Genomic DNA, 528,932 nt, shown 5'->3' with positions numbered 1-528,932 from the left:
CAGCCCAATAACAAAATGGGCAAAGACTTGGGTGAACAGTTCTCCAAAGAAGATCTCCAGCTGGTTAATAAGCACATTGTAGGGGAGCAATATTTGCCACCTCAAAATGTGTGTCTTTGGTGTGAGGATTAATTTAGGCTGATTATTTTTAAGAAATAGAAAACTCAGAACATTTTTCTTGTTACTTTCCGCCTTAACTGCCTGAGAGAATTTAGATATAGGACCAGTCACAGGAATAGAACTATCACCAGAGATTTCTGCAAAGAATATGGGCGCTAGGTGTAGTGGGGGGAAGTCTTCAGGGTCTAGAGATTGGGGTCCACTCTGTGTCCTATTACCTCTGCATGATTCACCAAACATTTGCTTTTCATCTCCCTGTGGATTGTCTTCCTCCTCTTTGAAGTCTTAAACCACTACCCTCAACATCCTCTTTTGTCTTTAGCTGAAGATGGTATTTAAGGTGAGGGCCTCAGTCGTTTTGGCAAATTACTCAGTCTTCTTGGGTCTCTCCCGTATATAATTGTGAAAACTTTTTTTTTTTTTTTGTATTTTCCTTTTTGTTTCCTTTTTTTCTTAATAGGGGTACTGGGGATTGAACCCAGGATCTCGTGCATGCTAAGCATGCGCTCTACCACCGAGCTATATCCTCCCCCCATCTCCCATGTATAATTGTTACTAAACTTTTGTTTCATTTTCTCCTGTTAATCTGTCTCATGTCAACTTAGACGAGTCAGAAGAACCTAGAAGGTTAAAGGGAAATTTCTTCCTCCCCAACAACATGAAAAGCTGTTCAACATCACTAATCATTAAGGAAATGCTAATCAAAACCGCAATGAGATACTGCTTCATACTCATTAAGATGGCTATTATAAATGAAAAAACAAACAAGGTTGGTGAGGGTGTGGGGAAGTTAGAACCCTTGTGTATTGGTGGTGGGAATGTAAAATGGTACAGTTGCTGTAAGAAACAGTATGGCTGTTTCTCAAAAAATTAAACACAGAACTACCATATGATCCAGGAATGCCACTTCTGGGCATACATACAAAAGAACTGAAAGCAGGGACTGGAACAGATATTTGTACATCAATATTCATTGCAGCGTTTTCTGAAATAGCCAGAAGGTGGAAACAACCCAAGTGTCCATCCATGGATGAATGCATAAACAAAACGTGGTGTATCCATACAATGGAATATGATTCAGCCTTAAAAAGGAAGGCAAGTCTGACACCTGCTACAACATGCATGAACTTTGAAGACATTATGGTAAGTGCAATGAGCCAATCGCAAAAAGGCAAATGCTGTATGATTCCTAGAGGAGTCAAACTTGTAGAAACAGAAAGCAAAATGGTGGTTGACAGGAGCTGGGGGGAGGAGGAAATGAGAGATTATTTAACAGGTCCAGAGTTTCAGTCCTGCAAGATAAAAACATTTTGGAGATGGATCGTGGTGATGGTTGCACAGTAATGGGAATGTACTTAATTCCATTGAACTGAACATTTAGAAATGGTTAAAATGTTAATTTTTACATGATATATAGTTTACCACAATAAAAGAGGGTGTGGCCAGGCATGTGCATAGACAGAAAATGCCAAGTGCATGTGGGCTGCCCTCCTTATTGGTCAGAAAAGGTGAGCTGGGCCAGATTGGGGCAGGAAAGGCTATCCTCCCGGGGCCCTAGAGATGACCTCCACATCACTGGCCACCCCATTCCTTCAACCATCCTGGGGCCCCACAGGAATGGCCTGGGCTCCCCACCCTGTTTCCCAGAGCTGTTTCTCTTCTGCTTCCAATCTGGGAGAATCCCTCATCTCATGTTCCACAAGAAAGACACAGGCTTCCTGCTCTCTGGGGCACCCAGGCAGGGTCCCAGCCACCTAAAGGCCTGCAGAGGTGTGGGCAGGGGTACCCCCATCCCTGCCATCCCACTGACCCTGAGAGAACCCTCTTTCCCTCTGCCCAGCCCTGCTCTAGTTATTTCTCAGCTCAGAAGCTTCCCGCTCCCCTTTGCCCCTGAACAGCATCCTCTTTCATCACTCCAGCTTCAAAGTGTCCTGCTGCAGCCTCCCTCCCCACTCCTTTCTCAGAGCCAATGACACTGGACCATTCCTCAACACCTGCATAGGTCCTGCGTTTTCCACCTTGGTTAAGTTTTCTCTCTGCCTAGAATGGTTGGTCAAAATCCTGCCTGTCTGCTTACTGCAAGTTACAAATAGAATAACACTTCTGCAGCAGGGAGATGTAGCAGTCATCCATCAATCCATCAGGAACAGTGAAACAGCCTGTCTGTCAAGGTGGATGTGAATGCACTGTGAAGTACAAAGTATTACTCATAATGGATTCTTGCCAAGAATATGTAGCCAAAATCTAATCGGGCCTGTAGGTCTAACTTCCAGTTTACAGGAAATACATGGGATAGGGGAACAAATTAGATGACATCACAAGGAAATAATTCAATAAATTAAGAATGAGAATATCATGTGAAACAATGGTCTGACTCAAGTCAATGTTCTGAAAAACATCATGGAGGTCTACTGTAGAATAAATAGAAATAACCAGAAGCAAAGCATGAACCTAGATTGGACCCTGGATAGATAGATAGATAGATAGATAGATAGATAGATAGATAGATAGATAGATTGATAGATAGATTGATAGACAGAAAGGAAAGAAGAGAGGGAGGGGAAGAAATCTAAATATATTTTGGGATAATAGGAGAAATTTGAATATTAACTAAATATTACAAGACATATAGGAATCATTGCTAGTTTTGTTAGATGGGATAATAGTATTCTATTAACGTAAGACAATGTCTTTATACAATGGAGATGCACACTGAATGATTTAGGGGCAAAGTATCAGTCATCCATAATTTACTTTGAAATGGCTTAAAAAAAGAGAAAAAAAAGATGTAGCAAATACAGAAGAATGCTAATTGAATCTCAGTGGTAGAGATAGGAAAGCTTTGTTCCGTTCCTTCTTTATTGTTTAAAATTTTTTTCAAAATGATAGTGTTAAAAAAAAAGTAAAGCGAAATTCTGCCCATCTTCTGATTGAAATGTCACCTTTCATCCCTGCCTTCCTTGATTCCCGGACAAGGGCGGAGGCCTCTCTCTCTCCCCAAGACCCACAGCCTTTGCGTCTCTGGTGGGACTCACATCTTCTCCCTCCTACTGAACTGGGGCTCCTTGGGACAAAGGCTTCAGCTTGTTTCCCTGTGGGCTCCTTGTCCCACCACAGTGCCAGGCACACATCAGGGCTTATAACAAACACTAATGGTTCCTGCGTACCAGGCACTGTGAGAGTCCTTAGTTATATGAGCACCCCCCAAGGAGTGCTTCAGTGAGGTAGCTATTAATATCCTATTTTACAGAAGGGGAAATTGAGGCTCAGGGAAGTTAAGTCACTTGCCCAAGGCAATACTCCTCTTAAGTGGTAGAGTCATGTTTGGCTCCAGGTCTGACCAACCTGAAAGCTTGGTTACTGTGTCTGAATTGAATCTCAACTCAGTTAGTCCTTAACACCCTGATAAGATAGGTGGGGTGAGCATTGCAATTATATGGGAGGGAAAAGCTGGGCAAGATGATAAGGGACGTTCCCAAGGGCTGAATAAAGGAGAGCAGTGTTATATCTGGTTTTGGCCTGTTCCGTGCTGGGCTCTGAACCACAACTTAAGGGCATAAACTCACTTCATTCTCACAGTAGTCCTCGCAGTGGGGGTGGAGGGAGATGGTGTAGTCTGGTGGTCAGGAGCTCAGACTCAGGAGCCTGCTGGCTGGGGCAAATCTAGGCTTTCCCACTTCCTAGCTGGTGATCCTCAGAAAATTCCTTAACTTCTACCTGCCTCAGTTTCCCCATCCATACAATGGACTGTGATAATGGTGTTTTGCTTACACCCTGGTTTCGGCATCAGGATTTCCTAAAGTAGTCATACAAAGCCTGTCACAGAGTAAGTGTAAACTCAGAGAGACAGGGAAGCCGCCCAAGATCACACAGAGATAGTGCCAGAGCCAAGGTCATCGGATCCCAAAGCCTTTGCTGTCTAAATGCTTCTTTGAAGCATAGTCTGGGGCCAAGGAAACAAGGGTCGCTACCCCCAAATACTTGGCCTAACCTGGCTCTTGTCCTTTATGAAGTGCGGGGCTTCCCAGGACTTGCCCCCTGCCCCTCCCTGACTCCTCTCTGCTCTCCCTTCTCCCTGCACCTGTCCCCCTCCTCCTGCCCTCCCCCTTCTCCCTCTCTTCCTCCTCCCCACCTCCTCTCCCTCTTCCTCGTCTGCTCCTACATGGCAAAACAGAAGGAGCCTTTGGATCTCGGTTTTCATCACTTCTTGCCCCTCTCTGAGCCTCAGTTTCCCCAGCTGTAAACTGAGGGGTTGGGCAGTAGAAATGTGAAGGTCACTAGTGTCATACCTGCATGGGCTGGGACGGGTTCTCAGAGCTCAAGTGGACATTGGCCTGTGCCGGGGCGCTCCTCCCTGTCATGGAGGGTCAGGCCTCCTAGCTCCACACCCTGCGCAGCTTGACTGTGCCTGGGTGAGAGGGAGATGCCCTGGCCTTGGGAGGTGTGATCCCTCTGCCCAGCCCCGCCTGGACCAGCTGGCTCCAGCGCCTGCCGCAGACAGTTTGTCACAGACAAACTGGTTTTGCTCTGGCTGGCAGCCCAGAGATGCCTAAGTGGGAGTGGGTTCACAGTTAATGCCTGGCCCCAGACTGGGCTAGGCTCCTGCGAGGCTCCTCTAGAATCTCAGGGATTATTGCCTCTGCCTGCAGGGAAGGCAGCCACTAAGGCAGCTGTGCTGCACCCATTTATACCAGTAAGTGTTTGTACCAGTTTGGTGAGAGCTGATGGCTGCTTGTGCCTGGTCCTGTTGTCACCGCCTCTAATGGGGAGAGAACCTGTAAGTCAGAGCTGCCAAGCTCTCCCACCAGTGGATTAGCCCAACTCTCTCCTTGTACAGTTGGAGCGCTGAGGCCCCAAGGGGTGCAGGACTTCTCCAAGGAATGCTGCCAAGTTAAGGACCAGCCTAGAGGCCTGAGTTACCCGGGGTGAGGCCGGCAGCTGTGTTGTTCCTGTGGGCTCACGGGGGGCCAGAGCTGGTGATGGGAGTGGGTGTAAATGAGGAAAGGAGAGGTAGAAGGGCTGGAGGCAGTGAGGCTGGGGCTCTTTTCTGTGTCCTGAACTGCCCACGCCCTGCTCATGCCTACTCTTCTCTGTGGCAGCGGGAGGTGGGTTCTCTGCTCTGATGCCCTCTGTGACTTGGCATGATTCTGTCTGCTGTCTGGGCTTCAGTTCCCCATCAGTCCCTATGAAGTTGGGAAGGATCATTCTTTCAGCAGGCATTTGCTGTATTAAGCCCCTACTTTTTGTCATGCTCCATGCGGAGCATGGGGAATATGCTAATGAAAAAGTTCCCCCAGGAGCTGGGGCTTTAAGAGGTAAATGTTGGGGATCCTTCCTGGTGTGGGAGAGCAAAGACCAGACCAAGGGAGAGTTTGTCAGACCAGACCGGGGTGGGGGGAGGGCCCTGAGTCCTCCTGGCTTGCCTGCAGCCAGCACTCTCTAGTCCTCTGTCCTTTTGTTCATTGCCCACTTAGGATCTAGGGCCCCAGGCCAGACTCTAGGGCATGTGTCCACTCCCAGTAGGAAAGTGGCTTGGCAGATGGGAGGAGGGGAGGCCCTTTGAACCCTAGCAGGCTGGTCCAGTTTTCTGAGCAGGTTCCTGCATGAGAAGCCAGTCCAGTACCCCTGCACAAACCCTCACCCAGAGCCAGGGAGCTGGCTCCGTTCCTTGGCAACATCTTGAGGAATCCAGTCGCTGCACACAGGCTCCCTTCCTCTCCCCTCCCACCGCCTTCCTGCCTGCTGCCTGCGGGGGACGGGGGGCCGGGAGGCGGAGGCGGAGGCAGAGAGAGTCAGAGGCAGCGGAGCCCCATTATAAATCCCAGCAGAGCTCAGGCAGCGAGCAGACAGCTCTGAGCTTCAACGAGGGCCCCTGCCGCCTTCTCTGCCACCCTCCAACCCCGGACTCCCATCTGTCCTCGGCCATGGCTCTTCCACCTCTCTCATGGTTGCTCCGCTTGGCTGCCTTCTGCCATCTGACCATGCTGCTGGCCGGTGAGTGGGGTGGACTCAAGCATCAGCAGGGTGGGGGGCCCCCAGCCCCACTTATATCCCTTATGCCTGACATCAGGGCCCCCAGATTCTGCCCCGGTAAGGCTGAGGTCCATGGCTGTCCCCTCATGGCGGGTGTGCCAGAGTGGCCTGGGCACCTCCTGGGTCGAAGTCCTGGACACAGGGCTGCTCTTCCTGCTGGAAGGATTTCCAGTCTCCAGAGACTGTCCCTACCTGGCCCAGTGAGCAAGGTGGGGACCACATGGCAACGCAGAGGTGGTGTGGGCAGCACAAGGTGCCAGGTATGCGGGTGCTAGAAGGGTGGGGGTTGTGGGAGGCCTGAGGAGGCTCTTAGTGGGCACTTGGGTGGGAGCCCTGGTAGCCAGGGCTGGATCTCCCTGTCTGGGGTTAATATATAACCCTCAGCCTCAGCTCCTGAGTCTCAGCTTGGCCCTGGGCCAGGCCACTGTTGGGACTTTCTCCTGCCGTAATTTCAAGTCCTCTCCAGGAGTAGGGGACCCAGGACCTGTGGAGGTCAAGGTCATTGCAGATCATGAACTGTGCTCGTCACTGTTGCTCTGGTCTGTAGCCCCGATCCCTCTGCCTTTGCCTCCCCTATGATAGTGTCTTTCTCCTCCAAGCATAGCTTAGAAAATGTTTGCACCTCCAGTCACTTGCTTTCTGGAGCCTGAGACCTGGTAGGGCATGATGTACCCATCCCACCTGACATGAGAAAGATGGAGGCCCAAAAAGGTTTAGAAACGGGCCTGGGGATGCACCGTTAGCAAGTAGGGCAGGAGAGGATAAGACTGGATGGAGGCAGGAGAGGGTGTGGATGCGTGCTCGCCACTTCTGTGGGTCACACTGCCTCCAAGAACCGTTTGAGTCAGCCCTATCTGCAGTGGGTACCCAGGCTATCTGGCAGGTTGAGGCTCAGAGAGGATGGGAACCTAGCTTAGGGCACACAGCCAGTCTGGGGAAATGAGAACCAGTCTCCAGCTTCCAGGACATGTCCATGGAGCAAACTGTCCCCTGACTCCCTCTTTGTGGTGAAAACCCACCAGTGGGACAGAGAGCAGATGGTTGGGTATGGTGGGGGCCAAGTGCCACTGGCCTTCCTCCTTCCTGAGCTTGAACCCTGAGCCCTAAGTATTTAGGGATAGTGAGTACTGGAAAACAAGGAGTCAGATGGAGGTTGCTTTGCCATAGCCGTGACCCAGTGGGGTTTTGCCTTCTTTGGTCCCAGCTACTGCACCTTTAAATATAGCTCTTGCCTCCTGTGTGGTGAGGCTCCTATGCCTATGAGGGCATTTTGGAAGTGGGAGGAGGATTACTTAGACTAAACTGGCAGGGTAGGGGGGGCTTCCATTCTGAGATGGAGAGGGGATCTGGGGGAACTCTGGATGCTCTAACCAGCACCCTGAGGCTTCAAAATCATCAGGTTCCTGCCCTAACCTTGGTCACTGGTTTTGCTGGGAGATACTCAGATTATTTCAACCCTTCTGAGCCTCAGTTTCTGCTCCCACAAGACTGGGCATTTGGCCAGGCTCATTTTGGAGGTCCTCATACACATGGACATTTGTGGCTCTGAGAGCCCCCCTGGGAGCCCCTGTAGGACTAGGGAGTGGTCCACAATCCAGAGAGGCCTGGAGCGGGGCTGGGGGCTTTGTGGCTACCACCCTGGCTGGTGCAGGGTGGCTGCGTCAGTTCCCAAATGTGAGTTTGCAGGGCTGTGTCAGGCGGGAAGCTCCTCTGCTTTATATAACAAACCTGCAGATACAAGTCAGAGCAGAGAATTTTTCTCCCCAAGCACTGACGCATCCACTCCCACTCAAGCCCCAGCAAGAGAGAGAGAAAAAAAAATCTGACTTAAACTGATGTCGTCTGCCCCTCTGATTAGCGGTGGGGGTGGATGGGGAAGGCAGAGGAGGATAAATCCAGAGTGTCAGATCCAGGCCCCTGTCATATTTAAATAAAAATTCCTTTATTTCTCTGTTGGCTAAAATTTTATATGTCACAAGGCGCTTGCTTGTGCGTTTTGTTGATTCATTCAATAGGTGAGCACCTACTCTGTGCCAGGCACTGACCTAGGTGCTGGGGCCACATCAGTGAATAAAACTGCCAGAGATTCCAGCCCTCAGGGTGCTGAACATCAACTGGAGAAGACAGACAACACTCAAATCAGTGAATGATTTGGTCTGTTAGAAGGGAAAAAGTACTGCAATTTTAAAAAAGATGGGGGTGTTGACATTTTAAGGGGTCAGGGAAGAAGGAGGCATTGAGGTAGGCAGGGGAGGGAGTCGTGTGGGTGTCTCTAGGGCAGTGTCCTCAGTTGTGGGATTTAGCCCCCAGGGGACATTTGGCAATTTCTGGAGACATTTGTGGTTGTTCCAAATGTGCCAGCGTTTTTGGTTGGGGTACCTAGGCATCTAGCGCTTGGAGGCCAGGGATGGATGATGCCAAACACCCTGCAGTACACAGGACAGCCCCCACAACAAAGAAGTATGTGCGCTAAATGTCAGTGGTGTTTGCTGTTGAGGAAACCCTGCTTTAACGGTCCAGTTATTTTAAAAACTTTATTTTCATAATCACCCTGTGAAGCCAGTATTATGTCCATTTTACAGGTGAGGGAACAGGGAGGCTCAGAGAGCCTAAGTGACTTGTCCAGGACACACAGATTAGCAATGGCTCAAGCCCTCTCTCTATCATCCAAAGACCCAGAGACCCAGAACATTCCTGTCTTTTCCTGCCTGTAATCCTCCAAATAGTCCTTGAGTACCAGCCTAATGGACACGTCCTCTAAGAAGCCTCCCCTGATCACTTGCAGTTGGAAGGGTCTTTTCCCTCATGTAAACCCCAGCACATTTGGGGTCTGTTCTGAAACATGGTCCTTCTACCTGGCATTTAAGGCAGCCTAGAACAGTGGGAGGAAAACCTTTAGGAGCTGGGAGGAAAACCAGATCTGCCACTAAGCAGCTATGTGACTTTGGGCAAGTCATTTAACCTCTCTGATCCTCAGCTTCTGCATATTTAAAATTGGGATAAAATATTGTCTTTTCTGGGATGTTGGAAATTAATGAGAGCAGATATGTGTGTGTGCTGAGCATAGGGTCCAATACACAGTAGGTGCTCGACTAAGAAAAGCTCTGGTACTTTGTGGTTGTGTTTTAGCTGGCCATCAGGTTGGGAGACTTCTGAAGGCAGAGATGGGCCTTGGTCATCCCTCTACACCTCACAGGAACTGGCAAGAGGAAGGTCAACATTTGTTGGTCCACTGAGTAAACACGGTGATCTGATCGCATTTACTGGAATTGAAGTGCTCTCTCTAAGCTCAGCACCAGCACCTTCTTGAGAAAGAGCTCAGGGTTAAGGATGAGAGGGCCTGGGTCTTTGTATATACTCAAAAGTAATTCAAACAAGTGTTGGCTGAGTCAGGAAATGGATGGGTGAATGGATGGATGGGTGAAGGTTGTGTAAGTGGGCTGGTGAGAGATGGGTGGGTGGGTAGATGAAGGGGGTGGAGGATGTGTAACGGATGGACAGGTGGTGGGTGGGTGAGTTAGGCACAGGTAGGTGGATGGATGGCGTGAGTAGGGATGGGTGCAAGGGAGATAAGTGGGTGGTAGGGAATGGGTAGGGGATTGACAAGCGGGGGCAGATACATGGGTGAATGGATAGATGGATGGGGAGGTGGGTGGAGGGATAAATAGATTGATACATTATTTCATTCAATGAATATTTTTATCCACCTTGTGCTTGATGCTGGGAAACACTGTGACACCAAGACAGATGAGGTCCCTGTCCTGACCCTCATATGACAGATAATAGATGACTGGCTGGTGGAGGCATTATCTCCAGTTATAGAAAAGAAAACCTCAGTTCTAAGAAGAAAAGCCCCTAGGTTAGTTAGACAACCTTCCCAGGCAGAACCAAGAACAGAGCCTGGCCAGGCCATTCAGGCACCATGGCAGAGGATGAGGACTTCGGGGACAGGTTGCCTTTGTGGCTCTTTAAAGCCCTGGAGGTGGGCAGTGGCCTTCTCCACCCTGGGAAGGAGAGTTAGACCTGACCTTACTTACTTATCCCTCCTGCCCACTGGGCAGCCTCCTGGGCTCCAAGTCAGCCAGGGGCACTGGGGATTCCCCCGGAAGACACCTGCCTGACCCGGCCAGGGGGCTGGCTCCTGGCTCTCCTCAGCAAGGGCCTGGAGAGGCTGCAGCTGAGTCATTTCGAGGTCCCGCTGGGGGAGAAGGAGGGCGATAAGGCTGCAAGGTGTCTTTCACATCCTGTTCCTCAGAGAGAAAGGGCAGCTGGTGACTCAGGGACCAGCTATGGGGAACCCCCTTGCTCATCTCGGGAGCTTCTAGTGCTGCCTCCTGATGGCCCAGCACAGCCCTGCAAGCCCTGAACCCCCTTCCCACAAGGCAGGGTGGGCCAAGGAGAAAGGCGAGTGATGGGAGGAAGGGTGGCAGATTCTAGGTGTGTGCGCCCGCCTCTGTTTGGGAAGGCGGAGCCCATTTGGTCTATGTGTCCATATACACTAAGTATTTGTGCATAAGCAATGTGTATTTTGGTTGAACCTGGGGTCGCCTGGTGCCTCTTCAGCTCTTCAGAGCTAAATAAGTTTGCTCTCTTGATTCCACTGCCCTGGAAGTCCTAGCCTCTAGATTTTTGCAAAACCCGCCAGGGTCTTGCTTCTTCAGCCAATGACCTTGACCCAGATCTGAAACTTAGGCTCTTCCTCTTTTTCTGCACGTCCTTCTTGAGCTTTCACCAAGCCAATTTTGGTGGAGGTTCTAGGGGGTGAGGCGGAGGTGGAAATGCAGTGCAAACCACTTTGAATGTTTGTATGAAATACTTGGTTTCTCAACCATCTGTTGAGTCACCCTCATCCTGTCCTGGAGTTTCTCTCTGGCTCCATGTGGGACCCAGCCATCTGCAGGGTCCCACTCTGCCCCCACCCTATGCACAAGCCCACCATTATTCCTCCTCCTTACTCCTGCTCCCCCAGCTTGCCCTCGGAATCCAAAAGGCCATTCAGTTCCTCTTGGCAACTGCTTCCAAACTCATCCTGGCTCACGATGGCAGCACAAAGGATCACCTACTCAGCACACCCTCTCCCCTACCACCTTCCCTAAATATGTCCTTACATATTTAAAAATTTTGATTATCTACTGTATGTGTCTGATTACATGTATGCCTTCATGTGTTTTTGTTGGGGGGAAGCATATATGTGCCATTGTGTTTGTTGCTGTGAGTGTACATGTGTGTATGTGTCATGGAGTCTACACGTGGGATGTAGATGGACAGAGGTCTGGGTGTGTCTCAGAGGTCGAGATCCACGAATATGGATCAGGCTGAGAGGAAGAAATGGGATGTGCATGGGAGGGGGTGATAGTGAACCGGTGACTGACTCTGGCAAAGGCAGGGTTGGGGGAAGGGCAGCGCCATGGGCCCAGAAGGGAGGGGAGCCAGGCCTGGCAGTAGAGCCTGTTCCATCACTTGCTGCCTGGGTAACCTCCCCTGGTGTACAACAGACCAACTACATCAATTTAATTTTTAAAATTAAACACTTAGGACGTACAGGGCATTAGAGCTTTATAAGTAAGAATTCATTTTTATTCATCCTTATTACAACCTACAGGGTAGATACTGTTGTTGTCCCTATTTTATAGGTGGGGAAACTGAGGCCTGGAGAGGTTTGGCCGAGGATGGGGGGCTGAGGTCAAGGATTTGCAGGGCATCCATTCTGGCTTGGGTGGTATGGCTGGGACAAGCTGGCATGGGGCTGGGAAGCCAGATGTCCTTGGACAGTCCTGCTGACTGGGGGCCTCTGTGGGCTCAGGACAACAACGTGGTGTGAATAAATGCAGCATCCAGTGCAGCAAGATGACCACCTCGAAGATCCCCGTGAATCGTCTAGTCCAGTACCAACGAAATCAAGAATCATGCAACAGACGTGCCATCATGTAGGTACTGCCTTCCTGGCCTCTGCATTCCTTTCAGGTCCCAGGGATTGTCCCAGGCCTCTGCTAATCTATCTCCGCATCCTCTTACCCCAACCTGGGCTTCTGGCCAAGGGCCTCTGCAAATGCTCCTTCTGCCCCTGACCTGCCAGCCCCTTTGCCGACATTAGTATCTGTGCCACAAGGCCAGGGTGAGATGTGACTTCCTGAATGGCCATGGCCTGAAACAGCCATGCAGGGTGGTAATTCCTCCTGGGCCAAAGGGTGTTTTCTGTAGCACTGGAACCTGTTAGGTTTCCTGGGGAGGTAAAGCAGGGTGATCTGAAAGTATAGGCTCCAGACACCAACAGATCTGGTATAAATCCTGGCTTCACCACTGCCAGACTGGGTGGCCCTGGTCACGTCGCCTACCCTCTGCACTTTAGTTTCCTTATTTGTAAAGTGGGTAGTTGGGAGGATGAAAGGAAATAATGAGACTAAAGTGCTTGTCAGGGTGCCCTTCCTGGAAGAAGCTGACAATAGGAGAGGCCAAGATTATTATCTCCATTGGACAGAGGCGGAAATAGAAAACACTCTGAGACCTTGGGGAGGGGTCAAGCCGAACCAGCTTTCCCTCTGGCTGTTGGGCCCCCTGGCCATGTTGGCTGCTTGCTCCTTGGGGTCCCTCTTGGTATTACCCAATCGCTCAGCCCTGAGGACTTTCCCCAGGACTTATTTCTGGGTCCTGAAGCAGCCTCTCGGCCAAGACCCAGCCAGACCCGGAGGCCTGGCAACAGGAAGTGGCCAGTGGGCCTTCAAAGTAGAGGCTCCACTAAAGGAAGCTGTTGTTCCTCCCATTGATTGTTACGAAGTGGGGCAAGTGTGCCAGTGCCCAACTTGCTCTGGGACCTGTCAAGATTCACTTCCCCCAGATTCTCCCATATATTTGCTTCTGTTTTCTAGGCGAAGGGGAAGTAGGACGCTCCACAGAGGGGATGACAGCACCAGGGTGGCACTGCGCCTGAGGGTCCTGCAGGGTCACACTTGCTTTCTGCACCTCTCGGGCTTCCCAGCATACTGGAGCCAGGCACATTTACATGACTTCTCTGAGCCTCAGTTTTCTCATCTGTAAAATGGGGGTATGTGTGACATCTTGCAGGATGGGTGTGAATTTTAAACAGGCAAAATGCCTAGCACAGGCTGTGGCCAGCTCTGAGCTGTGATCTCAGCCGTGAACCAACCACACTCAGCTTCAAAGGAAGTTCAACATTTGGGTGGCACTCGGGGCCACCATATATAGGGCTGTAGGTCCCTAGGTGCACTTGCAGCCTGAGGACACACACTAGGAGCAGAGCGTGGCAGTCCAGAGGGCAGCCTGTAGCTGAGGGAGAGGAGGAAGAGGATGCTGTGACATTGAGTCCTTTCCACAGTGAGGAGGACCCAACACCAAGCATGTCAGTCACACACCTGGTAGCAGAGAACACCTGTGACGACTCTTCCCAGTCAGAAAACTCACTGTCCAAAGCCCCCTCCTTTCATGTTAATGACTTTATTATGAACGTTTTTATTGCTAACATTGATCTACTCCGAGCCAGGTGCTTTACATCATTTTCACTGTATTCAATAACACAGAAGTAGGGTGACCAACTTGTCCCAGTTTGCCAGAGTTTTCACAAAAAAGTCCTGCATCTTGAGATCCCCCTCAGTCTCAGTTTTTTGGGGGTTGGTTGGTCACCCTATGAAAGGTAGGTCTCTCTCTCCAGTTCTCAGGTGAGAACACAGAAGTTCCAGAAGCTGAGCTGCTCCAGCGAAGAAGCTCACAGCTCACAGCTAATAAGTGGTGGGGGGAGGATTTCCAGCCAGCTCTGCGGAGCATTTGCATGGTGCCCCTACTCTGTATGGCATCTGAGCATCTGGGTCCCTATCTTCCTTCCTTGCAGCTTGACAACTGTGAAGGGACTATTAATCTGTGCTGACCCAAAGGAGGAATGGGTCCAGAAAGCCATGGAGTATCTAGACCGCCAGACTGCTGCTCCGGCTCAAAATGGCGGCACATTTGAGAGGCAAATCGGTACGAGTGAGCCCGCGACCACCCCAGCCACCAGAGGAATGGACAGGTCTGCCGTCTCCCAGACCAAAGTCACAGGTGAAAGCAGTAGCCAGGAGGCACAGAGGGCCTTCGAGACTTCCCCAGAGCTGCCAACAGGAGTGGCTGATTCCAGGGGAACCAGATCCCCCTCCACATCAGAGGCTCCAGATGGAAGGCCCAAGAGAACTGAACTTTTCAACGAGGCTGCCATCACCACCACCACGTCTTGGCAGAGTTCTACTGCCTACCAACCTGGGTCAGGCCTCTGGGCTAAGGAGAAAGCCTCTGAGGCCCCCTCCACCCAGGCCCCCCCCACCCAGGCCCCCTCCACCCAGGCCCCCCCCACCCAGGCCCCCTCCACCCAGACCCCCGCCACCCAGACCCTCCCCACCCAGGCCCCCTCCACCCAGGCCTCCTCCACCCAGGCCCCTACTATTTCACATGCAGCCCTGGAGAACAACACCGGGTCTGAAGGCCAACCTGTGTGGATCAAGACACAGTACCCCACTCCAGAGAACTCTCTAGGGCCCAACGAGATGGGTCCCATTTCAACTCCCATGGATGCTTTTGTGGGGACTGGCAGCACGCCGGACATCTTCGTGGTCCCTGTCTCCTCTGAAGGGGCCCCCAGCATGGATCCCCTGCTGTTGGGCAGCATGGCCCCCAGAGCCGAGGAGCCCATTCACACCACAGTAGACCCCCAGAGGCTGGGCATTCCCGACTCCCAGGCAGCCACCCGGAGGCAGGCAGTGGGGCTGTTGGCCTTCCTTGGTCTCCTGTTCTGCCTGGGGTTGGCCATGTTTGCCTACCAGAGACTGCAGGGCTGCCCCCGCAAGACGGCAGGGGACACGATAAATGGGCTTTGCTATGTCCCCCGGAGCTGTGGCAGTAACACATATGTCCTGGTGCCAGTGTGAGCTGCCCACCTGCCTGCGTCCAGTTGCTAGATTCAGCTTCCTGGGGTTGTCCATTTTCACACCCACCCTCACCCAAGGGCCTGGCCTGAGCTGGGATGATTGGAACAGGGAGGTGGGATCCTCCAGGTTGGACTGTTCTCAGCTCCTGGAGGCCACTCTTGGCCGTTCCTGACCTGCTGGAGACAAAGAGGGTGGCCTCCACAACTCACTCCAATGTCCCGAGTCAGAAAACTCCCCTCTGCTGTTGGCTGTTTAGAGAGGGTCCCTTAGACACCATGCCAGCCCCAGTGAACAATTATTTCATTGACCACCCAGCTCCTCTGATCACCGTCCCCCTGTGGGTACCATGGTCATCCCATCTCATAAACAAGCCTCAGGCCAGGCCCCTTCTGCCCCCTCCCTCAGACTTGATCATGTCTTTTGGCTCCGGCTGCGGTTGCCAGTCACCCCAGCTACCTGTGGTGCTAGCTCCCTGACCCCTTGTACAGACCCCTTCTCCCCAGCCGGGGGCCTATCTTTTCTTGCATGAGGCTAGTGTGGTGTGTTTCCTGGGACTGCTCCCAGCAGAGGATCTGCTCTCAGTTAGACATCATGAGAATGGAAGATGAAGTTATCTGGTGGCTCTGATTTTTTTCCCTCCTCAATCTGTGCCATGTGGTGGAGGAACATTGACTATGAGCGTGAAGGCTGCGGGTCTAGTCCCAGGCCCACCAAGGCATTCGTACCTCGTTTCCCATCTGTAAAAGTGAAGAGGGATGGCAAATATGTGGCAATAACCCATACTTCTGGTAGACATCACTCACTGATCCAGAGACCCCTTTCCCCAGACCCTGGGCGCAGTCGTATAACCTTCATCAGCAGAGCACCTTAGCCAGCTCTACCAACTGATGAGACTGGCAAGTTGGTCAACGCTGTGACCTGGTGGGCCTGCAAAGGAGAGATTTGGTAGCGCAGGCCCTGCCCTACTGCGGGAGTCAGCACTGAGGGCCCCCTGGGAGGGGACTGGGCTGGGGCACTTGAGGGGCAGAGACCAACTCTGTAGGCACCTCCCTGGCTTTGAGAACAGCCCCTCCCTGTGTCTGCCTGGCTCAAAGGGACACTGAGACAGCCCAGCAAGCAACAAGTGACAGGATGAAGGAGGAGGGGAGGCCCGCAAGCTCCGGGAAAGGAGCCGGGGAGCAGCTGCAGGGACCAGCCACCCTCCTTCGTTAGGGACATTTGCTCTTTCTTTCATGTGGCCTGGGTCCCCTTCCACCTTTCCTGCTTCCCAAATACACTGTTCTCTGCACTCCGAGACCTCCTGCCCTCCCCTTCACCCCTACCACAGGCAGGGCCAGGAATTTCCGTGATGTTTTCTATGAGATCAGAATCCACCGTGGAAACCAGAGGTTCCTGTGCAGAGGGACCGGCTGGGGAGGGGAAGTTGTGGACATAAAGTCTGGGGTTCCCTTTTTGGCTGCCAATGACAAGGGCAGGCCTGGATGGGGCCGGAGTCTCGCTGGGTGGGCCAGCACCCCCCGGCCAGAGCTGTACTTGCAGGTCTTACCCCTCAGGGTCCCGGGCCATAGCTCCCCATCTGCCTCTAATTTTCCCTGAAGGAGTTCTTTGCCCCCCACCAGAGGAGCCTCCCATGGCCTAGGCTTCCCCCAGGTATGGCTGACACTTTTTTGCAGACGAGTGCTAAGAGAAAGCACATACAGCTTGGGTCCACAGAGAGAGGGGGCCGCATCGCCCTGCCCACCTGGCCCTCCTGCAACCCCCTGCAGGGCATGGCATGGATGTTTGGGCCTGGCTAGAGTTGGGGGCACTCTGACAGCTCAGAGAGAAGGACTGCAGGTCTGAATGCACTTTTTTGGGCCCCTCTTGGCTGGGAGCCTTCAAGAAGGAGGGCACCTGTGGGGCTCCCCTCTGTGAGGAAGCAGCTGGGGGCAGTGAGTCCCCCTTCCACAGACTTTGTGAGTTCCCCCAAGCAGGACAGGGACAAAGACAATTTGGGGAGGACTTTGGAAGGAGTTGGTTGGTTGATCCTTTTGCTTTTCCAACCCTATCACCAATGTCTGTGCCATTTTGTATTTTCCTAATAAAATAGAGAAGTTGAGAATCAAATAAAGTTGCTTTTCCTAGGGCAGGCTCAGCAACCAGAGAGGATGGAACAAGAGAGGGGCCAAGACTTCCTGGGGCAGCACTGGGGACCCCTGGGGCAGAGGGGCAGGGACTTTTACAGTCAGCAGGAGAAGGGGCACTGGGAATGGGGTAAGGGGGTTCAGCATCTACCCAGCTATGTGACCTTGGACAACATATAAAATCAGGTGTGAGACTTCTCCTAGTGGCTTCTGTCCCTGGAAGGAACCAAAATCCATTATGAAGCCATCTCTGCCACCATGCCTACTAAACCACCATTTTGGGGGCCTTGGTATCACCATTAGTGACCTAGTGACCCATAGGAGCAAATTGGGCCACATTTTCCTCTTTGCTGCCTTGACTCATTGCTGGTCCAGATAAAGATCAAAGAGGGATTACTCTTCAAGGGACTTGGGTGTTCATAGATATGACCCAAGTACAAACCTCCTGGTGGCTTCTAAGTCCTCCAATGGCCCAGGATGGCATCATAAGAGCTGCTCTGTACAGTTGTGTAGGTTGGGAACTGCACAAGGTGCAGTATTATTATATACAGTATTTCATGGATTCTTAGATGCACATTTTTTTTCACATTGTGACATCTTTGGAATTGATATTTGTCTTGTAATCAATAGCTTGTTGTAGTTTAATTGACAGGCCTTTTGTTCTTTATTAGTAGCTTATTAAATATCAGAATGTCTTGTAATCAAAGGCATCTTAGGCTCAATGTCTACATGGTGTTTTTAAAAATTAGAGGCAACATTTAAAAATCGGGAAATTACACACCCAAACCCACTTTTCGATGCTCTCTCAGGTGACTCAGAAGGTCTGGCCTCACTGGATGGTGTTCCCCCAGGATAACAATGGACAAAGCCTGAGCAGTGGCTGCCCCCTTGATATGGGACAGGCCAGGGTGAGACTACCCAGTTCTCTGCCATCCCCTCCACTTCTTGGTGCTCCTGGACCCTGTGGCCATGTCAGTTGCCCTTCTATTTTTCTTATACTAAGGGTATTTTCCCCTGAGCCCAAGTCTTCATCAAAAGTAGGACAAGGAAAGACAGACCATGAAAGGCACATAATTTTTCTATACCCTAGCGTTCCTCATTTTACTACCTGCCCAGCCCCACAGACATTTTGGGTTTGAAGTTCCTGCAAGAAGCTAAGACTGCTTCCTCTGTGAAAGCTGCAAATTCTAGTACTGCCCTTAGCAACATGCAACAGCTCTCCTGTTCCATCCTGAGCCCATCCCTTCCTGAATTGCCCATTCTTACCCCCAGGAAGGAGCTCAGAGGCAAAAACTCACAGACCCCCATCCTCTCCCAGAACATCACCCTTTCAGCAACAGGAAACAACAACAGAGGTTTTGAAAGTGAAATATTTGTCCCTTACGTTCTTAGATAAGGTTTAACGCTTCATGGTCCGGAAGGGAATGGAGAGTGAGAGAAACCTGTATTCTTCCAGAGCAATTCCTTAGGGAGCCTGGGATATTTTTGTTTTATTTTCTCTTTCAGTTATAGAGCTAAACTTTAGCCAAAGTAATTCCCCACAATTAATGCAGTTTGGTGACGAGCTGGGACCTCTGAAACCTTTGATGGAGCTATTATATCTGAGATATAATACTAATACTAGTACTAATAATATTAAAATAGCCATTGTTTATTTAATGTTTACCATGTGCCAGGAAATATACAAAGTTCTTTATGTTCAAGGGCCCCCATCTGACAGATGATGAAAGCAAGGTTTTTAAAGGATATAGGACATGCCCAAGGTCACAAAGCAGAGCTGGAATATGACCTGAAGTCTTTCTCCGGGACTTGAGCCTTAACCACTGTTTTTGAAAGTGTGAGCCACAGAGAGTTTTTTGTTTGTTTGTTTTGGGGGTTGGGTTTTTTTGGAGGAGGGGGGGAGGGGGAGCAAAGAAAAGAGCGTCTTTATTGCTTTGCCCAGCAAAGGGAGTCACAGCAGGCTACTGCCTTAAAGACTGTGAGTCCCCACAGAGTGTTAAAAGTACAGATCCCTGCGCTTCAGACCCACTGAATTCAGACTCCAGGGGTGAGAGAGCTGGACATCTGCACCTTCAAGCCTTTGCCCCCTCCCCCTTTCTCCTCTCTTTCCCTTTCTCCCTATCCTACCTTCCAAATTAGGGGATTTGGCACGCAGCCAAATTTTTAGAGCCTGTCCCCCACACCAGGCCAGCCTGCTCCCACCCCTCCAGGGCTCACAGTGTCCTTTGGGCAGTAGCTCCTTACAGCCTTTTCACTCTCTGCTCTTTGTTGTTACTCCTCCTCCCCCCCTCCCCTGTGTTCTCTGTACATTCCCCAAAAGGGTGAGGCCAGGCAGAAAAACACAGAAATGAATGACTGGGAATTTCCAGCACAAGGCTGAATAATAGTTGGCTGGGACTCACGATATACGAGTGTGTGCGTGCATGCGTGTGTGTCACACTCCCCGCTGCTCCTGTGTGAGCAGGAGCCCAAGGAGACTACCCATACCCTGTATACTTCTGCTCAGTCACGTATTTTCCACGGATAAATAATGTTTCAGCTGCTGGGATTAAAGAAAAGACCGAGTTCTAGGCTGGTTTTCCCCAAATGACCACAAACTTCAGTGGCCAGACCCATGCAGGATCTCATTAATCTCACCACCTTGGGTGGTGGTCATGCCTTTGAACATAGGAAAATTTCAGAGCAGTGCATATTTTGGAAGAGATGTCCCTCTCTTACTTTCAAGGGATCTGTTGCCCCCAGAGAACAGAATAGAATTATTTATGAGTATCTTGTTTTTTGAGCAGTACAGGAGTGAGATGTAACATGGTGATCTCTGGCTGTGTAGCTTTGGTCAAGTTGCTTAACCTTTCTGTGCCTCAGTTGTCCCCTCTTTAGAATGGGAATAATAACAACTCTCCTTGTAGGGGAAGATGTCATAGGATAATCCTTGCTAAACACTTAGAAAAATGACATGCCCATAGTGAGCTCTTGATAAAATAGAATCTATGGTCATGCTGGTTCCAAAGGGTTTGAAACATCCTACTTCTATTCACTTCTGTTATTGGTTACCCAAACAAGACGAGGGAATTATAGGATATGGATAAAGAAATTGCAGTCTTCTTGGTTTTCAGTAAAGTAGAATGAAGAAATGTTACAATGTCAGCAAGCAGATAAAAATAATTTGTAATCTGCATAATTTTTTCCTAAGCTAATAGACACTATTCAAGTTGGTGTAACTTCTTCCCCCTAAATTGCTTTTGAACTTGGCAAGGTCAAAACTCACGGATCCCAACTAATTAAAACCAGACTAGCAAGACTGTCTGAATCTTAGACAGAAAGGGAAGTGAGTTTCAACATCAGTCTCTCTGAGTATTTCTGGCTTGCTGCCCCCAGGCTCTCAGGGCTGCTCCTCCTGCCCCCTTGGGCTCGGTGAGATGCCAAATGACTAGTTCTGTGTTGGCAGTGAGAGTAAAATTTGTCAAACTAAATTCAAACATTTAATTATATTGGTGAGAGACCCTTCAGAACTTTTAGTCCCTCTGGTCCAGCACCTGGCAAAATTCCAGAGAATGACTGTTCTATCACTTTCGGTCCCAGAGGAAGAATGACTCAGAACCTCTAGCCATGGAAAGAGCCCCCAGCAGATAGATGTGGAAGAAACAAACTTTTATGGTTTTATACAATTTCTTTTTAAAATTTTTTTTTTAAATTTTGGGGGACAGTATTAGGTAATGAAGTTACTGGGGAGTGAACCCACTTGCTCTACCACTGAGCTATACCCTCCCTCTTCTTTATAATTTTAAACCACTGAGAGTTTGAGGCAATTTGTTATTGCAACATAATCTAGCCTACCCTATCCTGTATCAACAGCAACTGGGAAGAGGAAATATGTTCCTTGGACTAAGTAGGAATAACTTGTCAGTAACCTGCATGATGCTGTTAAAAGGCTTGAAACATTCCCTTACCTGGGATAAACAGGCTTTCCATTATCTAGCTTGCCCCTCTTCATTTGATCCCTTTGCAGATGGGATAAAAGTCATCCTTAGCTTGCTAGATGTTAATGGATTTATCTGGAATTCTCACTGAGTGGAGCTGGAAAAAAAGAAGGGTTTTGTAGTTCCCCTGAGATACATTAGTCCTTGGGACTTTTAAGGGCTCACATATGCTAGTGATCACTGCAGAATACAAGGAAGTAGATACTGAGAAGAGTATTAAAATGATTGAGCGCCAGCTGTCTTCAGGATGATCTGGATCAACCGGTCTTTCATATACCTCGTAAGCCTAGAAGCCCAACCAGGGTAACCCAATCCTGTTGGCACAGAAATTGGGCACAGTTCTAGGGACTGACAAGTTTGTGTTCTGTGTCTGTTTTCCTGGAGGATTCCAACTGGCCGGCTGGCTCTTGCCTCATTTCCCCTGATGCTGTTTCCCCCATTCTCATTCCCTTCCCCTACGCCACGTTTGGCACACGTTCTTTTAATATCCTCAAGTCAATCTTCTCTCTTACACCTCTGAGCCATTGTACTGGCTGTTCCCTCTTCCTGGAATAACTTCCCCCTTCTCTGTTGCCCTGTCCAACTCCTATTCATCCTTTGGTCTCAGCTGAGATGTCACTTCTTCCAGGAGGCCTTCCCTGACTTCTTAACTTACTGAAGGTTCCCTGCCATGGGTTCTCACCTCACATGCCCCCATCATAACCCTCGTGTGACCTGGCTGTACCTGCTTGTTTTACGGGGCTTGTGTAAGATCTGTGAGAGCAGGCATGTGAGTGTCTTTGTCTCCTGTGTGCCCCAGGGACCACCACAGGTCCTGGAAGGAGAGCAAGAAAGGAAGGGCCAGAGTCACAGCCATCTGTGTCCATTGGCACTCTCTGACCTGGTGCCTCTGCCACATCCTTTTATGATTTATGCAAAGTCCACACATCCACATGAGGAGGTGCATTTCAAGGCAATTCCTGGTGAAAAATATTTAATTGCCTCAAAGGGATGCCAGGGACTGAAAGTGGCCTTCTGTAAAGGTGTGTTCCAGTCACTCCAGAAACCTTCTGACCCTCCGCCATCACATCCTGGTCAAGAAATTGCCCCCAAGGCCCAGCCAGGACCCCTAGAAGGCCTGGACTGGGTCAAGGCTCTGATTGTCCCCCAAACCCACAGAGGATTGAGCAGGTGGACCTCAGCCCTGAGACCTCAGGAGCCTCTGAGCAAGGGAGCTTCTGCCTGCCTGGACACTTCCCTGGGTCTTCCCTTCACTTGGCCACCCATGGTGCTCACCAGACCTGTGCCGCCTGTTTCCTGGTTTTTCTGTATCGTCATGACTACCATCAGCCTGATGGAGTTGGAGTCCACTCCATGTGAGCATTGAGATACCGGGTAGGTAGCCCGGGGTCCTCTTTCCAGGCTGCCAGGGGGCAGAAGCAGTGGGGCCCCTGGGCGGGCTGGGGAGCAAGGGCAGGAGGGGGAGTCATGGGTTTATTGCCAGAGACACTGAGGAATAAGACCCTGGCCTCCTCAGGAGGTTCACTGTCCCCATCACACACCACTGTGAGCTTTTAAATAAATTTCCTCATTTAATCCCTGCCTCAGCTCTAAGATGAGGTCCTGCTAGTAGGAGTCCCATTTTCTAGATACAAGTGCTGGGGCATTGACTGATCTAGGGAACTTACCTTGACCAAGCCAGCAGGCAGTTCTATTCCAGAGACCCCATTCTTTTTTTTTCTTTCTAAATAAATTGTAGTATAGTTATTGTACAGAGTAGAAGATAATGGTAAAAAGAAATACATTGCTGCCCAACAAAACATGACCCTCAAGTTCAACACTGTGAGATGTGGCAGTACAGATACAATATGACAGTATTAATATCAAGTTTAAAAACATGTATAAAGAGTATTGTATATTGTGTAGGGACATGCACACATTAGCTACTAAAATATGAAGAAATGCATGAGACTAATTCAGTTTCCTGTAGTTTGTAGAGGGATGGGTTAGGAGAAGCAATGGGTTAGGGCCTCACTGAGCAGTAATATTGACTCTTAACCTGATGGCAGGTACATGGGCATGGTTAACAGGACTGGTGCTCCACCCAAAGCCCAACTCCCTTCAGCTGCTGTCAATTCTAATGCCCACTGTATAGCCCCCACAGGGCCAGGCAGAAGCTCCTTGGAGGAGTTTGCCTGAGATCTCACCTTCTCTGGGCTTCCATCCCCTCCCTGCCCTCATTCCCATAGGCCTCCCCATCTCCCCTAGGAGTTCATCCTTGATGAGCCCAACCTCAGACATTGGAAAGAGCCAGTCACCTCGCTCCCCAGCCTGCATCCCACAGGTAGGGCAGGGATGAGGAAGAGCTGGCTGGGGGAGGAGGTGTAAGATGGATTGAGAAAGACTTCAAGGAGTAGATGGGAAATAGATGGGACCGATGCCCAGGTCCCTAAGTAAATCTATACATTCAATATGATATCAATAAAAACTCCAAACTATTTTTGAAGTTAGATTAGATAGTTTTAGTTTCATTTAAAAAAAGGCAATGATTTCAGAGAGCTGAAGGGAATGGAGGCAAGGCAGGAAGTGGGGAGGCTGGCCTGGAGGGCGGCTGAGGCGCCAGTTTCTCTCTGGAAAGGAAACAGAACCTTAGCCTCCCCTGGGCGTTCATGCTTCCCAGGTCTAGACCCTCCTCAGAAGTGGCCACACCCACTCTGCACCCTCAGCCCTACTGGGGAGCCATGATCCACCTAGGACTGTGCCACGTGTTAAATGGCCCAATGCTGCTGGCCTTGTCCCTGCTGGCTTATCTGCAGCAGCTGAGACTGGATTGAACACAGGGAGATCCCCAGCCTTTCAAAGAAGCCAGAGCCACCAGGCTCCTTAGAAAGGGTATCATGTTCTCCTTCAGGATTCTGGGCTCTGAGCACTGACCCTGGTGCTGAACAAACCTTCCTTGGGAGCACGGGGGTCAGACTGAGAAGGAAGGACCCCTCACCTCTACCCCAGGCAGGCTGCAGCAGACTTCTGATTTCTAAACAAAGGGTCTGTCCCTGCTCCCTGAGGGCTGAGCCTTGAACCAGTCACTCAGCAGTGCAGCCCAGAATCATCCTAGTGCCATCAGGAGACCAAAGACCTGCCTGTGAAATAACTTGGAAACTGGGGCGCCAGAAAGAGAGAGTTGGACTCCAGCAGTGAATAAGGGGAACTGATTCACAGGGCTGGAGCGGGAGCCCAGATGAAGTGCTGAAGGCCAGGCATGAGAGCGACTGAGACAAGTCCTTCACGGGTGAGAGTGAGATTCCACGAGAAGGGTTTCTGTGCTCTGCCCAGGAACAATACCAGCCGTTATCCATCCGCTCACTGAATTCTACCAGCACGTGTGGTGGACCCACCATCTGCCAGGGGATATGCTTCATCGGACAAAGGTTTTTGTCCCATGGAACTTACATTCCATTGGGGATGGAGGTGGGGGTATACGGGTGGGAGACAGGCAACGAACAGCAGGCAGAGTAAGTAAGTCACTGGTATAATGTGTTTGATGGTGGTTTAAGTATTACAGCAGAAAAGAAAAAGAAAAAATAGAGCAGAGGAAGAGGTGGGGGTGGGTTGCAATTTTAAATAAGGTAGATCTCACTAAAAGATGACATTTAAATCAAGACTTGAAGGAGGTGAAGAATTGAGTCATGCAAGTATTGGGGAAAGAATATTCCAGAGTTAGCAAGGTGGGGAGGGGTGCAGAGCATGCAGAGCCCCATGGCTGCTGTGGGGGTCCTTGGTTTTTCCTCTGGGTGTGATGTGGAGCTACGGGGACATTCCAAACAGAGGAGACTCACACTACTTTGGTGCTGAGAATGGATTGTAGGGGGCAAGGATGCAGGTGGGGAGACGACCAGGAGGCAGTGCAGGAATGCTGGGGAGAGATGATGGGCTCTGCATGGATTCTGAAGGCAGAGCCAGGGGATTGCCAGACAGATGGGAAGTGGGAGATGAGAAAAAAAGGAATCAAGGTTGGTGCCCAGGTTCCTGGCCCAAGTAACTGGACGGAAGGGGCTGGCAAAGAACGGAGGAAGAGCAGGTTTGCGGGTGAACAGGAATCCGGAATTCAGCTTCAGATGTGGTGGTTTTGAGATATCTGTTCAACACGTTGAGTAGGCAGCTGAAATAGAAGTCTGGAGTTGGTGGGAGGGATTTGAGAGTCATTGGCATAGAGATGATATTTAAAGTTAGGAACACTTACTATTTGCCAGATAGAGGCACTAAGGCAGTTGATGCGCTCTCAAACCTTCGAATGCGGTTCCTATTATTATTTTCATTTTGTAGATGTGGAACCTGAGCCTCAGAGAGAAGTGACTTGCTCGAAATCCCCCAACTTGTTGATGGCAGAGCTGAATTCAGACTCAGATTGCCTGACGGAGTCTTTACTCATAGCCCCTCGGCTCCACAGTGACCCCCTTGTTTAATCGTTTAATGGCCTACCATATATGGATAGAATTCGGTTCAAGGGAGAAGGGGGTGGATAATCCAGAAAAGAAGAGGACAGAAGCAGAAAATCCAGGCACAGAGTAGAAGCTGAACCCTGGGGAACCACGAGATGAGACTAAATAGGGAGGATGGACCAGATTGACAGTAGGGCTTAAAGATTGGCCTCAAGAGCTTCCAGTGGATTTGGAAGGAAACAGGGAGCCACTGATGGTTCTTGAGGGGGGCAGTATGAACTCAGAGCAGCCCTTGAGAAAGACCCATCAGACATAGGCGTGCAGGTGGGTGGCATTAGGAGGACAAGAGAAGAGGAAATAGGATTGGAAATTGTGATACTGTCTGGGTGTGAAGGATTCGAGTTGAGCCAGTGGGAATGAGGAGGAAGTGAGAAAATTGAGTGTTGCCTGAAGATCTCGCTGAGCAGAGTCTATGTCAGATGCGATGTGGGGGCTGGAGGCAAGGAATGAGTCAAGGGCAAAGTTTCAGATCAGTGAGGCAGATGGGGAGGTAGGGAATGATGAACAGAACAAGAGGAAGTCGATTGAGAGGGAATTTGGTCCTGCCTTTCTGGTTCTCAAGACTGAGTGAACCATGAGGAGACAGTTTTTTGCATCTCTGGAGGCCACAGTCTAGTATGGGTGACAGACCTGCACAGAGCCAGCTAGGTTGCAAGGCAGAGAGAGCTAAGGCATCTGACTGTGCAGCAGGAGGAGGCCAGAAGATGGGGCGGGTCCAGGGCTGTGTGCTTGATCCATCACCGGTAGGGGCTGGGGACAGAGATTTAGGACCACCCACCCCAAGGTCATAAGCCTGAGTGGAGGCATCAGGGAGGAAGAAGGGATTGCTTGAGGCTAAAACCCACAGACAGAGCCGCAGGCATGCTTCTGCCACTTGCTAGCTCTGTGCCCTTGGACCAATTTCTTAATCACTGTGGTTGGCCCCCAGTTTCCTCATCTATAAAATGTAGATAATAATAGTTCTTACCTCCAAGGGCTGTTGTTAGGACAAAGTAAACTAATAAACGTAACTGCTGAGAATGCTGCCCAGCCTATGGGGAGAGCTCAGGGATGTTACTGAGAAGAGGAGCCCACAGAGAGCTCGGGCAAGAACCATGTCCCAAATCCCAAGAGAGAGAAAGGTCAAGAAGGGAGATAGGTTCCCATCAAACCAGCTGGACACCAAGAAATTTACATCCATCATCTCAGTTCATTTTCCCAGCAGTACCATGAGGGAAGAGTCTATCAACATGCCCATTTTACAGATGAGGACAGTGAGGTTCACAGACGTGTTCTGGGGTCCCACAACCAGGAACAGGTAGATGAGGGCCTGAGACCCAGGGCTGTAGATAATGCTTCCAGAGTATCTGCTGGTAACCCCTGGCTCACACTGCCCTCTGTGAGGAGATGGGAAGTTCAGGGAATGGCCATGGGGGTGGGTTGTGAGGGCCAGAGAGAGTCACTTCCCCAGACTGTCAGTGCCAGAAGCCACATTCTAAGAATTAAATCTCATGTGGGCAGAAAGGAAATTGGTAGTGGGAGGTGTAGACCACACATTGGACAAGTTTGGTCAAGAATAAAAGGAGAAATGGGAGAACAGCACGCTGGGGGCTAGGAGAGAGGGGAGTTGGGGTCATGGAAAGGTTTTATGGAAGCAGAGAAACAGGGCCATGTCAACAGCAGAGGGGAAGGGGACCATGGGATGGGAGAGTGTGAGGAACCTGGAGGTGGGAGTGTAATGGAGGGAAGAAGGCCCTTCTGGGACAAAGAAGAAGTGAGAACAAAGCTACAGGTGAAGCAATTTAGGTTTGGCAGGAGGCAGGAAATGGCCAAGGACGTTGTAAACTAGATAGAGAGCCTTGGTTGGGTCCCTCTGCCTCATCCGTGATAGGAGGTGTATCTCATGGATTAGTGGGACACACTGGATCAAAAATAACTTGTTCTGGGGTGAAGGAGTCCCTGGGATAGAATGTAAGCTAGGCCCAAGCTGTACTTCAGAAATTTTAAGTGCCCATCCACCCATCCATTCATCCATCCACTCATCCATCCAACCACCTACCTCTTCATCCATTCAATAAATATATTTTCTTGAGTACCCACTGGGTATTAAGTCCTAGAGGTACAAGTTGAAACACAAAAGAGATCCTACTTTCAAGGAGTTCACAGCAATAAGCAAGCAATCACAATGCAATGTAATGAGAGCACAATGGGGAAGTCAGTGACCTATGAGGACAGAGTGGAAAGTTGAGGCTGAAGGAAGGAAGTGAGGGTTTAAGCTGTGATCTGAAGGAGGGTAGGAATGAAAGGAGGTGGGGTGTGGAGAACAGAGAGAATGTTCTAGACTGGAAGCGAGTGGACAGCCTGTACAAAAGCTTGAGTGTCTGTGAGAGCCTGGCATTTTCAAGGAACTGAAAAAAACATTGACGTGGCTGGAACAAAGTGATGCGGTGGGTGGTAGGGCTGGGGGCAAAAGCTAGGGTGAGAAGTTGGTGGGAGTCTGGACTTCATCCCGAGGGCAAGGAAGGGTGAGGACCCTGAAGGATATTACGAGTTGAGAGCCTTGCTCAAATTTATGTTTGGGAAGATCAGTGGGCTTTAGAGAGGAGGATGGACTGGAGGAGCAAGGCTGGGAGCTGGGAGATGAGTGTGGGGCTGTGGTCCAGCAGAGAGGTGGAGGAGTGGCCATGTGGTTGGGGAGGAGATGGATTCAAGATGCATCTTGCTGGCCAACTCAGTAGCAGGGAGGGGAAGGAGACCCCAGGGCAGGGATGACCCTTCTGTTTCTGACCCGAGGAATGAAGCAGACAGACAACCTGTCAGGAACAACTGACTCATCAGTGAGCACGTCAGGCCCTTGGGACAGGAGAGTGGGACACATTTGGGAATTAGAGGATGGAGTTAACATTTGGAATCACCATACCTCAGCCGCCATGGGCAGGGCTGTTTGAATCGAGCTTCCACTGCCAGAGGATGGAGCTGAGTGGACAAAATGCTACATCTCCCACAGAGGCCCTGGGCAAGTCATCGTACCTCCTGAAGCCTCGGTTGACAGGAGCAAGACCTGTGGTGACAACTTCTGCCACCCCAGTGACAACTGTCATGTGCAATTTGAAGATGATAAAGAGCTTCCACACCCCAGCAATCTGGCCTCTGCTCTGTGGCTGGGGGCTAAGTTTTGGGGGGTTATGACAGCAGCATCCCTGGTTCCACTGCAGCTCATGGTAGAGCCAGGGTGGGGCAGGAACCCTCCCTCCCTCCCTTTCAGGGTGAAGGACCCAGAGTCTGGCTGGTACATCCTCTTCAGGCTAAAGCTGGGGAAGGCATTGATCCCCTCCAGCTGGTTTCACCCCAAGGGACTCCCCATGGCAAGAGTCTCGGGGCTGGATCTGGGCTGGGGGGTGGGGATGGCAGGTGAATAGGCTGGGTGCCTGGCCGACTTGAGTCAGAGGTGTTGAGACAGGGACTCAGATCCAATTCCCCTTTGATTTTGTTCTCCTAACAGGCCTGCATCTGGCCTGCTTCCCGGCCTATACCCTCTCCCCTGCGGCCCCTCCACTGCCTCCCTCACTGCCGCCTCCTCCAGGGAGCGTTCCTGATTCCCCTCAACAGATCTCCCAGTCCTAGAGTCCGCGCAGCACCATGAAGCTCTTTTGAGACGCTTATAATAGGCCTGGACTCCAGGACACTCATCTGGAAGGTCCCTTGGAATTTGTTTCATAGCTGGGAGAACCAAAGAGGAGTAAGTGGGTTAATCCCCAGCAAGGAAACCACCTCAAAATGTCCCTGGTCTCCTCTGCTTCCCAAGGAAGGCTGAGAGGTGCACACAGCCCTCGCCATCTTCTCCCTGGATTCCCGCTCTGTCTCACCAACTTGTCTTTCCCTCCTGCACTCATTCAGCCAAGCCTCGTTGAGAGCTCACGATGTCCCAGGCACTGTGCTTGGCGCTGGGGACACACACAGTGGTGGACAAAGCAGACACGCTCCTGTCCCCACGGAATTTACTGTCTTGATGTCACATCCAGCCGTTTTCCCACCTAAGTTCCATGCTGTTACCCTCCTTTACCTCTGCACCTTTGCTCAGCGCTCCCCTCATGTGAAATGCCTGCCCTCCTCTTGGTGTGAATCTTCCCACCCACCAGGCCCAGGTCACTGGCTGCAGCCTCCATGCAACCTCTTCCCGCTCCAGGCCCCGAGGCCCTTTATCTCACCTGCACATTCTCATGTAGGGCCAGGCCTGTTCCTCCATCCTCACCTCCTGCGAGTTCCCCCAAGGCAGGGGCTGCCTCTGGCCTCCGCCCGCCCCACAGCCCCTGGAGCAGCGTCGGGCACACAGCAGGGGCGCTCTGACACGTTTGCTGCTCTGTTCCCCCTCCCCTGCCTGGCAGGCTGCACCAGCCCAGAGCTGGTCCAGAACCCTCTGGTCCTGCTCTTGTAAACTGTTCCCTAGAAGAGACAGGGGAACTTGGGTGCTTCCAGAGAAAAGTTCTCAGTCTGTGGCAAACAAGGGGGACTCGAAACTCATTCAGGGAGTTTCCCCTGCAGTGGGGACTGGGGTAGCCTCACTGTTAATAAAGCTGCTAATCATCATCGTCACAGTCCCCTGTTGTCCAGAGAAGAGCATCCGGTGGGCCCTGTGGGAGGTGGAGAGGCCACTAGGTGGTGGGCAGAGGCCAGTGGGCAGAGGGCATGGAGAGAGGGTCAGGGGATGCTCCACCCAGGAGGGGCTGCATCAGAGGAAACGTGCTCCCTCTGCCTCCTCCTAGGACCCGGGCCTCCCAGAGCAGCACTCCCCTGCCACTGTCTCCAGGCTAGAGCTTCCCTCTCCTCAGCCAGAGTCACTGAGGACACCAGCACTGTTTCCCCAGTCCGGCCCTGCCTTCTCTGACTCGGCAGGATAGGGGCTGCTGAGCAATCCTCTCTGGGGAGGGTGGAGGTTGCCCCCTCATCTTCAGGAAGCTGGCGCCAAATACGTGCACAGGCAGGAAGATCCCACTCCCCTCCCCTCCGCTCCAGTGCACGTGCCAGTGGAACCTGGCCAGAAATGCTAGGGGTGAAGAGCCCACCTGGGCTGTGGTTTGAGAAGTGGGCGGGGTTAGGGGTCTCTGACAGGTGATGTGACCCTAAAAGAAGCAGAGAAATGCTCATGTGAGGTTCACTAAGGGAGCACCCCATCTTTCTCAGATCTGCCATCTTGGTAGGGTCTCCTGGGTCCCTCTACAGGTAATGAAACAGGTCCAGAGAGGGTCTGTGAACTTCCTGAGGTCACACAGCAAGGCCATGACAGAGGATTCTGCCCACAGGGAGGTTCTGCCATGGACAGGGGGACCCCCTCCACCAGGAACTGAAGCTGCCCAGCCTCCCAAGGTGGCTCTGCGGAGGAGGAAGAGCACCTGACCTGTCCCTCTTTCCTTCCCATGATCTAGTCCAGTGTGATGATTTCCTTTCACAGATGAGCCGTGAGGGCTGATGACATTACAGTCTGAGGACTACTCCTGGGTTTCAACAAACAGTGCCTGATTTTGAACTGTACCACAAAGCTGCAGTAATCACAACAGTATGGTTTAGTACAAAAACAGAAAAATAGGTCAATAGAACAGAGAGTCCAGAAATAAACCCACACTTATTTGGGCAATTAATCGATGACGAAGGAGGTAAGAATATACAATGAGGAAAAGATGGCCCCTTCAATAAATAGTGTTGGGAAAACTGGACAGCTACGTGCAAAAGAATCAAACTGGGCTACTTTCTCACATCATGTACAAAAATAACTAAATAATTAAAGACTTAAATGTAAGACCTGAAATAATAAAACTCCTAGAAGAAAATACAGGTGGTAGACTCTTTGACACTGGTCTCAGTAATATTTTTTTTGGATATTTCTCCTCAGGTAAGGGAAACAAAAACAGAATTAAACAAATGGGACTATATCAAACTAAAAAGCTTTTGCCCAGCAAAGGAAACTGTCAATAAAACAAAAGGCAGCCTACCAAATGGGAGAAGATATTTGCAAATGATATATCTGATAAAGGATTAACACTCAAAACATACAAAGAACTCATACGACTCAACATCAAACAACAACAACAACAACAACAACAACAACAACAACAACAACAACAACAACAACAACAAACAGCCTGATTGAAAAAATGGGCAGAGGAACTGAATGGACATTTTTTCCCAAAGGAGACATACAGTTGGCCAACAGGCACATGAAAAGGTGGTCAACATCACTAATTACCAGGGAAATGCAATTCAAAACCACAATGAGATATCGCCTCACACCTCAGAATGGTTATTATCAAAAAGACAACAAATAACAAGTGTTGGCAAGGATATGGAGGAAAGGGAACCCTGGTGCACTGTTGGTGGGAATATATATTGGTGCAACCAGTATGAAAAATAGTATGGAGGTTCTTCAAAAATTAAAAATAGAACTACCATAGGATCCAGCAATTCCACTCCTGAGTATTTATCCAAAGAAAACAAAAACACTAATTCAAAGAGATATCTGCACCCCTATGTTCCCTGCAGCATTATTCATAAGAGCCAAGATATGAAAGTAACCTAAGTGCCCATCAACAGGTGACTGGATAAAGAAGATGTGGGAGATATATATATATATATATATATATATATATATATATATATATATATATATATATATATGCCATGGAATACTACTCAGCCCTAAAAAAGAAGAAAATCTTACCATTTGCAACAACATGGAAATACAAAGTGAAATGGTGATGCAAACCTGTCGGGCTCTGGTCTTCTGTGATCCAGGGCCCAGCTTGGGGAAGGACCTATAACTAAGGTTGTCTGGGCCCCAAGCCTTTCTCAGAAGGGGATGGAGTCCTCCTTGCAGAGAGATGCCCATGTGCCCATGCAGCCTGGCAACCCCTGAAAAGGCCTTCCAGCACCCTGAAGCTCCTCCGGACCATGGTGAAGCTGCCCCTCTTGGCCCCTGCCTGGCTGTACCCCTGCCCAGGGCACTGTCATGAAGGAGGCTCACCAGCCTCAGAGCAGGGATTCACCCAGTTTAGAATGGAGGCTTTCCAGTTCTGCTAATAGAGGAACCAAGAAATGTCCCCTATGAAAGGAGAAGTGTGTCACGGCCCCCTGACACACAGACCCCACCTCTGTCCCCAACTGAGTGCCCATTCTCTGGAAAGCCGCAAACATTCCAAGACTGGACTTCAGTTGAATCATTTCAAATTCTTCGAACTCCATGGGTCTAGGGAAGGATGTAGGGGCATGGGGGAGGTGACAGGAGGCGGGGCAGGATCCCCCAAGAGGTTAAATAGGTCACCTCCACACTTGGCTGTCAACCTGGTCTCCTCTGACTGGAGGGATTCACACATAGAGACCTTCTCCTGGGCTCTCGACATCATGACCTCCCTGAAGATGCTGTTCCTGGTCGTCCTCCTCCTGGGGGCTTCCCTGAAGGACACCCATGCAGGTGAGAGCAGAGAAGAGGCAGCAGGAGGAAGGGACACCGGGAGTGGATGGGCGGGGGTTCCGAGACCACAACAGCAACACGTGAATATTATTCCTACCCCCTGCTTATTCCTACAAAGATGTGAGAGGCTGGCAGCAAGAGGATTTTGAGGGAGGCATTCAAAGGAAAATAATGATGAGGAGGAGGGTGAGTGTGATGATGAGGATGGGGATAAAGTTGAGGATGAGGATGAGGATGAGGGTGATACTGAGGATGAGGATGACGTTGAGGATGAGGAGGCCCCAGGACCTGGGGCTCGGCTTCTGAGGAACAAAGCACTTGCATGTCTCACACTGCAACCTTTGTGAGGCAGTGACTGTGTCTGCGTTTCGATAGTGGAAAATAAACAATTCTCAAAAGTATTTGCTAGAGTCAGGTTTATTAATGGGGCTCATATACAAAGAGAGGATCAGTATAAAAGCAGGAGAACTGGTTCCCAGAGCAGGTGAAAAAGGTTTTATACTCAGTTGGGAAAGGGAGGCTGAAATAAGATTGCTACTTTCGGAACAAAGCTGGTTAGCGCTCTGCACGGGGATGCAGCCGCAGTCTTTGGGGTTATCTTAACGGGGTGACCGTCACAGTTGGCTGGAAGTTCACTCTCACTTCTGTAAAACACCAGGCCCAGTCAACTCTGAGTGAGTCGAACTGAGTTCCTCTCCCAAGGTGGTTAGAGGACACTCAGAGGCTTCTTAGAAATCGCTCTACCGTGATCTTAATTGAAGCCACACATCACTGGTTTGGCTGTTTGCAAGTGTTGGATATTTTTTCTTGTGCAAAGATGAGGAAATTGAGCCAAGGAAAAGTGTCTTCACATCTCGGGCCTCCGTTTTCTCATCTGTAAAACGGGGTAGTGACAGCACCTGTCTCCAGGAGGGCTGTGAGGACTGAATGAGGGCTGCAGGCAGAGGCTCAGCCCAGAGCCTGGCCCAGAGTCAGCGTTTGGTGATTCGGGGCTGGTATTTTGAGTATGAGCAACACAGGTACACACACATGCAGAGACACAAATACATACACACATATATGCACAGACTCCTCAAACACACACACATACACACAAGCACACGCAAACACACAATTGGCCCAGCAGCACACACAGAGACCTCACACACAAATGTATACACACACAAAGACACACACACAGACATGTGTACACAAACCCTCCCGAATACACACACAGATATGTGGACAAACATACAGAGTCCCTCAAGGTACACACAGAACCTCGTGCATACAAATGTGCACACATTGGCAAACACAGACCCACATATAGAGACACATGTGTAGACCCCTTACATACTCCCCACACACAAACACAATTCCAGACCCCCCACAAGGGACCTCCGAACAATACAGACACACACATGCAGAAACGCACACATGCACATGGACCCAGCCTGACACCACACACACACACACACACGTGCACATGCATGCAGACGTCCCTCCAGACAGATACACACGTGCAGACCCTCCACAGTCCCCTGCCCCCGTGCGGACACTCAGACGCAGCTGCTCCCACTTGCTTTCCCTGTAGCTCGAGGAGTCAACGTGGGCCGGGAGTGCTGCCTGGAGTACTTCAAAGGAGCCATTCCTCTCAAGAAGCTGGTGAGGTGGTACTGGACCTCAGTGGAGTGCCCCAGGGATGCCATCGTGTAAGTCTGTCCCCCACTCCTGTCCCCACCTCCCCGCCTCCACCGCCGCTCTTTGGAGCTGCGTGTGGCAGGAGGTGGACCCTGGGGCTCCCAGAATGGCCACTGAGGAGAGAAGAGGAGAGAGCCTTGACTCTTGACCCCCCTAGCCCTGCTCTTCAGGGCAGTTCCTGCACCTCCCCTCACAAGGCCCCAGAGGGCCCCAGGCTCTGAGGTCTAAGCTCTTCATTGATTTATGGGGGAAACTGAGGCCCTGAGAGGGATGAGACAGCCCCACACCACACGGGCAGTCAGCGGCCAGTGTGGTCACCTCCCCTTCCTGGGCTTGAGCCCCGAGCACCAGGCCCCTCCTGTGCACCGCTAGTTCCCAGGCTTGTTGAGGTGTGGGCATCCTGAGGTGGGGGGCCAGGCCTAGCAGGGACCCTGGGAGGGCCAGGGATCACTGAGGACAGAGCCCGATGCCCCAGAGCTGCCACTGCTGCCCTGTGTGACTGCAGGCAAGTTCCTGCCACGCTTGGGACTCAGGGTCCCTGTCAGCACAGGGCGAGGCTGGCCCGGGGCTCTGGCAGGCCTTCCTGCCCTGACCCCACCACGGCTCTCTCCCTCTGTGTAGGTTGGTGACTCGCCAGGGCAGATCCATCTGTTCGGACCCCAAGGATGCATGGGTGAAGAAGGCAGTCAGATATTTGCAAAACGCCGTGAAGCTGCGTGACCTCGTCACCCAGAAGTCATGATTCCTTCCTGTACCGCATGGAGACTTCCCGCCTCCTTGTTCACTGCTCCAACCCTGAGCTCCCCGGGTCCAAGGGAGGCCTGATGAGGACAAAGAGGCCCCTTGTCCCCTTGTCTGATTAAAGTCTTTCTCCCCCAGTCTGGGTCTGCGTGTTCTGTCTGCCCAGCCTGTCACCCGGGGAGCCCTAGAGAACATCTGGTCTTCCGTGTCCAGGTTGGAGAGGGAAACTGAGGCTCTGAGTGCAGACCACCTTCAGTGAAAGGAGGTCCTAGGAGAGAGGCCTGAGCAGGGGTGGCACTGAGGGGCCCGTGGGATGAGCAGGGCAAGGGCGACAAGAGGCCAGCAGGTCCTCCCCTCTGCTGTGCACAGGCAGGTAGGGGACCTGGGAAGGGCCGTCTGGATTCTCTCACATCTTGTCTGCCCCTGAAGTCCTCCCAGGCCAGCCCCATTCTCAACTGACTCCCCACCCTGCCCCCAAGGCAGAGCTGAAGACACACATTTGATCCAATTCCACAAATGTTTTCAGGACCCTTCAATGGGTGGGGTTCTATCAAGTGCTGGGTAGCTCCCTGAGGTGGGGGCTCCTGCAGCCCTTTTCCCATCTCGCCCACCTCTCAGCCCCCCACCCCTGACCTCTGCCACACAGCCACCCCCTGAGAATCACTGCAAGGCCCAGCTCCACCTGCACCCAGCTCCCTCTCCCGGCTCCAACTCCAGGCCAGCGCCCAGGGCCAGAGCTGCTCCCCTGCATGAGCCTCACCCCTGCTCCAGCTCATCCCCCTGCTCCCAGCGCCCATCTCCCATCCCTGTCAGGCCACTCCCCACATGGCCCCCTGGTTCCTGCTGACCTGAAGGCTGAGCAACACCTCCCAGCGTTGACATCCCACCCAGCCTCGGCCAAGCCAGACTCCAGGAAGCCGTCTCTGAGTACAGCTGCCCTCCGGATTCTCTCCTGCCCTGATCCCTCCAGCTCTGAGGGCCTCTAGGGCTGCCTGTGGGGGTTGTTCTCCCACTGATTCCTGTGTGTGTCTCTCGGGCCGGACTCCTCCACTAGGTTGGGAGCTCAGTGAGTGTCCCTGGGGATCCCACAGCCCACGTGCTCAGAAGGTTGGGGACCCGCAGGTTATGGACCCCCCACCCTCAAAGCCCTCTGTCCAGGCCCAGCTCAGGACTGGAACCATAAGGGAGTGGGAGGATGTTAGTCTTCAGATTCTAGTTCTGTCTCTCTCTCCTGACCAGCTGTGGGATTCTGGCTTCTCTCTCTGGGGCGAAGTCTGGGGCCAGGGGCAGTGGGTCCTCTCTTGGGATTCTGCGACCTGGGTTGCTTGCTTGGCGGGGCTGCAATTGGGAGAGTTATTTTCAGGTAAAGCTTACACCTCCTGTTACCCCCTTGTGGCCAGTTGTCTTATTGCAGGCCAGATGTCAGACCAAGTCCACTTTCCATGAGAAGCAACAACAGAAATAATAATAATCATAAGGCTGATGATGGTGATGAACTGTTGTCTCTGTGACCCCAGGGCCTCCTCAGCCACTGGTGGGCTTTTTCCCTGCCCTGGTCCCAAGAAGTATCCTTCAAACTGCCTCCAATCCAGAGTCCTTGGGGCAGCCCAGTCTGAATTCTTCGTGGAAAAATACTGTCTGGATCCACGGAGGGTGAGAAGTGGAGAAAAAAATGATCTCAAAATGGGGGGGAGGCAAGGAGGAGCCCTTGGGACAGCAAAGAAGAGCAAAGGCTGGGGCCCGGACCCCTCACCCTGCCAGAAAGACACTCAGAGAACAGGTATGTAATCCAATGCATTGCCAACTTTCCTTAAAAGAATCAAATCCTTTTTTATTTAGTGAAATCTTCCTCAGAGGCCCATATTGTGAACTCAGATAAATCGAGGACTGTGAGGAGGTAAGAGGTTACCAGCGGGCCCCTGAGAGTGACCTAGCAGGAGGGTGGCTTCAAGGTCCCTCAGCTGGGGAGAGGTGGATCCAGGACTGGCAACAAAATGGAGGATTTGGAATCCAAGTGTGTGATGGCAGGATCAGGGTGTAAGGTGGGTGGGACAAGATGCAGGAGACGGGACCAGCCACCATGTCCCCGTGGGAAGAAGCCATTTTAAGGAATCATGACTGGGAGACTTCCCATGACTGGCAACAGGGAGGTAGGAAGAAAGAGGACGGGGCAGAGACCAGAGAACAGTGGGGAGGGGCGCTGGCCTCTCATTGTTCCTTCTACCTGGAAAGTGCTTCCCTTGCTCCCTGTCCGAAATCCAGTCCCCCTTCAGAGCTCAGCTCAAATGCTGCCTCCCTCAGGAAGCCCTCCTTGGTCTCCTTGGTTGCAGTTGATGCCCCACTCTGTGTCCTCTGCCAGCCCTCTGCTTTTACCTCAGCTCAATCTTTGCCATACTTTGTCTCCTGTAATTACAGTTACTTGAGTGTTTGACTCACTGGTGAGCTCACTGGGGCAGATATTTTGGGTCAGGCAATTCAGTACTTCCTGACTCACTATAAGGGGGGAGGAGTGCTTTGTGCATAGTGGAAATTTGATTTATATATTTTCATCAGCAAGCTCCCAGGTGAATTCCATGAGGAGCACGTTAAAAAAGAGAAACTCCAGGAGGAGTAGTGCCCTGATTTAGCCCTCCTTAAAGCCCAGCATTGCAGTGGAATTTAGACTTGTGTTGCTCTCCAGTTGCCCACAAGAGGGCACTCCAGCCCCCAATAAAGATTGAGATTGATGTGTTGGTCCATGGGGCCCTGGCCTCAGCTCTGTCCCCCAGGGCTGAGGTCACCACATCTGATTGTAGCTGCCCAGGGCCTTAGGCCAGGGTGTCTGCGGCTGGCCAGCCCTTCTCCTGAGGGAGCAGAGGCTACACCCTCAGGGCTTAGTGAGAAGGAAAACCACTGCTGGGATTTGCAGGGCTACTAAATCCAGATGCACCGTGGGCAGTGTTAGCGCTGCGCCTGGACTGTTCTCACTGTGATTTCTTACAGCCTGTATTTGCTATTTGGCATCCACTCATCACAAGTTGCATCTCCCCTGTGATCCAGCTTTCGAAGGCACAGAAAAATCACATTGCAAACTCTCCAACCAATCCCGAGTCCACTAGCCATCTCCTTTATATACCTCACTCCCCGAACCATTGTTGCCCCAAATCACCCAGGGCCAGGTACCAGACAATGAGCAACAGCACCCACGCCTCGGAGCCCACCGGAATGACTCCCACTGGCCAGTCCTCAAGTCGTTGCCCTGCCCCGCCTTGCTGTCCCCACGAAACCCCAGTCAGGGCTGTGTCTTTCGGCTCACTTCTCCTCCTGCCCTGCGTGGTGTGGCATGGCCCCTACTCCTGGGAAATGTAAGTAATAAATTCTTCTTTAATGGCATTGAGCTCTCCATGTCATCAGTCACCTACATACATTTAAATCCTGCAGGTACATTTTAACAGATGGGGGTCAGGATCCTGTTCTGTCTTATGTCTTTGCTCTGGGCCCTTGACACAGTTGCTTCCTCTTCTTGTTTCTCCATGAGATGCTGAAATCAGACCCTTCTCTAATCTGTTTCAAGATGTAGCCAATCAAGAGAATGAGGCTCAGTCTGCTGCTGTTCTGACTCTGACATTGCCCTTAGGGGGAATCAGAGTCTACAAAAACCTGCAGTTTCCTCATACTTGAACCGCCATGACCCCTTCTCCAAAGCCATCACGCACACTGCAGGGATGAGACACCCAGACAAACAAAGGAGCCAGGATCTTGTTGAGAAGTGAGCCTTGAAAGGACATTTCAGAGCAATGGACACCAAAGGGAGAAACAGCCCAAGTGTCCATCAATGGACAGATGGATAAATAAATAGTGTATATTCACACAATGGAATATTATTCCGCCATAGATAGGAGTGGAGGACTGGTACTTGCTACAATATGGGTGGACTTTGAACACAAGCTGAGAGAAGCCAGACACAAAATGTCACATATTGTATGATTCTATTTACATGAAATGCCCGGAACAGGCAGATCAGTGGTCACCAGAGGCAGGGGCAGAGGGGAATGATGAAAATGTTTGGAATTGGAGACAAGTGGTGGTTGCACATCATTGTGAAGGTACTACATGGCACAGAATTATTCATTTTAAAACTGTTAGTTTTATGCAAATTTCACCATAAAAGACAGACATATTTCATACAAACTCTTGTCTGCAGAGTAACAGTATAAAAGCAGGCATGGGTGTGACACACGACCTCCGGAGGGGGAAACACCCCTGAGGAGGACAGGGAGAGGAGAGGGACAGCTGTGACACTTCCCATATTATACAGAGTGATCGGAATCAAAATACAGCCTACCTGATTGTCTGTCGTATTATACCTGTAGTTCTCTGTATCTGAAATCAGTCGTCATGTAAAAGAAAAAATGCTTAATTAATCGTGAAAAAAGAAAAAAGAGGGAAGGGAGGGAAGAAGGGAGGGGCTTCTGAGCACTTCTGAGCCCAGCTGAGTCTAAATGCAGCTTCCAGTTCATCACAGGGCTTTGCAGAGGGATGGTGAGGACCAGTCCATGAGGTGACCACCCGAAAGTGACAACAGAAGGTGAGGTCTGAGGCCACCAAGGGCAGAGTGGAGCGTTCGGTCCCTGCTGTCCAGCAAGGGGGAAAGAGCTGTGCACAGAGCCGCTCTGTCCCTTCCCTGCAAGTCTTTCACTGTGCCGTGACAGCAAGGAAGCAAAGAAAGACTGAGGGAATGGACAGAACACAAACAAGCACAAACCAGAAACTTCTCTGGACTCACAGAAGTGTTCAAGGCACTCATTTACAGGTAGCATCACACATCTTCACGGTGCAGGAACTAAAGCCCGAACACCGCCCCTTGGTGATGCACACACAGCCCTCCTTCCGCAGGTACGGATTCTGGGACTGGACATGCTGTCCGACAAAACTATTATGCTTCCTGGTGAGTGTTCTGTATCACTTTTTCCATCAATCTACGTATCAACTACTGCTTCTTTTCTTGAAAATGTCTTGAGTTGTGACTTTAAGTAATTATTCTGATTCCTTAACGGTGTTTCTTCTATCTTCTGTGCTTTATCATTTTCCCCCTGATTCTTTTTCCCTCTTTATTCTCATTTCATTTGGGTTAGTTTGATGAAATCCTGTCCCTGGGTTGAGCCCTGTCCATTCTTCCTAGTGCTGTTTCCAGTACTGACTCTGCCAGGGATGTTACTGTTTTTCACCTCTTGCCTCTGCTCTGCCATTTCATGTTTCCATCACAGATCTTTCTCTCTCTCTGCCTTATTCATCATTTCCTTGTGCTTTGGCATTATATTTTATACATTTGTGTAATTTGTAGTAAAAATTTTGATCACAGACAATATTTATGTGCTCTGTGTCAATGTTCTCTGTTGCTTCTGTATTTGTTGTTGTTGTTGTTGTTGTTATTATTATTATTAATCTGTGTTGGTTTCAGTTTTATAATTTTGAATACGATTTTAACTAAGCCAAATATTTCCTGGAGGTTCATGTCAGGGAGGCACAGAACTTTGTTCCAGGTTAATAGGCATTTTCCTTAAGACCCAGAGTTTTATATGTGGGTTTTCCTAGTTTTTTTTTTTAATGAAATTTGTTATCAATACAAAATATATAATGTATATGTAAGGTATACAAACCAATAAAAAATAAACACCTGTATACTCACCAGCCAACTTAAAAAACAGAGCCTTCCTGCTGCTCCGTGTCCCCATGTCCCCCTCCCTGTCGCCATCCTCCTATCTCCAGAGCCACCTGTGTTCCTGAATTGTGTGTCTGTCATTCTCCTTGGTTTGTTTGTCACACGTGTGTATGTACATGATATGTGTGTGTATGCGTATATCCCTAACAATGTATTGATGCAGCTTGGGTGTTTTTAAACTTGAACTTTATGTAAAGGTGACGTGTTTCATACACATGATCTTCTGTAACCTGCTCTTGTGGCTCCGCGTTTTGTGAGATTCTTCCACGCTGATGTGCAGCTACAGCTCATCACTTTTCCCTCTGTGACGACACGACTCCTTCACCCATCCTCTTGTTAATGGCCGCTTGGATTATTTCCAGGTTCTTGATATTATGAAAAGTGCTGCTTTGAACATTTGTAAGTTTGTCTTCCAGTGCATGTGTAGAATTTCTCTAGGGCAGTGGTCCTCAACCCTGGAGGCACTAACCTGGGACTGCTTTGCCAAAATGCTTACAGCCTACAGCCCTATTCCAAACGATTGACTTAAGGGGTCTTTGGAAAGGAAGGGTCCCAGGCATTGGTGCTTTTGTTGTTTTGGGGGAAGATATCCAGGTGATTCTAATAAAGGCTAGGGTTGAAACTGGCACTAGGGGGGTAATTGTGAACCAATCCCACCAGCCTTGTGCAAGGGTTCCCACCTGGCCACGCCCTCATCAGTACTAACAGCTCCACGTGTCCCCGCCCCCGCACTACCAGCCCGAGGCTGTAGGATGATCACAAAGCCACACCTCTCTCATGCTCAATGACTGGAGAGCTTCCTGCATGCGAGGTGCTCGGTGGGATGCTTCCTTCAGCCCTGCTGCTGCCTGTCCCCTCGGACCCCCTGCTACAACATGGTCAGGGGCTTGATCTCGCAACTCAAGAGGAGTCCTCAGCCCCTAGCAGGTTTGTGGCCTCATTGTTCTCTCCCTCCCACACTCCAGCTCTAAAGCCCCCGCTTGCGGACGCCTTCCGACTATCTTGTGGTTGCATTTGGGCTGTGTCCTAACCCCAAGGAAGGTGTGGTTTGCCCAGCTGCCCACACCAGTCGGTGCTTTGGAGTGATTTCAGAGAAAGGGGGACGTCCCAGCTGTTTGTTGACAGGTTTTGGCAAAGGCTTCAGAGAGTTGACCAAAAAATTCAGATTCCCCAGCCCTACCCAGGTCTCCTGACAGAATGTCTGAGTACCTTGAAAGGCTCTCAGTTGACCAGTGGTGGCAGGTCCCTGTCTCTGTCTCACCTAGTGGCCTCAAATGTAAGTTGAGGTTGCATTCAGTGCTGAGACTGTGGTTAGCTCCAAAACCTCCCTTCAGAGCTTCTATCTTCCAAAGTCACTGGGTGTGGGGACCAGTGTCCCTCCCGCATGGCCTCACTGTGCTGAGTTGCTGGCTGGCCAGGCCACTCTGCAGCCTGCTGGCCCCAACTCCAAGCTGGCTGGCCTCCCTCTGACCCTCATGTGGGATGATCCAGCAGCTGCCAGAATGGCGCCCTTAACTCTGCCAGGTGCAGCAGATAGGAGGTAGCATCACCCGTTTTGCCAGCAGCAGCAGGGACGCAGATCAAGAACCAGGCCAGCAAAAGCTCGTGGCATTTTCCCAGGTCTCTGCTAAACCCAGCCCAGGGAGCTCTTTGGCTCAGGATCTCCTGTACTCAACCTGCAGGTAGAGATTTTCGTCCTTCACCTTAGCAACTGAAGCAGAAGCAACTAAGTGTCCTTCACCAACACACACACCCCCTGCAGCTGGACTCAGTAAATATCTGTTAATGTTAAACCTAGTCCAGGGCTGGACCTGTTTCCTATTGCTGTGTAACAAATTATCCCAAATCTAGTGGCTTAACACCACATACACTTATCTCTGATTTCGAGGGTCAGGAGTCCAGGCGCAGAGGCTGGGACCCACCAGGCTGCATCTCATCTGGAGCCTGGGTCCTCTTCCAAGCTCTCATGGTTGTTCAGTTCAGATTTCTGTTCTCGTGTCATTATGGGGCTGAGGGCCCATTTTCTCTTTGATGGTCAGGAGGGTCTGCTCTTGGGTCCCAGAGGTTGCTTGCAGTTCCTTGCCTGTGGACCTCACAACACGGCCACTCAAGGCCAGCAAGAGAACCTTGGTCTCCAGTCCTTTAAAGGATCAACTGATTAGGTCAGGCCCACTCAGAATAATCTCCCTTTTAGCTGACAGTCCATGAAGGACTTTTTTTTCTTATTATTTTGTTGATGTATGTTATGGGTGTACAGTATAGTGATTCACAATGTTTCAAGGTTATACTCCATTTATAGTTATTATAAAATACTGGCTATATACACCCTGTATTGTACAATATATCCTCATGGCTTATTTTATACCTAATTTTATACCTCCCTCCCCTGTATTTCCCCTCCCCACTGGTAATCACTAGTTTGTTCTGTCTGTATCTTTGTTATATTTACTAGTTTGTTCTATTTTTTTAAATTCCACATATAAGTGGTATCATACAGTACTTGTCTTTGCCTTATTTCACTTAGCATAATACCCTCCATGTCCATCCATGTTGCTGTAAATGGCACTTTCATTTTTATGGCCAAGTAATATTCCATTGTGTGCATATGTGTGTGTGTGTGTGTGTACACATATACACACTATCTTTATTCCTTCATCTGTTGATGGACACTTTGGTTGCTTCCTTATCTTGACAATTGTAAATAATGCTGCTATGAACACTGGGGTACAGGTATCTTTTTGAATTAGTTTTTTTTTTTTGTTTTCCTTGGATATATACCCAGGAATGGAATAGCTGAATCCTATGGTAGCTCTACTTTTGTTTTTTTTGAGAAACCTCCTTACTGTTTTCCAGTGTCTGCACCAATTTACATTCCTGCCAACAGTGTAAAGGGTTCCATGAGGGACTTGATGCCTGCAAATCCCTTCATACCTGCCACACAGTGTAATCTAATAATAGTAGTGATGTCCCATCCCACTCACAGGTCCTGCTCAAACTCAAGAGCAGGGGATTACCTAAGGGCATGGGGGCATTGTGGGGGTCATCTCAGAACTCAGCCCACCACAGGGGCTTTGGAGTCAAACTAGAAGTTAGCCACATCCATAACTAAAATCCACCAGCAGAGACTAGGATAAGCAAAAGCAAACTTAGAGAATGAAGTCAAGTTTCAAGGACAAACACCAATGAACACTTTTCTTTATTGTTAAAACAGAAAAACCCAGGTCTCTTAAAGCCACACCATCTCACTATTTGGCAAGGTCAATTCCAAATCTGTGTGGGTGGGTAGCAAGGACAACGAAGGGTCTCCTGCTCAGAGATACACTGTTGGTTCAAATTTGTCCTGCTTCTCTCTGAATACTCAGTAACTTGGACTATTCTAAAGCAGACAGAGCGAGGCCCTGATCTGTAAGTGCGGGACTGGCCCCATTTGGTATGACACGAAGTCTCTCCAAAAAAGAGTTTTGTTGTCCCAGGTGAGCTTGGATGGCTGTGTCAGACAACACACACACAGAGACATATCCCTTCTTCACAGTGAATATGAGTTAAGTACACAAGTTTAATACCTGGAGATGAACAGGAAGGAAAGGACAACAGGACACATACAACACAGTAAAACGGGGAGGGGGCAGAGGGACACCGGATATCATCACAGCAACCAGTGAGTGATTCCCTTGGTGCCCTGAGAGGTCACAAGACAATTGCCTCAGGTCACCAGAACGGCAGGGTGAATAAACTATCAACTCTGGAAGGTAAGCCGTGGCACTACTGCGGAGCTCAAATAGGGGCGAGTCCCTCTCGGTCACAGAGTTAATATTTAAGGGCGCCGGGCTTGGAGAATGTACGGTCAGCATTTTGACAGCAGGAGAGGGACCTCTTTGGACGTGCTCTGTCTGCCTAACACTGGGTGAAGAAGGCCCCTGCTCCAGGTAATGGGGCCCCAGGACCCCGTGGTCTTGATCTGTAAGCACTGCACACCACTGCGCCCCAGCCGGCCCCACTCTGTACTGAGCACCCTCCCCGCAAACGGACATCAGACAGAGTGAGGAAATCCAGAGGAGATGGGGGGAACCACAGTGGTGGGGTTCAGGGGCAGGAGTGGCCGAGGGCACAGGTCCCAGGCCGGCCCCTCCTAGGCGTCGTGGAGGCCGCTGTTGCTCAGAAGCACCTTCTCCCCGGGTCTGAAGGCTGGCATCCCAAGGTAGGGGCAGCTGGCACAGCGGAAAGCATCGCCCAGGTAGCACTGTTGGGAGAGAGAAGAGACCACTGTAGAGGGAAGCGGAAGGTCAGAGATACAGGCCAGGAGAAAGGGAGCCCAAGTTTCATAACACAGCCACCGCAGCCTGAGGAAAACGTCCGGATGCATTTGAAGGCCCAGCTGAGATCCAAATACTAAGAGTTTCTAAGACCTCTGGTTTCATGAGAAACAGGGGTCTAAGAGAGAGAAGTTCCTCAGGAGGCCCCATTTCTACATTCTCAGCAGTTCAAGTCACAGCCACAGTCAGCCAAATGGCTGAGAAGCAGCGGGCCCGGCAGGAAGCAGAAAGAAAGGGGCCAAAACTAAGAAATGACAAGCGCTGCCACGGCGGGAGCGCGTGGCCCACTCGCGGGCGGCCCCTCCTCCCCGCCGCTCCCCGCAGCACCTACAGACGCACGCTCACTGCTCACCTTTCACTAAGCTCTGTGGGCAGTACGTTCCCTAGAGCTGGAGCTGGCCTGAGTTTAGTCAGGACGATGCCCAGCACCACTGGGCTTTCGTGGATACCGAGTACTCATCCGGACACTTACGTTTCCACAAGCAGACTTGGGTTGGGAGCTCATCTGGTCCCTTGACTTCTCTTTTTCCAGTTCTTCTGCGAGGCCACAGGTGCTGGGGGAAAGTCAGAGGCTGATGAGTGAGATTTGCACCACCCAGAAACCCCAAATCCTTGACAGCGCCAAAATGTGCTACACGACTTCCCTCTTTATACGGGTGTCATAACCCAAATGCCTGCGAGGCCAGGCAGGTAAGATGAACATGTGAGGCTGTTCAGGGAGACAGGAGAGTGTTGGGAATGGGGGAACCAGAGGGCAGGTGCCCTGTCCACAAAGGGCAGGCACTACTCAGCCTTGGCTGATTCATGCTGTGGGGAAAAGCAGACCTAGCGACCCCATATTTTCCAATGTTAGAAACAGAAAAAATGTTTTGGATGTTTACTTGAAATCTCCTGACTTGTCAGCGCTGAAACTTCCACATTAAAAAAAAAATACTGTAGCTCACAGTGAAAAAAAAAGTGACAATGAATATATGTATGTTCATGTATAACTGAAAAATTGTGCTCTACACTGGAATTTGACACAACATTGTAAAATGACTATAACTCAATAAAAAAAGTTTAAATAAATAACAATCTTGATTTTTTAAAAAATTTTAAAAAATTAAAAATTAAAAATAAATGCAAAGCTAAAAAAAAAATTCTGATGATTAAACAAGGCTGCACACCACCAGTTAACTTTTAACACCCTTTCCATCCACTTATAAAACTGTAACAATTCTAACACCAAGTTTTCTTGGTTAAGAGGACAGACTGCATACATACATCTAATTTCACTTCTCTCAAAATGCCATCAAAATTTCAGTAAAGACAAACCACAGAAGCAGGGACTACAGGTGAAGAGACAACAGCAGTACAGTGTCGGAGCCTGTAAAGCAGACGGAGGAGGGAGCGGTGACAGGACAGACTGAGGACGCGAAGCCCCACGCCGGCAGTGAGGAACACTGAGTGTCCACCCACGTCCCAGCCTGAAACCCCACACGGCACCAGAAGTAGCAGCACTAGCAAGACCCTTCTCTGAGCAACCAAAGGGCAGACCCAAAGATAATGACTTTGGGGTTCTCCCCCAAAAGGCCCCCCCAGGATTCTTTCACTGAAGTGCAGTCAACAAAGCCCACCTGTAAGCTCAGAGACCCCAGTGAGCCTTCTGTCGTCCATTCCTCATCATGAAGACAACCAAGGGTTACCAGGCATCTTAAGAAAGCTCTAACAGCAAAGTCAGAGACCAAACTAAAAGAAAAAAGCAAGTCGGAAGAAACAAGCCCTATGCAGAGGGGGAAAATGGAAAGAAGTATCACTGTTCTTAAGAGGAAAAAAACCATGCCCACAAAATAAAAACAGGATGCTATATTTTAAAAATGCCAAAACCAAAAAAGAAATCTTAAAAATTAAAAACATAATAGTAGAAATAATCAACAGAGGTTTTGGAGGATAAATTTGCAGAAAATTTCCCAGAAAGTAAGGTATAAGGAAAATGTGAAAGAAAAGAAAATTACAGGACCAATCAGAGATCCAACAGCTGAGAACCAGGTTAAAGAAAGGGAAAAGAGAGAAGACAAAAATCAATACAAAATTAAAGATTATCTCCCAGGACTATGGACACATGTTTCTAGAAAGAAAAGATGCATTGAGTAGCTGGTGCAAAGGATGGAAAAGATCCCTACACAAGATATGTTATTACAAAATGATACCAGGATAGAAAAGGTTCTACAAACTTTCAAAAATGGAAAAAGAGGTCTTACAGAAAGGATCAAAAAACAGAATGGCCTCGGGTATCTCATCACAATCACTGGAAAAAAGATGACAGAACTGTCTTGAAAATTATTCTCAACCTAGATTTCTGTACCCCAATTACCAATGACTTACGAGAATAGAAAAAAGGCATTTTTGGACACACACAGTCTAAAAAGACAAAAAACAAAATTTGGACCTCTCAGGTAGCCTTGCTTAAAAAATGACTGGAGAATTCCTCCACCAAAACAAAAGAGAAAACCAAGAAAAAAGCAGCAATGGGAACAAGAAACAGAAAGGCTAGCATCAGACAGAGAGAAGGGACTCCTCAGGACAGTGAACGGGGTCCCAAGACATCAGCTCTGCTTCACACAGCCCCGTGTGTGCCCCGGGGCAGGGGTGCAAGAGACACTTGACCCAGACGGTTGAAGCCTGCCACTGGCTGCGACTGCCATCATTCTAAGAGCTCATCCAGATAATGACCTTGGGTTATCTCCACTGTGTGCTAATGACATTCAACTTTCCCTTCCACGCCCTGATGGTCACCTGAGGACACACTTCATGCAACAGAAGTACTCAGCTTCGAGCTGCTCCTGAAACTGAGCTTAGAGCAGGACACAGCCGGCACTCCACTCCCTCCGACCACACTTCTGCTGCCCGGCCAGTCACTGCGTCACAGGGGTTCTAGCCGTAGTGCTCTTGGTTTCCCAGAACTCACCCCTGACTCCCTGCTGACCTCCCTGCGAGGGCCTCTTGTAGATTCCCAAAGAAGCCCAGACCAAAGACCCTGGTGAGCATTTACAGATATGGAGTGTTGACCTTTCCTGGCTTAGTCAGGTCTGGGCTTCACAACTCAATAACAAATTGTTTGGAGACTCACATATAGATGGTAAACTATATTAAAAAAAAAAAAATCCAGGAAAGATGAGCACAAACTTAGGAGAATGATGACCTCCTGAGGGGAGAGGGAGCGAGCACAGGTGACTTCCAAGGTACTAGTGATGCTTCCGATTTTTAACCTACGTGATCAGTAAACGGGTGATCATTTTACTGTTCTTTAAAATGTACTGGTTTAGCATACTCTTCTATACACTTTACAATAAAACATGTTTCAGTAATTTTAAAGTTTGTGATTCCTTGAGAATCAGAAGCCACTGGAAGCAGCGTGGCAGCCTCTGCTCAGCCCAGTGCTTACCAGTTCTTGCAGGCCTTCCGCTTTTTCCCTTCCCCACAGGAAGCAGCCCGCAAGGATGCTGGGTCTGGCTTCTTCAAATCTTCGGGATCCAGCAGTTCATCTGAGTCAATGAGATCCTGGAGAGCATTTGAAGCCATTAGTGACATGGTCATGGTTTCTGCTGATGAACAACTTAAGTGGTCACAAGCCACAGCAGTCTACCCATCTATGTGAAGAAGGCATCCCCAAAAGACCTGGGGTCAGCCACCTGCCCCAGCTGACCGCATGGGGAAGGAACTATGTGAACAGAAGGTGTACTGGGTTGTGAGGGGACTGGGAACTCACTTACGATGTGCAGAGAACAGGTGTGTAGAGTGGGGGTGGGAGGGAGGACGAAGCATAAAGAGACAAGTGTTATATTTATTTGAATATATGAAGGGCTGTTGTATGAGATAAGGGGATAAAATATTTTCTACATAGTCCCAGAGAAAAAGGCAAATAATAATACATACATTTGTGCAATTCTTTGATAAATGTGTGGACAATCGATCTGTAAGCTCTACGTGGGCACAAACCATCACCTATTTTGCTTACCACTATCTCTTCAAGAGTTGCAGAAATGAACTTTATTATAGACAATGCTAATCTAAGATGGAAAAGTATAACTTTTAAGACAGTGAGTGTTCAGTGACTTGTCCAGACAAAGGAGCCAAAATATATTTTAGCTGACAAACTCTTTTCAGATTCTCACACGCCCAAGAGTCTAATATATCACATGAAGTGAGAACAAGAAAATCTGTTGGGGAAAGATGCTGAAAAAGAAATTTAAAATGCCACTAATATGGAGTTTCCTTCTCAATCAAAAATGCCAGTGACAAGCACAACCACAATGCTGGGCTGTAAATATCTTCAGACCTCCAGGCCCAGAGGGGCCACTCTGAACTACGACCACAGTAGCCACTCACCACGCTCTCATCCTCCATGTCATTGGCCGAGAGGGTCCAGAGCTTGACAGCTGCAGGGTCCACAGCAGGCTTCCCTGAGTCAAACCAGTAAAAGAAAATGAGTTCCATAAAAGCAGCCAGAAACAAGCTCCCAGCACACGTAAGTGCCTTCTACTAAGACTCTGTGCAGGGAACACACTGGGCTGGGAGTCAGAAGGCTTGGGTGCAAGGCCCAGTTCTACCACTTACAGAGGCACGACCGGGACCCACCACCTTATGGTAACAAAAGCTATCATTTGTTAAGCACTTGCTTTGTGCCAGACTCTATGTTAAGCATTTTACAAACATTATCTAGTTTAGTCCTGCCAACAACCTTATGAGGTAATCATTTGTTGTCCTAATTTTATAAATGAGGTAACAGGTTTAGATACTTAGGCCAGTTACACACAGCCACAAATACAGGTGCTGTCTAATGCTTTTCACTCCCACTCCTTATCTTTGCTTTCTCCTCCTTATCTTAGTTTCCATCCCTACAACATGAGGCAAGTAGTATTCCCTATTATCTATTGCAGGAGATTTTAAGATTAAATAAGAAAGTGTGCCAAAAAGCATCATCAAAAGCAAAGCTTTGGCCTCATGTAAACCTTGTAGAGCTGATGGTGACAGTGTAACAACAAATTAAACCTCACACCTCCTGATTCTCTGTCCGGGCCAGAGGAAGGCAGGGAAGAGCCTGTAAGAGCTGAGACCACAGGTTCTGTGTGGGCTGGTCCTCGGATGGGTCTTGGGGGGGAGCGCACCCCCTGGTGGTCACTGTCACAACTAGATGCTCAGACCTTCCCCCAGGGCAAACTGCTCATCTAAGCTGCTACTACCTGTTCTGGACTATGAATCAAAGATCAGGATGCCAGAGGATTTCTTAAAGATTTGGGCTGGGGGGAGTGTATAGCTCAAGTGGTAGAGGCATGCTTAGCATGCATGAGGTCCTGGGTTCAATCCCCAGTACCTCCATTAAAATATAATGATAAATAAATAAATCTAATAACCACCCCCACCAAAAATAGATAAATAAAATAAAGTTGTAATCTTTCAAAAAAAAAAAAAGATTTGGGCTGGACAGTCAAAACAGAGCAGTGTAAATATACCAGTAAATTTCTGCACACCTCACAGCTGGGACAATTTTTCTCATCTCAGGCATTAAAAAACAGCAGTAGGAAGGGCGAGAGTGGTGGTAAAGGGCGGGGTGCAATTTTCTGAACAGAAGATTTATTTTATAAGCGTCTTAAGATTCTCAAAGAAAGAAAAGCTGACTTCAGTGGCACAGAGAACAGGGAAGAGGAACAGGGCACTCTTATCTGCCGTGCAGCCACCGTGATGTCTTTTGAGGGTAAACTTCATAATTCTGGGGCCTGGGAAGACTTCATTAGCTGATGAAGCTAAGGGACTCAGGCCTCTAGAATCTGGAGGCCTCAGTGTCCTCTGGTGCAGAAGGGGCCGAACCAAATAATATCTATGTGTCATTTCAGTTTGGGATCCAAATATGCCTGGGATGATAGTACATAAGCATTCTTCCACTTGGAAATGAGAGAAATTAAGGAAGGGACTGGTCCTCTAAAGATATCACCACCTCCCTCAGATCTTTGGCTCAATTTCTAACTTGGCCTTCCAGGACCACTGGGACACAGCAATGCCCCCAGGACAGACTTACCTGAAGACTTCTTGGCAATAGAAAGCTTAAGTTGACTAGAAGAACCCACTTCAAAGTTGGGCTTTTTGCCTGTGATCTGCACAGACAGCAGGCTGTCACTGTGGTAACCCAGGTGTTCCTGGACAGACTGAATCTCCTCAGGGCTCAAGGACTCACGCTGCAGCTGGAATTCAAGACATCAAAGAATGAGGCCACACTCCTTCTACAAAATGATGTTGTACTATGTCCCCTTTCCAGGCATCACTGCAGGTCTTATATTCAGTTTCTCACTGATAAGGACCCCAGAGTGCAACTTTTGTCCACATGTTTATATTGAGCCTACCCCTTGGAAAGTTTCAAAGTATTATCAAACATCTGACTATTAGGTACAAGGCACTGTGCTAGTCACTGTGGGGGTTGCAATGATTATTATGAAGATGAATCAGACATGTTGAATAGGATCAAAGCCTGTAGCAGGGAAGCATTCCCACAACAAAAAGTAGAGAAAAAGAACCACAGGGGGAGAGCAATGCTTTTCATGGTTCTTATGAAGAAGCAGTAGACAGTAAAGGGAGGAAAAAAGGTGGCGGTGCCACCTCTATGCCAACAATTATGAAATGGTTAAATAAATCACAGTCCATCTATCACACTGAGTGTTGTTCCATCGTTAATAAGAAAGTGGGGTGGATAAACGTCGAGGATATCTGAAGGTGGGGGAAAAAGCTAGGGACTGAACAACGTATACCTGTGACCTTATTTACAGGGAAAAATGTGTACACACACACACACACACACAGTGCACACTTGTGAATACATAAGAAGTCTGAACAGCCACACCAGAAAATGTACTGGTGGAGAAGAGAAGCGTAAGCAAGGCCTGGAATGTCACTTTACATTTTATATTCTTTAGTCTAAATTGAGCTTTTGTGAACGTCCCATATTTTAGAATAAACAATGGAAGGCCTTTAACTAAAAAGAAGAATAAGGGCAGGCATAAAGAAACTTAAGGCCCTAGGTCATGCGGCCAATCAGCGGTATAACAGCTCTCCTGGTACAACAACCACCCCACCCCCCAGCACACAAGAAAATTCCAACGTCAAGGAACAACACAGAACCATAAATACCTCTATTTAATGTTAATATTTGTATTGAACTGTCAGAAATGGACTTCCGCCTCCAACCTACTCCAGCCTCCCACCAAAAGTCTGAGGAAGGTCCAGGTGGGTGCCCTTCACTTGGGCCTAAGCTTGGTGTCCATTAAGAGACACGTCGCTCTCACCCCGCCTCAGCGGTCTCCACTAGTACCAACGCCCCAACCCACGCGGGCCCAAGCTGAGTCTCTCTGAAGATCAGTTTCAGAGGTCTCGTCCTTTGAGGCATCACGTATCTCACATGTGGAGCAATTCCCAACCTATTTCCTAATCTAAGCCGTACTGATCCCCTCACCTCAGGGCTGTTATTTCCCCTTGATTCTCCCTGGATCATCTGACAGAGAGATACTGTGTTTAGTCACCCAGGGTTTAAATTCCCAGCAAAGAAAGCCATCTACAAACATACCTCTTTTACTTCCACAAGACCAGAGAGAGTCAGGGCTGAACAGAGCTTAGGTGCCGTCTTCACTTTGCTATTGTTAACTGCCAAGAGGAAAAAACCCCAGTGAAAAGCTATAGAGGTCAAGTCAAGGAAAACAACAAAAGATCTATCCTATTTGGGTCAGCAGGCATTAAAACAATAATAAGTTATTCTGCTCCATGTGTATATGCTTTAGAGGTAACACTGTAATTGGACAACCCCTTTCGGTTGTTCAAAGTGCTCTAATGGATGCTCCTAAATTGTTCTATGATAACTCCATTTATTATTTCTTCTCACTCTCTGCTCCTTGGAAATACCTAACCTTGCAGGGGTTGTTGGATAATGACTGAGAAAGAGGCTTGGAAAGTGTACAGCATGCAATTATTCTCTCTATGGTTCTGACAGACACTGTTTGGTCACCCAAGGTTTACATCCCAGCGTAGAAGACTGTATCTGCTATGCACATCATGAGCTTGTATTTCCACATGAACACCTTGATACATTTCAAGATACTTTCATTTCTATTCTCTTTGATGAAATAAGGCATCACATTTTGAAGGAAAGTCTAATAAAAAATGCTAAACTTTTAGAACTGAATGATTCTGACAGCTTCACCACTGAGCAAAAAAGGTTTTTATTTCTTGATTTTACCTTTAGTTTCCTGTGAATCAATAATTACCCCATCACTCTCAGACTTTCAGTCACTATTTTCTAACTTTTCAGTTGGAAATAACTATGGATGCACAGTAAGTTAAAAAAAAAAATTTCAGGGAGGTTTCGAGGACCCTTCACCTTGTCTCCCCATGGTAATATCTCACACAACTATTGTACAATATGAAGACCAGGAAATTGTCATTGACAGTCCTCAGAGCTTATCCAGATCTCACCAGTTTTACATACACTTTTTTGTGCATGTGTGTAGTTTTCATCACCACAAGGAACCCCCCTACTACTCCCTTAAAAGCCTCATGCACCCCATCCCTCCCATTCCTAACCCCCGACGACCAACCTTCTCTATCACTATAACTCTATCATTTCAAGAACGTTCGATGGATGGAATCATAGAGCATATAAATTTTTGAGATTAGATTTCTTTCACTCAGCATGATTCCCTTGAGATTGATCCAAGTTGTTGCATATGTCAATGATTTGTTCCTTTTTTCCTGCAGCATAGTTTTCCATGGTATGGACGTACCACAGTTTAACCATTCACCTGTTAAAGAAGCCAGCCATTTTCAGGAGGGCAGTTTCCTTCTATTTCACTACCTAATGGGTCAAAGATCACAATTTCTTCAGATATGTTGGTTCAGAGTTTTATAATAATTTATCCCTAAGGATAAGATTCAGTATAGAATAGTAATCTCCAAGTGATACTTCCTGTTCAGAGAGATGCAATAAATAACACCTAAAGATTCAACCCTGTTAAACTCTAGTCTTTCAAGTGAAGATTTCCTTACCTGCAGCTGTCTCTACTGGCTCTTTCAAAAAAAGACAGCCACCAGGCCGAAGGATCCGGGCCATCTCAGCCAAAATCTCAGCATTGTGCAGAGTGGTGCTTCCAGGAATTACACCCGACAAAATAATGTCAAAGCTAGATTCTTTGTGGGCAGCTGAAAAGAAGGAAGACTCGAATCAGCAATCATCTGGGCCCCAGAAGCAATCTCCCAATCCCTTTCAAGCCCCTACAAAGACCACATGCCTGGCCCTATGGAATAAACACCTACCTGTTCAGCAAATGCTGCTATACCACCACCACCAGCAAGAGGGGCAAGGACCCTGCTGCCCTGCTCTCCTTCAGTTTTACTCATTTTGTATCCTTTTATATGCTCAGGGGAAAAAGTCAAAAAGGAAGCTGAACACAGAGCAAGCTTTTGTAAAAATGTGGACTATCTAGTAAGAAATAAGAACTTACTCATACAAATCATCAACAACACTCCTGAGTCCACTGAATCTCAACTGAAAAATAACAGAGTGACCGGCCACTACTATCATATGCCACCCAAAACAAAAGCCCACTATGAAAGAAGGACAGAAGCACAGCACTCCCATCAAAACCGCCTGCCCTGGAAGATGACCCGGGGAGGTACTTACACTGCACCAGCTGGTTGATGTTTTCCACAGACACTCGGCCCTCATCGCCAGTCAACTCTTGAAGCTTATCCACCAGATCCTTCAGAGCTTCCACTGAGGATGACTTATCCCAGACCACTGCTACAAACTGGCCAGCTGAGATCCCAAAATCTGCCATTCCTGCAGGGCTGCAGACCTAAACACTGTGGGTCAAAGGAGAGTCAAGACTGGGCTGAGACAAAAGTGCAATTTAATCCATGGGGTAAACCAGATATGATTAGAATTGCAACCTAGAATTCTGACCTCCTACCAGGGAATGGTGACCACATCAGACAATTTTACTGTAGATACCAGAGTCTGAATAAATAAACCATCCCTAGGTTTCATAATCCCGACATTCCCAAATATGGCAGATGCCTTCCTTATTGAGAATTTTGACTTGGAGTCAAGTAAGGAGGTTGAAGTCACAAAGATTATTTCCTCTTTGATATAAGACAACTCAGCTTGAACATGATATAAAACACACAGGAATTAATTAGGCAGAAGTATGACTCAGCAAGGGAGCCAAATAAATTGGCTGACATAACCCAACCACAAGCTCAGTGCTTCTTTAAAAAGAGAAAACATTTAAATGTGGCAAATTGAATAATGATATTTTCCCACTTATCAAAATATTAAAATTCAATTCCATCAAACCTGCAGTGATCAATAGTATCTACTATGTTTTTCTTAACAATTAATATTTAGCCAGACTGTTTAAAACATTTTACATACATTACCTCAACTGAACCTTAGAACAACCTTAAACTAGATATTATTCCCATTTTACAGTCAGGAAACTGAGGCTGTTGACTTTGCCCACGTCATACAATAGTAAGTGTTGTGAGGATAAGGTAAGAGCTAGGATTTGAATCCAAGTCCCTATGACTGTAAAACCCATGCTTTCGATCTATGGAAACTTCCTCCCATGGGTCAGCTTTCTCTTTCACCTGATACTCGGACAAGTGTAGAATGTCCTCACGGTGCAATCAGGTCACACTACTTGGGTCCCCCTTTCTTTCTTAAACATTAATGTCACCAGGTCTCCGACTTAAGACAGCTCTACCAAATGACATGAAGACAGAAGCTGTGGGAGAGGGGTCCAGCAGGGATCGGTCTTATGCTGAGCACTTCTGTCTTCTGCAGGGGTGGCAAACTCAGTGACAATTCTGCCATCACAGGATACTCTGGGACTAAGTCTGAGCCAGGCACACAGTCTTCCTTTTTTAAAAATGTTCACTTCAAATGATAGGCTCCTCAGCCTACAAAACATGCCGAGGTTAGCCAATCATCCTTAAATACTATAGTAGTTTGATTTTGTTGCTCATTTCCTAAAAGAGTTACTAAGGGTTTTATTTTCTAGAACAAAATAAAAACTCCTGTCTTCTGGATTCAAGTGCTCCATAATCTGGCTCCATCTGTATCCCCCCACTTCCCTAAAGTGAATTGATCCCACCCTGTTCTATGAAAAATCTTTGCCTTTTCACCCTATCATGCCTTTTATCTGGTTCCTTCCTTGTGGAATGCCCACTCTTTGTTATTCTGACTTGACTGCAAGTTGCAATAAAAGGATGCACAGTGTTATCAGACAAACAGGATTCCTTAGTCAGTGAACTGTGGTTTTTAAATCCCTAAAAAGCACACAATCGAGAACCGAAACTTTCAAGCTTTTAACTGTCACATTATGTTGAGGAAGAACTCTTGCAAATCTTTAAAGTGAGCAACTTGGGATCAATCTAACATTTAAGAACCAGCTGGGGAACACAGGAATATGGATTGCTGGGCATTATGTTATAAGAAATATATGACTTGCTTCCAGAATGATGTTGGAACAGGGTCTCCCTTGGGACAACAGAAAGAGATCAGTTCCCTGCATACTGGTAACTACTAAACCTGGTGCTGTACTCACAAAAAAAAATCCTCATGAAAGAACTGAGGGGCCAAAGGCTACTCTTTAGCTTGAGAAAAACAAAAAGCCAGGTGTCTGGACCTTTTCAGCAACCTTAACACAGGGAGAGTTTCATAGAACACAGGTTTCAAATACAGATGAACCACAGTTCTGTCTACCACTAGATTTTCCATTTGTTAGCTACATGACCATGGGTCAATGATTAGCTTCTCTCTTTTCTCATTGACAAAGTAGGGAAAATAATCTTATATTTTGCAAGGCTGCTGTAAGAAGTAAATGAGAAGATAAAAATATGCAAAAGCCAGGGAAGGGTATAGCTCAAAGGGTAGAGCGCATGCCTAGCATGTCCTGGGTTCAATCCTCAGCCCCTCCATTGAAAAAAAAAAAAAAAGAATAATAAATAAATAGACCTAATGACTTCCCCCCACAGAAAAAAAAATGCAAAAGCACTCAGCAGGGCCTGGTACACAGGGCTCAATAAAATAATGTTCTCAGAGAACTCTGAGCCTCTGCTTCTCAGTGGCCACTTTATCTGCCTTTGCTTCAAACAGTCCTATAAAATCTTGTTCTTCCTCCTCAGCCATACCTGCTGGGAGGACTCCCTAGGGAGAGATGTGAAGCTTCTTTTCCTTTGTTAAAATTACACAATATAAGAGCTGAACTTTATGACGTCTTATACAGTACTCCAGTGGGATTGTGTCAGTAAATTAGAAGAATGGAAAATGCTTTGTGTTCCATTTCCCCCAAAACTAATATTCTATGGCAACAAGGAGCTCATAAAATACATTTATTAATCATTAACCCTCAAAAATATAGCCACCACTTTCAGTCAGCATTTTCCAAATAAAATGGGACACAATGTTCTTTTAAAGTCAGAGTGTAATACTCTTCATCATCAGAGTTTTATGTTGTTGTCAGTCCATCTTTTCTAAAAAAAATAAGGAAAAAAATGTCTGGCATCCAAGTCAACATACTTAGAAGTGTGACTCAGCGCCCAGTTTCATTAAGTAAAAAGAGGGGGAGTAGACATCATTGTCACGCCACTGGACTTGTTTGTTAAGCACCTCTCCAACTCTGACTGTAGCACACACATGCCTGTGACCCTTCTAAAATGTTATTGGCAGGCAGTGAAAGCAGATGCCTGAGAATAACATCTGAAAATACACTTGTTTATTTTTAAGGCACCCAGTAAACATCAAATTTTGAGGCACTTAGCTCCTTTTAAGGATGAAGGGGACCCAAAGAAAAAAATAAGACTGAAGTTTAGCTATCAGTTCAAACCAAGGACCAAATTCTTTTAAGTCAAATCCATAAAAAATTTTGATAGTACTGACCGTTAACAGAAAGGGCAATTTTTAACTAAAATGAACTGACTGAAGCTCACATACAGAGGGAAAAAGGTGATAATCAGCAAAGAAACAGGAAGCTCAAAGGAAAAGAAATGGAGGACTGTCTCCAGGCAATTAGGTGTCAAAGTTAAGGGTTTCAGAAAGGATATCTAAGTGCTAGAATTTCCACAGGAAAGATTCATTTGAAGATAGGTGGACAGAATTCAGAAAACAAAACCTCATAGAGAGATCAATAGTATTTTACTGAATCTAGAAATATGGATCTGAAATTTTAACACTGGGGAAGTAGCTCTGGCTTACGGGGGCTTCCCTTACACCCATTCAGGGGATAACAAGAAGTTCTGAAAAGACTAGGGTTGATGAGTGTGCAAAGATACAAAGACAACCGTCTAACTGCACGAAATTTACAGAATGGCATGCTTAGCTCCTGTTGTTGGTTATCCGTAATCCCCAAACCATTAACTTCTTCCAATTATTGTGAAGCGCTCTGTATTTACGTATCTGTTCAGAGACTAGTCCGTGACCTCTGTGAGTTACGCAGAGAGCTTGGCACTCAATGTCAGCATAAAGGCCACCAGCCTGTCCCAAACTTGCGGATGGTCCAAATCACCTACGGACGTTTGTCAAAAATGATTCCAGGACTATATCCGGTTATACTGAATTGACTCTCTAGGGGAAAGAACTCGGTATTCGATTTATTAACAAGCATCCTGATGGTTCTTCCGATCTGGGAAGTTTAGGAAAACTCAGTTATACCAACTCAACACCTTGGAGGTTCAGGAAAGTCATAGGTTCAAAATTACAACCTGGGGGTCCAGGTACCCCCAAAGACGGAAACTTCAATTTCCTCAATGTTTGCGAAGAGGGACTGAAACCCAAGGTCACAACAGCTGGTTACTGGCAGAAGCGGGTCTCAGACCTAGGTCTCCCGGGCACCAGCTCAGGGCTCTTACTCCTCAGCGCACTGTCCCCCGGGGCCCAAGCCAGAACCGGTAGAGCGGGAGATGAGAGCGCCCGGAAAGGGCAGAAGCCACCACGCCAGGAGCCCAGGGCAGGCAGGGCCCATCCGGACCCTCACACCGGCTTCCCCCGGGTGAAAGCCCGCCGTGATCCTCAGGGAGCTGGCATGGCCACGTCTCTGCCGAAGGACGGGGCTAGGAACGGGAAATGAGAGGATCTAGGAACTAGAGTAGGCCAGGAGGGGGCCGTCAGGGAAGGGCAGGCTCTCGGACCACCAGCACAGAGCTCACCTGCCGCCCAGGGCTCGCTCCCGGCTTCTCCGCAGCAGCCGGCTCTGCGCCACGCGCCTCTCGCGAGAGGAGGAGGTCCCAGCGGCGCGGGGAGGACGAGAGTGGCCGCGCCGAGGGACCGCGCCGCGTACTCTGCACTGCCAGTCGCGTCGCCGTCCGCGGCTTGCCCGCTTCCAAGATGGCGGCGGCGGCGGCGGTGTCCGGTGTGCTGGGCCGGGCTGGTTGGAGGCTCCTGCAGCTGCGGTGCCTGCCCGGTGAGGGGGCGGCCGAGCCGGGGAGCAGGAAGGGAAGGGGAGGGGGTGCAGAGCGACCTGGGCTGGGTGAGGGGCGGAAGAGGCCTTCTTGTCGGCTCGAAAGCAAGGTGAGGTGAAGGGCATAGCGGCTCTCGCGGACACCCTGGCCTTGAATCGGCCGCCTGGCTGGCTTCTGGCCCCAGTCTCGAGCTGTGAGGGACAAAAGCATCAGGGAAGAGCTTGTCACTCCCATTTCATGAAGTTGAGGGACCCCGAGCAAGAGCTGTGGGTGCGCAAGGTCACGCAGCTCGTCGGTTGCAACCTGGCAGACTCAGTCTCTTAACTCCATTGTCAAGTCCCTGGGCCCTGATCTCGGGGAACAGCCAGAGAGCGCCTAGTCGCCTTTTCCTCCAAGTCAGTCATTTCCCTACCGCCTAAATAATTCTGTGATAGCTTCGTATCACCTTTCCCGCTATATAGTCAGTATTTTTGTTTATACATCTTGAGTTCTTAAAATTATAGACGTTTACTTGAAAGAGGAAACTTTATATCACTACCATAAATGGAAAATCAGTGTCACCTTCCATAAATAGAATGTATGCATTGACACAGTAACATAAATATCTAACTAATGAAATAATAAATATTCTTCTGTATTTTACCTGAAATCTTATGATGTACTGCAGTGGTTTCACAATATTGCTTCCAGATCTCCCATGCCCTTTTCAAAGTTTTATGAATGTTTGCTCCATTTTTTTCTGTACATATACTAAAATATTGATTTTTTACACATATGTGCTATGTTTATTTTAAAAATCATTGTTTCCTGAATTGGTCCATAAATTTTTTTTAAATGAGTGCCCTTTTTAAGTTGTTTTTATACAAAACTCCAAACTAAATATGTTCAGTAAAAGTAATGCCTGTGACCCAGCAAATTTACTCCTAGGTATTTACCCAACAGAAATGAAAGCATATATCCACAAAAGCATATTTGTAGCATCTTTATTTATAACAGCCAACACTGAAACAGCCCAGGTGTTCAACAGAATAGTGTTTCTTGGTGGAATACTACTTAGCAATAAAAAGTAACAATCTGCTGATTGACACAAAAATATGAATCAATCTAAAAAATAATCTAAGCAAAAGAAATCTTACACATGCATGCATAGGACACATCAGTATGATTCTATTTAAATGAAATTCTAGGACAGGCAAGACTAGGGTGAGAAATTCAGAACAGTGTGGGGGACTGGGAATGGGGAATGACTGGGAAGGAATACGAGGGAACTTGACAGAGTAATGTTAATCTCTAGATAGGCATTCAAGTTGTGCAAGTGTATACATTTGTCAAAACTCAGAATTGGCCTGTTTAAGATTTGTACATTTCATTGAGTATAAATGTCACCTCGATAAAAGAACAGTAAATAAATATTGAACTCTACTTGATAAGTGTGATGAAATGTTTAGAGATAAAGAACACTGATGTCTGCAACAAATGCATCAGAAAATGAGACGGATTGATAAATGAAGAGTGTGAGGGATAGATATATACAACTTAGGTGATGGGTATACAGATGTTCATGCCATAATTACACTTGTCTGTACGTTTGAATTTTTTTTTATAGTAAAATGCTGGGAAAGAAAACAGTAGTAAGAGCCTTTGCTTAGGAAACACAATACTGTACTTCCCAAAAGCCCTTTCCTGGAGTAAATGGGGTGTTGCAACATTGCAGATGAGAAAGCAGATAGCGACACCACATAAATACTAGAGAGTCAGTACTCAGACCTTCTAATTTCTAGTCCAGTGCTCCTACCATGATATATAAATATGTAACATTTTCACGTCACTTTCGTTTTGAAGGGAGCCTCACAACACTCTCATTGAGCAGGTAAAGATTATTACTCTTAATTTGCATGTTTTAAAGTCATGCTCATTGGGATGAAATAGTTTGCCCATTACCACACAGCTAACAAATGATGGAAAGACATCTAGAAGACAGGTCTTCTGCTTCCTAATTCATGCATTTGCCACCACATCACTGTTGCAAGATTTACCCAAGATTTTTTTTTGGGATTCAACACTTGGATGAATGGTTCTGGTTTTCCTCTGATTATCCTCTTGCTCGTCCCTCATACCACTCTGCGTGTCAAAGGGTCTTCTGTGATGAGTGTGTCTGACTGACCAGCCCAGTTTCTGTTTCAGTGCCGTGCTGCCGACCAGCCCTGCTGCCTCGTGCCTTCCATGCTTCAATTATGCAGCTGAGATCTTCAGAAGAGCAGAAGCAGCAACCTCCCCCCTCCTTTTCTCAGCAACATCCTGAGACGCAAGGCATGGAAGAACCCCATCCAGAGTCTTCTCGTTCACCCCCCAGGTAGGCACCAGAGCCCCAGTCCACCCAGTTCTGGCCACTTTGTGTGGTTGGGTAAGTCTGTTCTCCTTCCTCTCTGCTCTCTCCCCTTCACACCTTTTATCATTTTCAAGACTATCTTGAAAGGAACCTATTTGTTGTTTGTTTTTTTTTTTTGTGAAAATGGTGCTGGTACATTCTAAAACATCTAAACAATACAAAGAATTTCACAAAATTAAAACAAAGGATGGTCAGGAGGGGCTTCTGGAAAAAAGGTAGCTCCTGGGTCTGCCCTGTTGGGCTCACCCACCAGAAACAGCAGACCGAGGGTGATGGGCAGCTTCTCCCACCCTGAAGGACACAGGTGCCTGGACCCTCAGAAGGAGCCTTGAGCCCATTGCCTCCTACCCTTTACTATCTAGCCTAGGACACTAGGACCCAATCCCTCCAGACACTGGTGCCCAGAAAATAAAAATAAAAATAAAAAACAAGTAATAATAATAAAACAAATAATTACCAGAAATCACAAACCCAGAAATAAGTCTGCTAACATTTTTGTGAATATCCTTTTAGATGTTTCTCTAAGCATATTTCATATATAAACCTACATGTATTATAAATGGCTAATTATACTGTATACTGTACATGCTGTTCCAGAATCTGGTTTTTCACTCAACAGTATATCTTTTTTTTTAAGCAACTTTTTGTGGTATAATTTCTGTACAGTAAGCTACACATATTTCAGATGCACAATTTGATGGATTGTGATAGATGTGTACCCCTATGAAAACATCAACAGTACACCTTTAATGTCTTTTCACAGTCTATATTATTTTAGTGGTTGCATAATATTCCAGCAAATGACAGTACCAAAATTTATTTGACCTATCTTTTATTGATGGATATTTAGATTTGTTTCCCTGGTATGAAAGATAATGTGATAAAGTGTGTGATTCAGCAGTGGGCACGCTGAGTCAAGGATATGCACATTTAACATTTTTTTTTTTTACATATGTGGGGCCACATTGCCCTCCAGAAAGGAAATAATAATTTATATCTACATTAGATATTTTGTCTTTTATTAATCCTGCCACTGGGAAATTCCTCTGCTCTAAAATTAGAAATTAGAAATCATTTCTCTGCTCTCCCGATGAAAGTACTTTTCATTTCAATTCAACAAATACTGTTTGAGGACTTACTTTGTGCCAGGCCCTGTGAATAATGTAACCATTGTCCCTGTCTTCATAGAGCAACAGTTTGGCAAAAATCCAGATAAAGAAACAGTATGATAAGGCTATAAACAGGGAGATCAGCGTGCTGCAAGAGCATGTGCCTCCTGTCACATGGCCTCCTTGCTCACTGGTTCCTTTCTCTCAGTGACTGTGGGAAGCGACGGATGATATAACTTTTACTCTGTTGGGCATTTAAACAGTAATACTGACAGAACTAAAAGTCCTCCCAACATGTTCTAAGAGGACACACAGAGTCTATGGTCAGGCACATTCTGCCTGCCCAGCAGCCTGCAGTGAGATGAGGTGTGCTGGGCCCCGTCCCCATGCCTATCTTGGATTTCGGGTCTCAGGTATACAGATCAAGGTGGCGAGGAGGAGGAGGACTATGAGAGTGAGGAGCAGCTGCAGCACCGCATCCTAACGGCAGCCCTGGAGTTCGTGCCTGCCCATGGGTGGACGGCAGAGGCAATTGCAGAAGGAGCCCAGGTGTGTATGGGTGAGGGTGGGGCAGCGTGACCAGGATCAGCCAGGAGGGAGTCACACCAGCCAGAGCGGAGGGCTCCCCGCTTGCTTCCAGCCCAGCTCAGAGCCCTGGGGCCTCTCACTGCTACAGGATTTTCTGGGTTGGTTAGTTTATTTTTCCCTAATAGAGTGGAAATGGCTTTATTTTTAAATTATATTTTAATTTAAAAAGTATATACTATGGAGTTGGTTCTTGGGAGTTAGATTCTAAAGGCAGCTCATTAGGCAAGAATTGCTTATGATCAAAACTGCCATATTTCATTGACTCTAAGATGCCATTGATTGGAAGAAGCACCATTATTTTATGCTTCACTAAAAAAGGGAAAATGCTGTCTATTAAACTATGACACATCATCAATTATATGATTCATACTGATTGTTTAAAATGAAAAAATTTGTGCATCTTAGAATTGATGAAATATGGTGTTTGAAAACCCAAGAAGGCACCACCTTGAAGGGCAGCACACCTCATTTTTCTCAGTAAATCTAACAGTCCGTGTTTCTTTTCGCAGTGGAACAGACCACTGCTTTAGGTTAAGCCATGGGCTCATGTTTAGGCCTTGTGGTATAGAATCATCAAACATAGTCGGATACCATCCCATGAGAGGGCTGTGAGGATGGAGATGGAAGGAATTACAGATTCCCATCTGTCATCTCAAGCATGGGGACAACTTTGCTGCTTTACTTAAACTTAACTAATACTTCTCTTTGTCTTCTCTCACTCTCCCAAGAGCACATATGGTAACAAGTCATATAAGTGAAATGTGTATACCATATGACTCTACTGTGTGCTCATTGAGAAAGCTTTGAATAATACAGATATTAAAAAAGAATGTAAAAATCATTTGTGACACACCAAAGATCAATATTTTGATATCTATTCTTTCAAATAAAAAAAACCCTTTCATTTATTAATTATTCTTTAAATATTTATTGAACAAATGTATGCTAGGTCCTAGGGAACATCATAATGATCAAGATGGACACAGTTCTGCCCTTTTTGAGCTTCCAGTCTGGCCACGTTAATCAAATCTATACAAATACACATTTATAAAATGTGATAAGTGCTGTCAGGAAAAGGTGCTGTGGAGACGACAGTGGAGGGACCTGACCTCATATGGGGCAGGGTGAGCACATGGTGAGAAAAGGCTTTTGAGCTGGGAGCTGAGGAATGAGTGGGGTTTACCTGGTTTGGCGGGGATGGGGGCAGACAAGTCCAGACAGAGAAACAGCATGTGCAGAGTAGAAAGAAGCCTGCACATTAGAGGAACCGGGGAAAACCATCACATGGAGAGTGAAAGGAGAGACCTGATCTGAGTGAGGCTGGGGAAGGGTCAGTTGAGGCCAAATCAGGCAAAGTCCCAAAGGTCACGTTAAGGAGTTAGACTTTTATTCTAAGAATAATTGGAGATTTGGATTCAATTTAACATGGCAAAACCATCATTTGGCTGCTGGGTGAAAAATGGATTGGAGGCAGAGAGTCACTGGGAGCTGCTGCCAGTCATCTGGGATAGATGAGGGCTTTCTGACCTAGACCATTGGCAGTGAACGCAGAGGCAAGTGGGTAGGTTTGGTGAAAGAATGACACAGGAGGAAGTGACAAAATAGCACCCGCGTTGCCTGCCAGCTTGCATGTGTGGGTACATAGTGGTGCTGTTTTCTGAGATGAAGGCCATGGGAAGAGGACCAGGTTCGAAGAAGGCTCATGGATACAATCTTGAGCTTTGTTGAGTATGAGGGGTCTTTGGGTCAACCAACGGGAGACCTCAAGCATACAGATCTGAAGCTGGAGGAGCTACCTGGACTAGAGTATCTGTCGGGGCATTATCGACATATGTATGTGGTAATTAAACCATAGAAGCAAGTGAGACTGCCGAGGGTGGTGTGAGTGTGCCCAGAGTGTCGTGTGAAAAGAGAGGAGTCTAGGTCCTTGGGGAACTCTGACGTTTAGGATAGGACAGAACAGAATGAGCTGGCAAAGAAGATGGAGGTAGAGTAGCCTGATGTTGGAGGCAAAGCAGGAGAATGTGGATTAAGCAACCGGACATTGATCACTGCGGCAGCAGCCATGTGAGGGGAGCACCAGTCAGAAATAACGGATGGGTGGAGAAGTGAGTAGAGGGTAAGGAAGTGGAGAGGCATTTGGCAGCCAGAGGTAGAAGAGAGCTGGTATGTACCGAGCGGGGGAAATTGGCTGAGTGTTTGAATACTGGCCTGGCGGTGCAGTCACAAGGGTGACGGTGAAGATCCAAGAGAAAGTGGCGAGATAAAAAATATGAGGTTCCTTGAAGGCAGGAATTACGAAATCTGGAAAACAGGTGGAAAGACTGGCCTTAGATGTATTAGGGGTGAAGTTGGAGAATACAGCTGCAGGTTTAGTTTCTAGATGAATCTTTAAGGAGTTCCCAGGGGATGTCTTCTGTTTTCTCTGTGAAGTAGGTGTGGTTGTCTCATGAACCTGAAGTTGGGCAAGAGTGGGAGGAGACAAAGGTGTGGAGGCAGCAGAGGAGGTTTGCAAGAATCATTACAGAAAGGTGTGGAACCAGTTGAGGGCAGAAATGTAACAGAATCGTTTGGAAAAATCTGATTGTACTGAAAATTCTATGGTTAACTGGCTTTTTTCACTCTGCACTTCTCCATTCATATGGCTGCATAATGCCTATTGTATTTACTTGAACTCAATTGATGAACATTTGGATTTCCAACTTTTTTTTAATATTTTTATTTTTTTTGAGGGGGAAAGTAATTAGTTTTTTTTAATCTATTTATTTTTAATGGGGGTACTGGAAATTGAACCCAGAACCTTGTGTATGCTAAGCATGTGCTCTACCAATTGAGCTATACCATCCCCACTCCAATTTTTTTTAGTATTATAGACCTATTTATATGACATTTAAGTACATTTCTGGTTGATTTCTTTAGGACAAATTCTGAGAAGTGGAGTTAGTCTTTCAGGGGGTGCATCAGTCAGAAGAAATCATACCAGCTACTCAAATAGAGAGAATTTAATACAAAGAATTGTTAACTAGATGTGAAGTTGGTAACCAGGTAACTGAAAGGATAAAAAGAACACTAAGGTACAGAGGTAACACCTGTAGGAAGTAGCTCCCATCCCCAGGGCGAAGGGAACAAAGGGAAGAGTTGGAATTATTAAAGCTAGAAGCTTGAGGGAGAGCCCCTATGGAGGTGAAACTCAGGAAGGGTGCTGCTCAGCTGGCGCTGGCATCTCTCAGCGTGGAGGAAGGGTCTCTTGGGGCTGGTGCCTGACCTCTGGGGGTTGGGGAAATGGTGGGGCGGTGGGGAGGGCAGGGAGAGGATGGTGGCTCGATGAAACTATTTCTGTGAGTGTTGGGAAAGCTGCAGACTGGGTTCAGCTGCTGCTGTGAAGAAGGACACTGCTCACACAAACTGCTAGCAGACAGGAAGTAATCCAGAAGGAGCCAGTCCCTTCCTCCTCCAGCCTTGCAGTCTCCCTCTAGCGACCCTATTGGCAGAGCTAACATGGAGCCAGAAGTATGGCTTGCAGGGCCCCAACCCCTGAATCACACAGCTGAGGATGGAAGGGCAGGTTTGGAGCTGAGAGACAATACCTCAACACCTGGCCGGGAGAGTATGTATATGTTTGAGGTTCCTGTTACGTACGTAGTAGAGGCAGTATAGCCTGGTGGTTAAGAGCTTTAAGCCTCCGTTTCCTCATCTATAACATGGGGATGATGGTAATATCCACCTCCTGGCGTTGCTGTGAGGCTGCGGCAAGGTCGTATATGTTCTGTGCTTAGCCGGCACCAGGCACACAGAGAGCACACAGCCAACCTTAGTATTGGTGCTGCTGCAACTCTGATGTTGACGTCAGTATTGCCAGATTGCCCTCCAGAAAGGCTGGGTACTTCCACCAAAAGAGAGGCACTTTCCCCACTCCCATTTGTGGGAATTCAGAGTTATTGGGGTTTTTTTTTCCTCCTCTGCCCTCCCTGCTGCTGTCAGGGTTCTGCCTACACTAGATGCCCAGTGATTGCTGTATGTCAGGAATAGCAAAGGATCTTTGTGGCTTTGTTAACTCCTTGACAATTCATTAAGAAAAGTTTGTGTGTGTTTGTTTTAAACCACTGAGAGACCTACTTTCCAAGAGATTTAGGGTAAGTGAGTTGGTGAGGAAGGGAGTTATGAGCGCTCTTCCCGAGCCCCTTTTTATAATAGTTACAACTGTGGATTACAAGTGTCAGAACTCAGCTCTGGGGGGAGGAGGGTATAGCGCAGTGGTAGAGTTCATGCCTAGCATGCAGGAGGATCTGGGTTCAATCCCCAGTACCTCCACTAAAACAATAAGTAAATAAACCTAATTACCCTCCCCCCAAAAAAGAAAATAAAGTTAAAAAAAAAACTATATATATTTAAAAATTAATAAATAAACAAATAAAAAGTCTCTCTTTAAAAAAACTCAGTTCTGGCTCAAGCAGGAAAGGGAATACTTGGCTCATTTAATAACAGAAAAGTCTGTAAGTAGCTCAGTGTTCTCAACTTGTGCTTCTGGGTACTGTCTCTGCAGCACATCTTCGCTCTCCCCTCTGTGAGCTTCATTCTCAGCAGGGGCTTCCCAGACAAGACTGAAAATGGCTCAGCAGCCCCAGAGGGAAGAGAGTACTTCTTTCCCATCGGTACTAGCAAAAGTCTGGAGGGGGCCTCTCAGGGCTGCATTTGGCTACGAGCACACCCCTGACCTGGTCGCTGTGAATGAACTCCACTCACTTATCCAAGTCTGGGTCCCCTGCTTTGAAACACACCCCAGAGCTTGATGGAGTAGTTGGGGGACTGGTGATCTGCTTCACCCAGATCCCACGAACCAAGAAAGAAGAGTCGGGGGGTGTCCTGCTGAAAATCAAGCTGCTGCTACTAGAAGAAGAGGCACTGGTGGTGAGCAGGCAGCAGAGTCTACTCCACCTGCCCACCACTTTCCTATTTTCCCTCTCCCCCTTTGTAGTCTCTGGGTCTCTCCAGTGCAGCCGCCAGCATGTTTGGGAATGATGGCAGTGAGCTGATACTGCATTTTGTGACCCAGTGCAACGCTCGACTCACCCGTGTGCTGGAAGAGGAGCAGAAGCTGGTACAGCTGGGCCAGGCAGAGTAAGTCCTTATGGTATCATCGCTCAGGGTGGCAGCTAATGTTCAAGGGACTCAGGCCCCACAGCTGTCCCCAGGGGGCCAGTGCAAGCAGAGCCAAAAGAGCAGCCCTGAGCAGCCCTGCTGCTTTGATGGGACTGAAACGTAGCTGCTTGTCTCTTCAGGAGCTAGTGGGACCCTTGCCGCTAGGACTAAGTAAACCGTGTAGCACCAAGCCCATGCCTTTGACCCAGAGACACTCTGTTTTCTTTTCCCTCTTCCAGGAAGAGGAAGACAGACCAGTTCCTGAGGGACGCAGTGGAAACCAGACTGAGAATGCTGATCCCGTACATTGAGCATTGGCCCCGGGTACAGAGTCCATATGCAGGCCACAGGGCAACAATGTATTCATGTTTATGATTCTTAGCACCTTTCACTTAGAGGACGTGGCACACTGTTCAGAAGTTAGCTCATTAATCTCCACAAACCCAGGGATACTCAGTGCACTTGGTAGATCTAGGTTTCAGATTTGGGAGAGCCAAAGAGAGTGCCTCTGAGCCATCTGTGTCTCTGTTCCTGGAAATGTGAGTGAGTCCTAGATCATGTCCTGGATGGGGTCTTAGTGGCCTGGGTGTGCCACCAGGTCTTCAGTGAGGAGGAATCCACAAAGGAGATTAGAAAAGTCAAAAGATTTTACTGACTGTCATTAACAGGCCTGTTCTAGAGCTCAGGGGACTGGGATTTCTTTTCAGCATGACAGTGCGATGCTTTGAGAATTGGAGTATTCATTCCAAAGGCCTTTCCCCCGGTTTTCTGAAACTCCTTTCTTCCTATTTCAAAGTGTATCACAATGTGGGCCATTCTCTCAGTTAAGAAAGTCAAAGCACTTCAGAACTGAGAGGACCCAGAGATCATCTAGTGTCCTTTGCCCAGCTGGGAGACTGTTGAGCATGTAATTTCAGTCAGTCGGTTGCCAGACATTTGAACACTGGCCGTGCGCCTAACAGCAGGCTGGGCGTGAGGGAGTAGACCCCAGCGTACCCATCCCTGCCGATGCTTGCCTCGCTTGATTTTCTGATCTCCGGCTTGACTCACTTCACCTAGCATTTAAAGCAGTGCAGGTTGCATGGTTTAGGCTCTGGCTGCCTCCTTATTTGGCATGTTTCCTTCTGGGCTACTTCAAGAAAACTTTTCAGCTAATCCAGGATGTCTCTGCCCAGCTCCCACTGACCAGTCAGTGGATTTTAGTTGGCAAAGTGGCCAGCCCTTCTACTGTCAGGAGTTAAAGTCTGCTAATGGAGGCACCTCTGGGTTGTGCCATCGCATATATTGAAGGATTTTCAGTTTCAGGTAACAAATCAACTCGAGTCAAGGGGAAAAAAAATGGAAGGAGTTTATCATGAGGCTGCAGCAGAGCATCAGGGGCAGGAGTGCTACTGGGCTCTGGGAGTGGCCTCGAATTTGGACCTGGAAACTACCCTCAGACTCCCCTCCTGTCTCTCCTACTTCCTCCATGATGCAGAGTTGGGTGCTTCCCCCACCTTGCTCTCAATACTCAAAGAGACCAGGCGACACCTGGCTGTCTGCATTCCCAAGTCCACATGCTAGGGATTCAGAATCTGACTGGGCCAGCTGTGGGTGGGATCGGCCCTGGCTCTTGTCAGCTGTAGTCGGGATCGTTAGATGCCAGGAGCTCACACCAGAGGGTGGAGATGGTGAGTCTGAGAATGAGGGCTGGGTGGGCCCCCACTGTACCTCCATGGAGAGGTGAGGCGCCAGCCACCTACGCGCTGTTACTGCTGGTGTGCAGAATCTCCTCTGTCATCTCTCCTCAGGCTCTCAGTGTCCTCATGCTCCCCCACAACATCCCGTCCAGCCTGAGCCTGCTCACCAGCATGGTGGATGACATGTGGCATTACGCTGGGGACCAGTCCACTGATGTGAGTGCTTTCTGCAAGCCCACAGGATCCTGGGAAGGGCTTGGGTTAAGCATTTCCTCAAGAAGTTTGTGAAATTTCTTTGATAACAAGTCCCTCCAGGGGGACTGCAGTGTCATTCCCATCTTGGAAAGGAGAGGCTAAGGTATGAGGAGGGTCCCTCAACAAGCCACAGTGGGGTCTAGGTCATCTTCATTCAGGGACCAGTGCTCTAGCCACAAACCAGTCATACTCCTTCCTCCCTGGAGTGGTAACACAGGGCATCAGAGGGCCTTGTGATTGGGCTGCCATGTTGGAGTCACTACCCCCTCAGTCTACTAAGGTTTAGATTCTGTAGCAGACTTTCTCAGTATGTGTCTTTTATGAGAGTGACTGGGGAGGGAAAAAAAAGAATGCCTTGGAGACTCCCATTGCTTTAAAAGGAAACTGCACCCCCCCCCCAGCCCATCTTGGCCTGCTTTGCTAAGAGATCAATATGCCTTTAAACAGGTACCAGGAAAGGATCTGACTTGCTAATGCTATCATGTTTCTGGTAGGAAATTAAAAAATGTATATATATATATACCTTCATAAAAGAAATTAATGTGTGATGATACTTTGTGGAATCCAGGATGGGAGGCAAAGAGATGCTCCCACCACAGTTCTAACAAAGTGCTTTAATAAACTCCCCCCATGTGGAAATATACCACCAACAGAGATGGTAGGAAAATAAAATTAGAAAGTAAAGAAATTAGAGGGATAAAACATGAAGCATCTGAGCTAGAGCTCTGGAGTGGGTGGCCGGGACAGCTGGAAGTTGCTGAAGGACTTGAACTCTCAGCTCTTCCCAGGTGTCCCAGTCTGTCCGTGATCCTGTCTCAGCCCTCATTTCACCGATGAACAAACCAAGGTTTGGTCATAACTGGCTGAACACAGAGCCTCCCTGGAGCTTAGATGTCCTGAGACTTAGGCTTTCACTGGTATTTCCAAAGCCGAGTGGCTGTAGCAAAGTCTCATGGGATGCTTATTAAACATCCAGATCCTGGCACTTGCTTCAGACCCACTGACTCTAAACTCTTATGAGGTTGGGTCCAGGAGCTTGCATCTTCATCTCCCAGATGATTGTGATGCCTTGCCTAGTTTGGGAACAGCAGTCTTGTCCAGAGGGCCATGTGTATCTGTGAGGGAAAGAAGAAATCAGGAGGGAGCCCATGAGTACCAGTGGCTTTGAGTAGGAACTACCCCAGACTTCTCCCAACCCACAGCAATAGTGGTGAGCCACCTTTCTGGATGGGTTTCTTTGCAGTTTAACTGGTACACCCGCCGAGCTGTGTTGGCTGGCATCTACAACACGACAGAGCTGGTGATGATGCAGGACTCCTCCCCAGACTTTGAGGACACTTGGCGCTTCCTGGAAAACCGAATTAAGGATGCAATGAACATGGGCCACACTGCCAAGCAGGTAGCTGGGGGCTAGCCATTTGGGAAGCCTCAGTAGACACACTGTCCCCTTCAGGCCACACTGGTCACCTGTCTGTTCTCTTGCTCCCCCTCAGCCTCAGCTAACAGTCCTCAGGACCTTCCCAGGGAACCTGAGTGGTTCTTCCTCATCCCAGCCCTTCCCTAAGAGCCACACTTGGCCCGTTTGTGATTGTGTTGTCCATAGCTCCTCCTCCAGTCCACAGGGCCCTCTTGACTCTACCTGTCAGGACAAATAGGCCTACTGATTTGATCTGCCTGTCCCACCTTTGAGCTAGAGGTGGGGGCTTAAGAGAACCTGATTCTGACCCCTCCTAGGTGAAGTCCACCGGAGAGGCCCTGGCGCAAGGACTAATGGGAGCAGCAGTGACAGTGAGTACCGCCCAGCTCATCCCTGCCCATCCACCTCCAGCGCTGTGATTCTTACGTGTGTCACTGACCCCAAGGAGTTTTGTAGCCTTAAACTGAAAAGCTAATAGTAAGACACAGTGGTTCAGTCCCAATCTCTAGATCCCAAATATCCCACCTTTTTATTTTTTACTGTCATCAAGAAACAGTGCTGATTCCCAGGACCCTGGCATGTCAGATCTCTGTATCATAACCACTCATGCCACCTTGAAAATCTAGATCTTTCCCATTGGAATCCTAGAGGCAGGGCAAGAGTTCATCACTCTGTTTCCATCCCTTTATCAGCTCAAGAACTTGACGGGTCTAAACCAGCGCCGGTGAGCAAGCAGGGGTGTAAGCTAGAGTGCCCAGAAGAAAACCTGCAGATACATTTAAATGGCTTTGAAACACAAAGAGCTGTCCACGGAACAGGGTGTTAACAAGAGAACACCAAAAGACTCTGCCACACTACCACAGCCACCTGGAAACCACGGGGCACTGGATCAAACAGTTGTAACCTGGGATTGGGCCACTTCTTCAGTTCCTAACACCAGGCCAGGCCTCCTCATACCTTTCTGCATTGCAGTCATGTGACTGAAAAATGTGGCACTCGATCAAGCATTCAAGCCACGGAAACCCAGCACATCCCTGTCATGGTCTCTCAGGCACCTAGATCATGTCAGCCTTCTTAGAAGTGCTCCCTGGGGCTTGCAAGATGGAGTCGGAGTCTGAAGCCACCTGAAGTGGCAGCTCATCCACAGCCCAGCACAGGCCAGTGCACACAGGGTGTTCCATGCTGCCCTTTCCTTCTCCAGGGTCTTGAGCTGCTGCACCTGGGAACCCCCTGAGCAGGCGGCCTCACCTTAGACTGGTGCTTGCTGGACAGCAGTGTTTGGCCTGGTCAGAGGTGTGGTCCCAGGCCTCGTGTCTCGTTACACCAGCACACGTTGCAGCATTATTAGTGAACTTAGAATCTGTAAAAATTGTAATAAATGTTTGAAGCAGTTTCCTGTTGGCGTAGTAAGCTTCCCTACCGTGACAGATAATCCAAGACTCCAGAGGGACACAGCAGTGTTGTGGGAAAGGCTTGAAGCCAGCAGCCAGGAGACCTGAGTTCTGGTCCTGGTGCTGCCTGGTACTGCTGGGCAGTTGTCACTGCTCTGCATCTGTGGGCCTAGCCTTCCCATCAGTAAAATGTGGATGACAGGGGCCTTTCCCTCTCACCATTAGCTCCTTTGGCTCCTCCTGTCATCACTAGCCATTACTAATTCTCTCAGCCTCTACACAGGCTGGACTCTCTTTGCAAGTCTGATTATCACTATTGTATTAGTCTGCTCGGGCTGCTGTGACAAAATTTCTCAGTTCTGAAGGGTGGGAATTCCAAGATCAAGGTGCCAGCCAATTCAGTTCCTGGTGAGAGCTTTCTTCCTGATTTGCAGATGGCTGCTGTCTCTCTGTTCTTACATGGCACTGAGAGAGCTCTCGTGTCTTCCTGTTCTTAGGAGAGCACTAATCTTATCACAAGGGTCCTGCCCTCATGACCTCACGAAGACCCCCATTTCCAAATACCTTTACATTAGGGGTTAGGGCTTCAATGTTTTGGGATACAATTCAGTCCACAGCATCTGTCTTTTGTTTTGCTGTCTCCTCCCTAGCTAGACTGAATATTGATGGGGGAAGTAACAAGCTAGTAGAAATTTCCAATCTCTTCTTGTGGGCCTTCCTCTAAGCCTTTTCTGCACCTCTCTAATTCTTTTATTTCGACATCCTGTCAAGTTCCCTGCTATAGCTATTCCAAATTTCATTCCATTCTCTGCTTTATCCTTTATCACATCCCTCTCGCACTCAGCAGACAACCTTCTTAATTTACTGAGGTGACACAGGATGTGGAGCAAGGGTCTCCTTAATGCCCTTCCTCTCTGTCCCAGGAGGAGATATCACTCCTTGTTAAGGCAAGCTCCTCTTTATCCCCTCTGATTACTCTCGTGTCCCCTAAATGACTTACCCTGCCAAGTTCTATTTTAGGCCCTTTTCTCTATATAAGCCACTGCCACCTTCTTGAGACCATTCAAACCTCTCTCTAGGCTGTTTAGGGGACTTCAGTAATTCTTTGCTGAACATTCACCCTATGTGACACATTGCCCAGCACTGACGATGCAGAGATGAAGAGCTCATAACCCACCCACGGCAACCACACAGAACTATAAATAATATGTTAAAGAGCGTTGTATCTTCTTGCAGTTTCAAAAGTGCGATCCAGGCTTGGGGGAGGAAGGGAAAGGGTATAAACCTATCATTCAAGTATGCTTCGCTAAAGTACACTCACTCATTACTAAAGAACCCAGTCATCCCTCCTTATTCAGGACCTCCATTCCCACCCCCACCACCAAAACCTGCAGATGCTCAGTCCCTTATATAAAATGGTGTAGTATGCATATAATGTGTGCATAACCTCTCATATACTTCATTTACTTAATTATTTATTTTGAGTAAAGGTAGATTTTAGAGCTACATACTCCATAGAGTGCAGGCCGTTTTAGAAGGCAAGAGAAAGGCCACGAGGTGTGGATGTTGGGTGCTTAGTTTTAAGTAAAAGTAATTACACACTCCATAGACAGTGCAGTTGTCTCACTTAGAAGAGAGAGTGCCTTCTCATATATTTTAAATCATCTCTAGATTATTTTTAATACCCAATACAATGTTCAATGCTATGTAAATAGTTGTAAATACAATGTAAATGCTATGTGAATAATTGCTGGGCATGCAGCCAATTTAAGTTTTGCCTTTTGGAACTTCACGGAATTTTTTTTTTCTTTTGATCTTCAGTTAGTTGAATACACAGATTCAAAACCCTTGGATACAGAGGGCTGACTGTATTTCTGTTCTTCCATATATGTACAAACGTCATTCTTTTGAAAGACGTTATAGTATTCCTATGTCTGTATATTTAACCAGGTCTCAGTCAATAGGCAAGTAGCTTTATTTATCTTTTGCTGTTACAAACTACTGCAATGAACTTCCCTATATTGTAATTGCTTACAACTGCAACTACGTCTGCAGTATGAATTCCTAAACGTGTTATTGTTGAGTCAAGGGTGTGTGCCTGTTCTGCCAAATCGCCCTCTAAATGGTTGAACTTCACTTTTAAAGCAGGTGGCGGGTAGACAGCGTCGGGCCAGAGCTGTCCGGCCTCCGTGCAGCAGGTGGCGCTGTGGCGCTGTGAGCGCGTCTCCCCGGAAGCGGCGGGGCCGCGCTGACCGACTTCCCGTGGCGGGGTTCGTGTTAGCGCAGGCGCAGTCGAAGAGGGGCAGACGCAGGAGGCCCGCTGAGTGGTGAGGCAGGATGCCGTACGCCAACCAGCCCACCGTGAGGATCACGGAACTCACCGACGAGAATGTCAAGTTTATCATCGAGAATACGGACCTGGCGTAAGGCTACTAAGGGAAGAGGCTGGCGGCTTTGGGGAGCCCAGAACACGAACCCAGGAGGGGCGGGATGTATTTCCAGAACTGGCTCCCGGGCTTAAGCTTTGTGACTTTTGGGGGCTCGGGGCCGGCCAGTCGAGGCTGAGGTGCCCACATGCTGCTTGGTTTTCATCCCTCAGGGTGGCAAATTCTATCCGGAGAGTCTTCATTGCTGAGGTGCCCATAATAGGTAAGCGACCCCGCCTCCTCGTTGCCAGGGCCACCAGTTCCCCTACCTCCCCATACCTTGGCGCTCCAGCCTCCAGCTTTGGTTTGGGACGGGGTGGCGACGCTGAGAAAACAGCAGTACTGGAGACTTGATCGGACCCTGTGCCATTGGCCTAGGGCCACTGTCAGGGTGATGTCAAGGATTAGGTGAGGTAATCTCTATTTAATGCCTTGTATTTAGTGAGTGTCCAGTACCGGGAGGTATCTTTTTATGAATCTGTTCTGTCAACTGCATTAACAGGACATGTAAGTGCCAGAGAATGCAGTGGTGTGAATGCAGAGCTGAACTGGGAATGCAGAGCTGTAAAGTACAGAGTTCTTGCCTTCATAGGGCTCACAGTGAAGCTGTAGGGGAAAGATGAATCCACAGACAACCGCTAATGCGAGATCGACTTGGATCAGTTAAGGAGAAGCATAGCTACAGTGCTTTTGGCGCTTCGAGGAGGGAGGATCTGTTTCTGCTTCAGTTCTAGCCACTCGCATTGGGTGTTTTACATATTTACATATTCTGCAAATATTTTCTGAGTGTCAGCTCAGAGTTTGGGTTAGGAAAAAGAAATGTAAGTCATAGCTGCTGCACCAGGCATGCGAACTCCTAAGGAAATAAGCAGGCCAAATGACTGGTAAACAAGAGAACGTTGTAGTTTTTCCATTACCACCCTCAGTGACTACTTCAACTCAGAGCTTGGAGTGCAGGAACTGTACTCCATGATGCAGCCTTGACATTCTAAGTGCCACTTTTCCCACAAATAATATTGAGCATCTGCTACATTCTAGGCCGCAGCTAGGAATACAGAAGTTAAGACATCTGAAGACCCTGCCCCAAGGAATTTTTGAAGCTTGAGGCAGAGACAAGACACACAGAATTATAACACAAGGAAAAATATGCCAAGTGTTTTAAGAGAATTCTAGACAGAGTTCTGGAAGGGAAGAGCTTAGAGGGAGTGTTCATCTCTATGCCATGGAGGGCAAGCAAGGCTTGGTTCATAGGAGGCTCAGGATTTTAACCTACACTGGAGAAGTTAAGGGCTTATGGGTGGGGGGAGGTGGGAGACAGAAGCAGAAAAGCTTGGCTCATGGCCCTTGTTTGGCTTGAGTTGAGGAAACAAAAGGCAGCATAGGACAAAGTAGGTTGGGGCTTGGCCGTGTCTGGTCCTCTTCTGATCTCTGTTCCTGGTGTCCACACCCCTCATTGGCTAGTAGTCTCCAATGCCATTTGCTTTCTGAATTTAATTGTTTATGTGCAGATTTTTATTTAAATGAATGAGTGAGTAAATGTGTGTTTAAGTCAAGTGTGTGTGGCTGTACAGTTCTTACCCTCCTACTAGTTCATTGCTGGTTGGGATTGACTTATGTACTGAGTATGCCTTGCTCATTAAAGGAATTTTGTAAGCATTAGTTGGTTGAGTGATAATAAAGTATTATATTGGGTAAGCTGGTTATTATATCATAACATGAGGTATGTACCATAAGTTTCTTACTTTTCTGGGGTTTGTCTAACTTGTAAGTGCCCAAATAGTTTGTGTCATTGGATTTGGTGTTGGCAAAGGTAGCAGATTTAAGTGCTTCCCACAGAAATATTCAGCTGAAAGAAACATGTTCCCACTCCCATGATATTCTCTGTCGGTGTTTTTCTGGGTGGTACAGGGAACTCCCTGTATCACATCTACCTGAGCAGGGAAGTGAGGTGTGCTGTGTGTGGTTCTTTTTAAAATGCAACTTCCTGGGCCCCGCTCGAAAGCTGTGGAATCAAGCATCTTTGGCAGCCTGGCCCAAGTCTCTGCAATTACGTAATCATTAGATGATTTTTAAATCTGGAGAACCACTTTTTTGAAGTCTTAAGGTGAATTTGGTGGCTAAACTTCATGTCTGCTTCTCTGCTTCCTTCATTCTTTAGCAATTGACTGGGTTCAGATTGATGCCAATTCCTCAGTCCTTCATGACGAGTTCATTGCTCACAGGCTTGGTGAGTGCTGAGTTTGGAAAGTTAAAGGGAGGGGGCTGTGCGGGTGTCAGAGGAGGAAGTCTCCTCACTACCAAGGGGATTCCTTTTGGGTTGGCCCCTAGGCCTTCTTTTAAGAACTTTTCTTTGTCTTCCAGGATTAATCCCCCTGACTAGTGATGACATTGTGGACAAGCTGCAGTACTCCCGGGTATGCTGTGTGATTGGGTGGAAGGTCGAGAGTCAAGGGAGGCAGGGAATTTTAGTTTTCAAAGGGATTTTTCCTGACATCTTGCTTCCAGCTTTTAGACAATGTGGAGATTGTCTAGAGGAGCAGAGGGAGTGAGAACTGTCCTACAGAGCAACACCTGAGGGACTGGGGTACTGGTGTCTGGCAGCTTTATGCATCACCTCATAGGTTCTGCTAGTTAAACATGGCTCCCTTTCTCAGGATAAGTTACCAGGCTTATCCAAGACATGGAAGCAACCTAAATGTTCATCGACAGATGACTGGATAAAGAAGTTGTGGTATATTTATACAATGAAATAGTACTCAGCCATAAAAAAGAATAAAATAATGCCATTTGCATCAAAATGGATGGACGTAGAGATCATCATTCTAAGTGAAATAAGCCAGAAAGAGAAAGAAAAATACCATGTAGCACTCATGTGTGGAATCTAAAAACAATTTTTAAAAAGGACTCTACGAACTCAGCTACAAAACAGAAACAGACTTGCAGACATAGTAAATAATCTTATGGCTGGAGAAAAGAGGGGGAAGGGTAAATTTGGGAGTTTGAGATTTGCAAATGTTAGCCACTATATATAAAAATAGATTTTTTTTAAAAGCTGCTTCTGTATAGCACAGGGAACTATGTTCAATATCTTGTAATAACCTTTAATGAAAAAAATGGAAACGAATATATGTATGTATATGCACGACTGAGACATTGTGCTATACACCAGAAATTGATACATTATAGCTGACGATACTTTAATTTAAAAAAAAGTTACCAGGTTTAGGACTGGGGAGAGAGTAGGACAGGATTATGTTACACCCATAGCCTTTCACGAGGGCTGTATTAGGTAACAGCTTGAGACTCTTCCTTCTTGATGACTCTGCATGATCCTGAATCAACTTATTTTCTAATATTCCCAAGGACATGTCATTTTTGTGGTGGCTGATTTGATAATACTTTGTAAATTTATATGTTTTTTAAAAGAAATATTCAAGCACTCAGCAAAGCGTGGAGCTAATATAACAAATAGTTGTGCTCCCACCAAACCACTTGTCACATTTTAACATCTCACCATTTTTGCTTCATGTCTCCAGATTTTTGTTTTTAAGAAAACATCACATATATTAGTGGGGACAGTTGTACAACCAGTTGAAGAGCAATTTGTCACTATCTTATAGAAAGATACGCATCCCCTGCGACCTACCAATTCCTTCCATTAAATTTTGTTCTAGTATTGCATTTACTGAACAAAGATGGTATGGGTTTTTTGTTTTCGTTTTTTTCGGAAAATCTACAGAAAAGTTAAAAATAGAATACTTGACTCTCTTTTCACTTATAATTTTCAGTTGTTGGTATTTTGCTACATTTGCTTTATTTTTCACGTAGATGTTATTTTTGCTGAACCAACTGAAAGAACATTGTAGAATTCATGACACTTCTCCCCTAACTACATCAGCATGCATGTCCTAAAAATAAGGATATTTTCCTAACATAGCCACACTGTTATCATGCCTAAAAAAGTTAGCATTGATTTGTACTATCTACATACAGTCTAAATTCGGGTTTTCCTCGCTATGCTCAAAATGTCCTTAATTATTTTTTGTTTGTGGGTCTGTGATCCAGTCAAAATTCATGCATTGCATTTGGTTGTTAAACCTCTTTAGTCTCTTGATCTCTTGAACAGACTCCTCTCTTTTCATTATACTTTTTTTTTGAGTGCCACATTTTTATTGTCCATTACATTTTGATTCTGTAATTTCATATTTCCAAGAGTGATTCAGTTCCCAGGGTCTAGATTGCCTTCCTTCCTTACCAGTGTGTGATTACAGACTATCCAGGTGTGGCCCCTAGTTCTTCCTCATCTTGAAAACATCAGAAGTCATATTTTCCTCACTGGTGTGAGGGAAGAAGTTTGCTTGATTACATTCTAGTAACTCTTCTTGCCTGAAGTTAAACAGTGGCAGGTAGTGTCTAACACGGGAATGCTTCAAGAATCAGTGTAGCGAACGGCAAACTTGGTCGTCATTGAAGCTGAGTGATGGTTGCGTGGTGGCAGTCTGTTGTACTCTTCTCTGCTTTTGTGAATATATGAAATTTTCCATAAATTCATACATTTTTGTATGAAATTTTTTTTATAAAAGATCAATAATCTGGAACTTAAAAGGTACTTTTTTTCTATTGTTCCCTGGATTAATTTATTTTAAATGATGATTGCATTCCCAGGGGAGTGCACTTAGCTCATGGGATGCTGAACTAGGTGGTATGAAAGCCTCCTCCTCTTACTTAGTGCCTTGGTTCTCCGAGGAAGAGCGCTCGGAGGGCAGGGTGAGATGTTAGCAGTGTGTCTCCTGGTTGTGGCCTGGCCTCAGGTAGGGTGGGAAGGACATGTGGGTGCCAGCGTATAGGTTGTCTCTGAACTGGGGCATGCCGGCCCCGGAGCGGCCCTAGAATGGTGTGCCAGTGGACACAATTCACGAGAGCCTGGAGGCTGTGATCCGCCCTTTCCCAGATGAAGAACCTTTAGGAGTGGGGAGCCAAGCTAGATTTGCCATCTTTCTGTAGACTCACTCCTGCCTCTCTTCCTGCCTCAGGACTGCACATGTGAAGAGTTCTGCCCTGAGTGCTCAGTGGAGTTCACCCTCGACGTGCGGTGCAATGAAGACCAGACACGTCACGTCACGTCTCGAGACCTCATCTCCAACAGCCCCCGGGTCATTCCGGTCAATAACGTTCTTCCTACCTAGGACCTTTGCTCTTCTCCAGGCTTCAAGTGGGCCAGATTGGGGTGGATTCTTAAAAAACACTGACTTTCCCTGTGTTACCCTCTGCCTTAACCTGAGCCTGATGCCTAGAACTGCTAATAATTCTGGACTCTTGCCAGGGTGGGCAGAAGTATTACTGGTGCTGTGAGCACTCTGTCCCCCAAGGGCCCTTTTAAAGGTCATGGTACTGTTCTGACTGAGGAGGCTGTCACAAAGCCCTGAGGTCAGGGTTAGAGTCCACTCGCCAGCACAGACTGGGTCCTAGTGGGCACGTCTACCATCTCATCCTCGGGCATCCTTTCCCTGCCTTGGCAGCTTGTAATCTGGAGGTTCTGGAAGGTGGGTGCCAGAAGAGGTGAGTGGGGAGATGAGCAATAGCTAATACACGCCTCTGTTCGGGCTCCCTACAGGTGACATCCCGCAACCGAGATAATGACCCCAGTGACTATGTGGAGCAGGACGGTAAGGGGCTCAATGGAGGCAGCAACTAGACCCAGCGTCTCATGCTGTCTGGTCTTCCAGTGGCCCTCCATGTCAGACTGGAGAACTGTGCCTCTGCTGGCCCTCCACTGACGCACACCTCTCCCCACAGACATTCTCATCGTCAAGCTGAGAAAGGGCCAGGAGCTGAGACTTCGAGCCTATGCCAAAAAGGGCTTTGGCAAGGAACACGCCAAGTGGAACCCGACTGCAGGGGTGGCTTTTGAATACGATCCTGACAATGCCCTGAGACACACGGTGTACCCCAAGCCAGAGGAATGGTATGTTTCTGGGGGGAATGGAAGCAGGTAGTTAGGGTGGGGGCAGTGGAAGTGGCTCCTAGTGACTAAGATGGGGTAGCCTCACTGAGACATGGGCGCCCTAAAACTAGCCACCCTGTGCTGATCTGTGTTTGACCTCAGGCCGAAGAGTGAGTACTCAGAGCTGGACGAGGACGAGTCGCAGGCTCCCTATGACCCCAATGGCAAGCCGGAGAGGTAAGATCCTGGTTTGGCACTTGAAGATGAAGTGTGTAAGAACGTACAGTTCTGGTGCAGGCTCCGGGTCAGGGAGACCTCTTCTCTTCATCCCAGTTCCTGTAAGCTGAGGAGGGACTGGTAACTGCTGAACCCGCAGTACGTACACATCCCGAGGCAGATTATCATCCCCCTTTTGGTCACTGTGAGAAAGGGGGACCCTCCAGTTATCTGTTCCTGTCCTGATTTTCAACTCCCAAAGAAGGATCAGCCTAGGATCAAACCTAGGGCCCAAACTGTCCAAAGCCTTTTAGTGACAGATATGAAAATGCTGGAGCAGGTGACACTATGATGTTCCACTTTTCCCTCAGTGTGGAATACATCCTTACACAAGTGTTTTGAGATTTTCACAATATCTTTTTGAGGTAGCTTTGGCCTCTTTGAGGTCTTGCAAAGTGCATTGGAAGAACCGTTTGTAAGAGGTTGCATGGAGGTCAGCCCTGGGGCAAGGTCGAGTTCATGGTGGGAAAGGAGTCAGGACCCAGAAGGGAGGGGAGAGGGTGGTGCGTGGCCAAAAGCTCAGGCCAGCCAGCCTGCCTCGTGGAGAACTCACCGGATTCTTGCCTCCCAGGTTCTACTACAATGTGGAGTCCTGTGGCTCTCTGCGCCCTGAAACCATTGTCCTCTCAGCCCTCTCTGGATTGAAGAAGAAGCTCAGTGATTTACAGACCCAGTTGAGCCACGAGATCCAGAGTGACGTCCTAACTATAAACTAGCTGCAGCTCACCTGTTCCAGCAAAAACAGCAGTTCAATTTCAGGTCTCCTTAGACTTTTGGCTCCTGGGGACTGGACAGCTGTTGCTCAAGCTTCTTGGCAAGCCTTCAGTACCAACTAGAAAGGTAGCAGTGGAAAAGGGCAGGTCCATCCCAGCCTTGCTCAGTCACAGATGGGTTACCGGGGGTGCCACTGCTATTGGATGCAGGACAGTTTTTCACCGGCCTGCATCCCTGGCCCTGCCTACTGATTGGCTGTAGCACTCCCCAGAACCTCCCTTCTGCCCTGTTTCCTAATGTGTCTCTAGGGGGCCATACTGTTTCCCTGTTGAGAACCACTGAGCTGGACTCTCCTCTTTTAGTCATTTCAGCTCTAAATTTACTTCAAATCCTCTGTCCAAAAGTTGGAATTTTCAGTTGTACCTTAGGCTTCTGGTGTTAGGATTGAGTCTAGAACCCTCTTTTAGGCTGCCTGCAAGACCTTCCAGTCCCTGCCCCAGCCAGCCAATTGGTACTTCACTCAAATTCCCAAGTGTCCCTAATTTGAGGACCCTTTGAGAGTAGTGATAGACCCTGGCTAGTCCTCTCTTCCCTCCAGTAAACCTTGTATTTTGTTCTCTATCCATCAGTTAATGAACTTCACCAATAATAGCCCAATTACTCAATTAGGAGGGGGAAGGCCTTAATGAAGGCCTGATCTTGCCCCTTTGGCCCTGTCCGTAGGAACACTGCCCAAAGCAGTTAATTAGCCTGGCAAGAGAAGCCTGGAGGTAACTAGAGATCTAGTACAGAAAGGAAGGGATATTTATTAACAGTAGTTGTCTTTTAAAACTTTTTATTTTTGGCAATAAAGAGCACAACATCATCTGTTTCATGCGTCATCGTGCCACTAGTGGAGCCAGCCAGCTCTGCCTCCCTCTCCATGGCCCTTGGCCCTGGCTCCCTTCTTCAGGCTGACTTATTCCTCGGGGTGGTCATTCCCTGGGTCGGGTTCAGAGTTGGCCGTGGCCACCTCCCTGACTCCAGGGCTCTGCTGGAGGGGGCCTCTTGCCTTATCCTCCTCCTGCCACAACTTGAATAGTAGTTATTTACAACAAGGTCTGTTCCCACAAATCAGAACCCTAGAATATTAAACAAAAAAAACCCAACACACACACAACCAAAGGTTTGATGTGAATAGAAAGATAGCCCTTCTGCACCGTAGTCAATAAATACCAGCACTAGAAAATCAATTGCTTTAATTGCATTTCAGCAGGGAGCCTCAGCACCATGTGGGGAGGAAGAAATGGGAAGGTCTTGGTTTCTGAGTGCTTTTAGCTGGCCGGAGGGAGGCCAGACAGGGCAGAGGGGCTCCCTCTGTGGAGGCACTGCCCACTCCTGGCCAGTGAAAGAGGGCAGCAGGGTGCTCCCCCCCAAGCAGTCCTCCTGTAGCAGCCTTCCTGCTGGCCTGGCCCTGGGGCAGGAAAGCGCTCCGGACTGGCCATCCTCCCCTTGGCTGAGGTAACCAGCACCCTCACACCGGGGTGTCTTCTCAACCTACTAAGCAGGAAGGAGCCTGGGCAGAAACCATTTTAAAACCAGATTGTCACCTGAGGTGTCAACCAGATGTCACCTCTGCTGAAAACTCCAAATGCAAGGCTACCAAGTGGCACAGTGTAAGTCTGAGTCCTTCCTGTGCCGCTCTAGGCCCAGAGGGACTGAGAAGCCACCTGCCACCTCTGTCCCTGGGCTGCTTGCAAAAAGCCAGCAGTCAGAGCACCAGCTGTGAGTGCTGTTTGTCTCCTTCCTCTGGCCCCAGCAGCAGGAGGGCTGGTTCCTTGGAGGACAGGGAGACAGCTGCCCTCACATTCAAAAACAGCCTGGACTGTGGCTGGTCATGGGATTAAAAAAATGTGTATGTGGTGGCAGGGAGGGACGGGGGGAACCTTATTAATACAGAATATGTTAATAAGCCATATATATTAAAATCATTAACAGTATATAGTCCCATGGTAGCTCCAGCCCCTCACACATGCTCAGGTGGTGTGGCCAGCCCTTTGCCTTGGTCCAGCCTCACCTCTGGGGACAAAGAAGGGACAGCTTGCTCCCTTTCTCCAGGCTCTTGGCCAACAGCCCCTCCAGGCCGTCCACAATATGCTGCAGGCAGCCCCACAGCAGGCAGCCCCAGGAGTCATCTGTGCACGCCAGCTCTGCAGTCACTGGGATGGCGTCTTGGCCTCACTGCTGTCCCCCTGGCTGGGCTTTGGCTTTAGGAGGATGAATCTGTTGAGGAGGTCCGTTTCTGAGCTGGCCTGGGCTGCCCCATACCCCTCACCTGTGGATACAGAGGCAGGCTCAGGACTTAGGCCCAGGTCAAAAGACCCCTGGCCAGTATACCTTGTCCTCCACAGAGCCTCCTGGCAGGTGGATGTGGGGCACAGCAGCGACTCACTGGCATAGCTGGAGGCCTCAGCAATGTTCTGGGAACCTGTGATGTGGTGCCAGTAGGCACTGCGGGGCAGCATGGTAGTGGGCGTGCAGGGGTATGAGTAATGTTCCGTGCCCTTGTTCAGCAGCTGTGGGGCAGAGAAGGGGACAGTGGCTAAGCCCAGGGCAGCAGGCCCAAGGCCCTGCCTGCCTCTGCTGTATATGCGCCAGCTGCAGACAACTAGCATACACCGGGCCCTCGGCCTGCCTGCCCACCAGTCCCCCTTCCCCCACCTCGACTGAGCCGAGCACTGTCTCACCCTCACATTCTTCTCCATTTCCAGCAGGACCCGCTTGTGCTGCTCAGCGATGGCCAGGGTGGCACTGTGGACCCGCTGGTAAATCTGTTCCCCCTCCTGCGTCTGGAAGGTGTAGAGCCCTTCCCCAGCGTCACACATCCTGAGACAGTGGCACAGAGGGCAAGGTGGTGGGGACACCCCCATGCGCATGCATGCACATGCAGTCAGGCTCTTCTGCACCCCAGGCCCCTTTGGGAACAGGGCTGTCATCTCAGGGTCTGACCACACAGCTCAAACATGCTGAACATTTTCTGTGTGCCAGGTGGTGGTCTAAAGGCTTTACAAGAATTAAGTTATTCTGTTTTCTCCACCACCTTGCTCTGGTCTATGCGCTGTGACAGTTTCCTCGTTGTTACAGTTTTTCTCGAACCATTTTTACAAATGAGGAAACTGAGGCATTTAGAAGGTAAGTAACAACCAAACTTAACACAGTGGCTTATACAGAATTTAAGTCTAGGCAGGCTGACTTCAGAGTTCAAGCGAGACGCAATCCTCACCATAACCCAACCTATGAAGTGAGGTACTTCTATTATCCCCTGTTTGACAGATGAGGAAAGTGAGACTCAGGTCCACAATCACAGAGCTAGTCAGTGACAGTGCCAGCATCTGATTTGAGCCTGAGCAGTCTGACTTGGTAAACAGCTTCACTTGACCTCCCTGCTATGAGCCTCAGTTTATTCATCTATGAAATAGGAATATTATGTTCCCCTTCAGCATGCTATGCTGATAAATAAGCTTTTCCAGCACAGAGCCTGACATAAGTGAATGGCAGCCACCATCATGACCATGGTGGGACAGGGGTGTGAGGAGGAGGGGCAAGAGTGTCCTACCGGCCAGCCTCAAAGGTAAAGCGTGTGGCATCCCGGCCATAGCGGCGCAATGAGCAGAGGGGCCACGAGACGAGCTTCACGCGGGGGTTGTGTATGTCCCAGAGGTAGATGTTCTCGTGGGTGATCTGCAGCTTGCACTCGCCGTACACATCCAGGTTGGGGCAGGGCAGCAGGAAGACGTTGAAGCGATCTGGATGGGAGAGGATGAGCAGGCCTAGAGCTTTCCCCCGGGAGGCCTCCCCAACTCCCTCCCCCCACCCCCGGTGCCAGCACCAGGCCTCACCTGTCTGCTCACACTGCACTCCTGGGGCCAGGAGGTCTGGCTCTCCCAGACTGATATCGTTGAGCCTCGACCCCAGACACTCCACAGACAGTGTCTTGTACCACTCCTCTGCCTCCAGCTCTGGAGAAAACAGTACCTCATCATGTGCCAGATCAGGGTTCCCTAGCAGTGCCCCCCCCCCAATCTGCTTTAGCTGCAGCTGTCCCACCATGCAAAACAGAGAGGGTAAGGCCAGTGGATTCTTCCTGCTTGCCCTACCTCATCCTGGGGGCCCACTCCCTCAAAGGCATCTTCTACCCCAACACATCATACCCAGTCAGGCTAGCCTTGCTCTGCCTCCTACCAACTGGACCTTGACCAGCCCACAGCCTGCAGCCCCAGCCCCTCACCTGAGTCGCAGGTGAAGGTACGTGCTGAGTCATCGGTGAATATGATGGCTACCGCCTGCCTCTTGGTCTCCTTGGGGAGCCGAGTGACACACTTGACATTGCTGATCTCCGTCACCTGGGACAGCATCCACAAGGGACTCAGCCAGTCTGAAGCACATCCCTCTACATCCCTCTTAGCTCTGCCTCCCCCAGGAGGGTGCTCTTGGACCTCAGGACACTCAACAAATCATCACTGTTTACAGGTTGGGGGAACTAGGGCCCAGGCCCCCTAACCTTGGGGCAGCCTCGGAGGCACACTGACTTCTCATCTGGATACTTCTCCAGCCGCTGGGGTCCCTTGCTGGAGGACTTCCGGAACACCAGCCAGCACCTCCTGTAGATCTGTGGAGCAAGATGGTAGGGGGATCAGGGCTCCCTGGACTACTTCCACTCAGCCAGCATGGCCCTGCAGTTACCCCTGCCTACCACAAGGGGCAGTGCCACACAGCCTTCCAGGGGGCCCAGGCCTGGAAGACCTAGGGACAGCCGACACCAGCATGACACCCACCCTGGGGAAGACGCCCCTCCCCAAATTGAAAAGGCAGTCATTTTTTGGCTGGCTCTGAACGACTGTTCCACAAAGGGCGCTCCTAAGTTACTGTTTACTATGAGCTCTGCTCTTGGTTTAATATAAGTAGCCAACATTTGTTGAGTGCTTCCTATTCGTACTTTTTGTTATTAGCACTCTTCATAGTTAATCTCGGGGTCACTCTTAAAGGTCAGTTCTGTTATCATCTCCACTTTATAGACAGGGAAACTGAGGCATCCAAAAGTTAAGTTTTGACAGCTAATAGATGGTAGAGTTGGTATTTAAAACAGGCTGTTTAGATCCAGGGCCGTTACTAGAAGCCCACTGCGCTAAGGTTCTGTCCAGGGCTCCAGGAGGACCCACCCCAACAGACGGAGCATCCTGGGGACAGGGATTAGACCCTTACCCACTCCCAGCCTGCACATCAATGCAGCTCTTATTTCTAAGACTCGGGGAGGGCTCTTGATGTGTAACACCCCCTCTTGTCTCTAGGACCTTTCACTCCCCCTCTCTTTTCATTCTCTGACCAGCCCTGGAATGTAGGAGACCAGGATTAATTCCCTGTTGCAGCTGGGAAACCAGCTCTTAGAAGTAAAGGAGCAGAGCCAAGAACCTGGGGTTACCCCAGAGCACGGTGCCTTCCCCAGGAGATTCCCTCCTTGTCCCAACCACTGCCAATGACCATGTGCCTAAAACCACCCCAATTCTCTGTAGCTTCATGGATTCTATCCAAGTGGCAAGGAGCAGGGGTGGGTGGGTTAGTCCCCAGCCACCTGTCTAGGCTGCTGACTCTTCCTTACATGGCGTCCTCCTTCCTACCTCAGGCTCTCCTCCAGCCCAAAGTCTGGCTGGGATGTACCTCTTGTCAGCAGGCACTCCAGAAGACTGGAAGAGCCATTCCCCAGGAATCTCCAATGTTCCTTTCACTGGCAAAGAGTGGGGAGGCTGAGGGGTGGCCCAGAGCAGAGGAGGTGAAGGGGTCTCTGGGCCACAGCCCCAAGCCCCCTCCCTTTCCCTGCTCTGCAGTGTGGGCACCAGGTCCTTGGCAGGCAAGGTCCCAGGGTACAGCGGGCCCAGGCAGTCCCCATCCCAATAAGCTACTCACAACCATGCTATTTCTAACTCCTGAGACACTAGGAGGCATGTCTGTCCCTGCACTACTGAACCTGGCTCAGCCCCTGACCTATCCACCTAAACTCCAGCAGGCCTCCACTCCAGCTGAGGAGCTCTTTTAGGGTAGAGGCTGCATTTTATTCTCAGAATCCTCACGTCCCAGGAGCCTGGTTAACAGAGCTCTGCTGAACAAGTGAATGACCATATGAAGGGATCATGAATGAATGGATGGATGGATGGATAGATAGATGAATGAATGCATGAATGCTGCTGACCCAGATAGGCCCCGCCAGCTTGGGCTCCGTGCAGTCTGCAGCAGCAGGGGCAGAAGGCCTGGGGGCCTGAGCACTCTGGTTGCCTGGTTACAGGACGGGGACACACACACACACAGACACACACACACAGACACACACACACAGACACACACAGACACACACACACACACACACACAGACACACACACACACACACACACACACACACACCCAGGGAGCCACTGTGCTCAAGAGTCCTCCTTCCCCACTTCTCACAGGTCTTTGATCAGTGCTTCAGAAACACTCTGCCACAGCTCTGTCTTGGGAGGAAAGCCCTGGCAGGTAGGGGGGTCTGCTCCTGAGCTCTTCCAACCCTTCCCCCTCACTTCTGTGGGCTGAGACAAAAACGGCTGGGTAGCCGCAGCCCCTCACAGAAGGTCTGCAGGGGAGGCCAAATTCCTTGAGTGGCGGCGACTCCAGACTGGGCCTGGCCACACCCCAGCTCCCAAACCCTCTCCCTGGCTGTGCCCACCGTGGGTTCCCAGCTTTCCCCCTGGAACAGGCCTGGTACTGAGCTCAAGTGGCCACCCCAAGTGGCTTGCCTTCCTGGGAAGCTCTGCTGTGGACAGGGCCTCAGTCCAGCTGGCCCCTGGGGACCTGAAAGGTCCGGGCCCTTAGGAATGAGGAGCCACACTAGCAGCTGTGCCCCACCCCCTTGCCTCCCCACCTCAGTCTTAGCTTTTCTCCTTGTTCTGTGTTCCAGGTGGGCTCCATCTCTCTCTTGGGGTAGAATCAAAGTGGCTGATGGCCACCAGGGCCCAGGTTGGGATACAGTCCGAATCCAAGTAAGACTTTAAACTTACCCACCAGCTCAGCTGCTGCCCACCACCTGGACAGAAGAGCCCCCTACAGAAGCCCTGGGGGTGGGAGCCACAGGAGAAGGAGGGGCAAGAACTACCCTGCTTCAAGGCCAGTCCTGCTCTGTTTGGTACCCAAGCAGGGAACTCAGGTATCAGAGCCCTGCCCCTCCCCCACCCCACTCAGCTAAACCAAGAAACCTTGAGCAGTCCGATTGCACCCCCACCCCCATCAGGGCCATGGGAAAGGGAAGGAAAAGAGGGGCAGGGGACCCAGGTAAAACACAAGACTTGGGCTACCTCAGTCACCAAGGTTACCTTCCTACTGGGGAGACCCGTCACTGGAGGGGGGAGGAGGGTCGGCAGGGGTATAGAGGCAGCTCTTAGGACAACCTCACCAAGCTCATTAAGTTGGTCCCTGGGGGCCCTCCTCATGCCTTCTGGGGGGTTTTCACCAGTAGGGGGTGGGAGAGGGTGCACGCTAAGCAGAGGTGTGTTTGAGGCCACATCTCCATAGACCTTCCAAGCCCCTAGTCACTTTTAACACCTGGGAGGAAACAGCCTGCCCAGAGCCCTGGGCCATGCTGCCCGGGTTCTCATTCATAAACCACATAAACATCAGCTTCTGCGCCTCTCACACCACCACTGTTCCCTCACAACCAACCACTCTCCTTCTCAAACACTTCTTTAACCGTCAAAGCAACAACCAAAGATAAATAAATAAATGCCCATACACAGAAAGCAATGGGAAGCAGGGGAGATGAGGTACTTAAAAGAAAAGAGGTCAGGAGAGGGGAGGGGAGAAACGGGGAGGTGGCGGGCGGCAAGGGGAATTGAGAAGCTAGTCTCAGCTCAGACACAGCCCGGCATTTCCAGCCGCTCCTGCCGCTGCCCTGGCGACAACTTCAACAATAGCAGGGGAGCCGCCTGCCCATCAGCGGCCACCACTGGCTCAGCCACTGGGATGCCAGCCAGTCCAGCTGGGGCAGGGGCTGCAGCAGGCAGAGCCGAGCCCAGGCACATGCCAGGCAGCCCTCTGGCCAGAAGCCTCGAGACGAGCAAAGCACGACGCCGAGCCACAGGCGGGCAGCCGCACACCCCGACATGCCAGGCGCTAGAACCGGTCCTGGCCGCCCGTCCCTCGGCAGGGCCCCTTGGAGGTGGCTCACCCCAAGCTTCCTGCTCTTCATCTTCACGTAGCCTTGCTTGACAATGTCGTTGAAATTGGTCGCCATGGCTTCCCCACCGTGGGGGCTCTGCTGGCCGGCTGAGGCTAGCGGAGGGGAAGGATGCCCAGGTGGCCTTGGTTTCTGGCTCCTCCGATCACCTGTTCGAGATACTCCGTCGGGGCTGCCCCGAGGGCTGCTTCTCACCTCGCCCACCTCAGCATTGTTCTAGCAGCTCCTTTGCCCGGCGCCTGCTGGAAATAAAAATGACAGGGAGATTAGACAGTGACATCTTTCTCTTCCCCTGGCTGTCTCGCTCTTTTTTCCTTCCTCTTCCCACACTCCTCCCTCCCTCCCTCCACCCGCCCTCCTTCCTTCCCTTCCCTCCCCACCCCAGGACGGCAAAACCATTCAGGAAAACAGAGGTGGAAGCAGCAGCGAGGAAAATGGTCCAGCCCAGTCCTCTCCCTCACGGCTGGAGCTGGTGGTTAACCCCTTCCTGGGAGGACTGGCTCTGCACCCACTGTGGAGGTGGGGGCAGAGGAAGGGAGGTGACCCAGGAGCTGCTGTTCAGCCCTACCTCCTGCTACAACTTTGGGGTAGACTTAGGGCCAGCTCCCTTCCTGTGCACAGGAGCTCCACGCGGGAAAGCCTTCCCAGAGATGGGGGGTCTTGGGATATGGCACAGATTCTGGTGAGCCTCATACTCCCTGAGGTTAAAGACAATATACCTTGTCAGTCTCAGCAGACCCCCAAATCCCTCTACCCCACCCCAGCCGATACCTGGTTCTCTCTAGCTCAAGCCCGCTCAGGCCCTGCTCCCAGCCCCTGGAACTCTTCAGCAGCTCCTCTGGGTGCTGCTTCCTGGGAGGGAGGGCAGAGTCCAGTGGGGCGGGCCTCCAGATAAGCCTGAGGAATGTGCTGGGCAGGCTGGAGGTGGCTACTGTGGCGGCAGACGCCTCACCCTGGCCCTGGCGCTGGGAAGGCTGGGCTGGTCTGTGGGGGTGCTGGGTCTGGCCAGGCCTTGCAGTGCTGCATGTCCTGAGCATGAGCAGAAGTGAATTACCTGGAGAATTAGCAACCACCTGGGCCTGGGGCAGAGGACACAGCTGGACCACACTGAGGGGGCACCAAGAGGAAGTCAATATGGAGTGGGAAAGGGGGCACCATTAGGGGCTCTCAGAATCAGGCAGATCAGGAGATAATGAAGACTCAGACTTGGGAGGAGGTGTCTCAGTGATGACTTAGTCCAACATCCATTTTACATCATTTTATGGTTGGGGAAAAGAAAGCTGCCCAGAGAGGATGAGCAGCATGGCTAAGTTCACACAGCAAGCCTAGGGCTCAGCGAGGGACAAATAAGCTCCAGAGTGGGTAACGGAGGAAGGCCTGGGGGTGGAATGCCCTGTCACCTGGCTCTTATTGCCTGCCCTGACCTAAGCCTTCTCTGCCATCCAGGCTCAGGGGCAAGGCTGTGCCCACAACATGGCCTCCCATGTCTCCAGGATCACTAGGAGGGACTGGAGCAGCAGATCTGTGGTCAGCTGGGCATCTGTGCTGCCACGACGGGGCCCTGGGGCAGGCATGCTGCTGGATCTGCCAGCAGCTTGGCATTAACTAATCTCCTGGAGGCCTGTAGAGTCCCTAACAAGGAACAGATGTGACTCCTCCAGTGAGCGCACACAAGCAGGCAGGCATAGGGGCAGAGAGGACAGTGCTCCCCTATGCCCCTTGTACCCTGACAGCCTCTTCAGCACCCCGCAGCGTTCTCCCTGCTCATTCACTCCCCCTGGGGTCCGAGACTCTTCCACACTCAAGTGGTCTGCTTTCTTCCTATAAGGTCTGGGGTGGGGTCCCTCCCTGGCACTGACCCCCAACAGCCTTGCCACACCCAGGCACTGGCAGTCAGAGATGGGTACATTTTCCCAACTCTGTTTCCACCGCCTGCCCTGGGTCTGCCTTGCCCCCACAGCAAGGACCAGCTCTGTAAAATTCCCCTCCAAGATGACAGCTAGCTGGCCGCTGGCTGAGGGTCCACAGCATGGAAGACCCCTTTCAGAACACACCTACTAGCAAACACTGGACCCCTGGATTCATCCAAGGCAGCCAAGGACGTGGTCCAGCCAGGAACATGAATCTAACTGACAGGTGGTCCTGGACAAGCAAGCTGCTTAACTTCTCAGTGCCTCAGTTTCCCCAACAGTGAAAAAATGAGAATAAATCCACCTACTTTAAATGAGCAAACGACTCCAAGAGGCACCTCCCTTTTCATGTTGGACCCAGAGCTTCTGCCTCGAAAACTCTAAGAGCTGATTTTATTTCAAGAGTTGCTGCCCAGCCAAAGGCTGTGAAATCACCTTAACCCAGCCTCCCACCTGCCCAATGCAGGCCTGCTCCTTCCTGGCTCTATCAGTTACTTCCCCAGTGACACCCTTTAGTGACTGTGGCCACCAAGTTGTCAGAAGCAGCACTGCCATGTATGTCCATAGGCCCACACCTGACCCCAGGTCCTAGAATCAGACCCACAGAAATAGACCAGTGGGAAGAGCAACCTTCTAGGGGAAGGCTGGGTGGCAAAGGGCCTGGCAGCTCACTCTGGCCCTGAGTCACAGGTTGTGCTGACTTTACTCAATCCCTAATGAATATGCAAGTGCAAGACGGAGCCTGAAGCCCAAAGCGGTACAGCAAGGGGGAGTTGGGGAGGCAGGAGAGAGGGGAAGGGCCAATAGGTAGACTCACAAATTTGATGGGCAATGGGATCAAGGGAGGGGGCAACCCAGAACCAACCCATCCCCCAGAGGGCTGCGCCATGTGAAGCAAGAGAGGTGGCCCCCAGGCCGAGCCTGCGCAGACCCAATGGGGCATCAAGGAATGGAGGGCAGCTGAGCTCAGCAGGCCAGGAACTGGGCAGAGGCAGCCCCTGGCCTGCCGCACTGGGGGCCACTTTCCTCACCAACCAGCTCTGCCTTTCACGAGCCTGCAGCAGGGAAGAATGACCTGCTAATTGGAGAGGACCTAATTGGAGAGGACCTGCGGTCTCAGCTCTGAGCACCCAGAGAGGCTAAGCAGGGTGCCCACTAGCCCCCTCAATGCTGCAGCGGGCAGCAAGGACCCCCCATTCCTCCTCCCAGTCTTTCATCAACACAGCTGCTCATCCAGAGACAGTGCCTCTCCTGGACCAGGCCACCACTGGCTCCTCCACAGAGAGAGCCAGATTCTGAAATTACCCTCTTCCAGGAAGGGAAGGTGTCCCGTGGGGAAGAGGCAGGAGACTCCCTGGTGCCTGCAGAGGGGTGGGGTGGGCCCCACCTGCCCACCTGCCCCATGGGCCAACCATCTAAGCACTCCCTCCCAGCACCTGGATTCTGCCTGGAGGCTTTGGCTCCAGAACAAACGCTACTCGCTGATGTTGGCAACCAATGACTGAGCAGCAGCAGCCACCTGCCTGGCTGGGCCTCCCCACCCCTTGATAGATTGGATCTTATCAGGGCTTCAGGGACAGCCTTACCTGGACTGTCTCACTGATGTCTAGTTGTCTTCACCCCCGGGCAAAGATCCTATCCGCAGCAGGATTCTCTCCAGCACCAGGGACATTTCCCATTACCTCCCTGGTCCTCTCTACCCCAGTGTGATTATTATCAGGAGCCAAGAGGAGGTCCCGCTTCCTAGAGGGCCCCACCCCTGATCTCCGCCCATGCAAATCACCACAAGCAACCCACCTGAAACTCTGCAGGTCCCAAGGTAGGTGGGAAAGAAAGATCACATACCCAACTGGGCAGAGAAAAAACGATGGGAGGAGAGGACAACTGAACAGCCAGGGTCTCCTGGGCCCTTAAGTCAGGAAAGTGGTGCTAAGCCTCCACACCACTGGCACTCTGCTCTCTCTGGGATCCCTACCTATCCTTCCAGCCTCATCTCCCGCGTGCTGGCCTTCTTTCTGTTCCTCAACATGCGTAACTCTTTTCCAAGCAGGACCACTGCACTTGCTGTTTTCTTCCAGCAGATGGTCCAAGGTTCATTCAACTGCATCATTCAGGTCTCAGCTCAAAGAACATCACTTTAAAGACAGCTTCCCTGACCATGCTGGCCAGAGGAGCCCCCCCAGTCAGCCTCATCACAATACCCAATTTCACTGCCTTCATGCACTGCATCACTCTAGGATTTGTCTCTCCCTTCATCTGTTGATTTGCCACTCAGTCGCTTTCCGTCTCCTACAACGCCCTAGAATGTCAGCTTCCTGATGGCTAGGTGTTGTCTGTCTAGTTAGTAGCTCCATCCTAGTACCTAGAATGGTGCCTAGTGCAGAGAAGGTGCTCAGTATTTGGGGACTAAAGCCATAATTCTCTCCGGGATTTGTCCTCATCCTTTTCCACACCATTACCAATATTCACCTGGTCAGACCCAGCTCAACTTCCAGAGGCATGTGTGAGCCTCTGGGCCCCAGACCCACAGTTTGGTTCAAAGCTGCCCCAGGAGAGACGGCACTGCTGACAGTGTCCAGGCCTGGCTGGGCAGCCTCACCTTGGCCACTGTTGTTGGGTGAGGTCATGCCCAGCTCTGCTGCCCTGCCTTGGAGGGAAGAGCAAGAAGTAGCCAGTACCCAGGCTCAGCAGGTCAGGCAACTGGTGGATGGGGGCACACCTCTGAGATCCATCCCAGGTAGTGGGGACAGGAGTGGCCTGCACTGGAGCCGCATCCCCCTTGAAAGGGGCAAGAAAGAAATTGCACTAAACAAGCCCAGCCTAAATTGTTGCTGTGAATCCTGCCAGGCCCCTCACTGCCCTTGACTCTCAGTCCCCTACATCCCAAACCCTCCATCCAAGTCTCCTGGCAAGTGCCACACACCCATGGCTTGGGACAGGCAGGCTGAACAGAAGCCCTATTCTGCCCACATCACCCAGGTGCTCAGCCTCATTCATGCCCCTCTGCAGTGACAGAAAACATTTAATGGGAAGTAGGGCCTTTGGGAGTCCTGGGGGAGAAGGGGGACAGGACCCCAGGGCCAGGGAGAAAGGTTCAAGGAAAGAAGGCAATTGGCCACGAGTTTACGTTGTAGGGTAGGAACCATTTGCAGGTAGGAGTGAGCAGTGGGGGCAGCTGAAGTAAAGAAAGTCTCTTGGAATTGGGGCAGTGGGGGAGGGCACAGAGAGAGCAGGAGGCCATGAGGAGCTGGAAGGGTGGGAGGAGGATAGGGGCTGTGTGATGCTCGGGGTTATGCCTCTTCCGGATGGCAGGCCCAGGGTCAGGGAGCACAGGGGCCTGGGCTTCTCTGATGGTAGACGTAGGGTAGGCGTGAGGTCAGGCCCCGACCTAGGCTTCCCTGCAAAGGACAGCAGGGGTTAGTTTCAGGGGCCAGGACTTGGTTTTGTAGGCGGATCTCTGAGGCCCCTTCACAGGGTAGGAGGATCCTATGGGCTTCAGAGTGCTCAGGCTAGAGTTGCCAAGGGTCTCGAGGGCTCGGGCGCGGCCTAAGGCCCCCTCCCCGTCTCGTGCCCCTCTAGTTACCTGGGCGCCGCGGCCCCGTCTGGGGGCGCTGGCTAGGCAGGCGGCGGGCCAGGCTCATGCCCTCGTCACGGCGGGGCCGGCGGGGGCGGCGGGGCGGCGGCGGCGCCGCGGGACTCCAGGCGGGGACGGGGAAGGAGGCGCGGCCACCCGGCTCAGCTCCAGCAGGGACTCAGCGGCGCTACCCAAGCCGCCCGGCTCCCGCCGCCCTGCCCCGCCCCTCCGGCGCGGTCCCCACCCACCCCCCGGCGGCCCGCCCCCGCCGTATTCCTCCGAGCCGAGGGACATATACTTCCGCCCCAGCCTCGTCCCCACCCCCGCTTCCCTCCGCTGCCCCTTTAGGTCGCCCTCGGTACCCGGACTCACCGCCACTCTGTGGGCCCCAAATCCCAGCCTCACATCGCCTCTCAGCCCTTGAAAGCTAAACCCCACATCAGCTCCTAGCCCCCAAATCTCAAAACCCCAACTTATATAGGAATCACACACACATCCATTGCTCCCCTACCCCTACTGGGCCTTCCGCAGCCTAGCCTTCCCCAGGACTCCCCAGGGACCTCCTTAGCGCCCCACCCTACGCCTCACGCACTCCAGTAGCTGCATTAGCGCCTCTATCCTAGACCTTCCTCTCCTCTAGCAGTCCGTCCGGCTCTCGGTAATCCCCTGGCCTCCTCGCCACCCTCAAAACATCCAATAATCCCATTTTACGTCCCTCTGAGAATTTACCCTCAAGTCCAAACCCGACTGTCCTCCATTACAGCCCCCAGCACACACTCACCTCACTGCCCTTCAGTCCTGTGCAGATGCCTTGTCGCTGCCTTGCTGGAATCACAAACCACAGGCCTCCCCAGCTGTGCCAGGCAGGGATGAGGACGTTGCCTAGGGCCTCCTGGGGGAGGGACCGTGCCATCACTCTGGTTTTCTTGCCTGCACCCTTTTACCCCAGTGAAGGATCAGCACCAGTATCACCTGGAAACTTGTTAGAAATGCAAACTCCCCTCCCTATCCCAGACCTATGAAACCAGAATTTCTAGGAGTAGTGCCAGAAATCTGCATCTTAACAAGCCCCTAGGTGATTCTCATGCACAATAAGCACTGCTTTATACCAAATATACATAAGGCCACACCTGAACAACTGAACTCTTAAAAAATAAAAACACCTCCAACTCTTGTCCATGTTTCCTCTGTAGGTCCAAGGCATCAAAGGGTCCAAGAACCACAGTACTCACCCATGGAGTCCATGCCCCTGCCTCCTCAGTCTGGCCCAGTCTTGCCCACAGAACTTCTTAGAGGGCTGCTTTCCTTCCCCTGAAAATATTCCCAAGGTGGTCCCTGTCCTGCTGGTGGCCACCAAGGGAGCCCCAGGGGCTCCCAGCAGCCTCTGCCCTGGGTCTCAGCTAACCAGCTCACTCTGCCAGCGGAGGGGGTGGCCACATTCATCCTGTCCCACCGGCCAAGCTGGCCTGGCTCTTGACCTCCTGACCTTCCCATGCAACTTCCAAACTTGACCCCACCTGCTTTGCTTCAAACCACAGCTCATAAAGCCCCCAGCACTTGATCCATCACAGCAAACTGTTTTCACCACCAGTAACCTTTGGAGGAGTTTTGGCCAACAACAAGAGTTTTCATGATAAAAAAAGCATCATCTCTTGAGTGGGGTTTCCCAAACTTCTTTCTCTCATCTTCATAATTTTAGCCCAATTTACTCTCTTTCTGCAGTACTATCACCTACATTTTTTAAAGTAAATTTTAGATTTTGAGATATTTGAAGATTCCCATGCAGCTGTAAGATACAATATGGAGAGATCCATGTGCCTTTACTTACTTTCCCCCAATGGTAACATCTTGACAAAATTAGAGTCCAATATCCCAACTGACTACTGACTTTGGAACAGTCAAGGTATAGAACATTTCCATCACCCAGGATCCCTCATGTTGCCCTTTTAGAGCCAAACCCACTTCTTCTCCTCTCTCAATCCTCCTTAACCCTTGGCAACCATTAATCTGTTCTCTGTTTCGTACTTTGGTCATTTCGAGAATGTTGTAAAATTACAATCATAAGTATGTAAACTTTGGGGACTGTTGTTTTTTTTTCACTTAGCATAATTCTTAGGAGATCCATCCAAGTGTTGCATGTACCAATACTATTTTTTTTTTTTTGTGGTGGGGGAAGTGATTAGGTTCATTTGTTTATTTTCTGAGGAGGTACTGGGGATTGAATCCAGGACCTTGTGCGTGCTAAGAATACGCTTTACCACTTGAACTATATCCTCCCCCTCCAATACTTTTTTCATTGCCAAGTAATATTCCATGGTATGGATATGCCACAGTTCACCTACTGAAGCATATCTGGATGGTTTCCAGTTTTTGACTATGATGAATAAAGCTGCTATAAGCATTCATGTACAGGTTTTTCTGTGAACACAAGTTTTTATTACTCTGGGATAAAAGCCTAGGAGTGCAACTATTGGGTCATACAGTAATTGAATGTTTAGTTAAACAATTGATAAACTGTTTTTCAGAGTGGCTGTACCATTTTTATTCCTACCAGCAATATGTGATGATCTGGTATCTTCACATACATGCCAGCATTTGTTTCAAGCATGTTTGTAATTGCTTGTTGAAGCATTTTTATCAATGGCTGCTTTAAAATCTTTGTCAGAGAATTCTAACATCTCTGTCTTCTTAGTGTGGGAATCTATTGGTTGGTTTGTTCATTCAGTTTGAGTTCTGATTCTTGATATGAGTAATTTTTCTAAATCTGGACATTTTCATATTATGAGACTTAGATCTTGTTTAAGCCTTCTGTTTTAGCTGGTATTCTCTGATACTGTTCCAGCAGGAGAAGGGGGTGGCGCACCACCTGGTTGTAACCAGGTGATAGAAGTCCAGGTTCTCTGTTGATACATTGCAGGGCAGTGCCCCTCATTCTTGTTGGGCAAGGGTATTCTCTACTGACACCATAATGAGGGTGGCCTCATTAGTGCTGGGCAGTACCGAAAGTCCTGATTCTCCACTGCACCTCTGCTGACACCACTCCACAGGGAAGGAAGGGGAGCCTCTCATTACTGCCAGATCAAGTGGAACTCCAGACTCCCCACGTGGTCTCCACTGACACAGCAGCAGGAAAGCCTCCCTGTTGACTGGGGCAGGGGCCTCATTATAGCCTGGGCTCCCCGTTCAGCCTTTGCTGGTGTCAGGGAGGGTAGGACCATAGTTATTTTCTGTGGTTTTTGGCTGGAGCAGATGGTTACTGTCTAAAAGTTTTCTATCTTGACAGGATATCCTTTTCCTGGTCCTGTGGCTAGGGAGAGCAAGCTTTTGTTGGGGCTTTCTCTGTCTGTGCCCATTGGTATTTCTAAGTTGCTGACTTCTTCAGCTCCAAGCGTGCAATATATGAGGCAAAATGAAGACCCAGGGAACTCACCACTCTGTTCTTGCTTGGGTCCACATTCCCTAGCCTGTCTGCCTTCTCCTTGCCACCTTTCAGAGTGTTCTTGTATTTGTTTTATGTATAAATTCCAGGGTTTTCAGTTGTATTTAGTGGGACGACTAGAGAAAATTAGGACTACTCCATCTTTCCAGAAGCAGAAGAGACAACTCACTTTAAAAAAAAACCGTAAACACCTTCCTTCCTCTGCCCTTGAACTAAGCAATACTATTCATCAAGTCACAGGTTGGATCATGCCAGTATATATATGTTATAATGTATATATATAACGTATCATATACATTAATAAGTGTACTCTATATAATACATTATATATATAAAAGCTTTATTGCAGTATGGTTGACATATATATATAATGTATTCTATATAGTAAAGCTTTATTGAAATGTAATTGGCATACAATAAACTGCACATATTTAAAATGTACAGTGTGTTGAGTTTGACGTAGGGACATCTATCAGCACAACCCAGAGAGAGAACACATCCATCATGCCACAGTTTCTTTCCTCCCTCCCATTCCTCCTCTACCCCTTCCCCACCCTCATCAGTCCCCAGGAAATCACTGGTTTGATTTCTGTCACTACATATTAGCTTGCATTTTTTTACTAATTGTATAGATACATACATACAGTGAAATACAACATCAATTAAAGCAAAGAAATACTACACATGCAACAACATGGATGAATCTCAAAATAATCATACTGAGTGAAAGCGAAAGAAACCAGACTAAAAAGAATACATATTGTGTGAGTCCATACACACACACATCACAATATAACACATTTTATACATACATGTATCATGTCTTGAAGTATGGGACTATTTCATTCATATGCCAACTAAAATCAAGGATGTGCAAAATACTGCTCTAAAAAATCCTCCTAAGATCTAGTTTCCAAATCTGAACTCAGAAGTTGCACACAGTAGGTGTTCATTCAACCCTTGGGTGTAGGTGGGGGTAGAGGAGGTTGGGGTGCTGTGGATTACCAGGAAAACCTTTGGTGGAGACTGAAGACCTCTGACTGTCAGGCCATGTGGCAAATCATTTTCCCTTCCAGAACCTCAGTGCCCTTATGTTTAAAATCATGTGGAACCAAGGCTGCCCCCAAATTTATAGATGAATGCCCGCCTCCATCTTCTAGCACCAACTAGAGGAGGTTAAATTAGGATGGTGCCAACAGCTCATGGCCAGGGTTCCCAGCCCCAGTTCAGTCCAGCATTGGTGCTGGGTCTGAGGCTTGGGCTGGGGTTAGGGCAGCTTCCTGGTCTCCAGCTGTGTTTGCTTTATCAGGCCCTTAAGGCTCAACCCTGCTGAGCAGGGGGTGCTACTCAGCCTCCTGCCCCCCACCGCCCAGGGCAGGCTGATTTTATTTTCTTATACTCTGATTCTGTAGCCAACACACTTGCTAGGTTGAGAGACTGGCTTTGCTTCTCACCTGAGCACATTTGGGGCACTGGCTCCTTGGCTGACTTGTCTGAAGGGGCAAGATCCTGAGCAGCCATGACAGGGAGTGATGGAGTAGGAGCTGGGCATTTACTCGGAGCCACTGGTTAAAACCAGGAGTTGTGATGGCAACACCTGCGGAGGGGTTGGGCACCAGCACTGTACGTGCACTGTTCCCTTTCCTGGGTCCCCTTCCTTCCCTCCTCCCCTTGTTCCTCCGCTGTTCCCTCGACTGGGAGGGAACAACGGCGCCCCCGCTGTCAATACCTCTACTCAGGCAGTGGTGCCTAGGGAAACTGAGGCCATGAATAAGGGACAAGGAGTCAGCTGCACTCTCAAGGACAGGAGGGCTCCAGTCAGAGAAGGGCAGTGGCTGAAGCACGTAGGCTCTGGGACAAGCCATCTAGTTCAAACCCTGGCTCTACCAGTTGGGGCTTCCTGAGGTCTCATAGCAACTAAGAAATAGCGTTTGAACGTGGTCACTGCTCTTTATCAAGGGTGCTGGTAACCACTGCACCAGCAGCTCCTGGAGGACTTTAAATACAAGGCACAGAGCTTCCAGGGCCCTCGCAGATCTGGATGGCTTCTCTTTGCACAGCTTCATCTCCACCCATCACTCACCATTCCTGCCCACTGGCCTCCTTTCTAATCCTTCCAAACCCTAGGTCCATTCCTGCCTCAGGGCCTCAGGGCATGCTATTCCTCCTGCCTTCACACCCTTCCCTGGCTCCTCTAGCTATACCAGCATTCCCTCTCCTGTGCCCATTAACCTCCTTCTCAGTCCCTTGACAATGATTTTTGCAGATGGCTTCTCCTTCTGTAATTACTGATTTGTTCACCTGGCTGGTGCTGACTTGATGGCTGGTGAGTTCCCTAAGGGCTGGGATTCGGTTCTTTCTAGTCATTTGGTTACCCCCAGCACCTATGTCTGCCACGTGGCGGGAGCTCACTAAGCCTTTGATGAATGAATGAATGAGTGAGTGGGTGAACAAATGAATGAATGACCTTCCATGCTCCCTCTCAGGCCCCTGCTCAGGCCAGTCCCAGAGGCTCAAGTCGGTCAAAGGCAGCAAGAGATGAAGTTATAAACCAGGGCAGGCAAATGGACCATGCAAAGTTTTTTGAGAGGAAACTCAAAGATGTGGTGCTATTAAAAATTGCCTCAGTTGTGTCATCTGTAAAGTGGGGGTGATGAGTTGTGAGGAGATACATTCGGAGCCCCGGATCAGGACCCTACATGTGCAGTGTAACTAAAACGGGTTAGTTCTTTGCAGTAATTTTCATTTTTGCCTGTTAGTTTCCTAAATTTTCTACAGTGACCACGTGTGAATTTTTCAATTAAGAAAAATTTGTTTAAGTACAAAATCTGCTACTATAAGTTAAAGAAAGTGACCACCCCCCGCCTCCACCCTCCAGTTGGGCTGTGTTGGGGGAGAGTGTGGGGACAGTGTTCCTTGAGGGGTTACACACCAGATACATTACCTCCCAGGTGCTGAGCGCAGCCCAGGCCTAATCCAAGCATCCTGCTGGGAGGGGGTACTTAAAAATCCTTCCTCAGGACAGAGGCAAGGAAGCACATGGGGGTTAATCTCAGCACTGCTGCAAGACCCTTCACCGTTTGGAGCCTCAATTTCCTCCTCCGGAAACGGGAACAATGAGAAACAGATTAAACAGCATCGGTGGAAGGATCTGCCCAGTGCCTGGTGTACAGAATTGGGGGAGGGCTATTATCACATAATACTGTTTTTGATCATTAATAATATGCTCAGGCTTGAGATTTTCTTTCAGGAAACGCAAAGCACTTCTCTGGTGTTGACCCTTCCTGTCCCTCACCCACACTCCATGCTTGTACAACACTTGACAGTTTTCAGAGTATTTTTACCCCAAGTACCTTCACCCATGCTGTAACAATATTTCCCAAGCCCCAGTCACTCCAGCCACTTGGTGATTTTCCCCAGATTCAACCATCTCCTGTACTATTATTTGCTCAATGCCTTTCTTTAAATCACCTCACATTTTGCTATTTGCTTCAAGAGCAAACTACATAAATAAAATACCCTGAAAATAAAACAAATGCATTGAAGTGTGCTGTCACTGCCTGCCTAGGGCTTTGTTAAAAAGGAGTTCAACTACATATAAAATAGATAAAAAATAAATTTCTTATGTATAGCACAGGGAACTATATTCAATATCTTGTAGTAACCTATAATGGAAAAGCATATGAAAATGAATATATGTATGTATGTGTATGACTGAAATATGCTGTACACCAGAAACTGACACACTGTAACTGACTATACTTCAATTTTTTTTAAAAAAGGAGTTCAGCAAGTGATAGAGAGGCACTAAACCCATGCTACTACCTGTCTGAGACTTTCTCCTTAAAACTGTCAGAGGATGAAAAGAAAAATGAACAGGGGATCGCTTTTGTGTAACATGCTCCCATGGTGGTTAGGGCTGTTTTATGACCCTCATCATTCTACTTGCCACGGTGGTGTGAGTCCACACCCGGGGAAACACCACACCAGCTTATTGAATCTCACTGCAGCAATCCAGAGTAGATATCGCAATCCCCATTTCACAGGTAGAAAAACTGAGGCCCAGGAAGTAAAATTTGTCCAAGATGAGGTAGCCATACCAGGACTTGAACTAGAGACTGTGGAGTCTCTGTTTCTTGGGGCCTTGACATAACCTAGAAGGATAGGGAACCTTGTCCATGTTGGTCACCCAGGGGGCCTCCTCCAAAGTCCTTACTCTTCCCCCATCCCCAGGTCTGCTCTTGGGAAAAGGGAGGTTTGACAGAGACAGAGCTAGAGGAGATGAAGTCTGGAGATGCGAGGAGTCCCCAGAACCCCAGGCAACGCTACCACAGCCATCAGATTGGTGAGTTCTTTTCAAATGTTGTTGGTGAGAGGCTGGTGTTCGTGAGAGCCCCAGGCTTCTCTGCTGTACAGGAGCACTGAGATCTGGGCAATTTCGCCAGTCAAGATGAGGCCCTGAACTGTCTCCCTCCCCTAGCTGGACAGTGACACAAACCAGCCTCCCAAGGAACCTTCACATCAAAGGGTACTGACCGGGAGGAGAGTGGAGAGGAAGGAGATGGGGCCCCTTGCTCCCTCTGCTTCCTCCCAAGGAGGCTGGGCAAGGGGCAATTACCAACAGATGCAGAGAGCAGCTCTCAGGAAGGAGGTGACATTCCAGCCCCACCTCCCAGGGCAAGGCTCTCTCTAGGCAGTTCTCTCTGGGCTGCCTTCCTGAGCACATATGTCATATGCTAATAGCAGGACTGACAGGCTATCCCATGGACAGGTGTGCCATCCTGCGGTGAAGGCAGGCCACGTACTTGGGCCAGCCTTCCCTCTCTCACTGGTTCACTGATTCATTCAACAAACATCTGAACACCTACTCTGTGCTGGGCACTGGGCACTGGGCACTGGGGACACTGTGGTCAACAGGAACAGCCAGTGCCTTTGAGGATTTCATGGTCTAGTAAAAGTGATAGGCATTGATCAAAGAACTCCACAGTTGCAGGTGTAACTCACAAAGGCAGAGAGGAAGAGAATGGGGCTATATGACACTAGAAGAGATACAGGGAGAACTGAGCTGCCTGGGAAGGCTTTTACTGAGGAAGTGATTCTTAAGGTGAAAGGAAGAAGGTGAATTAACCAGGTGAAGAGGGATGGCAGAGTGTTCTGAGTTGGAGGAACTGTGTGTGCAAAGGCCCTGTGGCAGAAGAGAAACTGCCCTGTATAAGAGTGTGGGAGGAGGCCAAAGTGGCTGGAAGGCCGAGGGAGATGGGGAAGCATAGTGCTCAGGGAGGCTGGTTATGCAGAGTCTTGATGGCCAGTTCAAGGGTTTGAGCTCCATCTTAAGAGTAATGGGGAGCTAGTCAAGGATTTTAAACATGGAAGGGGAGAGGATTCAATTTGCATTTTGGAAAAATCCTGGCTGCCCTAAGAGAATACATGGTGGGGTCTCAGTGGAATTGTAGACAGCAAAATAGGAAGTGAAGGCAAGTCTCCCAGGAGAGATGGTCTGGCTTGGGTAGTAAGAGGGGTGGTGGCAAGGGACAGATCTAAGAGACCCTCAGAAAATCAAGTGTCCCTGACTCCTTGCTGATTGGCCGCCGGGAGCCAGGGGAGTCAGGGATAAGAAAGAAGAAAAGCAATGACCTCACACTAACACCATGGAGTCAATTCTTCTATACATATGGCAAGAAAACCAAGCCCACACTGTATGTTATATTCCAACCTGATTTTTCACTCTCTCTTCTTTAACAAGCTTGATTTTGCTGATGGCCTGGCATCCCCCTGGAGAAATGCACTGTCATTTATTTCACCAGCTCCTGACCGCTGGCCGTTTAGCTGTCTCTATTTCTGCTTTTGTAAACAATGCCACAAAGAGCCGTGTGTGGCTAAATATTTGCACCCACACCACTCTATTACACGTGCTTATAGCCTTCCTTAGGAGAGATTTCTGTAAGTGACCTGTCTTTGTTTTTGCTGCATTTTGCCAATTGGCTCTGCGGGGATTTCTACCCTTTCTCTGTCTGAGGATGAGCATTGATGGAGGAAACATTTCCAACGCCTAAAAGGTCAAAGCAGTTGCCCCTTTAATATCCGTTGCCTCGGGGAGAAAAATGTTGACTGAAGGCTATTATGAATTCCACAGATCGTTTAAATGAATTTGTATCTCATCAGTTCTGTGGCCCCCCGTGCTTCCACTTGACAGAGAAGTACCAGTCTGGGGGACACATGGATTTGAGAACCCCTTTGACTTCCTCCTCTGAGGAGCATCTGAGACACAGAGATGTCTGCAGAAGTCATTCCCCGCTCAGAGCCCCTGGACCGAGGATATGGGAACCGCAGGGCCTCTGAGCTGGGGGATCTGGGTGCAGCGGGGAGTGGAAGACGTGGGATAAGGCCAGTCCTCTCGGGGGACTGGTGATGGTTAAAGGCAAGGGCACTCTGCTCTGGGGACCTACCCTTTGGCCATTTCCTGAAGCAGTCTGGGAGCAACACCGGCTATGTAATTTATGGGGCCCAGTGCGAAATGGAAATGTGGGACTCCCTTTAAAATTGTTAGTCATTTCAAGACAGCAACAACAGAGCATTAAACCGAGCCCAGGAGCAAAGTGGAGGGCCCTGTGTGCCGACACAAGCCAGATGCCCAGGAAGCTGGCTTTACTTGGCCAGTCTCTCCCTTCCACCAAAGAGGTGACAGGAGCATGGAGCAGCAGAGAGGAAGTGAGGAAGGCTAACTGTGGGCAAGGCAGTTAAGAAAGGGCCAGGGGCCAGCCCAGCCCAGCCTTGGCTTGTTGCCCTATGGCCGGGGACCCCTGAGGTCTCGTAGAGGCTGCTTGTCAGCCTGATGGAGTGGATGGGTGGGGTCGAGGGAAAAGCAGACGGGGCCAGAGGCCTGGCGGGCAGGTGTGCACAGGACATCTCTGCAGCCACAAGCCTTACAGCAGAGTGTGAAGGCTGATTCAGAGCCATCCCGGGGCAGAGGAAGGAGGTGACCAAGGTCACCCTTGGGGGAGAGGGGGTGGAGACTTGAGGGCCAGGAGAAGAAGGCTGAAATTAACAACAGTGTGAGCCCTTCCCCGCTCTGTGCGTAGCCCTGAGACTGCGACTCCCATCAAGAATTGTGCCAGTGACACCCAGCTAGAGGTCCCAACTTCTGCTCACCTGCTCCTCCTTGTCCACCTCTGTCCCCACCCTGGGCAAGGGACAGATAGGGCAACAGGAGTCTAAAGTGGTGGGAATCAGAAACTAGTGGCACAGAGCAGGGAACCCAGGGGTCCCGGCTCCCCGAGCAGGACTTTCCCTCACAGCCTTGTCCCCACCCTTGGGGGGGCCCTCACTTCCTGCCCTCTTCTCCCTTCATGTAGTCTGTCCTTCAGGGCTAGGGGCAGAAGCAGGTGTGAGTGTGTGTCTGGGACAGGCAAGGGCTTCCCCTCTTCTCCAAATCCAGAGCCATGTCAGCGCTATGGCCACATCAACTCTCCCGGTTGACCCTCAGATGTCTGTCCCTGGCGCTTTGGTTACTGTTTTTGAATCAGCTGTGTGGTAGCCCTTCCACTCTATCCGGGTTTGATCGTCCATAAAAAAATTAATGGTCCCTGCAAATAAAGCAACACAACAACAGAGGAAGGCTTTTTAGACAATCAATTAAAAGCCTAGGAGAGGGATTATCTCATTGAAATATCAATTTTTAATAGCACCACATCTTTGAGTTTCCTCTCAAAAAACTTTGCATGGTCCATTTGCCTGCCCTGGTTTATAACTTCATCTCTTGCTGCCTTTGACCTAACTCAGCCTCTGGAACTGGCCTGAGCAGGGGCCTGAGAGGGAGCATGGAAGGTCATTCATTCATTTGTTCACCCACTCACTCATTCATTCATTCATCAAAGGCTTAGTGAGCTCCCGCCACGCGGCAGACATAGGTGCTGGGGGTAACCAAACGACTAGAAAGAACCAAATCCCAGCTCTTAGGGAACTCACCAGCCAGCAAGTCAGCACCAGCCAGGTGAACAAATCAGTAATTACAGAAGGAGAAGCCATCTGCAAAAATCATTGTCAAGGGACTGAGAAGGAGGTTAATGGGCACAGGAGAGGGAATGCTGGTATAGCTAGAGGAGCCAGGGAAGGGTGTGAAGGCAGGAGGAACAGCATGCCCTGAGGCCCTGAGGCAGGAATGGACCTAGGGTTTGGGAGGAGTAGAAAGGAGGCCAGTGGGCAGGAATGGTGAGTGATGGGTGGAGATGAAGCTGTGCAAAGAGAAGCCATCCAGATCTGCGAGGGCCCTGGAAGCTCTGTGCCTTGTATTTAAAGTCCTCCAGGAGCTGCTGGTGCAGTGGTTACCAGCATCCTTGATAGAGAGCAGTGACCATGTTCAAATGCCGTTTCTTAGTTGCTGTGTGACCTCAGGAAGCTGCTAAGGGTTTCAACCCCATTTTTCTCACCTGTAAGGTGGAATGATACCTGTGATTGCCTCCCTGCACTGTCATGAGCATCAAAAGGAGTAACAGAGGCAGATTGTCTGGCCTGGCATCTGTGTTCTCCCTCTGACTCTACCCCTTCCATCTTAGCATGGTGACTTCCTCAGTTTACCCCTTGGGGATTGGGTGATCAGATAAATTTTAACTGAAAAGAGATTCCCACCAAATTCCCAAGGGATTTTGTTACACACCTAACACCTGTTTATCTGCCAATGGGGTAAATTGGTGTGGAGGGGGTGGTGGTTGAGGAACAGACAAAGGTGCCTTTGTTCCTTCAGTGTTACCCCATAAACCCCTTGCCACCCCGGAATTAAGATACCTGGGCAATTGGGTGGGTGATCAGGTGGAGATTCCTGAGATTGGATGGAGTGCAGGGACAGCTGAGTGTGGACGGGTGGGGCAGTGCACACAGGCAAAAGCAGATCCTGGACAGAGATCCCCACTCCACTGTGGACAAGTGCATGCTTCCTGCCTGGACAACTGGTCTCCCACACAGACACAACAGGCATCCTTGGACAAAGATGGACAAACAACAATACCTCTGGGTGTCAGAGCCAATGCTGAGGACTTGACAAATGTCCTTTCTCATTCCTGTAGCATCCTGTGTGGCCTATGTGGAAACTGACACTCAGGTAGGTGGTGCTTAGTTAGGGGTGCAGGCAAATCCAGATCTTGTTGACTGCTCTCTTGAACTATTGTAGTGGAGGTCAAAGGAGTGAAGGATTATGACCCTATTATAAAACCTGTGGATTCCCAGGACACAGTTGCTGGGTGCTCTAGCATAAGCCACTTTGCTCTCTAGGCCTCAGTTTACTCATCTAGGTAATGAGGTTCCCAGCTCCAACCTGTCTAAGTTAGAGCATCATGTCAGGTGCTAGATGAGAGAGACTTGAGTGATCTCAAGGGAAGAGGGGTTGGTGACAGTGGTTCGCACCATCATTCCCTTACTCTTCCTTCCCTCTTCCCCTTCCCTGAACATTCACAGAGCATCTTCTTTGAACTGGGCTCAGACCTGGGCTGAGGGCTGTAGCTGAGAACATTTGGTCTTCGGAGTTGTCTGGATTTGAATCCTGGCCCTGTCATTTACTGGCTGGTTCCTTCCCTTTCAGGGCCTCTCTTTCCTCATCTTGCCATTGTCCACCTTGGGCATTGTTGTGAAGATTAAAGTGAAATGACGCCACGGAGGAGCGCATGCTCTCCCTCCTTTCCTGGGGGATCCAGATCTTCACAGGCAGGACCCCTACCCTCAGAGCTTAATATGCTTTCAGTTGGTAGTAGTATTTTTTGGCGTGTGAGAGCAGATGAGGCACATCCCAGTCACTGTGGAGCTGTTGCCTCGTCTGACCACTGGTGCTCCAGGCGTGGGGCAGGTGAGGAGAGGAAGCCAGTTGGGGAGGGAAAGGGGGTCTGTCTGGACTTTATCCTAGAGCATTCGGTTCCCGGGTGCAGAAACCAAGGCCATTGGGGAATGTGTTAAGGGCAGTCTGAAGCCCCCCATGGGTCAGGATGTGGAGTGAGGATGTGGGCTGTATTTGTCCAGCAGTGGGGAGCCAGCTAGTCCATGAGCTGGGAAGGGGGAGGCAAGAATGCTCCTCTCTGATGTGGGGGAAGCCTGGGAAATGGGAGAGCCCAAGCAAGGCTTCAGGTTTACACATTTTCAGGCCCCCTCCCAGAGTAAAGTCTGAACACCATGGAGACCATCCCAGCGCAGCTGGGTCTGTGGGGCTGGAGGAGAACTGGGAGGCTTTCCAGGGAACCTCTGATCCATTAGGAGGCACCCGCCTGGGGCCTGGGAGGCAGCTGGCATCTTGCAATCCTGCAATTAGTAGAGGAGCTGGGTGGTGGTGGGGAGGGAGTGGGCTGAGAACTGCAGCTGGTTCCTGGGTGCTGCCTCTTTCTCTACCCCACCCCACTGCCCCAGAGGGGTGCCCAGGGTGGCTGGTGGGCCCCTAGGCAGACAGGGCACTGGGCTCTTGGGAGGGACTGCAGAGCATAAGGGAAGCCAAAAAATACTACTACCAGTGAAAGCATATTATTGGACATGGGTTTGGAGAACTCAGTTGCTATTTTCCCATTTTATAGATAAGGAAATGAAAGCCCAGAGAGGCGCAGGAGTTTGCCAGAAGACACACAGCTATTCAGAAAGTGGTTGGATCTAGAAGCCAAGCTTGTCTGGAGAGCTGGGGTTCAGGGACTCACTCCTGGGCATAGATTTAAAGGCAGGGATCCCTAGGGGCTGCCTGGTAGGGGCAAAACGAACTGGGCTGGAGAACAAGGGGAAGCCAAGCCTTCAGAGGGCAGACTCCAGGGCCCCTGGTCTCATGCTGCAGGGGGAGGAGGGGCTGGGTAGGGTGGTGCCTGGCCTAGCAGGTTCTCCAGCTTGTCCAGGCACTCCAGTCCTGGGAGAAGAGGCCCTGGCACTGTTGCCCCTGAGCTGCTGATACTTTCAGTACCTGGTCATTTGTCTCTGGAGACTTCTTAGCTGACCAGAAGAAAGATATCTAAGACTGGTCCTGCGGGTATTGCAGTGAAGCTGGAGTCTGGCTTTAGCCTTCTACCATCCCAACCATCCATCATTCTCTCCCTTCTTTAAAGATGCTCACTAGGCCCAGGGCACTGCGCTGGCTGCTACAAGGATTCACTGCCCTCCAGGAGCATCTGGAGGGGTGGGAGAAGCAGATAAGCACACAACACACTAACACTCTAAGAATGAACCAAGTAGGCCGAGCTTTAAAGGGCTGATGGGATTTTGATGGGGGAGGGTCAACCCTGGGCGGCAGGAAGGGAGTTCAAGCTGCAAGGTCTGTGGAGTGGGGTGGGGCTGCAGAGGGGGGCAGGGGCTGTGCCAAATTGGGCCTTGCCCTGGAGGGCTAGGGGACAGGCATCGTAATCAGGAGGGTGGGCTCTGGCCTCAGACTGCCTGACCTGGAATGCCAGGGTCACCACTAACCAGCTATGTGGCCTTGGGACAGTTACTTTGCTCCCTCTGAGCCTCTGCATCCTGGGTGAGATGAGGATGGGCGTGCCTGCCTCACAGGGCTTTGAAGCACACAGTGTGGCTTAGTACACGTTCACTGTTCTTGGCAGTCACTCTTGAGGTAATAAGGAGCCTGTAGGAGTTCTGAACCTGTGAGGAACATGTGCACTTGGCCAGCAACTCCCCTTTTCAGTCACTCAATTTTCTCACCTGCTTAAAGACTGGATTAGGCCAGAGGAAAGACACTCACACGCCCCCAGGAGCCAAGCAGTAATAGAGATGAGGTAAGGCTGCAGGGAGTGGTGGGGACTGTGGCTCACGGGGTGCCTGTGCCCCATCTCAGGGAGCTCCTGCCTCTCAGCCCAGCAGCTGCAGCCACACAGGAGTGTGAGCACAGCAGGGTCTGAGTGCTGATTTCTCAAGAGGAGGAAATCCACATTTTTATGAGAAAACTTCCCATTATTAACTTTAGCAATGCATTAAATATAGTTTTTAAAGCATCATGTGAGCCAAAGCTGACGCTTCTATTCGCAGATGTTGCTACCACGACCAGCGGGACGAAGGGCTGTGAGCAGGGAGGCAGCATGATTTCTAGGCCCAGAGAATCTTGCAGTTCGGAGTCTGCAGCTGGGCTTCCCCTCCCAAGACGTTGATTTTCCCTTGTACAACGGAGGTGGGAGGCCAGACCCTCTCCTCACTGCCATTCCCAGGAGCGGCCCCGCCCGCCGCGAGGGGCTGTAATGGGGCCCCGCTCAGCACTATCTTGCTGGAGGTGCCAGGGAGTCTAGGGGATCCTGCCGTGCCGGACGGTCTGCTCCGTGTCTGGAATGGCAGGTCCGCCTGGGGGCCTGCTCTCAGGGCTGCTGTCAGTGAGCGCCTGGCTCCTGGCTCCCAGGGGTCAAAGGGCAGCACTTTCAGCCTCTTCTGGGGCCTGCTTCCTGTTTGGGAGAGAAAACAGAAAGACCCCTTGCAGGAAATGGTCCTCTTTCCACAGCACCTTTCTGCTGGCCCTGGCATGTGGGGACAAGCCCACCAGGGGAGATCCACGTGGCTGGGTCTCACCCACTCCATCCTCCCGCCTCAGAGCCCAAGCCAGGACCTGGAGCCTCTCTGCCACAACAAACCCCATGTCTTCAGCATGGTTAGTTTATGCTCCGCAACAGGGGGCATGTTCAGTTCATGTATTTATGACCCCCCGTGCTGGGTTCCTGGGCCTGCCTCTCCCCTCCTCTCAGCCTTCAGGGCTGGTGGCACCTCATGGGTCCCAGTACCACCACCCCAGGGGTCCCTCAGGCTGGGCCACGACAAGAGAGAAAGTCATTGAGTACAGCTTCCCACCCCAGGTAGGGAGCCCCTTTATCCACAGAGTTTAACTCCTCTTCGGCGCCAGGCCCCTGCTCCAAGCCCAGCTTCTCCATGCTCACCTCTGAACACAGGGAACTCACCATCCCCCGCCCGCTGGAACCGCTCCGACACTGCCTCCTCCTGCAGAAGGCAGGCCCCGCTGCTGAGAATTCATGGAAAGCTCCCATCAAGGGCAGGTGTCTTGAATGCCACCTGAACTTGCAAAGATGCAAAAATGTATGCTACCGTGTTTTTAATAACATTTCTCACCAGATTTAATATAAATCGGCTGGTTATAGAAGGTTTCAAAATTAAGCATCAAAAATAAAATTACCTGTAATTTCACTACCTAGACCAAGGCTAGGGGAATAATAAAAGAATTCATTATTTGTTGTGTTCAAACCTACCTCTGGGTAAACTCCTACCAGTCAGTGGCCTGAACATCATCCCTTATGGCAGAACCCAGATGGCAAATCCCTCCTCTCCAGGGCATACCTTCAAATATTTCAATAACAACTAACCTTTACTGAGCTCCAGATGAACTCATCTAATTCTCATGATGGCTCTATGAGACGTCTAATTTATAGGTGAAGAAACTGAAGTTCAGAGAGGGCAAGTAATTTCCCCAGGGTTGCACAGCCAATAAGGAGCAAAGCAGAGATTTGAGTTTATTTGGTGCCAGGATTGAAGTCTCCTTCAGATTAGACATGGGCCATACCATCTCCTTCCCCTCATAGGAGCTGGATTCCAGACCATTCAGTGGTTGGTGTTCATTCACTCATTCTTTCTCACAGTCATTCATTAAGTCATTTAGGGACTTAATAACAACATTCTTGAGCTCAGGGTCAGTGCCAGGTGCAGGCTAATCCTGTCTGTCCCCATGCCACCTGCCCACATTTGCCACATTCTCAGGACTCTGCCCTGAGAACCCAAACTCCATTTATTACAAAAGACTGGGTTTATCACATTGTGCTGTGTAACAGCCACAGTCCCCACCTTACCCTCAAGGCTCAGAGAGACAGCCTGGGTGGAAGCCCCAACAGCCTTCCTTTGATGCCCCTTCCCCCTTGATGAAGGTTCTGGGTGGAACAGGGCTCCTAGACTGAGTCTTGGAGAGGTCCTATGTTTATAAAACCAAATGGGTCCAAGGACCCCAGGCACATATATATATAAAATATATATATATATAAAATATATATATATATAAAACATGGGCATGGCTTCCTTTCCACGGCGGGTAGGAAGGTAGGACCACCCATGCCCACTGTGGGAGAGAAGGAAGTCGTCCGTGGCACAGACAGGGGTCTGCTCTCAGAATGAGTACAGGCAGCTGCATCAGTCTGAGTGGCTGGTTGGCCTGGCCACCCAGAGGCCTGGGCTGTGGGCCAGTCCTGCCCAGCCCTGGGAGCTCTAGGCCACCTGGATCTGCAGGTCCTCATCCTCGTCCAGGTCACTGGCTCCGTCTCCCGCCTCCTCAGCACCAAAGCGAGCACTGCGGATCTTTCCAAAGAGGGGGGCGTTCTGCTGCTGCCTGCGGAGCCTGTGGGGTGGGGTGGCAGGCGGGTCAGGGACGAGTCTAATCAGCTGGTGCTGACAGCAACTACGTCTTCCCTAGCACTTCCCTGCTGCCAGACACCAGACTGGGCCTTTTACAAACATTACCTCATCTCACTTCATCCTCCTGGGAGCCCCTGGAATGAGGGAGGTGCTACCGTCAGCCCCCATTTTACAGACAAGGAAACTGAGGCACAAAGCAGTCAAGGAATTTGCCCAAAGTCCCACAGACAGCAGAGCATGGGGCTCGGCTCTGAGAGGTGAAGCATCTGGCTCAAGGTCACACTACTGGGATACAAACCCAAGCCAGGCTCCAAAGACGATAGGGAGAGAGTTGGGGGGTGGGGGTCCTGAGTGGCCTACATCCCCAATGTCAGAACGTGCTCCACCCTAGTTCTTCCCCACGTTAAAATTCCCAAAGCCAAAATTTACGAGGCAAACTTCGCCTCTAAGAAGAGCTGGTAGAGGAAGCGCCCATCCCCCCTCTCCCCTGGCTCCCCACCCTCCAGCAGAGTAGCCGCCCAGGATGCATCTTACTGGAAGGCATGAATTATTAACATGGCAGGGAGGGGCACAGGCGGGGGCCTCCATTACTGCACTGTGATTTAGTGAGCTGTCCCCGGAACATTAAAGCACAAAAAGTTGGGAAATAAAACAAGGCAGCGGTCCCGGGCAGCCCCACCCTCCCTGATGGAAGCACTTGAGAGGCCAGGCAGAGCCAGCCTGCCCATTTTGGGAGTTTATGACTCCCAAAGAATGTGGCCAAGACTGCGGGAAAGCCCCAAGGCTAGGAGGCCTTTTGAGGGGTGTGTGCTGGGGAGTCGGAGTGGGCAGAGCTGGCCAGACCCTAGGCCTGACTTGGACTCATGCCTGCACCCCTGCACAACCCTTTACAGGCAACATCTCAAGCAGATGGGGAAACAGCCTCAGTTGGCCAGGTCACCCAGATGTTAGGTCTGGCTCCGTAGCCTGCACTCTTAGCCATGGAAACTCAGCACACGTTGTACGTGTACTGTAAATATAAGGGCTCAGGTGACAGACGGCCAGGGGCCGGGCGATGTGGCCTGACCACTCACTAGCTATGTGGCCGTGGAAGGACTTACCTCTTGTGCCTTAGTTTCCTTGTCTGCCAGCCCTCCAGGAAAAAAAAAAAAAACGTTCCCTTCCCTTCTCTCACAGGAGCGTGGTTCTTGGAGCACAATATCTGACCCAAATACAAAAGCCCTGCTACTATTTGGCATTTATTATGTGCCAGGTATTTTTATAAGCACAGATCAGCTCATTTGAGTCCCACAACCAAGAGGTAAGAATTGTTATCAGTCCCATTTTACAGGTGAGGAAACTGACACCGAGAGGTTAAGTAAGTGGCCCCAAATGACACAGCTACTCAGTGTAGAGCCAGAATTGCCACCACCCAGGCAGTCTGGCTGCAGAGCCTGGGCTCTGTCTATTCTGTGAAATAAGGGAATATAAGTAAGTGCCTCTGCTGGGCTGGCGCAGGAGGAGTTAGTCGTGGAGATGGCGTCTCTCAGATGGGGGCTTGTGAAACGGGGAGGGGCTTGAACTGAATGTTCTCTGACATCTCATAGCTCTAAGGGGAGTCAGGGAGTGTTGGGAGGGAGGCAGGGGAGGAATGCAGAGTGGGTCCCCCAGACCCTCTGGTCCTCTCTCACTGAGGCTGATGGGGCCTGCTTGCAGTTGAGGTGGGGGGCAGGGCTCCTCCATGGTTCCTTGCCCTCCAATCCCTCAGATCCTAGCTGGCCTGGGGTTGCCCCAGCCTGGGGACCCTGGGGCTGCTTGTTCTTTTTATCAAGACTCCCCAGACCAACTGGCCCTACCTGCTGCCCCACCTTGGCCCTGACCTCTTCCTATCCTCTGGCTGCAGGAGACAATTCCAGGGCTCCAGCTGGTCTTACTTCCTGCACTCCCTTCCCAGGTTTCCTGGAGGGGGCAGGATTCTGGCCCCAGGGTGCCCAGATCTCTTCCTTCTCTGTCTTCCCCACTAGCCCAAGAGTTCCGGGCTCCAACCCTGACCCGGAGGCTTCCCTCAGCTGGAAGTGTCTCTGCCCTGGCTGGGCATCCTCTCCCCAAGGGGCTGCAGGCTGGGGCCCACCTGGACTGCACATGCTCCAGCTGCACTTGGAGGTTCTCACTCTGCTCCGTCTGCTCGTCCAGCGATCGCTGCAGCTTACGCGCCTGGTTGTGAGCCTCGTCCAACTGGGGGGTGAGCAGGGCAAAGAGCATGGGGGTCACCTTGGGTTGGGCCAGCCCAGCCTGCCACCTGCTTAGGACCAGCCACTCCTGCCATTCCTCTGTGAGAATGTCCTTCCTGGAGAGTAATTCCTCTCTCTCCTTTGAGGCCCAGACCAAGGCCCACCTCCTCCAGGGAAACATCCCTTTTGCTCCTTTTCTTCCCTGTTGCCCCTCCCTTCCAAACCTACCCAGCCTCCATTGCGCCAAGCCACTGATCCATCTATCAACCCACCCACTCATCTATCCCAATGAATCTGTCCATCTGACCATTCATCCTTGGAAATATCCATCTGCCCAGTGATATACCCAACGATGCACTCATCATTCATTAATCTATTTAGCCACCCATTCATCCTACCCATGTGTCCTTCCACCCTCCCATGCCTAATTTTCCATCTATCCAACCTTCTGTCCTTCTTTCCCTCTGTCCATTCATTCTTCCATCCACTGACCCAGTCAGTTGTCTGTCCATTTTTCCACTGTCCACTCAGTCATCCATCATCCATCCATCCATTTACCCATTTTCCTAGCCATTCATCCATCCATACATCCACCCACCTATCCACTTATCCACCCAATCACGCATCAGACATCTGTTGTTATATTTCATCCATCTATTCTCTCTCCCTCTCCCTTCCATCTGTCCACCTATTCCTTCACCTATCAGTTTATCCAACCGTGGAGTTATCCTTCTGTCCTTCTACTTAACCACCTCCACATTCATCCACTCATCTATTCAACCACTCATCCACTTTATCTGTCTATTTTTCTTCCCATCCTCCTACTCACACACCATCTGTCACCCACCCACCCGCTCTACCCTGGGTGCCTCCTGAGAGTTAGGCTCATGCCAGGCATCAGGGACCTAGCACTGAGTGACCCAGGAGGGCCCTGCAGCCCATTCCCACCTACCCCAGCTGAGGTCTGCGGGCTGCCCTTTGGGCCCCAGAGGGTGCTCACCTCATCCTCAGCCTGGGCGAGCTCCTTCTTGAGCTCCTCCACTCGCAGCCGCAGCTTCTTCACCTCTGCCTCATGCTGCTCCACCCGCCGGTTGGCGTGTGCCAGCTCTGCCACCTTCTCCTGGAACTGTTTCTTCAGTTTGCCGTGCACGTGCTTCAGGTCGGCCAGCTCCTGCCAGGGAGCAGAGATGGGGGTAGGGCTCCATGGGGGAGGGCACCATGTCAGGGAGCCCCAGGTCAGGCAGTTCTAGGGGTGCTGGTGTCCCTTCTTCCCAGAACCTCTCCACCTGCTGTCTGCAATACTAGCACTGCAGTTGGCTGAGCAGCTAGAGGCTAGAGGGGTCATCTAGTGAGGTGAGAAGGCTTGGGGGGCAATGAGGGGAGAAGTGGGTGGAATCAGGGGCTCCATTCTGGACATGTAACTTTGAGGTGCCGACTGGAGATGACATGGAGGTGTCCAGCAGCCTACGAGAGCTGAGTCAGGTTTTCTGGGGAGGGATGAAGTCAGGATTCTTTGGTGTGCATTTAAAACCCTGGGTCTGGGGATGAGTGAAGCTGGTGAGTGGATATTGGAAGAAAAGATATTAGAAGCCAGAGTGTCTGGGAAGAGGATGAGCCACCAAGAAAGGAGCTGCCCACCTCTGAGCTCTGTGATTTCTCTGAGCCTCAGTTTTCACATCCATAAAATGGGGGTAGGCACTACCTAACGGTCTCTTGAATCCAGCCTCTTTGTTCCATCTCCACCAACCTCAGCCCAGTCCTGGCCTCCATCATCTCCTGCTGCCCCAGGAAATGGTGACAGACTCCCCACTGCCCTGCCCCTCTATCTGCCTTACACACAGCAGTCAGTGAGCACTCAGAACCGCAACTTGTTCACACTTGCCTCTTACTCTTCACAGGTGGTCCCCAAGCTTCTGCCTCGCCTAACATGTCCCCTTTGCCCACTCCCCTCCAGCCACACTGGCTTCCCTTATTCCTCCAAAGCTCCATGTATCTGTCACCATGGGATGTGTATCCAAGTTATTTTTAAATCTTCTCCCCAATCAGTTCGCCACCAGTCAATTTCTGCTTTTTCTTGAGATCTCAGCTCAAACGTCACTGCCTCAGGGAAGCCTCCCCAGGACACTGGACCTAAACCAGGCCCCCTGGTATTCCCTATCCCACTTCCTGTCGCCAGCCATGGAGCTGTGTGATCAGCGTGAGTGTGTGACAGAGAGAGCGATGTCTGCGTTCCCCTGGGCCATCAGGTCCATGAGGGGAGGCCATGTCCATCCTGTCTGTTCACTGCTCTGTCCCCAGCACCCAGAACAAGGCCTACAAATAGCTGGTGCTCAATAAACATTTGTTGGGTAAATAGAAGAGATGTTGAGAGGGTCAAGTGATATAATGGACAAAAGGCACTGACCCAGAACCTGGCCTATAGTGGTGCCCAATAAATGCAGCAGCTGTGATTATCCCTGAGCCTGGCCCACAGCGGGTACCCAGGGGAGCAGCTTGCAGGACGATCACTACATCTGCCCTCAGCTGCTATTCCAGGGTCCCGGGCCCCCTGCGAGTTGGAGCTGGACACACAAGAGGTGCTCTGCCCAGCTCTGGCTGCGCCACCCACTGCCTCACCTTGTTCTTCTCGAAGAGCGCACTCTGGCTGGCCCGCAGGTCGCAGTCCAGTGCGCTGGCTGTCTGCCGCCGCCGCCGGGCCAGCGCCTCCTCCAGGTCCCCGACCTGCGCCCGCAGCTTCTTGTTCTCCCGCTCCAGGCCCAGCTTCTCAGTCTCCAGCCGCTCACGGCGACCCCACTCGGCAGCATTCTCTGCCTGCAGCCGTTCCATCTGCAACAGGGCACGACAGGGGAGGATCCCAAGGGAAGGGGCATGGAAGGGCCTGAGCTCGATGCTCCCCCACCCCGCCGCCTCCTTTAGCCGGTTTTGGCTCCAGGAAGCAGGTCCAGCTGCAGTGGCTATAATTAGCCAGGGCTTATTTCACGGTGTGCAGGATGTGAGGGCGCTTCTGGTCTGTGTGGAAGAGAGGCCCATCCCCTGAAGACTAGAGCACCCTCGGGGTGTCGCTGGTTCCTCCTCAGGGCAAAGGCCCGGTTCCCACCCGCTTGTGAGTGACTGACTGATGGAGACAGGGCCCCTGGCCCCTCCAGCCCCAGGCCCTCCCAGGCCTTGCTGGTGGCCTCACCTCACCCCTCAGCTCTGCCATCTTCCGGTCCATGCTGGAGCGCGCACCCAGCTCATCCTCCAGGTCCTCAGACATGCGGCCCAGCTCATCCTGGTGGGCCTCTTTCAGGATGCTGAGCTGCATGAGATAGCACAGCCTGGTTATGGGAGGACCACCAGCCCTGGGGGATGGGCACTGGTTCAAGAGGGCTCTGCAAGAGGTCAAATAGGCCCCCAGAACAGACCCCAAATCTGACAGCTTCTGCCTCTTCCAGCATCTCTCACCTCCTACCTCATTATTTAGTTTCCCAGTGTCTACTCTTAGACTACCCACGACCCCTCCACCGTCCGTCAACCATTTTCTGTAACAGTAGCCCAGGGTGAGCTTTTGAAAAAGATAAATCCAATCATATTCCCATCCCCAGGTTCCTTCAAATAAAGACAGACCCCTCCCTATGGTCCCACGAAGCCCTACAAGACTGGACTCCTGCCCATCTCCCCTAGACCTCATCTCCCATCCCCTCCCTTGAGTTCTCTGTGCTCTGGGCACCGCAGCCTCCTCTCCAGTCCTCAAATACACAAGATCCTGTCCACGGCAGGCTTTGCCTGTGTGGTTCCCTCTGCCTGGTACCGTCCTTCCAAGGTATCTTGAAGAACTGACTTCTTTCTCAGGTCTTGCCCTAAATGCCCCTTCTTAGGGGAGGCCTCTTTTGTCCTCTCTGCCTAGAGGGGGTACTTCTCCATCCCATCCCCCACTAGAACGACTGCGTGTCTGCCTGCCCACCTTTGTATCCCTATATGGCCTGGGCACAGGGCAGCCCTCAGTGAACACTGGCCGAATGTACCCAGTGGATGCAGGTGTGCCTGTGGATGTGGGGCTGGTCACATTAGAATTGCCTGGTGTGCTTTTAAAATACTGCAGATTCCTTAGTACAGCAGAAAAAACTGGCAAACTCTTTGCAGTGACATGGATGAGCCTTAAACACTTAATCTTGAAGGAAAGAAGCCAGATATACAAGAGAGTCTTTATAATTAAGTATCTGTAAAACCGCACAGTTGTGTTTTACTCACTTTTCTTCAAAGGATTACACAATTGGAAAAGATTAAAAAGACGGACTCTTGGACCCAACCCTCAAAGATGCTGACTTACAAGGGTGAGGGTGGTGTCTGGGAAGCTCTATTTTAGGAGACTCCTTAAGAGAGTCTACTTAAAGACCAGTCTTCCAGGGCAGTTTCAGGCTCTGAGGTCTGTGATCCTCCTGCCTTCTGGAAAAGCAGGGATCCAGCTCTGATTTCCTTGGGTGGCTGTGCCCCCTGGTGGCCATCAGGGCCTGCACAAGTAGTAAGGGAGGCCCAGCCTGACCCCAGCCAGCTCCAGACTCCGAGTGGAATCTCCTCTCCTGCCAGCTGGAGCTTCAGTTTCCTCATCCGTAAGATAGGGGCATCAGGACCCAGCCTCTTTGACTGCTGTGAGGCTTCAGCAAGATCTCGCACCCACTATGCACCCACTGAACATTACATCCAGACTTTCCCCCTCTGTCTTGGTCTACAAGGCCTGTGGGATTTAGCTCCCCTTGTAATTTCATCTCTCACTAACCTCCAGCTTCACTGGCCTCTATTTCTTGAATACACCAGGCTTGTTTGGCCTCAGGACCTTTGCACTTGCTGTGCCTTTGTCCAGGAATTCTGCTCCCATCTCTTCTTGAGTGCCTTCTTTCTTTTTTTTTGGCTCCTCTAAATTCAGTTTTATTTTATTTTTAAATTTAATTTTATTTATTTATTTATTTTTTGAGTGCCTTCGTCTTACCACTTTGGGTCTTGCCTCAAATGTCACCCTTCTAGAGAGGCCTTTTATGACTCACCACCTCATCTCTTTGATTGTGTTTTGACTCTTTCACAGCTTCTGAATTTATATACCTGGTTACTGTTGGTCTCCCCACCCCCCTGACAAGGTGAGTTCCTGGAAGCAGGTACACCATCTGCCCCAGCACTCAGAACAGTGCAAGGCACAAGGCTGGTGCTTGACAGTGAATGAATAAATTCTCTTCTTTCTTATATTCCTATTGCTGAAATTCAACAGTGCAGTACTGCTTCCTCCAGGAAGCCCCCTTGGTCTCCAAGACTCACTTGCTTGAGCATCTCCTGCTTGGTCTTGTTCAGCTCCTCATACTTGATCTTCCACTGGCTGAGTTCCCCCTCCAGCTTCTCGATGTTCCTGCTCAGTGCCATTTTATCCCTGGGGAGGGGAGGGAGGAGGAAGGGGCAGACATGGGGGTGAGCCACTGGGGCCTCTGCTGAGTCCTCCTGTGCAGTCTTTACCTGTCAAGCTCACATCTAAAGTCCTTGCCTCAGTATTCAAGGCCCTGGCACCCCACACTGCAGCAGGCACCCGGTCTTGCATTTCTCCCTGCACAACTGCAGGTGCCCAGCTCCCAGTGTGGGGAGGCGAGCAGTCCTCCAGGGCGCCGGGCATCCCCAGCAAATGCTTTCCTCTCTCTGGCTCTGGGCTCACCTGCCAAATGAGACCCTCATTCTTTCCTATCTGTTTTATATACTGTGGTCCTCTGTAAGGCTTGGTTTGGAAACAGTTCTGCAGTTGGAAAAGCCTGAAAACCTTTCCAGTGACTTGCAGAACTTGGGCTCCCCTCTTATCATCATCACTGGGTGGGAGTCCCATGTTCTCTCATGACCCCCACCCTGCACTCTGCCCTGCATGGGCATGAGTCGCTGTGGGTAACAAGCATGGTGCCTGGCCCTGGGACACGGTGCTCCACACTGCACTGGTCTCCCATTCTGAAAGGTTAATATTTTACACCTCTAACATGGGATCTCAAAAGAGATGAGCTAGCCTTTAGGAGGCATGTCAAAAATCCGTGGCGGTATTTCTGGTTATCACAATGTCTGAGGGTCAGTTAGTGGGCGGGGACCAGGGATATGATGCCCTACAATGCCTAGGACATCCTGTCCATCAGGAATTATCCTGTATTCCATATAAGGAGTACATGTCCCACTCCACAGCCTTGGGGGTGAGAATGGCCTAAGCCTAGAACCTCACTCCAATTTACATATAAAGAGAAAGTACCTTTTGTACAGAGCTTTCCAGGAACGGAATCTCTGTACACACTGAGGGAAGATTGAGCTTTGCTTTGTACAGAACTTTACCAAAGGCTGTCCATCTCTCAGGCAATCTCGTCACCACAGTGACATCATTCGTGTATTTGAGTTGCCAACACCACACAACTGTACCTACTGCTTTTCTAGCTGCCCTAGTGGTGACTTAAACTGGTAAATACACATAAGGCTCCAGCACAGGGCCTGACTTGGAGAACGTGCTATGGAGGTATTTGCTGGTATGGTTAGCATCACCACTCTTTCATATCAAGGCACAACATACCCAACTGCTTCATTATTTCTGCTAGTGGAGCATTTCCATGTAACAATACACTTACTATAAACTCCTTTCCTTTCTACTTTATATTCCAGTTAGTACAATAGGTTGAGTTTTGTTTGCTTTGCTTAAACAGAAATTTACTGTCTCACAGTTCTGGAGGCTCGAAGTCCAAGATCAGGGTGTGGGTGGGGTTGGTTTCATCTGAGGGCTGTGAGACAGAATCTGTTCCATGCCTCTCCCCTTGCTTCTGGTGGCTTGCCGGCAATTTCTGGTGTTCCCTGGTTTATAGAAGCATCAACCCGATCTCTGCCTTTATTTTCACCAGGGCATTATGTTTATTTTGGAAAGAATTATGCATGTAGTTAAGTTATACTATCTATGCATTTAATTTCTGGACAGAAAAGGGGGTGTATAAAATATTCATCATAATCAGGCTTGTGACCTGATCTCACTGGTGACCTCCACGTTCTAAATCCACTGATCAGTGCTCAGTCTTCTTCCTACTTAACCAGCTAATCACTCCCTCCTCCATGAAATGGTTTCCGCTGGTTTCTCTGTCCCCTCACTGGCTCCCTTCTTTTGTCTCCATCACTGCTTCCCTCTTTCTCTAAACTTGGTCGGCTCCAGAGCTCTAACCTCTGACCTCCTCCTTATTCACTCTCACCCATGCACACAGCTTTCAGTATCATCTATTTGCTGATGACTCTTGAATTTTCACCTCCAGCCCAGACCCGACTCATGATCTCCAGACTCATTCACGTCCCCAGCGGCATCCCTGCCAACTCAAGCTCATTACGTCCAAAGCCAAATTCCCAGCTGCACTACCTCAGCCTCCCTATACCTCCTCTCCAACTTTTATTCTTGCCCTCGGCTCTCTCTCCCCATGAAGGCAGGGATTTCTGGTCTTATTGCTGGCTGTATCCTCACTGCCGAGCGCAGTGTCTGATCCAGATGCCCAACGTGTATTATTTGAATTAATTAAAAAAAAAAAAACTTGCATTGGGTCCCTGGGGAGAGCACCACTGCTCTAAAGTTCTAAGACTCAAACAGCACCATTCCCCTTCAGAGAGCATCACCGTCTGTGACCCATCCCCCACCCTGGCCCCTGCCTGCCTCCTGGGACTCACTCTCGCTCCTTGAGCAGCACCTTCTGGGACTCATCTAGCCGCAGCCGCAGGGCGGTCAACTTGGAGGCATCCTCCTCGATGGTGGCAGTGTCTTCCCAGGGCAGCCGACTGCGTTCCTGGCGGCCCGAGCTGCTCCGTGGGGCCCCAGCCCCAACACTGCGTGCCTCCCAGCAGCCCTCAGGCTCCTCCGGTCTGCTCTTCAGCAGGCTCTCCACCAGCTCCAGCTCCTGTGGGGATCAAGGCGGAGGCTGGACCAGTGGTCACTGAGCCCTCATCCTCTTGGCCTTCATCATGGCCTCTCCCAGGCCCAGGGTCTGGGATCAGCTTGGTGGGTAACCTTGGGCAAGTCACACAGTCCTTCTGGGTCCCAGTTTCCTCTTCTGCTGCCTGCCTCTCCATCTATGGAGAGGGAAGGACACACCCTCCTCTGGGCCTCCTCCTTCACCTTCTGGAACTGCACACAGAGTCAGCCACTAAGGTTCCCGAAATCCTAGAAGATTCCCCAGAATAGGTGGTAAGCTCCCTGTCCCTGGAAGTATGCAAACATCTGGTGTGACACTGGTGTGAATGAATGTAGAAGCAGGGATTCCTACAATGGATGAGGACTAAATTCCCTCAAAAGGAATTCTGGCTTGAGGATCCCATTTTTCAGGTGTAAACACATGATACATGATAAGTGACATGGTAAAAAGTATACAGTAAGGCGGTCTCTGCTAGCGGAACCAGCTCCCAGACAGGAAGCAATGAGGGATTATTAACCCAATGCTGAACCCCCTTCCTCTTTGCCAGGCTCCCCTTCCTCTTTGTCCTTGCCTGCTGGCAAGGCCTGCCTTTGATCACAGACCCAAAACACCCACGGCCTCTATTCCAGCCTGGCTTTTCCCAGTCTTTTCAGATGAGTCTGGGCCAGGTCCTTCCCCTTCCAGCCCTCGGCTTCCCTATCCAGACTGGGACACTGTCCCTCAGGCCTCCCTGAGGAGTGAGATTCTACTCCTCCTGTATCTCAGTCTGCCTGGGTGGGGTCCTCTGATGCCACCTGATCCAAAGTCCCAATTCACAAATGAGGAAACAGAGAGAATAAGGGATTTGTCGTGGGTCACAGAACACAGACGTGGCAGGGCTGGATAGCAAGCTCAGGCTGCAACCCCAGGGCTCCCGCCACTCTACCTGCCACCCCCTGGACTGTGACTCACAACCAGAACAAGGAGAGGACAGGAATAGTGCTATGAGGCTGGCTGGTATACAGGGGCTCTCACCCTCTGCCCCAAAGAAGAGCAAGGAATGCCACCTCCAAACAGCAGACAGGTCTGGGGAAGAGGAGTTTCAGCCACCAAGAGGCAGTAGTGCCCACTCTAGCCCATAGGGTCCAGGGGGCTGGGCAGGAGAGGGGAGGGGGCAGCCAAGGATCTTAGCTAGAGGAACTGGCCTGACTCAGGGTGGAGTTGGGAGCAACCGGAGCCTGAACTCTGCCCCTAGATGGCCTTCTGGTGACAGGCCTGCTGGTTCAGACAGGCTGCCCTCCGCACCCACTAGTAATGTTCATGACATGGTATTATCACCAAAGGCTCTGGAGCTCACCTGGGGTCAACTATCCAGCACTCCGGTCACCAGCTGGGAGCCATAGGTACTTAACCTCTCACTGCCTCAGTGTTCTCATTTACAAAGCAAATACCTCTTCCGGTTGCTCTGAGAATTAACTAGATAACGCAAACGCAGAGCTTAGCGCTCTGTTTTGGTGCCCATCCAAGGATGGATGGCATTTCCCAAACTTACCAGGCACTCTCAGCCTCTTGGCTTTTGCACAGAAGTACCATCACCAGGAACGCATTCCTGCGCCATCCTGCTAGTCTCAGCTTAAATGGGACTGCTTCCAGAAAAGTTTCTGTGAAGCTGCCTCCTCAAAGCCGGGATCAGGGATCGCCTCTGTGCCCTACTGCCCTGACAACACCCATATCTCTAAACTTTGACTGACACCTGTTATAAAAATTCACCCCTTGCCCTAAATTCAAATTGAACGAATGAATGGATTCAGCTCTGCTACTAATGGGTGCCTTCCAGGTAAGTTCTTAGAACCTGTTCCTGCTCAAAGGTGATTTTTTGGTACTGTTTATTACTTAGGTGTGAGAGTGGAGGAACCACCAGCACCAGGGACCCTGTGCCCGGGGGTCTCCGGAAGAGAGGTGACCTGGGGCTCTGCAGGTGCAGAGCCCTACACCCAGAAAGAGTGAAAGCTCCCTGTGGACCGGGCCCTCACTGCCCTTACCTTTCTGAGCCAGGCAGCCACGGCTTCGGCCCCTGCCCCGGGACAATCAGCCCCTCCCACTTCTATACCCCGCCCAGCAGCTCCGCCCCACGCCGCATACCTGGCTGCTCTGAGGTCTCTCAGATCCGACGTCCCGCACCGGCTCCTGCTCCCTCTCTGGCTCGGTCTCAGGACCGTCCGGCGTCCTGTCGGCAGTCCCCCGGGCGCCCCGTAGTCGCGCCAGCTCGCGGCCGCGTGCCTCGCACTCGCCCTGCGCCTCCTGGCGCTCGCGCCGCGCGCCCGCCAGCTCCTTGGTGAGCGCGTCAAGGCGCTGGCGCAGCTGGCGCACCTCCTCGCGCGCGCGGTTGCGCTCGGCGCGCACCTTGCTCCACTTCTCGCGCCAGTTGGCCGTGCAGTCCGACCACCAGCGCATGGTCTTCTCCATCTGCGCTGCTCGCGCGCGCGCCTCTTCCAACTCCCGCAGTCGGAGCTCCTCGCGGCTCTCCCAGTCCCCGTCAGCCAGTAGAGAGGGCCCCGGCGGCAGCGGCAGTGCTGGCGGGGGCCCGGGCGAGGGCGTGCCGCTGGGCGGCGTGGGCGGCAGCGAGTCCGCCGGCCCCATGCGCTCGGGCGACGGGCTGCCCAGGATGGTCAGGAGGCTGCCCTTGGACAGCTGCGGGGACTCGGCCAGCCGGGGGCTCGGCCCGTGGCTCATGGTACAGCCGCGGGGGCGGGCCCTGGGCTCGAACTCTGGTACTCAGGGGCGGCGCGTGGGATGTGTGGCGGACGTGATACCACGGTGCATGATGGCCACTGCTACCCGCTGCTCTCCCAGCCACAAGGCGAACCTGTGGGAGAACACAACCATTATTAGGCTGTGGCCTAATAGTTCCTCAGAGCCGTTCAATGATCCTACTGTATTTCTCCAGTCCATTTTGTTTATCGTCTCTGCCTTCACCAGCCACCAGCTCTAGGCCCAGCTCTGTCATCAACCTCATGTAAACCACTGCCCCTTACTGGGCCTCAGCTTCTCCACCTATAGAATGGGGATGAGGGGTGGGGGAGATAAGTGCTTCTGGATCAAGGGGTCCTTCAGATTCACCTGGACACTTGCTTAAAATGCAGTTCCTGGGCCCTAACCCCAAAGAGTCATGTAGGTGTGGGGCTGGAAATTCACATTTAAATCGTCCAAGTTTGGGACATTTGAGTATTTGGTGATGCCCTGTCACCAATCATAGTTCCATACACACAAACATGTGTGTCTCAACCCCAATAACACCTGCATAGACAGAGTTATGCTCCGAGACACAGCCATACAGACCTAGGTTCCAGCTCCCTGAACATCCCTGACTCCCCAAGGGATCCCTGGCAGGCTGAGTGCCCTCTGTGACTCAGTCTCTCCACATAAGACGGTAGGCCAAGATTCCATGTACATGCACAGACACATGCACATCCAGACACACATCTGCAGACACACACGCAACCCCATACACGTAAACACAAAGAGACACGGGCAGAACCATGCACACTCAGAGATGGCCCCATATGCACACACAACTACATGCACACAAAGAGACTTGTAGACACAGTCACAGACACACCTGAAGACATACACATGGCAACACAGATGAATATACAGATGTGCAAAGACACAAATTCATCCCTAAGGCAAGTAGATGCACACACTCATACATACACACGAACACACATACAGACACACTCCTCCTTTCCCATTTTCCTGGCCCAGCTCTACACAGAGAAGCTCTTGGAAAAGAAAAACAATGTGAGAGCCTGTGGGGGAGGGGAAGGAGGCAGGAAATCCCAGTGCCAGCCCAGCAGCCCCACCAGAGCTGTGCTGGGAGTGGGGGTGGTGAGAAAGGGGTCCTTGGGGCCGGGCTCCTGTCTGCTGGGCCCTTCCTGAAGCCCCTGAACCGAGATGATGACAGGGAGGGGGCCACTGCCACAGCCTCTTTGCTTCTGGGAACTGCCAGGCCTGGCATGGGGCTCAGCAGGGAGGGGGTGGCCCACTCCTTCCAGGAATCCCAAGCCTGTCGCACAGGGGAAGGGCGGGCGCCACCCAGGCCCCTAATGGCTTCCAGGCGCCCACGCTAAAGGCAGGGGTGGGCTCCAGACTCAGCTCCTGTTCCCCTCCCAGTAGCCTGGCTGGGCCCATCCTGGGGGCTGGCGGAGGGGAAGTGGGGACAGAAGGGCTCTGAGGAGCCCTCCTGCCTTTCTTCCTACAGGCCCAGGGTCCCCTGAAGTGTAAGTATGCACATGTGTGGGAAGGGATGGAGGTCCCAAGGTTGGTTTTCTGGAGAAGCCCACCCCCCAGCACATCAGGAACCCTGCACACACACTCAAGAGCAGCTAGACTGCCGAGTAACGCCTCCTCTAACCCCCATCCCACTCACATAACAGCCTTGGGGACACACTCACACAGTCCTGGTAATGTACACACTCACCGAGGATCAGATGCAATACAGAGGTTCCACTTGCAGCTGAGGACAGGCTCCAGCTGCTCTGCCCCGCCTGCCCTTCCCCACCAGGCTCAGGGCCTTTTTCTTCCTCTGGGGGTGTGCATATGTGTGTGGGGTGGCCTCCTGATTCCCGCAGGGTGTCACCAACCCCCAAGGAGCAGGTGGAGGAGGGACCAGCCACCACAGGCCCACAGAGCCTTTCCCACCGAACCCTTCCTTCTCCTGCCTCCCACCAGCCAGACAGGTCTATTCCTGCTCGAACCCTCAGGGTCTCTGCTTAGGCTATTCCCCCACTTGGAATGCCCACCTCAAACTCTGAAACCCCCACCCATCCTTCAAGCTCAGTTCCACCACCTCCAGGAAATGCGTTGATCTCCCCAGCCCCACTCCTTACCTGCAGAGCACAGCCCTGCAAACTTCCACAGCCAAATCTGGCCAGCTGCCCTCTCTCTTCTTGCAGGACAGGCTTCCTCCAACTCAGACAGGACACTTGTACCACCCAGAGCCTCTAGGACTGGCCCTGCATACAGGATTTGCTTTAAGTTGGCTAGTGGGCTGGAGAGCAGAAGGCTGAACTATGACTGTATCCCCTTAGCTAGGCAGCAGGGCTGAATGGAACTCAGCTCCTGAACCACAGCCCCACAGCCATCCTCACTGCTCCAGGAAGCAGCTGGCCACTCACAGGATAGAAACAAGAATGTTTTGATTTGATACTTGCTTCAGGCTAGGTCCTCATCAGCCCTGTCTACAGAAAGTGACCAGTGGTTCCTGCTGCTTGTGGACCTGTTTGGAATGTCTCTTTCTGCTTTCTTTCTCCAGCAGCAAACTCCTATACATCCTTCAAGATCCATCTTTGGTTACCCCTCCTCTGGGAAGCCTTCCCTGACTTCGTACTCAGAGTACGTTAGTGCTCCCAAAGCACTAGCACCTCCCTGTTCTTCAGCAATGGCCACACTGTGAAGTCCACAAGGGCATCTCAGTCTCACTGGCTGTCAGCAAGGGCTCAGTATATAGCAGATGCTGCAAAAATGCTTTCAAGGCTGATGGTTGGAAGATGGACAGTTAGGGGTTCCCTATAGCCACAGAAAGTTGAGCCATCCTAAGGATCAGGAGTCACTTTGTGGCCAAGCTCTGAGCTAGGTGGGTGTTTGAATCTGTCTGTGGCCAAGGTCAGAGTGAGAGGTCATCTCATGGCCAAGTCAGGGGTCAGGCCTCTTACCTGAGGAAGCCTAACTGGCTCACAGGGGGACAACTATGAGTTTTGTCCTTAGCATGTTTAGATGACTCTCAATATGTAGTGAAAGGAATAAGCAATGTTGAGGTCTAGATGAGGACCAGCTAAGGGGATTTGGCGGGGGGCGGGGTGGGCGGTGCTTGATGGCTACTCTTCCTTCCAGCTCAGAAACCCCCTATGTCCTCCCAGAACCTTTCAGGTGGGGCTCTGGGGCTGGCCTATGGCCACAGGCCTGGCTGTGGGTAGGGAGCAGAGCCCGGCAGGAAACCACAGAGGACAGCCTGATTGGTTAAGTACAGGGTCCAAGACTGGTCAGCCCACAAACTGTGGCTGCCTCTCCCCCAGACCTGCTGCCCAGGCTTCAGCCAGTGGACCTCCAGGAGAGGATTGAGAGGGAGGGAGGCAAGCTGGGCCTGCAGGTTGAACCTGAATCCTGGGATAGGCACCCGTGGCCTGTTCCCAGGTACCCCAGTCTCAGACCGTGGAGCCACAGATATCCTAGATCACTGATTAGAACTCCTTTCTTTACAAATGGGCCAGCTGAGGTCTAGCTGCTTGTCCACATCCACACAGAGGGCTAGCAGCAAAGTAGAGGGGTGGGGAGAGGGCGCTAGAGTGCTGGGATTGGATGTCTCCCCTCCTGGGTTGTGATCACCTGAGGGGCAAGATGCCCCTGGGAGAAAGTACACGATGGGGTCCTCAGGCATCAGGCCAAGTGGACAAGCATAGCTGGTATGGGAGAGGGTGTGTGGGGCTTTCATGAGGGTGGACCTGAGCCCCTGGCCTCTCAGCAACTCCTTGAACTATTCACTTTTGTTCAGAAGACCTCCCACTAGTCCCAGCTCTGCCTTTGATACTCTGTGTGATATCTTCAAGTCCGTGCCCTCTCCAGGCCTGTTTCCTTACTGGTACGAAGGGGAGAGATACTAATAGATTTTTAGATTCCTAAAAGCTCTGTCCAACAAGTGGGCAGAACTAGTGCCAACAGGAACTAATCCAACTTCCACAACAGCCCTACATAAACCCACACTTAAGACAGAAAAACTGAAGCCCCGGGTGGGGAAGGGGCTTGCCGGACATCACTTGTTCACACCATGAGAACGGTGGGGCAACCAACGCCCACTCCCTTCTACTTGCACTGAGCCGTCACTCCACCTGTCCCACTCCTTTCAGAAATTCGCTTTCTGTCCTCCCAAGACCAGGAGTCGCCTTAACCTCCCTTCCTCGCCCCTTCCCCAGCCGCCCCGCTCCCCCTAGCGGCTGGCAGAGAGCACAGGGGCTCTGGGTCCTGGGCGACGGGGTCCCGCCCACCCCGCCGCGCAGCCCCCCATTGGCAGCCGCAGCGGGACAGGGGCAGTAGCGCCGTGCTCCGATTGGCCCACGCCGCCCGTCCATCCCGCACTCGCCATGGTGACCACGTTGGGTCCCCCGGGAGAGTTCCAAATTCCGCCCCCGCCCGCCACGGCCCCCCTCTCGTCCCAGCCAGGCCCACTGCATTCCGAGGGCGGTCCTGACCTTCCCCCAACTCCCGCAGCCCCTTCACTCCCGAGGCCTGGGGCCCCAGGAGGTGGGGGAACCCGAGGAGGAGGCTAGGAAGTTCTGCTGGGAGTTTGAGGGTTGCTGCGGACGCGGGAGCCCCCGCTGCTCCCCTCTCCTCCAGCACGCCCCTCAGCTTAACCCCTTCCCTCCCGCGGAAGGTTCGCGGCCTAGAGGGAAATCCCGGGACGCGGTGGCTTTCGGCCCCCTGCACTGCTGTCCCCTCTCACCTCGGCGGGGGACCCGCGGGCTCCGGACGTCCGACCCGCCGCGGCTGGGCGGAGCGGGCACGGGGCTTACAGCGGCCGCCGCCGGGAGGGCCGAGGGAGGGCCGCGGAGTCTCCTCCTCCCTCCCGGGGGGAGGGGAGGGAGAGGGAGAGGAGACGGCGGGGCGGGGGTGGTAGGGCCCTGGCGGGGTTGCGGCCTACCTCTGACCCTGGCCAGGGGTGAGGAACCCCCGCCTGATTTGGGGGCGAGGGTCGCGGGCCGAACCGGTGGGATCAGCACAGAGCGGGCCGGACCCCGACAGAGGCCCCACCCCCAAATGGGGGCCGAGGGTTGGGGGACGGAAGGCAGGGTCTGGGGGCCTCCGCAGGGTTCAGCTTTCCCGCCTCAGGTTTCTTGAGGGCCAACAATGTGCTCAGCGCCCAGAGGCAGAATTGGATACTGTCTTTCCGGGCTAAGCACGTGGAGCGTGTTTACCAAGTGTTGACTTTTGTTACCTGCATTTTTCCCAGGGCCAGCTCTACTACCAAATGGAGGTGGAGCGGCAAGTCGCTGCCCCTCATTAGGCCTCAGTTTCCCCTTTGTACGACACAAGGGCTGACCAAAGTAGCCCCACGGGTATTGAGAAGCGTGGTGGGGCACTTGGCCCGCTGGGTGGAGGTATTCCCGGATGTGCTAGGGTGCTTCCTGACCCCGAGGGGCTGCGGCTGGCGCGTTGGTCGTGGGCAATTACATTCATGTGCCCTTCCAAATGAACTGCCATTTTGGGGCTTCCTCTCTTGGGAGTGGGTGTCTGCGGTTTTGGAGCGAGGGGGAGGCGGGTGCCAGGAGGCCCTCTTCTTACTACATCCTGTCACCTGGAAGGCCGCTAAGATGAAACCATCTAAAAAGAGGACCAAGAATTAACAGAGATAGTGGAGGGAACCTTGAGTATTGAGACTAAAATGATCTAAAATTTTAAAATGAAACTAAAAATGATCAAGATAAGTTAGTTTGAACCCGTGGTTAACAGTTGAGAGCTGTCTCTTTGTTCCCCTTCATAAGATGTTGAGGGGTTTTGGTTTTTTGGTTTTTTACAAATTGAAGGTTTGCGGCAACCCTGTCTAGAGCGAGTTTCTTAGCACCAACAGCATTTGGTTACTTCCTGTCTCTGGGTCACATTTTGATAATCCTCAAAATATTTCAAACCTTCCACCAGCAAAAAGATTACAACTCGCTGAAGGCTCAGATGATGGTTAGCATTTTTGTTCAATAAAGATTTTTAAAATGAAGATAAGTACATTTTTTAGACATAATACTATTGAGCACTTACTAGACTGCCATATAGTTTAAACATAACTTTTACATGCACTGAAAAGCCAACAAATTCATGTGTCTCACTTTATTGCGGTATTTGATTTACTGCGGTGGCTTGGAACCAAACCGGAAATATCTCTGAGATATGCCTGTGTTTAGGTTATGATTGCAGCCATGTACACATTAGAATGAACAAAGAATTGGCTCTTTGCAGCAAGAGGATCATTTTGGCAAAAATGTTTGAGGGTTTCACACTCAAGGCTCACTCTGAATCCTTTGATAGTCAAATAATTCATTCTGAAATTTCCTGGTCATTTCTCTTACAGAAGTTCTCTTCCTCTGTGGTCAGTGTCTGCTCCATTTTCATAGCATCACTTCTGTCAACTTCATGAAATCCCACACTTTTTTGCGAGATTTGCAGTTTCGCTTATCACCACTTGCATTGTATTTGCATAGGTAATGTTGATAGCCACTGACAATCAGCTAGAGACAGATTTTGGTGGGAATATGTGGTGTCTGAGAGGGAACTAATCTATAAATGTTGCAGTGGCTGGCCTTTGCTTCCTGTGTACTTTGGACCTGTGAGATGCAGATATTGAGTATTCAGAGGACTGGAATATCCCCATTTTAAATCTGGGGAAATGCTCAGGGAGGCTGTTGGCTCAGACTTACCCAAAGTTTCACAGGCAGTAAGGACAGCCATGGACCAAGAGCCGAGAGTTCTTTCCCAGAGTTCTGGAGGTGGCGATATGGATAGAGAAAGTGGAGGAGGCTGAGTTGATGGTGAACCTAAGCTCCCATCATGTCATCACAGTTGGGCCCTCCCTCTGAAGAGAAGCAGCGAAAATACTGTCTTAGAGGTGGCCCTTGTAAGGGGTGGGGTAGGAAAGCTGCCTGCTCATGGAACCAAGACGTGTGCTGACCATAAGCTTGCCAGTTCACATGAATTAACTCAGTTTTATAGCCATCTTTTGAGCTGGGTGGTGCCACCACCGTCTCACAGTGAGAAAAATAACGATCAGAAGACAAGTGAGAGGCTCAGGACACACAGCTGAGAGGTCTGAGAGCCCTGACTTTCAATCTTATTATTCTCACTTCTGTTCTTAAAATCACACCTCCAGCCAGCTTTCTAGATGCCCTGCTAATCTGGTATGAGCTGCTCAGTGGCCTCCGAGCGGTTTCTTTACCCAGCTTAGCACAGTAGAGTTTCTGACTGAGGCTGTGTTCCTATATCCCGCACTTCAGTTGTTCTCTGTCCTGTCTCTCTGCCACCACTCTTTGCCATCAACACATAGCACTTGTGCCATTATTTACTTAGCATTTTTCTTTAAATTAGTTCACTTTTTTAGGACATATATGTATTTCAGGCTAAATAGGAAATCTGTTATCAGTTGCCATGAATAGAAGAAAATCATAAAAATAAATGTCATCCAAGTAAACATCATCAATCTAGCTAGAAACTTTCTCTTTGTTAAAAAGGGATACAATTTGCATACCCATGTTCATAGCAGCATTATTCATAATATCCAAAAGGTAGAAGCAACCCAAGTGTCTGTTGGTAGATGAATGGATAAACAAAATGTGGTCCATGCTTTCAAAGCAATATTATTCAGCCTTAAAAAGGAAGGGAATTCTAATATACTCTACAACATGGATTTAACCATAAATCGTGTTGAATGAAATAAGCCAGTCACAAGCCCTGGTGGTTACCAGGGGCTGCAGGGAGTAGGAAATGGGGAGTTACTGTTTAATGGATACAGAGTTTCAGTTTGGGGAGATGGAAAAGTTCTGGAGATGGATGGTGGTAATGGCTGCACAGCAATGTGAATGTACTTAAGTCACTGAACTTTACACTTAAGAAAGGCTAAAATAGTAGATTTCATGTATATTTTGCCACAATAAAAATCATTAAGAATCAGATATCTTAAAAAAAATCAGATATCTTGTTTTCTATGTCTAATAAAAAGTTGAAGAATGAAAATCAAAAGGATAGAAGGCAGTGGTAGAAATGGAGTAGACACAATTTAGCTCTAAACGGATGCTTCTTCTTGATGCCACCAGGATTGAGAAAGATTGAAAAGGAAATGAATTTTTCCTGGTGTGACTCAGTTTATCTGATGCCCTGTTGGGGATGCCACTTACTGCCCTTGGGCTGATCGCCAGGGGAAACATGCCCCACGTGGAGAGGCTCTTCACTAGGACTGGGGTGTGGTTCTCCCAGGGTGGCTTGCCTCCTCCCTGCCTGGGCGACTGAGCAAGGGCCTGGCATGCCTCCTAAAGTGGAAGCATGTGGAATGTTTTATCGGGGAATTGGAGGCAGAGAAGCCTTCCCAGAGGAGACAGGACTTGAGCTGGGCCCTGAGGGATGGAGAAGAGCTGGAGCATCACCCAGGTATGTACATGTAACAGCAGGAAGAGAGCAGGGAGATGGGTATGGTTATGGCAGGCACTTCCCGAACTGGGTGGAAGTAGAAATTGGATGGGGCTAGACCATGAAGGCAGTGGGGAGCCACTGCTGGCTTTTGAGCTGGGGAGTGTCTTGGCAGTGAGTTCCAGGATCTGCAGTGCAGGGCTATGTAACAGTACCCCCAAATGAGGTGGGGCACAGTGAGCCTATTACAGCTCCAGGATGGAAAACAGAGGGGTTTGGGGTGAGTGGGGCCTCCTCCTGGGTCCTGGAAGCAGCTACTGGTGTTGCAACCCTAGAGGTGGTCAGGAGACCTCAGAAAGGAAGGGCCTGGAGGTCAAGGGCTGGGTCATGGTTGCAGAAAACCGAAGTTCAGAGGAGGGCAACAGTTTGCCCAAGTCACCCGGGAATGTGGCCAAGGAGTCAGGACACAGGTGCTAAGGTGTCCCTGCAGCTGGGGTGGGGAGCCTGCATGTGTGGACTTGTGCTTTCCTGAAATCTCTCTGCCCTGCAAGGAGCAGCTCCCCTCCTTCCTTCCACAGAGGCCACCTGAGCTACTTGTGGGCTGGGCTTGGGTGGATGCTGCAAGGGCCCCAGTGTCGGGGCAGAGAGGAGGGAGACCATGTTGGGACCTCCCTGGTTTCTCCCTGTTGCTGCACCCCCATCTCACTCTTGGGGGTAGGCAAGCACATTCCTGAGTCAGAATTTTCCCAGGGATTCTGGCTGGGCCCCAGGCAAGAGATAGTGCCCTGTCTCCCCACCCACACACAGACACTTCCCCCTGTCCCTGAGGGTTCTGCAGAGGAAGTGACTGGTGTAGGACAGGCTTGTCTAGACCTTGGGCTCAAGGAGAAGCTGGCCAGCCTTCTCATAGTTTTGGTCATGTTTTCTGAGTTCTGCTGCCAGTGAGGCCTTTCTCCAGAGGGCTCTGTGCTGGGTAACTCTGGGCCAAGCCCTTTATCCTCCCTGGAACTCTGGACCCCCCTCCCCCCACCATCTGTGAAATGAGGGCTTTATGGAGCATTTCCGGTGACTGCAACATCACCTTTTATGAGCCCCACCACCAACTCACAAGGTGGTACTGTCATTATCTCCATTTTACAGAGGGGAAACTGAGGTTCAGAGAATTTCAGTCACTTGCCCAAATTACCCAGCCAGGAAGTGCTGGGCCTGGTATTTCAACCCAGGCAGCTTGACCCAGCCCTGGCCTGAGATCTTCGCCATTAACCATCTCATTGATCATCAGGTCAGGCAGGGATCATTCTCCCTTTCCTACATACAGGTGGGGAAATTGAGTCTAAGAGGTGACATCTCTTGCCCAAGGGCGCAGAGCTGAGGTGGGTCTTGAACCCTGCTGGGTGCTGTGTTGGCCTGCCCTCCTCCCTCTCCCACTGACGCCCAGCACCTCTGCAAATGTGTAGCTGCCCCAGGAAATGCTGCAGACCCTGGAGGTTTGAGGTCAAGGGATGAGCTGGGCATGCCCGGCACCTCAAAAGAAGCAAAAAGGCTTCTGCCAGTGAGAGGAGAAGTGAAGTCAGAGTGTGGGGTGCGGGGCATAGGGTGAAGAGAGCAAACAGGCGCTGGCAGCCCAGAGATTCTCGACTTCCCCTTCTTCCTGCAGAAGGCGGCGGGAAGGCAGCCAGACAGCAGCACGGCACAGATCAGCCGCTCTGGGCCTCTCCCTGCCCCACTCCCCAGAGGTTCTGTCCTTATCCCCGGAACTAGTGACATCCCTGGAGCAGCAAGGTAGGTTTTTTCCCTTCACCAGTTCCTGGGCCCCTGGTGGCAGCTCCAAACCTTGAGAATGGAGAGATTGATGTTTTTGAAAAAAGGCAATTTAAATTAAGGGGTGGCTAGGCATAGGGTTCAAATCTTCACTCCTCTCTATGTGGCCTAGGGCAAGTTACTGGACTTTGCTTTTCTGGACCTCATTTCCTCATCTGTGAAATGGGGCTAGTCCAGTAACCTCCACGTCAGGTGATAGGGGTGAGGGCCTGGCCCAGAGTTTGTGCCTGGCAAATTGGAGTAGCTGCAGTTCCTCTGAGTGACCTGGACTGGAGACTGGGGACAGTGTGTCTCAGGGCGGTGGCTCTAGATCTGGCTGGGTCGCAGACTCTCTGTTGGGTATTGATGAGGGCCCCCTTTTCCCTGCCTGTGATAGTAGCTCCTGTCAGGACTTCCCTACAGAGACTACAGCTTCTCTTTTCATCCAGGCCAGGGTGAGGCCAGAGGTGGGGACTCTAGCCTGTGGTTGGCAGGAGCAGCTGTTGAGGGGCAGGTGGGGCTCTGTCCAGGAGTGCATGGGCTTAGCAGGCCTTGGTGCTGTTGGGGAGAGGGTGGGCTGCCAGAATTCATAGCCGGCTCAGGAGAGGAAGGCAGGTGTTCCTAGGTCTCCTAGTCAATGTATTTCTGGCTGGGAACCTGGGGTGAGAACCTCAGATTCCTAGGAATGTGGATCATGGAAATGCTTGTTTGAATCTTTCTCCCTGGGAAATAGATCTCATTTTACAGATGAGAAAAACTGAAGCGCAGGAAGGTCAAGTTCCTTGCCTAATGTCACAGCTTGTGCACTGAATATTGGAACTAGTTATCAAATTTACATCTTCTAAAGGCTCTGTTCTGTGCTCCATATGTCTGCTCACCCTCTATTGGCCTAAATAGGGTTTTGTTCATCCATACAGCTACTCAGCCACCCAGCCATCTTTAGGAGGCTGCAGTGCACCACGGGAGAGCGCTTGAGGTGAGTTTGCGTCTCAGCCTGACCACTGGCCTCCTGAAGAACCCCAGACAACCTTGTGCGGTACTCAGTTTCCCCACGGTCAGCTGGAACCATCTTGGGAGTCAGGTAAGGGATTCCTGTTTCCCAGAGGGCCCCAAATAACGGATTGCAGAAAGAATGAGATAGTCGAGAGTGCGGAGTAATGGGGAGTGGTGGTCTCTTTGAAAAAATGGAGAGGAGGATGTGGGGGGGTTGTAGGCAGAAGTGAAGATTGTGGTTTGCTCTGAGAAAGTGGCTGGAAACCACAGCTTCTATTTGGGGTGCTTGGGGGAGGTGTCACTTCTGCTTTGCCCTTAATTTCTCCAGCTGGGTGGTGAGGTTAAGCCCCTCTCCCCTCTGAGTCTGCCTGGGAGCAGCATGGCCAAGGGCCTGGGGACCCAGCCTTCCCGTCCAGACCCGGGCAGTCAAATCCACACCACTGTCTGGGCCTCAGTTTCTCCATTCGTACCGTGAAGGGGGTGGACATTTTCTGCACTGTCAGCTTCTCAATTTTCTCACCTGAAACATTCCAAACAGTTTCATCGAGTGGCTTCCTTTGTCTTCCCAAATCTTTTCCCTTGGTCTGAGGTTCTTTAGGGTAAGCGAATTGACCAATGTAACACAGCCAGATAAATAACTTAATAGCCAAAGAAATAAGAACTCAGCATTCCACAACTCCGAAGTCTTCATTCTCTTTTTGTTTGTTTTGGGGGTGGGGGTGGGGGTTTGCTTTAGTTTTGGTCATTCTCTTTAAAAATAAACACTCATATTAATAAGTAGTGTTAACGCAAATGGATGACCACCAGGAGAAAAAAACTGAATCCATATTTCACACTCCAGGATCATTGCAAATGGACTGTAGATTCCAACGTGAAAAAACGAAACCTTTAAAGTTCTACAAGAAACTTAGGAGAATTTCTGTGTAATGTTGGAATGGGGAGAGTCTTTCTAGCTACAACTCAAAATCCAGAAGCCCATAGAGAAAACACTGGTAATTTTCATCACATAAAAATTTTTTTATTTAAAAAAGACCTACATGGCAAAAAACACCAGCTGTAATGTCAAAAGGCAAATGACCAACTAGGAAAGATATTTGCAACTCATATGACAGACAAAGAGCTAATTTTCCTATTATGTAAAGGGTTTCTACAAGTTGGTAAGGAAAAGTCTAACCCAATATAAAAATGGGCAGATGATGAACCTGCACATGTGGGGAACTGATGCAAATACCAGCACAGCTGTACAGTTTGTAAGAGCAAAAGACTGGAACCAGCACAAATGGCTATTAACAGGGGACTGGTTAAAGAAACTGTGGTTTCTCCCTACATCAGACTGTACAGTTGTAAAAGAAAAAGTGGAGGCTCTCCAAGATGCATTTTCAGGTGAAAAAAGCTAAGGTCAAAACAGTATATAGAGTGTGCTGCTTTTTTTTTTTTATAACATGGAGGAAATCATATTTGCTTGTATTTGTGTGAAGGAACCGGGAAAGACACACAAAACGCTAACAGCAGTGGTTCCCTGGGAGTGACTAACTGGGAACCCAGTGGTTGTGCGACGCAAGAGGCAGGAATACTTTGCATTTTATACCTTTTTTTATGTATTTACTGTTTGTACTTGAAAGATTTCAATTTATTATTTTTAATTTTTATTTATTTTTTTAAACATGTTTTTATTGAGTTATAGTCATTTTACAATGTTGTGTCAAATTCCAGTGTAGAGCACAATTTTTCAATTATACACGAACATACATATATTCATTGTCACATTTTTTTTCTCGTTGTAAGCTACCACAAGATGTTGTATATATTTCCCTGTGCTGTACAGTATAATCTTGTTTATCTATTCTACATTTTGAAATCCCAGGAAAGATTTCAATTTCTAAACCATCTGAAGAGTAAATAAAAATTGAGAAATGTATGTTTATAACATATGGGGTAACTTCATAAACATAGACAAACAACACAAATTGGCCCAGAATCTCACCCTCCCCTTCCCCCAGAAATGACCTTGATGTGCGTCTTCCAGATTTTGCATACATAAAAAATACAATTTTTACAAGGATCGGGTTACATTACTTTGCAACATTCTTTTTGTTTTTTGTAAGCAATATGTCACTATTATTTTTTTCTATAATGATTAATAGTCATTTGGAGTATTACAAAAATCCTAAGCATTAAAAATTTGCTTTTCTGTTGTGAAGGTAATACATATTTTGTTGTAGAAGATTCAAACAATACAGGAAACATAAAAAAAGAAAATTACCCCTCCCATAACATTATGAACATTTTGGTGACCATTCTCCTATGTATCCTCATAGGCTTAAATATGCATATAAAGATAATTTTCCATAAATATGATTATATTATACATATTATTTTCAATGTGCTCTTTCCACTCTATATGCTGTGTTCCTCTTCTATGTGGCTATCTTCATCATAATTTTTCTTAGTGAAATGTGATCCATTGTACTGTAATTTTTTAACTTTTGATTTTGAAAAAAATGATAAATTCTCAGGAGGCTGCAAAAAAAAAAATACACAAAAAAGGTTTTGTCTACCTTTCACCCAGTTTTCTCCAATGGTAACATCTTGCATATCTAAAGCACAATATCAAAACCAGGAAATTGGTACAACTCACTGCCTTTATTCAGATTTCATCATTTTTTTTTGCCTTCTTACTAATAAATGTTTGTTTGTTTATTGTGTGTATATGTATATATTTGAAGTACAGTCAGTTTACAATGTGTCAATTTCTGGGGTGCAGCACAATGCTTCAGTCATACACGAACATACATATATTCATTTTCATATTCTTTTTTACTGTAAGTTACTACAAGATATTGAATATTGTTCCCTGTGCTATATACAGTATGAATATGTTGTTTATCAGATTTCACCAGTTTTTATGCACTTATTTATGTGTGTGTATGTTTAGTTCAATGCAATTTTACAAGCGTAGATTCTTGTAATCACCACCATAATCAAGATACAAAACTGTCCCATCACCACAAGGCTCCCTAGTGCTGCCTCTTTACAGACATACCACACCGCCCTCCTCACCACTGGCAACCACTAATCTGTTCTCCATCTCTATAATTTTGTTGTTTCAAGAACATCATATAAATGAAATCATATAGTATGCAACATTTTGATGCAAAAGACATTGGCACTTTCTTTCTCCCCCTCAGCATGATTCCCTTGAGACCCATTCAAGTTGTATGTAACAATATATTTTTTTACTTGCTGAGTTGTATTTCACGTTATGGGTGTACCTGAGTTTATTTAACCATTCACCCACTGAAGGCACAGTGGGATTGTTTCCAGTTTCGGGCTGTTTCTTGGAATGGTCAGTTCTTCAGAAAAGGATTTTCTCCTGCCTTGGAGTATCATTACCTGGCTGCTGCAGTCTTCTGGAAGCTGGTTGGAGGAGGAAGTGGAGAGGGGATGTGGCTTAATTTTCCTGCACTAGAAAGGCACCCCACCCTTTGCCTCAGATTCTCTATGGTGCACTGTCTCCAGGGAAGGGATGAACTTTGTGTTGAGGTGGGGTTGGGGATGGAAGGGTAGTGCGGAAGGCTCCTGGATGCCCTGGGGGGCAGAGGAGATCCAGGAACCCAGCTGGTCATTTAAAGACTCACAGCCAACAACCCCTTGTTTTTAGCCTCACCCTTCATCTCACCTTCAGAAGTTCCCGATGCCTCCAGTTCTCAGGTGCTTCTGTGGTTGTCAGGTTTGACCTAGCGGGCTTCTTCCTGCCTCCCAATGCCCCCAACCCCAACCCCACACCTCTGCCCACTGCAGGCACTTGGGCTCAATGTTTTATGATCTGCTAATTTTTTTTTTTTAACGAGGTGGCCACCTGCTTTGTAGCCTCCAAAGTTTTTCTGGCATCTCTCATCTGCTGTTGTCTTCTTTCTCTTTTGTGACTTTGTGTGTTTTATTCATTCACTCTCATTTTAGTGGCATTTTGGGAGGTAGACATACATTTGCTATATTTAAGCAGAAGTTTATTAGTTCATTTTAAAATCAAGGAAAATGGAGGGAGGGTATAGCTCAAGTGGTAAAGCTCAATCCCCGGTACCACCATTAAAAAATAAATAAATAAACCTAATTACTGCCCTCCCCCCACAAAAATAATAATAAAATAAAACCACAGAAAATGAGAACAGAGTGGGATAGATTCTTGCCTGAAGTCACGTGGTGGATGAATGACAGGGCTGGACAGGATTAATGACAAGCGTCTCCCAGTTTTCCTCTGGGTGAGGTCAGAGCCCTGGGGAGGCCCCTAGAGAGACCACTTTTGGGGAGGGGGAAGTGTCTCAGGCAGAGCTGCAAATGGCGGGCATTACCAAATGGTCAAGGATTCTGGAGTCACAGAGACCTGGCTTCAGGCAGCCTCAAGCAAACCAAGACCCCTTGTTCTCTGAGCCTCAGTTTCCTCATCTGTGAAATGCAGGAGTATTGAGGATCAAATACAATACTGCACATCCTGATCTTGGGATATGCCAGACACCCAGAGTTAGAGGCCGCTCTTTTACCACGATGCCGACGGGATGCACCTTTTCCAGGGCAGGAGCTGGTTCTTGGAGGAGACAGAGCACAGGACATGGATCACCATGGGGTCCTTTTCCTCTGCCTGTGCCTCGTGACTTCTCAGAGCAGGACAGTGGGTAAGAGGGCTGTGCTGAGCTGTGAGGGCAATCCTAGCCCAGGCCTCTGGCTGTGATGTGAAGGGGGAGGCCTGAAAGCAAGGGAGATTGGAAGGGGGCACTTAGGTCTCCTGGGGGAGCAGCAGGCTGGGGCGGAATGCCCGGAGGCCATGGGCTGGGGGCAGCTGCGGACAGAGGCTGAGGCGGTGGTCTGACTCTTCCCACAGAGGCGTCTGAAGAAACCCTGCTCTGGATGAAGAGAATGGAGACGGTGACCAGGAGCCGGAGCTTGACTTCTTTTGCTGAGTGAGTTGGGTGTCCCTCCTCATCCTCCCAGAGTCAGCTGTGCCTCCACCCTCAGCTTGCACCTTGAATCAATGATCCGGGGTTGATCCAGTGTAGACTATAAATTCATCTATTCAGCATGCATTTATTGAGTACCTAGTGTGTGCCCAGCACTAGGCTCTGGAGATGCATGATAGACACACTTCTATCCTCATCAAGTTTAGTGTCTGGTTGGGGCCCTTAACCATGGATGCCATGAAACCAGGTACAGAATCATGGGTCTCCATGCATTTTTCTAAGAAGTGTCTCTGAGACTCAGGTTGGGCTCTCTAAGGTCTATGACCCAAAGGCCAAGCAGTTCTGGGTGAGAGGCCAATGCTGATGGCTAACCAGGGAAGCACGGGGACTTTAGGGCACTTTAGTCAGCCAGAAGCAGCCAGGGAAGGCTTCCCGGAGGAGGCGCTGACAAACTGGGACCCAAATGAGAGTTAATTGGGAGAAGGGGATGGGTGGGGTGGGGAGGTAAGAATGTCAGGAATACTGTGTGTGCAAATGTCTGGAGATTAGGGTATGGGATAGGGGAGGCTGTGGAGAGCCCCTCTCACCTCCATCCTCACTCGGGGCTCTGGTCATTTCTCTTGCCTTCAGGCTCATCCATGGCCTGGAGTGTAGGCTGCTCAACGCCAGCTTCGGGGGCCACAACCTCACTTTGCAGACGAACACCATCCAGACACTGGCCTTCAAGCTGGGCTGCGACTTCACTGGCCTCTCACTGAGCAGTGCTGCTCTGGGGCGGGTCCCCCAGGTCAGAGGTGGCTGGGGATGGGGGGTGGCCAGTGCCTCCACCCCAGAAATCCTCCACGGGTTTAAGGTCTGGACCTTCCCCAGGGTCCATCACCCTCCTCCCCACCAATCCAGGCTCTGCTCTAATAGCTGTGAATTGCCTCCTCTGTAAAATGGAGCTGATACTCTTCATGTGAATGATGGAAAAACGATGCTTATAGCCCCTCAGAAGCAGCATCTTCTTTCTGCTTTTGCAGGTTCCTGAGGGGAGGCTGCTGTGGGAGAGGCCAGGGAATCTGGGCTCCTTTGAGGATCCTGCTGTGATTCCCGCTGAATGCCTGGGTGCTGGGGCCTAAGGTGCTCCATCCTCAAGCTCCAATTGGGTGGGGTAAATAACCCAAACTCAAGACTGGAGCAGCCTGGGGGGACGGCCTGGAGGGAAGGCCTGGGACCTCGGGAAGTTTGGGTAGAGGTGCAGCCTGGCAGGAGAGGGTTCTGTGGGTAGAGGCTCCAAGGTAGGAGATGCTCAAGGCCAGGCTGGGAAGGCTTCACTAGGAGTGGGAAGCAGTGAAGGTGTTGCGGTGAGTGTGGGGTCTTCAGACACCAGGCCCAGCCTGTCTTTGGCTGTCTGCAGGCCCCAGCCCAGCACGCCATGCAGTTCCCAGCGGAGCTGACCAGAGATGCCTGCAGGACCCACCAGAGGGAGCTGCGTCTCATCTGCATCTACTTCTCCACTACCCACTTTTTCCAGGATGGACCAAGCAGGGTGGGAGCTGGCCCCTTCCTGAGGGCATCACAGGTATCCATGCCACCTCCTGGCCTCTGGGCAGGGACCAGCCTACTGTGCAACCTCAGCCAGTCAGTGCCCCTCTCTGGGGCTCAGTTTTAGCAGAGTGATAGGGAGGCGCAATTCCAATGGGCAAATGAGACCTAAGAAATCTACTGTGTCTGTGCCTGTCTCCAGATGGGAGGCAGACAAGTAGGTCACAGATCCCTGCCCTTGGAGAAATAGCTCAACCATTAGACCAGGAGCTAAGAGACTTAATTTTAGCTCAGGTTTGGTTATAACCGTAGAGATACAACTTCTGGAGGAGGTGCCTTTTAACTTTGGTTTTGAAAGTGAATTAGGGTAGGGTGAGGTGGAGGGTATGAGGCTGGAATTCATTTAACAAATGGGAGGTGGGGGTGGTGGTGAGAAGTCAGCTTTCCAGGTGGAGGGGGCAGCATGTGTAAAGACTGGGAAGTGGCCCAGCTGTACACATGAAAACCATGCCGCTTTTCTCATCCAGGGAGGAGGGGGGTGGGTCTTGGACCTCATCCAAGGTCTCCTCATGTCCCCCAAGTCAGCCCTTTTTCTCTGCCTTTCCAGAAAGACATCAACTCATCTCTGCTCAATAACTATGTCCTGGGGGCCCAGCTGGGCCATGGACATGTGCACAACCTCAGTGAGCCAGTGAACATCAGCTTCTGGCACAACCAAAGCCTGGTAATGTTGGGGACACCCCCATTTCCACCCCACCCCTGCCCCCTTGTGACTGTCCTGTTGAACATTGGTTTGAGGAGGCCCAAACCTGTGGAACCATCTGGGAAACTGCTTTAAATTCATCACACTTTGGGAATTCCTGCCAAAGAAATAAGAGAGAGAAGCTTTTAATCACTGCATTAGTCAGGATTCTTTGAATTGCAAGTGGTAGAAAACCAACTCAAGCCAGCTTAAGCAGTAAAGGGACTTTATTGGCTCATGTACTTGAAACATCCAGGGCTGTTCTAGCTTCAGGCATGGCTGGATCCAGGGGCTGATATGATGCCATATAGCTCAGTCTCTATCTCTCAACAATGGTCTCCTGCCTTGGCTCTCCACTCTGTGGCAAGATAACAGCTGAAGTGCTGGACTCCTTCCCCTCTTCTCAGTAGGCTCTTTCTGACTAGTGCAAACCAAGATCTATAATGGATCCTGAAGGTCCAGCTGGGTCATGTGTCCATCCAGAACCATCAATGTGCCCAGGGGCATGGGACAGGTGGATTGGCCAGACCTGGGTCACATGGCCCAGAGACTAGGCTGGATTTATTTGACCTGATATTGGGGGATGGGTGGGTCCTCCAGGAAACTGCAGATGTTGATACTGAAAGAAGAAGGGCTGCTGGGTAGGCACAAGCCCTGATGGTATTTGTGAAAAGCCTAGAGCCTCTGCAGTCTGGCCCTATCTTCTGTCTGCCTCATCAGGACCATCTGCACTCCCAATTTTCCCATCATGTTTTCTTTCATTCTGGAATTTATCCCTGTGGTTCCCTTCACCTGGTACATCCTTGCTCCTCTTCTGTTGAAATCTGATGCTTCTTCTAAGGCCTCAGTGCCCCAGTTGTCCCTTCCTGTCTCAGGACTTCTCTGTCACTTCCTCTGTGGTATTTCATGGCACCTCTCCACCCACATGATTTGGCATCAGGGTTGTCTGTGGATGACTCTCTCTCTCCCCCACTGGGAAGGGACTGGACCATCACTGTTCCCTAAAGGGAGGCAAGGGAAGGGGACAGTTGATTATAGAGCACCTACTGTATAGGCCAGAGCTGGGTGCTCAAGATTCCTCATTGCCTTTGATTGTTCCACATCCTTGTGACTTGGGTATAAATGATCCCATTTTGCAAATGAATAAACTGAGGCTCAGGAAACTTCTATGACTTCCCAGGTCACTCTCAGAGTCCATGGTGGAGGTGGGGCTGGAATCTGGGTCTGTCTGATGTCAAAGCCCAGCCAGTGCCTGGTAAAATGTTGACCAGGGTACAGATGAGTCACCTTTGGCCCCCACAATTTCCAGACCCTGATCCACAGCCCTCCCCTGCACCCCTCGGATACACCCAACTCCAGCATCTCCCCTTAGGAAGGCTACATGGTGACTTGTGTCTTCTGGAAGGAGGGAACCAGCAAACAGCACTGGGGGGTCTGGAGCCCTGAGGGCTGTCGCACAGAGCAGCCCTCACCTTCCCAGGTGCTCTGCCGCTGCACCCACCTCACCTACTTTGCTGTTCTCATGGTATGTACGCATCCAGCCTGGGTGAGGGTGGTCAGAACTGCAGAGAGCCCCATGTCCAGGACAGAGGAGAAAGGCAAAAGCTGATTCAACAGACAGAAAATCCAACTCAGATGGGCTTAAGAAAAAAAAAAAAAGAAATTTATGGGTTCATGTTCCTGAAAAGGCTGGAGTTAAGTCCTCAGGCACGGCTTGATCCAGGGGCTCAGTAGCACCAGGATAGGATCTATCTCATTCTATCTCTGTCTGTCAATTGTGCTTGCTTTGTGCTAGCTTAGATCTCCCCATGGGATAATAATATGGCTGCTAGTAGTCCCAGGCTCATGTCCTGCAAGCTGTCAGGCCAGTAGACCGAGAGCTGTCTTCCCAATTCTGCCAGCCAAAGTCTTGGGACTAAGTCTCACAGGCCTAGGGTGCATCACATGCCCATCCCTTAATCAGTCACTGGGGGCAGGAGGAGGGATAGGCCTGACAGTCCAGGCCTGGTACACCTGACTGCACGTAGTGGGAGAAGTGGAGGGTCTATGCATGTGCCTAGAGCATGAGGGAGTGGAGGGGAGATGGGACTTGGGAGGTGGAAAGGCCACTATGTCTGCTATGGCTGTTTTCAAGCCAGGACTACAGCTAGGATTGTAGGGTGGGGTCTTAGAGGTAAGGTCTTGGTAGATCTCTCCAATTCAGCCTGGGGAGGGTATTTCCATGCTTCTGGCCCTCCTTCCCTCCCACAGCAACTCTCTCCGGCCCCAGTCCCTGCAGAGTTGTTGGCGCCTCTCACGTACATCTCCCTGGTGGGCTGCAGCATCTCCATCGTGGCCTCACTGCTCACTGTCCTGCTGCACTTCTATGCCAGGTATTCCCCTGCTCTCCTGCTGGGCCTGCCCACCCACTGATGCTCAGCCCTCCTCCTTCTTTCCTGCTCAGTCCCCCAGAGTCTGGTGGGCTTCTCCAGAGGGCAGATCCTGGGAGACAGGAGATCAGCCTCCCGGTGTGGCTGCTCTTGGGTCCCTGCCCCTCTCGACCTGTGTCCTGGTCTTTGTGTGTCTATGAGCCCAGGGAGTGGAACTGCCTGGTGATGTCCAGGTCACAGAGGGCCATGCTCCCACCCACAGGAGGCAGAGTGACTCCATAACACGCATCCACATGAACCTGCACGCCTCTGTGCTGTTCCTCAATGTCGCCTTCCTGCTGAGCCCAGTGCTGGCCATGCCCCCCGTGCCCGGGTCAGCATGCACGGCCCTGGCTGCCATCCTGCACTACTCACTGCTCAGCTGCCTCACCTGGATGGCCATTGAAGGCTTCAACCTCTACCTCCTACTTGGGCGTGTCTACAACGTCTACATCCGCCGATACGTGCTCAAGCTCTGTGCCGTGGGCTGGGGTAAGCAGAGTCTCCCTCCGCTCTTGCTTCCTGAGGCTTCCAGCCAGACCATATGTCTGCCCCTTCCATCCTTCCTTTTCTCTTCCTCCTCATCACGGTGACTGCTGCCAAGACCACCCGTTACCCCTGCCAACACCCACCACCGCTTCCTACACTGCTATTCTCATTACCACTTCCACCTTCAATACTTCTATCATCACCACCTCCAGTACCACCATCACCTCCACCATCACCTCCACTTCCATCACCACCGCCATCCTCATCCTTACCTTCACCACTGTCTCTGGTACCACCATCGTTGCCATCTCTATTGCCATCCTAGCCCCTCACTTTATTAGCTGCTTCCTCACCAGTTCCCAAACCCTCTCTCCCATTACCTCCGAGCCACCACCTCACATTGTGACCATCACTACAGCTGCTACCATCCCACCTTAGGGCCCTCACTCATATCACTTTGGAGACAGCCTTCTCTAAGACCACCAGGCTGATTGCACTGAGGCTGGATCACGTGACAGCGGCTGGAAACAGTCTCTTTCCCTCCGGCCACTTCACTTGCCCAGTGGAATTCTGTTTTAGGAGCCCCAGGAACTCACAGCCAGCTCACCTCTGGGGACTTCTGACAGATTCTGAGCCTCTGTCCCACTCCTCAGGGGTCCCAGCTTCCCTGGTGCTGCTCCTTGTTGCCGTCAAGAGCTCAGTTTACGGACCCTACGTGATCCCTCTCTCCAACAGCCAGGGAAACAGCACGGGCTTCCAGAACATGTCCATGTGAGTGTGCTTAGGGCTGCGGCAGCTCCCTGGCTCTGACAGCAGGGCCACTGGGCCCTGGGGCTCCAGACGGTGGCCTGCAGGCAGGGCACTGGCTGTGGGGCAGGGAGGGGGCCACTTCTTAGACAGGGGGCAGTTTCCAGGGGGCTTGGCCACAGCCTTGTGCTGGAACCCCAAGACCTCTCGCGGGCCAGGCTCATGTTCTATTCTGCCACTGGCTAACTCTAGGACTCCAGTGCCCACACACGGCCTCCTAGGCCAGGCCTCCTGGCAACGCACAGCTGCAGGCCAGCACCACCCCCCATCCCTGGCCCTGGACTCTCAGGCCCTCAGTGGAGCTCAGCCTGCCCCTGGCTCTTCCCCACCGACCACCTTGCTTCGCCTGCTCAGGCTCCGGCACTGGTTCCCCCAATCTGTGCTGGCATGGCACTGCCAGCCCTCAGACACTCCTAATCAGCGAAGAGAGTGTTGTAGAGGCTGGGACACCCCAGGGACTGGGCTCAGAGTGTGTGGGGGTAGGGGGCCTGGGGGAGTTGGGGGACAGACTCTGCTGCTGCTTCCTGTGCTCTGGGACATTTACCTTTTCTTGTTACGAAAAGTTTCTAACAGCCAACAGAGCAAGCCTAGCTTAACAAACCCCTGTAGACCCATCACCAGCAGCTGGCCTTCTGGCCTTTTTTCCTTTCCTGGCTGACGTGAGCTCAGGATTGCTGAGGGCTGATGCTGTTGGCAGGCCTGTGGGTCAGCCTGTTTAATCCTCACAGCAAGGAGTAGGTCCTATTGTCAGCCCTTGTGGACAGTTAGGGAAACTGAGGCTCAGGCAGCTGAAGAACCCTGCCCAAGGGGACCCAGCCCGTTAAGGGTCACAGGCAGGCTGGCTCCAGAGTCCTGCCCCCAACTACCGCCCCTCCCAGCTTCTGGGAAGTGGGGGCTTGGCTCGGAGTGGAGCTGAGGTGGGGTTAATTCCTCTCACTGTGAGGGTTGGGTGGTTTCTTAGAGGAAGTGTGACTTAGGATTCATTAAACAGGGTGTTTTATTATCTAGTATGTGACATGGACAAAAGAACTGAAGTGACACACCAGCCCAGGAAGCACATGAATGTAGGGATGTTAGAGAGCTCCCGCCCTGAGAACCAGCTTCTCTTTAGTCTTCCTCACCACTCCTTCCCCCTTCTTACCCCGGATCTTGTGACTTTTATACTCCTGCGTTTAAAAAACCCTTACTGCGTATATATGTATTCTTTAACAATTAAAAAATTTTTTTTAACTTTTTTTAATTGAAGTGTAATTGACATGTAACATTATATTAGTTTCAAGTGTACAATATACTGATTAGATATTTGTATATATTGCAAAATGATCACCACAGTACGTCTAGTTAACATCTGTCATCATAGTTACAGAATTTTTTTTTCTTGTGATAAGAACTTTTAAGATCTACTTTCTTAGCAATTTTCAAATATGCAATACAGTGTAATTAACTGTAGTCAGCATACTGTCCATTACATCCTCAGGACTTATTTATTTTTAACTGGAAGTTTGTACCTTTTGACCTGCTTCACCCATTTTGCTCCCACCTCCTGCCTCTAGCAACCACCAGTTGGTTCTCTGTATCTGTGAGTTTTTTGTTTATTTTAGATTCCACATGTAAGTGAGATAATACGATATTTGTCTTTCTTTGTCTGACTTGTTTCACTTAGCATGATGTCCTTAAGGCCCAGCCATGTTGTTGCAAATAGCAAGATTTCCTTCTTTTTATGTCTGAATAATATTCCATCGTGTATATATACACCACATCTTCTTTAACAGCAATTCTAAAAAACCTTGAAAATAACTCCAGTACCCACTGACAGGACACCAGATTAGTAAGTGTGATAGAGCCACCCTTGCTAGACAGTGGAAAGGAATGATCCAGCACCACCCTCATCCACTTGGCTAATTCTCCAAGATAATGTTCAGGGACCCTGGTGTCTGCAGTGGCAGGAGCCCACAGTGAGAGCCTGAGCAGGTGATCGTGACAATCAGGGATGCAAGCTCTGGGCTTAGATCACAGGGCTTCAAGTCTTACCTTTGCCTCTTACTAGTGTCAGTTCCTAAACCAGAGCCTCAGTTTCTTCATCTGTAGGATGGGGATGATTACGCACCTGCCTCATAGGGTCATCATGAGGACTGAATAGCTGATTTACAGAAATCACATGACCTGACTGGGTAAAAGGCAGCACCTGTCTTACAGTTGTCTGGGGGAAGCAAAGGGAGTGAAGACTTCAGGGAGGGCAGGACCAGGGATGCAGCCTCTGTCAGGCATCTCTCTGGCTCTTTCCTCTGCCCTTGGTGGAACTTTCCCGCTGCTCCCTCTGCTCCTCAGTCCACACATGGAGAGCGCCCCTCTACCAAGGCTCGTTGCAGCAGCTCATTCAAGGCTCAGGGAAGGGCAGGTGGCCCAGTATAAGTGGAGAGGGCATCCTAGGGCCATTGCACAAAGATGATGATGAGATGGTGATAACGATGTGGTGGGTAGAAGAAGTTTCCAGACCAATGATCCAATCGATAGCATACCAGTTGATGGTTGGGCTGGCCGTAGAAGCAGGAGGAGAGGAAGAGTTTTCAGGTGGGTAAAGGCACAGAGGAGTGAGAGAGACTGGTGTGGCTGGAAAGGAGGTGTGCCAGGGCTTTGGGCAGGAGGCCAAGGTAGCAGGTGGGTCCTGTTGTGGTGGACTTCACCACATGATGAAACAATATGTCTGGGCTGGGAAATAGGACCAGGTTCAAGAGGCAGTCCAGAGGCCCAGGAGACTGCGGCTTTCCCTCCACCAGCCTTGGGAGCCACACCAACCCTGGCGCTTCACTCATTCCCTGCAGATGCTGGGTACGGAACCCCGGGGTGCACAGTGTCCTGGTCATGGGCTATGGTGGCCTCACGTCCCTTTTCAACCTGGTGGTGCTGGCCTGGGCGCTGCGGGTCCTGCACAAACTGCGGGCAAAGGAGAAGGCGCCAGGCCCTCGGGCCTGCCGGGACACCGTCACCGTGCTGGGCCTCACCGTGCTCCTGGGCACCACCTGGGCCTTGGCCTTCTTCTCCTTTGGCGTCTTCCTGCTGCCCCAGCTCTTCCTCTTCACCATCTTCAACTCGCTCTACGGTAGGGCCTATGGGTGTCGTGGAGGAAACCCCAGGGGCGTGTACAGCTGGTGTATATTTATTGCTGAAGGGCTTCAGGTCAAGGGGACGAGCTGGGGGCTGAAATCTAGCCTCTGACAAGCTTGTTTGGGGCTACATCTACCCATAGAAAGGGGCGCCACCTTGTAATTTGCACAAAGGCACCCAACAGGCTAGTGGTGGTTGGGTCCTCCAGCTCCTGTGCTCTGCCCTCTTCTGGCCTCCAACAGTAAGGGGTTCTGAGAATTACTCCTGGGCCTCAGGGAGGCCCAACTCACCTCCCAACGAAGGAGGTGCTTAGATTCTGGGGGAGGTGCCCCACTGCTCCCATGATGCTCCCACTGACCAGTCTTTTGCTTGCAGGTTTCTTCCTTTTCCTATGGTTCTGCTCCCAGAGGTGCCGCTCAGAGGCAGAGGCTGAGGCGGAGATGGAGGCATTCAGTTCCTCCCATACGATGCAGTAGTCTGGACTGTCTGAGCCTCCTGGTCCAGAACCCCCAGCCTATCTGGCTGCCTGCAGCCCGAGACCCTGGCTTCTACCAGAGAAGATGGCAGGCCAGCTGCTGGACACCAGAGACCACTGTGCCCTCCAGGGGTGCTTTTGCACCTCCATAACTCCCCAGGCCCAGGGGGCAGGGTGTTGCTCTGCTTCCCCTAGCATTCTGCTCTGAGGCAGGTCCAACCCCACGTTGGGGCAGCAAACTTTCTCCTGGTGCCTGGGCTGATCTGGCCAGGCCTATGGCCAGAGCACTGGCCTGGGAGTCAGGAGATCACATTTTAAGGCCTGGCTCTGAGTGTCCCTGTATGACCTTGGGCCTGTCATTTCTCATTGACCCTTGGTTTTCACATCTGTGACATGGGGGAAGATGGCTCTGGCCCTGCCTAATCCCAGAGCTTTGTTCAGGATGAATGGGACCAGGAAGGAGGAGGTCACAGTGGGGTGGGGATCCCCACCCTGGCCCTATTACCTCTACCTGTCTTTTGGGGGCTGGGTATTGGCCAGCCTCCACTGGAAACACCTGATGGGCCCTGCTCCCTTCCTCTGGGAGAGAGTCAGCCCTGGCCAGGGGTCCTCAGCCCAGTGCTTAGAGACCCACTCACTGAGACTTCACCAACCTATGCCTGAGGCCTCTTTTCCTTTAGCTCCCAACTTATGGTGACTTTAACTCCAAGCCTACCTTTCCCAAAGATTGGAAAGTCCCATCCTTCCCAGAGGGTCCTCCTCCAGGGCTCCTAAGACCCACATAGGACCCCCATATAGACCAGAGACTGGGGCAATACAGCTTTCTGGAGGTAGAAGCAGGGCACCTCTTTCCCCTCCATCTGAGCTCCAGTCACCCTGATATTTGATGACTGGGCAGGAATGAATTTCCTCTGGTAGGCAGGCATGAGGGTGTGGGTTCTAAATCCCACGCTCAGGTCACAGTTGTAGAGAATCACCATTGCGCTTGACCTGTCCTGTCTGACCAAGCCAGGGACTGCCCATGAAGCCAACGCCTTTCCAAGGATGCACACCAGGGGGCGCTGTTGGCACATGCTCAGAAGCCCTTGGCTCCAAAACCATGCCTGGAGAGGCTGTGGTCGCCTGTCTGTGGACATGACACACCAGATGGAGAGGCCCTCCCTGCCTCCAGGACTGCACTTGTGGAGTGACTGGCAGGAGGAATGCTAGCACCATCTATGCAGCCATTTTTCTTTTCCAAAGCAGCTGCCCGCTGTAGCTCTTGGAGTCTTGTGCTCTGGCAGACCAGGAACTAGAGTGGTGGGCTGGGGTAGGCTCCCAGGGCCCCACTCCAGGCCATCAGACAGATTTTAATGACTTTGAATGTCACAGAGAGGGAATTGGAGCCGGATTCCTTTTCTCCCTGGGGATCTCCCTCTGCCCTTTGCTCATTTCTTGATGTAAATAGCCCTTGTGGAGAGTGGTGCAGGCTCTGGGAGCCAGACTGCCTGGGCTCAAATGCCAGCGTTGTCATTTGTCAGCTGTGTGACTGTGGACAAGCCACTCCACCTCGCTGTTCTTCAGTTTTCCTATCTGTAAAATAGGGGTAATAGTAGTACCTATTTTGTATTTAAATAAAATAATCCATAGAAAGATGCTTAGCAGAGGGTAAGTGCCCAGTAAGTGGTTGTTGTTATCGTTAACGTTTTTGCTATTATTATTAATAGTGTTAACTCAGTCTCAGAGGCCCACACATCTAAGCTCCAGGCCCAGCTCCTCCCTCAGAACATCCTGCAGTCCCTTGGCTTTGCCATCTTCTCTCCCACTTTCCCCAGAGTGGCATCTGCTCCAGGCATGCTGACCTTTTGTCATTTTAGAAACATTTCCCACACAGTGCAGCCCATAGGTCATTGCCACCTGTCTCCCTACCCCTCAGTTCTCCAGTCCTCTAATCTATTTAAATTCCCACTGACTCAGCTGGCTTATACCAGGCTCCCTAGCCTTGGTGGGTCCTTGTGCCAATGAGGGTGATCGTGGGAACCTCTAGCCCCTCTCTTGGGCGGCTCCAGGGAGCGGTAACCCAGGCTGCATCCATAGTCCAGTGAAGCAGGGCCTTGCCTGGTACCCACCATCCCCTGCCAATCCCTACCAATCCCTACCTTAGCCTGGGTCTGGCCTGTTAGATCATACCAAGCCCAGGGCTACCCAAGGGAGGATATGGCCACAGTGACACAAGATGGGTCTGGTAGTTCCAAGAACAGCCCCAGACATGTGGCCCTGAGCCCGTTTGGGGTCCAAGCTCTGGGCAGGGACCACTTCCTGGAAATGCCCCAACCGGGTGTAGGGGCAGGGATGAGAGAGACGTTGCTGGGCCTTTGTGCTCTCCCCCCCCTCTCGGCAGGGTCCCGGCCTTGCCAAGACTGGGCTGGGCTCAGCTCTCGGGGGCTTCCAGACTAGCAGGAAGATGGAATGGGTGGGGTTTGGGGCCACTGTTCAGGTCCAGAGTCTCTGAGGAGGCATCTGGTGAAGAATGACAAGTAGATGTCAGAAAGGCCACAGACCAGCAGTTTCTGTGTCGCTTTGCTGCTTTTTTTCAAAAAGGCATCGTGAGTGTATTGTTGGGGGAAGAGGGGTCCTGTAGTAAATGAAGGTTGCCAGATAAAATGCAGGATGCCCAATTTGGGGGACATACACTAAAAAAATGTTCACTGTTTATCCGAAATTCAAATTTAACTGGGCATCCTTTAGCTCTCCCCCTCCCTATCTTTATTTTTCTTTCTTTCTTTTCCTAAGTCTTGCAACACTCTTAGAAAGGAGCATTGGCTTGGGAGTCCGAGGTGTACACTTTTCACCCTTCAAATGAATACACATGTGGTGCCTGGGGAGCCCTCTGCCCACTGAATGAGCCCCACACTCAATTTGAGGCTTCTCCCCAGTGGCTTCCCTTGTCAGCCAAGGTTGCCACCAGGACACTCAAGGGGTCTACCTCGTGGTGCCCTCCCATCAACCCTGGTCCAGACCCAGCCTCCATCCCTCACAGAGCCTCAATACAGGCCTCCCTGCCTCCCCATTCCCAGTCCGAGCTTTATTTAGAAACTTAAGGGAATTTTCTGTCCTGTGGACTGAACTTCTCTGATGGAACCCTTCCACACCCTCCACCATCCTTCTTCTCAAAATCCCCACTGGAGCTAGAAAGGCCCTGGGGGTCCCACCTGTGCTCACTTCTTCTGCCTGACTCCCACCATTCCGTCCTCGTCCTCCTCCATCCTGCCATCTTGAACTGTTAAGTTCCCCAAACAGGTCCTTTCTCACCTTCAGGCTTTGGGACAGCTACCTGGAACACTGGCCCACAGATCTTTCATCTGCAGAAAGATGACAACACACCCTTATGAACTTGGCTGCCCCTGATCTCCAAAATCTAGGATGGAGCCTTCTCTCACTCCACAACTTTTGCTCTCCCCACCCCCGCCCCACCCTGACAGTAGTTATTTCTCTCTCTTACGACTGTCTGTATCCCTGTCTGTCTCAGCTGCCAGTTTAGAAGAAAACATAGGCAAAATATTTGTGGCTTGGGTCAGGCAAAAATTTCTTAGGACACAAAAAGCATGCAAAAAATGGATAAATTAGGCCTCATTAAAATTGCACACTTTGGCTCTTCAAAAAGGCACTCTTAATAAGATGAAAAGATGAGCCACAAACTGTAAGAAATTTGCAAAACGAGTCTGACAAAGGGCTTGTGTCCAGGGTATATAAAGAATTCTCCGAACTCAGAAATAAGAAAACCAACAACCCAATTAAAAATGGACAAAAGAGTTGAACAAACGCTTCAACAAAGAAGGGATATGGGTGGAAAATAAGCATGTGAGGAGATCTCAATATATTCAGTATGTTTAATCATAAAAGAAATGCAAATTAAAACCACAATGGAAAAATGCTACTCACCTATTAGTGAAAACAAAACAACAGCAAAAACCTGACTATACCAAGTGCTAATGAGGATGTGAAGCAACAGGAACTGTCTTAAATTGTTGGTGGGAATGGAAAATAGTACAGCCACCTTGGAAAAGTCTGTCAGCTTCTTACCAAGTTATATATACACCTATCTCATGGGGCAGCAATCCTACCCCTGGGTACTTACTCAGAGAAATGAAAACAAGTCCATGCTGCCACTTGTATGCAATTTTTTGTTGTTGAAGTATAGTCAGTTTACAATGCTGTGTCAATTACTGGCGTACAGCATGATGTTTCAGTCACACATATATATACACATATTCGTTTTCATGTTCTTTTTCATTATAGGTTATTACAAGATATTGGATATAGTTCCCTGTGCTATACAGAAGGAACTTGTTATCTATTTTATGTATAGTAGTGAGCATCTGCAAATCTCGAACTACCAATTTATCCCTTCCCACCCCTTCCCCACCAAAACCATAAGTTTGTTTTCTATGTCTGTGATTGTTTCTGTTTTGTAAATAAGTTCATTTCTGTCTTTTTAAAAAAATAATAGCTCTATTGAGGTATAATTCACATACCATAAAGTGAACTCTTTTAAAGTGTACAATTCAGCAGTTTTATGGTATTTACCAAATTGTGCAATCATTACTACTATCTAATTTCAGGACTTTTTTATTACTCCAAAAAGAAGCCCCGTATTCATTAGCAGTAACTCCCCACTCCTCTCTCCTCCCAGACTCTGGCAACTACTAATCCACTTTTTGTCCGTAAGGATTTGCCTCTTCTGACCATTACAAATCAACGGCATTGTACAATCGGCACTCTGGTTTTTGGCTTCTTTCACTTAGCATGTTGTCAAGGTTCATTTGTGAACCTTGTAGCAGAGAACCATTGTAGCAGAGAAAAGTGTGAGTGGCCTGTCCCACCACCTGGCAGGATAAACAATGTTTCAATGGGCTGTATTAGGCACCTTGCTCACGGATGTCCTCAGCCACTATCTCTAGGCAGCTTCTAACAGGACTTGGCCAAGAGCGGGCCCTTCCGAGTGTGAGCGAACACCCGGTCCAGGTTCTGTGAGCTGTATCTAAGAACGTTCAGATGGCAGCCTCAGCCTAGGGACCAGGAGGTCAGCATCTGCCCTGACTGAGCACCGGCTGGGGTTGCCAAGCCAGGTTCTGGGGTAGTCATTCCTACAGTGACCACCAGGGGTCAGAGGTGGCCACATCTGCCTTCCTTGCTGGTCCCAGAGCTCATGGGCAGTGTGCAGAGGACATCCGCGAAACCCACATTCCTGTCAACTGCAAGATGGGCTGTGTCCAGCAAGAGTGCTTTTGAAGCCTTGACTTGGCTTTCTCACCTGTGTTAAAGAAGACAATTGGTGAGTTTTTGCATCCCTCTGTTGGACTGTCTGCTGTTCTTTTATCCACCCATCCACTTGCCTCTTTGTCCATTCACTCATCTGTTCATCCATTCATCCTTCTGTCTGACCATCCATCCATCATCCCTTTATTTTCCATTTGTTCATCTGTCCATTCATTTGTCCCTTTATCCAGCCATCCACCTGACCATCCATCCATCCATCCAACAACTGTCTGTCTATCCTCTGTCTATCCCACATTCACTGAGTTATCAAGGCTGATACTTGGGGTCCTGGGTTGTTGGGTGGCCTCTCTGTAACAGGAGTAGAGAACCCACGAAGGGGGAACAGGTGGTGTGTGTGTGTATCAGTTTTATTGATGTAATTCTTTATTTTTAAACATTGAAAATGGTGAACTATAGAGAATTTACTGGCTATACACACAATTTTAACAAAAATTATAAAGCAAATCCCCTGGCGATAATGTAACCCCCTCTCTCCACCCAGAACCCCCCAGCCTCCTTTCTCCATCACACCGGAGAGGGAAACATCTTGACATTTAGAGGCTTCACTTCCTCACTTGTATTGATAATTTTACCACCTGTTTCTGTATCTCTGAACAACTTCGTTTTGGTTTTTCCTGTTGGAAATTTATATAAGCAAAACCCATGTTTCTTCAACTTACCATTAGGTTTGTAGGATTCATCTGTGTTGTCGTGTAGGTACAGTTTATTCAAGTTCACTGCTGTATGCTATCCAGTACGTGACCACACGACAAGCTGTGAACTCATTCTCCTGTTGATGGATGTTTCGGATGTTTGCAGGTTGGGGCTATTGTAAGGAATACTCCGATGAGCATTCTCGTATGTAAGTAGAGGTGCAAATATATACGTGTTTCTCAAAGGTGTATGTCTGGGAGTGGGATTTCTGGGCTACAGGTCATAGGTATCTTCAACTTCACCAGATGATGCCAGTCTTCTGAAGTGGCTGAACAAATTTACAGTCCCCCTCTGCTTGGCTGAGCGTTCCCCTTGCTCTCTGGTGCCACACTTGGCATTGCTAATTATTGGCATCCTGTTTGGTGTAGTGGCATCTCATTGTTATTGTATTTCCAAGGCAATTTAATGAGATACAGAATTTCTTCGTATATTTATTGGCTGGTTGGCTGGTTGGATTCCCTCATCCTGCTTTTTTTTTTTTTAAAGTGTCTATTTAAATCTTTTGCCTTTTTCCCGTTGGGTTGTTTGTAGCGTACGTCTCTGGTGCCAGGGTCAATCTGATTTCAGCTGCTGTGTGGGGGACAAACTTGGAATGGGGGCATAATAGCTGATGGGCAGGTGCTCCACCTCCTGACCTTCATGGAAACAGCTCTGGAGCTCCTCAGAGGTCCTGGAGGGCCCCTGTCTACAGCACCAACCTTGACAACACCCTTATATTGGGGTGTCTGCCTGCCCTGTCTCACTCTCGCCACCCCTCACTCCGCCTCTGGCATCATCTTCTAGACAGCCAAGCCCTTGTCTCAGCCTCACTTCTCCTCTTTATTTTTGAGTTTCATTGTTTCATTTTACTTAATTTTTGACATAAAGGAAAATCAGCCAACATTAGGGTCAGAACTATACTCCTTTATCAGTGTTAATGGGGTGTGCAATTTATTCACTGAGTGGGATAGAAATCAAGCATTTATCCGTGGTCTGACTTTGTGACACTATGGTGACGGAATTATAAAAACCTACATTGGATTTTGCAAGGCCTACCGAGGTCGCGCGCGAGAGGCGGCAGCCGGCAGCTTCGCGCTTTGGGCCCCCGCGCGGCCCGTCGCCCGGCGTGGCGGGAAAATCCGACTGGGCCTTCCCGGCCGAAGCCTCTTTGTGTCCTCGAGCGCCTCCCAGGGACCGCTTGCTGTGATGATGATGGAGGATGAGGAGGGGCCTGAGGAGAAGCAGCGGTTCTCTTGCCGACAGGTACAGGCGGACGCGGTCCTGGCTGGGCTGGGGGAGGACGGCGTCGAGATTCTGGCGAGGAAAAGGCCGCCCGCGTCAGCCCGGCCTCGCCTTGGTGCCGGAGTCCCGGGGGTGGAGGGCGTGCTCGGGCCGCTTTCGGCCGCCTGGCGTCTCCTCCTCTTTTTCTTATTGATTTGTAGGAGATATTTATATATTCTGGATACAACTCCTTTGCCATTTATGCTATTGCAGTTATATTCTACTCTGTGATTTGTGTGTTCACTTTTTTCCACTGTAGTCTTTTGATGAATAGAAAATTTTCAGTTCAGTATGTTTTAATTGAGTTCATAAAGTATTAAACATCTACTTTATGGTTAGTGCTTTTGTGTTCAAAAAATCCATCCTTGATACAAGTCAGAAAGACATCTTTCTATATCATTGCCCAGAAGTTTTGGAGCTTTTCGTCGTCAGGTCTTTAATTTACCTGCAGTTGATTTTCGTGACTGGTATGTGCTAGAGTCGAATTTTGCTTTGTTTTGTTTTTTTCCCACATGGATACCCAACCATCTGAGCACCATGTATTGAAAAGTCAGGTCTTTCCTTAATGCTCAGAAACGCCACCTCTGTTGTAAATCAGGCAGCCTCCTATGGATGGGACTGTTGGTGAGTGCTCTAGACTATTTCTGTATGTCCCAACTAAGTTTTAGAATTTTATCTGAATTTTGCATATTTCTGCTAAGATTTATTTCCACGTACTTGATATATTTTGATGTATTGTAAATGGTGACTGTATTGTTATCTATCCACATGTGACTGATTATCCCAAAACTCAGTGGCAAAAACCCAAACATTTATTATCTCCAGTTTTTGTGGGTCAGGCACCTAGCTGTGTCGCTCTGGATTAAGGTCTTTTATGAGGCTGCAGGCAAGTTGATGGCTAGGGCTGTGGTTTTATCTAAAGGCTTGACTTGTGGAGGGGACCCGTAGAGCTGCCTCATGACCTGGCAGCTGGCTTCCCCAGAGCACGTCATCTGAGAGAGAGGGAGAGAGAACCAAGATGGAAGCCACAGTCTTTTAAAAACCTGATGTCAGAAATGACATCTCGTGATTTCTGCCATATTCTATTCATTAGAACTGAGTTACTAAGTACAGCCCACACCTGGGGAGGGGATTACATACAGGCATGACTACCCGGAAGCCGGAATCATGTGGGGCCATCCTGTAGTGAACAGAGCCCATTACATGATCGTTTAAAAATTTCATGTAGTATTGTATAATGATGTTTTAATATTGGTTTTTTGTATCCAGCAGCGTTACTAAACTCTTACTAATTATAATAGTTTATCTGTAGTTTTAAAAAATGTATTCATGTTATCATAATGAATGATAAAGTTTGTTTTTTTTCCTTTCCAAACGTTGTATATTTTGCTTCTCTTCCTTTTCTTATTGCACAGCCTAGGTCTTATAGAAGCATGCAGAAAAGCTGCAGTAATAGCAGGCTTCCTTATCTTGCTACCTATCTCAAAGGGAAAGTTTAAAAAAATTTTTTATTCTTTTTACTGAAGTATAATTGATTTACAATGTTGTGTTAATTTCTGGTGTACAGCATAGTGATTCAGTTGTACATATATATATTCCTTTTCATATTCTTTTTCATTATAGACTATTACAAGGTATTCAATATAGTTTCCGGTGCTATACAGTAGAACCTTGCTGTTTATCTATTTTATGTATGGTAGTTAGTATCTGCAAATCCCAAACTCCCAACTTATCCCCTCCACCGTCTCCTTCTGCCCCGGTAACCATGAGTTTGTTTTCTATGTCTGTGAATCTGTCTCTGTTTTGTAAATAAGGTTACATGTGCCATATTTTTTAAATTCCACATATAAGTGATATCATACTGTATTTTTCTTTCTCTTTCTGGCTTACTTCACTTAGTATGACAATCTCCAGTTCCATCCATGTTGCTGCAAATGGCATTATTTTATTCTTTTTTATTGCTGAGTAGCATTCCTATATATATAGGGATATATGCCCAGGAATGGGATTTCTGGATCATAGGTTGAGTCTGTTTTCAGTTTTTTAAGGAATCTCCATACTGTTTTCCATAATGACTACACCAAACTACATTCCCACCAACAGTGTACGAGGGTTCCCTTTTCTCCATACTTTATCCAGCATGTATCATTTGTGGGCTTTTTAATGATGGCCATTCTGACCCATGTGAGGTGATACCTCATTGTAGTTTTGATTTGCATTTCTCTGATAACCAGCAATACTGAGCATTTTTTTTCATGTGCCTCTTGGCCATTTGTATGTCTTTATCAGAGAAATGTTTAGGTCTTCTGTCCATTTTTGGATTGGGTTTTTTTTGTTATGAAGTTGTAATGAGGTGTTTGTATATTCTGGAAATTAAATCCTTATCAATTGCATTGTTTACAAAGAGTTTCTCCCATTCTGTAGGGTTTTTTTTGTTTTATTTATGATTTCCTTTGCTGTGCAGAAGCTTATAAGTTTAATTAGGTCTCATTTGTTTATTTTTGCTTTTATTTCTATTGCCTGGGTAGACTGCCCTAGGAGAACATTGCTTCCATTTATATCAGAGAATGTTTCGCCAATGTTCTCTTCTAGAATGTTTATGGTATCTTATCATATTTAAGTCTTTAAGCTGTTTTGAGTTTATTTTTGTGTATGGTGTGAGGGAGTGTTCTAATTTCATTGATTTGCATGTGGCTGTCCAGCTTTCCCAACACCATTCACTGAAGAGACTGTCTTCTCCACTGTGTATTCTTGCCTCCTTTATTGAAAAGTAATTGACCATAGCTGTGTGGGTTTATTTCTGGGCTCTCTATTCTGTTCCATTGATTGATATGTCTGTTTTTGTGCCAATACCATGCTATTTTGATTACTGTGGCTCTGTAGTGTTATCTGAAGTCCAGCTTCATTCCTTTCTTCACTATTGCTTTGGCAGTTCTGGGTCTTTTGTGATTCCATATAAATTTTAGCATTATTTGTTGTAGTTCTATGAAAAACGTCCCGGGTAATTTGATAGGGATCCCATTATAACTGTAGATTGCTTTGGATAATATGGCCATTTTAACAGTATTAATTTTTCCAAACAGAGAGCATGAGGTATCTTTCCATTTCTCAAAGGGAAAGTTTTTGACAGTATATCTGTTATAGAGTTTTTTTAAAAAAATACCCTTTATCAGATTTGTTGTAGGGTTTTTAAAAAATATACCCTTTATCATATTTAGGAAGTTCCTTTATATTTGCTAAGGTTTTTTAAAAAATCATAAATAGATACTGAATTTTGTCAAAGATCTCTTGCATATATTGTGATGATCCTTACGATTTTCATCTTTGATTTGTTAATGTTGTGAATTACATTAATTTTTCTTCTAATGTTAAATCTGCCTTGTACTGGTTAAACTTAACTTGATCACAGCAGTATCCTTTTATATGTTCCTGGATTTAGTTTGCTCACTTTGTTTAGAATTTTTGTCTCTGTGTTGTTCAAAGAGAGTCATAATTTTTATTTCTCATACTGCCTTGTTGGGTTCTGATGTCAAGATTATGCTAGCTTCATAAAATGAGTCTTCATTAAGAGGTTGGGCCAACTTAAAATTATAATTTCATCCCAGAATTTTCTGTGGTATTTGCCAGTGAAGTTCTCTGATCTTGGGTTTTCACTATGGGAAGATCTTTGACTATAGATGGAAGTTATTTAGTATATAGGACTATTTAGGATTTCTGTTTCTGTTAAGAATGTCTTACTTCAGATTAAGTAAGCAAGATTTCCCTAGAACTTTTATAATATTTAATTATATTTGATTAATAGTTAAATTTATGGGCATAAAATTGTTCATAATATTCTGTTTAATATGATTACTGTTATAGCATAAATGATGTGTCTCTTTTCCAACCTGACACAGGTTTTTGGGCCTTTTTTTCTTTGACTTTTATCAGTTCTCCAGAGGTTTGTCAATTTTGTTGGTCTTTCAAAGAGCCAATTTTGATTTTTGTTGATTTTCTTAGTTGTATGTTTGCTTACTAATTTACTAACTGGTGCTTTTATCTTTATTATTTTTCTGCCTTCTACTTTTTCAGTTTTAATTTATTGTTCTTTTTCTAACTCCTTGAGGTAGATGCTTACTTAACTAATTTTAAGCCTTTAGTTTTTCTAATATATGCTATGTATTTCCTTATAAGTATTACTTCAGAAAAATTTCCTAACAGGTTTTGAATATATGATGTTTTTATTATTATTCAATTAGAAATATTTTAATTTTTAATTGTGATTTCTTCTTTGACCTGTATGTTATAAAGGAGTATGTCTTTAAATTTTCTAAATATGTGGGGATTGCCTAGTTATATATTTTATATTGATTTCCAACTTAATTACATTGTGGTCAGAGATACACTATCTGAATGATTTAAATCCCTTGAGATTTATTGAGATTTGCTTTATGGCCCAGCATATGAGCCATATTTAGAAATGTTCTAGATGTGTTTGAAATGGGTGTTTTACTTTTGTTGTGTACAGTGTTCTATTTATGTTTATTAAGTCTAGTTTATTAACTGAGTTCTTCAAATCTTATATATCTTCATCTTCTTTACTGAATTGAAAAAGATACTTTAGAATCTACTGTGGCTGTTGATCTATTTTTCCATGTAGTTCTGTTAAATTCTGCTGTATGTATTTTGAGCTTATGTTATTAGGGATGTACAGATTTAATATTATTCTGTCCTCCTGATGGAATTAATGTCATTATTATCTTTACCTCTGGTAATGTGTTTTGCCTTAAAGTCTACTTTGTCTTTTAAAATATAGCTACATTAGCTTTCTTTTTAGTAGTATTTCTGTTTTATTACTTTACACTTTTCTCTATTTTTATGTTTCAGATGTGTTTGTTCATTTTTAAACAACATAATTTCTCTCTATACAGTCTGAAGTTTTTGCCTTTTAACTAGAGCATTTAGTCCACTTATAATTAATGCATATGTACAGGTAAGTGTAAATGTAATGTGTACCTACTGTAAATATTTGGAATTAAATCTGCCATCTTATTTTGTGCTCCTTATCTTACTCATTGTATTTTTTTCTTTTCTTTCTGGCCTTTAAAGAGTTGTTTGCCTGTATTTAATCCATATCCTTTATTTCCTTAACAAGTTTGGAATGATATATTCTGTTTCTGTTCCTTTAGTGCAGAGGCTGGCATCTTTTTTCTGTAAAAAGCCAAATGATAAATATTCCAGGCTTTGCATGCCACAGACAGTCTGTCACACATTCTTCTTTGTTTGGATCTTTATAACCCTTTTAAAGTATTTCGAGACCATTTTTAGCTTGCAGGCTGTACAAAAACAGGTTGTAAGCTTGTTTGAGCCATGTGTCAGTGTCCTGACCCTTGCTTTAATGTTAACCCTAAAAATGATAACTTGCTCACTTAATTTATCGAAGGCTAAAATTAATCAAAACCTTTACCCTTCCCTGAACATCACATTGATATTATAACATTTTGATTCTATCTACTTCCCACTCCCAATTTATGTGTTATATTGGCCAATATTTTCATTTTATTTTAAATTGCACGAGACTTTATAATTACTGTTCTATACAGTAAATGTTTTATACATTTGTCCATATTTTTACTACTTTCTCTACTCTTTACTCTTTTTTTGTATCTCCAACCTTCCATCTAGATATAATTTTCCTTCTGCCTCAAGTACGTGTTTTAGAATTTTCTTTAGTGGGGGTTTGCTGGTGATGAACTCAGTTTTCGCTTGAAAGAAAGTGTCTTTATTTTGCTTTCATTCTCCATCATCTTCAACCTGTTAGCTTAGAAAGAGCCCTAAGGGGTCTTCAAAAGCTTGGACTTGCATATGATCCAGCTAAGTATAGAGTCTAGGTTGGCAGGTATTTTGCTTCATCACATTAGGGATTTCATTCTACTTTTCTATGGTTTCCATTGTTGCTGTTGAGAATGATCTGTAAATCTAATTGCCACTCCTTCGAAAATAAATGGTCTTTTCTATCTGGCTGGTTTTAATATTTTCTCATTGCTTTTTCTGTTTCTGTTAAATATCAGTTTCTTTGTTCTGTTTGAGATTTTTCTGGGCCACTGGTATTTGTGGCCACTTGTGTCTTGCATCAATTCTGGAAAATACTCAAAATATTCAGTCACTATCTCTTTAAATATTTCCTTTGACCTATTTATTCTCTTTCCTTGAGATTCTGATTAAATATATGTTAGATGTTCCCCTCATTATATCCTCCATGGTTCCCTCTTACCATTCTTTTCTTTTTTTCTTTTTTTCTTTTTTTTGTCTGTATGGAGTACATTCTAGATAATTTCTTCTGATTTATCTTCAAGTTTCTAGAAATTTCCTTTGGCTCTTTAAAAAAATGCCATGTCACTTTCTGTAGTTTACTATTCTCTGAAGTTATTTTCAGCTTGTTCATTTTTTTAGAACATAGTAAGGGTAATTACTTTATCCTCTTTGTCTGATAATTACAGTATCTTCAGTAATCATGGCTCTACTTCTGTTGGTTCTGACTTATAGTCCCTCTTGTCTTTATGTATTTTGTCATTTTTGACCTGGTTACGGTTACTGGCTTTGAAAAATTATTTGTGGGGCTTTCCCCAAGGTCTGGAATGGACGTGGCCCCCTCCAGCCTTGTATTTGTTTCTTATATAGGCAGTTGGGACACTTACAGGTAGAAAAATTTCAGACCAGGTTCACAGCTTGAGGTTCCTTGTCTCCCCCAGGCTACTGTGCCTGGGGTGGCAAAGCGCATGCGGGTCAGTCTGTGGCTACCAGTTCTCAGACGGGCTTCTTCCCCTGCCCCTTCTCTTCTGCTCCTCTCAGTCCCAAATTGCTTTCTGGAGGCAAGAGGAGGGACAGGCTTTAGTTCTGGCTTACCCTTTTCCTGAGGAAGGGGTCCTAACCTACATGGGGAGGGTCTGCTTTAAGACTCCCCTCCCTTGACCAACCCTTGGCCTTAACTTCTGTCCTGCTTCCTCTGAAAGCCCCCAGACTTAAGGCCAAGTGGATGGCATCTGCTAATACCCTTCATACAGAAGTGACTTTGGTGGTTCTGTTATTTTGCTTACCTCTCTGGGGTTATATTTTCTCTTCAAATTCAGCCTGCTGATTTCTCACAATCCTTTTAGCACTGTAATTAAAAAAAAGTTACTCAGGATTTTAAACTGTGTTCAAGGGGAAGAGAAAGTGTGGCATCACTGGAAACAAATATCTTAAGGTCAGTTTTAGTTCCACTGACTTTGAGGGTCTGAGGGGACTTTTTGTGTTGGGTTGCATAGAAGAAAATGTTCTCTTCGCAATGGCAGTCTCTACATACATCCAGCCTACATTTTGTCACCTCTTCAGTGTACTATTGCCAGGAGGCTGTGTCCTCTGAGGTGGTGTGAGCAGAAGTGAGTTAGATACGGCCAGCAGGACTCAGGGAAAGATCAGATGCCTTCCCTTCCTTGGGGAGGTAGGAGGGTGGAGCCCAGCTCCCCGCCTACTGGCATATCTCCAAGTGACCTCACCTATGTCCACCTGTTCCCAGACTGCTGCCCTAAGGACCTCCTGCCTCCTCCTCCATGGATGGGCACAGGGCCGTGGGCTGATGAAAGCATTGGCTGGTTGGAAATCCCAGCTCCTTCACGTTTGAGCTGTGTAACCATGGGAAGTTATCTACCATCTCCAGGCCTTAGTTTCCAGGTCTGCAATATGGGATAATCATAATAGTAACTAGCTTATAGAGTTGATAGGAGAATAAACTAGTTACTAATTGTAATGCTCTTAAGAGAGCACCTGGAACATAAAATCTTTTTAAAAATTGTATGATTAAAAACTGTTTCATGCACTTCTCCACGTAAACTGAAAAGAAGAGACATGATACTAGTGCTGCCTTTGCTCTTTTAATCTCATGCAACCCTTCATTTTAGAGATGAGAAACTGAGACCCAGAGAGGGCAGAGACTCCACCAAAGCCACCCAATAGGCCACTGACTGGCTCCCTGACCTGGAAGGGGGCACTCCAGGGTTCTAGTACCAGCTCTGCCACCACTGACCACCTGTGTGACTGTGGCCTGGTCTCTTCCCTCTCTGAGCCTTGCTTTCCCTGTTGGTGAACCAAGGGGAAAGGCCAGTCATCCCTCTGCCTGCCTTCGGCTCCGTCTCACTGGCAAGGGGTGTTCTGACCAGGCCTCAAGGTTTGTGGGGTTTGGGGATCCTAGTTGCTGAGGTGACTCAAGGAGCCGATAGGGCAGGGCTGGGAGGATGTTGGGTGGATGATCAGTTAAAGCTGCCTTCCAGGAACCCGTCAGCTGAGAACATGCAGCCTCAAACCAGCTGCCTTAAGAAGGTGTTACCCCACAGCAGGCTTCGGTGAGTAGCTTCTCGCGAGGGGGAGGGGTGAGAACTCACTGTAGCCCCCTGGCTGGGCAGCCCAGGCTGGCGTGTCAAGCCCTGCTCAAACTGTATTCCCTGAGCTGAGGTAGGACACCCAGGCTGTGGCTTCTGACTCTGTGCCTCAGGCCAGTCCCTGCCCCTCTCTGGGCCTCAGTCCCCCATCAGTGAAATGGGACCAGGAACAGCGTACATAAGTCTCAAGGGCCCAACATGGCCTGCCCATCAGGACATGTGTCTGCCCCTCCTGGTGTGTGGTCCTGATCTCCGCCTGCCCCCACCACAGGGGAAAGGCAGCACTGAGTGTGGGCACAGGGAGCACTGCCCTGACACCTCATTGTCTGCCCTCTGTTAGCCTCAGTGCTCCTCACCTGTGCATGGCCAGAGCAGCAGCGCCCAACATGGCAGGCCAGGGCTGGAAGAATTACCTGAGATAATCCCCCCAGGGCCTGGCACAGCTCAGTGCAAAAAGTAATTCCCACTCACCAAGGCCCCCTCTGGCCAGGCCTCAGGGGCTGGAGTCAGGCCCCAAGCCTCTATATCCAGAGACCTCGGGATAGGCCAGAGCAGGTGCCTCAGCAACCCCTCCTGTGGCCTGGGACCCCATACACCCCAATCCTGTCCTGCCTCCAGACCAATCCCCGAATTAATTACCATTTAGTTAGGGCCACCAGCCTGCAGGCAATTAATTGCACCCATCAGCCAAACAGGAAGAACTTTAACGAGCAATTCATTAATGAAGCTGGTGACTGCCAGAGCCGCTTCTTTCAGGAGGGACTGATTTCATTAGCTACTTCATCACTTAGGCAAAGGCTGATATCTGTGGTTTGCATCCTCAAAGATCTTAGAGAAGATAAAACATAAGTGATTCTCATTTGCAGAGAGCCAACTCTGTGCCAAGAGGTGCGTGTGCTTTGCAAACCTCATCAGCTCAGTCCTTAAAGTGAGGTACTATTGTTGTGACCATTTTACAGGTGGGGAAATTGAGGCTTAGAAAGGCTATTCTCTTCCCCAAGAACACATGACTAAGTACAAATGGATCCTGGTCTCTCTGACTCCAAAAGTATTTTCTTCTTTAGTGACCCTTCAAGTACATGTTTCCTTTTATGGTTGGAAGGTCCCAGAACCTGAGAGCTGAGAAACTGGTACCTGACTTCCTCACAGGTTTACAGGCAAGGGTGTGTGGACTCAGGTCTGTTCCTAAAACAGCTCCACTGCTTTAGTGAAAAAAAGGCCTCCGGTCCTTAGATCTGCTGAGGCTGCTTGTCCCCTGCAGCTACGCTTCTGGCCCTCAATTCACAGCCTCCACCCTCAAGTTCCAGATTCTTTCTCTGCTGCTCACTTACCTCTTCTGTGTCGGCAGCTCTCTCCATAAGAGGCAATATGAATGTGATTTTAGGTGGCACAGGGAGATTAATTTTTAATTTTATTCTTACGAATAGCTTTTCATTAAGTATGGCATAGGATCCTGGTCATTTAACAAAGGAATATTGTGTTTTCTTTTAAAAGCAATGATTTGAATTAAATTTAAGAAGAGCCATAGTGGGGTGGGTACAGCCCAGTGGTAGAGCGCATGCTTAGCATGCATGAGGTTCTGGGTTCAATCCCCAATACCTCCATCAAAAAATGTTTTTAAAAAGATCCATAGTTCTAAAAGAAAATATTAAGTGAATGTTTGGCAGATTTGATTTCTAGACTTGGAGGAAAAAACGACAAACTTGCCTGCCTGAAGTTGAGGAGACCTGGCCTGGGTTCCCCTGTCACCCCCTTGACCCCCTACCCTCCTTAACCAAACAAGTCCAAGGAGGTGTTTGTCAGTCTCAAGAGAGTAGTCCTTTCCCAGAGGGGAAGTTGGTCTTCCTCCACAGCCAACAGGCTCCTGCTGCAGCTGGGTTATTTATATCTCTAAAAATGTTATCAATGTACTACATGCACACAGTTTAGAATCATAGTTGCCTGCGGTGGGAGTGGAGAGGAAGTTGACTGCAAAGGGGCATGAAGGAACTTTCTGGAAAGACGAAAAGGCTCTATATCTTGATTGGGGTGTTTGCTATATGAGCATGCACATTTGTCAAGCCATCAACTTGTACACTTAAAATGTGGAAATTTTATTGCAGGTAGATAAAGCCAATTTGAAAACAAAATAAAAACCAAAGTCACAAATATGCATTTATGTCAGGGGCCACTCATATTCACTGCCAGTTCTAACTTCTGAGACCTGTGCTTTGCTGCATGATAGTGTATGCTGGTGTCACTTAGCTGTCACTTCAGTTACTTCCAAAGTCAACATTTTATAGAGTTCTGTCATGTGCCAGTCACAACAAGGGTGCTTAAAATGTCAGAGTTACATTTGGCAGAGGGACATCATGAGTCAGCCAGGAAAGGATGGATTAATCAATAAGTATTGTTTGGGACAATTGGTTCTTCATTTAGAAGGAAATAAAATTAGATTCCTACCTCATGCCATATATACACTTATAAGCACTCCAGATGGATTAAAGATGGATGGATTAAATGTTAAAGAAAAACTATAGAAGTATTAAAATAAAATATAGAAGAATATTTTAAATAAATTCCAACCAGAAAAAGCTAAGACACAAAGGCCGAAATTCATAAAGATGTTTGACAAAAAATAATGTGAAACTTTTTATGACTAAAGACATAGAGAATTTAGCTAAAAGGTATGCAGTAGATCACTGGAAAATGTTGGCTCATATGTAATAAAGAATTAAGTTTTTTCCGTTTTTTTTTCTGTTTTTTTTTTTAATTGAAGTACAGGCAATTACAACATGTCAATCTCTGGTGTACAGCACAATGTCCTAGTCATGCATATACATTCAAAGAATTAAGATTTTTAATATGAAAAGAGGTCCTACAAACCTGTCAGAAAAATAAATCAGGGACAAAAAGCCCAATTGAAAATGGGTAAGGGATGTACATATTTGTTTCACACAAGAAGAAAACAAAGTGGAAAGTAAAATATGAAAAGATATTTGATCTCCTTCACAATTATAGATAGGTACATGAAAATAATGACATTAGCCCTCTCCAGATCAGCAAAAGTTAAGAAACATTGGTGTGAGTATGGGAAAAATCGGCACTTTCACACACTATTGGTGGGAATCTAAATGGGTACTATTTAAGGAGGGCAATTTAGTAGTATCTATAAAAGTTTTTTTTCTTTAATTTTTTTGTGGGGAGGTAATTAGGCTTATTTTAATTTATTTTTTAACGGAGGTACTGGGGATTGAACCCAGGACCTCATGCATACTCTACTACTGAGCTATAAAAGTTTATAGAAGTTTTAACTGCACAAACTCTGACTCAGCAGTTCCTCTCTTAGGAATCTATTCTTCAGAAATAGCCACACATGTGCCCCAAATATATGTTCATTGCTGCAAAGCATATTGTACTAAAAATTGGAAACTGCCTAAATTTCCTTCAGTAGGAAGTTATGGATAAATCAGTTCTACATTCTGTGCAATGGAATTCTTGCCTCAATTAGAAAGAATGAAATAGGACTCTACGTACTGATCTGGAATGATATCCATTATATCTTGGCAAGAAGAAAGAAAGCAAGTTACAAAAAACTATGTATAGCATAATGATCTTATTTTTTTAAACCAATTGCATATATGAGTTATAGATCCATAATAATAATGTCTCACAGTTATATATGCCAGCAGCATGGAATGTAGATGAGGAAATTGAGGCACAGAATGGTTAAGTAACTTGCCCAAGGTGGCACGCTAGTCAAGTTGCAGAGCACGGATTTGAACCCCAGCAGCCTGACTCTACATCTTGAGCACTTGAACTGATTTTGGCCTTATAAGCCCCAAATACTTCTGTTAAGAGTGGTGACCTCTCAAAACAACATTGGAGAGGCTGAGTCACTTTTTAATAAATACTTTTAAGAAATAGATATTAAAAAACATGAACTGGTGATAAAGGACTTACTTATCAAAAGGCCCAGTTTCCTGAAAACCCCTTCCTCAGAGCCAACCACTTAACAGTTTTAATTCATGTGTGGTTACCTCTATGGCAATAAATAACATGCTTTTACTGCTATTTCTTGATTTATTAACCTTCACATTATTTATTGACTTCAGCAAGCACTGGAAAGAAGAAACAGCTTATCTTTTTTTTTTCTCTTCCTGTTGTGGTGCTGTTTGCTGCTCTAACTCTAGGCTGGACCCTGGGCTGGGCACTTTATTTACCGTATTGTTGCTAAGAAAAGGCCCACTGCAGCTCAGTCGAAAGGGACTTGCCCAAGGTCACTGCAAGTCAGTGATGGAAGGGGGACAGGACCCCTGGTCTGCATGTCTCCAGGGCTGGGCTGTTTCTGTGATGTCTTGTGGCCCACCCCATGGGTGACTGTGCTGCATTCTTGGCCTGTAGCGGCCCCTCTCACTCTGGCAGAAGCTCAACAGGGCTGGGGTGGGGTGGGCCTGGCTGAGTGCCTGCTGGAGGCTGACCCTGCGGCTCCTGCTGCTCAGAGGCGTGTTTGTGGAGCAGCAGGTGCAGCCTCTGAGTGTTTGGCCAGCCAGGGTTTCATTGTCTACTGCTGACGGGCCCAGACTTTGACCCTCTGGGGCCTCTTCCTTCCGGATCATTGCCTCCAGGTACCCTACACCTCCAGGGGAGAGGCTGAGCCAGTGACTGAGGCAGGTGGAGAAATGGGAGCCTGACACCTGACCCTCGGGAAGAAAACACCACCCTCCCCCTTCCCTGACACTAGAGTTGAGTCACTTGGTGGGAGAGGCGTAAAAAAAATTACTAATGCTGGGTACCATCCAAAACCAGTTAACTCAGAAACTGCGGCGGGAGGCCTTGGGTCTGGATGCAGAGGTGCCCAGAGAGGGCAGTGATTTGCTAGAGGTCACACAGCTGCCATGGGATGAGTACCCAGGAGTCCAGACGTGGAGGCCTCTTCAGCCTGGAGAGAAGCAGTCTGAGTGGGGAAAACAAGGAAATGCAGGGCTGGGGCAGAGCGGGAGGTGGCCGCCCAGCCCAGGGAAAAGGCAGGTGAAAGAGGCGGCAGAGCTGTGGTCAGGTCTGTGTGTCGTGGGGTGGTTTTCCTTGCAGAACCTGACAAAGATGGTGGGGGAAGGGCAGGGACAGCCACCAAGGGGGTCACATGGACTGTGTTCCAGCTGAGCTGGACCCTGGGTTACTTCATCCTCAGCAAGAGCAGTGTAGGGGTGGGTGGTAGAGGCTGCGCCCCTCTCAGGGATAAAGGTGGCTTCTCTATGTGGCAGGGCCCTGAGGGATGGCATGGAGGAGGCAGTGGGGATGTTGGGGGTGCAGGTAGGGGGATGGGGGAAATGTAGGCCCACAGTCCCAAACCTCAATGCCTCCTCCTCTTCCTGAATTGCAGGGCTTAGCACCCCCTATCCCATCCTCCAGGCAGCCCAGTGAACCCCTCGTTCTGACTCACAGCAGATGGGGCATCATGTGAGCAAACCCAGCAGCTGGGGGGACCAGGACCCCAGGGACCAGGCAGATGGCAGGTGGGGGCAGGGCAGGACTGGCACAGAGGGGCCTTTTAAATGGGGTGGGGGTGATCCTGGCTGGGCCTCAGCCTCTCCAAGCTTGTCCTCTGCCAGTCTGGTCCTCACGTCCCAGCAGGAGTTCCTTGAGGCCCCCTGGGAGCCCTGCAGATTCAGGGTCAGGCCAGGGCTGCTCTGGGGAGGAGCTTAGGACACACGCTTTCTGAGCCCTTGCGGGTGCCTGCCTGGACACAAGTGGGCTGAGACATCCCTACAGGCCCCTCAAGACTCAAACTCTCCCTGGTTTCCTGGTGGGTCAGCTGGGCTAGAACAGTCCTGAACCTTCCAGCCTTCAGCCTCTGCCAGGCCCCGGGCTTAGTGCTTTACATGCACCTTTATGCCTGCGAGGCATGAGCTCCTGATGTGCCCACTTTAGAGACAGAGGACACTGAGGCACTGGAGGCTTACACAGGAGTGACTGCTTATCGTGGGGGCTCCAGAGTCTGGGCTCTTATCCACGGTGCTCTCCTGCCCCCTCACTGGGGAGGGGGCCTCTTGGCCAGGCCAGATTCTGTGCTGGGGACCAGAGGACATGTGGCCTTGTCTGGAACTCTATTCCTTCTACTGCCAAGCCCACACTCCTTTGGAGTGACAGGACTCTCCGAGATAGGAAGGCTGATTGCCTGGGGGAGAATCCTGGCCTTGTTCCTCTCTGGTTGTGTGAACTTGAGCATCTGCCTCATTTTCCTCATCTAGAAAAAGTGGATAAGATAGTATCTGCTGTGGGGCTACTGTGAGCCTTAAGGTGTTGCCATAGTAATGTGTTTACAACAGCATATAGATGTTAGCTTCTGTGATCTCCCTATTGGGCAGATAGATGCACTTGTGTAGCCACACTTAGCTGCAAGGGAAACTGGGAAATGATGTCTTTATTCTGGGAAGCTATGAACCCAGCTAAAAACATGAGGTTCTATTCCATTAGAAGGGGGCCAGTGGATATTGGGGAACACCAAAGGGTCTGACATGGAGTCCGGGGGTTGTCAGCTGGAGACCAATGGGCAGTGTCTGGCTCTATATAGGCTTTGACTCTCAAAGGGCTTTAAATCTATTTGAATTAAATCTTAACTGTTAACAATTTAGATTGTCATATAAAAATCAGATTTCTGACTCTTCTCAAAAAACTGAAGGATCAGGCCACACTGGGCCCAAATCCCTTCAAGTGACATTTGGCTGGTGCTGGGCAGCACTCCCCAAGATGGCCCGTACTCTCTAGTTCAACCCAGGCTTCTCCACTACCTATGGTCTTCCCCCCACCCCTGACTTCCCTCCTGTTCTCATGAGCTTGCCCTGTTTGGCCCTGGGCGGGGGGTTGGGGGGGGGCGCTGTGGTTTGTAACTCCTGCTCCAGTTCAGCCATCAGCTTCCCCAGACAATGAGACTGAAGCACAGAGACAGGAAGGGACTTGACCAAGGTCACCTGGTGAGCCTGGACAGAGTTGAGAGCCCAGCTCCAGCCTACAAACTCAGCTTAAGCATGCTGCCTGCCATGCCAGTCACCTGGGCTTCAGCCAGGTGTCATGTGCCCAGGGAGAGGATGGCTCAGTCGTTAAGCCAGTGGGCACGGCAGCCTGGTAGGTCTGGCTACACATCTTGGCTTTGCTACTTTCCAGGGCAAGTAACATTCTGCTCTCTGAGCCTTGTGGTTTGTTTTGTTTTGACTTTGAGATGAGATAATAACAGAGTCTGCATCAGAGTCCCAGGCGGGTTAGAGTGAGGTGCAGGGTTATTGGCACCTTTTTGTACCCTAGGTACCGCTCCCTCTGCCCACCCTGCACAAGACATACTTCATACTAGGTTAGGAGTTCAGAGACAAATGAAAAAGCAGATTGGGAGAGCGTGGCTGCCCCTTCTGTGTACAGGAGCAGACCTTCCTACCTGTGGGGACATGGCAGTCCCAAGTTGCTGTCTGCAAGACAAGGTGAGGGCTGAGGGGAATGGAATCTGTGTCAGCTGTGGGGGTGGGGCTGAGTCGTGCCTGTGCTGGGCTTCCCCGGAAACAAAAGACACCCTCTCTGACTCAGGAGACTGCCTGCCTCCTCTTTCCTCAACTGGAGCTGCCTGCTCAGGTTTTAGCTCTGACATGGTTTGGGGTAACCTCAGCGAGGCCTCAGCTGCATCTCCTGTCAGCTGTTCTAATGGCAAGCTTTGGGGCCAGCCACCGCATCCGGGGAGCAGCCCCTCACTCCCCACCCCACAACCAGTGTAACATTTGGTTTCAGGCTCTATTTATATACATCCATGTCCGCAGATATGTATGCTTTTTGTTTTGCTTTGATTGTATTGTGCAAACAACTTTAGAGCAGCCATAATGGAAATAATTCTAAAATGGAAAAGAACACCCACAATCCTTCCAACTGACTTTGCTTCCTAACAGCATCGCTCAAGTGCTTGCAGCACGCCCAGCACGGTGCTTTCTGTGATTGATCTCACTGAAGCTACACAACCACCCAAGAGGGTAGGAACAGGTTACAGATGGGGACACGGAGGCACAGAGCTGCTGGGTCACCTCCCCAAGGTCACACAGCAAGTGTGTGGTAGAGCTGAAATTGAACCGGCTCCAGTGTCCCACACTTACTCGTAAGCTGGACCCAGAGACACAAATTTGCCACCACTGACTCTGCAGTTTCTGAGTGGTCCCTCGGTACCAGCCCTGTCTCAGAGCAGAGAAACAGGTCCCTGGGACGGGTGAAGATGCCACCTTTGTTTTCTTCTTATTTTCACTGAATTTAGTATTTATAAGCCTTTTTTTTTGTCATTACCATATGAATGAGTGGGGATGGCCAACTGTCCAGTTTGTCAGGGACTGAGGCATTTCCTGGGACCCAGAACTAAAACAGACAGTCCTGGGCAAATAGAGATGATTGGTCACCCCAGGGGTGCAGAGCTGGGCTGTGCTTTCTGAGCGATTTCCTGGTGCTGGGCATTTGGACTGTTCCCAGCTCTTGGAAGTTAGGGTTAGGCAGCCCTGTGAACCCAGCTTGTCATGGGAGCATCCTTTCCTCAGGAGCCCCTCCCTGGTCAGAAGCCCAGGTTCTCAGGTTCCTCAGAGAAGATGTTCAGGACTTAAACCCACTTTCCAGACCTGTCCGTCATCTGAGCCTATAGGTCAGCTGGGGTTTGGGACAGGGCTGAGGGGAGGCAAGAGCCATTGGTGTGTTGGAGCCTGTTTGTACTGGCTTGCAAGAGCTGGTTGTTGGTTGGTAAACACAGCCACTATTAGGAATTAAATAACATAAACTTAATTATATTAAAAATAGCAATAAATACTCAAAATAGACTACTGTCTAATTATGATGTCACATTTTGTTATTATCTATTGATATAGGTTGAATTGTGACCCACCAATCCATTCATACGTTGGAGTCCTAACCCTCAGTATTTCCATTTGTGACCTTATTTGGAGATGGGGATCTTTAGAGAGGGAATCAAGTTTATCTGAGATCATTTGGGTGGGCCCTAACCCAATATGACAGGTGTCCTTATAAAAGGGGGACACTTGGACACAGACACAGGGAGAATGTCATATAAAGATTAAGGCAAGAGATTAGAGTGATGCTTCTACAAACCAAGGAACACCAAAGACGGCCAGTAAACCACCAAAAACTAGGAGAGAGGCATGGAACAGATTCTCTGTCACAGCCCTCAGAAGGAACCAGCCCTGTTGACATGTTGATCTTAGACTTCCAGTTTCCAGAACTGTGAGACAATACATTTCAGTTGTTTAAGCTGCCCAGTTGGAGGTACTTTGTCACGCACGGGAGCACTAGCGCACGAATCATCTGTGCTCTTGTGGTTATTGACATCCACTGCTCTGGTACAGTAGACATGCTATAGAATGGTGAGCCACAGCACATCTTCTCTCCAATTCCACAGTCAATGCTTGTATCTTGAAATTGGCTGTGGCAGGAGTGTTTACACCATGGAGATCTGCAAATGCTACAAACTGGGCCTTGATTTATTTTTTTGCTGACTATCTAGATAGACTTAAGGAAGTGGTGGGGAAAATGTTAACAAGGCACATTCAATCAAGTGTGTCACATCTGTGGTCATCACATCATGAACAGCACAAAACAAAGGAAAACTCTTATCCCATTCAGCAATGTATTCAAAAGCAATTATCTGAGTCAGCAAGGATTCCAGTATTCAAGGACTATTATCCCATTCAGCAAAAAATCATTCATGTCATCGACGAACAAGTGAAGTTCCAACATGTCTTCATTGTTTCACTTTTGTCTTGTTGATGTAAATGAAAATATCAATATTTATGTCCGAACAATTTGTAGAGAGCCAGAAGTTACAACTTAGCTCTCGATACTAGTGTGATATGGGAGAGGCCTGTTCTGGACCCCAGGCTGCAGAGGGCTGATGGGTAGATAGACAGACAGACTGCCTTCCAGCTCTGTGGGAACGAACTACCCTGGGTGGACCAGAGTCAGTGTATCCCCCCTACAGGAAATGGGAGGCCGCCCCGCTCTCTGCCTGGAGGAACTTCTGCAGGGTTCCTGCTTGGTGCCTAGTTACCTCTATTAGTAGCCTTGACCTGGTCAGGACAGAGCCTAATCCTTTAGCTACTCTTGTTGAAATATAAATTGATACCCTCTGACTGGATAAAGAAGATGTATATTTATACAATGGAATACTATTCAGCCTTAAAAATGACAACATAATGCCATTTGCAGCAACATGGATGTTCCTAGAGAATGTCATTCTAAGTGAAGTAAGCCAGAAAGAGAAAGAAAAATACTGTATGAGATCGCTCATATGTGGAATCTAAAAAAAAAAGAAAATAAATACAAAACAGAAACAGACTCATAGACATAGAATGCAAACTTGTGGTTGCCAAGGGGGAGAGGGGTGGGAAGGGATAGACTGGGAGTTCAAAATTTGTAGATACTGACAGGCATATGTAGAATAGATAAACAAAATTATACTGTATAGCATAGGGAAATATATACAAGATCTTGTGGTAGCTCACAGTGAAAAAAAATGTGACAGTAAATATATGTATATTCATGTATAACTGAAAAATTGTGCTCTACATTGGAATTTGACACAACACTGTAAAATGACTCTAATTCAATAAAACAATGTTAAAAAAAAAAAAGAAAAACTCTAATTTAAGTTGACCAATTAAAGTAATTCTGTACAACCCACCCCCCCAAAAAAATTGATACCCTCTTCCCCTGCTTAAATCCACCAACAGTTTCCCACTGCTCTGGGACCAAGATTGCACCTCCCTCCTTGTCTTCACAACCCTGCTCTTTGCTCTCATTTCTCTTGCCCCTGTGCTCCAGCCACACTTACCAGCTGCCTGCTTCCCCAACACTCTGAGCTCATTCCCCACTCTGAGCCTTTGCACATTTTGTTCTTTCTGCCTGGTACTCTGTGCCTCAGGCCCAGTCTTTCCAAGGCCGACTCTTCCTCATCCATCAGGACCTTGTTACAAGAAGCCTTCCCTGATTACTTGACTAAAGCAGGTCCCTGTTGCATGCCATCTCTGCCTTTATGTTTTTTGGTTTGCTGCCTTCATTGCCTTTCCATTATATGTAATCATTTTTCTTCATACTTATTAAATTACTCTATTAATTATTTCATTGATTTTCTTTTATCCCTTACCCCATCAAGCTATAAACTCCATGAAAGCAGAGGTGGTGGCTGTCTCATGTCCACAGAGCCTAGCATAAGGCCTGGCACTTAGTGGGCACTTGGAAAATGTTTGTTGAATCAATGAATGAAATACTTTTACCAAGAAGTTGCATAGAGATACAAATCATGGTCCAACACAGATACGGGTTCAAATCCTGGCTCTGCCACTTATTGGTGATATGCTCTGGGGTAGGTCACCAAATCTCTTTGGGCCTCAGTCTTCTTGTCTGAAATAATAGCTCCCCTCTGTAGGGTTGTTGTGGGGATTAAATGAATCAATCCATGCAGAGTTTAAGGAAAGGGCCTGGCACAGAGAGGTGTCAAGAGAATTGGATGTTAGTATTCTTGTAGGTTAAGTGCTATAGGACTTTTGAGGTTTTGGGGCTTGGGACAGGCTGCCCCCAAATGTGCCACACTGGCATATTGATTATTTTGGACTAAAGGTGCTTGAGAAGCAGCTGATGCAAGAAGAAAGCTCTGACCCCTTTCCATCCGCCTGAAAGCAGGAAACAAATCTCTCATGTGAAAGGTGCCCTTCTTGCCTCTGGAGCTGGAAGGACATCCTTATCGCCAGAGATAGGGAATTCAGGGTCCAGAGGCCTGGATGAACAAACCTTGTTAGTTCTTTAATTTATTACCCCAGGCCTAAACTCTGTTTAGATTTTTCATTAATTAAGCACCTACACCTAAGTTTCTTTGTCCTGTCAATTCCTCACAAATTTCTCTAAAAAGTTTAAAACTGCCTGCTTTTGCCACTTCTTAGGTCCCATTTCTCAGACCTCACTGCACACAAATAAAAATTTGTTTCTTTTTCTCCATTAATCCATCTCGTGTTAGTTTTATTATTAGTCCAACCACAAGAACTCAAGAGGAGTGGAGGGGGAAATTTCCTCCTGCCTGGCAGAGGTTCGGAGGCTGACTTCCTGTGGGGAAGGATGAGAAAACTCCAAGAGGGCTTCTTGGAGGAAGGGCATTTGAAATCGGCCATAAGGGGGGCAGAGTGGAATTTGTCTGGGCAGAGATGGGGGTGGGGATATCAGGAGAGAGGATGGACGCCTGGTCTCAGTAAGAGACCCATGGGCAGGTCAGGGCTGTGCTGGGGCTGTGATGAGACGCCTTCCGTTCTTTGCCTAGAGCTAGGCCAGGCATGCGCTGCCCCATTCTAGGCCCACAGCTCCTGCCCCCACAGTCTTGACATCTGGTTTGTACCCATTTCCTGTGTTTGGTTGCTACCCAGTGAGTGCAGACTCGACGGAGACGTGGGGAGGCCTGGCAGAAAACGCCCCAGGAGGACGTGACTCAGTTGCCCCATCCTGACCCTGGTAGGACTCAGTCAACTTAACCTGGAGAGGCCCCCTGAGACTGCACAAGGACAGCTCCTGCGGTGTCATGGAATGCCAGGGTTGCAGCCTGATGCTGCTGACTCATGTGGGCTTGGGTGACTTGCTCTCTCTGGGTCACCCTCAGTCTCATCTGTAAAGTGGGGACAAAACCCGTCAGAGTGGCTAGGATGGTGAAATGAGCCTTTTGGTTGGCAAAGTGGTTTCAGAGTGGTTCCCTGCCCCAAGTCTCCTCATGTAATTTGAAAACACTGCAGGATTGGTTCTCATATCATTCCCATTTCACAGATGGGAACACTGAAGCTCAGAGAAGGGCCCTGATCTGCTCAGCACCACAGAGCCTGTGAGCGACAGACCCAGGACTGGAACCAGTTCTCCTGATCCTCAGACAGTGTAGATGGTGACTGGGTACAGATGGAACCTAGAGGGTATGTGACCAAGGATGCAGATGGTGGAGCATGAACTCCTCATGGGAAGCAGGATAATGCCCTTGGCTACCTCTCTACCCATCCCAGCACAGGGAGGGCCGTGGGCTTGTAAACCCACATCTGGCCATGGAGGTCACCTACTTCTAGATGTGACCAAAAAGGAGGAAGAGCCCAGTGCCTTTCAATACAGAGGCAACACTGAAGACAGGAAAGGGCCTTATAGAGTAAGTAACTTGAACTCCCCTCTGCATTTGGATGTGGCGAACATTGACTGAGCCCTGACCACGTGCCAGCCACTGTTGGAAGCACTTAGCATTTTCTCATTTAATTTTCATGACAACTTCATAGATTGATGCTGCCATCACCCCCATTTTGTAGATAAGCAAACCAAGGTGAAGGGAGGCAAATTGACTGGGAAGTGGAGCTGGGATGCCCTACCCAGTCTGCTCTGGAGCCCCATCCCCAGTCACAGCTCTGCTGCCTGCCCTGTTGGCATTTTATTTTTGAAAATGTAAGGAAGGTCTTGGCACCAAGGAATTACTCTGCAGTTATCAGTTTAGTGAACACATATGTGAATTAGTAAAAAATGGCCCACATGAATAACCTGTAAGTAGAAAATGATTTTAGAGAACTCTGAGTCCTCCCCACAGATGTGACAAGTATCTTTTCTGTAACACTCCAGCTGAGCATGACCTTGGTTTCCCCTGGAGATGGGGAGCTCACTTCCTGACTTTGTGGATAGCACTAGCTCTCAGAAGGAGCTTGGAGACTGAGACTGAGGTCCTGCTAGAGCATGAGATGTCACAACTAGTGGCCCTTCATGCCCCTCCACACTTCCCCCTTACCCTGACAAGGAAGGGGTCTGTATTTCCTAAGGATCCCCACTGAGTGGGGGTGCAGATGAGCAGAGGGAGAGTGAGGTTACCCAGGATCAGATAAAGGGCCCAGTTCTGGATCCGACTGCCTGGGTATGTCCTCAGATGTGTCACTTAACACTCGCCCCATCCCAACCCCGCCTTTATCTGTAAAACCCACATTAAAAAGTGGCTCCTACCTCACAGGGTATAGCAAGGAGTTGATGGGATAATCCACAGGTCCTAGATGGGGATCCTTGAGACCAAGCTCCCAGCCCCACAAGTGCTCCTCAGACAGCTGCTCTGTCAGGGCACTTTCCAGACCCTATCCATTCTCCTATCTTTGCCTCTGGAAGGCAAGCAGGGCGAAGGCCTGTTTTCCTTTCATAGATGGCCCAAGGCGCAGAGAGAGGTTAAGCAACGTCCTCCAAGTGCACCCAGCCCAGAGCTGCAACCCCAGCCGCTCCTGCTCACCTGACAGAGCTTGGTGATTACATCACAAGCCAGGGCCCTGAAGGCAGAGTAGTGGTGGGGAGGTTAGAGTGGGTGTCAGGAGTGGGGGAGTCACTGACGAGTATACAGGAAGTCACTGGGACTCCCCTGGTGTCCTTATTGGGACGGGTGGCATCTCTGGGGCCATGGGTATAGATCTCAGGGCCCTGGGGAAACTCTGGGGTTTTAGGGGTCAGGCTGTCTTTCTGAAGGCTGGTTTCTCTCCAACACCCCACCTCTCCTGGTATCCCTTTATCTGTGGCAAAGCATCTTGCTGAGCAGAGCAGGCTCGTATGCCCATGGTCAGAGCAGAGGTCTTATCGGCAGTTGGAAATTTCCCCAGGTGAAGAGAGGGAGGTAATCTGGGGCTGGGAACCCCAGTGAGGTCTGGGCTAGCCTCCAGGAATGGATCTGAGCTGTGGCCAACAGTTAGATCCTCCTGCAGGGGACTGGAGCTCTCCAACACTTCACCAGACCTGAATCCACCCTTGTTCCCATGTGTCCATCTGTCCATCCATCCTTCCTTCTTCTCCCTGGGCTCATCTCTACCTCGATTCCTTCATTCAGCCATGCTGGGCTGTTCCTTAAACACACCAAGCAGCCACCTACCACAGGGCCTTTGTGTGTGCTGTTCTTGCTACACAGAATGCTCTCCAGACATCATAAAGTCTACCTCCCTTATCACATTTAGACTGTGTCAAGTGTCAACCTTCTCAGAGAAAATCTAAGCCAACCCTCCCTCCTCCATCATTCTCTTTCCCCTCCCTTTGTTTTATTTTGCCCCATAGTTCTTACCACTGGATGTATTTCCTATTTATATACTTATTGATTTATTATGTGTCTCCTCCAGCTCTAAGAAGGCAGAGATTTTTGTGTTCTGTTCACTGCTGTGTCCCCAGTGCCTAGGTGAGTGCCTGGTACACAGTAGGCCCTAAATGCATGACTGAATCTGTCCACCTGTCTAGCCTTCCATCCATCCATCATCTATTTCTCATCCCTACTTTTTCTCCTTCACCCACTGGTCACCCAGAATTTTCCTACACCAGTCCCTCTGCTGGGACTTGTGTTTGGTGATCTGGCAGGACACACAGACAAGGAAAGAAATGATTCTGACACTGGGAGATGGGCCCCAGGTGAGGGGGACCCCAGAGGGCCATGGGAGACACAGTCCAATGAGGAAATGAGGGAAGGCTCCCAAGGCACATGTCTGTACACTCAGTGCCTCGCTTGGGGCTGGCCCACAGCGGCTCCTCACACAGACTTTGTCAAATGAATCAACAACTGTCTGGATGGCTTCTTGGAGGAGGTGGTAGCCCAGTTCTCAATATTGTGGATATTGGGGGTGGGAGTGGGAACCAGAGCCACCTGAGGGAGTGGATGCCTAGTGTGAGAACTCTGAAAGGCTCCCCCGGAGAACGGCTGGTTTCAGGTGAGGTCTGAAGTGTGGCCCAGGGGCCATGAAGGCAGGGTTGGGGGAGAGTGGTCCAGGAGGAGGCTGGGATGTTTGTGCCCCGAGCCTCCGTGGGGGCCTCGCAGGTGAAGCAGAGCCTGACTGGACCACTCTCCTCTGTACCCCCAGGATACCTGGGGCAGCGGCCCCTAATCCCTTCCTAGGAGGAAGCTCCTATCCCTGCCCCAACGCTTTGTCTGTGTCAGCTCCCCTTTTATGTCTTACAGGAGGCTGGATGTTCTGAGAGTGGGGCCCATGTTCGTCCCATTCCCCTGCACCCCGACTTCGCCTTTTGCCTCCAGCCAGCTGCTGGCTCTTGGCTTGTTTTTATTACAAGCAGGTGAATCTGGACCCAGGCTTTAGGTGGGGCATGAGCTCAGAGAGGAGGCAGCGCTCACTCGCAGAATTGGTAATTATGCATGGGGTTCGGGGCAGCAACTCCCAACAGCCCTGGGGAGGGGGGCGCTGAGGCTCAGAGACATTCAGCGACTCCCCCAGCTCATCCAGGGTCCGTGGTTGGGCCAGCCGCCCACTGTCCCTGTGTAGAGGTGCTGAAAGCCCATTAAGGGCTGAGGTGAGGTGGGGGGGACACTCAGCACCCAAGGGATCAGGTCAGCCCCTGCAGGGAAACTCAGGAATGAGAGAGGGAGGCGGCAGCACAGCCATGGGGCCAGCCGGAAATGGGGCAGGACAGGCAGGCGGAGCCACACCTGGGGCCTCCTGCCCAGACAAGCTCAGGCTGGGTGCCTGTGATCCCTGGAGGAGGTGAAAGGGGAGGAGGCAGCCTAGGCAGAGTCCAGCCAGGGGCCTGCCCAGACCTGAGGTAAGAATCTGCTGTTCGGGGTGGGGGACGGGGTGGGAAAGGTGGGAGAGTGTGGCTCCCAGCCTGGCCCACTTGACCTTGGCCGACCCCCAGGTCTAGTTCCTTGCCTGAAGGCATGTATGAGGCCTGGCCCTTGGCCTGCTCAGGGTTTTGGGCTGATCCAAATCAGGAGGCTCTGGCTATCCTGGGTTTACCCCCGGCCACTCTGAGTGTGGGCTGGCTGTGCTTATGTGGTGGCCATCTTGGCACAGGGAAGCCAGCAGGGTGTGAGGTGTATTCCCTGTGCTCAGATGAAGAGACTGGAGGGCTGGGGGCCAAGGGGAGCCTGCAAACCTGGGTGTTTAGATGGGGAGGCAGGAGGCCTGCAGCCAGTGTCTCTGCTGGCTTCCTCTCCCGGTGCCTAGAGCCTGTTTCCAGGGATCCCATGGGAAACTGGTTTAGGAGTTGGTTGGCTCAGGTTGTTTAACTTTTGATGAGGATGAGGGCAGTCTCTCCAGGTGAGTGGGGACAGGGCCCAAGCCTGGGGGTATATGCCTGTCCCTCTGGCCAGGACAGGGTCCTTCCGCCTCTCCCCAGCCCCCCTACCCAGCAGTGCAGCCCTCCCCCCTGCCAACCCCTGGCTGCCAGAGGCAGGAGGTGAAAGTCAAACTGTTCCCCGAATGGTCGCTTGCCTGCCCTGGGCCAGGCCTCTGTGGTGAGACCCCGAAATGGTGGCCCAGGACACAGCAGGGTCAGGGAGCCATCGTGGAGGAAAGGGCCAGCCCTGCCAGTGCCTCTTGTGGGACCTCCGATCAGGCTTTCCTTCTCTGGGCTGTTTTGCTGTCTGCCTCGAGGGAGGTGGGCAGAAACAGGTTTGAGAACAAAGCAGGGAGCTGGAGTCTTCCAGCTTCACCTCCACCCACACACGCTTAGTCTCCTGGCCCTACACGGTATCGACAGAGGCTGGGGGCTGGAGCTGGGAGGGGGCCTGGCATCTGGCCAGCTCTTTGCCGACCAACTCGGCTCCCTGGGGTGTGTGGGTGGTCAAATGGGCCCCTCATGTTCCCTCTGTTAATTAGGCCGCCCCTACTAATGAGTGTCTGTCATCCTCACCCCATTACACCTCCTGAGCCATCTGTGCCCTAGCACTTACGAGGAGGCCCCCCCCGGGGGGGGGTCCCTGGGCAGAGGCACAGTTTGGAAAGCAGTGCTTCTGGGAAGCACTGGGGGCATCTCCTGGGGTGAGGCTGGTCTTTCCACAAAGTGCACCTGACCATTTTACCAAAAGAGAAGTGACGGCAGCCCTGGTTTCCAGGGAAGGACACTGAGGCACCCTCTTAGGACTCCTCAGGTGGGTCTCCTGCAGCAACACCTTCGCATTGTTCTCTGTTGGGCTTCAGTAGGTGTGTGTATGGAGGCGAGGCGATGTGGCAGTGGGGTGCGTGGGGAGGTCAAGGTTGAGAGACTGGGCCCTGGGGAGCCTGTGGCAGTCAAGTGAGATGGCACATTGTCACCCCAAGACAAAGTGAATCCTGCTCTCTTTGCCCACTGCTGTGCCAATTTGTGGGTAGTCACTCAACCTCTCAGGGCCTCATTTGCCTCCCTTGGCATGGGAGTGACGATCCTCACCCTTGACCAGAGCCACCTGGCCCAAGTCTTGTGCATTGGAGCAGCTGACACCCAAACTTCACAGACCAGGGCTGGGGGCGCTGCTGACAGAAGGGGTACAACCATGGAGACATCAGCAGCAGCTGGGATGGCCTGTCTGGGCCCTCTTGTTCAGGAAGGGAGACTCCTATAGAGAAGGCAGAAGCCTCTTCTGTTCCCCGAAGGGGGGTAATTTGCATTGAAAGAGAGCCTGGGGTAGTGACAGCACCTGTTACTGCCCTACTCAGAGGCCCTGGCTACAGATGAGCCTGTGTGTCCCCGTTTTACACCTGCAGACACTGAGGCTCAGAAGCTCAGGTCTGGATAGTTTGATGCCAGGACCCATGCTGTGCTGTTTGGAAGACTTTGGGGGCAATGCTGGGAGGAGTCTAGGTGAGTTGAGGGGCAGTTTGAAGCCTCCCAATCACTGGGTCTTCCCCAGGCAAGGCTGCCTCTGATCAAATCACTCAGGGTTCTCCCAGATATCACGCCGCCAGGAAGGGCTGCATTTCTGGCTTCCAAGGCTGAGTGGTGAGGCACCACCCAGCCTACCGGCTCCAATCCCTTGAGCTGCAAAGGGACGCCTGGTACTTACAGATGGCTAGGGTCTCACCTGAAGAAATTAGGCCTCTGGGTTTCCAGCCCTGCACCTGCTTCCCCACAGCAAGAGTGGCCCAGGCGGGCAACATGGCAGTGGGGTTGTGGAGAGGCCTTGTAGCTTGTCTGTGGTGGGCCTGCCTTTGCCCTGGGCTCAGAGGCTTCTGAAGGCTGGAAGGCAAGAATGTGGCCAGAATGACCTTCCGGGCCTGTTCTAGCTGGATCCAACCCTCCTGCCAAGTGTACTTGGGGGGCTGGGCTGAGATCAGACATTCTGTCATGCCTAAGGAGAGGGGGCGGCTGCCCTGTCTACCTCCTATCTCGGGTAGCTGGGCACCCAGGCGTGTCTGCCTTCTGGGGAGGTCAGCAGGAATGGCCCTTGGAGGCCCAGCCAGCCTGAACTTTGTCTGAGGACCTCTGTTGTGTTCCTGGGTGGGAGCATGGTGACCGTGGAGGGTGGGGGATGTCTGTCTGCGTGCCTGCCTGTCTGGGGCAGGCCCAAGGACACTTCTTGTTGACATGTGGTAAAGATGCCACTGGAACTGGGAAGGGGGTATTGGGAGAGGAAGCAAGCCTTGAAGTCAGATCCTGTGTGACCTTGGGCTGGGCCCCCTCCCTCTCTGAGCCTCAGTCTATTCCTTCAGCAAATGGAGAAAGCAAATCTTCTATAGGACTGTGGGAGAAAATTCAAGTTGAGTACACAATAAGAGCTCAATAGTGGCACATATGCTCTGAGTCTGAAGCCTTCAGGGGGTCAGAGTGGAAAGAGGTCAGTGATGGAGATAGGTGTGGACACAGGAGCTGGGCTGGTATCCGGGGGTGTCTTTTTCCAGACCATAAGCCCCAGTGCTTTTGAAACCTGATGCAGGTAAATGTGGGCAGGGCACCTGCCTGGGCTCCACCCCCGAGGGAGTCCAAGGGTGTTAAGTCTGTCCTTGGAGTACCAAATAAGGCCTCAGAAAACCAGCTTGGACCTGGGCGGTCTCTGCCTTCTGCTGGCCTGGCCTTTCATTTCTTAACTGGAGCTGGCATCAGCCTCTTGCACCCAAGCCTGGGCTTGAATCTCCATGAGACTTGTCCCATTTTAATGGCTGATGGTGTCTCTAGCTATCCCTGTGTCTTGGGTTTGTAAGGCTCCCTGCTCCTTCTCCAGCTGGGGGATGGGTGGTGGGTGAGAGAAGCAGGCCTAAGGCACACAGTTCCCTTTGTGAGGGCGGCTGAGTCACATGGGCAATGCCATCCCCCCAGGCGCTGGGGTGGCTGTGACGGGAGTTGGCGTTATCATGGGACTGCAGCCGCCCCCACTCCTTTGGCCAGGAGGCTTTCCCACGGGAATGAACAGGGAGGTGGCGTGGAGCACGGGCCACAAAACATGTGGGCCAGGTCACAGGACTTGGATTCGAGTCCTGGCTCTGCTACTGATGTGCTGAGAGGCTTTGGAAAAGTGCTCTGAGCCTCAGTTTCCATCTCTGTTAAATAGGAACAATCATCACTGTTTATAGAGACAATGGACATGAAAGGCCTTTATAAACTGTTGAGTGCTGGGCCTTTGGTATCTGATGTTGGCCAACATTTGTTGAGCACCTACTGTGTGCCAGGCGTGGTGCTCGATGATTTATGAGGCCACTCAGCTTGCAAGGGGAGAAACCTGGACCTGAACTGTTCTTGTCAATAAAAACCCACCACCATGCAGGCAGTGTTTGCCCGTGACTCTTCCCGCAGGTGGGCACAGCTCTTCACTGTTTGCAAGGCTGCCCTGGTGAAGGGTTAGAGATGGAGAAGGGTGAGGCCTCTGGGAAGAAGCCCCAGTGTGTCCTTGCACTCGCCCAAGCCTCTGTCACTGTGTGTACCATGGATGTCCCGTCTTCCCTCGTGTCCTGGGAACTACGTGCCCTCTCACCTCCCTTGTGGCCCCATCTCTGTCTCCTTTGCAGCACACGTCTGGAGGCCCAGCCACAGACCAGCTGTATGGCCTTGGCTGAGCTACTTCATGTCTCTGACATGCGAGTGGGACACGGGTTCGAGAGGATGAAATATGAAGGACCCACATAGAGCAGAGCGTCTTACACAGTGAACCCTATGGACTCAGCTGCTATAATCAGTCCTGTTGGTACTAACAATAGGTAGTGTTGTGACTAATAATAATTTATTTGGTTTCTCTCCTCTGACTCCCAGAGCCCTCTGGGGGCTTTATGGTGCCAATAACTGACTCCCCAGGGTCACCATGATGTGAGCCGGGCTGATCTCTCCACCCCCTGGCACCTGGCTCAGTGCCCAGCACATAGTAGGTCTCTGAGAAACCTGATGAGAGTGCAGGCAGAGCTTGGCGGGCCACCTCCTGCCCTGGCTGGGCCACCCCATAGGCCTTTCGTATGTGGCCAGAGTGGCAGCTGGTTCTGGGCTTCTGCGTTCCTTGCTCGGACATCCAGCCCGGAGAGCCCCTGCCAACTGCAGAGAGAGTGGTGCTGCCGACCCTCCACCCGTGCCTTGCTGGCCAGCACCCTCTGTGGTGTGTGTGTCAGGTGAGTGACTGCTGTCCAGCTGGCCTGGACCCTGGGGAACAGCTGAGGCTGCCCCAGTGACCAGCTGGCCTTGCCCTGAAGGACAGACCTTGGGGAAACCGAGGCTTGGAGGTGGCAGCTTTCCCAAAGACATGGCATGTAAGGGACTCCCCATCCTTTTTTGGAAAGCTTACTTCTGCTCTCTCGTTTCTTGGCCTCTAGCATGGGCCAGCCCCTCCTGCCCCATCAATGAGGTAATAACCCCTGTGACCCTGGGAGGGAGCAGTGGACTAGACATGGACCCAGTGGCCACAGAGCCCACCTGCTCCAGGCACTGGCCACAGTCTGGATGGCAGGCTGACTGCCTGGAGAAAGCTCTGGCCTGGGGGGCCTCCCTGCACCCCAGTGTATAGCTTTATTGACCTTCCTCCTCCCTGAAGCTTGATTTATGCAGGCAGGTGAGGGGTGGACTTCACTTGCAGTGACCCCTCGCCTCCTAGGCTGCCTTAAAGAGCTTCCATTGATGCTGTATTAGGTGACTTTTCCATGCCACTATTCTAGAATGCAGATCCCTGTGAGAGAGAACAGACCTCAGTGCCCTGAGCATCCACTGTGTCCAGAACCATCTCCAGAGGCCTGGGAAGGCTGGATTCATGAATGGTTAGGAGAGCCAGCTGTGGAGCCAGACCACCTGGGCTCCTGTCCCAACTCTGCCCCTTCCCAGCTGTGTGACCTTGGGCAAGTTAATTCTCTTTTCTGGGCTTCATTTCTCTTTCTTCTTTATCACCACATTCACTGCAAATGTTGACTGAAAGCATATTAAGTGCCAGGCACTGTTCTGAGCAACACGTTTTCCTGTGGTGCAACAGCAATGGCACCAGGGAAGAGTCTGGAATGTAGTAAATGATCAGTAAATGTAATCATTATTATTATTACTGTTGTTATTATTGCCGACATCACTTACCCTCATTAGGTTGTGAAATCCTTATAGCATCTGTGATTTGGGAATCATTTGTTCACATTGGAGGGAGGATGGGGAGTCCCCACCCCACAGGGCAGGCTGTTGGGCCATCTGAAGCTTCCTGACTCTCAAGGTGGCCATGAACCTTAGCAGTGGGAGGGGACTGCTGATAGACACCAGTGGCCAGAAAATGGGGTAGGGGCGTCAGCCTATTTCAAAATTTCTCTTTTTGAGCTTTTGGAACCACCAGCAGTGGCTTCTTACCTGGGCCTCAGTTTCCCCTTTGGCAGAAGGTCACACGTCTGCTAGGTTTGGACTGGCAGGTCATTTCCAGACACCCGTAGGGGGTCTCAGAATCCAGAACTTGAGTCTTGGAATGTTGAAACCATGAGTGCTTGGGGAGCATTGAGATGAGTCCCTTTGCTGGGAGGACTAAATGAGGCTCAGGGAGGAGTCAAGGTCAGGTGGCCAGTAGTGCATGGCCTGGCTGGCCACATGCCAGGCTGCTTGACACCTCCCTTCCCCAGCTTGCCTTCCGCTCTGCCTGTCAGCGCCGACTCCTGCCTGCTGCCAAGGAGGCTGGACTTTCCTTCAGGAAGGGGCAGTTGTCGCCTGGGTCTGGGGGGTGGGGGCAGCATCTGGGCGGCCTGTTGCCATAGCAACCCTGGCCTCTCTCGGGAACTTTGGGGAGAACAGCTCTAGGGAAGCGCCAGATGGAAGGCGAGGAGGCAGAGATATCTCCAACCAGGATCCATCCATGAAGCTTGGCACCTGTCTGCCTGGATGTGTGGTGAGGCTGAAGTGCCCCCTTGCCCAGCGCTGAGTCATGGGCATCCCCCCCAGTATCCCTGCCTCAGCTCTCTCAGCCCTGCCCCCTCCCAGCCTCCCTCTGAGAAATCCGTGACTCACGTATGGTCCCGTCATCCCCAGCAGAGCTAGGAGGAGGGAGGAGCCCAGCTGGGGCAGAGGGGGGTGTCCCCCCCACCAAAACACACTCAGGCACCTCCCCCGGCTCCACACTGGCTGCCTGCCTTGCCCTGCTGCAGGAGAGGGGCTGGGAGCCTCCACACCACAGGCGCTCTCTCAGCAGTGGGACCACAGCTGGCAGGTTAAGCCTCGGCGGTGGATCTTGAAAGGCAATTCAGCTGCCTGGCCCCATGCGGGACCTTCTAACTGTCACCAGGTACCAGATGGAGGGCATGAGAGCAGGAGGGAGGAGGGATGGGGGTGTGTGCGGCAGAGGGTGGGGCGGTGGTAGACCGGAGAACTGAAGTCTTGGTAACTGGTTCGGAGCTAGCCCACATGAGCAGTGCTGTGCGGGGTCTCTAGAGTTGGGGGTGGATGGACAGGGAGATGCCTGGGAAGGGGATGGGGCCCCAGAGGATGAAACTTGTCAGAGCCACTAGCCAGGGAAACTGAGGCTCAGAGTCATAGAGTCACTGGGCCCAGCAAACTGGGGTCTGCTCTCTGGGTAGTGAGATAACCATCCTCTCCTGCTCCCATGTACAGATAGGAGAACCAAAGTTGTGAGAGGCAGGGGGCTTATCCCCAAGGCCACAGAACAAGTCTGGGGATAGAAAGCCAGGATCTGGCCCCAGGGAGGAGAGGGCGCCGCAGGGGACTAGGCACAGGGCTCTTGCAGCCCTCACCTGCAGCTACCTGGGGGCTGCGTTCAGGGCTCCCAGTGAGCTGGGGACAGTCTGGCTCTTCATCACCCAGGCCACCTTTGGGAGGAGATGGTCCTGGAAGTAGGGTCTGAGCATGGAGGACCTGGGATTAGAGAGAACACCCTGGGAACCAGTGGCAGTAGATGGGGAAGCAGAGGCTGAGGACTCGCTGCTTGCCAACTGCCAGACCCCGGGCCCCCATCTGCCTGGCACAGATAGGGCCTCCCCACCGCCAGTTCCCACCTGGGGCAACTGCTGGTTCTTGTCCTCCCTGCCTCCCCAACCAGCCTCCTTCCTGTGGGACTGAGTTGGGGTCTCCCATGGCCCCATGGGAGGAGGCTGGTGTTTTTTTTTTGACTGAGAGGGTTGGGGAGCATGAACTGAGGCAGGGCCCCCCTCTACCTACCCCACTCCCACCCTGCCTGGAACTGCTCTGCCCTCAGCTAGGTAGCGTGGGGAGGAATAGCCTCTGTGGCTATAGAGGGCCAAATACATTATTCTTATAAATAATTATCCAGCACCTATAGTGTGCCTGGTACTGTTCTAGGGATGGTGGACATGGCAGCGAATGAGACAAATAAGGTGTTTTAGAACTCATGGGTGGTCCAGACCCAGAACCAAGGCCCTGCCCACTGCCGCGGATTTCCTCAGGACTGACTCCTTGGGGTTGGAGACTGAGCAGGAAGAAGCGTCTCCAGTCAGTGAGAACTGCTGGCTGCCGGGGGTCCCATGGGGTCTTCACTGCCCATGTCCAGGGATGGGACTAGCTCTTGGGGCCAGACCTGACCCCCCTTTGCTGCAGGGGCCCCAGGGACCTCAGTCATAGCATCATCATGTCCACCTTGCCTTGCCTCTCCCTCTGGGCCCCCGTACTAAGTGGGCATATGGGGGTGATCATAGCTGTCCTGCCTCCCGTGGTCCTGGGGCTCGGCTCTGAGAGTGTTAGGTCATGAAGGACACCACTCCAGGTGTGGTCTGGGATGGGGAGGCTAGGCAGCCTGCACTGTTGTTGCCACTTCTGTTCCCTGGGCCACTGGGCAGGGCCCAGTCAGCATGGCTGGGACATCCTCAACTGGTCAGGGACACAAACAAACAAGACAGTTAGGATCTGAGGCTGGGGAGTGAGATAAGCTTGCTAGAAGAGGAGGAGAGAACTCTCCCACTGGGAGGACCCAGAGGCTCTGCAGAGGGCATAGAGGCTGGCCATGGAGGCTGGTGGTGAGGGGAGGCGGGTTTGGCTTGCGTGTATGGAGATTGGGGTGGGGGAAGGTAGCATTCCTGGCAGAGGACACTACGTGGGAAAAGTTTTGGGAATGATGAGAACAGGGGTGGGGGGGTGGGGCAGTGATGGCACTGGAGATCTGGCAAGGGTCATTTTTGTGGCCTGAATGCCAGGCCAGCAGGTCCCAATCTGCTCTCAGGGGAAGGGGTGATGGGAAGTCTTGGGTAGTACTGCAGCCAGAGGGTTGGGGTGGGGTTGGGGTTGGGGTCTGGGTGCCCAGGCTGCCACTGCAGCTGGATGGGGAGGGCAGGGTTGTGAGGCAGGGCTGGCCTGGCTGCCCTAGGCCTGGGCTCAGGGGGCTCCAGGCTCCTGCTTGGAGGACAGCTTCATGGCTGTGAAGACAGAGGTGGAAGGGTTGGCCACTCAGCCCAGGAGAAAGACGGTAAAAGAGAAGGCAGAGCTGTGGCCAGGTCTGTGCGTTGTGGGGTGGCCTTCCTAGCAGGGCCCAGCATGACAGAGATGGGAGGGGGAGGGCAGGGACAGCCCTCCATGTGGCCTCAAGTGGGCCACATGGACTATGCTCCAGCTGAGCTGGACCTCAGGTCACTTCATCTTCAGTAAGAGCTGCCTGTGAGTCATGAGTGGTAGGGGCCACACCCATGTCAGGGATGCAGTGAAGAGTTGGGTCAGGGATGGTGAGAGGATGGGGGTAATGTGACAACACAGCCCCAATTCTCAGTGCCGCCGCCCTACCAAGAACCAGAGGAGGCTCAGCAACCCTAACGCCAACCAAGACTGGCCCTCAATCTGCCTTCTGACTCACAGCAGATGGGGCATCACGTGAGCAAACCCAGCAGCGGGGGGGACCAGGACCCCAGGGACCAGGCAGATGGCAGGTGGGGGCAGGGCAGGACTGGCACAGAGGGGCCTTTTAAATGGGGTGGGGGCTGGTTTCTGGCTGTGCCTTAGCCTCCCCAGGCTTGCCCTCCACTGGTCTGTCCTCACGTCCCAGCAGGAGTTCCTTGAGGCCCCCTGGGAGCCCTGCAGATACAGGGTCAGGCCAGGGCTGCTCTGGGGAGGAGCTTGGGACACATGCTTTCTGAGCCCTTGTGGGTGCCTGCCTGGACACAAGTGGGCTGAGACATCCCTACAGGCCCCTCAAGATTCAAACTCTCCCTGGTTTCCTGGTGGGTCAGCTGGGCTAGAACAATCCTGAACCTTCCGGCCCTCAGCCTCTGCCAGGCCCCGTGCTTAGTGCTTTACAAGCACCTTTATGCCTGTGAGGCACGAGCTCCTGATGTGCACTTTAGAGACAGAGGACACTGAGGCACTGGAGGCTTACACAGGAGTGACTGCTCATCGTGGGGGCTCCAGAGTCTGGGCTCTTATCCACGGTGCTCTCCTGCCCCCTCACTGGGGAGGGGGCCTCTTGGCCAGGCCAGATTCTGTGCTGGGGACCAGAGGACATGTGGCCTTGTCTCGAACCCCATCCCTGCCATTGCCAAGCCCATGCTTCTCTGGGGCGACAGGACCCTCCGAGATAGGAAGGCTGATTGCCTGGGGAGAATCCTGGCTTTGTTAGTCTCTGGTTTTGTGAACTTGGGCATCTGGGCCTCATTTTCCTCACCTAGAAAAAGTGGATAATGATGTCTGTACTTCAGGGGACTGTTGTGAGCCTTAATGGAGTGAAAGTGTGTACAACAGCACCTCACCCATATGTCAGTCTTTATTATTATGATCTCCCCCTTGGGCAGAAGGGGAAAATTAGGCCTGGAGATAATGTGTAATAATTTGAAGAGTCTTCTTCCTGCCTCCCTGCCCCAGGAGAGCCAGAGCACCTGGGCACCAGGAGGACCCACCCCCTATCCCCAGCCTGACTTGTGCTTTGTCGCGGAGGCCAGTGTGGTGGGCATCAGGCTCCCAGGCTGGCGCTGGCTCAGGTTCTGGCGGTTTGTGGTGCACTTGACGGTTCCAGGCAGGCAGAGATAAAAGCTGAGCCCTGGATGAACTGGCAGAGCTTTCAGGCACCAGTGGACAGGCCTCTGCATTAGAGGGAGACGGCTTGGGGGTGGGGGCCTCTCTGTCCAGTAGCCAGTCCTGCTCCGGTCCCCTGAAAGACTGGTGGTTATATGGCTAGTGGCTCCAGCCTGGCTCCCTGAGCTCAGGGCCACTTAAACTGTCTCCAAACGAGCAACAGTGGCAGACCAGAGCCACCTCTGCCATCTCTGCTCTCCCTCCCAACCTCAGGCCTGTGCCTTCCTGCTCCCAGAAGCCCTAACCTTGTCTCTCTAGGCCCACAGGGGAAAGCAGAGGGCTTCAGAGGCTCGTATCCTGCTATCCAAGGTCACGACCTCTGTAGACCTCAGTGTCTTCACCTCTACGCAGAGATGACACTACCACCCCTTGGCAGGGCTGTTACTGGAATTTGGGGAAAATGGCTGCAAACTGTGTACTTAGCACAAAGTTCAGCTTGGACAGGTCCTTCCTAAGCCTCAGCTGAAGGTTTTGTTTCAGGTTTGGTCACAGGGCAGTTCAGGTAGAACTAAGTTCAAATCCTTGAAAAGTGAACTTGAGCAGGTGGCTTAATTTCTCTAAGTCTCATTACCTTGGCTGTAAAATGGGCATAAAGATACTTGAGTCTCTCATATCTACATGAGACCCTGTGGGATTATCTGAGACAGCCCCATGCTGCAGTGGCCCATAAGCAGTAGACCCCCCTCTCCAGCTGTCCTGGTCCTTTGCCCCTCCATCGCCCAGCTCAGCTGTCCCCAGGGAGAGGCAACACAAGGTGGGTAGGTCTGCGGCTGCCTAGTTCTGTACCAGCTCCATCAGCTGTGTGAACTTGGACAGGTGCATTAGCCTCTCTGTGCCTTGTTTTCATCATCTTTAAAAGGAGGATAGTCTTGAGAAGGTTGAGTCATAACTCTTAAGCACTGGGTATAACGCCTGGCACACCATAAGCAATGTTGTCATTGCCACTATTCTGGGCCACCGCCAAGCCCTTCTCTGAGGGAGCAGCAGGGAGTTTATCCCAAGCATCAGCCCTGTCCTCCCATGGTGTCACTGGGTAAGGCACCAGCTCTCAGAGAGTCTGCCCTCTTGAACATGCCCATCCAATGGGGTCTCAATCTGCTGACCTAAGGAGTCATCCATGAATGGGGGTCCCCCTTTCTTCCTGAGACCCATGACCTGACTTGACCACTATCCCAGGCCTGCAGGGGAGACCTGGGTTTGAGCTGGGCTGGTTTCCTGGGAAAGCTGAGTCCCTTGGCTCCTGGGGTCTGCGCTGGATGGCCAGCTGCTTCTGGGTCCTTGGCCGAATCTGGCCCTCAGGGTGTGGCTCTGTGGCTGGCACTCTGGTTTCTGAGCCTGTGGTTGGGGAACAGCTGCCCAGATCCACCTGCCTTGATGGTGACAAATGTGAAGGGTGAACGCCAGGGGCTGGCTAGGGCAGCTGAGTCATGCTTGGCCTGGGGTCCTCTGCCCACTGCTCTTCTGGCTTTGTCACCAGCTGGGCATGTATCAACCCCACAGGGCGACTCATAACCCAATCCACCCCCCCACCCCTGGTGCATACAGCTTCACTGTCTACAAAGACCCTCTTTCAGTCTTGGGTACTATTGTTCATGGAGATTCGCATCTACATTTCACAGATGAGGAAGGAGGCCCCTGGTCCCCTGGCCGATCAGAGGTAGTCTCCTGCCTCCAAGTCTGGACCTTTGCCCACGGCCCCCAGATGATGTTTCCAGCTGAGGTCATGAGTTCCCTGTCCCTGCAGGTGTGTGGCAGGGAAGTGGTAGAGGGAACTTGGGCATCATGTGGGATCCTTCAGGGCTCCCCCAAGTCCTGAGTGTTTCTGGCCCTGGTGGGGAGAGGCACCAGTTCCCACATTCTTCCCGGTCATTAGTCCCCAAGCCGCACATTGGTCACTCTAGCAGCACCAGGTGATGTTTGTGTGCAGGTGGCGCCTCCATCTAGAAACCCTCTCCATAGTCTTGCAGGACTTCCACCATTAGTATCAACCATTGCACGTTCAGAGGCTCCTACTAGCGAGTAAATAGCTCATTGAGCCTGATGGGTGGTACAGAGGGCGAGAGGGTTCCAGGTGAACAGGACTGGCAGGAGGCAGGAGGGTCTGATGGAAGAGTTGGGAAGGGGGGACACTCACTTCCCAAATGATCAGGTTGTGGATGCTGCCCCCTGCTCTCCCTCATTCAATAGGCCTGTGCCTGGGTAGATGTGTTTCTGACCCTGTGGCAGTTCCCCCTCCCACATACCTGCATGTGACATCGCCTGGCGAGAGCTGCGGGCAGTGGGCAGGGCCGGAAGGAGTCCTCGTGCAGTTTCCTCAGAGCTATGCTTATCCTTCGTCCATGCTCATGCCTGCCGCACCCTCCTGGGGCTCTGCCACCTGTGCTCATGCCCCAGATCAGATGGGCAAAGTCTTTTCTCCAGTTCCTTGGAGGGGTGCCAAGAATGCCCAGGTCTCGGTGCCTGGACTGGGGTAGGGAAGCTAGGCCCTGGTGCAGCACACATCGCTGTCTGTGGTGGAAAGAACAGCCAGTGCCTCCCCACGGAGACTCTGCAGCAGGTGTCAGCAGGCCCAGGAGTCTGGCCTCTGCTCCCCAACCTGGGTTTGGAGACCTAGGGCCAGGAGCTGCAGTAACTATTGTCCGGGTGGGATGAGAGTGTTTGTGGACCTCATGGATCTAGAGGTGAGGGTCTGGCCCCTACTCCAGGGCTCTGATGCCTTGGGCCCCTCGTGCAGCCTCTTGGGGCTTCATGTCCACTTCCTTAGAGTGGTTGACACCACTTCTCCATGTCCCGGAAATTCCAGGGCTGGAGTTGGGGTGCCATGCAGGACAATGGGCGCAGCATAGGCAAGGAGTGCACAGAGCTGGATTTGGGTCCAGTTTCACCAGCTATGTGACCCATGGCAAGTGGCTTGCCCTCTCTGAGCCTCAGCTTTCCCAGTTGTAAAATGGGCTTAATAATGCCCACTCCTCAGAGGGTGACTGTGTGCATTGCAAAGGAGGTCAGGGGCACATCATGTTGTCTATGCTTGTATCCGGTTCCTGTCACTGCTCTGACTCCCTCATGAGTCTCTGCAGGCTCATCCTTGGGATATACCTGCCCCAGGTGCCCTGACCCCAGGATCCTCCCTGGCCACAGGTGTTTGACATTTTACCTCCTTGATTTACCTTGGGGAGCCCCTGGGGAGACAAGATGGAAGCTTGGCATTTGCAACAGTGGGAATGTGACCTACCGTCATCAGCAGATCCCATCCCTAGGTCCCCTCTGGCCCTGGGCCACAGGAGCAGGTGCTGAGAGCTGTCACAATAGTTACTTTGCCTTCATGGAGACAGAAAACCCAAGTTTTGATCACAGATTCTGATGGCATCTCAGATATCAAGAAATCCAGTCCCTGTGAAAGTATGTCTGCAGTCCCAGTAGTTTAGGAAAGCCTTGGACTCCCAGGCTTCTGCACTGCAGGACTTCTTAAGAGCCCTTTACCAGGCGGCTCTGTATTAGAGGTGAAGTTTCAGGTCCTATTCTTGTTTTCAGGCTATGCACAGTCTTGGGAGCCTCTTTCTGGCCAAGCACCTAGCAGAAGTGTGTATGGTCCTAACCCAGTCAGAAGCTGGGGAGCAGGGATGGCTCAGTGTTGGAATCCCCCTGCCCTGAGCATCAGGAGCTGGCTTCTATTGGGAAGAGACTTGGAGCCTACCTGGCGTGAGAGAGTCTCAGCTTTGTCTCACTCATTTTATTTAACTTGGAGTCATTGAACATCTACTGTGGACCAGGCACTGCCGTACTAGGTCCTGGAGATACAGGTATTGAGAAAGACAGACAAGACAGAGCAAACATGGAGAAATGGATAACAAGCAAATCACAAGGTCATTTCAGGCAGTGTTAAATGCTGTAAACTTAGTAAGATAAGGTGAGATATGGAAGGGAGGGATGGATATTTTTGGTTGGGTGGGCGTGGGAGGTTTCTTAGGAGAGGGGACATGTGAATTAAGACCTAAGAAGGAACCAGTCAGGGAAAGAACCCAGAAAGAATGTGCTATGTTGCAGAGAAAGCATGTGCAAAGGCCCTGAGGTGTGTCTGAGGATAGAAAGAAGGCTAGCGCACTGGAGTTGGTGAAAACAAGGAAGAGGTGGGGTGGCGTAAGTAGGAGGGAGTGGAGTCACTAGCTTATTATTTTGGCAGTCATGCTGCTCCATGAGTGTCAGTTATCTGATTTATGAGCCTTATCATTTTGTCCCCGACCTCCACCCTGGTCAGGAGTGTTGTGGGTGTTAAGTGAGGATGGTCAATCTCTTTGGCAGGGACTTGGTTCTGGGCAGCTATGGGCTTTTGTAGGCATATTATTATTATTATTATTATTATTATTATTATTATTATTATTATTATTATTTTATTATTATTATTATTATTATTATTACAAGTGTTTGGTGACTATGGGTGGGACCTGGAATCCTGTGCCACTATTTCTCTGTGTGTTGTGGCAGTCAGTGAGCACCAACTCTGTGTAAAAAGCCTGGGGTACTCCGTCTGTGCCCTGACTCTGGCTCTCATGAACCGCAGTCCCTGCCATCTCCTTTCAAGCATAGGATCTTTTGATCCAACAGTGACTGCCTTCTCTAGCCCAGCAGGCCCTGGAATCCTTTCCGGGCAAAGGTTCCACCGAGAACAGCAACTCCTTTCTTTGCTTTCTTTTCCTCTTCCTCCAAGGGCCAAAAATAGTGCCTGAATAGCTCACAGCTCTGGGCCGACAGCGAGACAATAGCCACCTCCTGGCTCTGGTCCATCGGTGGGGGAGGAGGTAGTGGAGTGCACGGGCACACCATCCCATGGCCCCAGCCCCTGCTGCCTTTCCCATGGCCTCTGCCAGAAACCATCCCAAATCCCCTCCATCCCCTTGGAGTGTGATCGCCAAGGGGATTCCTGCTTATTCTGGGGAAGTGCTCTGAGACCCTGGGCCCCTTAGCCCCTGAGCTGTCTCACCCTCTCTCCTGATCTGCTGCTGGTCTGGAGCTGAAGGCCTCAGAGGGGGCGCCCGCAGTCCTGGTTCTCTTCTGGGCCCTGTGTGGCACATGGAGGCCACCCATGGCTTTGATGTCCTTTTCCCTTTGACTCAATGGCTGTGAAGGACTTTTTAGAGGTCAAAGGGATGTGCCCTCTTGAGATGAGGTGAGCTCTGTGTCACTGGAGGTGATCAAATAAAGTCTGGATGTGCACTAGATGGGGGATAGTTAAGCATCAGATGGACATTGGGTCTTCATGTCTCAGAGGAGATCATGATTTGAATTCCATACACCTCTCTTACCAGCCTTAAGTGGCCTTGAGCAAGTCACATCACATTCCTGAGCTTCTGTTTCCTCATCTGTAAGGTGGGTTCAATAGGGCTAACTTTGTAGAGTAGTGGAAATGGATCTCCAGAATGTCTAATGTAGTGCCTGGCACACAGGCGGGGTTTCAGAAGCTTTGCTTTTGTTCTCTCCCTCCCCAGACTGGTACTTACTGGCACAGAAAGGAGGGTTGACCCATTGTTATCCCCCAGGGAGCCCTAGAGGAAGGCCCTAGGGCTAATTCAGAAGAAAGATTCCTGGTGGGTTGTGGCAATCTGGGAAGACTTCCTGGCAGAGGTACTCCCCTGAGATGCTTCCAGGGAAGTATCATGCGCATTCTGTGCTCGTGGCAGCCAATGGTGGGGATTAGAAGGGTATCCTGTGTGGGTTGAGGCCAAGGCCACAGGCTGGCAGCCTCCAGGGGCAAATGTAGCTGATAGTAGGCATTTTTGATCACAGGATTTTAAAGTCAATGTTGACAAACTTAGGCAGATGTCCCCCAGTGCTCCCCATAACCTGGTGTCTTAAACTCTGCCCTTTCTGCTGCCAGCTCCCTGCCTGGCCAGCATGCGAGTTAGGGGACTTGGGCACAGGACAAGTTAGGGGGGCCTGTGCTGTGCTGGGTTGGAGCTAGGCAATGACGTAGTCCCTGCAGCTGCCAATGGTTGCCGGGGCAACGGTTGCCAGGGGCTGCTGTCACCTGCGCCCCTTTTCTCGGGGCTGCCCGCTTTGTTTGAAGCTCAAGCTCGGGTGAGGATAAGGGGGCGGGGGCTGGGGTGGCTTAGCTTCAAAGTCCCCCTCTGGCCTCTTGAACTGGGGAGAAACTGACCCACCACCCGAGGGGCCGCAGCCTGCAAATAAGGTGAGCCCTTGGCCCACTCATTCATGCTCTTTATGTATTTATAGTCCACTTGATGACACAGAGGAGTCTAGGTACAATTCTTCCCCTCCTCCCCGCCTCCCTCCATCCCTCTCACTCCTGCTCCCACCCCTCCTCCTCCCCGCATCCCCCCCACCCCCGCTTCCCACCCCCTCTTCCCTTTCACTTGTTCACCCTTCCCCTCCTTCTCCTCCCCCTCCCCTTTTCCCCTACATTCCCCTTTATCCCTCTTCCTCCTCTTCCTTCTTCCCAATGTTGAAAGCTTAGCTGATGAGTAGGTTGGGGTTGGGGCTGGGGTGACACTAGGGACCCTGGGAGAGTCAGAGATGCTACTCTAAGGGGAGTCGCTTAGTTAGATAGCAGCCTCCAGAATGTTGAGGAAGTGGTTGGGGGTGAGGGCCTCACACCCCACACCCCTCCCCTCATCACACTCCATTTAAATTCAATTTCAGTCTCTGGGCTGCACCCCCTCTATCAAAGACAAGCCTCTGAGGATGTTGGGAGGAGGTGTCCTGGCCTGTGGTTGACTGAGAGCGTAGGAGTGGGGCTGGGATGAGGAGGTCACCTGGGGGGTCTTGACAGCCCCCAGGACCAGGTCCTTGGGGAAAAGGGTTCAGCTAGTCCCAAGGAAACACATTTTTAGAAGTATCTTTTACTGTGAGTTTTAAACAGAAGCCCTTTCTTACTGTCAGATAACGTCAAGAGGAAACAAGCAGTGAAATCAAGGAGCAGGCACCTCCATCACCTGCCAGCTGTGCGACCTTCAGCAGGTAACTCGACCTTTTAGGATCTCTGTTTCCTTGTTTGTTAAATGGGCATAGTGGTACTTGTATTGTAAAATTTTGGGGGAGAATGAAATGTGTTTATTTGTGTAAAGAGCTTAGTCTTGCATTTTCTGAGAGCTTCATTGATGCTAGCTGTGTGACTGGAGGTAGGGAGCGCCCTGCCTGTGGGGTGTGCTAACAGCAGGCAGGGACCATTGATGCGGTGTGGGTGCTCAGTGAGCTGGGGTGGGATCTGGCAGCCATCTTGGGGGAGGATGCCTGGCTCTGTGACCTGTCCACTTCCCAGCCAGGGATCTGAGACCTGGAGGAGAGAAAAGAAAGGGAGGGCTGGTGGCTGACCTTGGGAATGCTAAGGGTCTGATAGTCCAAAGATGGGCATTCTGCCAGGCCCTGGGGAGTCAAGCTGCAGCGCCCCAAAAATGAGCAGGGAGGTAACTGGGCTGACCTTGTGAGCCTGGCCTTGGGCAGTGTGGGAGCACAGATGCAGAAGGGAAACTTGAGCCGGACAGCTGAGGTCTGCCTGTGGTTTCAGAAGGAAGAGGGGCTGGCCAGGAGAAGGAGATGGCCTGGCACCATCTTTGCCCCTTGCTGTCAGCTGGGAGGTAAGCCCTGCCCTTCCCTGTAAGCATCTTGAGGCCCTGGGCTATGGAGAAGACAGATGGGGGACAAGGATCATAATCACCTATTCAGCAGGGGTGGAAGCTGAGGCCCAGAGAGGGGACAGGCTGGTCCAAAGTTCTCAGGGCCAGTTAGCTGCGGAGCTGGTTCTAGACCTTCTGCGTCTGACTCCTGTAACCCCTGCCTTGGGAGCCTGCATTCCCTGGGCAGGTGCTGACTGGTGAGAGCCCTGGGGTCCCGAAGGCCAGCCTCAGCTGCTCCTTGTGGGGAGGGCTGTGGGGGAGACCTGGCTGGGGGCTGCAGACTGCCCCAGGAGCATGGAGCTGGACATGGCTGGCAACAGTGTACCTGGATGGCTTGTAAAAAGTCCCACTGTTCAAGCTCCACCCCAGACTGGGCCAGATCTGGGACCTTTCCTAGTCCCTCCTCTTCTTTGAGGTTCTAGGTCTCTTCCATCCACCTTCAAACTCTAAAAGGCTTTGATTTTCAGATCCTAAAAGCTCTTGCATCCTCAGAGCCTCTCTCTCTCTCCTTCCCTCCGTTTCAGTCCCAACATTCTAAGTATCTCAGCTACTTGAGGCCCAGCTGAGGACCCAGGTAGCTGAGGTTGACTTTAATGGAATAGCCAACCTGGAAACAGGACTGGCAGTGCCCTTTTCCCCAAGAGCTGGTGCTGCTGAACAAAGGGAGGTGGGATGGGGCCAAACATACCCCAGGTTCCCTGGGGACCTCTTGCCTGGAAGTGTCAAAGATGATGATGAGTTGCCCTCGGGAACATCAAAGCCTAAATGACTGCTGCAGCCCATCTTTTGCTAGTTAATGGCCTCTGGGACAGCTCAGAGGGGAGGGGAGGAGGCTGGAGGCTGAGCAGGGGGATGCTGACAGGCTTCTTATCTGCATGGTATCAGGATTTCTGAGAGCTTTTTTTTGATAACAGGCATCCTGCTTACCAAAAAAGGATGTGCCATCACGTTGGGCTGGGAAACTAAGTCCAACCAAGCTGTGGATTTTCTTTCTGCAGGATTTATCAGAGCCTTTGATATGCTAATTCACAAGACCAACTAAGGTCTGCAGTATGTCCCTAACTGGGGAACTAGTGCTTCTTAGGCAGTACTTGGTGAAGTTACATCATGGTTAAGTCAGTGAGATAGTCCCAGAGAAGGGAAGGAAAGGACTCTGGAGACCACAATGGCTAAAAGCATGGGCTTTGAGGTGGAGTGGACTTGAGCTTGAATCCTGGATTGACTATTTACTTGTTCTGTGATCTGGGACATCATTTAACCTCTCTGGACTTCGGTTTCCTTTTCTTTTTATTTTGCAGGGGGTGAGGTAATTACTTTTATTTATTTACTTTTTTTTTGATGGATACACTGGGGATTGAACCCAGGACCTTGTGAATGCTAAACATGTACTCTACTACTGAGCTATACCCGCCCGCCTTCAGTTTCCTTATCTTTAATGGGAGGACAATTTGCTTCATAGAGTTAAGGTGAGGATTGACTGGTAATTTGTGAAAAGTGCTCTGCATGATGCCAGGTGCAAATTAAGCACTTGCCTAACGAGAACTGTCATCCTATCCTCCCTTTTTTTGGATTCTAGGGTCCTTTTCACTGCGCCACATAGACCTGTTTACTCGCACTCACCATCAGGTGTTCTGCCAGGCACTGCATGGCTGGAGTGCGGGGCAGTAGGGTGAGGATGTGGAGTCCTGAGACCCAGGGTATCAGAACCTTTACAGACAGGTCACAAGGCTGGCATCCCAGAGAGAAGGACTAGTGTGTGCAGAGGCTGGGAGGCGGAAACACCCAAGCCCAGTCTCATCTCTGGTAAACATACCTTGGCTTCTCTGAGGCCTCCTAGGCAAACACTCTGGTTCCAGATAAAGCAGGCTGCAGGATGGGTGGCTCTGGGTAACTGGCTTTCAGGGAGAACCCAGCGTCTTTTCACGTGGGCAGGTACCCTGCTCCTCCCCTTCGTCGGTCTCCCCACAGGGCCAGGGCCAGTCTGGGCAGGCAGAAGGAGTCGTGGCGCAGGGACTTGGCTGGACCAGAAGCCGTGGGGTTGTGGGGCCTGCACTGCCGGGTCTGGTGCAGGACTGAGACCCTGGGCAGTGAACAGGCAGGGCCATGGCATCTGCCAGCTTCTGGGGACAGGCAGCTAGCTTAATTTTTATTCTCCTTTATTGTAGAAAAATTCCTGAAACCTGAAGTCATTCAGTTTTCCTCAGCCGGTCCAGAACACCCTTCCTGGGGGGAGCTCTTTGTGGTCACCTAGTTTGGGCCTCAGTCACCCGGCTTGAGGGCAGGAACAGAGGGAGGAGAGACGAGCTCCATGTTTGCGCTCGCTCTCAGGAGCCATGGGCACCGGGCCCCGCTGAGGGTCTGGGCTGGGAGTGGGGTGTGGCCTGGGATCCCACTGATGGGGGCACCTTCGTTGATTTGTTGGGTACGTGGTGTTTCTAAGTTAGACTGACTTTAAACACACGAGTTTGGAAACTGCTGGTGGAGGGTCCTCTCAGCGCCCCCACCACACCCCCGTGGAGGAAACACCTGCTAGAGCCTCCCGCTCTGCTCTGTTCTAACGTTCCTCCTTGCTGCCCTGCACACCCGCACGCACTGGTGCACATACACACACACACGCACACGCGTGTTGACACTCATGTGGGTGCTTCCACCCTCAAGGTTTCACGCTCACCCACCCCTCTCCATAGCCTAGTCCTTCTTTCCTAAGGCCCTCTGTCCAGGGCTAGGGAGGGCAGCCAGCAGCTCCATGTTGGCCCCCTACCCTACCGCCCCCTGCCCCCACCTCCACCGCCACTGACTCGAGAGCTGCTGAGGACAGGGGCTGGAGCAGGAAGGCTGAGCTGAGTCCTCTCCCTACTGTCCCTCGTCCAGGAGGGCAAGACCAGGCTCATACCTGAAGACCACTTGAGCAGGGGCTCCTTTCCCCCACCCACACCCTTCTGCTCCCAGCTGTGCTTTGGGAGGCCCCTGCCAGGTTCTTGGTATCCTGCTAAATGCTAGGTGAGCCGCCCATTAGTGTGATTCATCCTCACCGCCAGTGAGGTTGAAAAGAGGCACTGCTGGGAAGCAGGCTGCCCTGGCCCCCTTCCAGGGCCAACCATTTACCATTGGAGGGAGAGCATGTCTTCACTGAGTTTCAGAAGATGATTTGGGTCATGGAGATAGGGAAGACATCCCAGGCAAAAAGACAGGCTGGAGGGGGGTGGATAGGTTTGTGGTCCACAGTGTATGTCAAGGGCAGGAGAAAGAAAGGAACAGGGGCCCTGGTCCAGGTCATCTTCCTGGGGAGGCGCCTGCCTAGGAAGGGTTAACCCCAGGGCTGCCCAGGTTTTGTCCACTCAACTTCCACCTCTATCCTCTGAGGAAATGGATTTTCCAGGAGCCTGGACTAGGCCAGCGGTGACTCGTGGCTGGACACGGATGGCAGAGGAAGTGACTCAGGCCCCCACGGGAGAAAGTGAGCCATGGGTCCCCCGCTTATTGCCCCCTCCCCCACTATGAGGACGGGCATGGCTCAGGCTGAACTGGAGTCAGAGACCTTCTTCACAGGCCCAACCAATCCAGGGGATGGGCAGCAGGGGCGTCTTGGCTTAGACAAGCCCTGGCCCCCTCCACTTTGCCTGGATCCTTGGGGACTCTGTGATGGTGGACCCTATTGTGTCAAGCTAGGCTGGACTGTTTGTTCTCTGTGTGTGTTTACGGAAGGCCTGAGGTCAAGTGTACCTACTCCAGAAGGGGAGCTGGGGGATGGGGCATTCCTGGAGGGGCTCGGTCCCCAAACCCTCTCTCCCAGGCTGGAGTTGTCTGCACTGCCTGTGGTCTTGGCTGCTCCCCCATTTTTCTCTCCTTTTCTTTGGGGGTCTCCCAAAGCGAGGAGAGCATGCATCTCTAGAAACTTGGCCAGCACCAGCTCTGCAAGTTCTCTAGGCTGAGACCCAGATCCATGTCTTGGTTCTACCAGCCGGGATCTTGGAACAGATAGCCCTTCCCAAGTCTCAGTTTCCTGATCTGTAAAATGGCAAAACAGTAGGATTTGCTTCATATGGTAATTCTGAGGATTTCATGTGATAGCGTAGATGGTGCCCTAGTCCAGTTCTCTTGCCTCTCAGAGGCTCTTGGGGACCGGGTTAGGTCCTGGCTGTGAGGAGGGAAGTTTTCTGGGTGGGGTTTCAGTCTTCCCGGAAAGGAAATTTCATGCTCTAAGAATTTCCTGTCAAAGTGCTCTGGAGGTTGAGCTGGCTGTGGGGGCCATGAAGGGGTGGCATGGAGGGTGGGAGGGAAGGTGTAGGAGCAGGGATCTGTGACAGGCCCAGGGGGTTGTGTTAGGGGCAGCCATGAGCTGGTCAGGAAGTATCCAGAGATACTTAGCTGATACCTGTGGTGCCTGCCATGTGCCTAGTCCTGTTCTAAGTCCTCTGCAGGTATCAGTTCATTTAATTCTCACAACAACCCTTGAGGTAGGCTCAATTTTTTTCCTATTTACAGATGAAGAAAGTGAGGCCCATAGAGGATGAGTAACTAGCCCAAGGACACACAGCTAGTGAGTAGGGGAACTGAGATTTGAACCCAGACAGTCTGGCTGCAAAGTCCATTCTACGAAAGGTGGGTTCACAGAAGCCAGGCAGCCCCTTCCCCTCAAATCCCAAGAATGTCAGTAGGGTTAGAGCTCTTCACCTTGGAGCGAGCAGTCAGGGAAGAGGGGGGATGAGCCAGCAATGTCAGGCCACATCGTAGATCCCTGCCTGTTGGAACCATGACATTTCATAGTGGTACAGCCTCCAGTGATGGGGAGCTCACTCCCTGTCTCTGCCTTTTTGCTCTCAAAGGTCAATCCAGCAGTATTGACAAAAGCCCTCTGATGATTCTGCCCTGTCCTGGGCCCTGTCTACTGACAGTGGTAGCTCACTTTGAAGGTCAGTGAGCCAGACAGATACATGGATTCTGGCCAGCTCCATCCTTGCTTGCTGTGTGATGTCAGGAAGTCATTGGCCCTCTCTAGGCCTTGAATCCAAATGCTATAAGATGGAGAATTGGGGCCAAATTCTATAAGTGATCTGTGAGCTAAGAGCTTACAAGTATAGAGCAGGGATCACAGCCACCTAGGGGAGGTGACATTTGGATTGGGGATCAGAGGAAGACAGTGACAGAGACTGATAGAAAGGAGAAGGAAAGAGAAGGGGTCTAGAAGAGACATGTCTCTGTTACCAGATGCTGGGTTTCCTTCCTCTGGTCAGGGTGGTAGTTTCAAAAGGAACCAGAATGGTAGACACGGCTTCAGAAAGATCCTCAGTGTTCTCCTTACTTGCAGGAAGTAATAAATCCTTCCTTCTCCTGAAACAAAACAAAACAAAATGAGCTGAAATGCCCAGAGAGGATGCAGAATAAAACGTTAAAAATCACAACCTAGGAAACAGTGGCCATTCCCCAAAATACTTTCACATCCTTCTTCTAAGGAGTCCTGTGATGCCCACCAGGGCAGGATGATGAGCCCAACTGACTGGACTGACTAGGTTCAAGAAATTGGGGTTCCATTCTACATGGTGAGACACAGGAGACTGGCTTTAGCTTGAAGGGGCCAGATTTGTTCAAGGAAGGCCCAGCCCAGGAAGGAGACGGTGACTTTTGCCTCTGCCACACCTCCATTTAATGCTGCCCTCAAATATTCTGTCTAAAAGCCTCTTCTTCCTGGAAGCCCTTCTTGTTTTCCTCCCAAAGTCAAACTCCTCACATGACCCAGGTTGCCAGGCTTCCTTTTGTCTGGCTTTTGACAGATGACTGCATATGTCACTATGGCCATATGCAGTTCCCCACAGGATGAGGATGCCTGTTTGTAACCACCAGCACCCAGCTTGGTCATGGGCCAGGTGGCAGTGGAGAGATGCTCTAAGTACCAGCACACAGGTTCTCTGCCAGGCACTGCAGTCCTCACCAGGCAGGGAGAAAGCCGTTGACCTCTGAGGTAATCTTGGGCAAGTCATTTGACTCCTTGGACCTCAGGTTCCCCATCTGTGCAATGGGCCAACAATAGGGCCTAATTCACAGGGTATGTCTGAAGATTAATACAGGTGCAGGAGTGAAAGGAGTAGGTCAGCACAGTCTGGCAGACAGTAGGTGCTCAGCTTGGAAGGCCCATTCTACACCAGAATGGGGCTGAGGGGAACTGGACCTTCCTCAACTTGGGCGATGCTATGTCTCCCTGCCAGACTGGGACGTCCGTCTGCCCTCTCCAGCTGTCCTGGGAACTGGCTCCCCCTGGTGGCCATAATGAGAAGTTCCTTTTCTCCGTAAGCCCTGTAGAGGGTGCTGTTGCTGCGCTGATCCTTTATTCCATTTCCCTCACTGTCCACCCTCCCAGCAACCTCCATGCACACTAGGCCCTGTGCACAGAGGTGGATCTGGAGCTCCTGGGCTGGCTGAGGAGGGAGGCACCTGCACCTCTGAGAGGAGGCTAACGGGGCCCTGGCTAGTGGCAGGAACTGAAGGAGGCTGGGACTGACTGTAGAGGGAGTTGAGAAAGGCTTCCTGAAGGAGGTGTCCTCTGAGCTGGGTCTTAGGGATAATGATGGTGAGCTTCTTGGAGAAGAGCCCTGAGAGCCCTCTTTTTCCTGTGTCTTCTGCAGGCCTGGAGGGGGCAGGGTGGTGGGGGTGGCTCCTGGTGGTGCTGCAGAGCCCCCCACCCTCCAAATTCTAGCCTGATGACCCCATCACTGCTGGGTCCAGAGGGAGGTACTATAATTAGTCCTGTCTTCCGTGACTTACACAGGGTCATACAGCAAGTGAGAGGTGGAGCCAACACTTGAATTCAGCTACTGCCTCTTGATGCTCAGCTCTGGCAGCTCTGGGGAAGTCCATGGACTATTTCCATACTTGCCTCCCCACCTCACATCCCACGTCGATGCCATGCTGGCATCGCCCTCTGCAGGGCTGGCACAACCACCCTTTGGGTCAGGCCCCCTCCTAACACTCCTGGCCTCTTTCAGGTGGTGACGTCTCAGGGTGACTTCGGGGAGGAAGATGGCTGCCCTAGTGCTGCTGCAGACGGCACTGTGCCTGCTGGGTCTGCTCCTGGTCCAAGGTAGGCTTTCCTGGAGGGGCGTTGAGACTGTGTGTGTTATGATTTATGTAAAAATGCTCCCATGTTTAGAACAGCTGCCAGCACATCTACTAACTGCTTTGGGCAGACCCAGGCCTGCAGACAGAGTTTAGCAAGGGGATAGTACCTTAGAAAAAAGAAAAAGGTACCCCTTCTTTCTGGCAGATGCAGCCCCACAGTGCACAGCTTGAGGTGGGGACCATGGGCTGGATTTTTGCCCCGTTCACCTCTGCAGCCAGAACATCTTTGCACAGTGCACAGTCTGCACAACTGTCTGTGGCAGGCATGGCCTCATTAAATATTTTATTGTTATTTACAATATTATTTTGCCTTTGAAATCATTGTTTGTTCTTTTCACATTTTGAAGCCAACAACCTTTGAGCAGGGTAGACTCACATTTTTGTAGATCCTTTGAGGAATAAGCCCTTGGAATATGTGTGGGTCCCAGGCACTGGGCTCCTGTGTTCTGGGCCCAGGGCCTGCCCCATCCCATGCTGCTAGCTGGCCCCCACCCCAGAGTCCCATCTACAGTCTCTGCCTCCTCAGGTGCCCGTGGCGGGAGCCTCCAGGAAGACTTCAGCTTCTGTGGCCAGCGGAACCAGACGCAGAACAGCAGCCTCCATTATAAGCAGACGTCCAAGCATCACATCTCCATCGAGAACTCGCAGGAGGCCCTCACCATCCATGCACCCTTCCATGGCGTCCATCCAGCTTCTTGGCCGTTCCCTCACCCCAGGGGCCTCTACCACTTCTGCCTCTACTGGAACCGCCATGCTGGGAAATTGCATCTTCGCTATGGCAAGAATGACTTCGTGCTGAGTAACCAGGCCTCTGACCTCCTATGCTTCCGGCATCAAGAGGAGACCCCAGCCCATGGGCCCCCACTGTTTGCCACCTCTGTCAGCTCCTGGTGGAGGCCCCAGAACACCAGTCTGCCCAGTGCTGCTGGCTTCGTCTTCTCCTTCCACGGTAAGGCAACTTCCAGGCAGAAGTAACAGCTTAGCCAAAGACCTGGATGCTGGGAAGGCAAAATGCATGGCAGGCTTAGAGCAGACTGGGTCTGAATGTCATGTCAAAGAGCGGGGCTGTGTTCACTGGCAGTGGGGAGCCAGTGAAGGTGTCTGAGAACAGAAGAGAGTGATGCAAGGTGTGCTTCAAGGAGGTTTGTGGGAAGGTAGAGGTGAGGGTGGAGGGGTGAAGTCTTACCCAGAGGCTGCAGCGAAGGTCCGGGTGAAGGAAGATGAGTAATGAGCAAGGTAGGAGCAGAGAGAATGGAGAGACAGGACTAAAGGTCAGGAACCAGAGGAAAAATTCTGCTTTATCAGCATCATCTAGATTGTTTATCCCCATTTCAGAGGAGGAGACTGAGGCACAAAGTTGCACAGCTGGTTAAGTGAGGGAGCCAGGATTTGAACCCAGCAGCTGATTGGCGTGGGGGACTTAGGGAGAGCAAGAGAAACCAAAGGTCAGGAAGTGGCGAGGCTGACACTGAAGTGTGCAGACTGTGTGTTCGGTCTGGGAAGGGACAGGTTTGATGTGGCTGCTGCCTTCTATTCAGTGCTGAATGGGGACGGGGGGAGAGGGTGGCCAGAAGGAACTGGAGGCTTTCTTCAGGGTCTAGGATTTCCCTGATTCTGGTTCCTTTCAGGGAGCTACAGTTTGGGGTGGGGCTGCCAGGGTTGGGGGCACAGGCCTTTGAATAGATTAGCAGCTCTGGGCCCATGCAAATGCTAGGGGATGGCAGCCGCAGGCCCAGGTGCTGTCCAGTGCCGCAGACAGGGGCCGGGGCAGTAGACAGGGCTCCTGCTCCCAGGCTGGGATTCTGCCCCAACCTGGGAGGGTTTAGGGCAAAGTCAGGCACAGCTGCAAATTGAGTCTTGAAGAACAGATCTGGCCTGGTCTTATTTGGCCTGTAGAGAGTTTTTTAAAAACATGACCAGGGCTTTTAATGACCTAAAAATCAGGCTTTCTGCCTTATAAATTCAGATGAGGCTACAGGGCCTGCCTTCCTTGATGGCACAGGGCATGGCTCCTTCCCACATGTCCCTCTCCCTATCTGCCTACCTCATCTGAGTCCTGTCTGATCCCTGGAGGTGCCTGAGTCTGCAGCCCTTGGGTGCAGGGTACCTGGATAGAGGGCCTGGAGCCACTGCACAAGCCTCCCACCTGCCAGACCCTCCTGAAGGGGGCCTGCCTGACCCTGTCCCCAGGGAGCTGGCCCCCCGCCCCACTCCTTGTGTATAGTCAGAAGGATGCCTGGGTAGGTGTGTCCCAGCCCACCCTGCTGAGGCTAGAGTTGCTGGGGGTTCCGTGTGACAGCACTGTCCAGCTGGCTGCATCTCTGAGTGACTTGGGGGAGTACCCCCACCTCTTGGAGCCTTAGTTTCCTGTCCTGTAAAATGGGGGTAGAAGCTTTCAGAGTCACAGAGGATTAAATGGAAGTACAATGAACGTGGCCTGGCACCTCATTCAACAGCCTTAGGTGGGTGTGTCTGTCCCTTTCCCCCAGATCCTCCCCTGAAGGCCTCCCACAATGCCTCGGTGGACATATGTGAGCTGAAGAAGGATCTCCAGCTGCTCAGCCAGCTTCTGAAGCATCCCCGGAAGACCTCAAGGAAGCTGCCGTTCACCCCCACGGGCCAGTAAGTGTGGTTCCTGGCGTGTGAAGGGTGAGGAGGAGGTGTCTCCCAGACCTGGGCAGGGCAGGGACCTGGGGTGGGAGGCCAGTTGGAGACCCTCCCCTGGGCCTGGAATGCTCTTTTCTTTCCATCTCCTCTTGGAGGAAATAGGGCCCCTGCAGGCCAAGCACCTCACCTGCCTGAGTCAGTAAAAACAAGTCACAGCCGCCAGCCCAGGACAGCTGCACCCAAGCCCTCTTCTCCACCAGTAAAGGGAAAAGGATTGGCCCATTTTAGAGTTCAGCAGACTGAGGCTCACAGATGGGTGGGGCTGCTCTGTGGCGCAAAGTGGGTTGGTCCAGGCAGACCTGGGCCCAGAACCTGGTGGCTGATTCCAAGGATAGCTCCCCACCCACTCCTTTCCTGTTTGCGCTGATGTTCCAGCTTCCTTCACCCCCACCCCCGCAGGTCATTCTGTCTGTTCCATGCTCATTGGGCTGTTTTTCTCTCTTGCCCCATCTCTTTCTCTCCCCTGACCCTCTTTCCTGTGCATCTGCCTGAATCTCTCCTCTCCCTTGGTCTACCTGCCCCGATCCAGGCCACTCCCTTCCCCCAACCCCCTCCAGCCCCAGCAGTCACCTGCCCTCTCTCCCCACTGCCAGGCAGCTGCAGAACCTGGAGTCGAAGCTGACCTCTGTGAGGTTCACAGGGGACACGGTGTCCTTCGAGGAGGATCGGATCAACGCCACAGTGTGGAAGCTCCAGCCCACGGCCAGCCTCCAGGACCTGCATATCCACTCCCGGCAGGAGGTCAGGGGTCAGGATCAGCGGCCACAGCAGGAAGCAGATGGGGAGGCTGTGAGGGCTCCTCTCGCCCCTCCCTGGGGCCTCTGGGAGCCAGATGTGTGCTGACAAGGAAGGCCTGAGGCCCAAGGAGTACCCTTAGTCAGTAGCTACCCCATGGCACTGAGGACCCTTCCTGGCACGTTGGTGGGGACAGAGGTGGGGAAGGACCTGGCCCTTGTTGAGGGGCTCCTGTGGCACATCCATGTGGACAGAAGACCAGCACCAAAATACCTGTGCTGCACCCCAGTCCTGAGCCTGCCCCTTGGTGGGCCTGGGTAGCTGGGTACTACCCACGTTACCCTTTTCTATCCCAGTGCACCAGGATGCCATAGGCAGTTGGTATCTGAAGCCCAGACCACAGAATACCCCATGATTCTCCCAGGCCTGTTTGCCCCTGGGCCCTGGGCTCTATCCATAAGGCTCCCCAGCCAGCATTGGTGCCAAGGAAAGGAGGGGTGAGAAGGGCTATAATGAGTCAGGCCTGACTTCCTGAAGGAGGTAGGCTCAGAGATGGCAGCATCCAGGAAGGCATGTGCTAGGGGATATGGAGGGGATCTGGAGGTCCACCTCTCGCTGAGCCCCAGTGGGATCGTGGTCTGCAGGAGGAGCAGAGTGAGATCCTGGAGTACTCAGTGCTGCTGCCCCGGGCACTCTTCCAGAAGACCAAAGGCCGGAGGGAGGAGGCTGAAAAGAGACTCCTCCTGGTGGACTTCAGCAGCCAAGCCCTGTTCCAGGTATGGGGCTCTCATCCTCATACCCTCCCTTGGGGAAAGCAGCTTCTGTCTGATGGAGAGATGGAAGGTAGGCATGAAGCCAAACCCCCTCCTCCAAGAGCCAAAGTAAAGTTAGAAATTGGATGGCAGTGTGGGAGATTTAGACCTGCGAGAGGTCTAAATGGTGTTTTCTCACTATGGTGTAAATGACTACCCATGCAAGAAATGCTTCCAGAGGGAGACACAGAATTTTAAAGCAATATGCCGGGCAGAGACAGGAATCTAGAGGGCCTAGGGAACTTCTGGGCTTTTCTTCTCAGTCCTGAGCCCCATCCCTACTCTCTCCTCCCACTCTGTACATCTAGGACAAGAATTCCAGCCAAGTCTTGGGTGAGAAGGTCTTGGGTATTGTTGTGCAGAACACCAAAGTGGCCAACCTGTCAGACCCTGTGGTACTCACCTTCCAGCACCAACCACAGCCGGTGAGTGTGAGCAAAGCGACCAAGGGGACGAGGGTCCCTATTTGTCCCCATTCTCCTCTCTCTTCTGAATCACTTGTCTTTAACAAAATGATTGACTGGCTGAGGGCATCAGCCAGTCAGGTCCAAATAGGGTGGTGGCCTGACACTGACTCCCTCAGCCTGACCCGTAAAGGAGTGGACTGTCCTGAGATCCACTTCTATTTCTTCTCCCTACAGAAGAATGTGACTCTACAATGTGTATTCTGGGTTGAAGACCTGACATGTGAGTGTGGAGTGGTCACTGAGCTGGGCAAGTACCTGGAGGAGGAGAAGAAAGGGGGTCTTGGAAAGTAGGGGAGATGGGGTTAATCAAAGAGGGCTTCCTGGAGAAAAGTGGGCTTTGAAGAGCAAGTGGTGGTGGACTAGGGATCTGCCCAGGGCAGGAAAGGCTGGGAAGAGGGACACAGTCACGCATTTGTGAGGTACAGTGGGGTGCTGTGGTGCTGGGCTTGTCTCAGAGCCCAATGCTGATGCCTCCTCAGCGAGCAGCCCAGGGAGCTGGAGCGATGCTGGGTGTGAGACCATCAGGAAAGAGACACAGACGTCCTGCCTCTGCAACCACCTGACCTACTTTGCAGTGCTGATGGTGCGTGGCCCCCCACCCCTCCCCATAGCCATACACAGGCCAGGTTCTTGCTTTGTGCCAGCCACTTTTCACATATGTCATTCATTCCTCACAAGCCCCAAGGTGGCTCCTGTTGTGGTCCCATTTTGTAGATAAGGAACCTGAAGCTCAGAGAGGTTAAGCAATTTACCCAAGGTCACACAGCTAGTAGTAAGTAAAAGAGCTGCTCTCTGAGGCCCTTGCTCTTTATTCCCAAATTTTGGTACATGATAAAAATGCAAATTCCTGGCCCTAACCTAGGATTCTGATTCCACAGGGCTAGGGTGGGGCCAGGAGTATGTTTCAAAAGAGCCCTGGAGGAAATGCCATGGCCCAGTATGGAGGCCCTTGTGGTGGACTTCAGTGCCCCCAAATCTCAGAAGCTTTGCGTCCTAGGTTTATTCTCCCAGAATCTTAGGACCCCAGCATCTGAGGGACCAAAGTGGTCTTCCAGCTCTCTCTGGGCATGGGGAGCTCACTTTCTCACAGGAGGCTTATTCCTACGTTGAATGTTATAGAAAAATAATTAGTGCCAGGACAGAAAAGGAATTCTCTGGTGGAGGGTTCTTGATCTTGGTGGGATAGAGAACCAATTGATAAGGTGGTAAAAAAAGGCACTCGTGGGAGCACATTCTGCTCAGTTTGGGGGCAGGAATGGTTCATAGACTCCCAAGGGTCTCCAGGAACCATGAGATAGCCCTCCATCTGGGCAAGCCCTCAGTGTCGATCTGGGGAGCTGAGGCCAGCCCTGACCTGTCTCGTGGGCCCAGGTGGCCTCAGTGGAAGTGGACGCCGTGCACAAGCACTACCTGACCCTCCTCTCCTATGTGGGCTGTGTCATCTCCGCCCTGGCCTGTGTCCTCACCATCGCCGCCTACTTCTGCTCCAGGTAGGCCCTGGAAGGGGGAAGGGAGAGGGGAGAGGAACCTCCATTCCAGCTCCCCAGGCCGGGACCCCCTCACCATGCAGACCCACCCTGGAGGCTGGCCTGACTGAAATTTGTGTGTGGTTGTGGGAGCCCTGGGAGGTGCTGCCAGCTGACCCCTGAGGCCTGCATTTCCTCCTCGGATCTGCGGTGTTTGAGTAACACAGCGTTTACAGTTGATATTAATGGCCAACATTTCAAATTGGGAGAGCTGACATACAATCTAGATTTCTGTCCTTGAATACCCAGTTGTGGAAGCTGGGGGCACATAATAATACGATGGGGTGATAATGATAACGGTCAGCACTTACTGTTCTGAGTGCTTTACGTGTGTGAACTTGGTTCATCCTCACCAGGGCCTGTGAAAGAGCACTCAGAGAGGGTCAGTGACTTGACTGAGGTCACACAGCAGGGATGTAGCAGAAGCAGGCTTGCACCCAAGGAGGCTGGCTCCAGACCCACAAGGCCCCGGTTACCAGAGCTGACTGACAGTGACTGCCCTAGACAGGCAGAGCCTCCAGAATTCTCTCCAGCCCCCATTCCCTGGTGTCTGTTCTGAGGCCTGGCCCCCTGGCTCCATGGAGGCGTGGCACCCCAATCGTTTGGGTGCCTGAGGAGAGAAGGAGCCGCCTTTGGCGGAGTGAAGAACACCTCCGCCGCCCTCAGACTGGCTGCATGTGGGGTCTGGATTATCAGCGCTGGGCTTGGCCTAGATTGAGGTGCACACGTAGTTGGAGCCTGGACCTGTTTGGGTGAAGGCGAGACACCCTTAGTTCTAGAATGAAGACACTTGGAGTGCGTTCACTGTCCTTGACAGGGTGGAGGGGAGGGTGGAGCCTGTGGCCACAGCTGTGCACATGGTGGGGCTGGAGTAGGCGATGAGGAGGGACAGCTGGCAGTCTCAGTAGGACTGGGGGTGGGGGCACAAGCCCCCTAACACCCATGGATCACAAAGGTGCCCAAGGACACAGGGATAGGAATATGTAGGGACTGAACATCTTATCTGTGCCAGGTCCTTTGAATCAGTGTAACTGTCACCCCAACGCTGTGAGGGGGGCCATCCTCCCTCCCACTTCACAGATGAGTAAACTGAGGGTGAGGGGGATGGGACCAGTCTCAGGTGGTGCCTCAAGTTAGGAGTTAGGGGCAGGGCAGGGATGGGACTCTAGGATGGTGACCCTGGGGTCTGGGTATTTCTCCTGCGCCCTCTGGGACAGGCAGTGGATAGTGCCAAGCAGAGCAAGTGGGGGGTGAGGGGAGCCGGGGAGGAAAGGCTGACAGTGCCCTGGGCCACATAGAATCCTGGGGTGGGGGTGAGACAGGTGACACAACCTGAGGACATGAGGACACAGGTGCACATACTCTGCACTCACAGATGCACAGTCGTGCAAATAGACAGGCAGGCAGACACAGAACATGGGTGGCCTGCATTCTCCAAAACAGGAAAAAATGCAGTCTTTCCCTTCTGACTCTGGGAGCTCCTGGTTGATTGTAGTGGTTGATTTGTCTTCGGCGCTGTGTCTGGCTGAAGCTGCTGTTAAATGCACACACAGTGCGTGAGCCCCGGGGGCTGGGCACATGGTCAGCACACAAAGACAAGTAGGGAACAATCTGGCTGCAGCCACAGGAGTAGTTTAGGGAGTGTGTGGGGGGCCTGGGAAGGCTGCCTGGAGGAGGAGGAGGAAGAAGAGGAAGAGGAGGGGTGGGCACACCCCCTCCCTCCCTGCCTTCCCACCCTTCCCACCGGAGTGACCTGCCTGCCCCACCCCCACCCTCACCACGCAGGAGGAAGTCTAGGGATTACACCATCAAGGTGCACATGAACCTGCTGCTGGCCGTCTTTCTGCTGGATGTGAGCTTCCTGCTCAGCGAGCCCGTGGCCCTGGCAGGCTCCGAGGCTGCCTGCCGCACCAGTGCCGTCTTCCTGCATTTCTCCCTGCTCGCCTGCCTCTCCTGGATGGGCCTTGAGGGCTACAACCTTTACCGACTCGTGGTCGAGGTCTTTGGCACCTACGTCCCTGGCTACCTACTCAAGCTGAGCATTGTGGGCTGGGGTAAGTTGGTGGAGGGGATTGATGGGCACCCCCAGGCCTGCCTCTCCTTCTTGGCTTCTGGCAGAACATGAGCACTTGGTCCCACTTCTCCACTTACCCCTTTGACCATTCCCTCACTGCTTCCTTCACCCACCCATCCTCAGGGGTTCTTTACCTTGGCTGAGTCAAGGTCCTCTTTAGAAAGATGAGGCAGTGACCCCTGTCCCCAAGAAACACTTACATATTCCCTACATCTCTCACTCCTTTAAAAGTAGGGCTACCATGTATGGATGTGCAGGTTGTGCACTGCTCAAAGGCACCCAGTTGGGGGACAGTCCTCCACTCACCTAGTTCTCGCAGGCTGGTGGTGGCCTTACCTGTGGATCCTTATGAACCTAAGATAACGGATCCCATATGGCTCTTGCATTTGTTCTCAGCCAGTAACAAGACAATTTACCTATGGCCCAGACCTCTCTTTTTTCAGACCTGGAGCCCCAGGGACACACACCACAAGTCCTTTTGGACATTGGAAAGGCCCACCAGCCTCCGCATGTCCCTCACCCCAACTTGCTGCTCCTCCTCTATTTCTCATTCAGCCCCTTCTTTGTTCACTTCATTGATTTACATGCAATTCCTTCAGAGTTGGCTCTGTGTCAGGACCCAGGTGTTCGGTAGTGGGCGACCCTTTCTAGGGAGCTCTCAGTCTCCACTTTAGGGCAAGGACAGACATCCTCTTGGGGCATAACTCTAGATGTCCCCCATTGATCTGTCCCCCACCCCAATATCCTGTCTACTCCTCCCATCTCTCCTTGGGACATTCAGCCCCTCAGCAGGGAACTACAGGCCCTTTCTCCTAGGGGCCCCCAGGATGCTGAGAGACCAGGGTAAGGATGGACTTCTTCTATGGGAAACCCAAACTGGAATGAGGAAGGGGAGGGTCCCAGCTTGGAGGATGGGCCCCAGATGGGGCTGGGTGGGCTCGGGGAGCACAGGTCTGAGTGGAGGGCTCACAGAGGATGGGGGAGGGGCAGGACTCAGAGGGTGGGAGATGGAGCTCCATGCTTTGCTGCCCACAGGCTTCCCCATCTTCCTGGTGACGTTGGTGGCACTGGTGGATGTGAACAACTATGGCTCCATCATCCTAGCTGTGCACAGGACTCCAGAGAGTGTCATCTATCCTTCCATGTGAGTGTTGTGTCCATCAGGGGCGGGAGGGTGGGCCTCATGGTGCAGATGTCAGGGAGCAGCCTGGGCCCAGGCCATGCTGACCAAGAGATTCTTAAATGCCAGGCTGCTGGAGGTATTGGCTTGACCTTGATCAGAGCTCTGGGGTAAGGGTGACCCTTCTCTCAAGGAGGATGAGAACAGGCCTGGATCTGCCCCTCACTTGCCAGATGACCTTGCACAGGTCCTCGTCCCTCTCTGGGCCTCAGTCTCCCTACTTGTGAGTGGGAGTATGGGTTAGAGCAGATGAGCTTCCAGCGTGTTCCTCTGCTGCACTCCCCTTTCTCCTCAGGGAGATATGGAAAGACTGAGGCCTGGAGAAGGCAGGGATCCACACCACACTGCTCAGAGGCTCCCAGCCGGGGGATGAGTGGGGCTGAGATCCAGTCCTCCTCCACTCACCTAATTCGCCCAGGCCAGTGGTGGCCTGGCCTGTGTGTCCGCCTGAACCTAGACTAGTATCCAGGGTTCCTGAGCCCCAGGCTAGGAAGGAATCCTTTCCATTGCTTCAGAGTTTTGAAAACTTCAGTCTTTTACATCATGACCTTGTGATTATTGCCTCACTTTGTACCATCTATGTTACTATTTGCTTAATTTTTTTCTTTAAATCATCTGGCTTATTAACTTAAATTTGTTTTTAAAAAATTATATCAACTGTAAATGGGAAACAAGCAATACTTGTCATAAACAATGAGTAGTCATGAAAGCAAACACAAGAACAGGAAAACTCTGGTACTAAATTTTGGATGAATGCAGTGAGCCCAAGGCTGGCTCTCTGTTTAAAAGGGAGACCCCAGCCTTGCACTGAACCCTCATTCCCTTGCCCACAGGTGCTGGATTCGGGACTCCTTGGTCAGCCATGTCACCAACCTGGGCCTCTTCAGCCTGGTGTTTCTGTTCAACATGGCCATGCTGGGCATGATGGTGGTGCAGATCCTGCGGCTGCGTCCACACACCCAGAAGTGGCCCCACGTGCTGACGCTGCTGGGCCTCAGCCTGGTCCTCGGCCTGCCCTGGGCCTTGGTCTTCTTCTCTTTTGCTTCTGGCACCTTCCAGCTTGTCATCCTCTACTTTTTCAGCATCATCACCTCCTTCCAAGGTATGTGTGGAGAAAATCCCGCTCCCTGGCCCTGGCCAGGTGCTCATCCGTGGGGAATAGGGCAGGGAAGAGATGACCCAGGCCACCTGGACGCTTTCCTTCTCTGGGCCTCAGCCTTCTCATTTGTATAATGGGGGCATCCAGGCCACAGTCAACAAGACTTTATTGAGTACCTACTAGTAAGCCCTGGGGCTACAGTTGTGAACTGGCTGGGCAAGGCCCTTGCTTCCACAGAGCTCATTTCCCGGGGGGGGGAGGGCAGGGAGACCAAGTGTGACAAGCAAGGTCACAGACATCAAAGGGCATCTCGGAGAGGAGGGAAGTGACAGTGGGCCAGGTGATGGACAGTCCGAGCTGGGGTGGGGATACTTTGGGGAGGGTGGCCAGGGAGGCCTCTCCGCATAGGAGACACTTGAAGACAGCAGAAGGATCCAGCCAGGGAGAGATCAGAGCCCTACTCCTCCAAGCGTGGTCCTCGGACCAGCAGCATCCGCATCACCGGGAGCTTGTTAAAAACACAGATGCTGGCCTGACCCACACCTGCTCAGTCAGAATCCTCATTGTGGCAGATGCTCAGGGGATGCGTCACAGGCTGAGGAGACCTGGTCTGGGGGAGGAGAGCTCCAGGCAGAGGGAGAAATATGAGCAAAGGTCCTCAGGCTAGAATTAGGCTGTGTGTTGGAAGGAGCAGGGCTAAAGGGTAGTGAATAGGGGAAGAAAGGAGGGAGGTGAGGGGAGAGGGGCAGAGGGGCTGGAGCATGAGGGCCTGGCTTGATGCCAGCAGGGTCCCTTCCTGCTCTACCTGCACCCCTCCACCCCTGCCCCCCACATCACACACGTACACACACACCTATCTCTGTGCTTGGCTGTGCTGGGTTGGGAGGAGGACTTGGGTAGGAAAACAGGGAAGGCAAGGCCCCTGTGGGACCCCATGCAACGGAGTGCGGTGTGAGGGAGGTGAGTCTTTGTTTTCCCACCTCCCTCCCAAGTGAAGGGGACTCTGCCAGAATTATAAATGATGCTCACAAATTCACACAAGCATTTACTGAGCTATTAATAAATCACAGTATCATTATTTGGGGAGGAGCAATAGCACAAGGTACTTTAGCAGGTGGCTCCAAAGCCTGACCACTGCTGCTTGACTCCTGTCTCAGCCAAGTCCCCTGATCTCCTTGTGCCTCAGTTTCCTCATTTGTAAAACAGAACAGTAATGACGAGGCCTGACCTCATAGGAACCTGGAGAGCGTAAAGTGAGGTGATGTACAGCAAACTGCCCAGTGCCTGGCACATAGAAGGTGCTCCCAGGGTCACATTGGTGCGGGGGTCCTGTGTAGGGAGGAAGGCAGGAGGAGATCTGGGTCAAGGTGGCTCTGGGAGGGAGTGGGGTTGGGGTGGGGCTGCCCCAGCCTCTGAGGCCTGTGCCCCCTCACTGCCCACAGGCTTCCTCATCTTCCTCTGGTACTGGTCCATGCGCCTGCAGGCCCGGGGCGGGCCCTCCCCTCTGAAGAACAGCTCCGACAGTGCCAGGCTCCCCATCAGCTCCGGCAGCACCTCGTCCAGCCGCATCTAGGCCGCCAGCCCCCCTGCCAGTGTCAGGAAGCAGAGTTGCTCTCCTCACTGCTGCCTGCGGCCTCTGCAGCCAGGCCCAGCCCTTGGCAGGCCAGCCGGAGGCTTGAGAAGGCCCGAGGACCTCGGAGGGATGGAGCTGTTGGCATGACAGCCAGATTCTCAGGCTGGGCCTTCAGAATTGGCCGGGAGACTACTTGGCTCTTGGGTCCGGCTCACAGGGGCTCAAGTGTGGGACCATCCCCCGGCCATCCTAGCCGGGGGCTGAAGCCTGGTCTTAACGTACCACCACTGGACCGGCCCTCACGGCTGGAGGTCGGGAGTCTGCAGGCCTCATACCTTGGAGACTGGTGATGTGCTTGGCCCCATGCCCTTGCCCAGGACAGAAATGTACCATAGCCACTCTGTCTTTGATGATCACCATGAGGGCACTCTGTAGCCCCTGTCATTTTAACCTAAAGATGGCATGCAAGGAAAATGGCTTGGGGCAGAGCTTTGAGCCAGATCCCTGGAGGAGGAGAGCTCCTTCTCCAGAGCACAGCAGCAGCTCCCCTACCTCTGAGCCCAGGGCCCTCGCCTTTGTCAGCCTCCCAGCATCCCCCCTCCTCTTCCAGGTCCTCCCTTTCTCGCCTAGGACCTCCCTACTCCTCTACTCATAGCCCAGTGTCCCCAGTTCCAATGCTGGATTTTGGGTGGTTGTTCCCGAGATCTGCCTGGTGCCTGCTGTAAAACCTTTATCTACTGTGTGGGCCTTTGCCTGCCCCTGACTCAGGCTTAGTATAGACGCTCTGGGCTGGGCTAGGTCCATCTTTCCATCTGGGCCTCTCTATAAGCTGCATCACCCTTGCCCACCACTGCCAAGCTCACACCTCACAGGAGCCTATGGCCTCTCCCGAAAACCTCTTGTGGCAAGAACTGTGGAACATAGCAGTCCAAATTTGTTTCCACTCCAGCACTCCGAAGACCAAGACACGCCTCTCCTGGTGATAGTGGCTTAGAGCCTGATGGACTCCTAAGAGGTCATCTCAAAACCTTTGCAGACAATCTTGAGCATTTTGCAGCCCATCACAGTTAATTCCGTTGGACACAGATGGCCAGACCTGGTTGTTCCCCTGTAAGTTCATCTAGTGTGGGTGGCATATGTGAGACAAGAACTCTTGGAACTTCAGGCATAGGGTTGAGGGAGCCATTATTCCTGGCTGGGAATCCAGGAAGACTTCCTGCAGGAGGCAGCATTTGATCTGGATCTCAGCCTTAAAGATGGGGAGGATTTTCTTTGTAATTACCAGTTCATTTGTCTTTTGATATTAAAAAGAAGTACATGTCCATTGTAGAGAATTTGGAAACTGTAGAAGAGTACACAGAAGAAAATAAAAATCAACTGTTATCACCTAACCAACTAACACAAACATTTTGGGACATTTCCTTCTGAGATTTTTCTGTGCTTCTATTAAGAATCCCTGATACAAACAACTTGGGGCCAGTCGGGAAACATGAGCAAGAGAAGAGAGCCACATGTGAAAGAAATCTGCTGGAAATGTTATCAGGGCAAGGGGAGGATAAATGGCAACTGGGTGTCAGTGTTGGAGAGGCAATGGGGAGTGGTGGGGTCTGTGGCAAAATGGAGGTTCTAAGACTTATGCGAAGGAAGTGGCTGCTGTTCAGCTCCAGCCAGTCACCACCTTGCAGGGATGATGTAGCCAGACTGCCTGCCTTTTATGAGAAATGAGAAATCTAGGTTGTGCTGATGTAAAATCTCGATTTAAAAATTTTGGCTAATCTAAAAATTTGCTGGTCAAAGAAATCACATTTCTGAGTTCAGCCCTTGGCTGGTCACATGACATATGTAACCAGCTTATTGACCAGTGTGAAGTGAGTGGACTGCAACAATGAAGCGATGGACTTTCTCCCGTCACTCCCTTCAACCTTGTGCCATCAAATCTCCTTTCTCCATCCAGTGACACAGGTGAGGCAGATAGCATAGGTTCCTGTCCCCTTTCAGTTATGAGAGCAGCCTTGTTTGGTCATGGCTTTTTGGGTCCAGGTCTAAAGGTCCAGTGCAGGTCTAACCCCAGGCCCACATCTGAGCTTTCTCGCCCCACAGTCTCCTCCCTCCTGTCCCGGCTGCTCTGGGGGCAGGAGGGGTGGGGTGTGCACAGGCTGAGGAGGGAAAGAGGCACGGTCTCTGGAGTGGGACTGGATGGGTGTGAAGCACCTTGGTGGGCAGGGACGGAGTGGCAGTGATGTGACAGGCACGAGTGTGGGATCTTTGAGGACCTGCAAGGACCTCAGCATGTGGGAACCCCTTGCACCCTCCCTTTCTCCCAACCCCTCCTCTGCTTCTCCCATTGGCCTCTGCCTCCACCTTTCTCCCGGTGGCTGGCTTCTCTTATGCCCCAACCCCTGAGGACAGAGGACAAATGGTCCCCACAGTGTCCCGATTGGGCAGCTCACTGGGATCAGAGCCAGCTCCCCTCTCATGCACCTCTCAGTCTCTGCGAGACAGTCCCTCAGATCCCATCACTTGGCTAGACCTGAGGGGGCACCTTCCCCCATCCTCAAGGAGAGAAGGAAAGGACCCAGTCCCCTCCCCCAGGCAGGTAGCACTCCCCTCAAATTCTCCCACTTCAAAGAACACTCTTGAACACCCAGTTTCTATTTTCAAGGCCAACTCAGGTAGTGGGGGCAGGGTCCCTGGTTGGATTCTGTCCTCTGTGACAGGCCCTGCATGGGCCACCCAATGGCTCCGTGGTGCTCCTTGACCCTGAAGGTTCTTAACATGTGCTTCTCTGGGCTGTGGGACTTCGGACAACAGGACCACTATTCCCACCAGAACATGGCCAGGGTTGTGTCTGGAGACATCCTTTTCACTTGGGAAATGGATTGGAATAGCCAGGGGGGTGGATGCTGGCTGGGCCTGGCCAGAGGACTGGAGGCTTTGTGCCTGGAGGCAGGAGTCCACCTGGAGCCCTTTGGATAAGCTAGGGGTGGGAGGGGCAGAAGAGGAAGATATAGTTCTGTTTTCCCTGGAATTTGGGGAAATTCCCAGTGTTCTAAGTGGCTCCAAGCCAGTCCCTGGCCCCTGTGGGGCCCAGATAAGGTGGCCCCACTCTGGCCCTGATTGACCTCCCCTTGCCACTTTCCCAGCCCCTGTCCTGGCTTCCTAGGTGTGCTGTGCACTCTGGGTCCCAGTGTGCAGCTCTCTAGGCCCTCCTTCACAAACAGGCACCTGTGAGCCCCTCTGAGGGCCCAGGTGCCAGGACGGGTCTCCAGTGGTGGGCCTAGTAGGTCCTAGTTCACAAAGCCCTTGTCCACCATCTTGCCTCTCTGTGGCCTGTGGCTGGGAGGGAGGAGGGGCAGGCCCAGTGGTTCCCATCTGCCCTCCCAGCCTTCCCTGCAGAGGAAGAGCCTGGGGCTCCAGGCCAGATTTCCATCTGCTGCCCACACCCCATGAGTGACCCTGACATTCCCTCCTCAACCTTCCCAAGGCCCAGAGGGCCTAGCAGGAGGCTGAGTCCTGTCCAGACACAGTAGGGGAGGAAGGGGAAATAGAGGCCATCGGGGCTGAGCGGGTCCCCAAGGTGGAGCAGGGCAAGCAGATGCTGATGACCATGTACATCCCTGGCGGCGTGCCCTCCACATTCTGACCTCGCAGTGGCCATAGGACCATGCCAAGGGCCCTGACCTCATCCGCATGGCTTCCCTGGGGCCACCAGATTTGGGGCCTGAGTCATCAGCCCTTCCCCTTCCCGCGTACTGCATCCCGTATGTGTTTGCTACCCCCACTTCCCACCTGGGCCACTTATGACCAGCCGGACGATGACGACAATAATTTCACAGAACTGATAATCATAAAATGATAGTAATAATAATGGCCAGGCCCACTTACTGAGCAATTCCACAGGCATCATCTCATGAGTTCACCCCCTGCCTTGTGAGAAACTTGTAGCAGCAGACAGCTCACACAAGCTCCTGCAGCCAGGAAGTGGCTGGGATGGACGTCAGCCCAGGCCTGACCAACCCGCAGGGCCCATGCTCCTGTCCCCTGCCATCCTGCCTCTCCTGTTATTCAGTCTGGTGGTGGGGGTGGTGGGTAGTGTGTGGCGCTGGGACATTCAGGCCTGGCTCCTCTGCTTCCCAGGCCCCCAGCCGGCATGGACTTGAGCCTGGTTTTGTTCAAATCATAGGCATGAATGAGGGACTGTGAATGCCCTCCACAGCTTCGTCCTCATCCCTATAGCCAGGCTGTGTGCCTGGCATGTCACGGGTCTCCTCAAACCCTGACACAGCCCTAGGAGGCAGCCCCATTGCTGTATCCGCTTTACAGAGGAGGAAACTAAGGCTCAGAGAGGCCCCCAGCTTGTGAAAGGAGCATCTGAGGTAAGTGTGCCTGACTCCAAAGCCTGAGCTTATCACCACTCCCCAGGACCCTGCTGGACCCCAGCCCCACAGCGCCCACCCAGATGAGGCCCTGGGAGTAGCACCCCTGGGTGGGTTCAGCAGCTTCTGCTGAGTCTGGCCCCCTCTACATCTGGTCACGGGTGGGGTGAGGCTAGAATACTGCCCAGTTCCCCACACTCACCTTTCACAACCCAACTGTTGGTGCCATGGAGCAAGAAGGGCGAGAAAGAGGCCACAGGAAGCAGCGACACTGTGGAGGGGAAGGAGGGGCGGGGAGAGGAGGCCGGCTCAGCAGAACCTATGACCAGAGGGCCGCACAGCTGCAGGGCCAGTGTCGACAAGCTGGCAAGTCAAGGATGGTGACGCCCAGGGCCCTGGCCGTCCTGCTTCTCCTGCACTTGGCCTCAGGTGAGCAGCTGGTTCCCTACCCCCTGCTGCCAAGCCTGGGAGACCCAGGCACAGAGACAGGGAAGGGTAGGGAGTGGGGGTGTCCAGAGCATGTCCTCTGAGGAGCCCACCCTGACAGCCTTAGCACCTTCCCTGACCTCTGGGTCAGTCCTGCTGTCCTGATAAAATGTGATCAGCACTGGGTCTCGGGTCCCCTTTGCTTCCCCACAACGCCCTGGAGGTGGGGTGCATGGAGAACGCTCCCCCACCCTGTACCTCAGGCTGTGGCTCACTCACAGGCCTGGCTCTGGGTCATGGATGGGCCCCAGATAAGCTCTTCTTCAGCTGGCCTCTGGGCCCCCAGAGAAGGGGCTAGGGACCTTCTGGAGGCTCCCTGCAACACCTCCACCTGCCCCCCTGCCACGCGGGCTCCCCCTCCCTGTCCCCACAATGCCCTGCCTCACCCCTGCCGTCTTCAGTCACTCAAGCCAAGAACAGGACTCTCCCTGACCCTTCACTCTCGGCCATGCATGTGCCCATGTGGTGGTTTTCCAGGGCAGCTTGAGGACCCCAGGCCTTGGCCTTGCCTCCTCTCCGGGGAAAGCTGTTCCCCACCCTGGCCCACCTGGCCAGCTCTCATTTATCCTTCTGGGCCACTGGGTGTGCTGCCATTGGCGATGCTCCCCTCAGGCAGAGGTTGGTGCTCCCTCTGTGCTGCTCCCATCTCCGTGCCTTGAGTGCTCCTCCTGTTTTGCTCTTGATTCTGTGAGAAACTTTCATGCCTGTCCCCCACCCCCACCCCCACCCCCTGTGTATGAGTTCAGCAGGGAGTTGTGTGGCTTTAGGCACATGAATCAACCTTTTTGGCCTTCAGAGTACCCAATTCCCTTCAAATGTTGGGAGACTCAGGGAAACAAAGTTCAATCTAAGGCTCAAAAAGGCATGACAACCGGCAGTGCCGTCCTGGCAGCGCAGGGAGGGCCTGGGCGCGCAGGCCACCCGGCAGCCCTTGGTGGATTAATGAGCTTCACTACCAAGGGTGGCTCTCGGCCAGTCTCGGTGGGCGTCACAGGGACCTTGGTCCTTCACAAAACTTCAGATTCTCTGGTTGGGCCTTCAAGGCCTCCCCGTGTGATGGAGTTTATCCTATGGTGACATGGGTTCTCTGGTTCAGGCATTTGAATGGCGTGAGGAGCCCTGAGAGGTTTCTAGCTAGAGGTGAGTCTCCTTCCTATGTGGGCATTTTTGGGTAGTTGCTGTGCATTCGTTTGCTCATTCATTCATTCGTTCGTTCCAGAAGCACTGCTGGGACTCTCTATGCAGTATCAGGCCCTGTGCTGGTACCATGTGGTCTCTGCCCTCAAGGGGCTCACAGTCTAGTGCAGTGACAGGGGTTCTTCAAAGGAGTCCAGGGCGTGGTGGGGGCCCAGCAGGAGGCAGACACACTTTTCAATAAAGGGACACTTTACAAGGGACACACCAGGACTATCAGCAGGGAGAAGAGGCTGTGGCTAGTGGCAGAGAGAAGCAGGCCACCGGTGTTGAGTGGTAGTGACGGTAGGACGCCCTGCCCTCCTACTGCCCTCTGCCCTCTGGTCCACTCCCCATGTGAACCCAGATGGAGGTGGTCCTTGGAGTCCACCCCCGGGGCAGAGCAGGATGGAGACGTGCAGGGCGGGCCTGGAGGGGCAGAGGGGCACCATCCCGCACCTAGGGCTGGTTCAGGCTCTCCCCGTCTAGACTAGGTGCTGCTTCTAACATCTTCTGAAAGTACTGCAAATAAGATATTTCATAATCTCTGCACCAGGTACTTGCCAAGATCTTCACATATGCAAGGTCCCTGAAATTTCATGGCAGGCCGGGAGGGAGACTGTTTATAACCACAGAGTGCCCCCTGCACCCAGCGCCTGTCTGTAGCCCCCTCAGGCACGCAGAGGGCTAGGATTATAGAGTGGTACCTCCCCTCCAGCTGACAATTTCCTTCCCTCCTCTTCCTCTCTGCCCTTCTCCTCTCTCTTTTTCGTCCTTCCCTCTTCTCTCTTGTCCTCCTTTGTTTAAAAAGCAAACATGCCCCGTATTATATACATGCTCATCTATCAGATGCTTTTCCCATTAAACAATGTATCCTGAATATCTTTACAATCTAACAGAAAATTAAAACATTGTCACCTATAGATCTGATGTGACACATAAAATCCAATCAAGAATGTTCCTTTTTTCCCTACATTTACTCTAACTTTGGTCTGCCATAATCTTCACCATGTATTTCATTAAAATTGAACTAGTTTCATCTACTGTGAAAATAATATTGCACATGATTTTTAAAAAATCAAACACTGGGGAAGGGTGTGAAAAAATGAAAATGTCTCCCTGCCCACCCCCCCCCCCAGCACATCCCAGAGGTAGCCCCCCTCCACCCCCCGTTCCTGGTGTGCCAGTTGGAAACATAAAGGGGCAGATTGTCAATGACTCCCCACCCATAAAGGATATGACAAAGTAGCTCATGGAAAAAGACATATAAATTGATGCTCAAACTCCTTCTTAAATTAAAATGAAATTCAATTTTACCCCTCAGACTGGTAAAGATTTGAAACTCTGATAAAGTCTAGGACTATAAGCATGTGGGTAAGTAGTCATTCTTGCCCCCACTTATGGTGCAAGTGTAAATCGGGGTAGCCCCTTTAAGAAGGAACTTTGATGATACCTAGCAATTTTTAAAAGCTTGTACATTTTGATGCAGAGATTCCAAGGATAGGAATGTTTTCTATGAATTCTTAACATAAGCTGACGAAGACGCAGGCAGCATTATTCAAAATAGTAAAAACAAGCAAAATAAACCCCTAAATGTCCATTGACAGGGGACCAATTGAAAAGTATTGCAACACCCATATACTGGAATAGTAGCAAATACATAAAGAATGAGATGGATTCACATGTGCTGCTGCGGAAAGCTCTTCAAGATGTATTGCTAAGGGGTCCCATTCATGTAAATTTTGTAATGATTTACATAAAAATACTTGCATATGCATAGCAATTTCCTGGAAAGTTGTGCAATAAATCATTATAGACAGTGAGCTCTGGAGTGTGACCTGAGAGCCGCAGGGACTTTTACTTTTTACTTTATGTCCTCATGTACAGTTTAATTTTTTTAAAAAAACTCTGCGTATGTATTACTTTTGTTGAGAGATAAATATGTAGACACATCCATCCATCCAACATAAATACAGGAGTATTCACACAGTTTTACAATGCAATTCTCACCTCCCGGAAAAAATAATCCTGGCTCTTTGAACACCTACAATGAGCTATGTCTTTAATGCATATGAGTTCTAATCTTCCCCACAACTATTTTTTTTAATAACTTTCTTTTTTTTTTAAATTTTATTTATTTTGGGGGGGAGGTAGTTAGGTTTACTTATGTATGTATGTATTTTTTAGAGGAGGTACTGAGGATTGAACTCAGGACCTCATGCATGCTAAGCATGTGCCCTACCATTTGAGAAATACCCTCCCCTCTTCTTCCGCAACTTGCAAGAAAGGTATTACCAGCCCCATTTATCAGAGAGTTTTAAGTAACCAACCTGAGTCACACAGTTAGTAAGTGACCCAAAGCTTCCACTCCAACCCCTGTACCAGGTAAAAGGAGTCATGAAAGCTAATCTCTAGACCTGGAGCCTCCAACTAGCTGGTGACCTTGCTCAGTTGCTACGCTCCAGGGAGCCTCACTTTGTCGTATTCTCGACCCACTCGAGGAGGTAGCCTTGATGATTGTACTGGGAATGTGGGAGAATGAGGCAAACTAAAACAGACTGTGTCGTAGTGTTATACCATGAGCCACAGTTGCAAGGGTTTGGAAAGTCTGATGTGGTACAACTGCAAAAAGCCAGGCAGACTTCCTGGAGAAGGCACTAAAAGGGACCTGCACTAAAATGAAACCTTTTATCTACATAGCCATGTGCCAAGCCTTTTGTACACTCTCCCCAAAGCATCCCACTGGCCCTGTGAGATGGGGGGAAGTATCTCCTTTCACGTGGGAAACCGAGGTCTGGGGAGTGTATGAGTCCAGCTCAAGTTCACAGTTAGTGTGGGTGGATGGAGCTGGGGATCTAGCCACACCACCAGACTCTAGAGCCTGAGCTCCTTCCCCACTACTCCTACTCTTTTGGCCCCTCCCCATGCAGCCCATTCACTTTCTGCATCCCTCCCTTAGGTGAGAAAAGATCCACAATCAGACATGAAATGCCACGAAATGTCTGCCAGGGGCGAATCAATAAAAACCGGTATGATGACTTCAGCCTTAAGGACACTGCTAAGTGCTTCCCAAAATGTACACAGTCGGGGAATGAATCCTGTAATCTGCGAAACTTGCAGAGGTAAAGGGCCCTCTGGACTGGAGAAGGGATGTGGGGCTCTGGCAGGGATGGGGTAGGGAGGCTGTTAGGAAGGGATAGCCCCAGAAAGTGCCGCTCTCATCTCACCCTTCCACCTTGTTTGACACCAGTGTTCCCCCTGACCCACCCACTGACCCTGTGGTCCAGGGGATGCAGACATGGGCTCAAATGATGATTTCCCTGGAGTGTGATCACACGTAAGGTGAACAAGATGCCACGTTAGCTCAAAGGAGGGAAATCTGCTGAGGCTTCACAGAGGGGGTCACCCATGAAAGGGCTTTGAAGGCTGCATAGGAGATCTCCAGTTGGATTCAAGCAATGTTAGGGGATACAGTCAGCAGAACTTCAGGGAGTACTGAGGGAGAACTATAGTGATTTGAACTGTGAAAGAATAAAGTGCTGGGGCTGGAGGCAACAATGGAGAGATGGGGTGGGGGGGAGATGGGACTGGAAATATAAATGTGAAGGGTTGTGTAAGCTATAGCAATGCAGGAGGGACATGATATATTTTAAATAGGGGAAGAGCATAGTCAACTTTGAGTTTTAGAAAGGTTGCTCAGGCTTCAGGAAAGGATACGAGGGTGATGTTGTGGCCGGAGAGGTGAGCAGGTAGGATGCAATGGTCTGGGTAAGAGTGAAGGCTGAACCACCACCACCAACTGGCACTGTGCACCTGGATAGGAGGAACAGAGATGCTGTGAGACGTAGAATCAATGAAATTGAGAGACTGATAAGACCAAGAAACCAAGAGATATTGGATCGAGGGAGAAGAAATGGTTTAGATTGTTTACATCTCCATGAATGATCTCCAAAAATATCTTTCTCCCCTCCTCTCCCTGCCAATCACTGCTCTTTTGGGATATTCAGAAAGGCTCATAGTTGGCACTCAATACATAGTTGTTGGGAAAAATGAGTGAAAACTTTACAATCCCAGACTTGGTATTAGGACAGCAAGTTGACTGAGCAGCATAATTTCAGTGGCCTGAAAATGCTTCCATCCCGACCTGAGCTCCAAGCAGCTGATCAGGAGGCTCCTCTTTGTGCTGCCTTACAGTGAGCAGAAGCACCTTGGCAAGAGTAGGGGCTCTGAGATGTGGAGGATGTAGACTCAGTTTCCAAAGCTATCACTTAACCAAGTTATCTCCTTTATCTTTACCATCCTATGAGGTAGGTCCTGTTATCAACCCATTTTTCAGACAAGAGAACTCCCATAGTTAAATAACTTGCCCACAGTTACCCAGCAGGTAAGCAGCAAAGTCAAACATGAACCTAGGTCTGAAGGGCAGTAGGTGGGGGTGTACTGGTGACTGCAAGTGCTCAAAAATGCAATCAGACTTTGGCCAGGTTAACTTTCTGTGTCCTCATCTGTAAAATGAGGCTGAAATAACACCTGACTTGTGGAAATGTTGTAAGGATTAAATACATAATTCAGACATGGTAGCTGTTATCATTGTCCGACCAGCAATGTCATTTTACTACTGTTCCAAAGCCTCTGGTCTTGATCTCTCTCCTATACCTTCCTCCTGGGTGGTTGTTGAAATTAAAGGAAATAGTGCAAGGAAGACTTATTAACAAATAGTAGGAACTTGATAAATTTGAGTGTTCTTTATTTTAATGACTTCTTCTGATTATAAAAGCAATTTATACTCCTCATGATAAATTTAGAAAGTGGTTTTAGAGAGGAAAATGGAAAATTCTCCTTCTTACTATCCAGAGATAATCATTATTTTCACACTGGTATATTTCTTTATATATAATTTAGATAGACGGATAGATATGGATCAATATAGGTATAGATAGATTGTATAACTCATTTATCCATTCTACCATGCTAATGGGTATTTGAGTGGTCTCCAGTCTCTGGCTCATACAAAAAGTGTTGCTATTAATATTCTTGTTCATGTATTTTGGTGAGCATATGTATTTCTATAAGGTATATTCCTAGGAGTGGAATTGGTGGGTCATAGGATCGGCATGTGATTAGCTTTAATAGAAACTACCTAACAGTTTTCTAAAGTTCTTGAATGAAATTTCACTCCCACAGTGTATGATAGTTCTAGTTGCTTCACATCCTTGTCAGCACTTGGTATTGTCTGCTTTTTCATTTTAGCCATTCTGGCAGGTTTGTACTGTATCATATGGTGATTTTAATTATATGTCCTTGATGACCCTTGAAGTTTAACACCTTTCATATGTTTATTGAACATTTTGATATCCTCATTATTAAATACCCTTTTTAGTCTTTGGCTTGCTGTTATATGGGGTTGTTTGGATTTTTCTTAGTGATTTTTAGAGGTTCTTTACATATTCTGTATACATGTCTTTGCAAATAGATACTCATGAATACATTCTTTCTCATTGTGTGTTACCACTTTATTCTCTTAGTGCTGTCTTTTGATTAAAGACATATTCTCAATTTTAATGCAGTGTAGATTTTTACTTTATAGTTAATGCTTTGGGGTCTTATTTAAGAAATTTTTGCCTACCCCAGGATCACAAAGATACTCTTCTGTGTTTCCTTCTCAAAGATTTATTGCTTTCTCTTTCACGTTTGTCTCTATGATTCACTAAAAAGAAGGAAAAAGACTGTGGAAACCTCTACAGAGTTTTTGGCTTAGCTAGTGCCTCTCCAACCACAGAGTCTCAGAATCCCGAAAAATGTCTGGAGGAGAAAACAGCTGTACATTTGAGACCCTTCGAGTACCCAGGTTTATTTCTTCACCCTCCTCACACCAACACCACCACTAAGACCCCCAAATGCTCTGCTTGTACTTGACAAAGCACTCTTGTGCCTGTTTGCCATCCAAACCTGGCTACAGTCAACCATTGATCTGCTCATCACTCTATAGGTTTGCCTCTTCTGGGCATTTTATATAAATGGAACCATACAACATGTTGTCCTTTGAGTTTGGCTTCCTTCACTTAGCATATTTTTAAGGTTCATTCATATTGTGACTAGCAGAGCATTTTTTTGTGTGACCAGCAGTGACTTCTTATCCAGACGGAGCTCAAACTCTCAGCCTTTTGTCCATGCTTAGAATGAGCACATGTCCCTGGGGGAAAAAAAAAATCAACTGCAGATTTTCAGCTCATTTCTCTATGACTCTCCCTCTGCAGAATTTTAGCCCCTCTAGTCCTCACTGTTTCAGCAGTTCTCTGATGCCTTTAAACAAATTATTTCTGTATTATATCTAGCTTTTCTATTTGTCCTCAGTAAGAGCATTGATCTACCACAAACAACTCTACCCTACTCAGAAGCAGAAGTCCAAAGCCTGAACTTTTTTCTAAGAATAGCTATTTTGAGGTATACTATATATGACAACAAGATGCATACATCTTAACTGTACCACTTAATAAATTTTGCATATTTACATATGCATATTTTAACCACCACCTATATCAAGCTATAAAAGTTTTCTAGACTCCCAATCAATAGCACCCCATCATGATAACCATTATCCTAACTTCTGTAACAAAGTATTAGTTATACCTGTTCTCAAACTTCGTATAAATAGACTCGTTCAGTGCATGCTCTTTTGTGTCGGGCTTCTTTCCTTCATTCATATGCCTGAGATTCATCTGTTTCTTGTTTATTTGTTTATGTAGCAATAGTTTGTCCTCATTTTTACCATATAGAATCAACATACTGCTGTTTAGTATCTCTTCTACTGTCGAGCATTTCCGTTGTTTCTGGTTTGAGGCTGTCTCAGTCAGTTCGGGCTGCTGTAACTAGTACCATTGACCAGCTGGCTTAAAAACACAGAAATTTGATGTTTGGGGGTTACATTCATATTTTAGCATGTATCAATAGTTTGTTCTTTTTTATTATTGAGTAATATTCCATTGTATGTACATACTACATGTTTATTCATTCACCAATTGATGAACATTTGTATTGTTTCCAGTTTGGGGTTCTTATGAGTAATGCTGCCATGAACATTTAAATTCAAGTCTTTGTAGATGTATGTTTTCATTTCTTTTCGGTAAATACCTGGGAATGGAATTGCTGCAATATATGGTAAGTATGTTTAGCTTTATAAAAATTGCCAAACTGTTTCTCAAGGTGGCCATATCATTTGCTTTCCCACCAGCAGTGTAAAAAGGCTGTAGTTTTAATATATTTTTGCAATATTATCAGTATTTTTGGTTATAGCCATTCCACTGAGTGTAGGTGATATTTTAATGTGGTTTTAATTTGCGTTTCACAAATGACTAATGATGTTGAGCACATTTTCATGTGCTTGTTAGGCATTTGTATGTTTTCTTTGGTGAAATGACTATTCAAATTTTCCCCTTTTTAAAAATTTGGTTTGTTTTCTTATTATTGAGTTTTAAGAATTCTTTATGTAGTCTGGATACAAGTCCTCTGTCAGATGTATGATTTGCAAATATGCATTTTTCCCCCAGTTTATGTCTTGCCTTTTCATTTTCTTAATGATATTTTTTGACAATTAAAAGCATTTAATTTAGATAAAATCCAATTTAAATTTAAAGCTTATCAAAGAAATGTTCATCTAGCTCAAGGTTACAAAATTTTTCTTCTAAGTTTTCTTCTACAAATGTGTGGTTTTAGCTTTATAATTAGGTCAAGCATTTGGAGCTCATTTGTTGGGCACAGTGTGAGGTAAATGTCTAACTTTATATTATTACTGTTATTTTGCATTTGGATAGCTAGTTATTTTGGAACTATTTGTTAAAAAGATTATGTGTTCTCCACTGAATTGCATTTGGGAGGGCATTCCATTGAAGGGCTAAATGCAAGCTCCTGGAATGTCTTCTTCCCATTGAGATAGTTAACCAGAAATAAAATAACATCCTTGGGGGGAAATGTAGAGATTAATGCCACCACGAAAGGCTTGAAAGACAGGGGTGGTGGTGATACCTATCAGAACTCCATTTAAGTCACCAAAAGTCAGGTGGATCTTGGAGAATGACTGTGGACTATCATAAACTTGATCAGGTGGTGAGTTCAATTGCAGCTGCTGTCCCAGCTGAGTATGTTTACTCAAATAAATCAATGCAGCCCCTTGCAATTGGTAAACAACTATTATATGGCTAAGGCTTTTTTCTCCCTACCAACTTTCAAAGACTGCCAGAAGCAGTTTGCTTTTACTTGGCAGAGCCAGCAGTGTATGGCCAGGGCTTTCCTCAGGGCTATGTCTATCTCATCTTTGTCATAACATAGTTCACAGAGACCTCATTAATCTTGACATTCTACAAAAGCATCACTCGAGTCCACTATATTAACAAGATTATGCTCATTAGATCTGATGAGCAGAAAGTAGCAAGTAGTGAAGATGCCTTAGGAAGACATACGTGAACTAGAGGGCGGGAGATAAACCCCATGAGAATTGAGGGTCCCATCACCTCAGTGAATTTCTTGGACATTCGGAGGCCTGGAGAACATCAAGATATCCCCTCCAAGGTAAAAGCCAAGTTGTTGATCACTTACAATGAAAAAACAGGCACAATGTGGAAAAATATGTATCATGCAAATATGAACCAAAAGCTATCTGAGTAGCTACATTCATATCAGACAAAGAAAATGATCTTTAAATGGGTGTCAACTTTGTAATTAAAAAATCAACTGTACATCTATACTTTAGACTTACTGAATATATGTTACTTTTCACAACTAAAATAATTATTTAAAGTGCTCTGAGTACCAGATGAGGAAATCTTCCCTCAAGAAAGTAAATTCCTGGGCTGTTTTGTAGGGTCAAGGAATTTTTTTAAGGACATGAAGTGAGCTATGTGTATTGTGAAATACAATTCACTATTTTTTTTTTGTTACAATAAAAATCACAATACTTCTTTGTTTAGATTTTTTTTTAAAGATAAATAAAAGCTAGTATCAGTTGGTATAGCTCAATAAATGGGTTTGGACAGTCTCATCCCACTGTTTCTGGCTGGATGTTGACCCATCCAAGCTCATTTGCACATATTTGCATGGTTACTTTTTATATTGTACAACTATTTTTTCTGTGGTTTCCTTGGGGGTTTATTTCTTGGGAACTGTGACTGTTCAAAAATGGTGTCAAAACAAAAGCCTCACTTTTGTTTCCCTGGCAAGGCCCCCACAGCTTCTCCTTTCCAACAACCTTGACCTGGCTCTGTCTGCTCATGTTCACCATTGCTACCTCAGCCCTGTTCAAAATTGCTTTTAAAAGATGGACAACATGTCTTAGGACCCCAGGCTTAGGAAAAAGAACTCTGGTCATGGAGAAGTTTCAGTACCATGGAGAGCACAGGGGCAGGGATGAAGGTGGGAGAGGGGACTTGCCTCATCCTAGGTTTTTAGCTGATGGCAAGCGGGCTTCTGTAAAATAAATGACAATTAAATTTGTATTCTATGTGTTTCCAACACCAGCTCAGTTCCTGTAAGTCAGTTTGCATGCAACTCAGTCTTCAGTATTCAGTTATCACTCAGTTAAGTGTGACTTAGCCCTCACACTACACAATGATCATCTCATAGTTTAGAGTACTCAGAAGAATTTCTCCAAAGAAGATTTACACAGACCAACAAGCACATGAAAAGATACTTAACATCATTATTCACTAGAGAAATGCAAACTAAAACAGCAATGAGATACCACTTCACATCCGCTAGGATGGCTTCATTGCAAACAAGCAAACGAAACAGTGAAAAATATCAAGTGTTGGCAAGGATCTGGAGAAATTAAAACCCTCAGACATTGGTGGTGGGAATATAAAATGGTGCAGCTGCTATGGAAAACAGTTTAGCAGTTCCTCAAGGGATTTTTTTAAAACATTTTTTTATTGAGTTATAGTCATTTTACAATGTTCTGTCAAATTCCAGTATAGAGCATAATTTTTCAGTTATACATGAACATACATATATTCATTGTCACTTTTTTTTTTTGCTGTGAGCTACCACAAGATCTTGTATATATTTCCCTGTGCTATACAGTGTAATCTTGTTTATCTATTCTATATATGCCTGTCAGTATCTACAAACTTTAAACTCCCAGTCTTCCCACCTCCCTCCCCCTTGGCAACCAAAAGTTTGTATTCTATGTCTATGAGTCTGTTTCTGTTTTATATTTATGTTCTTCTTTTTTTTTTAGATTCCACATATGAGCGATCTCATATGGTATTTTTCTTTCTCTTTCTGGCTTACTTCACTTAGAATGACATTCTCCAGAAACATCCATGTTGCTGCAAATGGCATTATGTTGTCATTTTTTATGGCTGAATAGCATTCCATTGTATAAATGTACCACGTCTTCTTTATCCAGTCATCTGTTGATGGACATTCAGGCTTTTTCCATGTCTTGGCTATTGTAAATAGTGTTGCTATGAACATTGGAGTGCAGGTGTGTTTTTGAAGTAGGATTCCTTCTGGATATATGCCCAGGAGCAGGATTACTGGGTCATATGGTAAGTCTATTCCTAGTCTTTTGAGGAATCTCCATACTGTTTTCCACAGTGGCTGCACCAAACTGCATTCCCACTAGCAGTGTAGGAGGGTTCCCTTTTCTCCACAGCCTCTCCAGCATTTGTCATTTGTGGGCTTTTGAATGATGGCCATTCTGACTGGTGTGAGGTGATACCTCATGGTAGTTTTGATTTGATTTCTCTGATAATTAGTGATATTGGGCATTTTTCATGAGCCTATTGATCTTTGTATTTCTTCCTTGGAGAATTGCTTGTTTAGTTCTTCTGCTTATTTTTGGATTTGTTTGTTTTTTTCTTATTAAGTTGTATGAGCTGCTTATATATTCTGGAGATCAAGCCTTTGTCGGTTTCATTTGCAAAAATTTTCTCCCATTCCATAGGTTATCGTTTTGTTTTCCTTATGGTTTCCTTTGCTGTGCAGAAGCTTGTGAGTTTAATTAGGTCCTATTTGTTTACTCTTGCTTTTATTTCTATTGCTTGGGTAGACTGCCCTAGGAGAACATTTTTGAGATGTATGTGAGATGTTTGCCTATATTTTCTTCTAGGAGGTTTATTATATCTTGTCTTATGTTTAAGTCTTTGATCCATTTTGAGTTTATTTTTGTGTATGGTGTAAGGGAGTGTTCTAGCTTCACTGATTTACATGCTGCTGTCCAGTTTTCCCAACACCATTTGCTGAAGAGACTGTCTTTATTCCATTGTATATTCTTGCCTCTTTTGTCAAAGATTAGTTGACCAAAAGTTTGTGGGTTCATTTCTGGGCTCTCTATTCTGTTCCATTGGTCCATATGGCTGTTTTTGTACCAATACCATGCTGTTTTGATTACTGTAGCTCTATATAATTGTCTGAAGTCTGGGAAAGTTATTCCTCCAGCCTCTTTCTTTTTCTTCAGTAATGTTTTGGCAATACTAGGTCTTTTGTGGTTCCATGTAAATTTTATTATGATTTGTTCTAGTTCTGTGAAATATGTCCTGGTTAATTGGATAGGGATTGCATTAAATCTGTAGATTGCCTTGGGCAGTGTGACCATTTTAACAATGTTGGTTCTTCCAATCCAGGAGCATGGGATATCTTTCCATTTTTTTTTTTAAATCTTCTTTAATTTCCTCAATCAGTAGTTCCTCAAGAAATTAAACACAGAATTAGCCTATGACTCAGCAATTCTACTGCTAGGCATATACCCAAAAGAGTTGAAAATAAATCTTCAAACAAAAGCTTCCACGTGAATACAAGCAGCCCTTTTAACAATAGCCAAAAAGAGGAAACAAGTCAAATGCCCATCAATATCCATCAATGGATAAGTGTATAAACAAGATGCAGTATTGCACACAAAGGAATATTATTCATCCATAAAAAGGAGTGAGATACTTATACACGCTGCAACACAGATAAACCTTGAAAATGTGCTAAGTGAAAGAAGCCAGACACAAAAGACCAGATATATAATTCCATTTATATGAAATATCCAGAATAGGCAGATTGATAGATTAGTGGCTGCCAGGGACTGGGAGGAGAGGAAATGCTTAATGGGTTCAGGGTTTCCTTCTGAGGTGATGGAAATATTCTGGAACTAGATAACCATGATGGCTACACACATTGTGAACGTACTTCATGCCACTGAATTGCACACTTTAAAATGGTAAGTTTTATATTGTATGTATTTTGTTACAAGAAAAGATAAACACATAAAATACACAGAGGGGACACTGGCTGGAATCTCTCAGAACCAGCATGAATGGCTCCTGTGCCACCCCTCTTCTCCTGCAGTGACCCCAGGGTCTTTCCTGTGATATTCTGGGTCACCTCTCCTACACCAAGAGCCTGATGATGGCTGTCCATGGCATGGCTCCTCCTGTCATCCAGGTGGGGGTCCAGGTAAGTGGGTAACTCAGCCTGTGAGACCCTATCTTGTCTGATCCTGGCCCTTTGTAGATACTGGCTGAACTTTGAGATCCATCTGGTGGAGGAAAGTCAAACAGAAACAGTGAATATGTCTTTTTTGAATGCTCTTGTCAAGAACATCAGCACGGACATCTCGGAAGACCTGCACTTCTCTTTGACCCCCTCTCAGGTGAAGGGTTCTCCCATCCCCATTGTCTGGTTCTGGCCCTACTTCCTCAGGCACATTCTTCTGGTCTGTGTTTGGTGCCTGTCAACCCTCATCCTTCCCATGTCTTGTTGGGAACAGGCCACTTGGCTAATGGGTGCTAGTGAGTTTACTGGATAAGTGGGTCCTGGTAACAGATTATCCAGGGTGCTAGGATGAGACACTTCGAAGCTCAGTGAATCAAAGGAGACTGAGTTCTAGCCCTGGACCTCCCACCACCTCACTAGGTGTCCTCCTTCTCCCTCTCTGTGCCTCTGACTCCGCATCTGTAAAATTAGCTCAAAGGCTACTCCAAAGTCTGAGGTTCCCATGAGCTCTTCCACCCAGGGGATGCTTTAGAGACCAGGTAAACACATACTTAGAGGTAATGCAAAAGGCCAAGAGGTAGAGTCTGGGTTTACACTGGTCTGGATTCAAATCCCAGCTCTGCCTCTTACCAGCTGTTGTGATCTTGGGCAAATTACTTAACTTTTCTGAGCCTTGGTTTCTCTATCTGTAAAATGGGGAACACTTTCAAGGTTATCAGAGGAAGCAAATGAGATAATTCACAGGGACTGCTTGGTGCAGCGAGGGCACAGCCTCCCTTAAGGAGTAAAGCTGGTGGTGGAAATTCGGGCAACAGGCAAGTTGCTGTCATCAAGGGACTTAGGTCTGCCTAGAGAAGGGGAGATGGAAGACAGATGGGGCCTTTCTCAGCCCTTTATCTTGTCACCCAAGCAGCTGAGCCCTCCACGTGGGGTGTGCATTGGCCTCCGAAATCACACATGTGTCTTTTTCACAAGGGTTTGGACTAAGAAGCAGAAAATTGGGGCCCTCAGCTACAACTCTTAGGTCCCCCTTTTCCAATGCCCATGGGATGCTTTTGAGGCAGAACCAGGTGGGACCCAGGTCAACCGTGAGGTAGGAGGATGAACAAAACGTGTTTGGCAACTACTAGTGAAATTTATTTTAATATTTTGACATTCTTAGCTTTTAGAAAATGTGTTGTTGGGCGGAGGAGGCTATCACACTCAGTGCGAATTCTTGTGTTCTCCCTCTTTGCCCTCGCTATCTCCCTTCCTGATGGCCTTACATTTTCCATTTTTTCTTGAGTCAGAAGCCAGACGCTGTCACTACAGCCCTATGTGAGCACAGCGAGGGTCAGGACCCCAGCCGACCCTCCCTCACACTCGCAAATGAGCCTGTCCAGGTGTCACCCCTTCACAACCCGCTTTCAGCCTGACAGGTGGCCACACAGGTGCCTTGCTAACTCCATTCTTCATATTGGGAAAACAGAGGCTCCACGAGGGCCATCACTTGGCCAGGGGATCACAGCCTGGACAGAGCAGAGCTTAGACTGTGCCCCCAGATTTCCCACCTCAGTGCTAACATCGTCGGTGCTGCCCATCCCCACAGTGTGCCTCAGTTTCCCCTCCCCCTCCCCCGGGGAGTGGCAGGAACTTTTGCTGGGGGCTGGGATCTTGGGTAAAGATGAGAGGGCTGGGTCTGTGGTTGCAGATTCCGATGCAGGTGACGGAGGAGGAGCACCAGCATCCTGACAGAGTCCGGCTGCCCAGGAGCCTTTTTGCATCCCTGCAGGGCCGGGGGCCGATGGTCCGGTTGGCCATAACTGTCTTAGACGTCGGTTCGGGGAATCTCTTCAAGGTGAGAAGAGGCCTAACGGTGACTCTGAGGTTCAGTGCTCGGTCCACCAGGCCAGGCTTGGGGATGGAGGAGGTGATTTTGGAGAGTGTTCCTAAAGCAGCCCGTGGTCACACCAGCCCCCTGTCTCTAGAGTCTGTGGACTGCAGGCTCACACTGATTATACACACTCAGCAATTCAGACCCCCACACCAGTGCCCTTGGGCTTGCATGTGTATCCTGTGTGTCCATGTCCCCTGTGTGTCCTTGTGCGTGCACAAACATGCATACCCTTTCTTATTCCGGGTGCACACGTTATCACGTGTGTGCTGGTGTGACCATGTTCACACAAGCAAGTATGCCCAGATCCTTGCAAATGTGTACTGGGTGTGTGTCCCCAGAGGTGTGTCCCCACTCACATGGGGCCATGTATAGCCCTGAGTGTCGGTGTGGGCAGGTGCTCACCTACATGTAGGCACCCACTGCCCTCCATTTCGCAGCTGATCTTTCTTCTAACCATGTGCTCCTCCAGTTAAGAGGGCAGAGGAGCCCCAGAGGCTAGCAACGAGAGCCATCAGGTACATGGTTTTGTGGGTAGTTGTCCTGTAGTGTAAGGGCTGCCCTGGCCTAGCCTGAGTGGGAGACTACGGGGAGCAGCAGGAAGAAGGTCGCTCATGACCCCTCACCCCTCTAGTCCTCTGGCCCCAGACTTGGCCCTCCAAGCAAGGGCCACGATTCTTAGAGGCTCCCGGGAGCCCCCACCAGGGTTGGGTTGGGCCAGCCCCTTGTGCAGCCTGGCCTCCCCACATCCCTCTACAGGGTCCCCGGATCAATCTGGAGGACGGCAGCCGCGTGTTGAACAGTCGCCTGGTGGGCTTGAGTTTGGGTCATATACCTGTCGCTGGCCTGGCTGACCCTTTGGAAATCACCTTCTCCCACCAGCATCAGCCTCCTGTGAGTTGCCCGCTCAGGCCTGGCAGTTACTGAGAAGCAGACACACACGAGTCTCTGCAGCCCCAACCCTTCCACATCCACCCGGGGGAAGCCCACTGATCCATGGGTGGGTAACATAAGTGCCCGCAGACATCCGACTCTCCACCCACAGCCCATATCTAGCCACACCCACACGCTGACCCGGGATACATCAAAGCTTCGCGTTCCTGTGTGACCACTGGCTGAGCCTTGCCTTCTACCTAATGCACACAGGTGCTGAGACACGGAGCATGCTGTCCTCTCCCCCTCCCCTCCCCACTCTCCTCTCCCTTCTCCCAACCTCCCCTCCCTCTCCCCTGACTCCCACTCTCTGGTTTCAGAACATGACCCTCACCTGTGTATTCTGGGATGTGACTAAAGGTAGGGCCTGGAGGACCTTCTCCGGGTAAGATGAGGGGAAGGTATGGGTTCCTTAGGGGACAGGACTCCAACTGCAGGGTCCCTCCCCTCGTTCTTTCCTCTCTGGCCCCCTCTCTTCTGTTTCCTTCCCCTCCCCTCCCCTCCCCTACAACCCATTCCCTCTCCTATGCTCCCCTCCCCTCCTCCCCAGGGTCAACAGGAGACTGGTCTTCCAAGGGCTGCTCCACAGAGCGCGGAGTCAACAGAACTGTCTGCCACTGTGACCACCTGACTTTCTTCGCCCTGCTGCTGGTAACGGCCCACCTGCCCCGATCCCAGCAGTTCTGGAGGTGCCAAGGCTCCCGGCCCAGGGAGGGGGCCGCCTGGCAGGGACCAGGGACTTTGGGGTATGTGGGCCTGGCCTCCAACTGATGGGGCCCTTGTTCCGGATGATCACCCACAGAGGCCGGTTTTGGACCAGGCCACCGTGAAGGCCCTCACACTCATTTCCCAGGCTGGCTGTGGGACCTCCATGATCTTCCTGGCCTTCACCATTGTCCTGTACGCCTTCCTGAGGTAGGTCACCCCTGTCCCCACCCCGCATCTCCCTCCTGCCCTCAAGGGCAGCAGCCAGGAAGGGTAGTAACCACAAAACAGTGCTGCTGGTGCAGCCTTATACTGATATTTTCTCCAAACCTCAATTTCCTCATCTGTAAAATGGGATTGGAGGCTGGAATGTGCCTGGGCTATTTTAGTTACAAGTGGCAGAAACTCAGATTGGTTTAAACATAATAGAGAATGTGTGGTCCGTGCAATTGAAAAACCCAAAAATTTCGGGCGTGGTTGGATCCAGGGGCTCAAAAGATGTCCTTAGGACTTAGTGTCCCTCTGCCTCTCACAACTTTGTTTTCCCCTTTGTCGGTCATGCCAGGTAACTTCTCCACCCTCAGGGGCTTTGGGGAGCCCCAGGCTTGCATCGCAGCCTCTTAGCTGCCTAGACAGCTAATATTCTAAACTAAGCCCCAGAACTGAGGTCTCTAAATTTTTTTAAAATTTTGAAATAATTATAGACTAATAGGAAGCTGCAAAAATAGTACCTAGAATCCTAGGGCTCCTGCATCCCGTCTCCCCAGCGCTGACATTTGCTGCAACTGCAGTGCGGGAGAAAAGCAGGAGGCTGGCATTGGTACAGCGCTGCTGACGAGAACACAGAGCTCGTTCCATTTTCACCATTTTCCACACGCATTCAGCTGTGTGTGTACGTGTGTGTGTGTGTGTGTGTGTGTGCATGTTCACACACGCACACAGGACTGGCTATATCTTTTGTAGGGCCCAGTCCAAAATGAATATATGTGGCCCTTTGTTCAAACATTATTAAGAATTTCAAGATGGCGACAACAGAGCATTAAAACAAGCACTGAGCCCTTCTGAGTGCAGGGCCCTGTAGAGGTCACACACCCCAGGAAGCAAGCTGGCCGTGTGTGTGTGTGCGCGTGAGCGCGCGTGTGTGTGCACACGCGCAGTTCCATGCAGTTTTATCCCATGGATACCAGAGTCGGGTCTAACGAACACAACGTGCCCCTGGCTGAACAGGCCACTGTGGTTAAGGTGTGACTCACATTTGCTGGCCAAGCCAGGTCATGTGTCTGCTCTTGGGGTTGAGCTAACACAAGGGCTAACTGCACCCAAACTGCAAGTCTGAGTGTGGGGAAAGGTGCTCCTCGGGGAAACCTGGGGCTGTTTCTGGAAGAAGGAGGAGTGGGTGCAGGACAGGCAGAAACTGCTGCAGCCCGTGCCCAGGCTCTCTCAGGCCCTGGCCATAGCTGAGGGACCCACAGGAGCTGCCAGCCTGGAGGAGACTGTGGAAGTGGCCCTATGCTTGGCCTGCCTGTTCCCCAGCCTCCTTGCCCATGACAAACCTGAAGCAGCCCTTGGTCTCCTGACTCCCAGCCCAGGGCCCTCCTACTGCCCTTCTCCACATGCTGGCACCGTCTGGCCCTGGGCTGCAGCCCCCACCAGCCCCACCCACTCCATCTCAGACTGAATCGTGAGTGTAAGTGGTATCACCCCAGCCACCACCCCCAAGCCCTGGCCTAGGACACTGCCTCCATTCCCAACACGCTGAGCGTGACCTGTCAGCGGGCTGCACTGCTGGACCCTGTGAGCTGGGCTTGGAGCTCCAGAAGGAATTGTCACCAACTCCCAAGGGTGGGGCCTGGCATCTCAGGTGAGGTGGACATTATCCCCCCCCAACCCCGCACTTCAGTCAGCCCTGAGCAGCAATCCCTCCAGTGAGAGCCCTTTGGGATCTGATTTTCTAGGAAGTCAGAGTGAAAACTCCACAGAGAGGGAAGTGAGCCCTGGGCTGGGAGCCTGGAGCCCCTGCCCAGCTCTGTGACTCTGTGTCCCTGTCCCTCTCAGAGCCTCACCCTCCCTACTGCGTCCTGGGCCTTGTGCATCCGTCCCCTGTCTGTCCACTCACTCAGCCAATACACCTTGCTGAGCCAGGCCCAAGGTCACAGCACAGGGAGAGGCAGCAACAAGGGGAGGGTGGAGAGTTACATTGCACTGCTGGGAAACTTCCAAATTAGCTTGGGATAAGCGGCATTCAGTGACAGCCTTTCCAGACGAAACACCCAAGGGGAATTTGGAAGGTGCAGCAGGGAAAGGCATTAAGAGCAGAGGGGAGACCGTGGGCAAAGTCTGGGAGGTGTGGAGAAGCAGAATGCTTTCAGGGAATCGCAAGTTACACAGTTTGGCTCAAGCATGAAGTCAAAGGATGAGGCCAGCGGGATCCAGAATCCACAGGGCCCTGAGGGTCACAAGAGGGCTCCTGGACTTGAACCAGAGGGGGCTCACACCCTGGCTGCCGGCAGTGGTGGAACAGAGGAGGCTGGATGAAGAGGCCTGGGTGTTCCTTGCAACCTCTCACTGGCCTTCCTTGCTCCAGATTCTCCCGGCAGAGATTCAAGTCTGAAGATGCCCCTAAGATCCACGTGGCCCTGAGTGTCAGTTTGTTTCTCCTGAACCTGGCTTTTTTCATCAATGTGGGGAACGGCTTGAGGGGGTCCGATGCCGCCTGCTGGGTCCGGGGAGCCGTCTTCCACTACTTCCTGCTCTGTGCCTTCACCTGGATGGGCCTGGAAACCTTCCACCTTTACCTGCTTGTCATCAAGGTCTTTAACACCTACTTTGGCCGCTACTTCCTGAAGCTGAGCTTTTTGGGCTGGGGTAGGTGCCGCCTGGACTGGCAGAGGGGCTGGCTGGCCCTGGGAGGGGCAGGAAGGGGGCCAGCCTAGCGAGGAGAGGCAGCTCCCTCTCTGATGGGCTCAGAGGTCAAGAGATGCACAGCTGGAGGGGGTTTGGAGGAGGACATGCCAAGGAGCCCCAGCAATGCCACACCTCCTCCCCACCTCTGCCCCCAGGCCTGCCTGCCCTAATAGTCATTGGCACCGGGAGCGCCAACAGCTATGGCCCCTACACCATCCGTGACAAGGAAAACAGAACCACACTGGAGCTGTGAGTAGCCGCTGTGGGAGCAGGGGTGATATCAGGGCCCTGGGGATGCAGATCAGGGCCAGAGGGAGGTGAGGAGAGGAGGGAATCCTGGGAAGAGACAAGTAAGTCAAGGCAGAGGATCCTCAGCTCCAGCTGGCTCATAGCCCAGAGGGGTAAACTGAGGCCTGGAGAGAGGAAGTACAATGAGAGAGGTGAGGGAAGGAGAGAGCACTGGGACAGGAACCTGGGTCACCACCAGCCCAACTGACACCTTTGGGCAAATTTTAAAAGGTACCCTCCATCCCTCTGACCTACCAAGCCAGGTTCTCAGCCTGGTGAGTGGAAGGCGAGCTGGATTTCAGCCCCCACCTGCCCCCACATGCCCCTCCAGCCAGGTGCCCTTGTGCTGGGCACAACCTGTCCCATATTTGCAGCAGCTCTGGTTCTATCCAGAGCTGAGTTGCCTCTGAGTTGCTATATGACTGTGGACAAGCCCATCACCTCCCAGAGCCTGGGTCTCCTCATCTGTAGAACAGGAGGCTGATCCACAAGTTCATTTGGGCCTTTCACTCCTGCAGGGCAGGGAGCAGTGGGGCTGAGCTGAGCCTCTCCCTGGGTGCCTGCACAGGCTCTGTGCTAAGATGGGCTGGTGAGGCCTTGGTCCTGTCCCCAGAGCCTCAACTGCAGAGGCTGTAGGAGCTGGGTGGGTAACATAAGTGCCTGCAGCAGCCTGGGTGGGGACAGCAGCAGACTGGCAGTCACATGCCAGTCTAAAGGGCAGCTGATTACTGTCCCTCAGGAGGATGTGTGGTTTTATCAGAGAAGCAGAAATCTAGATGTTTATTCCACCTTTTAAAGGGCGGTCATTCATTCAATTTTTTTTTAACAACATAATGTGGGGCAAAGGAAACATGTCTTTGGGACCAAATTGGCCCTTCTGTGCTCACTGTTCTAAAGAGACAGTAGCCTGGAGCCTCGGGACAGCTCCTTCCCCGAGATAGATGGACAGAGGCTGGGGAAGCCATCTTCTTGGTCAGAGAAGGTCAGGCACGGGACGCTGCCGGAGCTGGCTCTCAGGGTACTCCTTCCAGCCCCAACTGCCATCCACCTCCTCCAGCTGCTGGTTCCGTGAGGACACTGCCATCTCTGCCCTCTACGTCACCGTCCACGGCTATTTCTTCATCATCTTCCTCTTCAGTGCTGTGATCCTGGCCCTGGTGGCCTGGAAGATCTTCACCCTGTCAAGCGCCACAGCGGGCAAGGAGAGAGGGCAGACCTGGAAGGGGGTCCTCACCCTGCTGGGCCTCTCGAGCCTGACGGGTGTGACGTGGGGGCTGGCCATCCTCACACCCCTGGGCTTGCCCACCACCTATGTCTTTGCGCTGTTCACCTCTCTGCAAGGTGAGGCTCCTGGGCCAGGGAGGTGGTGGGCTGCCTCGTCTGTGCCAGGGGGTGTTGCGGGGAGGGGTCAGTGGCAAGAAACAGGATTCCAGTCAGGCCAGCTCAGATCAAAGGTACTGATTTTAAATCTCCAGGGCTCTCCCAAGGACCCCACGGCAGGTAGGCTGGCTGACCTCATGAGAGCTGGTACCGGGCTCAGGAAAAGCCACCAAAACCAAAGCAGATACTTTCTCCATCTTTTTCTTTGGAGTCACATGTAGTGTCTCACCTTCCTCTCTCTATGGAAACTTCTTCATTCTTCTCTCTGCTGGCCCATTTCCTACCCATGGCCCAATATGGCCCCCTCATCCCTATGTGACCTTCCAAGTCTAGTGAACAACCACCACCTGGTTCAGTCTCTTCTACGTTCCTAGGAGAGTCAAGGATCTGATTGGGCCATCTTGGGTCAGGTGTCCATCTCTGGTCCAATCAGCTGTGACCAGGAGGGCAGTGCCATATGATGTGATGGCCACATGACATGACAGTCTCAAAGGAACTGTGGAGGCAGGAAGGAAATGATTAGTGGAGAAAATGATTTGATACGTTTGCTCCCTTCCCCCACAGGGTCCTTCCTGTGATACCCAGCAAAGGGGCAGATGCCCAGGGTGTGTGGGGGACATGGTTTCCCTGCCTGCACCTGTCCTCTTTGCTCCTCACACACCTGCTTCATACACGCAACTTAAAGAAGCATCACAGCCCGACTGTGAGGGAAACATCCAAAAAGGGGAATGACCAGTGTGTGCTTTGATTTGGTCTCATCCTGTTCCGGAGCAGTCATTAGGAACCCAGGGGCCCTAGACCCAGCGGGCACAAGCCCACAGAACAGGGCTGGCTCCCAGTGCTTCATGAGACTGTATGACATCATGACTGGCAGCACTGGGGACAGGAAGACCTGGGTTCAAATCCCACCTCCACTCACCACCCCAGCAAGTCACTAAGCAACTCTGATCCAGTCTTCTGTACAGTTGGGATAATTCCAGTATCTTTCTCACCAGATTTCACGATGAATAACTGAAATAGCGTGTGTGGGGGACACAGTAGGCTTTCAATATATGGGAACTATGTTAATGACAAGGGGAATCATTATTATTAGGCAAACGGAGACTGTCCCCAGATGAAGAAACATGAGTCCACATCTGAAAGGTCCCAGGGCTTAAGGCTTGGGGAGAGATGCACCTTGAAGCCGCAGATTAGAACATTATTGTTTCAGAGGCTACCCGTAATAGTTAAGTCTGAATAATTCACCACACTGAGTTTTCTCAACTGAATGTGAGCTACTCGGTACTTCTGTCTTCCTCCCAAACACAACAGAGCCCTCAATCCACTTTAACTGCCTTTGAACTCTTCTCAATATCTTTCATTGTTGTGTAGGTTTTAGTTTAAATTTCTTTCAAAGACATAAAGTTTTTTTACTTTTCTATCAATTTCTATACTTACTACAACTCTTAAACTTCGCACCTTCCTTCTTCTTCTTGCTGACGAACATTCTGTAATAATCCTTTATAAGAGGGACAGTGGTAGTTGTTTTGTACGTATGAAAATTCCTTTATTTTGTTCTTTCTTTTCTGTGATAGAAGAATGTAGAGATTTTATTTCAGGGACTGTGGTCTTTATTCCCAAGAGACCTATTTGGTTCTTTTACAGTTGTAGGTTTCATTTGTTTTTTTTTTTTTTTTTTTTTTTGGCCTGATTTTTCTATAAATTCTTGAACGTTTATAGTGGAGCTATTTCTCCTCTGGGCAGCTGCCAGCCCAGGCCCCACCCTAGTCTCACCGAGCCCCTCTCCTCCCTGACAGGTATCTTCATCTTCTGCTGGTTTATTGTTCTCTACTTCCCAAGCCGGAGCACCACGACCTCGACTTCTGGCACTGCCCGAGTTGACCAAGCCCACACCATGTCTCAAGCCTAGGGGGCTGCCAGGTGGCCAGGTGGGGCTGGCCCTGTGCTCTGGACTCAGCTCTGACTTGCTGTGTGACCTCGGGGCTCCCTGCCTCCTTCTGGGCCTCAGTGTCCTCCTCTGTACAGTGTGACTGGGGAACGAAGGGATGGGAACAAAGGGGGACCACGTGGCCTCAAAGGTCTTATCCAGATACACCTATGGATCTGAAAATTCACAAATCCAGGATGGCATGAGTCTAAAGTCCCCATAATCCTGAGACCCCCGCCGGGACAGAGCAACACCCTCACCCCGCCCCCACACCCACAGCCTGCCTTCAGAGCAAAGCAGTCTATCTCTGCGTCACCATCTTCTGGTCTCAGAAAGAGCCTGAGCCCAAATAAGGAAGTCTGTCATTGGCCCAGCTTCCTGAAGTAGCCCCCAGCCGCTCCCCTTCTTCCTTCCCCTTCACTGCCCTACCTCTACTCCACCCTCTGGCTGCCTGTACCTGAGGGGGCATTCAGGCAGCCGTCACCGCCTCAGGTACCGGGGCAGTCGTTGCCTAGAGGTTTGTTTGGGAGGCAGTTGGTCCTCCCATCCAGCCTTTCCCTGGTCTTGGCCACTCCCATCAGGGCCCATCCTCATGGAAGAGCCTCCACTGTCCTGGGGGCTGCCCTGGGGCACCAAATTTCAAAGAATGCCACTTACTCAGTGGGTGGTATACCTCAAGCAGGCCCTCTAGTCCCCACTGTGACTGCCCCCTGGGTGGCCTGCCCTCCGAGCTGCTGTCCCAGTGGGGGGAGGACAGACGGTTCGGGCTCCGTGTATCTGAGGGTGAGGAGCCAGTGCATGGGGGCTGAGCTGAGCAGAGAGAGGGTGGGTGTTTCTTCTGGAATCTGAGATCCTATAGAACAGGGTTCACGGGGCACTTTGACAGCCTTCCTCACCGGTTCAGCCCAGCCCGAGGCCCTGAATAAATATTTGTTGGCCAGCTAGATGGATGTGTGAGTTTGGCACCAGCCTGACAGGGCCCTGAGCCCTGGAGGGCCTCAGATCAGACCTAACTGAATTTGTAATTTCCAGTGGTTGGGCCTGGTTTTGCAACCACTGGTTTCCTTGGTAGGAAACAAAAAAGAAGCAGAGACAATAGAGATAGAGGTAGAGATACAAAGATAGATGGAGAGAGATAGAGAGAAAGAAAGGATTGACCGACAAACTGACACAAAGAAAGAAAAGAGAGAGAGATAGATGCAGAGAGACACCCCACCTCCCCCGTGGCCTGGCCTGACCAGGAGGGCAGGGCACTGGTATCCACCCGCTTTCCTGGACACCCACCCGGACCCACCGAGCCTGTTGGTGGCCCCCTCTAGCCTTAACTTACTCCTGGGGCATCCCACCCTCTGTACCTAACCCCCACCCTCCCTGCCCAACCCCTACCCTTCCCAGTGTGCTTTGAAGACTTTGCTGAGCAGCTTTTGCAGGTGAGAATTTACTACTATCAGACCCTCCTCACAGCCCCTGGCTACCTGCCTGCCTTCTCCCCCCAGATGCCCTGGACTGGATTCCCCTTCTCCCTCCTCCCACCTAGCAAACCATGAAAGACAGGAAGCCCCAGCCCTTGTTTTATGTAAGTGTCTGTGTTCCTGGAAGGGAAATCTTAAGAGTGTGGACATTACAACAGTTGAGCCACATTATCTGTCTTTGTGGACAGACTTGGTGAATTTGAAGGCTTAACATTATAGACATCTATTTCTCACACTGAAGATCTCAGCTCCCTTACGCCAAAGTCTCAGGGTTAGTAATCTGTCTTCAGAAGAACAGCTGCTCCAACATCTGACAGGCCTGGGGTCAAATCCTAGCTCGGCTGCTCAGGGGCTGTGTGACCCTGGCCTGTGACTGCACCTCTCTGAAACTCAGTTTCACCCTCTGTAAGATGGGCATCATCAAGTCCTTGCCTCGTCCTGAGAGCATTAAGGGAGGTGATGAAAGTAAAGTGCTCAGCACTGAGTCAGCATGAGTTAGTTGGCTCCCCAAGGCCCCCCTGGGCCTAAAGAAGAACCAAGTGTAAAGTAAATTGTGAGACTCTGCAGCCTGTTTGTAAACTAGGAGGATGTGAAGCTTAAAGCTCCTTTCCAGATTCCTTGTACAGCTTTGCCAAGTGGACCAGCCCTGGGTGGGGAGGAGGGAATGGAGGCCTGGGGAGGCCCAGCAACCTGGCCAAGGCCACCCTGCAAGCTGGGCTGGTGCTGGAGCTGGGTCCTCCCTGGGTTCTAGAGATTTCAACTCCTCCCTGACCCCTGAGTCTTAGGGGAAACTCTAGGCTGTGGCTTTTTCTTGCCTTTCCTACTAAGACATGCTCAGTGGGATGGGGGATCAACAGAGCCACAAGTGCCAAGTGGGCTGGGTTTCCAGGTGCAGGTGGAGAAGCAGATTTGTAGATGGGAGTGTGGCTAATGTTGGGGATGTGCTTGCTTTCTGCCTGGCTCTTTACCCTGGGGCCAGTCAGGGGCAGAAGGGCTTGGGTCCCTTATTGCCTGGGGTGGCAAGAGTGGCTCCAAGTGCCAAGGTGAATACATGCTGAGGCCAGGCAGGGTGATGGCAAAAATACACTCCAAGGTCCAGCATGGACAGATGGGGTTTTCCTGTCATTGAAGCATCACAGTGGCAACCTAGGAGGTGGAAAGAGCCATGGCTAAGAGCATGAACTCTGAGGTCAGCCTGCCTTGTGCAAATTCTTTACCTTCGACCAATTCCTCACCTGCTGAACCTGTAAAGCAGGGATGGCAGTAGCTGCCCAACAGGGCTGATGATTAAGTGAGATACTGGCTATCTGCCCCATGCATAGTCAATGCAGCCTTCATCAAGACAGATGGAAACCAGCGTGGGTCCTGGCATGGCTCCCTGTTGTGGTGGACAGAGCCAGGCTGCCTGAGTCCTGGTTCTAGTCCAGGCTGGATCGCTGATTTAGTACATAACTCATGGCACAGAGAAAACTTAGGCATTAGCTGAGTGGCCCATGAAAATGTTTCTTTTTAATTTATTTTAAATTCCAAAGGAAAAGTGAATAGACGGATAATGAACATGTAATTATGAGTCCACCCAGGATTATATTTGTTTTTGTAGCAATACAGTCATAAAATATAATTTTTTCTGTTTTGTTTTTGAAGGAAAGGGCCCATGAAACTTGTAATGCTACCCTGTGAGGGGCAGTGAGGTCCAAAGAGACACTGCAGGTGTCCTCACAAGGTTATATAGTTGCAGTTACTGCATTGACCACGCATAGGGCAGAAGCAGTGGTGTCCTGGTAAATGTTAACTACCTGATGAGAGAACAAGCCCTGATCTGGAGCATTTGCCAATTTCTGTGGTGTAAATAATTTCCTGGGCAGTTTTAAGCTATCAATGTGACATCACTGAACAGAAGTTGGAAAAAGATGCAGAGTAGCTCACCATTATATAGTATTTTCATTGTACAGATACAATAGGCATAAATAACCTCAGGAGCTTAGATAATAGTAAAATGCAGTGAAATAATTAGGAAGTGATGAGTTTTGAATATTTATTACCTTTGTTTTTAATATAATCTATTTACTTATGATTTTATAATTAAAATTTTAATAATGGCTGTGTTTGTCAATGGGCTCACAAACATTCTTGAAGTTTTAACAGTCAGCTTTTGCAAGCTGACCCAAGCAAGCTGGCTCCAGCCCACCGCTGGCCAAGGAAATTGCAGCAGTGTGTCTTCTGGGTCCAGGCCTCAGTAGTAGCAGAAAACTACATTTCCCAGAAGCCTCCTCTCCCAGGACCTGCCCTCAGCGTTGAAAGCTGTTACCATGGAGACAGGCTAACCGATTGCTGGCGCTGTCCTCACAGGGGTGAGATGGGAGCAGGGGAGTGGAGTGGCTTGATCTTGCCTGGCAGCGGGAGGGTGAGGGTGCTGGTGGTAAGGGGTCTTCTTCTGCCTGAGGCTTTTAACCCCAAACTTTCTGGGAAAGTTTTCAGTGTGTGTGTGTGTGTGTGTGTGTGTGTGTGTGTGTGTGTGCGCGCGCGCGCGCGCGCGCGTGCCTGGGGGCTGGAGGAGGTTGCTGCTGGGGAGGGGAACACAGGGAAGGGCCTGTGGGGTTGGGAGGGTCTCTAGGACAAGATCAGAGGAGCTTTGAGGAGGAATTGTCCTCCCCAAACTGCAGTGTAGCTGGCAGCTGGTGAGGCAGCCTGGTGTGAAGAATAAGTTTTGCGGGTTTGGGCCCAACTCCACCTCTAATGATGGTGTTCTGTGACTTTGGGCTCAGGGACCATCTCAGTGCCTGCCCCAGCTGTAACACCCTGCTGCCCACTGGCACTTTGGCCTTCTCCCCATCCTGCTTCTTTCCTGATCTACCCCGGCCCGGCCCTGCAACTATCCCTTCTAGGACTTCCACACCTTATTAGGCCCTTAAGTACATGGGTTTCAGAGCCAGAAATACACAGGTTCGAACCCCAGGTCTCCTATTTACTAGCTGTGTGACCTTGGATGGTGCCCTTAACCTCTCTAGGCCTCAATTTTCTCATCTACAAAGTGCGTTTCATACTAGTGTCTGCCTCAAAGAGCCTGTAATGGAAACACTGATTTAGTTTCCTGCCTCCTCTGGTTCTCCTTTGTTACTCACACAGAATACTTTGCTTCTGACTTTTCTTGTCACCAAACATGTGGGTTTTCCCCCCACCAAGCAATTCTCCATGACACCAGCTGGGTGTCCTACAATTTAACTCAATTCTGACACTATCTACTTGGAGATAATGTCACATCCCACAGGTTAAGGGCTCAGCCCCACAAGATTCTTCCCCACTTCAGATGCCAATTGCCAGTAGCAGTTCTCCAGGTTACCCACAACTTCTGACAGACTTGGGTACGAATTGGAGATTCCCATGACCCCCCCAACCCCGGCCCTCAGATTCTATTAATTTCCTAGAGCGGCTCACAGGACTCAGGGAACACATTTACCAGTTTGTTAAAGGATCTGATAAAGGATACAGATGAACTGCCAGATGAAGAGGTACATAGGGTGAGGTCTGGGAGGGTCCCAAGCACAGGACCTTCTGTCTCTGTGGAGTTGGGGTGTGTCACCCTCCCAGTGTGTGAGTGAGTTTACCAACCTGAGAGCTCTCCAATCTCCCTACTATTGGGATTTTATGGAGGCTTCCTCACATAACCATGGCAATTTATTAACTCCATTTCCACTCTACTCCCCGTTCTAGAGAATTGGGCGGGGGCTGAAAATTCCAAGCTTCTAATCACAGCTTGGTCTTTCTGATGACCAGTCCCCATCTGGGAGCTCACCCAGAGATGCCTCAATAGAAAAAAAGATGCACGTAGTGTTCTTATCACTTAGGAAATTGCAACAGTTTCCTCTGTGCCAGGAACTGCAGGCATATATATATATATATATACACACACACACACACACATATATATATATATGTACACATATACATATACACATGCATACATACACACAGTTTTTTTTCTCTTTTTTGTGGGGGTGGGTAATTTGTTTGTTTGTTTGTTTGTTTGTTTGTTAAAATGGAGGTTAGATATTTTCTATCATCTCACAGAGTCACTGGAGGAGAAATGAGATTATCTCTGTAAAACCCTCAGCATGGTGCCTGGCACACAGTAGGTGATCAGTAAACTGTAAGCGCCTTGGAATGGTTATTACTGCCTCCCCATGAAGGCATCCCCTCTGTGCCTAAGAGGCAGACAAATGGATCTGATCGCTGGACCATGCTGTGTGGCTGGCAGGCTCAGCAGGAGGACTGCCTGTAGAGAACTGGGGTCCTGAATGGGCCTGCTGCACATAAGGCTTCAGCTGTGATGTTGACCACCTGGGACCTGGGTGGGATGGCCTCCAGTAACGGGAGAGTTCAGCCCCTCCTGAGTCCCACAGAATGCCAGGATTGGACAGGAAACATCTGTCTCTCTTTCCCATCGCAGAAGGGAAAACTGAGACCCAGAAAGGAGTAGCCCGAGGGCCCAGCAGGAGCTGCTGGCAGAGCCAGGCTGGTGGTCAGTGACTTGTCCCCTCAGGAGGCCAAGATGGCTCAGGCAGAGGTTGGAGCTGGGAAGTGGGGCCCAGCGTTTTCCTCCTGGTCCTTTATGCCCTCTCAGTCCTGGCTCCACCCTAGAGGGTGATGACAAATCTGGGGAGACCCCTCTCTTTTCTCTCCAGTCCTCGCTACTCCCCCCACAGCATATCCCCTGGGTTGGGTGGGTTTTCCTCCTCTCCAGACCATTACCCTGTGTGCTATAAAGAATCTAGATATTCGAGGTGGGGTAATAGTAAGGCCTGAGCTGGGAGGCAGGAGGCTGGTGGGTCAGCTTGGCTGGTGTAATAGGAACCTGATTTGGCCACTTAGACACACAGGGGCTGTTATTTCACACAACAGGCAGTCTGGAGGTGACACTCAAGGACTCCATGGCCCCTCCTGGGACCCAGCTCCTCCATCACTCCACTCTGCCGTCCTCAGTAGGCAGCTTTGGTCCTCATGTGTGCTCATCTCATGGTCATGCCGTGGCTGCCCCACCTCCCCTCCCCAGGCGGGAGGAAGAGAGGGCAAAGGGTCCTAGCCGGCTGAGCCCTGCCGTTTAACATCCCACAACTTTGACTCACATCTCATTGGCCAGAACTGGGTTCACATCCCAGGGCCACCTCTAGCTGCGTGGGGGCAGGGATACTGAACATTTCAAACCAGGCTGCCCCTCATATAATTGGGGTTCTGCTGTATGGAATGGGGTACAGATCTTTGGTGCACCTTAGTGAGGCTGGCTTTCTGGCCACAGACAAGGCCTTCCCTAGGGCACAGGAGCACATATGACTTCTTGGTGTGGCCCCCTGAAGGACCTCCACCCTGTGGGCTGACATAGGGTTTATCCAGGAGACTGTGGGCTGTGTCACACCCTCCCCCTGCTGTGCCTTAATGGCAGCCCTGTTCTTGCCTCTTCTGTGCCTCAGTTCCAAGTTTGGTGATGTTACCTTTTTTATTTTTTTAACTCTCTACTATGAATAATTTTCTTTAAACCAATTTACTTATTGGACTTGATAAATATATTTAAATAGGAAACGTCATAATACTACAGTGAGTCCTATAGCATTAGCATCACCAGCCAGAAAGAAAAGGTAACTCTCAGAATAAATATATGAAAAGCAAAGCAATGTTAGTAAGTTTGGGCTAAACCTGCTCCAGCCCTGACAGTGGCTCTCAGTCTGTAGCCTGCTTTGTCTTTGTCTCCAAGGGAAATTCACAAATGTCAAAGGTGTTACAGACGTGCTAGCACCAGGTGAAGGCTTTCTCCTTGATGGAAAGGAAGTTTAAGAGGGACTCACTTCCTCCCTGCATGGTCTAAATCACCTAAAACCATGGCCCAGGGATACAAGTGATCTTGGTGGCTCCTTCCCGGTCTGAAGTCGACCATTCTGAGTGCATTTATCCCTCCCGCAGAGATCCCAGCTCTAGACAGTCAGAGACACACCAGAATGGAGGTCCTGAAGGAAAAAGTGGAGGAGGAGGAGGCAGCCGAGCGGGAGGATGCGGCCGAGCGGGCCGAGAGGGGCGAGAAAATGATGAGGCTGATGGAGGTGCGGAAGGAGGAAACCACCATGACGCAGGAGATGCTCAGAGACCTGGAGAGGAAGCTGTCGGAGATTGAGGTCTCCATCCCTGAGAAGCCCTCGTGAGTGTTGGGGTGGGGGCTTCGGATCAGCAGTCTTGGCGAGGGTCAGACCAGGCCTGGGCAGAAGGAGAGCCAGGCAGAATGGTGGTTCCTGGGCTGGAAGGCAGGACCAGGACACAGGAGGTGGTTAAGAGTGAGGGCTGTGCTTTCAGACTGTCTCGTCTAAGTCCCCACTGTGCTCCTTACTAGCTAGTCATTCAACCTTTCTGTGTCTCAGTTCCCTCATCTGTTTAAAAGGGCAGCTGCTAGGAATGATACTTCCCTCCTAGGTAGTTGTGAGGACTAAATGAGGAAGGGGGAGAGCCCATAGCAGCTAAGGAGGATGGAGGGTTCCATGTGCACCAGGCCTAGCATCACACAGACTGAAGCCACCCCTCTCGTGGACACAGGACCTTTACCAAGGACACCATTGACATCTCCAAACTGCCCCTTTCCTACAAAAGCAACACGCCTAAGGAGGAACACCTGCTGCAGGTGGCAGACAACTTCTCCCGCCAGTACAGCCTCCTGTGCCCGGACCGCGTGCCCCTCTTCCTGCACCCGCTGAACGAGTGCGAAGTGCCCGTAAGGCTGGCGGTGGAGGGCTGGAGAGCAGAGGGCGGAGGGAGGTGGGCCCAGCAAAGACCTCTCCTGGGTCAGAGCTTACATTTCAGGGGCAGCATATAAACTCAAATGCCCACGGGCCCCAGCAGGCTCTGCTGAGTCACCTCTGGGGGCAGGTGGTGGCTTGGAGCCCCCGTGCCCCACCTAAGGGGCAGCCAGACACCCAGTGTGGTCTCCAGTCCCCGAGACCAGCCCTGTCTAGGAAAAGGCAGAGAAATAAGAAAAATGGACTGGGCCTGATTGCTGGTCTCCTTCCTTCTTGCCCTATGACCCAGGGCATGTCCCTGAGTCTCTCTGGGCCCCAGATTCCCCACCTGTAGATGGAATGACAAGGGATGAATCCAGAGGTTGCAAAAATGGCAGCCCATAGGCTGACAGGGACTCACAGACCATTTTATTTGGCTCACGTGGTGACTTTTAACCTTTGTATTAGCTGCCAGCATTGGAAACTCGGCCGTTCCTGGACAGTCCCTCTTCCCCTCTTCTCTGGATCTGGCAACCCTAGGCCTGCATTTCCCCTGCAGCAATCAGCGGGGCTGCACGGGGGCGGCCCCTTAGCTTGGGGCCATGTGCAATCTGGTGCTGGTGGGATCTTGAATCCATAGGGAGACCCCAGAAGCCTGGCCCACGGGCCCCAGAGTAGCACAGCTGCCCCTCAAGGGCCCTGCAAGCACCTCGTCCCCCACACTGGGCGGTGGCGTAGAGCCAGACAGACCCAGCTCTGCTATTGATGGTGAACCTGAGCGAGTCAGTGCACCTCTCAGAGCCTCAGTTTCCTCTTCTGTCGGTGGGACCTGCCTCACAGGTTGTTGGGGCATCAGGGGGTGATGCCCAGGTCTGGTAGCACTCAGTGGGGCGGTGGTGATGGCAAGGAGGCCCTGATCACATCCCTGGCTCCGGGGACAGCACAGGCTTACTCTGGGCCTCGGCTGGAAGGGCCTTGAGGGATCCCTTCCTCTAACTCCCAAGGCACGAAGGGGGAGCCTGAGGCCCAGAGAGGCCTAGAGAGCTGCCGCCACCCCACCCCAAGGTCTCCGGCTTCCTAGGAACACCGTGGTCTCCTCCCAAGTGAAGTGCCCTCCCCCAGGGCCTGCGGTCTCTCCCTTTGCAGAAATTCGTCAGCACAACCATCCGGCCCACACTGATGCCCTACCCTGAGCTCTACAACTGGGACACCTGCGCCCAGTTTGTCTCAGACTTCCTGGCCATGCTGCCCCTGCCTGACCCACTCAAGCCGGTAAGTGCCACCTGGGGCTGCACCCTTAGGCCATGACGGCTGGGATGGGAAGGCAGGCAGGTCAAGAGAAGGAGGCTCAGCCTGCCTCAGGCCACAGCCCCACAAGTCTGTCTGGGCAGAACACCTCATAGACCCCCTGACTGGTGGGAGCAGGCCCAGAGACAGGCAGCCACTTGCCTGAGATCGCACAAGCATGCTTGGTTTCCAGGCTCCCACCTCCTTGCCTCACTTGCCTCTTTCTGCCTTCAGAGCGCTCCTTTCAAGACTTCAGGAGGTGGGAAAGGAGAGAGAAGTGAGGGCCCTGCTGCCCATGGTCCGTGGCCCCATCTTTGGGCTTCTGACCATCTCAATCTGACTCTCATTGAGAACTGAGGGAGGGAGGGAGATGGGGATAGGTCCGCGAAGGAGAATTTAAAAAGAGAGAAGTGAAGGATGGGTGTAGAAGGTGAGGGGAACGTCAGAATAAAACCATAAAAGGACCAATCAGAGAGCACCTGACCAGAAGCACCGACATCCCAGAGGGTCTTTCCCATCAGGAAGTCCCTTAGAAGTACAGGCAAATGTGGATTACACTTTCTGGAAATGGGGGTCTGTGGTTTTTGCCCCATTCTTAGCAGGCTCCCCAGGCCGACAAAGGTGACGAGCCCCGCTGGGGTCCAGCCTGCACACCGGCCTGGTGGGGAGGACAGATGGGGGCCGCGGGGCGGCTGTGCTGACCAGCCCGCTGTTTCCAGCCCTCGTACCTGTACTCCTCGACCACGGTGCTCAAGCACCAGAAGGGGAACTGCTTTGACTTCAGCACGCTGCTCTGTTCTATGCTCATTGGCGCTGGCTATGATGCCTACTGTGTCAATGGCTATGGCTCGCAGGACCTGTGCCACATGGACCTGACTCGGGAGGTGTGCCCACTCACTGTGAAGCCCAAGGAGGTACGGGCGGACTCCTGCTGTCCTTAGCATCCCACGAGACACGCCTTCCTTAAAGTCCCTGCCCTGGCTCCATCACCAGGCAGCCCTTCAGCCTCCCCAGAGTTCATATTTCAAACCACTGGTGATTTCTCTGTCCTCAGCATCTTAACACACACAGCCCAGTTCTCCAAACTGACTGCCCCTCTCTGCTTGTTGTAACTCAGTGTCAGCTACTGTATTCCCTACTAGGTAAATTTTGTGAATGCCATAGGGCCAATATCTTAAGCCAAACTCTTCTAAATTTACCTTATGCATTTGATAAAAATCCACAGCCATTTTTTCATATAAGGAAAAAGCAGACAAATGGACATTTAGTTCTGTCTTTTTTCCCCTCCCAGGTAAAAAGTTCCTTTTTTACCAGCAAAAAAATGTCACGCCTCCAGTAGGCAGTAGTTTTTATATATGTTGACTGAAAGTGTCATGATGACCGAAGGCTGCTGTGAATACAAGAAACACTTCTTAAGTGGATTTAATTGCAGGAATTATAAAAGCATCTCTGTGCATTTGGGAAATAGCCATACTGCAGGCAGAAAATGCTCTTCATGAACTGGATTGATTCCAGGATTCTGGGATCAAGGTCAGGCCCCTGTGGGTGTCTGCAGCTCAGGGGAGGGGATCCAGGGGCCTGGGGCATTGGCATGATGCATGGGCATCTGTTACACTGGGGTGAGCTCCTGGGGGCCCTGGGCGGTGCTCTGTTGGAGAAGGATGGGGAGGCACCAGGTGAGAGCTCTGCTCTCTCAGGCCCAGCTCCCCAAGAAAGATGGAACAAAATCTCCATCACTGCTTCTGGCTCCAAAGACCTGTGAACTCACACACAGGTCTCTTATCTCAGTCAAAATTTTAATTATGAAAATGATATCAATCGCTAACAGATGCAGAGAAGCTCTAGTTTATAAGCCACTTTCATGTCTGTTGACTTGATTGCTCCTCTCACTAGTGCCCTGTGGCAGGTGGTATCACTCCTCTTTTACAGGTGAGTGTGTCAGTATGAAGTAGTTTTTGTGACCAAAGTCACGTAGCTGATAAATGGCCTGGGGACTAAGGCCAGGGCTCTCTCACTCTAAATTTCATGGAAATTTGCTATTTCTCCCTCTTAACTGTGCCAGGCCCCCTTCCACAGCCTCTGTGGTGTTCCTTCCTGGACATATTTCTTGCGACCTAGTACATATTTGTACACACACACACACACACACACACACACACACACACACGCTTGGGGCTCCAGGAGCTGCTGCGAGGGGCATGTCTGTTCCGGGCCACTGATCCGTTCTCTCTGATTGGGGGACAGACAGTCCAGGAGGAGGAAAAGGCACCACCTAAGAAGTACGCCATCAAGCCGCCCAGGGACCTGAGCAGCAGGTTTGAGCAGGAACAGGAGATGAAGAGGCAGGAGGAGATCAAGGCTGCGGAGGAGAAGCGGTGGAGGCAGGAGGAGGAGCGCCTCATGGTGGGTCTGCCATCCTCAGCCCTCAGCCCTCAGCCCTGGAGCTTTGCTCCGAAGGAGGAGCTGCTGGAATGGGGAACAGACATAGGTCATGAAAGGATGTGTTTATGGAGCCCCAGGCCCAAATCCCCTCCTCCATCCCTCAACCACCCTCCATCTCTGCCCGGCCACATGGGAATCTCCCAGTGCTGGGCCGCCAGCTTCCGATGATAGATTTCTAACGTCAGAGAGCTCTGCTGCCTGGGCGGCTTATTCTGTGCTGTGTAGCTCTCGTTCCAGACTCTCACTGAAGACTTACCTACATACACTCTACATCTGTCCTCCCATCTCTCCTTGCATCTGTCCACACTCTTCATCCCTCTCACCTTCTTTTCCTCCTTCCCTTCTTCCCTTTCCCTCCACATATTATTTACTGAGGGTCTCTGCTGGTCCGGGCCCTGGGGATGCAATAATGAACATGGCACAGTGACCCTTTTCCCAGAGGGATGCAGATGAGGAAGCCTTATGTCATCCCTCTACCTTTCTTTGGATGAAATCTCACCCAGAATAACAACACAGAAAGCCAGTCAACCCAGATACCCTAGCACTCCAAAAGGCTGAGTTTGTAAACCACAGATCGAGTCAGATCCTCCCATTTTATCTATAAGAAAACGGGTTCAGAGGTGAGGTGATGTCCTCAAGGTCACGAAGCCAGCCAGTAGTGCAGTCTGGATCAGAACTCAGCTCTCCTGCCAGTTCCCCAGCTCCAGGAGATGTTTGGGCCCCGAGGGCCCCTCTCCCATCCATCTAGCTCATGGTCCCCCACCTTTCCTGTGCAGGAGGTGGACAGTGCGAAGACCGACCCCCTGCATGGCCTACGGGTGCACTCCTGGGTCCTGGTGTTGTCGGGGAAACGCGAGGTGCCCGAGAGCTTTTTCATCGACCCGTTCACTGCTCGCAGCTACAGCACCCAGGACGACAACTTCCTGGGAATCGAGAGCCTCTGGAACCACAAGAACTACTGGATCAACATGCAGGACTGTTGGAACTGCTGCAAGGTGTGGGGTCAGGGCTGGGCAGATGTGGCAGGCACAGCGGGGGAAGGCGGGAGTGACCTGTGGGGAGGGTGGCCCCCAGGCCAGGAGGGCTTTTGGACTTTCCCTATAGCTGAGTCCCTGGGTCCCACTCCTTTGCCCATACAAAACCATTCCAATATGATTATTGTGTTCTTTTGGTTTGTGTATCTTTATAAAATGTAGATTGTTAGGTCATTTGATTTTTTTAAAAACATCGTATTGAAGTGCAACATACATGCAGAAAAGCGCACTCATCCTAATGCACAGCTCAGTGACTCTCCATGCATTTATACGTAAAAAAACTCAGTGCCACTTAATGTGAGTTAAAAATATGTGCACACATTTAGGGGAAGGTCGTAACTGGATACTAGAGCATTTTCTGGGGGTGTGGACAATATTCTATTTCTCCATCTGGGGCAGGGAGCCAGGGAGCACCCAATTTATGGAAATTCATTGAGATGTACCCCAGTCAAAAGAGAGAGAGTCTCCAGGCACCAAGTCCTGTACTCTTTTGTTATTTCCAAGTTCCTCCATTTCCAGCCAGGCCAGTTTCCCAAAGGTAGATCCTGGGCTCCTCGCCCCCATACTGAAGTGACCCTGTCCCAGGGTCTGTTGTTGCCCCGACATGGGAGGCGGGCAGAGTTGATGCACGTGCTCTGGTGCATCTGCCTTCAGTGAAGGAGACACACCTACCCCCAGCCTCCCTTAGCCACCCACTCCAGGGTTGCTCAGTCCTCACCGACTTCGCAGGGTTGTGGCAAATAACATTCGGTAGATGTTTAGAATAGTCCTTTGCTCTTCGGTAAAGGTTAGCTGCTGCTACTCTCATTTTACCGAAAGAACTTCTGCACCACACAGATGGGGCAGAGCTGGGACTGCCCTCCCCCAAAGCCCACGCTCCTAGCCGCCAGGGTGGTCAGAGCGCTCTGAAGGATAACGGCCCTCCTTTGCCCCTCTTCCAGGAGGAAGGTCCTTCAGCCTCCCCTCAGCACACCCTGCACCAGTGCCAGGTGGAGGAAATTTACACTGGGGATAATAAAAGTTATGAGATGAAGATAGAAGGGTGGCCCAGTGGGAAAGGGAGGTTTGGCAGGCAGTACCACACCACCGAGTGAGGCTGAGAAAGAGATCGGGACACTGGCTGTCACTTTTACTGCCCAGTGAGCACGGGAGCGGCTGCTTTGTTCCTTCAGAGAACCTTGAAATGGCCTTGGTGGGGGGAGCGATGGCGAGGCACCCTACAGAGACGGCGAGGCACCCCACAGAGACAGCAAGACACCCCAGGCTCCTGGGACATGGCAGTTGTCCATTAGTTTATGCCTTTTCTATAGAAATAGAATTTTAAGATAAAGCAGCAAAATATCTAACTACTGCTTACTGCTTACTGCTTATAAAAGTGGCAGAATGAGGGGCACAATTTAAAGAAATTCAAGCATCTGTATCATTTGATTCCTCTCCACAAAGTCTGGACTATTGGCTGTTAAATCTACAAGCAGTTCTTTCCCTCCCTACCTCTCCCCCTGCATGTCCCCCTCTTCTCTCCCCCCACCTCCCAGCTGGAGCCCTCCAGGACTCAGACAGGACAGTGAGGACTAGGATTAGGGCCAGTGTCTGCAGCAGGGAGTTGGGGTTCATGCTGAAACTCCTCGTGAGCAGCTGTGCTTAAGGCTTTAAGTTCCCTCTGATTCTGGGGACGTTGGGGCTGGGGAGAGGGGCACATCACCGGGGGAAGTATGTTGGAATATGGTGCCCCCTACCTGCTGGGAGTTATCTGGCGGGTGAGCCTAGGCTCAGGTGGGCTGGGATGAGAAGAGGTGGAGGGCCTGTACCACGGAAGAGAAAGTCCCACTTCCCTCTTTTGATTGCCTGCCTAGTTCTGGTCTCACCAGCCTGGGATAAGAACCATGAGGAAGTCTCTTTTCCCAAACCTGCCATTTCCCCCTCCTGTAAAATCTCACTGGCTTGTGTTTGCTGTAAGCCCTGCCGAGGGTGCCCCCCTCCCCAGCCCTGACAATGCAGAACAACCTCCATTTCCAGGCCCGTACCAGGCCAGAGAGTTTCCAAGCCTCTCACAGAGACCAACACGGAGAGGGAGTTCCAGCCCCCTCAGGGCCTCAGTCTCCGTGTGGGGATGAGGAGGGCAGGTGTGGACTTTCGGAGGCGGCCTGGAGCCATCTTCTGCCCCCGTGAGACGTGGGCCTGGGTCCCTTCTCCACCCTGGGCGTGGCTGTTTCCCACCCTCCATGGAGCAGGAGCGGGTGCAGCAGCTGTGGGCTGCTCTCAGCCATCCCCTCCTCCATCAGGACTTGATCTTTGACCTGGGAGATCCTGTGATGTGGGAGTACCTGCTCTTGGGGACTGACAAGCCTCTCCTGTCCCCAGCTGAGGAGGAGGACAACGGGGCGAACGACGACGATGACGTGGAAAATCTGGTGAGTCTCAGGGTGTGGGGGACTGGGTAGGGAGCAGAGGGCACTCGACACCCTGCCTTGCTTCAGGCCAGCCTGACACGTGTCCCCACCACATGTACGTGTTTGAGAGTCCGGATAGACCAATTACAGATTCCTCAAAGTAGAAGGGCCTGGAACATGCCCTCATTTTACAGATAGGCAGACTGAGCCCAGACAGGTCTGGGGACCTGCCCAGGACCCCCAGAGGGTAGGCGAGGGCTAGGCCTTGCATTCAGGCCTCCTGTCCCACACACAGTCCACCCCATTCAGGGGCTGCCCTGCGCCTGGAGCACGGCCCTTGGAGTAGGGTGATAAGACGCTCTCCACAAGCCTGAGGAACCCCAGGGCCAGCCATTCCTCACTTCCAGGCCTTCATGCACGGCCACCACGATCCGCACACACACTTCCAGGCCTTTCTTGTCTGTCCCATCAGCCCTTCTGATTTTGGCCTGGGGCCTTCCCCAAGTCATCCACTTCTCTTCTGTGGTCTCCTTATCAGGGGCCTCCCAGGCAGGTCTGCACGAGGCCCTTGCATGGAGGTCGGGGCCCAGAGGCCTTAGCCACTGGCTATGACATTTTGGGTAAACTTCCTAATTGCTGGAAGCTTCGGTTTCATTGTCTGTATATAGAAGGAAGAAGCGGGGTCAGTTATAGTCATGGTAGTAATAATTGGTGTCCTAACCCGCTAGAGTTGCCATAACAAAGTATCACAAAGTGAGTGGCTTGAACAATAGAAATGTATTTTCTCACAGTTCTGGAGACTGGGAGCCAGGGTGTGGGCAGGCTTGGTTCCTCCTGAGGCCTCTCTCCTTGGCTGGGTAGATGGCGCCCTCCCCATGTCATCACCAGGTCTTCCCTCTGTATGTGTCTGTGTCCTACTCTCCTCTTCTTATAAGGACGCCAGTCATGTGGATTATGGCCCACCCTAATTACTTCATTTTAACTTAATTAGCTCTTGAAAGATCCTGTCTCCAAATACAGTCACAGTCTAGGCTACTGGGTGTTAAAGACATATGAATCTGCAGGGGGCGCAATTCAGCCCATAACAGTAGGTCACGCTCGTACAGCCCTTTCTAAATGCCAGTAGGTGCTTAACTTGAATTAACTTGTCTAAATCTTCACAACCACCTGGCGAGGATTATCATCCCACTTCAGTGATAGGAAGGCACACACAGAAGGGTGAAGTAACTTACCAAAGTGACATAGTCAGTAACAGAGTTGGGATTTGAACCTGGGATTTGAGTCTGGGCTCTCAAAGGCGACTCTGTTCTATGTTGTGGGGACTGCTTGAGGACAAAATGAGACCATATGTGTGATAGGCTTGGCACAGCTGTGTAGACCCACCTGGAAATGGTGGGTCTTCCGTTTCTGGAGACCAGAGACTCCCGTGTAATAAATCCTGGGGCAGTACCGCCCCCTGCTGGTCTCAAAATGTGACCAGATTAGGCGAGCAGGCATCAGTGGTCTGAGCAATTTGGTGGGGAGAAAAGTTTTACATTGAGAAAATCTTATCCAAGTTTCTGTGGTTATAGCCTACCCCGAGGACCATTTGTCTAGACCAGGCCTTACTTTCCCGATGGGGAAACTAAGGCTCAAAGATAGGGAAAATAAAACAGTAAAAGCAGCCAGGCAGTGTCCCAAGCCCTTATGTGCATTTATCAGTTAATCCTCCCAAGGGGTCCAGTGTATATATAGGGAACCGAGGCTCAGAGCGTTTAAGGGACTTGCCTAGGACGCTCCGCTGGTGTTGGATGGAGGTTGGGGCGTGGGCCCACCTGACTCCAGAAGCCTATCTTTTAACAAAGAGCCTGGGGCTTTGCCTCGTGCCTCTGTTGACAGAGGGAAGGCGTGGCATGTGGGGCAGCAGCGATGCTGTCCTTGCCAGGTAGGTACTTGGGAGGAGCTGACTCCTCTTCTTCCACTCTGTCTTGGGTCAAGCCAGGTCAGAACTGCTCATGACCTCTGGCTCCCCTGGGGACCTAACGAGCCACCCTGCCTTGGCCCTGGGGGCCACAGAGGCTCTGACCACAACTCCTGCTCCAAGGCCAAGCCCTAACCAGAAACACTGGCCCCAACCTCACCTCTGCAACAGGGCAAGGAGGACGAGGATAAGAGCTTCGACATGCCGAACTCGTGGGTGGAGCAGATTGAGATTTCCCCAGAAGGTACTGCGTGTTTGTGTTCACTGGTTCCCAAGCCTCTGGGGACGTCTACAGCAACAACTAGGCAGGGGGATGTCAGTAGAGGCTACCGCGGCCCCTCATTTCCACCCCACCCCTGCTTTCTGCTGCACCCTGTTCATTTCTTCCTTCCCAACACACTCAGCTTTGCAGCCGAGGGCCTGACCTGTTTGGCAAACAGGAGGGGGCTCAGTTAGCACACCCTGGATGATGGAATATGTCAGGTGATGGAGGACCAAGGACACAGCCCTTCCCCTCCCTCATCCCACCCTCCCTGGAGGAGGCCATGCACAGTCCCCAGAAGGCACAGGGGTATCAGAACCAAAAGGGGGCAGACAGGGGAAGAAGGAGGACAGGCATGCTCTTGCCCCATGCCAGCCTCTGCTGGCTGCTGAAGTTCCCATCGGAGAGGGCCTAGGCCATCCCAACAAGATGGTAAGGGCTACAGAGGGTATCATGGGAAGCCAGGGGGCTGGAGGCTGGGGGGCGGGTGGGCAGAAAGGGCTTCCTGGAAGAGGGGTCATCTGAGCTAAATTTTGAGGAATCAGAAGTCAGTCCAGTAAGGACATGAGGGGATGGTGCTTTCAGCAAAATCCTGGCAGCGAGTGTGTGGTGTGGCAGGGCGCAGATCCTCTGGTCAGACTCAACCTGAGATCTCCTCCAGGGCAGGAGCTGCCCCGGGTGACTCTTCTCCTCTGCCTCCCTGGAGCGGGCTTGGGGGCTGGAGGAGCTTAGCAGACAGCACAGTGGGCAGAGGCTGATGAGTGGCTGGTGGGGCTGGCCCTCCCTTCCCCCAACCTGGGGAAGAAGGACCCCAGCCCACTCTGTGTCCGCAGTGTTCGAGACCCGCTGTCCGAATGGGAAGAAGGTGATACAGTATAAGAAGGCGAAGCTGGAGAAGTGGGCCCCATACCTCAACAACAATGGCCTTGTGTGCCGCCTCACCACCTATGAGGACTTGGAGTGTAAGGGGGCGGCCCTGGCTGTGGGGAGCCAGGGTGCCGAGGCCCCTGACATGCTGTGGGACCTTGGTCATGTCACTGTCTCTTGGTGTGAGCGTGGGCCCTGCTGGCCTTTGTGTGCTGGGAATGTGAGAAGGAGGCTGGGGGAGATGGCCTGGCTGCAGCTAGCACTGATCGGACCCCACAGGTACCAAGACTTTGGAGATAAAGGAGTGGTACCAGAACCGGGAAGACATGCTGGAGCTGAAGCACATAAATAAGACCACGGGCCTGAATATTGACTACTTCAAGCCGGGCCACCCCCAGGCTCTGCGTGGTGCGTGGACCCCATTTCCAGGCCAGCTAGGAGCAGGGTGGGGGTCTTATGTGCTCCTTAGAGCAGCCTCCATGCAGCTGGCATATGGTGGGAGGGACCAGTATCCATGTATTGACAGGGTTCTTGGGTGGCAAGCAACAGAAATGGCCCCTGCCTCCTTAAGCAAAGCAGATGTGGGGGGGATTGGGAGAAGCACAGAAAATCCAAGGAAATGTGACAGATGTTCCTCCAGGAAAGTCAAGGCAGGGCGACAGCTTATGCTGTGGTTGGGATTGGGGGCCACATTTACAGGAGGTTAGGATGATGAGCAAGTAAACCAACAAGGGCAATGCAGAGGGCAGAAGTGTGGGAAGTGTGGACATGGCCATGAGTCCAGGAAGCTGGAAAGGGAGAGAAGGACATGTCTTGGGAAGGGATTAACAACCCTAACCAAGAACACACAAAAGAAAAATATATGGTCAATGGACATCTAAGAACATGACCAACCTAATTTGATGGTTGAAAAAAAAAGACAAGAAACTGAATCAGTAATGGACTGTCTCATAACCATTATGTTGGCAAAGATGAAAAATTGGTCCTACCAGGTGTGAGCAAAGTGTGCAAAGCAACAGACAGACAGTCACTCCCTGTCACTACTGTAGGACAGCAAATTGGCACTACTTTTCTGGAGGGCAGTTGAGCAAAATAAAAATAGCTGTAAAATATGTAGGCCTGTGACCAGCAGCTCTACTGCTAAGAATTTGTTCTGAGCAAATAACAGGCAGAAACAAAAAGTGCACAATGCCGATGTTCATTATGGTGTTTATAATAATGAAAAAGTTGGAAGCAGCCTAAATAGCTAGCACTAGGGGATTGGTTACATGCCTAATGCTTCTCCCTGGGGCCTGGGGTCAGGTTATCAAGCCAGTGGCCAGAGCTCCTGGTGCTCACCCAGCCGTCTCCCCGCCCCCCTACAGTGCACTCATACACGTCCATGCAACCCGAGATGGACCGCGTCATGGAGTTTTACGAAAAGGCCCGTGTGGACGGCCTGATCAAACGGGAGGAGACGCCCAAGACGATGACGGAGTACTATCAAGGACGGCCCGACTTCCTCTCCTACCGCCACATCAATTTCGGGCCCCGGGTCAAGAAGTTGGTTCTGAACAGCGCAGAGTCCAATCCCCGGCCCGTGGTGGTAAGCCCTCGCTGGGCCTGGGGACAGGGTGCCCACCCTCTCTGGCAGGCGAGGGTTCCTGGTGGAGGGGAAGAGCCCTAACTCTGGCTTCTTTACTGAGCGACCTTTCCCGTTTGACCAAACACAAGATCCTGGGGCTGTCTGATGCCAGACTGTGCCCTCAGCCACTGGGCCAGGGAGGTATTATTTCCTTACTGTTATAAAAAATACACACTTGTATCTAAACATTCAGAAAATATGTAAAAGAGAAAGGTAAAAATATCTCAGAATGGTATCTCTCAGATATTACCACATATTAGTAGGTTTGGTGTTGGCAGTCTTTTCTAACTTAACCAAGCGGTGTGTGTGTGTGTGTGTGTGTGTGTGTCTGTGTGTGAGTGTGAGGTGTGTGTGTAGGTAGAATTCCTGTATCAACCCTCTTAAATTTAAATTGCGCCATTTTTCCCCATATCATTACAAATTATTTGACACCCATGTTTAATGTCTGAATACCAAAAACGCTCTTTCTAGCAGTAAGAGATGTCCAGTGATAGAGCAGGCTACCTGGAGAGGTAGTGAGCTTTCCATCTCTGGAGGTGGGCAAGCAGAGTCTTGTGGGGGAAGCTAGAGAAGAAATCCAGCATCATACAGGGCTGGAGCAGCCTGGCACTGAGCACCGCTGGGCCTTGTGAGCCATTGTCTGGCTGGGAGGGGCTGTTTCGCATGAACCTACAAATGACCCCAGACCCCAGTGTCCCTGAGCGTCTTTTGCTCCTGCCCTCATGGCAGACACAGAAACCCCCTTTCCCACCTCCCATCCTACGCATGTGCCGGCCTCCCAGAAAATCATAGAGCGGTTCTTCCGCAACCCCGCGAAGCCTGCGGATGAGGACGTGGCGGAGCGCGTGTTTCTGATCTTGGATGAGCGCATCCAGCTGCGCTATCACTGCCGCGAGGACCACATTACAGCCTCCAAGCGTGAGTTCCTGCGGCGCACAGAGGTGGACAGCAAGGGCAACAAGATCATCATGACGCCTGACATGTGCATCAGCTTCGAGGTGGGCCTGGGGGCAGTGGCTGGCAGGGACAGGCCAGGGTGGGGTGAGGAGAGCGCCCTAGGGCCCTCTGTCCTGCCCTAGCAACTTGGGAGAACTGGGATGGAAAGTCCTGGTTCTCAGCCTGGAAATTCACTTCTGCCCTGTGGGAAAATGAAGAACTCCCGTCTGGGGACGCTTCTCTTTGAGCTCCTCTGAAAATCTCCTTTTCCACCAAGAAAGACAACCCAGCAGGCCAAGACACCTCCTCATTGTCCCCACCCCTCTGCCCTGGGCAGAGCAGATGCTGGGACCGAGGCTGGAGGAGAAGATCTCACAACCTCCACAGGGCTGGCTTTCTTAGTTCAAATTCTCACTCTCTTGACACATTCTGTAGCCCCTCTGAGTCTCCAGTTCCTCTTCTATTATTAGCTATGTTTTTATAGATGATCAAACAGGCTCAGAGAGGTTAAGCAACTTGCTGGAGGTCACACAGCTAGAAAATGGCAGGAGAATATTTGAACCCTAGAAGTCTGGCTCCAGAACCTGCCCACAGCCCTAGCCACTGCTGCTTCTCGGTGTCACTATGGTGGTTATTCCAGGTGGAGCCCATGGAGCACACCAAGAAGCTTCTCTACCAGTACGAGGCCATGATGAAGCTGAAGAATGAAGAAAAGTTGTCCAGACATCAGGCCTGGGAGTCAGAGCTGGAGGTCAGGACCCATGGAAGAGTGGGCAGATGCGAGGTGGCAGGGGTGGAGGGTGTCTCCACCATGTCTGCCCCCACTTCCCAATTCAGGTGCTGGAGATCCTGAAGCTTCGGGAGGAAGAGGAGGAGGCGCATGTGCTGACCACCTCCATCTATGACACCAAGCGCAACGAGAAGAGCAAGGAGTATCGGGAGGCCATGGTGAGCTTGCTCCCTGGCCTGGGCCCTGGCCTTCCCTCTGCACCCCCTACCCCCAACCCCAGCCTCCAAGGGGCTGAGGAAGATCAGGGATTCTGCAGGGAAGCCTTTATAGGGGATGAAATTATTGCTACCATAGTGGTTATCCTGGCTGCTGAGCTGACCATTTCCATAGATGACCCCAAAGAGCACTCAGGATCCAGGCCAGGATGCCCCACCTCCAGGGGCTTTGGCCAAGCTAAGACCTCTACTGCATAAGAATGGAATCTATGCACCCACCTCCACTTTGGGCTCCCCAGAGGTAATGACCTGGGCCAGTAGCCCCAGCCAGCTGACTCTGGTCAAAGGCCTGAGTTCTCCGGCCCCTGCGCACAAGACATTCACATTACCTGCTCAGGTTGTAAGACCCTGTTTGGTTTTCAAGGCCAGCTTCTAAATCCCCTTCACCAACCAGATGGATATTTCTAAAAATAGATTGAGGTTGGTGAGACAGGACTCTGCAGCAGATGTCTGGTTTTCAGATTCCCAGGGGTGGGCATCAGCCCCCACATCCGGAACTTCACTGGCCCCTGTCTGCCAACGCAGGATGTGAGGCCCCAGGGTGGAAGAGAAAAAAGGGACTTAATAGCAGTTTTTGATTTAACACCATTTATTCACTAACAGTTTTTGATCACCACCATTTATTACTATTTCTTGAGCAAGCACCTAAGTGTTAGGTGTGTGCTGGGGCTCCGGTAGAGAGAGCTGAATTCACATAAGACATGAGAGATGGCTGTTAACCAATAATCGTGGCTACAAGACACAGCACAGGCCCCTGAGGCCTCAGTCCCAGAGGCGTCAAGCACTTCAGGATTTGAGGCCTGGTTTTGTGCTGTCACATGTTGATGAAGAGCTGGTTGGGAGGTGTCTGCAGCCCCTTCTGTTCCAGCTGACCCCTCCCCCATCTCCATAGGAGCGTGTGATGCACGAGGAGCACCTGCGGCAGGTGGAGGCCCAGCTGGACTACCTGGCCCCGTTCCTGGCACAGCTCCCGCCAGGAGAGAAGCTGACGCGCTGGCAGGCTGTGCGCCTCAAGGACGAGTGCCTCAGCGATTTCAAGCAGCGGCTTATCAACAAGGCCAACCTCATCCAGGCCCGGTTTGAGAAGGTACAGCCAGGGCCACGGCAGGAGACGGGACGTCAGCATCCTCAAGCAGAAAATGGGCCCAAGGCTGTTTTCTTAGCATCCCACAGACTTGTGAGGGGCTAACGAGGGGGGATGAGTATGTCATTGCTTAGAGTGTCCAAATGACCAAGTTGTCCTTCCTCACACTTGTTCATTGGATTTAAGAACGGATGGAGGGATGGACGGAGGAATAGGGAGAATGGATGGAGGGAGGGAGCGATGGGTGGATGGGTGGATGGATGGATGGAGCATAACAACTTCTAGTCCTTCACCCATTTCTGTTGGTCAGGTGCACACCATGTAGTTCCCAAGCATTATCTCATTTAATCTTCACAAAGAGCTCTATGGTGGAGTGGGTGTGTGTGTACATTTTTCAGACAATTGGAAGCTCTGAAAATGTACCTTGTCCACAGCCACACAGCTGTCTCAGTCTTGACTCCTGCTCTGACCTCATGGACATGATATTTCTCTAAACCTGACCCCAGTGGCTCCCTCAAAAACATTTTGTGACCCCTGCCTCTGCTCCTCTGGCTTCTGTGGGTAGGGGTAGTGGGGCTGACCCTTGTAGGGCTGACTGATGAGTGGGATTTCAGCCTGCAGCTTGGGTAGGAATCAGCTCTCATCAACCCTCCTGCTCTCCCATGCCCATGCTTGCAGGAGACCCAGGAGCTGCAGAAGCAGCAGCAGTGGTATCAGGAGAACCAGGTGACCCTGACACCCGAGGATGAAGACCTGTACCTGAGTTACTGCTCTCAGGCCATGTTCCGCATCCGCATCCTGGAGCAGCGGCTCAATCGGTGAGCCAGAGACGACCACTAGGAGGTTAGAGCACCAGCTTTGTAACCCCTCACCACCTGTTGTTCCTTCCTCTGATTTCAGACACAAGGAGCTGGCCCCACTGAAGTACTTGGCTCTGGAGGAAAAGCTCTACAAGGACCCACGCCTGGTGGAGTTACTGAAGGTCTTTGTTTGATGCTCCTCACCCCCCAGTCTTTGGTCCTTTGATGCTCCTCCTGAGGCCTTGGTGAAGCTGCCAGAAACAGAAACCTCCCCCAGTGCCTGGCCCCTGTGCTCCCAACACTCAGGTAATGGCCATCTACTCAGGCACCTGGCCTCACTGCCACACCACCTCCCTGAAACTCTGTCTGTTCCTGCTTCTTATGATTTTCCTGTTAATAAACATACCTGTAACTTGCCATTGGTACCTCATGTTTCACAGGCTCCAGCACCAGCCTTTTTCGCCTTCCCTCCTTTATCTATGGCCTGGGACCACCTTTACAAGTCTTACCTAATTTGATACAACAATACTATCCTCATTTCACAGATGGCTAATTAGTGGCTGATAAGGAGAGGAGCTGGGATTAAGTCCCTTGCAGTCTAGCATCATGACCCCCAAGCTCTGGGGCACAAACCTGGGGCCTGCCATTCCCACTTTGTGAGCTGGGCCACCCTAAGCCATGGAGGGGGGATAGGGGCTGGGGTTCTACACTGACCCTCATTTTACAGACAAGAAATTGTAAGCTCTGAAAATGTACCTTGTCTCAAGCTACATGGCTTTCTCAGTCTTGACCCCTGCTCTGACCTCATGGACATGACATCCCTCCAAACGTGACCTCAGCCAGGGCTCCCTCCGACATTTTGTGACCCCTGCCTCTGATCCTCTGGCTCCTGTGGGTAGCGGCCCCGACTTATGGCGGGTTACGGCCCTTTCCTAAGCCCACCCCACCGACATGTCCCAAATGAAGTCGGCTTTTCTCGGATTCCCAGCGGGTGGTCCCCCTAAGGGTGCAACCCACTCATCCATTCGAGGCGAGGCCGTTGCCATAGGGGCAGCACTCCCGGGCTCCACAACTGACTCGGACCCGCAATCAGACTCCGTTTGCCTCTAGGACTCGTCTGGGGAATTCAAGCCGGCGACAGAGCCAGAGAAGAGGGGCAAGATCCTCAGACTACGCAAAGGGAAGAAGCAGGAATTAACGGAAAAGTGCTGACTAAGGCCTGGTCCCGGCTTCGCCCCACTCCAATATGGAAGGACCGCGGCTTCACGCTGCTCCCGACCTCCCCTTCCCATTGGCTACCCCGGAATTGGTTTTCCAGTAATACGGACGTTGATTGGTTAGTATAGGACGGTTGCTAAAGCGATTGGCGGAGCCGCCATTGGAGGGCGTCCCGAAAATTTTTAAAATGCAAACTAGGTTCGAGGAAGAGACGGAAAAGGGAGGAAAGGGAAAGCTTGAGGCGGAGGCGGGACCAAGGAAACGGCAGCTCACATTGGTTTATTAGAGGCCGAGGGGCGGCACTTGAACGCTCCTTCCTCGTGATTAGTCCAATTCAGGAAAGGGGGGCGGGTACTTAGGAAAAGCGGCAGAAGCGCCTGCTTCTATTGGTCAGACCTGGAGGGAGGTAGAGCGCTCGCGGCGGCTGATTGGTGCGGGATATGAGGAAGGCGGGGCTCTGAGCCGGAGGTTTTGTTGTGAGGGTCGGTTGTCAAGCAGCGGCCAATCAGGCCAGGGGATGGAGGCAAGTGGGGGTCGCACCTGGAGCAGAGCCTCCGCGTCCGGAGCCGCAGCTGCAGGTGGAGTGGGCAACGGGGCGAGGAGGCGAGGGGAGGATGAAGCCAGGACTGGGCCAGGCCAAGCTTCGGCGGAGAGGGCTTCGGCAGAGGAAGGCTAGAGCCCGTGCCCCGCAAGCTGAGAGGAGTGGGAGGATTAGGCGAGGCCAAGGGACCAGCCTCAGCTTCGGGAGGGGCGGGACCAGCGTGGAGGCCAGAGAAGAAAACCAGGGAGGCCGGAAGCAGAGCTGAGGGTCTATAGGAGGAGGGGTGATGAATAGGGATACAAGAAGCAAGAGAGTGAATGAATGGGGGATACTGATAGCAGAGAGGAAACGGGGAGAAAAGGGCGTCTGGCGGGGCAGGAGCCAAGTTAGGGAGCTCAGGAGACAAGATGTATACGAATGGGGTACACAGGCGGTCGGGAGGAGGAGTGAACGGAGGACTAGAGAGCAGAACTGGGAAACCTAGAAGGAGGAGAAGGTTCAAGGGAAAGAGGCTTGGAGTAAGAGGGTAGGAGTCTCCATGAGGTCGCCTTTTAGAGTTGGAAGAGTCATATCGACTCATGTCCAGACTGGAGACCTAGTTCCCGGTACTGTCCTTGGGAATTGCAGGGGCCTGGAGTAGTTCCCTTGATACAAACTGGAGCCCCAGGGCCGTCTTAGAGACTCTCCCCAGAGAAGACTTCAATGCCTGTCTCTAGGGTGCCTCTCATGGGCCCCTAAACTTAGCCTCTGACTCCACCCCCTTCCCATACGTCAGACAAAACAGTGACTCCCAGAAATCTATCGCAACTGCAGACATGTGGTCTTCCCCGCCCCACTGCGGCTGCTGCACTTCAGGCAGCCAGCCTCCTGGAAGAGTCTCCTCCCATCATCCTGGTCTCTGGGAGGACCTTCTTTTCCCCTGTGTTCCAGGTCGCCCTGCCTGAGGTACCCTCTCCCCAGATTCTCAAACCCATTTTGCAATGCAGCTCTTGGCTCAGGTGGCTGTGGTGGGTGTCTGTCTCTATCAAGTGGCCTTGGTGACCCAGAGAGCTGCAGCTGCAGTTCTGTACACCCAGGGATCCCCTGAGCTCCCACCGAATGGTTTGCTAACAAGCTATCACCTTTATTTGTGTTCCAGCCCAGTGCTGAGCTGAGATGGCTCAAGCCATTCCATGACCCAGGATCCATACAGACACACATAGCCTGCTGCTGTGGATGATTTGAAACCACGAGGTGGTCCAGAGCCAGGAGACGAGACATTCCCTCTGCCTGGATGTGTGGAAACTCCCTGCCAACTTGATTGGTGGATCTGGGGGGGATCCACCCCCACCCCACGAGGAAAGCACAGTCTGTTTAGTGGGTGGAGCTTCAGGTGCCAACTAGCTGAAGGATGGCCACCCCTGTGGTCACCAAGACGGCCTGGAAGTTGCGTGAGTGGATTTCTTGTTTTCTTTCTTATCCCATTTACCGTGTTAGCTGTTTGTTGTGGGGCAACCTGAACACCCAGCTTTGTCTCCTGTGCTTGTCACAGGGGGAGACTTCCAGGCTTTGGAGTAAAATAGACCAAGATGCAGATCCTTACTTTGGCTCTTCTTAGCTGGATAGCATTGGCTAGGTGACTTAACCTCTCTGAGGCTTAGTTTCCTGTCTGTACGATGAAGTAATCATGCCTCCGTTCTAGAGTTGCTGTGAGATTCAAGTGAGAAAATGAACATAATGAGCACTTAGCAGGATTTCCAGTTAGGCTGGCAGGCGGGATGGGGTAAGAAATCCAGAAATCCTGAAAGACGTTCTCAGCATGTTCATACATCTCATAGGTCAAGCTCCCCCATTAGATGAGGGCATCTTGGGGCGGGGACAGGAATGAGAAGGTAGGCAGAGGGGATGCTGCCCGGGCTCTGGAATGTACCTGAGCCCAGGCACCACCCACTCCCACCATTACTTTCTACTGACAACTCTAAAGTCTTTGCTTAAGACCCCTTTATACTCTTAGAATTTTTTGAGGACCCCAAAGAGTTACTGTTTATGGGAATTATATCTTATCAGTATTTACCATGTTAGCAATTAATACTGAGACATTTTAAAATACAAGAATGCTTTAATCAAACATGTCATTAGTGGTGATGTTATCATATGTCATGTATCTTCTGGAAAACTCCACTGTATTCTTGTGAGCAAATGAGAGTATAAAAGTCAGATTCCATCTTAGTATTATGATAAAAGTAGTTTTGTTGTCTTGGGCCCCTTGGAAGGCTCTTGAGGATCCCAAGGTTCCCCAGATCATATTTTGACCTTTTTCCCCCCCTTTTTTAGGAGGGAGGTAATTAGGTTTACTTATTTAGTTTTTTTAGAGGAGGTACTGGGATCGAACCCAGGACCTTGTGTATGCTAAGCATGCACTCTACCACTTGACCTATACCCTCCCCTCTCCCAGATCATATTTTGAGAACTGTTGCTCTGCACATTGGTGCCTCTGTGGGTGGTACCCCACCTGTAATAACCGGTTGGCATAGAGCTGGTGTGTCCAAACTGGTCACCTCTACTGTGAGCTATCCCTGGGCTATTTTCAGAAGCTGGGGCAAGGGCTCCTCCACTTTTTAACTGTGAGAACCTGGGCGAAACTGCTGAGCCTCAGTGTCCTCATTTGTAAATGAGAGGTTTGGGCCATTTTCAAATTGTTCCTCAGCCCTAGGGTTCTGGGAAAACCTTGTTAAGGGCTCCCAAGGAGGGTGCAGTTTGGATAGAGTGGCTTTGTATTTATTGGGGTTATGTATCTATACCTTCCTTCAACAGCTGGTTCTTCCTGAGAAACTAGGAAAGAACCAGGCACTGGGGAGACAGTGGGGGGCAAGATAGGCAAGATCCCTGTATAATGGGGCTCAGAGCCTGGAGAGAGCCACAGGCAGGAATCAGATAGCACCCATCTGGCTCTCTGATTCCAAGCTGGACCATGTACTTTGAATCAGTTAATTAGATGATGGGGGTGGGAGGGTGGGGAAGGGGAAGTGCTGTAGGCTGCCTGAACAGCATGTGCAAAGATCCTAAGACAGGAAGCTTGATGCATTGGAAGGTCTCAGAGGAAGCCATGGGCTGTGGCACAGCATTGGGGAGAATTTGGTGCCACGTGGGCTGGTGAGGTCTTCAAGGACACATGTCCACAGGACCTCAGCCCCTCTGAGGCTTTGGCTTTATCTGAAAGGCAAGGGCAAGCCATCAGAGCGTTCAAGTGGGAGGTGACATGATCAGGCATATTGGACATCTGCTGACAGTTTCACGTGCACAGCAGTTTCCATGGGTATAAACGGAAGAGCCCAAGGCCAGATGACCTCTGGCTCCTTGTGGCTCTAGAGTCTGAGGAGGATCAGAACGTGCTCAGCCAGCGTGAGGTCCTTAAAGCCTAGCTCTTTGCACCTTCTGTTTGGAATGCAAGTGCTCAGCGCCTCTGGCGGGAGTGCAGTGTTCCCCCAGCCCTGGCTGGGATGTGGGGCCCGGGTTGTGCCATCTGGGCTTTGGAAACCAGCATGGGCCTATGCCACAGGGTAAAGCAGCAGCCGTCAGCCTGGCTGCCAGTAGATGCTGTGAGGATTTTCATTTGTTTGCATTTATATTTGGTACCCAGACCTGGACCATTGGTGGCTGCTGTCCTTCAGGCCAGAGAAGGAGCTCTTGTGCCACTGCTCTGTGCCAAGGCCGCCTCTGCCTGGTGCCTGAGGTGTGCTCCCCTCTGCCTGCCCCACCCCCTCATCCCTCCAGGGGCTCCAGTCAGTCCCCTGGTCAGGCTGCTTGCAGGGGAGTGGTCTGAGCCCTTCTAGAAGGGCCCAGCCTCCAAATTCTTCTCACCTCCAAGTCTACAGTTCTTCCAGCTGGATGGCCCCAGGAACCATCTGATCAGGTTGTAGCATGAAGACAAGAACCTTATTACCCTCATTCCCGGTCTCTCAGCACCAGGCCCAGAGCAGGCACCCAGGAAACATGTATATAACGAATTAAGGGCTGTCTCTGGGGTCAGTAGTCCTGAGGCACAGAGAGGAGTGGCAGTGCTTCCAAGAGGCCCAGCCACAATTTTCCCCGGGAAGGGTGAGAGCTAGGTGGGCAGTCAGCCTCTAGGTGGGTCACACACAGAGGGTAGTGCATACAGGGAGCTTCCTCAGCGACGAGGAGAGGGCCCCAGGCTGGGGAACAAAGTGCTTAGGGAGAAGGTGGTTTGCCCTCTTTCTGGGTTGGGCAGTCACTTTGGCCCAACTGAAGCTCTTGAACATATAAGCGTCTGTGGCCAGAGCCCCGGAGCACTCAGGCTTCTGTCCCTACAGTGTCCAGAGGACAGAAGGCTACTTGGTTGAGGTGCAGACTGGAGAGGCCTAGTTAGATCCAATAGTGGGGTTCCCCAGGCCATGTTGGAAACTCTCACCCTGCTGGGGCTTGCCAGGCTGGGCCCTGAGGTGGGGCTTCACCTGTGAGGTCAAGCCTGGGGCCTGTTCCCCTGGGCAGTTCTGATAGCCCCTCTGAGCCACGCTGCCCGGCAGGCATCCTTCCAGGGCCCAGCTGCCCAGCCTCCCTGTGGTCTGAAGCTGGCACCGCAGAGACCCCCAGGCGGAGTGGAGGTCGGAGCGCAGGCAGGGCCCTCTGCAGAGCGGCTGTACCGCCTTTTCCCTCGGTGTCACCCAGGCCGGCCTCCCAGCTGCCTCAGGGCATCAGCATGTTGGGGTTTTCCTTCGTCTGTGAGGGGAGACCTGTTTCCTTGCCTCCATGTTCCCAGGAGGAACTACTCAGGCTCTGGCTCGGAAGCCTGGGCTGCCTTTTGGTTCCTTGCCCATGTTTTGTTTCCCTTGGGCCCTGGCGGTACTCTCTGAGACGGAGGTCAACTGCCCCCCAGTCCAGGCCAGGGGCCCCCGTGGCTACCCCCAGTGACCTTACCTTCTGCTCTGTCCAGTCGGCCCTCATACCCAGACCCCTTAGTGGCTGCTTCCTGCCCCTCCTCACGCAGCCCACCATCCTGTGCCCTCTCTCCATGGCCTCTGGTCCTTAGCCTGCCTAACAGCCACAAGCACTCAGCCCCTCACAGCAGCTCCCAGGCCTGTCCACACTGCCCTCAGCAACTCAGTGAGCCAGGCACCATCATTATTCCCATTTACCCAATGAGGAACCCTGCGCTCAGAGATGGTGAGTGACTTGTCTAACGCCGCACAGCCTGCAGTAGCAGAGCTCAGAGCAGAACCCGGTCCATGATTCTGAAGCTGCGGGCGGAAGCCCTGGCTGAGCTCACCTGGCAACAGCTTACCTGGCAACAGCTTGTCTGTGGTTGACCTGCTCAGTTCTTAAAGTGTGTTCCCCAAAGCAGGAACAGCGAGCAGCAACTGTGAAGCAATTAGGTGGTACGTGGGTCAATATTTTTTATTTTTATAGTTATTTTCATTTTTCTTTTTGTATCATAGAAGAAAATATAACAAACATACCAAATTTGTAATTTTGTGGATATTATTGCTTAAAAGACAGAGCTAAATAAAAATAGCAAATCAGTTTTAAAAATTGAGGGTACTAAGGCAATAATAGTACCAGTTGATAAGCAAAAAAAGGAAAAAGATCATGAGGCCTGAGTGTGGGACGCAGTTGAGGAACAGTCATTTCTGTCTCAGGCCCAAGCCCTGCCTTGTCAAACGGCTCATAAGGGGTGTCTGGGCACCAAAGGGGAGCCACAGGGGGCCGAGCCCTCCTGCTGGGCTTCAGGTGCCAGGGCTGGTGGCCGCATAGGGCAAGGCCCACCCATCCTCCATGTGGTCCGTCAGGTCCCTGACTGCCTTCTCTCTCTGCCCTTTCCTGTTTAGAGGAGATCGTGGCCCACGCCAGCAATGTGTCCTCGCTGGTGCTGGGCAAAGCCTCGGGCCGGCTGCTGGCCACGGGCGGGGATGACTGCCGCGTCAACCTGTGGTCCATCAACAAGCCCAACTGCATCATGGTGAGGCTCGGCTGGAGGGCAGGCCAGGATTGGGTGTTGGGGGCTGGGTGCTGGTGGCTTTGCAGGAACCTAGCACATCAGTGCTTCCCCCAGCCGTCTGCTCACGAAGGCCGAGGACAGCCTAGATGGATGGGACAGTGGCCAGTCCTCAGGAAGGTGGGAGGAGGGGACACCTGGCCACGAGACAGAGCTCTAGAGAGTCCGTGTGAGAAGGCTAAAATAAGCCAAGTGTGAGCCACCCCTGCCCACTGGCGCATCTGCCCGTCTGTCAGTTACACGTGGGGCTATTTTGATTCATTCCCTACTTCATTCCACAAAAAAGATTTGAAGGCCCCTGGTTGGAGCTGGTTAAAGAGCTGATTCTTTAATAGCACTCTCCCCCTAGTTACACAACTATGTTCAATACCAAAAACCATTTTCCAAAACAGGAAAGCATAAAGGAGGAAAAAATACAAAAATGAATTATATATGGTTTGATTATCCAAACACCATTGCAGTTGGTACTTTGGTCTGTGCCTTTCTAGGTGCTGATACAGATACATATACATGTGCGTGCACCAGTAGGTACACATACACAAATGCAAATACATCTGCGTGTACACACATATAATATATAACAATGTATTTCCAGAAAACTGTCTTACTCATCTGTAGGCTGTTTTTTAAAATAACAATATCATGAGCATTTTCTTGTGTCAACAGATACCCTTTTGCAACATGATTTTTAATGGCTTTGCGGTATTCCATTGTAGGGATGAGCTTGACCACGCCTGACTCCCAGCGTGGAAGTCACTGCTGGGATTTTGGCTCTGCTCAGCCACAGTGGGGAACATCCTCATCTCCCTAAACCTTGGAGCACATCTGCAGTCATCACATTCAATCTGTGGGTGTGGACTTTTTAAAAAGCTTTCAAAACATATTGCCAAATTGCCCTCCAGAAATCAATTTACATTCAAACCAGCAGGAAAGAAGTCTGCCCTCTTCCCCAACAGCCTTGCAACACAGGGTATTATTACTCTTTTGACTTAGCCAAGTAAAGATAAAGATAAAAAGTGGCAGAAGGTGTTATTTATTAGTAGAAACTTAACCAGCTCAGTGTTCTTGTGAGATCCGGTGGACAGCTGTGATCTGTCCTGAACCATGGCCAAGGTTAAGAACAGAATTGAGATTGGGTTAAGAACAGAACTGAAATTGTTTTGTTTCACTTTGTTTTAAGGTTCAAATGTGTTCCCCTCCACCCTGAAATACCAAAGTAACATATACCAATTAAAAACGAATCAACAAAGATGGACATGAAGTGTGACCCTCATGCTCTCGCCCCCAGAAAAACACAGTGAACAGCTTGGGTTCTGGGCTCTAGATTCCGCTTCTTGCGCCAGGTGCAGCCCGCAGGCCCGTCCTGTGCCTCTGTCCCCTCGCTCCCCACAGAGCAGGCCCTTCCGTGCCTCAGACTCACCAAGTTCTTTCTCACCCCAGGTTTCGGCACGTGCTGCTGCCTCTGCAGGCAGGCCACTGTTCCCTCTTGCTGTGTATTTTTGTGTATGAATGAACTCATGTAGTTCAGCATCCAAATGGTACGGGGTAAACTCCTGACCCTCACATCCCTCCTTGGAGACAACCACGGCTCCCGATTCCTCTGGTCCTTCCAGAATTGTTTCATACATTTACAAGCACAGGTGTATGCCTGGTCCCTCCCTGTCCTTATTCTGCACAGATGAGATCATACTATATATACTGTCCTCCATCTTTTCTTGCCTAAGAGTATCATGGAGACTGGTCTTTGTCATATTCAGAGGGTCCCTCATTCATTTTTGTGGCTGAATGGTATTCCATTGCATGAGTGACCATGGATGGCCACAGCTTATCTGACCAGTTTCCTGTGATGGGCAGTTATATTGTTTCTAGCTTTTTGTCAGAAAGACTTGGGGCTGTGTTGTTTCGCATATGCTGAACGTGTATAGGGTCAGCCCCCAAGGTGGAGTGGCTGGTGGGCAGGGAATTGTAAATGTGGACCGATTTTGCCCAGTCACCCTCCGTGCAGTTTGTACCCATTTATACTCCTGCCGGTGATGCCTGAGAGTTGGATAAGCTGCTTGTAACTGTTTGGCCTTTGGGTAGTCCTGCTGAGGAGCAGTTTCCCCCATTGTCCCCAGTCCCCATGGGGAAGGGTGTCTCAGCAACGCTGATGGAGTCACCAGTGTGTGTTGGGGTGGCCAGTGCTGGGCAGAGAGTGACAGACACCGTGGATTTCGGATTCCAGCTTCCAGTCTAGGAAGCTGGAAATGCCGGCACGTCCCGCCTTCCTCCCTGGGCTCAGCCCTACCCAGCTTCAGCCTGGTCTGCATTGGGTGGGAGTGGCTGTGTTTCCCAGCAGAGTCACTTCCAGGTCCTCTGGGCTCCAGAGCCCTGGCCTGAGGACGTGGCTGGATCCTCAGTGGGGCAGCCCCCCGGGCTCCAGGCATCCCAGGGGCGAGATGTGTGCTGCCGCCCAGCCAGACCTCAGTCTGTCCTGGTCTCCGCTCCTCAGTGGGCCAGGCAGAGAGTGGAGATGGGAGCACAGCCCAGGTGGGCGTTGGTTAGACCTGGGACTAAAAGATCGGCTGCTCCCCTACAAGGGGCCCAGGGCCACTACTGCAGGTGACATTCATGTCAGGAGCACAGTGGGCAGTGGGTAGATGGTAACTGGGGTCTGGCCCACTCTTAGCCCCGGGAACCTAGGGGTCTGGGTGTGGCTCTATGGATTGCTTTGCACGCATCCCCGGGATCTAGAATTTGGGGCCACAGCTTGGAGGGGGTAGGTCTGTCCACACAGAGCACTGAAGCTGCCACCCTCTTTCCACAGAGTCTGACAGGTCACACGTCCCCAGTGGAGAGTGTCCGTCTCAACACCCCAGAGGAGCTCATTGTGGCCGGCTCCCAGTCAGGCTCCATCCGCGTCTGGGACCTGGAAGCTGCCAAAAGTAGGTGTCCACGCTTGCCGTCCCCACATGCACGCTTGCGTTCATGCTTGTCCCTGGCTCTCCTGTCCAGTCACTTCCTCCAGGAAGCCTGTCCTGACTAGGGGCACTGACCAGATGGTGTGGCGACCCCCACCCCCATTAACCCAACAGTAGTGACATTCTTTGTTGGCTGAGTGCTGGCACTGAGGGGGCGCCCTGTAAATGTCTGAAGGATGGGCAGGTGGGTATCTGTGGAGTCAGAACCCGGAAGGACATCAAGTGCCACCAGGGGCCTCACACAACACGCAAAGGAGTGAGGTGGCTGTGTGAGGAGAGCTGGGGGCATGTGCCCCAACCCTGGGGTCCCCACTCAGCTACAGCTGACTGTTGCCTGCAAGAGTGGGGCTTGGGGTGGCCAGACCTTCAAATTCCTTGTGCTTTGTTTGTTTTAATTTCGTTTTCCTCTTTCTGGAAGTTATACATATCCTAAAAAGCCAAATACTTGTAGTTCTACAAATCATCAGAAGGGCAAGAGGAAGTCCACCCCACTGCAGGGGCCTCAGCCTCTCTCCTTTTTCCTGGGGATTGCTGGTCTCCTCTGCTTTTCCAAATGACATGGTTAGACTGCAGTTTCTTTCTTTTTTTTTTTTTTTAAACACTTTATACATCAGCTTTACCTTCTTACTATGGAAGAGGAGAGTTGAACTCTCTCAGAATTACCCCCAACTCTGTTGCTCACAATGTTTCCCCTCCATCCTCCCCAAATCATCTTTTAAATATTCAGTGTTCATATTAGCAGGACCGTATCAGTATTATTCAGAGCTGCTTGTATGTAAGCCAGAAAAGTAAGCCACTTCCTTGAGTTTACCACCAAACCCCTCTCATCATTGAGGTGTCTTTTCTCAGGACCTCTGTCCCCCAGGTCCTAGTGGCCTGGGAGCTCCCAAGCCTGCAGCCCAGCTGTCATCCTGGGCCCCTTGTCTCCTCTCCGGGGAACTCTGTCTCTCTGCTGCACCAGATCACATGTTGTCACTTTTCTTGGTTTTCCCCCCTTTGATGGGGCACACTCTCTCATAGCTCACTGTGAAGGGGTTCACGGCAGACCCCATTTTAGACTTTTCATGGCCGAAAATGACTTTATTCTCCACATCCCCCCCCCATCCTTTTATCTTGAAGGGTTTGCATATAGAATTCTAGTTTGGGAATACTTTTCCCTCTGCGTTTTGAAGGTGCGTCTCCACTGTATTTTTGGTTCCAGGGTTGCTGTTGGGAGATCAGTCCTGTCTCATCCCAGATCCCTCTCATGGGACCTGCTTCCTTCCTTCTCCTGTCTCTCTCTCTCTCTGCAGTCTTGTAGGGTCTTTGTCCCGGTGTCCCTGGGTTTCACAGTGATGGGCCTCATGAGTCTCTTCTCATCCGCTGCTGGACTCTTGCTGGGATCTTTCCATCTGTAAACTTGTGCCCCCATTCGGGCTGAGTGGGGAGTCCTGCCTTCCCTAAAAGGGGGGCCACTTCTCTAGGTCTTGCCGCACAGCAGCATGGGCACAGTGTCGCCAGCTCTATGGATTTTTCAAGAGAAGTTGGGAATCTGGACATTTATGTGGAATCCACCCATTTCTGAAAGTTGACGGCTAATTCAGCTTATTTTTCAGAACACTGTGCAGGCTGACACTGAGTGATGCTCATAAAACCTGTTTGCTCACTGCTTTTTGCCAGCCTCTAGTCTAGACCTTCCATCAGGCCAGGCAGGAGGCCATCCACTACTGGAAGGATGGGAGAAGAAATGGTGGCGTGGATTTTTGCCGAGGCTGCCTTTTCCAGAAGAGATGCCCCCTTGCCTGGCTGATACTTAAGGGTCCTTCTGGGCCTCTGCTCCGGTACAGCACTACCTCTGCTGCAGGACAGCGGCTGTTGGACACACGTGCCCAGTGGCCAGGTTCGTTCTCTTGTGCATGTGGTCCTCAAGAAAGATGGCACCCCCGAGCCTCTTGGGTAATGCTTGCCCACCCAGTGACAATCTGTTTAAGAAAGACATAGCCCCAGCGCCTGTAAAATAATAAACAAGGGCTGCATGCTTAGCATCTCAGCACATGATCCTGCTGTCTGGCTACACACAGGACCCAAGGAGTGCTGGGCGTGGGCACTGCCAGACTGGAGGGGCCACGGAGGAGCAAGCCTGGGCTGGCTCTCCAGCTGAGAAAGCAGAAAGGCTCAGGCACAAGGTGGTTAGCTTCCTGGGAAGCCTGTACCTGGACCCAAATCCCAGAGGATGGCACCAGCCATTCACCATTCACTGAGGAGCAAGGGAAGAGAAGCCAAGGGCCATGATTTCTGTCATGACCTCCATGCATAAGAGAAATTTATGAACTCCTTGAGGTGGGCAAAGAATGGAAACGGAAAACCTGGAATTCCGGGCCCTGAACTTCTGGGGCGGGCTGCTCTGCAAGGAGCTTGTTATGTAGCCTAGACCCCCTCCCAGAGAGCCTGACTGGGAAGTGTGATGGGCCCAGAATCTGGCTTTTTGTAAACTTCTGATTGCTTCTGATGCGAAGCCAAGTTGGCAGTGTCTCCTTATTTGACAGATGGGCAAACTGACAGATGAGCAGGCCCAAGGAAAGCCTTAAACTTAGTAAAGATTCTGTGGCTGGGGGTAGCGGAACCTAGGGCTTGAATCCTGGTGCCAAGACTCCCATCCCAGTGCTGTCCACTCTGCCATTGTGTGTGTGTGTGGTCGGGGGACGGGGAGGTTAGGGGTGGTTCAACGATGGAAGAGAAACTTGCCCTGAGCATCCTCCTCAGGAAGAGCTAAGACCTCGGGCCCACCTCCACCCCCACCCACCGCAGCATGAGTGAAAATGACACAGAGGCAAACTCACCCCACGTGCAGAAAAGGGATCTTAAAAGGCTGCCTGACTGTCACATCGGTTGCCCATCACTGGCTGGAGGGTTCAGCTACTTGGCAAGGAGGGCTTGGAGGTTCCTGCATGGGGCAGACGGACCCCAGAGGCCCCTCCACTCTGCAGCTCCCAGATCCTATGACCTAGTCCAGCATCAAGATGCCAGCCTAGAGCCCTCCTGGGACAGAAGAGCAAGGGCAGAAATCATGCCAGAAGAATGTGGTCCTGCCTGCTTTCCACAGTGCAGCCAGAGGGCGAGGTGGGTCAGCCCGAGATCCCACAGGAAGGCAGCCTGTGCTTCATGAAGCCGGCCCACGCAGGGGTGGGACCTGCCACATCCTCTTGGGGTGGGGCAGGATTTTTGGAAGCCTGGCTGTGGGATGCAAAGCAGGTGGGCTCACGAGAGCCGATGCAGACTGGAGCAGGAGCCAGTACAAGTCTGCACCCTCCAGGGCCTGGACTGGGCAGTATGTGCCCAAAGCCCCATTGGCCAGCAAGGCAATGCTGAGCCCCCGATGGCATGTGACAACTATAGAGATGGGGGAGGGCAGCTGCTAAGGTTCTGGTGTGGTGAATCTTGTCCCTAAAGCGTTAAGTCTGGAGTCTGCTTGAACACCTCATCCAATAGAAATCTCACTACCTCACAAAGCAGCCTGTTTGGCCTTGGCTCAAACCTAAGGATGGCTGGACTCCCACAACCCCTTGGTCCCAGCGCTCCTGGGCTGATCAGTTTAATTCGAATAGAGGAATTAAAAATCTTTTAAAAAACAAGACACATGAGACCAGAGAGAGGAGGCAAATTTGAGTGCTACCAGAGAGTACTCTGAGACAGAAAACTCAAGGTTTGCTGCCGGGCTGGGCCTGGCCATGGCCCTGCCTGTAAAACCTTGAGGGATGGAGTCATGGGAGGAGTTTCCTGGGACAGCAGGAGAGTAACCCCCCAGCCCTGAGGGTTCTGAGGCCCCAGTCATGTCTTCCTTGTTTTCTGTTTGTTCTCTTAGCGCCTCAGCTTGCCCTCACGGTCACCCTCAAGATTCCTTGGACAGGGACCCATGTAAGCAGCAGGGCCACCCCAGGCACATCCTCCACTTGTCTTCTTTGGAGCCTTTGCTTGTCACCTCCCTTCACCTACCATCCTCCCTCATCCTCTACTCACTGACAGCCTGCTCAAATACCACCTCCTCCAAAAAGCCTCCCTGGATTTCTCTTTTCAACCAAGTAGCTTCTCCCTCAGCTTGAACCTCTCCTGCATGCTTCTCCTTGTGCCGTCTCGGGCATGGTGGGATGCCTAGCAGACCATAAGCTGCGTGTCCGCGTCCACAGGGCCTGAACTGAGTGAGGTAGTTACCTGGTTCTGCTGACTCTGGGGCTTCACTCCCCTGAGAGCACTCTGGGATGAGCCCCGGGGGAGCTATGGGGAGCTTACAGGGAGTTTTCTGGGGACTCAAGTAATGGTAGAACTGGCTGTCATCTCTCGGGAGAAAAATAGGGAAGTTAGTTCTTAGGGTGGTAGGACTCTGGTTGACTTTTCTCCCTGTTTTTATTCCTTTTTAAAAATTAATTAAATTAATTAATTAATTAATAATTAATTTACTGAGGTGAAATTCACAATGTAGAAATTAACCATTTTAAAATGAACAATTCAGTACATTCACAGTGTTGTGCAAACACTACTTCTATCTAGTTCCAAAACATTTCCATCACCCAAAATAAAACCTCTTACACATTAAGCACTTTCCCTCTATTGGAACCCTCCTTCCAGCCCCTGGTAACCACCAATATGCATTCTCTGTCTTTGGATTTATCTATTCTGGATATTTCTTTTCTTTTTTTAATTTACATGTATGTACTGTTCATTGTTTCTAAAAGCAGTTTAGAGCTTCAGCTTTTTAAATTTACATAGTTATCAAAGAAGTAAAGCCAACCATAAAATAAGAATCAGCAGAATGCAGTAATCCAATCATAAAGAATAGTCAGGTGTGCTTACACATATTCGAGAAATCACTTATCTAAGTTATAAATAATAAGTAGTTCATTTTTGTTCTTTTTTGTTTTTGTTGTTTTTTAGATTCCACACGTAAGCGATACATGGCATTTTTCTTTCTCTTTCTGGCTTAACTTCACTTAGAATGACAGTCTCCAGGTCCATCCATGTTGCTGCAAATGGCGTTATTTTATTCTTTCTTATGGCCGAGTAGTATTCCACTGTATATGTATACCACGTCTTCTTTATCCAGTCATCTGTTGATGGACATTGGGGTTGTTTCCATGTCTTGGCTATCGTAAATAGTGCTGCTATGAATGTTGGGGTGCATGCGTTTTTTTGAATTATATTTTTCTCCAGCTATATACCCAGGAGTGGGATTGCTGGATCATATGGTAAGTCTAGTTTTAGTTTTTTAAGGAACCTCCATGCTGTCCTTCATAATGGCTGTACCAATTTATATTTCCATCAACAGTTTAGGAGGGTTCCTTTTTCTCCACACCCTCTCTAGCATTTATCGTTTGTAGACTTTTTAATGACGGCCATTCTGACTGGTGTGAGGTGATATCCCATTGTAGTTTTGATTTGCATTTCTCTAACTGTTAGTGATGTTGAGCATCTCTCATGTGCTTGTTGGCCATCTGGATGTCTTCTTTGGAGAGATGTCTGTTTAGGTCTTCTGTCCATTTTTTAATTGGATTGCTTGTTTTTTGTTTTTGATATTAAGGTGTATGAGCTCTTTGTATATTTTGAAAATGAGTCCCTTGTCGGTCACATTATTTGCAAATATTTTCTTCCATTCTGTAGGTTGTTTTTTCATTTTGTTGATGGTTTCCTTAGCTGTGCAAAAGCTTTTAAGTTTAATTAGGTCCCATTTGTTTATTTTTGCTTTTATTTCCATTACTCCAGGAGCTGGTTCAAAAAAATATTGCTATGATTTATGTCTTAAGAGTGTCCTATGTTTCCCCACTAAGTATGATGTTAGCTATGGGTTTGTCATATATGGCCTTTATTATGTTGAGGTATGTTCCAGTCTGTGCCGACTTTCTGCCGAGTTTTTGTCATAAATGGGTGTTGAATTTTATCAAAAGCTTTTTCTGCATCTGTTGAGATGATCATACAGTTTTTATTCTTCAGTTTGTTAATGTGGTGTAGCACATTGATTAATTTGCAGATACTGGAAACTTGCTGCATCCCTGGGATAAATTCCACTTGACCACAGTGTATGATCCTTTTAATGCATTGTTGGAGTTGATTTGCTAGCATTTTGTTGAGGATTTTTGCATCTGTATTTGTAAGTGATATTGGCCTGTAATTTTCTTTTTTTGTGATATCTTTGTCTGATTTTGGTATCAGGGTGATGATGGCCTCAATTGAGTTTAGAAGTGTTCCTTCCTCTGCAGTTTTTTGGAATAGTTTCAGAAGGATAGGTGCTAACTCTTCTCTAAATGTTTGGTAGATCCTGTGGAGCCATCTGGTCCTGGACTTCTGTTTGTTGGGATTTTTTAAATTACTGATTCAATTTCAGTGCTAGTAATTGGTCTATTCATATTGTCGTGGTTTCTTTCAGGTTCAGTTTTGGCAAATTGTACCTTTCTAAGAAATTGTCCATTTCTTCTACATTGTCCTTTTTCCTGGCATATAGTTGCTCATAGTAGCCTCTTTTGATCCCTTGTATTTCTGTGATGTTGGTTGAACTTTTTCATTTTTGATTTTATTAATTTGAGTCCTATCCCTTTTTTCTTGATAAATCTGACTGAAGGTTTATCAATTTTGTTTATTTTTTCAAAGAACCAGCTTTTTGTTTCACTGCTCTTTTCTATTGTTTTTTCAGTCTCAATTTCATTTATTTCTGCTCTAACCTTTATGATTTTTCTTCTACTAACTTTGGGTTTTGTTTGTTCTTTCTCTAGCTGCTTTAGGTGTAAGGTTAGGTTGTTTATTTGAGATTTTTCTCATTTCCTAAGGTAGGGTTCTATTGCTATAAACTTCCTTCTGAGAACTGCTTTTGCTGCATCCCAGAAGTTTTGGACCGTTGTGTTTTTGTGTTCATTGTCTCAATGTATTTTTTGATTTCCTTTTTTATTTCTTCAATGATCTATTGGTTGTTTAGTATCATATTGTTTAGCCTCCACGTGTTTGTAGTCTTTTCTTGTAGTTGATTTCTAACCTTTTAGTGTTGTGGTCGGAAAGGATGCCTGGTACAATTTCAGTTTTCTTAAATTTACTGAGGCTAGCTTTGTGGGCCAACGTGTGGTCAATTCTGGAGAATGTTCCATGTGCACTTGAGAAGAATGTGTATTCTGTTGCTTTCAGGTGGAATGCTCTATAGACATCAATTAAGTCCATCTGGTTTTAGGGCCAGTGTTTCCTTACTGATTTTCTGTTTGGATGATATGTCCATTGATAATGAGTGGAGTGTTAAGGTCCCCCACTATTGTTGTGTTACTGTCTATTTCTCCTTTTATGTCTGTTAACAGTTGCATTATATACTGAGGTGCTCCTATGTTGGGTGCATATATATTTACAATTGTAATATCTTCTTGGATTGATCCCTTAAGCATTATGTAGTGTCCTTCTTTGTCTCTTGTAACAGTCTTTATTTTAAAATCTGTTTTGTCTGATATAAGTATTGCTATTCTAGCTTTCTTTTGGTTTCAATTTGCATGGAATATCTTTTTCCATCCCCTTACTTTTAGTCTGCATGTGTCTCTAGCTCTGAGGTGGGCCTCTTGTAGACAGCACATATATGAGTCTTGTTTTTGTATCCATTCAGCCAGTCTGTGTCTTTTGGTTGGAGCATTTAATCCATCTACATTTCAGGTAATTATTGATACATATATTCTTATTGCCATTTTATTAATTGTTTTGGGTTTGTTTTTGTTGGTCTTTTTTTTCCTCTTCTTTTTGTTCTCTTTTCTTGTGGCTTGTGACTAGAGAAGTTCCTTTAACATTTGTTGTAAAGCTGGTTTGGTGGTACTGGATTCTTTTAGCTTTTGTTTATCTGTGAAGCTTTTGATTTCTCCATCAAATCCGAACGAGAGCCTTGCTGGATAGAGTATTCTTGGTTGTAACTTTTTCCCTTTCATCACTTTAAATATATTGTGCAACTCCCTTCTGGCCTGTAGAGTTTCTGCTGAAAAATCAGCTGATGACCTTATGGGAGTCCCCTTGTATGTTATTTGTTGCTTTTCTCTTGCTGATTTCAATATTTTATCCTTATCCTTAATTTTTGTCAGTTTGATTACTATGTGTCTTGGTGTGTTCCTCTTCGGGTTGATCATGTATGGAACTCTCTGCACTTCCTGGACTTGGGTCACTGTTTCCTTTCCCAAGTTAGGTAAGTTTTCAGTTATTCACTAAAAAAAATTTTCTCACATCCTTTTTGTCTTGTCTTTCTGGGACCCCAACCCTTCCTGGTGGTCTAGTGGTTAGGATTCAGTGCTCTCTTTCTGGGACCCCTATAATGTGAATATTAGTGTGCTTCATGTTGTCCCAGAGTTCTCTTAAACTATCCTCATTTCTTTTCATTCCTTTTTCTTCCTTCTGCAGTAGTGATTTCCACTAATCTGTCTTCTAGCTCACTGATGTGTTGTTCTGCCTCGTTTATTCTTGGTTCCTTCTAGAGTGTTACTCATTTCAGTGATTTTTATTCTTCAACTCTGGGTATTCTTTGTATTTTCCAACTCTTTGCTAAAAGCTTTGCTCTTCCTCAGATAAATTGCTTATCTCCTCATTACGTATTTCTTCTTCTGGGATTTTATCTTGTACCTTGGCCTGGAAGATACTCCTCTACTGCTTCATATTGTCTATCTTTCTGTTTGTATTTTTAGGTAGGTTAGTTATGTTTCTCAACCTTGGAGAAGTGGCCCTCTGTGGGAGATGTCCTATGTGTCCCAGCAGTACACTCTTATCACCCAAGGGCCAGGGCCCAGCCAGTCCCCATGTAGAGTCTGGCCTGTGTTTGTGGATTCCTTCCACAGGCTTTGGGATTGTTGTTTTCTTATTTCTGGTATCTGCCCCCTGGTGGGTGAGGCTGGACTAGAGGCTTATGCAGGTTTCCTGGCAGGAGGAGCAGGTGCCTGCCCACTGCTGGGTGAAGCTTGGTCCTGGACCTCTGGTGGGTACGGCTTTTTTGTGGCTCAGGAAATCTGCTGATGGGTGGAGCTGTGTTCCTACCCAATGTGTTGTTTGGCCTGAGGCTTCCCAGCCCTTAAGGCTGCTGAGTGGGCCTAGGTCTTGGTGCTGATGATCCAGTCAAGATGTCAGCCTCCAGGAAAGCTCATATAGATGAACACTCCTGGAATGTCTGCCACAAGCTTTTATGTCCTCTGAGTGAGCCGCAGCTGTCCCCTACCTCCTCAGGAGACCTTCCAAAACCAGAAGGCAGGTCTGGCCCAGGTTCCTATGAAATCACTGCCTCTGCCCTTGGACCCGGCGCACGTGAGATTCTGTGTACGCTTCCCAAGAGAATAAAGTCTCTGTTTTCCTCCAGTCCCATGGGGCTTCTGGAGATAAGCCCCACTGGCCTTCAAAACCAGATGTCCTGGGGTCTCCTCCTCCTCCCAATGCCGGAACCCTGAGCTGGGGAGCTGACGTGGGCTTAGAGCTGTCACTCCTGTGGGAGGGCCCCTGCGACTTAATTATTCTTCAGCTTGTGGGTTGCCCACCCAGGGGATATGGAGCCCGATTGTCGCAAGCACGCCCGTCCTATCACCCACTGTGGTTCCCTCTTTGTTTCCAGTTGAAGATCTTTTTTGCTAGCTTCATCTTTTTTCCGATGGTTGTTCAGCAGTCAGTTGTGGTTTTGTTGTAGTCATGAGGAGAGGCGAGCTCCTAGTCCTACTACTCTGCCATCTTGACCGGAAATCAGTTGCTGCTTCCTTTCTTTATTTTTTGTCTGCCTGTTTGTTTTAGAGGGGGGAGGTAATTAGGTTTGTTTATTTACTGGAGGTACTGGTGATTGAACCCAGGAGTGCTAAGCATACACTCTACCACTGAGCTATACCTCCCCCCTAGTTGCTGCTTCCTTTTAAATGGAATCTTCGTTTAGAGAAATAAGCTGATACTGTGTGCAGGAGGGTGGACCCATTCCATCACGGGTAGCAGCTATGATTAATGTTTTGACCAAATAAAACCTGGCATGTGTCTGACAATAATCGTACCTTCCTTTCCATGGCCTGTCCTGCCTCTGAGACCATCTTTGCACCTGTAAGTCTCGCAACCACCCTGTGTTATATTTTATGACATGTGTCGCCATCTGTGGGTTTGAAGCCTCAGGAGCTACCCAGGTGGAATTAGAAACCAGCCCCATATCTCTGCCTGGAGTCACCGTCCTAACCCAGGACCCTGCCCTCAGAGTGCATCCTACGTCCCTCGCCTCCTCCTCACATTCTGAGGTGCCACCCGCAGCCTAGTTACCAGCCTGGCTGCATCTCAGATGTCTGTGCCAGGCCCCCACCTTCCCTCCCCTTGGAGGATGCTGCTGTGCGGCTGCTCGCACAGCTCGGGGACCACCACTCCTCCGGGCTCTCCCTATTTTTAAAATCCATGTTACTGTTCTATTTTTCCATGCAGTCAGTATGAAAGCTCACACACAAATGAACACAACAGCCATTCCTCCGCCAGGCATCCTGTTAGCCTCTCACGCCACTGTCTCTGCTTTCTGCCTTAGTCCTTCGCACACTTATGGGACACAAAGCCAACATCTGCAGCCTGGATTTCCACCCATATGGCGAGTTCGTGGCCTCGGGTTCCCAGGACACGAACATCAAGGTGAGACACCTCTCTGTGCCCTGGCTCTCCCCCCGGGCTGGCAGTGGGACTGGGACCATGTGTCCTGCCTGAGGGGGTGGGCTTCTCTCTGCGTGGGGCATCTTCCCCCTCTGCCGCAGCATCCACGCCGTCCTAGGGTGGGGGACATGGGAGCATTCACCAGACATACCTGCTTGGGATGCCCAGCTTTAGTGAGCAGTTTCCAGACCCCTATCATTTTGGGGTGCACAGAGTCCCTCTCTGCTCATGGCCCTATGCTGCCCTCTGACCCAAGCTCCAGGACTAGGTGCCCCCAGCCTATCCCAGCCCACCTTGTTCATAACGTGTCCTGACCTTGACTCTGCCCTTCTGCTTCTCTCCCCACAGCTCTGGGACATTAGGAGGAAAGGCTGTGTGTTCCGATACAGGGTAAGCAAGGCACCCTTCCACAAGCATGGAGCATAGGGTGGGGCCCAGACCCTTGGCAGAGGCTGGAGGGGACTGTGTCCAACATGGGTGAGAATGTGAGAAACAAGAGTCCAAATGAGAAATGTGCTTATCTAGTGGAGCAGGTGTTGAGGGGGTGGTCCACTGGACCCCCAGCTTTCCATGACTCCCCACAGAACTGTGTTTACGAAACTGTGCTCCACAGTCTGCAGGAAGGTAACAGGTGTCATTAGGTGAAGGGGATTCCTGTTCATATGAGTTTGGAAGCACTAGTTTAATAAATAATTTGGGCAGAGATTTTTAGAACCTTTGATATTAAAAGGGGGCATTTAACTCTCCAAAAAGAGGCATAAGACACACTTTATCCCAAACTGTAAGACCACGCAGTCTTGATTTCCTGGGCACCCATGACCACGAAGGGGAGAAGTGCCCCTCTATGACATCTCCCGCACGTGGCCATCCGCCCCCTCCTTGCCTGCTCCCGAGAAGCACTGCTTATGGAGGGCAGGGAGGAGGGGTTGGGGGAGGGAAGCCCACTGGGCCCAGGCCCCTAGGCTGCTTCTGCTCTGTCCTCTCCTCAGGGGCACAGCCAGGCCGTGCGGTGTCTCCGGTTCAGCCCCGACGGGAAGTGGTTGGCATCGGCCGCAGATGACCACACAGTGAAGGTGGGGCCTGGGTCCACTGATCACGCTCAGCTTGGGTCGTCACCTCCCTCCCACTCGGGATCGCATGTCCCAAGCCTATCCAGAGTGGGAGGTGGTTTGTGGATAAAGAGCTTGGGCAGGAAGAGAGGGAGAGCAGGCAGCAGTCCTGACCTCCACTTGGCCCTGCTCCAGCTCTGGGATCTGACTGCTGGCAAGATGATGTCCGAGTTCCCTGGCCACACGGGTCCTGTCAACGTGGTGGAGTTTCACCCCAATGAGTACCTCCTGGCTTCCGGCAGCTCTGACAGGTGAGGAGGTTCAGGGCCCATTGCCCATGACTGCCGTCCTTCAGATCTCTTTCCTATATGTATGTCTACCTGTCCCTAATCTGTCTCTGTCCTGGGGTGTCATATGCCTGATGATCCTATGTAGACTGAATTGACTGCCAGCCAAGCCTTTGTGTCCTGGGCCTTTGTAGCATGTTTGCATCCAAGGCCCGTGTTCACCTCCCACCTGGTGAGTCCCTTCCCGCTGCCTGCACAGGGCCAGACCTTGGCCCCAGGCATTGCTCTTAGTGGCCCTGACCTTGGGGTCGGGGGTGGGAGTGGGCAGGTGTCTGGAGAGAAGCAGGGTACCCAGCACAGCCTGCCTTTCTTTGCAGGACTATCCGTTTCTGGGATCTGGAGAAATTCCAGGTGGTGAGCTGTATTGAAGGGGAGCCGGGGCCTGTCAGGTACGCTGGGCGGTGGGCCGGCGCCCTCCTCCTGGGCAATAGGATGTGGCTGTGGGTGGGTCTTGCCCATCTCTGCTTCTGCCCCTTCCTGTCCTGGGCTCCCCCTAGCCTCCTCGGGTTTCTTGGGACCTATAGCCCACTCCGGCCCACTCTTGCCTGGCCCAGGAGTGTCCTCTTCAACCCCGATGGCTGCTGCCTGTACAGCGGCTGCCAGGACTCTCTGCGCGTCTATGGCTGGGAGCCCGAGCGCTGCTTTGACATGGTCCTCGTCAACTGGGGCAAGGTGGCCGACCTGGCCATCTGCAATGACCAGCTGGTGAGAGAGCCACCACCCACCATCCACCCTTCCGCCCAGCCACCTACCTGCCTCGACCTTTGCCCCCCAATTCCCACCCAGTCCTGCGGGGATCCTGCCCACCCATCCCACAGCCACTGCTGTGAAGGGTCCCACCCCAGCTCTGCCACTTCCTGCAGATAGGCGTGGCCTTCTCCCAGAGCAACGTCTCCTCTTACGTGGTGGACCTGACGCGGGTCACCAGGACAGGCACGGTGGCCCAGGACCCTGTACAGGACAGCCGGCCCCTGGCACAGCAGCCGCCCCACCCCAGTGCCCCCCTTCGGCGCATCTACGAGCGGCCCAGCACAGCCTGCAGCAAGACTCAGAGGTGTGGTGCTCGGGCCTCAGAGGGCACCAGGGGGTTGCAGGAGGCGAGCCCCCAGCCCTGGTCTCACCTGGGCCCCTGCCTTTTGGCTTCGCCTTGACCCCCAGGGTGAAGCAGAACTCGGAGAGCGAGCGCCGAAGCCCCAGCAGTGAGGACGACAGGGACGAGCGGGAGTCTCGGGCGGAGATCCAGAACGCCGAGGACTACAACGAGATCTTCCAGCCCAAGAACAGCATCAGTGAGGCCTGGCCCCCTCCCCTCTGAGCCCCAGCATCCCCATCGGTGAAATGGAGGCAGATGGTCCTTTCTGGGGGTAGTGTCCATGTTATTTTGCTCCCTTAGCTTAATTCCTAACCCACAACTGGGCCCCAGCGGAGGCCCTGCAGCCGCTCGGTGCCTAGTCCGCCCCGGGCACAGGAAGGCCCACTGGGGCAAGTGGGTGGGAAGGGACAAGCATGAGGGTTTGGGCCCCAGAACAGGTCATAGTCTGCAGCTGTGTATGTGCCTGGGACCCACCTTCTGTCCCCTGCATCCTGACAGGGCCCAGGGCCCTCAGACAGCAGCCCCGGGCTGGCCAATGTGAGTCCCCAGCCCTCTTCACCTCTGCAGGTCGGACACCACCCCGAAGAAGTGAGCCCTTCCCAGCACCCCCAGAGGATGGTAAGTCAGAGGGCAGAGCCTGGCCTCCCACGATCCCCAGCTCCCTAGTCCTCCCTCCCTGAGAGCCACTGCCTTCCCCCAGGCCTCCCCACCCACAGCAGTTTCCAGCTTCTCTCCCACTGAATCTTTCCCCTCCACTCACCCAGAAGCATCTACTCTGTGCGGGGCCCCATGCTAGGCCCCAGGGACTGAGTGTGAAGAAGGCAGGCAGTGCTCTTGTTAGGAGCTCACCCCCCAGTGAGGAGTGCAAACAGCACACAGCCAGCCAACCAGGAGGAAAGAGCCAGGCATTGTGAGAGGCCACTAGGGCCTGTGTAGATGGGGGGCCACGAGGCTCTGAGGAGGCAGCCTGAGGGCCAGGTGAGGAGAGAGGAGGGAAGAGCCTCAGGTGGGAGTGGGCTGCAGGGAGAGTGGGGGCTTGGGGTCCCAGAGCAGGAGGCCATGCCCTGCAGGCCCTGGTGAGGGTTCTGGGTTTTGTGGCTAGAAGATTTAGGAAGCGAGAAAACCTGATGTGGAAAAGAAGCTGGCGTGGGGCACCCTCGTCCTACAGCCCGTCCCTCCCCTCCCCTGGCGCGCTCCTCAAGGGGCCAGCTTCTCATTCCCCTCAGGCTGGGTTTCTGGAGGGCCTCTCCCTCCCACACTCGCACCATCCACTTACCACCACCCCCAACGTGCACTCTGTTCCTAATGAGATGACAAGACCATGACTCCCTGGGTCCTGTCCACACACAGTGCTTGGCGCCTGCTTTCTGCCAGACCTGTGGTTGAGTAGGTGGAAAGGGAGGGGACAGGCCCAGCTCCTACCCCTCAGGCCTTGCCGCCCAGGGTCCCACCACTGCCTTCTCCTGACCTGACCCAGTGACCCTGTCCTGCCTCCAGACATGGCCACAGCCAAAGAAGCAGCAAAGCCCAGCCCAGCCACAGACACACAGCTGCCAGTGCCAAACGTATGTCCAGGTGGAGCGGGCATGGTGTGGGGCTTGTGGAGGGGCTGGAGTCCTGACCAGGGTCGGAAGGCCTATGCCAGAGTGGGGGGTGCATTGAGGGAGGCCTCAGGCAGGCCACCTGCTGAGCTTCAGACCCCTCCAGCTTGAAGTCCCACCTCGGCCCCCCGTCGTCACTTCCACCCCTGCACCCAAGGCCGAGCCTGCCATCATCCCTGCCACCCGGAATGAGCCCATCGGACTCAAGGCCTCAGACTTCCTGCCCGTGAGTTGGGGTCTGGGCTGAGGGCGGGTGGAGGCCTGTGGGGTGAGGGCAGAACTTGGCCACCAGCATCTGGGCACCCATCCCACACAGGCCGTGAAGGTCCCCCAGCCGGCGGAGCTGGTTGACGAGGATGCCATGTCACAGATCCGCAAAGGCCATGACACCATGTGTGTTGTGCTCACCAGCCGCCACAAGAACCTGGACACTGTGCGGGCCGTGTGGACCACGGGCGACATCAAGGCAAGCGCCACCTCTGCCCTGGCTGGGCTTAGGGCTGAGCTGAGAAGAGGGCTGCCTGAGGGGGGCACTTGGGGCTGGGCGGCTGCTGTCACTACGCTGTGCAGTATTAACACCCCACAATAAACCGCATCATACCCAGGCAGGGCCACTCTGTCCCCAGTCCCCTCTGACGAGTGCTCTTGTCTGCAGACATCAGTGGACTCGGCTGTGGCCATCAATGATCTGTCAGTGGTAGTGGACCTCCTTAACATTGTCAACCAGAAAGCGTAAGTGTCAGGGCCGGGGTCGGGGGGGGGCGCAGGCGTGGGTGAGGTGTGCAGGGCCAGGTGCTGACGGCACATGTCCCCGGCCCTCTCCCCAGCTCCCTGTGGAAGCTGGACCTGTGCACCACAGTCCTGCCGCAGATCGAGAAGCTTCTGCAGAGCAAGTATGAGAGGTACACGTGGGGAAGCTGCACTGCCTCATAGCAGGGAGAGGAGGGACCACAGGAAAGGCCTCCAGGGCCGGTGCCCACGTGAGGTGGCTGTGCAGCCTTGCTGTCCCCTCCAAATTTGAGAGGCCAGAGTAAAAACATGTCCCTGCTGCCTCGGATTCTCTTTGCCCCCCATCAGTGCGTACCTTGCTCTCTGTTTATCTTTTTGTCTGTGGCTCTGTCTGTTCCTCTGCCTCTGAAGCTATGTCCAGACGGGCTGCACCTCCCTGAAGCTGATCCTGCAGCGGTTTCTGCCGCTGATCACAGACATCCTGGCAGCCCCACCCTCTGTGGGTGTGGACATCAGCCGGGAGGAGAGGTGAGGGGCCAGGTGGTGTGTGTGTGGCTGGGGTGCCGTGTCAGTGAGGGCACACGGGTTTGGGGGCCCAGCCTTCTTGTTGACCCCAGTGAAACTGCTAATAGAGGAGGTCATTGTGCCTGGGGTGGTGGCTCAGGGCGTGGGGTAGCCAGAGCCAGGGTCCCAAAGGCCTGGCTCTGCCCTCAGCCCTGGTACAGCCTGGGTGGGCCCTGTGCTCTGGGCCTCACCCTTCCTCTAGGAAGAGGGGCGGGAGTGATCAAGTTGGCAGAGGCCCCGGGGTTGGGTGAGGGTCACCATGTCCCTGCAATGTGGCCACCTCAAGCTCAGCCCTTCTGCCCACAGGCTGCTCAAGTGCCGGCTCTGCTACAAGCAGCTCAAGAGCATCAGTGGCCTCGTCAAGAGCAAGTCGGGCTTGAGCGGTCGCCATGGCAGTGCCTTCCGTGAGCTGCACCTGCTCATGGCCAGTTTGGACTGAGGAGTGCGATGGGTGGGGGCACCTGCAGCCCCCACTCCTATTATCTATGGGCCCACTGGCACATGAACCTCTGCCCGGCCTCCACTGCTGTCCTGTGGCCATCCTGGAGGCAGTGGTGCCACTGGCCCCCTCCATAGCCCTGAACTTTAAGACAACTTCTCTCCAGCATCAGCTTTGCCCAACTCCTGCTTCTTGGGACAGTGAATTGAGCTCCGGGGTTCCTGCTGTAATTTATAAGGTGAATTTTATTAAAAATTTGTAACTATTCACTTGTCTATTTGTGAGGGTCGCCCTCTTCTGGTCACAGGGGGAAGGGGGGAGGGGGAGGGGAAGACAGGACAGGATCCTTCCCGGACTGGAATTTTCAATTTTTGGTCAGTCAAGCAAGGTAAGGCAGGTCAACCACACTGAGTGATACTGTTCATGACAAATGATGTAGGTGCCCAGCCAGCAGTGGGTTCCTTCACCCCACTACCCCAAGTCAAGACCAACTCTTTCAGACATTTGTGTAAAAAGGTTATTTTAATAAGTAAAAATGGCTAAGCTTCCAAAAGTTCTTAAATAGGATTTCAGAGGGAGGAAAACATCGAGGCCAGCGAGTAAGGAGACAGCCTGGTGCCAGGCAGATGAAGGGAAGCAGCAAAGTCCCTGCCCACTGGCCTCCTGCCATAAATACAGCCCAGCCCTTGGCGGGAAGGGCCGCGCTCCTATGTACACCTGGGAACACTATGTACACACCCCGAGGGATGCGCTACTCCCTGGGAGCCGGAGGAGAGTGGTTCCTGTGCCTGCCGGGGACTCCCCAGCCCACCCACAAGGGAGGCCTCCCACACACCCGCCCTTGCCATGAGGGCCCACTCTGATGGCGCAGGCCTGCCCTTCCAGCCCCTGCCATTTGTGCCCAGAACCACAGCCGAGAGACACCTTTTCCTTCTGAACATGTTTCTCATCTCTGAAGGCAGACAGGGCAAAAGAGGAGCCTCTTCTCTGGCCTCTGCCTCCTGGGCTCCAGGCGCTGCAGCAGGAGCAGGCCTGCCAGGCGTCAGGACCCTGTCTTTGGTCTGGCAGGGTGGATCTCTCCATCACACAGGCAACGGCCTCGTCTTCCCTGCGGGAGAGGGAGGGGAGGGGAGGGGTTCGTCAGTACCAGGATTGTCAGCCTCTGTCCCAGAGCAGGAGGGAGGCGGGCAGAAGCACATAGGCAGCAGGCAGCAAACGACAGACTCAGCCCTGAGCAGCCAGGTCCCGGCACAGCCCTGCAACCCAAGGCGGCCAGGCAGGCAGGAGGGCGGGCAGCCCTGGGCTGCTGGCCCCACACTCACCTGGAGACTCTACAGCCCCAGCCATCAGGCTGAAATCAAAGCAACAGGCAACTCACTGGTGGGCTCGTCTTGGGCCAGGACCCTGCTGCCCCCTCTCCCTCTGAACTCAGAACATTTTCCAGACCCTCCTGTGAGTAGGCCAAGCTGGGGCTGGAGCCCTGTATTCTAGCCCTGTGGCCTGGCTCACTCATCTGGGACAGGTGAACCCTGTCCTTTCCAGCCCCAGGAGCTGAGGCCTGCTTTGGAGGGTGTGTACGGCATGAGCCCAGCCAGCCCAGCCTCAGAGAATCGGAGAATTGTGTCCTGGGCCTCAAGTCAGCAACACTGCTGTGGGCATAGAGGGCTGGGCCCCTCCTCACACTACCCCATCTCCAAGGGGGTCTTCAATTTCCTGTCTATAAAATGGATGCAGCACCATCTGCCCTACTTCCCAGGGCCAGGGAAGGTTGTGAGATTGTGCAACAGGTTCTGGGGAAGTTTCATAAACTTTTTAAAAAAAGGGAAAAAAAGAAAAAGCCTATTCAGATAAGGGCAGCCCAGTAGCTGTGATTGGGCTGTGGGGGAGGCTACGCCACCCTGGCCCCCTCCCCAAAGACTCACCCGAGGGCTGCAGCTTCCTCCTGATGGAGCCTGGGCGGCTAGTGGTCCCGGAGCCCGGGGCGGAGTGGGCTCGAGCTGAGGGCTGTGGGGTCTGACAAGCCGGCTCCCACTGTGGGCAGAGAAGGGTGGGTGGGTGGGGCTACCCTGGGTCTGCCCCGCCCTCCGCCCCAAGTATTTCCCCTCCCCAGCCACCTGAAACTGTTCTCTCATCTGCAAGATAGGCATGATGATACAATAACCGTGGGGTGGGGGGAATTGTGAGATAATTTATATAAAGTAAACAAGTTAATCCTGAGCACCTGTGTGCCAGCCTGCACCCCCCCCCCCCCGCCCCACATCCCACCCACAACCCACCTCCATCTAGCCGATGACCCGCACAGGTACCGCTGAGGCCAAGGGGAAACACCTTGACTGGTGGCTACTGGGTTTGGGCTCATGTTCTGGCTCCACTCCCTCTGGTATCTGCCCCTCCTCCACCACTCCAGGCTGTAGTCCCCTCCCAGCCCCCCGCTCCTGCTCACCCACCGCTGGCCCTGGCAGGCCTGTGGCGGTCCTCGTACCTCTAGATGCTCCTGGCTGGACCAGGACCCGAGCTCTGCCCTGCGGGATCCGGGGCCCAGCTCCACAGAGCGCACCCTCTCGGCAAACTTGAGGGAGTAGAGCGTCTCACTGGTATTCTTCTCCACAGGGGACACCTAGGGGACAGGAAAGTTCACTCCCTACCCAACTAGCTGGCTGCCCTCACAGAACTGGAAGGGGTACCAAAGCAAGCTCATGGCCAGGGGACTCTAGAAGGCTATCTGGAGAAGACTGAGGGAGGGCAACCAAGGTGACAGAAATGGAGGAACCTGCAAGCACACGGGGTGCACGTGGCTAGATCTGACAGGGAGGTTGGGGGGTACACATGTCACTAACTTTGGAGCTGATGACAAGGGGCCCTTTCCTGCACAGCCTAGGTGGGGGTACTTGGGCAGCAGGGGAAGGAGGGGGTCCCTGCTCTTAGACCTGGTTGAGCCCCTACATGTTGATGGCCACCCCACCCGGCCCACCTGAGGCCCTCACCTGCACCACCATGAGGGTCTTGCTGTCCCCACTGAGTGAGTCCTGCAGCAGGTAGGTGAGCTTGGAGTTGCGGAAGGGCACGTGGCCCTGGCGGGAGCGCAGAGCAGCAATGACATCCCCCAGGGCCGACAGCGACTTGTTGATGTGCTGCGCCTCCCGCAGGCGGCTGCCCTCCGCCCCCGACTTGCCCACGCGCTCTGATCCGGCCAAGTCCACCAGGTTCAGCTTCCCTGCAGGGAGGGCACTGGGCAGGTCAAGGCCACCCTAGGAGAGGGGGGCGGGGGTGCTCAGGCCGGGCAGCCTGTGGACCTCACTCACCAGTGGTTCGGAGGCCCGTGCTGCAGTCCACGCCCCGCACTGTCACGATGAGCAGGGCGTGCGATCGTGAGCTGTGCTCGTTCAGGTTGGTGAACTCCGTGGTACGGTTGGTGTGGCCAAACTCGAACACCTGGGGCCAAGGGGCAGGGAGGGCAGAGGCATAGGGTTTGGAATGGGGTCTTTGGAATCACTTGTCTGGAGAACCCCTGTGAGGGGCATCACCTGCCCCATAGAGGGGAGGAAACAGGCTCAGAGAGGCCTGGGAACCTGGCAGAGCCTGTACCCCCTATTCTGTCCTTCTCTGAAGCAGCTCTGCTGTGGGCGGGGCCTCCCATCATTTCCCCGCCCCCGGCCCACCCAGCCCCACACCTTGTTGATGTCCTCCACACTCTGCACCTGGAACTCAGTCAGCCCTGGCACATACAGCTGCCCGCTGCCATCTGGGCACAGCCGGATCTCCAGTTTCTCCTGGGGCTCCTGCCCCAGCAGGTCCCTGAGGGTAGGAAGGACGGTCACTCCCTCCTCCTAGCTTGCCTTCGGCCCGCACTGCACCTGCCCCCAACCTGGAATGTTCCCCCAACCATCACACCTCAAGAAGCCTTCTTGGACCAGGCTAAGCCCCTCCTCCTCCCCCACTCCCCCACCCCCTCCCCTGCACTCAGGCTCATGAAGGGCAGAGAGGCAATGCTGCTCAAAAGTCCTGTGGTGATGCTACTCCTGCCCCACGATGCACTACCCTCTGTAGGCAGGTGCCCCCAAGACCCCAGTCTCACTTTTCACTACCTGGTGCAGCCTGCAGGTAGGGTGAGGACATCTCAAGGGGAAAAGGGGCGCCTCAGTTTGGGTATCCCAGGTGGACTCAGAGAGCCCTCTCTCTCCTGCCTGTTAGTGGAGGGGAGGGGCCTGGGACCAGTGGAGCCCCTGGGCTCAGTCAGGACGTTCTGCCCTGCCTCCCTTCTTCCCATCTCATGTGGTTCCATGCAGCCCTAAGGACTAAAAGCTGCCCAGGAAGTCTCATGCCACGGCCTCCCACCTGAGGGCCACCACCTGAGGACCTCCCACCTGAGGGCCCCTCACCTGAGAACCTCGTTGTAGATCTCGGCCGCGCTGACGGTGATGGTGTACTCCCAGTCTGATGCCTTCTCCTGCACCTCGGAGAAGAGCAGTTGCAAGGCCCGCTGGTTGATGCCTGGGTTCTCAGTGGTCCCCTGGGGACAGAATCAAGGCTCCAGTGAGCCAGGCCTCTCCCTACCACGAGGACTGACCCATGCAAATGCTCACATTGTGTCTGTGGTCCCCACCTGGTCTGGCTACCCCTCGAAGGCCAGTCTCCCTGACTGAAGCTCTCACCTGCATGCTGGTCTGCCCTCGCAAACGCCATCAGCAACAAGCAGCTTCACCTCCTTGGGCTTCATTTTCCCCTTTAAAATGGCCCCACCTGCCAGGATTGGGCCTGGGACTCGAAGCGTCTGGCCCGGCTGGCACACAGAGGCTGCTGATACACACCTGGCCTTAGTGGGCCACCTGGGAGGGGCACCGGGGATGTATGATTTCCCTGCCACTGCCTAACGGGGCTCGATGTCAGGTAGGCCATGAGCCAGGCTCCGTGGGTGGGGCAGGGGAGGCACAGGCAGAGTGGGCAAGCGACCCGGGGCTAGATGGGCTGGCTGGCCTTTCTAGAAAGAAATCTGGAATCCTCACCTGGGCCTCACTTTTGATGGCACCTCCCCACCTCACCCTCTTCTGCTTTCTGCCACTGGGGCCTCCTTGCCAGGCCTCAGTTTCCCCAGCATGCTCCAGGCTAATAGCTTTGGCTCTGCTGTTCCCCCTGCCTGGAGTGTTTATCCCTCCTCTCTGTGACTGCCTTAGGTGTCTGCACTAATGTCACTTCCTCAGGAAGGCTTCCTCTCCCTGCAAACGCCCGATTCGTCCCTCACCGTTGCTTCCTCGTACTTGGCTGACTCTTTTCCCTAGAACCTGGCAGGACACTTCCTGATTTGCTGTGTGCACTGCCATCTCCCCGCTGGTGGGCTGGCCCCGTGGGGGCAGGCACTCTGAGCTCATGGCTGTGCCCCATGCCAGGCCTGGTGCCTTGTGTACATGGGGCCTCAGCAGGGATGTGTTGGAGGAAAGATGCCCCCGGTGGTCACTCAATTCTAAGCACCCAAGACAGCTGGGAGCCGAGGAAGTGCTGCACACACTCCCTCCTTCTTAACCCCCGTCTTGCTTGGCCTGCTTCCCACTAATCAGTCTCATCAATCCCAGAATTGAGGGAAAAGAAGGTCCAGATTGAGGAAGAAAGGACCACCATGGCAGCCTCCCCAAAAAGCGCCCAACAGTCTGGGCCAGTAGGACACCAGGACACCTGCCCCTCTCTCCTACCCGGGGATCTCACAGCATCCCCTCGAGAGCCAGGGAAATCCTAACAAACCAAAGACATGCCTGGGGCCAGCTTTCCATTTTGATCTACAGTCAAGTTTCTTCCTCCTCTCAACACCCCCACTCCATTCCCAGCCACACCCACAGAGAGCAGGTGGCACAGGCGGGGAGATGAGGCCTGATAAGAGCTGGGGGCCCATGACAGCCTTCACCAGCCCATCTCTCTTGCTCCCGGGGGATCTCCTTGAGAACCAAGACCCACCCTCATTCACCCTGACACCCACAGGGCCCAGCATGGGCAGCCACATAGCAGGAGCCCAGTAAATGTGTGTGGGTGAAATGAAAGCCAGTCCTGAGAGATGTCACAGTGATCTGCCCTGGACTCGGAGCCCAGGCCGAGACCCCTCTGAGGCCAGAGGTTATTGTCGGCACACCTTCCCCTCCTCTGTACCTACTGGGGCCATGCAGGTGTGCCTGAGCCAGGTGCCCCCTCTTCAGGCCTGGTGCCTGGGCTAACACAGGTAACTCTGAGATCTGCTTCGAGGTGGCTGTGAAGACCAGGTGAGGCACAACACGCCCCAAGCAGAACCTCGAGACCCATGAGGGAAGCCCCCATAATGGCAGCAAGAGGGTGGTCTTCACTCTCTGAACCCCTGCCCCATCCATTGGGTACCCACCTCCATCGTGTATGTCTTGCCAGCACCCGTCTGGCCATAGGCGAAGATGCAGACGTTGAAGCCGTCGATGCAGGAGGTGATCAGGGCCTGCACCTCCTGGAACACCTGCAGAGGGGCCGTGGGATGGAGGGTGCGGGGCTGCCAAGGCTGCTGGGATCAGGGGCCCCCACCAGCATCTCCCCCTGACCACTCCCCACCTTTGGCAACAATATAGCACATGTTATTGTGGGCAACAAGGTCACTATGGAGGAATTTGTGACTAATAAATCACTTACACTAGAAATCAGTGGGCAATCTCATTGCTCTGCTGTTCTGAAAGGAAGTTACTATCCAGCAGCACCTAAGAAAAGGGCCACCCAGCTCCGGAGCTCTGGAGCCCTTCCCCAGCTTCTCCCCTTCTCAAGGTGGGTCAGCAAATGAAGGCAGAGCCACACTCACATCCTGCTGTGAGGCCCGTGGGGAGAAGACCTTGTCCAGCTCAAAGGAGACAGGCTTTCCTTTGTGTAGTAAGTGAATGATGGAGTCATCGTCAGGATCAAAGGTCACAGCACTGGTCGACTCGGGCCCTTCCCCGTCCTCTTTGGTGACTGGCCGGACACGGGCAATCACCCGGATGTTCCCTGGATTGGATCAGGGAGGAGAGAAGGGTACAGGAGAGGTCAAGACCAGACTGCCTCCACACTGGTGTCCATAGCTGGCTAGTGGCTCAGGAGCCCTCTGCCTTCTAAGCAAGGCCTCCAGGACAAGGTGGTCCAAAAAGCTGTTATCAGTCACTCACACTATAGTATGAATTCACGTATCAAAATACTTTCTTGTTGAGCAAACCGGCTGAGGGTAGGAGCCTCATCTTGGGGACATGGAGGAAAAGTCAGTTGTGGGGCTCAGACATTGCACCCAGTTTGGGTGGGATACCATAACGGACAACTCTTTACACATCTGGACTTCAGTTTCCTCAGCTACACAAAGAGGGGCTTAGGTCCCAGTTAGCCATGGGGCTTGTTCTATCACTCTTAGAAGGGCACTGGCAATGCCAGGACAGGGCTTGGGAATCAGATGGGCAGACAGGACCAGGCAGAGGGTGCATGACTGGTAGCACATGGAATGCACACAGGCAACAGGGGAGATCCAGGGGTGTTTGGGGCACAGATCTGATCATGCCACCCCCTTGGCTTCATGCCATTAGGTGGGATCCCAGAGCTCCTAAAAGGAAAACTCTCCACCACAACCAGCATGGCCCTGCCTTCCCTCCCCCTGTCCACTCCAGCTCACAGTCCAGGTCTCAGTCCTAGCTTCCCCTCCTCCAGGAAGCCCCCCAATACTCCCAACTGTCAGATACCCAGAGGCTCACAGAGGCCCTCCCCAGCCCAGGTAAAGGGGCAGTGATGGGGTTCTCTGGGTGGATAATGATCACTTTCTGCTCCCCCAGCTGAAATGAGTACCGTGAGGGCAGGGATGGGTTATGTGGGGCCCACAGCCATATCCTCTCAGTGTCTGAACAGCACCCGGCACAGAGCAGGCACTCCCTAGACCTGTGTGCAGTGAATGGGTGGTGTCTCAAGCTTGACCAGGCTCTAAGTTACAAGTGGCATTCCAGCCACCCACCACCACTACTTCAATCCCCACCCCTCAGCCACCTGGTAGCCTGCCACGGGCATTGGGGCAGAGTTGGAGAGATCCCAGGTGGACCACTAGCCATGCAGTTTTGAGCAAATCCCCTGTGACTTCTCTGTGCCTTGGTTTCCTTATCTACAAAGATGGAATCACAGTCGCTCCTCAGTGACAGGGCACAGTTCCATGGAGTGCTGCTGGGGGCCGTGGGGAAGGGCAGATCACCTCCGAGGTAGGTCAGGGGCCCCTCTGCTGGGCACCCCCCAGCCCACCCAGCAGTCACCTTTCAGCCGCACCAGCTCATTGTGGCACTTCTTACGCAGCTGCAGCTCCCGGCGGTATTTGCGCAGCAGCTCCTGGTTGTTGCTGTTGACCTCCTCGATGGCCTGGCCGATCTGGTAGGGGACGCGCAGTGCCGTCAGGGGGTCAGCTCCATCAGCCTCGCTGGCCCAACTGCCTGTCCCCGACAGGCTGCTCACTGCCTCCCTCCCGCCTGGGCTGAGGACTCAACGTCAGATTTTCCCAATAACCCCTCTGGGTAGGTACTGAGACCAGGCCCATTTTACAGAGGAAGAAACTAAGCCCCAGAGAGGCTAAACCAATAGCTCAAGGTTGCTCTGCTGATGGGTAAATAGGACTCAGCCTTCACTCCAGAGCACCAGCACCTGGCTGACCACATGATTCAGCTGGACCCAAATCCCAGCTCTACCCTGAGGAGCTGGGAGACCAGAAGCAACTGGCTCTATGGCTTCCAGCCTTTTCTCATCTGTAAAATGGGTATAACAACATCGAACCTGTGGATCTATAGGAGCTGGTAGGTAAAAATGGCCAGGTTACATTTCATAAGGAAAAGAACAAGCTGCAGACCACTCGTACACCTGCTCCCCTCTGCTGGGTGAAAGGGAAGTGTGCATACATGTATGTATCCATCAGCAGTTTTCATCATGCTCAGAACACCCTTCAGGGGAAATACTGGGAGACCAGCTGCCTTCGAGGAGCAGGCTGGGTGGCAGAGAGAAGCCTCTCCTTTCCTTTCTGTGGAGTTTGTACTTTCAACATGTCTGTGTATTATTGACACAATTTTTTAAAGGAGAACTGTTTTCGATTCCCAAAATATATCAGTCTCTCTATCCTGCAGAGCTGTCATACAGATTCAAGGAGCCGACGGCTATAAACAGCTCGGCACGTAGGAGGCACTTAAGAGACATTGGCTATTCTCATACTGTGCAAGTACAGCTTGAAAAAGTTGAATTAAACCTAACAGATGTAAGAATATATGTAGCATGTTTGAGATATAAAGCTCTGCCCAGCATGTACTGGACATAAAGCTGTATGTAACTTGTTTGGCTTTAAGAGTCATAACAAGACAGATGCCCAAATTACCTTCCCCCGACCAGACAGTTTTTCAAGCAGGGTCTGGGGACGGCAGTGTGTGTGGGAGGGGCGCTGCCGTCGGGGGAGCTCTGGCTGAGTGTTTGCAGGGAGCGCTGGGCAGGCGCCGCAGCTGCCTGTGCGGCCCGTGCTCACCTCGGCCTTGACGCTCCTGAGCGCCTCCTGTAGCAGCAGAGGGAAGCCGCGCACCTGGCGCTTCAGCCCGTTGTAGTCATTGGTCAGGGTCCGCAGGGCGGGCTGCAGTGTCAGCAGGTTGGTCCGGACGCCTGCAGGGACACCAGGGGTGTGAGGCAGACCGGGTGAAGGGCTGCCTCACGGGGCAGGCTAAGGCCCAGGCTGCCAGCTCACCTGCCAGGTTCTCGTGCACGGCCTTCATCTCCACCTGGGCTCTGGCAAAGGCCTCCTCGATGGCCCGGTTCTTGTCCTCCTCCAGGGACTGCATCTCCTCCAGCATCTGCCCATGTGCCCGCTCCAGCTCCGACTCGTACATGGCGATCTGGCAGCCAGGCCGGAAGCTCAGTGCCGCAGCCATGGGAGGGAAAGAAGCCCCACCCCTCACGCCTGGCACATGTGAACACCCACACCAGAGGGGAAGGGTTGCCATCTCTCCCTGAAAAGGCTGGGAGCTCCGTGCATCTACTACTGCCCAGCATTAGGCTGGCACCAACCTGGGTCCAGGCACATAACAGCTGCACAAGCCACGGGCCCCAAGAGAGCAGGGGAGAGCATTCATCATGATACTGACTAGAGCATCCTTCCAAGAGTGTGTGTGCTGGGCTCTGAGCAAAGGGCCTCTTGAGCCCCACTGGGAGCTGGGTTCTGTTGGAACCCAAGTGCTCAGCCGCTGCACCGAGCAAAGGCCGGCCTCTGGCGTTCGAACCCCACGCGCACATGCTCCCCTGATAGACACGCGCCCCCTCACTTGGCCCGCGCACCTGCGCCCGGAGCTGCACAGTCAGCTGGTGAGAGCTCTGCAGCTGCTGCTCCATCTCCTTCAGCACCTGCCTCTGCATGGCCACCTGCTCCTGCAGGTGCTGGTTCCGGGCCTGGGACTCACTGAGGGCCTGCTTGGTCTTGGATGACTCCACCTCCACCGTCTTGATGACGTACTGTGGGGGGAAGGACAGATGGGTACACCAAGGTGCGTAGGTGCCTTGACCTCACCCTGGGGTCCTGAGGGGACCCTTAGGAACATCCCACCAACAGCCTCCAGAATACTAGAGGAGCCATGAGGTCCCGGCTCTCCAGAGCGCTGTAAGGGCCTCCTGGAATCTTCTCATCTTAATGAGCCTGGCTGTGGCCAGAGACTGGGCACAGAACAGACAAGAAGGGCAAAGACAAGGGCAGAATCTAACAATGCATCACGTCCATGCCTGTCACACGGGCACCTCAAGCATCAGATGCTGGATACCTAGACATGCCTGGCCCTGTACAGCAAGAAGGGGAAGGGATAAGACTGAGTGCAGACCTGGAGGTACTCATGCCTACTTAGTCACCAAGACAAGCCCCTCCTATGTCTGGCCCATCCTGGGCTCCAGGGATCAGAGCTGAGGCACAGTCCAGGGGTGCACAGGGTCCTGCATGCGGCTTCCTGGCCCCAGGCTCACCTTGACGGGTGGTGACTGGGCCCGCAGGCTGGCAATAGTCTCGTGGCTATCGCGCAGGCGTCGGCTGAGCCGCTCCTCCTCCTGCGCCTTCTCGGCCAGGCAGTCCTTGAGCCGCAGCTCCACCTCGGCCAGCCGGTCAGTCTTCTGCTGCACCTCCAGATTCAGCTCTGACAGCATGCCTTTGTTCTCCGCCACCTCCAGCTGTAGCTGGGACAGCTTGTCACGGAGCTGGGCACTCTCCTGTAGAGGAGGCACGGGGGGCGGGACAGGTGTGAGGGAGGTAGATGGGGACTAGCAAGCAAGAGCCACTGGTAAGAACTGGGGTGACTGTTGGGAGTAGAGCCCCCCGGGACCACCCTGGTCCTGGGCTCACCTGGCTGTGCTCGCAGCCCGTGCAGGGGGCTGCTGGCTTGGCCCGCAGCTCCTGCAGCTCCGCCTCGCAGCGCCGCATCTCCTGCCTCAGTCGCTCATTCTCCACCATCAGCAGGTCCCGGTGCTTCTCCAAGTCGGTGCCTCCCTGCAGAGAGCCAGAGCCGAGTGGGGGCATGTGGTGAGGGCAGATCAGGGGAAAGACAGAGCAAGGAGGCAGAGACAGTGCAAGGGCCGGGGAGAGAGGAGAGCTGTGGAAAAAGAGAGGAGAAAAGAGAAAGAAAGGCCAGTGATGGAGAAAAGACAGAAGGGGCTCCAGAGGAGATAAAGACAAAGATAAGACAGAGGAGAGGAAGAGACAGAGAAAGGTGGTGAAACAGGAACCGCTCCCGGCTGCATCCGCCCCTTTCATTCTATTTTCCTGAGTGTGAAAGTAACAAGGAAAGTAGTATTTATACACAGAGTTCACACTCCACTTTACATCAGCGAACAAGAATTAACCTCCCTCCCTTATGGGTCACATGGCCTCTGAGGGCACAGTGAGTGGTGACTGGTATCCAGGGAGTGTTTCTGGGATAGGATGCTGCCCCGCTTGGGTGGGACCTGAGGGCTTGGAGGAGATGGGGTGACACCCCTCACGTGGAAGTGTCGGTATGCACAGGGACGGGCCAGCCCCCCCACCCCCTCAGGATGGCACTGTCAAGCTCACCAGCTCCGATCGAAGGCGGCTCACTTCCTGGGCCTGGCTTATAAGCTTCTCCTTCAGGTTTTCTACCTGCCAACACAAAGCCGGGGCACAGTGAGCTTTGTTCCTCACCTCCAGCCCACTCCCCAAGCCTCTTGCCCAACCCCACAGCCCCAGCCCTCTCTTCAGGTGCCTGGTCCTGACAGCCCTCAGCACCCTCTCCCATCCCAGGACCCAGCCAGCCTGGGCTCTCAGGAAAGTCTGGGGAGCAAATGCAGCAGAGGTGGCCCTGGCGCCACCCAGGGTCCACGCCAGGTGCAGCACACCGGGAGACTCAGGAGGCTGACCCTCAGGACGCCTGCCTTGCACAGGCCCCTGCCCAGGCTGCACCTACTTTTGTATTTGCAATTGTGTATCTTTTTTTTTTCTTAAAAGGGCCCCCAAATTGTATAAACACCAGGCACTACGAGACCTGGATCGGTCCTCAATCAGCCCCTAGAATTTTCCACTTTGAGTGGTTCCTGGTGAGTCTGCCTGTGGAGACAGATCTACCAATGACCAGGGCACATTTGTGGCCTGTGTCCACCCTAGCTCCCAGTCTGCCTTCCCAAAGCGCCGTGGCCAGTGGAGGCTGTTAGAAAGAGAAGGGGTGTGCACCCCATCAGGAGACAAGAGTGACCTGGCTCGGCCAGAGGGCAGGGCAGGGAAACCAGCCCTGAGAGAGCAAGGTCCCCGCGGGCCGGGACCCTTATCCACATCAGCCCACCTCCAGGAATCTGCCTTCAGGAAATAACCCCAAATACAAAGATTTTGGCACCAGCATTCATCAGAGCAGGTTTGGGCTTTTTTTTTTTGCAGAACATTCTGTGATGACCACACCGCATGATGGAAAAGGTACGGTGAGAGTCAGACTCACTCCGTGGAGGATAAGGAGGTGCAATTTACACGAGCAGGCCACGAAACACTGGGCTCTTATTGCCTCACATCAGGGGACAAAGTCCACTGCCCACAGGGGCCGGCCAGGTCAGGTGGGTGAGGGGCAGTGCAGGGCTGGACGCCCTGCAGCCACCTGAAGGAGGCAGAGGACTGTAGCTGAGCAGAGACACAGGCCCAGTGTCACCAAATTTCTGATCTTTCAAGAGAGGCCAGACATTGGGATTTTCAGGGTGTGTGTGGACATCGCTGAGATGTCATCAGCAGTCTGGGGGCTCAGAGCCCACTGTCTCCTGGGGCTGGAGGAGGCAGCTGAACCACATATCAGACGCTGCCTCTTTGAGCAGTTGGGGCGGGGGCAGTGGGCCACAGGCTGCATCTCGCCTCCAAGGGAAAGGCCAGTGACACCAGCGCTGCACACTTGTAGCTGGAGGGGCGGATTTCAAGACCCAAGACCCAGAGAGGGGCTGGGAGGCCCTACCTGGATGCCCAAGGCCTCCTGGTGGACAAGCAAGTGATTTGAGGGCTGCGACCGAGAAGGTCACTGTCACCTCCCCCACCCTTCCTGGTCCCTTCCTGGCAACGCGCTGGGCATGGACCAAGCCAGCAGTAAAGCCTGTGCCGCTCCTCTGCCCGCTCCAATCCCTCTTCTGTTAAGAGCCTGGTGCATGCAGGGCTCAGTTCCTTCACCCTAGAGGGCAGTGAGGGACGGTTTGAATAAGGCCAACTTTCATTCCTTAGTCATGAAATTGGGAATAACCTGAATGCCCAACATTAGGGGATGGTCAGTGAATTATAGTACATTCACTCATAGACTTAGTTTATCAGGAGTTTTAAATGACGTGGGGAAAGGCTCCTCAACATATAAAGTCAAAGAAAAATCCAAAAACAAAATTGAGTATGCAATACAAAAAGCAGAGGTCCTTGGACTGCAGAATTGTGTTTGACAAATTCTTTACACTTTGCAGGGTAAAGAATATGTATTCAAATAATATGTATTCCTCTTGCACTCTCCCCATCCTCATACAGGTGGATTCTACCTCCTTTCGAAAAGCTGCTGGCCCCCCATCTCCCTTCCCTCCCTCAGAAATCACCCCAGGGAGATTCACTTGCACTGAGCTGGTTCCCCACACAGGCTGCCTCCTCAGCATCGGGCCAGGTGTGCTCTGACCTCTTCTGTCCCCAGCACCACTGACACTCAGACCTCGATGCAGTGAAAGAGGGGTCTTCCAGTGTTTACATGGGGGTCAGGATGCCTGCCTGCCGCCTGCCTGCAGTCCAGTTCCTGTTCTCTTCTTACATCACAATTGGAACTCTAGGTGTTCCTAGCCTCTGTCTGCAACCTCTGAGGGGCGTCCCCAAAGGAGGTGGCTGCCAAGTGGGGTGGGCTGAGGGTGGTGCTAGGGGATGAGGAAGAGGCTGCAAAAGACCCTTTTTGTCAGAGGTGTCCGACACTCAGTCATCTCTGGCTTGTCTCAGGTAGTGGGGGGACACAGCCCACCAATGCTGCAGGGGGGCTTGTCAGGCACAAACCACCCGACGGTGCACGGTGACTGCGCCCTGGCCGGCTAGCTCCCTTTGGGGCTGGGAAATAAGAACACGTGCTGCCCAGGGGTGGGACCCTTGCCCTCCACCCAGAGGGATCGCTTTGGGAGGGCCAGGGGTCGGGGGGGTGGGGGGGAAGACGGCAGTTAGTCTCAGCCTGGAAGGGGGAACAGGTGGGAAAACAGTGGGCAAAGAGACAGAGAGAGAACCGCAGCTGGGAGGCGGGCTCGGAAGGGTGAAGCTGACCAGAGAGCAGCGCCTTCTGCGGGAGGAAGGCACCTCTTTCACCCTCCCGGCACAGCTCTGAGTCAGCCCTGGTACTTGCATCTGTATGCAAAGAGGGGACGTACCTTCTCCATCAGCTCAGAAGGTGACCAGCACACAGCAAACAGTGAACCTGAAGCAACAGTGAGGGGGCAGCACACACGCTCCTGAGCGCAAAAAGCAGGGCCAAAGGGGCAAACGGGCTCCTGACAGGCTGTTGTGACAGTCCCAGGACAGCCTGAGGTCAACCCCAGGGTCAAGAAGGGACCAGGCTGGATTTGTGCAACAGCCCTCCCCAGGGTTCCTCCCCTCTGGCTCCTTGTCAGCTGGAGAAACTGAGCCACGGGCCTGGTGCAGGGGGTGCCCCCGGGGAAGAACTGGGAGCTGGGGCCTATCTGCTGACCTGACCCAAACCCACGGTTATATCTCCCAGGAGAAGTGGGCTCAGCAGAGGGTGGGGCTGCCGTGCACAGGTCTGTGTTTTCCCAGCTGTCTGCTCCTCTTGACACGGACAACCTACTGATTACCTCCCTACCTCCCACCAAGCCTGGCCTTCCATCAACAGCCGTCTTCCGAGGAACGGAGAGCTCTCCCAGGGACAAGACCGAGGCGTTGCTGAACTGAGAAGGCAAGAGGGTCTGGGATCCAGAAGGTCCCAAGGAAACACTGCCCAGAGGCCCGAGGGGAAGCCCAGGGAAGCACCCCATCCTGTTCCCAACACTCCGCCTCCCGTGAGACCTGACTGCTGGCTACATACATGACCACTGACCAGGCCCGTCTGGCCACGTCCATCCCATCCTGCTTCCACTGCCAACTTTTCCTTCTGCCATTGCGGGGCAGTTGAGAACATGGATTCTCAGGCCAGATTGCCCAGGTTTCTAATACAATCATCACCCTACCTGGCAGACAACCTTGGACACCAAGCCTCTCCATTCCTTAGCTGTGGAATGAGGCTGCCTCATTGAGGACATCTTGAAGATTAAGTGAGATTAAATGAGATAATATAGGTAAAGTGCTTACTTAGGACAGGGCCCTGCATGTAAGAAGTTCTATTATTAGAATGAAAGTCTGTGAAGGCAGGGGCATTTGTCTGTTGCTTCAGCATTATACTCCCTGAGAACATAGTAGGTGCTCAGTAAACGTGTGGAAAGAGCGCTGAATGCATGAGGGGCCAGGAGAAGCAGGGTCTGTGAGTGAGTGAGCTGTCAGACAGGGCGCGGGGCATTAGGGGTGGTGGAGGCTGGGCACGCTGCAGGATGCTCACTTCCACCAAAGGCAGGAGCTGCTACTGGGTGGCATGTGGGAACGTCAGCCCAGAGATGCCACATCTTCCAAAATTTTATGACAAAAAAGGAAGTCCAGATTTTTATGGGAACTTAACTAAGATTTAAATGGTGGCAACTAATTTGATCATTTAAAAAAGCAGGCCAATGGGAACAAATAAAAGAATACAGCAAAGTTGCAGGATACAACACATAAAAATCAGTTGTGTTTCTGTACACTAACACTGAACAACCCAAAAAGGAAATTAAGAAAGTCATTCCACTTACAATAGCATCAGAAAGAATAAAATATTTAGGAATAAACTTAACCAAGGAGGCAAAAGACTTGTACACTGAAAACTACAAAACTTTGCTGGAAGAAATAAAAGATGATACCGGTAAATGGAAAGACATCCTGCATTCATAGACTGGAGACAATACTGTTAAGCTGTCAGTACTACCCAAAGCAATCTACAGATTCAATGTAATCTCTGTCTAAATCCCACTGACACTTTTTGCAGAAGTAGAAAAATCTATCTTAAATTTCATATGAAATCTCAAAGGACCCCTAATAGCCAAAACAATCTTGAAAAGGAAGAACAAAGTTGGAGAACTAACACTTTCTGACTTCAAAACTTACTAAAGAGCTACAGTAATCAAAACAGTGTGGTACTGGCATAAAGACAGATATATGGCTCAATGGAACAGAATAGAGACCCTCAAAATAAACCCTCAATTGATTTTCAACAAGGGTGCCAAGACATTCAGTGGGGAAAGGACAGTCATTTCAACAAATGGTGCTGGGGAAACTGGATATCCACATGCAAAAGAATGAAGCTGGACCCTTACATAACACCTTATATTAAAAATTAACTCAAAATGGATCAAAGACCTAAACGTATAAGCTAAAACTATAAAACTCTTAGAAGAAAACATACAGGAAAAGCTTCATGACATTAGATTTGGCAATGGTTTCTTGATGTCAAAAGTATAGGCAATAAAAGAAAAAATAGAGAAGCTGGACTTCACCAAAATAAAATTTTTTTGTGCATCAAAAGACTCTATCAACAGAGTAAAAAGGCAACCCATAAAATGGAGAAACTATCTGTAAATTGCATATCTGATAAGGGTCAGAATATATAAAGAACTCCTACAACTCAACAACAACATAACAACCGGATTCAAAATGGGCAAAGGACTTGAATAGACATATCTCCAAAGACAGTATACACATGGCCAATAAGCACGTAAGAAGATCCTAAATATCACTAATCATTTGATAAATGCTAATCAAAGCCATAATGAGATACCACTCCAGACCCATTAGGATGGCTATTATTAATAAAAAAAAAAAAAGGCAACTCAAAAATAACAAGCATTGGGAAGGATATGGAAAAATTGGAACCTTTGTGCCCTGCTGGTGAGAATGTAAAATGGTGCTCCCGGTGTGGAAAACAGTATGATAGATTCCTCAAAAACTTTAAAATAGAACTATCATATGATCCAGCAATTCCACCTCTGGGCACATACCCAAAGTTACTGAAAACAGGGTCTTAAAGAGATAGTTGCACACCCATGTTCATAGCAGCTTTATTCACAGTAGCTAAAAGGTGGCAGCAACCCAGCTGTCCACTGATGGATGAATAGATAAGCTAAATGATATATCCATACAACTGAACATTATTCTGCTTTAAAAAAGGCTAATTTGCCATTTACAGTATGAATGAATCTGGAGGGCATTATGCTAAGTGAAATAAGCCAGACACAGAAAGACAAATACTATGATTCTCCACAATGGGACATTCTTGGAACAGCTAAATTTATAGAGACGGAGTGGAACAGTGGTTGCTAGCAGCTGGGGTACTGAAGAGTTAGTGTTTAACAGGCAGAGTTTCAGTTTTGCAAGATGAAAAGAGTTCTGGAGATGGATGGTGGTGATGGTTGTACAACAATGTGAACGTACTTAATAGCTCTGGACTATACACTTAAAGATGGTTAAGGTGGAAAATTTGATGAGTATTCTACTAAAAATTATTTAAATGGTTAAAAAAAAGAAAAAAGCAGGCCAAACAAACAAGGCACATGTGAAGGCTTAGATCTAGTCTCTCACTCTGTGGCCTCTGGGCATATTTTCTAAAGGTTCTATCTTGAGGTGCAGGGGCAGTAAAAGATGGGGTGCAGACTGGGCGTGTGTAACACTGGCAGGAGCCTTGGAAGCGTGGAGGCCACTGCACAAGGGACATCCACAAGAGGAGAGGGGAGCTCGAGGCCACCAGGATGTGGCCAACATCGAGGATAGTCATCCGGACTAGCCAAAGTCTTCCTCAGTAACTAGATCAAGACTGGCATCCTAGGCAGTCTGGCTCAGCTGGGTGCCCCAAGACGGAGGACTTCTGGCCTGAGTGCTCCCCACGGGAGCACAGTGAGCTGCCGGTCAGTACAAACATCTCCATCTGACATATCCATGTGGAGGCCTGAAAAGACTCCCAAAGCCCTCCCAAGGCCAGGTTCCAACAGTGATAATGGCAGCCCCATTTACTAATTCAGCTTTGCCAGCGGGGCAAGGGGGCTTTACCAGGTCATTGCTTTTAATCCCCCCAACCTATGAGGTAGGTACTATTATTATCCCCATTTTACAGGAAGAAAAACTGAGGTTCCAAGCAATTAAGCCTTGGTTAAGCAACTCGTACAAGGTCCCCTGACCACTAAGTGGTGGGCCTAGAATAGGAGCTCGGGTCTGAGGGACCTCCGCTGAGCCCTCAGTCATAACCATTAGGCTACATGGCCTTTCAGGACGAGCGACGTGGGAAAGCAGCCATGTTCAGAAGGCGAGTCTAGACAAGTCTGGGGACAAGGTGAGTGTATCCCACTGTGGGCTTTTCTTAGAGAAGCCACACTCAGTGGAAGACCAGGAAGGTCAATCTGTGTCCAACCACAGCGACACTGATAGGAGACCACAGCACACAGAAGTGACACCTCATGACGCATTGTACTTTACAGTTTGCCATCCATTTTTCTGTCCAGTTTCATAACGGATCTACCCTATAACCACAAAGCAACATCCATTGGACCCAGTTTAGAGACTGGTAAATGAAGGCTCAGAGAGGAAGTGACTTGTGACAGCTGCACGGCCAGGACTAGAGCCCTGCTCACATGACTCCAAATCCAAAACTGTTGTCCCAGTGACCATGATGGTGGTGGCAGTGGTGACACCAATAATACTGGCTCATCTCATCAGGTACTGCTATTATGTCCATTTTACACATGAGGAAACTGAGGTGCAGAGTGGTAATTCACTAGCCCAAGGTCACACAGCAAATGAGTAGTACCAAAGTCAGGACCTGAAGCCGGCTCTGGGCCCCAGTGGTTGGCCACAGCGCCACAGGGTCGGGCCCTCCAAAGAGTGGCTCAGAGACCTGGAGCTTCAAATTCATCTCCTGAGATAGTTTCAGAAAAGAGCTGGCAGTCAGAAAGTTCAGGAATAAAACATGAGCAAAGACCAGGAACCATTCTGAAATCTCCAAATCATCCAGAGGAGTGGGGGAGTGAGGGGAGGAGGGGGGCCAGGAATGTCTGGAGAGCTGTGGCTTCAAGACAACAAAAAGGCTGAGAAGTTTGACCTTCAATTTCCCCTCTAAAAAGTAAGTCAATTTTGCTAATTAAAGGGAAAAAATGTTTCTTAAAAATTTGTTTAAAGTCACAAAAGGCCACAGATTGTTATTTCATTTATATGAAATGTTCAGAAAAAGTAAATCCACGCAAACAGAAAGTAGATCAGTGGTTGTCAGGGGTTGTGGGGAGGGGGACATGGGGAGTGATTTAATAGATCTTTGTAGGATGATGAAAATGTCCTAAAATTAAATAGTGGTGATGGCTGCATCACCACTGTAATATACTTAAGACCATAAACTGTACATCTTAAAGAGGTAAACCTTACAGTATGTGAATTATATTTCAGTAAAGTTCTTTAGCAAAAACAAAAACAAAACTTGTTTCAAAAGTGAAGTGCCCAGACAATCTAAACCGGGGAAGGTCAGGGAAGGAATAGCTCTTGCCACAGGCCAGACCTGTGTCCTGCAGGGAGGGCCCTGGACCAGCCCACAGTCCCACAGGCCAGCCCCTCATGCCACGTTCCAGCTGTATGAGCTGTGGTTCCCCCTAATACTCATTTTGCTCCTCATGCCACAGTCCCTTTGCGCTAACTGTTCCCTCAGCTTAGAACGAATGTACTTCCTCTGCTCTGTGCCAAACCTCAGCTCCAGCATTGCTTTCTTAGGGAGACTGTCTATAACCTCCCTGCAGGTTCTGCTCTCCCTGACAAAGGCCCTGGTACAAGCCCTCACGTGCTGCACGCGCGCCCACCTGCAGGGCGCTTGTTACTCTTCCCAGTTTACATGCGTGCATGTGACAGACATCTGTCCTCCCCTAGACTGCAGTCTCCACAGGCTAGGGCATGCCCGTCTGCCTGGACATCCCTCGTGCTCAGCTGCGTGCCTGTGCATAAGACACTCAGCAGACATCTGAAGAAGGCAGGCGGGCGGGCACTGCAGGAGGCAACAGTGATAGAAAGCTGGTGTATCACACCTGCTGTAAGGAGCTCCCATTAGTTGGGCAGACAGGCCTAGAGGCAGCAAACAATGGGGTCAGTGTATAAGAGGGAGACACGGGGTGCTATGGATGCCCCAAGGAGGCTAACCCAACTCTGCAAGGGAAAGGTGGTCAGGACAGATAGTTCTTGAGGGCACACCTGTAAGCTGGATGCTGCATTTAAAAAATTCATGAAAATGATCTGCTGTCCCTGGAGCTGAGAACAAGTCCCAGTATTCAGTAATGTTCCTTCCAGCAGAAGGTCCACATGCTGGGTAATCCCAGAGAAAGAAGGTGGCCCCGCCCAAAGGCAGGGCTTTCCACAGAGAGCCCCAGGGCTGGTGTGGAGACAGGGTTGGGGACTTTGGGGGAGTGGGGAGAGTCAGACACAGGCACGAGAGACAGACACCGATGATCAGAGTGGGGAGCTAAGCCTCAGGAAAGGAGGTGGGGAGAAGAGAGTGAATTAGCCAGGCATACAGAGGAAGGCCAGTGGTCAGCCTGAAGGGACACTGGAGCCCCAGAGACCCCTGGCCAGTCAATGAAAGAGACGACACTGGCCAGCATAACCCTTCGCCTTTCTCTGCTTCTAGAGGTGTGAGACTCCCTTCTCTCCCATGCACACGTGCCAGACTCTCATTTTCTGCCAGTTTTCTGTGGGGTGACCTGTGCGATGAGTTGTGTCCACCTGCGCTGCCAAGCCAGGGCACCCTGGAAGCTCGGGTGGACTCAGTAACTAGCCTCAGGGCAGGAGCATCCCTGTGCTTTCCTGCTCTGCTCACGTCTGCACATGCTGCCTGTCACTTCTGGAGAGGTAGGGCCTGGCCCTTGGTAACCACGAGGAATGGAGCACGTAGATGACCAGGATGGGAGGCCCTGGCCTCTGATTCTTGCCACCTGGCCCTCTTGTGCATTCCCAGTCCAGGAGAGGATACCCCACCTGTCCACTATGCTGGAGGCCTGGTGGGTCCCAGGTGCCCTGGGTGATGGCCTGTTCCACAGCGAGCAGTGGCTGCTGCCTGTCCCGTCCTCCCCAGGTACCTGGTGCTGCAGCTGGGTGGATGTGGCTTGCCGATCACTGTCGCGGACAGCCAGCCTCTCCCGCAGCGCCACCAGCTCCTCCTGCAGCTGGGCTTTCTCCTCCTGCAGCTGGGACATGGCCTCCACCATTCTATGTACCACAGGGGCCGCACCCGGCGGCCCCGACAGGCTCGAGCGCCTCCCGCTGCCAAAGAGCCGCCCACCTATGAGCAAAGTAGCGGCCGATCAGCAGGGTGAGGAGAGGGAGCCTGTCATGGCAGGGCGGACCATGGGGACGGGGAAAGGATGCAAGCAGAGGGGTTGGGGGAGCCGGGCAAGGGCTGGGGCAGCAGCAGCATGGGTTACCCGGGGGCCTCCGGGGCCTGCCTCGCAGGAACCACTTTGGCAGGCAGCTGCTGGGGAACCAAACTGCCTGGACCAGGACTTCAGAAAGCAACTTTCACTGATTATTCCCCTGAAGCCAGTGTTCTAGGTCTGATGGGCAATACCCTCTCCATGGCCAGCCTGCGAGGACTTGCAGCTGAGAAAGCCATCCCTCTGGCAACAGCTGTGCTCTTCCCAGAAAACACTATTCTTAGGGGAACATAATTTCTTTAAATTCCAAACTCTCTCCAGAATACAGAGAGGCAGGGACTCCCCAGCCTGCCCCCTACCTTCCACGGGGAGTGGTCCCCTGTACACAGAGAAGCAAGGGAAGGTGTGTGTGTGCGATGGATGGACAGACCAGGTCACGGGGACAAACACAGCACATGGGCAGGAACACAGCCAGGCCCGCTCCGGGGCAGACCCCTGCGCTCTGTGGAACTTTTGAACACAGGGACCATACGAGCAGGAGGAAGGGATAAATACTGGGGCGGGCAGGGCCTCAGCCTGAGTCCTCCTCCTCCCACAGCCTTCCACTGTCTGGTCACCAGAAGCAGGAGAGACACAGAGACACGGACGAATGGAAGGACAGAGACACAGAAGCAAGGCCTGTGACTGCCGATGGGGCCTGGGATGCTTGCCATGGCTTGCTTTGATGGTACCAAGGACGGCCATGGTCTCTGCAGCTGGGAAGCTGTCAAGGAGGTGGGGTAGTGGGGCAGAGGAGAGGCTGCAAGGGCAGGGGATCTGCCTCCCTCCTCAGGCAGCCCAATATGGGTCCTGGCCAAAGCCCAAGAGGCAGGATAAAGTGTCCAAGAGTGAAGTATGGAGAGTGGCAACTGCTGGCTGAGAGCCTCCACCATGCCTCAGAGCACCAGGGAGTCTGGGCTCCCCCACGCCAGGTCCGGGGAGCCGCAGACCTGTGTGGGCAGGATTGAGGGCGGTGTGGCCCAGACTCTGGGAACGAAGCCACCTGCACCTAAAGTCACACACCCCAGCTTCACCCACAGGGAGGCAGCAAGTGTGCTCACTGAGACGGCAGGGAAGCCAAAACAGCAGCCTGGTTTTTGGACTGGGCTGGAGTGGGGTGAGGGTGTGGATGAAGCTGCCTCCAGGCTGGGCAGGACATCTCAGCACGGGCCCCAGGATAGGTAGACAGTGAGAAGCTGCTCTCACTCTAAAGACAGCAGGCCAAGTATACACAGGCTGCCTTTTCCCTTCCTCCCAGCCCCGAGGGACGGCTCAGATTCAAGGCCCTCTGGACAGCAGGAACAGGGGCCGTCACCGGTTGGCTGGGGGCCCTGGCCGTGCGGCCTGCATGTGACACAGCATGCATGTCACACACCGTTGGCCAAGCTTCTGCTATCTGTTCTAGAGAGAGCGAGGTCAGACAGATGCTTCCAGGCTGGCACACGGGGCTGCCATGGGCAGCATGTGACCAGCAGGGCCCTCTGCCTTTGCAGACAGCCGTGGTGTAGCAGGAAACGCTCTGGACGCCAGGTCCGAGAGCTGGTTCTGCCACTTCAGAGACGTGTGGGAGGATCCCCTCAGGGTGTTTCTTTGTGAAATGGGGACAGTGGTCCTTGCCCCAGAGAGGCCACTTTGGGAAAGAGCCTGGAACCCATGAGGGATGCGCAGGTGTGAGTGTTATTTACCCAGCAGGACATGGAATAGCCCTTCTCGCCTGGGACCCTGCTCATCTCACACTGGTTCTGAGACACCCTCAGATGCCACTGCCAGGGGAGTTCATCCTGATCTGGGCACAGAGCCTGTGTGCCAAGGGAGCCGAAAGAGGGGAAAGCAGCTAAGGGAGGTCAGCAGAGGAGGGAGATATGAGCTCAAAGGGACACTTAAGGGTGAGGGACTGAGGGACCCTCCCACCATCATAGTAGGTCACTGGTCAATTCGAGTTTTCCGAAGAGCATCTCAGAGCCCCTGCCTGGGCACTGCCCCTCAAGGGCACTCAGGCTCAGGGAGGCCCCGCCCCACTGACAAGAGTCAGTCTTCAGGACTGGCTGGACGATGCCCCCACCATCCCAAGGCCTGTCAGCCCACACCCTGACCAGACCTCAACACCTGCCCCAGCACGAGCGCCCGGGGCCCAGACGGGTGAACGCGGCTCTGGAACAACCTCAGAGAAGGAGTGGCTCCTTGCCCCGTCCAAGTTCAGACACACAAATCACCCTCTGGTGACAGGAGGAGGAAAACAGGAGAAAGGCTGGTTCTTTTTAACCCCCTCACCCTTGGCCTTCCCCACAGGCTCCTTGAGGATGCTTCTTCCCAGTAACTGCTGGGCTCAGGCTTCCTGCAGGGGAGCCCCACAGAGGGGGCCCACAGAATCTTCCAGAACCTGTCAGCCTCACCAGAGAAGAGTGGAGCCGCCAGCTCCTCTTTCCTGGCCTCGAGGCAGCAGAGTGGGTCCTGGATGGACCCATGGATACAAGAGGAGGGGGTCAGGCCTCTCCCTGCAGGCAGTGGCGTCTTTGAGGCTGCCACCCTCGCCCTGCTTTTGACAGGCACTGAGGAAAAGACAAAAAGCAGGGAAATTCAACCCCAGCCAGTACTGGCCAAAGCCTCTTATCATCACTGGGGCCCGGTGGCGCTGGGAGGAGGGTGTCCCTGGAGTGGGGATGGGCAGGCTGGGGTCTCTGAGTCACTCGTCAGGGCGGCCACCTCCAGGTGAGGAGGCCAGTGTGTGGGGAGCCTCCCCTCCGGCGCCAGCCTTAAGCAGGGCTGTTCCAGTCAGCAGGCAGACTTCCTTTACCTGTTTTCTCTACATTCATGGCACCACCAGCTTCCTGGGCCTCCCCGTCCCGCCTGGGGGCCGGCGCCTGCCTCTTCGGGGATTTCTCTTCTTTTGTCCCCTGACTCTTGCTCTTGCACCCCTTGTCCTGCAGGGCCTGCTGCCAAGACACAACCAGAATCCTCACATGAAGGGGATGGCAGTGGGGAGGGGACCCCCCTCGAGCCTGAGGATGGTGTGCTTCTGGAGCTGGTGAGGACCCCAGACCCAGCGGGTCCACCCCTCACTGTGTGGGTGGGTAGGTGGGAACAACGAGGCCTGGAGTCTGGAAGAAAACGTGCCCAGGACTCACAGCGGGATGGTGGCAATGTGTTCTTCTGGCCTCATCGGCAGCCAGCCATCTGTACCAGCAAAGAAGGTTCTTGGGCACTCAGACATCCTCAAGTGAAGTTCACTCGACTGACCTGTGAGGCCTGAGTCACCAGTGCAAGGGCCTCCTAGCTTCAGGGGTATTGTCCAGCTCCACCAGGTACAGGGCAACCCTCCCCTGATGTCAGCTGTCCCCATCCCCCAGACAGCACCAGCCTCGGACTGCCAAGGGCTGGGTGACACACAGGTCCACATGAGCAGGGGAAGGTCATGGCCTACCCACCCAGCATGGCTATCCGGGAACACAGGACCCTGTCTCCTGATCAAGGAGGAACCAAGGCAAAGAAGGCTGAGGCAGGAAGGTGGGGAGTTGGAGAGGAGGAACAGAAAGAGTCTTTCATCCAGAGAAAGTCACCTGCAAGTCACACAGAAAGACATCCCAAGCAAGCAGTAGAACCCCATGTAAGGTCCGATCCCATTTAAGGACAATGGAAATAAAACAGGCCTCGAAAAGGAAATGTGGGGAAATATACACTGTTTTTCTCTGGGAGGTCAGGTGACGGTGGAGAGCCAAGAAGAGAAGCAGGCATCATTTAAACTTTGCAGGGAATAAAAAGAAACTTAGCCGAGAGAAAGTAGGAAGAAGGGAAAGGATTTACATTTCATTTTGAACCTTTTTGGCATTCCCATTTTTAACCTTATAAGCATCTATAGTGTTCTACTTTGTTATCTTCCATAACAGAAGCTGCCTGGGAAGGGAGATCACAGACACTTGTGTGTGTCTTTGTGCCCACCGTACTCAAAACAAAAAGACAAATGCTGTGTTTAAAAACTGCCCAGAACCCAGAGTCAGAAAGGCCCGGGTGTGAAGTTTGGCTCAGGTGAGCTGTGTGACCCTAGGCAAGTTACTTACCTTTCCTGAAGCTTCATTTCCCCATTCTTAAAACAGAAACCACTGGCCTCACAGAGCTGGTGTGAAGAGTCACTGAGACAATGGGGAGCCCCTTCATTTTTTTTTAACTTTCATAATCAAAAAGCCAATAAGGAGAATGGACAAGCAGAGAAAAGGGGTATCCGCAGTTAGTTAGTTCACAATTCACTCCCTCCCGCTCGACCCCACTTTCTACTTGAGAAGCAGTGGTTGAGTCTCCTGTATTTAGGAAAATTCCCGCCAACTTAATTTTGTCCCTACTCTTTGACCAACTGCCACACCAGCACGAGCAGCCCTATCATTGGTGGCGGCAACGGCGGCAGCTGGAAGTTTCCATTTGCCGTCCAGAGCAAAGGTTACACTATTTCTGGCCCGCTGGCCAAGCCACAGGAAGGGTAGACAGGCCCCCCGGGGGGGTTGGGAATTTCTGCAGCACCTCTGAAGGGAGTATTTCAGGTTTTCACCACTTGAGAGGCTGGCGGGGGAGGTCCCCACTGAGTCACCTCACTGTGCCTGGGTCCCTACTTCAGTCCCACACCCCCAACCTCGAAGCTCCTATAAACATAATGGAGCTTCTTGGGGCCCAGAAAGACATGAATGTGAAAACTAGTTGCTGGCGGGAGCGTCTCAGATCCTCAGCAGATCTGCTGACCCCAGGACTCAGCAGCAACCACAACTCAACACCCCATAATCAAAACTCATGAACAGAGCCACCACCCAACTCAAGGCTGCCAGTTTCTAACCACCTCCCGATTTAACTACCAATGGCTCAAGTCAGATATAAAATGGGTTCTCCAGTTTCTTTAACTGTTCCTGTACCAGACCTGCTTTTCTCATAGACCTCAGAGATAAATGAAGGACCATTTGGTTCAGTTCTCAGATGAATCACAGAAGACAGGCTGAGAAAAACCCTGAAGCCCAGATTGTCCCTGAAGCCCGAGATTGTCCCTGAAGCCACAAGCAAGGGGTCCATGTTCAGATCCAGGCTCGGGCCACACAAGGGAGGATACACTCAAAGGATACATGTTTCCCACACTCCATTTGTACATGTCCCTCCAAGGTGGACCCGTTCATGCACAGGCTTTCTTGGGGGCAGGGCCTTGGCAACAGCCCCGCAGAACTCTGGTCCTTCATCCTCTGCCACTGTGTCAATGGCCCTTCCCAGTTTGCTCATACATGTGTGATCATTTGATTACTCCTGGCCCCTCTGCTAGATTGCTGGGTCTATTTCTCTTCTTTGCTGTGTGCCAGCACCCAGCACACAGTAGGCACTTCATAAATATCTGTTAACAAATGCATTTGTTTAAAAAGTACAGAGCCTGTACTGTCCTGAAATTGCTCAAAGCTATAGCTGCATAAATGCATAGGTATTTTTTTTAAGGAGCTCTTTGTAATCAGAAATAACACAGAGGATCAATTAGATAAACCCTGAAGTAGAATATTATGCAGCATTTTAAAAGAATGAGGTAGCTCTCTATGTATTGACAGGCACGAAGAAATCACCAAGAGTTACTGTTGAGGGAAAGAGTCAAAGAATAGAAGATAATGATAAAGAAAAAAATTGTATAAATATAATCAAGTGGTTGTATCAGAAAGAGAAAGAAACAACAAACTCTTAACAGTAAATTTCTCAAAGATGGAGGACTACAGAAGGCATTCAGTTTCTAGATGTTATATCCCAGCCCTGTGTGAATTCTTTACACCATATGTTATAAAGCTCATCACATTTAGTGGTTCAGATCACAGCTTGCTGTGTGACCAGTAGCAAGTTACTTGACCTCTCTGAGTCTTCATAAAACTCACATAAAACAGCAACTGCATCTTGTTCTGATGTGAGATACAATACATGGCACAATGCCTGGTACAAAGTCGGTATTCCATAAACAGTAGCTATTATTATTGCTATCATGATGTATTATTTCTACAACCAAATACTATACATATATATGTAGTTTGTCTTTTAAAAGTCACCTGGTGATAACTGCAAGAGAAAAGAACCCAAGTTTTGACAAAGCCCTCTATCTAGCTTTAGATTCTCACTTTAAACAAGGAAATGCACTTACAGCCCCATAGTCTCTCATGCCCCAGTGGGAATAAACAGCTTCCCTAAAAACCATCTTCCTAACAGTTTTTCAAAGAAGGCCCCACATTTCTCACTTTAACACTGGAACCAGGGCGTGGCTGAAAAGCTGCTGTCATCTCCTGTGAGATTTCCCCCGAGATAATCTAATAAAGCAAATTGCCCCATCCTCCCAGGCTGAGGGCGGATGTGCTCTGAGGAGCTTAGCAAAGAGGCACAAGGCACGTCGCAGGTCTCCCTCAGTGCTTCCTTCCCCAGGGAAGCCTGTCGGAGACCCAGCTGCTGCAGCTCAGAGGGCCAAGACACATTGGCTGGGCTCGACCCCCAGTGTTTCTGAAGGCCCCAGGGCTTACCTGCACGGTCAGGTAGAGCTTGTGTGGGCTCCCGGGGCCAGCCCAGTCCACGCTGAGGGCTCGGCACTGAGCTAGGGCCGGGCGGGCTGCACTTCGGGTGCCAGAGTCCTCGTCACCGCCGGCCGGGGTGTCTTTTCCACGCGCTGTCCCAGGACAGAGGAGACAGGTGAGACGTTTGACATTGGCTGGAGGTTGCTGGCCAGGGACCACTGGCCAGGGCTGCGGCTGAGCTCCACTTTCACACACTCCGGGCCGGCCCGGGCACTGCCAGGAGGGACTCACACGCCCTCACATGCCTGCCCTACATAGAGGGAAGGCCTGGCACTGGGCAGCGGGTGGGCTCTCTCCTAACCAAAAGCCGCCCGCCCCCCCGCCCCATCCTCTGCAGGAGGTCGCCCAAGACCCTGTCGGGGGTGGGAGGATCTCCTCCCTCAACAGTGGCCTTAGGGCTGCCCCTGAGCACCCTCCACAGACAGCAGCAGAAGGAAGCCAACACCACCCTGGCTGCACTAATCTTCACAGGAGATGCACCCTGGGGCCGCAGCTTCATTATCAAGGCTGCCTCTAGGTGGCAATTTCTCCCCTGCCTTCACAAAGACCAACCTCACACTGGGTGGCCTGGTCCCTGCGGCCTCCAAAAGCACATTCAGGACCAGTTAAAGCACATCCTCTTGAGCCTCTGATGTACTGCCTGCCTCCCTGGATGAGGGGAGAGAGCCAATTGTGGCACTGACGCCCCATCCACTGCCCCCCCTCCACCTCCCATCACAGCCTGTGGGGTAGGACAGGGGTTGGAGGGAGGCTCGCCTCACATGGCAAGCCGCAGAGCCATCACCCTGGGGTGAAATCATATCCTAAATGCCAGCACTGGGTGAAGAGCTTCCCAGGCCTTAATGCCCTCCTTGATCCTCAGTTGCCTTGTCAATACAATGGGCATAAGGAACAACCTCACAGTCCTGGGTGAAGGCTAAATGGGGTGACACAAGTAAAGTGCTCACACAGGAAGTGGCCACAGATGCAGGCTGTCAGCTCCTCAAAACAACTTTGAGAGGTGGGAACTGGAGGCCCCAAAGGGTTAATAAGGCACCCAGGGTCACATGGAGCCAGTATTCCCATCCCATGTGCTAACCCACCCTCTGTTTGCCTGCCTGGCTCAAGGCAGATAAGAGGCCAGTGGGGGTAGAGGGGCCCAGAAGCAACCATACTGGCTGAGATCACCCAGCAGCAGGCACTATGTTTACAGCATTTCATACACAGGATTTCACTGAATCTTTGTTTTACATTTTAAAAGTGCATAAAAGTCTGTCTGGTCATATAATTTTCATAATACTCATTTAATAAACCAATATGCACACACATAAGACTGGAAGGAGCTGTATAAAATATTTACTGACAAGCTTATAGGTAATTTTTATTTTCTTTTTTATACTTTTCTCTGTTCTTGTTTTCTTGTGGGTTTTTTTTATTTTGCTTTGTTTTTTAGTGTTCCGAGAGAAGAGGTTTTTGGTTTTATTCAATTGTTTTTTTTTTTTAAACCAGAATAGCAATACTATTCATTCATATTACATTACATTTGTAATCCTTTGGACAACCTTGTGGGGTATAGACCATGTTCAGCCCCTCCCAGACAACTGGGGTTACCTGACCCAAAAGCCCAAGCTTTTCCCTAAGGCTTCCAGGGTCATCCCCAGCCTTGTTATCTCCTGCAGAGAGACTTCAGAGGGCAAAATTCTGGCTGCCACAACACAACTGAGGTGGGAGAGAGGGAACTGGAGTTTGAGGTGTACCCTCTCTGGGCCTCAGTTTCCCCTTCTGTACATTGAGGGGCTTGGACCTGATGGCTTGGAGGGACTCTGATAGCTCAGACAGGCTGGTAATCTAAACCCCTCTCCTGGTAGGTCAGGAGCAGTCAGACAGCAAACCCCCAAGGAGATCTTCCCTGAAGATCCCTTTCTCCCCAAGCACTTCCAGGATGATCTTACCAAGCCAAGGTCAGCAGTCATGGGGCAGCTCCCTGGTCTGATGATCCAGCCCCCACCCGGACTCAGAGGAGCTGCCCACTTCTTGATGTTGGAGGCACCAGGGTACATGACCCAGAAAGGAGTGCTGGTGTTGACAGCTCCCCCAGGGGGACAGCAGGGGCCTAGACTCCCTCACTGCCCACCTTCTGTCCGGCCTCCCTGGGTGGCACCTAAAAGGAGCGCGTGGCGCCCACTCCCTGCCAGGTCATGCTCTGAAGCAGCCTCAGTCCACTCCTTACACTACCCGCGCTGCTCAGGCGAGTCGTGGCGGAATCAAGTGTCAGCGCTGCTCAGGGCGCCCGGCAGCACTTCACCTACCTTGTTTACCAGCCGCGGGCAGAAACCAGAGCGAGACCACGAGCACTCCGCCGAGGACCTGCGGATCGCAGAGCCACAAGGACCTGGCCGGGTCAGGGAGCGCGTGGCTGTCCGCGGCGTTCCCCCCTGCTCCACAGACTGCGTTAACGTTTAACTCGGCGTCCCTGGCTTCTCTTTACAGACGGGCGCGGGGCAGGAGTGCCCAGAGAAATTGACGCCCTGACTCCACGCCCGGCTCACGGGCTGCCGGTACCCTGTAATTACCTGACAGCTCTGACTGAGCCTAGGAACTTGCTAGAAACCCCGGTCTCATCGCTGGTATCTGGAGGAAGGAAGGGAAATAAAGAGGCATTTTAAAAATGCGGACTCACCAGTTCTCAACCTCCCCGGGCCGGTGTGTGGGAAAGGGCGGGCGGCCGGGCCAGCTGGGGCGGGGCGAGCCATCCTCAGCTCCGGCTCCCCGGCCCGGCCCACTCGCCACAGGCCGCGCAGCGAGGGCGTGGCTCCCAGGTTCCACGTCCTGCGAGAGGGGACCATGGCCCGGCGGGGCTCAGCAGCCTCCTCTGGACGCCGGGCAGCCTGCGAAGAGAGCAAGAAAGATGAGATTGAAGCCGGCACCCCTCAGCAGATCGGAGCCGGCCATCTGGAAGGGTCCGAGAAACTGGGTCATCTGTTACCCAGAGACCCAACTCCAGTGTCCCCTAAGGACCCCCTGGACTCACTGGATGAAACAGGGCCTATCACCGTTTCAGGGTGATTATTAAGGAGAAGGGAGGCTCAGAAGTGGCAAGGAGCCCATCAGGTGTATCTGCAGCCCATGTGGAGACCCCACATCTCAACTCCTCCACTCTGAGCCTGGCAGCATGAAGACAGGTCACAGCCTTACATGGAGGAAGCACCAGTCAACAGCATCTCCATGAATCTATTCAGAAGGGGCCCTGACTGGGGCCAGTGACAAGTCAGTCATATATATATATATATTTTTTTTTTCCTTCTTAAAATCAGCTCATTCACGTATTCCAGTAGCCCTCACTCCGCACCTACAACTGGCAGACAACAGGTTAGCAGCTGAGATACAAAAATTCATTCATTCTTCATTTGATAATTATTTATCCAATACCTGCTCTCTGCCAGGCACCCGCCAGGGTTTCTCTTTGATCAGGAAAGACATGGCCTCAAAGCTCCCTGTCAGGAGGCAGGTAAACACTTCAACAGACCTTCATAATCAGAACAAGATACAGGGAAGAACCAGGTGTTACGGGAGAACAGGGGTGGGGGTGGGGAACACTGGTCCAGGTAGAAAGCCCCATAGGGCCCTTATGAACTGAGCAAATGAACAGAACAGACTTCAATTACTGTCCAAGTCTTTACTGAGCACCTATTGTGTGCAAAACAGCTTTGAGATCATTTAAGGTGACACCAAGCTATAGTCCTAGACTTGGACAATAAGTGACACCATTTTCAGAAGAAGCCACGTCAGCTCAGAGAAGCAATGTGCAGTTTGCTTTTGGTTTTAAATGTAGTTGGAGGCACCCAAAGAATTCCTAATGGCGCTACCTGGGCAGTACACTACTTTCCCCATCCCTCAGTGCACTGACCAGTTTCTACCAGGCAGTAAAGATATTTATTTGAATGGTATCAACCTCCCCTGACCCTCTATATCTCCCTAGGGCAGAGCTCATAGCACCCTGCCTGGAATAGCAGCTACATCCACACCAAACAGCTGGCGATGGCTTCTTGGGTGAATGCCCTAAAATGAATGCACACAACAGTTCAGACTGAAGCTTGGAAGAGAGCAGGGCTGGAGATGGAGAAGCAGAGCTGGGAGGATGATGGGGGTCACTATGCCACAGATAACAATGCAATCGCCAAAGGTGGTGCAGGACAAGAGGCAACCAGGGAGGACAGAGCTCACTCCAGGTGGGAAGGAAAGCTGGAGAAGGAAGATCAGAGGTGGCAGAAACACTAGGCAGGTACAGAGTCCTCAGAGGTGATGAGAGTGAGTGGGAAGGAGAGGATAGTCAGTTCCCAGGGAACCATGCCACAGAGAGATCAAACTGGAAGAAAGCACCTGGGGGATTCTTAAGGGAAAAGGTCAATGGAGCAGGGCAGTGGGCAGACCTGGTGAGGCCCAAGGGATGGGCTGGGGCTAGAGGAAGCTGCCACTTCCTTCTCTTTGTGGAGGGATGGGAAGGAGAGGATGTGGTATTTAGAATAGGAGAGATTTGAGCATACCAGGTCACAGAGGGGCAGGAATGACTGAAGCATCAAGAGGCAAAAGAAGTAAGAGTGCAAGGATGGGTGGCCCCAAGATCTGGTGACGGATGTTCCCAGAGCTGAGCCCTGGAAGGATGCCAGGGTCCTGGCTAGGGAGTCCTGGTCTCTGCCTTCTGTGACTGAGGAAGAAAACTTGGAGGAGGAGGCTCCTGGGTACAGTCTCTCTGGGAGGAGGACAGGGCTGTGGGCCAAATGTTGGGGTGGAGGCTAAGCCAGTATGTGGGCAGTGCCACTGAGGAAATGGAGATGGACCAGTGTGGAGTGGATGATCTGGGAGAAACAGCCAGATGTCCCCTTCTCCAGGCTGCTCAGCACAGAGCTGGACACACAAGCAACCCTGAGGACCAGCTGAGGGCTCCACCTGCATGCCAAGCCGCTGGGAAGGTGAGATGGAGGTTGATTCCACAGTTGAGGGAGAAGACTTTTAAGGAGATCAGCTAAGTCTGAGGGGCAGGAGGGGACAGGAGAACACAATATTTCTGTGGCTTTCAGGAAGGAAAGTTGGAAGGCAGTCAGAAAGATATCAGGAAGAAAGAGGAAGGATGTGTGCAAGATCCTGAAGAGGAAAAAGCAGCTGAATTTAGCAGCTGGAGGGGTGTGAAGGTCAAAAGAACCAAGGACTTTCAAGTAGTCCAAGGCTGGAGACTCAAAATCCTTGTTCATGGGGCAGGGGGTTGGGGAACAGAGTGGTAATGACCAAAAACTGGCTAAGAACCCAGCTGTGCCACTTACTAGATGTGTGACCCGGAGAATTACTTTGTCTCTGTGCCTCAGTATCTCCATCTGTGAAATGGGGAGAACTCTACCTTACAGGGTTGGCGTAAAGTTTACACAATACATATATACAGTGTTCAGAACAATACTGGCATATACAAAGAATGCCCAAATTTTATTTTTCATTGACCTCCCTCCAGTGATGGGTGAATGCAGAAGAGCTGGCTGTGGGAGAGGGGCATCTGCCTCTCCAGGTTTAGGCCAGGGTGGTAGAGCTGCAGCCCCCCTCCTCAGACCAGGGATATTGCAGTGATTGGGAGACAGACCTGACAACTGCCCAGAGACTGCTGCCCCGGAGGCTCAGTCTCCCTGGGAGAGCAGGTAGAAGGTCAGCGAGGTTGGCAGGGGCTGGGACCTCCCTTGCACACGTCACAAGTCCTGGGTTTTGGAGGTCAACCCCATTTCAAAACCTCTGCTCCTTGCTGCCCATAAGGATAGCAGAACTCATCACTTTTAAGTCCCTTAAGTCCAGTCACTGCAAATACAGGGCTCCATTCTGAGACTGCATTCCTTGCAAATGACTCTCTGGCCAAGGAAACGGCTACTTTTATCAAGGGCATGGGGGACAGCCTGGGCCAGGATAGGTGCCTCAGGCAGACAGAAACCCAGGGAAGGGGAAAGGCCAGGGGTGGCGATGATTCCTAACCTTGAGACAGATGTGTTGGGGGGTTGGGTGGCAGCAAATGGTACTTCAGAATTTAAACGCAGCTTCCTCTTTAAAATCTGCCAGGACGAGGCCCTCCAATGCACCAGAGTTCTGCTCTAACTCACAACAGGGGTTGAAGGAGGTGGCTTCTAGCTCGCCCTCCCTGCTGGGACCCTCCCCTACCCCCCCCCCAGCCTGCCGCTGTCAAAGGCTCAATTCCCCACTGCCCAGGAGGGGACCGGCCCAGACCCTCCTTCCTAAACTCGAGGTTGGCCTACCCGACCCCAGCCCCGGGAAGGAGAAAGCGAACTGCCCAGGGGACGTACGTGGTGGGAGGGCCCGAAACGGTAGCCTTCAGGGGAGCCCTGCGGATGCGGGGAATCTCTGCCAGGGGAGGGGGCGGCGCTGACGGGCAGGCGGTTCCCGGTATGGTCCAGCTTTCCCGGGCCATTGAAATTGAGAAGGGGATCCTGAGGCTGCTCTGATCCCAGGGGACGTGCCGCCCCTATGCCCTACTCGGCTTGAGTTGGACCGCGCCAGGGGCAGCAGGGGGACAGGATAGCGCAGGGCTGGATCTCCCCGCGCCGGGCACGGGGATCCCGGACGTGGCACCCCAACCACGGGCTGAGCGGACCCTGAGAGCTAAGCCCGCCCCCTGCTCGCCCGGGCCCCGGACTCACCGGCCTAGCGGAGACAGGACCCTGGCGTAGCCGCAGCGCCCCGGGCTCGGCCCGGCCCGGCCCGGCCCGCCGGCAGGAGGCAGCTCCACGCCTCCGCCTCCTCGGCCCGCCCCGCTCCCGCCCCTCCCGCACTCTTTCCACAGGAAATGATTAACTCGGTCCGCGGCGCGTTCCCATGGCAACCGGCTCCGACCCCGGCGGGGGGGCAGCGCGCGCTCCCGCACACACTCACACTCACACGCGGGGCCGCCCACTCCGCTCAGACCTTCCCGCTAGGTCTCTCCACGCCCCGCACACGCCCGTGCACACGTGCTCACTCATCCCTGGCGCACACGCACCGTCATACGTGCTCACACACAGTACACGTGACTCTCACATGTTTGCACACACACTCTAGTGAGTTCACACGAAAGCATTCATGTTCTCACACACATTCCCGTGCTCATTCCTACATGCATGCTTTTGCTTTTAAACTTACACTTTCATACGCACCTCTTCAAATCCTAATACAAAACTTTCACACGCACGCAATGCACCGGTTACTACTCACACACGCTTCTCACAAGTGCTCCCTTGCTGCCCTTCACACGTTCTTGCGAACTCTAGTACGCGTTTTCTTGATCTTCTGCATATGCCCTTACACACTCTAGCTAGTACACGTGCACACTTTCACATTCTCACACAATTTACACCTGCACTCTCATTCTTGTATGACGCTTACTTTCCTATAAATGCTGCACACACTTCTTAGTACACACACCACTTGCACTCACACACATGTTCTCACATACTCTCTGACTTGGTCTCTCAACTCCAGCCTACACTTTATTTTAAACCCCAGTACATGCTTTCACGCACGCTCTAGTTAGCACACACACTGTCACACATTAGCACACAGGTTTTCACACACATGTTCTCACTAGCTCTAGTAGGAGTACACAGGGCAGGGCGCCTCAACAGCTGGGGCACCACCTGCTGCCCCTTGCTCCCCTGACCACCCTCTCCCCCTCCACGCACACACCCCTGCTCAATAAATTAACGTCTTCCCAGCAGGAAAGCTGTTCGGGATTTTTTAAGGTAAAATATCCCTTTAAGCTCCAGTGAAAACACACTCAGAATGCAGAAGCTCCCAGGGTAGCCCCAGAAGGCGCTCCTCATAGGATGCCCTAGAAGAAGCCTGGGGGAGGCCAGAGAGCCACCAGCCAAGGAGAGAGAGCTGACCCGGAGGAGCCACTCTGTTCTTTGTCTCCCAAACAGAGGCAGCATTTTACTCCAGAGTCAGCAGCAATGTCCCCACTCCAGGGTGCGGTGCGGAAGGAGAGAGAAAAGAAACTCAGAAGCCAGCTCAGTGCAGGCTGATGTTTCCACAGATAATCTGAGGAGGGTGGGCACTGGGCCCCGTCCTGCTCAACAAGAGATGATGGCGGAGGAGCAAAGAGGGGACTGGAAGAGGGCGTGCAGCTCCAGGTGGTTTCTGTCTCCCGCTGCTGCACAGGGGCTGGGCTGGTGGTCAAGAATCTCAGCCACAGACAGAGCCCAAGTTCTGGGCCTCAGATTGTTCTGGATGCCAGACCAGGGTGCTTACAATTCCCCTCCTGGAAGTGGGCTCGTGTGTGTTTTATTTTCTAACTGAGATGTCAGAGTGAAGGCCCAGTAGAGGATGAATGTCACCCTCCTGGAATGGTTCCCTGGAGAGTTAGATTTCTAGCTAAGAACCTGGGATAACCCTTCCAATGGGAGAACAGGCCATAATTTGAGAGTTACCTTCTCTGAATCCCATCCCCTCCTGCCCTCCAGACAGCAGTGATCCCAGAATTGCAAGGTTGGATAAGGGCAAAATTTCTCTAGATTCCTGACCAAATATCTCCCTTTGTTATGTCCTTAGCATTTGATTGGGGCAGTGGGGTGGGGGTCGAGAGAAATCTATCTTTAAAGTCCTGGTGTAGAACCAGAAGCCTTTTCTTACTTGCAGCTGGTATGTTGACATTAACTGCAGGTTCCTTCTGACAAAGCCAAAGACAGAGTTTTAAATTAATAATAACATTTATTGTTCTTTTTCTCTGATTGCAAAAGTAATAGATATTCATTGTAACCATAATCCCACCCACTAGAGATAAATGCTGACAACAGTTTAATAAAGTCTTTTCCCCCCCCTTTGCACATAATAGCTACCATTTATCCTCAGCTAACACTGTGCCAGGCACTGCGCTGAGCTCTTTAAAAAACAAGATCCTGTTTAACCCTGAACACCCTGTAAGGGGGATACCATCATATCCTTCATTTTCAGGAGGAAGTTGAAAGTTCATTCACAAACCCAGTGTGTGCTGAAGCTGAGATATGAACCCAGTGGGTGTGTGTGTGTGTAGCACACACGACAAACATATAGTACTATCATACATATATAGGTGTAAGAATTTATTAAGTTCAAAGCACCCACGAAGGAAAGAGAAAATTGAGACATTTGAGGAAGAATTTTTCTGAATTCCAGCAAAACTCTGACTTAAGTGCAAAACTGAATTGCTTCATGACTGTTGGAATTTAAGATTGCACAATGCCACCAGGAACTACATACCAAAGAGTTCAAAGTCACTTCTATCCCAGAAACTTCACTGATGGTTTGATATGGAGGCTGCCAACTCTCCCTGGTCACAGGAAGGTGGAAGATTTGCCAGAAACTTGGCCACCTCCGTGGTGAGGTCCTGAACCCAGGAGTGAGGACTTGGGTTTAGCCTTTGGCCTTGACCTCCTGACTACTTCCTGGAAGAGGCATAGGTGTCCCAGAGAGGGCCACGAAAATGTACTGGCCAGAACACAGCAGACCCATATCTACATCCCATCCCCCAGGCAGCGGGGAGCAGCGCCATTTTTGTTCAAAGAGCTTGAAACCCCTTAACTCTCAGGCATCTACCCAAGAGGTAACCAAGGGCCCAAGAGTTCTGCACAGAGGGCAGCAAAGAGGGGGCAAATAACAAGCAGACTATGTTTGCTCCGTTTCTCATAGCAACCCAGAATAAAACACCCAGAAGATGTACATGATTTTCCAGTTTTAATGACTCAAGTTGAGAGTGGATCACCTCTAGGCCTTTACAATGCTGTTCTCCCTGCCCAGGAGGCCTCTCCACTCACCTCACTCCCTTCTGCCTCCACCCACCTTTACCTGGCCGGCTCCTACTTGTCCTCGAGTCCTTCAAACCTAGAGGGTCACCCTCCTTGACCCTCCCAGGCACCACAATCCCCTGACTGCTCCCCCTACCCCTGCAGCAGCCCCCACTCTGGATTGTAATGGCCCTGCCTTTCTACACCATCATCTCCTTGAGGGCAGAGCTCTTTCCTGACTTGATCACAGGGAAAGCCTCTGCTACAGACTCAGCTCCTACAGGCACGAGGTGCCTACATCCCATCAGTTTTCACATATAATTCAGAGGGGAAGAACAGGGTGCATTAAGCAGACCCAAACAGACTTCCTTCCCTTGTAAATTAACGATTATGCTTATCAAAAGGAAATAAGTGAAAGGATCCTTAAGGAGCTATTTCACTGTGGTCAGTAAGGAGCACCCTACAGCTCTGAAAAGTGTGGATCGGTGCAAGATTCTGGGTAATAAACAGTGTGTTGAAGTCAGAGAATACATCTTGGACTGAGTCACATAGTAAGTGATCCTGACTCAATTAACTGCTGTTTTGAAGCCACATTTTCCAATAGCCCTGAAACGGCCCATCATGGAGAGCAGAAGAGCGGCGAGGATCCCAGGAGGAGACGGGTGGGGCTCTGCTCCCAGTCCTGCAAGCGTGAGTTTGACTCACCATCTGCGGCAGGACATGGGCCCCCGACCTCTGAGAATATTGGAGGGCTGGCTCTTGGCTCACAGCTGCCAGCTCTGAGGGAGCCACACTTCTCAGTGGACATAAAGGGGTGGAGTCTTGGGGGACCCCGGGCTGGACTGTAAATCCTGTCTCCTCTGCTATAGACCCAGCTCCCATAGGCACTAGGTGCCCAATAGATATTAGAATGAACGATACCTTTCTCTCCCCTCTCTCCTTCCTGCTCCCTCTGTGCCCTCCCCATCACTGTCCAAATGACCTTCTAAGTTGTGTTAGCAGGGAAAACAGTCCTCCCATTTCCAGAGGTCTCTGCAGGGAACCCAGGAAACCCTCCCCTCAATAAAACCATCTTGCTCTAAAATCTCTAGACAGCAACTTTCCCTTTCCTCATGGGCCAGGGAGATTGGGTGCTTCCAGGCTCCCAGGTGAGGGCAACCTGAAACCTCTTGATGACCTGAGGAAGAATTTGGCAGAGACATCCTCTCCTAGCATTCCAAGGTGGAAAGCAAACAGAGGATTTTTTTTCTCTCGTTATCATTTCCTGCAGTCTGAAAAATGAGAAGAATGCAAACACTGAGGAGTTATGTACTTAAGCACCAGGTAATAAAAAGATTTAGGAAGGAGGGCTCTGGGAGATGAGCCCCGCCCCCGGCTCCTCTGAGTCGACCCTTCCTTCCAATCTTCCAGAAGCCTGGGCTCCCTCTCCCAAAAGCTCCCTCCCTGGCTTCTCTTCTTGTTCCTAAATCATTCCATCTCCTTGTTCTAAGCCAAGACATGTATTATTAACATCATTCCCACTTTATTTCAACTTCTCCATTTATTTTTCCCCATCTGCTGCAAATTCTAGATGGCTGTTTTATTTTTTTAACTTTAATTTTTTTTCTGCACAAATGTAGTAGAAACCAAGAGAAGAAAAAGCACCAGCCCCCCTAAATCCCACCACCCTTAATTTATTGTCACTGGCCCAGATTTTCTCTGGTATTTGACCTTGAACAGACATTATTTCTGTATTAAGGGGAGATAGGCTAGAGCAGTAGTTAAAACTGAGTTTGGGGGCCAGGTGGTCCTGGGTTTGAACCCTGGCTCAGTCACTTCTTCCTGGGACCGTGACAATGGGGGTAGCACTAGCACCTAACTCACTGCATTGTCGTGAGAAGTAAACAAGAGCAAACACATAACACCCAGAGCCCAGCATCTGACGCACCAGCTGTCGTTACAGTGGGAGGCAGATCATGGGTACAGCTTTCTCCTCTGCCTTTTTCTCACTTTAAATCATATAATAAGCATTCTCCAAGTTACTTTTTCCTACTAAGGCCTGCTCTTTTCTGAACTGCAGGCCCCAGACTAAGGATGAGGCCCAGATCCAACTCAGCATTGGGGTCCCAGTGTCCCCTAAGGACCCCCTGGACTCACTGGATGAAACACCCAGCACCCTGTACAAATGACTGAAAAGAATAAACATTTTAAATGGCTGCATAATATTCCTCTGAACAGCTCTGCCCAATTCCAGGGGTTCAGATATGTGAATAGATCCCATCTTTTCACGTTTATAAATAGCATTGTTGAGACATCTCCTACACGCACGCAGGCTGTTCACTCCCTGGGGAGTGGGTGGGAGACCAGGGGAGAGTGGGATGGTTAATTTCATAAAAAAGTAAGGAGCGTGAATATTTCTTTTTTTTTTTTTTTAACACTTTCTAAACATGTTGCCAGATTGCCCCAGAAGGGCTACACCAAATTTACACTTTACACTGTCGTTGGCAGCATTTTTGACAAGAACTACTTTTTGCACTCATTTACAGTTTTTCTCTTGGATCTGGAATTCTTACCCCGGCTGGTTCCCCTGTGAGGCATGAGGCATATAAAAGTCTGAGCGATGGCTGTCAAGGGAGGAGAGAGTCTGGCCCTTTGCTGTGTTTCTGTCGGCTGGGCTGGGCCGGGCTGAGTGCTGAGTCAGTGCACCCCCTCCCTACCTGCTCTTCAGGCCCCCAGACACCTTCCCAGGTGGGTTTGGGAACATCTCACAACCCTAGAAGATCCTGTTCAGGCAGCCATCAGCAACATTAAGGGTATCCCTGCTTTGACACCAGCCTCCAACTTCATTCTGGCTTCTTGAAACAAGTCAGTCAGCCACTCCTGGAAAGAAAATCCCTCAAGAGCCCTTGGCACCTACAATTAGCTTTCCATTCCCGGGGGGTTAGAGGGGGTGCACAGAGGCAGCAGTCAGGTAAGGGAAGCCACGTGTTCCCCAGAACCGTAGCTGTGGCGCCTGACCACCCCTCCAGTTTCTTAGAACCGCCAGCATCGCTCACTCAGGTTCTGCAGCAGCCCCACAGCCTCTCCCCCTGACTCTGGTCCTTCTCCTCCGGGGGTGGCCCTTGTTTGCAAACAGTCATGGGAAGTTTTGACGCTGCTGATTAACCAGACTCCCACAGATCTGGGTTGTTAGTCATCATCACAAGTCTCAACCTTCCGCCCGCCCTGCCGACATTGCCAGCTTCCAGTGGATGGGACAGAGTGACTAGGAGCTTGCTAGTTTCAGTAGTTTCCCTCATCTGCACAGCGGAGGACTGCCACCCATCCCAAATAGCTGGAGTGTGTAGGACCTGGAATGCCAGGGTGGGGATTTAATCTAGTTAGATTCAGCTTGCTTCTGCTGAGGGATAACCATGTGCCAAGCACTGGGCTAAACTCTTTACATAGAGGAGTGACTTCAAGTTCATCTAATCCTCACAACATGTGTGGTGGGTCTTATAATTCCCATTTTAAAGATGGAATAACTGAAGCCCTATGTTATAAGAGTGGCTGGGCCCAGGAATGAGCTATAGGAAGGCAGCTGGGAGTACTGGAAAAAGCGGGTACTCCAGGCCTAGAGCTGTGTTCCTTGGACAGATCTCTCCCCCTCTCTGAGTCTTATATCCCTCTCTGGGTAAATGAGGGTGGGTTGGTGACCTTGCCAGCACTGAAACCATGAGGGGGTGAGTGGGCAAATTGGAAGGAATGACTGTGTGATCCTGAGGTTCTGCTCCCTGAAGTCCTGGTCAAGTGAAGGGTAATTCCAGCTCTGCACCTGGGGCTGTGGCTTCACTATTTCCAGTTGCTTCACGAAAGGATGCCAGCAGAAGAAAGGAGATGAGTGATTGCCAGCAGCTGGAGGTGGGGGAGAATGGGGAGTGACTGCTAATGGGGTTTCTTTTCTGGGTAATGAAATGTTCTAAAATTAGATTATGGGGATAGGTGCATAATTCTGCAAATATACTAATAACCATGGAATTGTACACTTTAAATGGGCGAATTTTATTGTATGTTAATTATATTTCAATAAAGCTGTTTAAGAGAGAAAGGGAAGAAGGAAGGAGGGAGGGAAGAAGAGAAGGTAGGAGGGAAGGAAAGGGAAGAGGGAGGGAGGGAGGAAGACTGCACAGAGGTTGGGCCAGAGCTGTCTTTGAGATTTGCCTCCTGGGAGTGGGGCCTTCACACCCAGCCCCTCCACAGTCACCCCTCCTCAAAGCACCTAGAGCCTGCGAAAGGTGTGTGTGAGGACATCCAAATGGTAGGTGATGGCTCCAGATTCTAACCAGAAGTGTTGGGTGCCCCTGACCTCCTCGAGACCAAAGGAGCCATGAATCAAAGAGCAGGTGTGGGCCTGGAGGCAGTGGGGGTGGGGTGGGGAAGGGGAGGGCATAGCAAGAAGGTGGATGGAGGCCAAAGCAGGGGGAGTGTCAAGGAGGAGACCCTGAGAGTCAGGGCGAGATGTAGCTCTGATAGGGAGGCCCAGGAAACAGAGAGCCTGGGCTGGCCAGGGGCTCTCTTGGTTGCCTGGAAACATGGTGGCCCTAAGAAAGTGTGCATAGGAGGTACCTGCCGCCCCTGAGGGCCCTTCAAACCAGTACAGTCATATTCTGCTTGGCACAATTTGGGTTCACAGACAGATGCAGCCGTCCTAGCGGCAACATCAACCTAGACTTGACCCCAAACCAAGTGCACAGGTGCAGGGCATCCAGAATGAGGGCAACATTGCCCAATAAGAGTCAGGCGCTCACTCCACTTCTGCTGTTAGGGCAACTTACTGCTGACAGAGGAGACTTGCAGAGGGTCTTAGAGGCACAGCTTCCCTGTCTAAATCTCTAAAAGCAGAGCCCAGAAAGCACCTCTCCCCAAACAGACCACCCCTGTCCATGCAGGCACATCCTCTTTATGCTGACTTCTTTGGGCAAATGGCAGTGGACGACCCAGCCATGAGGGAACAAAGGAAGCTTCATCTTGGAGCCTGTAGCCATCTCTGAGAGTCCCAGCCCTGGGGTCAAGTCCACGTGCCTGGCAGCCAGACTGGCGGAGGTGGAGGGGATATACCCTGGCGCTGAGCTGAGGACACCTGCCTTATTCCTCCTGCCCTGGGGTGCATGTGCTGCTGTTGGCCCCGCTCTGTAGATATGACCCCAAGCAGGCTGGCTCCAGAGCCCAGGTTTCCAACCACTGTACCACACAGCCTGTCCAGGGTACAGTCCATGGGGTCTGGTCCTTGTCACCACGTGCCAATCCTCTGCATGCATTCAAGGCTTTACATCATCTGTCTGTAGCCAACCTGCCAGGCCTTTTCCCCTACTTCTCCACCCAAGGCATCCCCTTCTGTTCTCTGACTTTACCATGTGTCCATGCCTCCCCACCTTTGTATGTGACAGTTTCCTCCATTCACCTAGTGAGGCCCAATGGAAATATTACCCCCTCCCTGGGACCTTCCTGGCACTGCCCAGAGTGCCCCCCAGGACCATATGCCCTTCCCTTAGCTCATGCAGCACACTGAATTGGAGCTTGTCAATCCAGTCTCCTCCATCACACTGGAACTCTCTGATTCAGGCTCCCATGCTGTGTGACCTTGGGTAAGGCACTTAACCTCTCTGAGCCTAATGTCCTCATAAGTGGCTGCTCTAATAATAATAGTTATTATTATTATGGGTATTATTCACTATGCACTTACTGTGTGCCAGGCATTATGGGCTAAGTACTTTAAGTGCAAGACCTCATTCAATCCTCACAGCACCTTAGGAGGTGGGTATTATTCTTATTCCTTGTTATAGGTGAAGAAACTATCACTTTTGTTAGGACTACCACCATTATCACTGCTGTTATTCTTTCTTCTGCCATAAAGCCTAGCATGCAGCAGATACTCAAATTCTGTTTGTTAAAGTCAAGTCTGGATGAAAATAGGAGGTAACTTGGATAGAGTTCCAGAAAGAGAGCCCTGCGCACGCTCCAGAATGTTCAGGCCTAGCCCTGTCCTGGCTAGGATGATACCATCTCTAGAGCCTGACACCTGCAGACAGTTGAGGCTGGGGACCTGGCGTGGCCTGCTTTTGCTTCTCCCATCAGCCCTGTCTTTACCCACAGAAACAGACTCTGCCTAAACCAGCCCTGTAATGCTCAGAGCCCCACAGTGAACAGGCCTCCTGGGAAAATGGTGATCGAGGCTCTGGGGGATTCTGGGTGGTTGACTTAGGGATAGAATTCGTGCACATTTGTAATCAGAATAGCTTCAGAATTGGCTTTGCCAAAGATGCAGAGTGCCCTGGGTCTCCATGCTCCAAACTCCAATTGCCCCGTGTTTTCTAGGAAGCCTCCCAACCCAAACATTTCCCAGAAGCCCCAGGGGCTGCTTGCAAGGTTCTTTGCCTATCACTCCCACTGGCTTATCTGGGACTTCATCAGCATCTGGCCTGACAGTTCAACCAGGATATCCTCCAAGACCAGTGCAGATACCTGAGCCCCCATCACCAGGGAGGCTGGCTGGAGACGCCCTAAAATAGATGCTGCACCTAATGTCAGAAACATAGGCTCTGAAAGTGGAAGTGAGGGCACAGCCCTCCTGAGACACTCTCCACTCAGGGCATTGGAAGAAGGGGAGAAATGTCTACTGCCTCCGTGATGCCCACCCCTGGCTTGTGCCGTGGCGAAGATGCCTGAGTTCATGGCATCACAGTGTTCTTCTGACTCACCACCAACACCTCCAAGACCCCAGACCCCTTTCCTTGCCACTGTCCCACCCGGGCACACATGCATTGCTTGGTGCCTGGATTAAGTCTGTACCCTGTGGTGAGCTCTGCCCTAGGGGATCCAGTGTCCAATGAACTCAGCTGGGCTGTCCCTGCCCAGCAGATGGGCTTTTCCATCCTTGAACTTCAGCTGGGGTAGTCAGGAGTTCTGTCCCTTTTCCACCTGCGGCCTCCTCAGCTCTGATGTAAATTAGGGAACATAAACAGGAAAGGATGTGGTCAAAGCCTCCCACCATTCCACGTGCTGCTTGAAGTCATTCAACAAATGTGCCTCGTGCTGTTGCGCCAAGGGAAGGGAGGACACCTCCGCTTCTGATACCTCCTCGAGGCCTCAAAACATCCCCACTTACAGGAGAGGAAACAGAGGCTCTAAAGCATACTGTGGTCAGTCCAAGGGAAGTGCCAGAACCAGGTATTCTGAGGCTACTTCTCTGCACTGCCCACTCTTCCCTGAAACCCAAACATTAACACCGCTTGCCCCAAACCCAGAAGCCATGACAGGCCCCCGAGGAAGGCGGGAAATGGAGTCAGATCTGTCCTCAAGGGTCTAAACGATCCCAGAGGCCTGTGTCTCCCTGCCTTCCCGCTGAGGAAGTCCTGCGAAGACCTGCCTCCGGTTGCTGAGCAGAAGCTGGGCAGAAGGCGAGGGCTCTGCCTGCCACAGGGGACACTCTGGGCTCAGAACTGCCAAAGTGAGTCACAGCTGATGTTCCTCGTCTACCAATTGCAAAACCACAACGAGTTGTGGAGTGACAGCTGGCTGCCCAAGTGTCGGAGGAATGTTGTTGCCAGACAGGTTGATGAGGCCTCTGCCAAGACGGGCTCCAGAAACCAGGCCGGGGCTGTTGCTACACCGGGCGGCTCCCGGGAGGCCAAGGCCAAAACAGGGGCAGCCACCACCCCTCCCACAACAAGGGCTCACGGAGACTCACCCCCAACCTCAACATAACCCCCCTAGATTCGCTGGAGCCAGTCACTGCCCCAGGGGCAGCCACCCCGTCCAGGCAAGCTCACGGAGACCACGGCTGGGGCAGCCAGCCCACCTCACCCCCACAAGGTCTGAGGTGGCGAGACTGCAGGGACTTCCCCCAACCAAGTCTGTGGCCATGACAACCTACCTTGAACCATTAATAAAGATAATTGCAGGTATGATAACAATACTAATAATGGCTAACCTTTCAACAGCGCTTCTTACACGTCAGCAACCACACTGGGCACTTTTTCTAGATCTGTGCAAGTATTAGTTTCCTGTGGCTGCTCTAACATAGTGACTACAAACTGGGTGGCTTAAACAACAGGAGTTTACTTTCTCCTAGTTCTGGAAGCTAGAGGTCAGAATTTGGGGTGGCGGCACAGCCACACTCCCTCCGAAGGCTCTAGGGAAGAATCTTTGCCTCTTTCAGCTTTTTGTGGTTGCTGGCAATCCTAGGTGTTCCTCGGCTAGCAAACAGAGTATTCCAGTCTCTCTCTCCGTCTTCACATGGCGTTCTCCTCTCTGTATGTCTGAGTAAATTTTCCTCTTCTTATAAGGACATTCATTGTATTGGATTGAGGCCCACTCTAATCCAGTATGACTTCTTCTTAATTTGATTGCCTCTGCAATGACTCTATTTCCAAACAACGTCACATTCACAGGTTCCAAATGAACATGAATTTGTAGGAGACATTAGTCAACATGCTATAGCACATGTAATCTTCCCTGATACTGCTCTTATCCCCATCTTACAGATAACAAAACTGAGGTTCAGAGAGGGTAAGCAACTTGCCTTAGGTCACACAGCTGGGAGTGCAACCCTAACCCTAACCCTGTCTCTCTCTGATTCTAGAACCTACACTATATTGTCCCAAGCATCATCCTCATTACCATCTTCTCACAGAGTCCAACAGTTCAATGTTCACAAAGCTTTTCCTGGCCATTGTCACATCTTCTTGTCACCAGAACCTTGAGGGGCCCAGCTTGCAACTTACAAAGAAAACAGAGACTCTATTAATTAAGCTGGCCATGGTCACACAGCTAAAGAGTAGAAGTCTTTTGAACCCAGGTCCAGTATGTTCCACAATGCAGGTTCTAAATAGGGGTCTAATGGGAACATTCCAGGGCTTTGTCAAGTCAAATGAGGCTACTTCCCCAGTGTGATCAATGGCTGCACTGTGTTTACTGATAACACACAGTTTGGCTACACCTGCCAAGCTCATTAATCTGCGGCTTAAAATCACCTCCTCAGGTTTCAGACCCTCGTCCAAGACTGTTCTCTGCCAGCAGCAAGGCCAACTGTTTGAGCGGTTATGAAGCAGAGAAAAACCAGGTCAATAATCCATGAGGGCCCTCACACTCACATCTGAGCCACAGAGCCTGGGCCGTGGCAAGAGATGCAATGGGCACCCATTCGTCCCGTTGCCAAGGCCTTCATCTTGTTTCCTACTGACCCAGCACCTAGCATAGTGCCTCACTCGTAGTAGGTACCCAGTGGATACTTTTTGTTGAATGAATAAAGGAATAAATTCACCAGAAATATGGAGTCATAGATGGACCACCCAGAGAACGACTGGGAACAGACTGGGCCTGCAGCTGTGATGGGAAGAGCAGCCCAAGAGCAAGGCCTGAGTGGAAGCTGCTGGGGAAATCCTGGGAGAGGAGAAATGTGTGAGCCATGAGGGGCCATCCTGGCTGCAAAAAAGGGCAGAAATGTACAGAAAGGAGGTTGTTTTCTCAAGAGCAGTGCAGACAGGACTCATGGCCAACCAGCTGGCACATGAGACCATGGAGAGGCTGGTAAGAGCTTAAGAGTGATTTGTCAGGATGACAAGCAAAAGGTAGGCCCCAAGACATCCTACATCTATTCACTCATTCATTCATAGGTATCAAATACCTACTATGTGCAGTGAGTGAGGAGGGATGTTCTGGAGGGCAGGGAGGGTGGGGTCAGAATAAAGGAGGTAGGGGCTGCCTGGGACTGCTGGGCCTTAAGCCAAGAGGACTTCCTGGAGGAGGGTGACCAGACCCTGTGAGAGCATGCTCTACCTCGGGCTGCAGCTCTGGGCAGGGGCAGAAGCAGAAAGGGGAGCCAGGTGACTCTGCTGCTTCAGCTACAGCCACAGAGACCAGACCAGAGGGGGTTCCTTAGTTCATATCCTGCTCCAACCCATAACAGGGACTCAGGTCAGAGGGCAGGAGTTTTTAGACTCAAAGGTGGACTTTCACCCCATAGTCCTCTGTACCCATTTGCTCGCAATCGCAAGGCTCTGAAGGTTAAATGACCCCTTGTTTCTCGTAGGCCTGGGGAAAGTCCAAGGGTCAGCTATCTTATCTCGGTAAGTGTATGGGGCAGTGCTGGACAGGGGATGGCTGAGGACCTTGACAACAGTTTGCTGACTTTGGAGTTCCAGAAGTTAAAAGAAACAACACCTGCAAAGAAAACTCCCCAGGGCACAGTGATGCAGCTGTTAGGAGCGTGGGCTCTGGGGTTAAAATCTGAGCCCATCTCTCCTTGGCTAAACCACCCAAGGCAAGTCCCTTAACCTCTCTGAGCCTGTTTCACTCGTGTGCAAAATAAGCATAATCCTGTGACTTGTCCTTCAAAGGGTGGTTGAAGAGATGAACGAGATAATGCACCAAAGAGCCTGGTACACAGTGGGTACTCATCCATGGTAGCACTTTGTAGGGGCCAGTTACATGCCCGGTGCTGCCAGAGGGTCCGTCATGCTACAAAATAACTGGCCTATCCTCTTCAAAAATGTCAACATCATGACATGCAAAGAAAAAACTCAGGAACTGTTGCAGGTGGAAGACTAAAGACACATTACAACTCAAGGCAACACCTGGGCTTGCATTTCCGTTCACCATAATGGGCGTTATGGGGACGGCCAACAGAATCCCAATACGACTGAAGATTAGACAGCAGTGTGGTTTCAGCCTTAGGTTGCTGATTGTGATCATTGTACAGAGGTTATAATTTCTTGTTTTACTGAAGTATTTAGGGGTAAAAAGGCATTGTGTCTGCAACTTCAGAGAGAGAGAGAAAAGGAGAAAACAACTGTAAAATGTTTACACTTGGGCCATCTAAGTGGAGGATATCTGGGAACTGTATTATTCTTTCAACTTTTCTGTAAAGTCTGTACTTCTGAAAGGAAGAAAATACAGTGCATACCTTTGCCCATGAAAGGATGTGGAGAGTCCTGGCATGTTTTGCTGGTGGCAGGCTCCCAGGAGGGTCATCAGCCATCCAGGTTTGCCCGGACTGCCCAGTTTCAGCACCAAATTCACGAATCCCAGGAAGTCCCTCAGTCCTGGGTGGACCGGGATGGTGGGTCGCCCTACTTCCAGGTGAACCTTGTGGATGAACACTGTGGATGCACAATGCTCCTCTGTGGGTCCGGTGAGCCTCCCTGCCGTGGTGGGGGCCCTGAGGCTGCATCTTCAGCCGGGGACAGGTTTGCCGTGAGTGGGCAGAGTGCAGGCTGGACACCTCATCCACCCAACAAGGGCCAAGCCGGCAACTTACTAGCAAAGTAAGGTGTTCTCAGAGGACAAGATTTCAAAGCAGCCAAGTAGCTCTTTGCCCTGAGGCCCCAAGATGGAATGAAGCAGATGGCGAGGCCAGCCACACCCCATAGACACTTCTCGACCAGTTGCTCACTCGGCCTCAGGCAAATAATTAGCCCGCATCTGAAGCATACTCAGCTATCACTGTGACCAGAATTCAATGTGCGAAGGATGGATGGATACCAGGCCTCTAGACCTGTCAACAAGGTACTTCATGGCTGCGGAATGTGACCTAGAGCACAGCTCACCCAGCCCAGCCTGCCTGGCAGGTTGACGGCTGCCCTGGGCAGCCTGTGGGCCATCCAGGCTGCTCGGCCACATTGACCTCCCGGAGGACTTCCCTCCCAGGTGAGGAGGGGCGAAGGCACCTCTGTAAGTTCTGATGAGTCACTACCCAGTCCCTCCCCTACACCGTCCCTCCCCAACAGACGTTGAGGGTCTGTGCTGTAGCTCCCCAGCCTCAAAGGGCCCTGAGGAGGGCAATGGGGCCTTGAGCTCCAGCCATGAAAGCGCTAGATGCCGTGATTACCAGGACAGCAGCTTGCACGCGGCAGGCAGTCAAACACCCTGCAAGGAGGGCAGTGCCCCACTGAACTCCCGCGGCCACTGCCGGCCAGCTGTGAGTCAGCCTTTGACCTCAGCCACCTTCTTAATTTAGAGGAGCAGCAGCTGCCCACCCAAATTAGCTGCCCCTTGTTCAGCCTTTGTTCTACTGTTCGCATGGCTGTCTACTCAGGTTTCTTTTGAAAAGTCAAGTCAGCATGTTGCCCTGTAGGGTTGTTTTCTTGTTTGACTGTTTTTATGCCAGCTGAGCTCAAACTTCAAAATTCTATACCCACATTTACTTCCTCTGAGATGATGATTGTGACCATGGCTGGTGGATCCTTCCAAGAGACAGTCCCCCATATAAGCTCATGCTAAGAAATGCCCAGTTACCCTACAAATGTTAGTAAGCATGTACATTGTTCAGCACTTCGCTTTTCTCACTTCCCCCTCTTGGAGAGCCCTCCATGTCACACACAGATCCCTGCCCTGCCGTTATGTATCTTCTCCCAAAGGGTGAACGGACCCAACTGATTTAACTGTCTCTGTCGATGAATAATTGAGTTATTTCTAGTCTTTTGCCACAAACAGTGCTTCTGAAAACATCTTTGTCCCTGGATATTTGCTGTCACTTACAAGCAGTCTTAGATATTCCTAGAAGTGGAATGGCTAGCATTAACATTTTTAATTTTGGGGTAGGGTCCACCGACCCCTTTGAGAATCTAATGAAAAATAAAAAAAAATCCTCTCTCCAGAAAAAAAAAAAAAAACCTATGCAATTATTTTGCATTCAATTCCTGGAGGGAGACACATTTCTGGAGGGATGCCACATTAAGAAGTCATTGTATAGGGGGAAAAAATATCTGTAAGAAAATTGCATCTGACCATCACTTCTGTGTGTATGTGTACAGACTCAGTCATTATACAGGAAGCAAACAATCTGTTCCGCTGACAGTTATAGAAACAGCGAGCGGAGTTCAGGTCAGACTCCTTATCATGCTCTGTCCACCAGGGTACATACCTCTCGCAGTCTTCATGCTCCTTGACCTCAGCTCCCCAGAAAGCGGCTGTGGAGCAGGTGTGCTGGGCTAGAGCTGCTCCTCCCAGCTGCTGCTAAGACACAGGGGCCCCAGGGCCTGCAGACCCTGCTTGCAGCTGCCGTCTCGTGAAACCAGACCCTGAACCAGGAAGGCTCCGGAGCTCACACTCTCTGCTAGGTATGAATATTTTATGCCAGCAGCCAGTGAGGACTCCGGTTAACAAAAGTCTCTCCAGGAAAGCACTGTACAGAGGGCACCAACACCATCATCTCTCATTCAGGGTTCACATAGGATAAACGGAATCCACTAGAGAAAAGCTAAAAGGAAACAGAGCTGGGAACAGCCTGTGGCTGGTCAGAGCCTGGCTTCAATGGGCTCAGGGTCTGTGTTTGGGGCCCTCAGGAGCCAGGAGCTTCCCTTGGGCCATGGCCACATGCTGGTGCCCAGCTGGCTATAAGTCCGAGGGCACTGCCCACAGTGAGAACATGTCAAGAGCTGAAGCCAGAGAGCCCAGGGCTCTGGTTGACAGTCTCCCAGGCCACTCAACTGTCGGAACTTCACACAAGGCCATTTCTGTAAATCTGGAGCAGAGCCAAAGAGCTGCCTGGTGCCTGGCTTGGAGGAGACGCTTCACACCTGTTATCCCTCCCCTCCTTCCCCCTTTCCCTCAAAGTTCCTGGAGCTCAAACCCTCTGCAGAGCCCCATGCTGCCCATCCTACATGTCCTCGGGATCTTCAGGACCACAGCCTCCCTGGTACATGGCCATTTCCTAAGGCCAAGGAAAATTCATCAGTTGGGGTCTTAGCAACCAGGAGGCCACAGATAGTCAGAAACTCCCCTACGCTCCCTGAGCAACAAACCTTCCAGTGAGTGGGTGGTTTAGAGAGGAAGGAACTGAAAACTCTCATTTCCAGAGGCTAATTTAAGTTCTAGAAGGGTCCCTCCTGAAGGCTAAAGCCATTTTGTCATCTGTGGCTTGGCTACTGAGGAAAAATACCTAACGTCTACTGAGCGCTCACTGCATACCAGGCTGCAGTGTCAGCATTTTCAGACGTGTTAACTTCAATTCCTGCAACAGCCCCTTGGGGTAAATCTAGGATGATCTCGCTGGGATCTGTAGCCCAGGCAGCCCTGCCGGGGACCCCCGGGAGCTTTCCCCTGAGCAGCTTCCTGAAGAAGGGAGGAGAGCAGTTCCAAGCCCCTCTCCTCCTGGCGATGGAGCCCACGTGTGCCTGTCATTGCTTTACCTGCCACCTTTGCAACTGCCCTGTGAGGTAAGAAGTGTGATGTCCCTTTCTCAGGTGAGGAAGGCGACCTGAAGCAACCTGTCCAGCAACTCAGTGGCACAGCCGGGATTCGGCCCCCAGCTGGGCTGTCATTAAAGGCCAGGCCCAAGGTCCCAGCAGCCCACTTGCAGACATGACCTTGAGGAAATGGGCCAAGGGAGGGAAAGGACTTTGCAAGGTGGGCAGTGGGAGTGAGGTTTGCGGCAGTCTTGTCTGCATCTTTGCCAAGATCTGCTTGTAACTGTCTCCCTGAAAAGACAGACTTGGGTGGGGCCCTAATGGCTCTGGGCTGGGGTCCGAGCCTGGTTTCTTATCCCAGCCCTGCACTGACAGAGCCAGTCTCTTCACAGGCCTGGGCGGAGGGCTGGCTCTGCTGACCCTCCTGGCCATGATGCTGTATGATGCAGGAGCAGGAAACAGGGCTGACGGCATAAACCCCCACCAAGACTGGCCTTGCAATACGGGGAGCCACCCAGCTCCCCTACAGCAAGCCCATCACCCCCCAGCAGACAGCAGTGACACAGCACCTCTACTGAGCACTAACTAGATGTCAGGGGCTGCGGGCTACCTCTGTGCAAGCCACTGGCTGTAGATTAAAGCAGACACTGTCACCACACCCATTTTACAAATAAGCCTCAGGAAACCGAGGCTCAGGAAAATCAAACTTCTCAAGGTCACTACAAACCCAATAAACGCAAGGCAAATGTATCCAGTAGGTACAGTAGACAAAGTGCCCAAGGCCTACAGGACTTTTAGGGGGCCATGAAAATATTTTAATTTCACTTAAAATCAGAGGGAAAAAAATTAAACATTTGGGATGGAAAAAAATGGTTTAATATGTAAATAAATAAATAAATAAATATCCCTTCTGAAGGCCAGGGCTATCAAAGAAACAGCCAGCTTCTCTGCCTGTGTCAGGGGAAAAGCAGCCATGGCCATCCCAGGAGCTGCAGGGTACACCCGTCCCTGAGAGGGCCACCACCAGAATGGCCACTCAGCCATGGACACTCGCACCTTCCTGGCCACTATCCTTGCTGGGCAAGCCACCTGGGCTTAATTCCTGGCCACCAAGAAGCAGTCACATTTCAGGGGCCGAATCATTCATGGGGAGAAAGTAAGGAAAAACGTGTGCCCGTGGAGGTGCCTGCCTGGGAGAAGCAGAAGAAGAATGACAAATAATCCGGGAAAACATTCCAGCTTTGCTTTCTCACCTGAAAGAAAACAAATGGCCTGGACCATGGGAATTCTGTCTTTGAAAGACCTGGTATAGCCCAGGGACAGAGTAACACAGAACTGCCTATGGGTCCCCACTCTGCCATTTAGTTTCCTGTGTGACCTTAAGAAAGTCACTTTTCCTTTCTGACTCTGTTTTCCCTTCTAGAAAATGGAATAATAACAACCCCCTCCTCTATACACACTCCAATAGCGTTATAGTGAGAATTGATGGAAATAAAATGCTTTCTGTTGGAGAACTACAAAATACTGACTAAGGAAATTAAAGATGGCAAAGAAATGGAAAGATATCCCATGTTCTTGGATTGGAAGAATCAATATTGTTAAAATGGCCGTACTACCCAAAGCAATCTAGAGATTTAATGTGATCCCTATCAAATTACCCAGGACATTTTTCACAGAACTAGAACAAATAATCCTAAAATTTATATGGAATCACAGAAGACCCAGAATTGCCAAAGTAATACTGAAGAAAAAGAATGAAGCTGGAAGAATAACCCTCCCAGACTTCAGGTAATACTACAGAGCTACAGTAATCAAAACAGCATGGTATTGGCACAAAAAAAGACATATGGATCAATGGAACAGAACAGAGAGCCCAGAAATAAACCCATGAACTTTTGTTTAATTAATCTTTGACAAAGGAGGTAAGAACATACGATGGAGTAAAGACAGTCTCTTCAGCAAATGGTATTGGGAAAACTGGAAGCTGCATATAAGAGAATGAAGCTAGAATACTCCCTCACTCCATACATAAAAATAAACTCAAAACGGCTTAAAGACTTAAACATAAGACAAGACACTATGAACCTCTTAGAAGAAAACATAGGCAAAATATTATCTGACATACATCTCAGAAATTTTCTCCTAGGGCAGTCTAACAAGGCAATAGAAATAAAAGCCAAAATAAACAAATGGGACCTAATTAAACTTATAAGCAAAACAAAAAGACAACCTAAGGAATGGAAGGAAACATTTGCAAAATATGAGACCGACAAGGGCTTAATTTCCAGAATATATAAACAGCTCATACAACTTAATAACAAAAACAAACAAACAACCCAATCCAAAAATAGGCAGAAGACCTAAGCAAGCAGTTTTCCAATGAAGACATGCAAATGGCCAATAGGCACATGAAAATATCCTCAATATCACTAACTATCAGAGAAATGCAACTCAAAAAACTACAATGAGGTATCACCTCACACCAGTCAGAATGGCCATCCTTCCAAAGTTCACAAACGATAAATGTTGGAGAGGCTGTGGAGAAAAGGGAACCCTCCTACACTGCTGGTGGGAATGTAGTTTGGTGCAGCAGTTATGGAAAACCATATGGAGATTCCTCAAAAGACTAAAAATGGACTTACCATAGGATCCAGCAATCCCACTCTTGGGCATATATCCAGAGGGAACCTTAATTCAAAAAGATACATGCACCCCAATGTTCACAGCAGCACTATTTACAATAGCCAAGACATGAAAACAACCTAAATGTCCATCCATGGATAAATGGATAAAGAAGATGTGGTATATTTACACAATGGAATACTTCTCAGCCATAAAAAATAACAAAATAATGCCATTTGCAACAACATGGATGTTCCTGGAGATTGTCATTCTAAGTGAAGTAAGCCAGAAAGAGAAAGAAAAATACCATATGATATCACTTGTATGTGGAATCTTAAAAAAAAAAAAAAGAAAAGAAAAGAAAAGAAAAGACAAACGAACTTATTTACAAAACAGAAACAGACTCACAGACATAGAAAACAAACTTATGGTAACTTATGGTTACCGCGGGTGGGGGAAGTGGGTGGGAAGGGATAAATTGGGCATTCAAGATTTGCAGTACTAAATATATATAAAATAGACAAACAGTAAGTTTATACTGTATAGCACAGGGAACTATATTCAAAATCTTGTAAAAACTTATGGTGAAAAAGAATATGAAAATGAATGTATGTTCATGTATGACTGAAGCATTATGCTGTACACCAGAATTTGACCCAACATTGTAAACTGACTATACTTCAATAAATATATATACATATACCAAAAAAAAAAAAGCTTTCTGTATAGAAAAGCAGTTGCAACTAGTAAAAGCCAGAAGAATATTCACTTGTTTGGGAAAATTAAAAAATTGATCCCAACATCCCTAGGGTCTTGAATTAATTGTTAGGCTGTGCGCTTGCCCAAGACATTGAGAAATTTGGAGACGCTGCCAAAGCCATGGTAACTGAGGCCATGCTGGGAAGTCAGCCTCCTTTTCCCTCCAAGTCTTTGAGGGGACAGTTTAGACAGGGGGTAGTAACCTTACCAATGAGAGGGGAGTGTCACCTTCAATTAAGGCGTCACAGGAGTCAGAAATTCATCAGCCCTGGTGACTTTCACCACACTTGAGCCCTGCAAGTCCAGGATTACACAACTGCATGCAGAAACCATGAAATCAGCACAGAGACCTGAGTAATGAGCAGACCCACGGGTTTCCTCCAGGTGAGTAGCACTGTTGCCTAGCAGGTGAGCCTGTCCTACACCGAGGCTCAGTGCTATAGTTAGAACCACAGCTGCTCACAGCACAGAGCCTGAACTCTGCTAATCCAACGCAGAGTTTCTCAAGGCGTTCCAAATGCACTTGGCAGGAGGCAGCCTCCTCAGATGACAGCATCCCCAGCCCCCTCCCCCATAATAGCGCTTCTCAAACTGCGCCGTGCACATGAATCACTTGGGATGTCATTAAAATGCAGTTTAAGATTCAGTGAGGCTTCAGATTCTGCACCTCTGACAAGCTCCTGGGTGATGCTCATGCAGTTGGTGGGATAAGGACCTAGACGTTCCTCTGGTCCCATCAACACCTGGGCTGCCCATCACCAGGTAGACCAGGAGCCCTGAACAGTCTGTACTCGAGAACTTGGGATTCAAGGAACCTGTAGCATTACTATGAACTAGACCTCCCACAATTTCTTTATTTGGGGAGCAGGGATGGGGTACAAAATGAATTAAATGTAAACATCTGTGCCAGGATAATTTGTGAAAGATTATTTTTTCTCCCAGTATACCCACTCCCTTTTCAGGCAGGTAGCAAGACCCTTGGGTTCTCTCTTGCCAGAGATTTCTAAATTACAACTAATTGCAACTAATCCAATCCTATGCTTTCCTTTTAAAAACAGAAGGATCCAATAAAGCCGAATCCTCTCCGATGACCCCTTCTCCTAACCCCTCCCCACATAGGACGCCCCTCCTTATGTTTGTGGAAAAGTTTTTTAAAAGGGGAATTTTTGCAGAATCACTTTGCAATGACTCTTCTTTTCTTTTATAAAAATATAAGCCCAGGGACCCAGGAAGGGGGAGAGGACAGTGGCTCCCTCTCCCTATCTTGTGTGAGATGTGGTAGCAGGAGTAGTGGTAGCACCAAAGGGAAGCTTGGGGATCATCAGCCTCCCCATCAACTCCACCAGGACCCCCTCCCCTAATTCTTTTTATTTGTATTTTATTATTATTTTAACTTTTTTGTTAATGGAGGCACTGGGGATTGAACCCAGGCCCTTGTCAGAATTCTTGATCATATACAGCTTAGCTGTCATTCCCAGGGGCTGCGGGTCCAAGCACCCTAGGGCATTCTCTCCACTGGGGACAAGCCCGGCACTGGGGAGCAGGACTGTGCACCGACTGAGGCAGCTGGGCAGGCTGACCTCAAAAAGGAGCATCGAGTCATCCCCAGCTCTTCACCCCATGCATGCTCCACCTGGAAGTGGCCCCCAGGGACCCTCCAGGACCCAAAGGCTGGGACACCCATGCTGTCAGCATTAGAGACCAGAACATCAATGAGCAGAGTCCCTGCCTTCCACCCACCCCTCCCTCCATGATGAGCTCCCCTTTCTGATGATACCTGGGAGGAGGAGAGGCCTCAAAATTTTTGGAAAGGAATTTAAAGCCATCTCTCTGATTCCCAAGGGAGTTTGGGGACCCAAACTGGAGCGCATCAATAGCAATTCTTAAGGCAGTGTCATGCCCATTGCATATACTTAGTTTAATGATATTCACTATTTAGGAAAGTATTTATCATTTTACTTTTAGAGTAATACACATACTGTGGTTTAGGCACATGTGATCAAGTAAATTTTTTTATTTTTAAAAAGCTGCTGAAGGTTACCATTTGCTAAAATAATCTTAGTGCTGTTTCTTATTGGAGTGTCCTTCATTTCCACTCTTCTAGGCCCAGGAAACATCAGTTTGTCCCTGAGCAAACTGTGCTCTCTTACATTTTTTAAACATTAAAAAAAAGTTACTGCAAAGGTTATACACATTATACAATTCATTCATTATTCAGTAAAAAATTCACCTTGAACCTTTAAAGTATGCAAATTCTGAAATTTCTGTAAAATAAAAGCACCTGTGGATGCCGTCTGGGATGGGTGTTATGTTTTGGCGTCTCTAATGCACTCTGCCCGGCAGAAGCAGCGATTAATTAACGATGCTCCAGACTTCCCTCACTGCTGCCCAATGTTCCTCCCCAAGGAAGGAGATCTAGGAAATGGTAGGAGATACCTGCCTCTGATAGTGAAGTTCAGGAGGGTAAAAAAAAAAAAAAAAAAATCAACAGAAAAGCTTCCTTCTTTGGCTTCTGTCTTTGCTAAGACTGGATCCCCACAGGGCTGCTCCACCCTGTGAGTAAGACCAGAGGAAGATTCACTCCCCCTTTGGTTCTAGGCATATGGTCACGGGAGAAGTGCTGTTACTTCCCCCAAGGCATTTCAGCACCGATATTTGAGTCAGTGAGAGGGGATTGCATCATCAGAAAATTTTGGCAATTGGAAAAATAAATTTTTTTTAAACCAAACAAAATTTTAAAATTACAAAATCAAAGTCAACTCATTTATCAACAGGGAGAAAAAAATGAATGTCTGTTTATTGCATCCTCTCCTGCTCTGAACGAAGAAGCTGGAATAAACCCCAAAAAGCAACAAAGACACGTATACAGAAAGTTAAGGCGTGTGTCTTCCAGCGATGACAATGGGACGGTACACTCTTCCTTTGTGGATTTCCGGAAGTGACCAACATGAATAGAATAAGAGTTTCATCTGTTGCGTACTTACTACATGCCAGCGTTTTCTATGGCATTTCATTTAATCATCAGAACACCCTGATGAGGTAGCACTCTTGTCAGCCCCGTTTCATAGACAAACAGAGGGATTAAGTGACTAACTCAAAGTTTCGTAGCTAATAAAACTCGATTCCAACCCAGGCACCTGTCTCCGGGCTCTTGTTCCTCACCTAGGCTGCGCTGGACCCCAGAATGAAGCCCAGCCACCACCAGCATGCAGGTCACTCCTCGGAGGAACACAAAGGTTGCAGGAATTTTCTTGTCAGTCCTTATTAGATCCTCTCCCCTCCTCCTGTAGGGCTAAGAGCATTATTTTCTCTTGATAAAGAGCTAAATCTCCTGCTCAAGACATTGAAGAGCTCATGCAAGGTCAAAACAGGAATTTTAATAGCAGAGTTTTTCTGGTGTTGGGCTGAAACTCTATCTCATAGAACTACCCCAAAAAGGCACAAAAAGAATACAAAAATGTGCCCTCTTGCTCCAGAATCATTCTCGTGGCTTTTATCTCCACCCTTTAAAGATGCATCATCTGCTCTGTTAGTCTTTACAAACCATTGTGTATAGTGTGTGAGTACATGTGAGTGAATGAGTGAATGAGTGAATGAGAGTGAGAGCGAGAGCGTATGTGTGTGTGTGTGTGTGTGTGTGTGTGTGTGCGCACGCGTGTGTTGAAAGGGTGACAGAGCTAGGGGAGGCATCAACTGAGGAATTCAATCAACTCCACGGGAGAAGAATAATCACAACACTGCAAATGTAGCAGCAAACATGAGATTGGGTTGCCATAGCAACCATTTTATTGACATTTTCATTTTCCCAGCATTTATTCTGGGCAGGTGTGGGCAGATATGTGTCCTCAGGGATGTGTGAGGATGAGGGTGTGCCCATTTGCCACTGTCAGTGTTCACAACTGGGGAGTAGTACTGCCCCCAGGTAAGGCCCTTGGAATTGGGGTCTTGGATAGTCAGTGCACAGAGGACCCCATGTCTCCGAGCATCCACGTCATGCAGAGCATCATTACTGTGTAACACAGGTGGAGGTGATGATATTCCTGGACTTCATCACTACATGGATGGGACCATGAGGCTCAGGCGGAGGGTCACGCAAAGCGGCCATGGCAGAGCCCAGCTTGGACCCAGGTCCACTGACTCCTGGTGACTGTTCCACACTGGCTTGCTGAACCAGGGTCAAGTAGGAAGGGTTGGGAAAAAAATGAGGTGAGGAGGCAGCATAGTGCAGTTTAAGTCCATCCAAAGAGTGGGGTCATTTTTTCATCCTCTCAAACAGCAGTAGTTTTCTGCACCAAACTGTGTACTGTCAGCAAATCTTCCTTCAGAGGACAAAGAACAGAGGGATGGTGGGGGCGGGGGTGTGTGCAGCATCCCCAGGCTCGGTGATCAAGGATGGAATTAAACGTGGATTTACCTGTAAGAGCAGCTTATGTTTTAGCTACAAACCTCCAAGCAGCCTTGAGATTCAAAATTCATGTGCCTTGCAAGTTGCACAGCAATCTGAGAGGCAGCTCTGGCTGGGTCCTCGAGCCTTGATGCATACAGAATACTAAACACTCCGCAGCTCCCCACATAGCCACCTGGTCACAGCCCTGCCAGAGCTTGTCTGCAGCAATTTCTCTTGAAGGCGAGGCTTCATGCGTATTTGCTACCAAGCACCCGTAGACAAGACAGTGTTCGGAAAGCACAGCTCCGCGTGGGAAAATATGAACTGTCAGCACATCATTTTCGTGGGGACAGGAAAATCTTTTAGTGGAAAATATTGCTTTTATGACTTCCCCGGGAGGAAAGAATGGGCTGAAATTGCTACGGGGCTGTAGCTTCCATTTTCCCCAAAGCAAAATGCTTTCAAGAATCCCATCGAGGTGAGACTGCAGCACAGCTTTGCTTAATCCATTTCTTCCCAGGTTTTGCACTGTCATCTTTGCTTCCTGATCCACTCCTGCATCTTCTAGTTACCACAAATCTCATCATAGAAAGATTCATTGCATCTCTGTGCATGAAAACCAGACAACGAAAAGGCACCACTGCATGCAGATGCATGAAACTCTAGGGGGAATGGTGACTTGGTTGACAATGGTCCCTGGGAAATGTGGGGGAGGCCTGAATAGCCCCAGCACAGGATAAACTCAGTGGCCCCATCCTAAATTGTGAGAACAACATTCTGGGAAGTAACCCTTATTTTGGATGGTATTGTTCCCCCAAATATTAAAGACTATTTTTGCAATTGTCTCTGTAACTGAAAGGCTAAAAAAAAAAAAAAAAAATCCTATAAATTGGAGACCTTCCCTATAGTCATTCCCTTCATTTGATTTTAAATTCCCTTCATTTTATTTTAAATTCTATTGAAATTTATTTTAAAGCACCTTCTGTGACTTAAAAGTGTAGGGATGTTGGCTAATATTATTTGATGCTAGGTACTTGAAAGTAATCAAAGTGTCAAACTTAAGATCTAGGTTTTGGATTTGTTTTTTCCCCAGATCTAAAATTCCAAGATACTTGAGCCATGCGTATTTGTCAATTTGACAATTTCTCCACTATTTTAAGCACTTTCTTTTTCAACACCAACTTTTTTTTTTCCCATTGACAATGCCAGTCTGCTGTCTAACAGACTCCTCAAGTTGACTCTTCGACTAAGTTGTCCCCTCCCAGGCACCGCCCACCTCCTCCACCGTGGCAGATCCCAGTCTCAGTAAGTGGCCTCAGTTGCTCAAGTCAAAACCCTACAGGGAGTCCTTTCATTCTTCAAACCCCCATCCCCGCCATTAGCAAGTCCAGTGGGCCCTACATGCAAGACAATGTCAAACTGGACCACCTCCCACACCCTCGTCCTGGAGGACTGAGGCAGCTGCCTCACCAGCCTCCCTGTGTCCCCCAAGCTCCCTCCACGAGGCAGCCAGAGTGACCTTGTGAAAGCAGAACCTACAACATGTCACTTTATTCCATCTTGCATTCAACAAATATTGGCACACTTACTTTGGGCCAGCACTGTTCTAGCACTTTCTAGACCTTGCTAGATATTGCCTTTTTGTCAGGAAGAGGACCACCGACAAATTAAAGAGAAAAATGTTAGAGGTTAAGAAGAGCTATGGAGAAAAATAACAGTGGGGAAGGACATGGAGTGTGGAGAGTGGCTGAATTCATTCCAGCCCTTTAAACAGGGGGCTGTAGTTTAGGTAGGGTGGTCAGGGAAAGCATCGCTGAAAGGGGCACATGGGACCTGAAGGAGGTGGGGGAACAATCCCTATGATACCTGGGGGAAGAGTTACAACCCTCCCGTGGCTCCCTATTACATTAAAATAAAATCTCAGTTCCCACCATGCCAGCCAGGCTCTTTCCCATCTCAGGGTCGTTTGCTCTGGGTGTCCCCTTGTCTAGGATACCCCATCCACCCCTCCCCACACAGCCCATGCCCCTTTCTCCTCCTCTCAGTGCTGATTCCTGTCCATCCTCAGGTCTCAAGGGTGTCACCTCCTCAAAGAGACCTTCCCTGACCACCCACAGCCTCCCATCACCCGCCTTCTTTCTGTGTTTTATTCTCATCATGGTTCTTATCACCATCTGAAATCATCTTGTCTTCTGTCCGCCTCCCCTACCAGGAATACCAGCTCCAAGGGGGAGAATCATGTTGGCCTGTTCACAGCCTGGAACAGGCCCTGGTACAGAGCAAACATTCAAAACATATTTATCAAGTGAAGAAATCAGTCAGGTCGAGCTAGATAACAAACTTGTAAATAATTAACGCAATCCAGGGAAGCAAGTCGAGAATCACTCAGAAACTAATCAACCCCACCTGGACTCTCCCATTTTATCAACAGTAAGAGCAACAACACCAATCGCAATAAACAATAACATGATTCAATAATAATTCAACAATTTCATGTCATAATTCAATTTGATAAAACAGTTCAACAATGCTAAAAACTTGAGCACGTACTCAATCCCTTGACTTTTACTAACTCTTTTTATCCTCCTGACAACCTAATGAGAGATAGCCCATGATTGCTATTTTAAAAGGACCCAAAATTGAGGTTTAGGGGATGTTTTGTGACTTGCCCAAGGTCATTCAGCTGGGATGAGACAGAACCAGGATCCTAACACCAGGCCATACAGCTGTGTTCAAATTCCTCTAAATAAATATCCTGGAGCACCTATTGTGTGCAAAGAACTGTGAGAATTTCAAAGACAAATTCTCTCACAGGCAGATTGAGATGTTTCAGAGAAAGAGATTTTCAGTTAATTCTGAACCAATTAAGAGAGATGGAACCACAGTCTGGTCAGACTGTGACTATTAGCCACCACTCACTGTCCACCAGGCCCTGGGCTGTGTGCTTTGCATGCATCACCTCATCACTGTGTACTATGACTCCACTTCACAAGTGAGGAAACTGAGGCATGGAGCAATTAAGTGACTTGCTCAAGGTCACATGACCAGGAAGTGACAGAGCTGGGCTACTGAACTCAGACAGGAAAAACCTAGCTCTCAGTGGGTTAGGTCTTGTTCTTTGGCAGGACTTGTAGAAGATCCTAGACATGCCTAAATCTGGCCACCTTCAGACATGCTTGCAGGACTTGAAGGTAAACACCCATATATTCCATCTTGGAGAAGGTTCTTTCCTTTCTCAGAAAGCAACCTAAGCCCCTGGGCAAGGTGTGGTACCTCTCCTCCTTACCTGTAAGCCGTGGCCCATTATCACTGAGACCAGCGTGCCTCCTGGGGAGGAGGCTTGGAGTTGGGCAAGAACAGCTCCGCTGAAGGCGCCAGGCTCCGGCCAGTGCCAGCCGTGGCAGCCAGAGGCCTCCTTCTGGCCCGGGCCGGGGTCCGGCTCCCACCACAGCCTCCGGCCCCCCCGCAGGGCCCAGCAGCCGGAGCTCAGCCTCACCAGGGCCGGAACCACGAGCATGGCGGCCCCAGCTCAGCTCCCTGTGTCGGGCTGTGGGCACAGGGGCTTCCAGACGCGAGCCTGTGCCCTGGGCTCTTCTGCTTGGTTCACCAGTTTCGAGCTGGAGCAGCAGTGCCTCTAGTGTGGAACTAGGCGGATATTCAGTCTTCAGTCCGGCAATTAAACGGAGCTTCTTCCGCTCCCGGGGGAGGACCCGGGCTGCCAGCAGGGGTCTTACTGTATCACCTGTTAAGTTTCTTACCCCTCGTGTCTCCTGTGCGGTCCATTTGGTCTTGAATTCGAATTCTAGAGTGAGGGGACAAAAGTAAAATAAGTTAACTCCCAACATTCAAGTGGGAACTCAGGATGTCCAAAATTGAACCTCACTTCTCATCCACCCGCAAAATCCTGCTTCAACTCCAGGCCGTCCCATCCCAGCTAGGAACGACCGCAGCCTTCCCGTGCCTCAATTGGAAACCGCGGGTGTCTTGGACTCCGAAGCTCTTTCACACCCCGCAGCCTCTCAGTGACTACTCCTGGCATTTCCGCCTTCAAATATTATCCAGAGTCTGACCACTTCTCCCCTCCTCTGCCGTCTCCCAATCTCAGTCTGGGCTCCTGCCACAGGCTTGGACTCCTCTTCCAGCTCCAGCCCTTAACTCACTATCCTCACTTCTCAATTCACCACCAGAGCGATCGATCCTGTTAAAACTGAAGTCAAATCATGTCAGCCCCCTGCTCAGAGCCTTCAGTGGCTCCCATATCACTCCAACTAAAAGTGGGGTCTCCCAAGGGGCCCTCAAGGCCTCTCTGCTCTGAACCCTCACTACTCTCGCTCCTCCATTCTGCTCCTGAAATCTGCCAGGCACCCTCAGGGCCTGTGCACAGGCTGTTTCCGCTACCTGGATGCTCTCTCCCCACGAAAACTATCCGCATGGCTTCCTCCCTCTCTGCCTTCACTCCTGCTCAGATGTCTCTTCCTCAAGGAGGCTCACCCTGACCTTATTGAAGACGACACCCCATCTCTCCTCTTCCACCTCTGCCCCCAGCTCTCCTGACACCCCTCACCTGCTCTGATGCTCTTTTCTCTCCACAGCACTTAACGCCTATGGCCTGCTAAACGGTGCACTTTTTGGTTGTGCCTCATGATTGTTTTCCTCTGTGAGAGGGAGTAAGTCCTACAAGGTGAAAATCTTTTGTCTGTTTTCTTTGCCAGTGTATCTCAGGCAGCTGTACCGAGCCTGGCATGTGGAAGGGGTTCAGGAAAGGTTTGTGAAATAAGGGGAGGCCCTGCGAGGCACAGAGTTCCTGTCAAACAAAGACGAGAAGGAGAACAGAAGAAATGTTTTGGACTTTCCTGCCCTTCAGGGAGATGGGACGGGAAGACCCTCTCCGGGAGGGGCTGGAGAAACCAGGTAGTCACCCACTACAGTCACTTGTAAGCACATGCCCCACCCCCCAGCCCCCCAACCCCTGCCACCGCAACAGAGAGGGGAGTCCTTGACCTCTAGGAGCCAGTGGCTGAGAGGTGGGAGCGCTCCACCCCTGTCCCTGGGTGGGGCTGGGCGGTAGAGGACCCCCACCCACTGGGTCCTCAGCTTCCCTGAATGCACTGTGACCCAAAATCAGGCAGAAAGAAACAGAGGTGTAGGACACCTCTTTCCCTACCTGTGGCCTCCAATCTGGACGTGGGCTCTTCCAGGTACTCAGCTTTCTGAATAGAAATATCGATCGCTGAAGAAAACGAGGGGTTGAGGGCGGTCCCAAGAGAAGCAGCCTCGCTCCAGATGCTGGAGTCCCAAGTTCTGCTGGGACAGCTCGCCACCCAGGCCTAGAGAAGAGGGCACTGGTCACTCCACTCAAGTGCAAATTCTCTGGTCAAATCCATCCTGGCCCCAGATCTTTAATGAATCTGGTCACAGACAGCCCATCCTCCCGCCTCTCTCTCCCTCTGCATCTGGGCGTTAATGAGAAAAGCAGATTAGAAATGTCATGTCCATGGCTGGCTCAAAGCTGCACCACCGGTCCACGTGCGTTCCTTTCCGACAGGCCCAATTTCCTTCCTCAGGCAAACACACAGGTACTGGGTTTTGAGAGAAACTTCTACTTAGATGAATTTCACAAACTCGACTCTGACCCAGAATAACTCTATGAGCAAAACAAAGAAATGACCGGAAAAAAAAAAAGTTTGTCTTCCTTTGTGATCGCTAATGGAGTCCATGTATGTCAAACATACACAGAGCTGCCCAATTTTCTGTTATAATCACAGGAGGTGAGTCCTGTGATTTGCAGATGATATGGGTGAATAAGAGAAGATTGAGATTTCTTTTCCATCATCTTATTGTTCGAGAGTACATACTTTTAGATTAAGTCTTGATGCTAGAAGAGTGCTTTTTGAAACATTTTTTAAATACTCTGAAAAATTATTATTTAATTAACATCTTGGTTGTTAATTAAAATAAATTGGAGGCCAAAGTTTTATTATTCAGTCATTATTTTATATCGAAGACCCTGAAACTGCTATATATTTTGAGGCGTCTACTAAAGCTATAAGCTCATGTTATCCACATGGGTGTTCGTTTGTTATTATGATGCCCTTGGGAAGTAAGAGGTGTCCTGGAATGACTGTGATTTAGTCATTGCTTTCTTTAGTAGGAAGCGGGATGTGAGCAAGGAGTGATTTAACTGACGGAAGGAGGACCACACAGAGAGCTGAAATTCAGGACCAGCGTGGAGATGCTTTGTGAATCTCATTTTCAGTTCTATGTACCCACCACTAAAGCGTCTCTCACTAAACAGAAGCCCAAGGAATGATGACATAGCTTGTTTAACAAAAAGATTTACTGCGATTTTTAAGACTCTCTGTTTGTGATACCTTCAACCAGGCTTAAAGAAAAATGACAGAGGTTTACATACTTTTTCAGGGTATTTCTGTTAGAAAAAAAAATCTCAAGAATTTAGATTCCCTGGAGGCAGTGACCTTAAACTTTGTTTTATTTTCAACTTGGAAAATAATTATATAAAATTAAGCTTTGCGAGACAATTTCTACGATGATTGAATTTCGACTCTCTTTTGCTCCCCTCAATGAGACAGAATCCTAACAATATTCTCCCCTTAGATGCCATGGTAAGTAACCCACTTTCTAAGTGCTCTTTAACAAGTAGACAATAGTACTGAGTGGTCAGATGGTAGGAGGGATTAGCAGAGAGGTTAGTGGTAAGCTTTAGAGGTTTATACCTGGAGCACCATTAGTCGGAAATGGGGCCCCACTGTTGGAAGGAAAACCCCATTAACCAACTGGAGGCACTTACCGTCACAGTTTCTGGATAATTGGTAATCTCAGTAGAAAAGTTAAGTTGTAAATAAGCACAGCAATGAAACCTAGTTTTCACGCATCAGTTTATTCCCTACAGACCAGTTTAATTGAGATGAATTACCCTGTAGATAATGACAACAGAAACTCACACACACAGCAGATCGAGATCAACTGCTGTGTGTATCGGTGAAAGCACTTATCTTGTCCTTCCTGATGGAATTATTTTAAAGCACTTCAGTCAAGTGCTCAGTAGGTGCACAGTGGCACTTCCCCAAGAATCTGAAGTCAAGCCTTCCTCACTTGTAATCGGGAGTCAACACTCTCTTTAGATCTGCACAGAGCCCCATGATGTGCTGGCACAGAGTGAGGCCTGGGGGTGCGGTGGGAGTGGAAAAGGAGACCAAGCAGAGATTTTCTGGCAGGAGAGGATCCCAGAGGATTAGAGACAAAATATAAAAATGCCTGGCACATAGTAAGCCCTGAATAAATGGGAGCTTTTATTACCCCTTAAAAAAAAACCCCAAACTTAGAAACCTGTGTAAACAAAACAAAGAAATGATCGTATGCTTCAAACTTTTAAAGGATCCTCATTTTACCCAGGACTTTGCTGCACCTCTCTCCCATTCCCAGCCCCCCAGATACATTTGAAATGTGATCATGGTTCACAGCACTTTTAATTTTGGGTGCCAAGAGAACTTAAGAGTAATGATACATTTATTGGTGCTTGAGTACGACCAAAGGAAAACAGAATGGTTCGGGACTTGAAAATTCTTAAAAAGACAAGGCCCTTCAGGGGAAAGTGGTACCTCAGGGCTTGCCCAGAGCAGCACCCCCAGTTCTGCCATTTCAGCTGCAAAGAAATCACAACTCCCCACCCGCACACCCCTCCCCCAAGCAGGCCACTTCAGGCTGATCTTGGTGACTGTGGGTCAGGAGAGAGAAGTAATGTCCTCAGCCATCATCAGTGGTGGCAGCCCAAGAAAAGTGCTCTGGTGGAAACAGAATTTGGACAAATAAAAGGAAAACATCCAGCCTGATCCAGGAGAGGAGGAGGATGGCAACGGTGGCGGGTAGTGGTCTGTTTCTTCCTAATTCTGATCAGTCAGTGCTGGGAGATGGGGGTGGGAAGTGTGTTTACACTCCCTTAAAGTCAGGGGGGAGGGTTACACTACAGGAGGATTTTCTGTACTTCAACTTGGAACACCATTAAATTGCATTTTAAAAATAATTTCAGAAATGTTATGCAAGTAATATATGCATTTAATTAAAATAATTTCTTCTATGCTTTATAAGTAATTCAAGCACCAGAGTTGTAACTACGCTCTAAGGATACCGGTTACAGGCCCAGTCACTGTTTTTCAAAAAGAAGTCGATCAGTTCCAGTCCTGAGCTCTCTCTCCACACATCTTCCCTCCCATCCTGGCTGCCGCCCCACCACACACTGCCCTGTGACCCTCCAACCGCCAGGCTTCCTTGCCTCTGGGCCTCCGTGCAGTTGCCAGGGGGCTCTTTCTGGAAAGCAAACCTGTCCACACCATTCTCTAAGCTCTACTCTTTCCTGGGCTGTCCCCACTGGATAAAGCAGATTCCTAAGTACAGTACTGCAGACGAGGATTTCACGGTCTGGTCCCTTCCTTCCAGGATTGCCAGCTGTCCCTTTGCCCGAGCCCTTTGGGCGTCGGCCACAAGCAGCTGCTCTCCAGCGAGCCTCTCCTCCTTGGCCTGTGCTCTTCTCTTCCTGGAAGGCTCCCCATTTCTCAGCCTCCAAGACCCTATGTGTCCTTCAGCCTCTACTGTTATCTCACTGAAATCTTCCCTTTAAATTCCTCACGCAGCTGGTTCAAATTCCTCTAAGTGGCCAGACTGTACTGTCATCACCTCTATGAACGCATCTTTGATTTAGGGTGTGACTTTTTTTTTCATTTCTGTATCTCTTAAGAGAATGTGAGTTCCTAGGATCCTTGTCTCTCTCTCTATCTCTCTCTCTTAAATTATTCCCAGGGCCTGGCACTGAGCAAAGCAAAAAGTGGGCATCTCCTTGGATGAACGAACGAATGAATGAATGAATGATACCCTGAAGCTGCCAGAGTGCCCTTTCTGCAAAGCAAATTTGACCATTTCACTCTCTGAGCTATATTTCTCTGTAGGTTCCTTCTCAGGTGATGAGGTTACATTGGGAGCTATTAACAAACAGGAAAAGGAGAAGGAGGAGAAGGGAAGTCTATGAGACTCCGACAAATTACTTATTTTCACTGAGTTTCTGTTTCCTGATTTGTAAAACAAAAGTGCTGCCTAGATTAGCTTTGAAAAGATTTTCCAGTTTTCAAGTTCCAGCTCTCCTGACTCCGGGAACAACTATTTTCATCTCTGGCAGCTATAACCCAAGTCTTAGCGCCACCTAGTGGTAAACAGGCTCAGCAGCAGTGAGGAAAAAATGGGAGAGGAGTGGGGAGGGTAGACACGGGAAGGAAACTGTGAGCTTCATTACTTTAGGAGGCAGCAAGAAATTAGGTCAAATGTGAAGTTAAACCCGGAAGCCTAACTTGTGACTTTAAGTCCTTTATCCTGGTGATGGAATAACTAATTAGCCTCAGAACATGCAAGAAGCAGCCAATTAGGATGTCTGAAACAGGAAGACAGCAACAAAACAATTCCTGTGGACTATGGTCCTCTTGTTCTTTTATCAATTTACTGCTTGTTGTGCTAATTAAATCTTTACCTTGGGAGGAAGTGTACTTTTGAAGTACCTATGCCGAGAGAACTCTACTAACTCAATAAAATCACACATTAAGTACTTAATTAAAAGCATACTTTTTTCAATTTTTTTTTAACCTTTGTCGGAGTACAATAAGAAATGTTAAAAATCAAAATACTGGCAATTAACATTATAGAAAATATTAGGGGCAATTCTGAGAGAAACAGCAAAACAAAAGCAAAACCCTAGCATCTAAATAATGCCTGTGTATAAGTTCCATGAAAAGGCACTGAGCTAAAAATGTTATTAACCTGATGTTTGATTTCTAAATTACTTTCTAGTTGCCAAAAACAAGAATCAACCAACCAACTGAGCAAATACATAAAAAATTGTTTTAAAAATTGAACATATACTCCAGGAGAACGACAATGAGTCTTTGCTATATTCTGTCCCCAGGGCCACACTCCTGAGATAACTTTCTGGGCAAAGCAAACATGTAAAAGGTAGGTATTTTATAGACATTTAAATATAGTAAGGCCTTAAGTGGGAATAAGACAAGTCAGTTCTATCTTTAAACCATCTATTCAGGGAGATCCCATTGCAGTGTGTAATTACATTTTCAAAGAGTAATAATCTGTATCTGCAGAGCACATCACTTTATAAACCTGTTCTTATATATCCTACCTCACTGGGTTCTGATAGAATCTTGGTAACTATTGACTAATACATTACATATGGAGGAATTATTATCGCATGACCTACCCCAGAAAGGCATATAGTATGCCGTTGAAACTGGACCATTGTACTGCGGTGACTGTATTTTCCAAACCAAAATAAGGCTACTTATATTGACAAGCATGTATGTGCCCATAGACACAGAGTGGAAACTGGGACTGCCAGTACGTGTCACCTGCAGATTATTTCTTTCTTGGGACATTTATAATCTAGAAGTGTTTGAGAAAAGGCAGAAACTACAGAAGGAAAACCAGTTGGTCTCTTTATGACTGGAATCAGAATCCAATGGGTAGGTCTCCGAGACAGCTTTGAAGGAAGGGGATGACTGCTGGAAGCAGGCTGCTCTGGTATTAACAACATAAAAGAATGTAGCGAGTTAGGGGTGATGGACTTAGGAGACAGGTCTGTGCCTGATTTTTATGTTACCTGCCACTAAATAAATACGCCTTAACCTGTAAGCTTACAAGATGTTACTCTTTAATGCCTCATATAGTTACATACAGGATGATATGTTTTATTTAGATCAGCTCAATTTTATCTGACAAATTCAAAGAGATTTTCGAATATACAGAGTTGAAAACCAAACATTACGTGAGTAAAAATTTTAAAATCTAATAATGCTTAAGTAGGTAACCAAAGCCCTTGGGGAGTTAGGACCATTAGCCCAGTGCAAAGTCATCAGCTTCACAGTAAAAGCCAAACAAGGAAAACACCTGCAATTAATTTCACGGTGATTTAAAATATATTAGGTTATTGTGACCAATTACCTTCTGAATTGGCATCCATTGAAATGTAAATGTGTTCTTATTTCCCAAACTCCCCCATTTTTTTCTAGCCTGAAATTCCATTTGGAAATTGTATATCCATAGATGTCACAGTCATTACCTCTTTTTTTGTTGATAAGTGTGCTCTGCATAGATGTTTTCATAAGAGTTATTTTTCCGGTAATGAACACTCAGCAATTCAAGCCTGTCTTTTCAGCTCGCTGCATGTAAGTGTCCCTTGATTAATGGACCTGTCAACTCAATGAGCTGATATCATACAACAAAGGCTCAGCTGAAAAATGTCACTTCTTATCCTGGCTGGCCAAGCACGTCTGGTTTACAAGCTTTGTGCATATACCCGATGTACCTAGTATTTCACTTTGGGCTTTCTTAATAATAAGGAAAGTTACATTCAAGTAGATAATTGAATTATTTAATTCAATCAAAATAATTTCTTCTGTTCAAATTATGTTCTTCATGTGATGGAGAGTTCTTTCCTTCCTATTTTTTCACTCCGGTCAGCTGAACGGCTACCTAACCATTTGAATCAATGTATAGATCAATATAAACAACATTAATTTTTTCCCCCTAGATTTTCTCTGGAGATAAAGCCTTGCAAGAATAGAATTGTTTGCAGGGGAAGGGGCAGGGTGGGTTCCAGAATGAAGTCCTTAAATAAAAATATTTTGCTTTAGTAGGTCAAAGGCATAGAATCAGTGAAAAGTTAAGGCTGTATGATTAGATAGTCAATTTTCCTTATGCTTTTATGTTGTTGGGTTCCATGTTGGTGGAAGAATTGGAACTCTCAGGTTATAAACAAACAGAATTATGGGCTATTCCAAGCTTCTAGATAGACAATACTCTTGAAATATTACATAATTTGAGGGATAGAATAAATGTCAAGGGGATTATGAAGGTGAGTAGTCCCAAAGTTACAAAACAATGGACTACCTCAAAAAAATGTATTCTACAATGTGAATAAATAAAAGTACCAAATGCCATGCTGGGGCTCAAATTAAAGAAGGAAGGCAAACAACACTTCTTTCAGTGCCTGGGTGGATGTACATAAAACGCAGACCTCAAAGGAAACAATGACCAGAGTATGGGTACATGCATATATAATTTCCATAACCATAAAAATCTAAAATGCTATAAAATAGTAAGAAAGGGATGTAAACCTAGAATCGAGATAGCTGGACACAGCATCCAATGGAAAGCAAGCAGAGGGTGGAGTTCCCAGGGCTGGTGGAGGCTGGATCAGAGGACGAGAGAGCCAAGCTGAAACAGGGGCATCCAGGTTACATAAATATCAAACGTGAGCAACATTAAGGCTAAAGGTCAAGCACCCAATAAAGAACCGATGACAACACAGGGGGCATTGTGGATATCATTCACAAGCATTCGAATGGCGCTGAGGACAGCAGCTCTGTGCTAAGTATGAGTAATAAAACACTCACTGCATGCAATATAAGAAAGCTCACTGAAGATACTGTAAATATTCAGCTTACTAATACATGGGATAAAAAGAGATTTAAGCAAGCTTTACAGCAGAAACCAAAGTTTGTGATGAAGCACGTTAAAGAAACCTGTAAAGTTTCTAGAGCTGACCACTTCCTTATTTTGTAATATCATCCTGAAAGAGTAATTGCCTCTTCTGTTACAAAAATGAAAAAGAAATTGCTAAGTAAAACAGCTCCAAATCCCCACACACACCTAGCTTTGAGTGCTATTTGTTAGTTGTGCCATTCAACGTCATATCATTGGCGGACAAATTAAGAGAAATATTTTTATTTTCTTTCGTGTTAGCAATCTCATGCAGATATTCTTAGGTTCCTGCATTAAAGATGGGCGGGTGTCCTTCGATTTACTTCTAAATGAGTCTGAGAAATGCTGTGATTCAACAAGCCTTACTCTTTGTTTCAGTTTCTTGTTTTCAGGGCCATTACTCACATCTGGAAGAATTACCCGAGATTGCAATGGATAATTCAAGTCTGAGTCATATGAAGTTTCATCTCCTTTTCTAGTCTTCAAAAATTTCTCCTCCACAGTCATCATAGTAACATTCCTAAGGGATAGTTTTTATTTTTAAATGAAGGTACTGGGGATTGAACCCTGGACTTTATGCATGCTAAGTATCTGCTCCACCACTGAGCTAAATTTTTTAAAGGCTCTACCTACATCCTCAGGTCTATCCTTTTAAGTGAATTTAGGTTCTGATAGAACGCAAAGCATTTTTTGGTACAAACCTTTGTGGTTCATACTCCTTCCTGGCAGCTTTCTTTTCAGTGGGTGCCGTTATAAATTTGCCAAAAGCCATCCAATATATTATCCTCCATGAAATTGAGGTCTATCAGATTTTAAAGCCTTTTATTTATTTTAGGCTTATAATCTGGAAGTTTTCAGTGTTATCTGAATTACTCATTAGGATCTGTCTGGGAATACTTCAGGTGCTTTTTTCCATTTCCTTCAGGAGCAAAACACTTTGGGTTTTGAAATCTGGAAATGTGCAAGGTGGGGTTGACCATGCGCAGTCTATATGCACGTATTTATAGAGACAGTGGGGAAATAAAACTCCCCAGAATGTCTCGGGGCTCCAGGAAAAGCCCTGGCCTCCTGAGACTCTTCACAGACCACGATAATTAGATCTGTAGCCACTTGTCTAGTTAATTGCTCGCCTCTGAATGGATGATAAAGTTCATCTTATCTCAGGGAGAGAGCCAAGGGGCTCCAGCTGGGCCTGGTTCCCTAGGTTAAGCCCCAAGGTACCAGAAGATTCCAGCACCATCTCCTTCCGTATTTACTTCAAAAGAGGCGAAGTTCCAGAACTTGGAGACTGTATTAGACAGTAAAAACAGAGACACTGAGGGCTGTTTAGCTCCTGGAGAGAATGTTTACATATCAAAGGGTTGGAGTTAGATTTGAGGCTCATTCAAGTTTCAGGAAGGGAGGGGGTTAGTTACCTCCTTCCTTTTCTTAAAGGAAAAAAAAAAAAAAACTTCCTTTTTTTTCCCTCTTGTGCCTCACCTGTGGAGTGTCCAGCTACTTGCATAGGACAATTGAGCCCTGGCCAGAAGTGTAGGCCTGGAGTAGGTGGGGGAGATGTCTTAGTGTTTACTTTAAGGAATTAATAAGAAAATTATCTCTGATCCAGAACACCTCATGTGTGCATTTGGAATAAAATTAATAACAATGAACATTAAAAACCACACAAGCACTGACAAATGGTTACCAGACTGGGACAGGTCCTTTCCCTCCTCCTCCACCAGCCATGACCTGCTCTGGAGAAGGGAGGCAGTGAGGCATCAATCAAACCCCAGCTCTGCCTCTCCAGGCTGGGAGGTGCCAGACACATCAGGGCCAAGGTCAGCAAAGGAGGCTGTGGCCCTGGTTGTACAGCGCAAGAGCTATTGGTCCCTGCTGAGTGGATTTTCCACAGAAAATTAAGGACACCCAGTTAAATGTGAACTTTGAATAAATAACAAATAGTTTTTAGCATCAGTATGTCCCAAATATTACAATGGCCATACTTTTTTTTTTTTTTACTCCTCCATTAATTATTTATCTGAAATTCACTTTTAACTGGGCCCCCTGTATTTTTATTTGCTAGGTCTGACACTCCATTGTGGTGACCATTGAAGGCCCCTTGGAAGTACTAACACATTATGCCCATTGAAAGAATAAAATAAAAAGGATACTCAGATCTTTCTCTTCATTTCTGAAGGAATGTTGGAGCAGCTTGTGCTCAGATGTTGAATCCAGGAACTGCTGACTTCCATAATTTATGTGTTATGGACTGAATGGGTCCTCCCAAATTCATCTGTTGAAGCCCTAACCTCCAAAGGGGCTGTCTTTGGAGATGAGGCCCCTAAGGAAATAAGGTTAAATGAGGTCATAAGGGTGGGGCCCTGATCCAACAGGATTAGTGACCTTATAAGAAGGTGGGAAAAGCCTGTGGGAAATAAGCTCTGATGCTCAGGTTCTTCTTGTGGGATGCGTTGCTCTCTCCTAGTCAGTGTCCCATCCACAGAGAAATATTTGAATTTGATCTTGGTCAAAACAGCCCCCACTCCCCTCTATTGCCTTCTCCAAGGGTCTCTTCCTGATGTTTGAATTAAGAAACAAGTGAATTAAGAAACTAGGCCAAAAAAAGAAGAAAAAAAATCACCCAGAATGTGTGACCTAGATCCTGAATTTTAGATAACCGGAAAAGTCCCAGAAGTACTTTGTCTGCATTGGTGAGGTTTCTTACACTGTGAGTGATGGAACTCTGACGGACTTAAGCCAAAGGCGAATTTACTCAAAATACACAAAATATACACAATACTCAAAATACATAAAAATAGGTTGTGTATTTAGAGAAAAGCTGAAAGCCAGGCCAGGAAAGACAAGAATGTGGGTAGTAACAAGAATCTGAACAATCTAAGCATCCATGAATGGATGAATGGATAAAGAAATTGTGGTATACACACACACACACACACACACACACACACACACACACACACACACACAATGAAATATTAACCATAAAAAACAAGGAAATCCTACCACTTTCAACAACATGGCTCACCGGCTTCATTCCTCATCCCTACTCATACTTGGCAATGCCAGGCTACTATTTGATCATCTCAGTGGCCCTGTATGCTGCAGTGTGTTATCTCCATGAGGTCACTGGGGCTCAGAGAGGTCATGGTCATCCATGGTACACGGTCAAGTACACAGTCAAGCTGGGACTGGATGCAAGGCAGTCTGAACCCAGAGCCCATGTAGGTCAGCACTCTGAAAGGGCAGCGTTAGAACAAGTCTAACAAGGTTGGGGAAACTGTAAGCAGTTGGCTTGGTCAAGCCAGACATAAATAGGCCTTTGTTGAGGGACTTGGGCTCCTAGGGGTGGTTTGATAAGAAATGCCACAGGGATATCGCTCCAGCAACAGGAATGCAGGCTGGATGACAGCCCCAAGGATGTCAATAGGAAACCAGCTAGGGAGCCTGAGCCAGAAAGTCAACTTAGTTTTTCTCACAAAAGTGTCTGTCCTCCTTGGTCAGTTTCTGAAATGAATCCACAAGCCAGGAACATTTGTCTAAATACTTTTAATTAAAATGCATGGCAATAGGGTGAAAGCCAGAGCATAAATACGGTATTCACGTTTGCTAAGAAAACAGATGAAAATATTCCAGGTAGCTGAATTTTGATAATGAAATTTTAAACAGCTTCTTGGTTTTTAATATTATTTACAATATTTATGCAGTTAAAAAAAATAGCTTACTACTCATCTTCTACCAAAATGCAGGAAATGTTGCGACATTTTAAATTAGGAGAGATTCAACACACATAACGTAGAGTCCTGTTTCAGCTACAGAATGATGGTAATCCTGAGCTGTACCAACCAGATCTTGGCAATCAACCAGGACTGTTCTATCTGAAGAACAACGTCAGCCTCAAATTCAATTTATCTCATGTCCAAAGTCTGTGAACATGTCAAGTTTTATGAGATTTCTCAGTGAAAGGAAGACACCACTGATCTCATTTCAAAATCAATTTTCTTTCCAGGACAGTTCTGGGAAATCTCAAGATTCTCTCACTTTATATAATAAACAGTATACATTCAAGGGTTGAGATCTCAAAGAATAAGTACATTTATATAAAAAAGATTCCTTATTAACTAGGAGCTCACAGTGAAGGTGTCCTTGAAACATTTCACCATCTACTGAAGGGTAATAATACGTTTGCTTTATTGATACATCTGAAATACTCGCTAAAGATGAAAGCATCGATTTCTATGCTTTCCATGCTCTGTCCTTGGGTTGAGGAACATATAGCGCAAATATGAAAATGAGGAATCGGGGTGGTAAAGAAAAAATTAGCCAAAACCTCCAGACTTCCCTTATTTAAAAACAGTGTTTACCAGTGAAATGACCTCTGTATAAGATTTTTTAATTGCAGTATTATTTTTCACAGCGTAAGACTGAAAATGCTCATCAATGGGAGGGTGGTTAAACGTTACAGTACATCCATACAAAGGACTAGACTGCAGTCATGAAAAAATAAGCAGACCCTTTATGTGCTGATAGGGATCAATCTCCAAAATAAATCAAGTGAAAAATAACGGCGGTTCTAGAAGGTTACCAATTATGGGGGGGGGGGGGGGCGGGGAAGGAAACAAGAATGAATTTACCTATTTCCTTGTATAAGCTTAAAAAAATCTATGAAAGAATAAACAAGAAACTGATAATAGTGGTTGCTTCCAGGAAGGGGAGCAGGGAGGTTGGGCATCTGGGGTAGGAGGGAGAATTTTTACTGGCTAACCTTCTGTACACATGTAAATATGTTATTACTTTTAAAAGTGAATTAATAAAAGCTTTTAAAAAGGGTAACATAAATTGCCCATCACTATATTCAATATAATGATTACTCAGATCACATGATATGTCATTGACTAGATGAATTTGTTACCCTGGTATTTGGAAATGCTTAGACCAGCCTGAGAATTCGCATATTGTTTACTTCTTTTCACAGGGGAAATGAAGGTTCTGCTTTTAGTTTGCTGGATAAAAACACACTTTTGCCAGCCTTCAAAGGGTCCTTCAGTAGTTCACAAGGTTCCTGTGATTTTATTTGAAATGAGCAGAACCCATTAGAATGCTGGGTCTTTGGTGTGAACCGTTGCTGATGGAAACAAATAGCCCAATACTAGTTTTTGTTTTCAGTCACTCATTCCCCCAAGAGCTATTCAGTATGCAAATATAATCTCCGTGAATATTCATTTGACTGAATGACTCTTTTTCCTTTTTTTTTTTTGAAAATCATAAAAGCAACACAACTTGATCTGGAGAAACCTCAGGAACTTCAGTGGTGTCAGCCATGAGATTTCACCTTTCAGGCTTAATCGAAGTTGCTAGCATCATCTCTACAGCAAGGGTGTCCAGAGCAAGTGATAGATTAATCCCTGCTGAGGAGGATTGGGTGACTGGCAGAGGGGATGCTCAGAAACGCTCACAGCCCCTTGCCAGTAAGCCATTTCCATTTTATCTATCCTGGGATAACAGCATCACTGGGAACTGAATACACTCTGAGGAAGATAAGTGCTAACTGTCCTAAGGAGCATCACAGCCTTAACGTGACAGCCCAGCAAAGAAAAACAGCATGGGGCCAGGGGTCAGACGTGCTGTAATTCCCACTTAGTCAAAGAAACAGCATAACTGCCTTTCTTTCTGCCAGGAATGGGGAGACAAAGCCAAGGGAAAACCCCAAATTCAACGACTGCTTACTTCTCCCACGAGGCTTCCCATGTGTTGAAGCCCCATAGTAAAATATTTTGTTCTGAAAAATAATAACAGGCGGGGGGAGGTAGGGTTCTCTACTCACAGTGGGAACTTTGGGGCACAAACACTGGGAAGTCTGCTGATTTCAAGACCAGCCCCGGGGAGAAGCTGATGTCAAGGCAGGAACCCTGGCTGAGGGAGCGGTTAACTGAGAGTGACTGAGGTCACTGCTGCAGATCAGAGCCTAGGCCTGGGGGCGGGGGAGCATGAGGGGCAGGGGGCACGAGGTCGCGAGGGGGTGTGCAGGGCACATGCACCTGCCTGTGCCTGGGCGCTGTTGGCCAGCTCATTCCTCCTTCACCTCCTCCTCCTTCTCCTCTTCCTTCTTCTCTTCCTTCTCCTCCTCCTCCTCCTCCTTATTCTCCTCCTCCTCCTTCTCCTCCTCCTCCTCCTTCTCCTCCTCCTCCTCCTCCTCTTCCTTCTTCTCTTCCTTCTCCTCCTCCTCCTCCTCCTCCTTATTCTCCTCCTCCTCCTTCTTTTCCTCCTTCTCCTCCTCCTCCTTCTCCTCCTCCTTCTCCTTCTTCTCCTCCTTCTCCTCCTCTGGGATCTCCACTGACAGGACCTGCTGGCTGGGGTCCAGACCCGGGCTCATGCAGATCCGCACTGAGTGCTCCTCGGGCTGGGCTGCCCCCTCCTCGTCTCTGTCAGGCCTCCTCTGGGGGGCAGGTGGTGGAGAGCGCAGGGCTGGAGGGTCCAAGGGTGCAGGCTGTTCTGGAGCGACCGAGCCCCCTTCTCCCGTGGGGTCTTCAGAGCTCTTGGCCTGGAATCCAGAAAGAGTGACTAGTGAGGCACAGGGGTCTTGGAGGGGTCTAGGACACCCAGTCCCCCCCTTTTCAGACCCCCGAGGAGGAAGATAGTAGAGTGCAGTGGGTGAAATGGAATGGCTGGGTTGGGCAGAGCTGCATCAGGGTTATTTAGTAGAAACAATATATTATGGGGAAGTTTAAGGATTAAAAGTCCTGGTTGGATTTGGTGAAAAGTCTTTGGGATTTTTTAGGTCTCTGCTGAGTTGCAGGGCTGGAAGTCGAATGAAGTTGCCTGTTTAAAGGCAGAGCCCTGGCATTGGTCACTGAGCTGTTGAGGGAAGAGAGACTGTGACCAGGAGGGACAGCCACCAAGGCCTCTGCAAAGCCCAGCCGGTCTGCCTTGCCTGCCCCAGTTACCAGAAATGGGTGCTCCCAGGTGAAGGAGAAAAACTCTAAGCAAATAAGGTAAAGACTGATGAGTGCAAACGCAGCTGTGGCCTGGCCGCTTTTCCAGAAAGTCTCAAAGGTTGAGACCCCCCAGGGGAGGAACAGTCTGGGTGCCACTGGCATTGGGCTGAGCTGAGCCCCTGTATTTGGGGACTTGGTGGTTACCTCTAGCCTCCAGCTTGCAGGGTTCCCGTGGATGGGGTTTCTGTGGGTACAGTTAGGGAACTGGGTGAAAACCCAAGCCTTTGTGGATTCCCATGGCCCTTCCTGCTCTGTCCGACCCCATCTCTGCATGGGAGGAAGCAGGAGGGAGCAGCCCCCAGAGGAGGAGGCCTGATGGTCCACAGCTACCAAGATGCACTTGAGGTGGTGGTCGAGTTTAAACTGAGAGCAGTCAGCATGTTTATCAGGAATAGAGACCCCCCTGATGTTTGCTCAAGTCATAGGGGGTTGAAGGAAGGGAACTGGGTGGGAGTTGGGGAGCCAAGACCCCCCTAGAACCCAAGGCAGCTCTGGGGACCTGCCGTCCCCTCTGTCTTGGTGTTTCTGCATGTTTTGGTGTGCATGTTCCACCCTAGACTCTGACAACACACTTCCAGGGCAGGATGACCAGATGGTACCCATTATGGGATCATCCCGAAGCATCTCGCTATGAGTGGAACCAGAAGGATCACAAGGAGGTTGGTCAAGTGCTTCACCAGGTTTAAAATGCTTTTATAAAAGGTATTCAAGATATTCTGCACCCAATGTGGCAGCCATGAGTAATCTGGGTCCCAGAGGGTCCTAGAGGAGCTTCTCCCAGGTCACAGGGCTGGCAGTGACAGAGCCAGGATTGGACCTGTGTACTTAGACTGCTACTTAAGAGCTCCTTGCACTCTGTCATTCTGCCCTGGCTGTTCTAAAATTGCCTTTTATGAGAATATGCATGCAAATTTAATTCACATCTCCAAGCTGCCTGGGTGAAGAGCTAACACTTACAAGCAACAAACCCCATTTCAGATAAAACCTTTCACTGTCCTGAGAACACTCTTGGAGCTCATGTCCACTGAGCCCCAGACCCTAGTCAGCACTAAAGACCCCAACTTGCCAGCTGAACCCTGCCCTTGACAGTTTGTGAGCCAGTCATGTCTGTGGCTAGTCTGGAGAATGTCTTAGAACCCCAAGTGACTTTGGTGTCACTCCCCAGACACCTGCTGTCAAATGGCCAATGGACGGGTCCCCTGGGCTGTGATACCAGGCTGGATTGGATTCTGTCATGCAGACACTGCTGTCCCTCCCTGCCACTGAGCTCCTGCCTAACCCCATCCTCCCTTTCCCAGCAGCCTCCCTAAAGGGCAGTCGTGAACAACCATAATTAGCACAATCATTCTAATTGGCATTCTTGGCATTAGTCACAGAAAAAAGCCCCAGAACTAATTTTAAAATTCCCTTTAGATTTATGGGGGCGGGAACAGCCAGCACCATGCCTGTTGCCTTGGCTTCTCCTTTCAAATCTGTTAAATTGTCACAGACACAACATTAAATATGAGAACATCACTGTCGTCTGGTAACAGACATCCCTGCCCAACTCCCACTGCTCCTACCTCCACAACAGCACCCGGACTTCCATTTGGGGGAACGCCCTCTCTGCCCCACACCCAACTCTCAGTCCAGGGATGGGCATATGCGCCAGTCTGCCCAGAGCACCACACTGAATGGCTCAGGAATTGACACATGACCCAATTCTGTCCAATGACTATGAGCCCTGGGACTTTTTGCTGGAACTACTGGGAAAGAGGTACTTTCTGTGGGAGCTGCTCAACCAGGAGGATGTAATCTTGGGGGATGTCATCTTAAAGCCTGCCTGGGATTGGGGCCATCCTGAGGGAAGCAGAGATGACAGAATGGCAGAACTCATCCAGTTGGCATCATTTGGACTTTTAGATCCAGCCTTGCCTGAACTTTTCAGTGACTTACCCCAATAAATTCCCTATTTTCTCAAGTTAATTTAAATGTGCACTGTCGCTTGTATTTCTGTCACTCACAACCAAATGAGTCCTGACTGATTCAAAGAAGAAAAAATATTCCCTAAAATTCAGTGTGTGGGCCCCTCAGCCTTCTTTCTGGCACGTGGCTGAGACAGACCAGGTGGCTAGGTCTCCAACGACATTACCTGTTCCAGCAACCGCTGCTGTCGTGCAGCTGCCTCCAGCACAGCCAGCTCCTTGAGTCGAGCCCTGAGGTGGGCAAGCTTGCCGCCTTTGGCCCCCTTGGCACCCATCTTTCCTGCTGCAGCCAGGGCAGCACTGAAGAGCTTGGGGGTGCCCGCCCTCGGAGGAAGGATGAGCACGCTCTTCTCCTTGGGCTTGTTGTTATTTCTCAGCATTCGCCTGAAAGAAAGCAGCATCCGCTAACATCACTGGCAAGCTCCGGTTCTGGCAGAGCCCTTTCGCTGAATTGTGTGATGACGGTTGTTTTAGCTAACGGTTTTTGAGCTTTTCTGAGCCCAGCATGGCACTGCTTGAGGTGTCACATCTCACTGAATAATCAGAACAATGGAAGTTATGTGGGTCTTACTGTCGGCACCTTATAAATGAGGCTCAGAGGGGCTGAGTAACTTTTCTGAGGTCACACAGGAAATGAAGGAGACTTTAATATATGGAATCAGAAATAGGATGCCCAGGTGAAAGAGAGCCCAAGCTTTTTGCTTCTCCTTCTTTTGCGTGTCATTTTACCATCATCACCATCACTACTGTTAACACTTACTGAGTGTCTGGATTCATCAGACCCTGTGCTCAGTCCTTTACAGGCAGTCATTCTTTGGTGACCCCCTGTGATCCTTTTCCTGGTGTTCACACCTCTGTGTGTCTCCCTCCCCTTGAGGGTGGTGGGACACATGACTTGCTTTCAACCAATGTAGTACAGCAAGGGTGAGTGAATGTCACTTTTGTGAATGTGTCACATAGGATTGTGGTCTGTCTTACAAGGAGACTCTCTCCCTTGCTGGGAGATGAAGCGATCAGCCACTTTGGCAGAGGCCCACATGGCAAGAACCTGAGGGGAGCCACCAGCCAACAACTAGCAAGGAACTGAGGCCCCCAGTTCTACAACCATGGGACCTTGGAAGCAGATCCTTCCCCAGTCAAGGCTTGAGATGAGACCCAGCACTGGCCAACACCTTGATTACTGCCTTGTAGTGGACTCACCCAAGCCATCCCCCTGACTTCTGACCCACAGAAACTCGGAGATAATAAATATTGTGGTTTTAAGTGACTCAACTTGTGGTAACATTGTTATGCAGCAGTAGGTAAGTGATGTACACTTGTCCTGTAGTCTCACATCATCCTCACAGGTAGTCCTATTATTCTCCCTTGTTTCAAATGAGGTTATGGAAGTGAGTAACTTTCTTAAGGCCACACAGCTAGGAAGTGGCAGAGCTGGAATTCAAACCCATGCTTTTGACTCCAACGCCCCAGGTCTTATTGATTACTAAACAGCATTGTAGTCATTATTTTCTTGGACGCTGACAATACTCTGTGACATGGAAAGGGCTGGGATTATTCTACTGACAGTTGGGGAAACTGAGGCTCAGAATGGGAAGAGTGGCAGCCAAATTTGCTAGGAAGTGGCAGAGACAGAGTTACAACCCAGATCTAACTGCAATATACCACCCTGATTCTCTAAATAACGGGAGAATTTTCCATCAAAGAGAGCCTCAGCCTTTTATAAGGGATTGTTCATGTTACAAATATGTGATGAGTGGTCTGGCTCAAGAACAAATGAGTTTTGCCTGCAGTCTAGTGGGCCTAGACAACTAATTGGCAAATTCATACATCAGGGTTCCAGCAAAACTTGTTTGTTTAAAAATGAGGCCATTACTGGCTGCTTATCTAATCAGAGGCAACGGATTTAAATTGTGCATATTGATATTAATTGCCCAAGACTTGCGTTTTCTAACTGAGGCTCCCCCAGGAGACCATAAACATGATAATTCATCAGAAGCCTTTTACAGGACCGGCTCTGTCACCTGTGTTATTTGAGTCCATAATTCACAGCACTCTAGTCTGCGGGAAGGCTCGGCGTGGTACTCAAATGACACGAAAGAACCATCTACGGGACCTTTGCTGATTGCTAATGGCTGTCTCTGTTTTGAAACATCGAGCCAGCTCTGGGACATTTCCAGATTAAGAACATTTATCCTCATTTTCAGATGACACGCACTTCACTATAATGACTGTATAATTCACCCCTGGAGAGAGTGGCATGCCTGAGACCTCTCTGCCTCATTTCTTGGAACGGCAAAGTCAGAGCCAAGCATCTTACTTCTTTGGGGCCTCAGCCCACTCCCCCGTCTGTAAAGTGGGGAGCTTGGACAGAATCCCACATGTGGCTCCCAGCAACTCAGACAGCACCAGGCCCTGTGGGTCTCACACCCATCTCTCCTTGGATGGGCTGAGCTCGTCCATGATCCCCTGCCTCTCTCCGCAAGCTTGCCTGTCCAGAGAACTAGCCTCTGATGAATCATGCCACGGTCCCCTCTGGACTTCAAGGCCCATCGGCCCCCTCCTTCCCCTGGCTGCCTCACGCCAGGACACTGCAGGCATGGTCAGGAGCGAGCCTCTGAGGGATCCTAGTTGATTTGCCAAACCCACACCTAACCCAGCCACAGGAACGGGATGACAGCGATAAGCATGGCTTTTCTGAGCAGATCTCCCCTTGCAGGGGGGAGGAAGGAAGGTGAGGGGAACCTGGTGCCCATTCTCAGCCATAAACCATCAGTTCTCATTATCCATGGTAGTTAAATTCTATAAAGTCCCTGCAAACACTGAGTTAGTGACTACTGACCCATCGCTTCTGAGGGGAATACAGGATTCCGTTCCTGTGAGCCTCTCAACACATTTTCATCACCTGATCGCTCCATAGTCTGGTCTTGTGTGTGTTTCTGTTTAAAGACATCTTATTTAATATAAACCATTGATTCATTTAGAACGAACTTCTGGCTCTCTAACCCAGGCCTGAACGTAGGAACACAGACAGCACTTCAGCACTACCCCCAGGGCCATTTTAATAGCAAAATCACCAATAAAAATCACAAAAATGTGAATCATGTGGTCCAGAGTGGACCACAAAAAAAAGTACTTGTTTACAATATGAGCCGAAACAAGAAGGCAGCGGGTCACCTTTTTCAACTTTAGCAGGGAATGTGCACTTCGGGGGACTCAAAATTTTCGCTGATCTGTGCACATCTGCAAATGTCCACGTAAGCCCTTGAGTACTGATTTTTGGGGTTACGACTAAAACAGCGCCTTGTGTGTGCTATACTCTAACATTGGGGCTACATCCACTCACCTAGGGGCTGCCAAAAGGATCCAGTAAAAACCTAAGTCACAGTAAGTCACTCCTCAGTATAAATCCTGCATAGCTCCCATCTCCCTCAGGGTAAAAGTCAAAGCCATTGCAAGGCTCACCTACAAAGTCCTACCCAATCTTATCCCTTCCGCATCTCCCATCCCATTCAAGCTATGCTCGTTTGATTGCTGGTCTGAGGGTATACTGAGTCCGTGCCTCCAAGGGGCCTTTGCACATGCTGGAATGCTTTTCCCTGCAGGCAGTTCCCCAGCTCACTTCTTCACTCTGTGCAGTTCTCTGAAATGCCACTTCCCCAGGATGACTTTTCCTGACCAACTGAGCTCACAAATCTCCCTTCTGTGACTTTACGTTTCCTTATGGCCTTTATCCCCAGCTGACACATTCAGTTCTCCACTGTTGGTCTCCCCAACTAGGAGGTAAGCTGCTTTATTCCCTGCTGTGTCCCCAGGGCCTTGAACTATATGCTCAATAAATTATTGTGAATGAATGTTGGTGAGTTTGTTCCCTTTATCATGACCATTCTCTGTCAGTTTATTTATGGTGACTGAAATAGAAAATAAGAATTTGTGATAAAGGCAAGGGCTATCCAGCAGACAGGTGAATTAAAAAGGCTTCATCCTTTTATCCATGGAAAAATTATAGACAGAACTTAATGGATAAAAAGGAACAATTATTATTTATAGTTATTGAGCGCTCCATGTGCCGGGCCCTCTGCTGGAGACACAACATTATTTTACTTAATCATCTCCACAATCCTTATTTTACAGTGGAGAAACTGAGACCAGAAAAGGTAAGTAACTTACCCAAGGTCACACAGCCAGTACCTAGCATGGACCAGATTTGAGCCCTATCAGCCTTCCAAGCCTATTATGCGTTTCCTACCACAACGTACTGCCTTCATCACTCAATTTGAAACCTGGTCTAAGGGTCTGAAAGCAAAAACCTGCTTTTCCACTCCCCAACAACACAACATAAAGACACACAAGGTTATTCACTGCAGTACTATTTATCATTGAAAAATACTGAAAATAGCCTAAGTGCCCACTCATAGGAATGCTCTGCAGTTTGTCAAAAGGAATGAGGAAGCTGTCTGTGTACAGATAGAGAATGTTCTTCAGGATTTATTGTTGTGTGAAAAAAAGCCAAGTGCAAAAGAGAATCTACAGTATGCTACCCTTCGTGTCAGACAGAAAGGGAAATAAGAAAATGTTCATGGAGCTGCCTATTTTTGCAAAAGGAAACACAAGAAGAAAAAAGTGGAACTACTGAGTTTGGATTCCTACAGAGGGTGGGTGGCAACGGAGGTTGGGGGAGAGTCTGGCCGCTTCTCTGAGCGTGCTGTTTTGTAACATTCTGCCATGTTAATGTTCTACACATTCAAAACACAAAAAATCAACAAGGATCAGGGTGGGGGAAACCCTAAAATGGATGCAAACCAAAACGTGTGAACCTCACTGTGTATCAAATGAACAGAACCACCACACTAAAGGGAGGAAAACAGAACTAATCCACATAACTTTGAGCACAACACCTCCATCAGAGGCACTCAGGCCAAAGGCACAAAGAACTGCTTTCTACTTGGAAGGAGTCCTTCTTCCCAGCAGTAAGGGACAGGCATTCTGGTCCTGCTTTCTCTATCTTGTAGGACTGAATAAGTGAATAAATGTAATAAGGATAAAGGGAGTCAAATTTTTCAGTGTTAGAGAATATACAAATATGGAAAAAAAGATTAGAATGAACTCTGTGATGCTGGATTGAAATTGCTAGCTAGGTGGAAATAGAGATAGAGATGTATAGAGATGCAGATAGACACAGACCAAGAAGTACATGCTGAGATATCTGTACCTGTATGTGCAATATATATATATATATATATATATATATATATTGTGTGTATATATATATATATATATATATATATATATATATATATATATGTGTGTGTGTGTATATATATATATACTATGTGTGTATATATATACACACACATGTATATATATTTGCATTTCTACAGACAGGTGTATATGTGGGTATATTTCCCAGCTCTGTCCACTGTGGAGGCCTAATAGCACCCCACTAGCAATGAAACCACTTAGTACTCAGATCCTGGTTTCTAAAAACCATTCCCCTCTAAAAGGAATCAAGCCCGCTTGGAGAAATGGCCATTTCCGGGAATGTGGCAGGGAAAGGACTAGGTGAGTCCAGGACTCCTTAGCGTGCCTATAAACAAGCAGGTGCTAAAATATGATGGGGGATGTAACAAAGATTCACTACAGCCAGCCTGAGGAGGCACCCAGTGGCCAATCTGGAACAATTTAGGCATCAAAATAATGACTGTAACAGGATATCCATGGAATAAAGCAAATTCATACTGTTACAAATAGATAAATGAATGGACAAGTGAGAAAGAAAAGAAAGCTCTTGTTACAGTAGAATGCTAGCTAATAAATGTAGAAGCCATGATGGAGTTAGAAAACGACCATTTGCAACCATTGTGGCAATCATTGCAAGGAACCTTCAGTGGATGCTGAAAGTAGTGAGTTAAAGTTAGACGAGGAACAGGAAGTCTACGTCATCTCAAAGTGACTCCCCACTCAGTACTCATTAATTTCAAAGAAAAATCATAACTTTAGGGTACAGAAACTTTAACCAACATCATCAGTACTGGGAGAAAGCAGCATCACGGCACTGAGAAGGACACATCACTTATGAGCAATTCCTGCCCAAAACGCAGAACCTATTCAGAGACGTCAAAATCATTAAACAGAGGGGAAAGGAGAGGCACTTCAATCCCTGATGGAGAGAGACCAAAGTCATTGGGCAATGTCTTACAACATGGGATCCAGGAAGAAGAAAAGAAAACTGTAAAAGACACTGTTGGGACAATTAACAAAATTTGACTATGGATTAGGGCTGAGATAACAGCATTGTTTCAATATTGAACTTCCTGATTTGAAGCAAGCTACTACAGTTGTGTAAGAAAAAGTCTTAGTCCTTAAGAAATGCACACTAAAGTATACATAGATTTTTTTTTAATTAAAAAAAAAAAAATACCTGGCCTTCTTCCGGAGCAACTTCTGAGACTCGGGGTAATGCACCAAAATTTCATTCAAGTCCTTCTTATCCAGAATGAAGAGGTTGGTAAACCCGTGGGCCACCACGTTAGCTGTGCGCCGGTTCCCGCCCCCAACAGCCAGCAAGCTGGGGCAGAGAGGGAGGGAGGTCAGACCCTTCAGAGGCTGCAGTCTGGATCACACTAATATCTTCATTTCCAACCCCCGGCCTGGAGCACAATGATGGCCTCACGCAGGTGAGAGCTGGGCCCACCTGCACGTGTCAGCAGGTACGGGGCCATATCCACAGCAGTTTCTACCAAAGGGCCCTAGAGGACGTGGTCCTACCCACTGGCCACCCCCTTCCCCCAGCCGTTGACCAAGTCCCCTCATGTCACCCCTCTCTGACCTTATTTCTCCAAAAACAGATCCAGCTTTCAGCGTCACCAGCACAGCCTTCCCATCTGGGCCACCCAAGACCTGCACCTGTCCCGCCTGGATGATGTACATCTCCCGGCCTATCTCCCCCTGAAACAGAGAAGGGGGGAGTCCCTCTGTCATCACACAAAGGCGACCCAAAGCAGTGGGGCTGGGGCCGGAGGCTGGTGGTACAGCACGGAGGAACCCAGGCTGGGGTTCAGCCCTGACACCAACTTTGGTGTATAGTGTGGGGACAGTCATTTCCCCTCTGGGGCCTCAGTCTCTCCATCTGTGGACTGGGAAGATGGCCTGCCTGCCTGACAGCATTACAGTGGGGAGTGAGTGGTGTGATGGAGAGGAAAGCACTAGACAAGGAAGTGCAGGTGTGATGCTATTTGGCAAATTCTCAATTATGTGCTGGGATGGAGAGCCAGAGGCATGAAAGGTTCACAGTGGTTCATACAATAAGCTGACACCTATGCCTCCCCCATATCTGCCCGGCACTGTTCTAAGTGCTCTGCGCGACTGAGCCTGCTTAATCCTTAACAGCCCTCTGAGGTAGGGATTCTTTGCCCAAATTTACAAAGCTAGGCCAAGGCAGAGCTGGGATTTAAATCCAGGGGTTCTAGTTCCAGAGTTCATGGTTGTTACGAGTTGAACTGTGCCCCACTCCCCCAAATTCATGTGTTGGACTCCTAACCCCCAGCTCCTCAGAGTGTGACTGTATTTGGAGATAGGGTCATTGCAGATGTAATTAGCTAAGTGAAGATGAGGTCATACTGGAGTTGAGTGACACGCCCCTAATCCAGTATGACTGGTGTCCTTATAAAAGGGACATTTGGGGACAGAGACAGTCATAGAGGGAAGACAGTGTGAAAACGCAGGGAGAAGACAGTTATCTACAAGCCAAGGAGAGAAGCCTGGAGCAGATCCTTCTCTCGCTGTCTCAAAAGGAACCTCCCCCTCCGACACCTTGATCTTGGACTTTCGGCCTCCAGAACTGTCAGACAATACGCTTCTGTTGTTTAAGCCATTCCATTCTTGGTACTTTGTCATGGCTGCTCTAGCAGACTGATACAAGGGTCTTAATCCCAAATTAAACCAAATGAATGAATGCGTGAAGGAATAGCTTGTTTCCGACTACAATCAGAAATACTGGGTCTGCCATGCACCGTCCAATCCTCGTGCCCTCACGGGCTGTGCCCTGGCCCGCTACCTCACACTTGGCCCATTTAAAGGGAGAGAGACCAAGGACAGGTAAGTGGCTTACACTTCTGATTCATTTGACCAATGTTTCCTGGACATTTCACACATGCAGGGTCTTCTTAACAAAAAGGAAGGAAATTTTGTTTCTCTGTTTCAGTGTCCGGTTTGACACAGGGCCAAAGTGTGAGGGGTGGAAAGAGCTCACCCTCATCTCATTAACCAGCCCAGGGTAGTTCAGGGCTGGCCTTGGGGGGTTGTGTCAGCAAGACTGTCACAGAGCAAAACCTGACAGCAGAGGGCGCCATTCACACATGTTCACCAAGTGCTCCCTGCAGCTCCCACGGCAAACTCCCCAACAATCTGATTCACTTTTCCTCCTGGAAATTAAAGTCTACATTACCCTTGAGGATGACAGCAACGGCAATGGCACCAGCTCTGTGCCAGCCACAGGACCAGACTTCGCAGGCACACCTTTTTCAATTCTCACAACCACCCCATGAGGGAAGTACCATCAATATCCCTACTTTACCCATGAGAAGAGCCAGACTCAGAGATGGCAAGCCACTTCCCCAAGGCTGCACAGCTAAGAAGTAGCTCCAATGTCAGACAAATCACTCTCTGGCTCCCAAACCTCTCTTGGCCTCTAAGGCTGAAGCTTTAAGTTCTCAGCCACCGGCACCATCCTCGTCCTCCTCCCCACAGCTTTCGGCTTCCAGAAACTTCACCGCTGCACAGCATACAACTTGGAGATGGGGGCCTCCTTGGGTTGAAGGTACCTAAGTCTTACAAGAGGTTCTTGAGCAATATTTTCACCCCTGCACACACACCTCGCCTTACTAACAGCTCTGAAATCTGGTTCCTGCTCCCCGACCCCGATCACTCACTCACCGAGTGACCTTGGTCTCACCTTGAATCCCAAAGAATGGGAGCAGAAAGGGCCTTAAACACTGTCTGGCCCTGGGATTCAAACCGAAATGTTTCCCATAATCAGGTGGGTGATGTAAAGGAGAGAAGGGAGCCTATGGGGCAGTGGAGGGTGGTGGGGCCTGTGGCATCAGGAGAGACCTTCAGCCAGCCCCTTCACCACTCCAGCTTACTCTTGCTATTTGGGAAAGTGGGACTCAGTGCTAGCAGATTTTCTGTTTTCAGCTAGAAATCTGGATTTTTATGTGACACCTTCCAAGTTTTAAAGGTTGGAGACTAATTCAACATTTTTTTTTGGAGTAGATAAAAAAAAACCACTCATAAAACATCTGTGGACTGATCCTACGTAAGAGCCATCACTTTGCAACCTCTGACCTATCCCACCCCTTCTTCAGCCCCATTTTCCTGGTAGGAAGACCAAGACCCTGGAAGAAATTCCATCTACACGGTCAAGACCCTGCCCCTCTTTAGGTTCCTCACTTTCTTTTTCTGTAAAGTGGCGTTCCTCACCCTAGCCCCCATGTTCCCATGAAGAGGGAGCCAGGCCAGAGGCACATCTGAGTTCAGTGCCTGGAGCTGGACAAAGCCTCCTTGGGCCAAACAATCTGAGAGCCCCGGGGTCAGCTCGCCGTGCTCCTCCCACTGGCAATCCTGCTCCCCCCAGGCTTGCAAGCCTCACTGGCCTGCAAAGGCACCCCCTCCAGCCTGGCTCCCAGCAGGCAGGGGGCTGTGAATCCCTGACCATGCTGCGACTGCCCCGGGTCTCTCACCTTCTTACACACGTAGTCGTTGGGCAGGTAGACGACCGAGCGGAGCCTCTTCAGCATGTCGAAGATCATCTGCCGGTCGCAGCCCTGGCCCCGAGAGGAGGGGAAAGGAGCTGTTTAGAGGAAGGCGTGGGTTCGGGGCCTCCCAGAGTCCCAAGCGTGGGGCCCCTGGATCGGTCGTACCTGGAAGAGCGCCACTTTGCTGACGATGTCATAGTTCACGTCAATGGCGAGGTCCAGCCGCATCTTGTCTGGAAGCTGCACCATCAGCTCTGACTCATCTGCAAACAAGAGCCTGGCGAGGGTCAGAGACATGGCCAGGCCCCTCCCTCACACCCAAAGGGCTGAGCCCACACTGCTCTGGCTGGGCCCGTGGCACACCATTTCTCTACCATTCAGAACCATTCTAGGTTGGGAGGGTACCCTCTTTACCTCCAGGCCTTTGCCAATGCCATTCTCTCTGCTGGGAACAACCCCGTTCATTCATTTTTCAGAACCCAGCACTCATGTCACCTCCTCCAGGAAGGCTTCCCTTGACATCCTTCTACCCAGCTATTATGTTATCAGTCCTTGTGCCATAGCACTTATAATGCCTTTTACTGCAATTGTTTGCCAATGGTTTGTCTTCTCCACTCACGTTATAAGAAGAACACTAGCAAGAACTAAAGTATGTGGAGCATTTACTGTACCAGGCACTGTTTTACAGAATGTTTCACCAAGGTGATTTTATTAAATCCTCCCAGCAGCCCAAGAGGCGCCCCACTACTATAACCTACTTTACAGACAGGGGAAGGGAGGCTTGGGAGGGCAGTGACTTGCCCATGGCCACACAACCCAAGGGATGGAATCAGGACCCCAGCCAGGTAATGTGGTCCAGAGCCTATCCTGGGAGAGCAGTATGTCTGCCCACCATGGGGTCTACAGTGCGCAACAGAGAGCTGGTAACTAGAGACAGGAGATGCCCCTCCAGGCCCTAATGCTGTTCCCCACCCACTGTACCACCATTAGCTTAGGGCTCAAGTGCTGGGTCTGTGCAACCCTGGGCAGGTCAGAGCCCTCTCCGATCCTTAATATGTGGCCTTGTGAAAGGGGGCAATGATAATGATGTTACAAGGCTGTCACTGGAATGAAATAAGACAGTGGAAGTGAACATGCCTTGGAAACTATTGTCATGTGCATTGTCCACAGACTTGCCAACATCCCCAGCTCAGGAGAACTTGGGCCTGAAGTGTGGCTTCTTTGAGACATGAATCCCACAAAAGGGGGGGGGAGGGGCTTTCATTTTGCTGAGGGCCTTGGGGGACTCTAGGTCACACTGCCAGAGGCCTACAAGCTTTTCAGAGGCCTCCAAAAGGATGTCGAGGCTCTGAAAGCAAAATTACTAGCTCCTAAAGATAAAAAAAGGAAACATTAAAAAAAAAAAAAGTCAATTAACATATAATTAGCATATTCAAATTTCACTAAGGAATCCATTTAGAGTCCATTAAATATCACTACATTTGGAAACAATTTACAGGTAAGATTCTTACACTTTGCAAGAATTACTGAGCATACCTCATCATTGACATGAAAGCAGAAACCACACTGAATGAAAATGCATTGTTTTAGCCAATTTTGGAAGCAAAGTATAACATCAAAAATCTACAAAATATATATGATATGTATGGATGCATATGAAGAAAAAGGGAGACAGAGACAGGAAGTCTTCCTTTCCTCCTGACTTCAATTGTACTTCCATCTTCGAATGGAGATGCATTTCAAGGTGGGGCAGGGCATTCAGGAGACAAGCCCCTCAGGTCTTCAGGAGTCTCCTGATGGCCCAGCATGGGGCACTCTGAAGTCCTCCCTAGGCCCTTCTCACTTAAATGTTGGTGCCGCAGCCAAGAGAGGCCCCAGTGCTCACAGCCTCAGGGACACAGGACGAGGGCAGGGCCCAGGAAGGCAGGGCGCTGGGTGGGGGCAGCTGATGGGAGCAGGAGGCCAGGGAAGCGGAGGGCCAGTCTTACCCAGTATGCCTTGGGAGTGCCAGGTGTACTCGTACCAGGTCTTGACACGGTTCTGCACGGACCTGGGGATCTTGTAGAAGTTCATGTACTTGACTGTGCTGTCCATACAGCTGCGGTAGTAGGTCTGTCCCGCGGTGGCGGCCCCCACCACGTCTCTCATCTGGCGGCAAGGAGGGGTGGTCAAGGAAGCCACTGGGTCAGAGTGGGGCCCTGAAACGGGCTTTGGGGACATGTGTCATGGGCACAGTTTCTTAACATGGACCAGGGTGCATGCTTGCAGCAGTGGGTGGGGGTGGTGGAAAGCAGGAGAGAGGGGGAATTCCAGGTCCACACCAAAGGTGTGGCCAACAGGGGAAGTTCTGCCTCCAGTGTGGACATGGATGAGAGAGGCTACTGGCCCCTCAGGTGGCCTCAGGTCCCTGGGGCCACACAAGGTGGGAACCCGACTAGGCTGAATCTGGTACAATGTGGCCCCTCGGTGTCGAACCAGGTGTACTGCTCCTCAGTCAGAGCCCCTCAAAGGTAACTCTGAGGACCCCTGATGGCCGCCTCATGCACTGACTACAATATGAGCTACACCCCTCTGCCCATAACACACACAGATTAGAATCTACCAGGGGCTTTTCTCCAAGGAAACAGTCCAAATCCTCAGCCTCTGCAGAAAGCCATTCATCTCAGCTCTCCAGATGTCCTGAAGGGACTGACATTTCAAATGGGAAGCAACCTCAGAGAGGAAATGGGACCTGCCCCCCCATCACCACCCCTTCACCCAGCAGCTCCCAGAGCTCCAGGCTCCTGACTCTCAGTCCAGTGTTCTTTCCTGGGCTTAGTCTAATAGGAACAGGCACAGATGGTGACTTTTCTGGCAGCCAAGGGAGGGAGAGGGGACCTGCAGGCAGACTAGTGACCCAGCTACCTGTCCAATCATCACGGAGAAAGCAAAGACGCCCGTGAAATAGTTCAGACCCTGGAAGACAATTTCAAAGAGTGTCCTGGGGTCGGGCAGGCCGCCAATGGTGATGAGGGTCTTCACAGCCCAGTAGTAACAGCGAATGTAACTAGGGAGAGAAGAGGAAGGGGACCTCAGTCGTCACAGGCCCCAACCTACACAGCCTGGGCAGCCTGGCTCGGAAAGATGCACGATGTGCAAAAGAGAAAACACGTCACAGCTCCTAAATGCAAAACCCCACCTCTCCCGCCGCCCACAGAGCCCTCTGCAGCTTGTAGAGCATGTTCACAGGTGCTGTCTGGCTTGGTCGGAGACAGAGGTGTGGGTGATGGGGTCCTACCATGTGGTAAAAGGCATAGGAAATGCCCCGAGCTTGTCTAATTATCACACAGCAGCAAGAGTCCCTCACACACCTGTCCACACCTTCAGACTGCCCTCCCAGGGGTGAGATCGGCAGGGCCTAAACCCAGGGCACTCTCAGACGGCTTTCCTGTACTTCCTGTCCTCCTCCCAGCGCACAGGAGCTGTCCGGAGCCTGTCCTGGCTCCAGTGTCCTGATATACCAGGAACTCAGGGCCTCAAGCCCCTGGCCTATAGCAGGCACTCAAGAAGTGGTCACTATTTTGGAAGTTATTATTAGCCATGACATTGGACTTCTGGAGGAATCCTCCTTCACTGCTTATGCTTTGCCGATCTTGGGGTTCCCCAGAGAATCTCATTTGGAAAAGAGTAACACTGCCAGGGAAGTGTGCCCCTCCACTGCGGAGCAGCGAGAGCTCCCCAAGTCTCTGCAGAGGGAAGTCCCAGCCAGCCAGCGCCATCCTCCCTTGCCCTGCTTGCTAGTCCTCCCAGGCCTGCCTGTGATGGGTGCCAGGCACAGCCCAGGACGTAGGTTCTTAGCCTGTTGGGACATTAACCCCTTTGACAATCTAAGGAAAGCTAGGAAGCTTCTCCTTGGAAAAGCCAGCCTGCTCCCAAAATGTAGCCAACTTCAATGGAGGATTGTGACCCCCTTAAATCTCTAGATCCCATGTTAGGAACCCTTTTCCTGGTGTGCAGGCTTCCCCGTAAGAATGGCCAGAGCTAGGAAGTTGGGTCACTGACTCCTGTCCAGGCACGGGCTTATTATTGATGAGAAATCTGCATGTAATCCTATCTCCATCTTGTAGATGGGAAGACTGTCTCAGAAAGGGTGAGGGCCTTACCCAAGGTCACAGAGCAAGGGTAACTAGTTTAGTGGGTAGCTTTCAATAAGCATCCAAGCCTTAAAAATAAGGAGATATATATGGGAACTCTCTGTACTTTCCAATCTACTTTTTTGTAAGCTTAAAACTATCCTAAAAAAATAGTCTATTAACTAAAATAATAATCATTAAAAAAATCTTATTATTGAATAGCTTCTGTTCTTTTTGCATAGAAGGGGCCTTCAGGTCCTCTCTCCATCCCCTTGTGAGGGGATGAATGAATGAGTGAATGAATAAGTAAATGAGTGAATGAAGGAATGGTCTGGCCAGGAGCAAGGCTGTGGATGGGTGCAGCCGAGGGAATAGGGAGCAGGGCCGGTGCTGATGAAGGAGTGCTGGGCCCTGACCCCATTCCGACACACTCCACCCCACGACTGATGACAGGACTCCCCTCCTGCCTGCCTGGACTGCCCCGGACCCTGGGACTCTCTATTTAGGTGTGGCTCCCCCTCAGGCCACAGGCCCATCACAGAAGGTGACAGCTGATGGCACTGTGGCCAAGGTTGGGGCATCTGTAAGGAGTAGGGGATGTTTGGAACCAACAATCTACAAAGAAGCCACTGGAACATTAGTGACCTGTTGTGTGGAAGGTGTCAAAGTGTTGACAGCTGGATTGAGAGCATTTTGCATCACTAGTGGGCACAGCCCAGGGTGAGGCAGGTCCTACCCAAGGTGACTCGCTGACCCCTGGACTCTTCCTCTGCCTTTTTGTCACCAGAGCTGACCGAGTACCCGCTATGGCCTGGCCCTGGACCAGGACTCAGATGCACGTAATCCTCAGTTACTTCTTCAAGATGTGGGTCCCATGATCAGCACCATCTGGCAGATCAGGAAACTGAGGCTCAGAGAGGAGAAGTGACTCACCCACTGATAACAGGTGGCAGTGCCGGGAATCACCCCCTGGACTCCTGTTTCTAAAGCCTGTGCTCTGAATCTCCAGGCTCATCGACGACATTGACCCCATGTGCTTCTGTCTTCCCGCACTGTCCTCCATCCCCGTCATCACGCAAACCCTGACTTGGCCTTTTTGTTGTCCCAACAGACAGATCAGCATCCCCCTAATGGGTTTGTCCGTCTGCTTCCTGCCTGTCCTCCTGTCCATCCTTCAATCAGCCATCTTCAGGAGAGTCATCTTTCTGAGATTCCCCTGGGCTTTGAAAGGCAAGAGGTGAGAGTTTAAGTGGGTAGCTTTCAATAAGCATCCAAGCCTTAAAAATAAGGAGGTATATATGGGAACTCTCTGTACTTTCCAATCTACTTTTTTGTAAGCCTAAAACTATCCTAAAAAAATAGTCTATTAACTAAAATAATAATCATTAAAAAAATCTTCATAAAATGTTCATACCCTTGGCCCTGCCTTCCCTCTTTATGAATTTATTATGAGAAAACAGACCAGAGGACACAGATTCCTATACACAGATGTTCCTGCAATATCGTGTCATCCTGAAAAACTGGAGATACCTTAAGTGGCCACTGATAAGGAAATGGGTAAATAAATGGTGGGATCTCCGTATGGGGGGGCAGTGATATCATGGTTTTCAAAATTTTACTGATGGGAAAATATGCGCAATATTATATTATTCTATTACCTTTTAGTAGCATTTTCCTCACACTTTTACATTTCTAAAATTGGGATAATTTTATAATCCATGTGTACATTTAGTATAATATTTCTTTTTTCCCCAAAAAACTGTATTGACTAAATCCTGTGTCATAAAATTAATTAACTGCATCTTAGAATCAAAGAAATATAGTAAAGCAGAGCATATTCCTATCTTTCTGTTATAATCACTATATATATAAATTTATATATCAAAGAAAAGTGAAAAAAACTTTGGCTGGTTCCCCATTGCCTAGAGTAGCGCTATCCAATAAAAATGTGATGTGGTCCACACACATAATTTAAAATTTTCAAGTAACCACACTTTCAAAAAGCAAAAGGAACAGGTGAAATTAATTTTAAAATGTATTTTAGTTAACCCCCAAATCAAAATTAATACCATATCAACATGTAACCAATACCTTGAAAGTTATCAATAAGAAAGTTTACATGTTTTTTCCTGTCTTCCAAGTCCTGTGTGTTCTCTGCACCTACAGCGTATGCATCTCAGTGGCCCTTGCAGGTCAAGTACAGTAGCCGGGTGTGGCCAGTGGATGGTATCAGACAGCCCAGCTCTAGAAGGTGAGGCTGACTCCGCCGTGGGAGGCTGTTTGGCAACCTGACCCCACCTCCCTCTCCAGTTACTTCCACACATCCCACCCCCTCCAGCCACACAGGACTGTTCCCAGCTCCTTGACTCCACTGTTCTGTAACTCCACACTATTCTTCATGCCGTTCGCTCCCCGAGAGGTTCTCTGCCCCTTCTCTCCACCCACCAAGGCCAAGATCAAACTTTACCTTTCAGAACTGACAGTCCCAAGCCCCCTCCCCAAACCCTCTACAGCACCGGGCAGGAAGACAATTAAGACTCTGTCGCCACGCTGTCTGGGTTCAAATCCCAGCTCTCTCAAACTTATGAACTCTGTGACCTGGGGAACTCACTTCACATCTATCACCTCATTTGCAAAACGGGGATGATGATGGTACCTGTCTTGCGTGGTTGTTGGGAAGATTAAGTGAGTTACTATGTGAAGTGCTTAGAACAGGGCTAGTCCGTACAAGCCGTCTCCAATGCTTGCTGTTGTTGTTATTATTATCAGCACGATCATCATCGTTATCACCACCACCAACACAGCCCACAATGTACGGCAGCCCTCTGGACTGGCAAATAGATTTCACCTAGCTTGCCAGCTCCTCCACGGCTAGCGATGCCCAGGGAGCTGTGTTGTTGAGCAGAATTCTCTGGCCTCCCCCTGACTCAACCATGCCCATGGGATAGAGGACACACACATGTGGTCACCTGGCCAACTCTACTAGACCTTGGGGTGCTGAAAGGATCTTTTTAGCAGGTCTTGTTCATGTTTGTGATCCCCCTCTGCTTGGCACATGACAGGTGCTCAGGAAATACTAGATTAGTGAGGTCATGGAGATGTGAACCTTGAGCCTTATTATGTCAGTGATTCCTTGGGAGCAAGGTGGCCTCGGCAATGTGGCAGCAGTGGGGCTCCTTTCAGGGAGTCTTTGGGCCATGAATTATTATTAAGAGGAAGACTATGGCTCACCTGTTTCCCACACCATCATAAACCCAGTGAGTGGAGCCGAGACCCTCATAGGCCGATGCCCAGTAATACAGACATGAGTTCAAATGTAAACTGTAGAGCAAATAGGCTGTGGTCCTGATAACCCTGAAGAAGGAAAGAAAGGTATGAACACAGCAGCAGAAAGAGTGATGGTGGCATCGCCCCCAGGTGTCGGGACTGCAGGGACAAGCCAGTCTTCTCCTCCCCCAGTGCCCACCTCAGAGATCCCGCCGCTGGAGCCGCATGGCCCTGCCATGCGGGGTGGGATGGACACCTGGCCGATGGGAACCAACGGCTGGACTGGGCCAACCAGCAGCTCTTTTGAGCCTGCACCAGTTAGAAATGGTGATGGTTAAACAAAAAGTTGTCTAGACTGGGGTCTGGAATTGGCACAGAGCTCCATGTGTAGACAGTTCTGGGGAAGTAGATGAGCTGGGGTGGGGAGAGGGGGTATGCATCCATGCAGAGGGGCAAAGAAGGGACAAAAGAATGCAGGGAAGCACTACTCCATGAGAGATGTGGAAAGGAGCCCTGTCCCTGAGCGTGGCCAGGCCGGTCTTGTGTCCCAAGCTTGGACATCCGCAAGACAGTGACATCTGAAAGGCAGCCCACTGTGTCCTTACAGCCACCTCTCTGTGTTTGAGTGGTTGAGGGTGAGTTCCTTGAGCTGAGGCCAAATAGAGGCCCAGCTCCCTGGAAATGCAGAGGAGCCCTGGTCAACCTGTGTGTACCCACCTCACAATTGGGGGAAACAGGACATTCCTTGTTCTCTAAAAAACAAACATCCCTTCACAGAGGGGCCAGGAAGAGGCCCAGCTTCCGGTGGGAGGCAGTGGCGAGGGGCCCCGCAGGGCCAGGAGAGCCCACAGGGAAGGCAGTGAGGGCAGAGTGCCCGCTCCATTCTCGCTGCAAATGTCCTGGGTCCTGTGTGTGCATGCATGTGTGTGTGCTTGTGTGCGGCCTTAGGGGTCTCACCTGTAAATGTAGGCTTTGCTGAGGACGGATTCCAGGCGGTTGTTAAACTCGAAGAAGGCCATGTACTGGGAGGAAGAAAAAGGTATCAGGAACCGCCTGGGGTGCTGCCCTCCCTTCTCACGGGTGGCCCATTCCCCACGGGTGCCAGGACTGAGGGCTCTTTCTGCAGCCCCCTGGCAGGAGAGGGATGGAGAATGAACACTGAAAATCAGAGGTCCTTAGCCCTTTAAGGAGTGAGAGTCAGAAACTCCATTTATGAATGTGATGGAAACCCTGGCCCCTCTTCCTTGGAAATTACATATAACCATGTTCTTACAGTTTGCATAGAGATTCAGGGGACTCCTAGACCTTCTGAATCCCACCATGAAACTTTTCGTGTACATGCATCCCAGGTTAAGGACCTGTTTTCCATGTTTACTTATAAGGATAACAATTATATAAAGAAACAGCATCCCTAACACTCCTCAATGATCTCCTCCAAAGGCTTATTTACTGTAATAATAAAAAGAAGAATAAAAAGTATAAGAATGACTTCTCTTTACTGAGCACTTGTGTGACTGTACTTGATACATGTTATCTTAGTACCTACTCACATATGACGTGTGTATTACCATTCTCCTTTTACAGAGAGGAAGCTGGCACTCAGGGAAGTTCAGGAACTTGCCCAAAACACACAGCTGGTAAGTAACAGAGCCAGAGTTCAAACCCAGATCCACCTCAAAACTGCAAGCTCCTTCCATCACGCTACACTTGCCTCTTGATCTCTGCACATGGACTGTTTGACCTTTGAAGATGACACTGATGAAGATCCCCTGTGGGCCACACTAGCTGTCGCCCAGGTGTTCATTCTAATTTCCACCCTGAGTTTACACGGGATGAAGAAGGATCACAGACTTGGATCCCCACTTTGGACCCGAAGAGTTGTGTCCTCTGAGTCCTGCTAACCGTTAGGTGTGTGAGTTACTCACCCTCGCTACCACTACGTGAACCAAGATCTGGATCCCACTCTTGCATTTGGGATAAAAACATGGGCTATGGACCCAACCTTCCTCACTCTAATGTTTGGCTCTAAAGCAACCAGACACCCCCAGGAGGCTGGCATGTGTCAGACAAGGCTGGTGCTGCTTCCAGTTTCCCTCTTCCTCTGGGAAGCCAGGAAGCTCGGAAGCAGCTTCTGTGTTCAGTTTCAGCAAGATGTGCTTTCTTCTCATCAGGGTACTTGCATTCTTGCAGTTTGTCTCTGCCCTGTTTCTCTGGGTTATTAAAGTTACTGCTTTTGCCTCTTTTGTAAGTTCGCTCATTACCCCTTTGAGGAGGAGGCATCAGGCATCACATAAGGAGAAAGATGAATTTAATTGGTTTGCCAGAAAAATCCATTTAGGGGGATCCTGAGTGCTCTGACTAGCTGTCCACTCTGATTGCATTAAAGGACAGTTGCCAGGTCACCACTCTGCATTTTGTCATCCTTGTTGGGACACTGGCTCTGCCCCAGTGGCAGGAGGAATGGCTGTAGTGACACTGTAAGGACAACAACCAACGATGCACATTCAAATCCATCCTGGGTACTTCCTGGCTCCTATGACCTTGGGCAAGCCACCCAAGCTTTCTAAGCCTCCGTTTCCCCATCTTTTAGATGGAGACCATCACAAAGAAGAAATGCTGGTACTGACAATATTCACTTCATAGGGTTGAGGAATAAGCACTAGTGAAGCCTCCAGAAGAATATCTAACACAGAGCAACCATTAAGAAGCACTAACAATTGTAAGGAATTTCCCATCTTCCCTCGGGCCATGCATCCCTGGTGCTGCTCAGGGCAGATGTGAAGATGCCAGTACTGGCGCAGAGCATGGAGGAGCCAAAGGCCTTGGATGGAGAAGCCCACTCGTCCTACCTTCAAACAGCGGGGCAAGCGCAGGAGGGGATTCACACCGAATTTCAAGTAGAGAAAGTCCAAGGGCAGGAGGCAGAGCATGTCCATCTGAAATGTCAGCGAGACACTACGGTGTGTAAAACAGGTAACACCGGGGTTGTGGGATGGGGTGAGTGGTGGGGGTCTCCACCTTCAATGGAAAGGTGAGGTCAGAACGCCCCTGGAGGGGCTGAAACTAGGGCATGCCACCAGCAAGCCTCTGTTTGGCTACCCGGCCCATGCCGGTCCTGGGGGAACCGGGTCACACTGGCCCCAAAGTATGCAAAGCCCCCAGAGACACCACCTTCCAAGGTCTCTGGCACACACCTTAAAGCGCTGAGATTTCAGGTAATTGTTGCGCATCTCCTTTTTGTCCGTCTGTAATAAAATGGAATAATGACAGTGAAGTGGCCTAAGAGCTTAACCCCTGACCCCACTGGAGCAGCAAGGGTAATCTCCACAGAATCTCCACCTTCCTATCAAAGCAACAGCCCCATGGCCACGGAGCCTAATGGACTAGCGGAACTTTTGTGAAAGCCTCCCAGTCCGCAGGTGGGCCTGCAGGTGGGCCTGCTGGTGGGGAGGTTGAGCTCGGGGCTGCAGGGAGTCGTCCAAGGCCACCCAGCTCAATTCTGACTTGTTGGATGGAAAGCGAGGATACAGAGCTATTCTCTCAGCACACTGGTCTCACCTGGACCATTTTCAACCTTATCCACTGAGGAGCTAGCTACTGCTCTGATCAGACCAGGAAAGAGGCTACCCAGGGAATTCTCTTTTCTCTGAATTTTTTTAGAGGCATAACCTCAACTTGTCTGTATACAGTGGAGCAGGTTCTGCCAGCGTGGAATTTTGAAAAGTGGCCTGTGTAGGGAGATGGGGACCCTGTTAAGTCAGTCAGGACTTCAGTTTCCTCCCTGGTAAGCAGGGCCTGCATCAGAGTACAGGGTCCCAAACTGGGCCAAGTAGCATGCTTTTTGCAGGACCGTCAGGAAATGTCAATTGCCAGAAGTTACCTGTGCTGAGTGCTCTGCATATGTCACTTCCATTGATCCTCACAGCAATGGTATGAGGTGGGAGTGATTATTATCCCCATTTTACAGATGAGGAAACTGAGGCTCTGAGAGGAGATACAGCTAATTCTGGTAGGGCCCAGATTTGAACCAGTTCTGTTTGCTCTAAAGGGCATTCTCTGGACCACTTCTTCATCTCTAATTCCATCAGGTGGTCCAGGAACCATTTTGCCCACAAGCAATATTTGATGTGTGTAGTTTGAATGTATCAAAGATGTGTGAAATAAGCCACCATGCTGTTGAATAACCATGGGCCGGCATCCCTGAGATTTCCTTGCTCATTTCTCTTCCTCTCCATCACAGCATCAAGGGTTAGCCCCACAAAGGCGCTGGCTGCAGGGTCAGCCCCCAGCCCCCCCTTCACCTGCCTGTGACTCACAATGACGTCCCCGCCTCGGACAAACTGCAGGCGCAGCTGGAACACGGTGATGTCCAGGAGGTAGATGAGGTCGCACAGGTAATCCATCAGCAGCCAGAGGTGGATGTTGTCCGGCGTCTGGTAGGGGAAGGCCCAGCGCACAGGAATCAGCCAACAGTTCCAGTTCCAGGCCAGCACCACGAAGAACAGCCACAGGATGTACATCAGGTCTGGGGGCAGGCAGGGGGCAAGAATGTGCTAGAAAGTCAGCCTGAGGGATTTGGGTGGGGCTTTCTGCTTTCCACTTGTCTGTCTGCGCTTTCCTACAGGCAGTGTATGTGGCCCTTCTGTAACTTGGGAGAGAGGGTATGCAAAACTATCTTTGATATAGAAATAAATCCTGGCTGGGCCCTAATAAACCGAGTACCCTGAGGAAGGCATATGGGGTCATTATTAGTTAATAAACAGCTAACTAGAAAACCCTTTTGCTCTTATTCTTGTTGAAATTTTCCAAAGATGTGTTTCCTGCTTTTGTAAAGTTGTAATAGTAGATAATGCATAGAAAGATGGACAGATGCATACAGGGGCATGGATAGATGGAGAGTGGAGGTCACCTGGGCATTTTTTTAAAGGACTAGTGGACACCAGGGTTGGAGTCCTGCCCCCTAAATGACTTCTTGTGTAACCTTGGAAAGTCCCTCTCTGGCGCCTGTTCTGTCCTCAGAGAAGTCACAAGGAGAGGTCAGGTAAAAAAAGACAGGGAGATCCTTTGTAAACTGTAAAGTGCTGTGCACACATGAAGGGTTGTTATTTCTGAAAAAATATACAATGGGCTAAAAGGCAAGTGAGAAGGAATTCCCTTCAGTTGTTGGAAGAAATTTTCCCCTTTTCTGCTCAGAGCAGCAGCTCTGGGAAGGAACCAGCAAGAGCAGAGTGGAAAAAAAAGTCTTGAATAAGGGTCAGGAGTCCTGGGTCTGCCACCAACTAGTCGTGTCGTTAGGCCAGTTAACTTCTCTGTGCCTTAGTTTTCTTGTCTGTAAGATGGGTGTGATCTTATGCTCCTAGTCAGGGGACTTTTCGGTTGTTTCTGGCCCCACCCTTGTGCTGCGCCTACCCCCCACCTCCTGCCCTCTCACGTTATGTGGTGGCAACGCCCACTGCCCATGCAGGACTCACTGGTCAGCGGGTCGATGCTCTGGGGAAACCGGTACTTCTTCCAGGGGCGGCGTTTGAACTTGCAGCAGAGCATGTCGCAATAGTGCTCCTCCTCCACCTGCCCTGCTTCAGCGGGCTTCACGTCCGGAGCTGGCTCTGGGGCTTTTTTAGCTGGGGCTATGGGATGACACCAGTGACCATCAGACCCAACCCTGAGGCTCAGGTAGAAGGTGCAAAGAGAAGGCCCCCAACTGCAGACTCTGGAACTGGAGCTGAGGGGACCCTGGTGCCATCCCACAACCTCCTGCAAACTCTGTGTGCTCTCCTTGCTGCAAAACCCACAGGTCCTCTTTAATAGTGAACTGGGCACCTGCCCCAAACACCCTCCCCAGCTATCTGTCTGGGACCAACTCTCAGGAGCTGCCTGAAGCGAGGTGTTTCTGGGCAAGTTGAGTATCTGCTTGTGTGTCTGTGCCTGGTCTCGCTCGGTTCCCTCTAGAGGTCTAGGGGCATCTCATACCCAGGACTTCCACTTCCACCACCCAGGGCCAGGAATTAGGGAGACACTGCTCTAGGTTTTTCAGAGCAGGAATCTCAGCTCCTTCATCTCTAAAATAAGACACCAAATGGGATCCCAGCCTTCCTGTGCATCTAGGTGATGTTGCTATTAACCTAGCGATTGGTTCTTACAGGTTCAACATGGCTACGCTTCTAGCTTTAGGATTGTGAAGTCAGGCTCTGGTAGGTCCATTGCTCGCACTGTAAGTTCTAAAGCACAAACCTCCTTTGGGAAGACCCAGGAGTCCCCCCTGGCAAGAGAATATGGTATTTATTTCCTCTTGGCACCTTGAAAGCAGGAAGCTTTCAGTAGGCCCATAAGAATATTGCAACTGAGGCCTCTGGAAAATAAGGCTGTATCGTTCTAGAGTGGGTTATGGACACCATCCGAGTGTAAGACCCTGAGGTACATCCCAGGGTGGAGCGAGCACCGGCTTGTCAGGGGGAAAGGGGCAGAAGGTCAACAAGGGAACTTGCCCTGGGGGAGGGAGTGGCTCATTGGTCAGAACTTTGACCTTCTTCCTTCCCCTGGACACAAGCTAAGCCTACACACAGGGGACACAAAACTCCAAAGAGTGGGGATTTGGGCTTCTCTCAAGCATCCCAGTCGTTTCCTTGGGACCACCCTCCCCACGAGTTGATAGGGGCTCAAGGAGCCCAGCTCCACCCCTGGCAGGTGGGCCACCCCCAGCTCTGGGCTCACAGGGCTTGGGGCTCTCCTCGTCGGAGGTGACGTCAGGGTCGATGAGCTTCTCCTTCACCTTCTCCGTTCGCTCCTTGAAAAGCTTCACCAGCTCCTGGAGCCGGTCGTTGATGATGGCGCTGTTCTGGCTGGCCGTGGAGGCTGCGCGGTCCTGGTCACTGCAGACACACCACCCAGGGCTGAGCAGGCTGCGTGGGAAGGGACCCCTGTGCCCCCGGGCAAGAACTGGCTCTGTATCCCATCTGGCCTGAGGGGGTAAATCCTGCCCCAGTTTTCTTCTGACATCAGAAACATCAAATCTACTTTAATATCTGCTTGGAGGAAGCACAGTCTGGAATAATGCCCAGGTGCCCAACTTTCAGAAAACATACCATGCAGGCTCTGATTCAGATGAGCAGTTCTAAAAAAAACTTGGTTTCTGCTTGTGATTTGGGGGGAAACTCTTGGAACTCATTTAAGGGCTGTTAGCCCCAGTCTGGGGTTCACATGAGACACAGGACAGATCAGAGAGGAGACAGGGCTATGTATACCCTTCAGGAAAACATCTCCCACTGGCCCAGCCCTTGGGACAGTTAGACGCCAGAGACTCAGATCCCAATGCCCTCGCAGAGGCCTCTAAACATTGTTCCACAGACCAGCTGCATCAGAATCACCTGGCAAGCTTATAAAGATGAGGATTTTCCAGGGCCCACTCTTTGTGGCTCTGGACATGGCTGGACCCAGAGTCTGAGCCCATCCTTCAGATTGATTTTGCAGAACTCCTGAGCCAGCCAGAAGCAACCTGGGCAGGAGACCCAGCCCTGTCTTACTGCTTGGAAGCCACTGGCACAGTCTGCCTTGGGGTGGAGGGCTCTCAAAACATGCGTGCTCCCCCAACTCACCTCCCTTTGCTCACCCATCCCCACCCAGGCTTCTGACTCCCTGAGACCCCAGAGGGAGCGCCCACTTACTCAGTGCCCTGTGGGCTGGTAGGGTCCGACCAGGCGACCACAGGCGATACAGCTGGTGACAGCACCCTGAGCCCTTCAGCCTCATCATCTTGGGAGGGCAGCCTCTCCCTGCAAGGACACAGGCTTGGAGGGGGCCTTCAGGGAGGTAGGGGGTGAACCAGCTCTGAGTCCTGCAGATTACCCAGAGGGAATCCTGGGTGGGAGGTGGGGGCAAAGGATGGTGCTGCCAAAGGGTCCTCGCTTGCCTGCAGGGAACCAAAAAGGGAGAAGAGGGGACACACCCACCCTCTGGACCTCAGTCTCTGCATTGTTCCATGGCCTAGCATAAAAGTGACGTCACTGACTAGGTATCAGGGAAACCTGAGTTTGCACCCCAGCCCTGCCTCTTCCCAATGTGTGACCTTGGCAAGTTACTTAAACTCTCTGAGCCACTTCAGTCTCCCCATCTGTAAAATGGGACTAAATCCACCCAACTCAATGAGGTACTTACTCAATTGGGTCTCAATTTAAACATCCGTCTCCCTTCCTCCAAGTCCATCCCACGTCCTTCCCTATCACACCTCCCTTCCAGCCACCAAGGAAGGGCTGAGGGCTCACATCCCATCTTGCTAACTCTCCTGGAAGCTCAGCTTCCCTCCCTTCACAAATGTGCCCCTGCCTGGAAAAGTTTACACCCATGGGCCTTGGAGTCTGGTCTCCACCTCCTGGTGTGAGCTGGGGCAAGCCCCATCTCCCCCTGGAGTTCCCACTTTCCTATCTGAGAACGAAGGCTAAATTATCCCTGGGGTCCCTGTCATTCAGGCCAAGCCTGCCACAGAGTATGGCATTTGGAACCACTCGGTGGTGTTTTGGCTGATGGCATGTAGGTTTGAACCTGCCAGATACTCTTCCCATCCTCAACCACCATGACTCAAGATTCCACCGTTAGGGCTTCTAGAAGGATCCAGTCAGAGATGCACAGCATTTACTTTATTCCAGAAGGCTCTGAAACTATTCTATTAACTCTGCCAAATCGCCTAGGATGGCAAAACTCATGGGGTCGCCTCTTTCACACTCTAATTAAAAGGTCGGCCACACACGAGAAGACTGGGGCAAAAGTCTCACAGCTGGGACTTCAACGCAGCCCTCCTGCAGCCAGCCCAGTGCCCCCTCTGGGCCTGGAGAGCACATGCCTCCCCCAGAGAACCCCGAGTGTGGAACTAAATCAGCAGCTGTGCCCCCCAGCACTGCCCGGTACCTGGCCCTGTGCTAAGCGCCTCACATTCAGTCGCTTGTTGAATTTCTCACAATCCTAGTAGACAGGATGGTGGTGTTTTATCCTCATCTTACAGTGGGAAAATGGAGGCCTAGGAAGATTAAATAACTTGCCTTAAGCCTCACATCTGGTTAGTGGTGAGTTGGGATTCACTCCAAGCCACAGCCTTATGCCTTGAGAAGAGGTTTGCCCGCATGGCCCCTTTGTCAGGGCCTGCGGTGGCTTTTCTGTTCCCATCAGTTGCCCCCAGTGCTCATTCCTGACCACAGGCAGCCCCACCGGCCTCACATGTCAGGCTTCAGGATTCCTTCCTGGGGCCAAGCTCAGGCAGAGGCTTCCCCAGTTTCTCACAGTCACATTCTACTTTGCATGCTCTGGAATAGTCTTGTTGGACCACTTGTTCATTGTCCACCTCAGCCCCACTAGAGTGTCAGCTCCATGAGGGCAGGCCCCTTTCAGGTTTCTCCTTGATGCACCCACAGCACCTAGAGCAGAGCCTGGCACAAAAGATGTTCAATAAATGTTTGCAAATGAATAAATGAATGAATGAATGATAATCAGAGGAGCCTCACAGGCCCAGCTCATAAGCAAAAGGCAGGAGGCCTGGATTCTAGTCCCAAATGACCTTAGTTCCCTTGCTGCTTGCAAATATCCACCTCTAACCCTGCCTGCACAGTTTCCCCACCTTTATAAAGGGACCAGAGGGAGGGAGACCAGATGTCTGCAACCATTATGGTGCCATTTCTTCTGCTGTCTGTACTCTATGTGTGATTCAATGAAGTAAACATGAGGACTGATGGGTTTGGGAGCTGTGTTCCAAGGCTGGGTGAGATTATGACTCTTTTCTCCACATTAAAATCAGGGAGCCTTCTGTTTACTACATCCAGTCATCTCTGTTCTGACAGGCTCTTGTCCTCAGCTGAGAAATTACTCAAGGGCTCATGGATGAGAGCAAAAATTAATCAAGAAAGCAGAACCTTCTCTCAATCTAGCCAGCACAGGAGAAGCACTGGCAGATCTCCTTTAGCTGAAATAGTCATTCACAAAACACTGCACCGCACTTCCCAGTCTGCCTTTAGCTCTATGAAGGACCTCTCTCAGTTACCTGGCTCAGATTGTCCAACAGCAGCTCGAACCACGCAGCAACAAACTTATCTCAAGAGGCACAAAAATACATGCAACCCTGACTAGGAATCCCACAATTGAGAAAGGAGCCCGAGGACAGAGAGCAGAAGACCAAAGAGGTGTTCACAGCACCATTACGGACAATGTTCAACAAGAGGAGGTCTGTTATGTCCATCCTGGCACATGGAGCTGGGGGACATCACACAGCCATCACAATGAGCATTAAGGAGACAGCCTAGCAATATGGAAAAGGGCTCACTGAATAAGATGTGGTCTCAAAAGTGAGACGTGATTCAGTCACTCCAATTAAAACAGCACCAAAGTCTGGGCCCACAAACAAGGTACAGAAGAGAAGGCAGAAGAATAAAACCACCACCCAGAGTGGCGGGATTAGGGATGAATATTATTCTGCTGCTCTTTGGTATTTCCATTTATTGCTTAACAATAAAATAAGGGGGTGGAATTTAGCCCTGTGACATTTATTACCCACTTCTAACGTACAACTGAGGGTATTCAGGCCAGGACTTCCTTGGAGAGCTCTTTCTAGAGCCTGAAGCCAGGAATTAGAACCAAGAAGGATGGGGCCATAGTCCCAGTGCTGACAGTGACTCCCTGAGTGACCTCGGGTCAGCTTCTCCCCCACTCTGGCCTCAGTGTCTTCATCTGCTAAATGCACAGGTGGCACTGTGCTGTGAAAAGCCCAAGAGAAGCATAAAAGGTGACCTGAGGCTCCCTGTGGCCGATCCTGGTACCATGAGGGTGTCGGATATAGCAGGAGAAGGGGGCGGCAGCACGGGTGAGGGTGGGCTCTCCTCGGCGATGAGGGGGCGGCTGTCAGCATCAGCATCCTCCACCTGCACTTCTGGGTGCTCCTCCGTGGCGGGCACTTGGGGACGGGAAGAAGGGCACAGAGTCAGAGAAAGAAAAGCTAGGTCTCCAGGCCTTGCTGTGTTCTTCAGGGGGGCCACGGAAAGCAGGCGTGGAGGGGCCTCTGGCAGCCTCACTTTCCAGCAGGGCCCACGGAGGAGCTCCATGCAGGCGGTGCAACCAGGCAGAGTCCCGGGCCCTCTGAGGGCCACGCCCACTCCAGCCAATACCCTAGGAACCACAAAAGAAGCCATGACACCACAGAAGCCACCGGAGCTTCCGGACACAGGCTGGAGCCCAGCTCTCCAAAGCCCAGCCTGGTTTCCCTGAGTCTGGAGAAGCACTGAGGCCCTGGGCTAGGGGTGGGGGTGGCAGCACTCAGAAAGGACATGAGGTGCTTAGGGTTGGGGGCCGAGTCCTAGGGCCTGGCCTGGAGCAGCTGCTTCTCCTCTCTGGGCTTCAGTTTTCCCAGCCCAAGATAGGGGCAACGATGCTTTCCCAGGCCTGTAGGGGGCATTAGGCAGGAGGGCACATGTCCTCACATCCTTGAGGTATCTCAAATGCAGACATTCAGAAGATTCTTCCAATCAAGGACAACAAATTGTCTTTGTACTTTGTGTTACCCCCATTTGGGTACCTGTTTGGTATTCCCTTATTTTTGTACATGCCAAGAGCCCCCCAAATTCATCAACCAGTCCCTCTCTTGATCTCCGAGAAGCCTTGCACCATGTCCCACATCCTGAAAATCAGGTCTTCCCTGGGAGCCTGGATGCAGTCCTACCTTAGGCTTCATTACCCACCCAGGGACTCTGGGGACAGGTCTGCCCTGCCCGAGGCAGAGCTCAGAGGATGTCAGGGAGCTGGGATGGTGCCCCCAATCCCTACCATGCCTGGTCTGAGCCACCCAATAGCAGCCAGGCACAGCCTGGGCACCAGCTAGGCCCCAGCACACCCCCCAAAATGGATATGGAAACACTTGGATATGTGGCCATTTTTAATGGCCACCGTGGGAAAAGCTAGCACTTTATAATGTTTGGTGGACGAAATGTAAGCAGAACTCAAGAGTTTGGGGCACTTGTTGTAATAAGCCCGAAGCCCTCAGGGGAAGAGGATGAGCAGGAAATGAGGATCTTTAAAATTTTAAGGGAGAAGTTTTGCCAGGCTAACCAGAGATGCCCCAGGCTGCAAAAAGCAGACGAGAGCCATGGGATAGAGGGGACTGCCCCCTGTTTCCTGGTAGACCTCTGCAGAGGTGAGCTGGAGGTGGGGCGGGGGCGCAGAGGCAGTCAGCATGAGGGTAGAGCCTCAAAAATGCTCAGGGGCTCAGGGCCCCTGGGTGCCCCAGCGTGGCCTCCACACAGCAGAAAGCACCCTGGCCTCAGCATCCATGAGGCCATCCCAGGGAGCCTGGGAGGGAATAGATGGTCCCCCCACCACCTGCCTCGCCTGCATCAGACCCTCCAAACTGGATCGCTCCCACCTCCCAAGCCTGGTGTTTCATTTCCTGTCAGCTTGGCAGAGAAGGAACTCAAAATAGAAATTCTATTGGTTTATATTATACTGATTTATAGAATAAGAATACTATGATTAAGAATATAAAGAATAATATATGCTTAAATTGGTTCTGAGCATAATAGTATTTACTGTTAAGCATTTCCTATGTGCTGTCCAGGAATTTGTTTTACTGAACCCTAAGTGTTTTTATATGTAAACCCTTTCATCATTCCCGGCCACTCCAAGAGGTCGCTGTTATCACTGTACCCATTTTGTGGAGAAGGAAACTGAAGCACAGAGAGGTTAAGAAACTTGCTGCAGAGCCAGAATTTGGACCCAGGCAGCCTGACTCCAGAGCTTAAACTCTTACTCCATCCTGAGGTTGGTGACTAGCAACGCCAGTGGAGTGGGAATAACGTCCTCACTACACACTGACATTGCCTTGTCTGCAGTATCTAAAGTCATCGTGTGTCATACTGCAGCCGGTTCAGCCCACTGTCCCCAGTGTGTTGCTGGGGCTATTTCTCAAAGTGTGGGGGCTCCCAGGGACCAGGAAGGGCGCATGAGGATTTTAGATGGCACAGCCAAGGCAAAGGCTGACATAGAATGAGACCACCCCCCCTTTCCCGTTCTCTCTAGATCTTGAGTGTGCAGAGAGGGAGTCTCAGGCTAGCGCTGCTACCACCTTAACCCCCCTTAGCAGGCCACGTCCCTCACTAGAAAATATCACCATGACCTTGTTCTCTAGGTCTTTGAAGTTAATTCTATTTACATCCTCTATTTATGGCAGGCCAGGCTGGTTTTCCACTGAAATTATAATGTAAAGCTTCCTGTTCAAATACACTTAATTAAATGAAAAAGTGAATCCATTGAAAGAAAAATAGTAATCAAATGAACATAGAATTGGTACAAAATATACAAAAATCACGGAGTGATACGTGGCGGGGGTTAGGGGGATGTGGGGGACTCTTCGGGGTGAGTAGATTTAGGGCTTGCCTGAAGACTGAGCCGGAGCATCATCCCTTGTCTTGGGGATGATCACATTCCATCTTACTCCCACTCTGTGCCCATCCCGAGCTGAGCAAGGGTGGACCCCGTCCCATGAAGTGTTCAGCTTGACCTGTCTGCTGATCTCAGAGGCAACCTTGCTCAGTATCATCCAAAAACAAACAAACAAACAAACAAATTAAAGGGAAAGTGGGCAGGTCAGGTTTGAGTCAAGGAAGAAAGTGACAGGAGTTAACCCAGAGGAACTAGCAAGTCCCTGAGCACTTTGTCATCAGGCAGCAAGCAGCAGGAGCCTGAAAGCCACTGTTGGGACCTTGTCACAATTAAATAGATCCAGACGGGCTCTCTTGCTACACTGGCCCCTGAGGATGCCTCTCCTCTGGGGTTGCCTGTCGGCACCTGGGGGCCTCTCCTTTTCTGAGATGGAATTTGCTGGGCAGATAACAAGTCCTCAGAATGTCCAACTCCCAGCAAACTCTCAAGGCCAGTAGATTCTGTCTCCAATGGACACTCACATTCCTCTTCTGGTCCATTCCCCTCTAATTACTCTGTTCCCCAACCCAGCTCCCTGCTTCAAGCCTCTTGCCCTGGAGATCAGAGTGACTTGTTTAAACTAGGGTGTGAGTGACTATCTGTATAAAAATGATGATCGGCAGAAAGCCATGTTTAACCCAAAGAAATGAATTGCTATTGTGGAATTTTAGGCACAGAGAGAAGGGAATTAATATCCCTCAAATCTCCACAAAGCAAAATGAAGGCATTGATCAGCAGAGGAAGAAGGGGGTTTTCCATGAGCCTGTGAACGAAAAATACTGCAAACCATATCAGTAAACAAAGCATGCTGAAACCATCAAGTCATCAGTGGCTGCCGCCATCCCCCAGTGAAGACAAGTCTGCAGCCCAGCCTCTGCAGCCACTCACAACGGTGTACTCTGAGGGGATTCAAAATAAGAAAGGACAGGACACTGGCCCTAGATAGCTTAGGTGCTTCTCAAAGGAATGAATTCATGAGCCCAAATGTTTCCTTCCTCCCATACATAGAAAAGCACTAAATTCTTTCACTTGAAATGCCTGGTTTTCTTTAGACAACAAGTAATCTTTTATTGTTCCAACTACCTGGTCTTTGTTGTAAAGCTCCTGTATATCCTAGCTCCTCCCCTGCCTCTTTGGAGCAGTCCCTCAGAGCGATCTGAGAGGCGGTCATCCCGGCTCGAGTCCTCCCACCAAATAAAACATAACTCTCAACTTTTAGGCTGCGCATTTATTTCAGTCGACAAGCCCAACTAGTGGTCCACACCAAGACCATGGCATCTACACAAGAAACAGCCCAAGCCATGCAGAAGCACATGTCACAGGCACAAGCATGCTGGGTGGGCGATTTCACGCTACCTAGGAGACGAATGGAGCTCCTGGTCTCCTTGGCGAAGCTGGAGTTGGACAAGGCTGTCCTCCGGGAGATGAGGACAGGGATGCGGGTGATTGGAGGGCGGTAGCTGGGCACATTAGGGAGGTGCTCCACCAGGTTTGGGGGGGCGAGCTTGGGGGCCACATGGCCAGGCTGCTGTTCCTGGACCAGGCGATTTAGCTCCATATCCCGGCCTGGTTTAGCCATGGTGCTGGGGCCAGGGGGTCTCAGGCAGAGGCAGGACCCTGGGGACTGCAATGAGGAACACAGAGATGGGAGAGGCAGGGTAGGTGGCGCTCTTCCCCGCCAGCACCAACACAGACCAACTCAGTGCCCACCTGCGCTTGGAGCAGGTGCACCCAAAGTCTGCAGCATCACTCTTGTCCCTGAAGTTCAGTGCCCAGAGCATCACCAGTCATGTGGCTGGTCCGCCTAACAGCTCTGAGAGACAGCCCCAAGCCCCCCAGTCTTGTGCTCTCTCTGCTAATCAACCACCGTAGCATTTTCTACCCCAGACTCAAAAAAGTTAGAATCAAAGAACCCAGAACTCCTCAGGCTTTTAGGATCACAGACTCAAGACTTGAACATTCTTAGTCCAGTAGGATTTTCCACCCCAAAGAAATCCTGGAGCTCAATTAATTTCACTTCCAACCAGAAGCAATACATTTTCTAGGCCCCTTGTTCCCCAAATGGACTGCAAACTGGAATCACCTGGGGAGGCTGGAAATGTCTGATGCCCAGACACACCCCCAGAGATTCTGATTTAATGGTCTGGGGTGAGGACTGGCACCAGGATTTTAAAAATCTTCCCAGATGATTTCAATGTGCAGTCATGATTAAGAACAAGGGCTCAAGGCCATTACCTCTCAAACACAAATGTGCAGAGAAATCACCAGGGATTTCGTTTCAATGCAGATTCTGGTTCAACAGGTCTGGGGTGGGGCCTGGGATTCTGAATGTCTAACCAGCTCCCAGGTGACACCAAAGCTGCTGGTTAGAGATCCACACTTTTGAGTAGCAGCAGATAGATGGCTGTGCCGCAGTGTTCTCAAAGTGTGGTTCCCAGGCCACTTGCTTCCAAATGACCTGAGGAAGGGGGTGGAACCAGTGCCCCGGAGCCCAGGTCTGCACCCAGGTGATCCTGGTCTTGCTCATCTATGGAGGGTGCAGACTTTGTAGGTTTCTGGCAGATTTGGGTTACAGTTAACAGAGGATGCTTTTCAAAGACCAGGTGGGGAGCAGGCTCAGGACACCTGGAGTTAAGACACCTGGGTCCACATATGATATCGCTTATTGTGGAATCTAAAAAAAAGGACACAAATGAACTTATCTACAAAACAGAAACAGACTCACAGACATAGAGATCAAACTTATGGTTACCAGGGGGTAAAGGGAGCGGGAAGGGATATAGTGGGGATTTGAAATGTGCACCTCTTGGGGAGTGATGGAAATGTTGGCTGTCTTGATTGTGGTGGTGGTTTCACTGGTGTGTACATCTAACAAAATTCACCAAATTGCACATCTGAAGTATGTGTAGTGTACAGTACAGGAATCATACCACAATAAAGATGTTTTAAAAAAAAAAAGGCACCTGGGTCCAGGCCCATCTCCATCAATGGCTGGCAGAGACACAAGCATCATGATCCCTACTATGGTCTTCTGCAGTGCCAGCCACAGTGCTGGGTGACTTTGATGTACTGTCACCCCTACTCTGCCCAACAACCCCATGAGGTAGGTACTGTTATTGTCCCCTCTTTCTTGATTTGGGAGCCTCAGTTAAGAGAGGTGACAGAACTGTCTCCAGGTCACATAGCAAGGAAGAAAGAGAAGCTAGGAGTGAAATGCAGGTCTGTACCCTTGACTGCTGGACCAAATGCTTCCCACACTGAGCCTCAGTTTTCTCATCTATAAAACGGACTGTCTGCCCCACAGGGCAGCTGGAGCACCAGTGCCTTGAAGATTGTTGAGGTTTCTAAGGCCAGGGCTCGGTGTCCAGCCATCCTCGATTCCCCTAGACTCTGTTCCCACTATCCCTGGAGTTCTCAGGATTAGGGGTAAGGGGTGTGATAAAGTGCTTGTGCTGGAGATCTTAGCAGGAAAAAAAAAGGTTATCAAAAGACACAGCATCTAGGACACATAGTTAGCAAGCTTTGGCCCCAGTTTTCACATAGACAATGTTATGTTTGCGCTAAACCCTCACTGGGTGGTAGCCCAGAGAGCTGTGTCCCCAGTAAGGTGGTGGCAGGAGGGGTTGGCTGGGAATAGTTTCCCCAGGCCTGCTGGGTTCCTGGGAACCTCAGCACAGTTCCCCAGGGTCTCTGAAATACATCAGGCTCTGATAATGTGGCCCCAAGACACAGAGAATGGGTTTTGCCTCAGGGTGGGGTCAGTGGCTGGGGGTGGGCAGTGGAGAGTGGGGAAATGAGGAGGTGAGGGGACGGTTTGCCCCCGTGCCCAGGCTGCCCCGAGCCTGAAAGCATCCTGGACATTCTTATGCAACCCCACCCCCACTACACACTTACCTCCTGAGCTGGCCCCCACCGCCTCCTCCTGTAGCTCCTGCAGCTCCTGCAAAAGAGAAAAGAGAAAACTGAAGGTGTGAACATCAAGTCCCCTCCTAGCCCTAGTCCAGTCCAGCCTTTGCTGGGAGATCTGCCTTCAGGAGTCTTCATGGGCCCTAAGTCTGTTCCTTGCCCTGCCTGGCTGGTCACATCCTCCAGGCCACCTTCTGGGGCAACCAGTGCCCACAGGAGCCCCAGGTCCAACACCCAGACTTGTCACATATAATGAGGGGAAATTCTCGAGCAACCTTCTGCGTGTGGGGACCAAGTAACTGAAGCGGCCACGATGGTGTTCTCCACCCAGGCACCACATTTTACAGTGTACAGCTGTGTACAACACTCTGGGGAGGGGTTCTTAGCCCCATTTTACAAAGGGGGCCGCTGAGGCCCAGAGTGGGGAGGTTACTTGCCCAGGGTCACACAGCCACGTGAGGACAAGTCCAGGTTCACCTGCTCCCCGCCCAAGGCCCTTTCTGACACTATCTGATCCCTGGTACAAGCAGGGCCTCACAGCATCCACTGTTCTGCTTCCCTCTGTCCAGTGGGCAACTCACTAGTCAAAACCTCCTTGCCAACAAAGCGGACAAGGCCCCTGCCCCTTTCGCCAACACCAGTCCAGGCCTCCGAGGTAACCAGGGGGCCTGGCCTGGTGCTGTTTCATACCTGGTATGAGGTCCTCTGGTGCTGGGTTTCGTCTACCCCACTCTGGTCCTCGCCTTCCTGTGAGAACAGACAGCTATCCAGCAGGACACTGTGACTGCGAGGGGGCAGAGGAAAGGAGCAGGGTTATAGGTGTTAAATGTTTCCCGAACTGTGCTGAGTGCCAGTTGATGCCTAAAAATAGATCCTCGCTCTCATGAAGCTCCCAAGACCGGGCAGGCGGCAGATCCCTAATGATCTCCCAGTCAGGGCCACGTGCTGGAGCAAGTGGCTGTGAAGGGCATAGCCACAATTCTGCCCAGGAAGGAGGGATTCCCAGAGGAGGTGGCCTGTGATCTGGAAATAGGTGGGGACGGGTGCCCAGGAAAGGGAAACAAATTTTCTTTCTCTTTGCAAAGAAAATCATTGGGGATGGTTTTGAGGAACTGTCCTCTGGGAAGTGACCAAAGGGCACTGTATAGTGTTCAATATATTCCCAATATTTCCCCTCTGAGAGTCTCCAGGCAACCTTGGTGATGTAGGCAGAGTGGGAAGTGAGAAAAGTGAGGCCCAGAGAAGTCAACTGACCTGGCCAAAATCACACAGCAAAAAAAAAAGAAAGTCCCACATCACACAAACCTCAAACACAGGCCCTGGTTCTTTCTATGCCATGAGATCAGAGCCACGCTGCAACTGCTGATGCTTTCAGGGGTCCCTGGCCCAGGCAGAGGCATTCATGAGTAATGGGGGCCAGGGGTGAGACTATAGGGAGCAGAGAAGACTATGGCAACTAAGAGAACCTGTGCCCTTCTGAATCAGCAACCCCACCTCGCTTGGAATGGGAGACCAGTGGCCAGATCTTCTGATTTTCAAGGGGACCCTGAACTACACATTTTAAAGGTGGAATCTCCTCATCTTTAGATGCTGATAATTAATCTAAATTAATCTATATGAATATCTATATTAATATGTCAATATCCAAAAGAGCCTGTCTCCAGGCTAAATTAGGCCCTTAGATGCTGTGTCATCTCTGGGTTAAAATGATGACTTGGGACCAAGGGCTAATGTGATTTTTGTGGTTAGAATTAGATCCTGCTTCCTAATGGCCTCACCCCACCCCACAAACCCCTGTCATCAAGGGGCTCACAGAGAATGCTCTTTGGCGTCTGCTGCCCAGAAAACCTGGATTCCCCGTCCTCTACCCAGAGGGCCACACCTCAGCCCTCCTGAGGTGGGTGAAGAGATGGGGACAGAATTGGGGTCCAGTCAGTTGGGATCCAGCAGCCTGGGAGCAGGAATCAGTTGGCAATCATATTGTCACTGCAGCGCCCAAGGGCTGTGTGCCAGGCACCGGGCCAAGTACTTTGCACGCACAGTGTCCCACCAGATCCTCACCCAAATAACCCTGAGAGCCCAGCTGGGACTGATCTCAGTTGAGCTTAGAAATCAGAGACTCAGAGAGGTCAGATAGCCTGCCCATGGTCACACAGCCTGTACAAGGTGAACCCGGATAAAAGATGGGTGTTGACCCCAGTGCTAAGTACTCAATACTCCATGCCTGCCCCTTAGTGTCTACACAGCCCTGGTGACACAGAGGAGTGAGGCAAGTGTCTAGAGGATTCAAACACCCAACTCACTTGATCTCTCTTCTTTGTATATGCATTTCCATTGTGAGAGGCCTTAGGTATCAGGGTCATACTCTCCACCCTGCCCAGGAAGAAAATTTTCTTAAAGAAAACAGCATATCATAACTTTCATAGGGCCTGGGCACTTTCCTCTTCATGGGCCCCTTCCTCCATAAATGAATTTTAAAATTCCATTTTGTGGCTACATTTATAGGAAGATTAATATGCTAATATTATATATTAAAACATTCTCTTCCATCTAAAAGTTCACTTTAGAGTCTGATTTTAAAATAAATTAAAACGTTCTGTGGGCCTCTAAAAGTATTATGGGAGCTGTGTCTTCCTTGCCTGATGGAGAAGTCAGCCTGCACGGAAGGGTTGGGTGGGCTTCTGCTGTGAGGGGCTGACAGAAATCTCTTTCCCCGAAACAGAGGCAGAGGCCTCCTTGGTCCTCAGAGCACGAAGGCCCAGGAAATGAACTTCCCACAGTCCAAGTCAGAGGCTTCCTGGGGTCTTGTTTATTCTAGAATCAGGCCTGAAATTCATCGTATGGCCTTGGGCAAGTCCCGAGGAAGCCTCTGTTTGCTTATCTGTCAAGTGGGTAGGACTTATCCAGCCTGTACTGTGCAGCCTGGCTTACTTGAGGGAGGTCAGAAGGGTCAGTGAGAAGTTTATGGAAAAGTCAAAAAGCCTCCCATGTCAGGTGTCATCTGGACTCTCAGCTTCTAAACACTGGTAAGCAGCTTTCTTGTCTGTAGTACTAGGGGTCCGCTTAGGAGCCAGCCTGGCCGTGGACAGAGTCCCAGCTCCGAGCTCGCTGGCAGGGCACCCCTGGGCATGTGGGCTGCTGTCTCTGAGCTTCAGTTCTCTCCTCTGTGAAACGGGATTAGCAGCAGGAGCCTGAGCACAGCGTCTGGCATGGAAAATAAATGCTAACCCAACAACAGCTGTTATGATTATTCTTGTCATTATTATTATTAGTTCAAGTAGGTCTTTGAATCACCCGTGTAGATTGGGGAACATTTTGCACAAACATCTCCAGCTATCAAGACACACAAGAAGCCCTACAGTGGCCCTGTCAGCACCACCAGGGGCTGCTTTGGGGCCCATGTACCCAAAAGTCATGCTGCCCCTAGTCATGCCCAGAAGCAGACCATCAACTTCTGGAAAGATCCCAAGGCTCAGGGGTTTCCAAGCAGAGGATCAGCCAGACTGGCTGCAGTGGGCATCCCAGAGGTCCCAGCTCTCCAAGTTAAAGGTGCAGAGAGTAGCAGTGGCGGCTGGCTGGCAAGAATTTATAAGCCCACTGCTCCGCCCCTAAGTCACAGAGCAGGTTGTGCCCCCAAATTAAGGTCCTCACTATTGCTTTCAACCAACTCTTCCTCCTGCACCCTAACCCCAGAAGAAGAAAGTGGGGGAGCACTCAGGGAGAAGCAGCCACCTACTTGGGTCTCGCTGTCTTTGCCGACAAGGACGCCCATGGTGCAGAAGTTCAGCTGGGGGCGATGACATTCATCCCAAGCCCCGGTTGGTGCATGCCAGTGGAGAATCTGGGGAGCCCTGGCCCACCCCCAAGCCTGCCAGGCCGGCTCCAGAGCCAGCGTGGCTCGAGTGGCAGATGAGCCACCAGTCCTTCCTGCTTCTAATCAGATTGAGGGGATGTGCAGGGAACTCTGCAGGAACGCCCCCAGGGAGGCCAGGTGGGGACCAAAAGGCTGCGGTTGCTAGGAAAAGCCGAGCTGTTGCCAGCAGAGACCAGGTCGCTAGGCGACCATCTGCCCGTTACTAGGGCCCACGCGTCATCAGTAACCCCTGTGCCTCCGCAAAGCTGGCATCCTTCCCCAGCCACTGACAGCCCAGCCCGCCTGTCCCTCTGGCTCGGGCCCTGCGATCACTCAGTCATCACAGGGCCCTCATCCCACCTGGGGCTCCAGGGCCAAAAGTTCCCTGAGTTTGAAGCTGTAGGTGAACATTTGTATGAGCAAGTGTGTGCCTACAGCGTTTGTCGGTAACTGTATGCATGCACTTGTGGATAGTGTGGACATGTGCAAGTGTGGACATGTGTGCCTGTGTGTGTGTTGCTTGTGCATGTATGCAGGCTGTGTGTGGGTATAAGTGCCCTGCCTGCAGATAAGTGTGTGTGTAACCTGGCACATGTGTATGTGCTCCTGTGTACTATGCACTAGGAACCCGTGGGTGGTTAGTGTGTGTGCCTGTGTGTGGGCACATAGGCTCACTGGCCTTCAAGCAGTGCTTTAGCTCAAGAGCAGTGGCATATGAAGGGGCTGGCAGGCCTGTGTGTTGAGCATACAGGTTTGGTGGCAGAACAGCTCAGAGCTGTGCACTCTACACAGAGGCAGGTGGAAAGCAGAGGACAAGGAGGGCTGTACTAACGAAGCCAGGGAGCAACTAAGGTCTTCACCTAGGGGAAGGGCAGTTGCTTGTTACTGGGAGCATCTTGGCTCTGGAGGAGCCCAGAGAGCAGAATTAGGAGTAGGGGACAGAAGCCAGAAAGAAGCACTCTTAATTTTGGTGGAAGAAACAATTTCCTAAGTCAGAGGTGCCTATGGATGGAATGGACAGCCTTCAAGAGATTGTGAGCTCCCCGTCATTAGAGGCAAGCAAGTATGGAAAGATTATATGTGAACTGGGCAAGTGTGGACTAAAACAGATGACACTAAGCAGGCTTCCAGCCCAGAAATCCTGTGTTGGGCTTATGGTTTAACTCTTTCCTGACTGGGACTAAAGTGACCCTCAGTCAGGATGAGGACATCAGTGGCTTTTGCTCCACATCAGGTCCTACCGCACCCGTTCTCACAGCTGGCCCTCTGACCACTCAGCAGGGGCTATTATCCTCCCATCTTAGAGATGCAGTGGCAGAGGCTCTGTGCTGGTGGGTCAGCCTCTTGCTCAGGGCACTCTGCTAAGAGAAGTAAAGCTTGTGTTACTAACACTCACAGTACTACCTTGCCACAAGCCATGGCCAGGGAAGAACAGTGTGGAGCAGGGGGTACCCCGGAGGGCAGAGTGACAGGGACAGGGAATAATGCAAGGAGGATGGAGCAAGGGGACAGATTAAATCGTCTGGCCTGGTCTCTAGTACAACAGCCACCTGGCTGCTCCTCCTGCCTCAGTCTCTCCACAATGCAGCTGCCAGCTTGTGTCACTCCTCAACTCACAAACCTTCAATGGCTCCCTAGCGCTCCTGGGAAATCAATTTCAAGGCTTTTATGATATGGCCCCACCGCCTCTGAAGGATCATCTCCCCCCACTTCCACGAGCTACATGGTCACTGTTCCTGGGACACAAGGGCTGTTCTTGAGGCAGCTGATCTTCCTCCTCCGTGACACACTTTCCAGCTGGGCCTCCAGGCCCCATCCTCCTCTCACCTCCCTCTCCCCTCCCGGGCACCTCGTCCTCAGTCCTTTCTAGTTCTCCCTTATCTCCCTGACTTCTGATCTAGCCTTTGGGCTCTCCTCCATCCACACTCACTCCCCAGGCATCTCCTCCATTCCCTTGGCTTTCAGTTCCCTCCAGACCAGACTCCCACCTTTTTATCTCGGGTACCACCTCTCACTCCCTAACTCCACCCAGGCACTCAACTGTCTCTCTTCCCCTCCTGTGTATCCACCTCTCCATCTGCCCTTCTGTCCACCCTACAAAGCTCAAAATCCTCGCCCTCTTTGTGGTTTCTTCTCTTACTATTGAAATATATTTGACATATAACATTGTGTAAGTTTAAGGTGTACAACATGCTGACTGATACATTCATATATTTGAATATGGTTGCTGTTGGAGCGATAATGAACCCCTTTCTCATGTCACATAATTATCATTTCTTTTTAATGGTGGGAGTAATTAAGATCTAGTCTCTGAGCAAGTTTGATGATTATAATCTTCAGTGATTTCTGATCCCCATTTTAAACTTTATTGTAGCTGAATTCTTCTGTGTTTTTTAACATTGAAATCTTTATGGAAATGGGTGGAGAATTAACCACTAATGGGTGGCAGAGCAGAATCCAGGGCAGCCTTACAAGTCATTAAAGGCAACCACTAGGGACCAAGGATTGGGGAGGGTGTGAGGGACAGAGACAGCTCTCTGCCTTGGCTTTGTTAATTACAGGGAGAACTGGGAGCCCCCTACATGGGTCCACACATCCATTCAAGCATTCAACCAATGTTTATTTGGTGCCTACTGTACCGGGCACTGTTCTAGGTTCTGGAGCCATGGCAGTGAAGACAATAGACAAAAATGCTCACCTTGTGGAGGCTGCATTCTCCATTTGTTTGTATATTTAGGGGTGGGAGGTGTGGGGGTGGTTGTTATGTGTTGGGTACCATGAGTCCCAAGGTCATTATGAGCACAGTGGGGGACCCCCAGCGCCCCTGCCGCAGCCTCTCTGGTCAGTGCCCAGCGGCACACAGCACACAGCACAGAACAAAGGGAGGAGTTGTAAGCAGCAGAAAGCACCCCCACCCCAGGAACCCTGGCAGCCCCAGCAGCCCCACCGTAACCCCTCCCTGGGCCACCCCTCAGCCAGGGCGCAAGTCTCTTACTCAGACTCCTGCTCCTCCTCTTCCTCGTCCTCCTCCTCCACCTCTCGAACCTCCTCTTCCTCTCGAACCTCCTCCTTCTCCTCTCGAACCTCCTCCTTTTGCTCTCGAACCTCCTCCTTCTCCTCTCGAACCTCCTCCTTTTCCTCTCGAACCTCCTCCTTCTCCTCTCGAACCTCCTCCTTTTGCTCTCGAACCTCCTCCTTCTCCTCTCGAACCTCCTCCTTTTCCTCTCGAACCTCCTCCTTCTCCTCTCGAACCTCCTCCTTCTCCTCTCGAACCTCCTCCTCCTCTCGAACCTCCTCTTCTCGAACCTCCTCCTTCTCCTCTCGAAACTCCTCTTCTTGAACCTCCTCCTTCTCCTCTCGAACCTCCTCCTCCTCCTCTTCTTCTTTCTCCTCTTGAATCCGAGGCAACATCCTGAGTTGAGTCAGAGGCAGGAGGTGAGGTCACCTGCAGAAGCACCCCGGGTCCACCTCCTGTCCCCACTTTCAGTAGGATATCCTGTGATCCCCGAAACCAGACCTGAACTTCCCAACCAAGATCCCACCTGGGGAGCCCCACCTGAGCAGCCCCAGCCTCTCTCTAGTAACAAAGCTCCCTCACTGCATGAGGGGCTGGTCCTGGTCCCCAAGTATTCTGATGCCATCTCTCGGTCAGCCCCTGATCCTCCCTGGGCCTCAGTTTCCCAATCTTTGCAATGTAGGTCATGGACCTAAGGATCTGAGACCTCCTGCTTGAGCAGCTATCACCAAGATCACCAGTGAACGAAGCGGGTTCAGTCCCTGTGAAGGGTGACTCAGCCATCAGTACCATGATTACATGTTCCTGTGCCCGATGACCTTACAATTCCCTTCAGATGTGCACATGTGCACTTACAAGGACTTGTGGACAAGCATGCTTGTGGCAGAATTATTTATAATAATAAAATTTTGGAATCAGCCTAAATGGCCATTAATAGCATACAAGCTAAATGAATTCTGGCACACCCCACCCATACAATGGAATACTATGCAGCTGTAAAAAAAAGAGGATGCTTTCCATGTACTAAATGTGGAAAAATCTCAAGGTATATTGTTGAACAAACATAGCGAGGTGCAGACAGGGAAGTGCATGTGATATGCTGTCTTTTGTGCAAAACTGAAGGGAATCCATGCTTGTATGTGCTCAGATGGGCCCTGGAAAGGTACAGAAGAATCTGGAAGCTGTTGCATCCATGGGGAGAGGGATGGATGTCTGGTGGGAGGGAGAGGGAGGAGGAGGCAGATGTGGTTCCCACTCTATGCCCTCTGATACCTTTGGGATTCTGTACCATGTGCCTGTAATCTTCCCAAACAATCACTTTTTTGAGGGCCTTCTCTGGTTCCCACCTGGGCATCTGCTCCACCACCTCGTTCTCTTCTTCAGCAGCTGGAGCTGCCTCTGAGCTCTGCAGGTTGGTGCTGCCCTCCTGATGCGTGTCCTCCTCCCAGTGAGGGTCAACCTCCTCTAGGATGAGATCGGGCTCCTCCTGCCCTTCAGGGAGGATGCTGACTGTGGGGGACAGTCACAGGTGTTGGGGAAAGTGGGCCTGGGCCTCTGAGACCCAGGGACCACACAGCAGGCATGGGCATCACCAGCCATGTGCCTGCTCTCAGCCAAGCAGCAGAAATGGCACCATTATTAGTAGGACCATTAACAACCAGACCAGGGCTAACCACGATCATTCACCCTGTCTCCTTCCATTAGTGCTCCACTCTTTTCCCTCTTGAGACAGAGCTTCCATTAGTTAGTCTTTGTTTCCCTCCAGGGCCTCTTTCTTTGAGGTTTGTGCAGAAGCAGGAACAATGCTTCCAACCACAGCATTGCAGGTGATGCCAAGAGGCCCAGGCTTGAGGTCCACCCTGTTACATCCCAGTGCAGTGGCCTGGAATGCCCCGAGGGGTGCAGAGAGCGCTTGTTCTCTAGATGCTGCCTGTTCTCTAGATGCTACCCCCAGGTGTTGGCATACTACATGCCCAGAGTCTCAGAACCTGCTTCTGGGAGTCTAGAAAGACTTCCTCCTGGACTAGGTGCTCCAGCCTCCAAGGGAACTCGACTTTCCCATAGAGGTAGTCTCACCTTCAACAGTTCTCCATGTACCCTGGTCCCCGGCAGTGAAAACACCGTGGGGCTATAAGCTTGGCAGAAGTGAGTGCAGGGGGGTCTCATTGGGAGCCTAGCCTACCCCTAGGCAGGAGAAAGGGGAGAAAGGTGGAGATTGTTTGGAGGGCAGGTGTTCCCCCAAAAGCTCCAGGGATCTCGGTGGCCCTCAAGGCAGGCATGAATTACTAACAGCGACTTTAATTGGAAACTGGCCTCGAGTCCTATCTTTTGACTTTGGAAGTTATTGTTCATAGTGTAGAATAATAATAATAACAGCAGCAGCAGCACCAGCTACATTTATTGAGCACTTACTGTGTGCCAGGCCCTGTGCTAAGTGATTTATGTGGATTAACCCAGTTAGTCCTCACATCAAACTTTTGAAGTGGAAATAACTGTTACCTCCTTTTAATTTTCCCCCTTATATATTTTATTCCCCATTTTACAGGTGAGCAAAATGAGACACAGATTAACACCATCTTTTACAGGGTGCTCCCCAGTGCCAGGTACAGGGCTATCTGCCTTCCAAGAGTCACCTCGCTCCCCACTCCTGCCTCCTGGTGTCCGGGTAGCGAAGTGATCCTGCCCCTCAGAGGAGACATCTGTGTGCCCTCCGGGAAAGCCTCCCACCCGCATTCTGAACTGTGGTCCAGGCTCCCCAGCCCTACAAGCAGCCTTGGGGTTTGACCAGGTAGAATCCTCCAACTATGGCCTTGAATCTGACAGTGGGACTTGTATATCATATGTATGTGTCATTCTCTGTTGCCACCCAGCAACAGTTCGGCATCCCCACCCCAAGCAGACCCTAGGGATGCAAGCCCCTGCCTGACATCCAGGGGAGAGAATATCCCCTGGCCTGTAAGCTTATTAGTTTTCATAAAAACCCTGCAGGGTAAGAACAGTACTCTCCCATTTTATAGACCAGAGAGGCTGAGTGACTTGCCCAAGGCCACACAGGATGCCGGAGGAAGTGCCAGGTCCCCTGACTCTTTTCCCTGGTGATATCCAGGTAACAAACATGCCCCAGGAGTGAGTGTTTCCCCAGCACTGGCAGCTGCTCCTTTTTAGGTACTAATTAGTGAGTCAGCACTTTATAAGCACCTCCTTCTCCCATCTTAGTGCCAGGCCTGTCCCCATTTTACAGCCAAAGAAGAGGATGATGCCAGGGGTCACTAGCCAGGAAGGGCAGGCATGGGGTACTGATCCTAGGGCAGGTCCTGCCCATGGAGCTCCAAACCCCTCTCCACAAGCATCTGATTCACAGCTCTCCAGGCTTTCCCAGGGTTTACCCAGGTGCCCATGTCACAGATGGGGACACAAAGCACTATGGGTGCTCAAACTCACATGGAAACTGCTGCTCCATCTGGAGCTTAAACTTGACCCTTGGAGTCCCTCACAGGCACATCCCCTCCTGTGAAGCATCCTGTGAGGCCTAGGATGGCCCTCAGGGCAGCTGAATGGGGTTCTGACTCCAGCAGCTGGTCAACGGCCCCATATGGGAAGGGGGCTGCTATTTCTAACACCAGCAGACAGGGAGCCCCAAGGGCATGGATTCCAGGCCAAGGTCCCCACTCAGACCCTGCATTGCTGGCAAAGCCTAGACCTTGGCTGAGAGCCCTCATCCTCCCTGGCAGGCCTGGGTCATGATACCTGCTCCCCCTGCCTTGCCTTGGTCCAGACCCACATCTTCTCCCACCTGGCCCCTGAAGCACTAAATTAACTTCTCATTAGTTGAGTATTTCTCAAAGTGTGGTCCCTGCCACTGCCCCATTTTCAGAATCATCTGGGGAGGTGGGTGCTTCTTGAAAATGCAGATTACCAGGCTCCCACACTCTTCAAATTGGAAGGTCTAGGGGGTGGGACATTCATCATAGCTGCCCCTGGATGTGGCCTAAAGTTTGAGAATCCTTGCTTCAATTGCTTTCTCTGCCTCCAATTCTTGCTTAGCCTCAGAGTAATCTTTAAGTCACTCCCTTGCTCAACCACCTTCAATGGCTCCCCATTGCCTACAGCCTAGTCCTCTAACATCAGGCTCCAATTTCTCTAGTTTTACCTTCTGCATCAAGGACACTGGGCTCCATATTTGCTGAAGTGCCCACCACCCTCTCTGCACATTCTCTCCAGGCGTATGCTTACTTTATTCCATCTACTGTGTTGCCCTCCCCACTGCTCCCAGTTTGAGACCTCAGGGGTCTCAAACTCTAAGGCCTGTGTAGCCAGGGAAATGGCGTAAACGTGTGAAATGGAGGGCGTCACCTGCCCTCCGGTGGCAGCTGCTGCTTAGATTACCATCACGGGACCATTATAGCCTTATCGCCCCAGTTTTTAAGAGAAGCCAGATTTTTCTATGGACAGCTACCTGATGTTTAAATGTTGACATCTAATTCTAATTTTTAAAATCACCCCCAAACGAAGACATCTGTAGACTAGCTGGGACCCAGGAAAGACAACTCAGAACCCCTGGCTAATTCCTCCTTCCAGCAACCCCAATAACATGGCCATAATAATCCACCCACTTCTCAAACCTCGATACGCCCTTTAGCCTTCTCCAAAGCAATAATATCATGCATTCACAAGTTTGATGTGCTAACGTACTTTTTTTTTTAATGTCAATTAAAGCATTTGTTGCTGTCCACTAGTGGTGCCCAACTCTTTGAGGGGGCGAACATGACCAGGCCTAAGGAGACCCTCTTCTGGAAAAAAAACTGTGTCCCGTGGGGGTGCTGACTGTGCCAGGCACCATGCTGAAGGCTTCACAGGCGTCCTCTCAAAGAGGGTCCTCCACGGGCTTTCCCACAGCCTTCCAGTGGGAAGTCCTCCTGCTGCCTAGCTTAAATCCCACAGCTGCCCTTGGCTGGCCTTCCTCTTGCTCTGGAGGAAGGGCGCCAACCTTGGCCTCTGGGACTGGCTCCTCGTGGCCCTGCCTGGGATCGGGGTGGGGGGTAGAGCAGGGGGTTTAAGGAGGTGGGGGATGATGACCCCCTCTTCTCCCTCCCCTGAAGTTCTTCTCTTCAGGGCACCCTTCTTTCCTTCCATCCATCTGTCCGTTTGTCCATCTGTGCTCTCCCAGGCTCCCTTCCCTTTTGTTTCAGAGGCCTCCAGCTGCTGCCACCCCTGAAACAAAGGAGAAGACAGAAGGGTGGGTGGCAGGGTGGACAAGCTGAAGGGAGTGAATGAAAAGGATGGGGCATCTGGGGGACGGAGCAGGGAGTAGGGGAGGGACACTCATCCCTAAGCCCCTCAGGGTCACCCTCGTAGTGGGCTGAATAGCGTTCCCTCCGCAAAAAAAAAAAAAAAAAAATATATATATATATATATATATATTTTTTTTTATATATATCTCTCTTTCCAAGTTCTAACCTCTGTCACCTGTGAATGTGACCTTATTTGGAAATAGGGTCTTTGCAGATGTCACTAAAGATCTCAAGATGAGATCATCCTGGATTTAGGGTAGGCCCTAAATCCAATGACTGGTGTCCTTATAAAAGACAGGAGAGGGAGGTTTGGCAGACACAGAGGAAAAAGCAGAGATTGGAGGGCAGCTGGATGGCAAGGGACACCGAGGATGGCCAGCAGCCACCAGAAGTCAGGAAAGAGGCCTGGAACATTTTCTCCCTCGCAGCCCCAGAAGGAACAAACCCTGCCAACACTTCAATTTTGGACTCTTGCCCTCCTGAACTATGAGAGGATGCATTTCTGCTGTTTGAAGGTGCCTGTTTATGGTCCTTGGCTATGGCAGCCTTAGGAAACTGACCCCCGGTTGTTGGCCCCAGGCTGAGTCGGCCCCCAGGCGGCCCCAGTGCCCTCCCAAGTCCCACATGCTCGGGGCATGCAGGGAGGCCCTGCCTACAGCGGGCTAAGACCTGCCTCCTTCCAGAGGAGCAGGGAGGAGGGTGAGAGGGGGCGAGGGGCTCCATCCTCAGAGCTCTCGGCGCCCCCTGGGAGGGGTCTCTGTGCCTGGAAGGTTTTCCTTTCCTCTAACCTTTCCAACTGCTCTCAGGCCAAAGGGTTTCCAGTCCCTGCTTCATGACGACTTGCTCTGTGACCTTGGGCACATCTCTGTCTCTCTGCCTTCCCCAACAGTCATGGGCATCCCTGCTCTGTGCCCTCCAGGGTGGCCATGAGTTTCACGAGACTGAGCACACCCTGCTCTGAGGCCTCCCCCTCACAACATTGTCACAACTATACAAATGCCATCCCCTCCCATGGCCACTCCATCAAACCCATGCTCCACAGCTGGCCAGCCTCGGGCAGCCACCCCCTGTGCCAGACTTCTTGTAAAGACCACCATCGGCCTAGTGGGGGACTGGGGTTGGCCGCCCTGGGGACACCCTGAGGCCCATGGGCCAGGGCCTGTGTCCAGGGTGGAACAGGGTTACTGCCCACCGGCCCTGAACTCTGCTCTGCTCACCTCCAGTGTTCACCACAGGCCTGGCACATAGCAGCTCTCCATGACCATTTGTGAACAAATGAAGGACAAATGAACAAGTGAATGCCCCATATACCACATGCCTTTCCTGAGGCCATGAAATGAAGGAAGAGCAGATTTTGGATCCTAGCCTTTCACTCTAGGCCTCCATCTGGCCCCACTCCTGGTGAAGGGCTGGGGTAAGACAGCACACACCTCCTCAGCCCAGCCACAGGTAAGGGGATGCCCTCCCAGCCTAAGGGAGCTGGAGTCTATGGGGTTCAGTTTCCACAGGGAGACCCCATCCCTCTCCTTTCATCCTGCAACCAGGAACTCTGCTTAGCCAAACCCACTGGGCCAGGGGGCAGTGGGGAGCTCTCTCCAGGGGTTTCTAGCAGGAAGAGGAGCCAACCAACTTGATCTCAGAATCATTTTTCCTGGAAAGAAGCGGGAAGGCAGGCCAGGTTCCCGCCGGTGTGCCCATCCCCCACCCCCGGCCCCCAGGAGGGGCCTCCAGCCATCACTGGCTCTAGGCTGGGCTCTGGCTACCTAGACAGGCTGACCTAAGGTGGGGCCTGTGGATCATGGAGTCTCCCAGCTCCAGGTCCGGAGACTCTGGCTTCCCCCGCCCCCTACCCCCACCGAGCACGTCCAGGCCTGACCGGGGACAGCCCACCGCCCATGTGCGCAGACCAAACAGGCCCTGCAGAGACACACAGCAGGGGCCACTGCCACTTACTGGTCTGCACGTCACACGTCACAGGGGTGTCAGGCTCCTGCATGGGAAGGGAAGAAGGGGAAAAACCAGCTGTGGCCTCCTCACTGGCCTCCCTGCTTCAATCAGCCCTCCCAGCACACGCAGGAGCAAGAGGGTCTCCTCACGGCTCCCAGGACACCTGCAGAAGATCCCATCCTGCTTCTCCCCTCCCGCCTCACAGCTCCCCCACTGCTCTGGTCACTCCCCTACCAGGGTCTCTGCTCGCTGGGTCCCACCTCAGCTTCTCTGCCAGGCTGGGCGCCCAGCCTCGAATGCCCTCCCTCTGGTTCTCTACATATGAAAAACCTCTCCCATCCTTTCCTGGAGGGTTGTCTCAAAGCTTTATCTGCATGAAGGCCTCTCTCGGCCAGCACACCTTCCCCTGCCACCGCCATCCCCAGGGACCCTCCTCTCAGTGAGCACTTCTGTGAAGATGTCCAATTGTCCCCAAGAGAGAGAGGAGCCAGGTGTCAGGTTCTTGGAGAGGGAGGCCCTGCTACCCCCGCCTGCCCACGTGGGAGCCCTAGGTTGTCAGGAAGGCACACAGGGCCCCGCTGGCTTTCTGTGAGCCTCACTTTTCTTCCCAGAATATTCCAGGCCTCTCTTGTCTCTGGGCCTTTGCATGTGCTAATTCTCTGCCTGAAGGGCCCTTCCTACACTACCCGCTTCTTCCTCCTCCTTCAGGTTTCAGCTTGCAGGCCACCTCCACCAGGAAGCCTTCCTTAGTGCTCCTGGGAGGCTCTCCCTCTGCACCCAGCATCCTCTCTGCTTTCCACGTAGAAGCCCCTCCCCCACTGACTGTGACTGGTAGGGCTGGACCAGCACTTCTCAGCCCTGTGGCCACGGTGACCAGGGTGTGTGAGTGAGACAGGCAGGATAGTTGGCTGAGCTCCACTGCAGGCTCCCTTCTTCCTCTGTGCCCTCCTCCCCACCCAGGGACCATCCCACCTTGCCTGAGCGCCCAAGACCCCTCCCACCACCACACAGTGCCCCCACTCCCCAGTCCAGCACCCACCTGCTCCCCAGCCTTCCCATGGAGCACTGGCTGCGGCAGGGCCATCTCCAGCCTGTGCAGGAGCCATGCCACCAACCTGCAAGTGGGAGAGAGTGGGCCAGGTGGGAGGGCTCGTGGGGAAACTGAGGCCAGTGTCAGATCCCTCCCAGGGCAGGCAGCAAGCCAGCCAGAAGGCAGACCAGAACCCTGGCCTCCAGCCCTGAAAACAGTCGCGCTGCTCCCTGGCCTCCCTAGGCCGAGCCTCGGGCTACTGGTCAGACCCCAGTGGTAATTCAGGCCCCCTACCCTCTACATCACCCCCTGAGATGCATTTCAGGCCCCTCACACACTGCCAGGGCAGCAGCATTCGGCAGTATATATTCCAATTTTAAATGCATGTATCTGTTGGCCCAGTAACTCCATTTGCTCTGATTTACTTGCTTATGAACACAGTGATGCCTGTACAAGGCTACTGATTGCAGCAAAAGAGTGGAAACAAACCTCAATGTCTGCCAAATGGTTAAATAAAAGTTGGTGCACCCGTTTAATGAAGTACTGTGCAGTCGGTGAAAGAATGCAGCAGACCTCTACGCATAAAACCGCCTCTAAGACAAATTTTTTTTAGTGAAAAAAATGAGATGAGGGACAGTATTTATAGTTTGCTGCTGCCTGGTATGTGTGTTTAAAGGAGAAATGTGCTCAGAACTTGTCTGTGTGTAGGAAATGCTTGAAAGCAGGAGAAACTGCTGATGTGATTGCCCTGGGAAGGGATGCTGGAAACCTCTGAATTTTCTCCCAGGTGTATGTGCTACTTTTATAATTTAAAAAGACTCAATTGGTGAAGGCTGGGTGTTGGGCTGGGGCCAGGCACTGAGCCTGCTGCCCGTGGGAGGCGTGGCTTTTGGGGGGCTCACCTGGCAGAGTCCCGGGCGGGTGGCAGGGAGGAGGTCTGGATGCTGGGCAGGGGGTCTGGAGTCGGCTCCTCCTTGGGCTCTGGGGGGTCGGGAGCAGGCAGGGAGGGGCTCTCCTGGGCCTGAAGCACGGGATCGGGCTTGGTTCCCAAGGAGGGTCCTGGGGGCTCTGAGCAGCAGGGAGGGAAGGAGACGAAGGATGGCATCGCAGGGCTCCATGCAACCCCTCAAGGGCATGGGGGACCAGATTCAAGGCACCAACGCTACTGAGTGGGGAGCCCCTTGGGCCCATCCCGACTACCCCAATCATAAGACAGACATGGAGCTGAGGTCCCGGGAGGGGAAGGGACTTATCTAAGACCTCTCAGGGCTGTCTCAGGCTACTGGCTTTTCCCAGCTTGGACTGGGACGGGGATTCCAGGGCCCCACAACAGTCTGCTTCCTGCAAGCCCTGAACCCCTCCGGAGCCTGGGTGAGGGCTAAGGTCCTCCCCCAGCATTCCTCAGGCCCCAGTTGTACCCCCAGCCCAGTCTATGAGCATCCCAGACAGCCCCTTCCCAGATCCTTTCCCTGTACCTGGACCCAAGGCAGCATCCACAGGCTCATCTCTCCAGCCCTGGGTCGTAAACAGGAAGTGAGGTCACGGAGGAAGAAAGCCACGCCCTGGCCCATCCTCCCCTGAATCCCCCTGCTTCTCTGGCAGTCACACCTCCCCATCAAGGACCCTCTCGAGAAAAGAGCATCCCCTCCATGGGTCCTAGGGATGGGGACAGCCTCTGGAATAGGCAGGCCCTTCTTGGGGCCCCAGAAACCCTCCTACATGGTCAGCTGTCTGCTCCCCATTCTCCTCGACTTACCTCATATATTTTCGGGGGCTGAGGCAGCACTTTTTCCACATTCTGCTCAAGCCACCTGAGCAGCCAGGACCCGTACCTGCAGAGGGGCCGGTGGTCAGCAGAGCAGCCTCAGAGAGTGGCCAGCCACTCTGTCCTGACCGCCCACTGGATCCTCGGTCTCAACCAGCCCTTCCTCGCCTTTGGCTCCCATTCTGCACAGTGGGGACCTTGTACTGGATACCCTTAAAGGGCCTCCAGTGGGGGGACTGTATAGCTCAGTGGCAGAGTGCCTGCTTAGCATGCACAAGGTCCTGGGTTCAATCCCCAGTACCGCCATTAAAAAATAAATAAATAAACCTAACTACTGTCCCCAAAAAAGGAAAAAAAGGGGGGGCCTCCGTTGGTGAGGGGAACTTCTACCAACCTCAGATTCTGATCCAGGGCTGGATCACCTAGTCTTGGCCTCCTGGACAGCAGATGAGAAGGGGTACTGCCTGGGGACCTGAATGCAGCATGGGGGCCTCCCTGTGACTGGGACAGATAGTTCTGGCTTCATGGGTATGTGAGCAGTGCAGTCACACAGGGCAGGGCCCATTTTTGGTTAATGCTCAGGAGTCACTGTTTTAAACTCAGTAATTTTGGTAAAGGAGTCCTGCATTTTCATTTTGCACTGAGCCCTATGAATTATGCAGCTGGCCCTGGGGCAAACGTTGGGCCCCCAGATCCACCTGGCCTCCAGGAAGCCCCTCCCTCTTCAGGGAAGCCCCATGTTCCCAGGGGAACCCATCCCCTCTGATATGGCCCAAAAGAAAGCTGTTAAGTCCTCTGGGTGTCTTCATCCTAAATCAACTTTACTGGTCCCACAGGTCAGCAGAGTGGCCCTGGGGACCCATGATCTGGGCAGCCTCCAGAGGACAAAAGAAATAGAGAGCAAGCTGGAGCAATGAATGAATGGTGTGTGATTGTATATGTTCATTCATTCATTCATTCATTCATCCCTTCTGTGCTGAGCCCCCTCCCCATGGCAGGCCCTGTGCTGGGTAGCAGGGGTTCAGCAGTGACTGAGACAAAAATCCTGGAGCTCAAGGACCTGACAGTCTAAGGACTGGATGAGGGAAGGAATGAAAGAATGGGGTGAATGGAGATGAAGGTGTGACTCTGGACTTCCAGCAGACAGCAAACTGGAGGCTTCAGGTTTATTTGGGGGCCTCACAGTATTTTTGAAAACCCATCCCAGCCTGTTCTCCTGCAGGGCAGAGGCAAGAGATCAGCGGGCCCCTTCCTAGAGAGGGACATGGGCTCCCCTGTTTGCCACAGTCCCCCCAACCAGTCTGCCACCCCTTCAGTCAGCTCTGAGAAGTCCGAAGCTGTTGCCGACTTTGAAGCCAAACCTGGCACCCCAATGTTCCCACCGTGACCCAGGCCCTGCCTCTGGGCTCCACATGGTGCCCACCTGCATGAAGCCCATCTCTGAGGAGTTTGTCCACACCTCCTCTCCATCCCCAGAAGGGAATCTCCCAGTAATTAGCACAAAAAAACCCTGGGTAGCACTGGACCCATCATCCCCATTTTGTGCTTGAGAAAAATGAAGTCCAGAAGAGATGAGAGGCATGTCCAAGGTCACACACCGAGCTGGTGGTGGACCCTGGGCTCTGGGCACACTGAGCCCACCACACACACTGCAGATGGGGCTCAGGGGCTCCCAAACCAGCACTCAAGACAGGGACTCACCCGGTGTCCTGGGCCCTGGGGGCCTCATTGGGTCCACCTGGGGAAGAAAGAAGGATGGTCAGCAGCAAGGGGCCAGCCTGGAGCTCCCCAGTCAGCCCAGCTCAAATCCAGGTTCAAACCCGGGCCCAGTCAGGTGAGACACTCTGGCCCTGCAGACTCCCCAGGGAGCAGGACCCAACCCAGCAGCCCCTGAGCCCACCCCTGTAAAGCCATCCTGCCTCCTGGCCTTACCTGAGCCCCCAGTGCTGCAATGCCCAAGGATCTGTGCTCCTGCCTGCCAGGACAGACAGACATGGGCAGAGAGGTCAGGTGCGCCGGACTCCCTCCCAATCCCTTCCCCACCCAACCCATCTCAGCTCCCGCCCAGCAGTACCTGAGCTGCACCCTCCAAGCCAGCAGCAGTGCTCTGGGCGGTCCTGTCACTGTGGATGGGCTGTGGGACAACCTTCTCCAGGCCCTTCCTGAGCCAGGTCGGCACCCAGCCGCTGGGACCACTGAGAGACAGAGATACCGGCCTGCCTTCAACATCCTCAGCCCCTCCCTGGTCAGTGTGGCAGTTCACAGCATCCTAAAGAACTTGGTTTGAATCCCAAACCTCTAATTCCCCACTGGGACACTCCAGACATGTCCCCTCCCTCCTGGAGCCTTGTATCCCTCTCTGGAAAATAGAGGACACCAACCCTTAGTGAGGCCAGGCGTGCCCATGCCATTCCAAGCCCACCTTCACCAGATGCTTGGTAAAAACAGCTGAATTCTATCATTCTGCTGCCCCCTTAGCCTGGCTCCGGGGGTGGGGGCGCCTCCTGCGTTTGGCACATGTCTTGTGCTCTGGGAGGGTTGACGGTTTCCTATAAGGTGTTTCCTTGTGACAGAGGCTGGTCAGCCTAAACATGAGGGTCCCAGACTCGCTGTCTGAGGCCAGCCCTGCTGCAGACATGCTTACTTGGACAAGCACCAGTGGTCTAAAATGTTTGAGCTATCTGGGAGTTTTCATGTAAAAGTCTGGATTTCTGTCTTCATTAGGAAAATCAGAAGCTCTGGCCACACCGGACCTGTGTTTCACCCAAGCACTGAGAAACCTCTGGTCCCCACGCTCCATTTCTCTTGGTTATATGGTTCATTTGGCCCAGAAGACCCCCACATCTGTCTGAGGCTCCCTTCAGTCAGTTCCCAAGATGTTCTGGGCCTTTACTTGGAAGTGACTCAGATCTGACTGCAGGGCCCATCCCCACCCCTTTAATGTTTCCCTAGCTTGGGTAGGGGGCTGGCCCTGAGGAGAAGGGACAGTGGGGCAGTACCTGTTCACTTCAGGAACCACAGCGACTTGGGCCTGGAGGGATGTAGGTGGAGAAGGGGCAGCCTCCTGGGTTTCTGGAAATGAGTTCCTCATACTTTAGAACTGGAACCTCAGAGAGACCCATTTCTACCCTGCTGGGGAGGTCAAGTCGGAGGCAGAGGAGAGGGAAGAACCCTGAGGGAGTCAGAAGCCTGGGGTCCCAGCTCAGCTCAGCTAAAAAATCCCCAGGAGCCCACCTTTAGCTTCTCTGAGCCTCAGTTTCTTCATCTGTGAAATGGGCCTGCCAGCCTCATGGCCTGCAGCTAGGCTCTGAGTGGAGAACACAGCCCTTCCACACCACCCGCCCTGCCCTCCTGGGCTTCCAGCACTCACCCTGAGGGCCTGGAGCAGCCACTTCCTCCCCGACACAGGGCTCCTCAGGTGGCTGGAGGGTTCAAATAGGACCCCGTAAGCCTCAGTGAGACCAGCCTGGTTCAGGTAGGGGTAGCCTCCGACCCTCCCACGACTGACCCCACCCCTCACCCCACAAGACCAAACAATGCTCTTGTCACAGTCCTCTCTGTAAATCCTGGTGGTCTCACCTTCCACCTGGGACACACCCTTCCTCCAGGGGTCCCTCATCCAGAGCCGGGCCCTCACATCCCCCTAAGGTGCCCCCAGGCCTATCACATCCCCCAGGAAGCTGTCTCACTCAAATGGCCTGAAAAGAGGGAAAAAATTTAGAGCTATGAGGCCTCGGGGCAACTGAGGGGAAGAGCTGCTGAGAGGAGCCCACCCCACACCCAGCTGCCCGCCGGAGCCCTCCATGTCCTGCACCGAATGTTCCATCCCCTTCTAGCAGCTGCGTGGCATGCAGCCTCTGCCCTCTGCCTCTCAGCTGCGTCTACAAGTGCACTTCCTGCTGTGTGCACACGTGTGCATGCACAGACAAGCATGCACGAGCACAAGGACACACTAACGTGTGTGCACTGATATACACTCACTGTCACATACATCTACACACACTCACAGACACACACAAGCACATGTGTGTACAGTGCACAGATATGTGAGACAGGTGTGTGTACACACGTGCATACATGGGCTGACACAAAAATAAGTGCTCAGTCACATAAACATAGGCATGTACACACATCCTCATGCACACTTGCACTGACACACGAATGTACTTGTGAACACATCATTTCACATGTGCACCAACACACAAATACACACATAGATGAGCATACATGCACAGATGAACAAAATGTGTACATATACAAACATGCAGACACTATGTCCATATGTATACACACGCACAGATATGCAGACATGAGCATACATGCGCACACACAAATACATTCACAGACTCAGAAACAGGCGTATACACACACTTATATACACTAGCATGCCCCACATGCACATGGAACTACAGGCACATGAATCGTGTGTACACACACATAAACATGTATGTGTGTACGTGTGTATACACACTTGTGAATCAACACATGTTCCAGTGCAATTTGCTAATGCACACGTATGTACAAACATACCACTAAGAATACGAGGCACGTGTACCTGCATATACACATGTTGTGCACATGCAAACACATATGCACAGCAACCCTGCATCTGGATAGCACACTGCTTCCTAAACACACCCTGCACTACCCAGTAATAGCCTTTCCTCCACCAGGGAGGCCCCATGTCTTCGTCTCCTCCAGTTACAATTTGGCCCCGTGCACTGAGGCTAGGAAGCACTCCTCCACCAGCTTTCAGTCTCCAGAGTGAAGATGGCTCTCTCCTCTGAGCTCTCATAGTTCTCAGTCTATACACCTATATGGTCCTCCCAGAAGGGTAGAGCTGAGGATGTTCTTGGAGCTCATCACATTCCTTCATCACTTGTCTCCTGGCAGAATGACCTGGCTAAGTATTGTCTGCTGACCCCCAGGGGGCAATGCCTTACTCATCACTGTGCTCCCAGCACTGCACACAGGCCTGGCATTGATTAGAAGCTAAATCAAATCTGTCTGAGTTTCTGAATTAGTGTCATCAAGCTACTAAATGCAGAACTGGCAAGGAAGAAATTTGTAGAACAGGGCTGCGCAAAATGCGGTCCATGAACCAGTGTCAGTCTGCAAACTGTCACTGGTCCACAATTATTAAGCAGTTTACAGTAGGTTGTATGTCAACAACTAAAGCAGTGTGCTTAGTTACATAGTAGACTTATATCTGGTGGGCTTCTGATCTCATCAGGGACTAGCAGCAAACAGTTCATAGACTGGCTACTTCGAGTAGCTCTGTTCTAGACTCTGGAGATTGGCAAACAATGGCCAGTGGGCCAAATCCAGCCTATTGCTTGTTTTTGTAAACAAAGTTTTACTGGAACACAGCCATCTAGGCTGATTCATTTATATATTGTCTCTGGCTGTTTTCACACTACTGTGGCAGAGTTGAGTAATTAACAGAGATGGCATGACTTACAAAGCCCAAAATATTTACTATCTGGCCGTTTATGGAATGAGGTGACCTCCTTTTCCTTCTGGCTCCAGCTTTCCCTGTTGTGGACAGTCCGTGGGGGCAGCTGACCCAAGCTGGGAGTTCTCTGAGCAGCAAGGCCAGTGTGCCCTCCATCACCCTCCAGCTCTTACCAGGGACTCCTCCTCTAGGACAGTCTCTTCAAGGGCTGTTTCGGTCTCTGGCTCCCGCTCTGGTTCTGCCCCCTCCTCCTCCTCTGTCTTGGTCTTCCAACGGGCCTCCGGGGGCTGAGGCAGCACCTTCTGGGCCCAGCTCAACATTCTGACACCTGTGGAGACAGAGTCCTTAGGCCTCCCCAGAGTCCTCCCAGTTCCTCCCATCATTCGTGGACTGCTTTTGTGGGTCACATATTTCCTTTTTCTTTCTTTAAAAACGTTTTTGCAATTCTACCTCCAGGTGTTCACCTTCTAGAAATGCTCAAGCCCACAGACATATGTGTACAAAGAGGTTGGTCACAACCAGTGTGAGAGCAAAAGATGAAAAACCTCTAAATAATCCAGCAGTAGGAGACTGGTTATTGGGTAGTATCTAATTGTTCATCTGTAAGAGGGGCACATATTAAATAAATTATAATACATCCAATATTGGAATACTATGGAGCCATTTTTTAAGGCAGATCTATTTGAACTCATGTGGAAAAATCTACACACTCCAAACTCCAGTTGTGAGCAGATCAGTTAAACTCTCCATGCCTCTGTTTGCTTGTCTGTAAAATGGGGATGTTAACAGGACTTACCTGGCAGAAATTATTGTGAGGATAAAGTAAACTGATGAGAACAGTGACTGGTACACCCTGAAAGCTTAATAAATGTTGGATGTCAAGCAAAAAATGCTAATTATAGACTATCATGTTCAGCATAATCCCATTTAAACTGTTTTAAAACACATTTTGAGTAGCATATGAATGGAAATATTTTTTGTTTAATATAAGATAAAATTAACCTATTTTCATAATTTAAACAGTTTTAAGATAAAATGATAGTTAAGCCCCCCTTCCATGGCTTACTGTGATAGTCCAGCCCTACCGTCAACAGGTTCAGTTTCTGGCACTATTTATCTTCAGGGAATGGGCAGCCCTGCCCTTATGACTATATTCCTGCAGGATGGCCTGACCCAGAGGGCATCACATAGATCAATATCTGCAAGCTCCCAGCCTCGAAGGGCCCTTCAGAGGCCCCGCCCGGCACAGTGCATGCTCCCCACTCAGCCGTGAGCAGCCAAGGCATTCGTAGACTGCTACCCTGCCCCTCCTCTGCCAGAGACCCTGGCCCCAGGCTGAAAAGGGCAGGCATGGGGCCAGGATTCCCCACCCCAGTGCCCAGCTCCCTGCAGCCCCTGGCCATGCTGCTGGCCCTTCTACTCACAGCCCCGACTTCTGTCCCCGCTCTGCCCTTGGCAGCCCAGCTTCAGCTTTGAGTAAGGGGTCAGGTCTCTGACTCAGACCCAAAAAGGTGAACTTGAGCCAGACATGACACTTCCCGTCTTCCATTTCCTCACTGGGTGTGGGGTATAGACACTGATTTCCAAGGCTGGTAGAGTCCAAGATTGCATGTTTAGAATGGCAGATTCCACCGGCCCCCGCCAGCCACAGGCAGCCCCACATGTCGTGTTCACCTCACCCTCATTCTCACCACCTCTCACTCAGCCTCAGTAAAATAAGCATTTTCATCACAGCTTCACAGTTAAGGAAATGGAGGCACAGAGAGGTCAGCTGACTTGCCCAAAGTGACACAGCCAGTAAGTGGTTAAGCTGAGTTTACGCTCAGGTCTGACCAAATCCAAGCATCCCACATCCACCCCAGGAGCACTGACATTTGCCCAGGATTGGCTGCTTCTGCAGGCCAGTCCTGCAAGCCCTTTCCCAGCGGGCAGCAATTCTGCATGTGTTTCTGAACCTTCTGGAAATGACTAGGAAAGCATTCCCCTTTCCCAACTTCCCTTCTTCTCCCAGACCCAGCCATTCTCTCCTGGATAGAGACACTTGTAGGTCCCTCCCATCTTTTTGCCATGTCCCTGCTGACTCCATGTTGGTGAGGGAGGCTCAGGCGGAAGGGGGACCTGAGAGTGGTAGCTCAGGGCAACTCTGGTGCTGGGACCACCAGCCTTTCAGAATCTTCTGGGGAGCTGGGGAAATGCAGATTCCTAGGCCCCTCTAAACCTTCTGCAGGACCTGGAATCCACACTTCACGAGCTGCCTTGGACGTTCACTAAGGTTTGAGCCCCAACAAGGGGAGAGGGAAGCCTCAGGATTCCAGCCTTGCCCAGTTCTCCAAGTCTAAATGCCTTGCCAGGAGGAAAGCATGGAGGGGGTCCCATCAAGGGTCCCACCGAGCCTCCACCTCCCCCATCCTGAGTTACCTGCTCAGATGCCGTCCACCAGCCAGCAACTGCCTTCTTCCTGCTACTCTCAGCTGGCCTCCCAGACACAGCAGGGATTAATTGGTGGCAGCAGGGCTGTGTGCAAAGGATTAGGACGTGCTGAACAGGGTGGGGAGGTGGCGGTGGAAAAGAGGAGATTGATGCAAAGAGAGCAGGCAGCAAACCCCCAGGGGGCAGGAGGGATCTGGGCCCCAGGGAAGGAGCCCCACATGGCCCTGGTCTGGTACACCATGAGCTCCTAGGGGACCTGGTTCCCCACACGCCTTGGCCAACCCACAGGGTTTACTGGTGGAGAATAACAGCCCGGAGTCCCCACCTGGTTCTGGGAGACTCTCAGGGTGGCAGGGGCTTGTCAACTCTCAGTCAGCAGTGGCAGGAGGCACACCCAGCTCTCCAGCCCCAGTGCAGGGACTCAAGCCGAGTCCCTCTGTCCCAGAATTCTCTGCAGCTTGGGCAAGGCCTCAGCAGCTCCTTCCTGTGGATCTGCCAGAGTGACTGTGGTCCCAGGGCCAGGCCTTTAGGGAGGATCCAAGGACTGACATTGGAGCTGGCCCCCTGAACTGAGGTCTGACCCTGGAGGGGTGTAGACAGAGCTCTCAGGGAGACAGGGAGAGGGACAGAGGCCCAGCATGTAAAGGGGCTCGGTGAGGTGACAGTACCTGGGTGGGGGCCAGGCAGTGTTGATCAGCAGAGGGGCAGGGACTTGACTTGATCATCTACATTTCCTATGTGCCGGGCAGCGTGCCAGCTTTGGCACACTGATAAAGACAGACATAGGACCTGTCCTCACGGAGCTTACATTACAATGTAGGATTCAGAAATTAAAAAGATTAACAATAAATAAAGAAATATTGCAAATATGCTGGGCACCGTGAAACAAACACAGAGGGCAGAGACCTGTGTGAGGTGCAGGGGAGCAGGGGTAGGCATAGTGTGGAGCATTTTTGTGTCTGGTTTCTTTCATTTAGCATAATGTTTTTGATGATCATCCACATTGTAGCATGTATCTGCACTTCTTTTCTTTTTTTTGATTCCCAAGAGTATTTCATGGTACAGATACACCACAGTCTGTTTATCTCTACACTAGTCAATGGATGCTAACGTTGTTTCCACTTTGGGGCTATTATAAAATCCTGCTATGAACATCTGCATGCAAGTCTTTGTGTGGACATACATTTTCATTTCTCTTGGGATGATTCCTTGGGATAGAATTGCTGGGTCATATAGTAAATTTATGTTTCACATTTTAAGAAACTGCTACACTGTTTTGCAAAGTAGTACTTATGTCTTGGTCTGACTGGTAGATATATGGGGGTCTTACTTTATAAATTATGAGTTACATTATACATTTATGCATTTTCTATATTTTATATTTTTAACTTTAAAGGAGTTTAAAGGTTTTATTTTTTAAACTCTTAAAGTTAAAAATACATTGGGGTAGGATGGCAAATGAGGTCAACCCTAGAAAAGTTTTTGGTAAGGGATGGGACTTGGAGATGCTGCTCTGGGGCTGTATGGAGCACTGGAGGAAGAGCAAAGCCTGCCTGGAAGCAGCACTGGAAGATGAGCAACTAGGGAGCCAAATCCTACAGGAACCTCATAGTAGGGGTCCCCGGGCCCATCAGGCTCAGCACCTGGGCAGGTGTATGCAAAGCATATGCCAATATATGCAAATGAGTTAGAGTCTCCCCAAGGTTTCCTCACCTGGAGGGTCCATCTCCATGGTTGTGGCCAGGGTGGTTGGCAGGCCCAGGGTTTAGGGGTGCAGCGCTTAGGCCCTCGTGATCTTGCTTTTTGGGGAAGGCAGAAGGGAGGCTGCAGGCCTGCAGAGGGCTGGGGGTGGAGTATCACCTGCTAATCCCTGTCCTGCTGAGGCCACCACTCTCCCTGATCCCCTTATGCTGACCCCAGATCCTGCCAGCCACTAATCTCCACCCCTAGAGACCCAAGGACTAGTTGGTAGGGCAGTGCCCTCTTTCCTGAGGTTTGTAAGGAGGGGAGTGCCCTTTCAGCTCATAGACACCCCTCATGGGGGCCCAGGGCCCTTGCCTAACACAAATGGGAGCTTTGAGGCCCAGTGAGAGACAATAACTAGTCTAAGGTCACAGAGCCTGCCCTGGCGAGTCCGGGTATAGCCACCCCCTGGGACCCCATCCCCCTGTCTGATATTTCCCAGCATGCCCAGCATGTGCTGAGGCCTGGGAGACAGCAACCTTCAGGAAGGCTGAAAGAGGAGGCCAGTGCAAGGACCCTCCAGCAGCAGGCTCTTCCCCTAGGAGCCTGCGGTTGCCAGGGTAGCCGAGGAGCGAGTGCCCTCACAATCAGGCTGCCATGGGCATTGTCTCTGCAGAATGTTCCTTTATTCTTCTACTGTCTCATAAGGCACTGGCGCTCGGCCCATCTTCCTGCATCTTTTTCCCACTGAGCAGTCAGAAGAGCAGAAAATTCTTGAAGTCTGTACACGTGGAGCCCATGGCCTGCAGATGAGGTACCACTGTTGGTGGGTCAGGAGCAGGGAGCCCTCCCTTTCCCCTCCTCCCACTGCCCCACTTCCCCATCCCTCCCCACGCAGGCCCTTCCCTGGTGGCAGTTTCCTCACTCATCACCATGCCCCATCCCCATTTCTTCATGGCCCAAGGTCCTCTCTCCTCCTGCCCACCTCCATCTCTCACCTCTAACTGGGGTCAGGAAGAAAGCAACCTGACTCAACAGATTCTCGCTAAAGTTTAAAGGCTAAAGGAAATAAGGCTCTGGGACTACCTGCTTTTTCAAAGGAAGCCCTGGGGAACCAGCCATATTTTTTCTGGTTCATATCTATCATGTCTATCCCCTTACTTAAGACTCTTCTATATCTCCCTGTAGAATTTTGAGTAAATACCAGAAACCTCAGCTAAGACCAAAAGTCCATAATTAGTTACCCAGAGGCATATTGAGCTAAATTCTGAATCCACTTGCTGCTGATGCTTCCTGCTCATTATTGAAGAATAGACACAAATGCCACCTCTTTTAGGCCATTCCCTGAATGCCCCAACCTCAGCTGCCCCAGACACACACACTCTGTTCTGACCTCTGCCAGAGACCTTAGCACATCCTCTCTGTGTGTGTATTTGAATGGACCCCTCACCATAGCTCCTGGCACACAGTAGGTGCTCAATAACTGTTGGACAAGTAGACAAATCAGCACTGGCCAAGCCTGTGTTCCCACAAGGTTGTGTCTCTGCCCCTAGCCATGGCCCGCATCATCGACCTGGTGCCCTGGGAGGATGGCTCCACCCACATGTACGCATCCCCAGCCATCCTGCTGCCCATGGGGCGGCAGCGCAACCAGCTGGCCGGTGTGAAGCAGCAGCTGTACCACCCGGCCCTGCCCAGCCTGCGACGCATGGACATGGACTCCGTCAGGGCCTGCCTTTCCGACAAGCACTGCCAGTCCACCACGTACTGCCACAAAGGTCAGGCCACCTTGTTGCCACCTGCGCCAGCCCAGCTGGGCCTTCCGGGAAGGCATGGATGGTTTGGAGGAGAGAAATCTCAGAGGGAAAAGCCAAGAGTGACAGATGAAAGGGTTAAAGGCACTAGCCCCAGCTCTGCTCCTCCCTGCCTAGGAAATCTCCCAGTCTGAGCCTCTGTTTCCTTATCAGTAAAATGGGGATGATAAGAGGGTCAGCCTCTCAGGGCCACTGTGAGATTAAAATGAGACACAGCTTGAAAAGCACTTAGAGGAGTGCCTGGCACATAATATGTGCTCAGAGATAACATTGTTGCTGTTATTATTGTTAATGGAGAGAGAACTGTGCAGAGGTCAGCAGTTGCAGGAGGAAGAGGAATAATAATGGCAATAATGACAACTTCTACCCAATCATCTCTCCCTTTGAAAAAGGAAGAGGAAGACACCTCCCATGAAAGAGAGGTGGACCTAGGAGCCTCCAGGGTAAAAGGGCCACACGGGGCCAAGGAAGAGCCCTTCATCCATTGAGAAGCTAGGGTGTGCAGGCCTGGTGCCCCATGGACATCCACACTTGTTCATTTCAGCACATTTATTAAGCGCCTACTTTGTGCCTGACACTGTTCTGGGTCTGCAGGGAAGCAAAGGTGTTCCAGCTAGAGGAACAGCATGTGCAGAGGCCTGGAGGGGAAAAGCTATGCGAGGTGTTGATGAACTTGAGGGCTTTGGTTGGGCCGGAGGATAAAGTGTGCAGGAACAGCAGGAGCTGTGGCTGGGGAGGAGGACACAGCTCAGGGGGGCCCTGTTGCTAAGCTCAGGGGTCTGGACTTTCTCTGGAGGTAGATAAGAACCTCTGAAGACTTTTAAGTGGAAAAGAGGTCTGAGCGTTGGGGCAGGGGTGGGGGAAGGGTGGTGGAGGCCCAGAGAGACTAGAGGAGGATAATTGGAAAGGGGGGTGTTAGGATCCTGGGAGGGACTACAGTCTTCAGGAAGGATTGATAGTATCTTGGCCTCTGGGGAGGGTTTTAGAAAGTATTTAGGAGACAAAGTAATAGGATTTGGTATCAGTGTGGGTAGAGGGGCAAGAGGGGTGAGTCCAGGGTGATACCCAGGTTTCAGAGGATGTCAGTGGTGGCATGGAGATCTCCAGAGATCTCACAGACCCCTGGGGCCAAGATGAGAAACACAAATGCCAAAAGTGGGTGGGGAGGCAAAAGGGGAGAGGGGAGAGGTGAAGGGGAGCCTTCACACCCTCCCCTCTAAAGGGGGCTCCCACTGACTGCTGTGTGGGAAGGGTCAGCACAGTTCTCTCAATTCCCTGGCTTCCAAGAGAAGCCAGGAATCGAGATTTTTAGGGAGAGCTCTTGATTTAGATATGCTTTTTATTGCAAGTACATTTTTAATAGAAGTAATGGTCAAACTTTCAAAATTCAAAATGCTAAAAAAAAATTAAAATGCTATAGCAATGTACTTTTTTAAACAATTCTCATTCCTCCCCCTTCTCCCAACCCCCACTCACAGGTAACCACTCTTAGTTCCTGAGATACCCTTCCACTGTTTACCACTGCAAATACAAACATATTCTTTGCTCCCCAACTTTTTTTTATTATGAACATATTCAAACATAGAGGAAAATTGAAAGACTAATAATACTATGAACATCCATTACCTTCCACCGGCTTCAATTAATGTTTTGTCATACTTGTTTCCACTCTCTTTCTCTCTCTCTCTCTCACACACACACACACACACTTCAGCAAGCAGCTCCCAAAGATAAGAACATCCTCCTACATGACACAATACCATTATCACATCTGAGAAAGTTAAAAATAGTTCCCTAACATCTAATATTCAGCCCGTCTTAAAATGTCCCAAATTATCCCCAAAGATGTCTTGTATACCTGTTTAGCCATTTTTATTTTTTCTCTCTTCTATTGTATTTAGTCTTGATTTCCAGGAGCTCTTTTAATATAAGGGAAAATATGTGGAAATATTTTTTCCTACTTGTCTTTTGACTTTCTTTATGTTTTCTTATGTTGTAATGCAAAAGCTTATTTTTATGTAGTCCAAGTTATCGATCTTTTCTTAAGGCTACCTGATTTTATTTTTTTTATGGTGTATTTTACTACTTACTTACTTACTTACTTATTTGAAGTAAAGGCTACCTGATTTTAAATTAGAGTTGGCTAGGCCTTCCCACCCCAAGATTAAAAGAAATTTACCCATGTTTTTTCTAGCACTTCAATGGTTTAATTTTTCACCTTGAAATCTGATCTAGTTGGAGTTTATTCTGTTATAAGGGGTATGTTAAGTGAAATCTACTTGATTTTAAAGTTGTCAAGTATTTCAAAAACCTGCTAAAGCAGCGTGGACCAGACCTCTCCTGTGTGGGCCTGAGACCACTGGTGGAGGAGACATCTCTTCTCCCTTTCTCTTCCTTCTTCAGATGACTTTGACAATGCCCACTTCACACTCCTTGGTGTCCCCAACAAACCCCTGCAGTGTTTGGTGAGTATCCTTTGACCCTGGCCCTGAGTTTACTCTGGGAAGAGGACGTGAATGTCCCGCGCATCCAGCCCCAAGCACCTTGGGTCCTGGGCTCCACTCTGCTCTTTTTCTCCACTGCCTGCTTGGGACTCCTGTCCTCTTTCCCATCTCCTTCAGGGGCTTCGGGAGGTCCTTCGGTCAGATGGGCCAAGTGGCAGCTCCCGCCTAAGGGGTGGTGTCAGTTGGCCTGCCGCGTCCTGACTCCCTGCTTCCTGGCAGGACATCACGGCGACCGGCCAGAGGCTCCGAAACAGGTGCCGCGAGGGAAAGCTGGCGCCTATGGCTCCGGGCATCAATCGGGTTGACTGGCCCTGCTTCACGCACGCCATCGAGGACTGGTCCCGCTTCGTGTCCTCTGCCGGCGAGTTCAAGCTGCCCTGCCCGAGCAAGAGGGGTCGGTCTACGGGCGCGGAGGATGCCCTAGGGCGGGAGAGATAACGGAGGTGCTGGGTCCCTCGAGCCCGGACCTCGGACCGGAGGCTTCGCGGGGTGGGCTGCGTCAAAGACAGGGAGGGGAAGCTAAGAGCAGCTGGGGCACTCAGGGGAGGGAGACTGAGACGGACTGAAGCTCACAGAGGCGGGGCTTGTCTTGGGGAGGGGGCGGCACCAGGTCTGAGCCGGGGGAGCCGGTGGGGCGGAGGCGGAGGGCAGGGTTGGTTCTGGGACTGGAGCTGCACTGTCCGGAGGCGGGACCAGTTCTAGCACCAGGCGTGGGGCGTGGCTTGATCTAGGGGCGGGGCTCAGGTAAAGGAGGGGTGGGGCTTGCTCTGGGCGGACTGGGGGCCGGAGACCCGCCCTCTCTCCGCAGTTGAGAGTTTCAGCGGCTACGCGGTTCGGTACCTGAAGCCGGAGGTGACCCAGAATTGGCGGGTAGGAAGGGCTGCGTGCTAACTCATATCTGGGGGACCGGGGGCTAGGGAGGATAGGCTAACACTGAGGTCAAGGAAGGGGAGAGGAGACCGAAAGTAGGGTCTCCCAGTGCCGAGGGCAAAGATCTCCGGCAGATAGCGCTGTGTGGGGCGTGGGCAGGGGGTCCGTGTCCCCCCGATCAATGGGCCCCCATCCCTCTGGCCCGTCCCAGTTCTGTCTTAACCAGAACCCTAGCCTGGACCGCTACGGACAGAAGCCCCTGCCTTTCGACTCCCTGTAAGTGACCCCACAAGGCCCCGGGACCCCATACCTGGAGGAGGGAGGGTGGGATCTTGGCTGCTTTCACCAGCGCACACCTAGTGGCCCTTGAATATGTGAGACCTAGGAATAATTGGCTCCAATACACCACAAGAAAGTTGCAATTTCAAAATGAGTAAAAGTTTAATTCCTACCAAATGGAGCATCCTGTCATCCAGTCCCTAGCAACTTCACCCTTTAGAGTGGAGGTCTTAAAATGGGACGAAAGTGCAAGTGTAATCCTGAAGGCACAGCGCCTCCCAACGTGAAAGTAGTGTTCGCAGAGAGGATCACCCTTCTGCACCCTGGCCTCACCCTCCTCTCTCTTTTCCAGGAATGCCTTCCGACGCTTCGGCTCCAACTACAGGTAGCGCTGGAACTAGAAGGGAGGTGGGCAGGGAATGACTCCATCCCCGCATCACACCTGGCCCTGAGGGGCAGCCTAAGGACTCAGGCAATTCTCAGACCCCTCTCCACTCTCGGGGCCTCTTTAGGGAGGCGCCAGGGGAGTAGTATCCTACTTGGCGATGTAGGGGTCGGGGATGCCAAAGGGCTTCCCTCTGAAGAGATCCTTGCCTGGCAAAGGTGTAGCCCACTGGAAGATGGAGGGAGCAAAGTGCATCTCCCACTCAATTCGCCCCAATGAGGCCAAAAGACAAAGAGGGTCCAGGATAGTGGTGGTGGTGGTGGTACCTGGAAGAAGTGCAGGGGCTGGAATTGTAAATATATCTATAAGAAATAGGATGGAAGAGCCAAAAACTTGCCTTCCAGGATGCAGGTTAGGTGGTAAGGGATGGGGCTCATATTCCTAGCAGGAGTGTCCAAGATATTCAAGCACCTTCATACTCTGGCCATCTCCCACCTCTCCAGCTCCATTTCCTACACTTCAGCAGTACCAGACTCCTGGAATGACCCAAACCAAGAGTGCAACCAAGAACTTCACATCTTTGCTTGTGCTGTTTCAGAGCCTTCTTTCTCTGCCTGGCAAATTTCTCCTTACTCTTTAAAGCCCAGCACCAATGTCCCATCCTCCTTGAAGTCTTCCCTGATCCTCTGCCTCTCCCCTTCAGCTCAAACCTCACTCCAGTTGGTCCCCACATGTGCATATCTCCCAATCTTAGAGCACCCAGACTATTGCTTTTTAATTATTGATAGGAAGTTTGCCTTCCCTCACCCACCATGTATACCCACAGGGGAACACTTACTGTTTTTCTACTACTATATAATGATTGGCGGAATAGGTTCACTAAATGATTGAAAAATGAGTAAAGCTCACAGGAGATAAAGAAGAGGCAACTGGAAGTGGGGCTTGAAAGTCAAATAGAGCAACCAAAAATATATTAAAGGAAATAGGGAGCCATCAAAGGCTCTTGAGCCATAGAGAGACTGCATTTTCAGAGCAGGAAGGTGGGTTTTAAGGGGAAGGCCTAGAGAAGGACAGCCTGATTTTTCCCCAGGACACCTTGGAGGCCCCACCTCACCCCTGTTTCTCTCCACAGTCGTGTCAACTACCTGACCCCCTGGCATTAATCTGTGAAAAGGAGGCTGACCCCCAGGCTGCCAGATCAGGCTACCTCAGGTTCCCCAGCAAGACAGAGGGTGTATGGTGGCAGCACCCATCTTCCTAAGAGTTCAACCTGACTGGAAATAAACCTTATGCTCCACAGGGAGGCAACACACCCATGTGTGTGTGTGTGTGTGTGTGTGTGTGTGTCTTACAGGGGCTGGGGGAGGGTCAGGACCTCGGGATGATGATATTTCACTCTTACCTGCCTCCTGCCAACTCCTGGAGGACTGGTGGGAGGCTGGAAAAGATGTCTGGTGACCCCAGGTAGTCAACATCGAAGCCCCAAGCCCCAGCAAGGGGTAAGGGGCAGAGGCAGGCCTGGGAATTAGGTTTTCTTTGTGCCCCTATAACCAGGCCCCTTCCACCTCAGACTCTGAACTTGAGCCTTAAAGAGAAAAGAGGGGATCGAGAAGGATTTTTAGACACCTATCTCAGAAGGCCTTGCCATACCAGTGTACACCGTGGGTCTGGGGTGCCCCTGCAGACGTAGAGAAAGGTCCTGGAATGCTGGCCAGACCTATGGACTCCATTCCCTGCAAAGCCGAGAAGTAAGATGAGGTGCCTGAGACCACTCAGAGAAGAAACTTTCCTGTTCCCCAAAGCCAAAGAACATACCTTGTAAGCAAATAGTTATCTGCTCTGTCCACAGAGCTTTAGGACTAGAACTTATCTGCCAACCAACCGACAGAAAGGAGGCATGATGTCCTGCAGACAGCCATGGGTGCACCTGGGCCAGGTCCAGAATAACCTTGCCCAAAGCTTTGGGCTAAAGCAGAGTGTCTCAGCGTGGTTGGGGGTTGGAGCAGCCAGCATCAGCCCTTAGCTCCAGGGCCATCAGATACCCCGCCCCACTCAGCTGTGGCAGTCTGCAAGGACAGACCCAGATCAGGGTGAATGGCCCCCTAGCTCCAGAACTGGTGGAGCAAGACTTCTGATTCCAGGATCTGGGGCTTCAGGGGTCCATGAATCTCCTGAAATCATGTGCAAAACAATGGGTCTGCCCACACGTGCATTTTCCATGGAAAGGCTCCTAGTTTTCATTGATGCTCAGAACAGTCAGTGCCCACAAAAGTTAAGAAAACCTGACTTACATCCTCCCTGTCCCCATTCACCAATATTTACTGAGCACCTAGTGCATGTAAGCCTGGTCTCAGGTGGAAGGAATTTAAAGAATAATACCGGACCCTCACTTCTGGACCTTGTGCTATACTTTATCATGTGACCCGTTTTTCTCCTCCAGGCCTCATGCTCCATAAGCACCCTGGAGAGTGAGCAGAACCAAAGCTACCCTATTTCACAGGTGGGAAAATTAAGGCCCAGGTCAGGGAAAGCCTCTAGCCAAACCCAGAACCCAGAACTCAAAGCAAGTCCCAGCACTTGGCACAGTGTTTACATATGGTTTGTGTTCAATATTTGTAGAATAAGTTATTTCCCAGAATGAGGGTCTTTTGTTCAATCTTGGCTAATAAACAAGGAGATGAGTTGTGTTGTTGTGTGTTATGCAGACGGAGCCTGCCTTATATACTCGAGGCTGACTTTAATTTCTTTTAGGGGTAGTGGTGAATCATTACCCGTATACGGAGGTGAGGGACCATGGTGTCCATCTCTCCGTCCTCAGGTATGGGCTCTGCTGACAGCAGGGCAGAAAATAGCATGAGGGGGAGTGGATGGGAAGTGGTAAGCAGGTCAGAGCCCCCTCCTCCTTGGGACCCTGTTGAGGAGGTACCCAGCCTCCCACCATTTCATGCAGGAAGGAGTACTTTCTTCCAAGCTGAGAGGCAGTCCCCCTGGATTGAACCTTGGGAAGCCATTGGTAGAGCCCCCTGGGGTTCCAGAGCCACATTCTTCAACCCTGAGTGTCCCTTCCAACCTGACAGCTCAGATAGAGATGGATTTGCTTAAGGCTGATAGCAGGGATGCTGGAGTCCCGGCCTGTGTGAGACCGGGGCCAGTCAGAGGGCTCCAGAGAGTGTGCTAAGATGCCAGAGGGCATCAGGTGCCTGAGTTTTCTCCTAGCCCTGCTTCCTTGACACTGAATGACTGGGCAAGTCCCTCTGGGAATTTGACCCAGCAGACATCTGAGGCCTCAACAGGCCCCATGTGGGTGCAGGAGGGACACAGAGCAGATGCCGTACCTGAGGAGGATAGAGGAGCTTCTAGTCCAGGGGGAGAGAGGCTGACCCAGCTGGCTCAAACCTGAAAGCAGAAAGTGAGAACATGGGCACACCTAGACCACGTTCCTCAAGCCCAGGAATTTGATTAGGTCCTTAACCACCAGTTGCACATTGAATCCTGATTTCATAGATATAAAAATGTGTGCCCAAGAATAAAGGAAATGCAGAGAAGATGTGTGAACACGCCTGATTTAGTCTGATTTAGTATACACTTTCTAGGTTTTAAGTGCAAGGCAATGTATTAAATATTCTAGTCCCCCTGAGGTGGGTAATTTTAACTCACTTAACAGATGATGAAATGAACTCCGAGAGGTTAAGTGACTGGCCCATGGTCACACAGCTGGGGACTGGCAGTGCTAGAAATTGAAGCCAGCCTGCCTAACCCCTGAGCCTGTGGCCACCCCACTACCACCTTCCTGCTATGAGAGACGCAAGCCAAGAGTGGGGAGGAAACCAGTGGGGACATTCAACCGGGGCTTAGAGAGAGAAGATTTTCCACCAGAAAGCTCTCGTGGAGTTGCTGGCAGCAGCAGACTCTGCAGATTGAAAATCCCAAGAGAAGGAAAGAAGCCCCGCCTCCACCCCAGCCTGGGCCACAGTCTCCTGGCCTCCAAGTTCCCTCAGCCTCACGGGGCTCTTTGCTCTCATAGAGAGATCATATTAGAAATCCTCCCTGTGGCCACTGCCTTGGGGACAGCCCAGCCTCCATGGCCTCACCTCCAGGCTTTTCTAACCTGACTCTAATCCACTATTGGGCACTGACCTGAACCCTATCACCAGTCTCCTTGCTGTTGCAAACACCCCAGGCTCTTGTCTGCCTCCTAACTTTGTTCAAAGGCTTCTTGCCACCTGAAATTCTTTCTCCATCTCTTCCTACCCAAATCTCACTCTTTCTTCTAGGCTAGCCTCTCTCAAGTCCTCCCTTCTCCCCAGTTCTTCCCCAAGACTATGAGGACAGGAACTGTGGCTGCTTCGGGGGACTAACTCATAGCCTGTGGCCCACAGAAGACTCTTGGAAAAAAACTGCACCTGTCAGTCCCTCTTGCCTCTCTAAGTGAACCTAGGACTCAGGAATGGGGCCTGTGGATTCCCAGAACCAAGGCACAGACCTGGACTAAATGAAACAACTACTACAAGTGATAGTTGCAATTATTACAAAGTAACACAGGAAACACGTACCCTCGCCCTGGGCCGGGAACTGACAATGGGGAGGATCAGGGACAGAGTAAGGGTCCCGGCTGAAGGAGGGTGCGTGAGGGTCAGGGAGGACTCTTGCAAGTATTATTCTGTACTAAATATCAGCAGCCTTGACCTTTGGGACCCTACCTTTTAATACATGAAAACCTCAAAAGTCTCTCATCTGAAGTTCTAGCTTTAGCTTCAAGCCCTGCCGCACCAGCTCAGTGTCTGGCAAACAGCAGGTGCTCAGGAACACTGGTGGATGAACAAAAGCAGGGACGCAGACCCAAGGTGGGGATGGACACACAGACACAGTGAAGAGAGAGACCCCACAGACCCCTTCCTACCCTCCCACCCCTCCTCTTGACCTCCTTTTCAGGGCCCTGAGGAGGACTGGGCATTCCTGCTGGAATCTTTGTAGATCTATGAAAATCAATAGCGGCCAAAGCTTTTCCTGGAGGCATGACCTTCAAGGAACAAAGAAAGTATCCGCTTGAGGATGGGAGCTTATCACAGGCGAGCCTGGCCCAGACAGGGAGGCCCTGGGCAAATTTCCAAGGCCTGAGCAGCCCTTGGTCCTGTCTGGGGCCTGCTCTGCTCTGGAGGAGAGACTGAGGTTGGGGGACTGGAGACAGCCTTGCCTAGGGAGGCTGAGGCTCTCTACAAAGCTGCCTCTGCACAGATGGAAAGACAGAGCACGGCGGCTCCAATCCCTCAAGGACTTGAGAGCTGCCCAGAGAGCTGGCTGCCCCCTCTGCCTGCTGGTGAAGACCTTTCCTGCTCCCCTGGCCAGCCCTGGTGCCAGCACCAGTCCCGGCCATTGTTCCTGGCTTCCTGGCCAGCAAAAACCACGTTGGAGCCAGAGTCCCAGGCTCCAGTGGCTGGAGCTGGAGGCCTGTGAGTTTCAGAGGGCTGGGCAGTCCCACCCCACTGCCTATCCCCCACCTGGTCAGCCCATCCTCCAATTCCAGGCCACTCTCATCACCAACTGTATGTCTTTGGGAAGCCCCTGGACTTCTCAAAGGTCAGCACAAAGCAGATCCTCAGGTCTGCCCTGCCCATCTTATCAAGACGGTATGAGGCTCAAACCAGCTGGTGAATGGGAAAGGTCTTCTGTAGCAGGGGTGGGGAGACACTGACATTCAGACCAGAGAGCTAGGCTGGCTCCCTCCTGCCTCTGACCTCCCAGTGCTCTGCTTTCCTGAGTGGCCACTACGTGCCAAAGAGTCCACACAGGTCATTTCACTGGGCCCTCACCCTAAAGCCCAGTAAAGAACATTACAGTGCCCCCTTCACAGAGGAGGAAAATGAGGGAGATCCAATAACCCTCCCAAAGCTTTGCTGCTGATGAGTGGAGGGGGTAGGACTCTGGCCAGGCCCAGCGGTGCTCTTAACCACAACAGCATGCCACTGCCACCATGGTTCACGAGTGCAGGCTCCACTCCCAGATAGCAGGGTCCCCTCCCACTGTCCTGCTGCAGGGACCGAGCACAGAGCAAGCCACACAGAGGGGGTTTGACAAAGCCAACAGGATGATGGGCTCCCTGGGAAAGTTGTCTTTGGTGGCCCAGCCTGCCCTGACGATGACTTCTACGACCTGGGAAAATGCTCTTCACCCCCCACCCCCCACCCCAGTGCAGTGCCTCTTTCCCCAGAAAAGGCGAATTACTGCCTCCCAAATGTGAAGTTTATGCCAGCTTCTCCCTCTCACTTCTCTGGTTCTCATCCAGATGTAACCCCTCACCCAAATTACCACACTCCTCCCATCCTGTTAGTGGTTGGGACATAGGGAATGATTCCCCAGAGGCTAGAGAAGACAGCACTAGTTTGTACCCCTGGTCATAATGCCTGAAGTTCCCCCATGAGAACTCCACACTCTGAGAGAGGAGACTCGCATCAGATACAGGACACAGGGAGCTGTGGGGTTCCTGGGCAGGTGTGTGGGAGAGCTACCTGTGTGTGTGGCCAGGTGCAGTGGGCAGCTGCTAAAGCCAGTTTATGCTGTTTCTGTCACTTACAATCAAGAGAGACCAGACTGAGACAGGTGGGGAGCAGACTGCAGGCCAGGAGAGGCAGGGAGGGGAAATGGAAGCTCAGGTTGATCCTGTCACCTTCCCAGAATCAGAGCGACAGATCTCTAAGGACTCTCAGAGATCAAGACCTCTGCTTCAGACAGAATTGAGGCCCTGAGAGGAGCAGAGCCTGCCTGGGACCACATGTTATCAAAGGTCTAAGGCTTGAGCCTGAACACCCAGGCTCCCAGGCCAGGGCTCCATTCATTGCCCTGATTTGGGCCACGGCTGGGGCCCAAGTGGGAGCCATAAGAGCCCCATTGCTTTGTGAAGGGAGGCAGGGGTGGGGACAAAGGAAGAAAAAGTCACTGCAGACTCCATGTGAGCTGGTCTGTGCCCAGCCAGGGTTCCTTCTGCCCTGGGCTCACACAGACCATCATCCATTCAGGAGGGCACCCTGAAGCTATAAAACACCAAACATCTGCTAGTGTTTTCCAGGCATCTCTGCGAGGGGGGTGGGTTTTGCCTAAGGTCACTCAGCTAGGAAGGAAGCCTCGATTCAAGTCTGACACAGACACAAGGGGCCCGGGCGTCCTCTGGCTGAGAGGTAGATGCCTGCAGGAAGGAAGCACACAGCTTCCCAAAGGAAGGGTCCTCCCATGGCCACACACAGAGGAGGAAAGGAACGTGACGTCCAGGTCACATCTGGGGTCCCCCTGGCCTTTCCACTAAGCCTTCTGCAGCCAGTTTTGAGCCCCTTCTGGCATGGGAAGCTCCTTGTCCTCCTTCCACCCTCACCTCCATCCCCACCTTCAGGGCAGAGCATCCCTGTTGCCCACCCTCCATTGGCTCTCAGATGTCCAGGCCTGGAGCGGGGGTTGTTTCTCCCTTCCTCTCCCCACCTCCAGTGTTGCCTTTGAGAAACAGGAGCCTGAATTGCAGTTGGCACACCGCCGGGCAGGGGTCGGGAGACAGAGGAGGGGTGCAGGAAGGCAGAGATGACGGCGGCTGGGTCAGAAATGTAGATGGATCACCCTGTGACAGGGCAAGTGGAACGAGGTGAGAGCGGGCAGTCCTCGGGGGCAGCACTTGTAGGCTGCCCAGGCAGGCCCTGGCTTCCCACCGGGGCCGAGCAAGTGCTCATGCTTCCCAGGCCCAGGCCCCGGCTTCTGACCACCCATGAGCTGCTGGTCCCTCATGGCCCAGCTCCCTTTACAGGGGCTGTGGTTAAATCCCAAGGAGGTCAAGAGGTTGCAGCTCGAGGGCCCTAAGTGTCCGGCAGTTGGTACTGGCAGTATTGTCACCCTCCCCACCAGGGCCTCCACATGTGACTCCACTTAACTCTCACAAGAACAAAGCAAGGCAAAGGTTTAATCTCCCCATTTATAGATGAGGCAACTGAGTCCCAAAGAGACTAAGTGATTTGCCCGAAGTCTCACAACTAGGATGTTCAAAACTCTGGATTCAGACTCAGCCTTATGTCCCAGTCCTAAGCCTGACACCCTGGCCTGCACACCTCTCTCCCTTTCCACGTCCCAACATTCCCCTGTATAAGGATGACTGGAACAAGCAGTGTTTTGGTCTGTGAAGGTCAATGTCTTTACTTCTAAAGCATACATTGGACTCACTATATATTAACATCAAAAGGAGCTATCTAAAATGGAGTCATTCTTTTTAAAAATCCAAATTCCCACATTTTTACATAAGTCCAAAATGGCATGAAATTAAACTATACAATGTTATAAACAGTATAACAACTGCTTTTAGAAAGCAAAATGAAAGGAAAAAGTTAACATTTGGGACTGTTGTCAGCCTGGGTTCCATGTCTTTTGAGGCTTTGTGACTAAAGCCAGCACCGAGGGGAAGGACCGGCCCTTTCTGCGGACACATGGAGTGACTGGGTCAGACAGAGGAGGTGAATGTGGGCTTTTCAGACTTCCTAAGGTGAGAGTGGGCAATGCGGGTCTCCCTGCTCCTCTGGGCTCTTGGTATGTGCACTGATTAAAATCTCCTTTCAAGACCCACAACCAGGGAAAGGGGCTGGAAGAGGGCAGGGGCAGAGCTGGGTTCAAAATAATCATTCTGTTAGTGAAGGTCCTCTGGTGTTCCTGAGGAGAGCCCTGGCCAGCAAGCCATCTACCTACTGGTTTCCTTACAACCATCTTCCCCTGCCCATGCCCTATGCCCTGGACACCCTTGTCTCCATGAGCCCTCTGGTAAGCCAGAGACCAAGCGGGTCCCTAGGAGGACCCAGGAGGGAACACTCTGGCCTCGGAAGTAGCTGAATGTTGTCTAGAGCATCTTGGCAGTGCAAAACCCCTGGAGTCCAGGCCAGCAGCCAGACTGATGAGCTGAGAGGGCACTGCAGGGTCAGAGGCCATTCCTACAGCCCTTTCACCTCCCCCAACCCAGGTACCCAGGTACCCAGGCATGGTCTTGGCCCTGAAGCCGGGCTAGGGTGAGCTGATTACGGCCATGCCTTGAGGCTTTTGTTCACAATTCAAGGAGGAATGACACTTGTTCACATGGGAAGACCATGGGCTTGGCCCTGTTTCCTTCCAGGCACCAGGTGGTCTAACAATCCCCTTCTCTCACAGCAGCAGTTCTGACTGGCAGAGGGCGCATTCCCCACCGGAACTTGGAGCCGTGCTTCCAAAACGGTGGGTTTCGCCCTCAGTGTAAAAGCTGCCTTTCCTCCTTTCCCCAGGGATGACACTGTCCCTGGCTGAGTGTCTCATGGGAGAACTTCTCTACCTCCTCCCTTCTGGCTGGGCCAGCTGCTCTCCAAACAGACCCAACCACACATGTGCAGCCCTGCTGTACGTCTCGCTTGTCAGAAACCTAGAGAACCTGGCTGAAGCTGACAGAGTGACCTGTGGCTCTCGGTCTGCCCTTCTGGTCCCAGGATGATATCACAAAGCTGGCCATCTCCCTCAAACTTGAAGGGGGAGCCCTATACCAGCCCACCTCTGGAGCCCAGCCCTCTCCCATGCCCTCCCTACCATGGCCCTCCTCTTTCCTAGCCTATCTGGTTTCTAATTAGGCTGAAAGGTGTGGGAAGGTTGGGCTAGCACCACCTCCTTCTTGGGGTGGAGAGAGGCCACGTGACTTCCAGCCGGGTTCCAAACCCTCAGAGACAAGGGAGGCTGACAGCTCTCAAGAAAGTGAATCCTGTATTGGGAAAGAGGTTTGTGGGGTCAGGACCAGCCACAGCACTCTGCTAGCCGCCCTCCAGGCCTGGACCTGGAGTGCCAGGCACCCACACCCTCCACCTGCCCAGTGCCCTTTTGTCCTCACTCCCAGGGCCTCAGAACACCGAGCTGGGTGCAGGGAGGCCGGGCTGGGCCTGGTGTGGGCCGCGGCGTGGACTCAGGGCAGGCAGGCGGCTACCTGGTAGGCGCCCTCGGCCGCGGCGGCGGCGGCGCTGTGCTGCGCGCTGTGCTCCTGCAGCAGGGCCACGTCCAGAAAGCGCTCGCCACACCACACACACTTGAACTGCTGCTCGCGGGCGTGCACGCCCTGGTGTTTGTTGAGATGCTCGCGCTGCTTGAAGGCCTTGTCGCAGTTGGGGCACTTATAGGGCTTCTCGCCCGTGTGCACCCGCCGGTGCCGCTGCAGGTCAGAGGCGTACTTGAAGCGCTTCTCACAGTCCGGGCACTTAAGCGGCTTTTCGCGGGCTGGGTCGCATCGGTGCTGCACGAACTCGGAGGATGAGAAGAAGCGGCGCTCACACAGGGTGCAGCGCAGGGGCTTCTCTGCGGCCGAGCAGTGGGCCAGCTGGTGCTTCTGCAGGGCCGATGCCCGCTTGTAGGCCTTGTTGCACACTGGGCACTTGAAGGGCCGTTCGGCCGTGCCCGGCAGGCACTTGTGCCGCAGCAGCTCGGCCGACTGGTCAAAGCCCTTCTGGCACACTGGGCACTTGAAGAGGGTCTCGAGGGTGTGCACGTGCTGGTGGTAGAGCAGGTGGCTGGGCTGCCCGAAGCCCTTCTCGCACAGGCCGCACTTGAAGGGCTCCTCCGTCTTGTGCGTGCGCCGGTGCCGCATCAGCGCGTACTGCTGCTTGAAGCCCATAGGGCACAGGTCGCACTTGAAGGGCCGCTCGGCGCTGTGCGTGCGCTCGTGCTGCCGCAGGTCCGACGGCCGCTTGAAGGCCTTCTGGCACTCGCCGCAGCGGAAGGGCCGCTCCCCGCTCGGCGTGCACGGGTGCTGCAGCAGCTCAGAAGACTCCTTGAAGTGCAGCTCGCACACATTGCAGCGGAACAGGTGGTGCTCGCCCGAGTGCGCGTACATGTGGCGCACCAGGTGAGAGCGGTGCTTGAAGGTCTTCTCACAGACCGCGCACTTGTACGGCCGCTCTGAGCTGTGCGTGCGCTTGTGATGCACCAGGTGGGACGACTGGCTGAAGCTCTTGTCACACAGCGTGCACTTGTAGGGCTTCTCGCCTGTGTGGATCCGCTCGTGCCGCGAGAGCTCCGACAGGTGCTTGAAGGGCTTCTGGCAGATGGGGCAGCTGTAGGGCTTGTCGGCCTGTTCAGCAGGGGCGACGGCAGGCGGAGGGGGTGCTGGGGGCAGTGACGGGGCGGCAGTGGCCGCGGCCTCTGCCGCCTCGGCGGGCTTGTAGGTCTTCTCGCAGATGGAACATTTCACGAGGCCGCCAGTGCCACTGTGTGCGCTGTGGTGCTGCGCCAGCGACGTGAGCAGCGAGAAGCCCATCTTGCAGACGCCACAGACAAAAGGCTTCTGTTCTGCCTGCACACACTGGTGCTCCAGCAGGTCGGTGGCCTGGTGGAAGATTTTGAGACACTGCGTGCACTGGAACGAGCGGTCGTGGCCCGCCAGGCACTGGTGCTCGTGCGGACTGGACAGGTGCGCCAGGTCGTGACCGCACACGCCACACTTGGGGCCCGGCTCTCCTGCTGCCTGCAACGGCGCGTGCTGCGGGGGCTGCAGGCCTGGGTCGGGCTGCAGGAGGATGCCATAGACCGCACAGCCCAGGGGGTTCTCAGCCGTGCCTGGGGGCAGTGTGTGCTCAGCCAGGGCCGGCGGTGGTTCCGCGTGGTGCTGCGGCTGCGGTGGCTGCGGCTGCTGCGGCTGTGTCTGTGGCGGCTGCTGCCAGCTTTCCGACATGCTTGGAAAGATGAAACAGGGTTTGGAGAGTAATGGCTTCAGTTTCCCGCTTAAGGTGACCCACAACAGAGAGAGAAGTTGCCCGGGATCAGGTACGGAAGAGGACCTCAGACAAGGCACAGAGGGACTGGTCAGGCGGCCCAAGTCATTAACCAAGACAGACTACAAGGCTCTGCCTACAGGACTGGAGTCTTCGAGGCAGGGTGCCAGCAATGACAGGGAGGCTCTGCCTTCCCTGAGGATTGGTTCTGTAGAGAAGAGAGAAATTGTGAGCTTGAAATGGGGGCACACAGCTGTTCTCGGGGCCCTCTCCCTGATCTGCCTGCACTCGCCACATTGACATAAACCACATCAGGGAAGCGAGAGGCTCTGGGCTGGGAGATCTGCTCACATCACACACTACCAAAGAAGTCTGCTGGCAGCTCAGCTCCCTCAGCAAAGAGGATGATGGCTGTCTCCATGCCCACTCACCTTCAGTTCCCCATCCCTGGGCTATCATCCCAGCCTCCCAGCTCACTGCCAACCCTCTTCAATTGGCTGTCTCACAGGTGATAGTCTGGGGTTATCTGCCCACAAAACAAAGAAGTCACAAGTTCTGCTCATGCTCCAAGGAAATAAGGGGAAGACTGACCAGGGAAGGCCCTAGTGTCCAAAACAAGAATTTTAGTAACATAACTTTTTTTGCAGAAAACATCTTGCTTGGAAGCCCAATACACAAGATACTGGTTTTATCTAAAAGTAGAGAGGCTCTGGTTGAGGCCTCCCTGAGGCCTGCCAGCTCCTTGCCTGTTGCTGCCCTGAATCTCAATGCAGGACACAACTACTCATAAGAACAGACTGCTGGGTCTAAGAGGCCAGACCTCTCAGATCTGAGGGCCCCACAGCAAATAGCTTCAGTCAGTCAATATTTAAAACAACTACATGGAACTGAGGACCATCTCAGAAAACTTCTCCTGTGAGGGGCTGGCCCACATCCCTCTCAACTCTTCCACAGGCCCTCCACCCTGACCATGTGTCTGGTCTCTCTTCACACAACAGGTGGGAAGGCTTTGCAGGGACCTGAGCTAATGCCTGATAGGGGTTGGATGATAGGTCCACAGACTTATGCAGCCTTGATGTATACATCGAGAACTTCCCCAGTCTAGTCATCTTCCCAAGCACCAAAAAAAAAAAAAAAAAAAAAAAAAAAAAAAAATCCTGAATCCCCTGAATCTGATGGTGTTAAGGCCTGCAGGAAAATATAAGCAATTTCTAATTTGCCTCTGCAATGTGGAAGCAGCATGCTAATCACAGAGCATTCCTCCCCATCACCTTCCTGGAGACAATCTTGTCCCCTTACTCCAAGTCTGTAACATTCTGGGAAATCAGTGGAAGGTAAAGACCACCCAGCCCAGGCAAATCTCTAACTCACCACTTTGTGGCAGCATAAGGTAATGACAGCGAGAGGGAGAAACTTTTAGAATCAGATGCAACCCACTGTCAGGTTCCCAACTCCTCTGCCTCTAACTTTGAAAAGTTTCTGTTTTCTCCCGATGAAAAGAGAAGGAAGGGGATGCCTTCACAGGCCAGCCTGGCCTCTAACTGTTCTGCAAAGAGACATGAGTCAAGCTAAAAGCTGTCATGCTCAGCATCTTTCCGGGAAGGGAAGAAGGAAAGGGCCGCTCCTCCGGGTGGAGGCAGCAGGTTGCATGAGCGAGCAGGTACCAAAGCTTCTCCAGGAAAGAGAGAAGCAAGGCTACTCTGTGTGAGGTCCAGGTCAGGCTGTGCCAATCCAACTGTTTTTTCCAGCATGAATGGCAGCCAGACCCAGGATCCCCAGCCCTGGGCCCCCAGCTCTGCCGCCCACCCCGGCTCCTGTCCAGGAAGGTGCAGCCAGGAGGCCTCTCTGATCACTCAGCAAAGAGGATGAGAAACTAGGGTAATAAGGGAGGCAAGGGGAGGCCCCCACCTGCGCCCCACCCCAGCCCTTCCTCCTCCTTGAGAAACAGAATGAAAGCTGATCACCTCCCGGCCAGCACTGCCCGCAGACCCAGCTGGGCTGTCTCCTGTCAGCCCTCCCGGGAATGGCCAGGCTACTGCGGCCCGAGCGCCGGTCCCACGGGCGATTGGTCTAGAGGAAGGCCCCAGGGCTGCAGGCCGGGCCCGGGAAGCGGCTGCGCGTCGAGGTCGGCGTGGGCCGCCCAGGAGCTCAGGAGGCCGCCGGGTCGGGCTGGAGGGAGGCGGGGGGGGGGGGGGCTGGACTGGCTGAGGAAAGGGTGCGGCGGGAGCGGGAGTGGCCCCCAGACGCGGCCCCGGGCGCTCCGCCGCTCACCTGCTCCAGGCCGCCCGCGGGGTCAGGCGCGGGGCGAGTGGCGACCGGCTGCTCTCTCAGCCGCCCCTTTATTCCGACTCCATCCGCGGCAGCGCGGCCTACGCGCGCTGCCAATCCCCGGCCTTGCGTAGCGGCGGCGGCCGGCCCGGGGGCGGGGGACAGGCTAGAGGCGGCCGGAACCGAGGAAGCGACGTGCGCGGCCGGGATAGCGGGGCCGGGGCGGAGGAGCGATGGGAGGGCGGGCGGACGGACCGATGGCCTTGCAGAGACCGGCGGACAGGCGGGCGGCGCGGGGGCCAGGGAGGCGGGGCCGGGGGAGGAGCGGCAGCCGGGGCGGCGGCGGCTGCGGGAGGAGCGGGCCGCGCGGAGCCAGGCCGCCCCCTGCTGGGGACCCCGCGGCCGGGCCGGGTCGGACAGCCGGGAGCGCGGGGCAGCTCTCCAGTCGCCCAGCGGACACGCCTCAGCTGACCCAGGAAGGGCGCTCCGCTTCCGACCACCCTGCTCGGTCTTAAGGGAGGGGGCTCTCAGGGCCCGGCCCCTGGTCTGACCCCTGAGCCTGAGAGGAGGGGCCTCCTAGACCCCCTGATCTTCTGGAACTGAACCTCTTCTGACTTCTCAGCTCGCTCTTAGGGGAAGGGGTCCCTGGAGCTCGGACTTAGGGCTGCCTTGAGGAAGGGGTCCTGGGACCTCTGACCCCGTCCGTACCGCGATGGCAAGGATCTCGGCTGGGTCTAGAGCACTGACCGCTGACCCAGGGACCATCTGTTGCTGGGAGGTCCTGAGTTGCTGCAGACAGGGCAGCAGACAGAGAGGTCAGGGCCCAAAGCGACCTGTGAAATGGGCACACGGAGGATGGGTGTTCCGGGAGGCTCCAGGTAGCGGTCAAAGCGCAGCGAGGGTGCAAACAGCGTGGTCTGGTTGGGGAGAGTCTTTGCTACCGTCCTGCCGGCCCCGCCCCCGACTCCACCCCGAGGCGGTGCTAACCCGGGCCCCGCCCCCGGGAGTGCACTTCCGGCGCAGCGGAATTCCGGGTGAGGTGCTGATTGCTGGCTGACCGTCCGTGTTGTAGTGGAGGGGGCCCCATGAGCGCGGCGCCCCTGGTGGGCTACAGCAGCAGCGGCTCCGAGGATGAGGCTGAGGCCGGGATCCTGGCCCGGCAAGGGGCTGAAGGCAGCAATGGGTGAGGAGCTAGGAAGTCTTTCTGGGGACGCTTGAGACCTGGACTGGACCCAACCTTCGGGATGGGTTGGGGAGGGTGCGGGGCTGCTCGCGAGGTAAGGAAAAGGGGCACCGGTGGAAAGGAGGATCCAGAGGACAGCCCTGGACAAAAGTCCCAGAGTGCCCCGACCTGGCTCTTCCAAGGTTAGGAAGCAGGAAACGTGGCTTCGGGTCCAGCTTCCTCCACTGGCTCACTCTGTCTTCTGGCGAGCACTGCTGGACCACCCTAGATCTGTTTCCTCCTTTAGAGAGTGTTTTCATTCATGCAGTAGATATTCATTGAGCAGTCTCTGCTCCAGACTCGGGACTGGGGACTCAGCACTGAGCAAAACCATTGAAATCTCCCACTTTGTGGAGCTTCAGTTTCTAATTGCCAGACCTGGTGCTTGCTGAGTGCAAGCTGTGACTCGGTTCATCTCACAATAGCCCTATCAGATAGAAATACACTTTACAGATGAGGAAACTGAGGCCCACAGAGGGCACATGACTTGCCCAAAACCACAGAACTAGCCTTGTCTCCAGCTCAGGCTTGTCCAGTTAGGATATGTGACCTCTGAACCACATGTTGCTACCTGCCCAGTTGTTTCCCATGGGGACCATGTTCTGCACCAAGATCTGCCTTCTGGAGTTGTTGGGAGACCCTGATGAAACAGTGATGGGAAAGAGCTTTTTGGTTACCTCTAAGCTGCTTATAGCACCTGGAGAGAAACCCTGTACACAGAGTCACCCTGTACAAGCAGTTACAACTTGCATTGTGTGTAGAGGTATAGAATGCCAGGGGGCTATATGTGCTTATTTTTCCTTTTTTCTTGCAGTGGCCAGAGCCCTGTTCCCAGCCAGAGGCTGCCAGTACCCGACAGTGTGCTGCTCATGTTCCCGGGCACCGAGGAGGGGCCGGCGGATGACAGTGCAAAACATGGGGGCCGGGTGCGCACGTTTCCCCATGAGCGGGGCAACTGGGCCACCCACGTCTACCTACAGTGTGAGTAATGCATGAGAGGTGTGTGGCTGAGACTGATATGTACCCCTTGATGGGAGGAAGCTGGCCCCAACCAGGAGGAAGAAGCCAAGAAACCTGTGACATTGATAGTGGGAAAGAGATTAACTAAACAGGGAGAGAACAGGTTTCAAGAATTGAAGAAAAAAAAATTTTTTTAATTAAAAAAAAGGGAGGGATGGTATAGCTCAGTGGTAGAGCACATGCTTAGCATGCACAAGGTCCTGGGTTCAATCCCCAGTACCTCCATTAAAATAAAACAAATAAATTAATTAAATAAACCTGATTGCCTCCCCCACAAAATGTTTTTTAATTTAAAAAAAGAATTGAAGAATTTTTCTGTTAACTTGGTTTCAGTTTTGAATTCATTGCTGAAATATTTTTTACTAACCCTGTGTATGCTATTCTTCCTGCTTATGAGGAGGTAACCAGGGGAAGATCTAGGGCTGTAGCTGGTACTTTATTTCTAAAAGGGCTGTAGCTGTGCTGAGTTCAAGTCCCACTCCATTCCTAATGAGTGAGTGGCAGGCAGAAAATGCCCAGGCTTCAGAGTCAGACCTCACTCCACTACCCACTACTCTGAGTGACCTTTTCTAAGTTACTGGACTTCTCAGACCCTCAGTTTCCTCATCTCTAAAATGGGGAGAGTAGTAATACCTATCCTCTAGGACTTTTGTGATGATTAAATCGAAGTATCTGTGTCAAGTTCTTAGCACCACAGAGGACGTGGTAGCTCTTATCACTTTGTGTTATATCAGCTAAGCTCTTGAAACCTCCACTTCCCTATCCACAAAATGGGAATGATTCTCTATACTACCTACTCCATGGGGCATTTGGACAAATTGAGTAACTCATTAGGTGTGAGCAGACTATTAGCCATGCAGCTCCAGTCATGTTTGCTAAAAAATTAAAAATCTGCAAACATACTACAGTGGTCCTTGTTGAGTTCTTTGTCTTTATGAATAATTAGGAGCATTCTAAGTGTCTTATCAGGAGATTCTAGATGTCTCATAAATGTCTGATGAAAGAAATGCACTGTTTCTGATTATGGATTACTGTGGAGTTGTAATCATGAGCTGAACTTATGTAATGAGAGGAAGGAGGTCCAACACATAGTGTTATATGAAGAAAGCCAGTGGAAGAACAGTTTGAATGGTATGTTCTCATCTTTTTTAACAAATAAAATATATACATCAGTGCTTGCACTGAGAAAAGGCTGGGGAACTAGGTATCAAGTCTGATAATCTTTATCCTTAGGGCAGTGGTCTTGAAAGTGGGCTGTATGTGCACTATAGGGGAGATCAAGATGATCCATTGGAAAGAAAAATATTAAAACTTTTTAGTATATTTCTTTTTATCTTATCTTTTTAAATTTGTTCTTAAGAGTGTACGTTTTATAACACATAATTTTGCAGTGTAGCGCATGTGACTTCTATAACCATAATACATATTAAAATATTATTAGAATCCATTGACATAGACTGCTGTCAAAGTAACTTTCTCCTAAAACTCAGAGTAACAAAGGCCTTTCTCATCCAGCCGTGCCGCCCTGGCTAAGAGAATGGGCCACCCTCCCCACTTTTCCCCTCCAGATGAAGCTGGGGAGGAGTTCTTGGACCTGCTTGATGTGTTGCTGCCACGCGCCCGGACCTACGTCCCCCGGTTGGTAAGGATGGAGGCGTTCCACCTCAGTCTGTCCCAGAGCGTGGTTCTGCGCCATCACTGGATCTTCCCCTTCATGCAGGCTCTGAAAGACCGTGTGGCCTCCTTCCAGAGGTGAGTGCCTGGTGCGTGCCTCTGCCTCTCCCTTCCCTGCCCTCCAAGGCTCCCCTTCCTATTCTGAGTGCCTGTGGGGGTGGGCCTGTGGGGGGCATTACCCCTTCAAGCAGGCTGAGCCTAAACATGAGCACACCAGCATCTCCTGGGGCTGCCTGTCGTGCACTTCATCCTGTGCATCCTTGGGCATGCCTCTGAGTCTTGTCTGTGTGCAGGTCAGGGGAAGGTGGTGGCTGCCTCAGAGCGGACTTGCGAGAATGATTGCGGTCACGTGTGCCCTCAATGTGGCACCTGGCGAAGGATCAGAACTCAACACTGCTACTGGTTTTGTCTGCCAGCCTCGGCTTTTTTCCCCTTAACTATTTCATACATCTTCTTCCTTCCAGCAATACCTTTCCTCCTAGACTTGGCCAGATCAGAGCCCTGCTCTTGTACTGAGGCTCTCCCCCAGAATTCCTCAGTCCCGGGGATCCTGCCATCCCATGGCTGTTTACACCCCAGTGCTCTTTCCACTCACCCTCACATCCAGTCATCCCCGTGTCCCATCTCCCTCTCTGGAGCCCAAGTTCCTGCTGGCCCAGGAGTGCAGCTTCTCTCTGAATCACCCTACATCATTCTTCCAGCTCACTGTAGGCATCAAATAGATGTTTGTTGAAGGACTGAGCAGGAGAGGGAACCCAGATATCATCCTCTGGATTCCCTGAATGCTGGTTCCAGAAGGAGCCTAAGAAGCCATCCAGGCGGTGGTTTTCTTACCCTGATTTTATCTGCAGAATCCTTTCTTGAAATAAGGCATTACACAAATCCCTGATGTGTTTTGTAGATATGTAAGAGAGACAAAGATAGAAGTCTTCTAGCCAAAGCCCCACCCTCACACTGCAGGAGGCCTTGGGCTCAGGAATTTCATACAAATGCTCTGCCCAACTGGAGAACTGGCTCCCTCCTTTAACCCCTTCTCAGGGCTAGAGACAAAAAGATTGGCTCCAATTCATTTAGTCAGAGAATCAGGACTAAAACTCATCTCTCCACCTAATCCAGCCCCCACCCCCCTTTTTATTGAGTCATATGTATATTAGTCAGGACTCTTTTCATCCAGGCTGAAATCCAACCAGAAATCCAACCAAAAGTGGGTTAAATGGGGGGGGCGGGGGGATTTATAGGTCGATGTAACTAAAAAGTTCAGAGGTGTCCCTGGCTTCATATGTCATCATATGGCACAGAGCTCTCCCTTCATAAGCAGAGTTAACAAACCCTTTCCCCCCTTCTACCTGTGAATGCTTCAGTTACCCTGCCTCTAGCTCTGTTCCCTAGATAAAGGTGGAATACCAGCTATGTTCATGGGCCAGGTCACTTACGGTAAAAATGGCTTATTAGTGCACACCGTGTCTGGGCTAGGAAGGCTGTGAGTGAACCAAGTCCCTGGTGGGCTTCCCTACATGCGGTGGTTCTTTCCCTGGGCAAGTCCCTCGCTGGGACGTCTGGAAACTTTGCCAAAGGGCCATCACATTGGTCCCTGGGATGCATAGATGTAGCTTGTTCTTCTGCTCACTTAGGGACCAGGGAACAGCACCTGGACCACTGGGATGGCCCTCCCTGGTGCTGCCCTGCTGGTGCAGTGTTTCCTAGCCCGTGTCCTGAAGGAAGCTGGGCCCGGTGGCCTCTTTGAGCTTGACTGGTTGAGCCTAAGATGACCAGGAGTGGGTAGCGCACCTCTGATTCGATTGCCATGACTGCAGGAATGCTCTGATCGGCCAGGCCTGGGTCAGGTACACACCCCTTCCTCGGGGAGATGGGGTTGACCACTCTACCAGCACAAAATGGGAGAGCAGTTCTCCAACACAGGATCACCAGGAGAAGGGGTGGTGGTTGGTGTATTAGTCAGAGTTCTCCAGAAAAACAGAACCAATAGGATGTATATAGTTACACACGAGAGATGTAAGAATTGGCTTACATGGTTATGGAGGTGAAGAAGACCACTATCTGCCATCTGCAAGGAGAGAACCAGGAAAGCCCGTGGTCTAATTCAGTTCGATTCCAAAGCCCTGAAAATCAGGGGCTGACAGCCTAAGTCCTGATATGAGCCCAAGAGCCTGAGAACCAGGAGTGCCAGTGTTGGAAGGCAGAGACAGATGTCTCAGCTCAAGCAGAGAAGGGGAGTTTGTCCTTCCCCTGCCATTTTGATCTATTCCGGCTCTCGACAGATGGCATGACACCCACCCACCCACATTGGGGAGGGCCGTTTGCCTTTCTCAGTTTGCCAATCCAAACGCCAGTCTTTCCAGAAACACCCTCACAGACAAACCCAAAGATAATGTTTTACCCACTGTCTGGGCATCGCTTAGCCCAGTCAAGTTGACACATAAAAGTAACCATCACAAGTCCATCTCTTGTCAACTTGACACTTGTATGCATCTCCTTAAACATGCTGAATCTCTAATTAAGACCCAACAAGGTCATAATTCTGCCTAACATGATATAATATTCAGTGCACATCTGCAGATACACTAATCCCTTCCCCAGAAGAGGAGGTAAAGTTCTTGAGTGATGCTGTTACTCTTCTGATAGCCCATAACTTGAATACTATGATGTAAAATTAATAAGACTTAAATACTAATGTGGAGTCTGTACATCATATGTTACCTGATAAGGGAATAAGAGAAGCAAACAAGGTATTTGCTAAATATATGTACAGGAGACCTTGTTTTATTGCACTTCACAGATGCTGCCTTTTTTACAAATTGAAGGTTTGTGGCATCCCTGTGTCAAGCAAGTCTATCAGCACCATTGCTCACTTCATGTCTGTGTCACATTTTGGTAATTCTTGCAATATTTCAAACTTTTTCATTATCTTATTTGTTGTAGTGATCTGTGATCAGTTCTTTGTGTTACTATTGTAATTATTTTGGGGTGCCAGGAATCACACCCATGTAAGACCACAAGCTTAATTGATAAATGTGTATGTTCTGATGGCCTCACTGACCGACCATTCCCCCCATCTCTTTCCCTCCCCTTGGGCCACCCTTTTCCCCCGAGATACAGCAGTATTGCAGTTAATAACCCTACATGGCCTCCAAGGGTTCAAGTGAAAGAAAAGTCTTTAAATCAAAAGCCAAAATGATTAAGCTTAGTGAGGAAGGCATGTTGAAAGCCAAGGCAGGCTGAAAGCTAAGCCTCCTGTGCCAGTTAGCTATGTTGTGAATGCAAAGGAAAAGTTCTTGAAGGAAATTAAGTGCTACTCCAGTGAACACAGGACTGATAAGAAAGCAAAACAGCCTACTTCTGATAGGGAGAAAGTTTTAGTGGTCTGGATAGAAGATCAAACCAACCGCAGCATTCCCTTAAAGCCTAATTCAGAGCAAGGCCCTAACTCTTCAATTCTGTGAAGGCTGAGAAAGATGAGGAAGCTACAGAAGAAAAGTTTGAAGCTGGTAGAGGTTGGTTCATGAGGTTTAAGGAAAGAAGTCATCTCTATAACAAAAGTTGCAAGGTGCAGTTGCAAGTGCTGATGTAGAAGCTGCAGCAAACCATCCAGAAGATCTAGCTGAGATCATTAAGAAAGGTGGCTACACTAAACAACAGATTTTCAACGTAGATGAACCAGCCTTCTGTTGGAGGAAGATGCCATCTGGGCCTTTCATAGCTAGAGAGGAGAAGTCAATGCCTGGCTTCAAAGGGCAGGCTGACTCATTAGGGGCTAATACAATACAGTTGGTGACTTTAAGTTGAAGCCAATGTTCATTTTCCATTTCAAAAACCCTAGGGCTCTTAAGAATTATGCTAAATCTACTCTGCCTGTGCTCTATAAATGGAACAACAAAGCCTAAATGACAGCACATCTGTTGACAGCATGGTTTGCTGACTATTGTAAGCCCACTGTTGAGACCTACTGCTCAGAAAAGATTCCTTTCAGAATAATAGTGCTCACTGACAATGCAACTGGTCACCCAAGAGCTATGATGGAGATGGACAATAAGATCAGTGTTGTTTTCATGCTTGCTGACACAGCGTCCACTCTGCAGCCCATGGACCAAGAAGTAATTTCGACTTTCAAGTCTTATTATTTAAGAAATACATTTCATAAGGCTATAGCTGCCATAGATAGTGATTCCTCTGATGGATCTGGGCAAAGTAAACTGAAAACCTTCTGGAAAGGATTCACCATTCTAGATGCCATTAAGAACATTTGTGATTCATGGGAAGAAGTCAAAATATCAACATTCACAGGAATTTGGAAGAAGTTGATTCCAATACTCATGGATGACTTTGAAGGGCTCAAGAATTCAGTGGGCAGATGTGGCTGAAATAGCAAGAGAGCGAGAATTAGAAGTGGAACCTGAATATGCGACTGACTTGCTGCAATCTCATGATCAAACTTTAATGCATGAGGAGTTGCTTCTCATGGATGAGCAAAGAAAGTAGTTTCTTGAGATGGAATGTACTTCTGGTGAAGATGCCATGAAGATTGTTGAAATGACAGCATTCATTTAGAGTATAACGTAAACTCAGTTGATAAAGCAGCGGCAGGGTTTGAGAGGATTGACTCCAATTTTGAAAGAAGTTCTGTGTGTAAAATGCTATCAAGCAGCATTGCATTACATGCTGCAGAGAAATTGTTCATGAAAGGAAGAGTCAATCAATTCTTCAGACTTCATCCTTTGCCTTATTGTTGTCGTATTTTAAGAGATTACCACCACCACCCCAACCGTCAGCAAGCACCACCCTGATCAGTCAGCGGCCATAAGCAGCGAGGCTAGACCCTCCACCAGCAAAGAGATTACAACTCACTGAAGGCTCAAATGATGGTTAGCCTTTTTTAGCAATAAAATATTTTTAAAGTAAGGTATGCACATTGTTTTTTAAAACATAATGGCATTGCACACTTATGAGACTACGGTGTAGTGCCAACATATCTTTTATATGCACTTGGAAGTAAAAATTCCATGTGACTCCCTTTATTGCAGTGTTCACTTTATTGTGATGTTCTGGATCCAAACCTGCAGTACTCCTGAGGTATGCCTGTATATTTACTCAGGGATGTACTCAGAACAAAATAAGGAGGGAATACTCACGACGATTCTAGTCCTCATTTCTGTAATTGGTCACATGGTCGTGGCTGGTATTTACAACTACCTTCTTCTGCTACTTAGCTCTGTATTCCCTGTGCCTTCAGCAAGCACTTTAGATGGTTGTGGTTCTTTACCTGGGGGAGTGACCCAAACCTTCATTCCTGAAGGGTCTGGGCCATTACCAATCCTGCCTGGGTAGGGTTGTTGTAGTTTTCCACTGACCTTAAGTCACCAGGCGTGGTAATGCTAAGAGATGCCATAACGGATCTCCTATTGTCCAGACATCCCTCCTCTTCTTTATCTCCATTGTGGAGTAGTAGTCCAGTTTCCTCTTGGTAGTCAGGACCAGGGACCCCGGCCAACACTGCAGCTCTTTTGCCTACTGATTCAAAGATACAAGCTGCTTAAAGTGGCAAGGTGGCAAGTCTTAATTTCCAGTTCAACAGAACCACTCTGTCTCCTGGTGGAAGCGTTCCTCCCTCTGGAACTAACACCTCTGGGCTATCAGAGCATGAAGATGTGGGAACAGGAAGCAAAAGTTTTGCTAATGGATCAGTAAGGTAATTGTGAGTGGTACCAGTGCCATCTCTACCCCTTGATTCCTGGACCCATGAATCCTGGCTACAGGAGATACAGCACCATAAGTGGGTGCTGATTCAGAGCATATACAGATATTGTGGGTTCTGTTCCAGAATAAAATTAAATGAGTCATACGAATTTTGGGGTTTCCTGATGCATGTAAAAGTTATGTTTACCCTACTGTAGTCTATTACCCATGCAATAGCATTATATTTTTTAAAAATAATATACATACCTTATTTTAAAAATACTTCATCCTTCATCTTAAAGGGGATATCTCAGCACGCCCCACACCATTGAACCCCTGGACATTTCACTGAGGTAGAAGGCCCCTTTAGTTGGATGTATTTCCCACCCTCTGACACACAAATGTCTTAGCAATAAGTCTAGAGTAGTTGCCTCTCTCTGCTCATTAGGTCCAGTCAGCATAATGTCACCAATAATGAACCAGTGTGATATCTCATGGAGGGGGAAGGTGATCAGACTCTCCAAAAAAATTAGGACATAGGGCTGGAGAGATGACAGAGCCCAGAGGTAGGACAGCGAAGGTGCATCGCTGGCCTGAGCATAAATGGCTTCTGGGCCTTATGGACAGCGATGGAGGAAAATGTATTTGCCAGGTCAGTAGCTGCATACTAGGAACCAGGGAGGTGTTAGTTTGCTTAAGCAATGAAACCACATCTGGAACAGCAGCTGCAGTTGAAGTCACTACCTGGTTAAGCTTATGACCATCCACTACCATTCTCCAAGATCCATCTATCTTCTGTGCAGACAGAATGAGAGTTGAATGGAGACGTGGGAATTACCAGCCCTGCACCTTTCAGGTCCTCGATGGTGGCCCTGAGCTCTGCAGTCTCTCCAGGGATGTGATATTGCTTTTGATTGACCATTTTCCTGGGTAGAGGCAGCCCTAACAGCTTCACTTGGCCTTTCCCACCGTAATAGCCCTCACTCCACAGGAGAGAGAATCAGTCTGGGGATTCTGCCAGTGGCTGAGTATGTCTGTTCCAATTATACATTCTGGAACTACAGTCATAACCACAGGATGGGCTTGGGGAACCACTGTGAGATGACCTGAGCTACAACTCCATTGATTACCTGACCTCCACTACTCTGAGTGAGGGACCACAGTGACATTTTGGGTCTCCTGGAATTAGTGTCAGTTCAGAGCCAGTGTCCAGTAGTTCTGGGAGGGCTGGTTATTTCCTTTTCCCCAATGCACAGTTACCCTGGTAAAATGCCGTAGGTCCCTTTGGGGAAGGCTGGGAGGAAGATTAACAATATAAATTTGTAGTAGTGGACCAGGGTCCTTCCTCAAGGGGAACCAGCCTCCCCTTCATTTAAGGGGCTCTGGGTCTGGGAATTGGCTCAAGCCTAGGAATTGAGGGTCCAGGACTCTGTCTTTATAATTCAAGTTAGACTTTGGTGCACTTTGCCTAAAACTCCTCTGCTTATTCAGATGAAGGAAGAATTTAGTAAGCTCCTTATCCGTTTCACTTGTGGGAACACCATGATCAGCTAGCCAATGCCGTAGGTCTGCACGAGTCAGACTATTCTGATTGCTGCTTTGCCTCTGCTGTCCATTTTGGTAACTACGCCCCCCTTGCGGGCCAGGTATTTCTAGTTCACTCACTGTGGGCCACCTTTTGGTCCACGCTTCAGCTGTCAAACCCAAAAAACAGATCCCTTTCTAACTCCCCAAGCTGCACCATTACATGCTGAATCTCTGCTTAGTGAGCGCATATCAGTTCAGCCTGGTCCAACTTAATGATCCTTCTACCATCACCCCACACCTTTAAAATCCACTCCCACACATGGTGCCTGGATTTCTGCTGTATAAATTAGAAAACTCAAGTAGTTCTGGAGTGTAGCACACTGGTGGGTCACACACAGTACCTCACCTAATTTAGGGGTTTGCTGTGACTTGAGTCTCATTACAGATCTAGAAGCGAGATGGGGTGGGTGATGGGGTGGGTCCTGAGGAGACAACATTTTCTTGGCATCTGCCCTCAGGGGAGACCGTTACCGCTTCGTTGGGCAAGGCAGGGTTAACCCCCTCAGGTGGAAGGGAAGATCCCTGACACTCTAGGTGAGGAGGACCCTTCCATTGGCAGAGAAGACTCATCGGAATTTAAGGGCACTATGCCCCCCACTTCATCGGGGTCTCCCAGCTCACAGGATCCCACTCTTTCCCAGTCAGTGCCCCCAGTTTAACTGGGACATCCTGCATGGCCAAGGGGTTCAACTTGTGCTGTAATTCAGCCAATGGGAGAATAAGGTCCTGAGTTTGATTTTCAGCGATTTCAGCCCTGTAGCAACAAGAGAGAAGGGCCTCCTTTAGGGCACACATGGAGGCCCTTAGGTCCTTTATGCTGGAGTTGGGAATTCAGTTTCCTGAGCCTGTCTTTTTATTTCACTACTTTGTCCAGTAACATTAGGAGCAATCAATCAATGTTATTATATTCCTTAGTTTTCCAAAAATGCGTGAAAGTACCATTTAGGGTCACTTAGCTCCCTGCTTCTAATCAGTGGTTGATGAGGAATATCCCATGAGTGTATTTTCACATCTCTATAAACAGTTCATGCCTGGACTATCAGTGCTCTCTTTTCTACTGGAGATAGAGAGTCGTTAGTGTCTTTGAATCTAATCAGATTAGAGAGTGAATTCCAGAAATGCCAGAACTAATTCAGAAAACTCATCCTTAAAATTCTGAACCTCTAAAACCAGTCTAAGTACCAAAATCTATATGAGGGTTCTCCAGAGACTTTGAACCAATAGGATAGAGAGATACAGAGATAGGAGGAAATTTATTGTAGGAATGGCTCGCGCAGTTCGGAAGATCGGGTCCCACAGTGAGCTTCCTCAGCAAGCTGGGGAACCAGGAAAGCCAGGGGTGTAAATCAGCGTGAGTCCAAGGGCCTGAGAACCAGGGAGGGGGTGGGGAGGAGCTGAGGGTGTAAGACCCAAAGGAGCCTGAAAGCCTAAGAATCAGGAATGCCGGTGTCCAAGGGCAGGAGAAGGCGGGCATCTTGGCTCAAGCAGGGAGAGCCTGCGTTTGTCCTTCCTCTGCATTTCTGTTCTGTTCTGGAGCATGTTGGATGACACGCACCCATGTTCGGGAGGGCCATTTGCTCTACTCAGCTCACCAATTTAATTGCTAATCTTTCCCAAAACACCCTCACAGACACCCCAGAAACAATGTTTTACCAGCTGTCCGGGCATCCCTTACTCCAGTCAAGTCACACAAAGAAATACCGTCACAGTTGGGCACAGACACCCCATGTCCACTCCAGGACGTTTGTCAGGCACTCTGTGCTTACGCTTCTGCTGGTCCTGTCACCCCTTACGTTTTCCGGAGGGATGCACTAAGAGACTGAAGGCCAATAGGGAAGCCAAAAGTTGACTGACTTTGCGCCCTTGGATAGGTTGTGAAATTCTACCCGGCAAGTGCAGGGTTGGGGGAGGGTGGGCAGGCATTCCCTCAGGTTGGGGTGAGACCTTGGCCTGGAGCCTGTAAAGTGAGCATTTCCTGTAATGGGATTTGCAAGCTGGTCCGGGAAGGGCAGGAAGCCAGCCTGTCCCTCTGAGATCTCCTGGTGTCGGAGAGAACACAAGCGGGACCAGCCAGAGTCAGAGCACTCACCTGGCTGAGCCTGACAGCCCTGTGTGGCTGATCTGAGGGGAGAGTGGGTGGGTGGTTGCCCCAGTTTCACACCAACAAAGGCCCTTTCACCAAAGCATCATAGGTGAGAGCAAGGGCTCTGGAATCAGGCAGATTGAAGTTCAGATTGTGACTCACCAAGCTTGTTTCCACGTCAGTAACATGGGGGTCATTATGGTGCCTGCTTCAGGGTCGTAGGAGGGTCCCCAGCTGACATGTGCAGGCCCTCAGCGCAGCCCAGGCACACAGAAAGGTTCTTGTTGCTTAGACTGGGTCGGAATTGTCTTAACCTGCAAAGAACAAATTGGCCCTTAAATGACCTATTATCACCCACCTGATGAACCAGACTTTCTCATTTCTTATCAGTAAAGCTGAGATAGTCTCAAATTGCTTATTGGAATAAACTGCTCTTAATAAAGTAAAAATTTTTCTAGCATCTGAGTGAAGCTCTGTGTGACCTGGACTGGGTGATTATTTAAGGTCTTGCCCAGGTCTAATATTTTAGAGTTCAATTTACCACCTGTAAAAATAGGGTGACAATACTGTGAAATGAGTTAACTATGTTTTCAAAGTACTCTTTTTTTTCTTTCAAAGTGCTCTTTTTTAATACAAACGATTTTCTCTAATTTTTTTTTCTTATTCTTCTTTCTGAAATGTGGTCTTTCTTCTTCTGAATTTCAGATTCTGCTTTACTGCTGACCGGATAAAGATTTACACCAATCAAGAGAAAACCAGGTGGGTCTCCCCGCTCTGCCCCCAGTTGTTTCTGGAAGAGGATTCTTTAGAATAAAGACTCGAGGGGGCCTTGTCTGTCCCAGTTTTTCTCTTGTTTGTGTCTTAACCAGCTCTATGACTACAAAGGCAGCTGTTTCCAACTCTGAACCTTTCATTAAGAAAAATAACGCAGGGAGCGCGGGAGGAGGAGCAGAGGTAGAGAACATCTTTGTTTAGTGGAAAAAGCCTGAGAATGAAAGAAAACCTGGGTCCCTGCCCAGCTCTGTCTCCAATTTAATGCTGAGCTCATACCTTCGACCTCTGTGACCTTCCATTTCCAAGTGGTCACGTGCCTGCCCTGACGCCGCCATCATCGGGCACTTGTGAGGCTCAGATGAACCAAACAAATTTTGTCAAAGCATTAAAATATGAGATGAACGTGAGACGAAATTGTTACAATCAAGGCTTCAAAGCAAGCCTTCCTGTCGGATCCACTCCCTGAGCTGCCTTCTGCTCTCAGCACCTCTGAGAGGAGGGCTCATTCATTCATTCATTCATTCATTCATTCATTCATTCATTCTACGCTGCACGAACTTGTTAAGCACCTCCTCGTGCCAGGCACTTGCTATACACGACAGATCAGCAGTGAAAGGGTCGGCACAATCCTTGCTCTTTGGAGTCTTACATTCTGCAGGGGAGACAGGCAATGAACAAGTGAATGAGATTGTTAAAAACTGCTGTGTGACACGATAGCTACTCTGGAGTGGATGGCCAAGGTGGGCACTAGGGAGGTGCACTTGCCAGCGACCTGAGGATGAGAAGGGATCAGCCTTGGGAAGAGCTGCCTCAGGAGCCTCCCAGCAGAGGACACAGCCACCGAGGTGACTCTGGGGAGGAAGGAGGTTGGCATGTTTAAGGAGGCCAGTGAAGCAGAACCTGGGGAGCGCGGGGGAGAGCAAGAGATGAGTCAGGTGGGGTTAGCCCATGCAGGGCCTTCAAGGTCAGGGTAAGGAGTTTGGATTTTCAGTGTCGTGGAAACCATTGGAGGGATTTGAGCAGAGGCGAGATGTGATCTAATTTGTTTGTTAATGTCAGTTTGGCTCGATGATGTCTGTGGCTACAGGGTAGAGAAGAGATGTAAAGGAGTGAGGTTGGGTGCAGGGAGAGCAGAGGAGACAGATGTCACCATCCAGGTGAGGCACCAGCAGTGGCCTAGCTTAGGGAGATGGCAGTGGAAGAGCCAAGAAGCAGACACATTCCCAATGCACTGGAGGTAGAACCAACTGGAATTACCAACAGGCTGGATCTGTGCAAAGTAAGGAGAAGAATCAAAGTAGATTCCTGGGTTGGAGTTTGAACCACTGGGTAAATAATAGCCCTATTTTCCATGATGGGAAACACCAATGGGAGGAAAATCAGAAGTTCTGCTTTGTAGCTGGTAAAATCTGCCTATGAGACCCCCAGGTGGAAATGTCACACACACAATTGGATATACAGGAGGGGTGCCAGGCGGAGATAGAAATTTGGGAGCCGTCGGATTGTGTGATGTTGGAAGCAGGGCTGAGTGAGACCCGCCTGCTGGGGCGTGCAGACGGAGCGGATGAGGGGGACCGGGCTGTGCGGCCCTTGACAGTTTAGAGAACAGAGAAAGTTCAGAGATGGTTGGCAGCTTTGACGGGAGCACTTAGAGACAGTTGAGGTAGACAAATCATTGGAACAGAAGCTTCACCGAGAATGGGGTGTAGGGGCTGGCTGAGGATGTGGGTTCAAGGGTGAGGATGTAAAGATGAGAGTGCTGACAGGAGGGAGCCGGTGCCAGAGGGCCGGCCCTGGGGAAAGTGTCCAGACTGCAGAGCAATGGCTGGGAGCCTGGGCACAGAAGCTTGGGGCTCTGTAGCCTCAGCCGTGGCATGTGGCAGGTGAAGATGAGGGTTCTTCAGCCATGGGGAAGGAGGGGAGATGTGTGGCTAGCCAAAAGAAAGAGCTGGCTCCTAGAGCATGAAAGCGAGCTGAACTCCCAGCTGTCTGTCTGTCCCATCCTCCCCAGTGTGGATGGTCTGTGTTCTCAGTGGCTGTGTCTCATGCCCGTGTTGTCTCCACCTCTGCCTCCCCAGGACCTTTGTCGGGCTCGAGGTCACCTCTGGGCACGCCCAGTTCCTGGACCTGGTTTCAGAGGTAGACAGGGTCTTGAAGGAGTTTGACCTCACCACTTTCTACCAGGTAATCAACACCGTCTTGTCTTCTCCACTGACCCATCTCTATGGGAACAAAACCAACCTTCAAGATATCCTTGTTAGAGGCAAACCAAAGAGCCCTCCAGAACATTCCCACGGGAGGTGTCCCAAATGCCAGTCCTCAGAGGACACACACCCCTGTTGAGTTGAGGTCTGAGCTGTAGTCAGATGCAGCCCACCTGAAGTCCAACATTCCTTAGAAATCTTCTGTTACATCTTCAGCATGCCATGAGATTTATGCCTTCTGCTCTATCGTGTATCCAAGTTTATTCTGATACTTTTTAAGTAATTTCCCCCAATACTTTCTTTTAGTAAAATTGACACTCCAGGTAGAGCTGTAGCTTTGCATACCTTCCCATGCCTTGCTTGCCCTATGCCCTCCAGGGGAACTTGAACTCCAACTTGAATGTCAAGGCTTTAAAAGATTGTTGGTTTTGTTTGATATATTATTTTAAAATCATGCTGAGATATATATATATATATATATGAATTTGAATGGAGATAATTTATGGTTTTATCATAGACAGTTCGGTTTTTGGTCATTTCATCTTTAAAAGTATGCCATCTATTGAAATGTTTTAGATTAGAAGATAGAGTTGAAGGCTGGGTTCTCCTCCACAGCCCAGATTTAATGACTCTCTAAGCTATGTGAAGGAGAGCCTCTGAGAACAGGACTGTCTTAGCTCAGGCAGCCATAACCAAATACCAGAGGCTGGATGACTGAAACAATAGAAATTTATTTTCTCACAGTTCTGGAGCCTAGACGTCCAAGGCCAAGGTGCCATCGTGGTCAGTTTCTGGTGAGGCCTCTCTTCCTGGCTTGTAGCCAGCCATCTTCTCACTGTGTCCTCACATGATGGAAAGAGAGAAGCAAGCTCCCCTGACTCTAGTGTGGGCGCTACTCCCATCACAAGGGCCCTACCCTCATGACCTCATCTAAACCCAATTCTCTCCCAAAGGCCCCACTTCCAAATACCATCACATTAAGGCATCAGCCTGTGAACTTAGGGGGGACACAGTTCAGTCCATAGCCAAGGACCAACCCTGAGTTACTGGATCTATCTGTGGCGGATGCCTGGGATCAACACTGAGGATCGGGTCTCCTGTGGATCAGGCCAGGGGTCCAGCATGGATACCCTGACAACTCTGTCACAGGCCTGCTGTGAGATCTGGACCTGCCATGGCATCCAGGTGACCACCTGCCTCCCTGCTGTTCCTCTGCAGGACCCCTCATTCCACATCAGTCTGGCCTGGTGTGTGGGTGATGCGCGTCTCCAGCTGGAAGGGCAGTGCCTGCAGGAACTACAGGTGAATTCCCAGTGTTGGAAGCCCAGGAGTGAGGCCACAGAAGTTGGGGGGTGGGAGGGGAGCCGAAGGGCCCTGAGGTTTAGGCCTGCAAACCTACATCCCTGGGAAATAACTGACGTGGCCAGTGACCCCAACTCCTTACCTTACTCCTTGGAGTGCAGCCCCAGAGCAGCCGCAGCGACATCACCTGGAGCTTATTAGCAGTATGTGCTCCTTAGCCCCAGCCCAGACCTAAGAAATCAGGCTTTAACAAGCTCTCTAGGGATTTGAGTGCACATTAAAATTTGAGAAGTCCTGCCCTAGAACACTGATCTGAAAGGATGCTGCAGGCCTCCCCTGAAGTCCTAGCCCCTTGCCCAGAGGTCAATGGCTTGGGTGCCCCCAGGGGGCTGGCAGGTGTTGGAAATGAAACGTGCCAGGCATAAGGGACGTCCTCCCTCTCAGGCTTTCTCCTCCTGTGATAAGTTGGGGATATATTTCACTTTCCTGTCAGTGCCCTCGGAGGAGCTGGTCCTCACCCCTGGAGGAGGAGACAGTGGGGAGTTGCCTCGCAGGAATGTGGACCTATTACTGCAAGCACTTCTGTTTTTCAAGAGAAGCCAGAAATCTAGATTTTCATGTTTTCAAATGTTGGTAACTAACATGTATTTTTTAAGAAAACATTTCACAAGCCAAACAAAACATGTGCAGGTGGGACAAAGCCATGGGCCATCATCAAGTAGCCACCTCTGCTCTTGGCCTGATCGTGCTGGAGGCGGCAAAGAGCTCTGGTCTCGGTTTTATTGGATTCTGTGACCCAGGGCTCTGAGCATCCATTTCCTTATCTGCAAAGCTGGGATGATAGGCCTGATCCCACAAGACTGCAGAGTTAATTAGGCAAGATACCCAAGTGCAGAGCCTGGAGCCTGCGTGGCCCCTGGCCTCCCCTGAGCAGTGTCTAACCTCTGAAGGGTGTCGGTAGGTTGGCTTTGTTTGCAGGGCCCTCTGGGTCCCTGACTCCCCTTAATGTGACTGTCTTCCTCTGGCTCCTGGTTTAAGGAAATTGTGGATGAGTTTGAAGACTCTGAGATGTTCCTGCGCGTGTGTGCCGAGCAGATCCGCTGCAAGTCGGGGAACAAATTTTTCTCGATGCCTTTGAAGTGAGCACCGGAGGCCCTCACTGTCCTGTGCCCATCTGCAGCCAGGCAGAGATGGAGGAACCTACTCAGATCGATGGGGAGGCTGCCGGCCACCCCACTGGGAGGCCTGGCCAGAGATGCAGCCACTCCTGGTCCTCCTGGGAGCTGGTTCTCTCCTCTGTCTTTGGAGCTGGAAGTCAGGTGCTGCTGCATTGTGGTCATTCCCAGAAATCACCAGTAGAGGGCAGCCTGGGTATCCCAGTTCCAGGTCTGTGCTGGTTACACAAAAAAACTAGGGTCATCCGGTGAGCCCACCCATACTCAGCCAGAACCCCCATTGGAGTCCCTCCAACAAATGGCCCTCCCCCACAGTCCCTTTGGCCGTTAGCATTTTGATACCATTGGCCACAGACGAAGAGTTTTTTAAGCCATCCTGCCCTGGCTCATCCCTGCTCAAGTCCAACACAGGATGCATCCTCGGGCCTGCCACCCTCCCCCCTTGAAGTGTGTCATTTATTTCTTTTTAGTCTCACCCCCTCCTCTACCAGCAGAGGCCATTTCAGGGCCAAGGCCCAGGGTGCTAATTTGTGGTTGAGCATCAGTCTTCCCCATTCCTTCCTCCCACCCCGCCCCCAGCCAGGTGCCTGGGGAGACTTGAGCAGATGTTTCATCTTGGCCTGGCTGGTGGCTTTAAGCCAGGCCTCCGACGCTCTGTGACCTCTGGCGTCTCATCAGCTTCCCAAAGAGGCAGAGAGGCGCCTTCCCGAGGCTGAGTTCTCTTTCTGCTGCCTCAGCGGCCGGCTGTGACCTGCGGGCGTTCCAGAGGGACAGAGGAAGGACCAGGGTCGCATGGGATTTTTGTTCTTCTTCAAGCCCTCACCAGAGCAAAGGCCCAGTCCTCTCCAGTTGCCATCTGGACTTACAGCAATGAAGGAAGAAATTTTTTTTTACGTTTTAGTTTTAAATTATGTTTAACAAATACAAATTGCAGTTTTTATTTTGGATTTTGTTTTGGACTGCTTCTATTCAACTAGGTGAACAGATGACTTTCCTCTGCCCCCAGCTTCTCCAGCGTGCTTCACAGTTTGGGGGAACTCTTTGGAGTCTCTGTTGCAACTTCTGTGGTGGCTATGAGAGGCCTTAGTGATGCCTCCGTACACAGTGGGGTCACCCGGCCTGCCAGGCCCACTCACCAGAGGGTCACACACACACCTGGACCGTGGCTTGGCACGCGGCAGGGCGTCAGTATGAGCACAGACATTTAGACTTGATTCTCCTGTAACACTTTCAGAGCCCTTTCTAGGACCCTCTCATCTGTTCCTCCCAAGAACCCCCTGAAAAGCAAACTGAATAGGAATGACTATTCCATTTTTCCAGAAGAGCAGGTTCAATGACTTGCCTGGAGTCACATGAGAAATCAAGAAATCAAGGCTGCCCTTTGCTGCCTGCTCCTGGTCAGGCCTGCTCTCCCCCATCCACCTTCCCCACCCATGCAACTCACCCCCAGGGAAAGGCAAGGGAAAAGGGGCCCTGTCACTCTGGCTCCCACACTCCCTCTTGCTCCTCTGCGCTTCCCGAGCCAGGCTCCCAATGTCCACGCTGAAAGACCCAGAAAACCACATTCTCTGCCTCTTTCCCCTACCCCTCTGCATTGAGCTGCTGGTTCAATGACCACTGGCCAGTCAGTTCCTCTGGCTTTTGAGGTCACGCTGGAGGGGGAGAAGCCAGGCATCCTTCCTGGCAAATCCATTGTGCAGCCAGCACTTACTGACACCTGCTCCTGGCCAGACCCTGCCCTAGGCAGTTGAGTGAATCAGATTCATCCAGCCCTCTGGACTCTCACAATTTAGGGGATGGACAGGGTGCAGAGAAGAATCCCCACCCCTGACTTTGCACTTCCCAGACTGGGAGGTACAAGCAAAGCCATACAATTTCCTGCAGGTTCCAGCTTCAGGATGGATGCCAGCCTCCAACAAAGCAGGTTCTGCAGACACAGACCACCTGATCTTCCTCCTCAGGGATACCCAGCCTCCATCCTGGGCTGCGTAATCCCTGAGGAGTACCTGTAGGGGTCATCCACTCCTTTTTCCTGGGAGGGCACCCCCGTCCCTGGGGGGGGGGGGTCATGTAGCACCACCATTAACAAACCCAGGAGGACTGGCTGACCAGCAGGTCCCTTGGGGGAGGATGTGGCCTGGATGGAATCAGCGTGCAGCAACTTTGAGAAATGGGCCAAGATCAATAACTGGCTCTTCAACGGAGAATGGAAGGTGGTGATAGAGGAAGGAAGCAGGAGATTCACCGCAGGGGAGGGGTGGGCAGGCTGGGCCTGGCGGCGGGTGGCGGGTCGGCAGGGCTTGGCGGGCGCCCAGACGCTGAGTGCGCCGCTGGAGAGGGCGCATTCACGAGCGCCGCGCTGACCGTGCAAAAGCAGCTGGGGCTCTTCCATAAGAGGAGATGTGCTCCGGAGACAGAAGGCAAGACCCGAGCAGGCTGGGGTCCACCCCTCGGCAGGCTGGCGGGGAGTAAAGACTCGCTCTCCAGGGGGATTTTATCACACTGGGGAGGGTGCAAAATCAACACATCTGGCCTCAGTGTCCTCAGATGTTCCCTGCAGGGCAAGGAAATCATCATCTCTCGGTCTGTTTGGCTCTTTTCCACCTGGCACTCTCCAGTCTTCTCCACACGCCTCTCCAGACCACCCCAGCTTTGTTTCCAAGGAAGAGGGAAATTACTTTGGCTTGTTTGTTTATTCCCTGTCTTGGTACCAGGCGCCCGAGGGGCCCGCAGTGGGCAGCCATGGGTGGGGGTGGCAGCCCTGGGCCAGGTTCTAACTCACAGCACCTTTCCTTTACTAGACTAGGGACCTCGGCCTCTACCTGAGCCAGAACCTTCCTTTTACAAATGAGACAAACCCAAAGAGGGGAGGTAACTTGGTCAAGACTGCCCAGTAAATTAGAGCCAGGCAGCACCCCCCGGCCCTGGCTTCTGATCCAGGCTGTTTGTATAACCTCTCACACCACAGCAGGGTCTCAGAATGAAACTGTGCTGTGAAATGACACGCCTGGGCTTTAATTCAAAAGATTCCAAGAGAAAAAGAGTTGGGGGAGGTTAGGAGCTAGAAGAAAAGATAGAGGCAAGATGTGGGTAATACTTAAAGCTGGTTGACTGAAGAGCTGGAGTTCACACAGCTCAGTCCTACAGCTCCCCTCAGACCTGACAGAACCACAGACCCCTGTGATGGATGCAGGTACAAACCCACCTTGGAGCCCCGAAGAGCACCTGTAGGGGCCAGAGCCAGTCACTGGGAGCTTCAAGGTCTGGTCCACCAGGGATGCCATCTCCCTGAAGTAGGATTTACCCCAAGACAGGAACCTCCAATAGAGAGAAAACAATGACCGACCTTGTCTGACCGCAGGCACCTAAGAGCATTGCTCACGGTTTCTGGGCTCCTGTCTTTACTCGGTACCTCTAACCTTTTTTTCTAATTCGGTGATTGTGAATAAATATTGTGGAAGATTGCAGTGCATTCAGTTAAACTGAGACAACCCTGTTGACCATTCCTGACAACCACTGTACATTTCCCAAAAGGAAATTTCAAAGTAAAAAAAAATCAGAAATTCATTTCCCAAATGAGGGACCCCACATAAAAGCTGGTCAATAGAAATGGATGAAATTGTCACCTTTCCTCCAAACCCCAACTTCCTTTCCCTTAGGATGCTCTGCCGAACAAGAGGTAATGTCCGCTGTTGGTGCTGACAAAGATTCTTTGCTTGACCAAACTTTAGACAGGCTCTCCCGAACCCTCTTCCCAACAAGGTCCATCTGTGTACTTCCTTCTAGAATCCAGTTCCAGCAAGACCCTACTAAGTCAGCTTACTGAGAATTCCCTGCCCTTAATATCTGATCAAAATCATCCCCACTACCCTCCAGATATCTGATCACCCTGACCTGCCTTCAGCCGGAATCTCTCAGACTTGATGTCTCCACTTAGTACTTTTCCATTCACCAATGTTGGCCCCTACCTACCCCGTGCTTCTTGGCTATGAATCCCCACTTGTTCTGGTTGTATTTGGAATTGAGCCCAGTGCTATACTGGAGTCTCTTTCCCCCTGTTGCAATACTTTTGTTGTTGTTGTTGTTTTAATAAAATCTATCTTTACTCCCTTAACCTCTATCCAACTCTAGTTCTCTTTAACAGTTTTTGGTGCTGTGAATCAAATCTGGATTGGAACTACCACCAAAGCCTCAAATGCAACACCAGGCCTCACAGGGCACACCTACCTAACCTTTTGTCTCCAGTCTGCTTGCTGGTTTGGGTATCTGGTGATTGAGTCCAGTGCTAAAATCCAGTGCTCTGGGTAAATGTCAAATGAAGCACAGTGAGGACAGATCTTGATTTTTAGGATTCCATGTACACTCTAGAAGCTGGGTTAGAGTCCCAGGCAAGCCAAGGCCAGGGTAGAGTCCTGGATTTCTCTGTAACCAGCTGGGTTGGAGCCCTAAGCAAGCAGCTGTTTGTAAGAAGCTGGGTTAGAGTCCTGGGTAAATAGAGGCTGGTTAAAGTCCTAGGCTTTCTGATTGTAAGAGGCTAGTCCCTGTAGGAACAGAGGCTGGGTTGGAAACCCATGTTTCTCTGTTCATAAGTGTAAAGGTACCATGAGTCAAGAACATGGGGGCTTCTTGATCGACTGGAAATCTCATACTCCGGCTGACCACATGCTTCTACAGCCTGAGCTTTCTTTCTCATTGGCAAAACTTTACCAAAAACTCTTGAGCCACTACAGCCTCTCTGGGGCTCTTGGGATCCAAATGAGTCCACCTGAGGGGAACCCGAGGGCAAAATGGAACAAAAATATCTGATGCACAATGGTCTGCTTTTTTCACTTGGTATGAAGAAGCCAGAAAGCAACTTAACAATTCAAATCTCATTCAAACTATTGAAGTTCTTAAACAGCATCTTCAGAATATTTTTCTAACCTAGTAAACCCCCTACACCCCTCCACAGCTCCCTCCCCCACCTTCAGCTCCCAGCTTTTCTTGATACCTGTCCTCCCCCAGTATGTCCTTCACCAGTGACACCCCAGCCTCTCAACTCCCCATAACTGTAAGGTTCTCCAGTCCCCATCTCTTGTAGCTGAAGCCCAGAGTGGCTGCTACCTGTTCTCAAGGGAGGCCAACAGAAGAGATAACATTTAAACTTTGGTCTTTGTGGAATTATATGCTATCATAAAGGAGTTTCCAAAAGAATCTCCCAAAAGAAAAGGGAAAGATTTACTGAACAATTGGAGACTGTTCTGGGGGCATATTCTCCAGATTCCCCAATTTATGTCAACTAATCCACCTACCAGTTGGCCCTGGGGATGCCCCACTTTGGTTTGAAAAGGCCAAATGGAACATTGTTCCTGAAGACCCTCAAGAGTCTCAATGACCCTGATTCTCAGCAGAAGATAAGGGAAGGAATAGAAAAATTACTAGGAGCCACCCCTCCCGTCTCTCTCACCAAAACTGATTGGCTGTGTATTAAAATTATAAGCAGCAAAGAAATGAAATGTGGCTTACCATTGGCATCAATTAGAGACAACATGGAAACAGCAGGGCTGCACCTGACTTCCCTAGCAGCCTCTGCTCTGGCCACAAGTTTTGTAAATGGTCTCAAACCAGAGCTCCGTGACTCATTATGGAGAAACGTATTAACCAGCAAAATGCAAACATGTCTGAGCTCCAGACGTTAGCCCAGCATTATGAAGATGCTATTTCCAGCAAACTGGAAAATATACAATACATGCTTATGGCCTTGCAATTAAAACAGCTAGAAGGACCTCAACATTTTCATCTATGGAAATTTCCAAAATCCTGTTCTCCTATTAGTCAAGACTCTTGCTGAAATTGTAAGAAGAAAAGACCCTGGCTCTGCCAGGAGTGGTCAGACCTCGAGAGGAGGGCAAAAGCCTGAGCCCACTCCTCACCAGAAAGCGAGAGAATTTACTCCAGGAAAATAAATGTCCAGGGCCCTCAACTGCCACCAAACTCACAAGGGGAGATAACCTTATGGGTTAAAAGGTCCCCACCACAGTTCTCATCGACATCATGGTAACACATTCCACCTCAACACCACTTGTCTCTTGACACCCTTCCCTGGAGTCAAGAACCTTACCTGCAGCCAGTTATGATAACTTACCTCATGATCTGCCTCCATCTCAACCCCTACTGTTTCTACAGGACCTCTGAAAGCTCCAAACGGCTTCCTCCTTGGTTCTACCTGCCCAGTAAGCCTTTTAGGAAGGCACCTTCTCATGAACTGGGGTATAAACATTCATTGTGCCTCTGAAGGATTTCTGTGGGTCCCTGACTCGTCCCCTTCACATCTGTCTCCTAATAGGCTTTTTTTTTTTTTCTTGGTCCAACTTCTCTGAGGTCCTTTGCCCTCTTTAATTAACATTTATTTTCCTGAAGATTTAAATCACCTATTAGAATTCCCTCTTACTTCTGGACAAAAACCTCCACTGATGTTGGATGCATCTGGCTGTAGAACCCCTTAAGGTGGAAATTGATCCTTCCATGCCCATCCCCAGATTTCCTGATGTCATTTAAGACCACAAGGCCTTGAGGGTCTCTGCCTGCTAATCAAAGATTTATTAGACAAAAACCTTCTAGTTCCTACCTCTGGCCCCTGCACTTCTGCCATCTGGACCATCAAAAAATCAAATGGGCAAGGATATCAGTTAGTCCAAGATCTGAGATTTCTCAAAATCATCAAACCCAGATTCACCACAGTGCCTGATCCTAGCACCATCCTGTCTGCTATTCCTCTCAGCACCCCATAGTTCACAGCCCTCAATTTGTGTTCCACCTTGTTTAGGATTCCCCTTTACAAGGAACTCCAATACTTGTTTGCCTTCACCTGGGATGATCAATAACATACGTGGACTGTTGTGCCCCAAGGATTTCCTGAGGCTCCTACTTACTCTCACACACCCCAAACGCCAATTCAAGGGAATTAAAATTCCCAGGAGACTCCGTTTTAATCCAATATGAAGATGACCTCCTTCTACGTTCTGGCAGTTATGATAGCTTCTTCCTTTTGGACACTGAATACCTTCTTACGGTATTAGCAAAAAAAAAAAAAAAAATGGCCACAAGGTAGCTAGAGACAGAATTCAACTATGCTCTGCGTGTCTGATATCTGGGTCATGATATTTCAGCTCCAGATAAAACTATCTCCACAGACCGGAGGCTCTGCTATTCAACACTTTCCTCTTCTTAAAAGAGAATGACAACTGACAGGTTTTGGGGGCGGGGAGACGTCTTGTAGGATATTGCAGGACATGGATACCAGATTTTACTATGACTGCGTCATCCCTCTATGCCATGACTAGGGAGGCACCCCCAGACCCAGTGGTCCAGGACCCCCTCATCCAAAGATGTTTGTGAGAACTTAAGGGCTCTATGCTTTTACCTCCCATCCTGAAATTTTCCAATTACTCTCTGCCTTTTTCCTTGTTTGTGCGTGAATGAGAGGCTCACACCCTCAGAGTGTCATCCGAGAAGCATGATGGACCTCTGGGATATTATAGTTGGGCCTTCAACCCCGCAGCTAAGGCATAGCCCCCTTGCTCGTGAGCCAAGGCTACCGCATCAAAGCTTGTCCACGCTCCCTCTGATTTAGTATGAGATCGTCTGTTTGATATACATGTCCCTCGTGCTGCACCGGCCGTAGTGCTTCAAGAAAACACACAGTACTCTTCTGCCTCTCGACTCACCTGTTACGAAATCCTGCTACTCTCTCCTTCTCATGTCACCATACAGAGCTGTCAAGACTTTAACGCTGCCAGGGGGAGGGATAAGTTAGGAGCTTGGTATTAACAGATACTAACTACTATATATAAAATAGATAAACAACAGCTCCTACTGTATAGCACAGGGAATTATATCCAATACCTTGTAATAACCTATAATGGAAAAGAATCTGATAAACAATATATATATGTGTGTATAACTGAATCACTTTGCTGTACCCCAGAGACTAACGCAACACTGTAAAACAACTATACTTCAATTAAAAAAAAATTTAATCCTGCCACCTTGCTTCCTTTATCCACTGATGGAACGTCTCACAACTGTGTCATTAACACTAGATCATTATTCTATCCTAGGTGAGCTTTATCAGAAAACCCCCTCCTCCAAGTTGACCTCACTCTTCGTGTCAGTGGCTCCTACCTCTGGAAGGAAGATGGGGCCTTCCAGGCTCAATATGCCATCACTGATCAACATAAACCTCTAGAACATCGAGTCTTGCCAAATGTCAGATCAGCCCACGTAGCTGAGTTAATTGCTCTCACTTGGGCTTGCGTAACAGCAGAAGGAATGAAGGTTATGCTGCGAGCCACCATACCTGTGGATTAGTGCATGATTTTGGTACGTGATAGAAACAGAGAGGACACAAGACACATAAAAAATGGGCCCCAAATAGCAGAACTTCTAGAGGCATTTTTATTACCCCAGCAGATGGTTAAAACTGAGGGAAACAGCGCAAAAAAAAATCAGATGAGGCCCAACAAGTATGATGAATTAGCAGCCTCTTCCCCAACCACCCAAGAATCCAAGCAGTTTCCAAGCCTTGGGACTATGTCCCCTGCATCCTGCTTTGAGGCCCTAGACCCCAGTGGGATTAGTCCCCTTCCCTTGAGAGAGAGCACTAATTTAAGATAACGCCTAAGGAAATCATAAAAGAGGTCCGCATGGCCCAAATAACAGCAAAAGACTCAGCAAGCACTGGATGGGGAAAAGCTGGGTGTCTGAGCCACTCAGATGGACTTTGGAATCACCGAGATGGCTCCCTGGTAGCTAGCTCTTAAGTCTCTCCCGAGTATGGTGTGTATGGTTTGCACAACATGACTCACATGGAAAGGACAAAATGCTGGGTGTAGTAGACAAACAGTAGTTTGGACCCTTTGGTTTTATTTGGATGAGGCAGTTCACTTTTCTCACCTACCAGAAAAGTAACCCTGGAAAAACCGTCAAGGTGGGGCAAGGAAGGGAGGCAGCTGCCCTCAGATCGTCCTTCGCTGGCAAATAGATTGTATCCGGTTACCAACCGCACAAGGCAACCAACATGTCCTTGCTCTCGCCTGCCTGTTTTCTCAATGGTTAGAGGCCCTCCCTTGCCGGAATACCTCAGCAATATCAGGTGCCAATGTGTTTCTGCAACAAATCTTCCCCACTTGGGTTATCCCCTCCACCGTCTCTAGTGACCCACGTTTCACTGGTAAAATTATACAGGAAATCGAAAAGGCAACACAGTAGTCAAAGACTCCACTGCCCTAACCATGCTCAGCTATCTGGTGCCCTAGAAAGAGCCAACAGCATCCTCAAGACCAAATCAGCTAACCTGTCTGAAGAACTGGACTTACCACGGCCACAAAAACTGCCCGTTGCTCTTGTGCCTCTCAGATCTTCACCCCTATTGCCACACAAGCTACCCCCTTTTGAAATGATCACAGGAGGGCCATTAAGGATGCCTTATTCATCTTGTCTAGTGGAAGATTCTAACTTCATGTGACAACCCTGAGATACTTGTCAAGGATTAACAGAATACACTCAATCCTATAATCAACAAGTCAAGCCTTCCCTTGACTGACTTCCCTTTACAACTTCCTGATCATCCCTCAAATGACTCACAAGTAGGCGATGGAGTATTCTAGAAATGCCACCATCGGAAAACCAATCTTGAGCCCCAAAGGGACCTTATACCGTTTTACTCATTGCTCACACTGCTGTCAAATCACAGGGTATTCAACCTTGGACTCATGTTTTACAACGAAAGAAATACAAGAGCTTTTCAGGTTGCAGAAGGATTTCAAGCAGGGACCTCAAACTGAGGCTCAATAGAGAGCTCCCTGCAACCCCCCACACCAAGCAGATGACGGCCAGAAGCAGATCCTCCATGATACTTGGAACAAGTAGACGATGTCAGGAGGTGGTCAGCTGCCACTCAAGACCACGGAACAAGACCCACCTGGGTGCTCCCCCCCCTTTCTCCTCTGCTTCTTGTCCTTACCATTTGTCTGGAGACCCTTCCTGCTCTTCCCACAATAACTCTGAGTTCACCATGACTTGTCCTCACCTGAGATGAGTCTTTATTTTTATCTCTCCATCCCTAAAGTTATGAGTTCCTGCTCCTCTCCCACGCCCTGTTTTCCCCTGCCTCTCAGCAAGACTATTTGCCCACAGAACCTTTAAGCTTGGGAGGAACTCATTGCCACAGACTGCTGGTATGGTCCTCCCTTTCCTGTGTGCACAAATGGTATTGCCCAGATCCCTTTGATCAATCAGAATACCTGTTTTGCTGTAACCCATCCTCTCTTTCCCTCCACAATTTTAAAGTGTACAATCCCCCACTGTGAGAAAAACCCTGCACCTATTCTAGTCTGTTGTCACATGGGTCATGTCTGTTGCCACGTCATTTTACCATGGGCCCCTTTCTGAGAATGAGCATTCATCATTATATTTACCTAGCTGTCACTGAATCCAACGTAAAACCCCCATGCCACTGGATATCCCTCATATAAGTGGAAATAATCCCACTGCCCCTCTCAGTCTAATTTCTGGGATCCAACCCAACCACACAGGGACCTCCTTCAGACAAATCTTGTCTCCACCCTCAAATTTAGCATCCTTTGGTTTACCCTCCATCATCAAATACCTATCTCTATGCCCCCTGGCTAACTTCAGGTGATTCTTCTTTAGTCTGTGGAACTCAAGTTTATTGGCTGTTACCTGCCAACTGGGCCAGATCTTGCCACTTTGCCAATTTACCAATCCCTTCATCTCACTCTAGGCCCCACAATCTTCTTCCTGTCTTAAATAATCTCTAAAACAACCACCCCCTCCCTCAGGTTCATCTCACACTCATTATAGGAACAAAAGGGATCCGGGACATCACAGATCCCCTTGTGAATGATCTTGGTTCCTGGGGAGACAATTCAGAAAAAACAGCTACAGAACTGGGCCTTCATTCCATGCATGACCTCAGTACTTTTCTGGCAAAGGTTTGCCACCTTTTGGGTACCATCCACAAGAATCTTATCGCCTGGCTCAAGAAGTTAGACTCAACAACAGAATCATCTACTCATTGCCGAAGCAATTCACTTTGTCCTCGAATAACATCCACTGGCCTCAAATTGGTGACTCACCAACAACGAGAAACCCAGAGTGCTGTTCTCCATAAATGCATCACCCTGTATACGACCCAAAAGAGGGGCTCATGCACAATGGTCGGAAGCAACTGTTGCACCTTTGTCCCCAGCAACCTACCTGACATCGCCGCCATAACCAGGAAGGTTCAAGAGGTGAACAAAGAAGTGTGCGCATCACTGCCATTGCGCTCACACTACCCACTGAAGAAGGACAACAGATTCTGGGAGTTCTGGTAGAAGGTCTGCGAAGTTAGGCACAAGGACCAGTTCAGCCTCTAGTCCTCATCTTCGCATTTATCTTCAAGGTATCCCTCTCATCAAATGTCGGTGTGTCATACAGTACAGCTATTGTCAACCATCATCAAGTCTCAACAGATGATTCAGCTGGTTCTAAATGAATAGAAAACAACCAAAGAGAAATGGACGTATATTGATCAGAGAAAAGAATACCTCTTCTTCCCTTGAACAAAAAGGGGATCTGACAAAGATTCTTTGCTTGTCCAAACTTTGGTCAGTTCCCTTGAACCTTCTCCCCAACAAGGCCCATCCCTGTACTTCCTTCTAGAATCCAGTTTTAGCCAGAATCTTGCTAAGTCAGTTTAGCAGAATTCCCCACCCATGATATCTGATCAAACTCAGCATCCCCACTGCCCCCCAGGGGATATCTGATCACCCTTACCTGCCTTCAGCCAGAATCCCCACCAGACTTGACATCTCCTCTTAGTAATTTTCCATCCACCAATGCAGCCCCGCCCTCCACTTGCTCTGGCTGTATTTTGAATCAGGCCCAGTTCTATATTAGAGTCTCTATTGTAATTTTTTAAAGTAAAATCTATCTTCACCACCTTAACTCCTGCCTGTTCCCTTAACAGTGCTCTTTTTCACCTGGCATGTCGGTAAACTGGCCATTTCTGAAGCTCTGCCAGACTTGGCAGATTCCTAAAACTTGAGGCCTGCTGGGTGATCTGAGGACTTACTCTAGAGAAACCCGCCCTCAGGTAAGGAAAGCTCTCATTTCCGAGGCTGGGAGGTGGAGGCCAAGAGGGAAGTTTTCCGCCTTCCTGCCCTCTCAGCGGCGCCTTCACCTCCTGAACCGGCCGCCAGTCTGTTGGGCCCCGTACTTCCCTAGGTCTGGATACGCAGTCTCTGTGGACCTTAGATCCAGGCTTCCCACCTCAAGCCTTCAGCATCCAAACCGACCGGATTTAAAGCTCCTCTTGGAATATAATTAGCACTTAAAGCTCCGCTCCGCAGGGTTTTTTGCCCGCCCGCCCAGCACCTGTGGTGCTGCATTGTTACATTTCATTTGCACAAAATAGTGTTCTTTGCTTGGACCCCTAATGTGTGCTAGGTGAGCCACTAGAAGCATACCTAACCCCTCACCCCAGCCCTTTGCCCGGCGTTCCAGATAAGAATTTGGAGGCTCGGAAAAGTTAAGTAACTTGCCCATCTCCATGCCTCAGGTCTGTGACAACCCAGGACTGCAACCGCGCCTCTGTCGCTCGGCACTCCGTATCCAAGGCACCGTACGCCTGACGGCAACGGAGACAAGTCCTGAAGTGCCAAAGACACCCTCAGGCTTTTGAAAAGAGGTTTCAGGCCAACTAATCTCTAGATTTTTTATTATTCATTTATTTATTTATTTTTAGCCTAAGAACAGACACTTGGGTCCCTCCTCCCCCGCCCTTCTTACTGCCCACTGCTGCCTCAGTATCCCCACCCACCCACTAGGCGGGATAAACAGAAGTCTTCATTTCTTCTTGCCCCTCCTTCTGTGAGGCGGGCCGCTTTGGGGGGGTTCTACCCGGCTCCTCCAAAGCAAGGATGGGAGTGACAGGGGCGGGCTGGGGAGGACCCCAGGTCTGGGAAGAGTAAAAGGGTCGCCTGTCCAGCTCCACCGCCGGCACCTGCTACCAAGAAGCCTCTGGCTGAGGTACCGCCCCCGGTCCACGCCCGGGTCCGCGCGCTGAGAGAGCACTGGCCCTTTAAGAGCGGCGGCGGTGGAGAGCAGGGAGGAGGGCCGGGATCGCCTGGAGCTGCGCGGAATTCGCTGTGAACGTCAGGCGCTGGCTCCCTGGCTAGCTCACTCGCTCCGACCGGCTCCCTGCGCCTCATCCCTGGACTGTGCGGCGACCCGGGCCCGGTCGGGCGCGGGGCGAGCAGAGTCCACGGGCGAGAGGCGCGCGCTCTGGGCAGCGCCCGGCCCCGGGCATGGACAGAAGGAGCTGGGCGCGCAGGGGGCGCCGCGGGACAGGGCGGCCGGAGCGCTGAGCCAGACAAAGGCTCAGGAGTTGCGCTTGCTCTCGGGAGCCCGGCCCCGGGAGCCGAGGCTGCCGGACCCCGCGGCAGGCGGCTCCGGCCCTCCCTCTCCCCCGTGGGCCGGCTCTGCGCGGCGGGACCTGCCCGGCCCGCTTCTCCTCGGGCGTGGGAATTTGTCGAGGAGACCTAAGTGGCTCCGGCGGCGACTGCGACCGGGAGGTCTGCCGCGCGCCCGCCGGGCGAGGAGCCAGGGAGCGTCGCAAGTTTCCGACCCGAGTGCGAGGACCCGGCGCCGGTGAGCGGGCGATCCCCGCTTGCAGCGCTCCGGGCCCGGCTGGGCTCCTAGAGCATGGGCAGCGACCGGAGCGCGCCCAGACGGCTGGGCTGGGCGGGCTGTCTCCTTGGAGGCCGGGAAGCGGCGGCGCGGCCGCGATTGCTGCCTCTGCTGCTGGTGCTTCTGGGCTGCTTGGGCCGCGGCGCAGCGGCGGAGGACGCAGAAGTCAATGCCGAGGTAAGGTCCCCCGTCCAGCCCCTTTGAGGCGGGTTGGGGGACTTGGAGGTTGGGAGAGAGCCACGCCCGCAGCCTGAAGCGTGGAGGGATGGGGAAGGGCGCGGAGGTGAGACCCTGTCCCGGAGATGGGGAGAAAGGGGACCGGGCAAGCTGCCCCTCCCCAGCTGGCCCTTGGCGGTGCGCCTCTCCCAAACCCTGGAGGGCGTAGGGCTTGCGCCCACTCTCTACCCCTACTGCCCTGCCCTAGGCGCTGATCCTTCCCAGCCCGCGTCCCAGGAACCGCTTTTGCCGGCCCAGCCATTGCTCCCCTCCTTCCCTCCCTCCCGGACGTCTGATTCCTCGAGAGCCCTGCGGACGCGCAGTGACGTTCTTTGCGAGTGGGGAGGGGACTGTTGGGGGGGGGGGGCTTGGACAAAGCAGGCAGCGCTCCCACCTAGGTAGCCTCTAGTTTGGGTGGCACAAAGCCGCGCATGCAGGCCGGGATAGGGGGAGGGGTGCGAACCTCCGAGGCAGCAGGATTGAGGGGGCGCTTTGGAGACTTTCTTGGGCTCTTGCGCGCAAGCCGCGCCACGGCCAGGTGGGATCTAAGACGGAGATCCTGTCACCCCCGGCGCTTTCTCCCACTAGCACCCCTACACCAAGGCCCGGGTCCAAGAGGGCGGACTCCGAACATCTATCTTTTCTCCAGGAGTCCGCCTGACACCCCTACGGATGCCCATCTCTGGATCTGTCCCGCGGGTAATCAGGCGCGGCCTCCTGGCGCAGAACTGGGTCCAGCCAGCGCGCCTGGCTCGCTGGGGTCGCCGAGCGCCGTCCTCCCGAGCAGGAACAGTAAGGGCACCAGTTCCACTGACCCAGGGCAAAAGCGAGTTCTTTTCCTACTTCCAAGACCCTGTTCCCCGCCCCAGAGAAGAGAGAATTGGGTTCGTGGCGGGGAGACACCCGCCTCTGCGCGGGCTCCAGTAGGCTCGGGCCTGGGTGCCCTTGAGCCCGCCCGGGGCCTCCTGCCGCCTGTACTGCTGCAGGCTTGAGTCCCGTTTCTATTTGCAGCCAGGCGGGTGCTCCCTCCCAGCCCCCGGCAGCTTCCCCACCTCCCCGGCTGCCTGGGAGATTTTTCCGATGGAAGCCTGCCCTTCCCCGCCCTACTTTAATAAAAGCACGGAGGAAGGGCAGGGAATTCCTCCCAGCTCAAGTTACACCTCCCAGCCAGTTCCCCACCTGCTCTGCCCTCCCTCTCTGGCCTGGCCAGGGAAAGCTACAGGGAGCCAGGCCCTGGCAGGAGGCAGAGTGGGAGCCCAGCTCCAGCCCAGTCCAGCTCTTCCACTCCCTTCCCCCATTCACAAAGACAGGGGCTTATAGGAGGCTCCTGCTGGTGGGGATTGTCCTTCAGCCTGCCATTCAGGTACTGGGCAGAGAGTGCTGTCAGGGCCCACCTGCCACTCTCTGGAGGTGAATACCAAAGAACTGCAAGTCACAGACCCACCCCTGAGGAGTTTATAATCTATTTAGGAATGGCATCTCTGCACAGAAAGCTATTCTGAACCAAACTGGAATTTGGTGGTCAGGCATTGTGAATTCACATCTTAGATGGCCAGGAGCTGGGGCACTGGGACCTGTGCTCTGAGGGCCTTCATTCTCTCTTTCTTTTGCTTCTGTTACTCCATCACCCACCTCTTCTCCCAGCTGAGTGAGTACCCATAGCCCAGGGCCTGTATTGGGGCCACAGGTCATGGCCCTACACCTGTGGTGACACTGGCTAAAGATTCTGACTGACCTGCAGCCCCTCTCCTCGGGAGAAAAGTTGATTTGGGCTGTTGCTAGAAGAAACTCTGGAAGGTACAGGAGACCCTTGAATGTTGGAAGCCAGCGTAGATGGAGGGCTAGAGACAGATGGGCTATCCCAGATCCTAGAGTTGGCTTCGGGGTGCAGGCTGTTCCCTGGAGTTGCATTAAGTCTGGCCAGATTAGAGCCCAAAGAGTTGAATGGCTTCAGCAGCCAGCCTATTTGCCCCAAGGCTGTGGGAAAATTGTTCCCAGATCTACACTATCTAAGGACCAGCTTCAGATACTCCTGGGCCTGGCTTCACCCTGTGTCCAGAGCCCTCATCCCTTGGAGCAGGGCTTTGGTCCTTGACCACAGCTTCAGACCTCAGGTCAGGTCATGACTGGGACCTTCTGAGAAGCTTGGCAATTGAGCCAAGGCCAGACCCTCTCCCTCTCTCCCCCTCACAGGGCAGAAACCAGAGTGGTTTCATCAGACTAAGGAATCAGGGAGTCTGGCATGTGCTAGGAGCCAGCAGACACCTGCAACCTGCCGGGCCCCAGCCTGGAGAAGGCTGTCTTCCTTGGGGAAGCCACCGCTGAGCTACTCTGCCCTGTCGCACTCCCTCCCTTGGCTGTCAGCTCCCAGTCTCCAGCCATTCTGCCTGCGTAGCCCTGCCTGACAGGTACCAGCTGTAGCTCCTGGCCTCCCCAACCTGAGTCCAGTCTCCCCTTCAGATCTCTGTCCTGCTCATTCTGGCCACAGCACCTCCTAGCCCACTTAAGTGCCTTTGGTTTTCACCTGGAGAAGCTTTGGTCTCTCCACACTTTCCCTTCTTCCTCCTCCCGAGACACACCTCTGGGTCCTTAGCTGGCTTGCCTTCACCCCATGGAGGTGACTCAGGCTTAAAGAGTTCACAGGTGTGGTCCCACTGCCACTAAAACATGGGCACACCCATCTTCTCTGAACAGTCTCCTGCATATCTTCCTTGCCCGTACCTGGCAGCTGAGCAGGAGAGCAAAAAAGCTCGAATTTTGCTTTTGACCTTCAGGTCTGGCTGGCGAGCTGCAGCCCCAGGCTTCTTGTGTTCCAGACTCCACACTTCCATGCTGGTCCCTGGGGCCCCACTGAGGCCCTCTTATTAGTACCCATTCCTAACTGTGGAGCAGAAACTGCAGGGGCCCCCCTGCCCACCCTCGAGGAGAAGGGGTTAATGTGAGGGCCTTGTCTTTGGCAACCTATAGAAGCTGCATCGTCTCTCCTTCCTTCTCCCTCTTTGCTTTTTAGTCTGTTCTCTTATCACTAACAAGCCACTCCTCTCCACACTATTTCAAAACCTAGAGAACTGAGCTGATGGGCACTGCCAAGGACCCAGGATCTGATTGGGCTCTGCCCTTCATGCCCAGCCCTTTGCCAGGGCCCTATGTTTGGGCTGCCCTGGGTCTAGTCAGTCAGCTGCCTCCTTGCAAAGAACAGCCCAGTGTGTGCTCCTTGTCTGCCTATCACCTGACCTGCCCATTCTGACTCCTGGACACAAACGCCTTCCTTTGCCCCACCCCAAGGAGGGTGGAGAGGAAACAATGTAGAAACACACCCAGGCCCCCCAAAGAAGACTTCCTCTAAATCCCTCCAAATCCTGCCCATGTTCTCTGATGCCACCTCAGAACAGCAATGTTGCCCGGCAAGGAAAAGCCTCTCCCTGCTGAGTGCCTGGTTCTGGCCACCCCTCCACGCCCCTTTTGTTACTTGTTCCCTGCCATTGGCACCTTTGCCCAGCTGGGAGTGTGACTTCTGCCTGAGGCCAGCTGCCAGTGTCCTTGTGAAGGCCACTGCTTCCCAGCTCAGGTTAAAGTTAGTGCTATCGACTGAATCCCCTCCAAAATTCATATGTCAAAACCTAACTTCCAAGGTGATTATATTTGGAGGTGATTAGGTCATGAGGGCAGAGCCCTCATGAGTGGGATTAGCGCTCTTATAAAAACTGTCTGAAAAAGCTCCTTTGCCCCTTCCCCCATGTGAGGACACAGCAAGAAGTTGGCAGTTTGCAGCTTGAAGGAGGAGCGCCTTCACCAGCTTGACCATGCTGGCACCCTGATCTTGAACTTCCAGCCTCCAGAACTGAGAAATAAATGTTGTTATGAGCCACCCAGCTTATGGTATTTTTGTTATAGCAGCCAGGTGGACTAAGGCAGTTGGCATCTTCAGTATTGTCCCAAGATTTATGTAGTTCAGACAGCTGGCCACTCAGGCAAAAACCAAGCCCCATGCCCAGCTCTGCTTTGGGCATGGAGAGGTGTTCTCTGAGTCAGGAGAAGCAGAGAGGGCTTGGGGGCTCTCTGCTGACTCCTTCTCCATCTCAGAGTCCTGGGAGGACTCCACAGATGAATGTGAGGACCTGGGATCCTGAAGGTAGCTGAACACTTCGGGCCTGAGGCACACAATAGGCGCCTTCTAGCTGGACCCCCCCCCCCATCAAGTCAGCCCCCAGAAAACCACTGGTTTGAGGGACACCTGGGCCCTTTAGGGGAGGTTGTGGAGGCTTTGCAGCCCTGGGCAAGAACAGCAGGGCTGTATAAGATGGGCCTGGATCAGAGAGACAAAGAGGGATCCCTCTTCCCAGATCCCACTTCCCTGTTGGAACAGCAGGAAATGAACAAAAAGACCCAACTCAGCCTCCAGTGTCTGGACAGATAGATGGGGATCTGGGTCCTAGCCAGTGGCCAGCCTTCAGCAATGCCCCATCTGATAGCCACAGAGCCTGGAGGCCAGGGCTGGATCGGCTCTCCAGGACCAGCCCTTAGCTCTGGACACCACCATGTCCTTCTCCCAGGAGCAACTGCCACCCCAGAGGGGACATATGAGCATGGCTCCTGATCCACAGGAGGCTCTTGCAAAACAGCGGCAAACATAGCAGTGACAGTGAGATGCAGGTGGCATTTGCTATTGGGCAAGTCACTGAACCTGTCTGAGCCTCACTTTCCTTATCTACAAAATGAGATGAGTAATAGTATCTACTGGATGGAATTATTGGGGAAATTAAGTGCATTTATGTATAAAATGCCGAACGCTATGCACTGTGTCCTTCACGTTGGGCCCAGCGAGACCAGGTATTATGTTGAACACCTTCAACATACTCAGTTCTATCCTGGGCAGGGCCTAGGGGTGTTTTGTAAGCATTTTCACATTTCATCCTGGTGTTAATGTTGTAAGTTTATGACCCCATTGTACAGAAAGGGAAACTGAGACTCTGAGGTGAGAGGAACTACCCTGATTCCCCAGCCTGAGGTGGTGGCAGAGCTGTGATTTAAACCTGGTCAGTGTGGCTTTGAGCCTGAGCTCCCAGCCCCCATGCTGGGTTAAAGGCTGCAGGTCAGAGCCCCGCGTGTCATGCTTTGGAAGTGCCGCCAGGCTGGAGCTGCCCTCAGCCACGTGAGCCCGGAGCCCTCCCCTGACCTGTGCAGCCACCCAGGCTCTGCCTGGAAGGCAGCCTCACGGAATAGACAACACCTACAGGGGGTTTTCCAGGTAAGGCCCCAGGTCTGGCCCCCAGCCAACCCGAAACCACTAGCAAACAGGGTTCTGTTCACCCCACCCCTGCCCGCCCACTGGCCAAAGGACCTGTCTGTTTTCCCTCTAGGTTCAGGAGTGCAGGGCAGGCTGGGAGCCACACGGTAAAGAAGTGGCATCCATCTCCTTCCTGCTTCCCTGGCTGGACAGCTCCCACCCCACCGGTTCTCCCCACCCCACCATCCAGAGCCCCTTCCCCACCTGCAACTTTCCCATCTTGGGGGATTAGATTTGAACCACAAATGAGCAAATGTGTTCTTCTAGAACTGCTTAAACGTGGACCATGCTGCCTCTAAAGGGAGTAAACCCAAGAAGGATGGGGTGGCCTGGCTTGGTGCCCCTTTCTTCACTGGCCTTGGGACTAGTTATGACATCTGTGCTCTCAACTCAATGTGGCAGCTATAATTGGGACCCCATGTTGCCAAGTAAGTGTTGGGGGCTCAGAGATGTCTTAGCCCTCTTCCACTACTCAGAGGCCTGATATGTGGACAAGTAGTTTGTACCAAGGGGCAGATGTCACTGGGAGGCAGATTTCTGCTCCAGCCTGAGGGAGAGCCTTCTAATAGACATTGCCGCCCAAAGACAGAATGCAGTACCTTGGCGACAGTGAGCGCCCACCTCTTCAGGGGTCCCCGTGGTCCCAGTGTGGTCCATGGAGGCTTCAGTGAGGTAGCTGGATGATGGCCTTGAGGTCCCTCCCAGTCTGAGACTGGGGGAGTCTAGGGCCTGCTTGGGGTCACCTAGCTGATAAACGGGCAGGTGTGGACACGATGGTTCTGGAGTGCACACTCTGCCTCTCCATCCAGCTCCCCAGGACTCATCATCCCATTCAGCACAGGCCCGATGCCTGGCATGGCCGGGAGCGCAGAGCCAGGCGAGGCATTGGCCTGCTCCCGAGAGCCCTCAGACTGGGATGGGGGTAAGGTGACGGGCACAATAAGGACCTCAGGACACCTTTTACTGTGAAAGGTCTGTGTCTACTGCTGGCGGACCTGACAAGACACCTTTTGTGCCTGTCTGGGCAGCCCTGCCAGGGTCTGCTTGGCCTGCAGAGAGAGCCATGGGTAACAGAAGCTGAGCAGAGCCAGGAGAGATTGTCCTTATCACACAGGGTCTGATAAGGCTGGATGGGAGGGGGCTCCGCTGATCTGAGCAGGAGGAGCTGGCTGAGGTGGCAGAGGCCGGGTGCTGGCCCCCGCCCCCACAGCTACTTAATGCACAGTATTGATCTGGCGGCTCCTTCCCAGACTCACCCTCCCTGCAGGCCTGCCTTGGCGTTGTCTCAGCAGTCCTGGGGGGCAGCCCTGCTGACGTGGCCCAGCGCCCACACCCAGCCGGGGATGTGCAGTGTGGGGAGGATTAGACACCCTCCCCCAGTGCTGTGCTGGGCACTGTTCCCGAGAAGGGCCAGAACCCAGCGTCTCCAGCCTCAGGCCAAGAGCCGCTGGTGCTACTTCACAAAGAGCCTGGTCCAGTAGCACTACTTACAGGCTCCAGTTCTGGCCATAGACTAGCTGTGTGCCCCTGGGTGGGCCACTCATCCTCTCTGAATCTTGCTGTGTAATGGGGATCAGGCACTTGTGAGCATTGAATGGGGTGGCAAAAGTGGATAGCCTGGCCCCCAGCAGATTCTCAGCCCTTGACTGCTGCATTTATGGCCTCCTCTAGGGAACAGGGGCCTTCCCCTCAGACTCTTGATGGCCCCACATCTCCTTGTCTGGGCCAGCCACTCGCCAGATGCATCTATACATACTTAAGGGATGGGGTTTGGAGCTCAGGAAAGAAGTGGCTGAAAGAACCAGGATGGGCGGGGTCTCCTGCAGCAGCAGCCTCCCACCCTGGGCTGCAGGCAGGCAGGGGCCTCCTGGCCCCAGAGCTCTCTCTTCAGAAACTTCCTGGTCTCCCACTGGACAATGGCCCTTGTGGAGGAGGCCCCCCTGCTCTGACACTTACTGAACTCCCTGGGCCTCGGTTTCCCCACTTGAGAAACAAAGGTTCATCTGCTTGGCTCACCCTGCCTGCGAGATTCTACGTGACAGGGAGGAAAAAGCACCTTAGGTAAGGGACAGTCTTTACTGGTAGGAGCAGCAGGGGCTTGAGCACAGCCCCTCCCCTACTTTGAGACGGGGTTGGGGGGTCAGCGGTGACCTGGGGATCGCTGCCCACTTCTGTCCCCTGGCCGCAGAGCCCTCAGCAGGCTGGAGTTAGGGCAGTACCTGCTGAGCACTGTGCCCCCCATGCTCTTTCCCACCACTTCCTGGGCTTGTCACACTTAGCACAGCAGCAGGATGGTGGGAAGCTTCCTCCTGGGCAGCAGAGAAAGGAAAAGCCCCAGCCCTGCAGGTAGGGTAGGCGGGCTGACACTCTGTGGTCAGCTCTGAGCACATTGCCTGTCAGGCGGGCTCTGTCAGCTCCTTCGCTTTGTTGTCTCGGGGCTCGGCTACTCTGGGCCAAGGCTCTGTTTCAGCCCAGCCCACCCCTGTCCCCGGTCCTCTGCCTCGGCTTTTTACCCAGGCAGTGGCCGGGAGGCCTTTGTCACCAGGAAGGCTTGGCTGATACAGACATGGAAGCTCTTGGTTTCCCTGGCACACTTGGGCCTTTCCCGTCAGCCCTGAGCTGCCCACAGTAATGAAGGGGCCCCTCTGCCCCATCCACTCTGCTGGGCTCTGGAGCTCTTCACTGCAGACAGGCCTGGCTCCCTCCTCCTCTCCCCAGGGCCCCAGCCTGAGCCTCCCCCCACCCCCCACACCCCCCCACCCCGCCCTCCTCCTGTCACTCGCCAGACACAGATAATCAGCCCCTTGGTGGCCTGTGATTGCGCTCCCCAGGATATTTTTACCTTATGCAAATAGGTGATGCAGAGGTGCCCTCATCTGTCAGCAGGCAGCCCCAATTCTCCCCCCACCTCCAGCTGGATTCCTTTCACTGTTAGAGCTGGCCCAGCATCACAGCCTCACCTTCAAGATCCCTCCATGCTTCTTCAGGAAAACCCTGACCATTAAGGGTGGTGGACTGCCCGTGTTACAGACACACAGGAGCTTCAGGAAAGGTCTCCTGTGCTTGAGAACAGGGAGGGCGCTCTCGACACTGCCAATGTCTGGGGGAGCTGGAGGAGGAGCCCTGGGCCAGAGGGGGAGAGGGTCTGTGAGGGATGTCACTCCTGCCTTCCCCAGCTGCCCCGCCCCCACCTGAGGCTGCCCTGTTGGAGCCTGGACCCTTTCACCCTATTGGTAGACGCAAAAGACTACCATGCTAGGAACAATGCAGCAGGGCCGGCCTCTACTATTAAGCATACGTTTATTGAGCACTTTGCTTTGCCCAGCACAGTGCCGAGCACTCCTCTGGCTTCCCCACTTCATCCTCACAGAAACCTGGGAGGTGAGGCAGATCCCGATACAACCCCCTTTTATGGACTGAGGCACACGCACGCGCGCGCACACACACACACACACACACACACACACACACACACACACACGGCAAGGCCAAACGGCTGGGCCAGGATTGGTCCCCAGCTCTGCCTGTCCCCAGAGCCGTGGTTGTTCCTCAGCTCCCTGTCTCTGCCTCATTGTTCTATGACTGTTGCCCAGGGCCCTGAGGGGCCTTGAACCTGTGGCCGGGCACCGACAGGCTCTAGCAGTTTCCCTGCGCTGCCCTCTTTGGCTCAGCATTCACTCCCTCTAGCGGCAGCCTGGGCGTGGCTGGGCCCGGCTGTGTGGGCAGCTCTTCCACACCAGGGGCCTAGCCGGCTGCCAGGGCTGGGCTGGTGGGTGGCATTGAGGAAACAAGTAGCTGAGGAGCTGGATGTGACACATGGCTGTCAGCCCAGAGCAGCCACCGTGTGTCCAGTCACCATCCTGTCTCGTGGGCCCTTGATGTGTAGCCCTCACCTTCCAGAACTTCTCAGAGACCAGGCCTTCAGGTCCGGTCCCTCTGGGGGCCCTCAGAGACCCAGAAAAGGTTCAAAGGATACTCCTCTGTGTGGCCAAGGCCCCCCACAGCAGTCCCTGGCCTCTGTGCTCACCAGCCTCCCACAGTGGTCACCATGTTCTCATGGGCTTAGGGGCATAAGGTGGCAGGGCTGAGTCCCCGTCTTACCATAGCTCAGCTTCTCTCATTGGAGATCCCGTCCTCTGGTTCTGACTGCAATGGTCATGCCTGCTCACAGTCTTGCAGGTGTGAATTCCTCACTCTGTGGGGGCACTGGGTCTCCCCAGGGAGACTGTAAGTAAGCCCTGAGGTCAGGATGCCTCAGCCATAGTCCTTCACAGCCTCCAGCTGGCATGGCGCCTGGCTCAGAAACATCTGGCAGGATGGCTGGCTAGGTGGGTGGACAGACAGACAGACAATGGACAGATGGGTAGTTGGATGAGAAGACTTGCCCAGCAAGGTCTGAAGGGGACAGGCACCCTCACTGTGTTCCAGCTGCTTTTTCCAGGGCTGTCTCTCTCACACCTCACCCCGCAATAACCCGATGGCTCCCTGTTTTGCACATGAGGAAACTCAGGCCCAGAGAGAACAGTTTGTGGTAGAGCAAAGAATGGACTTCAGGCCTCCTGCCCCACCCTTATGGGCCTGGGTGGGCTGCTGAACCCATCTGCTTTTGTTCCAGAAGGTTTAGGGTCTGTTGGGGAGCAAAGGGGCAAGCTTTCTTACTTGGTGAGAACTCAAGAGGTTCTGAACCCTGTAGGGTCCCCAGCAGTCTGCCTGTAATGGTAGAGGGCCATCCTGGAGGAGCCAGTGCAGTGCAGTACATCCTGGAGGGGCTCCTGTAGGCTGTCCTCATAGACACAGCTTCCATCTTAATGGGGAAGACAAACAATAAACACCTAAGTGAAACATACAGTGTGTCAGATGGTGACAAGTACAGGAAGGAGGAGAGAGATTACAGGGTGTAGCAGGTGGGCCTCTTTTTTACATTTGTCAGAGAACATCTCTCCAATAAGGTGATGAAATAGAGACCTAAAGAAAATGAGAGTGTGAGCCATGCCGATGTCTGGGGGAGAGCACTCCAGGCAGCAGGAACAGCAAGTGCAAAGGCCCTGAGGCAAGAGCAAGCCTGGCTGGGGTGGATGATAGGAGTGAGGTCTGAGAGCAGAGCTGGGGTTGGGTCGTTCCTGTAAGAACTGGCTTTTCCTCTGAGATGGGACGTCTTTGGAGGATTCTAGGCAGGGGATTGACCAGGCCTAACTTGTGAAGGTCTTTTGTTCCAGTTCCTGTGTGAGAACAGACCATAGGAGGTGGAAGCAGGGGGAGCGGTACAGAGGCTCACAGAGTCACCCGCAGGAGGTGATGGCCGCTCTGATGGGGCAGTGGCGGTGGTGAGGCGTGGTGGGATGTAGGCCGTGCTTGTTTGGAGGTGGCGGTGCCGGGACCTGCTGACCAGGTCGTGGCCTCTCCTTTGCAGAACTGGCTGCGGCTCTATGGCTACTTGCCCCAGCCCAGCCGCCACATGTCCACCATGCGCTCCACCCAGATCCTGGCCTCGGCCCTCGCCGAGATGCAGCGCTTCTACGGGATCCCTGTCACTGGTGTGCTCGACGAAGAGACCAAGACGTGAGTCCCTCCGTCAGGCCATTCCCAGACCCCACCGGCACCTGACCTCCTTCTGGCCTGCTCTGACAAGGGTTAGCATGTGGAGTTTCCAGAAAAGAGTGGCCTAGATAAGAGATGGCAAATTGTTTGATCCTCTGTGCTAGGTCTGATTAGTTAGGAGTGGCTGCCTGCAGCCTTGTGTTGAGAAAGCTCCTGAGGCCAAAGCCCAGTTCAGCAGTGAAAGCATAGGATTGATTAGTGATGTCTGCACAGGCATGGGAATGGGGAGGCGCAGCATTCATGCTGTGGTTGGGACATCCTAGCTAAGCCTTATTCTGAATCTAACAGAGGTGATATACCCCAAAGCTGCATTCTTGATGATCATGCACAGAGCATAAGGTACCAGGGATAGGAGGCCTCAGGGGTAATTCCTCCCACTTCTGGGTGATATTGGTGAAAAGGGGCTCACCTTGGCAGAGCCACTGCTGAGCACCCAGTCATCCAGTAAAAGATCATTGTACCGTTTTCCTAAAGAGGAAATCGAAGCTTAGAATGTCTCCCATGCCCACTACACTCATATACGGGGCAGCTGGAGGCCGGGGTGGGAGGGTGGAAGAAGGTGGACTGCCTGGAAGAGGCAGAGCTGAACAGGCAGGCGTGTTGAGGGGAGGCTCTGTGCACCCAGGTGGATGAAGCGGCCCCGCTGTGGGGTGCCAGACCAGTTTGGGACACGCGTGAAAGCCAATCTGCGGCGGCGACGGAAGCGCTACGCCCTCACTGGGAGGAAGTGGAACAATCACCACCTGACCTTCAGGTATGGACCCCGGCTACCCAGGATGGCGTCCCTCCCAGTCCATCTCCCAAAGGTACTGGCTCCTCTCTCTGCCTGGATTGAGGCCTGGGGCTTCCCAGTGGACTTGTGTGGAAGGCTTCCTTCCCCAGCAGCCCACCCCAGGGTGCCAGCCTGGACAGTCCAATCCCGATACCATGCTGATGAGACTGGCCGCACCCCATAGGCATTCTCCCTCCAGAGGAGGTCAGGACCCTTCAAGCTGCATCTGCTTTGTTCTTTCCTCCCTCCTCCCACTTGCCAGAAGCCCAGGGCTGGCCTCATTGACCAAGATGAGCTCCTGCACCAGTACAAACTGGGGGTTTCAGGCATCTGAAGGGCCAGAGAGACCCAGGGTGCCGGAATCCAGGGACTGTCCAGTGGGCAGGCAGCAAGTCACCTGCACAAACCCTGGTTCAGGCACCTTCCTCCATTCTGCTGAGTCATTTGGCAAGAAACCCCTCATAGCCTCCAGCCACATGGCAGTCCCCAAGGGTCCTTCTTCCTGTTCCAGTCTAGCCATGACCTCACCTGCAGCTTCATCTCCCTGAGGTCACTTAGACCCATTCCCCCAGAATGAATTCATGAGCCAACCAGATGGAGATCTGGCCAGCACACGGACGCTTAATCTGCTTTATGTGGGAAATACCAGGCCTCATCATGCTTTTATCCTGTGCACGCTCGTGTATTCTGCACCTCAGCCATTTCCATCCCACTTTCTAGGTCTTTCTCTTGGCTATATATCACCTATACTTTTATTTACTCAATATTCTTCTTTCTTAAAATAAGCTTATTTGGCACAATGCAACCTTACTCAGTGATACCTGAATGAATTCCCAGCCTTGACCTGTTGGTTCTTTTTTTCAAATCTACATCAAGGTGAACTGACAGTTGATATTGATGCGCATTGTCTGGGAACCAGCTCGGATCTTATGCATCTTCCTTGAGACCATGTGTCCCCACCCCCAAACCAATGTGTGCTAGCAGTAGACAGCAGCCCCAGGCCCTGGGTGCACTCACACATGTCCCCACCCACCTGCAGCATCCAGAACTACACAGAGAAGCTGGGCTGGTACCACTCGCTGGAGGCGGTGCGCCGGGCCTTCCGTGTGTGGGAGCAGGCCACGCCCCTGGTCTTCCAGGAGGTACCCTACGAGGACATCCGGCTGCGTCGGCAGAAGGAGGCCGACATCATGGTACTCTTTGCCTCTGGCTTCCACGGCGACAGCTCACCGTTTGATGGCACAGGTGGCTTTCTGGCCCACGCCTATTTCCCTGGCCCTGGCCTGGGTGGGGACACCCATTTCGATGCAGATGAGCCCTGGACCTTCTCCAGCACTGACCTGCATGGTGAGAACAATTGGTCAGGGTCAGGACACGGGAGGCAGAGCTGGAGCTGCAGGGTTGGGAGGGGAGAACATCTCCTGGGCAGTTCTCAAGAGCAGTGACACTTGTTCTCAGTCTGCTGTTCCACCATCTCCAGGGGCTAGTAGGAAAGGAAAGGGATCATTGTACCCATTTTTCAGATGCAGAAGCTGGAGACCTGAAGTCAGAGCATCTCAGCTTCCTCTAAGAGTAAAGCAAAGGCAGGCTCTCTAACCCCCTCATCCCATGGGGTCTGGGGTGGCCAGGTCCTGGGCTGGGCCAGAGCTGACTGTGCTGCCGCCCCCACCATAGGGAACAGCCTCTTCCTGGTAGCGGTGCACGAGCTGGGCCACGCACTGGGGCTGGAGCACTCAAGTAACCCCAGTGCCATCATGGCGCCATTCTATCAGTGGATGGACATTGACAACTTCCAGCTGCCCGAGGACGACCTCCGGGGCATTCAGCAGCTCTATGGTGAGCGGGCGGCTTGGGCATGGTGGCGGCTTCTGCATGCCTGCTCTCAACTCCTAGTCCTACAAAGCATAGATACTACCACTACCCCCATTTTGTATATGAGGAAACAGGCCCAGAGACGATTAGTAGTGAGTAAACAATGGTGCTAGAAATCAAGCCAAGGCTGGCCAACTCCAGGTCCTGGCCCTCACTCAGGGGCTTCACCCAGAGCCTTCATGGTGACTCCAGGCTGGGGCCCGCAGGGGACGCACTGACCCCAGGGCCCCTCACTGCCCCTCTTTCCTCCTCAGTCTGAGTGACATTAGACCCAGGCTGTCCCTGGTATCCCAGGACCCCATTCCTCCCACTGGCCCTCCCAGCCTGAGCCTGTGCCAGGATCCCCTCTGAGTTTGTTGGTTTATCACTTCCCAGTGCCTTTGAGGCAGGCCCCACCCAAGAAAGCCCCCAGTTTGGTGGGTCAGGGCCACACTCAGTGCCCACGGCAAGCCCTTGCTGGGCACATGACAGGTGCCCTCTCACTGTGTTCCTGTCCACCTGGGAACCATGTTCTCTCCTCTGCTTGTGTCCACTGCTTTTTGGAGCTTCCAGTGGAGCAGACTATCATCCTGAGGGGCATGTCCCTGAGGGGAGGTAGAGCCAAGGGCAGCCTCAGGGGTGCAGTGACCCAATTCAGTGTGGAGAGGTCAAGGAGGGGGCTGTATGGAGAAGGATGGAGGTCCTCCTGAGGGTGAGAGTGGTATGGTAGAGGGGTCTGCTGTGGACTGATAGGGCCTTCCACCTGGGTGGGCCTCCCATGGGGCACAGATCTCCCCAGGCTGGGGTCCCCAGGATCCCAGGGTTTTAAGTAAGAGAACCTGGAATCCTGACTGGGTTCCAAGGCTACTCCTTCACTTCCTCCTGCCGCCCCTCTGCAGGCACCCCAGATGGTCAGCCACAGCCCACCCAACCCCTTCCCACTGTGACTCCCCGGCGGCCAGGCCGGCCAGACCATCGGCCCCCAAGACCCCCTCAGCCACCACCCCCAGGCGGGAAGCCGGAGCGGCCCCCAAGGCCAGGCCCCCCAGCCCAGCCCCGAGCCACAGAGCGGCCTGACCAGTATGGTCCCAACATCTGCGACGGGGACTTTGACACCGTGGCCATGCTGCGTGGGGAGATGTTCGTGTTCAAGGTCTGGCCCCTGCCTGTACCTCCCCAGCCCCTTGGCCCAGGCTCAGAGCAGAGAGCACCCCACCCCAAGACCCTTGCCCCACCTCCACGCTCCCTCACCGTGCAGCCCACAGGGAGCCATCAGATTCCAGACCAAGAAGAAACCAGCCCAAGGGACAAGGGACTTGCCCAGGGTCATACAATAAACCTAGGGGTCCACACCCCACTGAGGGCTATCTCCTTGGCTTCCTAAGCCGTCTCCCCCGGACCCTCCCTGACCTGGGAAGGGGTGGGGGGGGGGCCTCTCCCAGTCTGAAGCAGCAAGCAGGCTGTGCTGGCTCACACCCACACCCTCCCCAGGGCCGCTGGTTCTGGCGGGTCCGGCATAACCGTGTCCTGGACAACTATCCCATGCCCATCGGGCACTTCTGGCGTGGCCTGCCCAGTGACATCAGTGCTGCCTATGAGCGCCAGGATGGGCGTTTTGTCTTTTTCAAAGGTAAGCTGGGGTAGGTGGGAGGGGCTGGGCAGCCTTTCTGCCCTAACCTCTGGCCTGATCCAGCCAGAACTGAGGGAGGAGGAGAGGGAAGGACCGCATCACACATCTTGTCCTGTTGCCCACTGCGGGCTTACTCTGGGGGAGACGAGTTCTTGTGGCAGCAAGGCAGGGGTTGGGGACATAGACAGAGTCCAGAGGACCAGGGGGCCATTGGCTGCCCTGACGGAGGAGAGTGTCCAACTTCTGCAGCACAGGGGCTCTGCCCCATCATCCTCCTTCCTTGCCTCCTATACTCTTCCTTGCCCTTTCCTCATAAGAATGGGTCCCCAAGCCCTCTCAGGGGCAGGATTCCTGTGTCTGTCTGTGGAGACAACAGAGCTCCCTACCCCCAGCTCTTCCTCTGAGGCCTGCCCCCGGGAGAGATCCTCGAGGGCAGTCCCTGTGATGGATCGGCCAGCCCCGCTGGCCCAAGCCTCAACCAGGCAGGAAGTCCCTGAGGACAGGGCTGGGCTCAGACTACAAATGAGCAGCCCTGGGCCACGCACTGGGGTGCCCCATGGATGCAGCCCCCAGACCCAGAGGCCATGCAGGGCTCCCCCTCTTTCTTGTCTCTGTACAATAACTGGGTGTGGGGGCATGGATGTTCAGGTGGAAATGGAGGCCCGTGTATAGTGTGATTGAGTGTGTGGTGTCTACAGGTGTGAGCTGGCAACTGCATGAGTGTAAATGAGTGTCATCAGGATCTGTGAGGGCCAAGGGTGTGTGATGCGAGGCTGCCCTGTATGTTGTCCTGGGTGTGTAGGTGTCAGAGCCAGTCCTCCATACAAGGATGTGTTACTGTGTGTGTGTGGGAGGGCAGGGGTGAGTGTGGAAGTGGATGTGAACAGATCTAGGGGCCCAGAATATCAGTCCTCATGCCTCCTTCCTGCACAAGCCCCTGGCTCCAGGCTTGTCCTCACTCACTCCTGGCCTCTCCCGCAGGTGACCACTACTGGCTCTTCCGAGAGGCAAACCTGGAGCCTGGCTACCCACAGCCTCTGACCTCCTATGGCCTGGACATTCCCTACGATCGCATCGACACAGCTATCTGGTGGGAGCCCACGGGTCACACCTTCTTCTTCCAAGAGGACAGGTGAGGGCCCCTCTTCTAAAGGGAAAAGGACTCAACTGGGCCCCCCACCCTCAGGCCTCCCCAGAAAGAACTCACTACCTCTGGGGCCCAGGCTCCCAGGCCCACACTGGCCCACAGCCTGGTGCTTTTGGTCACAGGTATTGGCGCTTCAACGAGGACACGCAGCGTGGAGACCCTGGCTACCCCAAGCCCATCAGCGTGTGGCAGGGGATTCCTGCCTCCCCTAAAGGGGCCTTCCTGAGCAATGATGCAGGTACCAGAGCCAGCCCCCTCCCAGTCTGCCCAGCACTCACCATTCCCCTCCTCCACACACAGTGGGTAGGGCTTGCCTGAGGTCACCAGCATCATGATGGCATGTTTGGGAGACATGGCTGTGTCAGGCCCTGGGCTGGAAGCTTCTGGAGCATGATCTTCATGGTCTCCCTGCACTGTCACCATTTACAAAGGCCAAAGAGAGCTTGCGTAAAGAGCCCCAAATCCCACAGCGAGGAAATTATGGAGTCAAGAGTACAGCCCAGGCCTGCCTGTGCCTAGAGCTGGTGCTGAGAGCTGCCTTGCTCCCCATCCAGAGCAGAAGGGGGCAAAAGTCCTCCCAGGATGCCCCCTTACCCACCTGGCAGGGAAGCCTGATCTCTGTCGTTATAACTGTGCAACAGGGAGCTGTGGCTTTTATTTCTCCAGCAGGGTCTCTGTGAGTTTAAGAAAACTCATCAGCCCTGGTTCTCAGCCTTCAGGTTCTCAGGCTCAAGGGAGACCCAGCAGGCTTTGCTAACACTCAGGCAGGTCATATGGCTTCCCTTCTGCGCGTGACGGCATCACTCTGCGACTGCTCTGATCTAATTGTACTCAGCTGAGCACAGACCTGGTAGTTCAAAACTGGCCCTTCTTGGGGTTAAAGGGACATGGGCGAAGAGTGCCCAAGGCCAGAGAGCTGGTCCAAGGCAGCATTGGGCTCCACTCCAGGTCCGATACAGGCTGGCCATGTGGCCTTGAGCAAGACATTGGCCTCTCTAGTGCAGAGGGAAGCCAGGCCTGGGTCCCCTGATTACAGCCACCAACCCAGCAGGCTATAGTACCCTTCTTTGCCCTGCACAAGTCAATGTTAGCCCAGCCAGGAAGCACAAGATTCTGATCATGCCCTTGACCTATACCTCGTTCCTCTCTGAGCCTGGTCTGGCTCCTGTCAGTTGGGAAGGGACAAATTTGAAAATGCCCAAGGAAGTAAGTGAGAAGGACAGTGTTTTAAAGCTGGGGCCCCTTCAGCACACTCTGGTCTTCGTCGAGGGTATCTGGCCGGCGGGCGGGGCCCAGCCTGACGCCATTCTGGCCTGCTTGCCCCTGCAGCCTACACCTACTTCTACAAGGGCACCAAGTACTGGAAGTTTGACAATGAGCGCCTGCGAATGGAGCCCGGCTACCCCAAGTCCATCCTGCGGGACTTCATGGGCTGCCAGGAGCATGTGGAGCCAGGGCCCCGATGGCCCGACGTGGCCCGTCCACCCTTCAACCCTGATGGGGGTGCAGAGCCCGGGGTGGGCGGTGATAGCGAGGAGGGCGAGGAGGGCCATGAGGCAGGCCCGGGTGGTGGAGAGGGGGACTTCGGGGCGGGGACAGACGAGGACGGAGGCAGCCGAGTGGTGGTGCAGATGGAGGAGGTCACTCGGACAGTGAACATGGTGATGGTGCTGGTGCCCCCGCTGCTGCTGCTGCTCTGCATCCTGGGCCTCACCTACGCCCTGGTGCAGATGCAGCGCAAGGGTGCGCCCCGCATGCTCCTCTACTGCAAGCGCTCCCTGCAAGAGTGGGTCTGACCCTCCGCACCAGCCCCTCCTGCTCCTCACGGTGCTAAGGGGCCGGGCTGGCCGCACCTGTGGTTCTGAGATGGCTCCTGGGGCCTTTCAGCAAGAGCCTTCGGTGGCTCCCTCAGCCTCTGGGTGGAGGCTCCTCCAGGCCCTCCAACATCCCTGCCAGCCCTGTCCCCTTGTTTATTTATGCCCAGGTATCTTTTTTTTTTTTTTTTTGCACACTAATTGAGCATTTCTTTCTACTTTCCTGACTGGGCAGTCCCTCAGGGCAGAGGGTTAGAGTTTTCTAATTGTAGTTCTGCACCAGACAGGGAATTAGACCCCATCCCCCACCCCTGGCTTGTTCACAGCCAGAGGAGCGGAGGGGCAGAAGGCCCAGTTGGAAGAATGACTGAAGGGCTGTTCTTCAGCGTGAGCACCACAGGGCCAGAACTCTGGGCTCTGTTAGATTTGGAGCCTGGTGGGGCCTAACTGGTCTCCACCCCACTGAGTCTCTCTGGTCTTAGGAAGAAGAGCTTTCACCCAAGGGCAGCCCCAGGCCAGAGGGGGAGGGGAGGGGACTGACCAAGCGTGAGTCCTGTTGAGGTTTGGTTCCTTCCCACCCCACCTCTGATAACCCCAGCAGCCTGGGTTCCTTGTGCCTAAGAACCCCACCCCACCCGACCCCTGGCCAGCCCAGGGCCAGAAGCCTCTAACTCCCCTGTACCCCTCGAGCCCACATCTCCTTCCCTCTCTGGAGAAGGGGCCCTGGGCCTGCCTTACCAAGGACCAAATGGGGTCTGCCAAGGCCCTTCCCCCAAGGGTAGCACCGGCCTCGCCACGCAGGCTGGGCTTCCAACACCCTGCCCACTGTCTCCTCTCTGAGCTGTGACCCAAATGGGCTCTTTCTATGAGCCCCCTCCCACCCTCTGTCACCCACACCACCATCCTCAGGGGTCTCAGAACCCCACCAGCCTCAGGCTCAGCTGCCAGTGTCCGAGCTCTCCCAGGAAGAGAGGGGGCTGATGGGTGCCCAAGCTGAGGTGGTAGATGTTCACGGACGCGTGCCCACTAGGCTTGGGGGTTCTTCCCTTCCAGCTCCCTGTCCCCCAGGGCACTGGGAGCAGGGATACTGCTAGGGAAAGCCAGCAGCTTGTTCCCTCACACAGACTAGGATGGGGCTAGTGAGCCTTCCCAAAGGAGCCCAACATAGCCTGGAGACACCTCCTCCTGGGCTCACGTTTCCTTCCCAAAGTTAGCAGGAGGCGAGGCTGCTGTGGGAAATGGTACTGTACAGCCGGCTCTGTCCCCTCTACTTTCCTGCAGCCCTGAGCAAGCAGGTTTGACACCCAGAATCCCCTGGGCCCCTGGGGGTAGGGGCTTCTCATGGGCTGGCTCCCAGTGCGGGTCCAGCTGCTTCTTCCCCCTCTCCATCCTCAGAACCACCGGAGAGCCAGCCAAGGGGGGCGGGAGGGGGTCATTGTCCACCCCCATACGTTTCTTTCTGTAAATAATCTGCACTGATTAAACTGTACAGCCGGCGAGTCCGCCTCCTTTGTAAGAGGCCTTGGGCTGGATGGAGTTTACAGCTGGAGGGGCACGTGTCCAGGCTGGGATTAGGGGACTTTCCCCCTACACCAAAGAGACCTGGTTCCCAGTTCTGTGGCCCTGGGAGGAGCAGATATCTGGGGAAGAGTGGGAGATGGCTGCCCAAAATAGATTAGAGGAAGGTGAGGCAGGAGATGGGGTTGGGGGGCTGCTGTGGCTAGGCAGAGAAGGGGTAGGGGATATACTGATCATTCATTCATGGTGAGAAAGGGCAACTCAGCTTCCCCTACACCCTGCACATCTAGGAAGGATGGGAGAGAACCAGTCCAAGCCCCTCAGCCCTCCCACACCTGTCCAGACTGGTTCTGGGAAGCCTGAAGACCCAGCTTGGACTGAAGAGAGATGGAAAATGATGCCACTTTGAATTCCAAAAGTTCTCCTCACCATATGCTCTGCTCAGAGGGTGAGGGGACACCCAAGATCTACCTTCTTATCTTTGAAGAAGCAGAAAATCTCACCCTGGGCAGGGGACAGGTGATGCCCAGGAAAGCAGGAGACACGTGTCACTGACTCTCGGGTCTGAGCATTAGTGAGCCTTGGTCACCACGTCTGATCTCTGGGCCCAGCCTGTTGGGTGCTGGCCTGCGCACCCAGGAATGTGATGCTCACCAATGGAGCAGGCCAGGCCCCCACAGCTTCTTGGGCAGGGTCCTCCAACCTGCTCCAGGCCCCACCCTTCCCCTCAGCTTCGCACCCCATCCCCAGCCCTCTTCATCCCGCCCCTTCCTCTCTTTGTGTTGAAAACTGGCTGAGGAGAGTAGGAAATGCTGGCCATCAGAAGCCCCAAAGGCCTCTCAGGCTCAGCTAGGAAATGGCCTGGGGGCTCCCCCAACCCTAGGGGCTTTGGTGGGAGGCACAGAGTGGGTGGGGGAAGGGGGCAGCAGACACCATCAGAAGCCCCAGGACCCCACCGGGTCTGACTCCTGCCTGAAGCCTTAGGGTAACCCAGAGGCCCAGAGGCCCACGGGGAAGGTGGAGGGCGGTGTGGGGGCACAGGGACAAGAAAGGACAGGATGAAAGGACTTCTGGTTGAGCTCTTCCTCAGAGCCCAGCCAGAGGAGAGACTTGGCAGAGGCCTCACCTCCTCAGGAAACTGCCGGAGGAGGCTTCCACCCCCAAGCTCTCTGGTAGAATCTCAAAGAAACCCAGTGGCTGAAGGAACAGCCTATCTCAAGAGCCCTATTTATTCTCACTTGAGGACCCAGATGTGTGAGGGTCTCTGAGGGAGGAGAGGAGGGTGAAGCACCTGCCTCCCCCATCCCCAGACAGCCCAGCAGCCCCAGTGACCCCCACCTCTCCTCCCCAGGATTAAACAGGAGCCCATATCCTTACAGTGTTTTTGTTTTTTTAATCAAGTTGTAACCTAAACTCACCTTGGGCTCCTGCCAGCCCCCATTCCCTCAGCATCTTTTGTTTCTTTATATTTTGCTAATTCCCAAGTGAAACAATTAAGACATTATAGATAAACAAGAAGAAGAAAAACATAAGTCGCTATCACTCCCCCAGCCAGTGTTGACAGCTTGGCGTGCTCCCTTCCAGCCTCTTTTCCTCAGCTTTTGCACAGCTTTGAGTTTTAGAGTCCAAAACATCCTGGGCTTCAGCTCTGACACTGCCGGTACTTAAACCTCAATGGAGGGGATCACATGACCTGCCCCACCGGCTGCTGAGAGGATGAACAGAGGATGAGGGCTGTAGAGTGCTGGCGACAGTGCCTAGCACTTGGCAAATGCTCAGTGTGTGAACGCAACCCCAATCTTCTTGCATGCTCCCCTGCTTATGTTTCACTCATAGGATAAGCAGGGCTCAGAGAGGTGAAGTAACTTGGCCAAGGTCACACAGCCAGGAAGTGGCCAATTAGAACCCAGACAAACTGACTTGCATAGCAGCCCAGCCTCACCCCCTTGTGCTGCTGGAGAATGAGGCAGGGATGAGGACGCCCCTGCCCACCCTGGCCTTCCCTCCCCACACGTTTAGACATTGAAGACCCCAGGGCCACCAACAGAGCCTCCTTTCAGGCTGAGGCAGGGCTAAGCCGACTGCTTCCTCCCCCTCCGACTTGGCAGAAAAGCCTTTTTGTTGTGGCTCACATAGAGGCCATTCTCCTCTGGCTCACGGGAAGGAATGGCCAGCTTCCTGTCCATCCACAGCCGCCCAGGCTGCAGTGGAATCCTCCGTGTAGGTCTGAGAGGAACAGGGCTTCCTGCCCCTCCACAACCTCTAGTTCTGCCTCGGGGTCCTGAGGCTGCCAGGCTTTGCCCCTCAATCTGTCAAACCACACAAGGGGGTTGGGCCTAGCCTCCCCTCAGCTATCCTTGCAAATGCTGGGGATTTCAGGCCCAAGGCACTTTCAGGGCACAGCAGTACTGCCCTCAGCCCATTGCTCAAGTGGCCTCATGACCCACAAAGCCCTGGCAGAGCCCCTGCCAGGATGCTCGCCTTGTCCCAAATGTTCCCTGTACTTGCTGGCCTCTGTGACTTTGCTTATGCTGCTCCCTCCTGTTGGAAAACTCTTCCCTTCACGTTTTATCCTGTTCAAATTGCACGGATCCTTTCAGGTGCAGATTAAGGCTTGCTTTTTCCAGGTTCCCACCCTCCCTCCTCAAGGTCTTGAGTTTCCTTCCACCTCTGGCTCACCCAGCACTTGTGTCCTGACCATTCCTTGACGCTGAATCCAGCCGGCCCAGCCTTACAGGCACCCAGATGCTGATTGCGGCTCCATCATTAAAGGCTGTGTGTCCTTGGGCAAGTGAGTTCACCTCTCTGAGCCTAGATTCCCATCTGTAGAACACTGCTAATAGCCATGCCTATTTCATACAGTTCTGAGGCTTGATTGGGCCAATTCGTGTAAACACTTAGAATAGCCCACAGCAGGCTCTCAATAGTTTGTTACTAAAATTTCTATTTCAGGCACAGGTACCTGGTGGGCCCTAAGGAGGCATCTCTCGCTTTCTCTCCAGGAGAGTTTGTGGGATGGGGTCAAAGGTCGACAAGCCCAGGGACAGGTGCCAGAAAGAGAGATATTCCTGTCACACTAGCTCCCCTCCCCAGCTGCCGAGGCCTCACCCTGCCAACCCTGGGGGCCCAGCCCCTCCTCACCCGCAGCATCAGCCCTTCTTTCCAGACCCTGAGCACGAGGCCCCGGCTCAGGTTTTCTCCCACGTGCCCCTGACACCTCCCACCCTACATTTTTCACCCACCTCACTCTTTGCCAGAAATAGCCTCCAAACCTCCCTTCTCTTGCAGCCAATCTAACAGGCCCCTCCTGGAAAAACTATATCATTCCCCTGCCAGCATGGATCACAGCAATAAACTGAATTCCATTAAGAAAATATTCTGGGTCAGTGGAAAGGGAGGAGCAGCTGTACCCCAATAATTTCATCAGATTTACATAGCACCATCCTAAAAATTCGTCAGCTTCAGCCAGATTAAATTTCATTTACAGATGGAGACACTGAGGCCTGGACAGGGGGCTGATTCGGCCACAGTCACTCACTGAGTCTCTGAACTGATCCCCAGGCAGAACTCCGCCACCCCCACCCTCTCTGTCACCATGCACCCCATGTCACCTCCCCACCCCTCATGGGAACTCCCTCTTCTGCTCTTAGGAAGAACTGCGGGGTGTTGTGGTTAATCCAGCTTTCCTGATAAAGGATATTTTTGTGCTTCATACACACATGAAGCACAGCCTTCAACACAGCTAGGGGAGAGGAGATCTGCCCTCTGCAAATAGTCCCCCATCTTGTCCCATGAGAACAAGCCCCCTCTTCCTCATAATCCATGGATTCTGGTAGAGCTGGCCCATTCCCCTGGTGGCCAGATGATCTTGTGACCCAAGACCCAGCCAATCAGAACCCCGGCACATGATCCAGGAGTGAGCAGAAAACCCAAGTCTGGCCAATCAGGGACTTCCTGTGACTTCTTCCCTGCAAAGGATTCCCTGCAAGAGAGAAGCCCTATGTTTGCTGGGATTGCTGAGCTACTGGAGCATGGCTCTGAAGCTGCTGAGGGGTTATCTCGCCACCACACATATAGAACCTGCCTCAGAGGAGAGCCAGCGGAGGGAAACAGAGCCTTAAAGGGTCTGGAAGGCACTATTTGAGCACCTGGATCCAGCTGTGCCTAAGCTCTTTCAGTTACATGTGTCAATAAACTTTTATTTCTTAAGCCAATGCGAGTTATTAATGGGTTTTGGGTTTTTTTGTTTTTAATTTTTGTCCTGACTGATGCCCAGGGTGCCCTGAGTTCCGAACTTGTGCTTAGCTTAACCCATTCTTCTTGCCAGTCTAGGACTCTTCTCAGGAAAGTGCCAAACCCCAGGACAACAAGGCACTCATCTCTTCAACACTTGAATGCTTACTGAGAATGTTTCCTGGAGTCTCTGGTACAATGGCCAGCCTCAGTAATGCTGCCTAAGACAGCATAGGACACCTGAGTCTTCACAAGAGGCCCGGGGGAACCAAGTAGCCAGATTGTGGCAGGCGAGGCGGGTGGGAAGACTGACTTAATTGTTAAATGGGCTTTTTCAGATTGTATAAGGTAATAGATAGTCAGCCACTGGGGACAATGAGGAAACCACAGAAAAGCCAAAGATGACCATGAAAAATGCCAGCAATTTCTACTCTCCTGCCAAACACCCCGAACAATTTACTGTAAATCTATAGGTTTTCCCTTATGAGTATATATTAATATATTTTATTTTTTAAAAGTAAGCTCATACGAGGCATATTGTTTTTTACCTGCCTTTTTCACTCACTATAGCATGAGATTTGGGTAAGTAGGAGACTTTCTCTCTATTGCTTGAATTTTTCTGAACATGTGTTATGTGTCCATCATAATAAAACAAGCAAGTAAACAGTACATCTTTAACCCCTTTTCATGTCCACAGATTGTTTTCTACAGCATGCTTTTTGTGGATGCATTCTATGGATCCCCGAAGAATTTTCTCAACCCATGTCAGGACAGTTACAGAGAATATTTTGGAAACATCTATAATTACAGCAAATAGTTCCTGAGGGCTCACACTGCACTGGACTTTATATGCGTCACTGGAATCAATCCTGATTAGAACCCCAGGGGGTAGTTCTCCTGTTTGCACTTCACACCAGAGATGCTCAAGGCTCAGAGAGGTGAAGTAAATTGCTCAAGGTCACACGGTTCAACAGTGGCAGACCCTGAACTCAAACCACCCCTGTTTCTGACCCTAAAACTTCCGATCTCAGTAATTCATTTATTCAATGAACATTTACTGCTGTCAGGGGGCAGTCCAAGGATCCAGCAGGGAATATCACAGAGACCCTCCCTCATGGGGCTCACATTCAAAGGAGACAAGCATCTCAGGCCAAGGGAATAGTCCATGCAAAGATCCTGAGGCTGGACCAAGCCTGGGATGTTTGAGGAACAGAAAGGAGAAGAGCAGGGTGAGAAAGGAGGTGAAAGGGAGAAAGAAAGGGAGTAGGATCAGGCTACAGACTTGGATTTATTCTAAGGCTGACAAGAAATTTTTGAAATATTTTAAAGGATTGGGGGGAGGGTGGCATGATCTATGATATGTAGAATATTTCTCTGGCTTCTGTATGCTTTGCTAAACTACCTTTGCAAACACCCATGATTCTTGCCTTTAGAGAAAGTTCTAAATGTGGAATCAAAGTGGTACGACCAGCCCACAAGGTGGGCTTTTATTACATACTGACAAATTACCCCCCAGAAGGAAAGTAGCACCTGTTCCCACCCCTCCCGCGGCAGCTGAGTGCCCATCCCCCACCCCTCACACACCAGGAATGAGACCAGCTTTATCAGCATGGCTGGCGGAAGCAGTATTGTTTTGTTGGTTTTACCTGCAGTCCTTTGATTGCTATCAAGCTCAAACATTTTTTCATGTTAGTTGTTAACCCTTTAGGGTTTTTTTTAAGGGGAGGGGAGGATGGCCTGCTTATGCCCATTGCCCAGTTTTCTTTTGGGGTGTTTCTTATTGATTTGTGGGAACTTTTTGTAGTGTGAGGAAATTGGCCCTTTGTCAATCAATGAGTTTTACAGCTAGAAGGTTCTTAGCCCAAGCTCCTCGTGTACAAATGGGTAAACTGAGGCCTGGACAAGACTGGGTACTGGTTCTAGTCAGTGCTTTCAGCACACTGGTTCTGGGAGGATGCCTCTGCCAGCTTTGTTCATTGCCTAGAGAGACCTCCCCTCCTGCTGGCCCCTCCTGGTGTCTATCGGGTTCTTTCCCTGTCCCCACCCCAACTCCCCACCAAAGCCTCTTACTGGGTTCCTAGCAGAGAGGAAGACATTCTGCAGACAACTGGCCCTATGTGCAGATGATGTCACCAATGGGAGAATGGGTCCCAGAGACCAGAGCTTAGCTTCCTGGGCAGGGTGGAGGTGAGGGAGTGGTGCCCTTGTCCTCTCCTTGTCCCCAGATAATAGGAGGAGCCAAAGAATTTGATTGGGAGACTTGCTGTATACACACCCTGCACCAGCAATCTGCTCTGGGCAATGCAGGACTTTAGGAGCATAAAATACGAAAGGGGCCTCAGAGAAGGGACAGTGGGGTGAATCAGAAAAAGTCCTAGGTCAGGACTCAGAAATCCCAGGTCGGAGATCAGCTCGGTCCAGGCAACTCATTTGAGTCCTCAGCCTTTGCCATAAAATGGGGATTGTTTTCAGAGCTGGTGCTAAGAATCAGTGAAATTATGGACTTAAATATGTGCAGACCTGAGGCTGGGTTTACTGTAGTGGCATCAGTGCTTTTGCCTGCCCAGTACTGATCTTCTTGTCTCTTGACTAAACACCTTGACTTTCCTCTAGGGAGCCACCCCTCTCCCACGCTGAGTTCATGAGCTGCAGAAAGGCTGCCCCGTCCCCCGGCTCCAAGGACAGGTGAGACCCAGGTGGAGGCAGTCCCCTATTCCTTCCTCCGTCTCTACCAGGTATGGGCAATGTCCAAGTCATCTCCAGCCTTTGTTCACACATGGAACTACCTGCGTGAAAATAAGCAGCAGCACACAGGGAACAGAAACACAAGACAGAAAGATAGCATTGTTTGAGCCCCTGGATATAGCCAGACCTGATGGTGGTCCCCCTTACTCTTGTGAAAGCTAATAAATACTCTCTTTGGTCAATCCAGTTTGAGTTGGAATTTCCGTGATTTGTAACTCAAAAAATACAACCTAACACTATTGTCACTTAATTCAGTCTTCCATTGCCAAAGTCTGGGCCTCAATGAGAATAGACTTTTCCCAGGTCACATATGACTTGGCTAGAGAGTGAGAGAGAGCTCTGGAAGCCTGGACACATCATCTGCATCCACATCACCCTGTTCACCAGGGTCAGGAGCCCCAGTCACTCTCCCTCACCTCCCTGTGAATTTACAAGTCAAGAAAAGACTTTATAACATGTGATCTTGTTCTTTTTCATAAACAAATCCAGCAGAGTTTGTGTGGTGGTGTAGGTCAGCAGTGGTGCCCCACCGGGCTCATCTTGTGCCTCTACTTGCCCTGTAGAGTCCAGTGGTCCTGACCGCACCTCTGTAAGTCAGTAGGACTACATTTTGTTTGGCCTATGAATTCTGAGTGAATTCTGAATCCTGCCAGGGCTTGAATTGATACAGCTGGAGAGGAAGTGAAATTCCCAGATCCCTGGAAATGTGTGTTGTCTATTTTAATACTTGCATCCATATTGCCCTTCCAGGTCGCATGAGAGCTTGCCTTACCAGGCCACTGAACAGCCTTGCAGAGAGATGGGGACACGGTGCTCCCTCCACGGGTCTGGGCACCTGCCCCTGAGGTGCAACCTCCAGTTCTGGAGTGAGTGTCTTGGCTGATGAACAATTACACACTGGGGCACCCAGGGCCACCTCTGTCTGGACACATGGCCAGGAGAACATGAGGGGCCCAGATCCCCCTAGTCACTACTGGCCACTGCCAATTTAGACCAGCCTGGGGCACCTTCCCCCATTCTGCTCAGAGGCAGGACAGAAACCTGACAAGCATGTTTTCACCAACCTGAGAGTTTCGGCCCCTCTTTGGGGACTGTTTGTGTTTCGGGTCACACTGTTTGCAGCTCCCGCCCCCTTCTTTTCTTTGCCAAAGTGACATTCCCTGGGCTGCCAGGCCTCCAGGAAGCTGGCAGTTCCTGCCCTGAGCTGCCCAGTGGGAATCTCCTTTTCCTATTCCAGGCACTTCCATGTCCTCTGTTACATTTCATTCTCTCATCCTAGTCCAGCAAATGGGAGGTAAAGCCTCCACCTTACATACATAGAGCTGACCAGCAAGGGAGGGCAGCCTGCCCAAGATCACACAGCAAGTTAGGGGCTGAGATAAGGTTAAAACTGATCCCCAGTCCAGTATCCACTCCCCACCCCCCACCCAACCCCCCAAATCCAAACTTAACCAGACAGGGATCAGGTCTAGTAACAGTCCTGCCTCTCCTGTTCATTCCTTCATTCAACAAATACTGAAACTTTCCCAGGCAAGGACTGCAAAGGGTTGGCCCTGGACCAAATCCCACCTACCTCCTGTTTTTGTAAATAAAGTTTTGTTGGAACACAGCCATTCCCATCCATCTGTGTATGTCTATGGCTGCTTTCTGCTACAGGCAGACTTCAGGTGCAACAGAGCCAGACCATCTGGGCCCCAAGCTTAATATATTTGCTATGTAGCCCTTTACAGAAAGTGTCCCCAGGGCAACATTATGACTTTCTAGGCACTTCTGCACCTTCATGAACCCCTTCCTTGTAAATGTGTGTGTGTGTGTGTGTGTGTGTGTGTGTGTGTGTGTGTGTGTGTGTGTGTGTATACAAAATCAAATCCCCCTGGAACCAAATTTCCTTACTGAGTTTATAATTAATCTTTCTCTTTCTCTCTCTCTTTCTTTTTGGTGGGGGGAGGTAATTAGGTTTATTTATTTATTTTTAATTAAAAAAATTTTTTTTAATGGAGGTACTGGGGATCAAACCCAGGACCTTATGCATATTAAGCACACACTCTTACCACTGAGCTACACCCTCCCTCTATGGTTAATCTCTTTATCCACAATGTTATTCCCGTCTGTCTCCTCTGATCTCAATCCCTTTCTTGTCCCCTCTGATCTCAATCCTGCGCTAACTGAACCCTAATCACCAGAGTCAGATGACTAAGATTGCTGTTGTCAATAACATCATTAATGTACTAAAATTGATATTATTAGATAACGTACAAACTCAGGTTGTTTCTCCAAAACAAGATGAGCTCACAGACCCCTAAGCCATGGACCACCTCGCCAGAGAATTGTAAACCAGAGACATCCTGACTCCCTAAACCACGATTAAGAAATGTCAGCAGACGGATGATTAGTCCCAGTTCTTTTGTTCTTTGCCTTTAAAACACTCCTAATTCAAAGACCAAGGTGGAGTGGCTCTGAGGCTTGTCGCCCACTCCCTGGCTTGGTGCCCTGCAAATGAACCCTTACTTTGCTGCAAATACACACTGCCAGTTTGTCTTTTTGCACTGCGAGCACATGAGCCCTTGCTCAGTTACATATACATACATATATGTATTTATTTATTTAATGATTGTGCTGGTACAAGACAAATACAATCCAGGCTGGATTGTATCCTTTTCCTACTGTTTTAAATCAATTCCAACATTTCTGTGAGCCTCTAGAACTTGTGGACTCTAGGCACTGCACCAGACATGCCTCACAGAGATGTCAGCCCTGAGTTGGCCACAGGTGGGTCCCACATTGCTGAGAGCAGAACCCCAAAAAGGAGACATCCCAATATTTAGCCCTCACTTTGGTTCTTACCCCAACAGGAGAGGCTGCAGGGGGAAGTTTTGACCGCTTTGAAAGGAACCATTCAGGGTTCAAAGTGACAGCATACATTTCTTAGAATGAAAATTTTCATTCCCTCTCAAATTCCTATATTTTGTATTTCTCAATTTTTAATTAGTAGTTTCGGGGATAAATAATAGATGCACATAGGTTTAAAAATATTTAGAATGCCTCAAATGATTTGCAAGAGTCTCAAGCTCCCTTCTGCTTCTGCACCCCAACCCCCTTCCTAACACTGTTGAGACTCCTTCCAAGCAGACTGTGCAAATTCAAGAAGAGATGTGTGCACATGGTTTACCACACATGCTGTTCCACTCCTGGTTTTTTTCTCACTTAAGTCTGTATTCTTATGCATATGTTTATCTTGTCATTGTTAAGTAGCTCTTTAGTATTCCACTGAATGAATATACCAGTATTAGGACATGCCAGTTTTTCCATTCTTTTTCTATTATGGCATTGGAATGGAGAATATTTCTGTACGGACTGTCTTTGCTTGAATATTAGGCAATTTTTTTTCCCTCCAAAAAAATCTCTCAGAAAAGAGGGAATCCCTTTACTGTATACAGAAGTTTTGATAAAGGCTCTCTCATTACCTGATGCTGATTCCTTTATTTTAAATAAGGAGGTGCTATTTGTGGAAGACACAATAGCCTGAAATGACCTCATGAATTCTAATTTGGGATGTTTGTGGCGGACACCCAACAGAATTGGTTGGGGGTAAAAAAGAAGGCAAAGGCATTTAACACAAATGCAGTAATTTTTCCTGGGGATATGACTTCACAATTGCAAGTGTTAAAATAACACTATAAACAAACCTTTTAAAGTATTACTTTAAATGCTTTAAAATTAAGAACATCCCTTCACCAGTCACTGTTGAGAAAACGAAGAGGAAGCCACAGAATGGGAGGAGATACTTGCAATCTGCATGTCCAACAAAAGACTTGTACCCAAAATATATAAAGAATTCCTACAAAACAATAAGGAAAAAAAGCAGGTGATCCAAAAGAAAAATGGATGAAAGACTTGGTCAGCACTTTATTAAAAAGGATATCCCAATGACCAATAAACATATGAAAACATGCTCAACTTCATTAGCCATCAGGGAAATGCAAATTAAAACAACAATGCAAAACCACTATCTACCCGTTGGAAAAGCTCGAATAAACATGGAAGACAATATCAAGTGTTGACAAGGATGCAGAGCAGCCAGAACTCTCGTTTGTTTTGTTTTTTAGATTCCACATATAGGTGAAATCATACAGTATTTGTCTTTCTCTGCCTGACTTATTTCACTTAGCATAATATCCTCAGGGTCCAATCACGTTTTTGCAAATGGCAAGATTTTATTTCTTTTTAACAGCTGAGTAATAGTCCACTGTGTGTGCATGTATACCTATATACCACATCTTCTTTATCTATTCATCTATTGATGGGCATTGAAGTAGTTTCAACATCTTGGCTATTGTAAACAATGCTCTAGTGAACATAAGGGTGCATATATCTTTTCTAATTAGTGTTTCCATTTTCTTCAGATAAATACCCAGGAGTGGAACTGCTGGATCATATGGTTGTTCTATTTTTA

The 528,932-nt window shown here is 50.9% G+C and overlaps 18 protein-coding genes, 1 long non-coding RNA gene and 1 other non-coding gene across 49 annotated transcripts; 12 read left to right on the top strand and 8 right to left on the bottom strand.

Annotated features, from left to right (window-relative positions):
• The first annotated feature begins 5,340 nt into the window (after positions 1-5,340).
• Positions 5,341-15,675, top strand: CX3CL1 (C-X3-C motif chemokine ligand 1). Of its 3 annotated transcripts, XM_010967298.3 has the most exons (4): positions 5,341-6,114; positions 9,283-9,398; positions 11,957-12,080; positions 13,997-15,675. In XM_010967298.3, the coding sequence occupies exons 1-4, from the start codon at positions 6,065-6,067 to the stop codon at positions 15,060-15,062; spliced, it is 1,356 nt and encodes a 451-aa protein (XP_010965600.2). In that variant the 5' UTR covers positions 5,341-6,064; the 3' UTR covers positions 15,063-15,675. The 3 variants fall into 3 exon arrangements, with proteins under 3 accessions (XP_010965600.2, XP_010965601.3, XP_045360497.2); XM_010967299.3 differs by lacking the exon at positions 9,283-9,398 and having other exon boundaries at positions 5,485-6,114; XM_045504541.2 differs by lacking the exons at positions 5,341-6,114; positions 9,283-9,398 and adding an exon at positions 6,165-6,413.
• Positions 15,676-32,362: 16,687 nt separating this feature from the next.
• On the top strand, positions 32,363-35,639 carry CCL17 (C-C motif chemokine ligand 17). The gene is made up of 3 exons (XM_010967297.3): positions 32,363-33,081; positions 34,655-34,772; positions 35,383-35,639. The coding sequence occupies exons 1-3, from the start codon at positions 32,706-32,708 to the stop codon at positions 35,501-35,503; spliced, it is 615 nt and encodes a 204-aa protein (XP_010965599.3). The 5' UTR covers positions 32,363-32,705; the 3' UTR covers positions 35,504-35,639.
• A 9,549-nt stretch (positions 35,640-45,188) lies between these two features.
• Positions 45,189-59,883, bottom strand: CIAPIN1 (cytokine induced apoptosis inhibitor 1). Its single transcript, XM_010967296.3, has 9 exons — positions 59,740-59,883; positions 55,214-55,395; positions 54,580-54,732; positions 53,108-53,184; positions 51,572-51,734; positions 49,885-49,958; positions 48,941-49,056; positions 45,989-46,070; positions 45,189-45,443 (listed from the first exon to the last, which is right to left on the bottom strand). The coding sequence occupies exons 2-9, from the start codon at positions 55,368-55,370 to the stop codon at positions 45,333-45,335; spliced, it is 933 nt and encodes a 310-aa protein (XP_010965598.1). The 5' UTR covers positions 55,371-55,395; positions 59,740-59,883; the 3' UTR covers positions 45,189-45,332.
• COQ9 (coenzyme Q9) lies at positions 59,859-73,960 on the top strand. The gene is made up of 9 exons (XM_010967343.2): positions 59,859-59,993; positions 62,176-62,344; positions 63,903-64,038; positions 69,053-69,195; positions 69,456-69,540; positions 71,007-71,111; positions 72,394-72,549; positions 72,885-72,938; positions 73,260-73,960. Exons 1-9 carry the CDS (start codon positions 59,918-59,920, stop codon positions 73,293-73,295), a joined length of 960 nt encoding a protein of 319 aa, XP_010965645.2. The 5' UTR covers positions 59,859-59,917; the 3' UTR covers positions 73,296-73,960.
• A 2,239-nt stretch (positions 73,961-76,199) lies between these two features.
• Positions 76,200-84,183, top strand: POLR2C (RNA polymerase II subunit C). The gene is made up of 9 exons (XM_010967290.3): positions 76,200-76,381; positions 76,558-76,607; positions 78,543-78,611; positions 78,746-78,798; positions 81,418-81,546; positions 81,999-82,050; positions 82,181-82,349; positions 82,491-82,565; positions 83,176-84,183. The coding sequence occupies exons 1-9, from the start codon at positions 76,296-76,298 to the stop codon at positions 83,318-83,320; spliced, it is 828 nt and encodes a 275-aa protein (XP_010965592.1). The 5' UTR covers positions 76,200-76,295; the 3' UTR covers positions 83,321-84,183.
• Positions 84,184-84,539: 356 nt separating this feature from the next.
• Positions 84,540-97,238, bottom strand: DOK4 (docking protein 4). 4 transcript variants are annotated; one of them, XM_045504583.2, is made up of 9 exons: positions 97,049-97,237; positions 91,547-91,797; positions 87,859-87,966; positions 87,586-87,700; positions 87,197-87,316; positions 86,914-87,103; positions 86,045-86,183; positions 85,750-85,873; positions 84,540-85,632 (listed from the first exon to the last, which is right to left on the bottom strand). In XM_045504583.2, exons 2-9 carry the CDS (start codon positions 91,610-91,612, stop codon positions 85,514-85,516), a joined length of 981 nt encoding a protein of 326 aa, XP_045360539.1. In that variant the 5' UTR covers positions 91,613-91,797; positions 97,049-97,237; the 3' UTR covers positions 84,540-85,513. The 4 variants fall into 4 exon arrangements, with proteins under 4 accessions (XP_045360539.1, XP_074226784.1, XP_045360532.1 ...); XM_074370683.1 differs by lacking the exon at positions 97,049-97,237 and adding exons at positions 92,124-92,253; positions 92,327-92,407 and having other exon boundaries at positions 84,540-85,873; XM_045504576.2 differs by having other exon boundaries at positions 84,540-85,873; positions 97,049-97,238.
• Positions 97,239-113,904: 16,666 nt separating this feature from the next.
• On the bottom strand, positions 113,905-132,577 carry CCDC102A (coiled-coil domain containing 102A). Of its 2 annotated transcripts, XM_074370681.1 has the most exons (10): positions 132,422-132,577; positions 129,816-129,941; positions 127,069-127,792; positions 124,706-124,932; positions 122,315-122,423; positions 120,210-120,326; positions 119,645-119,854; positions 118,029-118,199; positions 116,929-117,032; positions 113,905-114,801 (listed from the first exon to the last, which is right to left on the bottom strand). In XM_074370681.1, the coding sequence occupies exons 3-10, from the start codon at positions 127,657-127,659 to the stop codon at positions 114,672-114,674; spliced, it is 1,659 nt and encodes a 552-aa protein (XP_074226782.1). In that variant the 5' UTR covers positions 127,660-127,792; positions 129,816-129,941; positions 132,422-132,577; the 3' UTR covers positions 113,905-114,671. The 2 variants fall into 2 exon arrangements, with proteins under 2 accessions (XP_074226782.1, XP_074226781.1); XM_074370680.1 differs by lacking the exon at positions 129,816-129,941 and having other exon boundaries at positions 132,422-132,576.
• A 5,020-nt stretch (positions 132,578-137,597) lies between these two features.
• Positions 137,598-153,520, top strand: ADGRG5 (adhesion G protein-coupled receptor G5). Of its 2 annotated transcripts, none has more exons than XM_010967287.3 (13): positions 137,598-137,865; positions 138,801-138,964; positions 143,445-143,546; positions 143,753-143,831; positions 144,459-144,615; positions 145,228-145,392; positions 145,963-146,079; positions 147,470-147,622; positions 148,348-148,469; positions 148,729-148,997; positions 149,648-149,765; positions 152,624-152,901; positions 153,282-153,520. In XM_010967287.3, the coding sequence occupies exons 3-13, from the start codon at positions 143,483-143,485 to the stop codon at positions 153,380-153,382; spliced, it is 1,623 nt and encodes a 540-aa protein (XP_010965589.3). In that variant the 5' UTR covers positions 137,598-137,865; positions 138,801-138,964; positions 143,445-143,482; the 3' UTR covers positions 153,383-153,520. The 2 variants fall into 2 exon arrangements, with proteins under 2 accessions (XP_010965589.3, XP_010965588.2); XM_010967286.3 differs by having other exon boundaries at positions 143,333-143,546.
• Positions 153,521-185,504: 31,984 nt separating this feature from the next.
• ADGRG1 (adhesion G protein-coupled receptor G1) lies at positions 185,505-224,488 on the top strand. Of its 4 annotated transcripts, none has more exons than XM_010967280.3 (15): positions 185,505-185,615; positions 203,118-203,195; positions 210,832-210,926; positions 211,491-211,913; positions 213,454-213,586; positions 214,225-214,372; positions 215,011-215,142; positions 215,487-215,603; positions 215,820-215,865; positions 216,125-216,228; positions 217,017-217,135; positions 218,957-219,225; positions 220,281-220,389; positions 221,259-221,527; positions 222,967-224,488. In XM_010967280.3, exons 3-15 carry the CDS (start codon positions 210,866-210,868, stop codon positions 223,095-223,097), a joined length of 2,061 nt encoding a protein of 686 aa, XP_010965582.1. In that variant the 5' UTR covers positions 185,505-185,615; positions 203,118-203,195; positions 210,832-210,865; the 3' UTR covers positions 223,098-224,488. The 4 variants fall into 4 exon arrangements, with proteins under 4 accessions (XP_010965582.1, XP_010965581.1, XP_045360489.1 ...); XM_010967279.3 differs by lacking the exon at positions 185,505-185,615 and adding an exon at positions 191,951-192,090; XM_074370678.1 differs by lacking the exon at positions 185,505-185,615 and adding an exon at positions 192,168-192,483.
• Positions 224,489-224,632: 144 nt separating this feature from the next.
• ADGRG3 (adhesion G protein-coupled receptor G3) lies at positions 224,633-255,181 on the top strand. Of its 2 annotated transcripts, XM_010967342.3 has the most exons (12): positions 224,633-227,902; positions 232,092-232,254; positions 241,625-241,763; positions 243,297-243,443; positions 244,239-244,373; positions 244,733-244,772; positions 244,963-245,063; positions 245,215-245,327; positions 247,702-247,982; positions 248,177-248,270; positions 249,367-249,650; positions 251,486-255,181. In XM_010967342.3, the coding sequence occupies exons 1-12, from the start codon at positions 227,701-227,703 to the stop codon at positions 251,596-251,598; spliced, it is 1,812 nt and encodes a 603-aa protein (XP_010965644.3). In that variant the 5' UTR covers positions 224,633-227,700; the 3' UTR covers positions 251,599-255,181. The 2 variants fall into 2 exon arrangements, with proteins under 2 accessions (XP_010965644.3, XP_045360525.1); XM_045504569.2 differs by lacking the exons at positions 224,633-227,902; positions 241,625-241,763 and having other exon boundaries at positions 232,202-232,254.
• Positions 255,182-255,339: 158 nt separating this feature from the next.
• On the top strand, positions 255,340-276,850 carry DRC7 (dynein regulatory complex subunit 7). Of its 3 annotated transcripts, XM_074370675.1 has the most exons (18): positions 255,340-255,439; positions 259,041-259,272; positions 259,662-259,836; positions 260,987-261,112; positions 261,847-262,041; positions 263,372-263,530; positions 264,346-264,564; positions 266,886-267,014; positions 269,125-269,197; positions 270,049-270,177; positions 270,362-270,490; positions 271,447-271,667; positions 272,489-272,704; positions 273,283-273,393; positions 273,480-273,590; positions 274,540-274,734; positions 275,410-275,549; positions 275,632-276,849. In XM_074370675.1, the coding sequence occupies exons 2-18, from the start codon at positions 259,076-259,078 to the stop codon at positions 275,723-275,725; spliced, it is 2,619 nt and encodes an 872-aa protein (XP_074226776.1). In that variant the 5' UTR covers positions 255,340-255,439; positions 259,041-259,075; the 3' UTR covers positions 275,726-276,849. The 3 variants fall into 3 exon arrangements, with proteins under 3 accessions (XP_074226776.1, XP_074226778.1, XP_074226777.1); XM_074370677.1 differs by lacking the exon at positions 261,847-262,041 and having other exon boundaries at positions 275,632-276,850; XM_074370676.1 differs by lacking the exon at positions 270,049-270,177.
• Positions 276,851-277,194: 344 nt separating this feature from the next.
• KATNB1 (katanin regulatory subunit B1) lies at positions 277,195-302,943 on the top strand. Of its 2 annotated transcripts, none has more exons than XM_074370674.1 (20): positions 277,195-277,327; positions 278,429-278,720; positions 283,113-283,243; positions 286,086-286,203; positions 296,738-296,838; positions 297,205-297,246; positions 297,846-297,929; positions 298,101-298,216; positions 298,570-298,641; positions 298,807-298,957; positions 299,116-299,306; positions 299,411-299,541; positions 299,913-299,963; positions 300,843-300,910; positions 301,104-301,172; positions 301,263-301,412; positions 301,602-301,678; positions 301,774-301,848; positions 302,087-302,203; positions 302,546-302,943. In XM_074370674.1, exons 2-20 carry the CDS (start codon positions 278,681-278,683, stop codon positions 302,676-302,678), a joined length of 1,917 nt encoding a protein of 638 aa, XP_074226775.1. In that variant the 5' UTR covers positions 277,195-277,327; positions 278,429-278,680; the 3' UTR covers positions 302,679-302,943. The 2 variants fall into 2 exon arrangements, with proteins under 2 accessions (XP_074226775.1, XP_010965574.1); XM_010967272.3 differs by having other exon boundaries at positions 301,053-301,172.
• A 238-nt stretch (positions 302,944-303,181) lies between these two features.
• On the bottom strand, positions 303,182-351,924 carry KIFC3 (kinesin family member C3). 9 transcript variants are annotated; one of them, XM_074370667.1, is made up of 22 exons: positions 351,902-351,923; positions 333,879-334,086; positions 331,169-331,311; positions 327,457-327,595; positions 324,330-324,532; positions 314,722-314,787; positions 314,017-314,160; positions 313,644-313,883; positions 312,972-313,145; positions 312,385-312,532; positions 312,172-312,302; positions 310,928-311,039; positions 309,475-309,656; positions 309,037-309,141; positions 307,058-307,188; positions 306,350-306,473; positions 305,981-306,110; positions 305,663-305,892; positions 305,161-305,295; positions 304,601-304,709; positions 304,001-304,029; positions 303,182-303,786 (listed from the first exon to the last, which is right to left on the bottom strand). In XM_074370667.1, the coding sequence occupies exons 2-21, from the start codon at positions 334,042-334,044 to the stop codon at positions 304,025-304,027; spliced, it is 2,817 nt and encodes a 938-aa protein (XP_074226768.1). In that variant the 5' UTR covers positions 334,045-334,086; positions 351,902-351,923; the 3' UTR covers positions 303,182-303,786; positions 304,001-304,024. The 9 variants fall into 9 exon arrangements, with proteins under 9 accessions (XP_074226768.1, XP_074226766.1, XP_074226767.1 ...); XM_074370665.1 differs by lacking the exon at positions 304,001-304,029 and having other exon boundaries at positions 351,902-351,924; XM_074370666.1 differs by lacking the exon at positions 304,001-304,029 and having other exon boundaries at positions 327,457-327,592; positions 351,902-351,924.
• A 27,070-nt stretch (positions 351,925-378,994) lies between these two features.
• On the bottom strand, positions 378,995-461,288 carry CNGB1 (cyclic nucleotide gated channel subunit beta 1). 2 transcript variants are annotated; one of them, XM_074370662.1, is made up of 32 exons: positions 461,158-461,288; positions 441,411-441,565; positions 439,153-439,204; positions 438,782-438,854; positions 437,857-437,977; positions 437,715-437,757; positions 437,484-437,520; positions 435,774-435,849; positions 435,493-435,532; positions 434,920-435,085; positions 434,027-434,102; positions 432,994-433,030; positions 427,096-427,258; positions 425,839-426,145; positions 418,869-418,902; positions 412,296-412,458; positions 409,193-409,300; positions 408,243-408,400; positions 407,003-407,158; positions 405,848-406,056; positions 404,726-404,776; positions 404,381-404,467; positions 402,489-402,553; positions 401,496-401,618; positions 397,057-397,198; positions 396,141-396,300; positions 394,318-394,415; positions 394,138-394,221; positions 391,227-391,345; positions 390,819-390,965; positions 384,568-384,784; positions 378,995-381,982 (listed from the first exon to the last, which is right to left on the bottom strand). In XM_074370662.1, the coding sequence occupies exons 2-32, from the start codon at positions 441,555-441,557 to the stop codon at positions 381,509-381,511; spliced, it is 3,933 nt and encodes a 1,310-aa protein (XP_074226763.1). In that variant the 5' UTR covers positions 441,558-441,565; positions 461,158-461,288; the 3' UTR covers positions 378,995-381,508. The 2 variants fall into 2 exon arrangements, with proteins under 2 accessions (XP_074226763.1, XP_074226762.1); XM_074370661.1 differs by lacking the exons at positions 378,995-381,982; positions 384,568-384,784; positions 390,819-390,965; ... (15 more) ...; positions 425,839-426,145; positions 427,096-427,258 and adding an exon at positions 430,787-430,960.
• On the top strand, positions 446,868-454,035 carry SPMIP8 (sperm microtubule inner protein 8). Its single transcript, XM_074370664.1, is given in 8 exon segments — positions 446,868-447,128; positions 449,568-449,629; positions 449,888-450,062; positions 450,477-450,538; positions 450,655-450,718; positions 450,721-450,814; positions 451,170-451,202; positions 452,335-454,035. Coding segments are annotated over 8 exon segments (744 nt in total). The 5' UTR covers positions 446,868-446,905; the 3' UTR covers positions 452,366-454,035.
• On the bottom strand, positions 460,924-466,058 carry ZNF319 (zinc finger protein 319). The gene is made up of 2 exons (XM_074370660.1): positions 465,206-466,058; positions 460,924-463,142 (listed from the first exon to the last, which is right to left on the bottom strand). Exon 2 carries the CDS (start codon positions 462,892-462,894, stop codon positions 461,137-461,139), a length of 1,758 nt encoding a protein of 585 aa, XP_074226761.1. The 5' UTR covers positions 462,895-463,142; positions 465,206-466,058; the 3' UTR covers positions 460,924-461,136.
• Positions 466,059-466,198: 140 nt separating this feature from the next.
• On the top strand, positions 466,199-484,881 carry USB1 (U6 snRNA biogenesis phosphodiesterase 1). 3 transcript variants are annotated; one of them, XM_010967262.3, is made up of 8 exons: positions 466,199-466,385; positions 467,239-467,405; positions 469,013-469,196; positions 479,185-479,238; positions 481,332-481,437; positions 482,676-482,759; positions 483,798-483,898; positions 484,672-484,881. In XM_010967262.3, exons 1-8 carry the CDS (start codon positions 466,288-466,290, stop codon positions 484,682-484,684), a joined length of 807 nt encoding a protein of 268 aa, XP_010965564.1. In that variant the 5' UTR covers positions 466,199-466,287; the 3' UTR covers positions 484,685-484,881. The 3 variants fall into 3 exon arrangements, with proteins under 3 accessions (XP_010965564.1, XP_010965565.1, XP_074226764.1); XM_010967263.3 differs by having other exon boundaries at positions 483,798-484,881; XM_074370663.1 differs by lacking the exons at positions 483,798-483,898; positions 484,672-484,881 and adding an exon at positions 483,253-483,791.
• On the bottom strand, positions 478,670-509,447 carry LOC141578679 (uncharacterized). Its single transcript, XR_012509274.1, has 5 exons — positions 509,179-509,447; positions 507,831-507,975; positions 507,273-507,495; positions 495,194-495,465; positions 478,670-478,793 (listed from the first exon to the last, which is right to left on the bottom strand). It is a non-coding gene; the product is annotated as an uncharacterized LOC141578679 (long non-coding RNA).
• Positions 497,002-521,711, top strand: MMP15 (matrix metallopeptidase 15). Of its 5 annotated transcripts, XM_074370657.1 has the most exons (12): positions 498,529-498,676; positions 500,078-500,292; positions 501,628-503,132; positions 508,582-508,730; positions 509,395-509,523; positions 510,581-510,888; positions 511,216-511,377; positions 512,292-512,545; positions 512,884-513,022; positions 514,004-514,154; positions 514,292-514,407; positions 515,499-517,482. In XM_074370657.1, exons 3-12 carry the CDS (start codon positions 502,995-502,997, stop codon positions 515,963-515,965), a joined length of 2,013 nt encoding a protein of 670 aa, XP_074226758.1. In that variant the 5' UTR covers positions 498,529-498,676; positions 500,078-500,292; positions 501,628-502,994; the 3' UTR covers positions 515,966-517,482. The 5 variants fall into 5 exon arrangements, with proteins under 5 accessions (XP_074226760.1, XP_074226756.1, XP_074226759.1 ...); XM_074370658.1 differs by lacking the exons at positions 498,529-498,676; positions 500,078-500,292; positions 501,628-503,132 and adding exons at positions 497,823-497,845; positions 508,388-508,463; XM_074370656.1 differs by having other exon boundaries at positions 500,078-503,132.
• A 4,763-nt stretch (positions 521,712-526,474) lies between these two features.
• On the bottom strand, positions 526,475-526,548 carry TRNAI-AAU (transfer RNA isoleucine (anticodon AAU)). Its single transcript has one exon. It is a non-coding gene; the product is annotated as a tRNA-Ile (tRNA).
• Positions 526,549-528,932: the final 2,384 nt, after the last annotated feature.

Source organism: Camelus bactrianus, chromosome 9 (genome assembly GCF_048773025.1).
Source record: "Camelus bactrianus isolate YW-2024 breed Bactrian camel chromosome 9, ASM4877302v1, whole genome shotgun sequence".
Taxonomy (NCBI): domain Eukaryota; kingdom Metazoa; phylum Chordata; class Mammalia; order Artiodactyla; family Camelidae; genus Camelus; species Camelus bactrianus.
Note: the sequence above shows the minus strand (reverse complement) of the source record. Positions and strands in the feature narration are given on the sequence as shown.

Bases quoted from the DNA above. Each gene is read 5' to 3' on its own strand.
- CX3CL1 (XM_010967299.3), top strand. From the start codon at position 5,724: ATGAGAAGCCAGTCCAGTACCCCTGCACAAACCCTCACCCAGAGCCAG. The intron at 6,115-11,956 runs GTGAGTGGGGTG...CTGTGGGCTCAG, and splicing joins TCTGACCATGCTGCTGGCCG to GACAACAACGTGGTGTGAAT. The intron at 12,081-13,996 runs GTAGGTACTGCC...CCTTCCTTGCAG, and splicing joins TGCAACAGACGTGCCATCAT to CTTGACAACTGTGAAGGGAC.
- CCL17 (XM_010967297.3), top strand. From the start codon at position 32,706: ATGTCCCCTATGAAAGGAGAAGTGTGTCACGGCCCCCTGACACACAGA. The intron at 33,082-34,654 runs GTGAGAGCAGAG...CTTTCCCTGTAG, and splicing joins CCTGAAGGACACCCATGCAG to CTCGAGGAGTCAACGTGGGC. The intron at 34,773-35,382 runs GTAAGTCTGTCC...CCCTCTGTGTAG, and splicing joins TGCCCCAGGGATGCCATCGT to GTTGGTGACTCGCCAGGGCA.
- CIAPIN1 (XM_010967296.3), bottom strand. From the start codon at position 55,370: ATGGCAGATTTTGGGATCTCAGCTGGCCAGTTTGTAGCAGTGGTCTGG. The intron at 54,733-55,213 runs GTAAGTACCTCC...CCTTCTTTTCAG, and splicing joins CATCAACCAGCTGGTGCAGT to CTGCCCACAAAGAATCTAGC. The intron at 49,057-49,884 runs GTGAGTGGCTAC...AATGCTCTCCAG, and splicing joins ACATGGAGGATGAGAGCGTG to GATCTCATTGACTCAGATGA.
- COQ9 (XM_010967343.2), top strand. From the start codon at position 59,918: ATGGCGGCGGCGGCGGCGGTGTCCGGTGTGCTGGGCCGGGCTGGTTGG. The intron at 62,345-63,902 runs GTAGGCACCAGA...TTCGGGTCTCAG, and splicing joins TCTTCTCGTTCACCCCCCAG to GTATACAGATCAAGGTGGCG. The intron at 72,939-73,259 runs GTGAGTACCGCC...TCCCTTTATCAG, and splicing joins TAATGGGAGCAGCAGTGACA to CTCAAGAACTTGACGGGTCT.
- POLR2C (XM_010967290.3), top strand. From the start codon at position 76,296: ATGCCGTACGCCAACCAGCCCACCGTGAGGATCACGGAACTCACCGAC. The intron at 81,547-81,998 runs GTCAATAACGTT...GGCTCCCTACAG, and splicing joins ACAGCCCCCGGGTCATTCCG to GTGACATCCCGCAACCGAGA. The intron at 82,566-83,175 runs GTAAGATCCTGG...CTTGCCTCCCAG, and splicing joins CCCAATGGCAAGCCGGAGAG to GTTCTACTACAATGTGGAGT.
- DOK4 (XM_045504576.2), bottom strand. From the start codon at position 91,612: ATGGCGACCAATTTCAACGACATTGTCAAGCAAGGCTACGTGAAGATG. The intron at 87,317-87,585 runs GTGAGGGGCTGG...TGTTTTCTCCAG, and splicing joins TACCTTCACCTGCGACTCAG to AGCTGGAGGCAGAGGAGTGG. The intron at 85,874-86,044 runs GTGAGACAGTGC...TCTGCCCCACAG, and splicing joins AAATGGAGAAGAATGTGAGG to CTGCTGAACAAGGGCACGGA.
- CCDC102A (XM_074370681.1), bottom strand. From the start codon at position 127,659: ATGAGCCACGGGCCGAGCCCCCGGCTGGCCGAGTCCCCGCAGCTGTCC. The intron at 124,933-127,068 runs GTATGCGGCGTG...TGATCCCCACAG, and splicing joins AGAGACCTCAGAGCAGCCAG to GAGCTGGAGCTGGTGGAGAG. The intron at 118,200-119,644 runs GTGAGGCAGTGG...GCTCCCTGGCAG, and splicing joins CGCTCTTCGAGAAGAACAAG to GAGCTGGCCGACCTGAAGCA.
- ADGRG5 (XM_010967287.3), top strand. From the start codon at position 143,483: ATGGATCACCATGGGGTCCTTTTCCTCTGCCTGTGCCTCGTGACTTCT. The intron at 146,080-147,469 runs GTAATGTTGGGG...ATCTCCCCTTAG, and splicing joins TCTGGCACAACCAAAGCCTG to GAAGGCTACATGGTGACTTG. The intron at 147,623-148,347 runs GTATGTACGCAT...TCCCTCCCACAG, and splicing joins CCTACTTTGCTGTTCTCATG to CAACTCTCTCCGGCCCCAGT.
- ADGRG1 (XM_010967280.3), top strand. From the start codon at position 210,866: ATGGCTGCCCTAGTGCTGCTGCAGACGGCACTGTGCCTGCTGGGTCTG. The intron at 213,587-214,224 runs GTAAGTGTGGTT...CCCCACTGCCAG, and splicing joins CCGTTCACCCCCACGGGCCA to GCAGCTGCAGAACCTGGAGT. The intron at 221,528-222,966 runs GTATGTGTGGAG...CACTGCCCACAG, and splicing joins CATCATCACCTCCTTCCAAG to GCTTCCTCATCTTCCTCTGG.
- ADGRG3 (XM_010967342.3), top strand. From the start codon at position 227,701: ATGGAGCAAGAAGGGCGAGAAAGAGGCCACAGGAAGCAGCGACACTGT. The intron at 244,773-244,962 runs GTAGGGCCTGGA...CCTCCTCCCCAG, and splicing joins ATTCTGGGATGTGACTAAAG to GGTCAACAGGAGACTGGTCT. The intron at 245,064-245,214 runs GTAACGGCCCAC...GATCACCCACAG, and splicing joins CTTTCTTCGCCCTGCTGCTG to AGGCCGGTTTTGGACCAGGC.
- DRC7 (XM_074370675.1), top strand. From the start codon at position 259,076: ATGGAGGTCCTGAAGGAAAAAGTGGAGGAGGAGGAGGCAGCCGAGCGG. The intron at 261,113-261,846 runs GTAAGTGCCACC...CGCTGTTTCCAG, and splicing joins TGCCTGACCCACTCAAGCCG to CCCTCGTACCTGTACTCCTC. The intron at 274,735-275,409 runs GTACAGCCAGGG...CCATGCTTGCAG, and splicing joins TCCAGGCCCGGTTTGAGAAG to GAGACCCAGGAGCTGCAGAA.
- KATNB1 (XM_010967272.3), top strand. From the start codon at position 278,681: ATGGCCACCCCTGTGGTCACCAAGACGGCCTGGAAGTTGC. The intron at 286,204-296,737 runs GTAGGTGTCCAC...TTTCTGCCTTAG, and splicing joins GGACCTGGAAGCTGCCAAAA to TCCTTCGCACACTTATGGGA. The intron at 301,413-301,601 runs GCAAGCGCCACC...TCTTGTCTGCAG, and splicing joins GGACCACGGGCGACATCAAG to ACATCAGTGGACTCGGCTGT.
- KIFC3 (XM_074370665.1), bottom strand. From the start codon at position 334,044: ATGGTCCCCTCTCGCAGGACGTGGAACCTGGGAGCCACGCCCTCGCTG. The intron at 331,312-333,878 runs GTGAGTCCGCAT...GTCCTGGGACAG, and splicing joins CCCGGGGAGGTTGAGAACTG to CGCGTGGAAAAGACACCCCG. The intron at 313,884-314,016 runs GTGAGCCCAGGA...CCTCCTCTACAG, and splicing joins CGGGCTGCGAGCACAGCCAG to GAGAGTGCCCAGCTCCGTGA.
- CNGB1 (XM_074370662.1), bottom strand. From the start codon at position 441,557: ATGTTGAGCTGGGCCCAGAAGGTGCTGCCTCAGCCCCCGGAGGCCCGT. The intron at 418,903-425,838 runs GTTCGAGAGCAA...GAGCTGCAGGAG, and splicing joins TTCGAGAGGAGAAGGAGGAG to CTACAGGAGGAGGCGGTGGG. The intron at 394,222-394,317 runs GTACGACCGATC...TCTCGGGGCCAG, and splicing joins GCAAAGTGGCGCTCTTCCAG to GGCTGCGACCGGCAGATGAT.
- ZNF319 (XM_074370660.1), bottom strand. From the start codon at position 462,894: ATGTCGGAAAGCTGGCAGCAGCCGCCACAGACACAGCCGCAGCAGCCG.
- USB1 (XM_074370663.1), top strand. From the start codon at position 466,288: ATGAGCGCGGCGCCCCTGGTGGGCTACAGCAGCAGCGGCTCCGAGGAT. The intron at 466,386-467,238 runs GTGAGGAGCTAG...TTTTTCTTGCAG, and splicing joins GGGGCTGAAGGCAGCAATGG to TGGCCAGAGCCCTGTTCCCA. The intron at 479,239-481,331 runs GTGGGTCTCCCC...CTGCCTCCCCAG, and splicing joins ACCAATCAAGAGAAAACCAG to GACCTTTGTCGGGCTCGAGG.
- MMP15 (XM_074370655.1), top strand. From the start codon at position 497,684: ATGGGCAGCGACCGGAGCGCGCCCAGACGGCTGGGCTGGGCGGGCTGT. The intron at 508,731-509,394 runs GTGAGTCCCTCC...CTGTGCACCCAG, and splicing joins CTCGACGAAGAGACCAAGAC to GTGGATGAAGCGGCCCCGCT. The intron at 511,378-512,291 runs GTGAGCGGGCGG...GCCCCTCTGCAG, and splicing joins GGGCATTCAGCAGCTCTATG to GCACCCCAGATGGTCAGCCA.